The sequence below is a fragment of the Labrus mixtus genome, chromosome 23, assembly GCF_963584025.1.
Source record: "Labrus mixtus chromosome 23, fLabMix1.1, whole genome shotgun sequence".
NCBI classification, from domain to species: Eukaryota; Metazoa; Chordata; class Actinopteri; order Labriformes; family Labridae; genus Labrus; species Labrus mixtus.
The window spans coordinates 11,931,861-12,444,402 of NC_083634.1; the positions used below are offsets into that span (position 1 = coordinate 11,931,861).

Consider the following 512,542-nt stretch of genomic DNA (forward strand, 5'->3'; position numbering starts at 1 on the left):
TTTCCAAGTCAGAGTTCTTGGGGGGGGGGGGGGGGCTTTCCAGATGACATCTTGGAAATTTCTCACCTCCAAGATCAAGTGGAACGCACCAAATGACACTGCACTTCTACAACTTGGCCTACAGTCTTACAGCATGATATTAACATTGAAGAATAACAACAACCATGTCAATATGGTGTACATTCAAATAGTGGTATTCATCTTCACTAAGACAACAAATTTGGTACCTCATCCTCGGTTGACCCCTACATTAGCTGGCTGTTGCGGTCCGTCACTTTTTTGTCTGTCATCTGCATTGGTCAGGAAAAGACGGCTGCTCCCTCTCACTCTCTCTCTTGCTCCTTTGTCATTTAATCAATGCAAACTTACACCCACGGCATTCTAGGGAGCAGACGGCAAATGATTAGCAATCATTTTGTTTAGGCTGCTGCCCAGGGAAATCTAACTCTCAGGGTTAATGTTCTATATGACACGGGGTAAGCTGAGGAAGAGGGATATCCCTGCTTATCTGCTCCTCAGCACTTTGGGTTATCCCTCCTCTGTGATTTATATTCAGTTAGGTTCAGCTGAGGTGAGGTTCACTGTCATTGTAGGCAAATTATTTGGAAAAGAAATTAGCAGGATTAGAGCTTAATTAGCAGGCTTAGAGCTACACCTAATCCATCAAATCCAGAGCGACAGATCACTCAGTTTTGTCCTGTCAGGTTTTTGGCAACTCAGGAAACACCATCATTCCCCATTCCTTGGGAAGGAAGAGCAGAAGATATGTGCCCTTTCTGTGTCATACAAGGCCAGTCTCACTGAGTTTCTGTTATTTCAGTTGACTATAAAACAGAGAATATGAAAAAAACAAGTGTTCATTTAAAGGTTCCCTAGTAACCACTGAGAAAATCATAGAAAAGTTGATGATAAAGAATATCAAGATCTTAGGATTGTTTCCTGTTTGCACTGATTTCTGTCCTACCACCTGCTGGGGTTGGGGGTAAATTGGACTTCATGAGTGAAAGGACAACAATCATCCTTTTGGGTAATTAATTGGGTCAGTTGAAACACTGGCCACTTTTTTTGTGCCAAAGCAAACTGCCTTGAAACTAGATTACTTTTCCCAGATGCCTAAATGGCCCAGTTAGGTTTGTTTATGATAGCAAACATGGATATTTAAAAAAAAGTTTGAAGAGCTTGGAAAACTTAATAGTTTAATTATCACAGAGTAAGTGAACTTCTTTAAATTGCATTTCCAAATCTCTTATACCAAACAAATAAACTTCATTATTTATGTTTTTGTAGCTTCAGACATTAATACTAACCACATAATTATTAATGCTTTGGTTTTTGAGATGCTGACCCTGCTCCAATTCAGTGTGAAAAACAACCACTGTATGAGACAAGTAGGGGGAAAAAAGTCAATAATTATAATAGAAAGCCCCTGAGAGTTCATGGAGACCATTAATAATGGGTATAATTTCCCCACTGGCCACTCTATTGTATGATGTGTGACGGATTATTTTCCCCATGCTGAATGAAATGAAACAGCAGCACATGCAGTAGGAACACAAATGTTTTTACAGATGGGAAGAAACAAGAGCTCACTAAAGAGTGGTATATGAGGGACACGTTTGGTTATTATCTTGTTTATTCTGTATGACAGCTTCAAAGTATAATTGATAACTTTTTTCTACGTCTGGTAACAACCCAAGACAGTTGAATGCAATTAAAGATGGCGCTTTAGTCCGTTTTCACCAGACAGTCACAGGCCTTTCAAATGAAGAAGATCCTGACAAAACAATAAGGAAAAAGCTAAGAACCTTTTCAAAGGTTAGCTTAAGGTTTTTTCCACACAGCCCTAAAGGGTGAGCACACTCTCTTCTTCACTTTCTATGTAACAGAGAACATAAAAAGCAGGTGTGTCAGCAAGAAAAGGTCCAACTCCGTAGAGTCCAGGTGGGAGCGATAGAGAGGAGGGGGCAGATGCTAAGAAAAGAGACGGCGCTGGAAACTGTTAATGAATGGCTATTGGAAACTCTGTGCGGACGCTGCGTTGAAATGCTTACTCGTCTGTGATTAATGACTACTAGGCTGCTGTAATAGGTACCACTGGGACTTCAAGCACCGGCACCTTTTTATAGAATAGCCCCAAAATAAAATGGGATGAGGTCCCCATTAAAGAGCATCTTCAAGAAAGAAAAAAAAAAAGAAAATGCCTCAATGTGGCCCATGGAGCTGCTGTTATACCATAATGCAGCTTTTCTGCACGCAGCAAAAGTGTTTTTGTCAAATCAACGAGAAAAATTAATCACATGAAACACCTGAGTTTTTCATTGCTCAGCAAGGCAGAGTCGCTTTGGGGTGGACACTAGCTTTTAAATAAAGTTAAGCAGCAGTTAGTTTTTAAGATTTATAGAGATGATCAAACTGGGAGCTGCAGAAAATTATTTCAATATAAAAACTTTTAAAGATAGATTTGGAGTTAAAAAAAAAAAGGTCTCTTCCATTTTTTTTTTCGATACAGTCATGTATTAACTTTGCTGCAGATGTTGCATTAAAGAAAAGTACCAGATTGTTTTGTAATAAAGCTTAATCTGAGCAAGGTGTGCATAAATGATTATTTTGCTTAATGTAATTATTTGCAGGTAAAGCAAACTCTCATAACTAGAGAACAGAGGTAACAAGGTTAAAATACTTTGTTGATTTACTTGTGACAATTGTATTTATTCATACTGAAATATTAATAATTATTATTTAAACAGGTTTGTTACTTAAGCTTTAATGCATTTAAAGCTCATGAACTTCCAGTTTGTGCTTACTTTGGCGCCCCCTGTGGACAAAGTGACAAAGTGAAGTTCAGTCAGTTTCATAGCCAGTTCATTTCTCCTTACAGGAGCTTTAAGGGGAATGATCAAATATGTGTATGTTGCTTTATTTCACTGCAGACTTCAAAGGACAAGAACACATAGAAAATACCAATTGTTGGTGTATCTGTCAGTGTCAATCATGCACGACAGACGTCACATGGAGAAATAAAGCAAATGCTGTAGAAACAGATGAAACTGGTGAGAGGGAAATTCAACTTAGATACAGATTTCTACATTTTTGGAAGGTTTATGTTAATTATTGTCAGTGTATGTATTTAAAAAAGAAGTTTGAATGATTTAAGCACAATGTTGTTCCAATCGGGTGCAACTTCAGTACGATTTGCACAGAAACAGAAATGTCTTTCAGATTCTTTTTAAACGACAATCTGGACTTCGACTTGGGTTAAGAATACGTTGTACTTTTGCCACCTCTGTTCATGAGAATGTTTAAAGTTTCACACACTGAATCGGAAACCAACACTTGTATGTGCATGACCGCGATGCACACTCTGGCCGATAAATTATTCAGACCTCTTTTGTTCTACACATTACCAAATCCTCAGAGTAAAGGAACAGAGTGCATCTCAGGTTTCCGGCTACAATCCATTTGACTTTAAAACAACTTTGACTCTGTTTGTGTGTTTGTGTGTTTGTGTGGATGGCACCACACACTGCGAGGGAGAGAATGTAACATTATATGTCGGCTGCTTTGTCCAAATAAACATTCATCTTTGGAATTCATAAATTCTCTAAATTAATCTTGCTGTGTTCCACAGGCAGTCAGGCACGGCAATTCTGAGATGAATTAATCAACCCAAACACAATTGCCTTGTTTGCATTTTCCAAGGTTATTTTCATCTGATTACATGTAAGCAAGGTTGGTTAAGGAGACAATGTTTGTTTTGAGTAACAAATAAACACTCGCTGTTTTGTTGGTTTTAAATTGTTCAAGTGCGTAAACTGGAGCATTTTGAGGTGCAGTTATTAGTTTGTAATACAGTCGGTAAAGATTCCAATTTAGTTTCAATTTGTCTCATCTCCATGGTACTGCAGGTTGCTGACAAGGTAACATGCTCAGTACTTTTCTGCATCATGATTTAATAAAATAAAAAAATACATTAAACAACAGCCAATTCCTTATCAGCCAATCCCACTGCCTTATCAGTGAGATTTATTGAAGCAGTTGGGGCAGATTGGCAAACAGGGTCATTCTTACCGCAAAAAAAATGGAGCAAAAATGATAAAGGGCAGATAAATAAGATTTGTCTTGTGGACAAATAGTGTGCAAGGTTGAAATATGCAAATGTTGTACAACACAACTGCTTGCTTTTGCAACCAATAGGCTCAGAGTTTAAAACTTATTATTACACAATAATATAGAAAGGGCTCCCTACAGAGAAATAAAAAATGTATTGTTAAAAAAAACAACTCTTACACTATTTTAGATAAAGACTTCCTCTTTCGCCAGAGCTGTTAAATAAAAATGATCTTGATGCTAACCTTAGAGGTAAAGGTCAAACATACTGATTGTTGTCATAACACACTTCACTAGTTTTTAAGAAATGAGTTCATACTGTGTTGCATCTGTATTCATCATTTATGACCCTAACAGTTCACTGGCAGACAACTTGTTTTTTTATCTTCCTCTTCTATCATGGGAAGCTGGAGAGCTGAGGCAGAAAACATGCTTGACATGGTACAAATTAAGAGACACAAGGCTGGCTAGTATTTTGTATTAAAAATGAAATAAAATATATTTTAACTTCAGGGTTAAATAAAACATCATTATAAAGTCTGCAGCTAAATAATGCATGTCATCTGCAGTTATAAGTTATACTTATGGTTGATGTCTTAAATTGTTCACTGGTTGACCTAAAGCGAAAGGTTGACAACAGTCAGTGAATGTTGACCTCTTGAAGAAGAACATTTTTGGTCAGACGTGGCCTCACTACATTATCAGGACATAATCACAGTTACACATCTACATCCTCTCCTCCTCAGTTTTCTCTATATGACATAATCCCTCTTTGTTCCCTTTCAACACCAAAATCCAACCTGTTCACAAACCTCTTTGAAAAAGTCTCTTTTCACGGGGTCCGTACAGGACAGCATAAAAAGATTTGGCTCTGAGATTAATTGAAGAGGGACCTTTACGAGAAATGAGAGAGGGATACTATGATTGTTCCCAAACCTTAGACAGATAATAATGTCTTGGTTGCCGGGATCCCTCCGGAGGGTCTCTAAGCCCCAAACAATGGAAGAAAAATAACCTTGCGGCGGCCCATGCTGACACTGGGCCCACCCAGTCCAGATTGGTACCATTGTGCCACACGAGCAATCTTGATTAGTTTTGACGTCACTTGCACGGCGATTGTATTGATCTAGGTCAGTGGTTTATCTCTTGAGATCACAATTTGTGAAGAGAACTTGCAATTTGAGGTTTTCGGACCATGACTAATCACGGGTTCCTGGGAATTCTAACACTCTGGTAAATGTGTATGCTGTACACAACCCATCTAGGTCTCTCCTGGTCATGGCCAAAAAAAAAAAACAAATTTACAGAAGAAGTACCAGACTGTGCTCTGGAGAAATGCCCCAAAAAAGTCACATTCAATCTCAATTAGTTAAAACACAAGGATTCGGCTGCAAACAACTTGTGGGGTGTTCAGTGGAATCTGAACTCGCAATGCTCTCATCCTTAAACTTCAATAACCAAAGGATAACAACATTTCAATCTATTTCTAGTTCATTTCAACAACTTCTCAAACATCGTCCACACTCTGAGATTTCAAGGTGTTTCTGAAAGGATTCAAGGCCGTAAGTCAAGCTGCCATGTGCCGCCACACCTGCCTTATTCCATCTTCACCAGCCCTGCCGGCTTCACCGAAGCCATCCCTCACCGCTCTAAGGTCCTGTCATACATTCTTTATGATGGCCCCGTAACCAGGCCCGGGATTGGCCAGGAATTCAGCTCGGAGGGGGAAAGGAGGGAGACAAATGCAATGCTGTCAATATATCACGGGAGACAGGGTACAGATTTGATGATCAAGGCCTGACTGAGACAGGTTTAAGAAGCAGCATCAGCAACCTGTTTGTGTCTGCCGTGATCCTGACGGATAAGCAATCTGCCTGCAACATCACCTCAACCCTGACAGAATGGGATGCAGCTTCAACTAGACATGAAAAGATGGCTTTCTCGCAGCGGATTGGAAACAAGCAGAAAAGGCACGGTTAACTCTATTCGACCATATTTCCCTGAAAAGTCTGTTAATTATTGCTTTCTGTTAGCATGAGTGTGAGCAAGGAAGTTTCTCCACATTTCTATTTATTTCTGCTCTATATATCATAACTTTAAAACAAAAGACCGTTCTTAAGGTACCCGTTATCAATCACAAGGACAGGGTGAAGACGTCAGCAAAGGTCTCTGTGGACTGTAAGTGTACTCCTTATGAACCCTCTGTCACGAGTTAGTCTGACATACCATCTCTTCCATTTAGCAAACTAAGGAAGGCGTCTGCAGCAGCTGCAGCCCGGCTAATGGCAGCTGTATGCTAATGTCCCCGTCTGAGTCAGCAAATGCAGCCAAGTTCATGGCCGACTGCCACGGCTTGCCATCTCCTGTGGCAGTGGTCCTCTCCAACAAGTCAAGGAAGAATCATCATGGAGGAAAGCTGAGCCGCAGGAGGATTTGTTTGAGGGAATTCTTGCACACACTTGCAAGTGGTCGTGCAGCGATTTGACGTGACAGATTGTAAAACTACAAGGTCTGGAAAGTTTAGAAGGAAGTTCAAGAGTCCTTTAGTTTGTTCCATGTGTAACAACTGCATCACTGTGTTTAAATGAAGATGAGTTTTCTGTGACATAAATATATATAAATATTGTTGTCACACCTTTAGAAGGAACTCGCACATGCAAATCAGTCTTTAATCCTAAATCTATTATCAGAGGTGTTGATTATTAATTAACACATTGGAGAAATTATCATCAGAACAAGAAATTAAAAGTGCACTTTCCCCATATAAGAGCATTTAGAAACAACTTGTGTAGTAGGCTTTTGATTACTGCAAAATCCTAGAAAGCAGCACATTTAAGAAAGATTTAAAATGATATCAGTCACTTGACAAATTCAAAAAGCTGGCTAAAGAAGTTCAAAATAAATACAGCAAACACTACTCAACCACAAGGGAAAATAATCTATGTGACTAAAACGTGTTTTAAGCTGCATTAACTTGAGCAAGTAAAAGGGCTGTACCTTTAAATAGCTACCAATCTCACGTGACATCACTTGAGGTAATTTATTCTTCTGACAGTCCTTTACATGACATAACTTGATGCAATGTCTTCCCTGAATACATTTCCCACAAAAAGGATATACCACTTCATATTACTTTTTTTCTTATATGCTTTTCAAGAGTGGTAAAATAAATAATTTTCACCTCAGTGAGTGAACTGGATTTATAGCCATCACATTAGGTACGTTGCTGACTCAGTTAATCACTTTAGTTTAGCTGCACAGAAGCTTGTTGTGCCCGCAGAGGCTTGGAGCTGGTAGTTTAGCATTAAACTCTAAATAGCGATAGCTTTAAACAAAAAGCTGCCAGACAAGACAACGACTTTTTTTAGTCTGAGTCCTAGACTAACACCAATTGCCGACTCTTTTAGAGGATTAATCTAGATCTTGAGACAGCCACGGTGGGTAATGTTGGCATAATTATTTTTCACAAGAAGGGGCATTTCATTAAATTGTAGCCATTATAGAGGATACGCTGGAGTAACTGTTACTCCATTTGATTTACTACAGTGGCACCACCTTTCATGCACTTTAAGGTGCATACCCTAGCTTTCCTTTGAGTTAATTACCCAAAATACAATCAGGTAGGAATCTCCTGTCAAACTAGACATATTTAAATCCCTTTACATCAGCTCTCTAAAATATTCTCCAGCTGAGGCATTTCTTGTTCAAAGAGTGACAGCTGTTGAGGTAATAAATCAAACATTATTCATGGCCAAGACCTAATTGCTCACATTATGCGGTGAAATAGACTCTTACAGCGCAGAGGAAGAGATGAAGTGGCTCTCATTCAGAGGATGAAATACTGTACCTGCATATACTATACTTCATGATCAAGGGTCTCATTTTCTATTATTCACTCACCCACTTATGTCTCTCTCTGACAACTTCAAGCCTGCACATACACAGACACGCGCGCGCGCACACACACTCCTCCACCCCCCCACTCCACACACACACACACACACACACACACACACACACACACACACACACACACACACACACACACACACACACACACACACACACACACACACACACACACACACACACACACACACACACACACACACACACACACACACACACACACACACACACACACACACACACACACACACACACACACACTCACACTCCACCCCCCACTCCACACACACACACACTCCACACACACAGCTGCTTTATTTCTCCCCATTGTTCCTCATCATATAGTCCATCCATACACCTTTCTGAAAACAAGGTGAAAGTACTTCAGGCTCATTAATCAACAGTTCACAAACAGAATTGATCTGGTCCCTTTCACAGTTTTTGTGCTAAAGGCACCTACATGTACACACACATGCACACTGTGATATGTAAATGCAGACAGATGCTCTTGCATAACATTTGCAAGTCATTCCTTAAAATTATTAACTATCCGAAAACGAAGCACTAGCACTAAAGCAGGTGCATTGAGTCTTGTTTGTGGATGCCTCGGATAGTTTTGCGGTTGCATGTTAAGGGAGGGGAAAGCATCTCTTAATGGTCTTGAGAAGTCAACAAAACAGTAAGTGAGGAAATGAGAAATCTTTTTCCGTGTGTGCCTCGATTCTATTAAAAAACACAAGTGCCTGCTGGCTCCCTGGCATTCCTCCGCAGGCTCCCAGCCGTCAGGGAATGCAACCCTTGAGCTCCATTGCTGTGCCTGACAAGGAGATGACATCATGTCAATCAAGAGATGCGGCAGAGATTTTTGCTCTAAAGCAGTCACAGCAGAGCAGTGCGATCCACAAGGTGGCACAGCAATTCCTCACTATCTCAGGTAGCCATGGATGTGCACAATGAAGCACTTTGTGGATAGATCTGTTTGGTCTGTTAAGAGCTTCATCTGAGGAGTTTTCCCAGAGACGTGTTGATGTTTAACATGCACTTCTCAATGAAGCACAGTGTCTATCATTATGAATCCTTGTCCTCTTATTTCCAAATATATACAGTAAACAGGTTACATTTGTTTGGCTTCAACTTCTTTCAAAGTATCCTTAAACTCAAATACAGTGCATGGATGTCTTTTAACAAATTATTTACTCTGCCTTGTTTTGATGTGGGAATAAACCGATTAGTTCAGCAAAGATAATGTCATTGTTATTGATCACCTTCATGTTTATGCTAATTACAAATCCATAAATCTTTACAAACGGATTTAGCCAGTGATGGAATTAATTGTAAGCCACTCTGCTAGATTTTCCCTTCACTCCTCCTCAGGTTGGCTGATGTCTTATGGATTTAATGCTGTTAATGATGGATTTGGTTGGCAGAGTTTGCCGAGGAGTGATGCAGGAGAGAACTTTTTTTGTGAAACTATTCGAATGTATCCATTTTTCATTATCGCTGACTCCCTGCAGTTGTTTTTTTCGCATGTAAAAAAAAAAAGGGGTGCATTATTCAATCACGAAGCAGCTAAATATAAACAGATTAAATTTTGAACGTTTGTCTGAGCAGTTCACAGAGGAAACTGTCAGAGTAACCCAGTTTAAATGTCTCTCTTGTGCAATCATTTCATCTCATTACACAATAGTGCTCTGATGAAAAGGGTCACAGACTATTCACTAAATCCTTTTATTGTGAGATAATCTCCACTTGACAGTGGAGTTTTAATATTTTGTGGCCTCTTTCACACATAATCAGCATACTAACAGGTCATGTCAACCACAGCAGTATTGAAGAAGACTTTTAAAACAAATATTTTGTAAGTCAACGGGGTCAGGTAATACAGCTCATTTGAAGCTTATTTATTTGGAATTGGTAGCTTTTCACTTGGAAGCTTTTAATGTGCAAAATACACAGAGTGTCAAGAGCAGTATTTCCCATCTCAGGTCTTTTATTTTCTTACTATTAGATATAATCTTCCTATAGATAAATGGTATGGCTCGTGGTTCTGCTCTCACGGTGCAAATGTGTGTCGTAAAACCAAAATATCAAACTTGCCAGAAAATCATCTGACTGGGCAGAAGCAGCAGGTCGGGCCATGAGCGGGCATCGTTCCCCCTTGACGTGACTAATGAGGTCGATTGGGCTGAAATTCTGCCAGACTTCATATTGAGACTCAAAAATCTGTTTTTTATTGTGATTTGGCTGACCTCAACTCAAATTTCGCCAATTCTTTTGGCAACACAAATCCAATGGGTCTGGCTGGTATCAAGGTGCGTTAGTAAAGCAATGTTTATGACGTATGAATTGAACTCCTTCTACTCAATCTTCTTCACTCTCTCAACTCTAAGCAGTTTTGCATACTTATACAGGCCATTAGTTCCTAGCCATTTTCAGTCTTATTCCACATGCAAAAGAGGGAATAAAAAAACTGAGACTAAACGTGTTCTTTTCTTTAAAGAGAGGGCACTAAGTATGCCATGGTCAGCTCATTGTCCCTAAGGGCGCACACATAATAAATGGGAAACAAATAACAGCTTTACATTTGAAAATATTACACCTTTCCTTTGCCTCACTGATGGGTTTTTTCCTGTATCTCTGACAAGTCCCCACTGACCTTGACATTGAGAGACTACCCCTGAGGGTCAATATCTCCATCTCCCTCTCAATGCTATTGCGATATCAAGTAAATGTTAAAAATAATGTTTACTTTGACTGGTTTATGATCTGACTTGATTGACGATAACCATGTAGGCGGAGGAAAAAGAGGCTATATAATGGACAAGGTGGGGTGTGAATTATTGTTGCTGACACTCTTAAAAAGGGAACAGTCCACACATATCCTCAACTAAGATTGGAACATAAAATGGTAGGGCTGTCGTGGTGATGGAAGTCCCACCACAGTGATCAAGGGTGGCTCAATGGTGGGGTATGCAGTGTCATCGCACCACCCCTATGTTATTCATTTAGCAAATTTCTTTGTTAATCAGGTGTCGACAGCTGGCCAGAAAGATTGTTTTGAGAGAGAGGATATGCTGCATGGATATTGATAACATCCAGACCAGTTGAGCCAGTTTTCACATTAAGTAAGAACTAAGCCTGTGGTTATGTATTCTGTAGCCAAATCGTACTGTACGTACTGTGGGTAGCTTTTTGTCCAAATAAAAGCTGCTGTCCTTGGTTCAGATAAAACCACAGCTTCCCATTCCCTCGACATATCAAAAAGTATTGCTGCATGAAGGATTTACACAATCCCAAAGCACAACATCTTGCATCGTTCACCCAGTTGATGTTTTAATAAGTGTTTTGTTGTTTTCAAGGTTTTGTGATAGAGTTATCTAATCATACAGGTGTAAAGTAGCCCAAACTTTTTCAGCTATACGTAACAACAACACATTGAATCTAAATCCATTTTGGCTTTGTAGATGGCAGTTTGCAGCAACAACTACCATCTAATCTCCATTTGCTCTTTTGTTAAAGGGGATTGAATTTATCCAGGGTTTATCCAGCCTCCCAGCCTAACAAAAAGGGGGGAGGGCAAACGGTCTGATAACCTGACATGTAAGAGTGCAGATTGTGAAAGACAAACGAGATCAGGATGGAGGGCAGATGATAGCCCCCGCTCAGCCAACGAGGCATTTGAAGGTTTAGAGGCACAGCCATTAAAGGCAGCCATAACATTAGCTGTGAAGGCAACAGAGGGGAAAACACTCATTATGGCTCTTGGATATATCGACAATCCATTAAAAAGAGATAATTAAAAAGCAAATATGGAATTATTCAACCTGCTTTAAAACCTTCTTTTTGGGAGTTGGAACACCCTTTTAAAGCCACGCTGAGCAGCCTGCTGGGTTGTAATCCCAAACCTCCAGTGTTCAACCTGAGTAATACTGGTTTAACAATTAGTCATGTCACTTAACTTTCCATATACCTCAATGGATTGCAAAAAATCCTTTTTGGGAAGCAGACCTTTATTGAATTACATTAATTTCAGCTTGCCAAATTCTGCATTTCTGCAGCAGTGAACATGACAGTGAGGCAAAATATAAAAACTCAAAAGTCCTCCTCTCCCCTGGCAACAAGAGCTGACAATACAGCGGTAACAAGGACATGTCTGCCTATTATGACAATGACAGTTATACAAGCCTACTCTAATGTGTCACGCGTTAGCAGGCCAGTCAAAAAAAAGAAAGCCTAACTTAACGCAGAGCATCAGCAAAAATGCCAGCTCCACGGCTGGAAATTGGGACTGTACAGGGAGACATTTCATTTTCACTTTTAAAACAATTGGCACAGGCAAAATTACAAGTTTGAATGTTGATTTTGATCTTTACTGAGTTTTTCAATATTTTGTATTCATTAACATGGACGGGTATTATATGTTTTTATTTATCCTAAATCATATTCCTACAAAGCTGCTGAAGTCCCAAAAATCTTTTGCACATATGCTATTGTCTTTAGAAGTAGTACTAATGGTAGAAGTATATTGCATCAACATATTATATTTCACTTTCCTCTAAGACCTTGTCATTCTGGTTCATTTTGGTACTGTTCAGTACTAGTCAATTTAAAGAATTCCCCAAACTCTTTATCATGTCAAATACGGACGTCACTCAACCCTCAAATTTTAATTAAAAGAGATGACAACAGGGGCGCAGGTAGCTAAGGGGCTCAGAGCGGGCGGCCCCGATTCGGATTCCAACTTTTTGCTCATTTCTTGCATGTTGTTCCCTATACGCTCTCTTGCCCCAATTTCTGAATCTGTCCACTGTCCTGTCTTTAAGTGGAGGCGTAAAAAGACCAAAAGTCAACCTTACAAAAAGAAGGTGACTACATTGTCCGCAAAAAGCAATATATATGAATCCCTTATTCTGTTTTTTGCTGGAGCTGGAGTTGCTGTAAAATGGAATTTACCCTATCAATGAAGTTTATCTTGTCAGATATTACTTTAAAACTATTTAAAAAAACAGAAATTCTCTCTCTCCTTTAAACCATTTGTCCTTGTAATCAGGCCTGATAAATGTCACACACTACAAAAAAGATGTCCTGCATGGTTTGAGATGGTGTAGATAGACTATCTATATATTTCCAGGCTGCGTAAAACTGCTGCAAACAGAGCACAAGAGCAAATTCAGCGAATACTGCCTCACATTTAATTAAGAGGACATCACGGTCAAAGCATGTTCAGCTACACATGTAAGCGTATTGATTTGGTATCTAGGGGAAAATGCTGTAATGCCTTACCATGTATCAGTGAAATCCAATAATGATAAGGTGCCAGATAGTTTACACACTGGTGTCGGCTTTTTCCATTAGTGACTCATATATTGTCAGCTGTAAATGTAGGAGGAAGACAAGCCTGGGTGCAGAATGGAAGAGCAATAAACTTTCCATTAAGATGTTGTTCATAAACCTTATTTTAATGCGCAAAAAGCAGATATGTAGCTACATCATTGGTTTTACAAAATGACTCCAGCTGATATACATATGTGGGCCATTAAGTTCTTTTTTTATGTCATGATTAAATTGCCTGACTTAATTTTGCACCGCTGAGGTTGCGCTTCAAGTAACATCCACATTTGTAATCCTTGTATCGCCACTTTTCTATTTCATATACAGGAGCACTTCCTTTTAGATATAATGGCCTCTTACACCTCTCCGGCCACTGAGCAGTACAATAAACCACCTGTGAACAGTAATCCGTCTTAATCATCAGTCTTCTGTAGCAGACAAACTGGAAGCATTCATGTGGAGCCCTGTGCAGGGAAAAAAATCAACAGCCGAGTATTATCATGCATTAAGATGGATGGTAAAATGACAGCAGAAACAGAAAGCAACATCTATCTATTTATGAATAACCTTGCCTGTTCTAAATTGGTGGGGGCCCACGGCACAGTTTGGAGGTATGTATGTGCGTGTGTGTCCATGTACAAACACAGTTCTATCTGCGGCTGTAAGCGTATTCTTTTTCTTTATATAAGACACGTTATCGTCACAGGAAAAAGAGGGAAACAACAGGCTGAACAGTCTTTACATTTCACTGCACATCTGTATGAGCATGTGACAAATACAAATCTTCATCCTCATCTGTTTATGTAGCTTTAAATGTAAATATGCTGTGTCTGACCACGCCCCTTTTCTGAAAGGGTTTGGGTGGCTTGTGCTTTCTTGCGCCATGTCCAATGTTAACAGTGAGAAGGCAGACTCAGAGGACAGAACAAGCGTCTGTGGGAGTGTCACCCAACTGGGGGAGGGGCTACATCCATTTGTGATGTCATTTTCTGAAAAGTGGCACAGGCAAAAGACGCAGAGGGTGGACTTTTCTCATTATTGGGGGGGGGGGGGGGGTGTAGACAGGATAGGAACACATTAATTAGTGTTACAATTAGTGACCTTTAAGCTAAAGTAAGTAGCCTGCCTGAATAATGTAATGACCCAAAAGTACGGATATCTGTTTCAAAATGTAGTCAATGTTCAATGTTAGAACGGAGGGTTTTCCAAAAGATACCTAAAAAGTGACACAGTGACAAACTATTTTATGATTTCTAACTTTCACTATCTCTGTACTTTGTATCGGACTTTAACTAAGCCAAGGCCAAATGCAGTACCTGAATGATGAAATACTAGCCATTAAATACAAAAACATCATTAAATGCAGGGCAGTTGTCAATGTCAAGACCAGGATAGTGCATTATGCAGCAATATGTCTAATTCAGTATTTATGGCAGCTGACAACAAGCCAGCTCTATAGGCTTGTTAAATACAAAGACAGGACCTTTGAGCTAGGATTGTCGGTGCAAACAAACGTCTCCCACCTACCTGGTCTCTAAAACTAACAAAGTGTGCTTTTCAGATAGGAATGCAAAAGTACCAGCAGAACACTGGAGTTCAATGGGCTCATCAAAAAAATATCTTCTGCTTTTCCTCTCTTCTGCAGAGCCACTGCTGAATCAAAGAAATGGAAACCACTCAGAACTTCATTCTCAAGCAAGGAGAGTGGTAAGTTCGGTCTGGGCAAAAAGGTCACATCTGTGAAGAAGATGATGTACCATGCTTAAACACAGATAATCAACTTAGTAGCTCTTTTGTGCTTTGTTTAATTAATGAAAGAAAGTCGATGAGCCACAGATGAAACAGTATGATCTTCATTCAATCTGCCAGTAATTGGAGGGGCGGGTGGGTCAGTTCTGGCTGGCTGAACCAGCACATCAAGATTACAGTCCAAAACTTTAAAAGAAAAGCTTCCAAAAACAACTTTTCAGACACTTTCACACCAACATTTCCTTGATATCTTTTCACAAAAATAAGAAATCATTATATGTCTGTTACTGAAGAGCTCCAAACATTCAGCTGATTTAACTCACCAGCCACATTTATAACAGACTATCGTAAATGTGATTACGGTAGAACAATATGAAGAAATTGATTGTGTGCTGCACCCTGCACAGTGTTCTGGCTTCTTGTTTGCGAGCCTGGTGATGGGATCCTGGGTGAATTGAGTGGAGCCAATTCCCATGTGTTGCCTGAGTGGATCAAGGGGTAAGCTCTTAATTACTCGGAGGGACAGTTCAGTGGCATTATGAGCTGTGTAAACACAAACATACACACACACACACACACACACATAAACACACACACGGGGCTATAAGCCTCACTCAGCTAAGAGATGACGATGCATCCTACTGCTTTCTCGTAAGCACAGAATATAAACACAATAAGTTAGATATTTGAAAGCATGCTGTGCATTTTAAATACAACTTTGGCATCATACATATCTCCTACAATACAGATTTTTGCACAAGATTGAAAGAAAGCACTTAAATGTACAATATGTAGAATTTTTACACTAAAATATCTAAATTAATTTCAAATTGACTAAACCGTGTTATATATTTTTTGAGTACTTAAATTACCTCAAATATTTCCAACAGTTATGTAGGCCAGAGAAAATCGTTATTTTATAGATGTAAAGGGATGTGTCTTGTCGGGGTCCCATGACAGACAAAACATATTTATCATTGTCATGGAAACAAAGGATGTTCCGTCAAAGACCACTGCATACGGGAGCTGGGATTGATACTGAAAGCTGCTGTGTGTGCTGCTGAGACAAAACGTCGCTTGGATACATCGTTGGTAAACATATTCTCTACCTCAGGTCTGTTACGCTCGTTTGTCTTGACAACGGTCAATTGGACTTCGTTTTCAGCAATGGTGGGTGCTGGGGGTGGAGGGTAACAGAGAGAATCACTCCCATGATTTCGTGCAGCCTTTACGTCATCTTCTCTTACTGTTTTGATTGAGAGCCCCCTGGTGGCGGAATTTACATACTGTGCGTTCAAAATGTCAAAAGTATTCAGAGGCCAACCAAGCTAGGAGGATAAACGAATCAAGATGGCATCTCGACAAGTTTCTTTATCTAGCCAAAATACATAAAAAGTAAGCTCAGTGCCTTCAGACATGAATAAAACAAAGAGAACAAGTAGTACAGACAGCGTGTTTCTTTGATTTGACAGCATTATTCATCTTCCTGCTGAAAGTGGGCTCAGTTGTACGACTCTATGGATGTTTGGGAAAAGTTAACCTTTGCAAATTCCAAAATGTAGCTGAATAGACAAAAAACACAGTGAAAGTAGAGTAAACCCTTTATTTTGTGTTTAAATTTAAATAATTGTCTTACTGGTTCTCAAACACCTGAAAACATCTCTTTGAATCTAAATGATCACGCAAACATTTTCAACAAGGCAGGTATGAACAGAACAGCCTCTCCAAGGTCACAGAATGTGAACTGAGATCCTCAGGGGAATTTAAACTGGACCTCTCCAGCTTCCTCTTTGGGTTCATTTCCCACAAACACAAGAGGCCATGTCGACGGCCTTCACTCGTCAGTGCCCTCAGAAATCTGCCACCACTGTGCTGCATGGAACAGCGACTACACTAAAATCAATAACGTGTTCCTCGAGACCTCGAGAGAGAGGCGGGGCGGTGCTACATGTTTACTGCACTGCAATGACAACAAAATCCATCACTCGTTGTTTGAGCAGCCTTCTCCTTCTATATTTATTATTTTCTCTTCATATAAGGTGTCATTTCTTATTTAAGAAGTAGGTTCAGGGTGATAGAAAAAACAACTTTATTTTAAAGAAATTATCGTTTTATTCTAATATTTGATTTCCAAAATGATACGATGGAGGTTATTTAGCTCATGTCAATGTACCATTGTCTGGTAATTAAAACATAATGAGTATACATCCAGGGTCTTTATACTGATGCATATAAATGAGGAATAACATAAAAGGTCATGATAATCAAGGAAGTGGTTCTTCATGAAATAACATTTACACAATGTTGAGGGAGGAAGCAACAATATCAGAAGCCTTATATTTGTGTTCTTCTTCATTTGTTCACAGCTTTTTGTTGCATACGTTGAAATCAACCAAATAGTCTCACAGATAATCAGCGGCCAAAACTTCCTTTCCACGTTTCAATAGATGAAGAGATCTGTATAGTAGATCTGGAAAGATTGTGAGTACACTCAGACCTGAGGTGAATCGAGGAAAATATAAAATTATACCATATCATAGTTGATGACAACCAAGAGAACACCTGACCTGACAGGAACACTGAAGCACAACCCATTCACAGAGAGCTGCAGGCCAAAACAGGTGTAGTAAATGTCACTTGTCAATATCCATTGTGCTTTAAAAAGTGCACACATTTGCAGATGATGCAATGGTGTTTGGTACAAAAAAGGTGGGATGGAGGAATGACAATTATGTTTTGGCGGCTCAGGTGAGTTCATTCTTCTCAATGCTTACTTCAAGAAAAACACTAGTTTCTTTTTTGCTGTCTCTTCAGTAAGTTCCCAAAACCTTTTGGATCAAATGGAAAGGCGTCTTTAAGCTGTTTTTTTTTTATACCATGCTAGAACTAACAACCCCAAACTGTGCGAGTTAGTGAACTATTTCCATGTCAAATTCTTCATGACAACTCGCTCCATGAATTCTTACAACTTGCCAAAAGTGTGCCTGAAGGAATTGAAAATACTTCCTAAAGAGGCATAAGGCACTGGCCTATTCCACAGTTAGACAGCCCTGAGCCCTTGTGGACTTATCTGAAACGAGCATCAAAGTGTCTGAGTCTGTGAGGGCGGACATTTGGATTAGACCCATCACTCACACTCTTTCATACCTGCAGGCAATGTAAGGGATTCAATCCAACTTTTTTTATGTACTTTAGAACTGTCAGATGGATCAAGCATCCACTATTTTTAAGAAATGATATCTATCTTGGAATAGTTTCTCTGTAATCCAGTCCATCATTTTTATCAAGTATAAACAGATGACAGAATACTTAAGTCTTCATAAGAATCATTTCTTTGCAACAACTGTAACAGTTCTCTTCACTACAAACAGAGCAAAAGGAAAGAAGGGGAAGCTGTTTCAATACGCTGTTTTTGTGATCCAAAACGATACAGAATAATTCTGGATTTTAATGAATCGTCTGAAGCTCTAGAGCATCAAATCGGATTGAATCATCTTGTAACCCTGACATAATAGGTATGAGGTATTTTAAGAATAGAATGCCCCCTGCAGAATATAGAGTACTTCAAATCAGCTCCACATTTTGGAGTGCAACAAGGCTTAGTGACTAGTCATGTGGTCATCAGCTTAGAGTATGTTTTGTAATGAGAGCTTCCACCAATTGCACATGACCTCAATTGTATTATTTGCAAAATTAGATAATTACCTGAATTTGGTGAGTTGCAGACTGCGGATACAAGTCTGTGTTTTCTTAGTAAAACTCCTGTGATTTGCTCCGAAAAGCACCCCAGTGTACTGGGTTAAAGATCCGTTTTGGCCCATTGATCCACTCTGATTTCTTTCCTTCATGGACTTTCTCACTCTTTATCTGGCATCAGCTTACTTTGCACTTGCTGGACATCCAGAGCAGTTGCACAGTCTGCGTCCAGAATTCATATGGGTTTACATGACACTTAGATAAACATTTGAATCTTGCACAGTTCATAAGGGGTACCATGTGAGAGGCAAAGGGATGATGAAGCATCATAATTTGACTTCCTGGGAATGAGCACAGTCATACACTCTTATTGATGTATCCTGTACTCCTATCATGCCTGTGTCCCATGTTAACCCTACACCGGTGCAGAGCGTTGATTTTCCCTTTTAATCTCAAAGTTTGTCGGTGAGCACTTTGGAGCGGTGTGTGTGTGGGTTAAAGCCCTGCTCTGCTCTGAAACATATTTTCTAGACGTAGATGCTTGAGATGTGGAGGAAGAAGAGAGGGGAGATTGAAATATAAGGAGCTGACGCGGTGGCGCCACAGTGATCTGAGGGGTGCCATGGAGACGCCTGCCATGGGGGGTTGAGTCCTGTGATGTTGACGTGTCTCTGTCTGCAAAGGCTGACAATCTGCTAAAGTCAAACTTCTCAGAAGAGCGCGCCACGTGTGTGTGTGTGTGTGTGTGCAACCCTGAGAGTTTGTGTATGCTCTAAGTGCAGGAGTGTGTTTGCGTATGAGTTCTGCTCAGCGTAGGTGTTCACCAACTCTTTGTAGGTGCATTTGAACAGAAGGTTCTGCCTGCAGCACAGTGACAGGTTCAAAGGCGGATCGACCTAATTAGGACCAGAAAATTGTATATTTTGTCATTTGGAACCCATGAGAAGTAGATGCAGCTTCAGAATAGAGACACAAAGGTGTATTATTCTGCTAACAATCCACCGACAAAAGAAATGAAGACTTATAGAATTCTGCTTCATCTGCTGTAAATTAAAAAGTTGACGTTGGTAGCCAAAGTGTCTGACTAAATCTTGCATTATGTCATTATCAAAGGTAAGACGATATTCTGGACAATTTAAAACATGCCAAAGGTTCTTGTAAACGCCAAGAGAGTAGTCAGAGCAAGGACTACTACTACTACTACTACTACTACTACTACTACTATCTCTTTGAAAAAGGGAATCAAACTCACCTACACAAACCAAGGCAGCCCAATTGCCTTGGCAACACAATGTCATTCTTGTTCCTATTGCATGGCATTACAAGAAATCTAGACTTACTGTAATAGTCTAGTTTTTCTTGAACCAGCTGTTTGGGTATGGATGGGATTGGCTCAATAAAACTCTGGTAGGGCCTCACTAAGAAAAGTCTGATCACCTGGGCGTCATGTAAGTGATAATTTTACTACCGTGTTTAGATTGTTTTGTCTGCCTGTTTTTTCCTTTGTATATCCCATCCAGAATATATCACTGGTAACAGCATCTCACATTTTCAGTCACGATTCAGTCAGACACTACCTGTTCCTGAGTGCACACTGAACTCTTGACTTGTGGTTTGATGTTCTGCCCGCTTACTCCCGGCCAATCTCATCCATATTGCTTAATCAATACCTTAATCAAAACCTGACAGATTGTGGGTGATGGAAAATTATCTCAGTGTCACCATTTGCTGGATGTCCATTGAAAAAAACATTTGTATATGGAGGATGAGGTGATGGTGCTGACCTTGGGGGACACTATCTCGATTTCAGTTACAGGAGAACTCTCGTAATGATGAGTTGAAATAGAGTTCATCTCAAGAGAAACACCATCTTTACTTACATGTTGCAACTTGCTGCTGTTTGTGTTGCATGGGTTACATTCATTGTCAGAAATGCTTAAAATTACAGCCAGTAATAATTGGATGATATAATTAACAATGCTTAGGTCACTCCAATATAATGTTTACTCAAAATACATTGTCGGTGTTGGAATAAACAAAAACAACATGTACTGTATTCACATCTACTCACATTCAGTATTAAGCACACTTCTTTCAATAATGTGCCTATTATTAATGATTTATATAATTGTTCATGTATTTAGGTTATGCTCATTGTTTGTGTATAAAGATGTATGACATAATCTCCATTTCCTTACGTTGTACAAAAGCAAAGCAAAATACCCTCTGCAACAGGAAATTATATATTCAGGGTTTTTCCATAATTCAAAGTTATGCCTGATTTTGTACCTCCACTGGCCCTCGCTAAAGTCTGATGGGTGTTTTTTTTAATGGAGATCACAATTCCAATATAGCACCTGGTGAATATGTGATTCTTTAACTGCAGTTGCAGCCGTAAGCCGTCATGGTGACGATTCTGTATCGTAATCAATACAGTGCACCAGGAAACACACTACCACACAAAAAAAGAGGAAAACAGTTACTTTAAATAAAATTATAAAAACATCTACTGAGATATGTGAATGCATGTTCAACCGGCGGAGGGATCTTAGATTTTAGACAGCTGTGATCGTTAGAAACTCCAGACTGCAGCCAATTTAATAAACTTCACTGATAGACCTAAGAGCCACACAGAGTAACACATGGCTTCATTATTAAACATGCTGTGTTTTTATCTTGTCTGCACTTCTGTCCAAATGCATATGCTCTCCGTTCCTCTTTTTCTCTCTCTCCAAAATAAGCCCCGTCTATGCTGTAACAATTTTATTCAAATCAAGGCATCAATAATCATATAGTCCAATTACATAATGTTGTTTGTTTTGAAATGGGTCAATCTGTATAATCAGTACTCTTAAGATTTCTACTTTAAGTACATGTTAATACTTTTCTACTCTAACTAAGGAAACTTTTTAAATGCAGGATTTTTTGTTGGAAGAGCATATTTTTTTGCTTTTTGCTACTTTGAGGTAATTAAAAAAACATCAGAACTTTTTCCATGACTTTGGAAAGTTAACTTATTCATGTGATGTTGAGGCGTTAAGGGAACACAAAAGAACAAACTGTGAGTAAGAGTGTTTGAGGAGTCAGCAGGGGGAAGGGTAGTTATTAGTGAGAAAATGGTGTTATTTTTACATCTGTGACTCATCCTTATTTACAAGTACTTCCTTACAAGCATGAGAGTTGTCTTGTGTGACAAGTAGCAAAACATTTTGAAAAAGTTATGGGATTATATCTCGACACTCTCTTGCTTGGTCTCACACTGCAGTAGTATATCCCTGAAGTTCTTCAAAATGGGACACTAACTAATGGCATATTTATGAACCTATGACTGCTTTGGTTATTGTAGCACAGGATAGCTTTTGACAGTGGAGCTTAATCACAAGAATCTTTTCTGCGTCAGACATTACCTCACTTCCTTTTTTGCATGATATAACAAGATGAAAATAGAGAGCCAATGCTAAAAGTGCCTCTCTTGATGTCACTCTCATTGATAGCAAAAATAGCCTTCTCACGTGACAATGCCGTCATCTGAGGCTGCGTTCACACTGTAAGTAAAAGTGACCTTAATCTCCTATGTGACTCAGATCTATTTTTTTATGACTGTGTGAACAGCACAAGTCACATGTAATCTGAAACACTTTCATATGTGGATCCAAATCAGATATAGGTCGGGATGGCGTCACTTGTTGGCAGTAAAGGACGGAGAGGGGGGCTTACATGACAGTCCCATGTAGGCATATATAATCATGGACAATCATGGTCATATTTTACAAACTCAGAGGAAACAGTGACATCACAAACACACAAGTTAAACACATGACCCATAATAAACACACAGCAGAAGGGATGAATGCAATTGAATGCAATTTAAGATTTATAATTTCACTTAGTGCACGAAAGACCTGAGTACAATAACAGCGTTTCTCTGCTTAAATATATTATTTCATCATATGTGGTGTGTCTGAATATTTTAAATGGTATATTTCAGCTGTAGCTCCGACAGAAGAATCAATATGAAAATGTCAATGAAAGCAGTAAATATATTTATGTTTACAACTTATACATACAAAAAGTAGAAAGCCCAAGTGCTTCAGTTTCTGGTGTAGGATAATAACTGTAAAGTATAAATAATATATTTCACGCGCACGCGCCCCATGTATGGAGGCTGTGGTCTTCCAAGCGGGCGGCCCAGGTTCGAATCCCACCTGTGGCTCTTTTCCCACATGTCATTCCCCACTCTCTCTCTCCCTGATTTCCAAGTCTATCCACTGTCCTATCTCTCCAATAAAGAGACAAAAATCCCAAAAATAAATCTTTAAAATATATATATATATATATATATATATATGTATATATATATGTATATTTCACGATCACATATTTTAAATGAAAAACAATACAGGAAACACAGCGTGTTTGGCGGTCTCTCTCCCTCCTCCCATCTAACAATCAGCTCACAGGGCGCCAGGATCTGATTGGTCAGAGGGTCATATAGGTTGATTTCTTATTTTAATCGGAGCAGGTTCAATTTTCAACTTAAGTTAGCATAGTGATCTATTCAGGTAAGAAGTGAACCACCTTCATATAACTTCAAAAACAGAGTTAAACCTGAAGTTACCCCAATAACTGTAAAGGATGTCACATTGTTCTCCTGCAGGAGGCTGTAGGTCATCAGTTTCTGCCTATTATGAAAAAAAATCTCTCTTCACACTGTGCTGCATGTGACGTCTTTGTGGTTGTTCTTTTGTGCATGCGGGTCAGTTCAGGAAAATTACCAGTTCACACAGGAGTCTGATACACACCACGTTTGAAAAGTAATGTCAACAGCCTAACAAATCTGAATTGGGCATTAAGACTTAAAATGTGAACACAGCCTAGGTCTTGAGGAAAACCTGTGAAGATGGTCTCTTTTTTTTTGGGGGGGGGGGGGGGATCTTAGAGCATGCAAGGTAGCGCCTTGGCCAGCAAAACAAATTAGATACAATAAGCTAACAGAGAAATCTGCCATGAGGAGGTTTGGCTGCCTTCGCCAACCAAATTCTCTAGTGGAGCATGAGCAATTTTCTAAATAAGCACATCTGTGTGTCTAGAGGGGCCCCAAACCAAAGTCCAATGTCCTCAAAAGTAAAGCAGCCGGCAGGCATGAACCCAAAAATTAGGCTGAAGCAGCAGATAGAAAGGGAGAGAAATGGAGGAGAAAAGAAACTTGTTAAGAAGTGTGTTGGGAAATAAATGTACACTGTATTTTTAGGTCCATTCATCTAACATTTGTTTCTTGGCTGATAGGTGCAGACCTACTTCTGTTAGCACTTTCTGCTAAACTGCTGAGACTATATTGTCTCCAAAGAGATTATAATGTTGAAAAAGAACAACCCAGTCTAATAAGATCCATTAATTAGGCACAGAGTCAGTGGAAATGTATTTTAAAGTTCAGTGGTCACATAATATTTATTAGCGACAGGCATTTTTTTTTAACTTTGAAGGAAGCTAGATCTTATTTCAGTCCAAGGGTCATTCTTTTTTCTCTTACTGTTCAGTTCTTTTTTTTTTTTTGGTTCTCACTGCACACATGAATGGATGCGAGTAGATTTGGTCTTCTCTTTGTATTAGAGGTTGGCAAACCAGTAGTGTAATGGTACACTTTGCCACCAACTGAACTTAACGGAAACATGGGAAATTGATCAAATGTAACAATACTTGGGTTCCCTTTGGCATTGTTGGAGAGTTATTGAATAATATTGGAATATTTCTTAAACATAACATGACTAATATTTACATACATTTTTGTGAGGAATGACTTGACATATATTCTAAAAACAAGGATTACCCACTGATTACTTTGTAAAGACAGGGTTAGGTATAAAACCAGGTGGTAAAAGCCATGTTAGTGCCACAGTTAGGTTGTATATCAGTGGGCTTTCAGCTCAACAAATACATCAGCAGCTAGAATATTTCCTATTGTCTGATTTGTAGGTTTTAAGGTTTCTAATCATCAACCAACGTTTTTGAAAATAAGAAAGGAAAGAATAAAGTAAGGGACTGTAGCATTCAATCGAATAGCTTTGTGACACTTAACAGATAATTACAAATATTTACCTGAAGATATAAATGGGGTAAAACTGAGATCAAAACTGTTTAGATTCATGTACAGTATGAGTTATTGAGAAATTTGATTTTAACTGGTTGGTCGTACCAAATGAAAAGTCAAATGGATCAACAAAGCTTAAGGATTAGTCCTCTTGGAGTCATGGGTATCTGCTTCAAAATAAATGGTATCCAATAGTTGTAAAAGGCAGCTCTTGAATGGATTACTGAATTTCCTTTCATGTGAGTCACAGTATCGTCTTCCTATCTCACCCCTTTCTTTTAATCAGCACAGAGATTGGCTAAACCATTTACTAAATTAGATCAGCAGACACCTTTATTAGCAGTGTTTATGTGGCACCCTGCAGTACTTCAGTATTTCATCCAAGAATCCATCCAGACTAGGACACACAGGTACATGCCAGCATCTCAAAATGCACTTTAACAATGATATCAATGCTAAGTGCATGACAAAACTGTATGTGGAAGGGCAATATGTAGGAGAGCCATCCTGAACTACTTGCTGTCATACACCTATCTGCATCTGTCACCTTCTTTGTTTACAGGCCCCCGGTCATGTCACAGAGATGTGTCAAAGTAGTTGCTGAGAGAAATCGGAGTGGGTGAAGGAGGGAAAAAGGGCAGGTAGAGAGAAAACAGGCACTGATGAAATGATAAGCAGTGGGATAAATAAAGGATCAAGATAAAGAGAGAAGGAAAGTGAAAGAAAGGTAGAAGAGTAAGGGAGAAGAATGTAAAGAACACTTAGAGATTTTATGATCAGAAAGCTTTAAATTTAGAGCACCTAAACTTCCTATCTTAAATATTATTTAGACAACAATATAATGGTATCTTGTATGACCTAAACACAATTTCAGAGTACATTCTTTAATGAATTTCTAATTTTTTTATTTTGCATTCACAAGTGAGTTGTTATGATATTCTTGGACTGAGACTCGGGTTTCTAGCTCTAGCAAAGTTCTGCAATTTGAAATAAAACTGTATCTGCATATTTATAAAATCACTGGAAGCTGCAGTTTTTCATCACCTTCAAAAAAAGTCATTAAGATCCTCAATTCGAAAAATTGAAGGCCACTTTCTAATATTCCAATAATTGGAATGTATAAATGTTTTTGATTGTTTTGATTTCAGATCCTAATGTGGCTTTGAAAGAGCAGCACTGAGACAGCACTGATAAGCTGCTGAATGAAATTTGTCAAGATATTAATTTAGGTGAAACGTCAGTTTGATCGAAGCGCAGCCCTTGATATGTTGGACCATAGAATAATTCTTGACAGACAGAAGCCCTGGGTGAGATTATTGTGCAAAGTCACAGGCTACATAATTTCAATAGGTGGATATAAATCTGAGCCAATCCCCATGACATATGGAGTCCCGCAGGGTTTTATTCTTAGGCCACTATAATTCAACCTGGATCTGCTCCATATAGTTCAGAAAATAAAAGACAATAATTTAGCTTATCAAAACAACACAGACGACACTCTGATTTACTTAGTGCTTTCATCATTGGACTTTGTTTACCTAATTTACCCAGTGTTTTATGGATTCAATTCAGTTCTCATCAATTAAACAAAGACAGGAAAGAAAAACAAGGTTTTCTTGTAACAAAAAAAAACTTAATATATCATCTTATCTCAAACTAATCACAAGAATCAGAGGTCTAGTGTCAAAATAAGATTTAGAGAAAATCATTTATGTATTCATTTTCATTAGGTTGGATTACCGTAATGATAATTTGTCTAGTCTATCCAAAAAGACCACTAAGCAACCTTGACTTAGACAAAACATTGCTGCCAGAGTTCTAAAATAAACAACAGAACTAAGTGTATTTCTCCTGTTCATACACTGCCATTCAGTTTCTTACAGAACAGATTTTAAGGTGCTACTGCTGTTTCATTAATCATTAAATAACCTCAGAAGAACTTAAACACAGCAAAGCAGTAAGATATTTAGGAAGCAGGTTGCTGGTAGCTCCTTGAGTCAGAACCAAAAAAGGAGACGCTGGCTTGAACTGATATGATGCGAACAGATGGAAACAACTTCCCTGATGACCTCAACTGCCCTTGAGAGCACTGGAGCCTGCACTGTAAAGGATGTTATTACATCTTGTGTGATTTTGATTGAGTCTTTTTAGTGCTCGTTGTTAGGAGTCAAAAGCTTTTCTCTACCTTTGTATACAACTTTCTTTAGCCTAAGTTTTTGAAAAGTGATGCACATGAAAGTAAAATCAAGCAATTTTTTGTGATTTGTGCTGCTCTTCCCCGGATAAAAAAATACAATACAAAAAAATACAAGACAAAAATACAAGGTTTGGTGCCAATGCATTTGTTGGTATGAATAAGCTACGTTGGACAAATGTTTAAGAAGAATGAGCGTAACTTTCATCCAGAAGACAAAGAAAATTACCTTTTAAAAATGTCAAAAACCTAAATCAGATGCACTTAACATGCACCTCAAATCATAGAGCAGCAATGAGCTCTGACATCATATTGACACACCAATTAGAAGAGTTGTGTATCACCGGCGGTAATATCACCAGACGTAATTGCAGAGCTAAAATAGAATGATAGCCGGATCAATACAGAAAACCTTAGAGGGAAAGAATGGTCGTGAGAGTGCAAGAGTGTGTGTGCGTGTAGGTGTGTGTAGCTGTGTGTATGTGTATGAAAGCAAGGCTGAGCTTCATTGTGTAGAAGTCGATCTATGGAAAGAGAAAAGGTGGGAGAGAGTGGTGAGAGAAGGGTTCCCAACGGATACCACCATTTCATAGCACAGTAGCCGTTGGTACCTCCTGGGCTGAAACTAATTGGGGCGAGATTAACTTTCCGGTGGGATATAATGACCCGGAGCACTCCAACACATCTTTGGATCAGTGACATCGGAAGAGGCCTTTTTCTGTGCCACGCGCTCAGTGATTATTTGGTCCTGGACTGTCTGGCTACCACTCCAGCCTGACGGGAATAAAAATAGCAAAAACACTTCCAGGCCAAGATATCTGTTTATGAGAATGTGGAGCATTTGTGTTTCACCTGCTGCGGGGTGTGTACATCCATATCAAACAGGGGCACAAAAGTAGAAGATGCTGTGTTTAGAAGTTGCTGCTCACTCAAACATTTTAGTATAATGAGAGTCATGAATTATATCAGCGACTTTGTTCTTTATGTCATCCAGAATAGCAATGGGAGAATTGTCAAAACAAATGGTTATGTTCCTTAGTTTGTGGAAAGTAGGCAAATGGCATCTCCCTGCAGGGCTAAAGTGAGAACAAATTGGTGTTCTTCCATAGCTGCGTATACACTTTCTCAATGTGCTTATGCTGCATTGTTTTAGGCTACCACTGTGCAAAAACAGCTGCTTGTACTACTCACACTTTTAACACGTGAACTTGTCAACCATAGGGCAGTGTTGGTCAATTTCACTGTTGTACCATTGGTTGTTATCTGACAGCTTCTTGTTGACATGTCGATCTTCACCACTATTGAACCAGCCTTTGTTTGATTATTGGATGACAACTTGTTTTGGCAGGATTTGTACCCTAACCTACATCGTTGTTTGTTGTTTGCCATGATTACGTCGATTCTAATAGCGGAACGGAGTGATTCACCTTGGTGAGAAAATCAACTCTTGAACATTTGTAGCTGCTTTCTTTTCCTGTCCAAACTTGATCCAAGAGTGTAGCACTTTGATTAAAATTCCACAAAGTATATGGGTGTTCATCTCTTATTGGATAAATCTGAGCAGTATGTCACTTCTTAGGCATAGCAACATTTACGCACACCTAAAGAGAGCTGAAATAAGATATACTTCCCCCTCTCTTCTCCTTATGGCTGATCTTTTCAATTCTATCTATCTTCAACATTAACATTAAAGAAAACCCACACAAAAACAAGCATAATTGCTGTCCCTACCCTGCCACTCTCTTCTTTTCATACTATCACTGCTCCTCTTCTGCATATCCCTCAGAGACAACCAATTGTCAGTTTTACCCAAGATGCTTCTGCACATAATAGGCCTTTTGACGGGATCCAGAGCTGGTATGAAGAAAAAAAAAGAAAAAAAGAGAGTCATTCATCCGGGGGAAAGGAGCCGTCTTCTGCTAACGGCTTGAATTTAAGTCAGATGTCCCGGTTATCAGAGCAGACTTGACAAGGTGCAGCTAACACAACTCATTTCACCTGTCAACAGCGGGTTTATTGACACGAAGGGGAGATGGCGTTTTTCACGGGTGAGTGGCACACAGTTGTGGAAACCATTTTGCAAGGTACCTGGGCTATTTGTGGGTCATATCCTCTTTCAGTGTGAGTAGCATGTTCTAACGGTTCACCAGCTCCTCAATATCAGTAAAATTGTTGTGTTCACTTCCAGTTTGACATCTTTTCTGTATTTGAGTGAAATAGCAATGTCGAGGTGTCAAGAAATCACCCTAACTGCAGGCAACTGAGGCCAATGTATAACACGGGCACACAGAGCAAGATACTATTCAGGAGGACACAGATCACATGTCTGTAAAATGATGAAATGATTACCTGCGATACCCTTTTAAGAGCAATATTGCATTAAAACATTGCATTCCTGTGGTTTTATTATCTTGCTGAATGATTTTATGTTATAAAAGGCCACTCATGTAGTGGCTGGGTTTTGAAGAATAAAGTAGCTCTCAGTATATTTCAAAGATCAAAACAGGATTCCAATTAAATTCAAAGTAATTTGTTTTCATGCCCATGCTGGGCAGACACAGAAAACATCTCTTTGTACGATGCAAGATTAGGCATGCCTCCCAAATAAAGGGTTTATTTTGGGTTAAAAGGCTAGAAAAGGTTAATGTCTGAATGCTATATTTTTATTCTCTTGGTTTTGATATTTACTTTTGAGAAATAAACTGCTAGTTTAAGGTTGATAATCGGCCACATTTGACTGATGTGCCATCCTGTTCTGCAGAATGTTACATGTGTCGTACTTCTAAAGTCAGCGATGGTGTTTTAGCTCTATTTTTATCCACCAACCACTTAAAAACAACTGGCTCTTTCATCTAGTACATTTTCATTCCCTTACACACTTGTTTACAATAAAAATAAATCATTACTATTCGCTTATGGTAGACTGGACTGTTGATTCTCGTGGGATAAACAGCACCAAGAATGTTTTTTGTTGTTGTTGTTTTTTCCATGAAGGAAAAGCAGATGATTCAGTGGTAAAACTTTTTTCCATTATGCATGTATTCTGAATTATTTATGTAGAACATTGCAAAACTATGTTTCTTGTGCATTCATGAGTGTTATACCAGGCTATTTCCCTGGGAGAATCTATTTATAGTCATGTTTAAACAGCTACTGTACCTTATAGCCTAATTGTACCATTTGCACTGCATTAGCAAAGGAGAGCAACTGTAGTGATATATTCATTAAAACTTTACACAGACTGTTATATTTCTGGAGTTAGTGATTCAAATACTTCACTCTAACAAACTAATAGCACACAGTTACACTGGAAACAAAGGAGAAGGGCCTTGCAGGTTAAGGAGGTTTAATACAAGTGAATGGTGGCATGGAATTCATAAGCAAGTTTACCACGTTATTTGGTTTCAGAAAGTAATACAAGATGTTTTCACCAAAAGTTAGGCTTGTATAATTAACACAAGAAAGAGTGTAGAAAACGACATATGACATATATTTGTGATGGTATGAAATTGATTCAGAGCTGTCTATACAATTGCTTGCTTGTGATCTAGTTGTCAGCTGATATTTTTTCTCAACTACTGAAGAGATAAATATTAATGTAGAGCTACCGAATGCTTGAGACAGTTTTTGAGTTTGTGTTTGTTGTGGGTTGTATTGCTTATGTCATGTGTATTCTTGTACTATGAGTACTATTGAGTGTTATGGATGTGTATCTATGTAATCTAACTCATACAAATATTGTCAATGGAGATATGGAGCAGCCTGGAAGAGTAGCTACTGTTTAATGCAGAAGGGAATGGGGACCTTCATAAACAAACAAACAAATAAGTGAGATAGGGTATCTTACACAGATGCTGTCTATGCTGTGATAGAAATGTATGACAGATCCCAAGTTAATCAACACTGCCTGCAGAACCTGCAGCTGTTGCAACAATCACTCATGCTAAAATAACTCAGTTAAGTGCCAAATTGAAACCACACATCTAAAGAAGAGGAGGAAGTTCCTTCTGTACTCTTACAAACCTCTGTTAGAAAAGTTCAAATTAGAACCCAACCCTTGTTCCACCCAAGCAGACGTCACATGACATCACACTGACACAGTCAGGTTAACATAAATAAAAAAGATCAACAGGCCAGGTTAAGTCCACAACATTATTGTATATGTATCTCTTCCTAACATTGAAACATTTTGGTATCATAACCAATATGTCACAGAAACTCTATTTCACACAGGATTTAAGCTGTAATGGGCTTCAGCGGGGTGCATGTATATTCATACACATCCATTATTCATGAGTTGAAGGTTGCTCCGGAAACTGTGAATTTTGTGTTACAGAACTGACCTAGACTTATTATATTACTGCCTTGCTTTAATTCTTCTTGCAAACATCACTGATAACTTATAAAAAATGTTATTAAAAAACAACCTGAAGTACACAGAAGACAGTTCTGGAATGAGAGCAAATGCTTTGTTTATTTAATCATCCTAAATCTTGATTATCTGACTTTTCAACCGTCCCTTACCTGATTTGGTAAAGAATCACTCAAATACATGTGTGCTGCTGCTACAAACAGATGTGTCTTTAAAGTATCCATCCTAAGGCAGTTAAATGAGGTTATGTAGTTATGCAGTTAGGAGAGAGCTCCACACATCTAATGTTTTTAAAAATACGTCGAAATCTGTGGAAGCCTTAAAATGAGCACTGAGTTAATGATTGCTGAATGTTCTGTTATTTAGAAATGAGTTGAAAATGAGATCTGTGTGAGACAAGGTTGACACACACACATGCACGCACACACAATGGGAGAATGTAGACTTGTGAATAATACAAAAGCCAACCAGGCCCAGGGTTGTTCAGCTCTGTTTTGATTAGACCCCTTCAATCCACAGCAGGAGGAGGAAGTATGAAGTCTCTGAAGAGTAGAGGGGGTGAGACATCAATACTCTGTGAAATGGACTTTGTTTGGTCAATCCTTATTCCGCACAGCATGAGTTATTTACTTTTTATGAAAATGTATTTTTTGCAAATGTGCTTAATATTTAAGTATTTTTAAGGACAAATTAGGAATTACTTCAAATTGGACGAGCCAAAGATGGTTTAATTACCTCAGCCAGTCGTTCCCTGTTTGGATCATCACCACTGCTGCTGACTTAATGTCTTTTTGATTAGATTGGGTCACTCGTATAAACTCGTTAGTGATTTTATTTCTAGGGAAGATCTAGTTAAAGCTTGATTCCTTTGCTTACAACAACAACAACAACATCTACTGATTGCTGTCGGCTGACTGAAGTTTAGAGAGCAGGATGAGTACTGTTCAGTCGTGACTCTGTCTTAAACATCACTTACATACAGAACATATACTTCACTATCCATCTGGGACATTTTTTGGAAATATGAAGAGTTAAACAGACGTGTTATTTCCTCTGAGTTGTATTTTCTTGAAAATGTCTTTTCACTGTATTGACTCTTAACTGTATGGATTTGTATGGAACACAGGTATTCTCCAAAAGTCACAACCAGATTACCTTCAAGAAAATGTTGAGGTTAAATTTGAACGCCATTAAATGTTGAATTATCACTTGCCAAACATGATCATTTTCCTGATACCACCGTAGGAGTACAATGGGAACACAACAGATTTATGGCTGTGCACGATGTTCAATGCTAACTCCTGAGAGCTAAAGGTCAATGCAGCCAGTAAAAGAGGTCACACTGCAACAATAAACCTAATCCAATTTCACATCCAACGACAGCCAGATAGCCAGAGCTCTGACCCAGGGATCAGAAAGACCAAACAAGCCAGGATTTGATTACAACCAAACAACATTTATCACACAGCCATCAATACTTCCCATCCCAGAGACAGATATCTTAGTAAACTGTGTTAGTTTAACAATATTTCATTTCTCAAATATCGTATGTCACATGATAAATGCCTTGGTAAAAGTCTCAATGACAAATTTCTGTTCAATAAAATGCTGTAGAAAACTTTTTTTTTTTTTAACCAAAGGAACAATGCTTCCTCTCCCATCTGCAATGGGATTAGGATCTCAGAGGTCCCACATGACCCATTGGTAGTCCACCAATAGAAGGCAGTTTCAACCATGCTGCAGTGGGAAATGGTGGTCGAGGAGAAACATTAAAATGACGAGCTGTAATTTTTTGCAATCAAGAAGATCATGGGTGAACTCATCTATAAGTAACAAGATCAACCCTACATTACTAAAGTAGAGTTCTATCAGAACCTGAACCAGGAGAAAGCAGATTTGTTCCTATCAAAAATTAAGTCTTGTAAACGAGGTTGATGTGCCTTCAGATTTCAATTTAGTGGAAGCACTACCAGTCAGGTTTATGTTTTTGTATAAAAGGGCAATAGAGAGGCATATTGGAATGCATTTAGTTATAAATAGCTGTAACAGATTCTTCATTTTCTGTCTTTTAGCATTGTTCATGCAAATCTGAGTTTATATTAGGGAAAAATCACGTATCAGGAAATGTTTAATTCTCTCAAGGTTCTAAAATTCAGCCAAAATGTACAACGTGATCAGTTTTTCAGATCTTTTCTTTTAAAACCCACTAATCTATGATTTGTGTAATGATAATCAGTATAACTGATCCTATTTCTTGAAAGGAGATTATTATACTATTTAACTTCAGCACCAATGTGCTTGCATTTATGTATGCTTGCTGGATTCTCCAAAGGAGCAAAGCTTAGGTAGAGGGAGTGTGCAGGCTTCCATCTCACTTTATGTTGGCAGGGAGCTGCTGTTAAAAATAGCTACAAGCTGAACACACAAGTTTCCTCCTACTTACCACACACCAAAACCACACCACGGTGTACAAGAGAGAAATACATCCAATACCTCAGTAAAGACAAACCTCAACCTGTGGTGGTGAGGGTGCAGGATTACTTTCTGTGTTTGTCTTTGTGGTGTTGTACACCTGCAGAGTCTGGATCCAATCTGAGGTGTGCATTAAATTGGTACAGATCGCATACTAAATCCACAAACTGCAACGGGAAAGTATGCAAGTGAACCCGCAGGCCATTAAATGATTCTGACAAGTCATAAAACAGCCACATTTTCTCCTCACTTTGTTGCACTTCACTTCTGGAAACTGTCAAAATAGAACAAAGGCAGAAAGCAAGAAAGACAGAAAGGCAAATCCAATGAGCAGCCAATTCAAATAAAAGAGGAGCTGATGCTTGTTAACTCGTGTGCACATTAGCTAAAGGATCTTTGGCAAGCTTACAACAAAAGACAAAGGGGTTGAGATGAGGAGACTAAGTAGTGAGAGCAGCAAAGGGAAGATGAAAACCAATTTGAGGTGCCAATCTACCAGAACAGAAGCAGAAATCGCCATTCTGCTGTGAAAAGTTTGAGTCAAATTAGAGTCACAATGTTTCTGGGATTTATTTTACTTCTCTTCCAAGTGATAATGATGACGGCCAATCATGCAAGAAGTAGAGATGGTTCTTTCCTCAGGCCACTTGGAAGCGACTTCTTCAACTTCCCACATACTGTGCCTTCTGATGATTGGGTCTGACCTCTGCTTAGTGAGCATGAAACAGTACAACATCAGCTTCTCATTCAGCACTGTTTACCACCAACGGGTATCTTACACATATCTTAATGGGATTCCTCCATGTGTAACCAACCCTCACTTCAGAACAGAGAAAACACAGCTCAGTGATTCCAAAACAAAATTTGGGGCAAAAGAAATGTGTAACTTCAGACTTAATTTTGCTTTCTAGCCTTGTCTGAACTTTGCAATGTCTTTGTTTTTGGAATGAGGTGTTTTGTTTTTTTTCATCTGTATCTTCTTGGTGAGTAAAGGAAGCAGGTATTATTACAAAAAAACCCAGTTTATATTGTGTGAACATTGTTTTGGGGAGTAAATTCTCCACGAATCAATCCACCACGAATCAATTCACCAAACTACCAAAAACATTGGAAAGCCAACACCAATCCCTATTAAAAAAAAAGTTAGAAAGAGCAGGAAGTGTTGTGCACTTATTTGACTACCCTGCCAAACAAAACAGAAAACTATTTTCCGATGACCTCTCTTAAATCATCATACAGTTCAAATCAGATAATTACCACATATGACTCCAAATACAACCAATAGATTACAGCTGGGGCTTATTATGCAAAACTAATCTGACACTTGACAAGTGTTTAAGTGACTTCATGTGAGAGGGACAATATTCTAAAAAAAATACTTACAGTAGAATCATTATGTTTTCTAAGAGTCTCCCCTTACAGTTCAGACTACATCCTGGTGACGAAATAATGTATTCACAAAGCATGTTGGCCCTTAAGAGAGCTCATGAGGTGAAAAATGATCTTTCTATGCCCATTATCACCAAGATAGCATTTCAATCCAATGAAGTCTCGATTTGGATCAACCAATCACAGCTTTTGAAAGAATGAGTGATACTTAGTAATGAGGTCAACCACACCGTTTCACTGAGCTCATGGTTAACAGACAACAAACCATCATATTTGAAGCAGAGCTATCATCAATAATAAACAAATAGTTTAGCTATACAATTTTATATTCAATTTCCACAAGCCCCTGCTTTTAAATGTTATGGTAAAAAGTAGAGCATGAACATGAAACGTACAAATGAATATTAATAGGACAAACAAAGAGGGACAGTTCAGGGGAGATAAAAGTGTGAGGTTGAGACAGTGAGATGGAAAGGGCAAAATAAAGAGCTTAAAACAGCAAAAGACAAAAAGTTCTGACATAGTGAAACGCAAACAAACAGCAACACAACCCACACAGTGGAAACACTACGCTGTCAGATGGCGATTAAGCAGATACCTGTGTGTTCTCAGACTTGGAAAATAACAACTGTTTACCTACGCTATCAGGAACTTCATCTCGATGGCACAGAAGAGGGCACCCTGATTCATCCTCATATGCAGCAACAGCGGATGCTCCACTTGAGAAAAATGCAGCTTTGTTTTTTACAAAAACATTTTGTTTTTTTCCAAGGTTATGAGTACTTCTGCGATGCACATTGAGACACAAGTATTAGAACAATTGGCCCGCCAACATAACCGGATATTTTGCAGCTCAAATATAAGAGGAGATGAATGTTACATAAGTAAAAAAAAATGAGGGACAATATGTATGTATTTAAGTCTGTACTTTCTGTTAACATATAGCTGCAAAACAATTACTCTCAAATCTAAAGAAAATAGGACATATTCAAAAATAGAGACACCTACAGTCAGTCTCAGCCTGCCAATTGGTCATCAAAATTGAATTATAACATCACTCTTATCTTATCAGCTTAATCCACCTCCAGCAGGATATTGGGAAAAAAACTACCAGGCTGTATTTAGAATGGTATAAGACACAATATTAGGTATCCAGTCAGCGGGGGATGAGCATGTAAATTTTTTTAACTGTATCACATGTGCATTTGTATTACAAAGGAGGAGAATACAGTTTAAACATGAAAACAAAATGGAGAAATAGCTATTGGAGCAAATAGAACCAATTGATTTTTTCCATGACAGTATGTCGATAGAAAGTGGTTTATTTAATGGACTAATTTAAAACCATTACCAGTCTTGAAAATAGCAGTAAAGAGCTTAAGATTGAAAAATATATGGTGAAAGCCATCTCAGATGACCTTCTTTCTGTGGGGAATCATTCATCGACAAGACCTGCAAAGAGAAAGGTCATATTATGACAGAACTTGTAGCTATCAAAAAAATATATAATTCTGAAAAACACTCTTTCATCTTCCTATTCTGAATAAGGTCATCTTAACAGAATTAGAATTAAAAGAACATCCTATTTAAAGTTGAATGCAGATGGCACCATAACTGATGGTTTCTTATTCCTATGATGAATTGATCTTTTAGAAAGGTATGCCTACATCAGGAATGAAAGCACAGAATGAGATATGCTGGACTTGGTCCAAGCCTGGTTGGAATCTATTTGGATTAAGGTTAGATACCATTAACAAAAACAGAGGAAACATGAGCTGTTTGAAAATCAACTTTATCAACTTTTATTTGTATAGCGTCAACTCATAACAAGTGTTATCTCGAGACACTTTACAAGAAGCAGGTAAAATACCTTACTCATTGTCAGTTACATTAAACCTGCCATTTTGTGTGTATGTCTCACTTGTGGAAAAAGCTTTGCCTTACTTTTTAATGCACTGCCTGTTCACTAATGCATTTGACAATGGTGGAACCAATTTTCCTGGTCCAATCTTCTCCCACACCTTCAGAAGTACCTGATATGGAGTTAAAGTGGTGATTTCAGTAAACAGAGTGTGCAGCACTTGTGTGAACAGAACAACAGAGATATGTTGGATAGAGTACCTGGTGTACGTGTTTGTTTGTGTGTGAATAAGACAAAGAAAGAAAAAGAGACAGATGGGTGAGAGATATAGCCATGTTGTAATGCTTGGCTGTTCTGCGCTCTCTATAAGAGTCACAACCCCCCCATCCCCACGCTTTCTCTTTTTACTCACACACACCATACATCAAACCATGCATTTATGCCAAGCAATTGAATTCTTATTGGATATAAATCCAGGCATTGACAAATGAGGCTTCGGTCTCCGTCTATGCCATATAAACTGACATACATCTCTCATGACTGATACCTTTAATTAGCAGAGCGGTCGGAGCGATCCATGGCTCTCTGTCTTTCACCTCCAGAGCCAAGGCACACTTAGAGAGCGCAGTCTGGGAAGTTAGCTGCAGCCTCAAGGTACTTTCAGACTTTCTTTCAAAGGACCTTTATGGAGAGTCTGACAAACTTCAAAATAGATCACACAAGATGAACGTTTCATGCATTGGATAATTTAGATATATTTCTTAAATTAAGTCAAAATATTTCAAATATTAAGAAAACTGCTCCAAAGTTGAACTTCACTGATATTTTACATCTATGTTACAGAAGGTTATTAGAAATATTTTTGTTTTTTCTAATGCATACAGCAAAAAAATGGTAACATTGTTTAACTAGAAGGCTTTTAGTATCTTAATTTGCGATCATTTTGGTAAGCAAATGAAAAAATAGGCAGGTTTTATACAACAAAATAGGACAAAGAGAGGTGTAGGATTACTAATGACTGTTAGTTGTGAGTTGTACATTCATGGTACTGGTTTAATTCATACTGGCTTACTGGCATACTCCCATTGCTCGGCTGGAACCTTGACTAGATTTGCAATTGTGATTGACGTAGGGAGCTCCTGTGAGTTTCCAAAAATATGTCTATAAACAGAAGTCATTTTGGATTCAAAGCTTCAATTGTTTTAAAACCTCCAGTAGCATGCTTAATTCAAGTGTCATGGTATCTCAAGGTATCTCTGATTCACAAGCAATAGTAAAAGGGATCATAAGCTGGGCGGTCCCTTAGGGCCATCCTCTACATCTTTGCAGTCTTGGTATCTGATTGATGGAGGAAAGAGATAGCTTAGCTACAAGGCAAAGCTCTAAATCTAGAAGACAGACGTTTCATAGTAAGGAGCTTAGAAAGTGACCAAAAGATTTAGGTCGCAGATACAAGCAGTCAAGATTTCCCAACAGGGGAGACTGTCTACTCTTAAAAGTTAGAGAAAGATTCAAATGGGTTAAGGTCCTCCATGTGTCTGCATCTCTCCTTAACAACCCTGCCCCCTTTGCAGTTTGGAGTGGATCCAGATGTCCTGTTGTGGGAGGTGACCAAGAGAAAGACCTATGACAGCTGGAAAAGGGTGTAAGGCAAAGGGACATATGGACGAGCTCTGTTTGTGTTGTTACCACTGCCACCCTGACAAGCAAACTGAAACAACCTTTTCTGCTTCATCATATCATTATAATGATGTTATCGTTGTTAAAATGGATTGTTTGGGCATCCAATTAGACAGAGAGGGATCAATATTCAGTGCATACAAAAGGTACGAGTTAGGAATGGATTTTAGAGTATGGAACAGGGAAGAATATGGAATTGCTGAAAGGTATAATGACTTGGCCATCTTTTACCAAAATTGAAAAGGTGATTGTATTGATGTGTTTCAATTTAAAACAAGTTTGAAAGAATATATGGTACCCAAAATGAATTATCAAAAACATGTGGATAAGGGTCGGGTGGTTTAATATGCAATTCAATTTCATATTAAAGACAAAATTAAGAAATCCTCGGCGTGCTTTGCTGTGAAACAACTGACTTAAAACAGGCGCAACTGCAAAAGATGTTCTATTTTTTGACTGCTCTTGTTTGAAAAACTAAAAAAGTTCTTTCACTTAGTCTCTCTCTTCCTTCATGTCCCTCCTCTCCTTCCACCTCCCACTTTCTTGAACATGCAGGGATGTACACCCAGGCGCCGACTCTGTTCTCATTTGCGCAGGCCTTTACAGGGCCAATCGCAGCCTGACATTTTGTCTTACAGTTCAGTGCATTCTAATCCCAAAGGGATCTATTAAGTTATGGTACTCAGTGAGCCAGGAAAAAGGGAGCCATGCTGCAGAGTAGATTAGTTAATCAATAATATGGGGAAGGATTAAAATGAATGTATTCATATGTTGATGCAGAACAGGGGCGGGAGTCTTCGAGGTATCATGATTCTGTGGTATTTATCACAGTGAATGGTGGGTGGACCTTTTTTCAGGGTTAGCTGTTGCAACATTTCGTTATGCTAAGTCAAATTCATTTTCTTTTCTAAAAAGCAACAAAACTATGTGCTGAATGAGATGTTTTTGTTGCAGCACAGTTGTTTCTGTGTAACTGTTTGGCCTCTGAGGGCACAATGACCCTGGAGCGATTCTTCCTTTGTCGTCATGCAAATGAAATTTTCCTTAAATCTCGGGGGAGGAAAAAAAGAGGAACTGGGCTCATTATCATGCAACTTTGCTGCATTACTGCACCAGTGCACTCCTGTTACCTTTGCCAACATCTAACTAAAACGTCTTGTGTTCGTCTTGTTCCTGTGTGAGATACTTCAGTCCCCCCAAGGGATGCTCCACAGCAGCTCCATTGAGACTCACACAGAACTCCACGGATGACAAAATGATGTGTAACACAAGCAAGTAGCAAGAGTTATTCCATAACTGAGGGCATTTCTCATTATGCAATTATATTTGATTGCCAAGTGGACAAAAGGGTCTCGATCTGGGAGTTATTGAAAACAGAGCATGGTTGGAGGAGCAATAAAACAAAATATAGGGTGGATGGATAGATAAGTTGTGCATACTGTGTATAAAGGTGAAAGCATGTAAAGATTCACTTGGACTTGGATTGATCATGTTGTATTCTGTATTAAATATTTTGCATTGTTAGTGTCCCATATTTATGAATACATACAGCAGCAAGGACCTGTGTGTGATCTGTGGAGCAGTTAAGAAAGTGTATTTGAAATGTAATTCTCAATGTTTCATAAGAAATAATAACAGAATTTACCAGCAAGGTATAAAAACCCCAAAAAGAGGGAACTCTTTCCAGCATATTTGAATGTTTAAGCCATATTAATGCCCTCCGTTATGTGCAACTTTACAATAGATAAAGGTTGGTTCGCAAAGATTAAAATGAGTTCACAAATTGAGGGGACCTTTCACAGTGTCTTGTATTGTCATTTATTTTAAGATATTTTCTGAAGACTAGTTGAATGCTTCAACTTGACATGTCTCTCTAATTCATTGCCAATGTGGTTTTCATGTGGACTAGTTCTTTAAGAGCCGACTTACAGAACTAGCATACAAATGTGAGATATATTTCATCAAACAAATCTGTTCTGCCCTGTTTGTAAAAATCCTTTTAAAACTTTTGAATTTTGAACTGGTATTTTGAAAAACTGGTAGCTGTACCAACAATGTCAGTTGCACCAGTCTAATTAGCATGATATGTGATGAAGCATGTAAATTGAGAATATTAAAAAGTCGCACTACTTAGCGTTTCTGATTCTGACTGCCTTGTACAGTATATTAGGTTTGACAGAAACAAAACTTTAAATTTAATTTAAAATCGATGCTGTTATCTTTTTTGCATAGATATTACATTTTCTGTGATATATCATTATGTGTTGTCTTATAACATATCATCAATAGGAAAATCGCTGCATGGTGTTGTCGAGGCTATCATGGGCTGCACATAGGGTTTGGTATGGTATGAGATTAGATTGTATCATAAATTGCCATGTGATTCCCTTACACCTAGTATCTCAAAGTACATATTGAAATTCAAATTTGAACTTTATGCTTTGCCCATATTACTGCTAAAATACATATTCTGGAAGGGGGGGGGGGTCACAATTTAAATGAAACAAGCAAACAGGACCTAAAAGAAGACATGACGACCAGATGAAGACAAAGTCAATTAGTCACCCTGTTAAAAAAAATAAATAAAAACAGCTGTGGAGTATTTTTCCATTACCGTTGACTAGCCCAATGGAGACAGCATGATGTCACAACCAGATATTTCAAACGCAGCTAAAAATAGACCTTGATCGCAGAAAATGTTTCATCTATCGAAATCATCAACAGTAAAAGTCAGGTTTTGGTGTCAGCCTCTTAAAATCAAAGAGAAGGAGCTTCTTCCTAGACTCATCAGTTTGCATCACCATTCAGCCGTCGTTCGCAGAAGTAGAAAGAGGCTGAATTTATTTTTTTCTTCACTGAGAGTAGCTGCAGTGAAATGCAATGCCGTCACAGCCAGGTTGTTTTGTAGAACATGAAATGCAGTGCCCTCTGTGATGTGCTGTTTTGTACTTGGATCAAATGGGCTCCGCACATCAGCTCATTCTCCATTCTCACTCTTCTTCACTGGAAACACTATTAAACTCTCCACCTGCGCAGTGCACAATCTATTCTGAAGATTTTAGGCTTAAAACAAGGATACCATTACATCAAATTGATGTCACCAACACAGTGCCATTAGCTTTATCACGGTATACCACCCTGTAAAAAAAAGGCCCATTTTTAGTTGTTGTCTCTACTGAACAACAGGAAATCAAACACAATTTTAGAAGACTTATATTTAACTCCTGTGTTTCTTTGTTTCATTCACCCAAACATTTCCTGATGTCTTACTCTTCAGACGTCGACATCGAACATAGTCCTATATTTAGCATGAGGATGCCATTTAAAAAAAACAAAACGCTAATGTTTCTCAAATGCTTAAGTTCGTAAACTGAATGCTATGTCACTTCTGTAAAAGTTTGAAGTGAATATTCTACGTTATCTTTCACCACCAATGGATTTCTTTAAAGTTTACTTTACTTTTACTCTGGCAGAATGTTACAATAATTAAGGTCTCTGGTTGAATTCCAATACACACTTGATTAAACTGTGTGTGTGGATGTCCATGTTATTGTTGATGCAGTTATTACAGATGATAGTCATAAATGTAGAGAGGGAATTTGCTGTTCTTATGACTGCGCAGCTTTCATGGTTTTTGTTGTTGTACTGGAAAGTTCAGCTTTCTTCTCCATTAGTTGACAAGTCTTTGTTCACTTCTTGGAACACAAACACTAATTCAAACACATTTAAATGAAGATGTAGCATTACAAAAAGAATTGAACGCAGATTGCTTCTTTAATGAACTAATCATACACCTGCATGTGTTCCTGGCTACTCTCTCACTCTTGATTCACCTCTGTTTTTCCACTTCTGTCACTTAATAATCTTTTCCTTCTCTCTCTCTCTCTCCCTCAATTTTTGTGTCTCATTCTGAAGCCCCTCGGAATCATCATCACGCACTGTCAAACATATCATCGACAAATATTTGTATGCTAATGCCTGTTTTGCTTTGCTGCTCTAATTAAGGCTGGAGCCGTGACATCGGCTGGCTAACAACCCACACAGTTTTCTCAGTGGGCGAAGAAAAGAGTAAAACAATCGGTAAACACTGCAGCTTGGTGTGGAAATGTTCTTACCTTTTCCCCAATGGGCTGCACGCTTGTGTTAAACAAACACTGTACTGATTGGCTGCCATTGAATTACCTTAAGCTGACCTCCCAATGGGATAACAGGTAAGTTAATTAGACGGGCCTTAGCGAATCCCTGGCCAGATTTAGGCCTCTGTTTGGACTTGAAATTTGTACCTTCACCCGGAGGTGTAAGTTTGTACTCGTTTCGCCTTCGGGACCAGGGCTAAGCTACGACCTCATGTTTGGACATTATAACCAAGTGAGCCAGCCCTCCTGCTTGTATTGTTTTTGGACAGAACCCGGAGGAAATGACTGAAACTTTGTTACTGTCAAAACTCCCTTCATTTATCCTCTCAGAAAGTATGGGCTTCTCCATCAGGCCCTTAGGCTATTGTGTTTTTATTTACTTTTTCATTTGTGATAAAATATCCATGCTATTCACCAAAGGCCTACTGGCCTCAAGTTTAGATGAAATTAGAAATCTATAATTCAGTTCACACTTCAGAAAGTGTGCCCAGCAGAGTAAATGTTTGGTGAGAGAAAAGAGAAACGCACACATACAGAGGGCGAAAACAAGTTAAGCAGAGAGTGAAAGGGAAGGAGGCGGGGAGATTTCATTTCTTATGCCTTAGCCGAATAGACGGCTTGTGGCGCGGAATAGTCGCACGCAAGCTTGAATAATGAACAGCACGTACTTGCATAACAATGAATTGCTTTTTCATTGTGATAAAAGAAAAGTGGGTTGCAACTTACAAAATAAGAAAGATCTCCAAACAACGAGCAGAGAATAAACTCTCAACATCAACAGTTTGACGAGCCATGGCATGGAGCCGAGAGAAGAGTTCAATGCGTGATCCTCTGACATGATACTTGACACATTTCTCTGATATAATTGCTCATCGAGGAAACTGTATGAGCCCTTTCCCACATCAGCCAACTTTCTTACTCCTCAAGCCTCTGCCAGTTGATAAAGTCACTTCAAAGATCCGAACTTAGTGGGATGTTATTGAATTTTTGACGGGGGTGGAGGGCGCAGAAGAAGATATTGCTCAAGAGTCTTTTTTTTTTTTTTCACCGACACTCGGACCAATATCATCAGATATTAAACATGGGGAGAAATCGCTCCTCTTTGAAGAGCCGTATGAGGGAGAGTGAACAAAGGCAGGAAAACATAAAATCTATTACCTGGGTTGTTGATGAAAAAGTATATTTCAAAAATGGCTCGGGGCATGAAGCGCTTTAAAGAGTCACACTAACACTTTACCTTTACCTCAACGCACACTGCTGCTGGGGGGTTTTTGTCTTGTGTGGAGTTTAGTACACAAGCAGATGCGTCATTCCTGATGCAGGTAAATATAGGCTTTGTTTTGCATTAGTGAATGTGTACTTGAATTTGCATTGTTCCTGATTAAGCAACTTGTTTCTCCCGATTGAAATCAGTTTGACCGTTGCGACACATTTGCTCCTTTTAGCCTCTCTCGCTGTTCTCTGTTCAATTTTTTGAAATCTTTTGATAGTCAGTGAGGGCTCAATGGAGCGGCTCGCATGTGAGGTGAAGAAATCGATGTCAATATCAGTCACAGGGTGTTTCTGGGATGCTGTACACCTGACCTTGAGCAGACATTTGCAGGGCCTTGTGCTGACAGAAAATAGGTGTTACCCAGTGTTGCAGAGTAATTGTATGTCCACTGTAGTTCACTCCCAAAGGCACCAAGGGGCCGGAACAGTGTTAACACACAAAGATGCCTATTGGTTTCAGTAGACTGACAGTGACACACAAGGTTACATTTCACTCATGAACAAGGTTAGTATTCAATTTCTTACAAGTCTTTCTTCTATCTGCCTCCAGCTGCTGCTACAGTTTGATTTGAAACAACTTCTGGAAGATCACTGGGTAATTACCTTAATTCGGGTAATATCTGTCACGTATATATTTTCAAACGCCTTGGGTTATTTTGACAGCAGGCATGAAAGGATCTTTTTCACACTCTTGTCATGTGTGAGACAGATGGATTTTTTTTCTTCTCCCGTCATGCTCTGATTCAAGACAAACTGGAGAACACAGAGCGAGGTTGCCGGGGGTGGAGCGCTCTTTTATATCAGCGGTGAAATTCATTTAAGGCAGTTAAAACGATGTGTTCAAAAAAAGAGAGGAGGTGAATTAAGCCAGCAGAGTTTCAAATGCCAACTTGGTAATAAATGTGAGCGCAATATATCAGTTGTATTCCAATATACATGAAATTAATTCCTACACCCAAGTCAAAATCAAAGGTGAAGTTCTGCTTCAACTACATTTGTCTGACAGCTTTGGTTAGAAGTTGTATTCAAATTAACAAATTATACATATTATGCAATAAAACCTGCATTTAAAAAAATGTGACACATTTGTATGTGTTTGATTAACTGAAGGATTCATTTTTCCTTTTTTATTTCTTTCCACAGGGATTTGAAAGAGAATCCATTGTCACAAAGCTGACAAGAGAAATCTGTTTCTGAGCTGGAGAAGGATGGACTTTTCAGGGATATATTGTTCTGACCGGGAGTATGAAACTACAGCACAGGATCAGAATAAGATACAATGTTGTAGATAAAACTTCCTCATGGAATATGAAGTGGTAGATTCCAGCATAACCAGTGCAACATGCATAATTAATATAGATCCAGAAACATGATATACATTATTAAAACCCTGACAGGGATATTTATAAGATTATCTCTAATAAATACAACATTTAGCTGATTTGACTTTCAAGCTTAATCTTCTTATGTAAGGTTTTTGAATTAAGACTCGTAGTGTAATATTTTTACAGTGTTGCATTTGCTGCTTTAAGTTGCACACCATTATCAGGTCAGATAAGATCAGCTCATATGAAGTAAACAGTTGCTTTTTTATATATAACGCAAAATTATTTACATTAGTAATATTTTTCAATGTCTATTTTTTATGTAGATTTTGTAACAAGATGAATTTCCAGCTTTCCAGGAAGATGCTTAGATTTAGAGAACAACATTTCAAGATTAAGAAATAGAAAAGCAATATATCTACTGTATTCATTTTGCATAAAAGTTGAACTTTTAATGTATGTACCATCTGCAGACAATCTGTTATCCACTAGCTTACAAAAAATAGCGTTAAATGTTTATTTGTGAATGTCCATCCATTCAAAACTATTGTTAATAGAACCTCTCTACACTCACAACTATAAATATTATTATGCATTACCAAAGACCAATAAGCCTGTAATACTGAAGTAAATCCTCACACAGCTCAAACACAGGAGACTCAGCAGTATGAATCAATGTCTCTTCAATCAACAATTGAGTGACCACATACTTTTGTATTTCACATTTATAGCCTAAGTCCACCATTTTATCGGAATGATGACCCGACAGTGGTATTGATCTCACCTTTCTGATAGGTGCAGGTGTTGAATATCTTAGATCCTTAGTATTTTTAAAGGTGACCTGGAAGCACAACATTCTCTATACATGTACTGTATGTCCACATTAATGTATCACTTAAATGTGTTAAAAGGAATTTTTGTTCCTGGAATCTATTCTATATTGTCAACAGATAAAATGAAGAGCTCTTGAATTATTCAGTTAAAAAAGGTGCATTTGTATTGATAAACAGATTCAGTTATGTATTGTGTTTCAATGCCTTTCCTTTGAATTGATCTTTATTCTCTCCTACCGGAATTATCAGCACATTCATCAAGTTTTTTTTTTTTGTATGATACTCCCCATCAGCACATTTCTAGCAGAAAACAATACTGGAAAATGGTTACTTCAAACTGGACATCATCATCATCTAATTAAGAGTTTGTGTGCATCCAGATGCACAACCGGAATGGCCAAACATCCTTATCTGACTGAAAGGTCTCACACGGCGAGGCAAGGAGCCATTCGGTGAGCCTTGTAGGCCATCTGCCGTGGCTCCACCAGAGAACCACATCTTTGACAGGTAATTAATAAGGGAGCCTCCAGCTGTGGTGGCCAACCTCTGTGGCATATGTTGCTCTGATGACACTGGTTTGTCTGGCATCTTCTTTAAGGGAACTGAACACAGAATAAGTATTCAGCATTTTTATTGCTGCATCTAAGTGAATAAGTTCACTCATTATAGCATTGCAGAAGCTCAGGAACATGATCTTGTTTGGCTTTGGTTAAATTTATGTATTCAGAGATCACTCTGTTATTTGGTAATATAGCTTCTGGTTATAGTTCTGGTTTTCACATGATAGAATAATGCTTCACATGGTGTCTTAAAAAAAGCAAAAGTACTCTCACAAGGGTAAATATTTCAGTTAGGAGTAACAGGCATAACATATCCAAAAACATTTAAAGACATATACGTGCTGCAGAAGCATATTAACTGCAATAACAGCAAATGTAATGCAAATTTGTTATTTTTTAAAGGTCAAAAGGAGAAGGTGAACGGCCCAACGGTCAAAAGACTTTGACGGTTAAGTGTTCATGAAACATCCTTGATCATGGATTAAGGTTCTGGAGATACCCTGAGGATAATTGGAAAGCTTATGACAGATGGTCCAGATGTTACACCAAAATTTAAGAGTTAACATGTAATCTAATGGCCTGAGACCAGTCTTAGGGTCATGATTTCTTAGAGATTTTCACACGTATTAAGGGTTTTACAAAGCTGCCTTGTGGTGAACACAAATAGAAGCCCAAGAGTATGAATTTGGGACTGGTTGAATCCTAACCTCCTTGTATATTACATCCAAAAAGCAAAGTGTTTATCAGTTCCCATTTGATCAGGATCTGGTTGATGTATTGATCTAACATGACATTTATTTTAGATGTATGTACCAGGTGTAAATGTCAGTACTTGTTTTTGGGCTGTAGTTTAACATAAATATTCTGAAAGGTTAACCAGGAACAAGATAAAAAGAACAACTCCAGTCAGAGGTGTGAGAATGATTATGTTGGGGAGAGTCTGAGACAGGTGAGCACCTGAGCTGGATTTATGTGCCCACAACTAGGAGATTCAAGTCATTGGTAATGGTAAGATGGCATGCTGAGCGGCTACTAGAGTTTCAAAAGGTGAAGCCTGTCTTACTGCATGGATTTGTCACCTGTACAGTTTGTAGGATGAGTTTGTGTCTATGGACAGTAAGGAACCATCTCAGAAAATTCATCCATTAACCTGTAAATAAAAATCCTCCCTTCCCACTCACACACGAGTATTATTCTAGTGTACTTTGTGGGAGTAGGTGAGATAAAAGACTATACTCGACAGCTTTTCTATCCAATATAAAAGCACAGGGAAACACAATATGTGATCATGTAAAAACAGGCTGTCTGGCAGCATCTTATTTGGCGCTATGTGGTTGTCTATTGAAAATAATGAAAAAGTACATTACCCTACTTAAATTATGTTCAGATATATGTCATGTTCTGTATATTCTTTAACTTGTACTATGTTCTGTTCACATACGACTTCTGATCTCGTTAAAGTGACGGTTATGGGGGTGCTGGTCTGGCTCAGTTGGTTGAGCAGGCGCCCCACCTACAGAGGCTACAGCCCTTGTTGCACTGGTCACAGGTTAAACTCTTGATCGATCCTAACCCTGTTTGGTGCATATCATGTCCCACTTTCTCTCCCATCATTCTCTGTCACTCTATGGCTATCCGATCCAAATACAGCCAAAAACCTGAAAAAAATAGATGTATGTCTGTATAGTGTTGCAAAAGGGGGAGCCTTAACTGACTTATTTATCTTGTTTCATTTGTATTGTGAGTTATAGACTTTTTTGCTATGCTGCTGTTCTGATCCGAATAATCTGAATAACAGATCTCTATTATAAAATGCTTTATGCTGGTGTCAATTACCTTCATAAAGATATTCAAATAGCATCTCTTTATGACCGGGAGTATAAAACTACAGCAGACAATTATTGATATGCTTGCCAAGCTACTTTTCTTTAAACTGATCTCAACAGGTGAGCTGTCTGATAGCTACCATTTTCAGGAAGGATAGAAAAAGGTTTGAAGAGATTTAAAATGCAGATGTCCTGATCTCTCTCAAACACTTTAAGCACTGGGCTGAGTGGAGGAAAACAAACTCGCCCTCTTTCCTCAATGAAAATGGCACGAAGGGAAAAATAGCTTTCAGAAGGCTGAAGAAAAGTTGGCTGATACAGCCAAGCAAGATCTATTTGCATTTCCCACAGATGACTGGCACGTGACAGAGAGCCTCTGTAGGTAAAAGAGGATTCTTAATGCAGCTCAGGCTTCACAGGTGCTCATTTTGTATTCACAGAGCACAGACTGGAAGCAATTTTGACATCTCAGCATTTACAGTTAGTCATTAGATATTTTAAGACTAAGTGGACAGATAATGGATAGAGAATGATTTCCATGAAATTTGAAAGTTGAATAAGCTCAAGCTGCTGTTTAATTCTGTCACTTTAACCATGCCATCGGCTGTATTAGTCACCAATTGTATCCATTTATTTGAATTGTTGGCTCGCCACTTACCTTGTATCCTAATTTTCCAAGATAAAAACACAATATAATTTCTAGAAAAATTACTTTGACTCATCGCTTGATTGTAGCCCTTGAAGATCCTGACGTAGTTACTGCCTTTAAGTCCAACTTTGTCACTTAGTTTTGATGTGCAGTTGCCTAGTACGAGTAGACGGAAGTAATGTCATCAAAGGATTTGAAGTCAAGAATAATCTCCCAGCAATAACCACTGTATGCTTATCTGATGTAAACCGGGATCTGCTTTCAAAAGCGCAAAGATGTAAAAGCAAGTGCAGCACTGTAGAGGGGAATCAAATCAAAAATGAGTAATGTGTCGGTCTAAAACAAAAAGGGGTAAGTGAAGAGATACAGATGACCACTTTAAGGGATATACTCACGAGTATGAAAGATTATTAGATACAGGAAGACACCTTAACAAACCCAAGTAGGATGGGATGTGTTTTTTTATTGACAGGCTAACCCAGTATGTTGTGATATTGTTGCAAGGTTACACATTTTTTCAGTCCAAATTTGCTAACATGCTTTTCTAATTTAAATTGTTGAATAAGAATGCTGTAGGCTATGCTTAGTAAATGCTTAGGCCTTTTGGCTAAGGCTGTATTTTGAGTCGTAGCAACTTTTAATGAAGATACAAGTAACATGTATCATTTCACAACACTAACAAGAACTAACTAACACAAAAGCGACGCTAAATATTGCTAAATTTTCCTCCACTGTTTCTTTCTCTAGCCGGCATTGTATCAGTTTGGAGGGTGGGAGAACATGGAATCATACAGTCATTGATAGGCCTGCCATCTGGGTGTCACATATGCTGGCTTAGCCAATGCTGCAAGGAGTAATGCTTTATTGACTTAAGTTAAACATTTATTGAAATGCTCGTGCCAAATATGGAGATTTAAATTTAAAAGAAATAATAAGATTTCCCTGCCAATTTGACTGATCACGTCAGCACTTTGTGACTCCTCATGGTGGGGCTTAATGACATGAGGGAAACGTGAATGGAAGTCAATTGGCGAAAAAGAAGTTGTCAGCAGGATAAAATAACACCAAGAGGACATCAGGATAATGTAGGACAGCAGTGAAAATAAGTTAAAGATGAAGCTTGGTAAGAGGTGAAACTGACAGTGAAAAAAATTGCCCCATTGCTGTATCATGTATGATTGTCCTACAAAATATCAGCTGTATCCTGATATTGTCCTTATTCTGTGTCACATATTGAGTATCGTATCCATCAAGTACCACATGGTATCGTTTCATATTGTGAGTTACCCTATGATCCCCATCCTTATTTTCGAGCAGGGAGAACATCAGAGGTAGAATATTCTGGAACCATTGGCTCTCAGGGGATTTCAAGAAATCAGTGGTAAAATGCCCCAGAATGATTTCTATTAACTATCAGGGGCACAACAAAGCTAATAAGCAATAAACATTGGATATTGATATATCAGATGTTCTTTCCCATTTTAAGACCCTCTCCGGTCTGTTTTTAGGGAAGTTCTGAACAACACATACAAAAAGCAGCCAGAACCAAGACCATTCAAGGACCACAGTAGTAGCAAGACTTTAGAAGTCATTCAATCTTGATGCAGATGTTCTACTAGGAGTTTATTGTAGGCAGGGCAGAACTGTGATGCTTGTAGGTATTTCTAGTTTAGAGTCATGTTACACTATCTTCCTAGCTGTCAGAGTACTTTGACGCATAGACCGGCTTCTATAACCTGAGTTAAAGTGGACAGCCAAAAGACCATTCAGTAGAACATTTATTTCCCCAGTGCAAAGAGCTGGGACTCCCCTGTAAGACACAGGAGAAGTTTGGCAAACACCTCACATGGGAAAGAGGCAGTGGTGTTAAATTTGGTGCAGAGAAAGATAGAGTCATCACCCCATTCAGAGGGGTAAATGGCAGCAGTTTGTCTTGACGAGAACAAAGTTCTTTGAAGCATCGCCACCCAACTTTGCCTTCACAGCATGTTACCACCAGGGGAAAAATCTCTGGAAATGAAATTACTGCTTCTGGCAGAGAAAGATTGTCAGTGTAGACTGGAAGCCAACACGAGAGTGTTTGGTGCCAAAGGATATGAAGCACTGCTGGAGTGTGGCAACAGTGGCATCCAAGGCAAGGCCAAAAAGCAGAGTTGGGCCATAGCTCTCCGTTCAAGTCGTTATCTCTATGTTGGCTTCTGTTGCAGAGGAAGAGTCGATAAAGAACAGCGTGAAAATTCAGCTCTCATAATATTACACTCAACCTGATTTGTTGTGTACATGAATACAAATTTTCAATGTATGTGTATGCTGCTTCATTGACACAACATAACAAAAGAATACTGTAGTAATAAACTTTTAGAGGCTGTGAGGTTCTGTCACTGTGTATGGGAATTCCTTGCACAGTGCAGCTTGGTTCAGATTAGCCAGCATGTAAACATTTTCTGGCAAGGCATACAGTATGAGTGATCGGATCTCATTAAGCCGCTGTTAACAAAGCTTGGTCAACTGTGACTTCTGAATGTGCAAATGGATGAGAAAATAACTGGGTTGGAAAGCACTTTTCCTTTGTCAGTCCCTTTTCAACTGTGAGCTCATACAGGAATGGAACAGACGCTCAAAACGTGCATCAAGCAGTCCTTAATGAGTCCGAGAGACAGAGTGAAACTCTGCAGTGGGGAATGACCTGCAATATGTGACAGCAACCCAGACCCTGGTTATCTAATTGGTATAGATGTGTGCAGTGCTCCAGGGGAACTTTGTTTCATTTGCTGTTTAACTGACAATTTCTTAGGATGTCAATATCTCTTGGTTCATTGTGGCTCTTACTGTGCAGACTAACAATAATGTTACTGCAGAAGAGTCTTCTGGAGGGGGAGTTTCAGCCATTAGAATTTTAAGTTGACTGTTTCCAAAATACCAGTCCAATTAGAATCAATCACAGTCCTTACTTCTTCTTTAAGGATCATTTTCTATAGGGCTCATATTATACCAAGGACACTGAAGGCTTGACAAAGTATTGATGGGAATAATTTAACCATTTATTGTCTCGTACATTTAAGCAACCCCTGTTGTGATCATTTTCCATTTTCCAAAACAAAGACAAGCTTCAACTTAAGAAGACAATCCATCACAGCAGTAATGCTATACATTGAAACATGCAGTTACATATATTCTGCTTAAATGTTTTTTCTTTAAATGGGACCTGTTAATAATCAAAGTAGTAATAGTTCAAGCTCTATTTTTTAAATTTGTGACTAGTGTGTCTTAAAATGGTTCAAAAGCATCCTTATTCATCTTAAACTGGAGGTTTACGCAGCTCCTCTGTTCATCTTCTGTTGAAGAGGAGTCATTTTAGCTTCTGTCTCTTAAAGGCCCACCTCCCTCAATCCACGCTTTCTTCTGAAGCTTGTAAGCACTGCTTGGCTTGCCAATGATGTGAGCCGACTATACACCTACTTCATCTTTTTTTTCTAATTGTAAATGGAGGCATCATCCGCACGCATTGAAGCCTACAAGTTATCAGAATATGACAGTGGACTTGCACATCCAAAAACACAACATGAAAGTGGGTGTTTGAATGGTAACTGAAGCAGAACATTTTGTTGAAATGACAGAGTAAGTATTGTTGGCAAATAACTGCATACTACTTTTAAAACCTTCTTGCTAGAAGTTCATATTTATCACAGAATATAAGGACAGGCATAATAAAATCGTCCTTAGGTATCTAGGATCTTTATGTTTCATCTGAGGAATTTTCAAAATGAACCACACAAGCAGTAACATTTATCACACCAGCATGTACATGCCACCTCAACCCTGAGACAACATTGCATGACTGAAAGTTACCAACTGTCTGTCTCAGCTGTAAGGTTACACTAGAGGCTGCGTAGCTCTTGTTCCGCCACCATAAAGCTGATGGTTCGTGCTCAGGGACTCGGGCTTTGAATTATTTTGTCAATGTTCACCATCACTTTCTGTATGATCCTCAAGAGATATAATCTCAGAGGACAGGGGAACTTACGCCCAGTATAATTGTTTGTGACAGGCGAGTTCACATTGGTGCTTGCCCCCAAAACTCAGCTGTCAGTGGGATTTTTTTTTTTTTAACGTGAACATGTTTGCTGCAAACACAGAACAAAATAAGGAGATTTTCATGATTATGGCTCTAGCATGGCAAACTGAACTTTCAGTTTCTGTTTTTGTTCTTCCTTTGGGGAAGGCTGTAGTTAACTTAGCACTACTCTAAAGAGGCCTCGAGATGGAAACACAGGGGTAATTTCTCTCCCCTGGGGCCCAATTTCCATAATTTTACTGTACAAACACTCATCTATCTGATAATGGTGTAGTCTACACAGATATTCAACAGTGTTTAGAGTAAGTCAAAGCACACAGCACACTGGAACGCAGCATATTGAAAATGGCCAAATGAGTGCATGAAACAAGAAAAATATGTAAATCTGCTTTGTCCTATAGTCCTGCAATGATCACAAGAGGTACTAAAGAGCCACAGAGTCACAGAAGTGTGCCTTTTAAAACGGGTATGAGCGAGAGAACATTTCAAATAATTCCAGTCTCCCAGAATAATACAATGACTCATAAATATCACCTTACTTCTGTGTGAACCAAAGCGAATATCAGATACAAAGCCTGCTGCATAGCAACACCCACTCAACTTTTATTTATATTGCATACTTGGCAGAATCCCAGCTATATATTTTTGCCCAATCTAATACTGAGTCAAAGTAAGGCTTTGAAATGGAATCCCATTTTGTTCATTGTCAGTAGATTTCACTTGATTTGCAAAGTGCTGCCTTTATGTCCCTTTTTCTGTGGTTAAACATTAAGTCCACCTGTAAGGTCAGCATGTTACGATGATATTCAAAAGATATCAATAATGTGGGACTTTAATGTAGGTAACTTTAATCTACAAAACATGTCTAAAAGTCAACAAGTTGTGAAAAAAGCCAACTATAATTTTTGGAATGGACAGAATGTACTTACTCTAACAAGAAATGCTATAAACTTTTCTTTCTTATAGTTCCTACGGGGAACTTTAGATTTGTGTAGGTTTTGCCGCCCCTGTGGCCAAAGCCGTACTTTATCTCTTTGCTAACTTCAAGTTAAATTATCAAAAATAAAGTCCTGCTGTCTTAACAGTCAAATGTATCATTAAGAATCAAAGAGTGCAAAAATGTAAAAAAGACTGTGTTGGCAGTGTGCAGTTTATCACCTTATCTGCCACCTACCCCCCTGCAGTGGTGTCAGGCTTTATAATGACAATATAGAAATGATTTATCGTGTCGCTGATGGTCTGCATTTGTAGTTCATAAAGAGACATCAGTATTATCTTAAGTCTGTTTCAAAACCAATTAAAATATCCTCACGAGCTTTAACTATATGATTCCTTTATGTAAAAAACTGTAGGGGCAGCATTAAGTCAGTGTGTTGGGACTCTGGTCTGTACCGGGTTGGGAACCATGGGGTCACCAGTTTCCAACCCGGTACAGACCAGAGTATAGAATTTTGACTGGTTGCTGGAGAGGAGAGAGAGCACGACCACAATGTATACAAATGTTACATCATGTATCATACAGCTATTGATGATCTGACTCTAACAAGTGTTACAATTGAGTCTCACTTTCCTTTGCAATAAACCTGACACTTTTAAACATTTTGTGAAATATACAATAGTTAAAATGTCAATGGACTTGGCACCTTTAGACTTTGGACTACCTTGAAGAGATTTCTACACAAATTAAATCAGTAATAGAGCAGATTAACATGGATTTGCCTTTCCTTTCATATTCAGTCTCAGAAATGTATCCTGATGACTTCAACAGAACCTTTGCACGAGTAAACATGTCTACATGAAGAGTCACTGAGATACATGTCACTGTAGAAAAAATATAGCACATGCACTTGAGGCTGAATTGTCTATTTCAGAGCAGTGTGGCACGAATATGAGGCATGAAGAAATTGTAATGATATAATTTGAATCTTATTTCCAAAATCAATGTATAGAATTTAACATTGAGTCTTTTATAGTTCCAGTCCAAACCCAACTCAACCCAACTTTAGGATAGTTAAGCAGACTGAGAAAGTACAACTCATTGCAAACATCAACCTTGACGGGAAGAATGTGCGACTTTTTGATCCAGTGCATGTCGCCCTTGAACACCAGCATGAAACCAAAACAAGCTGCTGTTTGGCGACACCTCTGATGCCTCCGCTCTCCTCCAACGACACACCTCAAACCCCTCTCCAATCGCTCAGGCACTCAGGAGTTACCAGTTAGAACGCACCCATAAGTAAGCACCATTAAGTGCAAGAGGCGGACAAAATTGTTCTTGTCTCGAGCTGCATTTGCCCGTGGCCTGCATTGTTGTGTTAGCAGGCTAATGTTAGCACACTTTGGTTAACTCATAGCTTTATATTGCACATAAATTGACAGAGAATAACCATGATCTAAAGACACTTACTTGACATCCACATAAACAGTGAGTAGGCGATGTTATTCTTTTTTTCTCTGATTTCTCTGTCTCACACAGCCCGACAATAACACAGCCAGTGGGGCTCAGAGAGATATTTAGGATGTACTTGATTTCTGCTATATTCATGTGTAAAATGTCAGACATTCTGCCTTTAACAGTTTACTGAAACATTTTACCATCTAAAAAGGACTAAAAAATATATCTTCAAACACCTAAACTTCTTCAGCGAGCACAACTTTAAAACAGATGGCTCTATACTAAGTCAACTCAGCTTAGTCTGCCTTTAAAGGCCGATTCATGGGTTTCTGACATCTTGACAGGGAGGACAGTATGTAAGATTAGTTGGAGGAGGTGTAGGAAAGTGCTGTGAACTACCATCAATCAAAGAAGAGGCGAGGTGGTACAGTCTGTACTGACCCCTCACACCTCAGCAACATACTCATCACCAAACTGTCATCTTTAAGTCAGTATAGGTCGACTGCCACCAAGAGTTGATGTAATCTCTTCAGCTTCTATCCTGAACAACTTCCACCTGCCTTACAAACACAATTACACCTCTGTTCAGTCATTTTTTCTTCTGCCAGTATTTATAATCACCTGTATTGTATTGTATGTGAATTGCATGGCCTTGGTCATTGTGTTTCCATACAGTCATAGTCTCAAATTATCTAACAATTAGAAAGCGTATCTGTACTGGAGAAGCTGTGGGAAAGTAAAAGAGCTGGTCTTAACCAGTCGAAATGTGTGATCTCCGTCTCCTGCAGCCTACAGGTCAGTGTTCGTGTGCAAGAGTCTGAACCCCCAGCTGCCCCCAAAGCATAGGACGCCATTAGGAAGCGGATGTGTGAATGTGACATGTAGTATAAAAGCACTCTGAGTTGTCAAAAGACTAGAAAAGTGCCATGTAAGTGCAGTCCATTTACCATTCCATTTATCTTCCTGTCTAACATTTATGGAGCTCGACTAACAGAGTTCCTGCATTTTCTACACATTACTGGGGCTCGATTTCTATCTTTCCAAGAACAAATAATGTTCCGGATGCAAACTAAGTAATGGTAAGTTACGTTGGACAGTAAGACATTCGTTCTTTGCACATTAAGAACACAATAACAGCTGCATTAGAAGCTGTAATGCAGTCCTCTTGACCCTACTCTACTGAAAGAACAATTTAAGGCACCTTCAGGCAGTAGTACAAAACTTGATTGATGGAGAACGTGTCAGGAGGTTCAGTCCAGTGAGTGTTTTAGGGAGTCATGGATAATCCTTAAGATCTTGTTTTATCTCATTTCCCTAGAGGGGCTGTGTCTCAATGGACAGCTACTCCTGAGCTCAAGGGTTCCCCAGATTGGCACATTTATGGGTACAAATGGATCTCACTTGAACATTAATGGAAGCCCAACTGTTTGCCCTGCTGTACAGATATCAAAAACTCTTTCCTAGAGCTGACTCAATACAGTTACTACCTGGTACAAATTTGATTTATCTGCAGAGTTTAGACATTTAAAAACCAAATATAATAATCCTTACTAATCACTTCCTCTTTGCATCATATCATTAACTGTTAAGCTGTGAGTCCTATGAAAGAGCTGTAGCTGTACATAAACAGCAAAGACAAGCAAAGTTTTTATTGAGGGCAATGAGAAGTATAGACTAATAGTCTGCCTCTTTACAAGTGGCTCTTTAAGGCTACCTACCATCAACATTGCTGAATGGAAGAAAACTAAAGAGACAACTCTGCTATTTTTACCCCCAGGAAGGCAAAATATAATACTCTGTCTGGGGATGGTGCCAAAGTAAATGCCTTCTTGTAACAAGAAAGTAATAGTTTGACATCCTGGCAAATACGTGTACTTTCTTGCTATTGGTTTCCTGAGAAGATTGATACCACCCTGGAATGTGTTTGATATGAAACTTCTGCCAGGGGACGGTTAACTGAGCTTTGCATAAAGACCACATTTTGGTCCAAGAACCTCACATCCATTCTGCAAGTGCATCTTCTTCCCAACAACAACAACAACAACAACAACAACAACAGAGACATCCCACTGTTTATGTATGTATTAACAAAGAAGGTGATGACTTTTACTCTTTAAACTTCCTCCTGACTGATAGGACCTAAAGGGACATCTGTTACTGTCACTTCTTTTATAAATGCCTAAAAGCATACCGTCACTTCTTTTGCTGCACCTACTGATAAAGTTAGTGCTCTCTGACACTGACGGTTCAGAACATATCTGTTGTGTTTGATATAGAACAGCTTCTTAAAAAATGTGTCCTGGTTGCTGAAATGACTGATAAAACTATGAGTCATAAATATAAAACCATGTTTTGTACTGAATCAGATACAAACTTACCCAACATTAAAACTGTTAAAACAGTTTATTCTCCACACTGTCTTATGTAGCTGTATTTATTTTTAACCTCTAATTTATCAGTTTGATCGCAAAAAAAAACTACAAAAGTGTCGGCCTCAAGCAACTTTTGCTAAATTTTCTCCATTGCCTTTGCATATGCTGAGTATGATCCAAACACTCCATTATAGTCCACATAAGGGAGTGAAAAGCATTGTTATCGTCTGTGGTCATCTATCCAACAGTACAACAGTCACTGTGAAAGGATATGTAAAGTTGTAAAATCCCATTAATGTCATAGCTGATTCTATTTAAGTTTCTCAGTGTGATGGGAAAAAACGTTCACAATAGCAGGACGATGACACTCAAGCAGCGAAATGGAACTCAGCCAGTTTTTAATTTTACACCTGCATTTTCCCTGCTGTGACATGTCAAAATGTCCTCTGTGAAAAAGGCCGACACAGCACAAAATTTTACGTCAACTGCACTCATAAACCAGAGCCCAAATTCATATGAGGTTTTCAAAAAAGGATTATCACGATGTAAAAAATAAAAGTGAAATTTAAAAAATGTAAAAAAAAATTCAAACACTTCACAGAATCCTTCTCAGCTCAGACCTTAACTGTTACGCACAAACACAACAGGGGATGCATAAAACAATGCCAGAAGGATGCACAAGGCTTTCAGGCACTGTATCTGTCTGTCTGAACTGTGTGGAAGGAGGAGTATAAAGTCATCTAAGATCAAGTAAAAAAGAAACTTGTGCTGAATTTTAGTTCTTCATTGATGCAGTTAGTTACTTTCCACAACTGATTGTGGAAGGAGGCAGTAGAGGCTTGAGGTAGTAAGTGATGCAGTAACTGATCTGATAATCATCAATATGCAACTGATAATGTCTGAGAATAAATGATGATTGTAACTGTAGTGATAGAATATACCATTTTCAAAAGTGACAGTTAAGATTGTTTCATCAATCATGAAATATCGCTGCATGGTGGAAAACTTCCCATTGGCTGCTCCTTTACAGTGTTATAGTATTATGATATAATTGGTTTACTATTTCCAATGCATCCCCGCTTTAGTAAACTTCACAGTTGTTCTTTATCGAGTTATTTCATAATATTTTCACCATTCTATCTGTGCTTTAAAATCCCTCTGAATTTAATGAAGTAAGTAATGAAAACAATCATCATGCACACAAATTATAGTAAAGTAGAAGTACATGGAATTTCAACGTAAGTTAAATACTTTACTTAATGTAAGTTGCATTTCACTACTGTAGAATTGAGGCTGAGGAGGCTCTCACTCTGCTATTTTCATTCATCAATCTGAAGATGCAGAGAATACATTTTACTATATGAAGCTTTAACTAATAAGATTAGTTAAGTTAAGATTGTTTTTTTTAAATAGATGAAGAGGTTATCGGCCTTTAGCACCTCATTAAGGAACAAACTGGCTGTTAATTCCTGCATGGTGGGAAAAATCCCATCACCAGCTGCTCCCCTAGCTGGCCACCAAGCGGCCGGAAGGGGAACTGCATCCCTGAGCGCAGCATCCCTGCCGTCTCCGCTCTCTTCCTCCTCTCCCTCACTCTCCAGCCGTCGCCGGGAGCAGCTTGAGAGTGTGTGTGTGTGCTGGTTAAATCTGACAGCACGCTGGGGCTGCGTTTCCTAAGAAAAGCTCAGCTCTCTCAGTTTTTCTGCCGGTCTTATTGCCGCTCTCGTTGTCTTTGTCGACAGTGATAAAGAGAGCAGGTACCATCTGTCCATTTCGCCAATTTATTACGAGTTGCCTTTTTTTTCCCCACAGATGTTATGTCAACACTTTTTGGGTGGTGGATGTGGGGGGAACTCCCGGTACTAATGGAATTTGTTGTGGCTCTTTTGGTCTCTTCTCTCTTTCAGTTGAACCGGGGGCCTGTTTTTGGAATAAGAAAAGCATTGCTGTTTTCTGACTTTGAGAGAAGAAAGAAGGGACTCCTCTGGAATTTCCTCAGGAATTTATCCGGACTGCCCCGGTAAGAAAATATATTGATCTCAAATACCGCAATAACTTGCACTGCATGCATTTATTTGACATATAGAGTCTCTCCTTTCAGACAATTCAACTCTTATGGCTCATTTTGTTTTGCATTTCTCTGTTTAATTGCAGTTACCGGGGCTTTGCATTCTACCGCCTGGCTATAGTAAGTAGTATAGACTTTTTTCCACTGCATCTTTGTTGAAAGCGGCTCCTTGTGTGTTAGTATGTCGAATTAAGTATTGGCTCGGTGTCTACTATAAGTTGTGTGTCGTGTGGCGCTGTGAGTAGGAGCCCAGGGCGCATATTTTTGCATATCTTGCAGCTACGTTGTGGATGTCGTAGCGCACAACGTTCACGTCTTTGCCTCTCGCCGTTACGCTCCAGAGGGTGGCGAGATATTTACGGATTTATTTTGTAATTGATCGCCTTCATAGATCACCCACACTGTGCTAAAAACAAATCTAATCCATGCTTGCAAATGTGGAAGACGCATGAGTACGCGCAAACTTGTGTTTTCAAAGTTTGGTTACAGGTCTGTCCTGAGACTAAGGGGTGTGAATGGTTTGGTGTCTGAGATGCGCGTGCGTCTATGCATGCGCGTGCACGAAAGGGCTCATGGCTCAGGTGATGTAGACGGTGGGTGGGCTGTGACTCACCTAGTTAACCCATTTTCTGCTGCCCTTATCTGACAGGCTTTGATGTCAGATGTGACTGGTGATTGACAGCTGATCATGCCAGTAGTTTTTCGGCTAAGGGCCGGTTCCCACCCCCTTTTCCCAACCCTGCCAGCTATATTTGGAAAGTTTCCACATAGCCTGTTTTATACAACCCTTTTCTTTGTGTGAAAGCCTATTTGTCACTACTACAGACGAGTGATTCACACATAGCCAATTACCCGTGATTTCCAGTCATACTTTGCAGCCCGAGGAGGAAAAAAAAGAGAAGAGGAATGCCTCTAAAAGGCGAGATAATGAAGTGAAAAGTTTGTGCGCCTCAGTGTTTTGTAGCGAGCGATCGCAAATGAGGGGCAAGGACGGCTCACACGGGCAAAGAGATGTGTGTGTTACCATGGCCAGTGTGGAGTGACAGAAGGCTAAGTGAGCATGACCATGGAGGAGAGGTAATAGCATTACGGTCTGCCAGTCAAGAGGCAGAGCGAGAGAGATAGGCTACTGTTGCACTTGCAAAGGGAGTGAATGGGAAACACACAAGTGCAGAACATGCATTTAGGTGTAATCATGATATTAAAGCTATTTTAGATAAGAATAATCATTTTGTCTGCATGTGGAGAGTTGTGTGTTCTTTTGTGCTGAGGGCTCTACAAACACTGAGGACATCATCCACATTTGACTGTGTGTCTATGATAAACAATGAATATGTAAATAAACTGCCAGTACTAATATGAAAATAAACAAATCTAACACAAACACTAACAGGGGACGTACACACATCCTCCAATAACATGTAACATGCAGAAATGTTGCAACACAGCAGTCCTCCAGGCTAGTTATCCCTGTGTGTGAAGACAGTTTGGAGCACAGAAGTGGATTTGAATCACTTGCTGTCAGTTGCAGTGTGTTTCTGGCAAAGCTTTCAAGGATTAGTCCCAGGTAGGAATACCCCCCCCCCTCCCCTCCCCTCCCCTCCCTTAGCCAGCAGCTCTCCCATCTTATAAACTGGCAACATCCTGCAATTTTTTCTTTTGCTTTCCTTTGAGTGATGCTTCCCAAAACTGCTCGCCAGGCCCCAGCATCAATCACTGTTGGATGGGGTTTGAGCAAAAAGCGAGGAGTAGTGAGCGAGAGAGGCAGGTCTGCTCGCTCACAGTTGAACATGTGACCCCGAGAGTCACAGCTAGCAGTGCCAGTTAGAGAGCCGCATTTCTGCAAAAAAAAAAAAAAAAAAAACTCTCCTATTAATTATGCTTTAACACGGGTTGCTGTAGTGTGACTGTGTTGACAACACACCCACTTTTCTTCTGCCTTGCTGCACCTCCCAGAAGAGGAAGAGGAGTGAGCTGTAGTTATGGTTCATAAACTTCATCCAGGTGACATAATCAGGACATGGCTGTATGGACGGCTGCTAATACGTTATAACTGCTTTTATTTTCTGTTTCATTGCACATTTCCTATATAAACATTTGGCTAAATGTTTCATACTGCACAATGTATTGTATTTTTGAGGGGAAGAGGGATGTGCAAACAACGGCTATTTAAAAAAAAAAGTTGAACATGAGGAGTATTGGCTGCGAGAAGAACACCTTGATTGTGGTCCAAGCCTCGGCAACAACTAGCCGACTCCCAGGGGCCGGTTTATAATGAGGCAGCGCTGTCAGATAATTAGATACACCTGACGCAAGCGTTTTCAGGAAATTTTGATTCATCCCAAAATAAAAATCTCTGTGCCTGCCAACATGAAAGCAGTTTTTTTTTCTCCCATTGCCACATTCCTCTCCAGTCATGGTGGCAATGTTTTATTTATTTATCCACATCTTAATGCTCTTGGATGAGGGGGGGGGGGGATTCTTTTTAGTGCAAGCTGATGCATTAGCTGCCAAAGTTCCTCATCTTTTTCTCATCCCATGCAGCCAACACTCTCTTGGCTGCATGATATGAACAAGATGCCATGGCTTTTGGATTTAATGACAGAAGTATGACAATAAAAATCCCTCCTTAAAAATACGCTCAAACATGCGCGTCACATCACCAAAGATGCAATACATCACGTGTGTCTGCACAAATGTGAGCAGCACAGGTGTGTTTAAGAAAAGCATAGTCATCTCATTATATCAGCCCATGTGTGTGTTTTATGTCGTGCTTCCATGATCATTTTCAATACAGAATTGAAATGTTAGATCTAGAACTTGATGGATGATTCTGCAACTCATCAGCCATCTTATGCACATGCTGCGTTCAGCAAGCCATGGATGATTCATTGAATATATTCATGCAGACACATATTTACACACATGCAGGCTCATACATACAACCTTAATGATATGTCTTTTTCTTAGCTATTGATTAGAAAATGCTGTGCGGAGGACACCTGCTCACCTGTGCTGTTTTTTTTTTTTTTTTTATCAGCCACATGGCTCCGGTCATAAATCAGACGCTCATTAGGCTGTAAAACAACAACTTTGGTCTTCTGCGGGAGACATCAATGCTGTTAAAGCCTGATGTATGTGATATAGAGAAAGGTAAATCACTGCAGGATGCTGATGTTATCTAATTAAGAACAGGTTTCTTTTCTCTTGTCTCATTTACTCTTCTTAAATGTCCAAGCTAATAACCTATGCTAATACTTAAGCTATCAAGTTACATTTACTTTCTCTGACCTAGACTTAAATATACAGTATGCTTTCATAACGTATGCAAGTTTATCTGGAACGTGGTGACCCAAAAAAAAAAAAAACAATATCCATTTTGACAGAAATTATTTTGAATGACTATTTTTTACTTTGGTTAAACACTGCTCCAAAGACAGTTTTATTCTTTATCCTTAGTCACAGTGGCTAAGTCTACCATTAACACAGTCTTTGAGTGCTGTATGAATTTGAAGAAAAAACATTGTTTCGTTACATTTAGAAGATTTAATTCTGTTTACTCTTTTCAAAAAGCATCCAGGCCAGTTAGAGTCCAGCAGGGGTGTTATTGAAGGGACATGTCTGGCAGCAAATCCAATGTCAGTTTGATCACATCATTTAATCTGGAGCATATTGTCTCCCTGCAAACAGTCAACAAGGTTTCGTGGCCTTCCTTCATCGCTGGTAAAGCAGGGAAAGATATTCAGCTTTGAGCAACTGTCACAACATCTCATGATTGCCAATTGTTTGGTTTAAATTGCCATCAGTTTTCTAACTCTGCGCTGTATTCAAAGTAATACCGCAGGGCAAATGCAATAATATTTGACCTATACCATTCAATCCTGTAACATTTGAATATGCTGCAATGACATTTGAATGAATTATAGAACTCTGGTGTACCATGCTGAGTGAACTGTGCCGACGCTCAGACGGAGGTTGTATCATGTTTTCCATTACAGCTTTTTTTTTGGCCTTCTTTACATTGAACGCATGACAAAATGACCAAACATATCTACTCCTCCATTAGTACCTTGCAAGCTACTCTCTCGCAGGAGTTCTAACCCAGGTTCAACGATGCATGATTTGAAATTCATCTCATCCGTGAAGGCTGCGGCGGATGTTTCTCTTCTCTGCTCGACTTCCTATATTGTTATGGCCTAAAGAAAAACTCTACTTCTTTGCTGTGCAGTTGAACTTGGAAAGAAACAAAAACAACAACAAAAACAGCAGCGCTGCCTTCTGTCTGCTCTTACATGACAGGAACTCACAAAACTGATGGATACTGACAAAACAGGAAGACAAGGAGAATTTTGCGGATGTGCTGCCCTGGGTCAAAATCACTGCCTTGAGTTATAACGATGTACACAAGGCTGGACAAAATATCTGCACTATGTTACACAACACAAAAAAACCAAAACACAAATAGGAGCTTTAGATTTAAGCAAAAGTTCAACTGAAAGCTTTCTGACCAAAACATAAGGGAATTTATAAGCTATGAAGCTGCTGTAGCTTATTGGATTGCAGTTTTATGTACAGTATGTGTTAGCATGTTGGCACACCTTATAGCTAGTTCTTCCTTGTAGGCGTTAGAAAAGATGATGACTCTCAAAAGAGCAAATTTCAGCTTGATCTTACATTCTGACTGTTTTCCAACCACATGTACTTCCCGATGATGTGAATTCTATCTTCATACCAGTGTCAGCTTTGCTCTGCTATCTGGCGTCCAAACAGATTTGAGAGGGCACCAGTATGTTCAGTATCGGCATTATGGTCTTCTGGGATATGGAGGCACAGAAGGAAACAGAGAGGAATAATGCAGGCAAGCTGGAGCCAAGGTACTCTGCACAGCTCGATGCCGCTGCCTCTGACCGACATGAACAAGAGAAATCAATTAGACCTACTCGGTTGCTATCCAAGGGACATCTACCATGGGAAAGGGTAGAGCGAATCAAAGTGTTTGGAAAGAAAAAAAAAACACACAAAAGAAAGTATAGCAGAAGAGGAGAGTGAACTCGAGTGTCAGTTTGTTGTGTTCTTTGTCAGATCAGCCGCCTCTGACCTCAAGATAACATTTAATTCTCTCGTCTTTCAACCCATGCATGCTTTATAATTCCAGACACCGGCCCATCTCTTTTTAAACAGTGATGTGAAGCTTTCTCTCTTACGTTCCCTATCAGGCCAGTAATGGGAAAAATGAAACGCTGGCAAAAATGTACCTTACAAGAATATCTTGATGAAGCCTGAGCAGCAATCTTTATGTTTGGAGGAGCTTTACATTCACAGTCTTATGTTTATAGTCTTACCGTGAAGCTGTACCAGAAGTCATTCGAAGGTCATCATGAATGTCGTTTTCCTTCCACTCCATTATGGGCACAAGTCTTGTTTTGCTGAAATGAGAGCGAAAACAAGTCAGACTCTGAGGGTATTATACGTTTTAAAAGTTGCATTCAAGCAGGGCTTAAGGTTTTAAAAACCTCCTTATTTGGTTTTAAAGAAAAAATCTCCAAAGTCCCTGAAGATTAAAAAAAGATTCCTCCCACTGAATATAAAATAGTCCAACTATTATGGTAGGATCAGAGAGGCTAGTATCCACAGCGTATCATTTATTAATCATATTTTACAGCCAGCTGAAGCACAGTCTCGCTCTAATTTGAAAATATATGCCGTGCTACAGTAAATGCAGAGATCCTACTTACAATCTTGATTAAATAGACGTTTAAAATCAATACGTGGATTTCCCGAAGATCATGAGAAAATTATTGTGCTTCACCGGCAGAGATGATCGAAAGAGATAAGCCAATTGATGCTTTATGCATATTTCATTGACCGGAGCTGTGCGCTGCTCTGTAAATACTGAGGTTGAGAGTGCACAGCACAGATTTCACAGGACCCAGAGGCCTGGTCGGCTTTGATCAGACTGAAAGAGGACACTTTTTGATCAAGCCCCACCTTGGACATCTAAATCAGAACCCCCGGCAGGCTCAGCAGCTCTAAGACCGGGAGATAGGATGTAATCTCTACACATAGGAGGAAGTGGACACCCCTGGAAGACTATTATAGTGTACATTTTCAATTCCCCCTCCCCTCTTTGTTCCCTTGATGAATATCTCACATGTGGTTATAGGGCAGTAGAAATTCAATTTGACAAAGAAGACCTGTCCCAGGGATTCTTTTAAATATCATGATTGCATAAATTCTGCAGTCTAACTGACCTAGAAGATAAATGAACAGCCAAACTTCACTGTTTTGTCTGATGATGAATCTGCTATGGAGGAAACTGAGTATAGATGAATAATTACATCATATCACTGACTGCACGCCGTTCTCCAAAACCATTTCTTACACAAGTGTTTAGTCACATTGAGTGGTCAAACTTGTGGTCTTCTTTGTGGGTTTTGTTGGTACATAGGAAAGCTTGCAAAGAGGAAATGTTTAAGGCGGTCTTTTAAATGGTTATCAATCTGGACGAGGTAGATGACTGTTCCTTCATTGACTGTGGTTCTGCTCGTTAGATGAACTTTTTCCTCGCCCCTGTTTCTCAGTACTTGCTCATTCTGTATTGATGTTGAGTTGCTCTAAATAAAACAAAAAGCAGTACGGTCTAGACACAGTAGGGATCAATGAACCGGTTTCCCTAGCTTTTTTTTTGTTCTGCCTTGGTCGTTATCTATGATGTATCCGCCATGCTAGAAATGGTCACGACAGAGTGTAATTTGAAATTAAACACACACGAAAAAAGACTATCATGTGCCCATATAATGATGAAAATTCCAACAGCAGAAGCTTAGGAAGTTGTGTTCCATCTATAATCCTGTGTGTGCAGCTCGCTCAGTCCCCTGACAGAGCACACATGTAAACACAGCACCCCCCCCCACCTCCACAACTCCCACTCAGCCCTGCTGTAGGTTTGGCTGTGGGTGCTCAGCAGATCCCTCGGCATCATGAGAGAATAACAATGAGGGTTTTGGGAGGGATCAGTTCCCCAGCACACAGCCATACTGGGTAGGGTTTATGTAAGACCCTGGCTTCCTGAGCTCGCTGCCAGTTAAAGATGACAAACAAATGGTACCAAGGAGTGCCGACTTGCCAAAGAAGAGTGGGGGGGGGAGGGGGGGGGGGCTGCATCTCTGCTTCATCCTCCCTTCACACACAAACACCCTCCTTCTGTAGCGCAAGCCTTGTTATGTGTCGTGGCTTGCGATACCAGGTCTCATGTGTATCCAAGCAAGTTGATGTGTGTTTTCACACTATTTGTTGGCTCCGCGGCTCCGTTGCCCACTTTGAAGCCGCCCCCTCCTCTCCTTATATCCACCTCTTCCTCCCTTTGTTTTCTCCTTCAATATGTTCCAATGAAAGAAGGCTGAGATCTGTCAGAAACCAACCTTTCTTCTGTCTTGCTTGTCAACATTTTTTTTTAAACAGACAGACTGCCACGGAAATTCACTCAGCCCTGACACCCCAGTGGTTCTTAAAATATCAAAACAGGTAGAAGCTGGAGGGCTGTCTCTTCCAATGATACAATTTTGGTGTAAACGTCTGCCTTGTCTGGTTTGAAATCATGATGTAGTGTTTTTAATTATCTGCTTCAAGTCGTAGCTGTAGTGCAGCTTGTTCAGGATCTCCATTATGAGTCATTAAGGGTTTATAAATAGAACAAGATCTACTTAACCCATTTCAAATGTCTCCATTCTTTATTTAGATCTATGGGTGTTCTGTAAAAATCTAATGTGCCTACTAAATATTGTTTCACGGTGGCAGATGTTAATGTCTCTTAAAAAAAGGCCTCTTAAAGTTCCAGTTTGAGCTTACTGTAACATTGATACAATACAGATGGATGTGATGCAATATGATAGAGGGGGACATATAAATATTAATCCCAATTACAAATAAAAAATCCAAAGTGACCATTTTTCACGTTCCACAAAATACAAAAAAAATAGTGAGAGACGAGCAGACATTGCACAACCCCTACTTTCTGAAGGAGAATGATTTCAAACTTAAATTGAGAAAGGAAAAATAACTTTTAAAACTCTTTGCAGAAAGCTTCTGAGACGAGTGAGCCCAGAATCTCCTGGTGCCAGACGTATTTATAGAAGTGAAGCTGAGTAGCCCACTCTTCTGTTCTTTAGGTTTTGAGGGTAAAATGCATCAAAGTTTGCTACTTTAATCAAGTACTTCTGCACCTTATTGGTGAATACCTGAGATAATATAAATGACGAATTACATAAACAAAAGGGCAATTTCTCAATCATTTCTTATCTATAATCTATAGAATCTATAAGGATGACATATTGTATAGTGTGTTATGACATGCAGTCCACACCACGGTCTCCCTGTACTCCTGCACAGCACAGAAATACTCCATAGATAACATTAGGATCCATTGACTTGGGAGTAAGGGGAAAAATCGATGTAGGGTGAAAATTAAATTTGGCCCGAAGAGCCTTTAGGCAAAGTGCAATTTGAAAACACATCTTTTGTTTTCCCCTGGGCGTCTGATCTGGACGGGCAGGAGATGGACGGAGGATCTAACCGCCATAGGGGGGGGAGAAGCAGAAGTATGCTATGAAGGAAAGGGAAACACCTCATCTCACTGCTAATGTTCCTCCCCTTTGATTGTCTAATTCGGTTAGGGCCTTGAGTCCGTTATTGGATCACATCAAAGGTCAGAGGCGTCCTGTAGACAAATCAATCTCCCCGTCTGAGGAGGCGCAGAGGAAGCATGGAGAGCCGATCCATCTAGTGGGCACCGAGTGAGGGTGGGTGAGGAGAATGAGAGGCGGGGGCAAGAAAAATAATGGCATCTGCTGCTAGGAGAGAAGTGGGCGAGGAAGGTGAGATTGAACTGTTGACTTGGGGAATGCGATATGAACAGAGGGGGAAAAAAAGGGTTTACATTATTGCTGGTGATAAGAGCATTCTTTGAGAAGAGCTGGTACATTATAGCTAACCAGATCAGCTGCACTAAACAGGGCGGTGAGTTCTACACTCAATCACAGCTTGAGTGTAGAACTCAAAAACATTATTTTATTCTGTGTAATAAGCTTGGCTATATTAAAAAAAAGCCATCTAGTGGCCCCCCTGTCTGACATTATTAGCTCAGTGTGCTAATAGGTGTAAAGATAATCCACAGGCTGCATGGCCAGCCACATTGACTTCAGTTTCATTGTAAACATTTGGGAGGTTAACAGTGACTCTGTTTGGTTCTCTATCTAACTTAAGCAACAAATACTTTTTTTTAATTTTTTTTTTTTTTACACAAGGTCACAGAAAGTCCTGATACGATGTATTTATCAGAAGACATAAAACTAGAATGATATATCAAGTAAAAAATACTAAATGTACTGGCTGATCAAGGCATTAGCAACTTAAAGTTGCATCAGACTTTGCAGCATAGAAAGTTTTGTTTACATGCAGTCCTTTCTGTGATGCAATTTGCAAAGCTGATCTATGTTAACTATAAAGTTATAAGCATATCACTCACAGTTTGATTATTTCATAAAAGTTTCCTTACAAAGTTTATCACAATAGAAATTGCTCTTTTGTCCTTGTTGATTGTTAAGATTTAAAACAAGCCATCTGAAGTTACACTTAAGGCTAATGGCAAAGAGTGTCACTTTTTAATTGGTCAAAGACTAAATAATTAACCAGATGTAAGTTGTCTTAATTAATTAGTGATTAAGATTTTCATTAATTGAGTTAAAGTCAAGTTCCACAACAGGTTGTTCATGAGTAACAGTGCTGGAGTGAAACCATTATTTATCATCCTGGTCACACTGAATATATACAGCCCGATACTCCTCTTAGAATTCCCATTAACAAATGGTCATAATTAAACCACCCATGCATAAACACAGTAGTGGTGGGCAGCAGTCCTAAGCAAAGTTTAAAGGTAAAAATAAATCATTCACAGTTTAATGGCAACGAGATGTTTAATTTGGGACCCCTGGGTGTGTAATTAGTTCAATTAGCCTCAATCCTACACTTGCAGAATGGACCCAGGTCGCCATGTGGTCCGCCTGCATTAAAAGCCAACAGTTTATTTCCAGCTATAAGATTAAAACTCCCTGTGTAATAACTCACCGGAGCCTCCCCTCCAGACACTGCAGCGAAGGTTCAGTGTGAGATAATGTTTGCTCAAGCAACTCTCAATGAGATTCAGCGCTCCGGTGACACCATTACTCTAAGCTCATTGCCTAGTCAGGTTGGGTGGGTCTACTCTGCCTTAGAAAGTCAAAGCATAAAAGCGCCTGGAGAGAGAAAGCACCTCTCGAGACAGATTACACGTCTGTGGACAAGCGAATAGGCTTGCACTTCACCTCTGCCTGAGACAAGCAGGTTATTATCTTTTGTTTTTTTTTGCACGCTCTTGCCAGTCATGTAATGCACGATGCTCACCCTGCAGGCCGAGCAGGTGGACGACAAGGCAGCTTACACATTCTCGCTAATTGCAGGCAGTCAGTGAGACGTATCTGAAATTGAGATGATGGCACGAGCCCGCAGTGAAAGTCAAAAGCAGCCCAGGCCCGAGCCAAAGTGTTTTAAATGGATTACACCAGTGTGTCATTGCGATTACACGCTATACGCAGGGACCGCGACAAGATGAATTGTATTTTATGGCTTTACGGCGGATCTTTTTTCTTTCTTTTCTCCTCCAACTTGAATGCATTTCCTCTCCTACAACGTAACGTGGTTTGAATTTGAGTTGTTGTTTTTTTTTTGCCTTTGAGCTGGCAAACAGTTAATGTAGAATACCTTTTCTCAAAGGGACATTTTCTGTTTATCTCAGAGTAGAGAGGCTGACTTGGAAACCATGTATACACATACATTGCCATGCTCTTTAAATTATATTTTGGCTTGTTTTGTACGGCAGCAAGAGTTTACCCTCGACTTGCACTGTGCATGGTTTCAAAACATTGTCCTTGAAGTGAACCTCCAAAAACCTCAGAAGATACTACATAAAAACAAATTCAGCAGTTCATCTTTACACCCTTACCCTGCTTATCTCCTTTTTTTCTTGCCTGTACTGCATCTGTCTGCAGATATAATAATTTACAAGGCTGGGCATACACACTCAATTATTTGCATGATGTACCATTGTGTCATAAAGCTAACTAAAAAACAACATCTTAACAATGCTTCAAGTGTGTCCTCCCATCCCAATTCCATCACTACAGACTATCAACTGATATGGTAGATGTGTGTGTGTGTGTGTGTGTGTGTGTGTGTCAGCAGGCAGAAAGGGTTATAAAACCCTTAGTTGAAGAGCGTGAGAGAGAGAGAGAAGGCGAGGTTATGTAATGAAGGAAACCATTAAGTAGGAAGAGGTTCAGGGGTTAAACACTAGAGAGCTCTGCAATAACATATTCCCAACTCTTACTTTCAGAAGCATGTTACTTGTAAGCATCGCAGTAACAGCTTTTAATTGCTCTAACTTCCTGCTTCCTGAGATGCACACTCTTCGTGGGACTTGTTGAGGAACACTGTATTCAGTCAGTGTGATGTGGGGGTGTATTACATCCGGTGCTGTGCTAAAGAAAGTAACCCCTTTGCAAAGGCCGAGGCAGAATCTGTGAGAGTCGTGTGTCTGAATGTCGCTACAGGAGACTTGTGACAAAGGTGTGAAGTTGTACGCTGGTTTGTACTCATACGGTTTTTGAAACTGTCAGGAAAGTATTGGTATATGGGAAGAGGTCTGCTTTACAATAATGTAAATATACATCAGTCTTTACCCTTTTCCAGCCTCACAAGCCTTAACATTTGTTTATGGTATCTGTCAACAAATTTTCTGCTGCACTACAATACAACAACAGATATCATTGTGTAATTATGCGTATGGGTTGACATACAGTACACAAAAAAAAAAAACCTCCAGATCAGCCCACATTAAAGAAAGATAGATATCCAACAGGGAACTCACGATTTGTTGTCATGGCTAGAGTGAGGCAGGTGCACAAAGCCTTACCTTTTCCCAACGTTCTCTAGTTTCCATGAGTTGAATAGCCACATTTTTCTTCACAATGATTTCAAGTCAAGATAGCTTCCCTCTCGATTTTGCGTGGAAAAAACAACTACTATAATTTCCCATTATAGACGGTTTGTTTTCCTGTGTGGTGTCACTCTGTTCGGAACTCTATCATCTCTGCTGTGTGACTGTGCGTACTCGTTAGGGTCAACTGGCTACACCTGGGGCCCTGGGTGTGGACACATTGAAGTCCACACTGCAGCTGTGGCACTCTCACCCACTTTCTAGCTAGCATTAAGGTCTACTGCTGCTATGTGCTGTTTTCTTTATGAGCAGCTTCTTGTGATGTATCTACCTTTGTTTTGTTGTTGCTGCTAGTTAAGTTAAATTAAGCCTTGTTACTCTGAAGCTACCCCTTGAGACACGTAACAAGCTGTTGATGAACCCCTCTCAGCTATACATATTTGACAGATCATTAGCAATATTATTTTAGACCACAGCAAAAAGCTACCCGGAACTGGAGCCTTGTATTTGCCAGTGAAAATTAAGCTAATGTGGCGCTACCTCACCGCATGATCAGAGCCAAGACACTTAATTTATGCAAAAGCCTTAATGAAATTGAGCACGACTTTAAGGTGCAGGTGCATTGAATGAATTCTAAGCTTTCAGTTGCCATAAGAATATTTCCATTTATCAAACATTTCAATGGGAGTTTACATTTTACATTAAAACTTGGAACCCTTTTGTCACGGGAAGTAATGGCAACATTGTTAGCCTTACTTATACCTTGCAATTTTTTAAAATCCGTGCTGAGATAACCATATCCTGTTACTGATTGATTGTAAGCAATTATCCTTCATCTCCTTGGCTATCCAAAGGTGTAGTCCATCCTTTCCTTCACAGCCTCTGATCCCCTCGGTGCTAAAACAATCCCCCGGTCTCTCTTCCTCAAGTGCCTGTCCCACTTAATGCTCTTAATCAGTTTTATATCAGAGGACACACTCACTCCTCCAGCTAATCACGGCTTTACTGTCTACTACATTTGATCTGTCTTAACAATGACCATTGTGCGCCTGTATTGAGTACCATACAAATTAGCCTCTGTACTGATGGCCAGTGGGACAATGTATTCTGCTGGCTTTATCACATCTTACCCCGGACTCCTATTAATCTTGTGGACTGTATGGGATGAATTAATGCACCGGGGGATTTGTAAAGGCTCTGGATATGGATTACATTTTCTCATGATATATTTGATTTGGTCTCTGAATGTAATTCCTGTGGACTAAGATTACATTCAAGTGATAAGAATTGGCTGTAACAAACCACATTATTATAGCCCCTTGTCAGTCTGTTGTGTATGGCAAAATCAAGCAGTGCATCTGTAATACTTTCCATCTAAAATAGGTCTGCATCTCTGATTGAATTTCATAAGAACTGTTGGTGCAGATTGGCTGGGAAGTGATTGCCATTTTCCTCTGCAGATTCACCTTCTTTCACTTATGGGTTTTCTCCATACTGTGTACCTCCTTGGTGTGTGAATGAACAACTCCCAAAGTATGAACTATTCACCACTGTTTGTCCAAACTGAAAGGATAAAAGGGCCATGAAGAATTTAACAACAAGAGGAGCATCTTCCTCTCAAACAGACTACCAACAGGGATGTCTAGACCATGGCTGCCTCTCAGTTTTCTTTTTTTACAGCATTGCATCATATCATGGAACAATTTCTCTTACTGCTCCCTACCCAAATCAACCATCACTACAGTCTTCCATCTAATCCCAACCCAAAGTGGAAATTATGTTCTTAAACGGCATGTTAAGTGTTGCATATCTCTCCCACACTCTGAAAGCATTTCTGTGTTCTTTTTTTTGTCGTGTGTATTCCAAGCATCTGCACTCAGCAGAGTGCAATTTCAGAACAGTCGAAAGCCAGAAAATCTGCACCCCCCTAGCTGTGCCTAGCAAACAAAACTCACACCTACGCAGTAATTGGGTTCCATTTTTTGTCTTTTCCCTTTCACCCATGGGTGGTACAGTGAGGCCAAGTGCTTGTAGATTCTCGTGGTTTTCTGGCAAGCTATTGTACGCTACCAGATACGATTGCCAGGGAAGAGGAGAACACAAATTAGCATTCAGCTCCAGGCTGTGCCACAATCATGGTGGAGTATCTCCAAAGAGAAACACAAGCATCCATGCTTAAACTTACATATTAATAAAATGTAGTAATGATTCAGGAACTCTTCCCTTCCTCTTTCAAAGCAACACCACTCCTTTAAAATGTTTACTTAAACGCATTAGAAATGGGAAGTGTTGCCAGGAGCTTATCCAGACCTTTTTGTCTGGGGTGGCACTGCCCTAAATGGGGGGATGAGATCGATATACCATGAATTCTCCATTTGTCACCAGCACCAAGAACAACTTTTACTACTAACGGTAGTGTTATATCTGATGTCATATAACTAAGAATAGTTTTATTATTGTGTTGAAACAAAACATTGGGAGTATCGAACTGCCGTGTCTTGACGTATTTCCTGCTGAAATGGGATAGAACCAATCACAAGATAGAACGCGGGACATAACGTTAGGGATGAATTTGATTGGCTCAACAAAGCTTTTTAGTTGGTCCAAAAATTAATAAAGACGTTTGTTTTATGTAGAACTACTCAGAATATAGACAATGGCAGATAAGTAAACATTTCACACAGGACCACTCGATTAAAATTGAGGAAATGTGTTTTAAATGTCATGGGGACTTTAATAGCACAGAGGACATATTTATAATATAATTAATATCCCATGCCAAATTCTTTAAGGCTTTAAAAAGTTGTAAGTCCAAAAGTCACAATATAAAGTACCAGCAAAAGAAACTGGGCTACATTGAACTGGGACAAAAGCTGCAAGCAATCTCTTACAACACAGCCCATAAATTTGGTTTGAACGAAAGTCCCACCTCTGACAAGGCAGAGAGCCAATGATAAATTATCATCATAGAGAGGCATCTGGAGTGGGCAATCAGATTTCAGGGAGTGGGGAAATGCCAGTTGATGCAGCCCCCTGGATACCCCTGTGGTCATGTCACGATCCAGCATTCAGCGCTTAGTGAAATACTCATCCAGTGTGTCACTTAAATTTTCATTAACTGTTCAAAAACATTGAGAGAGGGAGAGGAAGACAAACTGAGTCAGGAACAGACAGATTTAGGGGGGGGGGGTGGAAAGAAGGGCAAATCTGAGGTCCTAGCAATATACTTTCTTGAATCAAGCACTCATTGACACCTGCTGTGGCCAAACCCACAAGGAAATGGCAGCACTCGCCTCATAGCAGCTGTAAACAAGACTGCATCACTGTGTGCTTTTTTTGCAGTGCTTAGAGCTGACCCCACCATCCATTTGGCCCTACTTTATGATTACCATAAATGCCTGGATTGCCTACATAAAAGTGTGGAGTGGAGACTATAGGGCCTCCGCTTCCATTAGTGGCCGCTTTACTGGAAGGGGCCAAGTGTGTCTCCTGGGGAAGGCCAAAACTCTCAGTGTCCTCTACATTCTGTCAAATAGATTCTGTAATCAAGGACTGGGCTAAGTGGATGTCTGCACTGATGGTTGTGTTGATAAAATGATTATTCATAGAGAACAAACCGAGTGTGTGTTGCAGAGGTAATAGAGGGCAGGAGAGTTTCCGTATGAAGAGATCATCCTTAAAAAATTAAAGCTCAATCAGGGATAACCATTTGTTTTGTGGGTTAATCTTAAATAACCCTGACCCAATCACACTTTTTGGCTCCACAATACTTATATTAAATTTAGCCTTTTAAGATGAATCCTTAGATGATTGCTCTTAGGAAAATAAGGCAGAAAATACACATTAACTTTAACCAATGATGACCTTTCAGTGTCATTAAATAATGAATGCAATAACATGAAAGCAGGAAGCTGGCAGATATAGGCGCATGGTGCATTGTAATCCAGGCCTCATATATTTTTCAGGTCATTTATTCATTTGGGAGTCCAACTCAGTTTTAATATCAGCAAGCGTGCAGAAATGTCCAGGCGCTGCATCGGGGTTGTAAGGTCTTGCTGAGATAGAACATATAATAAAATTGCCTTGTCTTATTCGGGGATTTGAGTTTCAATTTGATCTCACGCTGTTTGTTCAGAGAGTGCAACTTTTCCTGGAGATAGATCTCAGGGAGGAAGAAATATATGGAAATCCAAACAGTAATTCAAAGGATGCACTGCATACTAAGTAAACGTACACTCACACAGCAGAGTACTGTAACGGCCATGATTAGCATCGACTGTGCAGAAGATGCCTTTTCTTTAAGTGGAGAGATTAAAATGTGAAAGCAAGTCCCATAGGAACTCACGGGAAAGCAGCAGAATAATATATTCAAGATGAGGGAGTGTGGGTGAGTGGGGGGTTCTATTATGAGTATGATGACAAGAGATCAATGTTGCCTCTTATTCCCAGTGACAGACTGAAACTAATATACTCATTAGCACTAATGCCACCGTGATATAAATTGAACGGCCTGTATTTTTAATAGTGCTGCTTCTGTCTGCATTGGGTAAAGAGTGGTATTCTCCAAGCCTGAATCTGTCATGTGTCCTTGGGCATCAGTGGTGAAATTGGAAAGCGATAGTGAAAATTGTAGAGGGAATTGCGCTATATTGTGGACCTTAGAAATACCTTTATTTTATGCTGCTGTGTCCTTACCTTTAAGAATTATAGGTGATGGCAGCGAATGGGAAGGGCTTTTGATCAAGCAAGAAGAACAAATCATTTTTGTTGTGTACAGATTTAGAAGTTAGAGCTAATTTTATCGTAAATTGTGAAGATTAATTATTTTTTTCTCACTGAACAGTTATGGTCAAAGTGTTCCAATGTGTCTGAGGTAATGAGTCCCTTACACAAAGCTGTTTGCTATTTTTGAGTTCTATTTCTGAATAAAAAGCCCCTCATGAAAAAGTCCAATTACTGCCGATGGCCTTCCAAAAAATCAGAGTTAAAACACCTTAAGGAGGGCTCAGAGTCCCAAATATATACATGTGAGATCCAGTTTGCTGCCACAGAATACTAATGTGCCCAAGCCTTTTTATTAAACATAGCCAAATGTTCATTGTTAAATTATCAATCATGTAAAACACAAGATGTTTTGGCACAAACCACGGCTGTGGGAGGACAATAAAAAAAAAAACTGCTGGAAGGAAAGACAGCTAAGCTGCTGAGGCTGGGAAGTTTTTCACAGCTGCTGCTGCTGGCTAACTGCAACAACAAAGCCAGGAGCTGGGATTAACAACAGAGACAAAGAAGTTTGTGGAATGTATTGGAACTGACTTTTAATGAGTGAATGCAATTTCCTGTATTTTTGAGACATGTATTTGTAATATAGAGGTTAGTGAATAGCTGTCAGAGCTGTGGCCAGTTCTGCACATCATTAGAAACTGATCTGTTTTCTGTACAGTTCATTGGCTACATTTCTTATTTTATTCTTGCCAATTTAAACTTCTGAATTCTGAGATTTTCTTTTCATGTTATGGGCATTTGAAGATAGTTAAACTTATAATTAAAATGACTGAATAGATGAGAGGGGGAAAGAAGATATTTTACCTCCAGTGTGAATGATCAGCTGAGCTGAGAGAAGGATCATACAGGGGTTTGTAAATAATTGTTTGAGAAATCACACTTGAATTCCTCTTCTCTTTTAACCACAGGAAAACAAATTCCTCTATGCCTTTGTTACTTTGTAATTTAGGATATTTTCTACATAACAGAAAGCATTGAAAGGTGTTAGAAATGCCTTTTAATCCAATGTAAAATTTTGACACAAGTTTTTGTAAACTTTTATGATTTTTCTTTTGACACTAGTGTGGTTAGGCTCTAAAGATACCTCATTAAACCTAACATTATTGCCATCTGTGAGTGCTTATTAACAGCTATGGGTTATTAGCTACACCCTCATGATGACTATTCTCGACTGCAGAAGTTCAATCATTTGATTTCTTTTGGGAGCCAGAAGGGTTTAGTTCTTAAACAGACACTTGCTTACACTGAATATGGACATCTCAGCTAAGGTAACGTGAAGGCTAAATGCTTACAATGAAATCGACAACAAAGTTAGAGGAAAAATGGATTCCAAATAGGATAAAGGCTTAAGAAAAATATTTTTTTGTGGTGGCACCAATTTTTTTCCCAAAAGACATACAGATTTGAAGACATTATAGATATGTCACCATGTTTGAAATGGCTTGAAAAACAGAAAGCTGCCATACATGGTCAAAATCTTCCCGGGGTTGTGTCCTCTATGGCCCACTAGCTCTGGGCTCTGGGCCTCTGTGCCCTGAAGATTTACCATGTCTGGTCCGGCCTGGTGCTGAGCCAGGCACGTGTCTATGAAACCTGATTGGCAATACCTACTCAGTCTCAAGAAATTGTCATAATAAGGCCCAGAGCATTCAAACGGTCCATGTTGAAATGCAGGGAATTATTATTATTATAGGAATTATCTGTTCTTTGAAATACATTTTCAAGAGGAAAGAACATTTATTTTATCTTTTATGGTTGTAGATACCAAATTATATTATTTTCTTTGATTTTTTTAAACTGAACTATTACAAGCCTAACTCCGGAGCCTCTAAGCTTGACTCCTATACTTGAAATGCCATCAGTCTGAGAAGTTTCCCTAACTTGTAACCCTGGAGCTCTGTATTTTGCTGACAAAAGAGGAATAGTTCACGGTCACACCTTCTGACAGAGAAAAAGCATGTCACTAGATTCCACTGGCGGTTCGGTTACACAGGGCGGGCTCACAGATCGATACGAGCCTGCCAATGACAATGTGAGTGTGAATGCCTCAGTGTGCTGCTGCATTCTTACCCACAAAGCCATCCTGCCAATCCCTCCCTCTGATCTCATATGCATGCTTTGTTTCCTCCATGTCCGTTCACTGCAACGAGCCTATAAGAAAACGCTCTCATTCCTTCGTTTTGCTTATTGCCAGTGGATTGATTAAATATTCGCTCAGTTATGCCAAGAACGCCAAGCCTGAGTTCTGAGTGCTAATGCTGAAATGAAGGGTTGTGTAATTGTGTGCCTCCTGCTGCATCATAATCATGTGCTTGTGTCTGATTAATAACAGTTCTATCCAAGCCCTGTACCTGGGCCTGTGCAGCCAGATGCTGAGAAAAAAAAAAAAAGGGTGGAGGGAGGTGGAGAAAATTTTAGAACAAAAGGAAAAGATGGAAGACGCACAAGGGTGGAGACGAAAAGGGAACAAAGACGAGACAAGCAAGAGGAAGGAATATATTTCTGTGTGTATGAATTATTCAGACGGCTCAGAGAAGCAACCACATTATTGGTGCTGTTGTGCTCTAATATCTTCAATACTGACTCTTTCTCCCTCAGATTTTTTTTGCACTCAGATTGCAAAATGAGTAAATCTTTTATGGAGTGGTGATGTTTCATGACCTCAAAACAAGAAATGAATGCACAAAGTCTGTGAAGAAATTGAATAAGAGCAAGTTGTCAGGATGAAAACTTTCACTTTTGATGATGGGAGTCGTGTTACTGCAGCCAGAATTTTAACCCCCCTTGAAACTGATAATGCAATAATGATAACGTTAGACATTTTGATGTTTGATAGCACTTAAAATGCCTTTAATGTGGTGAGTCTAGTCGTTTGATTGACAGGCATTTTATTTTCACTCTGCCCTTTGATCAGAAGCAGGTTGACAACTCCTTCACCCTACTGATTGCTGTTAACAAACCCACGCTGAAGCTTTGTTTTTCCAGAATAAAACCGATACATTATTAAGCATTTCTATTTTTTTTATGTCTACTTTTCACCTTCAGCTTTTTAATCTTCTTAGACTTAGACTCTTTTCTTGCAAATTGGAAATTCTTCCTAGCAGCACTTTTTACGTTTGACAGCGATCAACCAAAGAGTTCATACATTTTATCAAAAATATCAAATCAGAAAGGAACACGGTAAAGGAGGATCTCTCCTCCACAAAGCCTTCAGCTCTCCACTGTTGCATCCAGCAGGCTTTGCGTGCGCCGCCTCAGCTGTGGGCTCTTGTTTGTCGAACAGAGCTGTGTCAGCAGAGAGGAGTCGGTTGCTTGAGGAGGATTTTTGTGCATGTGTGTGTGTCCATATGTGTTTGCACATTCATATTCAAATTTCATTTATTTCATAATTAAAGTGGAGGACACTTAAATCAACATTAAAAGGACCTAAACACCTCTATATAATTTAATATCAGAACAATTATAATGTAATTATGTTAGCAGGATGCAAGTCGTTTGCTGGCAGTAATGAATATGTTTTATGAGTATGAGGAATAACTGCTCAGCAGGTGGAGTTTCAGTGAGCTTTAATAATGCCCGATCACTTCAGCGCCTTGTCATCGCCTTTAATAGCTGCAGACTGCAGAGAGGAGGGACCAGGCTGGATGTTCTTACATACGAGTGACCATGTCTCAAGGCAAACACATGTACAGTACAGAGCTGCAGCCATAGATCCATGGATCAAGATTGGCAAGTACTTGGATGAACATGTACGGATTGAGGAGTTTTTAACTGGTTATGAAAACTCACAATTTTCAGTGATGTCTCATTTCTAACCTGGTTAAATGTTTGAGTGAAATCTCTGAACGTATTTAATGTGCACAGATTCAATCAGTGAAAGTGAGTATAGGCTACAACTACACCATAGTATGTTGAAATTGGTTGTTATCATTTTATCCTGTTTTTCGGTTCAATATTTCAGTTTTCTTGAATCATTGCTACTTCTGCAGACTCCTCCTGTATCTCCTGCTTCTTGGCTTGCTCCAAATGAAAAGGGCATTACACCTGCTTTTTGCACTTCTGCCAATTTTGCACCTGCAAGAAAATCCAATTCTGTAGGTTTTGCATTCACCAAACACCCCCTGCAAATATGTTGATGGCTCCTGCTTGCTACAGTATACGCATAATGGTGTACAGGTGTTCCGCATTTTAATACTGTTTGGACTGCATTACCTGTGCATGGGGTGGGGGGCGGAGGAGAGAGGGGGGGGGGGGTGCTTGTGTCTGGAGAGATTGAAGAGGTAGAAGGAGCAGAGTGGTAAGAAAACAGCTGATTCCCCTCAGTCACTTAGCAGAGCAGGAAAAGTGGGCCAGCGGTTTTATAAAGAGAAGACGGACAGAGAGAGAGAGAGAGAGAGAGATGTACGCTCCATCAAAACAGAATATTAATATTCACGATACAAAGCGTAGTTAATTTTACAGTCAGACTGTGCCTACCTTTGCTTCAGCATTAATGATGATGTTATGGCATGGTTTTAGAGACTCCTCAAGATTAAAGACTTTCTTTGTAGCTCTGCAAAAATTTGGTATACCACCTGCCGGCAGTCCCTCCGCATAGTTCATTTTTTGGGGAGCTTCTTATTAAATTTATGAATGCTTGAAGGAAGCCGGATTTTCTATTCTCTCCATCTGTATTTTTTTAACCGTATGGGACGAAGTGCTAAATAAGTTCTCTCTCTCTCTCTCTCTCGCTCTGTCTCTCGCTCTCCCTCGACGTCACTCTCTGCTCAGCTTTCCTTCAGTATGCTGAGAAAGCAACACATGCACATCAGCTATCTAATCTATCTCCTTTGAATGTGTCAACACAGCGGCTCACTCGTGGGCATATTCGCACCTACTTTACCTCTTGTTCTCCACATTCAGGGCAGATTTACGGCGAGATAAGTCAAGGCCGCGAGAGGGGAGGGTCGTTGGAAAGGTCAATGCCGCGCCATGAGCGATAAATAAAGCAATAGATAAATAAAAATAGGGCCAGGTAGTTAGAGGCGTAATTAGACAGCTGTGCCCAGCAGCAATCGATGAGCTCCAGAGACAGTAATCACTACAGCTTCCTTAACACTCTTTTAATTGGATGTCAGTCATTTGCGATGCTGCTGCAGCCAACATCCTGGACTGAGGGATACAATGTGATGTAGGTGTGTCTGCACCTACTACATATATGTGTCTAATTATAAAATGTGCGTTTATATCAGCGTGTGTGTGGCAGCACTCACCACTCATTAGCATTGATTTTTTTTTTCCAGCAGGGGCCTCCGTCTCTCTCCCTCCCCGCTGTTCTCTTGCGTACAAATAGCTATCATTTCTGCTCTCACAATCTCGGCCGCTATGAGCCCCCTGCCCTCCTGTAGCGTGTGTAAAAGATGGTAGTCATCGATCGAGGCATCTGGACGCCTCCCCACAACCTCTCTCTCTGCTGAAGAATCCCTCTGTCGATGGGGATCTCAGGTAAGTTACGAGGAAGCCTGCACCGCTTCCAATTAACTAACAGAGCGTCTCCCAGCACACTTGTCAGCTGTAAGCATTAGACTGCACGGCCACATTGAGTGTCTTCATGCCTTTTTAGAACTATCAAGAAACAGATACGAGTGTTGTCGAGGGTGAGTTTTTGCAGCAAGAAGTGACCGACTCTACTTCCCATTTTTTCCGAAAAAAACACCTCTTTCAACCTTGGACGGCAGATATCATTCAAAACAACAATGACAGTGCAATCGTAAAAAAAAAATAATTGTCTGGCCTTTTCCTAAGGAACGCCCCATCATAAATGCACAGTCGATCGCTTTAGACGTGATTGCTCGCGAGTAATCGGCTGCATAACCACTCTCCCCTAGGAGGGGGTACTATTTCCTGCAAAGTCACAGGGTGGAAGGTTTAAATGCTAAATGTGATTTTCCCTGCTGAGCACAAATCCCAGCGGCTGCTTCTGTGAAGTCATTATTCCAACTCAGTGTTGAATCAGGTTCTTTATGTTAGACCCCATCTCTGGGACAAGCAGTGTTCTACATCTTTTCCTTACATGCTGATATGCTCTGAACACACAAACACCACCTTGGTCAGGTAGCTAATCAGAACATTTGATTGACTAATTAGCAAAGAAAACCCAATTAATTAAATACATCAGGATCTTCCCTGGAGGTTATTTGCATAAATGCATAAGTATTTCACATATCAACCAGAACCAGTCTTTTTGTTTTCAAAAATAAATGCAGTGCTTAGAAGACCAGAATTAATGTGAAAATAGACAACAGACAGCCGAGCACAAAAACAACCAGAAAAAGAAATAAAATGCTTCACAGCTGTGTGCCACTAAAACTGAAACCCTGGCTGCTGGAGCTGCAATTAATATTCCAAGACCATGGCTCAACTGCCACCGATTATTTCAAGTGCCATTGTTTTTTTTTTCACTGAAGAGGCTTAATCATCTTAATGTTTTAGCGGGAACTAGTGAGAAGCCTGACATTTCTCCTTTATTTCGCTCAATCTAATAGGGCCGGAGATGTTTGCAAGCTGGAGCACATTAGGACCTGATTACTCCAATTTTCTTCCATCCCCATTCTCAATCCCACATCTTCCCTTCCTGCCTAAGAAAAACCCAGAGAATCTGTCATTTTGCCAGGCAGCTGTTTTTTGGCAGGTTCTCTCTCTCTCTCTCAGGCACTAAGCCCACAGGGCCCTGTGGGGAAGATCTAGCAATCCGCGTAATGTGAGCATAATAACACCAACAAAACATCTCATTCCACGTCTAATTCAGTGTAGTGGCTGGGCCTCTGTGTGCGGGATAGAAGACAATCCTCTCTGGCTCTACTGCTTTCCTCAAAAGGTTTTTATTGCAGTAAGTAGGACTGATGTATGCAGCTTTGCCTTTTGAGTTCAAGCAAGACAATCCCCCCATGTGGTTTTTAATTTTTAACAGCATCAGAATCGTTTGTGTGACCCTTGGTGCAGAAGCATCGTCCTGAATATAATATCTACCTGATTTCAGTGACGTTTAGGGTTATTGCATTATAAGAAAAGCCAATGGCAGTGTAATCAAAGGCTTTTATGCTTTCTCTTTCTGAATTCCAGCCCATGGGGTCCAGATTTCACCAGCTATATTACAGCTCTCATTACCTCAGAAAAAAACACACAGTGGCCCACATTTTTAAGTCACTGCTCCTTTTATGAGCTTATTTTGCCCCGAGCATTGATATCATCAGGGTTTTTATTGCTTCTCAGTTGTCCATTTCCCTTGAAGTCACACTATTTGAGTCGAGGATTTTGATTTGGCTTTTGTCTGTCTGGAGTTGGCTTACTACAAAGCTCTGCATGTATCTGGAGTCAAGTTTTTGATCTTTGGTGTGCATGAATAAGTCATTTGTACTCTTGAAATAATAATTTGTGGCCTTCAATTAGCCAATGTGTTCCGTGAATATAACAATTAGAGGTCAAAAGTTATTTAAGAAATGAATTAAAACGTTTTTTTAAATCTATGTGGTCAGATAGGGAGAGAGAGAGTGCTACTGAAGCGAAGTCAAATGAAGTAATTACTCCTTTTATCTATGATCAATCTGTTTTATTACCAATAGTTTATGTGTGCAAATAATGTACAAGATTAAACATGCAAAAGACCTATCAGTGTGCACAACTTATTTAAAAAACTAAGAATTGAATAGGCTCTGAAGATTTAACACAAGAGGAGATTAAACGTGTGTGCAAGTGTACAAAACTGAGAGTGTATAAACAGATGGACGACGGGACAGCCCCCTAAAAGTGAAACCAAAATAATTGGAACGCCCCCTCCTGACTGGCTGCAGTATAAGCTCTGCCTTATCCATGTTAACAGATCACAATCAAACAATCAAAATACATGTCAAGTCATTTTCTCAGACATGCTTTCTGTCTTTATAATTGGTTCTTATCTTTTCATTTATGTCCAAGTGTTCACTTTTCTGAAAAGTTTCGTTTTAATTGGTTATTTGGTGACAGGTGTAGAACACCATGACTGACAGCTCTGTTTACAAATTAAGCTCCCGTGCTGTTGTGTGCAACAGAATAAAGAAGGAAGTGTACTTCACAGATAATATGTGACACTGGCACCTGAACAGATCACACTACCAAGACTCTAATTAAATCTCAAAAGAAAATGCTAATTATCCGGAATAAGTGTAAGTTCCTCAAGCTGCATGTCTGCAACGCTTCAATCCATTAAACACAGACACACAACACAACAGGTATTTTTCACCTCCTGTCCCAGGTTGTCTTTAAAGCTGTGGAAATCATAAAGTGTCTGGAGGAGGAAACAAAGCCCCTTAACATTATGAACACAGTTTACATGGACATGAAAAGATCTGCCTGTACTACACATTTTTGCTTTCATACTCAGACATTAGGGACACCCTTCAGGAAGACGTTCTGATAGCTTTTGATCCCAGAAGGACATTTTCAACTATTCGGCAGAAAATCATTTTAAATGTACAAACTCAAGGTTACTCAGAAATATGCTGTTAGTCTACAGTTGTATAATAAGAGTGAATTTGACATCGTGACTTCATCCACATTCTTCCCCACCCCAGTCAGCGAGCCATTCAAAAAAAAGATAAAAGAGTTGATGTTTAGCTCTTGACTTATTTATCAGGCTCATCTATTTGTTTACCTGAAGGCCAAAAGCACACATATTTAGAAGTTTACTTAAAAAGTAAATAACTTTCATTGATCAAAAGTAACTATCACATGGAAGGTGTGTGAAGGAATGTGGCTGTTATCATGGTTACCTCCATTCCTTTCAAATTCTCAAAAGCAGTGGTAACCAAACTTTCTCACAATTTGCCCTGAAAAACACTAACTCTCTCTTTCTGAATCCTAATAATGACGGATGAAAGGGTTTGTTCTTCTCTCTATGTATCTGTAAATGTCTTAAAGCATATTGGTGAATTTTCAGCCTCCATCAAAGCTGTAAACAGAAGTAAGCAAACTTAGCAGATATTGCTAAGCTATGCTAAGCTATCTGGCTACTGCCTAGAGCCTTATATCATATATTTAATGCTGGGATATGACTTTGTCCTTGTCTTATGACAAGAAGGAAAACATATTAAGAGCACTTTTTCCAGAATGACAAACTTGTTATTTCAATTTTTTTTTTTTTTTAAACATTCGCGATACTTTATACTCAAAGACACAAAGCTTTATACTCAATATATCCATGTATGCATATGAGAATCCCTGACTCTTTATTTCTGGAACAATTAACAGCTAAACTATGTTGTTGTGACACAGGCACCTGGAGGGAAGATAGAGAGAGAAAAGCTCCAAGGGCCGCCACAACACCTGAATACTAATTCATCGTCACTTTCTCACCCTTAGCTCTTCCAAGCCACCACTTTTCATCGCTCTCACTGTACGCCTCCTTTTACTCCTTATTCTATTCCCTTCCTCCTGTGTCAGTCTCATTCTCCTTTAAACATTTATGGTTTGCATCAACGATTCCCTGTGGCCTCTTAGTATTACGATTTCCTGCTCCCTCCTGTTTTCCCTCGAACAAAAAGGCTTGGATGTGTGTTTTAAATGTGCCAATCATGCTTTGAAGTCTGTAAATATCTTTTGACAAAAGCCGGTTGTATGAGCATGTCAACGTAACAATCAGAGCTATTCAGAACAAATGCAAGCTGTCACACTTTGCAGGAACAATGACGTCAATGTGACTGGCTATTTATGACTATTTTATGACTGCCACACAAATATGCACCCGTTGTTAAGAGACTAGAACTGAGTTTGAAAAGCAAACTGGGTCAATAATGATTACTTTGTTATTTCTGCAAAATTAAGGATGAAAAAGCAAGAGGCATCGATAACACTTTAGGTCTCAATGTTCACCATTAACGAGTTGCTGATTAGCATGCTAGCATACTGGATGCTAATTAGTCATTATTAAGCACATATGAGTACCTTATTCTACATGACTATAGTCTACCGCTAATAGACTATTAACTAAGAGTTTGCCCTCAATATCCTCCTAATGACAGCTTATTGATAGTAAGTTAGGAAGTTGTTGTACATGAATTATGATCTTAAAATGCTTTAGCTTACTTCTACCGTATATGGGCCATGCTAAATCTTGTAAAAATTGGATATTAAAATGACATTTTTGTACTTTTATTGTTCAATGACCTTAATGCTGCAGAGAAGAGCACATGCAATTGATAGAACAGGAGAGAATGTGAGCTGTCCAAGGTCCTGAAACTCTCCATATTATGCCGTACTGCTCTGCTGAATGCAGTTTATTTGGGTGCATCTCATCTTTCCTTTTTTCATATATGCTCCACCGTAATAGACCTAGAAATCGATTGCGTCCCCATAAAGATATAGTTCCGTATCTAATGAGTACAGAGGGGCAAAGAGGATTCCTATAGGGAGGAAACAGAACAAGAGATTCTTGTACAAAAATCACTGAAACTATTACCACAGCACTAGAAATTGGACAAACACCTCCTTATGGATCCTTGCAAAATGTCAGTCTGAATTATAAACAGCACACATATTTTCACGTCCAATATTTTTTTTTTTTGCATATCTACATGAGAGGAATTCCTCCATTCAGGCCTGTGTCCATTGACAATGCTGTCAGTGCTCATGGCCTCAGTTTCAGAGCGCTTATGGCCAGTGCTTAGTGTTGCTAGGTTATGAAAGTTTACTTCCAATTCTCTCGGTAGTGACCTTTAGGCCTGTTTTAGAAAGTATCACCAAGAAAATATAGAGACAATGAAAAGGAGTCCTGTCCTGGCATTAGCAGCAGTTCTAGACCTGGACATTTTACCCTAGAAAAGATAAGTCAGATAAGTTTCTGCTTTGCCGCTGATTTTGACAAGGCCAATGTCAGCAGTCTTCTTAATTCTAATTGGCTGTTGAGGGAGAAATGACACTCACGTGCGTGGTTGATCCAAAAGGTGAGCAAAACACAGTTGATGCTGAGGGCGTTTTTGCGCTCTGGATGAACTGCATTGGTTTCGTACTGAAAAAGGGTGCTGCCAGCACAAAAAATAAAACAGGCCCTTAATGATCTTTTCCCTTTCATTTGCTCTTTTAAGGGTAGAACCAGAAAGGCCAGTGAACAAAAGTTATCCCCAGGGCTTTTTCATAATAAAGGTTCATCAGTATGTTTGTTAGCAATGGAATCCTGCCTATTACCAAATTGATGTCATATTCAGTGAACATTAAAACCTTTATGTTCAAGCTTTTTTTTTTTTTTTCCTGTTCATCTTTATTTCTACTTGAAGGCATTTAGTACATCATAAATCACCCTTATCCTTCCATTGATTCATACATTATTATTTTATATGGCAAATAAAGGAATGAGTGTACAAAGTATGACCCAGAAATGCTTCAGTGTTTTTACACAATGCTAGAGGCGAATGCTTTAATGCTCTGCTTACTCTTTAAGGATTAACCTAAAACACTCCTTTATGTAAATATTAGTTCTAACAGACCCCCATGCCACTGTTAACCTGGGCATTCAGTTTTCTTCTGAAGGTAAGCAGCTATCCACATGTCATTATGAAGAACAGAACAATAAAACATGCCAATAAGAAGAGTTATCGATGCATGCCTGGCACAAACTTAACACGTCGAAGCTGTCATTAACAAAACTGCATGTTAAATACAGATTTCTTGCAACATGTGAAGGGTCACATGTAAGTGGTAATAATTTAGTGATCATTTGTAGGAGGGCACCCTAAATAACCCAAGCAGCTACATCACCTTATCAGTGCAACACAACGGCTAACGAGCAGTAACAAGGCCACTGACAAGTGCGCCGACTGTGCAGCCATCTTTATTAACCGACGTCGCTTCAGATGAAGCTTGACTTGAGAGGGAGTACATGTGATGTGTGTCTCTTCTTTGAATTCTTATTTGTGTCTGAGGTGGAAGGAGATGTAACGCAAGGAAGTGAGTGAAGTAAAGGAAAGTGCTTGTATTTGGTATTTGAGGTTTTTCCCACTTTTAATGATCCGGTCCATTCATATTTGAGAGGAGGAAACCTTTGCTCCCATTAAAAACATCGGAACCTGAAGGGACATTTTTTAAATTTTCATTTTTTGAAGTTCCTAGCATACCATGTTGTTGCTTGTGCATTGCTCTTTTGTACAATGAGGCAACTTGAAAGCACAATGATAGATATTACTCTGCCAATCAACTCCAAACTGACATTTACAATCATTGACTTACGGCCCCGTGAGAAATCCAAAATTTTAGCTGTTAAGTACAGCCACATGTTCTTTCAGTGAACGTGAAACCGAAAGTTCTTTTCAGGGGAAACCAATAATTTTACAAAGCAATGCGCCCTGACTTTTATTCACCCATAGTCCCTTCATAAATGTCATTCAACCACTTTTTTTTTTCTTTTTTTTTCAATGCATGGTCCACACTGCTTCTGCTTGCTTTATTATTTAGAGTCTGTTCATGGAAGAAAACATAATGTTGTCTGCAGCCGATGAACATTATGTGGACACACTCTCAGCTCCCAGACTCCTCTGCACTGGTTCAGAGTGTCTCTCTCTCCACTGAAATGGAAAGCTAGTGTGCAGCTTGCAAACGGCTTGAGGTCACAGGTCGTCTCTCATTTTCAGAGCGGATTCATATCTCCGCGCCACCCCCCCCTGAGATTTCTCCACTGTGTGGAACCGTTCTCAAAGGAACCCCGTCTCTAACCGTTTGACCTCCCTTTCATTACACCCTGACTCTCAAATGTATTCCTGTTAAGAGCGCCGACTTCCAGGGGTGGAGATCCACACCCCCGCCACGTGACCTCTACACCCCATCACTCCCCCTTCATTAGCGGGGAGGATATAGGCGAGGAAGACTGCTATCAGTGCAATAATACAGTGCACTTGCATGGGACCCATTGTTCAAAGACATCATTAATCGTGCACTGTTAGTTCTCTGGAGTTTAACTCACGGCAATGTGCTGAATGGGCACTCAGCCTAACCCTATAATCCTCTCGCACTGCGCCGCGTACGACTTCCTACAGTCCTCCATCCTCGCTCCTGTTTAATATCAAACAAGGCTTTATTTGTGTTACTGCAACACGCTGCTACAATTCACATCAACGCGGCCTACTTATGAGAGGCGAAATATCCACCTTCATTATGCATAGGACTCCTGACAATCCCCTCCTAGGATTAGGTGCGTGTGTGACAGTTAGGGTGCAGGCAGGCAGGGCTCAGCCGAAAATGGGAAAAGGAGGAAAAATATGCAAGGTTACACGTTTTTTACCCCTCTGGTCTGTCTTCGTGCTTTCTATCTAGCGCTCCCCATCTTGCCAAGATAGCGTATTATACATTAAACTAAGTAATGACAGAGCTCAAGTTTATCCCAGTCAGCGATAATAAGAAGCCTCAGGGATTATATTTTTTAGAGATCTGCATGCACAAGCATATGATAATGTAAAGACAAACCAAAATGCAGCTCTTTTTTTTTTTTCTATTCCCGGCTGCCGTTGAGCAATGTGTGATGGCATGGCAAGGTATGTAGCATTAACATAGAAATTCAACATAAATGTGCCAGCTGTCATGGGAAATATATGCTTCTTACTCAGTGAGAGTGTGATTTGTTTCAGAATTTTCCCTTCAAATGTAATTATGACAGTATATAAGTGATTAATTATGTTTAAACACATAGATGCATTGACTAACTGTGCCAACGTCAACACTTCATGCCCACGTTATTCCATTTTTGAAGAGTTACTGGAGATCACAGAGAAAGCCCAACAATTCACAATATTTACACGGCAGACATTTTTCTCTTAAATTGCTCAGTGCACAAATCTCCATCGCTTGTTTTTGTTGTACAGCTGCATTCCAGGTTGCAAACCCTTTTGTCAAAATCTGGACTGACATTGGGCCAAATGTTTGAATATCTTTTAGCTACTGTTGGTTAAGTCATAACAGCTATGGTTATCATTTACCAAATTTCTGGCTTGCACTAGCAAGTTAAAGCTAGAAATCTTAGCTAGTTAGCCTAATATATAGATACCTAGCATTAAGGCTTGCTTGCAATAAAGGCCTTTCATATTGTATCATGTAACAGTAACAAACAGTGAGGCAACTGGAAAAGGATTGAATGCTAACATTAGCAGCTGTAAAATGGTGGCCGATGAGCTAACTTATATGTGTTAATATGTGAAACATGGCTCGGTATTCGACAAATTTTACTACCCATTTACTTCTTTTTTTTTTAAAAAGCTGATCAAAAATGAAGTTGTTAACTACAGTTTTACAACTAAACAATCTGGACTACAACAGTTCCACATTGTAACAGCAATTTAGAATTCTTCCCCTGAGTTTCAGATCAGAGGAAGATGGCAGCTTTGTGAATATGATGTATTTCACAGTATATGAAAAATACTGTGAATTACATTCACATGATTTTGACTTCTTTATTTATTCAAAAGAAAATGTGTTAAAGTTTGCGTGTGTGTTGGGGGTGGGGGGGGCAGACCCCTGAGGGAACCTTTCATGTTCTCTCTAAGTGAAGAACGGAGAGCTGGTATTTTAACACCTTGTTAGGATTTTGCCTATGGATTACCATTTTCTCCCTCATTATCACTGCATAGATGCTGCCTCTCTTCTGTCTTCACAGCTCTGAGCGTGAGAGATTTCATTAAAGTAGCTGCTTAATTATGGAGGTGTTGAAATTTAATTAATGAAAGGCTAGAGCGACTCCATTACTCTGACACATTTTTGACGCTTGCCGAGTAAAAGAAAGAGAGATCTCATTTTAAGAGAGCAATGTCCCTTGAAGATGTCGGGGTTTTTTTTTTTCTCAGCCTGTGTCTGGCCCATAGTACCTGTCTTTTCTTTTCGGTTGCTAAGCTTACACCTCACCATCGATCATCCAAAGAGGTGTCAGAGGAGTTGACAGCAAGATTCACCTTTACCCAAGCCTTAGTCTCCCTTTGTGGAATAAAGGCCAGTGACAGAGAGTCAAAGCAATCGTTTCTGCTGATTTATACTTTTCAAAATGTTTTCCGTGGTCTTCATTAAATTAAGGACCTCCCACTGTTGATCTGCCTTATGAATGCTCTCGGTCCACATGTTGTCGTCATTAAACAAGAGAAACTAAATAGGAAATTGGCCCTCATTGGCCTGAAATTCTCTGTCTGGCACATGTTACTCCTACTTTTAAACCACATAGAATTATTTGACCAACTTTCCAAACTTGGCATATTGCTCAGCACATTTAATACTTGGGATGTCCTAATGTGTTGTGATTCACACAGAGATGTTCACACACATTCGTGGGAGGAGAAATGTTCATCATTGACAATGAGGTAAATAAAATATACCATTTTGGCTGAAAATGAATCATTTTTATGACTGACTTTGTGTGGGATGCAAATGAGAGCACATGCTCTGCACTAAAACACATCCTGTCACACATAATGCAGCTGTGCAACTGTGATGATACCGCTCTATCATCGACGGAAACATTCAGATAAATTAAACATTGATGGCAGTTAACACATCAAACAATGTACTTGTATAATGCAAATGAACAAGCTGCTTCATAAAAAATAGTGGGTTAATAATGTATCTATTTAGATACAAGCGGTGCTGCTTCAATAGTTGCGAGGAGAGAAGACTCAAAGTCCCTACAGTTTGCAACTTCACTTCTGATATACATGCAAAAAATGTCTGTCAGTGTACCATAGGTCTCTCTAGGTGTCTATAGGCTAAAGGGTCATCTTTAATTAGTTGATACATGAAGGCAAAGATACAAGTAAAGGTCTGGTCTACTATTGTAGTGAAACTTTAAACACACAAAATCATCTGCAGCCAAAGCAAATTGCAAAAATCTTAGAGTAGGATAACATTAGGTACAAGGGAATAGAATTATTTTTCTATGTAAGTGATTTCTTTCAAATGCCTTCTCTATCCTAGTGTCATGCCAAAACAGCCTTCTCCAATAACACACAAAAGTACAAGCACACACACACACACACACACACACACACACACACACACACACACACACACACACACACACACACACACACACACACACACACACACACACACACACACACACACACACACACACACACACACACACACACACACACACACACACACTCACAGTAATCGACCCCAGGTGCATTCTCATCTTCCCAGCAGGTGCCTGACTGGCCGGGTGCCCTGGCGCCTCCCTCAGCGAAACGCTGTGTCTCTCACAGTGCACTGAAGTGACCTCCCCTCCCTTAAGTGGGATGCCTAGAACAACGTGAACCACTTAGCGACACAACTTTGACATCTTTCACACAGAAAGTACAACTTCTTCGAAGTTGCCCTTAAAAGAAATGTGCTGTGTTGCTGCTGCAGAAAAAACCTAAACTCTTGACCAAGGTATGGGGCTGAACAGGTGACTAATCCTTCAGAATCATTCTGTCACAGCTTCAGGGCAGGATTTGCCACTGCAGGTTCACAAGTATTCCTGTCTCTCTGCTTGCATGTCCAGCAATGCCTATTACACAATCTGTGGCACCCTGATCTCCGCGCAAAAGAGGCTGAGGCAAAGGGACAAGGGCCATGCTTGTGTGTCAGACACACAAGAGTGCCTGAAGGAAGATGACAAGACTAAAACGAAAGAACAAAGCCGGTTTCTTTCCAGCTGCAGTGTAGGATGTCAATACAATATTAAACCAGAGATGGCCCTTAGTGCAGCAGCTCCAGCCGAGCGGCCAGCTCAGCTGAAGCCGTGCCACAGACTCCCTTTGATGTTAAGGGGGGGGGAGGGAAGTAGAGGGAGCGAGGGGTGGTGAGGGGTGGGTAGACTGCAGCTGTTTTGGCCTCCTAACTGTCACAGCTGACACGGTGAGAGCCAACAATAATTCTTCTCTGTAGTTCAACCCCCCCATCCACCCCCACTATCGCCACCTTCTCCAGCCCACTTCCCGCCCTCTACCAGGATAGATGCCCGCCTGTCTGTCTGCAAATTAAACACATATAAAGTGAAACATAAAAGGACTAGGTGATGCATGAAAAGACTGGGTGTCTGACTGATGCTGATCGGAGCCAGTCTCATACAAGTACATAAGCTGTCTGCGTGAAAATGCAATAGATGTAAAACTATGTAGGATAATGGCACTTTTGAGATGAATTCAATGCATACTTCTGAATGATTTGAGTCCTTTTAAAAAAAAACAGGCATTCAGATGATGCACTACTACTTCTTGTTAGCCTCATGCTGCATCACCTGGTGGTTTGCATTCCACTTCACAAGATTCCAACCTCTTTTCTCATAAAAGAAAAACATTGCCATCTGAGACACTTCCACTTGCTTCACATAACACAGTTTGGTGGTAAACTGTATTTTTAATGAATGGGGTAGTTGTCTTAGCAACAGCTGCAAAAAGGCAGGATGGTAATCCATCTAAATTGACTGTATTGCCTCCCTAAAACAACAATCATCAAAGCTAGATGGTAACTAGGCCCCGCACAAGTTAAGCTTTTGATGTCTCCCGCTGTTGAATGTGTGTCCAAGTAGACACAAAGTTCCACACAGTGAAGAGTTGAGTTAATGGTATTTAACAGTCTTTGAAGAGAAAACAAACAAGAAGATGAAATGAGTAAGCAACTGATTACATTTCGCCTATATCTCTTCGGGCCTTAGCTGCACACGTCACCTTTGCTGTAGCAATAACAGAGTTTTCCTTACAAGGCCAACAAGCGTGTCATCAGCATACAACATTTTCCGGAGTTACAGGTGAAAATAAATGGATTTGTCATGATAACACATCCAGTATTTCCAAAGTATTTGAACGTACTGTCAAAGCTTTTCCAAGACAATATTAGGCTAAAGGCTAGGCGAGCAAATTTGGCCTTTGGCTGCCTAGCTTACACATTCTAAAAAGTAAGTGAAACAGAGTTATGTGGGAGTTGGAAAAAACACATTTACTTATAGTTTACATAACTGGTTCAACACTGCATTGCAAGAAAGAAAATGTTCCTTTATTTTCATGTTTTCTACCTGGGAAAAATGTTGATATTGTTGAATGTTTTGTGAGTAGCTTTGTAAGTCAGTTATCAAATTTGTCTAGTATCAACCAATTCTCATTTGATGGTGTTTTGTTGTATTAGTTATTGTTGGGAACAAGAGGCAGCTATGCGAGCACAGTGCAATCATAATGCAAGACAGGAATCGGCTATTGTCTGATGATGATCTTTACATCAATCTTCATTAAAAGATGGATACAGAAAAGGTCTGGTCATGAATTTAATCATTCAACGCCAACTCCAATCTAATGTCCTTGGTTTCTTGGCAGACTCTTTACAATTAGCGTGTACAGGGAAAAAGAACTGTTGGCTTACGTTTCTTAATGTCCAAATATCAACTGGCTACACAGGAAGCTCCAAACTGTAACAACAAGAGGAAGACCATTTTACAATATGAGCCAGGTGGAATAATTTATACTTTTCACAGGCGATGACGTTTTCACTGATATGAAAGCGCTAGCATTGACTTATCTAGTATGTGGCAACAGCTTCTACATCTGCTGACCTTCTGTTTGAGTAAATGTAGTTATTTCAACGGGGCTAAGAGAAGGCTAAATTTATAGGTATTGATATTCATAGGCAAAGGTTACTGTGTTTAACATGTAAGGAAAGGCTCCATAGATAGAGATAGAGGCTACTGCATGTAGATTAAAGCTTATGTAAAGATACATTGCATGGTTTTGTGTTAAAGCTTTGATTACACATTAGAAAAGTTGTGGCTTAAGTAGTGGGATCTGGGAGAAGCACCCAACTGATTTTAATGTCAAAGTATAGTTGGATATCTCACTGGATATCTTATTATAAGGTTAATTGTGAGCTATTGCAAAAACATGCATGGAACTCCCAGTTACCTCTATCTGCAGGAGAACTCTCTCCACTTTCAGTGACTCACATAAACCCTCTGATATCCAAGCCCTACACTTTCCTCCCTGTACTAAATGGGAGAATGATTCATACCGTGCAGTGTGATTTTTTTTTAAGTGTCTCTTTTTTTAGAAATAAAAAGCCCACCTCTTTGAAGTTCATTTTTAGACACCCCACGGATTACGCTCAGTGCTCGGTGGAATAGGTTAAACATGACCAGATGTGCTATGAAAAACTAAATGAATGGGAGACAATTTTCATTGTGATCCATAGATAATTCTCAACTTTTTAATGATGCCCCATGGCTCCTCTGGAACATGATACACCTGCAGGCATTAGTACCGTTAGAACACAAAGGGAAAAGTCATCTTTGTAATAGTGAAAGCACATTTCCCACGGTGTCCAACAGTACCTTAACAAAAATAGCATGGTGATTGGGATTTATGTCTTGCATGTCCCTGCGCATTTTGAGTACGCTAAAACTTACAGTAGAATAAAAAAATAACTATTCAACTTCTCAAGGGGACTTGGATCTTTGAATGGTGTGTTTCATTGTGTGCCTTTTATCAGGAATTATTCTTACGGGACCCCTGTGCTAGATTGAAAGTGCTCATGAGATTGTAATTTAAAGATTATCTTCAGTTGAGGCAAGTGTTTAAATGTCTTTTGGTAGATGGCTAAATGGGGTTGCTAAAATTGAACATGATCTCACATAAACATGAAAGCTTGGACAGTGGCCCTACTGTAGTCTTCAAAATATCATGATGATAGGTACCCCAGCACTTAACTTTGAATATGCAGGGATCTGTGGTAAAGGTACTTGAATAATATGCAATATCTGGATAGACTTTAAGAAACATACTTATACATATGCATTTTTGCAACAATGAGAGATGAACGATTAACACACTTCGCAAGGTTTGGTAACCAAAAGTACTTGTTTCGGTTGAAGTAAAATGTCCTGCTTTGATTTTAATAAAGTATTAACATATGTGATTATAAGATGTAACTAAGGAAGATTTATTTTGTACCAACAAGATACATTTTTAGCTAACGTTTCAAAACAAACCTGCATACATAATGAAACTATCCTTAGTACAAAATGGTGAAATTGAAATCCCCATGTTTGTTGGACTCATTCATTGCACTGCAAGTGGCCATTGGCCCTTCCCCAAACTTTAATGGCAAGTAATTTCCAAAAGGTAGAAGGCACAACTGGATTTTTTACTAAAGCTTCATCTTAAGGTGCTACTTTTGTGGGTTTGCCACTTTCCAAGCCGCCGTTTTTGATTAATTGTGAATAATAAAATAATAAAAATGTTGTTCTAACTTGTATGTTTAGAAACCCCAACTCTACACATTTCTTATATTTCAATTTTATTAGATTTGTAAAGCATTCATCAGATGGCAGTGCCATTACTGTATGTGCAGAAAGAAAGAAATACATACAAACTGCTGTCACGTTCCCTGTTCTTTATTTAAGTGCCAATATTTTGATCACAAATTGGGCAAAAACCACAGAAAATCCAGCAGTGGATGAATTATTGATATATAATTTGTATTCTTATTTCCACTGGCTACTTTTAAATTCATTTACACCAGTCAAGGCATTCATTTGCATCACATCAAAATCGATTAGCAGAAGAATGTGTTGTTTGAGTTATATAATCCATCACAATGAAAATCAAGTCACCATTATTTTTTTAAGTTCCATCATTGTTTTCAGATCAATCAGCTATTAACTGCATTACAACAGTATTGTAACATTGACAAAACGAATGCAGACTGGATGTTAATTGTGATGTATTACACAACTAAGGCTCCTTTCAAGAGATGACTAATGATTTATACAGATGAATAAAAACTGCTTTCTGGACTGTATGTATAAATACTTTATGTGCATGCTTTTCATGTTGGTCTAAAGCTATGTGTAAGGCTGGAACCTACAAACATATTTATATTCTACTTTGATACAGGGACAAAATATTGTTGGATGAAGAAAAAGTCAAGTTCACAATCCACTTGTTCCAGTTGTGCTTATCCATGTTACCCATTTGTCAAACAGGAACTTCACTGACCTACTGTTCAACAAAAAGTGCAAAATGTTGTTTTATTCTGAGGCTATAAATCATTTTGAGAAATAAAGTGTTTTCAGCCCTGTGTCTAGTATCTGTATTATCATGATATCAAACTATTTAGAGCCATTTTTCAATGACAGCATTATCCAAACATTTGCATCAGCTGACTACATTTGCTGCCAACATTTTTCATCCATCAGTCGACTTATACCCTAAGATTGATTTAGTCGACACTTCTTTACCCTGTCTTAACGCTCCTCTGTACAGTGGACGAGGCTCTGCAATTTGTTGGTATTCTGGATGAGTATCTCTTTGCTTTCCCTGGAGGAAGTTCATGCATAATGGATTAATTGTTGCACACATCCACATGTAAAAGGGCCCACAGGTTAGTATTCCTGCAGTCTCACAACGCTCAATAGGTCACCCAAATGGCCATGGCCAGCGATATCACTGCAAATCTATTGAAATAGTTCAATTAAGTCCACAAGTGCTCTACAGCCTCCATTGAGAGACTGCTAAAGAGCCATAATAGACACTTTTTGAATATTCTGGCTGCTGATATGTCTAAAATTGACACTATACACTCTGTTTCCTGCGCACAGAAACCCAAATACACATATATGTAAAGGTGTGGGTCCCAGAGGAGAAAGACTTTGTGAATGTCAATGCAATTCGGCGCTGACAGCGAGCCGTGTCAGCAGTGAAATGGGCCCGATGTCGAGCTGAATGTAATGACTCACAAGACAATTGGAGGCGAATATGGAATGGCTTCCACTTTGTTGTGACACGCCGAGGACAGGTGACAAGGGGACTGGCTGAGGAGCGAGCAAGAGCCCTTCAAGGGGTGTCCTATTCTCTCCTCTCTTAGCGCGTGTGCTCCCTTGGAAATGCATTTTCCCTCCAGCTTTTCTATTTATGCCTGCTCCCCTGTTGTATTCTCAGGGATATTGGCTCCGTCTGAAGCTGAGTGAAAGGTCCAGCTCTACTTTTCTTGTTGTACCTGGGCTCTTAGCATCTGGCATTTATGTGCAAGAAGACTCGCAGGGCGCCGAGACAAAGCAACACATTGTAGCATCTTGGAAGGGTGATAGCAGCATAACAGCCTTGTTCAAACATCAAGAGCATCTTTTAGGCCTGAAGAATTGTTGGAAAACTATTTTTTCCTATGATAGAAACTTTGTTTTATGTATAAATTCTTGCACCTCTGGCAGCGGAGAAGCATAACTTTTTTATGAAACACTCATGCCTAACTTTGCTAGGGAGAACTGAGGACTTGGAATGAAGCATTACTGACATAATCAGCTTTTTTTGACAATGCAATCCAATTTTCCTCCAGTAATATTTAACAAATATGCCCGTTTTTATATCAGATATATGCTGACACCAAAGAAAATCAGTTGTTTCTATCCTCCTGACGAGCTAATTTATAATAATATCAACTGAGTCATATAACTGCATATAGTATTCGGCTGCAGATGAGGAAATTGAGCACTGCAAATATCATCTGCATAACAGGCGCGGCACAAATGATGTTGATGTTACACTGTGCATAAATATTTTGCTCGAATACATCCTACCCGTGAATGAGTAACAACAAAATGAATGCCACATCTAGCAGCCATAGCAAATCTCTCTCTCACTCTCTCTAAAGAGCACAATTAGACACTGGGAGATTTGAATTCTGTACAGAAAGCCTCTTCATTTCAAACACCGCTTTGATCACCTGGCTGACAAGAGCAACAATTCAGCTCTGGCATTCAAAGCAGTAAGCAGGACGGAAAATTGTTGTTTGTAATTTATGTGTGTAATGTGTCAAACAAAATGTAAAAACAGTAACAAAGGAAACAAAAAGAACGATGAGTGCCCTATGAGTGGTTCTGCTTATAATCAGGATGTTATTAAAATGGGTGTTAAGGCATTGAATTTAAAGGACGTCAGGAAGTTAAATGTACAAAAGTCGGGCTAAAACAGAGTGTGGATCGGGCTAGCGGGGACAAACACCAGCCATCTTGAGCCCTAATGAACAAATGATAAACATCGACTCACCAGTAAGACCGTAGACAAAGGACACAGTGGGGGGAGGGGGGAGGAGTTTAAGGCTATAGCCGTGGAGCAGAGGGATGAATCACACAGCCAAATGTTGGAGAAACAAGGCTGCTGAATTATAACAAGCCACTTCCAGTAGTTCCTCCAAGAGAGCGGCGCACGAGAGATCAAAGGTTGTCATTGTTACCGCCAAGGACATCTTATCATAGATTTCTATTTTTTTGCATCTTTTAATTGCAGAAAGTTTTATCAGAGTGCTGAAACAACAAAAGTTAACGGGTACAATAAGGGAAATGTCAAGGCTCTCTCCATTTTGACATTTGATAAATAAAACTTTGCACAGCTGATGTTTCTTTATTCTTATTCTCTGTTGTTTGAATACATTCTTTGACTTGAGCTTTAGGTCAATTCTCCTTTGGGACTTAAAACTGGTAGCTTTACATATTTCTTAACATGGTCCTATAATCCTATTTTATCGTCCACATTGCATCATGGGATTCAAATCTCTCAGCATTGGATCAAGCCGTTTTGTGTTGAATAGAGGAGTTATTGTTGATTTTTCGGGTATCTATTCTTTTACATTTTGAAGTAAAGCAAAAAAAAGGTGATGTCATGCATTACCCAATGTATCAATACCACAATAAAAGAAATAGATGAATGTTGCCATCATGACATGACCCACTGGTTTGTTAGCTGCTTTTTCGACCCAAGAGTTCAATATTTTGTCAGAGGTACCCTTATGTTAGCTGTACAGCAGAGATGGAGAGGATAGAAAACTGCCAAAGGTATACATCCAATGTCATGACTTTATCATTTCAGGCAATTAGATAGTCCAACACCACATGTTCCCAAATAATGACAATGAGTTTATTCACCACGCTGTTGTGTGTAAATATGATATGTGGCCTAATGGAGATTGACCGATGTTCACTTAAAGCTAGTTCCTAGTTCCTAGTGGACATTTGAGGTATTACAATTTTAGATTTTTGTCATTTGGCTTCCCCACTGGTTGACAGGGATAATCTTAACACATGATAATTAAAGCTGTTCATTCTGAACACCTTCCTCACTTCCTTTCCTATTATGTCCCAAACGTTTGTGAAACAAAGAAATACTGATACGTGACTTGAATCCAAAGATTCAGTGACTTTAAACATCACTGATTCTACAATTTTTTCCATTTGGATAAGCAGAATTGGGATAATAAGATTGCCTGTTATTTGGTGTCCTGAAAAATACATTCATTTATAGACTTCGGAAAATAACTATGCCCTGTTGCTATTGTTGGAGCTTAAAATTGAGTTTAATGTGCCGTACAAAGACAAACCAGCTGGCAAACTGGAGCATTTAAAACATCAGCCATTAATTCTACACTTATCCTCAAGCTTACCATTCAACACGCATACGAACACAAAGACATCCCACTGCTACTAATTCCAAACCTCGATGAGTTCTGCGGATTGAAGCGTCTTTAAGTACTCAACCACAGTCGATTACTGTTGACTTACAGTAAAAGACAAATCAATTCCTTCTCTTTCGCTGTGTGTTGTTGACTCCTGCTGAGGCAACACAATGTTTTTTTTTGTAGGGGCACAAAACAGTTTAAGCGCTCTACTTTTCTTCTTTTCAGCAAGGACAATTTGCTGCGGCAAGAGCAGTCTCAGAATATCAACAGCGTGAGCGAAAACACCGGCTGCATACATCATAAGCTGCAAACTCGGGGAGCCATCTGAAGCTGGCTCCCGAAAAATGTGCAGCGTCTGAGTGACACCGCCAATGGATTTCGCTTTTGGGCTGTCAGATGGCACCTCCGCTTAAGCATGCCACACAATGAAAGATGTTATATTTTCTGTCAGTGTGAGTATTAGGGAAAAGGAAGTCATGATATTGAACTGATAGAAACAAGACATCTACAAATTAAACACTGCTCGCTGCTGCAGACGGATCGTGTGACGGTTCTCGCGGTGACATATTTATTCCAGTCAATCTCCATAACAATTTGTTCTTTCATAGATACAATGTCTTTATTTTGATCAAGCATGCACTACAGAACAAAACAAGATAACCTGTCAAAACCTCTTTCAAGAATAGATGTTGGAGCTCCAATATAGGTTCTCACACTATTTTGTTCTCAATCCTGATTGGTCACTTGGGGCATTCTCAGGTGTCATATTACAACACTGTTTAATTAACTGCTTTTACAACCAGAGGCTGATACATTATCCCTTACATAAATCCCATTTATCAAAAATCATCATTTCACAAGGAGGCTTATAATGGACTTTGATATTCACCTCCAAACGACTGCATGGACAGTAGCAAAGCCTGTAATTGCACTGACCTGTTCGAGGGTCAGTTAATGGCTCAAAAGGTTGCTAGGCGCAGTCACACCCTGGGGCACACAGTCGGAGCCACCGGGAGCCTCTCGTAGAGTTCGATGTCACAGGAGCACTTCCTTTGTCTCCCGGTCAGCTGAATATTTCATAAGTTTCAGGAGAGCGAAGGTGCTGCTCTACTCAGGGGCAACTGACCTGTCAGCTTTACGCTACAATGGAAAACATTTCTTCCCTCTGACCTTATCTTCCACCTCGATGGCTGGCATGAACTGAAAACATGCACTTCAAAATACCATGTTACATTTGTTTCTGTGTGTCTCTACATGTACAGATGAGTCAGTTGCTTCCAGACTGTGTCAGGCTGATCAAGAGAGATAATATTAATACAATTAATCACTTTATTTTCAACTATTGATTGCCGCTGTGGTGAGTCACTGTTCCTTCTATTGATGTTGTCAGGAGCCGGATATTAAAAATTGAACGATATAATGGAGATCCGTCACATTACTTAGAGGCTTATTGGTACACTGGCTATTGGTAAAGTGCTGCTTTGATGGCTTTATCAAACAGTCCAATTGACCATAAAGGAAATGTTTCACACAACAGATAATGTACTCATATGCTTACTTTGGGAGTGTAAGATAATCATGCTGCTCTCGTTCTGGAAGGTAAATGTGTAGCTGGAGCTGGAAGCAGCTTAGCTTATTTTATGGTCAGGAAGCAGTGGGTTACAGCTAATCTGAATCTTTCCTAAGGGGGGAAAACACTTATCAGCAGGTTTTATTGCTCACAAATTAAAAAAGGACATATCTTGCTGATTGTATCTATCCAGTAACGTTATTTAAATTAAATGAATGGTGCTAACAAGAATCAGCATTTTACCGGGGGTTATCTGTTGGGCTTTTTTTCTCAAAAATGCAGGTTTTTAAACTTTGGACATATGAAACACTAATCAACAAATACATGTGAGTATTAGGCATTTCATAATTACTTCTGTAAAGACCGTGGTTTCCCCTATTTATAAATTAATGATAAGCTAACCACATGCTGGCTCTGGGAAGTTGTATTAACCTTGTAATGCAAAAAAAAATCAATCGTACTCTAGTGCAACTTGTGGATTAATTTCTTCAACACTTACATATGACAATCTTAACACTTGTAAATGGACACTAGCCTGTTACCATCTCCGGTTTGGCCTACAACAGCATGACAGCAGCTCAGAATGCTAATCAAATTAGCAGGAACAGGGATTCCTCAAACTGCTACACATCACATCACTTCCTACACACAGAGAGCCGTGCTCCTTTTTAAAGGAGGCTTTCACTTAATACACAGGAGAGAGACAGGTAAAGCATCCATCGTTACATGAGGCTCCTTTGATAGCCTGCACGAGCTGCACCTCAAGTGTTGCCTGAGCTGAACTCTAAAGGTTCTTGAGCTAACATAACCAGGTTTGACACAGTGGTTAATAGTCTGTTGCAATGGGGTGAACAACACCATGTGCATCTGTGTCAACTCATGACAGTGTGCTTGAACCTGTATTAGCACAGAACCAGCCTCCTACACGGCCCACATCATTTGAGTTTAGCAGGAAAATCAGGGTAGAGGCACATCCAAATTCTCATTAAATATTAACCTCTGCACTTTAATTGACAGTCCCCAGCAGATACAGTTTGTCTATTTTTGCAGTTGTGATGGCAGCTGTGGAAAAAGTGACGAAGGGAATACAAGTGGGTATAGGAGTGTCTGAAAGGCCAGAATCTGTTTGGATGTTTTCCTCGACTCAGAATCGGGAAGGATGTGTACAGAAGTAGCCTTTAGCAGTTGAACTAAATGGCCCTCTCAAATACTGTTTAGAAAAGTCAAAGATTTTTGGGCGAGTCTCCTCTGAACTGATCAGACTTTTCCGAAGGAAGGTTAGAGGTTGTCTGGACTAAACTTCACCAAGACCAGCAATGAACTTCTCAAACTACACTGTTTCTAGGAACATAACTAAACAGAAAACAACTTACTGACACCAGAAACTGTTTCATTTTGGTGAAATTAGTTTAAAGCATCTATGGAAAATGTAATGCTGCTGTTTCATTGAACAGTTAAACTCACCTCTCTTTAAGTGATATATTAAGCTTTTCCCACATGTTTCAGTTTTTGGGAATTTATTTAAAATGAGTAAACAATTGGATAGTATTACTGTAATTTCTGCCTCAGAGACCACATTTCTGGTAGAATTAAAATACATCTGTAGACAATTTAAACACAGTATAAGCTATTTCAAATCGAGGGCTTATTCGGACCTAAGTATATTCCCTGATATACTTTCTGTTTTGCCATAAAGGTATTTTTTCTAACTGCCAGCAGGGGGTGATTTTCTTGAGCTAAATGAAGCATGATATGGATATGATTATATATCCATATTATATAAGGGGGGAGGGGGTGCTGGATAGCCTCGCGGTTATTTTGCGAGCCACATGTATGTGGGCTATAGTCATCTTCACAGCGGTCATCGGTTCAAATCTGACCTCATCCCACTCTCATCCCAACATAAACCGTCTCTCTTCAGCTAACCTATTGAATAAATGCAAAAAGGACCAAAAAAGAATCTATTAAAAAAAAGAATCAAAAGTTATGTGTGTAACCTGACATCCAAATATTAGCCTTTTATCTCTTAAAAAATCCTGTTTCAGGAGCAATGGATAGAGTATAGGTTTCTACTTCTACTTCTCTTGTTCAAGTCTAACATTGTCAAACAACCAAAAATTTATTTGAGCCTAAAAATGTACATATGCTATGATCACATATAGTATCAGCACTCTTTCAGCATTTTAAGCAAATAAATGAGAGAGAGAAACTGACACAAAATAGGCTGATCAGTGTTCATCCCTACTTCAAAAATTCACTGGGATTCAGATCTCTTCCCAACAGAGCAAATAAAAGATAATTAATACAATTTCACACAAAGTAGTTTTATCAGGCACTCCGTGTCACAGATAGCGTTATGGCTCAGAGGTTTGATAACTCTGATAAAGAGGTGAAAATAGCTCTAATGTGCAGGGAGGAGCAGAGCTGTGGCGAGGGAAAAAAGCCCCCTGTAAAAAGAAAAAAAATTGCAACAGTGCAGCCCTTATTTTCCTCCCGATTGATACTAATTGGCAGCAGAATGCCTTCCTGACAGGCCTCTCGCCCTCAGCACCTCCCGCATGCAAGCGTGATGAACTGCCAACTCCGGAAATAATCCCAAGTTTAGCTGGAGAGGATCATCAAGACCTTTAAAAAAATCTGCTGGGACCTGAGAGATTTTTTTTCATCTCTCCTCCACTTTTCTGGCATTTTCAAAAACCTAGGCTTCTTCTCTTTTGTCAGGCTGACAAAGTGAAATCTACTACAGTAAACATGCATTTATTGGGTAAACAGGGATTATTTGGATATCATTTTAACAAGGTTTAAACAAAATCTATACATGTAGCTTTTCAATAAGAACTTTTAATTAGAGTTAATTGGAATAAACTAGAAAGCATAACTCCAGGGTTGAATAAAACCACCGTCAGCTATTGCAGGTATGTAACAACCTTCAGTATTTATTCATCACAGCTTGATGAAACAGACAGATAGTCTATCATATCCCAGGTTATAGATCTTGAGAAATATCACAAATTATTTTACCAAACCTTGCCCTGACAATTCTCACTTTTCACACATTTAAAAATTGACTTCTAAGCAAGAGATCATTAAGGCTCGCAGGGCGGAGGATAGATTTTTTTTTCTTCTGCTGGTGTGTAATGTGACACTTGACAAAGCGCAGCAGGTTTCATGGATGAATGGGTGTGTCTATCAGGTCTGCTGGCGGGGCTTTCATTTAACCGTACAGTCAGTCCAGTGTGCTGCTTCTTTTTTTTTCCAGCAGCCGAACCTTGAACGTCTGTTTTTACAGACGATGTACAAGGTCAATGATATTTTGTGAGCGGAATAAACATGGCAATTTAGGGGGAAATAATAACAGATGACTGCTGTCTAACTATAGCAAATACTACACAGAATAAAAGGAGTGGGTTTTTTTTATTATTACATGTTCATGAGAGAGTCATGCAGAGCGGATTTGCCTCTGGATGCACTTGGTCATTAAATGACAATGCATCGAGAAATGGCCAGAATAATGCGTTGATGATAAATTGAGTTCATGCTAAATAATATCTCTGGTGGTAAATCTCTCTCAACAGTTTTCTCTTTCTTGCTAACTTCTCTAATCACAGACAGTTCACGTCTGGGCACCTTTGTAGCCCTGTTGACATTTGAAACAAATCAGCTTTGACAGGTCAGGATCCCCTTAGAATCACTGCCCCACAAAGAGGTCAATCACTGGATGAATGATTTATCTCGGGAAGAATCAAGTGTTCCTTTCCAGCTGAAACAACTCATCCCTGAGAAGTCTCTCTCTCTCGCTCTCTCGCTCTCTCTCTCTCTCTCTCTCTCTCTCTGCTGCCAGAGAGTTTAAATATGCTCCTCACAGCCTGACTCGCTGCAACAATGTGTTGAGCATGCTCACGGAGCTGTTAATGGCCAAGAAGAGTCTATTGAAGGAGGCTGTGTGTGTGCGAAGGTCACCTTTCTTTCCCCGCTTGACTGACTTTGAACATAAATCTCCTCCAATAAAAAAAAGAGCAGAGGTCTATCTAAGACAACATGCAAGCTCATGTTGTCTGGAGCATGTGATTCCCCAAAAGGCGATACAGTAGGCCGTGCTGCCAAGCTTTCTCAAATGTGCCAAAACGCTCGCTGCCATGTGGGCAAGCTGGATTTGTTCAGACCTGCTCCAGTAGTCTAGGAAATCTCTCTCAGTGGCATACCTGTTGATGAAATGACAGTGCAAGTGCCTATTTAGTCAAACTGTGATGATATGTTCCTTTGTTGGTTAATTAGGTTTTGTTTATTTCTCCATTGGATGCAGAATCCTCCCGAGTGCTGGATGATCTCTTTTGCAGTCAGAACACCCTCAGCTTTCAGCCATTATTGAGGTCATGTCCTATTACCATCTGTCTTTAGCTGCATCAGGAGTAATCCTTGAGTTCGCTCCTTTAACCTTATTAAAGAGATCAAGTGCAGCAAGCAAACCGCTGCATTTTACATTTGCTCAGACCAGCTGCTAATTTTATCATACTGGGTAGTGACACAATGGTAAATCTTGCCTTCCATTCCATCTGGTTTTCATTTCATTATTCCTTATTCATTATTCCTTCCTATATCAAAAGAAACATACCTTTCTCAATTACGTTAGGTGTTTCAATACATAAAATGAGCACAGTTTGAACTTCAGCTGAGAGATGGAAAGTTCCTTGGGAGTTGCACCAATGAGAATCCTCATGTGAGGTCAAGTAGTCTCGGCAAGGCGCAGCAGTGCCAGCAAGTGTGTGTCAGAGGCTACCAGAACATCTGCCTGCTAGCTTATTATGCCACCTTGAAGAAGCACTTTGAATAGATTTGTTGTTTAAATGGTGATCTACTAACAACCATGCCTCGCTCTGCCATCAAGCTCAACAAAGACAAAAACGTTGTGTTATTGGTATTCCTAGTGATGTGTTTTTCAGTTTTATATCCTGAATAATAAAACATATTTTGACTACGGCTACTCCTGCACTAGTGGGCATTAGTAATTTGGTGTTTTTATCCCATCTTTACGTCCCTCCTCTTCACTATAAATACCTCAGACCGGTGCCCCGACCATAGCACAAGTTTGAAAAGCTAGTTATCATGTTTGCTAACCCCTTTGATTGTTCAGCCAGTCTCCATGCATACTTTAATTTACACCAATGCACCCTCCTCACAAAGAACATTGACTATGTATCCAATGAAGATTTGAAATGATGCCTCTTACATCCGCCCTGCTCCACTGTCTTGAATTGAAAAGTAAAACGAGAACCACACAAGGTTAATTTACTAATAATATATTACTGTCTTCTTTAAATGGATGATGATGACATAATGAGAAAAGTTGTTAAATAAAGTGGACAAGCCCTCTAGGAGTACATGGCCTTGTTGTCTAAAACCAAACCTTTCAATCAGCTCACTGTTTGAGTACATTTCCAGTGGCTGTGTCCAGGCCTGCATGCAGAAATGGCCAGCCCCCTGAAAAACCCAGTGAATGATGAAAATCAACATATGCACATTTGATCAGTAGTGTTAGCAATACCACTGGTTTACGCTAAACACAGTTAAAACAACCAAACAGTGGTTCACAACCCATCCATCACTCTGTCGTGACAACCTATTAAAAGCCTATTTTTTCATTAATCAAATCACCAAACAGATCTTTGATCTTCTTACTTTGGATTTCAGACACTTTATCTCTATTATGGTATACTTTATAGTTTAAAGGTAAGTTAGGTTAATTATTTCCAGAATATATATTCCTATTTAACTGCTGGAACAAAACTGACATTATACATTTAAATGTAATTAAAGAGTAGGAGAGCTGACCTGTTGAAAAGTCATACTTCCTCTGTTGGATCCCTCTGCAATCTGTATCAGGCGTATCAATCTACCTGTCTGCAGCCTGATATCAAAGGTGATGGATGACGGCCGACCGATGCCAAAGTCAGCTATTTCTGAGCAGCTATCTGGTTCAGACTCAGTCGAGCACAAATCTGAATGTCACAGTCCCGCTCACATCAAAGGGCCCCTTTTGGATTCATTAATTCCCAGAGACGGTCCTCCCTATCAATTACAGCCACGATTAAAATGTTTTCCAGTTGTCTTGCTCAGACTTGGAATATTTTCACAGAAGGCATAACTTCACAGGTGTGTCTCCTTTCTTCAGAGGAATTGAATCCTTGAAATATTTTTTTCTGATCTGCAGGTTCAGAAAATAAAATGCTCCGCAACAATCAGACACGGGCTGAAACCAATTTGTTAAGGTGGCATGGCTTTAGGTACCTTTCTAGGAATCATGGCAACTACCAGTACAACACTGTCAAAATGCAAACAGATTGTAAAGAGAATAGAAAACTACACAAGGTCAAATATTTTAGTAAACAGAGATATTTGAAGTAGAGTTACATTGTGAACATGCTGATTGCCTGAATATGATTACTCACAAGAATCAATGTGTGAATGGGAAAATGATGTGACAAACTCCTGTACTTATGTCAAATCTGTCACTTGAAAAAAAATGTTCATAGATGAAAATCATTATAGATGCAGTGTACTCTGTTAAACATTGGGTTTCTTATAGGCTGCAGCAGTCACAAATTATTATTAGTAATTATCATTTCTTTGATAATTCCATCTGTAAATTATTTTTTAAATTTGTTTTAAGTCGTTTCAAGGAGAGTGTGGCGCCTTCGATTAAAGAATGCCACACAGAAGCTCAACGGGCTTGTAACTGTGACAAAATAAAGTTCAAAGTCCAGAAAGTTTGTTGATTTATTAAACAAAAGAGGGACAAGTAATTGTAAAACAAAAAGTCCAAAGGATGAAGATAATGATGATGAGGATGATGATGATGAAGGTAACGGTCAACAGAAAATATGTAAACCAACTAACCCCTTTTGTGCAGCCTCCCACCAAACAACTGAACAGGTAAAATAAGGTAAAACCATGGCAACCGCAAATGACCGGGAATTACATCAAACCCATATAAACAGCAAAACGTATTTAGTCACATGTTAGTCAATTAGACAATGGAACTTATTTTGTTGTGGAAGAATTCTCCCATGGATAGTTTTGAGTTTCTAAATAGAAAATATATTCAGAAATTCTTCACCTAATTTTTAAATATTGATCAAAGTTGTGACATCAAAAGTTCTTGTAGGCTCCAGATTTCAAAGTTGGCTTCAGCATTAATATTATATTTTGGAATTTATCATTCCTCAGCTGTGTGAAGATGTCAAACTAGGAGGGCTTTTCGGGCCTGACATGATATCAGAATTAGATAGTAAATACTTGTAAATGTAAATAGGTTTATTGCTGCTTGTTTAATTAAAGAGCCCCTCCCCATTCCCTGAGTCAGAGACTAACTGTCCTCATCGAATCATTGGACTTGAAAGAGCCTCTGAAGCATCTCCTTGGAGCTTGTTGTGTTGAAGATGTTTGTGATGTTTATTTCTGCGCTGCCTCACAGTCCTCAGTGGGTGTTTAAATGAAATTGATTGATGACAACTTTGGGTGTATTTTGATGAAGCGGGCAGCAATGGTGTTGATTAGTATAGTTGTTTTTCCCTTTATTTCTTCACTGTGGACATAATTGCTACTGGCACAATTTTCAGAAGCTATACAGAAGAGTTATGTGACGTTTCCTTTGTGTGCAGCGTCTCATCTTCCATTGTTTTCCAATATCACAGAGATGCAGGTGTTAGCCTAAGCACTCTTTTTTGCTGAGTCCTTTATTTTTTATGTTTTGTTTCGCATAAACGCATATCATCCCTGATATTGTAATCCAATATCAGGAAGCAGTATTAGTGAAGTTCAAATCTGCAACACAGCACTTTCCATCTTTGCAGATATCCACAGTGCAAGTGATGACAAGTGATGCTTGCAAAGCAAGTTCATGCTTAACAGTGGACTGCCGCTGTGTCTCTCTCTTTGTTGTTGCATTCGCTCAGTCCAGAATCTTCAAACACAAAATGCTTATCTGTGGGAATCAGCGATCTAAACCATGACATGGTTTGCCGAGCCAGACAGCACATAACTGCTTCGCGTTTCACCGCATAGGTAGGCAACCCTCTGACCGTGACGTTTCAGACACACTGGGCCTGATTTCATCAGATTGTTGCATCCGAGGGCGAGACAAAACAAGCTCTGAAGTGCACAGCTTCATGTTCAGAGCCGCGGTGAAATGGCATGAGCATTGACAGTAAGGATGCCATCTCTTATTCTGAAAAAACAGAGGAGGATTTTTCACTCCTCTGTGGGAAATGTCACAGTGTACCAAAACTGTCAAACTACATGGACCCAAATCTTTTGTTCCAAGAACAAGAGTCTTGTTGAACCACATCTTCCTCATATTGTATAAGCCCCAGGGGTCAGTTCGAGCCCTTAGGATGTCTGTTGCTACCTTTTGTCATTATTTAGAGAACCCCAACAATTATCCACCAGTGATGAAGCTTCTGCCAACAGTGGTGAGGAAAAACTTCCCTTATCACACAGAAACCTTGGGTTGATCCAAACTCATTGAACAGCCACATGCTGCAACTGGAAGTTTTTTGAAAGATGCTTTGATGGAAAGGTCGTCTAGCAATGAAATCACATTCTTTCTTATCCCTTTATCTCTATCTCTGTCTTTTCTTTAGAAGGAATGCGTTCTCCTAAAATAAGCAAAAGAAAACATTTGTTGACCACTTTAATGAAACCTGCTATCACTTTTCATATTTCACCGTTTAGACTAAGAGAAAATGTTCTCTGAATTCAGGTCAGATCACTTTTTTCACTGCCAGAGAAAAGCCTGTCGGGCGCTGATGTGTCACACATTAGTGCCCTTGTGGCTCAAGCGTACCTCAGATCCAAATCCCCACAACTCCAATAACAAGAGATGAACCATTTCCTCCTCCACCCCCCCTCCTCTCTCCTTCATGTCCTTACACCAGAAGTGTTCCTGAAGGCGAGCAATCAATAGAGCTCACGCTGAAAGCCTGTAAACCTGAAATAGTACCCATGACAAGCCCTTGCAGGTAATAGGTCAGGTGTATTGATTTATCTGTTCATAAACACACATTTTAGGTGGGCTCTCTGTGAGATGCCTCGTCCATGCATAAAGCAAACTGATGTGATTTATGTACGTCCAGGTGAAGATTTTTAATGTCCCACTGGCACTAATTTTGACAGGAAATGAAGCTTTGAAAGGTTTGTTGGCTGAGATGATACATACATAAATCATGTGTGGCAGATTTTCTAAAATGATAAAGTGCCTACTCAGCTGAAAATGGTGCAAGAACATAGTGAGTCTGACGTCAGGCCACAAAGCATCGTCTCAGCTCTGTCGTCACAGTAGGAGATGTTTTTAGAAGGAGGCATCGTGAGAACTTCTGTGCAGTGATAAAATGTTGAGACCACAAGTGCAAACTGACATTTTACTGTTCACTCACTCGTGTGATTATTTGAACGTTTGGCGTTCATGCACTGTGCAAGGCAGACCTTCCCTTGAAATATAACAAAGGTCTCTTTTAAGCAATATTTCTGAAGCACATTGCTGTTTTGCCCTTTGTAAAGGCAATATTGTGAATTATTTTGTAAAGGAGTGTAGGATATGACACAAAATGATACACTATCCTGTGATATTATCATTAATATCCACTGTAAGGAAAAGTGTCTTGAACTTGAAGTGGCCGCCATTCACTTTACAGAAGTTTTTTCACTTTCTTAATCGACAGACAATTATTATTTGTGGAAAGACACAATGCAATATGGTATAATACGATACAAGATGATATATTATGTTACGATATTAATAATTTAAACAACTTATAAACAATAAAAAGGTAACTGTGGAAAAGTTATGAAGTTCTAAAAAGCTTGTTTTGGAGCCTACTTGACTAATGAAAACTAAATGATGGATTAGAAGTCAGTGTGGTCGTCATGTGTACAGATACAGACTCGAATTAGCTTTTCATATAATGAAGTAAAAAAAAAAATCCATGCTCAGTGGCTGAAGGCTGAAATAAAATGACAATAAAATGATAAATCAAATCAAAGCCCCTCCCTGCTCTCTTCAAAATATTCAAGACGTCTCTCCTTTGAGCCAAAAATGAAAATAACAATACCTTCCCCCTTTTCTGACCCCACTTCCCTTCATAATAATTGTCATACAGTCCCTGAAGTTGTTGAAAACTTTTCTATGCACAGAGGTAAAAGCTAAATATGCAGGTCAACCCCACTGGATTTGCATTTCATCGGGTAGGAATATAAAGGCCTGTAGGAGATAACCCTGCCTGGTGTCACTGCAGAATTGCCTTTGCAGACCATTTGAAGTCACGGCACATTTTCACTGTACACTTTTGAAGTCTTAACCACGCCGACGTGACACAGATTTCTACTCCTCCTGAGGAGACACCGTGTCCTTCATCAAACTGAAACTGAGACGATGCAATCTCCCCCCCCCCCACCCCCTGCTTTCTCCCCCTCTGTCTCCCATCACTAATAAGCGGCGCTCTTTTCTTCATGCATGAGGGACTCTCAATCGCTCCCCTCCCTCAGTCAGACAGATAGCAGAGGAGATGGATGTGTCAGTCAGTCAGCAGTGTCTCATCTCAGTCAGGTGCTGTGTGTACTTCAGGTTATTTAAAGGCCTGCTGGCCGGTAAACCAGCGCACAGCTCGTTTCTCTAGCTCTCAAAATTTGTCTGGGGAAAGCAGAACCAAGCTCATTTTGCTCCGTTGTTCTCCAGCTGCTTTTTCCTGCTACTTCTTAGACATTGCTGTGCATGACAATTTCCAATTCATCACTCAAAAAAAATAAAGAAACCAGACTCAGATAGTTTGTGCTTGTGGCAATGGGTGGCAATGCTGCTTCTTCAGGTCCTCGTCTGCCAAGACACCACCACCACCCCTGCCCGACACAAACTGGAACAGTCAGTTCAGTACATCCCTCCATCTGCCTCTCTGCGGTGTCATGTCAATGAATAACAAGCGCCCTGGCCACAATCTCCAATTATGCAAATCGATCGCAGGATCTAGATATAGGGTTGTTTGTGGCGGATCTAAATGCAGATGCACTGATGGTTTAGAGTTCTATCACATTACAGTCGTGAATAAAGGACTGTCAGTTAAGATGCTCTGCTCAGGTCGGTCTGTAAGCTGCCTGTATGTATTGTACACTACAGTGGCGTTATTAAAGTAGAAGAAAGGCTTTAGAGTTATTATTTTCTCTATCTGCCCTACAGATCATCCTCATTATTCTGTATGTTGACAATGTGATAAAAAAAAAAACATGGTTTTGGCAGATGAGATATTTTACATTGACCTCCCTTGACACATTTATATATTTTCACAATTTACTCCAAGCTCTCTATATTATTCAATCCTATTCCCTTTGTTTGAAGTGTGTTTCAAGAGTTGAGACTCTTGTTTCATTCATCCTTGTTTGATTGACTCATTGGTGAATGCTGGCTGAAAGGACTCATTTCATTTCAACTAGAGCTAAATAGCTCAATAGTGTCAAGTAGTCATGACTTCCAATGCCTCAATGCAAATGTTATTCTATATTATTTTTCTGGATAAATGATGGAGATTCATTTCACCTTCCGCCCAGATGCTGATGGTATAATGAGTTAAAGAAACAATATGCTGGGTATCTCTTTTAAATTAAGGTTCTGACCTGTCATTTGTATTCATTTTCCAGAGAGTGTGAAGTCCAAGCAGGTCAAACCAAATGCCGGAAAAAGAAGGCCAGGCCAAGGTTTCTCTGGAACAGAAAAAGATGACTTTTTACAATTGCTGCATATTAAATAGATGCAGCAGTGAACTCTGCTCGCAAATCATTGTGAAGCAGCAACAATCCATGGGTATCTCACCTTTTGAGGGTCGACTTTTTTCCACGGCCAACTACACTTTATTTATTCTATAAACAATTGATTTTCTTTCTGAGTCTTAAGGGCATAAGTGTCACGGCTTGTGACCATTCTCTGTGCAGTCTTGATTCTGATAACATCTCCTTGAACATTCTTCTTCTATTGAGACATTTTTAAAGACGTTTTAAAAGACACAGCATTTCATCCACCCTGAGGGAATTGATGTCAAGGCCAAAACATTTTCTCTGACTTCGACACAACAAACTATTCACGTCGGAGCTCTATTGCAATCATAACCAAAGTGATGACCTGATCCCACTTAAAACGGCCTTGCTTGAAGTACCCCATGGATCGACAGTGGAGTTGTTAAAACACAGAGTGAACTGTTGGCTAAATGCAGCAGTTATTTCCTAAAGAGTGCCACTCTCTATTATTTTCATCTTCTCATCCTACTTTGTGAGTGTGTGCTCACATCTGGGTCGCACTCATGGCGGCATTCTACTTCCTTTGTAGTGGAGCTAATTGGCTAGTGTTGTATCTTGACGTGGGGTTTTCATTATCACTTACTATAGAGCTGCTTTCTGTTCAAAATTAGAGCGCCCAGAGGAGGCTCAAACTTAAACACTTCAAATCACGATCTCGACTGTCACAGCCATTAGGAATAGTTACGATAGCATTGTTGAGATGTGTTTAGCAATCAACCCTAATCTGCACAGAAGGGTTTTCAAGGATAAATGTGGCAAAAAGAAATGGCAAAGAAATGAGCATTGTTCAGACCTCAGATGGAAGGAAAAAAAAGCAAAACTAGTGTTCCACAAAGAGGCGAAAATACTTGATTTAAAACGTACTGCAAATCTAAAGATGTATTTCATCATCTCACTTGCTATTCTCTGGCCACTTTTTAAATAGAACTATTCCATCGTCTTCCCCACAGAGACATCTCATTTAAACACACAACTGCTGTGAAGCCAGCCACAAATGCCTAATTGAAACCTTTTTGAGTTTATGAATAAGAAAACACCATGTGCCCTGAATGACAGAGTGTCTTTAACGGCAGGGCATCATTGCACACGCTGGGCATGTCGAGTGGCTCTCGGACAAAGCCTGTTGCGTAACACACGAGTGCAGGTGCAAGTAACAGAAAACGGATATGAATGGTAGGCTGCAGCTTTGGAGTGACCATCAGCTTGTGAGTGAGGGCATGGGAGCAGGGGTGCATAATAAGTGGTGGGCGTTGCACTGTGAATTACACGCTGATGCTAAAATCAGGCTTGATAATAGCAGTCAAACTATTTGGTATTTCAAAGGAAGAAAAGGAGCATGAAATGTGTGACAAAAAATGCTTTCAGATTCACAAGTCTCAAGAGATGCACCTTACCCAACAAAGACTGAAAAAGGATAGAAGAAACTCATGCTAGTTTATCAAAGCAATATCCTTTAAAATACCCAATAGGGCTGAATTTGGAAGGTGTTAGCATGAAATAGGTATTGTGTTTCCTCTATGAATACTGCATAAGAGTGATAAAGCTAAAATAACATGGTTCTGTGCTGGTAAATTCAGCATCAAACAATGGTCGAATGGATCCGAGTGCGGTTGGATTAGGAGCTGCAAAAGATGGATGCTGTGAAGGAGTGAGCTGCTACACATCCTCAGAGTTGCTAGCAGCTGTTCTGGGTAGGAACTTGGCAGGTACAGATCGCGAGGGAACTCACAAGCTCACAAGCAACTCTCTCCTCCCCACCTCCTCCCTTTGCTAGCGATGGCCTCATTTATCTGTCACCACCCCTCCTACTACTTCCCCCGACCAACCCCCCCCCCCCCCCCCCCCCCCTCCTTCCGATCCAGACATCTTTGTCTAACGTGCCTTCACCGTTGTCGTTGAGCCGAAACGACTGCCGTCACTTTTGTTTTTATTCCATCAATTACTCTCCTGCCAAACGCTGTGATCGGCCTCTCTGAAAGCTGCCTGCTGCCCCACCAGCTTCACATCCTGGCTGTCACTGGAGCACTGTCACTTAATGACTTACCAATAGGCTTCACATAAAGACTATATTAGTAATTCAGATCCCCCGTGCTGCCCCGCAACATGATGGCAAAAATACCTAAGGGCCCCCACAGCACTCATATTGTTGTTCTCCTCTGAAATATGCCTTCAATTAGAATGTCATATCGCCATGCCTCCGTCATCTTTTGCCATTGCTTCGAGTGATGACGGGGGAATCGGGGCATTAGTTCTCCGTCTGACGGATGTCTCCCTGCAGAATTCTCATTAGTCAAATGCATCTCGATTCCATCACAGGCGTCTCACATTGTTGACCGTGCGTCCTTTTGATGATGACCCGCACCCCTTGCATTTAAAGCCATATTAATTACCATAGATAGTAGACGCATAAATATTTCATCCCAGCAGAAACCAATATTTCATGGAGGGCAAAGAAATTTACAGCAGACAGAGCCCAGATTCTCTTATTCAGCTGTGTTTTAAGATTTGTACTCAGCTTAATTCAAATGTTTGCACAAGTATATGATATCAGGAAGTGAATGTGACATTAACATATTACTACACTAATAAATATGTTGTCATTTTGCAGGCTTAAATGGAAGACAGTCTCTGTGTGTAATGTTGGTAAGACTTTTCTGTAAGGAATGTGTGGATGGCACTATTTAAAACAATTTTTTTTGTAGGTTTTATTTGTAATTTAATGTAATTTACCGTTAAGATGGCGAATCGTTCAACTGTTTTACTATTAATACATACAAAGACAACAACAAAATTTGAGAACCAGCACAGAAGGATGGACAGATAGGCATCTTACATTGATAAGCTCATTTTCATGCTTTTTTAAGCCAGTGCTTTTCGGACTAAAGACTCACATTCCATGACTTATTATCCTCTAATGCACATAAATGAAAAGTTGTGGATGCTTTTGCACAAAAATCCTGTTTGATTTCCGAATGACGTTAGCTAGCGAGCTGACTCACATGATGTCTCCATCTTCTCCAAACCTTCTCCGACTGACATCAATCGCCCATCTCCCCCTGCTCAATACTACTTGCTGATGAAAGCAGAGTGCCTCATCATTTGGTCGGCCCACGCCAGTAACAGAGCTTTCAGTCTGACAATCGGGCCAAGCAGGTGTTTGGCGTTGTGTTGGGGGAATAGAGCAGCTCAGCAGCACATTGGAGGATCAGAGGAGGCTTCGGATGCACCTGGTCACGTGCCAAGGCCTCCCTCCCCACACAATCTGGCCTGTTCTGTTCCCACTCGGTGGCAGACGCACCTCCGCTGGCAGCTCTGATGGACGCTAAGCTCCGTTCTGGTGACAAATGCAGAGATCATTCGCTCCGACCCACGCAAGCGTTTAATCATGATGCACTGCTACTGCTGCTCACACCTCAGATATTATATCGCATGAAGGCCTGTTACTCTCACATTCGGAAGGCTAAAATGGTTTTGGATATGTAGAAGTCATTTGTGGCCTGGTTTTGCCTCGTTAGATGGGGTCTAACCTGGATCTACTGTACATGGTGACCATACTGCAAAATACAAGGTTCATGCACAGTCAAATTCTAATGAAAGATATCGTTCAAAACCCTGTTTAAAATGCAGCGCACGTTTTGGACACGTCCTCTGCCGAGTACATAAGTAATAGGCATGGAAATCCCTGGTTAATATATGAATAATTCTGTGTTGTATATACAGCCTTACAGCTGACAATTTCCATCTGACTTCCACTAAATAAATGGACTGTTCAGACTGCAATACTCCGCAGAGGGGGATGTTTATGTATAAAATTGAAGCTGAACATTTATCTTTACATGGAATCACAATTATTTATGGTATTGGAATGTGTTTTTCATGCAGCTGGCTGAACATCTGACAGTGTTTATAGCAGATTCCTTCTTTCATACTGTATGTGTAGATATAGTTATGAAATTTCCAGCTATGTGACTCTGGTATAAATGTCTGTGCGAACCTGTGTGCAGCAAAGGTATCAACAATATCAAAAGGAGCCTTTGCGGTGGGAATGAGAGCATCCCAGAGGGTCTGTGAGCTGAAATAAGACAGATACAGCTGAGTGAGCCTTGATGGGAAAAAAAATATATAGAGAGAAAAGGGTCAAAGAGATGGGGCCTGGACCCTGGGGATGCCTGAAGGTGGGAGAGAACATCAGGCAGTGTTCACCAAAGCCAAGCTTTCGAAGACTGAACAGTTACCAGTGACAATGCGGAGCAGGGAGAGACTTTTTTAAACAATTGGAAGTTGAAGTGCACTAATGTGAGATCATTCCAATGTTCCCAGAGTCCTATGTTCACTTACATTGAAGGAGATCGATTTGACTGAAAATACGTGTATTTAGACCCAAGTTAAGAAGAGTAATATATAGAGTCAGCTATAAGTTCAAGGTGGGTGATCTCAACATCTCCACATAGAAACTAACACTAAAAAGTTTCGCTGTGATCCTAAAACCCTTAAAGGGCCCCTAAATGTGTCAGTTGAAGAGTATACTGAGCCAAATACAAACATTTCAATCTAACACCTTCACTTAGCTTTAACTGTAACAGTTCATGTTATTTATTTATTTTTTTACCTTTGTTGCATTGCTTAGCATGTCCTTCATCCTGGATCAGGCAGCTAATAAATAAAAAAAAATCTGGGCACTGGTTTATCTTGGTTGATAGAGTAGTCAGTCACCAGAAATACTGTATGCATAGTCCTAGACTATTTGTCACTGGTAGGGCTCCAGAACATGCTACCGTTTGGTACATATCATCTCCATTCTCTCTTTCCCATATTTCCTGTTGCTCTTTAGTTGTTTGATCCAAAAAAATGCAAAGGCCAAGAAAAACTTGAGAAATATAAAATCCCTCCCTTAACTTTAGAAACCAAACCAGTCAAGCCAGTCTTCTGTCCCCAGTCCTAAGCTTTTGACAGTTTGACATTTTGGTAACTACCAGTTAGCTATGCCATTAGCTTAGCTTTCATGGGGAATGAGGGGGTGGTTTTTTGTTCTGAGTCAGTTTTGTACAGATGCAACAAACATTAAAGCTGTAAACAGCGCTGAATGGGCACTCGCACCTCTGTGCTCCTCAGGATGTGACGCAGCTGTTGGATGTGATGCATTCTATAAGTATCTGAATTTTCAAGAGATTTGGACATCGCACAAAGTATTTGGATGTAACTTTGTGTGACATATAGGTGGCACCAGCTAAGAAATGCTGTAAACAAGCAGTATATGCTGTCCATAAAGTGTTAACATCAGCAAGTACATCCATGTGATTTGCATTATTGTTCAGGCCAGAACTCCGATCATACATGTTAAAGACGAGTCAGAAGTAAGATTGAATGTGAAAGCTAGTTTCAGGAAGAAGCATGGAAGTTAGGAGCTTGAAATAAATATTGGGTCCTCTGAACCTTGGTGCTTTTGCCCTACAGGTCTACAATATGAGATTCAAATTAGTAAGCTTCTGAGGTGCTTGCTGACAGATTGTTCTATTTCCTGACTGAGATTTATTTTGTTTTCATTCTCATTATGAGAATCTGGGTAAGAAAACAAGAGAAAGAGTATTTTCCATAACATGAGACCAGATACAGAAAAAGAAAAGAAAAGAACAATATCGGTGTAAAATTTGGAAACACAGTGATTGTAAAGGTTGATTAGGTCATTTCCTTACAGTCCAATGAAGACTGAACAGTCAAGAAAAACCTCATGCGTCCTTTTCCTCTTAATTTGTACTAAAGCTGTGTCATGCCAAATAAGAGATGTGTCCCTGTTTTACAATGAAATGAATCATCCAGGGATTTGCTTACGTGCTCTGAAGATTTAGTACATTTCTCAGTGAATCACATGCTAATTGCTGGCTTATGCTGTTGCAAAGAAAGTGAGCAATTTTCTCTGACGCAATGTTTGCAAATTTGCTCCTCTTACAAGCCCATAATTCATCATCATTATGTGATTCCGCCTCAATCTGATAACACCCTACAATTTTAGCAATGTTCATCTTTTAAAAAGTGCATTTGTATTTGTTTTGTTTTCTCACTAGTCTATATTTGGCGTCACCTTAACTGTCTTACATGATGTCCGACTGCGTCCTTGCGTAGCTGATAAAGCTGTGGGACATCAAGGATCATCAAGGTGATGCCTAGTTTACCCCGCCCTGGTGTTTCACACAGTGGAAAAAAAACATTGCTTAAAACGGTGCAGTGACAGAGCCGAACTGACAGCTGAGAGCTGCAATTATTTCCAGGTTGCTGAAAAATGTCACAGCCAAAAAAAACAGCAGGGATACACCAACGGGAGCACTGTTTAATCAGCCACATTCACTTTGTGTTCTTATTTAGATCCTCTCTCAGGGATTTTTTGATGCTGTTTTCATGGCAGCCATTCAAGTTGTTTTGCCTCCAATTTTTCCTAAAGAGCTATTGATGTGCCTACTTTGGTATTGTTTCTCAAGTAGAAAGTGGAATAAAAAGCAGCTCTTGTGAAAGCCATCTTTCAAGCTTTTTAAGGCGATTATGCAAAGTCGAGCTTCAACTTGTGTGTGAAGTTTAATCAGCATGTAAACGTGCTCAGATATGTGGGCAGGGTGTCCATAAGGTGTTGCATGACGCTAAGAAGCAGCCGGGCTGTTACTTTGCTCGGGGATTGCTCAGAGGCGAGGACAGCAGGAGTGCAACTTCAGTTTTACTTTCACTCTTACGATTGTTAGAAATTGGTTGACACTAAATGTCATGTAGGGTTTTTGAATGGGACACACAAAGAAACACACAAACAGTTATGGTATTAGAATGACAGTCAATAGTGTCACTCTTCAAAAACCCACTCATCTGACTGTTCCTCACTTTGCCGAAGTGGTGACTCACCACCGTGTAAACGTTCTAAGGACACATGGACACAAACTCTGCAGGTTTGATTATCATTCTCGCAGTGATCTGAGCCGCAGCGCAATTACTCGACAGGAACAGTAATCACTCAGAGTCTAAGCATGCATTTAATTACAGGAGTATTAACAAAAAATAATCGCTCTTGAACAGCAGTCACACAGAATGAGATTTGGCGAGGGGACTCTGAGATGATTACTGCCTGTAAATCTAGCCATAAAATTGGGGGCTATTATGTCTCACACTCAAATGGCTTGTTCAACAAAACCCTAATCGCATGCATAATTCCACACGGTTCATTATTGGAGTTCATTAAGAAACCAGGAACGCTTTTTAGAATGGAAGCTGTTTAATAAGTGTGTAGTGGAGAATATTTAAAGCATTTAACCAACTCTGTATGTTAAAACAATGCCAATTACATCGTGAATTAAAGCTTTTGTTATCACATTGCAAAGAAGAAAGAGTGGCAACACATTGTGTCCTGCCTGTCTGTAAATATGTGTGTGTGGGTATGTGTGTGTTTTGTATGTATCATAACAATTTGTGGCCCATGTTAGGAGGCTAAAGTCATCCAAGCAGGTGGCCCTGGGTTCGAATCCGACCTGTGACTCCTTCCCTGCATGTCATTCCCCGCTCTCTCTGTCTCTGCTTCCTGACACTATTCACTGCCCTGTCTCTAAATAAAGGCGCAATAAGTCCCAAAATAAGCCTTTAAAAAAAATGCATGCCATTTTTTGCTTGTCTAAATACAGTTATAAAAAGGAAAAAAGAAAATAGTGCATAATAGCATCTTTATTTTGATACATTTTAATAGTATTCCATTTATCACCTTGTTGACCCTTTTTCCTTTCCTGACTTTTAACCGGCTGTAGAAAGTGACTTTCCCCCAATATGAGATCTTTGGAGTTTATCTAGCTGCTCCATGTCATGACTATGGTAAGGCTCCTCTTTGCCCTATCTTCAGGTTACCCTCATTTAACCCTTAAATATCCACCACAGCCTTACATTAAAAACATAACCTTCTCCACACACTGACCAGGACAGCCACTTTGCTGCTGCTTTGTTTCCCTGTGTTAGCTTCCCAACACCCTCACTAAGTGATGATAACATGTGACAACACACGGGCGGAGCGGGGCACGCAGCAGGTGGCTGAAACCTTGCTGTCTCTCAAGCGACCGGCCTCTGGCAACAGCTGACCTCGTAACACACACACACACACACACACACACACACACACACACACACCACACTCACACACACTAACCACGTAGTGTGTCAGCCGTTACAGTGTGTAGCGACCAGGGGAGCTTGTCCGACATGCTGAGTCGACAAGAAGGGGAGCTCGAGTGGTGGAAAGGACAGCAGCCTCGGGGGCTCACCGGCGATGTACCTACGTCACAGCAGAAGCTGTGCAGGGGTTGACAGGCCAAGCAGATAAAACACGGCGGTTTGAGTAGAACATCACATAAATTCATATGCAAGAGTGGCTGAATGTTACTGACTGGAAACCAAAGGGGAAGCTTGTTTTTGGGAGTGTGATTGTCTTTTTTCATGACAAATTTAAAACCTAAAAATCTCTATTTCAACTCAGATTTAGGACAATAAAATTCCCCTTGGCACATGATTTTTTTTATATATATATATATATATATATATATATATATATAGTGACAGACATCTTGCCATGTCTAATAACTACATTTTAGAGCTTTGAAACTTATTTTAGTGATGAAAGTGTTATATTTATTTTGTTTGTTAAGAGTTAGAAGTGGTGTCTTGACTGTGATTTTGAGAGCTGTAACAAAGGACTGATAGAGAATTGATTTATCTACCTAGCTCGTTTAATTACGGTATAAAAGAGTCCTAAAGAAATCAAGTTGTCAAGCCAAACTGGTTTGTTGTTCTGATGTCCGTTTGACATCTTCATGCATTAATCTTAATATATAAAGCAAGGCAGTCATTGTATGTGTAGTTGAGATAGAAGAAGACAGACTGGAGTTTTGTATTTGAACCTTCACTATTCTACTTGCCTTGCTCCTCAGCCACCTGGGAACATTTGCTTTTGAACATTTAATGACATCCACATTGTAAAATTTCACATTCAATACCACACTCAGTTTTTTTGGACTGACTTAAAGTGCTCTGACTATAAATAACCGCCTCACAGAAGGAGGGAAAAACAAAAGCAAAGCCACAGCTACAGGAATCGACGATGATAAGTCCACCAGCAGTCATTTGTCTTCTGTCGAAATTGGTGTTAAAGCCTCCTTCCCGTTCTTATCACACTTGGCAGTTTGCGTTACGTTTATATGCGGTTATACAGTGGGTGCCCTTCTCCCTGACAGCCGGGTGGCTCCCAAGCACGTAGCGAATATTTCAAGTGAGGGTGCCCTTCTGCCAGCCCACAGGCTTAATGTCAAGGGGGTGGATGTATTGTTGTTGTATTCCCTGAAGATTGCCTTGGGTTTAAAGAGACGCAAATGGGGCTGCTGATTGAATGCAAGAAAGAAAACCCACGGAAGCATGAATAAAGCTAAAGTGGTGTTTCTCTTTGACTATTTTCAACCCCACACTTTATCCTTGAAATCTTTACGAACTGAAGTTCAAAATATTTGGGTGCCCAGAAGAAATAAAAACCTGTTTCATGATTTTATTCTGCTAGAAAATTGACAATCCAAAGAATTTAACACAAAGTGCCAAAAGCAGGCACTCTGCTTTTCCAAACTTTCAGAGTTCTGTGAAGCGAATCTGTGACTGACAAAGATGCTGAACATCAAGGAACAACAAGGAGACACACAAGTCCTAACTGGTCCATGTTAGAAATTAACCTTTTAACGTTAACATTATCCCCCATGCACTCCACAGGAAGTTCAAAATGTCCAAAACGCAGTAATTCAGTTGCAATTTTTGGCATCTACTACTTGGAATCATGCCTCAATCAAAATGGCTTTTTTTTCACAACCTAGATGAGAAATTCACTGAAATTATTCAGCTTTTCAAGTTTCATACCAGAGATTGAGCAAGCAGGAACAAATGGCTTTCTGCAGTGTGACATTCAGACAAATAATGCACCTTTTATGTGAGGCAATTGCATTGACTTTTACAATACCTTGCAAGACTTGCTATTACCTGCAATCACTCGTTTGTTAGTAAGTACTGCCCTGACTCTGCGTGAAGATTACTCCGGTAAGAGCACACTTCACTGGTCTGTCAAGCCATTTCCTGTTCTTAAAGAGCATTTGCTGGAAACTGCTGCTCTGAATCCGAGAGGGCAGATGTACAAGAGGCAGCGGAACGCGATGAACCTCTTCTCACACCCTGCACACGTTCAATAAGAGGTTAAATCAATACTCTCTCACATTTTCTTTGTTAAACACTGCCTTATACAAGGTTAGTGTGATCTACACACAATTAACCCTAGCAACAAAAAAGCACAAATGCCGAAGATGGGCAAGCAGAGTGGGTGATACAGATGAGTGATCTTTTAGTGAAGGATTCAGAGTAGCATTCCGTTTAAGAACATATGGCAATGGTGGTCAAGGCAGGGTGAACTGTTCAAGTGATGACTCACTCCAAAACTGTTTGGTCAAGGCTTGGGGGGGGGGGGGGGGGGGGGGGGGGGGGGGGGGGGCAAAGACGGATTTGAACCCACAGTTGCTGTGATGAGGACAACAGCCTCCGTACATGGGACGAGCATCATAACTCCTAAGCTATCATTGTTGTTTTACTGTAAAAATGACGATGTGGTAAACTATAAAACGCCCATGCTTTATAAGGATTCAAGTTGAAGATGCATCTCCAAAAGTTACAGTAAAAACAATCAACAGAAGAAACTATCCAAACACTGAAATGCCACAAAAACTGCTTTCAACCAATGGTGTCCAATCAGAGTTCAAAAGGGGCATCATCATCCCCCCTGGTTCCAGAAATGCTTTGACTCAGCAGTTTTTAACGAAGACCACAGTTTTTTTTATTTTTGTTCAACACACAACATGCAGTCTTCTGTTTGGGTTAACGAGGAAACAGTGTTTGGAGATACAAAGGATTTAATTGGTCAGAACAAGCCTAGTGATGTTTACCTTGGCTCCATTTCTGTCTTTGATAATCCCCCCAGTCTTGGCTAAATCATTTCTGAAAGATTTTTCACACTTTTACATTTGTGCTTTATTTCTCCCATTCTTCTCTCTCCAAGCTGCCAATCTGAAGAGCACAGAGAGCCAGCTACTGCTCTTAAGTATGCTTTCAGGGGCCTGCATGGCTGTTTTCATTCATCCTTTGTCTTGTTTTTGTCTGATTTTTTTTGTGCTGTTAAATGACAGTCTGTTGAAAAATCTGCAACATACTGAGGCATCATTAGCCACTTTGTTTTCTTGACACTTCAGGCCTTATACCATTAAATGTTACTTCTATAGACAGGTGTGTATTATTAAGTGGACAAGTAATGAAGAATTCTTAAATACAAGAAACTCAATGAAACTGATAAATAGCACAATATAGAAACTAATTGTTTAATTGTCTAATTTTGTTAAGATTCTAATAACAGGTCTATATCTGCATGGAATAAAAGATAATCGGAGTATCAATGTGATAATGATGCTATTGAACCAAAGCCAGTAGTTAAGAAAAAAACAATTGAAATATGGTCCCATGATTAGTTTACTGAGGTATAATGTTCATCTGCGGTCGTCCTGATAGCAGTCACCTTTTTAAAAACCACCTACAGTACATCAGCACCACATGCAGAGATGCGGTACAGTGGGCGAGAACGGTGATAATACCTGAGGTGTGATCATACCATGTTACTGCCAAGTAAAAGTGACAGGAGGAGACACTAATCTGTGCTCGTCCTGCTGCAGTTTTTGACTGTAATCTCAGATTAATGTCCAGGAAATGTCCTTGCGAGGTGATCACACACTGGGGCAGATGTTGCAGCTTGTTAAGTCATGTGTTGTGATGTGCTGCGGAGAGTAGATATAAATATGAGTGCTCACGTCCTCGGGTGTTTCCAGATTTGTTGACCTGAGGGAAGAATGTCAGGACACTGTCTTGTCAAAGATGGAAGGCTTTGTCTTCTTTTGATACAAGTACTGATTTATAAATGTATTCTCAGGAGAGATGATCAAGGACTTTTACCTAACCGGTTGTCTTGTGATTGATGTGGATTTAATAGTTTACATTTTTACTAGACACTAATCTTAAAGAATAAAAGATGTAGAATATTTTTCAAATTCCTGAAAATGATTTTTTGAGCAGGTAATGTTTGTGCTTGCAGTTCTGCTTGCTGTATCTCAACTTTCAGATTTCTGTTTGAAGAGGTTTGGACTATTTTGTAAAAGCATTATGAAACATTCATTATCAAAATGTTCACTTTTCCATGCATACAGTATCCTTTTAATAATACAAATGAGCTCAGGGGCTATTGAACATGTAAATAACTGATTATGCATCAGTTGATTTGAAACAACCCCAGCAAATAATCAAGAATTCTTGCTTTGGAAATAGTAAAAGACATCCTCCTCTTACACCGAGTAAGCAGTGAAAGGGTTAAATCCTTGCAGCTGTACTGGACAATACCGAAAGCCTTGAACAATGACTTAATGCACTCCACTGAGGCTGCTTCACATCCTTCTAATGGATCATTTTTCACCTGGCACCTCAGCTCTCTTAAGATCAACTGAGAGGGATCAGCTGTATCGATTCCCTTCCTCTACACCGATTCGGATCAATAAGGATTCCTGCATTATAAAGCACCCGGCCCATCTCCAGAGCTGCTGCACCTCGTCATGATCCCACTCCTGCCATGTGACAGTGGTAATGAATTATGATGATGCAACTGATTTGCTTTTCCACCAGTCCCATGTTCATGAAGGGAAGCTGTGTGGGGAAACTATTTTTAGCAGAGCCAACCTTCGATTTGATTCCTTCCAATAATCTGCTAATTAAAGGTAGAGTTGTTGTAACAGCCCTGTGATGTCCGTCTTTAGCTTCAGCTGCAGCACTTTTAATGACAATCGCTCTTGCAAGTTGTTCTCCACAGCGCCTGGATCTATTCCCAGGGTGCACATTCTGGCAGATGATTCACTGGCATGTTGAAGAAGCCGTCGGAAGTCTGCGAGATTGTTAAAAGCTGTGGGGGGAAAAGATGCATGCGCTCCATCAGTATGCAAAACATCAAAGATGCCGAGATGCCTCAATGATGCGCTCACTGGCATGATCAAAAACAGCACGCTTAAAATGCAAACTCTCACCGTGATGGCTGAGTTGTGGAAGGAGTACTAACACAAACACCAATCATGGAAAAAACAAAGGATGTAACTAAGGAACACCTTCAAAGGGAAAGACGTCAGTGTGATAATGACACTCGAGTTTGGATTTAACATTCATCCAACCTCTTACTATAAAGAACCCAGAAAGATCCGGAATGATAACTGTAGATAAAAGAGGAAGAAATAATTTATACAGCTTGTTGACACCAGAATTTGTGACAATGTGAAGGTGCTCTAGTGTGAGATCACACTGGGTAATGTGGTGGTGGGGGGCAGAGGGGAGACTACGCTCCTAGCTTTCCCAGATTATTTTTATTTATTATTATGCAGGGCTGCACAGGGTTAACGGCACCGGGTAGGCTACTTCACCCGTGAGGGTTATTGGCAATGTGTTTCAAACAAACATCTGTGGAAGGCAAATCATTTTCTTAAGGTGAATAACAATACTATGTTATTGCAGAGGAGAGGGGGGGGGGGGGGGGTAATACAAACCAAATAGAGCTTAGTCCTGCAAACTATGTTTCATTTATTAGATGCACATATGAAGCGTGTTTCTCGTGGTTTATATTCATGGCTTATACACACGTATGCATGTTTGGTGGGAGAAAGAGATTTAGCAGAATGCAAAATGAATTGAACAGAGGTTGCATGGTTCAGCCAATATGCTTATAACACAGTAGAACAAGGACTCTCCCCTGAATGCCTGTTGGGTTTTGTGAATGAAACCCCTCCTTGTCTATTCTGCTCTGGAAGCTGATCAGTAAATGCAGCCTGGGGGCAGAGCCCTCACTGTAGCATGCAAACACACTTGCAAATGAGCCTGCTCCTCAATTCTAAATAAGCCAAGATTCATTTGAGGAGCCAGAGGTAAAAATGTATTAGGATGGCCTGACTCAGCCATTACTTGGTGGTGGCAAGCAGCATTGCCTCGGGTTAGTAAAGTGAGGAAGGCAACCGTGACATTGAGACAAAGAGCTTGTGTTTCTCACCACACTAGGGCCATGCTGGGGCTGTTTGTGACTCATGTTAGGTCAAACAGACACTGTGTACCTCGCTATAGAATCAGCAGAGGACTCACCAAATCACCTCTTCAAAATATACGTACCATGTTATGCAGACGACTACATCTTTTCTTAGGGTTTCTTGTTTACAAAGAAATGTGATTACATGAAGAATTCATTGGTGATCCTTAATGAACAATGCAGATAATGTATTAGCGTTAATCTCCTTGTCTTATCAGCCCTGCCCACTCACTCTTGAACACATGCTATAATTAGCACCTAATGGAGATGATATGATCAGTAATTGCATACAATTAGTGTGGCCCTGAATCTTGAATTACATCTGTTTAATGGCACTAAGCATGATATTGTTAATCAGTAGATTTCCCATGGATTTACTGTATGTTTGACTCTTCTTTAAACATGGGCTTAGTGTAAAGAGAATCAAGAGTTCATCCAGAAGTCGTCTGCATTATTTAACCCTAACTGTTATTGTTTATGGGCTCCAGCACTACTTAGCTGACTTAATTTCAACTTCAGGTTTGTAGTAAAATAGAAAACCATACATAAGGCATGCTCATTGCTTTTGAATAGATGCTGTCTTAATGAACTAAAACGAAGAGATTTATTTATTTCATTTGCACCAAGTGAAATAAAGCGTAATCCAGTTTACACACTTAAAAAAAAAAATCTCTGCTCCTTTTCCTGTTTGATCTGATTTTTGCCTTGAGCCACATGCTCTAGTTTTGACACCCGTGTCTACCCAGCATTTCCCTTCTGTGCTTGAAAAAAAACAGGGTCAATTGAAGAAAATGAAGAAAATTGCAATTTAAATATTCATAAGGCTCTTTGTCTTTTCCCTCCCATCTGTGTCAGTGAGAGATCGCTATTCCGCCGTGGATTTTGGCAATTACCTCTCATTGTAACCTCGGCGTGTCCAAAGTCACCCCTGTGCTCTTGAGAGGCATGAGCGACCTTAACATAATTGTGAGGTTAGGAGAGGATGCCAACAGATTGGATACTCCTGAAGCTGACATCATTTCACTGTTGTTGAATAGGAGCACACCCCTGCATTGTCTACCGCAAATTAATCCGAATGCCATGGCTGTGCAGTCAGAGAAAGATTACATTGTGTAATTGCGTGTCTAGCTCGGGCAAAATGAGCAATTGTGAATGCAAAGCAGAGGGTCCTATGTGGAAAAACTGGTTTTGTTTTCTTTATATGCACATAGGTTTATCCTCAGATTTTTTCATCATGCTGATTACACGCTTTACTCTTTGAAGAATTTGCACGACACCTAAAAGCTTGCACCTTTCAAGCCAATTTAATCTTTTTGTAATATGGTGTACCTAACTCTGTGTAGTGACAGCAGTGCCATCAGGGTCTACACAGCTCAGACAGGATCTTGGCAAAAGGTTTCAGCGAAAGGCCAACACTCTGCCAGCTCTGTCACACTATCATTCCAGCTTGGACTGTAGGGAGCCTGCTCCCCAGTGTTTCTGTTCTCTGAGTGCCAATTATGCCATCCAATTGAATTATGCCCCTGAGTGGTATTATTAGCAGTTGTTGAGGGATCCAAACATTTGTATTCATTAAAGCTTGTTCATAAGGATGATTGAATGGCTGGCCCCGTCTAATTAACATCTGAATAGAGACAATGCGTAACACATTGAAATGTTTATAGCTTCCTGCACTGTAAAAATGCACCTTGTGCATGTTTGCTTTCTCTCTTAATCTTTATTGAGTTTAGTTAAAGAGTACCACTCTGCAAGTATTTCCAACCGTTCCTCAACACTGCTCAAGTAGAAGCCAGGCTTAAGTTTAAAGTTGTTCCTCACAGACAAGTGTTCAAGGTAATGAAGCTGTCAATCAATCAAAGCCACACATTTAAAGACGTTCTGATACCATGTTTCTCTTCCTCTTACTGATTAAAATTCTAAGACGTGAGTATTGATTGATACCAAATACTAGAGGTGCAACGATCCATCCTTCCGATCAATAGATCGATGGGTTGCCCAATGATCCTTTCAAATCGATAGAAATGCAAAACATCGATCTCCATCGTTATCTCTATGATACATCTTTATTTTGAAATTATTTTGTAGGTAAACAAAGAGAGGATTCCGTTATGTGCATCCTTGGATTGATTGATAGTAGTGCGATGTCTTATGTTAAATATATCATACAAATATATGCTGCTAGAAGTGATCTAAGCAGGACAGACGCTCTCTCTATCTCTCTCATGAGGCCGTTCTGTGCCTGTCAAAAAAAAAACTGTCTGTGACCCTCTATTTATCAAAATCAAGAATCCAGTAAAACAAGAATAAAAAGAAAGGTCAATTCTTATCTGCATGACCTTGTGTCTAAGAGTTTTTATCTCATTAAAATCCCATAATGTATTGATATTAACTGTATATACTACGCTGACACAGCTAGAGAAAGAATGAAGCAAAACATTTCAAAATGAGCAAAAGACACAACACTGGATTATTATTATACTATAGTTCAGAAAAGGCACAAATGTGGCACTATTTAACCAAACACAGGCCTTTATTCTGTTCTGCTAATTAAATAAGTCATTTTCATTCAAATGTCAGAAAACGTTTCAGCAATAACATTTACCAAACATATCTAAATAACCTTTTTTCTTTATGTAAAATGTAACCGCTCAAAATATGTACTTACTATCGTCTGAAACCAATACCTCTGAATCAAATCGACATCATATCCAGGCGATACGAGAATATCGCATCGTTGTCCAAAGAATCAATATCGTTTCATGATGACACGTGATTAACACGACTATGACGACTCTGATGAAGGCCACAAGCTGGAACGCGTCAGTCTAACTGGTTAATAAAGGTGATCCTCGTACTACAAGTGTTGCCTGTCACTCTTCCTGCACCTTGGTAGTTGGAGAAGTTGTGCCAGAAAATCCCACCCTGATTTAGACCCTCACCAAATACTCATCTGAAAGTAGTTCTATTCAAATGTTTACCAGGTCTTAGCAGCTAATGTACTTCTGCATGCTACCGACCTTTTCAGTTATGCTTGCATCGCAGTGATCTTTATGTGGATATCAGGGGCAACAGATTGCGGTCATGGAGCACCCTGTATCAAAGCTGGCAACATGCTCTGTCAGGTTTTACTCATTAAAAAGTCTTGTTGACACCAGATGGGAAACAAAATTACCCCAGCGCTTGAAATGTTGTCTGTTTTAACTGCCACTCGAAGGCAAGTTGCTCTTCATAAGTTGAGGCCGATCAGTGCTGAAACAAGTACTTCAAACGTGTTATCACCCTTTAGACACTTTGTCTTTTTCTCTGCCTTAATCATTCCCTTCCTTTATCCTGACTCCAACTCTCCCACTGCAGTGTTTTCCACAGAGAGATTGAGGTGCATCGCGCATGTCAAAACTTGTGCTTCGTTTCAGTCTTTTTCTGCAGCTGCTCACTGCTGATGCTGTCCAGAAACTCCTTGTTTAGGATGTTGTTACCGATACACATCATTATTAATAAGCCTCATTATACACAGATCTCCTGATCTGATAATGAATTATCAGGTTAAACTTTTTAAAATGCGAGTAATCTCATCTGAGCTTCTGTAACGTAGTTCCAGTGGGTGTATAGGTATGAGTGAGTGGGTAAGAAAAAAGAGCGGAACGGAAGTAAGATGAGCAGATTCAAATCCTTTGTTACAAAAACATATTAGATATTAGCACAATTAATATGTATACAAACCTACAATTTAAATATAGTACCCTAAACTCAAAATAATCTTACAACCCTCCCTAGGTATATTGTCATTCTGTTGGAAACTGCACTGTGGCACAGCTGATTGGGCTGCTAGATCAGGTCGCAAAGCCCTCTCAGTGGGGGCGAGGAGCCAGTTGGCAGAGTTCTTCCGTCAGGGAAATGCTTTGAGTTTCAAAATGCTCTGGTAGTTGCACACTTTTCCCACACTCTCAATATTGTTGATGGGTTGGACCACTATGTTAGTCAGGGTCAAAGAAGCAGCGAGCAACCTCTGAAGTGGAAAGTCCACCCCGCAATGAAGTGATTCTTTTTTCCGCCTTATTAATTTGGTTCCCTTTGGCCATATTTGAGCTTAGTGTTTGTCCACCGGAAGACTTTAAGTCACATTCTTTGTGGCCTGCAAAGCTGTTGGGTAACTAAAACTGTCCTTATTTAGGTGGAAAGAGCCAACACTGTAAAATAAAGACTGTATCACACTCTGTCCAACACGTACTAACTCCTAACTTGACACCTACAGTATGGCAGCCTGATCAGAGACCAAAAGCCTCAGACTATGACATGTACCACTACTGACTTCCAAAATGGGGCAGTCATGTAAGGGACAATACAAAAGCTCCACTCAGTTACATTTTAAAAGCAAAGCTGGGTAATAAACTTGTCATTTTTTAAAGGTGGTTAATGTTGCGAACAAGTCGCCTTCTGGACATGTTAAAGCCTCTGTGTGGAGTTTCTATGTGGTAAAGAAACAGACTGATATGAATGCCTCCATATGACCAGAGATCGACTACATAAAGGTCTTTTTCAATGCCTGTAAACGCTGCCAGCGGTTCAGGGTCAGGCGAGGCAATGAATGCTCACTGCTGAAACAGACTTACATTTTCCTAGCCAAAAGATTCACGATCAGTTTTTTTGTTGTCAGAACCCTACATAAGCATGCACAGGACAAGATCAAAAATGATACGCTTTTGTCTGCTTAGTAACTTTTTAAAGACCACGAGTTCTCAGTAAGGTCCATATAAAAGGCCATGTTTTTTGGTTTACGTGTTATTAAGTATTTAAGTTACCTAAGTGGCATACATAATGCACCAAATTAGATTTAGTTCACTCTTATGTGCTTAATTTACAATATACAACTAATGTACATACCATTTCTTTAAAAGAAGTGAACTCCCAAAAAGCAGCCATTGACTCGTTCACTTGGGAATCACACCTCAATCTCCTGGATGAAATCCTGTATTTGTTTGAACCGGCCATTGACCCTGGCTGCCACCTCAATTGGACTTAATTCTACATCTCTTGACTTTAATGCCGAATCAAAAACAGTATCAAGAAGTGACACAAGAGGTGTTACTTGGACCAGCAAAACCTGCCCACCTTTGAGCAAAGGCATCTTCTTTCCCTTGGTTATTACATCAGTGTAAAGGGAATATAACTCACTGCCATGTAATGTCGTTCTATCTCCTTTGATTATAAAGGAGTTTCACAGTTTAATTAGCAGTCATTTATTTTTGAGAGAAATTCAAATTCTAAGGTAGACATTTGGAGGATAAGGTCAATCAAGAGCTTCTCTCTTACCACTCTCAGATTCAGTTTAAAAGCGCTTCTACATTGTCCAAGTTTAATCCCTAGCCCTATTCCTCTACAACAGTCCCCCTATGCTCACACAAATAATAGGGTGAAGTGTCTTATGACTGAAAAATTGGTGTAGCCAGGCTATTCAGCTTAATAGCTGTATGGTTTGAATATAAAGTCTGCAGAGTGTTTTGATTCCATTCATTCTGTACAACTTCACTTATCTTCTCTTAATGAAAAATAGTAAAAGCAGCTTCCAGTGGATTACCAACTAAATTGTCGACTTCAAAGACTTCAGCAGAGCAGCAGAGTTGGTAACCTTACCCTTATCAAAGTTTACTGCTCATTCATTCTTAGCTTCAAATTCAATTTACGCAACTGAATGTAATCCAGTGTAAGGGATGCAGGTAGCACACAGAGGTTTGATTAAAAATTTAACAATACCATGACAGGAAAATCGAATTAAGAACATGGCTGCCTCTGTCAATCAAGTGCTAGGCAGTGGAAACTCATCAGTGTCTCGCTAAGGGAGTGCATGTGTTTGTGTGTGTGTGTGTGTGTGTGTGTGTGTGGATGTGCTAGTCGTGAACACGCATGCATGCTACTCTGCCATCTCAGTACACTAGATAATCCACATCCTGGACAAGCGCAAACTGCAGTCTTCCAGAACACTGCAGAAGGTAATTACGAATTAGGACAGCCCTTGGATCATGAGGCAGGCAGCATTCTCCAGTGCATCCTATCACCCCGACTCTCTCCGGCCAAAACAGGCTTAGGCCAAGTGAACAATGAGTCAGGCCTCCAAACAGTGACAAATAAGCAAGCAGGCTTCCTGCACTAAGCCCACTAGGGGCTTCTGTCCTTGGTGGATGGCTTACTGGTGAATTAGCACCAGAGGTCAATGGTTTGGGTGCATATTTTGAAAAATTATTGGGTGGCAGACATTCAAAGGAGAAAAATACAAAATGCGTATAACACTTTCAGTCAATCAAATGCTTCTAGAAGTGGAAAAATTTGATGTGAAGCTTTGGCACATTTTTCAGGGAATAAACGTCTATCTTCATCCAAAGATACTTTCAGCTCCGGCAGTGGCGGCTTAGTTTCCCTTAACACATAGGTAGACATCTCTGAATGTTCTGATGATCATCATCAGGCTTCAAACTTACGCCTAGTCCCTTGTCAGGATGCGCAGATGTGAATGAGCAAGAGGGAGATTGTAGCAACTTAGACAGCAAGCCTGTGATCACTCTTTTGTGAGGCAGAGAGTGTGGGAGAATGTGAGTGAGCAAGCGAAGCAGGCATGTCATTATTATTTCCAGCTTGCCGGCGCACATGCATATGCCCACTGCCTTCATGGTCATCGGGGCCGATGATGTGTTCAAGGTGGCACGACAGCTCAGGGATGGCGCACCGGGGCGAATGCTAAGGGGAATACCAGCCATTGAGACGTTCCAGTTCATGAAGTGTGCAAATCAGGCAACAGGGAGGGGGGAGGGGAGGGGAGGGAGATTAGAAGAGAATGGAATAGCCAGGGCCAGGGCCAGACCACCTCATCTGGGAGGCAAGGGAGGTGGAGATTTGAGGGAGAGGCAGTGAAGCAGAGTAAAGAGGAGGTAGTTGTAAATGTAGAGATACGAAGATGGAGAGAAACTCAGATAATAGATGACTGATAAGATGCTAGACACAGTGAAGAAGGTGAGTCGTGCACTTCCCCATACAGCCTCTATCTTCAATGGAGCAGCTTTGTCTGCTTTCCGTCCAAGGGGATTTTTTGGATTGCTAGTTGCAGCTTGCATTAACAGCCACACAGAGCAAACACGATTCATTTTACACTCTGGAGGTGATAAGAAAGTGTGTGAACCAAGTCATCATGCATGTCATTTTAGCCTCAAAGAATGAAAAGAAAGAGAAGACGTCAGTCTTGCATCTCAAAGTAGGGACTTTTGGTTTCAAATGAGTCCTTGTATGCTGACTCCCCCCCCCCCCCCCCCCACACACACACACACACACACACACACACACTGCCCTCTCTGTTGCCACGGCAACAGGAGTTTAGGAATTTGTAAAAGAAAGCTTTTTAAGAGTTGCCAGCATTCACACACAACTCCTTGGATCCCCCTACACCTTACTTTTATTTTTTACTTTATTTTTTCCTCACTGAACCCCTTCTCCATTTTCCCAGCAGTTTTCGGGTGATGTTCAAAAAACCACATTAGTTTGAAGAGCAGTATTGAACTAGCAAGGGTGAGAGCAGTGCCAACAAAAGCGCCAGGCAATTATACTTCTCTGAAACAACAAGACACATTGTAATCCGCTTGAAAGATTTAACTTAATGCACTGCAAAGAAACCCGCAGAAAATACCCTTTTTTATTGCTCCGAATGAAACCAGGTGGATTAGCTTGAGGCTGACACTGTAAAGTGAAATGCTAATCAATCAAATCAGATTTTTTATGATGCCAACATCCTCTTTTAAAGATCTTGTAGTACATATCATCCATATCTCATTGTATTATTTAATAAATTCTGAGTATTTTTTTAAAGGTCATGCTGTGATGTGGATTATTATTCTTTATCATGACATGCTATCTATCCTCACAATGTGAGAGCCCTGACTAATATAGTTCATATTTTTGAGTGATGATAATGAGCGACTCCTCCCTGTTTTGCTAATAAGAATGTGGAACTAAATGTGAAGATCGGCTGAGTGATTTTGTCAGGGCTCAGGAGTAGTGGTTGTTTGTGTACGTGTGTGTTTGAGGTTGATTTTTTGTGTAATGGAGCTTCTCTCTATTAGATCCTATGATGTAATCCATCTTCTGGATAATTAGCAATGAGGGGATAGAAGGAAGGAGGTGGAGGAGTTGGCATACACCGTTATAGATGAAGGCTCGTCGCCTTTACCCTGATGGAGGGTGTGTTTAATCGTTGCATGGCATGTTAGTCTCCAAAGACTAATACTGCTGCTTCCTCTTATCTGAATGCGCTCCTGTGCTCCAGCTTCAACCTTTGGAGTTGTGCCAAGGGTGTTACAACGTATTGGAAATTTTAAGAAAGCCACGATATACAAGCTACTGACATTTGTTTGTATGTCTGCAGAGAGCAAGTTGCACTTGTGTGTGTTTGTGTTAAATTTGAATACAGGAAGATATTCAAATCCTAGCACAGGTTTCTGATATGAAAACATTTTTCTCTCCCTTTCAAATTTTTGTTCTGAGAAAAGCAATGAATCTTTAGGTGCGATCATCTCATTTATTAAAACCATGAGTGGTGAAATAATTTGGATCACATCTACTATGATACAAGTGTATGTATGGCTTAAATGTAAATAAAGGTTACTTAGAAGTAGTTACACACACACACACACACACACACAGCCATAAAGGTTTATATGGACATTTATTAAATACACATTTCAGATAATGATCCTTATTAATTGTAAAGTACGCTTTCCACAGTATATGAGTAGAATCATTTGAGATATGATCAGAATCTGTTAAAACTTCAAGATCCCAAGGACGCCTCCCTGGGGTAACCAGTATAGACAGGAAGTGGACTGAATGTCAGTGTGACGCCTGCAGCACAATTATCACTTTCCCCTTCTATTGCAGGACCTTTTACTGTTTCAGAGAGAACTCTCTGACTTTCTAAATGGCATATTGCCTCATACTCTCTGGCGCCCAAACTACAAGAGAGCATCGGCTAGAATGAATCAGATCTATTACTGGAGTCTACAGTTAAAAAGCAGAGCACAGAAATGGTGCTTCCAACGACAGTTTAAGCATACATGGGGAATATGCAGCACATTTTATGTTTCACTTCCCTGCATACGCATTACAACAAGTGCACTCCAGGTCATCTATATTTAATTTCAATGACCGTAGCAAGATGATGAATGTGAAGAGAGTGCACATGTGTTTGTGCGGTCATTGATGGCCAACAAAGTTACCCCTGTTTGTGGTTGAAATGGAGCTGCAGCCTCGTCTTCAGAAAAGCAACTCATTAAGTCAAGCCAGATGACTGTGTGTAGCAGGCATGTGCACTCTTACATTCAAGCATGCAATTTTGTGTGTGTTTGCCAGCTTTCGAGAGTGCATACACCTTGTGTTTTTGCTTGCGCCTGCTCCAGAGGTACTTGTCAGGACTCGTGGGAGGGGTCAAAGGGAGCGGGTCGTTAATCAAGACAGACAGGAGCAACACCCTGGTGTTCCCAGGATGACGGCGTTGCTGAGAGCTGCAGGTCCCTCAGCCCAGATCCCTCTCTGATCAGAGCGCCAATTAAGCACCGTGCTGCTCCATTCCTGAGAAGAGGCAGGGAAGACAACCTTTCGTTCCCTGGCCTTACATCACATCACACTCCACAAGAGCCCGGGAGCATTTATGTCCGGCTCACCATCGGTACAGAAGGAAACAAAGTACACTCAGTGCAGTTTTTGTATTGAGTCTTCTAAAGAAATGGCTATTGTTTTAGTTTTAGTGAATGTGTCACCATAATTTATGACTTGACAAATTTAAAAAGGAAAGTGAGTAGCGGTGATAAACAAAGCAACTCAAGAAAGAAACAATTACAACTCATATTGCAAAGAAAAGACAGTCATGCAGGAAAAAAATGACTTAAATAGAGCAAGAAAAGGCAGTAATTAGACAGCACAAAAACTGCAGCCATTTGTCATCAGTGACAAAAGAAAGCATCCCTCAAGGATCTTTCCACGCTTCGACACTACTCATCAAATTGCAGGTCCTCTCTACTTCATCCTTTTTTTTTTTTTTTACCTCCCCCAGACAGCACTAATGATCAATTCCAGCCCTCAGCGTATTTATTCATGAGTGTATTACACCTGGTTCCTCTTTGTTGCCGATGCATTTCCTCAAGTATTACGTGACGCCTTTCCTCCCACGCTTCTGGCTCAGAAGGTATTTTTCTCTTCTCCTTCTCACTATGGGGCTTTGTTGAGCCTCATACACGCACGCTTCTATGTGCACACACACAGATACACAGATGCACATACTGCTTTTGCGCATTGGGTAATCGTGGTCCTTTGTTTTGTCGGTTAGCTGTTCCTCCTAGCATGAGTCAGTTATATTATTGTGTGTGTTTGTCAAGGCAGCTTTTCTAAAGAAGAGAGTGGGAAATGTGTGTGGGATTCTCCCAGTTTGAACCAACAAGAAATCTTTTGTGTATCTTTCTTCATACTGCTGCGTGCACGTATGAACACATACAGCTATCAAATGTGTAACCTTGTGTGTGTGTTTGTAACTTTTTGGAGATTGAGCTAGTTAAAAAATAATAACCTAAGGTATTAGGTGCCAACATCTCAGCATCTAGAAAGGCTTTAGCCAACAAACTACACAATGCAATCGACTCCTCTTGACTTTAGGCCTACTTTGGGATATAAATAAGTACAAATTTGTCAATTATTACTTTTATTGTTATTAATATCATCTTATGAATCTTCCTGTAAAAGTCTTAAAGTAGAGCGTAGTTCAAAACATATTTTGCTCACATTGGTTCCTTTGTCCAGTCTATTAGTTGTAACGGGACGGGTCTTGTCGTGGCCACCGCCATGACAGAACCCCCATGACAGACCTGACGTGTTTGTCGTTGCCGTGGAAACACCAAATGATATGTCAAAGACCACTGCATATTGAAGCGGGAGCTGCAACTGAAAGCTGCCATACTGTTGCTGTAGGTACTGCTTTGATAAAAAACGTCATCTAAATTATACTCGGATACATCGTCGGGAAACATATTCTCTTCCTATCTTGACTACGGCCAACTCGGACTTTGTGTTCATCGGTGGTGGGGGCGGTGTGAGTGTGTTTGTGTGTGTGTGTGTGTGTGGGGGGGGAATCACTCCCATGATTCCCCGCCAGCCTCGACATCATCTTTTGTTATTGTTTTGATTGAGAGCCCCCTGGTGGTGGAATTTACTTACTGTGGATTAACATTTTATTAAAAGGGATAGTAAAAAAAAGATACACAAAAACCCTAATTAGTCTCTAAAGGGATTTCTTTATTACCTGCTGATTATTCGTTGGTTTTATATTCAAAGTCTCACTTCATTGAGTTGTATTGTTTGATCTGTTCTAGGGAAACATTTTAAATAACTGTTTTGATGAAATCTTTATAGAAGTTGTACAGGGATTTCAGTTTTTCTTGTGAACTGGTAAATACTTTGTGTTATCTGTCTTATATTTTTGTTTGCAGATTAGCCAGGACACTTGATTTTTATCAGCCGAACTCGTTCAAAGTAATATTGCTTTCCGAAATCCTGAAAAACAGCTCACCATTGAAACTTCAACACATATTAGGTGTTTTCTTTCATTTACTCATTCTTTCCAAGTGGTTATATTCAAGGCATCACTTGTGTACACCACACCATGTCTGTATGTGATCATTCATTCCCTGGCCTTATCCGAGCTGTACTGCTGGTCGGTGTGGGCTGCATCACATCTGTGACTCTGTGTGTCCTTGTTTGCTTCACTCTGCGCTTGTAAACACAACCCGCTCTGTTTGTCTGCCTGTTTCATCTCTTCACAAATGCTTCAGCTGGAGTTTCTCGCCTCTCTATATCACTCTTTTTCTCTCCTTACGTCTTTGCTTTTTCCTTCATCCCTTTTCTCCTCTCGAGGATGATGGGATGCACCATTTTAGGGCGAGCTTGCCAGTTAGAGTTTCCTCCCACTGATATGATTAGGTGTCATTAGGCGGTTCAGCCTGTCAGGCTAGCCCAGCAGTCAGCTAGTGGGAGAGGTCTTTGGTATTGATTGCTCCGTTCTCTGGCCTTGTTTCACTCTGAAGATTGTAGCCTCCTACTACAGTGGCTTCAAACTGAAATACTGAAGAATGGCATGTATATAAATCTCTATGTATATATCCGTTTATCTATCTTTCCTCCCATTTGTCTCCCTGACTCTTTCCCCTTCATGTCCTGCAGCCATCTTCCTCCCTGAGCTATGTGGTCGCTGAAGAATATGAAGTTTTAGCTGCGGCTGCCTCGCTGGGGAAATATAAGTTGTCTGTCTATTGCATTACTGTTTCTAAGCCTCACATCAGGAGGTGATCAGATTCCCTCAGGTAGAAGGAACAGGGAAAATGGAGAAAGGGATGAAAGACTGTGTGTCGGTTTGCCTCTCGATGTGTGTGCTATGCACTGATATCATTATTGGTGTACATAAGGGCTTTTACTTTTTCGCTAAATCACATCTGAACACTCTTTTGTTTGTGTTTGTCTGAATTAGGTAGGGATCATTTTATGTAGCGCATACAGTATGTGCACTAACGTTCTGCTGGGTATGGGCTTGTTAAAACAGAAAGACAGTTCCTGGATGATATAAATCCAAATGAAAAAGTAGGCAAAAACAAATTCAGCTACTTTTTAAACAAACATAACATCTGTACTTGACTTTTAATGAGATGTGATTGTTGCTGCCTTGACAAGTTGGTTCCAGAATTGCAGAAACAGCTGCTGTCCGGGGATTTTTCAAACACTATGCTGTCCGGAGTTAGAGGAGGATGGTGTTTAAAACAGAAAAAAACATGCAGTCAGCAGTTCTTTGTCGGGGGGGAAAAACAACTTGTCACCAAGATGTGTCAGTGCAGAGTGGAAAGAATCATTTAAACCAACAGTAATGCCAAAAGTATGCAAATAAAAGCTCTCTGCAATGCTAGACTTATTGAACTTCTGCAAGGGTGACCTACACAGGCTGTTACTGTTAGATGTACTTACTCAAACAAAGCTGTTCAAATTTAGCATCAATACACACAGTCACACTGCGTTTTGTCAAAGCAAGTACACACTGGTGTAATGGTGCAAAGAGTGTCTCCTTGACACGTATTAGGCCCTTCAATACAAATGGAGGATCATTTCAAAGCCACAGTGTACCTAAGCTTTGTTGCTGATAAGGTGCATCCTTTCATGGTCACACGCTGCACCTAATGCACCGTATGACAAAGCACTCATAGTTTCAAGACGCTTCCAGGGACGTGGCAATGACTTCTGCAAGCCAGCATAGTCTCCAAACATCAACCTAACATGGGTTTGCAGCCTAAAACTGTGAATCAATTGTCTCTGATAGCTGCCTTACGGTTTCAAGCTAGTACTGTGAAATCATGCTGAATGCTGTTTGCAGCTGCTGGAGGAAAATACATAGAAGGAAATAACATTGCTGTGGTACTGTTCAGTTCTTAACATGTGCAACTTGTAAAGTGGCTGCTGAGTACTCTTAATGAAACCTAAAGGTCACGTATTATTCTCCTTTTCTAAAAGGTTAAATAAGCCTACAAATGTCTTCCCAAAAATCCACTGTAATTCTGTATTTTAGCACCTATCAAATGGACTTAACTACAGTACTTGAATAATTGAATCCTAGCTTCCACCACTGAAAAGCCATCATCATGTGTTTGTTAAGATCACACATTGGATGCTGTGGATTCACGCATCATTTTGCATTCATAAACGTCTCAACTGTCTACAAAAATGCAATGTCCACTTTTTGTGAGTTTGTACTTCTGAATACCTGCTTGGACCCTGTACCTGAGTTTTCTCACCATTCCACCAGGGAGTACACCTGCTCCTTCCCTAATTGACTATATATCTCCACCAATCACAAATGAGATCTTCATCTATTTAGTTTGTCTAAATCAGAGTAAGCACTCTATCCAGTGGCCTATAAAAGGCGAGGACCAGCGATACAGAGAGTGCCCAGAGCAGCGCTTTGACGCTGAGCAGCAGCTTAACTGGCTTACAACGGAGCAGGGGAGCGAGTCAATCAGCTGCTATTGAGTGACTCTATAATGGCCGCCCTGACCATCACACTCCCCAGAGAGCCAGTTTTGTTTTCCATTAAGGCTGTCATTACACAGGGAGGCCAAGTGAGTGTGTCTTGTGTGTGTATGCGAAAGATGGGAGAACGGAGAGCTGGCATTGGAATGACATGAAGCAAAAAGGATAATGTCTTGCTTTTTAAAATATAAAGCGGTGATATAAATATGGTGATTTAGCCTTACATTCCATGTTTGCTTACCATGTTTCTTAAAATTTCTATATGCAAGCGATTTGAGATCAAAGCTTTATTCATTATAGAAGTAAGAAACATTTTTTTTTCTTCACAGACTTCCATAGGTTTTAAAGATTCCTGCCAAGCTATAAGGCAGAACATGATGCCATCCCTTTTCAGCTGCCCACCGGCCCGCGAGCAGAGAGCCATTAGTTTTAATAAAGCGCCACTCTAATTGAGAGGCCTCCCATCTTCATAAAGATAATTACTAGAAATGTCAGACTCTACGTGAACCCCTCCCCCATAAACCCAACCCAGGAATAGTGATAAACCACAAGTCTGGACATGTTTCTTTAGAAGAGGGCAAACGGCCATGTACTTGACTGAAACAATTTGTCAACATTAGCTGCAGATGGCCTTATAACTAAATTAAATGCTGATGTGACTTTACATTATCCCTATTGGATCTTTATAGGCCGTTCATTTATTCAACTTAAAGAGGAAAACGAGTGGACATGGGGGACATTACGAAATATCTTTTTAAGAGGACTTACTGTCTTTATTGACTAGTTTCCTTAAAAGGAGGAATAGATAAATGATACTGAAATAAAAGTCTGATATGCAGGATAATATACTCTCTGATGTTTTTACTTGATATCATCTGCATGCAAAGTGAGTCCATGGAGCCCAGCCAGGCTTTTATGTGATGAAAACCTTGAGGGGAGTCTGGATGGTATGTCTGAATTAGAATATACTTTAAGTAGGTAGTAGTAATGGCCAGACAGCCTTATTTAAACCAGATACTAACAGGTTGTAGGAAACAGCCTTAAAGATGGGGACTTTTTTTTTCTTTCAAAGATTGTAGTCCTTGTAACGCTGTATGAACGTTGTGTTAGTGGAACTACAGCTGCTGACCTATTGTTTCTGAGCAGTGACAACTAGTAATTAACCTATGACCGCAGTCACCATGGAACAGGGTCAAACACAGGTTACAAGTGTTAAAAAAAAAACTGTTGCTGTCGGTCTTCTGTCTCAAAGTGGTCACATTTTCCCAAACATAACACTGAAGGGACATAGTGTTAAATCAGAAATTACAGTTTTTCAGTTTGTCTTTTACCTATAATGTCCCTGTATTATTTGCTATTGCTTTAAACCTGTTAAAACTGACACAATATGGTGCAAACATATTTCTTGTGATGTGTTTGATGCATGTTTCTCAGTGTCGCATTTCTCTTACCTCATAACAAAACTTGATCCCTTATTGTTTAATAAAATTATTGAATAACTCGGGTCCACACAGTGTCCCAAAATTCCAAAGTCCTCTCAGCTCTGTGATGTAGCGTCCCTGTCTCCCGAACTTTGACTGATCGCTCTCTCTGGGCCCCGGCAGAGTGTCAGGAGAATGGATGAGGTGGCAGAGAGTGACTGACAGCTAGCAGGCAGCAGCTGCTCCCCCAGCAAACCAGTCTTCAGCCTATCTTATAAAAGCAGGTTGTAATTGAATAATAAGGACATTTTAGGATGCAGGGGACGTTTGGTAAATGCCTTCCATCACTATGAAGCATAAAGGCTCTGTGGTACGTCTTTCTGGGTGTCTTTCATTCTCCTTTTTCTAAATAAAGGGCTTATTTTAGCTCATTTTTGGAGGGAACCCTGGTAAAGCTGTCTTTGGAAGTTAGATTATGCCATTTAATGTGCGTAACATTATTGTTTAGTCGCTTCAGATACCCATACTGAGAGTGCACTAGGGCCATCTGTCATAAATGTGGCTTACATCAGTTCAACGCCTGACATTCCTCTGTATACTAACAAAACGAGCAGATCTCACATATGGTAACAAACACAAGTGAATAGTTATGGATCTATCATATTCCCCAGTACAAGCGTTAATTTGGTCCAACCCACGCACAGGATATCAAGAAATCAATATTGCTTTCCCATGTCTGAGGCTTCGCTAGGTGGGCCTAATTGAAATGTATGAGGGAGCCTGCTAAATGATCTGTGCAGGCAAGGGAGCAGGAGCGATTGCAAACATATGGAACGGTTCCTTAGACAAGAGAAACATTTGCACAATGCCGAGAGAGAAACAGACAGAGGAGCAAAAGAGCACGAGTGAAGGAAAGCAGGAGGATAGAAAAAACAGAGACAGGGAAGAACAAGTTAGAGTCTCTGCACTCTTCTTTATACATGACATTTTTTAATGCTCGTGCAACTGGACTCAGGAGGGATTTTTCATGAAATGTTGACAGCTTTCAGTTGAATGCCTGAGTTTGTTAGAGAGAGAGAGAGATCAAGGTGGAAATAGTTCAGAAAGATGTGGACTTTGGCACATTATCAACCCATTAGAGGCAGATGTAGAACTAAGCATCCACTGTTTCACAAACTGAAAACTAAGCCTCGATCTGCATGAATGTGAAAATCTGGTTTTCTATTCATGCTTCCTTCTCTCTTCTTTACCTCCACCTGCCCTCTTGCTCTCTCCCTCCTCCATCTATCATGCTTACCATGTCTCTCTCTCTCTCTCTAATAAGCTATTGACATCTTGCTTAGTAATGACTGCAAGAATAATGGAGTCTTGTATCGCCTGGAATGAGCAATAAGTAGAAGTGGCATTTTCTAACCCCACAGCAGGTAGACAACCCAGCTCACTCAATTCCAATTGGTCACTTTAATTGGCCAATCTCTGCTGGGCAAAGGGTACCATTCCCTGGGCACTGAGGTGGCAAAACACTACAAAACTGCTCTTCTATGCAGTGATTAGTCAGGGCAATATTGCAGAAACACATTTAACATATTTAAAGCAGTGGCAGCTGATCAATAGGGCGTGTACCACGAAGAGAATGACAGACCTTCACTGAATATGATTTATTAAGTTCATTTCTAATATATGCATTCATGTACTATATTAAAATGTCATGGTAAATATGATGTAGTTATTGGGTAAAATGAATAGTCTGCAGTAAAAATGTAAATTTAAAACATTCTACGTGTCTAAAGTTAGTGATCGGTGATGTGTTTCCGGTTTGGGGCGTCCTCGGCCTCCATTGATTCTCGTTATAAGTTGCACATGCGTATTTGATTCTCTTCACAAGAGCTCAGAGCTCAGATGTCAGCAGAAAAAATGCGTCAATTAACACATAACACAAGAGGGAGGGACACGTCCCACAAACTGTGACAAAAAGAGCGAGTGATGCAGTGTCACTGCATCAGAGCATAGACATTTGATGAAGGTAGACCAGAACAGGAGACCAGACTAGCGTGAGTCAGCATTTTTAAAGTTTGTCTCCACAGAGTTTAGGAAATATATTCCCATAAGTACAAGTACATATGGTGTTGTTTGTAAAGTTTGTTATGTGAAATAGATCATTTCCAAAGTTTAAATTGTCAGAATGTGATTCTAATTATTATAGCCAGTTGATGACATTCCAGTATGTGTTAGCATCAAGCTAATGTACTAAGATATACACTCCAGTCCATCTGTGAGAAATTGTCTGAACTAACATATGCCTGATGAAATAGTTCAGCAAATATGGCCTAGTGGTTGTGTAAGAGGCCTTAGTCCTTCGAACATCGTCCTGGGTTCGAGTCCGCCCTGGGGCTCCTTTCCCGCATGTCATTCCCCACTCTCTCCTTACGATATCCTACTTTTTCCACTGTCCTATGAAATAAAGCCACCAAAAATAATTCTTTAAAAAAAAGAAGTTCATTTCAGTTCACATATTTTATTCAGTGTTGGGTTTCTCTGTAGCTCAAACATCAGTGAAAAAGATCAGTTTGAAGTCAAGCAGCAGTTTTTACTTCAACAAAGATAAAAAGTCAACATGGAGCGCCTGCCAAAAAAGCATCTTTTTCCGAGTGGCCCTTTAGCCCTTCGCTAATGCTAGGTCACTAAGAGTTCACACCATTTCCTGGCTAGATACCAAGGGATTATTTTACGACAGCCAACCGGCAATAATGTCTTTTTACAAACATGCCTTGAGGCCACAAACAAAGGTTGAGATGCATGCTTAAGGCCTAAGCTTGTCTCAGAAGGGGGTGTCAAGTCTGTTGATATAACTCTGAAGTTATCTTCACCATGCATATTGCTGGAAATGGAAATATATCTGAATGCATGAGTGTGCAGAGTCCATGCTGAAACATACTAGGTGAGCTTTTCCTCCCTGCATCACGTTTGTCAGATAGAAAAGGTCAAAAGATCTGTGTTGAGGATTTCACCCTTAGTGATAAATGGCATTGATATGTAATGATGAAAAACAGATGAATATGGCACAAAATATCACATTTTTGTCTGTTTCTCAGTCAAGAAACATTGTCCGAAATTCCAGAGATGACTCCTCAGGAGAGGGATGCCACAACAGAGCATTTATTATTAATTTAGTCAATGTATCGACCTGGACAGCTGCGGTGAAGGAGAGGTAAGGTCAGGACAAAGAAATCTCCAAGAAATGAAATTGTGAAACAACATAACTAGAGATGGAAATAAAAACAGTTCCAGGTTTTTCATTAGCATGAAGGAATAACGTCTGTTAAAGTCGGTCATGGATATATAGGATTTGTCATTTATGCGTTCAATATCTGACCTTCAGTTTAAATGCAAATGTATGGCATTTTATATGAACAGCCTTTTAAGAGCAGGAAATTATATATAGGTTGACATATAGATGTAGATGTCAGAGCAATAGAGTTGAGCGACGTCCAGAATTGATTTGGTTGGCACAGGTCTGATTTCCCTCACATGCAAAACTGCATGGGTGTTATATTTCCTACAACACTTTCCTGCCTAGTCTTTATCATTCACCAGACTGGTAAGTGTTTCGGAGCGAGCCAAATCCAGCTGAGTGTGTACAGATGTGGTAATCCATTTGTTTAAATACATCTGACATGTTCATTAAGCTGCTAAGCCACACACCCTCACATTTTCCCTTTTTCTCTCTCGCAATCCTTCCACCAAAAGCTGATTTTTCTTACCGCATTGAGACGGTAATTACCGTGCAGTCAAATGAGAGGATGGCAAGCAGAAAACACAGCGCTTGTCTGTGGCTGCCTGCCAGCATAGCTACTTACACTGTGGAGCACACACAGCGCCCAGACAGTACGGGCCAGAGTCAAGCTGCATGCGAGTCTGGCTTCCTGAGCTAATAGAGATCATCTCTTGGTGTTGGGATTTTTGATTGGACACGGTGTAGCATGTCAACAATCTTTGACAGAAGTTAAGCTTGTCGGGGGTCCAGTTGAGGGTCACTTAAACACAGGAAATCCCGCTGAAACAGAAAATATTTACAAACAAAGCAAGGAAGGGGCCTGACACTGACAATTCTCACTTGATACTCAAAGCTAAGAGTATGATGACTTACTGACCGATAACAATAGTCAACCAAATCAGAAAGGTGTAATACCAGACTGCCATTTCATGAATTTGGAAAAGAAAATGAAAGGTTTTTCCATCTTTCCACTCCAGGAGCATTACAGCCTCTGCCTGTTTGCTCCGCCTGCTTCTCACGCATGTCCCTGCCAACTTGGCACATTGCACAGGCGCTACACTAGTGTCGGCAAAAAGCCATCTCTGCCAGCTCCATGATTGCCATGATCTGGGTCGTCAAGAGTATTACATGGCCACCTGGAAAGAGCTGAACACCTGGACGCAGCTTAGCGCCGGGCTGAGCCATAATACAGGACTTTTCTCTGCCAGTAAATACAAACCTCCCCCCCTCTCTTGCTCCCTTATACGGTGCACACAATTGATTATGCATTGTGGAGGCCTACTGTTGGCCTACAGTAGGTAACATCTTGCAAAATCAAACCTGCTCAACATGTTCATGGGCAAGCTAAAATATAATGGCTGAATCCAAATAGAGTACTGTGTGACAAACAGCAGGTGATACTCTGTAGTTAATGACGACTTTGTATATAATAAAGAATTATCCACAGTGCATTGTACAGGTTCTTTTGTGTAGCAGGGGCTGGGATGGGTCTTTGCCTTATTATTTATGACAAATTGTGTGCAATCTTTAAACAGGGGGTTTGCATTGTATGTAGAGTTGTTTGATGGCATTTTTGCCCTTCCAATTCCGATTTTGACACCTTGTCATGAATATTGGCTGATGCAAAGGACCTTTCCTAATATGTTGACATAGAAATATGTGCAGATTATCAGATATTTAACATTGTTTGCTGCCCTTTTGCCAATTTGGTTAATGTTTCCTTCTTGGCTAGCACTGAACTGTTGTTTGTCTTTAAATGATTGTATACATTAAATGTTTTCTTCTTTGCAACTTTAAGAAGTAGTCGCTCGTTTCAGACAAAATATAACTTTTTTTGGAGTTAAAAAAATGAAGGGCTGATAAAGTCTTGTTTCACATTGATGCGTTGACTGGAGCACTTGTGACTACTTGATGATGCATTTTAGGCAGAATTGGAGGCATTTTCTATAGTTATCCAATATGCATTGTAATTCATATAGAAACCACTGGAATGTATGTAGCTTTGTTTTTCTAAAACACAAAGGACAAACCTCCATTTCAAAACAACCTCATGTATATTCTACAACAGTCCTGAAAGAATCAGACTGTTTTTTTTCTTCTCTATTCAGTTGTACTATAAATCATTCAGTGTATTCTGCACTCAAAGCTGTGAAAGAACCAGTTGTGTCCTCGCCATGAATTTTCATGACAGCACTGTCATTCCGCACTCTGCCAAAACGATCCTCTTGACCTCTGTCGCTAAATTTCATTGTCTGTGATCAAATTCAGAATTTATATTGCCTCTTTTCTATTATTATTATTGCTGCAGAGGCTTAACCTGTGTTTCCTTATTGTTGGCGCTTAACTCAGACTGCGAGGATCCATTTGCGCATCATTCCAATAAATCTGCCCTGTGGTTTATTGAGATAGGCGACTGGTTAAATCCATCGGTATCCTCACTGGATTATGATGGGATCATACTGTATTCCTCCAAGGCAATTTTTGCTCTCTTTACTTTTCAATTGTCTACCATAAGTGAATAAAAGAACCAATAAAATAGTCTTAAACATGTTCTTTTTTAGTATACCTTTCTTTGGGCTGTTATCACATGTGTCCTTACCATCCAGTCTAAAATATAATGTGCATTGGAGGACAAGAACACTCAGACATCTATTCTCCCATGGCAGGTGTTGTCCTTTATCAGAGCATACTTTATTTATATCACATAATTCACTTCAAAACACCTATTTGGCTCCTTGGGTGCACCAGTATTCATTAAATATGGTTCCCCTTCAGTAAGTTCAAGAGTCACAACTCACAAACAGCAGGATATAAAAATCATGCGGCAGAGAGCCTGAAGGGGTGAGGTGTCTGACTTTTTGTGATCTTGACAATGGGTCTCGCTGGGGGCCATCAAATCCAGACAGCTCTCACAAAGGTATTCAGCAGAGCCTAGTGTCCCGTTTAGACGTCCCGAATCGTCCAAACTATTGTAGGGTTTAGAAAGAAATGGGACAAAGATTTCAATGATGGTTGAACACAGATGCTAGGGAGTGATAGCGAAGGTCACAGGAGAATTAAAGTGCATGTAGGACAATAGCAACAACTCGGAAAGGTCACGCAAGAAACAGTGCTGATAAAAAAACAAAAACAATACCACTACACAACAAACAAGGTGGGAGAAACCGTGGCTGAGTAAACCACACTTTGTAATTGGTGCTAATTACTGGTCCTGTGGGTGGTTGTTAGTGGGCATGTCCACTGCTTATGTGTGCTTATATAAGCAATCAATAGCTTTAATTAGAATATAAGGTGGGATTGGGTCAGAGAAGACTACCTCCAACCTTTAAGCAGTCTTATTGTTTACCTGGCTTATTTACTGAAATTGCGGCATATTGGACAGTAGGAGTATTGCAACTGTTGTTGCCAATATTTGGCTGTTTGGATTGACTTTATACATAGCAGTATCTGTCAGACATTGTTTTATTAGTAATTGTTAGCATGCTAACATTTGATGGTGAACACAATACCTGTTAATCATCAGTACAAAAGGAACTTTGATTCCAATATTTGGCTGTTTCTCTGGGGTATGAACAACAACAGCATAAAGATGCTACGTCAAACTCAGTGTTTAATTATTAGCAACAGTTATTATTAGCCTGCTTACAGTTGAAATTCTCAAAAACACAAGAGCGCTTCCCACCCTTTTTAATATTCAAAGTTCCACTAAACACAGATTCATTGACCCTTTAGAACGAAAAAGCTGTGAAATAGGAAACCCTAATGCAGGTATTGTTTTCAGTAGCCTTTTATCTGGAAGAGTGGGATTTTTATATAAGCAACCAGGATGACATGAAGAGGGTTTCTCAGTGATAGCTTTAATCCAGGAGGGAGGAACGGAGGTACAGAGAGAGAAGGAGACTCTAGTGATGCATGATGGGTAATGAAGGGGGAGAGAGAGGAAGGAGAGGAGCGGGGAAGAAAAGTCAAGGCGAGCTCACAAAAAGACAAAAGCAGAAAGAGAAAGATCCAGTTGAGAGAGCAAATGAGGGAGAGACATAGCTGGGAGGAGAAGGGGAGTGCTGTTATAACTTCATGCATGTTTAGGCAGAGAGATAACATGAGCTAAATGCCCCCAGGATGTGGGTACCATTGCCCAACACTATTACACAATGTACTATGTATGTCATGAGAGGAGGAGGTGTATTGGAGAAAAGGCATACTACATTAAATCAAAGAAAATGTTTACATTTAGAGAATCAATTAATAAGATTATTTATCATGAAGAAAATGAAAAAACTAAGCTTCCTTGGCATCTCAAATGTGAAAATATGACACTTTAGTATGTGTCGAGGAAAGGCAAAATCTGTGGGTCCACAACAACGCTCCTGATCGAAGTATTTCAACAAGTTTTTGGATGGATAGTCAGTTTGCCACACATGTTTTCTCTGATTGTCTGGTTCCATCATTAAGTTCAAATTTGTGTTTTAAAGGGAATTTACTCGCTGCCTTTTGGGCATTATAAACTTTTAGCATGAACGTCTCAATACGGCACGATTATCCACTTTCTGATTAAATAAAGGTATAATTATAGCTATACCTTCAGCTTTTTTTATCAAGTGTCATCTTTGGGTCAAACTTTTAATTTGATTCATATTTGGTTTATGAGCAAATAACCACAAGACCAATAACTGAGTGTTTGAGCATGCCTACTGTATGCGTGCAGTCTTAGCCAGCAGCCTTGCAGTAGACTCTTTTATTCATGTGTTGGCTGTTCAGTCCATTGAATACATAAAATGTCAATACAATATGAAAACGAAAGCACAGCTTTTAAACCAATTAAAAAAACAATTTTCCTCAAAAGTGGTAAATTAAAGGCAATAGTTTGGCTCTTTTTTTTTTAGCCATTTCAAAAGCAGTAAGTTATCAACACATCAGGCTTATATAGTTCAGATGTACACTATGTTTGAGATAAGTGTATTGTGTTTTGTGCCCATAATGTTCTGTCCTTGACTATCTCTCCTCATCTTACACACACTCCCAGACACACACACTCATCACCAGGGGAAAAAAATGTCCCCCGTGCAAAAAAGGGAGCAGAACAGATGGCATCAGAATGATTGAAACAACCCACAATGGTTTCCACACCTTGCATATCTCTCTACCTCACCCGCACTCATTTGCTGACTACCTCTCTCCCTCTTCACCCCCCCTGTTTCCACGTCCCTGCCCAACCCCACCCAATCGCCTGGATGCCTCATCGCAGCCCCTTCAATGCCATCCAGGCTCACAGGTCTTGCCAAAGAGGCTCAGGCTCACTGGAAGCCCCATGGCGCTACACAAAGTCAGCCAAGAGGAGGAAGAGAGAGGGAGGGAGGGGCGATTAGAGGAGGAAAGAGCCAGGGTTCTGGCTTCTCCTAAACTTGAAATCCGACTTCCAATCGCTGCTTTAAATGCTAAAACTTAAGATCTGGAAACAAAAATGTGTTGATGGTCTTTTACTTCTCAAGCAGCCATATTCTGCTTCCTTTTTTTCTTCATACCCCCATCATCGCCTCTTTCCCACCCCGCCTTCCTTTGTCACACCTCTAACCAACACCGCGCCCCAGCTCTCGAGTGCCAGTCATGCAAATGAGATAGTTAGCAGATCAAAAGGCACGAGGCAGTATTTTTAAAAACAGAATTGAGGTGTTGATTAATGTCAGAGAAGAAGAAGATGAGACAAAGTGCCAGCAGCCTCCATTACACCCCAAAGCTTTCAGGCATATGTTGATGCGTGAGTGTGTATAGGTGTGAGGGGGAGACAATGCTAAGAAATGGGGATCTGTGAGTGAGCTGTAAAATCTACAGACATTTGTCTACGAAAGCATGAGTGTGTGTGTTATCAAAGTACCTGCAGGAGATCATCCCTAATGCATAATACATAGCTCCATATTTCCAACGATAACAGCAATAATGTTGGCGTGCTGAGTTTATAAAAAGGAGATCAGGTGTAGGAGAAAGTGATTACGGGGCATAAACACTGCATCTGATATTATTGCATTATTGTGAGAAGAAACGGGTATGAATATGAGAGTAGCTAAAGATAACCCAGAAGAAGACTGCCATCAACAGTGCTTTCATGCGGTTGTCGGAGGTTATGGAAGAAAAAACACGGATAATGAGTAGCACTGGTAAATTAAATTTAAACTCAAATCAGGCTAAGTGTCGGACATGGAGGTATTAAGGCTCCAAATGTGTGTTAAGTCATTAAGCGCCACTGTATGATGATGATCCGGCTTAGCTATGTATTTCTATATGCAATTCACGTCAACAATTGAGATTTATTAGTATAATAAGGCGACACTCTTCTCTGTATGTAATTGTGGAGTTAATTACTTTTTTGCTCAACACTAAGCAATGTGTGCAGCATTTTTAATTAGAACTCTGGGGGATTTTTTGGTTTTATTATTATTGTCTTTCAGGCATTACATAACATTTAGCATTTGTCTTTCAAATTTTATCCAGAGCGAGCAGTCTTCATCTCTGAATCCAAATTTCAATCCATCCTTTAATAAGGTTTAGCAATAAATACATAGCAGATCAAAGCTGGCATATCAGTGGCTCTTCATTCTGTGTCCGGGGGCTTGCCCACGTGCTTTATGCCCCAGTCAGAATTTTCATCTTCCCGTTCTCCCCAGCTGCTCTCTCTCTCTCTTGCACGGCTCTTTCCCTCTCGCTCACACAGATGGCAGAGGGTCGAAGCACTTTAATGAATTTTCAAAGGCGATGCATTGGAAATATTAAAAGGAGCTCCCAAACTTAAACACGTCTAACACCAGAGTCACACACATTTGCGCGCATCAATTCTCTCTAATAAACATACATTCACTCCAACACAACAAAAACATTATGGAAATACCAATATTACTTTACCCGTGAACACAGAGGAATAACCACATCTAGCACACCAGTGGACACTCTTAATTAACTCCATTAAAATGACAAGCACCCACCGGAAGGTCAACGGTCAATTTTAATGATGAGCCCTACATATGGCAGCCGCCGTGTTGCCTTGCAAAGGGAAAACGAGCCCCACTTCTGCTGATCCATCTGTCCCGTGGTAATGACTGCACCTGGCCTCGCACGGGCCAGCGCACACACAGGTACGGCAGCCCTCAGAACACGCTCGGCGCACAGAGGGAAACACAATTAAAAAGCAATAAGCACGCTTGCATCTTGCAGTCACATTGTTTACTCATTATGTCTAATTATCTATTTGAGTCAGAGATTTAAAAGACTCCTTTGTATGAGCTGGTTTAGACAGCCGGCGTGAGCGTTTGCGGTGCAATGAGGCCATAAATGACGGTGATCTTGGTCCCGGTGAATTTCAATTGGAAACGCAGTCAATTGTCAGGAGTGTCCTTGTGACCTTTGGTAATGGTTTTCTTGCTGCGAGAGGACAATGTTTAGGAACCAGATTTGTATGTTGAGAGTGAGGTGTCAAACATCATCACAGCCTCTCTGTTTTCACTTCTCCTACATACACCCCTAAGGAACCACTCCAATCCTGGCCTCTTTTAGCCCGGCCTTGATCACGCCAGCCGACACACGACTGCCTGTAGGGTTTCCCCCCCTGATCTCATAAGTGGCTGATATGAAGGGCCAAGTCAGTGCTGTGCTGCTGGAGGCATCAAGGCTATTGCCTTCCCCTCTTTCGTTTCTTTTCTTCTATTCTGTCTATCCTTCCGTCTTTTTTCTCCCGAGGCAAGAGTGTCTTTATCCTACCTCTATGTAGCTGAACTAGGGGTCAGAACTGAGCATAGAGCCCATGGGTCTCTGATCTCCCCAACTTCTGATCACTCATCAAGGTCTGCCAGGCAGAATATAAAAAGAGCTGTATTTGAAAAAAGTCCCTTAAATCCCCTCAGTGTGTTACTTTTTAACACAAGAGGGTGGGCAAGGCCCTGGGTATGATACATCAGACCATGGCAGCATTTGATTTAGCTCTGTGCTTTCATGTATTTTTTCTATTCCTAGCCTTATGGCATAGCAGATGGCCGTAAAGCACATTCACATTAACTGTTTCTTATATTTTTAGACCTGTATAAGCTCACTAGAATCTCTAAATATTTTAAAATGGAACCTTTATTAGTTTTTAGTCGTCATCTAATGTGCCTCCATGGCAGACCTGAGGTAAAAGAAATGAGAGTATTGAAGATGTGTGGATTGAGACGTACAGAGCGATTGCACATCACTTCTGTTTTCAAACAGGAGACAGCTGCAACACGAACAGAACATCTGCTGCGGCGCTAACATAAGCGTTCCTCGTTGTAGTACTGTCATGCCTGAGCGGCCCCTTAAACCGGACAGCACTGAGTCTGACAAGTGCCTGATGAAGTTTGGAGTTTCTGTAAGTAAGCTCATCAGGCTGTCACTCAGAAAGTACTTATTCACACCTCCACTTGAAGAGAGATTAAAAACAAGTGAGCAATATTTTTTTTTTTCTCTCCTCAAAGAACAGCCTTAGTTTGGGCGCCAATCTGGCTTCTTGTATGACTTGTGTAAACTTCTAGATACTTCAGCAGTCTGTGTGAGCCCGGGCCATCTGTAGCCGCTGTCAGTGCCGCGCTGAGTCTTTGTTGCAACAGAAAAAAAGAAGAAATGTTTATATCAGCTCAGATGGAAGGGTGTTAGCTCTCTCAGCATCATTGATAACATGGCAGAACTGTTCTCTCTTTTGCAATGTCAGTTTCACACCTTCTCCCCCTTCCGCTGCATTGGGGCCTTTTTGCAGCTAGCTGGAGCTTGGCCAGCCATAGCCACTTTGTCCCATTATGTGGTACTGTAAAAAACAGCTGCTCCCATTCCACACTGGTGGATAGGTTAAATGGTGACACACGGAACGGGGCTTGTTTTTGTCACAGTCTGAATTGACCGACAACAGGCGCTGGGGGTTCCACTGTTTCTTCCCGGCTGCCTTTCAGTTCCATTGCTTTTTTTTTCCAATTAGTGAGCACTCAGTCCTGCAGCCATTTTAGAGTCACAGTCTCTCTCCCTTGCTCTTTCGTTCTGTGTGTCATGCATTCATTTACATGGCAACAATTGCAACTGTAGAAAAAAAAGAATTATCCAAAATGTGTTGAAACTATTTGAAAAAAAGCACTGTGCTTCATATCATATTGTATTTTATTTAAACATGCCGTACCGTAAAGTTCCATATCATATCATACTGCACTTTGATTTGTACGGTGCCATTAAGTAACCTATGGAATCCTATTGCGTCATATTTTATTGCCTAATTGTATATCGTACAATATCCTTTCCTACCGTATCTTATCGTACCACATTGCATCACATCTTATTGCAGGTTAGGTTTAGCTTTAAAGTCTTTGGCATGGCTGGATTTTTGCGTCCCATCTTCTCAAAAATGTTTGTGGTGATGATTTGCTAAGTGGCTTCTCGTATTCCCCGATGTGAGGGACTGTAGTTTTTGTTTGTCTGTCACCTTTCTCTTTCTCATTTCTTGACATGGGGAAACACATTTAAAAGCTGCTGGAGCATTCACAATTTAGAAATTGTGTCTCTGTACTCCCTTGGCAATAACGCTAGTGTCCACCATTTTCGCTTTACCGAGGCAACAGGCACATGGGACCTTGGTCTCTGTAGTTCCCACCTCCCAGTGTTTTTTTTGCCCGGAAGACCTATCATTTTATGCCGTCACTTTTGATCTTGTGAGATCTTGAAATTCACAATACCATTTCATCCCTCATCGTATCGCAATGCATCCATTGGAGAAAGAGAAATAGGTGCTGGCTGCTTTGAATCCATGTTTGGGTTGTACAATGTGTATCATAATCTACACATTCATGGTGTTTGCTTTTGCTTTTCCTAGAAAGGATATTTGACAAACAAGTGTTCAGATATTAAGAATGCATGGCAGGAACGGTTTAAAACAATATTTTAAAGTAATTGTCAATCTACAGTTTTAGTAATTATGGAAGTTGTGCAGGGAAAAAGATTGGTATACTTTCATTTAGACATGTACAGGGTATAAAATGCAGATATATAAAAGTCTGGCTGTAAGTATACTTACAATTAGATTGTTTGACAGCATATAAAAACATGCATTCTTAGTTAACATACTCAAGGATACATGGTTTTATAGAACATTTTCCTTTTAAAACAGATAAGAAGGGCCTTGGAATGGATACTTGTACTTAACGAGTGAACTCAATATTGAGAATTAAAGATAAGATATGAGCCACTTGAGATACTTATCAAAAGAGGAATAATAAAGCCTTCTCTTTGTCCTCATCTAACCTCACTGTCAGTCTCCGTCTCTGAGGCACTGAACATTCGAGAGGTGGGGGTGGTTATTCTAATACTGACTTTTTAAAGAAATGTTTTGACAGAGTGTCCAGTGGCTGTCGAAGAAAAACGGCACAACCAGTCATGATTAACAACCCTATCAAACCCTCACAGATAAATTGTGGTCATTTGTGCTATGGGCGATAAAAGTCATACTCTGTACAGATATTTCAGGTTAAATAAAGAGTTGGTGAATTATTTCTCAAGGAATTATTGGAGTGACAATGCATGATTTGTGATCACTGCATAAAAAACCTGCAAATTAAGAGCATAGTCTTCATTATCAGACTGCTTGTAACAATTGAGGAGATCACAGTTATTGCATAGAGAGATCACATATTTATGTATGAAAGGAATATGGTAGCAGAGCAAAGAGGCAAATTTAAATGTATAAGTAGGCGATGCTGCCGTTCACTGTCAGTGACCAAACAAAGCAGCTCTTCTGACTCCCTAAAAATGCATTTTTGTCCCCACCATGGTGCAGTGACTGTTGTGTGATGAATGAGAAAAGTCAAGACCCGCTGTGTCGAAAAGAATCTCCCTTGAGGAAACTGATGTCCTTGTCCAAGAGTCGCAACGTCTCTGAGGACTGAATACACAGCGCCACAAAAATCCAACCAAGGGCAGATGATGTCTTTGTAAAAGTTTAATACAATTTCAGAAGGAAGTGTAATCTGTGTTGACTGGTTTTGCATACACATGAACAACTTTGTGTTGACGATAGGCTCTAGCCTGAATGACAGTTTTAAATTCTGACTGCATCTTTTACATTAAACACGCCTTCAATCTCAATTATATTCAGCCAAGTACAGGCTTCCATTACAATCATACGAGTACAATGGCTGGGCATGTGCAACTGGTTTCCTCAAGATGTGACTATAGTAGCCATCAATGGGACCGCATTATCGTGGTATTATATTTCAGGCAAAGTCTCATATGAACTACAGAAACATTCCAATGCTTTGCTTCCCAGACCAATTTTGGCCAAGGAGATGTCATAGTGACCAATGGTGGTGTCAAGTGAAACTGCCTAATAAAAATGTTAAATCACATACAAAAAGAAACCACTTCAATCTGGAAGCAGGGGTCATGCCGTGGCTGCAAGTTACTCATTTTGGCATTGCCATTTATGCCTTATTGCAATGGCTAGTCGGAGCAAAACATTACAAAATTGAGTCTAGACCTTCACTAAAACCCACGTCTGAGCAGTGCCATGGTCACTGTGTCGCATCACAGAGGCTTTTTGTAATTCCTAACAGCACTGACCACTCCAAACATCCCGCAAATCCCTCTTGTCAATAAAGAAAAGACAACATGAGGAACGGACTTCTCAGCTTTTCTTTGCCTTGTCAAAAGTTTCCATATCGTGTTGTGAGTTCTACACAGCATAACTAAGACCCTGCAAGCAGCTTATCTGCTTAAAACAGGAGGGCGAGAGAGGGTGAAAAAACAGTCTCCGTCTTCCATCTTTTTCCTGGTTCACAGAGTGGGTTTATTGAAGCCACCAGAGCTTTGGTTTTCTCTCTCTAGATCCCCCCTCTGCCATTCCTGCTAGTCTAATCCACTTAGGCCCACACTTTCCCCACTGTATTTGATTGGCCAGGACTCCAAACCTTCACCTTAGGGCTCAGAAAAATCAATTATCTTAACTAAACTGCCGAAAGTCCCTCTATTAAACCCAAAAATGTAATTTGATCGAGACAAATCAGGAATGCACAAGAGAAGAGTCAGCAATACTAGCATAAGTCTCGATCTCCAATGCTGTCAGAAATGGGTTGTCATGTTATATGATCAGGTATCTGGTATTAAGTTTACCAGTCAATGCAACAATCCAATACCATTACCAATATGGTTCCAAGAATTTGAATATATTCAGTTAAACTTTATAAAACTACATCCTTCTTGATTGTATGAAGTTTGCTTGGCTAAAGAATGTGAAAGTAATCCATCTTGACAATGCAGAATTATAAATATGTTTTATAGTGTTAGTGATGCACTTTTGTTCCATTCCAACTCCCCTGATTCATTGGTATTTACATTTTATGCCAGAATGCATTAAATTCTGAATCCTGCCATATCCCACTCATCCCTTTTCCGTTTATATTTTTGTCTCTCAATGCCATCCATTCAAGTGTCTCTGTCCGTATCTCACTGTCTTGCTACGAAACAACACTGATGCTAATGTCATTGAAACCCCAGGTGCCTTGTGCCTCTTGAAGTCTGACATCAGTCCCTACCACCCCTTCCCCTGGGTCCAATTTTCCCGGCATGAAGCTTCAAGGTCCTCAGCTGAGCTCTCTGTTTAGCAACAAGAGTAGCTGCGAGTGTGAGTGTGTGTCAGACTGAATGGTAATGAGCGTCCCAGAGATTGAACCCCCAGTCTTCTCCCCCTCTCTCTCCCTGAAAATAGATTTGTTCTCACGTGCAAAACAGATACTGTAATCGCATTCCTCCACCGTTGATCCCTTTGGGATTTGTTGTATGCGCACCAAAAATGTAAATGAATGCAGGGGGATAGACATCATCAGCGATAAATCATATTACTGGCAAATTCTGCTTAGCAACACAACTAGACTGCACCGTAAGCAACAGCCACTGAGAATTTGTCCTGAGTCTAGTATTTCCCAAACACTATGCACAGTTATTGTCAGTTCACTCCATTTTCTTGTTTTATTGCACATTTACAAGAAAGCAAAAATGTACTTTAGAAGAGTACATTCGTAGAGGGACCAGTTTAATTGTAAAAAGAGAAGGCGTGCTGTAATGGAAATATGTATTTCTTGGCTTCAGGAGAGTTGATACAGGAGAGTGGAGAATAGAACAGGTCTTATAAGATCCCTTTCTATAAATCTTTGGCGATATGAATGTCAGAGAGTAGTGACATCCAATTGTGGCTAAATGTCGCTTTTATGTCTGCACTGAGTGGTTCATTGTTTGTGCCGGGGCCGCCTTTAGGTTTTTGAGAGTAGTGCCGGACTGTCAGTTTATAATGCCATTGGAACCTTGGTTGTTGGCCGTCAAACTAACAAGCTTGAGGAATGTAGCAAAGCAAAAGAGGTATCTGAGGACTACTAAATTACCTACTTAAGGTGAGGGGGGAGCACCTTAGTGTCCCTTTGTGTGAGAACATTTGTGTATTTTGTGGTTTGCAAAAGAATGACTAATAGATAAGGTTTCTGCTTACATTCTAACCGCCTCCATTCTGGAAATCGTAAAACCCTGACAAATATTAATGCAAGTAGTGCAAACTTTGAATTCTCAGGGGAAACTATCTCAGATGTTTCATGTCCCCCCCATTAATAAATGATGCTCCCCTCTTGACAGGGACTATTCTTAACCCCCAGCCTGCGCAATACTGGGAAACCATCATTTTTCAGGGGAGCTTTTGACAGCCTGCGTTGAAGTTTAGCTTGCTGTACATTGTAATTTGCTGACGTTTCTTTTCTCTTTTTCTCTCTCCCCTGCTCCCTCTTCTCCCCGATGGCCCACTTACAGATGTGACCAACTATTCCTACACTAGGTAAGACTCATTCCATTTTTCAGCACTGTTCTCAAGAGTGGGATTCATGTTTGAGTTGTCATGTGTCTTTGGGAGTGAATACATAAATATGGAGGAGAGAAGGATGGGGGGGGGGGGCGTCCAAGAGGCACCGAGATGCTGCTGTTTTCTCAGTGAGGTATACAAGGCTCTGCGATCCTCACCCATTTCGTCTCCCACATGAGGATACACAGTGGTAGTTTTTTTCTTTATTTCTGGCAAGCGGATTGTGTGCTCTGTGCCTTCAATTTGAATTTTATTCAAATGAGAATCAAATGGCCCAGATTGTTCAAAGAATACGCCGGCAGTGTTGACTTAAACAAGCACAGCACGGATGGTGTCTGTTTCCTCACCGTGGTGAGTGTGTGGACATTTCTCATATGGGAAGCTGTGAACCCTTCGCTGTTCCCAACTCCACCTGTCAACATAAACCCCTGGTGATGTGGACTCTGACAGTGTCCATATGGTGACATAGCATTGGAGGCCCCGTCCGCAGATGATAACTTCACAGAAATCTCAAGACTTTAAAATCTGTCTTCACTTCGTACTCATTTTATGATTGACCAAATTCAGTCCCCAGTAGCAAATTCTAATGGGTTACACTCTGCTTTGTAGTATAAAAGTTATGAACACTCTTCTCCAGACTCTCTTAGATATGCATCCTACAAACCACCAGAGACCGCAACTTCAACTAAAGTTATAGAGTAACAAATGATTCTCAGGATGTCTCTGTCAGCATGCTGCAATCTCCTGTGCAAGACTATGAGCAAAGCTACTAAATGTACTTTTCTGGCAAACACAGTTTCAATGGCACACTGTGTTTTAGAAAGCATCACAGCACCCCTATTACAGGCACTCCTTGCCACCCTTCCTTGAAATTTGTAGGTGTAGACGTAAAAAAAAAAAAAGTGTCAATCCATAAAACAAAAAGATAATTAATTGGCTTTAAGGAGCTTAAATTCATATATATAATGTTAGGGAATGGCTAAAATGTGGTGCCAACTACAGAAGAGCCCCAATTGAAAGCCAACAAAAGGTCACATTTTGAGCAGTTCCTTTTGGAACGTGTCAACATTTATTGTCTTCACAGAAAGCTAATTTACAAAAAAGTAAAGAATAAACTTGTCGTCTAAAACCCATCACCTTTAAAGAGGTGCTTATTCCGACATTCTTTCCAAATGTTCAATGCCTGGTTGATTAGAAAGCACAACAACATCACTCTTTAAATAGATAGATACGTAGTAGTTACAAGCTAGTAGTCCAGGTTGGACTCTTTATGGAGACACATGGGTGGCAGAGTCCAAATTCACGAGTGCTTTCTTTGAAATATTGACGATAGGAAACTGGGTAATGGAAACCAGTTACAAATGGAGAAGCCTTAACTGAGTCACCCTAAACAAGTTGGCCTAAGATCATTATAGTTGCAGGAACTCTATTTTGGTGAAACATGAACCGTGTGCACCAATCATAATTAGCAATGTTCAGATGTAAGCAATAGAATGTGAGGATGAGGTACCTCACTGCTGTTTAGATTATTCAAATCTGGCTTCAGAAAAGACCCAGTAGGGTTGGATTTGGTTTTCTACATATTTCACAGTGGTGTAACAATCTGGCAATTGTGGTAAACAGATGCACTTTGTTCTGAAAGTACTGCACAAGAAAACAACAGATTTGATCAGCGTTAAACACATCTGACATCAGACCAGCAGGCGTAGTGAAATGGGGAACGACTGAACTCTGGCCGAAGCAAGCAAACCCAGTGTGAAAAGGACCCAAGCTGTTGAATGCCAAGACGAGTGTAGCATCCTGTGTTTTGTCAGAATGTTTCTAGAGACACTCAGCAGGCTGCAGGGGTGTGATAGAGGTCAACTGCCTGATTGAATCCACCATAGCAGGGCCTCGAACCAGGACAGCAGGACCTTTCAATGTTGCCCATGGCTCCGAGCATCTGTTCATACAGGGAAAATCAATCATCTCATCTCCAAAGTGGAGTGTATTGGACAAATTAGAGAGCTGGCATACCTCAATGTTACTCTTTCCTGGCTAGTGGTTATTCTCAGATACAAAGTTGTTCCTGATGCACTTGACTTTCATACTCAAACAGTTTTGGGAGACAGCCACCTCATTGTGTAATTGAAAACCCAGTGCCATGCCACTACACTTGCACAGTTTGGCTACCCGGCGGAGCATCTGCAAGCAGTTCTGGTCCGGCTCTCGACTTTTTGAGGCAGGCGCTGGCTGGCTGACTGCACGGAAACAGAAAACCCCTGGCTAGCTGAGAATAATAAGTACCCATGGGAAGCTGCCAGATGGACATTTACTGTGGAGCCTAGCTGGAGAGGGGGAAATCTGTCAAACATCACACTAGGCATCTGTGGGGGAGCAGTGCAGGTTCACGTCCACAATGTCTGATAAGAGGAGTGCTCTGTGTCGAGACTAAAAGCTGTTAGATTTTTAACACATCATATCTAGTTGATGCATTTACCTTCTTTCAAGGTCAGCAATTCCCATTACATTCAACCCACCACTTACAGTATAGTGTTAGCTTTAAATAATGTCTCATTAATGGATGCTTTAAAGATGAGATTCATATGATTGTAGTGGCTATTGCAGACTGGGTCACTAAGTTCTGTGAAATAGAATTCTTTGTTTAACTGAATTTGATTGCTATTTCCAGGCACTTTTTTTTTTTCACTACCCCAAAAATTGGAGGCGGCCTCCTCCGCCTAATTTCTTAACGCCACCGTCCCTCACCAAAGTCTGACAAGTATTTTCATGGAGAGCAATGTTTTCCAAACACAGCACCTCTTGAATTTGTCATTTTTAACTGCAGTTACAGCTGTACGCCGATATGGTGGTGGCACTGTTTAGTTGTCAATCCAGTGCACCAGGAAATGTCAAACAAAAAAGAGGAAGAAAAGTGAAAGGAGAGGAATATGTTAAAAGTATTTTGTGCTGTACAGATATGCTCTACGCACCTACACAGATCTACAAACAAGCGTTCACCCTGCAGAGAGAATGTTTATTTGGGACAGCCGTGACCGTCAGAAACTCCAGACCGCCGCTGATTTCATAAACTTCACTGATAGACGTGAGAGTCACACAAGTTAAAACTTGTTATTGTCACAAATAACATTCACACTAAGGCATAAAGAGAGACCGAGTTGATAATTACACAGTCAACACAGTCAGGATCAACAAGTCAAGAAATCTGCTTGACATTTTAAAAACAGTTTTCAGTCCCGGGGATGGTTTAAACAAAAGCAGATGTCTTTAGTAGAGAAACTTGCAAAATAAATTTCTAATTGCAGTAGAAAATATCGAGAGTGAATTAAGTTAAAATCTTGCTAATTTATAATTCTGTACGGTGAGAATAGGGCTGAGGTGAAGAAATGAAATCAGACTCCATGTGAATGAGAACACTTTTAATATCAAATTTGACATCCATGCAGGAAGTACCACATACATGAAGTAATTACTTTTCCAAAATTAAAGGGATAACAAATGAACTTTTTTGCTAAATTTGTGCACAAAGATACACCAGAAAAGAAGATTACAGTGTTTGATGCTTAACCCCCCCCCCCCCCCCCCACCCCACATTAATTTGCATAATAAATGAGATGAGATTTTGCCTTTTTTTGAATTAATGTTTCTTCTAAAAGTTTTGAGCCAGTATACCCAGTACATATGAACATGCAGGAGGAAAGAAAGGTATCACCACTGCCTCATTTAAATCAGGAAAAACCCCTGATTCAGTAGCTAATTAACCCTAATCTTAATTTTCAAATCTTCTGCTAAGCTGCTGATATAAGAATATATAGATACAGAGATCAAGATTCAGAGATCTTTATCATGATATAGAGATAAGAAGGAATGTTTTATCCTGGTAAAGGCAGTTTTGTCTGTCCCCAACATGGAAGAATGTCTGGAGAGTATGTTTCTTCCTTCAATAATCATTGAAGCCCACTCTTGGCTGACAGTAGAAACGTCCTGTACACCGTTTTTTTTTTCCACACACTCTTCAATACAAAGCTATAGGAGAGGAATTACAATTGGCTCATTATGCTCTCGGAAGCTCAAGGGCTCAAGAGACGGTAAGGAGAGGGAGAACGAGAGAGAAAAGAGCACAAAGAGTTCATCGCAGTATCGTCGGCAGTGAAATAGGACCTTGGTTCTCTTCTACAAGCTGTGCACCAGTTATTATTGCATTATGTCTGGCAGCACTCCTCTCAGACAGGAACTGAGGCACACTTGATCAGCGATATGACACTGGCAGAGAGGAGAGTGATTGCTGGCTGCTTAGTTAAGCAAATACCATTATGCTGTTGAAGTAAAAGTAGATCTCTGCTCGGTAGGAATGATAAAAGACCGGCCCCGGACAGTACCCAAAGCACTGGCAGCTTTGTAATACTCAGGAGTGGATTCTTCTGAAATGTTTTTTTTTCGTTTATTCATTACTCAGAGGGGAAGAACAACGCTATTAATGGATGATCCACGGCTTTTAAGCCTCCATCTGGACTTCTCACGCCCTGGAAGAATCGTTTTTATGGGGTTTGAATATCAAGAATAAATGCTTAATCCGAAGAATGTTTTTTTGGTTAGTTGTATGCATTATTTGTCATTTAGTTTTGTGTAAAGAATCACGGTAACAGAACATGTTTTATGGCAATGATCCGGAGTTCACAGCCCTCACAGGAGCGCTTATATGGAGAGCAAGCGTGGAGTCATTACCCCAAACCATTAGAAAGAAAACCATAGCTTGTTCCTGTGGAGGGCCTTCATATTAGCGCTTTCTGTCTTTTAGCTGTGCCCTCTGGGTAACGGGCCATTTCACTAATGGTGAGTTTCTCAAGCATGTGTCACAAACCTCCTGGCATATCAAAAGCTCTTGAGGGAGCTTAAAGTGCTCGTTTCCCCCTCTCTTTTTTTTTTTTAAAACACAAATACTACTGGCTATGTTGTCATTAAGAAATATGACTGATAGCTTGTTAGCGTGACTTTGCATACATTCTACTGTAATTAGACGTGAGTGACAGATTCACAAGAGTTCACTTTTACTGCCTCCTCAAAAGAAATCTGCCAGCATTGTATGACGTTAGCAGAGCCTGTCAATCCTTCCCTTTTACTTTTGATAGGCAGTGTTTGATATTTACATAATAATCACTCATTATGTGGTATGATCTCACATGCTACGCACATGCAGATGCTTTGGTGGTGTTGTGCAACTGCGAGTGGGGCAGACGCACCAAACAGACTCACTCATGCACACTCGGACGCCCCCTATCCTGGGCTGCTGTTACGAACAGATGGCCTATCTTTAACTTTATCAGCCGTAGCTGGTGTCACACGTAAACGCGATAAGTTGCTTCAGTGCCTGGGGAGAGCGGCATCCGTCAGCAGCTAACAGCATATGGTGGAGGCACATTAAGGTGTCCTTTCTCTCTTTCCCTGCCTTCCCGTTCTATGCGTGGTTGTGCAGCCAAGCATCAGATGCTCACTTCACAGGACAGTGTGTATGCGTGTGTGTGTGTGTGTGTGTGTGTGTGTGTGTGTGTGTGTGCAATTTGAGAGCTTGTGTTTCTTCTTTGATCAGTTGTGTGTATTTTCAAAGCTCTGTAGCTCCCATAAGATTTCCTTATTACCCGTCTTTCTGCCTGTTCTAGTCCCGTTCTTCCCTCTTCTTGCCTGTATCTTAAGGAATTTTAACAGTTTCATTTTGTTGTTGCTAGGCATGGCAAACAGTGTTTTTTTCATCTTGGAGAGAAATTACATGGTAATATCAGCTGTGTCAAGAAAGTGTTGTTTTTTCCTCTCTCTCTCTCTCTCTCTCTCTCTCTCTCTCTCTCTCTCTCTCTCTCTCTCTCTCTCTCTCTCTCTCCCACTAATAACAGCCTTCATTGCTATCCCAACCTAACCACCCCGGTAAAGCACTCCATTCCAACATTGGAAGGAAAGCATGTTTACCAGATCCTCCATGTGTTGCATTCCTACATTAAGCTGTGTGTCAATCAAAACCTTGAATGCTTGAGCAAGTGGCTCAGTCTTCCATGCACCAACATGACAGCAGGGTGTTGGACGCAAATCAGATGGGCTAGAAAAATGTAATTCACCTCGTGTAGATTGTGAAGTAGCTACACGGTGGCAGTAAAATGAAAAGCTTTTCTGCTTCGACACACACATTCTATCTATTGAAATGTTTCTTTCATTGACACATTCGAGTGAATTTATTATAAACATTAATGTATTCATGTTTCTAAAAACCTCATTTCATTACTACTGAAATGTGACGACTTGTCGGTGCTATTTTAAATAAATCCTTTTTATATTTATGCAACGCCTAATCTCTATTTTGAAATTCCACATATAAATGTCAAAGCTGTACTCGGGGGGGGGGGGGGGGGGGGGTGTCCTGGTTTACACTTGTAATGTGTTTGTTGTCAGACAAAATTGACCAATCACTTCCATATAGGCTATGGAAGAACAGTGTGTAGAGAGGGAATAAGCAGGTGGAACACATTTGGTCGGTGATGACATCTCAGCCCCCATCCGCAGTGACCTGAGAAAGACTGTATATCCCTTTACACAGAAATCTGCATGTAAGTGCAGCTGAAATCCCTCCTAGATCAAAAATCTAGGATGGAGGTTTTCCAGCCAGACAAGAAAAAAAAGGATAAGAGTTTCAAGCAGTTTAAAACTAAGCTTCCTCTCTGAGCGGAGAGAGAAAGGACAACTTGAAAAAAATATCCTCATCATGCATAATGGCTCCAGACTTTATCTCCAGATTTTTCATTTTTAAGTCATACAGAAGCTGATTTTATTTCAAAATCCCTGAAAAGTTTGATGGTGACAAGTCACCACCAACTGTAAGCTACAGTCATTTCCCACTCTAAATGTGCAGTGTGGTGTTTGTGAATGAGACGCATTTTGCAATGAGGCCGATTTGCCTCGAAAGGGGCAAGATTTTCCCCCCAAGGACAACATTTTGTTGTTGGCTGATTTAAAAATGCACAAACAGCAAATGGCACAGAGACACGGTTTGCTCTGCAGCTCAGTTGGTGATGCATTTAACCCCTCGCATGTGTTTTTTAAATTAGACGTTTTCTTTTTGTCTCATGTGCACAGGGAAAGCGGGCGCAAAAGCCTCGCAATCCTTTGGTGAATCAGGCTCTCTTTCTTATTTTAGAGCCATTGTGTTTTTTAATAAGAAGTTAATGCTGCTACGAAATGACCTCCAGTGCTTTTCAAATTCTCGGTGTCTTTCTTTTACTTCGTTTTGACACACCCTTTGTGCTAACTTCCAACTCATGAATGAGTCTCTGATAAGTCGCAGCATGAATCCAACAAACCCCCCTGAGCCTTTCTCTTTTCTTTTGTTAATCCTGTTTTGACGTCTCTCTAATAAGCAGCAATAATTATCCTGCTCTTCAAAAATATAATTTTGTATTATGTATCAGGGTTTGGTCATTAAATGAACAAAGGCAGTCAAACAAGTGACACAATAGGCTTAGCTGATTAAGAGTGCAGCCATAACAATGCTTGATTTAGAAACAGGGAAATGTACTGGATTTTACATCATCCTGTTAACTACACAATTCATGCTGAAAAGATTTTCCTCAAGTAAAGAAATATGTTGCTTGTGTTGTGGTAGTCTTGGTTTTCCCAGTCACCTTGACAAACCCAAGTGTAAAACTTCCAACTTTAAGATAAGACCCCTCTTGGTACGTGCAAATACTGTTTTCTGCATCTCCTGATAAGACTCCTCGAATGTGCTGCTGTTTGCAGTATCGAGCCTCAAATTGTTTTTATTACTGATAAAAATCTGTTTGGGTATTAGCAGAAGTCATATGGTCTCCTTGGAGACAGCATCTGGCCAAAGTTGACTCAAGCCTCCTGCATCCAAATTGGCAGAACATTCTAAAGTGATGAAGACCACTGGACAGAATCCATGGCTTTGCCTCTGTGAAGGTTGAATGTCAGAGGTTGTTGGGTGGCCAACCCATCTGCTGGTCTGGCACAAAACTACTTACAGTCGAGGCTGGATATTGGTAATCAAGTGGCATGTTTCATGGGTGTCTATGCAGTGACAGGCTGTGTTCATGTACATCAGAGGGAAGCATTCAGAAAGATTATGTCATTGTCACACGTTTAATTAACAATGTTCTGACAGCCGCAAAGAGGAGGTAATTCATTAGTTTTATTGTGGAGGTATTCAATGTCATATGCTTTATAGCCTTCAAGTCCTATTACTGCAAGTCTTTCAAAATAATTCCTACTTGTCATGGCTATAAAATTGAGAGTTCCCATAGGATGAGAGGACTTTCATTATGTCATAAAAAATAGGCATTTATGTGAAAAACAAGCATATGGTTATGGTAGGGGCAGGTTGTACCTTTTTGGGCTCCAGGGGGGAAAAATAGATGTTTGGCCCAGTGAAGTCTACAGTACTGCCTGTAGTGCATTTTGTATACACTCTTTCAATTCCAAGCTATTATCAGGTACACTGCATACAGCAGACTTCACATGGCAACTGCATTATTTGCCTACACTATCAAAGAAGAGCAGGGTGTATTATAGCAGCCAAATCCCTGTGTGTAAAGTGTGAGGCTATTTGATGAAACAAAATGTGATTTTTCATTTTTATTTGCACAATGTAAACACACTATAGAAAAAAGGGAAAGTTAGCTGACTCTGCTGGAGCTTCATTGGCTGATGTCGTATTTTATTGTAAATACTCTGACAGTTAAGCAGGTAATCAAATCACTCAAAGAGACAAGTATTGAACCTGGAACCATTGGGCCCAAAGGGATATGGAGTCTATGTCAGCTGTTTGTTTGTTTTTAAATCTGCCAGTAATTATTAAGCCTTGATGTTTATTAATAATTGTTGAAGCACCATAAATTCAATCATACATGGTTTCCTTCCAAACCACAGGCTAATTACATTATCTGTATTATTTAAAGAAACAGACAACTATTGTCTTGTGTATTTTCTTCAAAGGTGGTCTAGTGTAAGCAGCATATCAGCCTTAAAAACAATATGCCCACAATATTATTTGTAGGTCAGTTGTACTTTGGAAGCACTCAGATAGCTATGGCTAATCTGTGTGAGTGGAAATGAAATCCACTTTTTACGTCATCAGTGTTTGTAAAGTAGGAAACTATGAGTCTTGTGGAAGAGGGATGCACTCCTTCAAAAGTTACAAGATGAACAGAGATGAACCTTCAAACCGGTCTGTTATTTGAGATGGCATTGGTTCAAAGATAAAAGTGAGCTTGCTTAAAGACTAAGTGCCCTGGCATTTGTCCAATTTTTACATAAATACACATAATAAAACATGTATCCTGTGTAGTGATTAGTATTCATAATATATCCAAAGTATAGGCTTTAGGCTCCATACAGTGGCCTGTTGTATTTAATTGTTTCCTCTTGTTAATTACTTTTAACATTGCTCAAGCATCACTGCACTGTGCTTAAGGGCTGCACCATATTTACCCTGCAGAGCTCTATGTACACAGAAAGCTGTTCCCCCATGTCCCAGTGCAATACTACTTTTGCTTTCTTGACCGATCCCAAAATAGAAACGTGTGTTAATTAGTCCTCTGTGGCCTGCCATAGACACAATCCAGGTTTGTAAATACAAGAGAGGATGTGTCCTCAACTGTCCCTTGTTACAGATTAAGGCCTGCAGCCAGATGGGAAACTTCAGCCAAGCTGTTTTTTTTTTCAGTTCTGACATGTGCGCTGACATTCCTGCAGGTCAAATAGGAAAGTGACGATAGGCTTTGTGTTAGCCACGGGCCTCTGGTGACCACAGGCCTTGCTAAAGGGTTACCCCACAGAGCAATGGGATTCAAGCTTGTTGCATATGGGTGGGTTAGTGAATTGCTGTGCAGAAAACAAGGTGACCATCTCACCAGAAAACAAAGCCAAGTTACAAATTGCACAGAAGGAGCATTTAAATAATGGCTTAGCTCTGCATGTTTCATTGTTCATCTCTTTATTTATCTGTCTGCAATGTGCAAATGTGTTCCGAGTTATGTGCTGAGGTAAGATTTCTAAAAATGTCAAGGACACAAGTTATCATGCAGCTTCATGAACACCTGTCGTCTAATGCATATGGGGTCATTTTTCGACTTGGATCATATGTTCTGCTGTAATTGAATACATTTGCATCTTAAAGGTACATCAAGTGTTAAAGTTTAGCTCTAAAATACGAAGCCCTCCACACTATACAATATGCATCGAAATTGAAGCTGTGTGGACAGGCCAGACTTTCATTCAGGCAATTGGGTTTTGGGGCGACATCACAAATATGCAATTACATTGACCTCTCCATTTACCATTATTTACCATTTATTTTCCTAAACCTTGACCAAATATATTTTCTGCCCACGTATTTCATCATAAAAAATGCTTATACATATGTTTATAGCCTGAACAAACAGTCTTTCCCTCACCGTTACACTTAAAGATATGGTAGGATTTAAATAAAGAAGAAAAAAAATGTTGTAAACAAATGAAATGTGGATATAAGCTTTATCATTTTGATATTTATAGAGTTAGTGCACTCACTTATAAATTACATCTTCTAATCTCTTATATCCATAACCACTAAAAAATGTTGGCACAAACAACGGTAATCAAACTCAAAATCAAAGCAAACATGGAACCTTGTCCCTAAGCATGCTTCTGGATATATAAACCACATGTGGTTACTCCTCCAAAGACAGATGGCCAATTTGAGGAAAAACTTTTAAAAACTCCTGAAACATGAAACTTTGCTGAAGAGGTCGTCCTGCCAGTTAGCCAACCTGCATCAAAATACGTCATTCATACAGTTAATAACAGTTAACTCAGGGTCTTTGTAGATATGAATGACTTCCAAAAACAGTAATTATTATAATAGTAACAGCTTTTACATTCAATTATTAACAAAAGGTGGGTGGGTCAGCGCTTCATTTGTTAGTTCTGAGGTCACTGAGCACAGAGAGAGTGCCTCCACAGCGGATCAGGGGGAGACACAAAAGTCACAGATTGCATCAATAATGCAAAGTGCCTCAGGCATACCGGAGCATTCACAATAATTGCTCAAAATCGAACGCTAAGAATCAGCTGTTTATGGTATGCATTGAAGCTGACTTTATTTTGTGATTCCCGCGGGACGGAAATGGATTTTACTACTAATTCTGGGATCAGGACAGGAAAGGAACGAGAGTAGACAGGGGCGGGACGACAATAGACTAGTCTTATATGTGCAGTTGAGTTGCAGCCCAAATTTAAAACAATGATCCAATGGTCTGTTAAACTGACAAAGCTCTGGGCCAAGTCGGATATACCAAAACGTTCACTAGAGTTGAGTGTGATGGTAGTGAGACACTGTATGCTGTTTGTAAAACATGTATCTTCATTGACAAGTACAACAGTGACGCTGTGATGAGTGGCCCCAAGAGACACGCTCACAAAACAGGTGGGATGGGAAAGCAGCCAAAAATCACAGATTTTGTTAAACTAAGTTGCCAAATGGAGTACTTTAAGTAACAGTAAGCAGGATTTGACAGGAGCCATTCTACAATATGTTTTTCAATTCCGGCCCGGGATTGGTATGGGACGGTATTATTGTTGTAGAAGTTGGATGGGGCAGTAGTGGAAAAACCACTCCTGTGTCAGCCTCTAGTGTGCATCTCGCTCCCTTGCTCTCTCTCTCGATGAGTGACATCCTAGCAATCTGCCAAGCTGCTCCGTTTCAGCACCATGGACAGCGCCTTATTTAAACATGCTTCGCAAACAGCAACAATTTCACAGCACAAATGCCCACTTTCTCTAGGCCCATCTGGGCAATTGCTGAGAAATTGCATGCGAAAATATTTATGTCATGGGGTCTTTTTTTTAAAGGTTAACGTTTGTGCTTTTTTGCCTTTAAGTCGAGATGGAGAGTGGATGAAATTATGAAATTGGGTGGAGAAAGTGGGTAATGACATGCGGGAAAGGAGCCATAGGTTGGACTTGAACCCGGGCCCGACTGCTTGGAGGGCTGTGAGAACTCTGCACATGGGACGCGACCTTATGAGCAAGGCCACCGGCACCCCAGATGGTGCATTTTTTTTTTTTAATAAGCCTTGAATTAACCAAACACCTCCAGTTGTGGTGTTGTAAGTTGTTGGCAGTGCGGTAGGGTTTTAATTCTAGACCTGTTAATCTGAATGTGACTAATTGAAAGGGTATTTCCTTTCAGGCAGTGCAGTTTAAATAGCATTATGTGACTGTCAGGCTACAGAAGTCTTCAGAGCATCTCTGTGTTCCTGAGAAGTGAACAGGCTGTAACATGTGTCACCGCAGCATCACACCCCATCATTAATTTGCCTCCCTGTTACCATACAACCACCTCTCACTTCTTTTATTTTCTGGCTCTCAAACTTTCCTCTTTGCCTTGGCATGATAATCACCTCACTTGAAAGATGGCAAGCAAAGAAAAGGAATCAGGATACTGTATGCAAGAATAACAAGCTGACACTGCACAGTCAAAGGCAGTGAATAATCGTTCCCACATTTTTATTCCTCCCCCTTGCTTTGTACTGTAAACATTGCCCGTTATCTATTTTTATCCTGCTCCTTTCTTCTTTTCTATCACGAAAATTGTGTTTACTCTTCAGTTTTCTATTGTTTCGTTTTTTAAAGTGGATCCGAACGTCGTGATAGGGAAGATTTTGTTTTGTGGTGAATAACCTCTCACACTCATAACAGGCATTATCAATCAAATGCAGAGGCAAACAACATAGATTAAGCCGGGTTGTTACAAAAGTTGGCAAAATGTATCAAACATCTCAAATTCACCGATGCAATTGTAAAAAGTAACATGCTTTTGACATGAAGGAGGGGTTAAGCAAAGAAATATTAAAAAAGAAGCTCTCTCATAAAGATGATTAACTGTATAAATGTCTCTTATGGCAAACTAATGTCATGAATCTCTGAACCATATAAATAAATGAGTTAAAAGAGGTAATTTACAGAGCAGACTCTCAGTGATGCTCTGTCTAAAATGGATGCATTGTGATTATATTAACATAATCCGGTTTTGCTAAATTGGATCAGCCCTATTATTAAAGCCGGCATAGCTTTCACTCAGTGTGGTTAATTCCTCTAATGCTTAAATCATAATGAGAAATAAGGAAGCACTTACAAGGGAGCGAATGGACCAACAGGTAGGTTGAGATTATTTGCCTTGCCATGCTCAAGTCTCAAGAAACAAAGAAAACCACACTCACTCACACAGAACACCCGTCTTGCTTTCAGGCTCGGTCTGTGCATAGCTCTTAAAACATGAATCATGCTAAGAAAGGTTTTTTTGAACACATCATTAGAAGGCTCCTGGGAAAGTGTATGGAGTGAAAACCTGCTGAAACTTTGAAGTTTTCAAAAATAAAATAATATAGTTGTCAAAGAGAGGGCTTTAGTTTCATAGTTTTACAGCTGATCACTTGGCGCCACAATAGACATGATGAAGGTGAGACTACAAAAGCAAAAAAAAAAAAAAGAAGAGAGATTTTAAAATCTATTGCTGTTAATAAAGCATTAAAAGAAACAATGGCTCATTAAATTTGAAAATGATGTTAAACATCCGATGTATTAACTAGATTATAATTGTTTTTCCTTCCATCATAATGATCCTTATTTCCCATTGAGTATCAGTTGATACTGAGTAACCCTCTGACACCAGTGTGAAAGGGCAGGCAGACTGAGTTTAACCAAAGTCGATTTGTTTGTCTCAGAAAGAAGAAGAATCCAAACTCTGCCCTTACATAGAACGATGGATCACAGACAACCTGAGCAAGAGCATAGCTTCTCCTCTACTTTAGAGGATTGGTTGAATTAAGAGCCAAAATGCCTGTTTGTGCCCCGTTCTCTTCTATTGTGAAATGCTACTTGACCTACATCAAGGTACTTCAGGAGCCCGTCTAGAGTGAAGACAGTGGTGATATATATATATATATTCTTAGCTTAGTATGGTCCTTGTAAGTATAAGTAAGCATAGCAGATTAAGATCATGAATCATGTACAACAGCTTCCCAACTTACTAAAAAATAAGCGGTAATTAGAATGGTGTTGAGGACAAACTCTTATGCCTTATAGCTATGATTATGGTCATATAGAGTACAGTAATAAAAAGCACTCAATAATAACTAATAAGCAGACAGTATGCTACTAATTAGCGTGCTAATAAGCAACTAGTAAATGGTGAATATTGTGAACTTAATTTAAAGTGTTACTGTTTAAACGTTGTATTCACTGATCCAACCTCAGATGATTTATATGAAACTAGTTGAGTTTTTTGGGGTCCAGTTAAATATGGCTTCAGATCAATTCATCCGTGCGTGTACTTGAGAATACCTGATACTCTATTTGTTTTAATCAGAGGCCAATACTGATGCCAGTAACTATATTGGGACATCTCTACTTATAATGACTATACTTTATTATTTATCAATAGTTTATAAATTAACAATCACTGTAAGCAATGCATTCAGGTCAAGTGCACAAAATATAAATATGAAATCTTCTCTGCAGTCTGTTCGTTTTGTCTGCTCTGTCCTCATGCCAATATGTTGTCACAAAACATATTATTTGCACTCATTTATGGTAATGTTTGCCCTGGTAGCAGAAAGAGACTTTCAGCAGTTCTGGCATGTATGAATAAGTGAACATGCCAAAACACTGACAGCCCTCCAGGGAGAACCATTCACTGTCTTATCAGGCTATCTGTCAACAAACAATAGTAATTCAGGTGTGAACAGTAAACTCATTTCCATTCTGTAATCTGACCATGCTTTCAGAAATATTGAGAGTTTGCCCACCTTGTTGCTCCCCATTGGACACACAAACAAAAACCTGACATGCAGAATAAATTGGGAATGAAATGAGTTAAAAAGAATTAATCAGGATGCTCACGCATAATATGACAGTCAATACCCTATCGATCACTGTGGAATTTTAATTTACCCGTAATGACAGAACATTAAGTGAACCTGATTGATAGTTTTCACACATGGGAGGACACAATTATCTTCCGCGCAGGCTACACACATACACACTCATTCCTGCAAGTAGAAACTGAGGAGAATCCACACTCCCTCCCCTTCCATAATGTTATTATCTCATTCTCCATGGTCTCATTTTTTCACAAAGCCTCGGGGTGTGTGAGGGACAGTCAGGGTTGAGCTCACACAAGCCCAGGCTGCACACCCGGCTGCCAGTGAAGGTCTGCATTACTACCAAGTGCAACACTGCCAGATGAAACAGGAACAAGGAAATAGATAGAACCCAGATGATCTTGCCACACAATGTAGTGCAGGACCCCTTCACACTGCCAGTGGGAGCAGTTGTTTGACTTCATCGAATATTACTGGTTATTTGGAGGTTAGAAATGGAGACTCATTATTTAAAGTACAGTATTTTAAAATGAGACACAAGTAAGCCTAGTTTTTTTCTGTCTTATAATACAAAATGACTATGACATAATAGCAGAGATAAGACCAACGCTTTCTTTTCAGAAGAGTTTCCAATCAATACAATTCTTTGTGCAGGCATCCTTTTTAAGTGTTGATGAAGAGAACATTTTTATTCACATCAAAAGTGCTTTTGTGATGTTGGAAATAAACTGAAGGGTTGATTTTGTATTCAAGACAATAGTCCATTTTTCCCATCTGTTACAACTTTGGCCCTGCACTGTAGACTGCAGCACTGCTTGGACATGGTGCGTCATCATTAAATGAATTCCCGTCCTCTTCTTCTTCTTCTTCTAATCATCTGAAGCACTTAGAGTTGTTTCCAAGCTACTATATCCTGCCTCCATCCTTGAGTATTCTTTTATAACATTGAGGCTTTGAAGTACATAAAAAGTAAATAATGGAGGTTTTAAAAGTTCAAGTCTGCTGTTGGGATTATAAAGTGGTGAAGATTATATAAGGCTTTTGTTATTACATCAGCCACTGAGGTTATGTTTGCAGTCCAAGCTGTCTGCTTGTCTCTTCTTTTTTTGTGTGTTTATTTCTTCAAATCAACTCAGCATATTTAATTTAATTTGTTGGAAAGTGAGGCCTAGGGCCAAGAAAGCATCTGATTTATTTTTAGCAATGTGGTGATTTATCAAGCATGTTTTATGTTTTCTCTAAGCTGTAACTTCTTAAACTGTCCACTGGGAGAAGTATGTTTTTTTTTACCAGTTTCCAGTTTCATAAACCAAACCTTCATAACATCTAAAGCTATTGGCAAAACCCATCAGCCTGGTCTGTATTATGCACCAACTACTCAATATTAGCACGCTAAGAGGCTAAGGAAAATATGGTGAAATGTATAGTAAGCCATATACCTAACTATGATATGAGCTTGTCACTATGAGCTTGTAGCTTATGTTGCTTTTGCTGTAACGCTGCTTAGCACAGGCTCACAAAGCTGCTAGCTTAGTGGTAAACAGTTAGTCTCATTCTCTTTTTAACTTCTGGCTTAATAGATACGGTTTTTGAATGACATATTCTGAGCATTAGAAAAACTTGTAAGGTTTCCATTTGAAATACTCTTAAAACGTTTACGGTTATGTAATCAAAAGACCCGAAACTCAAGCAGTGGAACAATAAGTTGACACAAACGTGACATGTTGCTGGAGGCTGCTCGATCTGATGACTGGACTGCCAGCAGATAGCCACACATATGATTAGTGTCACATCAGTGACATCATCGGATGTGATGCCTCAGACATGGGCCAGCTGTTACTGTTGGGAGCCAACCACTTCCTTGGTTTGGAGCCAGATATTTTTATTCATTGAGAACAGAAAGGACAGAAAACCAAATGTCCATGAGTCCCACCATCACCATGAGGTGATGCAACTAATAATAATGAAAGCAGAATAGCTTGGATTTATAAAGCGCCTTTGAAGGGATCCAAGGACACTTTACATGAAGGCAGAAGGAACACACAAACAAGAAAGAACAGACTGAATGTACTTACAATTTAATCACAGAGCTAGTGATCATCGTAGACACAGGCAGAAACGCATGGACCAAACCAATCATTCTAAACATGGGATTTGACGTTTGTCTAGGAGGTGTTGTAAAATGTTCTCCATTTTTCAATTTACATATTTTATCTTAAAAGAGGTTACATGACTCATGTGGTGTCGGGGGTTTGTGTGATCTACTCGTGAACTTCCACTGTGGTTACTTGAAACTGTGATATGTACCACTGTTTTAGAAACTAGAGGTAAGAGAAATATCAGAAATAACAGCTGTCAACAAAAAAAAAACATGAGGTGTAAAGTTTGCCTTTGGGAAAACACAGATTTATGGTGACAGTGATTTACTGAATAATGCATTACACTTGGGAGACTAGAACATATAGAACCAACATGCTGAAAGAACTTTTCTGCTCCCACTTTTGTTGTACAAAAAATACTTCTCCAACACATCCACAAGAATAGCGATGGCGACATTTTTAAATTTAGAAAGATGAATAACGCCCCCTGAACGTGTGAGGAACACTAATTAACAAGTTTCAGCTTGAGAAAATGCTAGTCTCCTGCCTCTTTGCACATTGCATCCCCTTGTTGCTGCTGCAGTGGCAGGTTGGATGGAAGACCAAAAAAAGACCGATTTTTTTATTGCTGCCTGTGAGATGCTGATTTCTACTTTCAAAAGTGTCAACTTTCTTTTTACCTCTCCTGGCATCTCCATGAGATTCTAGATAAGCTGGATACTTTAATCTTCAGTGTTGTTTTTGCCTTTTCCCTAACTTTTTTTGACACTTTTCTTCAACTTGGCCTCCAAAAAATGTGGAATTGACTGTTTATGTTGTGTTTACCGTGAGCTGTTTTTGGTTATTGGGACAAATCGTTGAATAAATGATACTTAATTCTTGTTATAGAAACTGTGTTCAATGAATACGTGGCCATGTTAGAGTCAATACCAGCTATGTCAGAAGGAAAGGAAATAAAGCCTTTTTTCTTTTGTAAATGCTGGGCGTCATGCCCGGACTTGCCTGATCTTTGTAATAGATCCGTACTGGCCAGCTCAAAACAAGGTCTTGAACTCAGTCAATACAATATCCTGTTGTACTTCACACTACGCTGCCGTGGCTATTCTTGCAAATAAAGTGTTACAGGACATGTTAAGGCAGGAGGAGTGTTTTAACCTGACAAGTACTATGTGACAGTTATCTTACCCTATCATCTTCAGATAAAACTGATGCTTAATGGGAATTCAGTGCAGTGCTGACCACATAGAATCCTTAAGTTAATTTGTATTGATTCTTTCAACAGGATAAAAATGATGTGATATGATTTATGGACATTTGTTGAAAGCATAGCTGAACAGGTATTATATATGACTCCATTTAAGGACTGCATCCTAAAGTTGCAGTGGATGGAACCATCTATTGACAAGACACCACACATTTGTTTTTTAGCTGGGTGTTTGTACATAAAGCAATACTGGCTCTTCAATTTACAAACCAGTCTGTAAATCCACTGTGATTGACTCTTCAGTTGACAGCTCTGTCAGCAGCCCAGCAGGACAGAACCTCCATGGTGTGCTGTTTTTCACAACTGAACATGAGCAGTATGCACACTTTTACTTTCTTTGACTGTGGGCATCTGATGTTTGCACATCAGAAATGACAAATGTAGGCATTAAGCTAAGAGGTAAAACATGACTCATGTAAGCTGATAAAAAGGTGATAAAGACGAGCGACTTAACAAAACAAGCAACACAGAAGTGGGTCCACAGAAAGACTAGTTCAGGTTGGAGCTAAACCAAAAGTCAAAGTTCAGTTATTAATGTAACCAACCATATGGTTATGGAAATTACAGCAGTTTTGTTATGGAAGTAAAGTAAACCACTTATTGGCCTGAATCTTACAAGGTAGTTTAAGCGCCTAAAACAAAACAAGTCCATTTCTGACCAAGTGTCACCAAATTGAATTCAATACTCTGCAGAGCAGTCAATTATGATGTTCTGAGAGTAAGTGGCAAACAACATATTCTATGTAACTGTTTATAAAGTATCTGGTGTATACAACCCAATTATATTTGAACAAGTTTATCTATTTAAATGAGTTGCCAATGTTAATTTTCATAAAATGTTTAATCCACACTGTTAGTGTCTGACATCAGTCAAAAAATCTCAGCAGATCATTCCTTCATCTTTCTAATCTTTCCATGTTTGACTTTTCAAACCCAACTGAATATGCTTTTTATTCTCAACACCATTAAGGCCTCTCCAGCTACTAATGTAATGCTCTGTTTGAGCAGTGGTTAGTGTTATGAGGGTAATGCTAATAAAACCAAAAGTGTCCCCTTATTAACACAAAAGGCTAAAGTAAACAACTAGCACTCTTTCAAGCATTAATATTGCGCTATTGCTGAACCACTGCTGGGTCCCTGTACTGTATTTCTGAGGCTTGTGAAGATCTAACTGGAGAGTCTCAGAGGTGTATTATACACAGAGAAAGGGAGCTCACTACCGCAGCCTTCATCCAACAATTACTTTAAAAAGGTGCGTAGTGTTCTCTCTTGTTCCCACTGGTTACTCTCACACACTCTTTTTTCTTTGATCCTTTTCATACTTTAGCTCTTTGTACCATTTGTCCCAGACATGGCTGATGCCAACTAATCACACCATGATTAATCCCTGATTAAAATCATGGATGAGATAAAAACTCAAGTCACTCAAGCTCAATTAAGAAGATTGAGTATCCATGTTCAACACAATCTAATAGACGTATGAAATAAGCCCCAGCGATTAATGTTTAATGTATAATTGAATGTTCTACATGGCCAAACTTGTTTACTGGGATAATTGATGTTTCTGATTTCCCATTTGCCTGTAATAGAAGAAGAGATGCAGGCGGTAAGGAGGAAGAGACAAAGACAAAGAAGAGAGAGTTTCTTGGCTCGGTCGTTGAAGGCGCTGAGGTCAAGCCACAGAAGAGAAACTGTGACACTTGATACAGGGATCATTTTTGTTGAGCTCTAAAAGCTTGGAACTCGCCTAATAATTCAACCTCAAAATTCCAGACAAATGTGTGCTATAACCTATAAACTCCTCAACAACCAAATAAGCCAAACAAATAAATGCTCCTGATATGTTTCCTTCCACACACACCATCCAGGTCTCACTGGCAGCTCTAAACCAAAGCCTGAAAGCTGCTATAGGTTTAGATTTTTGTTTGTTTGATGGTGTGTGTGTGTTTTCTCATTTATTCTGTTGGGTTTGGTTTGCGTGTTTACCTGAGAAGAACAGCAGGGTGTGACTGAGGTGGAGAGTCAAGTCTCACACTCCAGTGCACATTATACACAGCAGTGTCTCCACAGTAAGCCTTCACGCTTTCAATCTTTCTGTGTTTCTGGCCTCACTTTGCTCTTCAAAGGGCTGACGGATATGTGGAAAGTACCTAATTGTGATTATTTTGACCAATATTGGCTTAGTGATTCAATATGTGGCATTTTTCCTTTGAATAACACAACTACTGTATACGTACATTTGAAGGGGGGGACCACAGCTGCATTGTTAGCCCTGTGTTGAAAGGACAAAACCTGCTACTTTTGACAGCTTTCACTGTAGCGGCTGAAACAAACACGAGAGTTGGCTTCACAAACTGGCTGGAGGAGCTGCTCTAAATCTGAAGTCACATTTTTTAAGATAATTCAATTTGAACCAAAAGATGTGTTTATTTAGTCTTGGCATTCCAGTAACCCTTCACTACAGCTGTTTGTCATTTTTTACCTGACAACAGAAACAACAGTTTGCTGTCTAAAAGGGTGTGAAGAATAAATATTGAGGGATAACTGTTTTGGCAGCAACACTAATAGATGATGAAACTTCCTGCTCTAAATTTCATTTTGCTTGTAGACTAAATAAGTACCAGTAGAACAGGTGTTCATACCATGCAATTATCCTTTTTAGATAACTATTAACTGTTCAGCCTGGCTCTTTACCTAGCAATCTTTTCTCCTCAGAATGCCATTCTACCAAACTCTTTCAAGTTTTTGTCCACTCTCAAGGCCTCTGTTTGCTCCCTCCCAAACTCCTGCCCACACCACTCCAAACAACCAATAATCAATGTGCATGGCCTGCCAAAGACTACTCACCTGTTATACTGTTTACAGTGACTGGACAATAGCCAAGCTTTGATCAACACGCACAGACACACTCACCCCTCTCGCCTGCTGGTTTTGTGAGGCTTCACACTTGTCACACTCACAGGGGATACTTTCCACTCTCCTACCCCCCCCCCCCCCCCCCCCCCCCAACCCCCCACCAACCAAACACACACACACACAATCTCAATTTCACCACTCAGGCTGCTTAACCCCCTTGGAGTCATTTAGATTTCTCCCAGGTGGTTAAAATTTAGTTTGGACTACAGGCGGGTTTAAGCTGATGAATAGCTTTTATTGAACATGAATAAATTTAGGGATTGAGATTAGTCAGCTCCTTCTCTCTGATGATCTGAGTCCGCCAGAGGATGTGCTCAGCATTAAAAAACTGCGGCGAAGGAAACAAAAATGTATGCAGAATCCATTGAAATCAAAAACGGGGAGGGTCCATTCTGTGTGATCTGGAAGACGGGAATCTACTTATAAATATATCAGAGTAAAGACATCCTGTGAAAGGACCCAGGAAGGCTTCTGTTACCTCGTCTGGCTCTTAATCTCATGTTCTTTCTTCGTTTTATCGCTGATGTCGATCTGTCCCCTCCTTGTCCATAAACTATCCCTTTTATTTAGACTGTTCAAAATTAAAGCCCATGACACCAGATCTCGCCTCGACGTGAGTAATATCACAGCCATTGACCTTCCCATCCCTCAAGCAGGCACCGGCCTGCGTGTTGATCGATCCTGCTGATGGCCTTGGTGCTAATCTTTCAAGGGACGGACTGGAGGTGACGGTTTCTCACCGTTCTATCTGATGCAGTTATCTTCAAAATGAACACATTTTGGATAGCGGCTGACCTTCCAATGAAAGAGGGTTGGGTGGCCTGGATGCTCAAATGAGAGCATCCAGGAGAGGGTCAGGTTTGTTGATAATGAAATATAACTTCTCTCAAACATTCGAAGTCCAGCATGGTTCAACAAACTCATTCGTTTCCTCTAAAAATAAAGATTTGACTTGATGAATCTAAATGCCCTCTGGGTAGATTATTTCATTGCTTTAATGAAAGGAATATGATGAGATCACACATGTTAAATTAAGTGATGAAATTCCCTATAATAGCTCTGGGTTTTAGCATTTAATTAGACCAGACATGATTCTTTAGCTTCATGCTAACACTCTACAACAGCACCGTTCGACCTCGGCCTTGCCTTTGCCACAGGGGCCAAAGAAGACTCGCCTGTAAATGCTAAGTCTTTGAAGACAGAATCAGTCGAGCTCGGCCAGACATGAGTATCACTTCCCTTTTAAGTATTCCACAACAGGCTTCTTGCAAAGACATCCCTCCGAGCTACACTTTCTTATACACAGCCCTACAAACAACAACAAAACATCAGCAAGCGAAATCCATAATCATGATGAGTAGAAATGCATTTTTAGGGTGCAATCAGAAGTTCTTGAGGGGCAAAAAGTCAGGCAAGTGTTTATTTGTATATTCAAGACCTGTCAATACAAAGATGTCCCGAGTCAATGCTTATGTTTCAATTATTAATGTGGCATTCCTTTAATGTAGTATTACACTTTGATATAGTTCATAGAGTGTCAGAACAAAGAGGAAGATTCAAAATATGAGTAAAACTTCAGAGCAGAAGCAGATACAATTAAGCCCCACAAACCTTCAATCCCACATGTTCTATGATGCAACCAGATATGTTGAGGAGCACCTTTAAATCTTACCCCTCCACTTCTTAACAAGGACACCCTGTCAAAAAATGTGAAACTTCAAGTCTGAGACAACAACAACAAACTTTCCAGCTTCAGAGAGCTCAAAAGGGAACTGACATTATGGAGCTTGTTTTCACAGGTGAAATGTATTTCACAATAAACTGAACTTTTTCTGTCATTTAAAATGACCTTTTTTCATTGTCTCTGTTGTAAACAGCTTGCTGATTAAGGGATTATTATTTGGTTTATGTATGTGATATGTATGAGTGCGTGGACAATCAAAAAAAAAGCTAAGCCCTCCTATGGACATGCATGTTATAAATTGCCACATGCTGAGTCTGACACCTGCCTGAGTTATCACTGGCCAGTTTAACAATACTTCCCAGTCTATTCTTATTGCCAAGTTTAGGTTTCCAATCTATGTATTACAACAAGAGGTTTAGATAAATGTAATAAAATTCTCTACAATCTTTTTCTTATTAAAAACTGATTGATTGATTGATACTTTTTGGTTCATTAAGGGAAACTTTTCAGGAGTTTTTGATGGAGTGTCTGTTTAAGAATTTACCAGTATTGAGTCCAAGGCCCAAAAACACTAGTTCATCAGGGACATATGGGTTCAAATCTGGCTATTCGGGTTGATGGACAGTCTCTGTTACAACTGAATCCGCCCTGCCACTTGCATGAGACACTTTCCCAAAGCGTGACAGCTCAAGTTAAATTCAGATGCAAACTTTAGACCCACTTTCATCAACCTTGCTCTCCTACTGCACATTTGGGAATGGACGCCGTGCACAACTGATTGTGGCGAGATGGGCATCTGCCTGTCCACAAGCACTATTGCAGGCCTGTTGTTGGAAAGCTAAAGGGACAGCGACAAGCACTTAGCCGGGTCCCTCTGCAACCAGTCCCATTTCCTCCCTCTTATCTAAAGTGACAAGAGGAGTATTCTAGCCCTCCTTTGCCTGAGGCTCATCCTGCATTATCTCCCAGGGTACCAGCACCACAAGCTATCTTGTCTCGCTGATTCCCTCTGTCTAAAAATATGCTAAAAGGATGCTAAAAAGTCTGGTGTGAACCCATGTGCTGCTTGAACGTTTTCCAAACACCTGAACAATTTTTCGACATCCAGTGCCATGTACTGCAATGCCCTCCCCATCAAATGTCTGTACCTACCGTTACGGTAAAGTGTGTGTGCGGAGAATGCAAAGCGACAAAACATGAACTAAAGCAGACACCCTAATGAGATATTGATTGCCCGCACTGATGTTTACACTTTTGCCTGTCTAATACCCTCCAAGCCCACCATAAACAATCGACCATCTGTTCAAGCACATTCCAAGTGCTGCTGTGCAATTTAGAAGCGTCTGATGTTTGGATGAATTAACTGTTAGCTATAACTATCACATAATTCATACATTTTTACATACTTTTTGTACTTTCATGTACTCCCACTGCACAAAGTGGACCAAAACAACCCAAAATAACTAAATGAATATGCATCAGTTTAAAGCAGCTTCACACTGACTCCACCAAAGCATTCCCACACAATTGAGTTTGACACTTCTCGTACACAGCACTAACAGCGCTCATACAAAGCACATGAAATGCATGATTTTTAGCCGTTCTGACAATTTTGAAGACTACAAGGCTACAAGCAGAAAAACAGTTTCTCCTTGAGAGACATAGCTGAGAAAACCTCTGCAATTAAATCTTTGCTGCCATTCTCGTCTTGCTGCTTAGCACCAAATGGTCCCATTTTTCCCGAGCTCAATTAAAACATGTATTAATTGTGAAAAAGTGCCGGGGGACTAGAGTCATTCCAATTGTATTCATTAGCCATGGCTTATTCTTAATAGCCAGAGAATGCAAAACGGCACATGATTGAAACTCATTTTTGTTCCAAACAACAAAAGAATGCTCCCCCATTGTTTTTTTGCAATGGCCCCCGCTGCCTTAAGAAAAGGCGGAGAGCTCCTGTATAATGAACCTGGGAAGCAACTCTTGGTGCAAAATCAATCGTGACGAGCTCCTTTAAAACTCTCAACTTTGAGCCTTTGATGGCCCGAGAATACATTACCGCCGTTAACTAGGGCTCACGTCCAGGCAATAAGCATGCAGCTCACTCCTTCAGGCTCCATCCCCCCCCCCACACACAGAGCTGCACCATTGCTGTTACAATTATAGAGTTCACCACAGCTGTAGTCTAATAGTTGCTTTATTTATCACCCAGATAATTCCCACTCCGCAAATCAAATGCTACAGTTTTTTTAAGACTCACTGATGAATCTGTGGGGTGTGCACAAGAGTAGCTATGTAGTAAAACACTGCTGGAGAGGGTTTGATGTGTTATGCTCTATGAATTCTGAGAACTTCCTCACCCTGTAACCCCTACATACCATACCAGGCATGCCCCTATATGAAGCCTCCAATTTACATTTAAACCAGCTTTTTCCACATATTTCTTTCAATTATGACAATGGTAAAGCAGATTCGACCACTGTTTGCATGTATTTGTGAACAGATACATTCAACCTGTATGTATGAGAGTGTGTTTACAAAAAAACTGGAATGAAAAAAAGGTTTTGCCTCATTGGTTTTGGCCCTGTGAACTCCACGAAAGCATCAAAGCAAGTATGAATTAAAATACATCCTGCCATAGGCTGCCTCTAGCTGCTGCGCTCATATTCACAGTCAAACTGTGTTCCTGTGGCTGTCAAGTGCAAGGGGATGTAATACGTGCTTGTGTTTGCATGCATGCATTGTGTTGTGTACGTTGTGTAGAAATAAAATTACCCACTGTACTGTGGTCACATGCTGGGCCATAATCATGTGTTTGCGGAGCTTGTTAAGCATTGTCTCTTCCTTTTCTTTTTTCTTGCTTCTTTCGTTTACAGCCGTGATTTGCAAATAGGAAGAATTAAGACTGAAGCAAATAGGTTGGACTCTACCTTGCTGTCCGCCATTAACTAATTGGCAGCATTGTGCAAACAGCGAAGACCAGAAAAGAAAAAGAAAAAACAGAGGAGACAAACAGTCATCTTTAGAGAGGTGAAAAAAAAAACTCAAAGTAAGACAAGCAGACAGTGAAGAGGCACAATTCCCATGTGTCTTCTCTCACATTTCCACTTTAATTTATTGATGCAAAGCTTTAAATGTTGAACTGAATCCATTTAAAGTAGAAAGGGATTGTTATTTTAGCAACAAAATGACGCAAACATCTAAAATTGGCATATGAATGTTTGAAATAGCATTTTGAATTCATCATTTGTGTGTGTGTGTGTGTGTGTGTGTGTGTGTGTGTGTGTGTGTGTGTGTGTGTGTGTGTGTGTGTGTGTGTGTGTGTGTGTGTGTGTGTGTGTGTGATGGCAAAAATACATTGTGCTAACATACTGCTGCATTGATAATAGCTCTATTATATGTTGATGCATCTGTGACTTTCGAGTCATGCATGAAACTCTGATGACTTTGTATAGGATAGATGTCTTTACCTATTCAAATGTACACATGCAGCTCATGGCCCGTTGATTGCAAAAAGGGATGCTGGTCCCCAGCAGTGATATGTGTGATATTAGGTCTGTGCTGCAGGGCTCTTGAAGTGTGTAAGAGCATTATGCGTGTTGGATCCCATGTGGGAGGAAAGCTATTTATACAGATTATGACCATGAATAAAGTGTAGAGGGGGAGATACTGTAAGCTAGACTGAGTGATATGACACCATGCAGGTTACAAAAGGAAATATGAATCAAACTTGTCAAATGTGAACAACTAAATGGAATTGATTTAGTTTGGATCAGTTGAAAACAAACAAGGAAGTAATTATGTAGCAAAACCACAAACTGATATTTAGATTTTTAGTTTATAGTCTTGTGCTTGAATATTGGAGCATTACAACAGAAAGAACAATATACTACCTAAATGTCATTCTTCAAATAGCTGGGTTTAAAAACATCTGCTTGGAAACTGTCGGTAACATCGCAGATCCACTGATCAGTGCAAGAACTCCAAGCACATATTGTGCTGTAGAATGCTTCGGCAATGCTTTCTCGGAGTACTGGAGACATTGCAGGTGTGTTTCTCAGGTCTTGTTTTGATCATCCTTCAGGAAACTTCTTGTGCATCTTGTTAGATTTAAACATCTGCTCTTGCGTTTAGCAGCTGTTTCTAAATGGTGTCCCCTGATCCTTATATTGTTTAATCGAGATGTGTAGATTTAACATAATTAACTAGATTTTGAATGTAGCCATATCCATGTTAGCATGTCTGTCATCTTTTGACACGTATATCCTTTCATCATTTTGTTTGCAATCTGTGCACACACTAAGTGGTGGTTTGTATTATTTTCTGTAAACAAAGATACGAGCTTATTAGTGATGCTAATGATAAACAACGGAGTCATTTCTGTTTGATAAAAAAAAAGGATTAGGCCCATCCTTTCCGTATTTTCTCAAAACTGGTCACTCTGCCAGAGTTGGTTACAGCCATACCTGTCACTGTGCTCATTGACAGTGACACTGCTAATTGGCAATTACAGAATGTCATTAATCAGAGCAAAATGCTGTCACAGGCTTTGAAAATACAGATGGGTTTAGGGAAACAAGACTTCCATATGTGGTCAAGTATGGCCTTTTATGAAAACTCAAACCTGACAGAGCTCAGATTGTACCATATTAGACTTTTCCAAATAAGATTTCAGGTACACTTTTGGACTTTTTGGATTGTGAAGGAAACAGTTATTAAAGTAAAAGTGTAGTGTGTTCTGGAAATGGCTAATTAACTTCAGTAACGCTGTCTTGCTCGATCTTAGTTGCAATAAATAATTGAACCTGTACTTATCTCTAAGTAATGCTTTGGATAGGTTACTCTCTAGATGAGAATTCTATGAACAGTTTTCAAAAGCAATGTACAGGTCATAGTAAATGAAACAAGAGCTTGAAGATTTGTCTGGTTCAAGTGATTTTATCCATTGACAAACTAAATTCTAAAAGTTGAAAAGTGTGCCTTCATAAGAAGTTTTAACCACAGCTACAATTCTACAATTGTCGCCAAAATAAAAAAAAGAGTTCCTCTTAACGTATTGCTCGTAAAACTACAACTTATGGAATGAGATGAGCACTTAGGACAGAGGAGACTGGCCTTCAGGAGTGAAATGTGAAGCATCATTTTACTGAACTGTTTGTTTAGGTTCACATTCATTCTTTAAATCTCCTTACCTACTGTTCTTAAGATGTGAGGTAAAAACATCACACAGCCTCACCCTGCTCAAGCCTTACATCTCTACCATTGCCGCCTGGCCTCGATTTGTTTGTTTTTAGAAGCAACATCCTAGTTTTCTCAGGCAGATGTGTTTTTTTTTGTTTTTTAAATGTTGTGTAAGATTTATATGAGGGCAGCGTTCTGGTGCAAACCATAACAGTAAAATGTTCTAGATAACAATCCCCTCTCGCAACACATCCTGAATCTCCTTCTGAAAGTGCCTGGAAAATAAAACTTGACCAGATACAACACACACACACACACACACACAAAAACACACACTTGACTGAAGGAAATAGGAGCAGCACAATCAGCAAAGCCATTTTTAATGAGGCTCTTTCCCTCTCCATCTATCAGAATGGAATTAGGACAGCGCTCAGCAGCTGAGGGGAGTGAAGCTGGGAGAATGGGGGCAGAAGGAAGAAAGTCTTCATTAAGGACAGAGAAAGTGGAGGTAGCATGGGTAAGAGGGAGGAAAAAAAAAAAAGAGAGAGACTTAAGTGATCCAAAAATCTCTCCCCTCCTTTCTCTATCTCCCACCTAATCAGGGAGACAAAGTTATGCCGGTCGAAGGGTTTATTATTCCAGCTAATCCCTCATCACGGTATTTCATCAGGTTTGGCATTTGGCTATCTGCATTAATTAGATGTTGGAATGGACACGGCGTTAATAACTGACACACGGCAGATAATGAGGAATCGTCTGCATCGCCGAATCCTCTCAGCATGGCCCTTCCTTTGTCAGCGCAGATAGCTCTGTGCTTGAAACAATGTGTCCTGTTTACCTGCGCTGGATTTCATTTATTGATGATTCAGGCTGTTTTTAGCACCACTGGCGATAATGTAGTGTCTGCACTTTGGGAGATAAGCGCGGTAGTTTGGGCTTGTTCGGATTGTCTCTCCTTCGGTCTCCTTCGCTATTTTTATCACTGCCCTCCTTCTGAAATTTGTCTCCTGCTCTCTTCTTTTATTTTATCCCACAAGTCCCTTCACCATTCTCTCCCTGTTCACTCTTTCCCTATCTCACCTGTCTCTTTCCGGTTTTTTTTTCCCGAAGCCTCCCAGTGGAGAGTCAGAAGCCGTATCTCTCTTTTGCACACTCTCCTCACTTTTAGACAGTCTCCTCCTTCCCCAACTCCCCTTCCTCCTTTCTTCCCCGCCTTCCATCCATATCACAACCAGGTGAATAGCCCTCTCCCTAATATGCATTCACACTGTTTCCCTTCTTCGTCTACTCCATTTCCTCTTTCCTTCTGGTTGAATTTCTGTCTCGATTTCAGTTTACACTCCACACTTTGATATTCTGTCTTCTCACAGTAGTGGAGCCAGGGAATTGTGATTGGTGGGGGGGGGGGGTTGGATTGTTTAAAGCAACTAAAGATAATACTATTCCTAGAGTAAACAATACTCAATCATACCGGGAATATAATTGTACAATGCAAGATAAATTGATTCTTTGTATTTCTATTTAGCACATCTAATACGTAATAATAAAAAACAACAGCACAAATAAACAATCACATTTAAATCACCACAAAACATGTGTGGACATACAAAATGTCAGCGAACGATTTATCCCTGGTAAGCAGACATTGAATTTTTCTAGAAACGGTATCTTCTGCTAGCTAGCAGCTGCTTTCAGTTTTACCTTCAGCTCATGATGCTAACAGTATTAAAACCTCTTGTCCAGATAGTTCTCTTTTTCATTGTCCTCATCATTGTCCTTAAGAGCTTCCATTTTGGCCTCACAATGTCCCCCTCGCATTTGCAATTAGCATTTTCATTACGGGTGTCAGCTAAAAATCATCACCAACAACATCACACACATCACCTTTCTTATGGAAGACAAGGCGACGTCGTCCATATCAGCTGATTAACACAGACTTATTTTATTTCAACAAAACGATCTGTCGATTGGTTGTGGTAACTGTTGGACCGGAAGCTTATTTTTATGTTGTCCCACATTCAATTGGACCTACCCTCACCCAAAGCCATCAGCCAAACTGTATAAACGGAAGCAGCAAAAGTCAGCAATCTACATATTACATATTACAAAGCCGTAATGTTTAAAATATATCTAGTGTGAATATGAGTCGTTTGGTTGCCTTTATGTAAATGCACTACCGTTTTTGTTACATTAATCATTTTATCACAAAGTTGCTGAGGGTTTGGGTTTGGGACATATGACCCTGCTGTATCCCTCCTCCTCCTCCGCTATTGTCTCTCAATCTCTCCCTTTCTCCTTCTCTCTTCTCCCAGTGACGTGTCGTTCACTTGTAAGTCCTTACCAAGTGTATAGTGATGCGCCTCGCTCTGTCACAGCTCTCACTTCAGCCGCTATCATGGACGAAGGGTGTCTTTGACCTTACCATCTTCTTCTCTGTATCTCAAGTTCAAAACATTCTCCTGTAATTTGATTCTGTGCCTTCCTCCTCGTCCATTCTGGGGTCTGGTTTTCGGGTTGTTTCGTCACTCTTTTTCACTCCGTGTTGCTCTCTTTACAGCCTAACCCTTTATCAGACTGGGCATGTTGACTAGGAACACATTCTTATTTACAGAAACAGCCTTGGGGAGTAGCTGCAGAGAGAGAAAGGGGTCATACTTATTTACACCTTCACTCCTGGGAGCTGCCCAATGGTGTGCTTTTCTACCATTGGCACGGTTGGAGTGCCTTGCTAAGGGGCACTTGTGTAAACTTGAAAGAGTTCTCAGGTCATTGGGAGATTCTGTCCATTTTTCAGCTTCTCGTTCTACTTTAATCTCTCACCTTTTTTTTTTTTTTTTGCTTCAAACCAACCCCAGCCGCTTCTATTCCTCCATCCTTCCACATTTACTTCTCCCTCTGCGTTTCCCATCTGTCCCTCGCTGTCACACATCAGGAGTGTGTCAGTGTGAGGATTCGGAATATGTCAGAGTGCCGTCTGGTCACTCTGAGGTTTTTTTTTTTTTTTCCCTCCTTCATCTGTCTCCTTCATCCTCTTCCATCTTCCCCTGCCATTGTAAACAAGCGATTATGCCTTTGAGTTATTCTATCAGCTTTTTTCTACCCCTAATGATTCATGTCATGGCACAGAGCTGAAAACTGAAGCACTCACAGATCCCCAAGTGTAACCGAGCCTTTATCTTTTAACTTTCAAATCCCAGAAGCTCTTTAAATTCCGTCTTCGGAGAGTAGGCACCAAAAGTAAAATCTCTCAGTCAATTTACCAGGCAGACGTTATTATTTTGTGGTCCTACCATCATTAAAATTCGTCCCTTTCATAACCATCAAGGACAAATATGTCTTGCTGAGAAGAAGGGTAGAGTGGGAGACACTCCTCAGCTTGTTATGTTTAGATTTTTCTATACTTATGTACTTCCTGCTCTCTATTTTGGAAGATTCAAAAGGAGTGAATGCTAAATAAACACAAGCTAAGTGTAAAATATTCAAACGGTGGCCTATTTACAAAGGCTGTAGAGTTTCTCTCCCACAGCCGTCACATGTTTGTTATGCGATATAAAAAGAGAGGCAGCAGAAACTCCTGAGACCTCATCCACAGATATTATGCGCCAAGCAGAATCTTTTTATAGCAAGTGTAAACACTTTAGCTTAGTGCATTAAAATCCACTCGAAATTTAGGAAAGTTTGAATAAGGAATCTGCAGTGTCTTCATTTACAAAAGGTGGAGGGTGCTTCTGTTTTTGTCTTTTTTGGAAAGTACAGTGGAAGAGGGTTGGTGTGTGTTTATGCAAAATCCTGAGTGCTCTAACACCTGTGTGCAAAGGAATGCATCTGTGTGTGTGTGTGTGTGTGTGTGCTTTCGGACAAGCTGCCAGACTGCCGGGCTGCTATCTTCGTGAGTCAGACGGGCAGGGAAACTGGCAAAGCACGCTGATCGTTTGAAGTGCTATTCTCTCCCGCAAAAGTTCGATCCGCCCGGGGAGAATTTGTCATGTTGTTCCACCTTTCTGATTCCCCGTATGGTGGGTGTGAAGGGAAGGGTATTTGTTCCTGTTTGCTGTCGACATTTCTGTACACACACACACACTTGAGCGTAACAGACCGGTAAAGGTAACTTAGAAATTAGTTTGGCCTTGCTGTAAAGTCCTTTTCTCCTATTTTCTCTCCCTGGACCGGGACAGAAATGGGCCAAGCAGATCTTCTAGGCCAGTTCTTGACAGGAAATACTTCATCATCCATTCCCTAACACCTTAACCACACTAGATTGTCCTTTCGTTTGGCAAACTTCTCATTTTTTTTCTTTCAACCTTCATTTAATCATTCTCCTATCACTTTCTGAACCCTTATTTCTCTCTTTGCACCTCTCCACCTATTCTATCTTCTGATTCCCCAACCCCATCCACTTTCTCCCCTATCTATCTAACACTATCTTCCCATTGCAGTCATGTCACTCCGTCTGAATTGAATACCTTTTCTTGTACTGGTTAATTAAAGCAGCTCTCTCTCACACGTTATTAACACAACTCCTCGGAGATCCATCAAATCCCCGGGCCTGTAAGTAAAAAATGAAGCTGGAAGGGGGAAGATGGAAGGCGAGTGAAGGATAGACATAGGTGGCAAAGGAGAGAGAGAGAGAGAGAGAGAGCATATTGTGTAGAGAACCTCAAGAGTGATTCAGCCATTGTTACTCATCCCCTCCTTTTTGCAAGAGGGCTCATGTCATGAGTATTTTAAGTGCTCTCCATTCCGTTGTTCTCCTTTAATCCTGTTAGATAACTCTCTTCCTCCCTCCTCCTTCTGCGCCTTTTTCTTTCTATTTCTCTCCTTTTCCTCCTCCGCTCCCTGCTGCCCACTCAGCAAGCGGCGAGTCTTGTGCTCTCTGCCACAAAAAAAAGGCTACAGTGTGTCTAAACAAGGTAGAAAAAGGGAGAAAAAAAAAAAGGGAGAGGAAGCGAGAAATAGAAGGAGAGGGAAGATGACAAAGATGTGGCGGTACCAGGTAGGTGTTGGAGAAATCTGCTGGCCGGTGGGGGCTCATTTGTTATGAGGAAGGATGAGTGTGGACAAGAGCCAAGACGGTGGCGAGTGAGTTGTGAGATAGAGCCGGCACACAGCTTGTGGTTAAGACGGACACAAAGAAGGAACAGGATAGAGTCTGGGTTGATTTTAATTTGAATGATAAAATCTGAAAACACAAAGCAGCGTATAGTCACTATTCTGTCAGATGTCCAAACAGAGACTCATGGACGCAATACAACTCACAGAAGGACTGTTTCCTCTCAAATAAAAGTGCATTTTGTAACCTCAAAAAAAGAGCCCATTTTCCCTATTCCCTGCATTTTAAAGTGTTTGATGATAAGAAGACGACTCACTGGATTTGCACCAAATAAAACGTGACGCAACATTTCAAACCTGCCTTGTAACCACAACCCAAAAACCAGCCACAATCCATCCACTTTACTAAAGCTGCCTTGAGGACTTCACAAGAAATACATTTCCCACAAGCCCCCTCTTATCCCCGGCCCATCATTTACATGGGGACAATTACAAATGAGACAGTTGTACAGGGCAAGAGCTTGGCAGTGTAGTTCATTTGCCAAGATGGTTGCAGCCACTTAGCACAGGTGAGGTGGAGCGGCTACATTCCTGCAGCTCCTTGCATGAAAAAAAAAATGGGTCAAAAGAGAAGAAGAAGAATTTGCAAGACCAATAGCACAGACTAGTGGTGAAGGTGTAAAACTGCGAGTATCAAATCTTAGATCTGTGCTGTGGATTTTAGAGTCTGTTTGAGGAAAATGCAATGCAATCCAACAGTGGTTATTTCAGCCTTCTGTGAAAGTTGATATTTTCCTTTAATACATGGTCAGTGTGTTTAAAGTGCACCATCATGACCAATCACTTTAACAAGCAGAGCATTCTCATTTATACTCTAAGCACATGACGCGTCCTCTCTTGCCAAATAAATTAATCCAACACAAAGAGGAGAAAGGTGGGGCAGGCACTTGCCAACAAGCATTTGCGTGACCCAAAAATGCCCTGTTTGCGCTTTGACTACATAAATCAAAGAGAGGGAGAGAATCCCCCCGACGCTCGCATTCTTTGTCCTCAAAAGTGATAAATTGATCCTGGGTTGGCTAATAAGCAGAGGCACAGGGGCGGCCTGAACTTCCCAAAGATTTATGCCGCGACAAGTGGATTTATAGAGGAGCGATGTGGAGAACAAAATCTATTTACTTCATGCATTCGCCCGGTACTCATGAGATTTGAGATTTGAGGAAGTCCTTAGGGAAACCCGCAGAAGAGGTATCAGCACAATGGAATCCGTCATGGACGCCATGAATGTGATGGAATTACCTACTTTTGATTGATGTACATGTGTTTCCAATTACAAAAGATCTCAATCCATGTGCCCACCGCCTTCGGCTGGGTCACAATCCAATATGACTGTGGAGTAGATTTCCTTCCCTGACTTTGCCCCCCTTTCATTAAATCTGATCTAATAACAGAGCTGGTTACTACAATCGATATGGGCGACGCTTTCTGAGGTTTGTCAGCAGTCTCACAAAAGTATGTGGCAGATAATCTTCCTAAGGTATAAGTGAAAACCTTTTAAGGCATCTCAACAAGTCATCTTCATAACGCGAGGTGATACGGCTTCAGGAAAAGCGGTCTTTTAAGGAACATGATCAATGCTATCATCTTTGCCAAAGCTGACTGGAAACAGGGACAACATGCAGTGGCATAGAGTTTCCTAACAGTGGATCTATCCTTCTTTCCTTTCTCTACCTCTTCGCTTCTTGGTCAGCCACTTTAGCCTTAATGTTTATCCACTCTTCCCGTCTTTCTTCTCTGCTTCTTCCTGTTTCATGCTCAGTTTTAACATCTCATTTAATGCCTCACCATTTACCCTCTTTGTCTCTTATTCGCTACATTGCTTATTTTTAACTGAACCTCCCGTCGCCTTCCTCTCCCTGACAGCATGCTCATCCTGTTGTGTTGATGAGATATCTGAGCAATTAACATTGCGCATGCTGCGCAGATTATGATAGCCTTTGGGGAGCAGCAGTTTGGGCATGATGGAAAGTTTTCACTCTGATAGAAAACTCGGCTGATCAGAGGGCTTCGATTGCCGACAAGGGAAAGGTTAAGACTGAAAGTTTGTACTCACCAATTCTTCAACGACACAGCAGAGGCCTTCCAGTGTCTTCATTCTATGAGAAAGACAGAGATGAACATTCAGTTTGCTTCAGATGTGTTTTTATTTTAAATTGTGGAAAGAACAAAACACAAGTTAGAATAAAAAAATTAGCAGAGCCTGTTATATTCATAACTCAAACAAACATTTTTATTTTTCATGCCAACTCTGTAAATAACTCATAAGGAAAAGTTGCTGCTACATAAAAAGATGATAAAGACTTATCTTTGAGGTTGGATGAGAACATTTCACTGAGACAGCTTACACAGAAGATTAGATGTCCTGTCAACATCATTCTGACTCTCGCAAACGTATGCAAATGTGTCTAAAATATCAAAACCAACTTCAACCCAAAAGCGTTTCTTTTTTGGGGGTTATGTGACGTCAATTGCGAATAAAAAACAAGATGTAGTATATAATTAATTCCATCTGCGTCTGACAGTGACGCTACCCTGCGCCACTGAGGCAGCTGTTGGTACAGAGAGAGAGGGAAAGAGAGCGGGAAGCGAATGGCAGATCACTTCCCAAATGCTCATTTTTAGCTGGCTTGTTTGGGCACAGCGCACCAGCGCTGACGAGCTGAGCACAGAGTTTTTGACACAATGGTGTCAAACTGGAGACTGTGATGTTCAGCTCACACAAGTGAAAAGCATCGCACCTGCTGGCAACATGCAGACTGAGACACAAACAGACTGTTATCAAATCTGTGCTGCAATTAGTGTGTTTGGGAGTGCTGCGAATGCTAATGACACATTTGCCTTACAGTGTTTCATTAACGAGGCTGACAAAAAGATGCCATATGGAATCTATTGGACCTGGTTATGAACTGTATTTGGAAATGGCAGTTCTATGTGGTTTACATATTTGGAATCATCCAGGAGTTTAGTTTCATTCTTACCCCGTTATTGCAGAAACCTTAAAGAAGAGCTAAGTAGTTGTAGTACTTGGAAACAAGAGGGAAGGTAAGGCCAGTCGAGCATCACATCTAAACATAGCATCTGCGTAATGTCAGAGTGGTTGTCTTGAGGGTTTTATTTCTCCTCTTAGCTCCTGGTCTTTGAAATTATTTAACAGATGGGAGCGTCACTGTTTCCGATGCCATGCTGTGTCAGTGTTAAGATGAAGTCTACTTCTTAATGTTTAACTCTTTCAAAGAAATGTGCAGGAAGTTTAAAAAAAAAAAAAAAAAAAAGATACAAACTTTAATCAAGCATTAAAGATGGATTTTATAATTTCATTTTATAGCTCATTGTTTTGGTTTCAGGACTTGAAATCTTCACACATTTGGTTTGCTACAGTATGAAGGCTCTTATTATCCATGAACTACCGAGGCTAAGGCGAGCTGTCAACACAAAACTGTAGGCAAGGCAAGTTAGCAACTAAACATTAAAAGGGGAGGAAGGAAATATTATAGGATAGCATATTCTTCACTGTGTTTATTTGGTGGAAACATGACTCTTAAATGCAAATGCTTACTTGTGTCAGCTAGCAGTGCAAAAAAACGCACAGTTTGATAGCCAGTTAGCCATATAACTTTATGGAGTGCACTTGTAAAGCTTTATAAGGTGATCATATTTACATCTTTTTCCTGCTGCTCTTAAGGGTCCAGAAAAAGAGGTTCTTTGGTATTTAGTTGCTATAGCACCCAGTCTTTATGGGGTATTTCAATGGTTTTAATGGTTGTAATAAAGGCTATAATGTCCAGTGTTATGTCAGTATTATGGGCTGCAATTATGTGACTGACATTTCAGTTATGTACACCAGTCTCAGTATTACTCTACAAATACATGTATGCGCATTGGAGCACTTAAGTGATACCAAAACCAGTCCTTTATTCAGTGTTCAATGCTGGGAATTCATTGTTACAGGACAATGTTGTAGGTGCCATTTCTAAAACAATGAACTTCACTTATTGTCATACGCTATGCCCATGAAATAGATACAGAAAAACTCAACACCCAACAGTCTGTTATGCTTTTCTTACGAGGCCAAGGCACCACAGTTCTTATGCTTTCTCAGCATCAATGAGTGCTATAAATTTAAAATAATATATGACTGGGTAGGATCTTACTAGCGTGCAATTGTTGCTCTAGAAAAATAAACAAATACAGATTTGATTTTTTTTTATAACTGCTCCCACTTGACTGGTGTTTTAGAAGTCGTGTATGGTTAAATAATATCTTCACCTTCACCTTAACATTCTGGAGGTTTTATGAGTCGAGGCTGGTGTCTCTGTTGGTTACTGTTCAGGGGAAGGTCATAAACGGGCGATTTATGTGCAAAGTGCAGCCAGGAATGCTGATGCTACTGTCAGGGAGCAGAGATACTGTCTGCTTTGACTCCACATTTAATGGAAACTGTAAAGTTCACAACTGCATGTCCTCACTCATGCACTTTACAGTGTGTGCTCAGAGGGAGAAGAAGTTAAAATAACTGGCAGATAGAAGATTTACAGGATTGCATAATGGTACAGATGGAAGATAAATTAGGTCCTTGTGACACTAAAAGCAGGTTTCAAACTTTCAGCATATTACATCACATTTCAAGTCTAATTTGGGGTCTAAGTGCTCCAAATGTGCTGCCAGCACTAACGTTAATGGTCATAGTGGAAAATAAAAACACTTCATTAGCTCTTACACTTCAAGTGGGGTCTGCACTTCTGAAAAATATTATTCAATACAAACACATGGCTTGCAACACATCTCTCAAAACACAACACTTTCAAGTATGTTGCTGCATCGATTGTTGCACCACCTCCTTTCTTTCACAGCAGTTATCTGGACTTTAAAGCCACCATTGTTAAGTTATGGGCATTTTAATAGCTATGGACAGGGGTCCATTAGCATAGCTTCTTGGGTGGCCATGGCCATGTTTCTCTAAATCATTAAACTAATTATACAAGCTAATTAATCAGTATGCTAGGAATGGGCAGGGTGAGCAGACGCTGTTCTTTGTTGGCTTGCATAATGCAAGGAGTCCATTTTTAGATCGTAAAAGTGGAGGAGGAGGGGGAGGAAAACTTTGATCTGGTTAGTAAACATGGGATTTTTGCATATCAAGTGCTTCGGCAAAATATGAAGAAAAAAAAAAGGCAGATTACGGATGCGAAAAGTCAAGCTGGATTTATATTTGTGGTGCTTTGAAGATGCAGGATATAGCATGTGGATGTCAGATAAAACAGGTAGTGTTTGCTTTGGAGTCCCACATTAAATTATCAGTGGCATTGAAGACGAACACAGGTATAGATCTGTCAATCACAGATGTCATTGTAACCATTGAAGTCGTCAAATAATATAAAAGAATCTTAAATAATAATGAGCTCTGTCTTTGTTATTCATAAAGTAACCATGTGAGAATCTGCCCGTGTGTTTCATGAATGAGGGTGAAGTTGATGCATCTTGGTCTTCATCTTCGGTCCCTTGCTATCCCATTATTATCCAATCATCATTCTGATCCCATGCGGTTGACAAAATTAATTAACGTACAACGCATGTGTTCTGCATGCGTCTCACTTGACGTGTGTATCAGTAGCTCTGTGCGTGCTTGCCAGGCGCATATTCATGCTTTCTTGCACACAACTAAGGGTGTATGAGAGTGAGTCACTGTCAGAAATTATTACTTAGAAGCAGCCACAACCAAGCATCCTGCTACCCTGTCTTCAGTGTGTGGTGGAGACGCTGTCAGCGTTCAAGCAGGAGTCTATTTTTAGCCGCTCTCATTATGCACAACTGAAAATCACCTCCTCAAAGTACATGAAGCATGTTTACTGAACCTAATGGGACTGTGCTGATAACACAGCGGTGCACAGTGTGCTACTGTGTATGTTGTTATATGCTCATCTTCATAGTTCTCAGTGTGTGATTATGAACGCAAACATGACATCTATCCACAGCACCGTAACTTAAGTGTTAAGTTATGAATGGTTTGACACATCTTGACCTCTCTTTTTTCCATCTTTGTCTCTTCAGGGAGATTCTGAGGAGTTCTATTCTTTCGTCACTCTGGTCCGAGGCAGCAATCGCAATCAAATATTCCAAACTGGTAAGACAGATATGATTTAATTAAGAAAACTCAATTTATTTTTGACAATGACCTTTGACCAAAATGTTGTTTTCACTGTTGAAATGTCAATGCAGCCACAAAAATCCAGAATTTAATAACGTCAGTCCATGCAAACCAAATGAAAGGGTCAAACAATAAATGCTGTTAGTATGGATAAAAGAAGAATACATGTGTCATCATGTTTTATTGTTCAGTCTCTATAAATCATTTATAAGAAAACATTGTTGGATGTTGTAGCACATGATTTGCTTTTCAGTAGTCACATGTAAGAATACTGACTTGAAGGTCAGCACTAGAAATCCAGTTTAATGGATACTTAACTGGGGTAAAGCTTACTTGTTTAAATGACATCTGCTGTTAGTCTGTAAAACACAGTGTCACACATAAAGCATGCTAATGGTGCCCTCTGGAGTACAACATTCTCTACTGCTGCTGCTTTGCCGTTTAAAGGAGAGATCTGTTTTCACATGAAGAACGTGTGCAGTCGATGCTGAATCTATTCACACTTCTCACAGCAGTTCGATAGACAGACGACTGACAGGTGCTTTTAGCACATTTAGGATGCCCACACGCAAACACAGAGTGAGAGTACAACCAGAGGCTTCCCGAGAAAACAAAAACAAGCTAGTGACAGGAGGTGACCTGAATAAAAACACATTGAATCTTCAGAATTATTTGTCAAAAATAATACTGTCACAAAACAAATCATATGAATACTGTTTAGCTTCTACGTCTGTCACATATAGAGTATTTCTTCACTCTTCACCCATTTTTTTTTTTTTTTTACGACTACAAGTGCCCGATTATACTGAACAAATCTCAACATGTCTCTCAATCGACACATTTTTCCTGAACTAACTCAAATATATCATCATCATACTAATTTGCAATTTGAAATGATAAAGTAAATAAGGGCCAATATTATTTTAGAAGCAGGAAGATTCACCTTTTTCACAGCGCTATTTCTCAGATCAATGAGCAGTGCTGTGGCTTTCCCTAAAGGACTATTGCGTTGCTGCCGTAATTGGAACGTTTGTGCTACTGCGAGTTACTGTTCCCCGGCCGGAGGCCAGCAGACACCAGAACATTCTTTTACAAGTCCATAGGATTTCAAATAAATTCATCAAATGCATCAGTAAGGGGAGTTTTGCCGTGTGCTACTTTTCAAAGTCAACTTATGGTCGGCCTTTTCAAAATCCAGCATCTTGTAATTGGGACATAGCCCTTGCTTTTGCTTCTGATCCTCACCTCCAGGTTCCACTATATTCCCAAGTGTGCTAAATAGGTGTGTGTCTAAGCACTACAGGGTGATGAGGCTTTTCACTCAGAGCATTTCACACATATGATGCCCTCTGTCCCTCGCGGCAATTTGTTGGAGGCTCAGGTGGCAAAGTGATTCAAATTAAAGATGACAGCGACAAATGTAGCTTCAGTGGAAAGGCAAGACAAAAACTGGTAAATACAGACAAGTGAGTTCAACTAAGTTTGTGCCTGAATTATTGTAAATGACAGATGCAGAATTGTCCCTGTGGCATCGCCTGTTGGAGCCCATTTGGATGTCCTGTTCCAAGAGCCATTAAGGCATTAAATTTGAATTGAAACTGCAGTTTCCTCTCTCCCAGAAAGACTGAAAAACACTTGTTAAATTATGTTGTAGTGCATTTCACTGACGACAGTTGGTACGTAGGTGCCCGCACGCCTGTCAGATGGAGTTGTGTTTCATGAAACTGAATTTGCAGGAGTAGCAGGTGACCTGGATTAGAATAGCAAGGAGTCCACCAGCTCAAAAAAAAAACTTTCAAAAGTCTGCTTCTGAAAACTGCTTACAAGAAACATGAAGTGACTTGTTAACTGTGAAAATGTTGTCTGAAGTCCATAAACCAGTGTGTCACCCCTTCCTTGAGTGAAGGCTCTTAATCTAACCAATTGACACAGCGACCATTTCAGTGTAGTGTCACACACAGGGTGGTCCTCTAAAATGGTGTTATATTGTTGTTCAAAGTCACAAAACATTTATGCAGTTCTGGAGAGACATTTGGCCACACTTAAATTAGAACCCATTAGCAACCACTGGTCAACAGCTCCTGCTTGCTTTTAAACACTTCCTTGCAAACAATAGGTATGCTAGGATGTACATTCCTCGCTAGAAATTAACTTTAATTTATGAAAGTCCCAAAGTATTGTGTAACACCACCACAAAGTAAACATTGACTTCTTTGGCTATAGTGGCTTCTTGCCACTGCCTTGGTAACGGTAATATTAGCTAGTAAAAGGCTGAATGCTAACATTAGCTGTTGTCTGACCATAGCTAATGAGTAATCAGATAAGTTGCTTTAATTGAAACACAGATTTACATTTCTACTTCGTTTAGTTTGTTATTTAAGTTGCTGATCAATGCTGAGGCCATACAATCTTAATGATTAGACACATAACCTAAATTCAACTTCCAACCCAGAACATGGTAGTTTAACTAAAACTGCATACATCATCATCAACCTTTATTTAAGTTCTCGGAGAGATACCTGCATACATGACTCCCACCAAGAGGGTGATGTCAGGGGGGAATGGCTGATTCGTGAATGGTCAATACTTAGATTAAATGATTTTATTTGTATTTTTTTTAATCAGTGAGATTGGATAACAATTGGTTTAATCTTTGTCCTGCTCCTGGAAAAGTTTCCAGGTAGTAACACTTAGTCGTTTGTAAGGTTTGAAATATGAACCTTTGTGGTCGACTCAATGAGTTTGGGCATCCAAAGTGTTAAGATAAGGCCTTCCATTGGAATGTGTGACTTATAGCCCGTCCTGCTACTTAAAAGGGTCAGGCCGCCTGATATGATTGTGTTTGTATTCTTCTTCAATAAGATATACTGTGTTGTGGCTCGCATAAACTGTGTGTATGAGTGTGCATCTAAGCATGTGTTGCTGGACAGCCCCGGCCGTGATGATTTATTATACCGCTTGAAGGGACTTGTACTTTCATGAGGTCGCATGAGTAACATGGCAGTCAGGCACAGCGTAATGTTCTCTTTTGGCCCTGCCGGCGACAGAGAGGCATGCCAACACAGCTCGAACAGATTTCGGTTTGCTCATATGCAGGTACACAACTAAGTATATATTCATTGTCCAAACTGCCAGACAGACATACACACACACACACACACACACACACACACAAACAAAATCAAATACTGTAATCCAGGCTTAATACTGCTTTATCACCTGCACAGGAGGCAGACGTTATGCAAATGAACAGTTAAGCTATTCCAAAGGCATGTCAGATTTAGACCATATTTAATGTGTCTTTTGAGAGGTTAAGTCGATGCAAATGCAGCCTCATGGGTTTAAAATGCTTAGGATATGTTTTTAATAAGTCATCAAAGAGCTATCTGGAGACTTTAAGATCGACCTTAGATGGCTGTTGTTGGCCAGAATTCACATTTAGCTTAAAGTAGCTTATTTGCACTTACAGACTGTTGGGAGTGGATTTCAAAACTCATATAATCAGCATGTTATACCAGCAGTTTCAAAAGGGGGTTTCCCAGCCGACTGTCTTAAGGATTGTTCAGACTAAACAACAGCTTTAAACACTTCTTGGTAAAACCCACATTGCTACTAGTAATCCATTACAACTTCCCCCTTCCAAAAATCCAACTTGGTACATTCTAGGTTGCCAACACCTGGTAAAGCATGATGCATTCATGTGTTCATGAGAGAAACATCTTCAATCAGGACGTTCACCTCAGAGACAGCAAAGATTGATAATCAAAGCAATAAGAAACAAGATAACAAGTACTTGAATGACCATATAATTAATGCAGTTGATGTTAACATCAGCTAAAAAAACCAAAAAAAACCAAATAAACAACAACCAAATATTCAACTGCAAATTCAGGTGTTTTCAATTGACTGTAGAGGGCGTAAGACACTCTCACACACAGACATTTTTTTCTGTGTAGATTCATTCAAACTTTGACAAATACAAAAAATGGAGTGAGGCAGAATTGTGCATTCAATAAGTTCAAAGCTTTGGTCTTCTTACATTCACTCTCAGGTGTTGTGTACAAAATCCGAAGACGAATGGTCCCCTAAAAACAACACCAACGTGTAACATGGTTGCTTGAGAGACACATTTAATCCATGTTAAAAGCAAAAGAAAACAAAAATCTGATCTTTGACATTTGTTTGCCTTCTCCCATTAAGTGTCATATTGCCTTCTCTTTGTATCTTTAAATGAAAATTTAAAAAAAGTCATGTTTTGTTTGACTTTGGATTAAGGGTCAGCTGTATTCTTTTATTCCTTTTCTGTTTTTCCTCTCATCTCACAGGTTGGGGCAAAGGGGGCAATTAGTTTCAGTGGTGTGTCGGCGAGGTAAAACCACAGCATTGGCAGCATGTTGGCACCTGCATGAATCCCAAAGTGAAGCCTCATTTCTTGGTGAGTTGGACAACTTTTCTTTTTGAATTCAACAAAACACACACACACACACACACACACACACACACACACACACACACACACACACACACACACACACACACACACACACACACACACACACACACACACACACACACACACACACACACACAGTAGCTGTGGGCCTCTGCAAGGTTTTACATGTTTCCCTCTTCACTCTTGTGTAGTAGCTAATTTAGATATGACTCATCGTATTAATTCTTTCGTTTTAAGAGCTTAATTACAAGCTTAATTCTCTTTCAAGCCTTAATGTGAGAAAAGCAGCTTTCAGAATGAATTGAAACAGCATTTTTATTGAAAACACCGTGCCTGTTTAAACCAAACCCTAGTCTGCTTTTTTAAGATTTAGCTTCTGGTTTTAAGAATTGTTTCAAAAGAACAGATATTAAACAGTTGTATTACTGGAGCAAATTTCTGAAGTGATGGATTTTTACAATATGTTTCAACTTTTTTCATTTCCAAGAAACTTGGCTTGAATAAATATGACTGAATTTCAAAATCAGTTGAATGTTCTCGTACATCCTCTGCTTTCATATTTGAGGATACAATTTTGAGAAAACGGAAGGAACCATGAATCCATGCTGGTGTTACCTGCAGTTTTTCAGGCCACAAATTGATGGCACTGTTGGGAGAGCTACAGATTTTACAGCTTCACAGAGCTGTGGTCTAGAGACACAGAGAACATCAACAAAAACTGCAGGTGTTTCACCTACTATCGACACGTCAGACTGATAGAGATGCAGTCAGACTACTTTGTCCTTTGTGCAGTAGGTGTACAGTCCTCCCAAACTGAACAGCATTTTCATTCAGGAATTCTATGATTTTTTGTCTATTAGAGCAACTCACTGATGAACTACTGCTTGTAGGAGATTTTAATATTAAAACCGATGGTTAAAGAGTTTGAAACTTAAACAACCAAGGGCAAACACTGACAGGTCTTCTTAGCTTAATGACTCGACCTGTGATATTAGACATGCCCTGAAGAAGAGCTGAGTGCCAATGGGAGCAAGACAAACTTCAGGTGTCTTATAACAGAGACAGCTCAAATTCATATCAATGTTCTGGGAAGTCTGATAAGACACACCACTATTCAGACTCAGTTAACTACCACGCCAACAGACCCAGCATTTTCTGTAGTGAAAAAACTCCATCCTAAATTTAAATCCCTCAAAGCACACTGAGTGTCGTATGTGCTACATAAATAAACTTGACTTGACTGCTCCTGCTGCTGCCCCTACTCCATCTACTCTCTCATCCCCAAATCAGACTCAAAAGTTTTCAGTGACACACCGTCCCATCAGTCACTCCCAGCAGTCCCCACTGTTGTTTTCATTGTACATGCTCCCCCTTTTGGTTCGATCTTTAGAAAACACATCATCTTAAATCACTGTTGTGCGGATTAACTCAATTCCATCTACCATTTTCACTGCAGAGCCTCTTCGACTGTTCAGAGGAGGGGAAATGTTTGATGGTAAAGAACTTCCTTCAGTTAAATACGTATAAAACTGAAGTCATAATTTTTGGCCCTAAAAACTCTGTCAACAGCCTGAACAATTCAATTGGTCCCTTATCAACTAACAAACACACAATGTGGTTGAAAAAGCCTCAGGGTGGTTTAGAATCTTCTCTGGATTTTAAGAAACCAATCAGTAGTGTTGTGAAGAGTAGTTTTTTTTATCAGGTTAGAACAATAACAACCAAACTAAAGGCATTTTCTGCCCACATTGACTTTGAAACAGTCGGTCACGCATTTATTACCTCCTGGCTCGACTCTTGTAATCCCCTGTATTTGGGGTTGACCCGTGACAATCTGAACCGATTACGTATGATTCAGAATGCAGCTGCTACACTTTTAACCAGAACAAAGAAAAGAAAAGAAAAGACAACACATCACTCCTGCCTTGGCTCAGCTGCACTGGCTGCCTGTGAAGTACAGAATCAAGTTTAAGATCTTATTATTCCTTCACAAAGCTCTTAATGGATTAGCCTCCACAGTACATTACAGATCTGCTTATTCTTTATTCTGCCCCTAGGTTACTGAGGTCATCCTCACAACAACTCCTCTCTGTCTCACAATCACGACTTAAATCCAAAGGTGACAGGGTCTTTTCTGTCCGCCCTTGAGCACCAGCGTGAATTCAAAACAAACTGCTGTTAGGCGACACCTCCGCTTTCCTCCAGCCTCACACCTACAACCCACCCCCCCACTAGCACTCACATAAAGGAGTTTAGTGCAAGCATCGGAGCCATGTGCCCTTGGCTCGTGCCACATTTTCCTGTGACCTGCATTGTTGTGTTAGCAGGATAATGTTAGCGCTCTTTAGTTAGCGTGTAGCCTCACATTGCATATTGACACGGAATAGCCGTGATCTAAAAACGCTTGCATGACATCCAAATAAGCCGTGATTATGCTTTTCTGTTTTTCTCTATTCCTTGACTAAAACAGCTTAATACGCAAGGGAAGGAGTCGGCCGTCCTGTCCATGTAAACAAGATGTAAACATGTCTCTGACAACAACACAGCCAGCTCCACTCACTGTAGACTGTCATGAAAGAGATATATTTACATAGGATATACAGGATTTCTGCTACATTTATGTGTACGAAGTTGCACATTCTTCCATTAAAAAAAAACAACGATGTCATTTTAGATTGAATCCCTCAACTTTAATTTCAATGACTGTGAAATCATTATTGGCCGTAATTCAAAGACAAAACTTGTTTGATTCAGGAGAAGAAAACCATCATTATCTTAAGAAGCTAATTAACAAAGCTAATCAATGGTTTTATGCTTTATGATTACATTATCTGCTCATATCATTGTGGCATATTATAATGGCACTTCATGTAATTGCTTGCATCTTTAAAAGAGCACCATCATTAACAAGATATGTTGCATTAAAAACGTCCTTTCTCCATTAACACTCCTTCACTTTAGAGAAGGTTCTCTGACCCCATTTGGAAACATTTAAATTGCATGTGATGTTTTTTTTTTTCAGAGGAAGGAGGAAATATTGAATGAACACAATGGAAGAATTCATAAAATAGAGAAAAGACCTTTGAAAAAGAGAAGGACAAAGAACAAACCAGACAAACCACAGAGATGGACAGTAGTCAGAGTTCAAAGTGGGCCTGTAGTCAGAAGATTTAAAGTGGAATCAGAATGATTGTTTTCAGCTTCAGTGAAATAGTGATCTTTTAATTCAATCTACTGACAGATTAATGCACTAGATCGTTAAAGATACAGACATGCAATTAGATTTAGACCTTAAAATGTTAAAAATCTATAAATGATAAAAAAGGTCACCAAGGCTGTAGCAACACATACATCATTTTATTTGACAGAATGTGATCATGTGACGAACTTAAACAATTGTTTCCTCGACTTTAACTCACGTTTGAAAATACTAAAAGATGTTCTTCAGAGAAGAAAATCTCTGCCCTGGGCCTGTGCGATGATGTAGCTGAGAAAATACATTCACTGGGGTATAAATATTGCACAGCGAGTACACGGAGGGCTTTTTGGCCGATGAATTATTGCAAAGTCCGGTGGCTTTATGCCAGCCTCAGAGTATATCTTGCTCAGCTTCACCCTGCCATAAGCTGTGGCAGGGGAATAGTGGTTATAGGCACTCCACAAATAACTATCAATGATACCAGGAATCCATCACACTCATCCCACATGTTGTGCGCTTACACTTGAGTGCACTTGACAACAGCCGGTTAGCAAAAAAAAAAAAACACTGGCATGGGCATCAGCAGTGCCTAAGAGGCCTGAGTCAGGGCAATAAAAACCCAAAACAAAGCATAGACATGTGCACAGTCTCAAAACCATTATTTGTGTAATATAAATGAGAATAGTTTAATACAACTGATTAATTTAATGAGCACATGCAATGCAGTGCAGTTTCTGTATTTTGAGGACTGAAAGGATGCATGTTCAAACAATTATTTTTTTTCCCAGGATGCTTTGTAACTTGCTTTAACCACCCACAATTGTGTAAACCAAGCCAACACCCCATGCAATCTGATTGGATTACAATGAGTCTATATGCATGACATCAGTCAAACAAGGTTGTGGAATGAGCCCAACTTTTTTTCTGCTAAATCACTTTTCATTTGCAGAAGATAATACAGTGACGCAGTGGAGCATGAAGCTAATGATCTGATAGACCCAGTACACTGAGAATAAAAGACCATCAAAATAAGCATCTAAATGGGAAAAGGGACTTTTGCTCGGTGCACTGCATTTTCGAAGTAAGGAAATGTCGGGCAGGATGTGTCTCTTGGTGATTAGCAAAGAAAAAAAAAAAAACATAATCCCCAGATTGCTGACATATTTCTTTTGAAAAGCGCACCCTGTCTGAAAAAGACAGATACGCGCTGGAAAATGGATCAAATCTGTTTCATGTCAGATAGCAGCCAAGGGTTTCCCAGGGTGAGAATCTACAAAACCACAAACAGTCAGGATTAGAGATTGAAGTACTGACCAAAGTAGATCAGGAAACTACTAAAAAAAGAAGGAACATTTTCTCTCATGATAACAAATCTTATAATAACTTATGATAACCTCGTAATTACTGACTTCAATGCTCTGACACTTATTGCTCAAAGAATCCTCAGTGTTATTCAGGGGATGTGTTTTCAGGGTATGAATTTAAACCCCCTATTTGTCCCAATGAAAGTCCTAATTCTTTAACATTGCATTTCTTTTGTGGTGATGAAACAAGCATAGAAAATTAATTAAATTTCCTCTCAAAGAAGGAGTAATTCTGCAGCAGAGCCAAGACGGTGTGTGTGTGTGTGTGTGTGTGTGTGTGTGTGTGTGTGTGTGTGTGTGTGTGTGTGTGTGTGTGTGTGTGTGTGTGTGTGTGTGTGCGTGTGTGTTAAATGAAATGCAAGGATTTATCTCAAGGCACTATGGATGAGGTATTTAAGTCTGGTGCATATTTTATGACCATTAACTGAACACCGGCTGCTCATTAGTCATGTGACAGGTAATGGTGCTTTTTCTAAGGACGTTGGAACATCTCACACTCATGCACACACATGAATGCATACGTGTGAATGCAGGCTTACAGGCAAAAGTAGTACTAATGGAGCAAAAAGAGTCCTCCTTATAACTCATAGGTATGATTAATTGCCCAATTTGTCATTCCATATTATGATACAACCATTCCTGGTAAATGCCCGCATGGAAAAACAACCATAATGATCCATTGACTTAAAATCTGTACATACTTCATCTGATTAAAATCCTTAAAGAAAGAGAAATGTAAATACACATCTACCACAGTTTCCAGCTGGTATCTATCGAAATTTGAATTTATTTGGCAAATGTCATTTGAATGGTGTTGTTTGAACAACCTTTATCCACTGTGATACAACCACAAGGTGGTGCTGTGCATCACCATTTGGCCTCAAAGACTTAACAGAGAGTACATCCACAGCAGTGACAAACACTAAATAACTTGCTTCCATTTGTTTTTGTTCCCTATATCTTCATTGATTATCGTACGAATCACACATATTAAAGGTTTTCATCTATGTCTTCTAATTAATTTATCCAATTTATCCAATTAAAGTGAACTTCTGTACTTTTTGAAGTTATATCTATTTCTGTGGTTTGCGAAACTAAAATGGAATCTTTTCATATATTTTGTTTTTCAGTTGAATGAAAAAACAGGTAAACTGGATGAGACTCATTCCCTCTTAGATTGTTAACATTTCCATCAAAGTTAACAAAAAGCTTTTAAAGAACACAGAGAAACAAGAAATGCTAAATAAATAGAGGAAATTAGATATTAGTTTGAGAGATCTGTGTATTGGGTGGCATATTTAGAATAATCCATCCATAATTAAAGGGGTATAGTTGTGTGTTTATACTAAAAGAGGGGTCACAATGAGAAAAAATAGTTTGTATTGAAATTATAGTACATTCCAGTAGATGGCAGTCTGTCAATACAGAATCTTTCCACCCACATCCTCCTCATACACTTTCTGTGAGTAGGTGTGCCTCTCGTCATCAGGAGAGGTCTCTCACTTGGAATGTCGACCCTGCGCAGTATGACGGCTGAGAGCAAAGTGACGGCGCAAATGTACACTATTTGCTGCAGTAACGAAGGACACAAGATATTCACATGTGGAATGTGAACCTAAAGCATGTGGATTAATGTCTTCATGTAAGAGTCACCGCTCACACACACCTCTGCAGTGTTTTTCCCTTCCTTCCCTTTTCTCCCCTTCCATCTCTCACGCTTGTACAAAGCCGAATGGCGTCACCACCCACCACACACACCCTGCATTACACACACACACACACACACCTCCTCGCCATCTGTCTGTGCAGCGGCCCGTGTCTCTGGCACTGGGAGCAGTTGAGAGCAAAGAGAGTGAAAGAGAAAGTGTCTCTTGGCTCTGTGGTCCTGAATCCCACTTCCTCTCTTCTTCTTCCTGCTGCGTTGTTGTCTATCAAACGGTCTCACGACATCACGCTGCCCGCCGACGGGCCTTCCCTGCTATCGTAACACCTATCCTTGATGCCATTTGGAGGCAAATCAAATCCTCTAGAAAGCGATGGAGGTTATGTGCTCCGTGATTTCGCTTCAGCGTTACGACAGCTCATTTTAGCTTCGTTCATTAACTCCGGGGTGCACATTTCCTCTTTAATGTTAAGCCTGCAACTCAACACCAGGAAAAATAAACATGCTTGATTAGCTTATGTATCAGGCATTTCAAATTAATACCCCAGATGGCTGAATAGCGCTCACAATTTTTCTGAGAGGCAAAAATACAGCGTAAAAGACACTAGGAGGGACAGATTCTATTCATGCTCCCTGTGATGGATGTTGCTTTGCCGATCGTATTAACTGTCGTGAAGTCATAAAAAAAAAGCTGCATGGATTTCTCTGCACATTTCCTGATTATATTTTCCAGCATGAGTTTATTGTACCTACAAAATTTGACATTTAAACTGACAAATCACAGAATCTCAACACAACAAAATGAGAAGGGAGAAAAAAATTGAGACGGGAGAAAAAAAAAAATCCAGAGTAATATCAGGCTGATCCTCTGTCATCAAGTCTGTTTTCCTTACAAGACTCCCTTCTCTTTTCAGAGAATTTTCATAACCATGCAGCTTCACAGAGAGCTTTGTAGGCAGCTTAAGTAATTTGAACAAAAATGCATCCCCTCTCTCTCTCTCTCTCTCTCGGTCTCCTCCATTTAGACGGCAAGCAAAAGCGCCTTCATACCGGCGCTATATTCAAGCCGAGTGATAAGAAATGGCAGCTATCAGCAGGCAGTTTGGAAGCTGCATATAACTGTTATTGTGTGTGTGTGTATGTATAAAAAATGATTTATGTGCCCTATCACTTAGCAGGCGCAATATGCGGATGAATACGGGCTAATATAATATTATGAGATGAGTGAGAGGGTTATGGAAAGGGCCAGGTGCTGCCTCAAGGAGAAAAAACTGTGATCAAAGTCCAGACATATAGAATAAGACACATCATCACTCCATGAAAGAGACTGTATTTCATATTCTAAAGCAACTTCAGACTGTCCAGTTCGTGCATATGTAAAGGATATCGTGTAGTCTCATTCAATCTAATGTGGTATAGATCAGGTTTTAAAATACATGACAAAATGAAGGGACATTTCACTGTAGGAGTGGTGAACTGTAGTTCAACAATCACGTTCAGACAGTCCCTATTGTACACTTGAATTGTATAGTGAATATTAAATCAAAGATGGTGGTTACTGCTAAGAATAAGTGAACTGGATCTAGCATGTCATGATTAACCGGAGTTCTGTTACGTATAGCAAAAGCTAATTTTTAAAAGCATATTTAGCCGTTCAACGTCTGTGAAGTTTGAGATGATTGTTAGCAGTGATCATCGAAATCCCTCTTATCGATAAAGAGTCTGTGGTTTCTCAAATTGGATACATCACATAAGAGATGGTTATGATAGGCCAACACATGTATCTTTTTCAGTATAACAAGTTTTGCAAGAGAATGTTGCAGTAAAATGTGAATCATTTTCACACAATCCCGAATCAAATTTTGTTTTAAACAGAATAAAGAGACATATTCATGTTGTACATTGCATGCTAAATGATAAGAGCGTTTGGCACATATTTAACAGCATAAATCAAGCTTATATTGAGACGTCTGGGGTATTTTCTACGGGTTATATTTACAGTCATGTAAACAAATCACAGATCTGAAAAGCTCCTTTTTTCTGTTATGAATCTCAGCCTCTCCTCCTATTAGCTGCAGTCGGGTGAAATAGGCTTGGCGGTAGAAAACAGCCCCATGTTTACCCGCAGCGCTACTGCCATGTCCAGACTTGTAAATCAGGCCCATTGAGGTAGCATAATGCTGATGATTATGACAGCCAGTCGCATGGGAGTGATAGAGGGAGCGTTGAGTTATGTGCTGGGGGAAGGATGCCCAGAACTGAAGAGTCTCACAAATGGAGGAGCACTTTCACCGAAACACAAGTCCCCAGATGGGGACTAATGCTGCAGTTGGCGGCTGTGCCACCCAAACGAGCGCACATTAGCTGCTCAGAACACACAGGATAGTGAAGTAGGTTTGTTTTTTTTTCTGTTTTTATTTCACTGTTCACTTGCTTCACTCTATTACTGCTAGATTAGTTTCAGAAAGACTGAGTAAAAAAACAAGACAGTCAAAGTATTTGGAAGGTGTTTTGTATTGCAGCTGACATGCAATGCATCACTTAACTAGATGACTCCAGGATGGGGAACGCATTCTCATTCACTCTATTACTAAATAATGTACTGTTTGCATTCTGCCTTATTCAGTCTAGTCCCCTGTGCCGTTGAACGATCATTCATTGGCATTGATCGTCAGCCATGATAATATAATCAGGCGTAAAGCCCGACAAGGCTGGCCGCTCCAATAGATCAGAGCTGCTGACAGCGAAGCTATGCACAGGTCATAAACCCTCACCTTCCCTGTTTGACCCCACATCAATTTGGCTCTTTCCAATATGAATGCAAATAACAATGCATTTTTGGTGACATGTTTACGGTTATCTCTGTATCCATGCTCGCTCCGCCTGCTGCCCCTAAATGTGCTGATGTTACCCAGCTAATGGGATTGAAAAAAGAAACCTATTGCTCACAAGTGGTCAGCTCGCCCGCTCCCCCTCCTGCCAAAAAAGAAAAAAAAAAAAAAAAAAAAAACACAAACACAAGCATCTGCACATGCCCTTCCTCACAAACACACACCTACATGTCCTCCACCTCAGTCACTTGTGTATGCATTGAGCTGATAAGTACTGCGGTTCATTTTCCCCATGGCAAAGCACAGTAAAAAACTGGGGAGTAATAATTGCTTCGGGGGAGGGGGGGTGAGACGAGGACGGCTAAATATGCTTGATTGCCTCCTAAGCTTCGGTGCTGTGTAATGAAATATGGCTGCTGCAGACAGGGGCTCCTGTGCGATAGCTTTCTTGTCACTTTTTTTCCCCTAACTTTCCCCCCCCCCCCCCCCCCCCAACCCTTTGCTCTTCTGTTCTGGCGTTTCCCGTCTTCGTCTTAGTCACACTACGGAGTCCATCAAAGCGTTTGTTGCCATTGAACACTTATCTAAGCTATAATGTAATAATTACGGAGGCCAAATCCGGCCTAATTGAGTATTACCTGCCACATCAAAACAGCAGGTGCCCTAATATTCCTCTGTTCTACATTTTAATTTGGGGATTCATTAGCATGAGCAGGGTGTAAAGGGAGAAAAAAAGATAGCAGGGGAACTTAGGAAAACACACATTTGTGTAAGTTTGTAACCCTGTCATTGACATGCTAGTGCCCTAAAACTCCTAATTGTGTCTCAACTAATGTCCATGAAGACTTTATAATACGACTACATATTTAGTCGGCTTGTTGCTGCTTTTGCATAAAATCAGCTACTTCATTCACACGGAGAAATGCCTCCGAATTACCACAAATGAGAAGTATTGGGCCGAAAGACTACTGTAATCACGACATTCATAATCATCATTGCTAATCATCTCATTCGGCTGCCATAAAGCCCTACAATAACGTTTTTTAAAAAGATAATGAGTCAAATTAAAGCTTAGCCAATGTGGGAAAGAAAAAACTGTTTATCCCCAACTCATTTTTGTTGTAACCACCCAAAGCACATTTCTCCCTGTTGCTTAAATGAGTAGCTAATCATTTACAAGAATATGAGTCCACAGGCTTGTATGGGCACAGCAGCGTCTGCTAATGCATTTAGCAAGAAAACAGCCTGAGAAAATCTTCCCTGCACATTAAATGCCAGGTTTCTTTTCTTCTTTTTTCCTTTCCTCCTTGTTTTTTCTTCCAGAATTACTCACAAGGCCTAATTTGTTGCGCTACTTAAAGGAAAATGTAATTACACTTGTTTTCATTATAATTCACAAAGCCAATCGATAACTGTGGTTAAGTCGTTCTCTGCTGCACTTGCACTTTACAGTTCCTTTGACTGAATTTTTGGTTGCAAAACAAGTATTCTGTGTATTAATATAACAAACTAAATATTTGTGTTTAATGGTACAGAGTGAATTGACCAATTAAATGAACAACATTAGAGTTTTTGGCAAACCCTCGATAGTAAGCTTCATTTGTGCTCCTTGTTCTTCGTAATAAAAATACAGAAATGCCTGTTTTTCTGCTCCATCGACGAGCATTTTGGTTGGAAAATAAGTCTTGTGCATATTTATACTTGACTTTCCAGCTTGCACATGTGGTACTGAGCCAAAAATTACCAATTCAATGAACGATTTATGAGTTTTGGAAGGCAAATCCTACAGCTTTCTTTGCTATTTCTAATACATTTAGTTTATTTCCCCTCACAGATGCAGGGTTATGAAGCTATTCATCCCCGTCCTATTTCTTTTGTTTCTCATTTATGCAGTTCTCTTTCCTGAGACGTCAACCACAGGATGAGGCCTGCGGCAGGTAAGAGACTGAAATGAATTGATGAGGAGCTGGGGACATCTTTAAGAATTCCATGCGGCACAGCAAGGGGGCTCACATGCTGTGTTTTGTTAATTTTCTTTAATGTATTAGCTAAGGGTTCAAGTTTGTCATGTGTCCAAATATCCATCTTGGTTTTAAAGAAGAGAGCCCCATCTTGAGGGCCAGTTCACTCCCTCCCATCTCCTGACCTGCATCAGGGCGGGGAGGGAAACAGACTATATCTGGCAACCTAAACCTTTTTAAAGTGACTGAGAGAGTGGGAGAGACTGACTGGCACTGATGGGACCAGACTAGAAGTGTGCGATGCTGTGCTATAGCGCGCCCGGGCCTCACAAGCCTGATTGATAGAGTGTGATGAGACTGTCACTGAGCAAGGAGAGCAGCGGAAAGATAGGCGAGATGGAGGGAGGGGAAGTGGGCTGACCAGCAGAGAGAGATAGAGAGAAATAAATTTGAGAACATGTGAAGGATGAAGTGGGGGAATGGAGTGGCTGGATGGAATGTGTTTCGGACACATGAAGGATTGAGAGGCGGGAGGGGCAGGGGCATGAGCCTGATACTGGCATGCTGAAGGCTTCACTTATATGCAAGTTAGGTCATGAAGATACAGATTTAGTGGCTGTAATACAAAGAAACAAAGAAAGATCAGTGTGAACGGGACAAGTCACATGGAAACTGATCTTTTCAAATCACATTTGGGCCACTTTCATATGTGGGTCCAAATCAGATACAGGTCGAATTTTTATCAATGAGACCTCAGTCTGAACAGCCAGGTTGGAATGCATGGGACTTTGACGTCACTCGCTGGCACCACATGAAGGAAAGTGATGTGTTCAACAGACCCAGACATTCATGATCATGGACAAGTCTGCTGTCAGCAGTTTTTCATATTTCAGAGTCAGAGCAAACTGTGATCTTACAAAAAGAAGATGTTATATTTCAGCTGCAGCTCTGACGGTATCGGGAGAAGTATGTGGCTTATAAAAGGGAATATGAAAACGTAATTGAAAGCATAAACTTTTTTAAAGGTATAAAGGTTTAAAGGAAGCTTAGTGCTTTAGTTTCTTTTGTAGGATGATAACTATAAAGCATTTTTAACGATTACATATTTGAAATGAAAATTAATACAGGAAACACAGCATGTTTCTCATTCTCTATCCCTCCCTCCTATCCTTGCATATAGGAGTACTAAAAGTACTTCAGAGTACTAAAAGAACAGAGTTAACCCTGAAGCTATCTCAATAACTGTAAATGCAGTCAATTTGTTCTCCTGCAGGGGGTTGTAGATCACCAGTTCTCTTTTCACACCATGCAGCTTGTGAAGTATTTGTGGTTGTTCTTTTGCCCATGCAGGTTAGTTTGAGATCATGACCGGTTCGCGCGGTAGTCTGATACATGCCCCGTATTAGAAAGTAATGTCAAAAGCCAAACAAAAAAATCGGATCTGAGCAAAAGATCAGAATTGAGCATCAAGTCTTGCAGTGTGAACAGAGACTCTAAGAACTTGTGTTGCCTTATTTGTCTTGTGTATCAGCCAGTTCAAATGTATATCTCATATAGCAGAATAACACCTACTCTTTTATGGCAGAAATAAAACATAATATAATCTGGGAGGGACTGGGACTTTTCTGATATTATCATTATTGAAGTCGAGGACCAGAATGAATTTCTTAACATTCTTCCTAATTATAATCTCCAGTGCAGTATGAATGGAAAATGTACTCGAGAATACATTGCTATTGTCATGACGTTCAATGTGACATAATGAAAATGGCAAACTATTCAATAAAACAGATTAATTTGCATGATCTACATAATGTGCTTCTTTAATAAAAAACTTTCTACTAGCAGCAGCATTAGCAAAATCAAGCTCATGTAAGGATATTTTAACCCACTATGAAACCAACTACAATGAATATTGATGCCTCTTGATGACCTAAAAAAGCAAATGAGACCATCAGCATAAAACATTTACATTTCAATATAGTCATTTTTAATTCCTGAAGCTGCAGGGTAGGTGTCAGAAAAAGTGATGAACAGCATGCTGCCGAAACAGCCTTTAAACGGGACATATTATGAAAAATCCATTTTACAGTGTTTTGGAATTACCTATTTGGGTAACCTGAGTGTCTACCGACCCACAAAATGTGAAATAAACCCATTCAGTACTTTGTTTGTGGTCTTCTCAAGTATTACAACAGAGAGAAAAATGCTTTGTTTCAAATATGCTCTCCTTGTGATGTCACAGTGGGATTCTGGTTTCATTTAGACCACAGGGGTCTATTTTAAAAGGTGGAAAAGGGGTATAATATGTCCTCTTTAAAACTGAAAACATGATGATTTGCTAAACTTAGTCAAAATTATGTTGTTGTTGTTGTATCCTAACTACAAATACAATATTTAGGATGTGAATTAAAGCCTCCAAATTCAAAGATGTGCACCTTATAAACCAAGAATCAACACAAAAAATCAGCACTTAAAGAGCCATTTAGTTTCCTTCAGAGAAAATAAACAAGAAGATGTTGAACATTACATTATTAATTTGTCTGGAACATGCATGCAAAGCTACATTTGTTGTGTACTGTATGTAGCCCATGTGGAACTCATAAATCTTTAACAGGCTTGTTTATCAGACGATCAGCCCCAGCTTTGGACACAATATTAGATCTTGTGGACACATGGCATCCTGGCAGTGAATGCAATACAGGCTGAACTAAAGCCCTGTTCTGGGAATTCCACAGTTAGTGATTTCAGACTCAATAAAGGCACCATGTTTTACTTTTATCCTTGCCTGAGGAAAGAAGGCTGACTCACCAGAACGCCAAAGTTATTATTAGCGTCCCATATGTGTGGAGAAAAGCTGTGTATGTGCGTCTGAGTGTGTGAGAGACAGAGACAGTGAGGAAGAGAGAGAGCGGGAAGTGCGTGCAGGAGCAGCATGAAGAGCTCTTATCTGCCGCCTGCCAAGCCCTGACCAGGGCCCTGACTTCTCCACCACACCCCACCCCCCACCCCTTTCTAGCAGGGCTTCCCACTACTCTGCTTTAGGCAAGGCGGCCAGGTGAAATGAGCAATTCCCATTCAGGGACAGCAGCGGCGCGCAGACTGGCCCTGTGAAATGGCTGCTCACTTTGGCAGATCAATGCACTCTCTTTTCCTCATGCGCTGCCACTGAGCGATAGCCAGGAAGAAAAAGAAGGGGGAAAATGAGTATGGCCAGAGAGAAGGATGAGGTTGTTTGTGTAGGTGTGTTTGTTTGTGTAAGTGTGTAGAGTGTGTGTAAGCAGGGCATTTAATGATATTTGCCATGGCTGCTCTGAGTGAGTGCTGTCGGAGGAAAATGGGAAACGCTTTGCATAAACTCAAAAGACATGCAACATTGCGGTTGCCTCTTTGGGAAGTAAAACGTTGCGTTCCAAGGCCCACCGGATATGAGAATATTCAGCCACTGAACTGTTTTTTTTTTCCCAACATGAATGATATTAGTGACATCATATCAGAATAGTAAGCTGTGCCAAAATGAAGTCCACATCTCTGCAGTGATAAAACTCTGACTTTTAAAGCACAGGCACTGGTTAAACATACAGTTAAGAGCAAAGCTGTGATATGAAATGTCCAATATCGAGGCAAATTTCCAACCAGTCAAATATATAATTATTGTTTATGATCCCTAGTATTATTACAGGAAATTTGTGTAATATCCATATTGAAGAAGAGCTATACATTCTCTTTTTCACCTCTGTCTTGCTGCTAACCTTTACCTCATATGTCAGTTATTAAAATCACAGACAAATAAAATTAGAAATATTTGTCCCCAGAAGACTTTCCGCACTCTCTGACCACATTCTGCACTGGCAGGAACTGGGCATCAAGTTTGGCTACAGATGACTTCAACAACACACTTTGTTGATTGGTCATTGATTACATCATTCATTCTGCTTCATTCACGCTACTTATAGTGCTAAGTGATTCATAGTGAAATCTATAATTTAAATGTCAAAACTCAGCCGTAAATCTGCCATTTGCATGACTAACACACAATATTTTGATAATGAACAAAGGCATCAAAACTGTAAATGGGTAGGGTAGCCGCACCAATGCTTGGCTTTTTGATCTTACAGTTTTCAGCCTTACTAGCTAATTAATGCTCTGAATATGTTTAGCTAAATACTTTGCTAGTTTTGCTAAAGCCTTAGTGCATGGTATAGTCCTTATAACAATATCCATCCTGTTAATAACGTTTTTGATGTTGATCATTTTTGTCATAGTCTCAGAAACTGTGGTTGATAATCTGTACTAAAAGAAGAAAAATAAATAAATGGCAATATCCGATTTTGATTTTCTACATTTATGTTAACATTAAGAGATAGAATAATGATCACTAAGTTTTATCAATTTTAAAAGTCTTTCTGTCTTTCATACAGTATGTCAAAACTGACATAAACCTTGTGTTTCTTTGATGCTTAAGGGAAAGCACATGGCAGCATACTGGGTCCTTTATTTCTTCTGCTTATACGCCTATTTTTTTTCTTTGCCTTATGCTGATGACAGTGTTTTGTGATTAAAATGTTGATGTGTTAATGATAATAATAACAATAATAATAATAATAATAATAATACATTCGACTAATATAGCACTTTTCTGGGAGGAAGCAGGATGCAAAAATAGTTTTTTTTTTGGTTGTAGGTGATAATCGTGGAAATGATTGAAACCTGAACTTCATCCCTGATTCCATTTTGACTATTTTCCAACATCATAATTATTCTCAGAAATAGTTATTCATTGTAATACCTCAATTTCCTTTCACAAGGACCAAATCTGCCTAAAATAACATTTGCTTGGGGATCAGCTGATTATGTTTTGTAGTTCTAAATGATCCCCTAAGCATAGCAAACAGCTGTCTACCTTAGTTGAGGGGCAGATTAAATTTTACAAGTAAATGAAATCACTGTTCTCCTTCTTGTAAATTATGAAGGAGTGATAGTCTCAGAGTAATCCAGAACACTTCAGATTCATTAAAGTGTGCTTTCTCTGCCGTCTTAAAATGACATACTGAACAAAATGAAAAAAAAAGTCGTTTTAATGTATGACGGACAAATTAGGGATCTGGTTAAAGCAAGGAAGTAGAGAAAACTTGACCTGAAGCTCAGTTTTATTTCTCGTTTAATAAAAGAAAGAGCCTTTTACAGCCGTTTCATAATTGCTGCTGGAGTCTTAATCATTTGGGAGTGCATATACTCTAATGCGGTTAAAATAAATTAATTTTTACAGTCTTACTACTCAATTTTACAAGCTCATGAAACATTTCCCAGTGAATTCAAATGGAAAGCTTACTGACGCATAGATAAAGACACAAAATATTACTCAACTTGAAACCTTCATTGATTTGAGAGGAAATTGAGACTTGAAGATTACATTGAATCGAAGGATATATTTAAGTGATGGAAGTGTTAGTCAATTTGATTTAAACATTACTGCAGCTGTTGTAAATGGTCCCATATTACAAAACTATGGCTACAAGTCAAATTTGTATAAACTATTTATCTAGAAATTCTCTTTACTCTAAAGATACCGTAGTCTGTTATGCTTTTCCCATTTCCAGAGCCCTGATACTTTTTTTCAACAGTGTCAAGTCTCTCAGAATCAATGAAACCTGAGTTAAAAATGTAGTCAGACATTTGCAGACATGACAACAATAAAGTGCACTAGATTACATGGTTGAAAGTAATGACAAGTAGACAGAAGAGCATAGGATCAGAAAAACAGAAAGGAACACAGCCTTTCAGGTTTGACATCTACAAGTTACTAAGTCCTGTTTGTGTGTAGTCTTGGCAGAGGAAGGTGTAGGGAGGTTGAATATTGGTCATCAGCTGTCAAGGTGGTAATGAACAGTGTTTACAAGTAATACCATGCGCTGCCACATTTCAGGGAGTGAAGTGTCAAAGTGTCCATTTTCCCCCAAGCTAGTCAGAAGCAACACTGTCAAGGCCTGGGTTGTAAACAATAGCAAAAGAGAGGCAAGACGGCTCCAAGGAGCTTTCTCCAATTCACCTATTACAGTCAGAGTGAGAGGAGAAGAGCAGTAGAATGTCAAAGCCTAGAAAAATAGAGACGCTTGCAAAGTGAAGAAAAAGTGGATTCCAAGTGGATTCCATTTGGCCGAGCCATAATGATAGCTGTTAAACTAAACTGAGGAAAGAGAAGCAGGGAAGGCTAAGAGGCTCAGAGACAGGGAGAGGATAGGGGAAAGACAGGGGGAGAGACATCTGCTGTTGCATCACCTGCTGTAATAATAGTGTTGACATTCAAATAGAAAGCTCTGACAATAGGAGCAGGCTGAGGCAGCACCCAGTATGCAAATACAAAAAGAACACATCAGGAAATATTAGCTAGCGTCAGGACTTTTTGTAGCACACATTGAAAACCACTTGACCCTCTGGCATCCCACAAGTGCTTATGTATTATATGCCTATGTGCACAAGCGAGCACAGTTAACACATTAAATGAGATGATTTACCACTCAAGTCTATTCATTTCATTCTAACTGCGTATCTAAGGCTATGAATAGAACTGTGCTTGCATTGTATGTTCAACTCAGAGTGTGCTGAAGTTAATTATTTCTCTGCCTTCCAATGCAATTAGTTAAACCTGTGCTGGAGAGTATAAGGTTTGTTTATCTTGATTGGCATTCCAATTCGGCTCGCACCTTCACTCCTACATTCTCCCTGTCACGGTATCTCAAATGCCCAGGTTAAACATAATTCAAAAACGGAAAGGATCATTAGTCGGCAAATTCATTCTGGACTCCCTCTTTCATGCACCCCGCATGGCCCCAAAGGGCCTATCAATCAAAATCTGTTTCAGCTGATATCACATTCACCATTGCACATATTTAATTCCCTTTAAAGTGCTCAGCTGTCTTTTGTATCAATGAAAACCTATGGTGATAGGAGTAGAAACTTTTCATGTTTGAACTCAGTGGGGTTTGAAGGACTGCAGACCTCAGCAGAAACTCACCAATGCACAGGTCAATACCTATTATAGTAAAAGCAGTAGTCAATGGCGTGCTCTCACATTATCAGCTCTTGATGTGGTTGCTTTCAAAAGATTTGACCCTTTTTTTCCAGCGCTATGATGATCCATCTGATGGTTTAACCAAACTGTGATTGTTTGTCTAGTCAGAATATTTTTTCTGTTATGTGAAGGAAAAACAAAAAAGGCATCAAGAGAAGAGATTCTTGTCTTCACTTAATGTAGGACAAACTCTATATAGGCCGGTTGTTTTCAAGACTGGATCAATTGGGTCTTTGCAATTGATGCATTGAAAGGCCTATGCATGGAGAAGATGTTTGCCAAGTTACTGCCGCAGCTATTTTGTCTCAACGAAGAACTCTGATCACAAAATAATAACTACCAAAAACAGTAAAGTCAGCCTGCAGACAGTTCTCTGCCACTATTGACCGGCACTTATCACACTTTTACATCAAGTCCCATTCAATATCTGCTCTTCTTTATCGAGCCTTTTAAATGCTGCAATAGTTCCCATGCATGTTCAAATGACTCTTATAATCATGTCACATTCACATGAAATCTCCTGACTTTCTCCCTATGATTTATTTGACTGTTCTGATAGACAAAGATATGGATGCCCTGATAAAGATCCTTGTGGCACTCCATTAATTAAATCAGTAAAACTCAACTTTCAGACGAAACCTTTATCGTTTGCAAATGCAGTTTCTTACAAAAGTATGTTCAAGAGTAGACCTACTCTTTATGTAAAGTGTCATGCTATAATTTATGCTTTGATTTGGTGCAAAATAAATAAATAATAATAATACATGTACATTATTTATTTATCTATATATAGAATAAAAACCCAGTGCAAAAGACCAAAAAACATTTGGCTGAGATCGCCCAATACCAGAAGTCAGTCTGGTGATATGGTTAGTACATTATTTCTGTCATTACAAACGAGTTGCAATTACAGCCATTGCAATTGTCACTTGTTCTATCTTTGTCACACGGAGGGAAATTATTAAAAGAACAAGACTAAAAAATTTGAATATCTGAATGTATTCAAGAAAGAGGAGACATGCTCTGATTTATACAAGGGAGCAGAGGAGTGCAGACAAGCTTGAGCGGCTTTAAAGTTTTCTATGGGAAATGAGATTCTGGAATATGACAGAGCTTCTAATATCCTTGCGTACAGCTTCCCAGCATGTATGCTAATGCCCTGTCCTGACTGCTAATACACAACAGGGAAAGTGGGCTAAGTAAAATGAAGGAGGAAGCTGTGAAATATAATTCTGAATGGCCATAACGACTACAGTATCGGGCGTCTCGGATCTGTACTTCTTCATTCAGATGTTCTCATTTGTATCCACACCTGTGTCATTCACAGCCTTACGTCTTAACCTAATTTCATGGTCTACGGGTTTGGATGGATGGCTCTGCTGCAACTTGTACACCGAGGGGAGGAGAGAGTGCGTGACTGTGTGAGTGTGTGCTCACACAATAACACAATTGTGATAGAGCGAATGAGGGTGAAAAAAAGAGAGAGAGGAAAAAGAGGGAGGGAGGATGCGCTGCTACAATAGAGAATTGTAGTCACTGCCAGATATTAACCTTTTAACCTTGTACTTTTCTGTTAGAAAAACTACATTAAGCTCCTCTGGATAGCTGACAGTGAATTGGGGTTTTACAGGCTTTCATTGAGCCTGACTGAGTGATCAGAGGTGAACCCATTTTGTGGTAATGCGCTTCTATTACAGTAAAAGTCTGCTAAAAACACATATATTAAAGCAGGATGACATATTGCAGAATTAGGTGAAAGCAAATGGTATTACCATTCATGATGTGGAAGTTACTTGACCCATGGCTAAGTGGAAAAAGCTAGCTCAGGAGAAACAATGCAAATACACAATCATCTTAAAATAACAGACAACTGTTGATTAAATAGCTGTCATTTGTAGCAGTAACTCCTTTTAAATCTGATACAAAGCAAGAGCTTCGTACAGCATACTGCCTTAAAACCTTTTTCTGTCGATGTAATTTCTTAATGTTATCTAAAGCGAAGTGTCAGCAATGCCCTTTTGGTTTGCCAGAGTATCTTCTGGTGCAACGGCTTATTTAGCCAAACCAGGCATGACACCAATTATACTGGAGGGAAATCGATTTCAACAGAGCACTATGTAGAGACCAACAATAAAATGATCAAAGTGACTTGATGTTTTGTTTGCGACGGGGAGCGAAATTAGTTTGCACTTTAATCTTTAGTTTTTAACCCAGTCAAAATCTGCTGTTCTTAAAGCTTTAAAGAGAATTCTCCAGCGAGACAGGAATACATGGAAACAAACAGCAAAAAAAAGCAAGAAAAAACAAAAACAAAGAGGAAAAGATAAAAGTATACTTTGGAGTATGTTGGACTCTGTTGCAACAACACAAGAACAATTAAGACCTCTTGTATCATTCAAATTTTCTTTGAGACTGAAGTCTAGAGATTTCACCCAAAGAGAAAAGAAAACGAGATAATTGCTTTTCCACACATTAATTGATAAAGTTGCTTTACATTTCATCTGAAGGAACTGCGGCTGAAAATGTTAATTTATGTCGAGCGTCTGTTATATTCACCAAGTGTTTCTTTTTCAGTTAAAATGTTATTCTATGCTATGAAAATAGTCCAATTCCATCTGAACTGCAGAATGTGAATTTATAGCTGATTTGCATCCTAATATAACAAATCCCCTGTAATCACCCTTGTTAAAATAATAACCAATACAAGAGACCAAAAGGACTTCCATAATTTCGACAGTAGAGTTTTAATATAGGCTATTATATGAGGGTTTTTATTTGGACTTTTGCTATTGGGTAGCAATATCCTTTGACAGCCTTTTTTGCTTGTTTAAATGGTTTTCACATTCTGTAGGAAAAACACATCACGTCATATTAAATAATAAGTAACCTTTGTCTTATATGGTATCATGAGTAAAAAGTACCGCTGTTGTCAATCCTCTGTAAGGCGTTTGATTCTCTGTTGTTAGTCTGAATTTTGTAGTTTAGAAAGAATCAAGCCACAGTTTGCACTAAGCTTACTTTAAGTACTGTGGTATCTCACTTGTGCTTTGATGTTACAGTCATCACTGAAATGTGGAGTATTGTGAAGGATATTACAATTATTATGAATATGCTAATTATTCCTTTTTATAGCCGTAATCCAACAATGGTTTTAACTTTTAATAACATAGCACCATAGTAAGCCATAATAAAAGCATGTGATGATTAATATTAGAATAGAGTGTGTGTCATGATGTAGTAGTCGTTTGTGCTGAACTACTGTAAGCTACAGATCTAATGTAATCTGTCAACCATAGCTTTAACTCATAAACAATCCATCTTTGAAGTGTTCAGTTCATATTTTTTTTTTGCCTCTGTATGCCAGTCAATGTCGATCTTCATCCCTGTTTCCAGGCAGTAGTTGGTTTTAGATAGATCAGTCATAAGTCAGAAGCACATGGACCATTTCCAGGAGTCTGTGCTGTGACTGTCAGGCTCTGCAGATCATGAAACCCGTATATTTGATGCCCAGAATTACCTCATCGGAGCATGTCACTGGCAACTTACGTTGGTGTGGTCACAGATATCCCTTTCAGAGACACTAAAGGAGCTCAATGAAACTTTAAGGCATCAAATATAGCAAGAGGTAGTTCACGTCTTCAATGCAAAAACATAAAATAAATGGATTAACAGTATTCTGCAAAAAAAAAAAAAACAGGTTTAGTGTGAAATATCTGATGAATAGCATGAAGGACATTTAGCAGGTTCAAATATTGATTTTGCAATGAAAGTTGATGTGTTTGGGGATTTTTATAGATCAATATGACACTCATATGGCAAATCTGGGTGCCTTTTCTTTTGGAATTTGGTTTAGACTGTAATGTCAGCACTTTGTCTCCCTTCTTAACAAGAGGTGTCTGATACAAGAGTGGGGGGAAGAGACCCAACTCTCTCCGGTACAATTACAGAAGTGCACCGCAGTCACTTAGCCCGCTAATACACGGTGTGATATTAATTACTGTTTGTAAACAATGCACTTTGCAGAGATTATTGCATGCACTCGGCGTCCTCCATTTGTGTTCGGTAATTCTCACAAGTGATTAAGTAGTGAAGCTAGGACAGCTGTTCAAGATGAGTTCATTGGCATGTTTAATTAATTGCACTTGAGATAATTATTCAATCATTACTTTGATTAATTTTTCTGCATCCCAGATAATGCATCAAACGTCTGCTTGGTGTCAATAATTTGGAAAGAGTGTGTAGAACAAGGCTATACATTTTTGTATGCTAGATTTAGGACATAATCCTGCTTTGTGGGGGAAAATTGTAATAATTACTGCTATCCATGATAGGGGTTTACAATGATTACTTAATGGTTGATTTACGCTAAAACTAAGGTCATCCTAACACACAACACCTGTAAGGATTGCAGTTTTTTAAGCTTTTACAAAACAACAACACCCTGTCACTGCTCACTTCGATGTTTTGAGTCGATTCAGTCTGTATTATGTTTGAAACGTGCTTATTCTTCACCCCCTCAGATACGCAGGGTAGTGGCAACATTCGACTGAAGGAAAGCCAGGCAAATCGTTTGTGAGAGATCTTGTCAAACAGATTAATTCCCACCCTGGGCCTCGGGGTTCTGGACCGTTTTTCTGTCATGCTGCTTTGCCAGGCTCCCTCTTGATAATACCCCAAAGATAAAATTAATTGTGCAGGGAGATGTGGAATGGGGAGTATCTAAAAGGACCTTGAGCAACACATGAAGCTCTCTCATTCTCTCTCTCTCTCTCTCTCCGCTCCTCTGCATGTGAAAACACAGAAACAATCAAACCGTCAGAAGCATGACACATTGCACCGATGATCACTAACTTAGTTAGGAAGTTGCTTGAAGTGGGGAGTTGTGAGAGAGATGTGAAGGGACAGAATCAACCCTCATGAAATGTCCCTGTCTAAGGATGTCTGCGGTCAAATTACCATCAAAGTGGAATCCCTTACTTCATCAGCAGCTTATAAAGGAGTATCAGCACACAATATTTGTCAACAACTGTCTTTTTTGGGAACATGTTTGCTTCTTTAATACTGACAACACAGTCTACAATTGGGCTGTAAATGCTGACTAATTCTACCGATTCATCACATATTATATCTATAAACAAACAATGAACTTTTTTTCCCAGATTTTTCTTTGTATTTTTTAGATTGTTTTGTAAATACATGACACAAGATAGTTTCTAAGGTAGAACTGGTATGTGTGTAAAAAGGCTCAAGGTCATATTGACCTGCAACATTTAAAGCTGCATTTTATTTCATTTTATTTATGATCTTTTTTTCTCAGTTTGTATTCCTTTAGCATCACTATGCTAAAATAAAAATATCAAGACTAGCCACAGCGTTGATTTGGCCCTGGAATCCACGATCTCTCGAATGTGTAGCCATGAACAAGAAAGAGTTGCTCCTCAGTGATAAGAGCACCTCTTATGTGTGCAAGATATGAAGCAGGAGAGACAGGCGGACAGTTTTGCAGTGTATATTCAAATTGCTTTCTGCAGCTTTGACACGATGCTAAATAGATCCATTATTATTGCACATTATGTATAAGAATTCCTGTGGATTCAAAGTAATGATAACTATTGCCTTTACTTGTGTGAGGTCTGCTGCTTGAACATGTTGCAGTGATTGTGTGTTTTCTGCAAAGATGCTAAGCGTCATCTTTTGGTCGTCTTTTTTGTTGTGTTTCAGCTTGTCTTGATCTTTGATGAACTCTTAGCACTTTATGTCGTCTCTCCGGCTTGCAATCATTTTCACTCCTTACTAGTTATTCCCTCTCCCTGCACTTTGTAATCACACCCCCCCCCCCCCCCCATCACACAGTTTCTTGTGTCACCTATCAAAACATAATCTTATTGTGTGACAGTTATTATCCTCCAGTGAAACACATACATTTAAAATGGTTTGAATAAGGATTAAATGAAATATTTTGGTTCTATTATATTTATTGATCGCGTAATTGGGGAAATGATTACAACCCTTCAACAAATGATTGGATATTGTCTGATAGTGACATACATGAAAAGTCTAGACCTTTTATTTCACAGCAAGATTTCATTGCACTCCATCTAGTTGCAGTTAGCATATTTCATCAGCCCCACTAGCATAGTTCAAATTCATGCTATCCTGGAATTTCTGCCCGTTGAGCTTCACTATGCACTGTAACAGTCAAATGCAGTCACACTCTAAGTAAAGCAGACCCTTCCCACAACCTCTTGTCACCACAAACAGCTCAGAACATTTACTAATCCCTGCTGTGGCAGAGTGCTAGCATACAATGTCTCAAGCTTTCATCACCTATGGTCTTCAAAAGCCAATGAAAGACTAATTTAACCAAGAGATATTCCATAGAGCAGGTATATGGTGGCAGATCCAACAGCCCTTTGGCAACATAGTTGCCCCTGTCACCTCCACAAGCGAATGGTGCAAATGAGCCTATATACGCTGCTACAAGACACAGTGACACGGAAACAAATGTGATGTTTTTAATACTGTCATAGTCAAAACACATCAGTGACTGTCTTCAGAGGTGGTTTGTACTACTACTAGGGCTTAAATCTGGGATTTGTCGTCTACTGTCTTTTTCTGCTGTGACAAATGCAGACTAGAGCGACTTGGCTGTTGTCGTTATTTTTACATTCTTTTTGTAGCACACACTGAGACGCTGGCGCTGTCAACATTCATAGTTCTGTATGAATAAGAGATGAGATCATTGGGATGGTTTGTCGCTGCAAAATGCACATTCAGTTCTTTGTGCGAGCATTCTCAATGTAGTCCAAGTGTAGTCCAAGAATGTGTCTGTGATTACAGCAAAGGAGGAATTTATGTTTGGCAGTTCCACTGGTATAAGAATGTGGATCTTATTTTAGTGAGTGTATCCCACACATACTCCTTCCCTGCACGTACACATATAAAGACTCAAGAGTCCCCGGGCAGTCCGCATCCAACAGCTTTGAGCTCAAGTAGTTGCCGCTGTCACAGTGTGACATCATCAACTGGGCTGGCAGTGTCCCAGTGGTGTCCTCTTTTGGAGCCAGAGATATCCTTCAAACAGAACTCATCCTGTGACGCTGCCGTGTCACTCAGGGGCCCAGACAGGCAACGAAACAAGGATGACAGCCCGGGAATGAGAGCTCAAGAGCAGGTAGAAACTATTGACAGGACCCCGGGGAGCAATTATGAGCAGAGCCCAAGGGCTTGCTCAAAAGGAACCTACGGCTTGTTTAAGTCTATCAAAAACACAGCTAGGGATAACGCTCCCTCCTTGTTAGTCACAAAAGTATGTTTGAAGCTCAACTGGTGACAGATTAATCATATAAACTCCACGGGGTTGTCAAACTTAAGAGCCTAGCTTGAAAGTAAATTAAACTATTTGGCTTTCCCGTCTGTAAAATCTTGTCAGTGCTCATCTGTGAATCCGTGATACAGCAAATGTAGTGATGTTATTAACAAGCTGACCTTTCTGCGAGCTTTTTTTCCTGCTCAGCATTTGTATTCTAAAGCCTGTAAAAATCCAACAGGAATAAATTCAGCAGCTTGACACTCAGGACATCACTCTCCATAAAATACCTGCAAATGATCAAGGCAGACCGATAATGGCTTGGGAGAGGACGCGGCTTGCTGCCCTGTGACAGACATTTCCAATTAAAAAGGGTAAATAACTTGAGAATCATCTATTTCATCCTGTCTCCACATTTATCAGTGCATCAGGCTTTAAATCTGCTCACCCCTGAAATGGTAATATCACAGATTTGGATTTCCTAGGCAAAGAAAAATGTCATATAGTTCCAAAATCCTCACACTCCTATTAAAATCTCCCTTCGCTGTCTGTATTAGAGCTTTCATGTGGTAACCCAAGCGTGGGTGAAAGCTAGTGATATCAGTACACCAACAAGATATGAACAGAAGCTGGGTCTCAGTTTGTGGGACTGTTTAGATTTTACTCTATACTTATAGCAATAGTTTGGACTTCTTGGATTGGGGTTGTCTGAGGCTCTCATCAATAATCAGTATATTGTCTGCAGTATTTGGCAGTCAGCTCAGCACCTGATTCCATAACTTGGCCAAATGAATGACGTGGTAGCAAAGCTAAGTACAACTTTAGTCTTCTTAAGCAAACAGTTCGGAGTTACGCTGCTGGTTCATGAACGTAGCCATGGATTCAACAGTGAATCTCTTTTTTCTTTCCTGTACTTTTTTTTTCTCTCCAATAATCTTGTGCATTTGCATAGGAATGCCAAAGCAAAGGCCTACATGATGTCAGTGTGAAACTGTGAAAATAATCAAAATATGTTAAATTTTAGTCATGGATATTTAATTTGTTCAAAATTAAAAAATGAACTGGACTACTTTATTTCTTAGAATCAACTTTAAAATGGGCCCACTGTTAATATTGTTAGTTCAGGCAAAAGTTCTCCTTGCTCAAAAAATCATCTGCTCAATTGTAGCTGTGTTGCTATCAGCCGACAGGGACTGTCAAATCATATTCTTGAAGGCATACTACAAGTGTGGTCATTATAACCGGACACTTTAGATGTTTCCAGAATCATTCACTCGTTCACTATTCCCTATTTAATATACAGGGGTTCTATGCTATGGCCTAGAATGTAAGATCAGAATTTTATTTTGACATTACTTGGCTCTTTCTCTTTGTAACACAACTATGTGTGCTCAAACAGGCTGTTTGGACATTTTCCCTTTGTGACATCACAAAGAGTAGTAATCCCTCCCCCAGGAGGGTAACACTCCCACAGCTAGGTGTTTGTTCTGCCCTGAGTCTGCCTTGTCACCGTGAACAATTAGGCATTGTGCAAGAAAGCCCGAGCCACCCAAGCCCTTCCTAAGGAGTGTGGTCAAACAGAGCTCACTTGCATTTTAAGCTATAGACACAGAAACTGCTTGTTCTGAGCGAATAGAGGGGTTTATAGGCATACTAAAATACAGAATTTGAGTGGACTCTAGATAAACATCAATGCAGTGTTCTGCCACAGGATCCTTTGATATCCAAAATTCCCCCATCTGCTGTTTTCTTTGGTGGCATTGGTGTTGATGATGTGCATATATAAATAGGGTAATTTCTCCAAGATTTTTTTTGAATTCTCAAGTGCTCACTGAAAACAATATTCAGATTCATGATTTCTTATTTTTTCTCCAAATTAAAAAGTTGAAACAAAAAAACCTCATGGCAGTTGTTTTGAATGAAAAACAATCACCAGGAGACTTTAAAATTCCCAAGAAGCCAGAATTGGCCAACCCAAACGTAACCTAAATCTGGCACAGCTGGTGGCAAAAGCAAACGCCAAGGGTGTGATTAATGGGCTGCCTTTGGCCCAAAGTGCTAATAACATGAGCTGATTCAGAGCCAAAAGAGCTCCATGACTGAATCCCAAAAATCCAGCCAAAGTTGGACCTCTGGCTTCAGAATACAACCAATCAGCATTCAGACGACTTGGCTGGCTACCTTAGCTACATTGGATTCACTCTTAAATGGCCTTTTTTGATTAACTTAGTTTAATGTTAGCCAACATTAACACAATGCCACATCATGATAGTAGGGACCATAGCTTTGGTAAAAAAAAAAATAAGTCTCCTTTTTTGTAAATAAAGTGACATGAGTCATTAATTTGATGAATGACCATACAATTCCCTAGGATCTCAGCATCAAGCCCCCCCTCCTCCAACACCTTTAGGGCTCTTGTGGGCCATTCCGGGTGAAAGCAGAACATTTAAAACGTGTCCCTGAAAGTGCTGAGGCAAGCAGGTCTGACGGCCAAATGGTCGCTTCTTTTCAGCTGTTGATGCACCCAGGGACCCATCTCACTGTTAACATCAAATCATTAAATTCACCCCTTTCTCAGTCACTTACAGTGACAGAGAGAAGGCATAGAATGATAAAGAGAGGGTAAAAAAACTGTCATGTTCAGTCGTCGACTGAGATAGGCCTCATTAAAAGGTTAGAAAAATGATTCAAAAGTGAAGTTTCTGTCTGGTCTAAATTAATTTTTGTCGACCAGGAATGCAAATCTTGAGGTGCAATTTTAGTTCATAAGGGAGGGGATGACTACTGTATGGTTTGGCTAATGTGTCACTGTCAAAGCACAGTACTTTATATTATTTTGCTGTATGAAAAATTGTAATTGCATCTCAATCGTGTTGAAAAAAAAAACTTCTATGACTACACAATCCAAAAAGAGCTGGAAATTAAATCCTTTGGGTAATTTTCTTTAGTTCCAACAAGTTTTGTTTTTTATACATTTGTTTGTGAATGTAGAAAAGGAGAGAAAGTTTCTCAAAGGCAAACTTTCCAGAGCAGAGGGTGTTCTCCTTTTAGATATTCAACATTCCTGGGTAATGTTAACCTAGATGAACACAACTGTGTTTAAAGTTCAGCAATTGTATTATTTCATGCCTTCTTAAAGGTCCCATATTATGCTTTTTCTGGTTTTATATGCCCTTTAGTGTGTTTTCAAAGTGTCCTGTGCATGTTTAGGCACATCTATGTGCAAAAATTCAAAGTCCGCGGAAACGCGGCTTCTCCTACGTCCTCCTGTTAGCTGCAGTATTAGCTGCATGTAACGCTCGGTTCTAGCCCCCCTCGATAAAAATGTGTCAGTCCGGCGTCATTGTCAGTGTGCGATCACTGATCTAAGCCCATTGGCTCGTTGTGGCAAGCCCTGCAGCTCATGCTGAAATTTCCGAGACGCGTGCTGAGCAACTGACCAATAACGACAGAGCGGATCGGCAGACCAATCAGAGCAGACTTGGCCCACGTGGGGTCTAACAGTGGGGGCTCAACAGAGTGCAGCTGACGGACTCAGAGCGGAGAGGAGGAGCAGTACATGAAAACAGACGCTTTTTTTGGACTTTAGCTATTGTGAACGTACAAAAGTAGGAACATAGATTAAATATACAAACCCCAAAAAGGGCATAATATGGGCTCTTCAAACAATTACAGTCTTCAGCTATTTCCTCAGTACACCATGTGCATTTGGTACTTGAGGAGGACTCTTGCACTGGATGTATGGCACTCTTTTGCAAGAAAATGTTTAATGGTTTTTATTTTAGTAATTCCCCCAAAAAACATTTTAATATGGCAGCCCCATTGACTACCATCATAACACAATGGCAATAACGACATAATACATTGCCTAAGTACATATTACGCGCAATTATGTCAGATTGCATATACTTACAGTTGAAAATAACCACATCACTTTAAGACACTTAGAGAGTTGCCTTACCCTTGCTACCAATGGTTCACTGGACTTCGTTTCTATGGGAACCAACATGCAACACACAAGACAGAACAATGAGGGTACATCTGCAGTGGTCACAGGATAAGCTGAAAAAAAGAAAGTAGGGATAAAAGATCTTGTTTGAAAGAAAGACAGTTGGGGGAACTAGTTGGCCTAGTGGTTAGGTCAGGTGCCCCATGTACCAAGGCTATAGTCCTCTAAGTGGCCAGCTAAGTAGAGGTTTTGCTCCTTCCCAGCACATCATGCCTGACTCTCAATATTCAACTCTATCCACTGTCCTGTCTCTCAATAAAGGAATAATCAGTTTATATGTGTGTCTTTGTTCTTGGGTTAGCTCATGAATCGTATAACATACAAGCACTGACTGACTAAAAGAGTACTATGAGTCATGCATTTCACTTCCTCCTTCAACTTCACCACAGGTGATTATACTTCTTGCTGAAATTGAAAGCCCATGTCTTTCACATTCATGTATGTGTGCTCAAACATCAAGTGTAGACAAGTTCCAAAAAAGAAAAAGGTTGATGCACCAGTCAGATGATTCCCTCAAAGGGCCGGCTGTTTTTGGCAAGTGCCCTCCTCACCTGCGTACATGGCATGAATAGAGGAGAAAACAAATGTGTCCCTCCTTATGGCAGGTCATACTACAAGGTAGAGCAGCATTTTCAGGGAGTTTATTAAAGGGTGGAATGAAAACTGAATTTCAACACAGTGGCATCTGAAGTGTTTGCCTCAAGGGCCTGATTTCCTGGTTCTCTGGTGTTTTAACAATGAGGCTGTACTTGACTGAGGCAGTCGTGTTTAAGTGGACCTTGAGTTCAGCTTGTTTTGTACAACAGCGCTAAAAGCACCACTGAGAATTGGGTTCAAACTCATGGATGTGAGGCTAATGAAATCCTGATAGACCAGTACTATCAGATGTATCAAGAATCCACCATTACTAGATAGATCGCACATGATAGCCATGCCATACTTTTTTTTGAAAAGTTGGGAAGCAACTAGGAGGCATTGATTTTTGTCAAATACAAGACATTGGACCCTTATTAAAACCAAATGACAAACCAATCCACAAGAGTTTGGAAAAGTCATCAGGTCATGAAGAAAATCCTAAATCCATAACTAAACAAGCATTGGGCCCATGTTTTTCTCAGTGTACATCTTAAAGGTTAATAATTTAATTTTAGCAAAGAAACAAAATGTGCATTTTAAAAGAAACACTCAACAATTACACTCACCAGGACATTTTTCTTTAGATAACTGATATCACAACAGGAGTAGTTTTCTGCCAATTATGAAAGGTTTTGAAACCTACAAAGGTTAATATTCGTATGCGTTTCTTATCAGTTTCTTATTCGTTCAACACTGACACCAAATACAGAGCAATTCATTAATGTTAAACAGTCAACCATACAGCGTAAAGCATCAACATCTGCACACATACAGATACTAAAACAAAGGCAGATGCTCTTGTCAAAAACTCCAAAAGACACCTCTGATTACAAAGAATAGGATTAAGGATGGATTAGGATTCAGTATTTACATTTGGTAGGGCAGATTTATTTATTATTTGTAGTACCATTGAAGAATATTTTCATTTTGGTCCTCATTTGGCCTCCAGAATTATAATAATGAATTCATTAATGCTTTAAGGATATGTTAAAAAAACTTTTGGACAATTCATCCCCTGACTTTTCAGTTGAAAATAATTTTCTTTTCAGTTTCACCTGTAAGAAATTAGACATGCACCTGTATCTAAGCTAGTACCAAACTGTCGTCGCAGACGGGATGATCCTCTCAATGCCTCAGCATTCTGGGACACTAGTCCCTCTACTTACTTTAGCCAATTTGCTCCTGGGAGCCCCTGAGTCCTTGTCTTCATTAAGGGAGTTCCTCATTGATCAATCACTGTCAGAGGAGCTGCTCTGTAATTGCACTGTGGCCTAATCATGACTGACGTCTCACACTCCTCCCCCCTCCTCCCTCTGCTTTGTCACAGGTCTCAGGAGAGAGGATGTTCCATGACTTTCACACCTTCGACCTCAAGGTAGGCTTCTCTGAGGATTCTACTCTTCCCTATGTGGTTTATCTGTAGAGCTCTATGGGTTTTTAATGGATGTTATAACTCAAATGTGAATATTGGTGGAGACAATGAGGACAGGTAAGTTAAGATGGGTAAGGTGAGAGGAATATATATTTGAAATCAACTTATAAAATGGTACACAGAACTTCAACACAATAAGCTTCTACTTTCAGGGCGGCAGCTCCTGGCATGAGCTCTTAATATTCATCAATCAGTCCACATTTTCATGGTGGACTGATTGATGTTTGCTATAGGACTTGCACTCTGTTTGTCACATTCAGTGAAAAGGCCCTTACATCTGTCAAATGTGAATGGAGTGAATGTAAAACAAAACACAAGTCAAAACTGCAACAAATTAACATCCCTTGACATTTCTACTGAGAAAGGCACACCACTCCACAGGAAAACTACTTCAAAAATGTACAGTTGCCTCTATAACTAATCAAATATTTAGCAAAATTGTCTTTTTCTGCTTTAGGTTAATTGTTATATGCAGACAGTATATCTGCAAAAATCTAATTCTGTGAGCCTATAATTCAACAGTTTTCCTTCTTATAAGAACACAAATACTGACGCACTCTTTTAGGTTCAAACATGAATGCAAATCGACCTGTATGTATAATTTAATTTTGAGGTTTTTGTGCTGGAAAAAATGCTTGAGAAAGTTTTCAAGACTGATCTCTTCCAGCAGTCCAGTCCAAGTTATACACACAGAAGTATTGTTCTTTCCCCCTTACTCTTGCAATCATATCTGACTACCTTTCTTAATTTATCAAACAAAGTAGTGGAAATGTGAACAAACAGTCTCTGGACTCGTGAGTTCACACAGTGAATTGTAACTACTGTAATTTCCTTCCTAATCTCTGAAGTCAAGCCAAGAGAATTGCAGAATAACAGCTTTTACAACAGTAGATGCCAAACTGAGAGTGTGTGGACCCACATCAGATCACGCTCAAAAGAAGAAGACACTTTATGACCATTTACTATGAATAGTGGATGTTAGACAGACAGTGTGTTGCAGTGCAGCACAAGGACATCCTTGTCTTAGCTACAAACTGCCCAAAAAGGGGAACTTTTTCCCCTGAAATGATTTCATCATTGATTGATTTCCCCACAGAAATATGTTTAAAAAGCAGCCGGTTGCCATTGGACACAAGCAAAACAACAAAGTTAAACTTGTTCTTATGGCCCATACTGAAGAAGTATGACATTAAAATATCCCTGCTCATGATTTACTTTACACAACTGCAGCACACAGTCAGAACGATGACAACCGAGTATCTATCAGATACATGATCTGTGCTGTCACACCAACACACACACAAACACACACAGACACACACACACACACACACACACACACACACACACACATCTTTGAGGAACAAATTGGAAAAGATGCAGAATGATGTAAAAAGAAGATGGGGTGATTTAACGGACTGAAATTGATATCTCTGCCATGATATTAGACCCAATGGGATGCAAAAGTTAGGGAAACTTGATGTGATTTTGTCAAATGTTTTTGGGGTATTTCATTTTTTTTACGACTGTAAGAGGTTTAATGTCAGTTTGATGGCAGAGATTAGTTTGAGTCCTCTTGTGATTGTACATTAGCAGAAGGTTGTTCAAGCTGACAAATACTGATTGGACTGTAAGTCTGCTATAGACCTCTTTAAGAGCTCTTTATTATGTTAACATGGTAAAATATGCTCTCAGCACATTCGTTTTTTCCTCATTTTTTTAATGATTTAGATTCTTAAATTGCAGTCACTAACTCATGTAGGATTTCACAAATGACATGATCTGTCATCTCCAAGAGAGGGCATGGACACAATGTAAAACCTCCCCCCCTCCCTTATATGCTAATGCCTTATCCCGTGCCGTATTTCATGCAAATGCCTTTCATCGCATATTTTCAAATGTCATTTAGAAGACAGCTGTAGCACAAGCATCCATAATGTTGTGACTAGGGGGGAAATTGCAACATGGATCTCAGTCATTGTGAATTCTGCCCACAATGAGAGGAAGTCAGGAATGCTGAACTCTGTCTCCTACAGAACATGATTGTTTTGTAAAAGTTTGAAAACATGTTTGTGATTAATGCTGCAGCTGGAATACATAAAAAGGATTATAGGAAAATTGTATTTGCAGCTTATGGAGAACAAACCTAGTGCACACAAATATCTATCCTGCCTTGATTTTGTTTTTTGTTTATTCCAAAAAGGGGAACTTATGTACCTTTCTGAAATTGAAAGTGTGGTATCCGAGCATATGAGACTGCAGCTACTTTGGCATTTACTATTCCTGCTATGTCATTGTCTATAATACTGTTCCCGACCATGAACTCGGAGGAAAGTTTTAAATTTAAAATGTAATCAGCACAATCACCACAAGCAATCAGTTCCTCTTCATTCCACCTGATCGAGCCCCCCGCTAAAACACGAGCCTGTTAAATAGAGCATCTTATCAGGCCTGGATTAAGTTTTGACTTTGATTAACATCTGTAGTCGCAGTTAAGAATGTCAAAGTTCAAGTTTGGGGAAAATTTAGTTCTTCAAAAAAAAATGCAAGAGCGCCAGATGTTGAGGAAGACTTTTTGATAAAATAAAATCATCGGGGCAGACAAGGACTGTAGTCAAACTAAACCAAACAAAAAACTTGATCGTCAAAGTTAGTGAGTAGTTTGACATTGTGTAAAATACTTTCCCTTCGATCACCTTTAGTTAGATAAGAAGATATATTTTTACTTTTGTAGCTGTAGAGTAAAAATGATGCTGGAGTTAGCAAACAGTCAGCTTGTCGAAGCTTATCTTGCCTCATTGAGCAGAGAAATGAAATAGCCAGCATTTTGGAAGGGACTTTTTTTTGCCTTTGACCTCCAAAATATCTCAAATTAAGACCATATGTATCTTTTCTTTAGCCTCTGCACTTGGGCGGACTGAAAAATCCATTTAATTATTATTGGAATATCAGCTTTTGAAGTAAACACATTCCAAACATCTGAATTTATTGCAATAAATGAGAAATTGTTTACTGTAAGCGAGCAAGGCTTTTTCACTCAACTTGTATACATTTCACCCACGTGACAGAGACATGAGTATTATTTCTATGCTCTCACACCGCATTGAGCTCAAGTTAGCTATTGATGAACAAAAAAAAGGTGAGTTATAGCTAACATACTCCCTTTAATTTTTGTTTATTCATCGCACCTTGTATCGTTATCGCAGTGTGAAACAATGTAATCACACAGCACATATTCTCATATTGTGCAGGCCTAAGGTTTTTGCAGAATAAGAAGCAAACATGCCATTAAGTTATTCTTCTTTTACTTTAGACTTAAGATTGTCAACAGTGTGAAATATTAGACGATAAACTCTTTTGCCTTGTTTGTCCACACTGACATGGATTTAATTGTCTTTTTTGTATCTGCTGCAGGAGTTCTGCCATTTCTTCATACCATTGTTTAATGAATGAATCCCAAAGTTCTAAAGTTGTTTTCCTATTTTTCCTGGGTAATTGTTTTTAGATAAAAAGTGCTGATACAGTTTGGCAAGGCAATCAGCTTTAAGACAAGGCCTGATGATTGGAATGATTCGCAGAACATATCAAAGCCCTGTATTTGCAGTTATCCAGAGTTCATTATGAAACCACAACAAGCAGTGCTGACCGACCGACTCTAAACACTTTATGAATTTCAATGTCACTACAGCGGAGTTCATTTGGGGAAAAAGGCAAACCAAGCACACAGAGGCCACATCCAGACATAATAAAGTGTCGCTGTGTTCACAGAGGCGTGGAGAGGTGAGAACACCTCCCCAGTACATCCTCAGACACATCTGTGCCCATGCACCTCAATTGATGTTTCTTTTTCAGAGGAAATAGGTCAGCCGTGAATACCTGGCTCCTTCCGTTTCAAAAAATCCTTTAACACACTAAATTAAGAGTGTAAATATGTGGATTTATTGAGTGTGAATTAAAAAAATGCAGACAGATTGAAAGATTGAATTTTTGAAAGATTTCAGGGAGCTTCACAAAGGCATCAAAAGCATCTCAATATGACATGTTTTTCACTGTGAATCTAAAATTTCAAGGCAGATTCAATAGAGACTGTAAAGGTGCAATAATGCCAACTTGGCCCTCATTTGGACACCAAATCAATCAGATTGCACTGCTGTGATTGCTTAATTAAATGCTCGGCTGTGTAATGACTTTGCTTGAAAGAGAATTAAATGTCTAAACGCTGCAGGATCCGCGTTGAGCTGAACAGAAATCAATGGGACAAAGTGCTGGAACCCAAGGTGTTTTCCGACTTGTTTTGGGTGAGCATTTTGTATTGATGCCATCCCTCAGTCAGAGAGTCAAAAGCTCATTCCTCTTGGTCCAAAGCATCGATTGGAGGCATATAAACGGTCTGCTTACTTTGTGCTTTCGGGAGATGTTCTAGACAGTTGTTTACAATGCTTTACAAGTCAGCAGGGTATGTAAAGCTGTGTTTAGTCAAACTACTACTGACAAAATTCTAAGACTGTCAAAACAATAAATACACAATGACAATAACTGAGAATATACGAACAAGGGAGTCCTATTCCAGTTTTCAACTGTTCACTTTCTAGAACTATTGCATGGACATGCAGTTGCTCTGCTCCCTGGTTGACATTGTCAGTCTTTGGGTTCACCACGATCTCAACATCCACCAAATGGATTTGCGCAACATTTTCTAATGATATTTGTTCTACCTAGTTGCTGAATTCTGATAACGTTTGTTATACCCTTTTAAGCCAAAATGAAGTTCAACTTGGTGGTTATTTAGGGACGCTGTTATGTTATAGCTAACTCAATTATTACATACCCAATTTAAAAAAAAAACATTTAAAAAATGACAAGAAATGTCATCCCTTTAATTTTAAATGTCTATCCTGCAATTTAAAATAAAACTTTGGCTTGGAATTTTCTTTAAAAAAAATGCTGTTTCAGCAGCACACTGTAAACCACCTTGTCTGACATTTACCATGGGAGTGACAGGCTTGCATGATAAGAACTATTTATAGAAACATCCACAGATATTCTATAGAAGATTGATAATTCTGTTTAAAGAATCCTTTAATTGCTGAATTAGCTTACTGCACCACATCTACATTAGAGCACCTACAGTATAGTGTATGTCTAAGTGCTAAATGTGCAGTTTACAGCATGAATGTGCAGTGAATCTAAGTGTCCAACAAGGGGGATTGAATATGTGGTTACCTCTCTAAACCATCACAATGTCACATGGTAAATGTAAGCAGTACTTTGTTTTAGGATCACATATAGCTGCAAAATGAATTAATGGTTTTGTGGGCGGCAGTAGCTCAGTCTGTAGGGACTTGGGTTGGGAATCGGAGGGTCACCGGTTCAAGTCCCAGCATGGACCAAGTCCGGAAATTGGTCTGGTAGCTGGAGAGGTGCCAGTCCACTTCCTGAGCACTGCCGAGGTGCCCTTGAGCAAGGCACCCAACCCCCCCCCACCAGCTCAGGAGTGCCTGTTGTGTCAGATTATTTTTAGTTTGTAAAATTCTTAAATAAGGAATGGGAAAATGGTAATGTTATACCTGCTTAACATAAAAATGTTAGCATTATCTCTTTAAGCACTGTTAGCATGCTGACATTAGCATTAACTAGAATGTCTCTGCTAGCAAAAGCAGAAGCAATTATGTGCCTCAGAATAGCCTGACAGAGCAGGAAGACTGTGGACTCCTGACCGTGTTACTTATTCACTACACATCCTCCATATAGATCCAGCTTGATCCTCATTGTGTGTTTAGGTTTCTCTTAGATTAAATTACTGGACTGAGTTTAAAGTGTGTATTATTCCATGTAGATCCTTAAATGGCAGCAAAGGATGGTGGCATTTATCCCCAAATAACTTTCACAATCCAATACCATCAGTTTTCAAGCGTTTTTGGAGTGTTTTACCATGAAAGCCTAAAGGAAAACATTAAAAATCCAACACACACGGAAATAGTTCTTGAAAGGAGTGCAGTCAACTAATCTCACAAACATTTGATTGAACCAAAGGACCTTTAGAAAACCGCCAAAGCTGGGAAGGGCGTACAACTCCTAAAATGACAACCGATTATCAAACTGCCTCTGGCTCGAGACACTGTAATCCCCCAGATGTTTGCAGACTATGAAATATGAGAGTCTGAATTAGATCTCTCAAACAATGTCGGCTTGTCTGCATCCAGTAAACCCCCAGCATTTAAGTCACAAAATTAAGTTGACCCCGTCAGAAAGCTTAAGGACATGTAACAAAGCCAGCGGCCGTCTTATTACTTCATCTGCTTTCGTCTCATCTCCTCCGTGTAATAAGTTCCCCACTCCAGCAAGACCACTGGGGCTAATAAGGGTTTTATCTGCTTTTGATATTAGATATTAACACCTCATCAAAGTTAAGCCAGCGGTGGGCTCTCGTCCTCCCTCTAAATTTACATTAGCCTAACAATGTCTCCGAAAGAAATCTTATCAAATTCAAATTAAGGGCCAGTTGAATAGCCAGAAGGACACTACTACCCATCACTCAACGAACATGTAATTTGGTTCAGCAGCAAAGAACACAACCCTGCTTTGTAAATCACTGAGATTAAAGTTGTCCTGCATTGATACTTGGAATACTTCATAATTCTGATTCAAAATGAAGCACATTTGTAGCATGTAAATGATGACTGTTTGGCTTCTGGGTATGAAAAGATGTCTGAGTGAAACAATCAGGATGTGCTGTTTTGGAAATTCTATAAATAGCAACTCTGGTCTGCCTGTTTGATTTTTTACCTGAGGGAAAACACCTAGTAGAATGTTTTATTTTGCTATTTGCATCAGATGCTAAATACAGGTTATAACCCTGTTGTTAGATGACATCTCTGAACTTGGAAAAATGCACATCAAAAATCATATTAAACAATAATGTTTCAGAATGAATTATAAGAAGACAATTTGTAGCTTGTCTGGCTCGAAAAAGAACACATTGATGTTGTTTTAAGTGTCTGGTTTATTTTAGCAGTCTTAGTTCTCTGAGAAAATTCTCAAGGTAAATCCTGTATCTGCAGTGAGAGTGCAAAGGTTTCAGACTTCTTATCATCCCTTGTGGCATCCTTTGTCAGGTTGTATGAAAAAAAGAAAGAAATATTAACTGGAAAATATAGCTCGGAGAGATAGAAAATAAATTACTTCAGTGTGGCAGGGAAAAGAAGATTGTGAGATTTATCAAGTCAAGATGGAAATGCCTGCTAAGTCTGTGCCCCTGCCTTGAAAAATTAAAGAGAAATCAAACGCCTCGGAGTATACAGCGATTGTGATTTAAAGGCAAGTGTGTGCGCATTCATACTTGTTTTCTCAGTTATTTATTGTTGAAATGTTATTTCTGAATATCAGCAATTTCTTCTCAGGTTAGGTCATATGTGCTAAAAATACAAGTCATTATCTTGACACAGTTAAGCTTTTTACAATAAGGTTTTTGTATGTTGACATTCTTTCGCTAAAATCAACTCCACAAATTAACTGTAGCTCTACTCTCCAGTCACACACTTAACAGATTTTCTTTGAAACAGCTTGACTGGCAAAATCTATAATTGTACAGATAAGTGAACATGTTAGCTAGATAAAGGTTAAACTATCAGGGATATGTTCTCCATCCATCTAAAGCCAATTTTACACATTCAGCTCCAGCAATAGTGGGTGGGGAAGTGAGGAGGGGAAAAAAAAACTGACGAGTCAATATTGATTGATCTGGAGCCTTAGCAATTACCTCCATGTGCAGAAGACCATGTTAAGGTCAGTATTATCTCAGCTCATTTTATGGGTCAGCGCTCTGGCTTTAGCAGAAATAAATTAATGGGGTAAACACTTTAAGCTCACCTTGATGAAATTTACAGCAAGTGTTAAAGCTTTGCATAGGTGGAAGGTGCAGAGCAGGAGAGTGACCTTTGATATTTGGCTGAACCTTCATCAACTTAGCTGGTAAAATGCAGTCTATAAATCACACTGAATCTCCTGCAATGAAACAACTAGAGCACAATCATACACTGTAATTGCAATAGCCTGTTCTGAAATTTAAAAAAAAATGAGTCTAAAGTAGCCCAAGATACAAAATAAATAATTTGGTGAAATTATGAAAAATAATTTATTTTTTAAAGTCATATGTTTCAGCTTCAAGCACATGTCAAATACAATAACCCTTTACACAAGTACTATTATAAAGCACAGCCCACTGGGTGTTTCAACAACACTTAATAGAATTTGTATGTAACTGTGCACTTGTATGAAGCACTGTGCCTAAGGCTGCTATCGTCACTTGAAACTAGGGTAACAACATTAGAGCCATTGGATATCCAAATGCACATAAGCCTTCTTACTATGTAATGTGCAGTAGTTAGCATTTACAAATAATTAGAATGTAGATTAAATCCAAATTTGGAATGATGTACATTTTAAGTGAGTAATGTTTCTGATGTGTTGATTTATTTTAATGAGGCATGTTTATGTCTAAATATCTATAGCTTAATTAATTTGGTGAGCCAGTCAATGCAAAACTCAAATGACAGCTAATTAGCTGTTTGAATCAGATATTAGGTTATTGTGTAGACAGAGGGTCTACTTTGAGCATTAGCGAAGGGAGTTTAGCTCTGTAACAGTACTAGCTAACACATCATTTGATTGCATGCATAGTTTTAAGAACAAACATCTTAGCTAGGAGTACAGGTGTACCAACTACTAGCTATTATAAGTATAACAATGTTTTTTTTTTTAATGTACTTCGACTTTATCCTGTTATTTTGACTCAGATATCTCAAAAATAACTCTCGGTTCTGCCCTACAACAATTTTGCTATATTTCTGTTCAAAGTCAAGGAGATGTCAATCAAATTTGACCGGCCAGCTTCAACATTTTTGAATGCATCTGGCATTTATGAATGTTTATAGAAATTCACAGTGTCATGAATTCTTAAAGAGCCTCTCATCAGCGATTTCTAGAGGCTGTTAGAGCCTACTGTAAGGAAGGACTAAAGCACAGTGTCTTATATAACATCTGAGTCCTTAACCTTAACACCTGTATGTTTCCCCCTAGAAGGAATAGAGTGAGCGTTATTAGTCAACCAAGAATTTCGATCAGCTTTCACTATTGGAATTCTTCTGTGGCCTTCAGGGCTAACTCGCCAACAGTTCTGTTATGTTCTTAAGCCCAAAATAAATTCAATTTCCAATGCAGTGATCTCCTTAATGAAAAGTCAATGTCCCTTACTCATTGGCAAGCTCCCTAGGGGACAGTCAGGAAGATGAATTTAACAGCGGGCCGGACAATGCGCTCTGGGGGACACCACCCCTTATGATCAAACAGAATGCTACCAGTGTTCCATTATTACCCAGCTTCTGCTCTTAATGTGAGCTGGCAGAGGAGGAATGACAGTATTGATCGAAAGAAAGGGCTATTTATAATCTCACAAATCCTTTCACCAGTGATTACTAAAGCACTTCACTACTTTACCGAGCCTGTTCAATTTTCTAAGTGTACAGGGGTTTGTATTACTGACTGTAGATGCAGTAGTGTTAGTTTTCTTATGCAACAGGCATAAACATGCCCTCATTGTTTCTGGAGTGTCAACCTTTTTTTTTTAATCTATGATAAAAAAAACATGATTTTAAGCAATAGTAAAAACAATTCTAAATAATACACACACACATATATATATATATATATATTCTCAATTTTTGAAAATATAATTTCAGATCAAGTTCTACAATATTGGGCTGCATCCCTGTACACAGTTCAGAGGTTTTTGATTATTAATAACACCATGTCTTGTCAGCAGCTAACCCTGTGATAAGGAGAACATGAGGTTGTTGTCACGGCACATGGTTAACTGTAGTAAAGATAAGCTTTAATCCCCAGTGGGCTCGATGTAATGCATAGCAAAAATGGGGCGGCACACAACATACATCGGCACTGCTATGAAACAGCAGTGTATCGAAAATCACACACAGCAGAGACAGGAACATGCAATAGGTTGCTTATGACGCAGATGTAATTCATGCTTATCATCTTTCAGTAAGTGTGGCTCCTGTGTAGCTTTTTTCTCAAATGACACACAACAGTAAACCATGTGTGATTTAACATGCATGAACATTCAATCTACCCGCGGCTATGCACTCATGAATAAAACACTGAAATATGGATAATTATTGACCTCATATGTTTAACCGTGCCCCTCCACCTAGAAGAAAATTTGTACATGGGAGCATCACTCACATCTTCATGCGGTACATTCACTATGAGATTTTCAGCACGGATGACAATTAGATAAAGATCAAATGTCACACTCAAATACTTTTTTAAATATCCAGGGTTTAGAAGTAAACATTTTGGCATTGACATTTTTTTTTTGATTGACACATACAGAATAAAGGTAACAATACTCCATGGCAGCAGCTTCATATACTTTTACTTGGTATTTAGTTTGTTTGTGCTTTGCATCACTAATAGACTGTGTAAGAAGCTAAATGTTATTTACTTTACCCAATCATATTCAGAGAACATCAGTGTACAGTAATACATGTGTTATTATGTTTGCAGTCAGTTAGTGTGCATTAATATGATACACAAAACACCAAGATCTGAAGAATTTCCTTGGAGACAACAGATTGAGAAAACAATAATTGAGGTTTTCTAAAACGTGTTGCTAAGGTATGGAATATATTACTTGATATAGAAAAAAGAAAATATATTTGGAATACATTAATTATTTTATCAGAAAATCAATCAGGATGAACTTCAGACTGTTTATTTCTTTTTTGGTTTCTTGATCAGTCAGTTAATTTTACATCATAACAATGTTGTTTAACTTACAGATGAATTCGCAATGTGTGCACAGATTGTTGTTTTTGATTTATGTTACAATAATTCAATTTGTAGAATATTTGATAAATTAGAGTACCTGTTCATCGTGTGTTCACGGGAACAAATTAGTAGGAAGACGTAACTAACTCACTTATTTGTTTATAGACAATTTATTGTTGCTTATGTGCTAAATATCTGTTGCAATGCTTATTGCCAAATATAACAGATAGGAAGAGGTAATGCAATGTAAAACAGAACAGTCTTGTGCATCTATAGATGAACTGAAACAGCAGATACAGTACTTGGAAGTGTTTATTTCCATCTGTTCTTTTATTTCTTTTACAATCCACAAAATGTGCATGGTTGCTGCATAAAATGTTTGCATCTTGTTGCATATGCAGCCAGCAAAAGTCTGCTAACATCTGCAATCATAAACTACATGCAACATACCATATTTAACTTTCAAATGATTATGTGGTAAAATTATCTTTACATCCCCTGAGAAAATCCATACCATCCGCTGAGAAAAGCACCTAATTTATTGGATCCTTTGCAGATAGAGGATCTTTGTGCATCCTAGTCCCCACAGTGTGAGTCTCTCTCTAATGTGGCTGTACTGCCCATAAACAGACAGTGAGTGATTAGCGCCGCTCTGCCATTGACATCATTTGCATTTTAATAGACCATAATTACAACTCGGGGAAAATAAATTGCAGTTTGAAGAATGTTTGAATTACTCCAACTCTCCGGCTCCTCTGCTTGTGAGATAGCAGTGAGCGTATGCAGGAGCTGCCTGGATGGTTAATATCGGATTCAGAAATGAACAGAGAAGCGGGATTGCAAATGGAAAGCAGCAGAAGAAGACAATGTAGGCTGTTTTATGTTGTTCATAGCAGTAATCAAAGTGTTTGATATTTCACATTTTCTATAATTGTACTGATAGAGGAAAATGAAACAAAAAGCCAGTTTACTGTCTTCTTCTAGGGGAATGTTACACTACAAATATGTTTTTTTTTTGTTTTTTTTTTAAATCTTTGACTTTTTAGCTGTAGAACAGGCCTCTGATCATAAGGCCACCATGCCGGCCTCCTGCAAATTTTCAGTTTCTCATTAATGCTTTTGATAATTGCAGTTTCTCCATTTAATATCCCCCAGTCAATCTTATCGCTGCACCTCACCTGCTGAGATGTGACACCTTCCCAGGATTTGCCGAGGGACGTCTAACCCCGGCAGCTAAAGCCCATGTGACCCTGTAAGCAAGAGTGACAACACAATAATACTCCCCGCTCCCAATCTTTCATTGGTGGATTATCAGATTAGAGGCCCCAGTTGTTTATGGGCTCGGTGACTATCAAAAAAGTTGATCTGTCAAGTTTATCTTACACTTGTCGTATCAAGGCAGTGTCGGACCATACAGTTAGCTGCGGATGGAAGATAAGGCCGGCATAGCTGAATGAATCCTCTAGAAAATGAGAAACGGGGCTTTTCTTTTTACGCCGACGATATACTTTATCTACTTTAAGAAATGGAGCCCGCCAAAGCATTACAAGTCTTTTGGATTCCCTTGATTTCTTTGACCTCTTTGGTGTGACCGAGCCTCCCTTCTTTCATTTTATAAGGAGAATTCAGAAATCATTCACCAGTTTAAGACTAAGGTTAGTGGTGTAGAATGACAAAGATGATGTATCCATCCTCTTTCAAGCTACCCCTTTGTGGCATTCCAAAGACTTGAGCCCCGATACAGATTTACTACCAATCTGTTGTTCTGACGGAGTAACTGGATTGAGGGAGTCTGGTATTGAATTTCTGGATGTGATTAACTAACTCAGGCTTACTGGTTTCTTTCCATTACAAAGCAGTGACTTTGAAGGTCATGGCCGCTATAAAAGTATATGTCAGAAATAAAATCTGCGAATTACAATCAGTTTTGAGATTACTATCTTGATAAATCTGCTCTTATCGGAATTTGCAAGCCAAGGTGTAAATGTCTTGAAATCCCCCTTGGTAGGATGGGAAGTTGAATTTTCAAGCACAAAAGAGCAACCCTTATATAAGTGAAATGAGTACCAAGAATGAACACCTTAATGACAGAATATTATCTAGACAGTTCAGAGCAAAAAACCTGTCTAGTTAATGATTTTACAGTATGTTCAAATTATCAATAGTTTTTTGGTTTTATCCAATGAACCTGATTTCCATTCTCAATATTTTTATGAAAGGGGAACTGTAGGTGCAACCTTAACTAAGATAAATTAAAAATCTTATTGTATTAATAAATCAAAGAAATATTCATTTTAAGATGTACAAGTATCAAGTCTTTGTGGATTGAAAAATTGTTATTTCAGATGTTTGGTGAGTTGTTCTAACATTAGTCTGAAAGATCACAAAGTCAAGAATTTGTTTCCATGACATTTGAACAATCATACAGGAAACCCTTCAAAACAATCATTATAACTTTATTGTAATCGTAAACCTATTTATTTTCCATTTGTCAATCATCTTGTAAAAAAAAAACTGGTAACAGATCCTTCAACCTCTTTATTTATCTGTGTTTAGTTCTAATTTGCAAATGCTAGAATGTTACTACTCTCAGTTTCAATGGGGAGAAGATAAAGATAATACCTATTGAAATGTAAGGTTTTCGATTGTAATTGTGAGCATGTTAACATCTTACCATACCAACATCGGCATATATCTCATAGCACTTCTATGTCTTGTACAGATAGAGCCATCGACATGGCTGTAGACTCTAAAGCCTCTGTATTTGTATGTTTGTCTGTATACCACTGATAATGATGGCAGCACAAGCAGTGACACATGTTTTCTAGCTTTTAGAAAGAAAACAGTTGAATTTACAGGGTGTTTTGTGGCTTACAAGCTGAATCCTGTCACCTAACCCCTGCCAACTATATTCCACATTCAGTGTATTCAGTGGAGCACATTCATCAAACAGTGGCTTAACTGTTTGGGGATGCATGTCATCACAGTTGTGATTCATCTAAAGCCCTTTTGAGTGTTGGGGCACTGGGTAGTGCCAAACAGCCTGCGTTTGAATATATGAGCACTAGTCTTATTTTTTAGTATAGTAACAGCAGAACACCATCCTAAAGGGATAATCATAATTTTCCTTCTGCCCCATTCCCATCTTATTTATGGCACAGTGCACTGGATTGTCACTTCCAGCCAGTGTGATTATTCACCTGGCGAGCATATTATTCTAGCAAATACCACAGCCATAAAAAAAAATCATATTTCATTCCAGGGGGTTTGATGAGAATGCGCTGAATCCCATTTTCTAAAATATTGGGTATTCTGCGCGACAAGAATATGGCTTTCCTGATTACATTATGCCTCTGAGCTGTGTTTAGCCAAATGTGCATGACTTGCAAGTGTAATGTACAATAGGCTGCTGCCAGTGTGTCACATTAAGAGAAAAAAGATGGAACAAAGGGAGAAAATAGGTACCATTTCATCAGACTATTTACATGCAGATGAAATCCTCAGTGTGGAATATGTCTGTCAGTGGAAATTAAAACTCAGTTAAGGTCATGTCTCTCAGGTTATAAAGGAGTGACTGCAGGTCCTTAAAATACTCAAATGTCTGGGATAACATTATTTTAACTGAAGGCATTAATGTTTTACATGATAAATTCAATTTCAGTGGGTTCAAAGGAATTTAGTATTCAGTGCAACCTGAAAGAACCAAAGTCATGTCCATCAAAGTGCTACAATGTTATAATTGATTTATTTGGTGATTATTTTAAATCTAAAATCAGCTACATGCCTAAATGATTTAGTTGAATACATTTGGAGTATTATGGAAACATTTGCAGTATAGGTAACATGCCATAATGTAGTTTGTGGTTGTCATTGGTTTGTGCTTCTTCTTCTTGTTCTTTTATATTACTACTGTGGGGACAGCTAAATTCCTTTTACTTTTTATGGTGACTAAGTGTTTCATATCCTATTGTATCTTATTGCATCTTATGAAATTGCATTGTATTGAACTATATTGTATTGTTACACACAAAGGGAACAGCTTCATCAAAATATCGTATTTGTATTCAGAGCAAAATCATCCCTTGATACTAACACAGAGCGACCTGAGCCACAACTCGAGGCAGTCTGTAGCACAGATGTCCACCACATGGAGTGGACGCAACTCATTTGTTGCACTTTGCAGTTATTTATTTCTTTCCCAGGTCTGTTATAGGGAAACATCTGTCACCTTTGCCTAAGTGGATGCTTGCATGATCCATGGACTAGTTTTTGGATTAAAACACCCCCATATTGTTTGGCTCTCCAGGCTTGAGCTCAGGTGCAGAATCATGTTAGGCATTTGGAATGCCCTGCTGTTGCATTAGAGACAGGCAGGACCCAAACACCTGGAGACCTCATGTGTGCCACCAGAGTTAGCAGTCGTTGCCAAACTATCACATGGTTGGCTTTGGTTTTCAGAGTTATACCTTCCATTTTGTTTTATTTTTGATATAAGTTAAAACAAATACATTTCTGTCGAAAAGTCAACTTATTGGATTATATTTTGTTATAAATGGTACCTCTTCCAAAATGTATATTGACTTTGAGCTACTGCATGCATCTTGTTGGGTGAAAATTGGTACCCACTTGATAGAGATTTGTTAAATATGTGGCTATGCTTATGGGTTTTGTTAAATTTTAGAACAAGAATACTGCCTAGATATTTTTTTTGCTCCATTTTAGAACAAATAAATGACCTCTTATGTACGCTGGAATGGACATTTTCATATACAGGCTCAATTGCTCATATGCCCCTTCCCATAGTCTTTTTTCCTAATGGCAGTCTGCCCACCCCCCAAGCAAATTAATTAAATGGGCATCATGCCACAACTTGTGGAACAAAATCTGAAGCTCGTGTCTGAAGTATTTGAAGTGTCACCCAAGATAAAGGATGTCGGAGGGGTTTTAATTCTCAGAGCCCGGCCCCAAATAGCACCAGTAGCCATCTGTATTCTCGTTTCTGCAGCACTCACTAAATCAACAGACTCGACACAAGCCTGAGGATGCTTCGGCACAATCATGCATGACAACATCAAAGCTTTTCTTTATTGCCTCTCCTCTTCATTTTCCCCCTCCTCAGTCTCTCTTAGCTGCTATCTGGAACTAAAAGCAGTAGTACCACTGCAAATATTATCTTTGGGGTGGGTTAAATACTGAAAACACTCCTTGCTGTATCTAGTCAGTAGTTTGGCTCAATGATGGTAGCAGTGTTCAAGAATGATTTTATCCTTGTACAGATACAAATAAAGTCCAATAGGTGAATCTATGGAAGTATAAAAGTATTTCCATTTTAACAAAACATCTTTGGGTGTGCGTTTTTCATAGATTTCTTAATTTCCTGTGTTTGTTCTAACCTCAACATATTGACAACCATAAATCTTGAAAATGTCGAATGAGCCAGAACACCATATTTCCATGAGCGGAATGTTTCAATGATAAGCTGGATCTGTCATTGGGGAGCCACTCAGCACCCACAAACAGACTGAGCAGGCACCCAAGATGGATCTGTCGACACTTCATTCTGCATATCTCTATTTAATGATATTATATTTCATTTCCCAAGCAAAGAAAACACCATTACCCAAAGCAGTGAGTCGGAACGAGCCATTCTGCGACAGATTCCAGGCCTCCTTGGTGGTACAGTAATTGAATTACAATCGGCATATGACACAAAGTTTGGAAATGATTGTATTTGCTTCTATTTGTTTCTTTTGGGTTACATACTAAGCCAAACTTTACAGACACTGAATCAGCGTATTACTCACTTCTGATGACCATGATCTGATCATAGATGTTTAAGATGCAGCAAAAAAAAAAAAAAGCAGCACTATATAATTCCAACAACTTTAAATCAACATACAGGAATATATGAGTAGCCAACAATCATACAGGTCAAAGGAAATAGTCCCATGGTAGCATCTGGTTTGATTTCTGACACTTACTTTTCCTGGACTCATATTGATAAGTCCTAAAATCCATTTCTCTGGTAACAGTGGTTAAGTGCTTTAAAAGCCAATGGGGTTTTCAAAAGTGTGCCCCGTTGTTTTGACCACAAATGGAAAAGCAGTTATCATTTCAATGGGAGTGATCTGCTCATAGGGAAAAGGACAAAGAGGTCAGCAGAAGTGGAGTAAGTGCTCCCTCCAGCACAAACACAAGGCCATTGAAAAGGCCCCACAGAGAGACCAGGGGAAATTGATTTCAGCTTTATTTCTGGTCAAATGCATGACTGTGCTGGCGGGTGACCCAATGGTGGACCCGTCCACTCAAATTAGGAAACCATTTGGAAGATATGGCCACATGTGAATGGCCAATCACACTGTATGAATAGTGTGCCATAATAACATTATTTCACACATCAGAATGTCTAGAGGTCATCTTGTGGTCCTATTTGGTAAGGGATGATCTTTTTGTTGGGGGCAGGTTCCCCATCTACTTTAGTGGTTTGCAATAAATGCACTGTATGGTTTCTACTGGCAAGACTAAAGAGTAACACTGTAAAATGTTTTTGGGGCACTGTCACTGGCACAAATTACATAAAGACATAAAAGCTTTTGCTACTGGCTGCATGCGTTCTGACAAAAGAGGGATTGGCACATATTCTTCCCCATTGATAATGGAAAGAGAGTGCTTTCAGCAACACTGAGAAAAATTTAAAAGCCCCCTAACACCGAGCACCCATCCCCCTGGAAACGAAAAGAGGGGTGCACATAGGGAGGTTGAAGCACAGTATGTAAGTTGTGTAGTAGTTATGACATAGGCTCAGCTGACATTTTGTAAATAGAAATTCACAAAGAGGTCAACTACGTAGTATTCACATGTAGGATTTAGCCAAATATATGGTCTTAGATGTGATGGTAAGGGTTTTGTTAAATCAGCAGCCCAGGAATGAAATCCAGCTATTAAACATTATCAATACAGCTTTTGAAAACTTATGAGAAATATTTATTTTACTAAAACGTTTCAACTAAAGAGGTTGTTTATGCAGAATCATTTTTGGGCTTTGCAGCAGGTTCAGTTGTTATGTCTGTTTTTAAGGAGAGGAAACTGAGGAGAATGGAACTTTAAAAAAATGTAAGATGCAACACTGTTTATTTCAATCAAATCCACTTCTCCTATGAGAAAAAAAGGTGCGTTGTTAAGAGAGTAAAGTCCTAACTTTACAAGTGTGATAGGAAATGTAAAGGTCTGGCCTCTGGGTTCCTCCTCTTTATTTGTACAGTATATGTCTTCACATCTAATTGTGGGGCACTACAATTGAGCTAAGGAAGCTGAATTAAATGTGTCCAGAAACTATTTTAACATGTCAAACCAAAATGTATCTCAAACTACTTGCGAACTTGCACTAAATAACACTTGTACTGTGAGTAATTGCTTTTGCAGAATGTATTTTCTGAAAAGCTTCCTAATAAGCTATTGTTGTTCATTAACTAAACAATTATGTATTTTGTGTGTCATTGCTTTAGTAGTAATCAGTTTGGAAATGTTGTGTTTGTTGGACCCTAAACTTTGATAAATATATTTTCATTGGAGCTTTTAATTTTGAAGTAATTAATTCAATTTTAACAGCAAACACTACGGTTGTAGATTTAAAATAAGAATCTTTAGAGTTACATTTGTATACTGTTGACACAGCAGTTTGAATATGTCAGGGTTGGTGGTCTCATATTGCTAATAACATATTTGTCATTGAAGCTTGAAGATGAACAAATTCTACTATGATCAACAACATACTTGGGGAAGATTTGAGTTAGAATCTTGAAATTTCAATTTTTAATATTGTTGATGCAACAATAACAAACATCCATCAAGTAAAGGGTACAATAGTTTCATCCTTTTAAATGTTTTTTGTAAAACATTCATGCACCATGGGAGCTCAGTGCTCATAGCCGCGTTCTGTGTACATACATGATTTATGTATGGTTTGTTTGCTTGGCAGCCTGACGCACATCTGCTTCAGTATGGGGCTCATTTCAGCCAAAAAAGAAAAGAAATATCCAGTCTTTTGTCATCCACCACCACCATGTTTATTTAAAACACTACAGTATATGAAGCAGGACAGGAGGCACTGGTACGGAAAAGAGGGCTGTACCAACCATGGCCATGTTGCTTCAACACCCTGGACCTCTGGGCTTCTCTTACTGCCAAGCTGCAGTCACCCATGGAGCCATGTGCTTATTTTCTCTGCCCTCTTCTTGACCATATGGAGCATAAGGGTCATAGGGACACGGTGTATCACAGATTTGTCTCTGTGTGTGAGAGTGTGTGCATATTGTGTGTGTGTATAAGTATTGCCTGTTTGCAAAATGAGTCAAATCTGCTCGCTAGTGACTGTGGATTTGGCAGCAGGGTGCATTGATTTTGTCAGCATTTGCATTTTCCTGCCAGCCAAGAGTACTTTTATTAGCTCTACCAATATAGATGCAGCACACATCATAGTCTTTTCACATTTGGTTGTGTTGGACCTTACACAATGGCTGTGTTGTTTTCTTAGTTGATGCAGGGATTCCTTTTTTTTAACGTGAAATTCAAAACCTTTCATTGCCTAGCTGTTTTCATTCATGTGAACGACGGCTTTTCCAGGCAACAAATACAAGAAAAACCTCAGGTGATATATTTAAATGCCAAAGGTCAAACAGTCGTTATAGGTGTGAAATGATGAAGTGTCTTTTACTCCATTACCAGCTGATTCAGGGTCAGCTTGTCAGAGCTGACATGCTGACATAGTAGCAACCTCTCATTTAATCACCATATTAATTCAGCCATCACAAAGCCCTAATGACACAGCCGCTGGCCGATTAATCTCCGAATTTGATTTAGCGAGCATCCATTCATCATAACTGACTGTTTCAGTATGTAATCAATATGGCCCCTTTTAGCACCTCAGACACCTAGACCTCAAGAGGTACACAGTCGTGGTGTGAAGAGCGTTATGATAAAGTAAATGCTTGCCCAGGCCAAAGGGGAGAAGCATCAATCAAGTAGCGATGCATACATCAGCAGCACCTTTTTCCTCAGGTCTCTGGAGCCTCTTTGAACACGAAGCAAATGCAACAGTACAGTACCTGTCATCAAAAGGGAACATGTGAGTAGTATTTCATAGCTTCAATGAAATCTTGAGTAAAGACACAGCTTTTCACACACCTCTAGTATTTGAAATGACACAGATATTGCCTTAAACATGGGATTAGGAATGGGATCAGTGTGTGCCCTAATCTGATCACCAATCCGATACTGTAATAAATAAATACAAATAAATTAACTTTTTTAGATTATCTGAAACAGTTGGTAACCAGAGATGGCACTCACAGTCTGAGTCTCAGACTTGAGTCACACTCTCTCGTGAATCGTTGTTATTCCTAGATAGATTTACGTCCTAGTTGTAAAACAGAATCTTTGCTCCCTGTTTACTTGTGTACAATTGCTATTAGTCCTGTATCTTGGAATAAGCTTCGTTCATTGTGCACCTTGTCAGTATCCCTGCATGCTCGCGCTTGGACACACTCCCCCCCCCCTCCATACATACACACACACACACACACACACACACACACGCCATCAAGCCGCAGGGCAAAAGCAGCTCTGCTCACTCAAGGGGAAAGTGAACAGCTGTGCCTGTGACAGCTGGAGCAGTCATGACATCCCTTCACCAAATATCAGGAATGGCTTAGGACGCAATGGCGAATCAGCCCGAGAGGGGTCCATTTACAACCTGGACGAGACGCATGGAGGCTTTACCCTGCGACCAGGCTCAGTTTTTCCTCTTCGTGTTTGCGGTGATAATGTGAGAAGTAATGAGTTCCTCCTTGGTCCTCTGCGCATATAATAGTCCCCCATTTGCTTCAAAACAAGCCCAATGGAGCAAATTAGAAAATATTAAGCCCATGAAAAAGGAGCTGAATGCTAATGTTTATTTTTCCGATGTCAATTTAAGTGATCAGATTTCCACCAGAATCATGTTTCATTGCTTACGCTTTCTAACTTATGGAGAACAAGCAGGAATTCATTCACACAGGCAGAGTAGAAAACATCTGCTAGACGCCATGAAATAAAAAACAAGATCGACATTCAGAATTAAGTCTGTTAAACTAACAGCAGTGGCATGTCAATCATTTCACCGTACCCCGGAGACACATAAGAATACAAATTGTTATCGCGCATAAACACTTTTTCTAATCATCTCAGAGTTCGGGGTTTTGTTTGAAATATAAAAAAAATGATGGATGTCTAAAAACTTGTTAGAACCAGTCGTAATTGTGAAGGCAGCATTTAAAAAAAAAAGAAATCTGTGTACTATGCAAATGAGCATAATCACCTTCAGCCCCTTTAGCACCAGACCAATTTTAATTACACCTTAATTTCATGTATAAATACCCCCTATTCAGACGAGCTGCTGCAGTAAGCCCCTGCAGAATAGACTGAGTGGGAGGACTGTATAGGTGCGGATAATTACAACTCACTGTTATGGACTCCTGATTATATGAGGTGCCGGCCAACATACTGTCTCCAAATATCAGCGAATGAACTTCACCGGGGTGCTAGATTAAAGTCTATCACAGCTATGACAGCGATGTCCTGTAAAACTGAGCAGTACTTCATACATGGCTAGGACAGTTTCTTTATCTCCAAGGTGCAGCTTGGACGGACCAATACTGTGATGTTAGAGCAAGATAACTAAGACAGCAGACTTGACAAGCCATAAAAACCAAAAATATATGACTTCAGGTCATATAAAAGGAGACTTCGGGTGAATTTTACAGAAAGCAGCAGCATGGCTGGTCTGGAATTTTCACTGGAAGAATTTTTGTTTCGTAAGTGGAAATATGGTGACACTGGTTTATGTATAAAGGAAACCTTTAAAGGCTGCCTTTTGAGACATGTACAGTAGGTTGAAATAAAAATGATTTAAAATGAGGTATGTGGTAAGTTCGTGTTTCAAATTTAGTTTCATGTGTCTACAAAACATTTCCAGGTTCAATCATGTTGATAACAGATAACCCGCACGTTTACTTCTCTTTTGATGGAATCCATTGAAAAAACAAAAAATAATGTAAAGCTATGTTAAAGTTAATGATCGCTCCTCCGCAGCTCAAACAATTTTTATATATCTACCTGGGGAATTAATCCAGACTGACATACAGCCAAGTCGCAGTCCAGTTTGAAGAACTATAAAAGTTGAACAACTATAAATAGATCTCTTTTTTCTCTCCTGAAGGAACTGAAGATCGAGCATTATTGAAAACACCGGAGGAACATATGCTTAGGCACAGCTTGCTGAGGCCTCAGATGTTTCTTAACAGTTGATTTCCTCAAGTTGCCTTTCCTTTTTTTCACCGTGTTATTGTGCTAATTATTTTTCAGCACGTTCCACATGGGTGGACGCACGGCTTTGGACTGCGACAAACTCAACTCCGTTTTTTTTCTTCTTAGCCCCAGAAGCACCCGACACAAGGAGTGCTGAATGTAAGCCCAGCTGTGTGGCACATTGAATCTACAACACTACTGACTGCTTTGAAATGCTTATGAGGGCTGATGGAGCGTTTTCTTGCTTTCCACTTCTGCCGCCAAATAAGATCTGTGGTGAGAAATCTTCCCATAGAGTTGCTCTCACAGTGCTGATATTCAGGTGGATTCATATATATTGAAAAAATCAAATCACAGTTTATTATGCCAGTTTAGGATGATTTGTATTCTACTATGTGTTCTCCACCTCCTGCCAGGCTTGGAGGCTTTGAAAATATGAACCAAGTACTTTCATTATTCAAAAAGTGCTTTGTGGTGCTTCCCGTGATTGCCGTAGACAACAGCATGCGCTGACACAAAGGCAGAACAGTAATGCAGTCAAAAAAGTGTGTCATTGTTTAGCTTGTCACACAGAATTTTCTGGCTATATTATCTCCCGCAAACCTCAAAAACATGGTGTGGAACCTTTTGTGTCTGCCATGATGTGAAATTGGTCTTTACTTTGTGTGTGTACCAATGTCACAGTTGAAATCGGAACTGTTTTCAAACTACTGTGGTTTGACCTGACTGTAAAAATCTCCTGACTTCAGCGTGCCAGATATGATCTGAAATGGCAGCACACAAAGTCAGACTGAGTCTGTCACCCTCTGTCATGTTTCTGATAATTTTTTGCTCCTAAAAGCAAGATGATAAAAAAACCAGCCCTGTGGGTGTTTTTTTTTATCCTGTTAAGAAAAAAATAAATGAGCTAATGCATATTTCACGTTCTTTCAGGAGAAAGGGAAAAGTGCTGGCTGTTCTATAATTTCAGACTTGCCTACTGAGGTCAGGGGTTCCATGCTTGAATGCCCGCATTTGCATCTTTGACTCGCTCGGGCCCAGTGAGGAAGAATGAGCTGTTGCATCGCCTGTGATGTGCAAAAAGTGAGAATGTACAACAGCATTCAGTGAACTACGTGCGCTTCACTGAACTCGGCGTGAAACTATTTCATCACAGCAGGGTCTGCCTTCTCTCACAGAAACTATACAAATGCAAAAAAAAAAAAAAAAAAACATATTAATGGGGCCACACTGTCACTGGAACAAAAGAATAACGGCATCAACACCCTAAAAAAGCAACATGACATGCAAAAAGTGCTACCTAATTCTATTTACATTTATTTTTATGCACGTGTCGAATTCCATACCTGTAAGTCTTTTTTCTTTTATATTTTTGCATGTCAAGTATGTGTTTGGTCTGCAGTTTTCCATCCCCCCGTTTTTATGCAGAATCACAACAACACTGGTAACCAAAGGCATTTGCAGTGACCGGGCTATATGACCCTTGTTTGTCATTTCCCAAGCTATTACCTCCCTATCCAAGCAGGCAAGGTGAAATCTGCATCTATTCCTCATATTATTTACATATGAACTAATGATTCCCCTGTGGGCTCACTGTGGCCTTCCAAATACTCTGTGTGGTGCAACCGTGGGTGATGTATGTAAGGTACTAGTGGGCAAGTGAAGCTGGTGACTAACCCGGTATGATACATGTTTTCACAGCCTAATTGCAGCTCCCAGCTGAATAGGCCATAAGCCAACAGAGACCTACTGACCTTGGTGGAAGTTAAAATAAAAAAAATAAAAAAAGGGCCCCATGCCTCTACATGACCCACTTTGTTAGTGAAAAATCTTTGCTAGACATTAAACAACTCTGAAAGGCTATTGTGAATTTGCCAAGTTACCACATGGGCAGGGATGTCAGGAAAGCTGCTTGTATATTACATCGAAAAAAGGAGTTAACATCTGTCACACACCCTGGGGAGAGTACTGTGAAGTTTTACAGTAAGTAGTGCTTTACTCGTGTTTGTATATGGCAGTATTTCTAAGGAAAGGGGAACCGAGCAGCATCACACAACCAGTTATGTCTGCAGCACAGGCCTCTGCACCAACTGTTCAATTCAAGGATGAAACATTGAACGCACCACATGTCTGCTTGCATAACTTTACCAATACTAGTACATTATGTCGTGTCCAACTTTATCAGAAACACCTGGAGGTAATCTGCTCCAGTGGTGGTATGCCACACAAAGATATTGATGGAACAAAATAACACACCATCTTTCAAAGAGGCAGATGCTGCCCTCTTTGTTCCCTATCACCCGTCTTCCTACCCCGTTGAATCTAACAGCTGTTCTTTCTCTGCGCACTCAAACAGCCAAGTAAAGGCAGGAAACAGATAATTGAAAATGTCGATCTCATTAATTATCAGTGTGGAAGTTGAAGAAGCAGCTTTCATTGGGAAATAAATGGCTCATTCTGCATGTTTCCGACCTGAGCGCTTACAAAGCAAATTCCCACTCCATGGCAAAGCCTTTTACCAAACTAAGAGTGATGTGCTTTTAATATGTATTTATTGGCAATGAGTTAATAGACAATGTGTTATATGTGTGGGGTTAATCATAGTGACACACTCATTAACCTCATAATTCATTGTTAATGTTGATTTTAAATTTCAATACTTTGCGGATTTGGCTCAGTCTAACTATTCTCATGACAATAATTAAGCTATTTTCAGAAACGTAGATGAATGGTTCCATTGTATGCTACCTGCAGAGTACTGAATAGAAAACAGACATAGCAAAAAAGAAAGCAAGTGAACAAATGAGCATTCAGCAGATTCAGAGCCATTAAGTTGGTGGAAACCAAAGCAAGATATAAGTAGAGTGAAAATGTAGATAAGCAGACAGAAACGATTACGAATGAATACCGTTCCACTAAACGTGCAATACTGGCAAACTTAAAGTTATGGCAAAAACATACTGTATGGGGACACAATAAAATTTTTCCTCATATTCATATTTCAGGGAAGAGCATATAAAAAGGGGTTGTTCATAATATCTCCATGTCCCTTCTCTCATGAGACTGTTTTAGAAAGCAGCAAGGTACTTATTTGGCAAAAAAGGTCAAATAACTACAAGGTCAAAGAAGTACAAGTAAATGCAAATTTTGCTCAGTATCTGTTAGATTGGTTCATTGGCAAACATGAATGAACCTAAAAATGGTATTGCAGGTTTTACTGAAGTAAAGCTCAATGGTATTGAAGTTACTTAAACAGCTACCACAGAAGAACCCATACATGGATGCCTGCACAAAAAACGTTATCGTTACAAGGCAAAGTTTGAGTCCACACTACCATTCTCACAATAATGGCATGGCATGTCTGTTTTCATCATTGAACAACTCTCCCTTAAATAAATAAACAGTGGCTGTCAAAAAATTAACAAGCTTTTTTTGCAACTCCAACCCACAGTTTGAAACCAGTCCTTAATGTAACATTCTGTGTCCAAGTGCTGCAGATTACATACTAATTCATGTCCAATTTGAACTGCTCATCCTGGTCCATTGCGAGAGGTGCCAGCCAGTGTTGTACCTGTAACACATACTACAACTCCTAATTGATTTTACAAGGCAGCTTAGGCTCTAATTGCTGATTTGCCTGGGGAGATTCTTGATCCCAGTGGCTGAGCAGGTTCTTTTTGTGGTGTGCTGTTAGAGGAGACTTTCATTCATGGGAGAGCAGACAGGACAGGGATTGAATGAATGCATCAAGAAACAAGTTGTGTACAGCATTCAGAGTAAAGGCAGATATCAGCACTTGACATGAGTCATCGGATGCATTCTTTGAAGCTTGCTTATATCCCATATCCTGTTTCAAAGTTATACTTTTTTTTTTGCAAATAGTGTTAACATTTTGAGTGTGACGATGATGATAACCAATTACATTACTTCTGACTGCAACAGCAGGAGAGCAAGAAATGATTGCAGTGTGCTGAATAAATGCTTAATTGCTTTGAAAGTGTTCAAGCATAAGATTCGAGTCAAATCTTTTAGTTGGTTCATGTAAGGATGGGTTATTTAGATGTTTGATAAAGTGAACTACTTTAAATGTACAAGTTTGACATCATATCTGGAGCATATGACTAATATGAATATGAATATTGGAAAAAATGTGTATTTTGAATTTCAATGTAACTAATTGATTTTCCTTGACTTAATAAGTAGTGCTATGCAGAACAAATGGAACCAACATCCCAGGTGTTCCTAAATCTTTCCATCTTGATTTCCTTGATTTTGGATAAAGTCTCAATATAAAAAAAAAATCAGGAAAGAATACCATGTAACTGCTGTGGCAAAGGACAGTATAGTCATCTGCAGCTGCATAGACAATGAATACAATCCTGATTTTGTCAACCGACACATTTGCCATTTTCCTTTTTATGCTCCGGTGGGCTTTGTATAAAGGTCTAGATTTGTCAGCATTACTGGAATGTAAAGCTTATTTGAGTTTAAAATGAGAAAATATAATGGTGCTAAACTCAATGTTCAGTCTGTGAAGAAGCTGCAGCCCCTACACAGACATTGCATTTGGATGCAAAACTCGGTATTTATTTATTTGAAAAAAGATTTTCATATTATAACACAACAGGAATATAATTTACTTTGTATCTGAGCTATAAAAATATATATATATCTAAAAAAATAGTGTTGGCCTGATGCAGACATGTCCTTTTGGCTGCATTAAATACGCTTTTGCATGATTAAACTGTTGACTCTTTGCACATTTTATGTACCAAATACATATGTAATTACTTTTTTATTCACAACACAAGCACAGGCTCAGAATTAATTGAGACATCAAGGTAAAAAAAAGCAAATTAATGTATCATTGTCTTCAGTGTTGGTTTGTTATAGTCAATTAACTTTTGTGTGAATTATTTTTCTCTTTCACAAAACTGTGACAGAGCAATTTCTGTCAGATGGACCAGGATGTACTGTACATCATTTGTTAGCTTGATGCTAACACATAATGGCAATTGCCATCAACTAGTTAACATACTTAGCATATTAATCACTTTGATTTGAATAGGTAATAGTTTCTTAGCATCTCTACTGTCTGTCACGCTACAGTTATGTTATCAGTCACTCAGTTCGCTAACGGGCAGAAGTGACGGTTGCACATCTGTAGTCACATTTGAGGAAAAACATTAAAGCAATACTTAATTGCTGTCAATGAAAGTAAGAATGTCTAGGGCTGCACCCCATGGGAAATTTGAGAAAAACTAATGTCTCAAGTCATGTGACCTTTGCCCCTCAAACAGGAGGTGTATGTATTACCAAATAAATGTATTAGAATTCTTGGAATGAATGCTGGCAGGTGCTGACAATCTACCAGGTTCACTGTACTCATTATCTATTTAATGTACATTCAACATGTTTAAGTAGACCTTCTTCTGTAGGTGTTTGTAGAGGCTGTGCCCCATCACAGAAATGTCCATATCAGACGTAGAGTAGTCGAAACGTTAGTCTTTTGCACCTTAATAAATTGCCTTAAGTGATTCGTGGGCTCCAGTATTTTCTTATGATCTGCCTGTGTGAAGGAGTCCATTGAATCATTATACCAAATATTTTTACCACATCACAGGATTCAAGATGCTACCTGTCTATGATTAGTATGCACTTTGTCCTTTGTTTCAGTTTCAATTCAAAATCTGCTCCTCAAACTCTGTAGAACTAAACAGTATGAGAATATGGTAGGAGTAATCAGACAAAATATATGCAGTTCCATAAGGCTAGCCAGGCAGAAAATAGATAGGGGGGTTGATTTTCTTTTCTTTTTTTTTTTTTTTTTGGGGGGGGTTTAGGATTGGGGTGGTGGGGGTTATTACAGAGAAGTAATGTGTCACTCACAGTGCAGATTCTGCTGCCTTTATAGAACCAAGACTGAGGTATGACCAACAGCTTCTGGCATGACATAAAACCTGAATAGTTGTACCTTTCACCTGCTTTTAATACCCTTATTGAAAAAATAGATAAATAGGTAAAATAGATAAATGTTTCCTCATCATTCATTTTGTCTTAAGAGCCTTGGTGTAGACTCAGTCTTTCTGTATGTGCCTTGACAGAAGTGCAAGGTAATTATTGAAACATATGGATGGCTGGGCCCTCTCTAACCCTCTCACTAATGATGCTTGGCTATTACAGAAGGGCATAGGAAGGACACTTCTACTATTAACTGATATATCCCACTAGAGATCCATGACTTATCCTACACTTGTTGGCTAAAGAGAAACTGAAAGTGCTTTAGAGAGACATGGGGGAAAATATCTGACATACATGATCTTATTAATGCTTATTCCTCAAAGAAAACAGAAACCATGACCCACAGGTTATGTAGGGTATGTGTAGTAACTCTCGTCAATATGCTAGCAAAACATTATATACAGTACGTACATTGTTTGGCCTTATTCAACTGAGATGGTTTGGGCAGTATTTAACTAATACTGACATCCCTAAATTATAAAATGAATAGTGCCCTGTGTTATGTTTAAAAGTTAAACTCGACAAAGTTCTCTAGTAGGCTGACGACTAAATATCGTATTTAACTGCATGTTGTTACCAACAGAGTAAAGCGACCACTGGTGCAAGACATTTCTTTTTCAGAGTTTCTTGCTCTCTGAGGCTGATGGTTCTCTGGGCTTGCACATACAATTACAACAATTGCTGAATCTTTGCTACATCAAAGCCTTTCCATTGGTAGCAGATTCAATTTAACTCGGGACGACCCACTTCAACTCCATTAACTTTCTTTGCTGAATGGGATCAGGAGGAGATGCTTCCCCATAATGCCAGCTCGCTTAGGGCAATTTTTCAGCTTGGAAGCTGCAGCCTTCTCTGATGTTAATGGACCCAACAGTTACCCTCCTCAGTCCATGCAAAACATGCGTACATCCCCCAGGTACATCACAGTGTGACCCAGCCAACTGGAGCTTTTGTTCATGTGTTCTTGTGGCTATGGGCAAAATTGATGCTAGTACACAATGGACTAAAAGCTTTGGCGGACAGGAAGAGTCCCCAACACAATAGCTGTGGCTGGTCCAGAAGCAGCAGTTGGAAATAGCTTCACTCCTTTAGACATATGCAGCACTTACACAATTTAGCTGAAATGGCCTTCTGCTAAAATTACCTCAGTAGCAGCAGCTAAATGGAAGAAATTTAAATGTTTGCATCAGACCATTTTGAAATCCAAAGTGTGTATGAAAAACATATAGACAGCATTTTTTAAAGATGAACTATGTATAAAACTTAATTATAGACCATATTATCTGTTATTGAGTCCCTTGACACAACCTTTCTGCATACTCTGCTGTTGATTTTATCTTTAGGCAGTATAGCTAAAGTGTACCAGAAGTCTACAGCAGCTGAGTGGGTGAAACTATGAAAAATAAAGGCCAGCGAATACATCTATTCAGTCAATCTTGGTGAAAATTGTGTCCACTCTTGCCCAGGGTCGGCCAATTTAGCCTACTCTGCTCTTTGTGTCTTGATTTTATTTAATTATTTTCCACTTGACTTCTCCTGCTTAACCTTTGCTTTGACATTACATGGATGGGTCTGTTTAAATGGTTGTGGTAGTTTGTACAACTGCAGCTGTGTTACAGTATTGATAGCCTGCTGACAATTTGGGGACCTTATGACCCCGAATGAGATGGACTGTCTCAACATCACAAGGGGTCTTTTTTTCCACACAAATTTCAGCAATGTTACTGGTGGTGGTCTTGCGGCTCACTAGGTGGCTTGGCCCATCTAACGTTGCCAAAAGTGCCAGATTGCCCGTGTGAGCCTTCTTTGGACCACCTCCACACAATTTCCAGCTGGCACATAGCAAACGTCTTTGATTGGTCCATAACACCACAGCAGTTCTAACATCCATCTCTCCCTGTTGCTAATTGAGACAGGAGAAAGGCTTCAGCCATTCAATTCTTTCCCTAAACGACTATTGGACACTGGAGACCAGATGGTCTGTCAGCGGATGTCAATGGTGGCCAGTTGTTACATTTGACAATGTGGGCTGATCTGGCAAGTATCAGTACAATTTTTTCTGCCTTCAAGAAGGAGCAACTGGGAAAACAGCACTTGGATTGATTTCATCCCTCATTCTGCGCACAGCAAATATTGTTGACAAAGACATATGGTAGAGAGAGGTGCACAGCAGCAGGCTGGCCAGCCTCAAGCCTGAGCTGTTTTCACTTGATTGTTTCAGGCAACATGCACATTTAGACAAGCAATGTATGCAGTGTTCGCAGGCAGGCACACAGGCACACACTGCTTTAGTTCAAACACAGATACAGAGGCAAGTAATACATCTCTACATAGCCACAAATATGCATCCCTCACTGTTTCCTCCCATGGTCCTTCCCTTTTTTGCAAGGCATCATCATGTTTACAATTTAATACAACAGACTGCAAGATGCGGGTGTTATTGACTCATGTTCATCAGCCTACATGAGTTAAAGTGCTTCGTCTCCAAACCACAACACTGCATGCCAGATGTTGGCTGTTACATGTCAGGAAGGAAGCAGCTACGCTGCCTCAAAACTCCACCTCAGTCACCCTGTCTTCAGCTGAGCCAATCTTTGAGAAATAGAGTCTTTCACCTTCAGTCTATTTGGAATTGGGGAAACCAACCTGACGTTCAAAGTTGCTTGCTGAAGCAGAGTCCCTGTCTGGGCTTTGGCAGCTGGACTGATAGCCAGCCCTGTGGAATGGCAGCTGTTGAAGGGCTTTTTAAATTGCACCCAGGTTGATGGGTGGCTGTCAGGAGGGCAATGGACAGAGAATTTAGAAAGGGGAGAAAAAATCTCAAGGAAGTGCAGAAAGGGGGATGAGGGGTAGTAGAGCAGGGAGGACAGTGACCCTGTCGCCAAGGTGTAAGGGAAAGAAATGTCTCTTGTCCTTAGAAAATTTAAGTATATAAACTGAAAAAGCAGGAAGTCGGAATTGGGGAGGGCCATTGTATAGACATAGAGTGTTAGAATAAAAAGCTGTAGTGCTAAAGCCTGTCAATAACAGGGTTATTCAGGTAGGTGTAGCACAGCATCAGGTTTGATATCCCAAGACTATGTTTACATACAGCAGGATAATATCAATTTCTTTGCCGGCTTGATCGGTTGTCACAGATACAAATGGAAATGTCGACAGCGCTTTCATTCTCCCTTTTTCCTTTGTGCCAATTCAATCTCACCATTCTATTAATCACAATAGCTGAGACGTGTTTTTTGTGGCTTTTGAATAAAATCATTGTGAGTAGGAATTCACAATTGTATTTCAAATTAAACAAAAATGAGATACTGTGATTTGCCATTTGCAGAGCAGTGGAAAACTGTGGGTGTCAAATAATAGGACAATTTCAGCCTCACAGGCTAATCTTGCTTTGCTGGAGTTGTGCTGTGCAACAGATGCTGGTTTAAGAAGGTCATCATGTCTATTTCCCCAGTTTTTACACATTGCATTTTCATTATTTTTGGATATTTAAGGCATTATCTCAAACCTGTCAAGGTGATGCCAAACTGCTGCTTAAAGGGTACAGTGCTTGTTAAATCTATTAGACTCTGTGGCTTCTCTTGTGTTTAAGAATGAAGTGTACTGAGTGTATTACTGTGCAGATAAATATCTCAATAAACGTTCCAATTAGGGTTGTTAAATGGGTTACTTTACAGTAGAATGACAAGCACTAATGTCTATATCCTATCACTATTTATACTAAAAAGTGAATACAGACTTGGGCACGATTAACTGTGACTGTCTGTCTATTTTAGGGAAGCTACCTTATTATCAAGAGCTGTTCTAAGTTTCTAACAGGCCATTTTCTGCATCTCCATGCAGTCTCACAGTATTCAGCGGTCCAATAATCTATCAATCAAATCAGTCGATCATATCTTCTCCTTCTGCTTGTATTGCCAACCAGCTGGTTCTATGAGGTTCTGATAGTACATGAATGTCTGCATTCATAGACAATTATTCGCCATAGATCTATGACAGGCAGTAGGACCTCTGACAGGTGGCTCTCTTACTGCATGCTGATTGCTGGAGTGTACCTATTAATCATTTCCTGTATTCCACACCAGTCAGGAAACCTTTTTCATGGATTGGACACAATGGCGCTACCAATTATTTCTTTCCAAACTCTGTTCTATCTTTTTCATTTGATTCCTCCCAAATTCAGCTTGAGTATAGGTGAAGATAAACAATACAAGAAACTGCAGTTTGGTTTTTTTAAATGTCAATTTTTAGTGCGAACAAGCTGAGATTTTGACATTTATTAAGTTTATTTTTATTTCAAAAATGGTTTAAGCAACTCTGCAAGTAAATGTGTGCTTTTATTCCATTCAAGGAACTAGGCACATCAACAATAAGCCCGTGCCTAGAACAGTCCTGGTGAAATGACAGCGTACAGTACATCAAACTGTAGCCATTTAGTCTTAGTAACTCCATAATATAGCTTGCATATAAACTAGGAATGAATTCCCTTTCGGCATTTTGACAGCAGCTATTCAGATACTTAGCCCTCATACTCTACAGTCATATTCCTCTGCCAGAATCAATTGTGCTGGCAACCATTGCCAAGCACTGAATTTTATCTCCCAGCTAGAGACAAAATAGGGGAAGGGAAGGGAACACAGCATAGAGATACGCTGTTTATCAGTCACACGACTAATTCTCTCTCCCATCTCTCTCGATTCCCCCCTTTGAAAGTGAACTTGGTATTAATCAACAAGACCTTGAGCGCCTTATGCACACAATCAGCAGTGACGTTCCCCTTTTTTCCCTTTTTTCTGGCCAATCTCTGACCTTCTGAGTGCCGCCCACATTTTAATTAGTACTACACTAAAAAGCTGCTGTGTGCCCCCCCACCAACTTACATTTCCCCTTTGTTCTCACAGCTCCATTTTGTCCCCCAATGAAATCCATGGGAGATATACCACATTTAAGCAGTGATTAAATATCAGTGGTGGAGAAGCAGTTTATTGTAACGGGTTGGAAAATTACAAGGGCTTAAGTGTCAGACACATATGCCTGCCAAATGTAATCAGTGGGTAATAAATGTTTGCCCTTTACACTAAAGAAAAGCAATGGCAGCACTGACTGTGTGCTCAGCTCATGGCTGCAGATTGCCACGTACTTGTAGCTCTAATTAGGATAATTTCACAACAAAACCCACTGCTATCTTCAACAACACCTCTTGAACTTTTTCCAAAAAATGACATCACCCTGTTATCATTTCAGCTTTATGACAATATGAATTAACACAAAGTGTTCTCTTTTTGTTGTCCTGCAGCTCTTGAATTGTTGGGAAGGTTGCTTGAGTGCTGAAAGGTAAGATTTTCCCATTTAAATTATGTGCAGAAATCATTCTAAAATTGAAGACTTAGAAATGTCATAGCATTTTAAGATGGGTTTCTGTGTGTGCTCAGTCTCCAGGCTGTGTTAATGCTGGTTGCAGCAGAAAGTGAGCCTCAGAGGACAGAGAGTGAAGGCCTCTTGCTCTTTTTCTCCCCACTGTTTAATTAGCGTGGTCTCAGAGACTGGGGTGCCGCTTTAGCAATCACGAATCCTGCGCAGCCAATAAGAACTTGTGTTCAACCGCGTCTGACAGAGATAAATGGCATGCCGCAACATCTCAGCCTCGCCCATCATCTCTGTTAGCCATGCAATAGTGCATTGTGGGAAGACTATAGAAGAGAGCCACGAATCTAAGTGGGCATGTGGGTCATATGATAACATGAATCTGTGTGGGTGATTTCAGAGTGTTTGTTCGTGCAGCTAGTTTGCTAAATGAACCACATTTACTTATGTTTATGTCATATTCATGGTTTGAATTGCTGAGCGTACCACAAAGTATGTCTTTTTGGTCTGTTATGACATTGGTTCGACTGTAAGCCAATCGCCAAAGACAATTCGGATTGGGCAAATTGATAAAGGAAGGCATTTTGGACCATAAGATGGGATAAAAACATGACCATTGTTTTGGGAAATATAAAAAATTATGAATTATTTAGAAAACATTGTTCATAGAGCTTCCACTGATAATTGTATAATGCATCCTTCTAAAATATCTAGTGTGTAAGGCCAAATGTCACATCTTGTCCATGTATTGGCTAACAGGTCCAGATCAATCATGTTTTGTAGGCACAGAAATAGAAAAACATCCATTTTAGGAGCCTGAATCACAAAGTAAGACTGCAGAACATCGCCCACACTCCAAAAATAAATAACTATTTTTAGACATTCCGCTCATTTAATAGCCACTGGTGAAATTCCCAGTTAAACACAATATGACTATGAATCACCTGCAAAATCAGTGCTTGGTGCAGAAAAACTGAAGTCACTGAGCTCAACTTAATGATGGTTTCCAGTCCAAACAATGAAATAGAAGCCTGAGAATCAATTTCAGCTCCACCATTCAGTAAAAAAAAATGCTGCTGACATAATATATGTTGACATTTAATCTTTGAGCTGATTAAAAACCATACTGTTCCACAAAAAAACAGAAACATGTGATCAATTCCATCTTTTTCTTAATTAAAATTAAAGTTTGTGTTTTGCAATTTCCAATCAAAATCTAATGGTATGCAATGTCTTTTTATGTATTTCAATTATAGCAAATATTATTATCAAACTGATTTGTATAGTATTACAAAGTGGGGTGTCATCAGTATAAAAAAATGTCCCCATGCCCTGACACCTTTTTATGCCTTACATGAGCTTCACTTGTGGGATGGTTTCAGCTGTAATTGCCGCGGCCTTTTCCCCTGTCTCCTGTTTCACTGGATCATAGTAGAGGAACAGTTTGTAGCAGTGGGGGCATAATTAGTGATAGGCCTTGGACATGTCATACTCTGTTAGTCAGCCTCACTTTAATTCCTTTGTCTCCTCTGTGCTCATAGCATTTATTCAGGCTGTGTGTATCTGTAAGTGTGTCTCTTTTTTCTGTGTGTGTTCTGGTACTTTATATATCCAGTTAAATGACATTTGACCCTATAATGTATGTAAGGATGTATGTTTAAGCATATTTGGTCCATATTTGTCCATTCTCTAAGATACCTATTTGAGTGGCCCTTTGATTTCCTGTTGCACAAAATAAAACAAACCATCAATTTAGTCTTCATCTCTGCACTAGAAAGGCTTCAATATTCAGCCAGCTTGTGCTACTCATTCAGGCCACAATTAGAGGAAACCCTGTTAGGCTTTCTAATTTTCTTTTCAAGCTGCTCCCTGCAGCAACAAAATGCATAAAAAAAAGGTTTTGTATGACGCCAAAGGTAAACTGGTGATTAGTGTCAAAGGACGCTTTTTGGCTTGATGAATGTGTGTCCATGCATGTGTTCGTGTAGTTTGCAGAGGGGCTTCTCAACCCAGGCTGCTGATGTGAGGGTGGATGAAAGCCGCTTTGAGGCTACAGTATACGGCTAGGAGGAAAAAGCTGTTCCTCCTCCACCGCCTTCCTTTTCTCCAATTTTCCTCTCTCGCTCCTTCATCTTCCTCTCTCGTTCTCCCGCCACTATCTCCTCTCTTCACCGCCTCTCTCCTCCTCCCCTCTGTTGTTTCCCTATCCAATTTTCCCTACACATCCAGCCCACTCTTTCTCTGGAGCCCTTTTCCCCTGCTGGAGCTGTCTTCATGCCTGCGCTCATCTGTGTCAGCCTCTCTCCGTCCTTCCTGTTTTACTTTTATCCCTTCACTCCTGACCCCTCTCTTTTTTCCCCATGTGAGGCTGGCAGGAGTGAAGGACAAACCCAGCAGCCTGATGATTAGACTGAGAAACATTTTCAGAATTCAGGGATTACAGGAATGAATAAAAAGAGTCTTTGTCCTGCATATCATTTGCCTCTCAGTCAACATGATTGTCTGAACATTTTCTTCCTACGTAAGTTTGTGCAGTTAGTGAAGCATTATGGCTTTAAGACCACAACTTTCTTCAAGATGTTCATTTAAATGTGTAGAGCATGGGGTTCAGGTGAGTGCCCAGAGCCATTTTTAGGGAATATTCCTTCAGCCATAGCACATGGCACCTCTGCAGATAGACCCATGTGCATCTGTTCTTTTGTCACGCCATATTAGCTTTACAAGGGAGAAAAGAATGGAAAATTTGTTGCATATTTTGAAGTGAACCTTGAGATTGAAGTTAAGATTGAATTATTGACCTCCTGAGCCTCCAGTTTGTACCGACTGTATCCAAGATTTAAAGGCTGGAGTAATTCTTTTAGAAAAAAGGCAGAACAGAAAACTTATCTTTAGAATTTTTAATTCAAATACGTAAGTTAAGGGTAATTATAGGCCCTATACCATAAGCCCATAATATCAAGATATCAGTCTTAATACTTAGTACATTTTGAGGAAAAAAATAAAATATGGTTCAATACAAATTAGAAGTGTTAAGATTGCATCAAGGTTGTTTTTTATTACTGTGGACCTTTATTCTTTCCATGACCTGTCCTTTATGGATAGACTTTGACTTAAGCTTATTCAGATACACATCAAAGTCCATTTGTTTCACCAAGCTTTGTTGCTCTTGACTATATTGAGTCAAACTTCAAACTGAATTTATTATACAAATAAGGCAGAGTACGATAAAGGTACAGCTAGTAAAACCCAGTCCTTGAGGATGACTTTAGAAGTTTCAAGGACATTTTAAATTCAACGTTGAGAAGAGAAACAACGGACAAAATATGCTTTCTCATAGGTAACTAGGTTATGTAAAAACCCCAACACTCATTTCAACCCTTTTCCACATCTTTGTAAACAAAAGCAAAGGTTTGAGTTCATTTTCAGAAGGTTTGGTTATGGCTTAACATTCAAATACAGAACAAGGCACTTTATTTAGAGTGTGTGGGGGGTTAACTAACTTTTTAAACTTGAAAGATGTGTACGTTTGGAGATATTAGTTGAAGTTGTTTGTGCTGTGTAAGACTGTGTCGTACTTCAGACATTTTGAAATACCCAAGGATGGCAAAAGTTGTTGCCACACACTCTTTACTCAATAGTAGGTATAGATGGTATAGAGCACCAATTCAACTCTTTTACAAGAGTACATTTCTACCAGTTTAGTTTAAAATCGGTGTTAATGTTTGAATGTTGGGGTGCGATATTGCAAAGTGAAATAAGGCTCCACCAAAAATGATAGACATGTGATAAAATGTTTGGGTTGAAGGTAAAAACGTTTGTCAGAAATGAACAAGTATTCAAGTAAAAAGATACCCTAACACTTCTGATTGAGTACAGTAACGATGTATTTCTACTTTGTTTACTCCCACCTTAGGATAAACCTCAAGTTGCCATAAAAATCAATCAATGCCAATAATTATTCAGAGATCTCTCCTCAAGAGCTGTATCTTATCCTGCTTTCATCGTAAAGCCTACATCAATCCCATGAGCTTATACTTGCTCATACCTTTGGCATTATGAGCCTGATTGTAATTCTCCATCCACTATTTGAAGAGCCGGGGCCGCTTGTTTGCTATTGATTTTATTTACAAGGCTTCTATATTTTACTCTGTGCAAATCAGAGCAATTGTTTCCAAGTGCATGCATGAATCAATGCTTTCCCTGGAGAACTGCACTGGCAACTGCATGCAGGTCAATACCTCCAATTTATGTTTTAATTACGATGATCTACTAAGTGTTCGGAGCTCTTGCCCCGCTCTCGCAACCAGGATCAACAAAAGCAGCGGCATGCTTTGTATTGTACATTAATTTTCACTGTCCTCGCGGCAGTCAGTTTGACGTTATTCATAAACTGCACTTACTCTCATTTTGATTATTTGTTTCAGGAAAGATGCACATTTTGGTGATCATTTTACAGGAATACTTAAAAGTTATGCTTAAACATTGAAATTCATAGAAAGTTCTTGAATGCATTGCGGACATTTTCATATAAAGAACACTGTGTTGACTTTCAGAAGCCACTAAAATACCACCTAACAGTTTATTTCATGATTTGCAATCAATTGTTGCTCAGACAGAGTATAAAAACAACAACTGCTTGCCGCTGACAGCCTTGTTTGGCAATGTGGCTCCAGACTGGATTTTATACCCCCTCCATGTTTGTTCTGTGCTGTTTTTGTTTGGCAGGGCCGTATATCATTTGATCGCTTGCTATTAGAGGTGATTGCTTAACTCAGTACGCCATATAAGTGGCTTCTGGCAGGCCTGAAAGCCATAAATTTTATTGACTCCTGTAATTAGGAAAGATCAATAAAAGGCAGTTTCTTTCACTGCTTCCAAAAGACTGTATTGGTTGGTGCACTATTCCAGGCCCTGATTCCATTGCTATCAGTCAATAGTGTGACATAAATGCACCATACAAAGCTGGAAAGTGTGTTTTATGGTGTATTTTACAAACATACACATAACTGTAATAGCAACTTTAACAATGTCAGCCGAAAATCCTGTGGAACGCTCCTCTATTTTCTGAAAAGAAGCAACCACCAGGCTTCTGTTTCAGAGATGTTCTTCTGATGATTTGTTGCTGTTGTTTCATTTTACACCATTTGCAGTTGCTCCACCCGTAATACCTATTATAATACAGTAGAAAAAACGGCCCCATGGTGTGTTGCTGTCAAGCCTCTTAAGTTGATAGCTGTGTCTTTGCACACTGCGGGAAGAATCCCTTTCTGTCAAACAACAGCTGGTGAAGACAAGATGATGCGGAGGGCCACGGACGAGTGAGCCATCAAACCTCCATCCCTGACAGGATTTTGGCAAGCCACGTTTCATAAGAGTCTGTCTCACTCTGCCCTGCTTTTATGATGCATGAATCAATGCTAATTGTGCTGTGTTCGAGCCTGAATGGTAGAAGTATCCCCCATGCAGCAACAGTCAAAAAGAGGGGCGTTTGGAGGGAGGGATGGATCAAGGAATACCCAAAACATTTGCATGAATGGAATGAATCACTGTTCCCCTGGGATTATGATTCATTAGCTTGAAAATGTTCAGTGCAGACGGCATTTGTAGCACTGTGCCAATACGACTAATATAATTGCTATGAAAAGCAAGGTTAGCCTATGACACATGCCTGTTGTTGACATGGGTATAAAGAAGAGTTGAAAAGCGATGAAGCTACAATCTGCTCTATGGTTGAGTTGGGTTTAAAGGCCAAATGAGAAATTCCTTTTTTGGAAACTACTGTTTGTTATCATCTTTGTATTTCACCCAAGCTCTGTAAATGTTGCAAACGCTTCCTAGATTTGATCAAACATGCTTCTTCAAAGCTTTCAACCAAACTGTGAGACCAAATCAAAGGCCAACAATCTTATCCTCAGCTCCATCAGGGCCTAATTCCAAACCAAACCAAGCTCCCATTCTCCTCACCCTTATCCCTTTTGAAAAGCTCAGTGATTAGAAGTAGACTTAAAGTCGACTAAAGCAACCCCCTCCCCACCTCTAGAAACCCCTTTCCCCGATGGAACCTGCTCGAATCCCCAAAGCCTCGGCCAGTTTATCAGCATCGGGGGATCAGAAAGTCTCCCCGCCTCTCCACGTCAAACAGCGAACCCAATGTGCTCCAAGGCCTTTCGGTGTAATCTCTTTGGCTGTCGACAGATCTAGTGAGGGGTCAGCTGTGATAACAGGATCACACTCAGGTGGAAACAGAGAGGGGGGAAAGGGGCTGAAAAAGAAAGGGACAGAAGCTCAAAAAGATAGGAATGTGGGTGAGTGTGAGGTGAGTTTGGAGCTGGCAGTTCAGATAGGGAAGAATTTTCTGGAGCAGATGCAAAGTCTCAGCATGGAGCTTACATGCCCACACAAGAACTCGTCTGCATGCCAAAGCAAACTCACCTACTGTTTTTGTAGACGGTAGCTAGGGCTGAAGTGACAAGTCAATAAAACAACATTAAAATAAAGATTATTGACTAAGTCAGCCATGACCAAACTAAAGAATAAAAAATGGGGCCAAACAAAATCTCTAATCACAAAACTCTGATCAACCCTTGACACTAAGATGAACTATTTCCTGATCTATCTATATTTTGTAAACAATACGTGAAATTATACAGGTGTCTAAAGCAATGCATAGAATAAATAATCCATCCACAACCATGTTAACTTGTTTGACACATTTGGAAATAGTGAATTGTGAAATGAGAAATAAAAGAAATGTGATGTATTTCTGTAGATGACTTCTAAAGCCCACCTGCAGTACCTTTGAGCCTGCCAGGGGGACGCAGATTGATCATCATTAGTGTAAACTGCCAGCAAACTGTATTCTTAACATATGCTGGTTCCAGTGTAAAAAAAAAAATCTTATCTTCATATGTTCAGTATGATTTGGTGTCTCAAAAAAACAAGCAATAGTTTAGACATCATTACAGGTATCAGGGAACTTTAAGCTCCTGTTAGGAACTTTTAGTTTTAGACAATATTGGCATCCTTATGGGCTTAAAAGTACCTATACCAATAAATCTAGTGTGCTTAATTTTGAATATTATTATTTTTTTCATAACCAGCTAAAAACTGAGCTCACAGGTACAGTTAAAAGCATTTCTAAGCTCTATTTCATTATTTCTAACCAATTAAACTAAAATAAATGATCAAATAATTGTACAAAAATAATCATTGGATAATCAGCAATGAGGAGGAGTTGAAAAGCAGCCCTAGCTCTCAATTGTACCATAAAAAAAGTCCTGCTTAAAGAAATATAATTATGTTCCAACTATAACAGTGGAAATAATGGAAAAATTCAATACTGGGTTACAAACTGAGCCCTATTTGACACGGCTGGATGCCTGACAGAGCAGCGAGGCGCCCTGACAGTGCTACTTTGGCCTGTCTCGCCCAGTCTGCCTCTTGCTGCATCCACTAGCACTCTGACCTGGCATCTTATTAAAACTGCCATCAGCCATAAGGGAAGAGGGAAAAAAGGGGCAGCAGTGGACATAAATAGTGGAAATAAATGGAGAAAGTGAAAGGTCATAGAAAAGTGACAAGCTACAGTATCAATTTTCCGCTTGGGCATCCAGTTGACACACATAAGCCATTACTTACACCCTTTCAAACATGCTAGAATATAAGTTTTACAAACATATTTTGTATGCAAACAGACACAGCAACATTCATAGACTCTCTCTCTCTCTTATTCTGACTCTCTCTCTCTCTCCCTCTCTGACACACACACGCTGAGAGGCAGCATGGTAGGCAGTGACACAAAGCTAATGCCTTGTCACACAGGCTGTCAGCAGATTAGCCAGTGGATTACACCCCAGCCATTAGATGTGCACAGAGCGAAAGGCCACAAACATGGCAGAGAGAGAGGAGAATAGAAGAGAGGAGAGAGGGAGGCTGGCAGTGATTGGACATATATTCTGCATAGAGGAAAAGGAAAAGTTAGAAGAGGAAAAAAATGGCTGGTTAAGTAGTGCAAAAGAAGAACTCAAAGTGACATGGAGGAGATGTTGGGGGGGATCGGGTCAAGAAAATTTGCAGCCAGAGCAGAGGTAACAAGATAATCAGCCAGACAAGACAGAAAAGGTAATAACAATGGTTAAGTGAGGGACAGGGTGAAAAAAAGAAAATGTAAAGGTAAGGAAAAGAGTAGGGGAGAGGAGGAGAAGTTTAGGTGAAAAAGACAAACCAAATGGATAGGAGGAGGTGATGAGACACAATGGAGTGAAGAAGGGAAAAAGGCTGCTAGAAAACAGAAATAGAAGAATAGAGAGCACAATAGAAGAGGATGGAGAATACTCTACAGTACATGACATACACAAAACACACAGACAAGCAAAATGGATTGTTGGAGTGGAGGATGTAGAGCTTTGAAGAGAAAAAAGGATGGATTCAGTGAGAAAAAAAATGGGGGGGGGGGTTACACATTGGTACTTGGAGTGTCTTGGAACATTATGTCATCGTTTAATTTTAGCTTCTGCAAATTTTATTTATACACATGATAGCGATAACTTGTCTTTGTCAAATTTCTGTTTGTCACATATTTCTGTGGAAATATATTTTGGCAGTGAAGTGTCTTTATATTACTTTTCATGACGTAGTTGCGGGACTCTCATAAACAATGAATCTCTGCTCTTATGGCTCGACCAACTTTACTTTTTTGTATTTGGCTAGATATTACCACTTTTTTTACAAGCGAAATTAGAATGTGTGTTAAATTGATGGTAGTGGAGTTTGCAGGCCTCAAAACTGAAGCTAGTTTGGTAGCTGTTTGATGGCCTCACTATCAGCCTTTGATCGTTCAGTTTTCATCTGCAAATTGATTTAGGCAATAATCAAAGAATTATAAAGGTTACATTTGAATAAAATAGTAGCTCATCACCATAATTTGATAAGTTCCACAGCCTAACATACTCAGAATGTCATCAATCTGCAAACCTGATTAATTTATTACTTGTTAGAGTTCATTTGATCAAATTTGACAGGATGCTACAAAGGATCAGTGGATTTACCATTTCTCTTACAATTACAACAACTGCCTTAATATATAATTTAGATCTGACAATGAAACACAACAACCTGTCAAATGCAGAATCAGTGCTTTCCTTTTAACATTACAGTCTACAGATGGCCGCTATTATTGGCAGCGGTGACAAAACTTTCCGAGCACTTCTGAGTTTTAACTTTTAGCACCATACTCTTGTATAACCATCTGTTGAAAAGGGGAAAAAAAGCAACTCCCTGCATTGTGAGACAATCATTTCACTTTGGCCATTTTATCCTTGCCTTTTTTTTTTTTTTTCAAGCAGAGTCTGGTTTCTACTGGAGAGGTGTCAGGCCGTCTCAGTTGGTGTTTCATTTATGATAATATCCTTCAGTGCCACTACCTTCACCACCTACAGCCCCCGCTACAAAAAACCACTTTGCGGATGTAATGACATGTAATTGTCTGCTGGATTTGCCTGTAAGGAGCTGATTCAAGCTGGTATTTGTACAAGAATGGAAGATGGAAGATGTCAAGCTAACAGGGACTAATGGGAAATTTTGATATTCTTTCAGAGCAGCAATTGTGTTGAGAAAAGCCATGAGAAGCATCTCATGTGTTCACACAGAACGCACATGTTCAGTGTGTAAATTGCATATGTTGTATACCTTTGAGAACAGCAGTAGTCACTGATTATTCTTGAGGAAGGAAGAGCCTTCGTGAGTGTCTGTGTTTGCATGGAGTGTATGCCAACATGTGCATTATTTGTGTGCATGTATGCATATGTGAGTGTTTGTGTTTGACAGCCAGGCTGATGTCATTCAGGACGCTTTAGCTAGTTGAGTGATTTGAATGTGCGCTGCAGAATGAGCTGAGTCTCAGAAGTGCCGGAGGGAGACTGTGGGAGGGGGGGGCGACTAAATGTGTGAAACCCCACAGGAGATTCTACACTGTTTATTATGATAAGCCCCTGCGCGCACACATCCGCCATAAACATGCATAAGTAAACACATAAACTTGTGTGCACACATGTAAAGAAAGAATGAAAGAAGAGGGGTTAAAGATGGAGATGTTGCAACAGGAAAGAGGGAAAAAGACATGTGATTCAAATTTGCATGGTGATAGGCTCGTAGTTCACAACCTATAAAAGCTAATTCCACACTAGCCTATCCATAGCCATCTCATGTGGGAGCCATTCCACCTTTTAAACCCCCTCTCACTTAAAGCGAGGCCCAGATGTAAGTCAAGGGGCTGCTTTGGATTAGCCAGAGAGGAAAACTCATTTCCTTTGCCTTTTTATGAGCATTTAATTTGAAACAATTAAGATATTACGGTGCCGCGGATTCACTACACGGAGTGACAGCTGGGAGCAATCCCATAAACCCCTGAGCCAGTGAATGAGGCACCTTGCTACACTCTTTCTCTCGTTCTCCTCCTCCTCCTTCTACCTCTCTCTCTCTCTCCATTCAAGCATTTAGCTTACGGCTCTGTTTAGGTGAATGTGCTACCTTAGCCTCAGCTGAGTTCTCACTGCAATCGCCAATTACTTTAGCAGCTCATAAATGCACCAGTTGGCTGATGATAGAATGGCCTAATTTCCCAAGACTAAAAGGGAGGAAGTGAGCGCAGAGAATGTTTACCTTCTGGATGGCTTTTATTGTGTTATTGGATTTATAGCACAAGTTGCATGACTCATCTTTGGAGGGGTAGATAAGGGAGATGCAAACTAGGGGGCAGCAAATGGTAAGCTTGGATGTGCAATTGCTCTGTGCAATTCATTTCACAGAAACTTCTCTGTATTTTTGGATCAGAGTACCAGTTTGACGTCATGCAGGTGTGTTTGTGGACCACAATAGAACACATGTTGATGACCGGTTTGTCCTTTACTCGAAAAGCTTTGTCACTCTCTGACTCCAAATTCAAGCTAGCTTTGTCAGCACTCAGCCATCAATTCACCGCCCTCCTCCTCCTACCTTCCACACTGGCATAGGAGGGCATTGAAGGTGTGAAATTGATGAAGGTGCGCTTGTGAAAATGTCAGTGGGACATCACCGGTCAGAAAACAGAAAGAGAGAGAGCGTGAGAGAGTATATTTTGGGGTGGAGGGGGTGTCAAATGCCCCTTTTCATGAACACTGAACTGTAAAATGGAGTACCTGGCCAAACAATAGCTGTGATGCTTTGGTCAGCTATGGTCAGAGGCTTCTCGTAAATGCCTGATGCCAGCTTGCATGAGCTGAAAGAGGGAGAAAAAAAAAGAGAGGGAGAGAGTAACAGAAAGAGCCATAGACAGAGATGAGGTGTGTGTCACTATCAGTTTGGGGAAGAAGAATCAGGGAGGTAGAGTGCAGATGGAGTGGAAGTGGAGAGTAGGGGTAGACAATGGGCAAATAAAGGAGCAAAGCAGGATAAGATGATGGCAGGAGAACGTAAAAAGGCTTTTAGAGGAGGGGAGATTTAAATAAATGAAAGAACAATGATGGGGAGTGCAGAAAGACGGGGAAAAGATAAACAGAGAAAAAGCAGGAGTGCATGTTTCTTTTTGTTCAGATGCACCTATTTGAGTTCAGGCATCAGCACTCACACCCTTGTATATTCCCTACTACCAACTGTGTGCATTTCTGTGTAGGAGTATCGATGAGTATAACAATGAACATGCAACAGTTATTCATTACCCAGGCCCACTAACATTACATAAGTGACAGATTTAAGTAAGCAAGATTACTTTCTCAAAATTCCCAAAATAGGCTGCAAAGAAACTTTCAGAAATTTCAGTGTATTTGTACATTAAAATGTACACAGAAAGAATCAAAAGGAGAGGAAGTAAGCAGGATGGGCAGGTGGATAATAAGGGAGAGCATCCAATTGCAAATACTTGCTTAATGCATGGCTTAAACTATTTATCTATTTAAATTACTGTTTAATTTACTGATGATTAACAGTTTTATCCATCAAATAAATATGTATGTGTTAGTGTATAACGTGTGCTTCATTGGTACACATGTTATACACTAACACATACATATTTATTTGATGGATAAGCACATGTTCATACTTCTTTCAGGTTTTGCATTTGAATGGAAACAGCACAAAATGTAACTCCAAAGCAGAGTGACTAATGCATCTATCAGTATGCATGGTGACAAATGCTCCCCTTAAGGAGGAGAGTGGAGAGAGATCTTTACAGTTTCTCTGCACATGTGTACCCTCCCTCGTAAATAGTGAAGCCCTCAAAAGCTATGATTTCATGCTGATTGATATTCAAGTGGTTGTTGAGTTGGGACCAGTTTTGGACAGGGGCTTTTTTGCTGTTAAATTGACTACATCTCCTATGCAATCTTCAGACATGATCCCAGTCTGATGCCTACTAGTTTTGTTCTTATTACAGGAAAGCTCACACATTTGTTGAACTATACACATCCAGGTACAAATGTGCACTGTTTCACAGGACTTATGTCCAGAGCTGAGTTCCACAGAGGGACCCAGTGAGGCAGGAGTTGACTCAATCTGTCTAAACATGTTTTTTTTCCTCACCATCTCTACCTCTCTCTTTGTCTCTGAGCACAGGCTGCTGCACACCACGGCTGCTCACACCATCCCAGCTGATCTCTTAATGGACCTAATTGCTTTTCAGCTCATTGCACCCCATGCCAACACTAACCTAAATCAAACCGAGGTCCTGTCCACAGGCCTCATCGCCAATCTGAATCGGCTTGACATCATAATAAGGTGATATTGACTACTCATGACTCAGCAGTTTCAGAAGAGATGAGTAAGCGCGCGCCTCTCGTCAAAGCTCACCCCGTGACAGGCAGAGCTCGTGGGGTCAGGGAAGGGTTTAAGTTGCCTTCCTCAGGAGTGCAGCCCGTTGTATTCATATTGACAATATGCTTGTTACACTCACCATGGCGGAATATATGTTATGAGATGATGTAGACTGAACTATGGATTGGAAACACAAAGAAAAATGCTGCATGCATTTAAAGATTACGTGCATTCTGCAGTGTTATCAAGACAACATGATGTAGTCAGCCGCACCAAATATAGTTAATGTCTAACTGTTGGCAGCAGCCCCATGGATAAAGTCTAATGTATAACTAGAGGAGTCACTCCAGGTTAAGCTGATGCAGACGACAATGTTGGGATTGATTTACAACTCTAAAAAAATCAATTTCTAAAATCAGCATTTTATGTTGGCTGGTAAGGTGCAACAATATTTTCTGCCTAAATAGAAACAGATTTAGTTAACATCAAAAGATTGAACTTGATTCATACTCTTACAGCAAGCTGGCACTTGCAACTTTGCAGTGAAATTACATAATGTAGGTTGTCGTCATTGGGCCCTTTGTCACTAGCTAGACCCAGACATAAAATGTTTATCTATGCACGATTGTGCAACTCACTAAATAGAGAATTCAGAGGGATGTCGCACTATTTGCTTCGTCAATCATTAGTAAGGATGCAGTAGCGTTTAAAGGTAAGACTAGTATAAAATATGAAATATTGGTTGAACATACAAATTATTTCCCATCATTGAATGGTTGCATAAAAAAAACAGTTTTATGTCGTAGTTTGAGAAATTATCTTGTAATCACAACATTTTAACACTGGACACTGATCTGTTTGAGTTCTTTTTTTTTTTGAATGGCAGTGATACATTTCATAGCAGAAACAGGCATTAAAATAAGTATTTAGATGTAGTCAGACTGGGTGTTTTGCTATCAAGGTCATTCAGAATTATCGGTATTTAATTGAGAGGGTTTCATAACCACTTACAAGTCCTCTCAGTGTGTTTATGAGAAACATTTGAATCAAATCTGATTGAACAACACAAACACGGTCCTGATGACGCAGATTAGCGTCATCAAGTTTTCAGAGTTAAACTGTGAATAAATGATAGCTAAAGCTTTTTCTCCAAACATCTTGACTTTGATTGCTCATTCAGGCATTAATATTTGATGTTACAGAGAATACAGCTTCCAAACTCTTTATGGAGTCATATCTATTTTTATCTCAATGTGATATAAAACACCAGGTTTGTACTTGTCGTCATTATACAACCATGTTGCGTCCAGGTAACTCTCTGAGGGCATCGTTTGGGAACACAAATAGGGTTAATTCAATAATCTGGCTTCGGGATGCGTTGAAGAGTGTTCTGCCTTTGGGGGAAACATGTCATACGGCTGTCATTGCGTCCAAGTTATGTAGGTCACAAAGTGAATTATAGATGTTATCACTGATTGTGTAAAGCTCTGCATACAGCTGTCTGACATTGGACCAACAATTTAACCACTTCTAGCCCACCATGTATGTAATAACAGTAATCGTTCCTGCTCTCAGAGTTGTAATAATACAATAATTTCCCGTACATCACAAGATCTTGTGTTTACTCTCTGATGAACTTTGTAACTCTTAAATCCTCGGATTACAACTTTGTGTTAATTGCTCATGGAAGCATGACTGTTTGCTCAGCCATCAATCATGTGTGACAGATTCTAAGGAGGAGAGAGGTATTAGAAGTCTCAGCCAAGGACTACAGTTTGGTGTTGGTTTCCATTTTTTGTGCCTCCAAGATGTGTGTAATATCACCTTGGCATTTGTCGCTCTTAACCCCCACCCACCACCACCGTTCCTTCCCTCTCCTGACTGCTTGGGCAGCGGCCATAAACAAGTCAATCTCAACACGTTGGATTAGATTTATCCGCTTAAGATAGATTGTTATCCCAAAGAGCGTGAGTCTCGCTTGATGGGGAAATTAATTTTACGATGACTGGTTTACTTGATCAGGGTTGCAGGGGGAAGGTGAGGACTATAAATGTATCAACTCTGAGGCGGGAGAGCAGGGAACAACAATCCGTGTTTTTGATTCAGATAAGTTGTGTCTCATCCCTGCGGTATTTGTCTTTGGGTTGCAGAAACTAGAGTAATGACTCGACTGACAGTCATTTGTATTGTGACTGGAGCTTGTCAAGGTTGAGAAGGCCTGCAGCTTAACTTATAGTAAGATTGACAGTGAGAGATATTGTATTTTCATGTTTGTTTGTCCAACATAAAGTGTCAAACTGACAGATTTGTATGCAGAAGCATAAATAGTCCCTCTGAATAAAAGCACAGTGAAACGTACCTAGAATTTAAAAGCTGTCCTTAGAGAAGAAAATCCTGTGAAATAGCTGTCAGCAGTCCAAAATCTAAAGTGTTAAACTGATGCACAGTTATTGGATTGTGTTACAATGGAACTGACCTCAGCCCATTGTGCTACTAAACCCAGTCTGAGCCTACTCAGAAGCGAAAATTCATCTGACAAGCATCACTTAAATGCTCTCTCGCCACAAAAGCAAACCCCTTTTTGCAATTTAAAGAACAAGTTGATTGATTTTCTACCCTGTCTCTGAACCAGACAGTTTAAAGCTGACACAAATTAGTTTTTATCCTTATCTGAGATCAACACTGCATGCTGGGAAATGAAACCCTACTAATTCCTCACATGTTTTTCTTCATACAGTAACTTGATTAGTCCACAAGGCCAACAATAAAGAAAGTGTTACAAAGTACAAGGGATCAACCAACTCAAGATTACGACACAAATGGGGCTGTAAACGAGTCAGTGATAAGAAAAGCAGTTAAAAATATTGTTTTAAAGAGTCTAGAACCATGCCAATGGTTCAGTGACATATACCTAGACACAGGAGTGCTTTTTGTTGAATGCTAATACACGGCTAGAAGCTGAAAATGACAATGCTATCATGCCAGCGCTTACAGGCTACAATATTTTACAATGTTAAACAATCATAGCTATGCATGCCATTATGGGCTAATAGGCATGTAACCATATGTGCAGCTTGGGGTTGATGCAAATGTGATCAGTTTTGCAGATACCTGGTTGTTCTCAAACTGAAGAATTACGTAAAATTAAAGAGAAATTATCTTATCTTAAGATATGATGACACCACAATAACGTCCAGAGTATCACCAAAGTTCTCACATCTTGTCATGAGGTTGGCATAAATGTCTGTACAACATTTAATTACAATTTATTTAATATTTGTGAAGACATTACAATAAAAACTAGAATTTATATTTAGTGGTCACATACAGCATTATGCAAAATATACTTTATCATGTTTTTCTAACACTCATATGAGTCCCTAGTCTGTCTACAAACCCCCCAATTATGAGAAAAGTCTGTCCTCTCTTTCTTTTGCCGGACCCACTATTCAGAAAATGTGTTCTCAAAAACAGGCCTTTAGGAGATTTTCCCTTTGTGACATCACAGAGACCAGTAACCCCTCCCACAGCTAGGGGTTTGTTCTGCCCTTTGAGTCTGCCTTCTCAACATAAACAATTGGGCATGGTGTAAGATAGCCAAAGTCAACCAGGCCCTTCCAGAGGGGCGTGGTCAAAAACAGCTCATTTGCATTTAAAGCTACAGACACAGAAACAGCCTGTTCTGAGCAGGGCTGAAATGCAGGGTTTATAGGCATGATAAAATACAGGATCATAGAGGGTTTATAACAAGAAACTTCACAGACATGTTTGGGGAGCTCTGAGACTTAAACTCGATGAAAAGTCAGAGAGGTTCCTCCTCAGGAAACCTTCGATGTGTGTGCAAAACTTTCATACAATCCAACTCCTCCAAAAACTGTTGAGATATTTCACAGGATTAGTGAAAACTTTGACCTCTAGGACCATGGAGGTCTGATGTTATTTTCCATTTCAACCCATCCAAAATATTTAATACTTGTATCATTTCAAACAGTACATTTTGAAATATCTATAGAGACAGTGCAATTAAGACATTGCTAATTTGAAAAAATATGGCCATCCAATTGTTCATTGTGAGCCTCTAAGGCAAAACCATATAACTGATTACAGATCAGACAGAACAGTCCCTAAAGATTTGATGTGTAGGCAGCTACACAGAGAAACACATACATCAAAAGATTTGCTTACATTATTCATCCAAAGCAAACGCATATAACCTTTAGCATCCTTAGCTGCATTTGCATTGCATTTACATAGTAAATGTCAATCAGAGCTACACTTTGCATGACCCCACACACGTATGACTGTAAACATGCCAGAGGCAGTAAATCATCTGTTGAATCACAAAATGGTAATATGTTGTAATTGTCCTACAACAAAGCAAACATTTAAGGAGTGAAATAGACCTCCCACTGTCAGGAACATTAATAGAGAAACTGAAAGGTTTGCTCCATCTTGGATCTTTGTTATCGAAGGACAGTTGGTTTATGGACTACAGTGTGCTATTAGGAACAAGTTCTGCCATATTTGGGCAGCATGGCAGGCCCTTGATAAATCTTATCTTTGCCTTCATTTATCAACAAGTGCTGCTATATTACTAAAGCTGGTGCCAAGTTTATGAAAGCACAAGGTTTGATGCAGAAGCAGAACTATAAATCTTACAAGTGCCATTCAATTATATTTCAAACAACATTAACAACAACCTCAAATTGCTTTCTTTAAAAAAAAAAAAAAAAACTCAGAGGCTTATCAAACAACATTTTCAGTGTTTGGATTACTCCGGAAATTTCATATAATTTTCACAAGAGTTTTCTACCCTTTGGCCTATTAATAATAAACAAAAAAACCCAACATTTTCTAAATCATCACAGAAAATCAGACATCTGTGATTTACAGCACATTCTGCCTCTAGACAGAACTAGCCTCAACTCCCACAATGCTTCAGTTAGCCAGCAGTCAAGGGCAACAGTTCACAGAACAGTAATTTCATCAAGTTTCTCTATTGTTCATTGTCACACAAAACTCACACTCTCTTTTTGGCCTATAAATCTACATGCGGAGGCTGTATCAAATTCTGCCCTCAGAAAATGTATCTGGGTGTAATTTGCGGGTATAAATCAGCATCAGTGTTACTCAATCACACACATGACATGTCTGAGTGCAGGTAAGAAAACAGATCTGCTGACTGCACTAGTCTGTCTCTCTGTCTCTCAGACGTACTATTGTTGGATGCTAGATGTTTATGACTGCGGGGCTCTGTAGTTTATCAGAAAGAAGGTTTGGGTTGCTGCCACAAAAGCAACTTTTCTCAAAACACAATTGGTCATAGTCATCTGTCTCCGGGGGCCATTGCTGTTATTTTTCTGTAGCTCTACATCAGAGGACTGTGCACTTTACGGTGTTATCACAAGCCATATTATCCCTTTGAGCATTGTTTTGTAGCAGCATACCTATGCAGCGCCATAGCTGGAACTGTCTCGAATGATTACCTGACGTGTTTGATCATTACAGAAGGTTATATAGATTATTACTCAACTAGTTGCTCCAACATGCTGACCTTGGCATAATGCAACACGAGAATGTAGCTTTCCGACTACAGAAGCAGTGCCTTTGATAGAATAAACAATATGGCAGATGATTTGCCTCTCAAATAGACAAGCATGTGCCGAGTTTAACAACATAATCAATAGAATATCCCTACAGAGGCTCAAAGTGTGTCTGCGGCTATGAGTGGTGAATTTGCACTGACTTTATTGTACATGATGGAATTTTTATGGAGTTTGCGCTGACTTTTTACTAACCACATGCCTTTCATTTCAGTAACTAAAGCATTTATTTAAGCACTGTACTGTAAAGTCAAATCCTTTATACTTTAGATATTTCTGTTTTATCACACTTCAAGCATGCTATGTTGGAATATCACAGTTTTCATTGTAACATAGGTTTTTGACATTTAGAATCACAAGACAGTTTTTAGATTAAGATGCTAAAACCTAAACATGTCATATTTAAAATCTACAGCACTGAATAGATGAACCCTCCAAACATCACACAATATATAAAACAAAAAGGGGGATATGATGCTTGCATGTCAATTCATCACTTGAATTAATGCAATTGCACAATGTGTACCCTCATAATGTAACATGGAGTCAAGGACATATTGCAAGCAAACAAGTATTTTTAAGTGAATACACTTTAAACTGCAAAAATAACTTTTAATGAAGTGAAATGCATGCTTTTCGTTTTTTTTTCTTTTTCACTTTTTCACTTTTTGTTCCATTCAGAAATATTTATTCCTATTGCAATGGATGTATTTTACCTTGATATTATTGATGTAGATTGTACTTTACCCACAGAAGATAGTAACACAGCAAAAAAAAAAAACAACAACAAACATGACAATGTAGTTTTATCTTGTTATTGTTTTTTTTATGCCACTCCTTGCACCCTTTCATTATTTCCCTAAACTGTTCATGTTGTCAAAATGGAGTCATTTTGAAAGCGGATGTTTGGCGTGCATTTATTATCCTTTTCCTTTATGACATCGCTGAAGCAGTACAATAACTAACAGCTCAGCAGCACTCATGCACTCAAATTCTCAGGGTAACTGAAAATAATTACCAAGTCAGACCAAAACACTCACTCACCCACACACGCGCACACACCCACGCCTCTCTTCAACACAAATATTCCCCCAAAATAGCCACATCCAAGTGCACATTCCTGCAGTGGACTTGGGGGGGTAAAGTTGATCCAGGAGAGTTTGGAAAGTGGGACCTCGCGGAGTGACGTCACCCCTCCTACACACACCTCTCTCTCTCCCTCCCTCTCTCTCTCTCTTTCAGTCTCCAGTTTTTCTCAGCCTGAGGTTTCAGTCCGTGCTCGGGTCTCGGCAAAGAGGGAGTAAGAGGCAGACAGACAGACAGACATACAGACAGACAGAGGGGCTGACAAAGAGTGAGAAAAGGAGAGAGAGAGAGCGAGAGGGAGAGAGAGAGGAGGAGAGAGAGCGAGAGAGCGCGAGGGGCTGTGTGTCCCAGCCACACCGCACTCTTCAAACACAACCACAGTCTCGCCACGTTCAATTCAATGAAGATCTAACGAGCACAACACAGACTACCTAAAACCAGTGAATATATTAAACACGCTGCACGTGCGTGTTTTGTCGTCTCTTCAACCTATCCACAATGCGTTTGTGACGGACAACTCGAGGGAAGAAAACGAAAGGGAAAAAACTGAAGAAGAACCTGGATTTCTTTCCTCCACGTTATTTTATCTGGACTCGACTGTCATAACTGGATGTAAAAAAAAAAAACTAAAAAAAAACTCTCAGAGAGAGCATTAAAGGAGAGACCGAGTTTCAAACTGTCGGCAAAATGGTGATAAGGTAAGAAGAATGTTTGACGAGGTTGTGACTGACAGCGGGAACTGAAGTCGCTGCCGCAGTGATTTCAGGTGTGCGTAGAACCTCGTGAAGTTGGTTCATATTAGCTTTGAACAGTTACACCAATTAAGACTGGGGTAATCCCGTAGTTTATAAATGTTACGTGGAAGCGTTTTATCCATGTGTATGCGTATAGTTTATTATTATGAACGCGCGAAGTCATTGACACACAGCGGCGCTTTTACAGATGCATCAACATCATGTCACAAAAAAAAAAACCTTCTTTAAAGGCTTTAATGTCTATTTTGAATAATGAAAACACATGGTTGAATGATCAGGTGGAATATTTTGGTCATCTCCAGCGTTAAAATCCCGGAAAATGAGCAGCAGGTATCGTAATAGACATGTATTTACGCTGATATTGCGTTATTAAGAAAGCCACAGTGTCTTTGTCTCCAGATCTTTTTGAAAAAAAAAAAAAATCACAAAATCCTCAGTTCAAACAGGTTATTTTCAGCTCCTTGTAAACTGTAGCAGTGTCTTGTAAATACAGTTCATTTCGAGGACCTTGTTAGAGAGTTGTGGAAGAACCGATCGTGAAGAATGTTTCAAAGTAAATTCCTTCAACTCTCCAGAGATCCCTCGCCTTGTCTGTCTTATTTATAGCACGCATTTTATTGTGGCAGTACTTTTTTTTTAAGGAGCTCACATGTTAAAAAGAAACAGTGCAAATATTAGAGAGGACAGGCAGCGAGTCAGCCAGTCACGCAAGCGTTCTGTCAATCAGGTGAAAGTGAACCTTTTCAGCAGACACACACACACCACCTGTGCTCAGTGTGCCAGTTGGGCCACTAGGGGACTCATTCTCCCCAGTCAGTCAGAAGAATGCAGCAAAAGGGCTACAAGTCATGGAGAATGAATTTTAGGTAGGCCTACCCCACCTGCACTTTCATCTGAGAAACTAGAGTAAGAGTACATAACAATTTTAAATGTTAAGGCTCAGTTGTTCCCAAAGTTATCACATAAAATATTTACTTAACCATCAGCTTGTAGAAAGACAAAAAAAAAAGTATCTGTCAGCCGAATTCATTTAAGGATGTTTTTTTTTCATTGGAATATTGAAACAAGCTGTCTTTACATATCTAATGTAATATGTTGCTCTCTGTGTCAGATAAATTGCTTTGATTGAAGGCAAGGTAGGACAGTCAGGTGTTAAAAGGGCCAATATGTGCGTGTGCATTTAAGCATGCAAATTGGTGCATGTGTGTTTGCTCAAGCCTTTCCCAGTTTATAGCCAGTAAGCACTCAGGGAACGCAAACCCCAGCATCTCCACTGTCTTACATGTTCTCCAGTTCCCGGCTCAAACAATTAGCCCTCGCCCAATTTTGACATGGCGCAATTAACACTGTCACCACACGTTCGATTTCCAATTTTGCTGTTGCGACAGCAGCGCTCAAAAGTGGAGACAAAATGGATAGGCACTAAAAGTGATGCTGGCTTAAAGTGCTGCCATCCAAAGTCGCTGAAGGGAGGAAAGTGTCTCGATCATGGAAAACGGCACTGACGCGGCCATTTTCTTTCAAACCCCCATCCTTCACTCTGTGGCTTTTCTGTTTAAATCCTTCAAAATAATAGAAGGATTTTTGTGAGAAATTTTGATATAAATTTAGAAAAAGGTATTTCAGGATAAAGGAAATGAAAGGAGGAATGAGTCCAGCTTTCCTTTGTCATTCACCAGTGTGTGTGTGTGTGTGTGTGTGTGTGTGTGTGTGTGTGTGTGTGTGTGTGTGTCTGTGTGTGTGAAGGATACAAACAGTTCATGGCATGCAAGCCATTAAACTGAAAAATGATATAAGCGGTTGGAAAGTGCCTATGAGGGAGTTGGGCCATTTTTGCGTGCCTGCCGATGTACCTTTTTCTCCAGCTTTTTTGTGCCTGAAGCACATTCTGAAATCACATCCCACATTTTTGACAGTGTCTAGGAGGGACAACCAAGTATTTTTGAGTCGGAAATGTCTTTCAAATGTCCTTTGTGTTTGTTTTATTTCTCCAATGTACACTGGCTAAGTTTTTTTTACAAGCACTGCTATATATGGGGGTTAAACGTTAAGCTCATATGTATGAGCTCATTGGCAGCAGTTTATTTAACAAAGGATTACCTGAGCTTTTATTATTTCCTTATCCAAGTCCCTTTTTAGACACAAACACAACTTTTCTTACAAACAAGTGTGCCTGCACCTCACTGTCTCATTGTTTTAGCACAGCCAAGCAGCTCTCACTGGTTTATTTTCAAGAGCAGATAGAGAGGGAGAGAGGGAGAGAGGGAGAGAGAGGAAAAAGAGAAAGTTTGTTTTCTACCAGTGTGTACGTGTGTGCCTATGCTTGTGTGTGAGCTCCACTTCAGGAATTCCAAGGCCAGGGCCCCTATTACAAGTGTGGAATGAGAAATCAACACTTACATTACAAAAATGGATACGTAAACACGACGGGCTACAATTATCAGGCGCCGTCGAGTTGGAACTGGAGGAGATGGAGTGCCAATAGGTCTGTTAGGAATCAACCCCCCTCACTGCCTGCCCTCAGTAATCCAGTGGGTGTATTCTACTTTATTGTGTGCAGGAACGGCCCTTAACGACAACCCGCCGACTGGCTAGTTGGCTGACTGGATGGGTGTTTGGTGGATGCAGGGAAAGTTTAACTAGTAGAGGTCAAATTGGGGAGAGAAAGGCAGGAGTGTGTGTGTCGTATCGGTGTTAATAAGTGTGGTGCACATTGTATGTTGATATATGTGCATTCATGTATGCGTCTTACAGTGTAGATTCCTCAACTGAAGCATGTGCTTGTGTGTCAGGGGCCTCCAGCCCACTACAAACCCGCTTCACACAGGCCGGCTTGATGCATTGTGACAAATGAGAAAGCAGTTTGATTTCGCACAACACTGAGCCGCACTCCAGCATAATGAAGTGATCATGACTTTACCCTTGGTTCACTTTGGCCCCGGTCCCGCTGTGTTTTTCCCCTCTATTCAATCGCTTCACTCACTTATTTACTTGGCAAGCATTTCCTCCCGTAACCTCTAGTACTGCATAACTAGCGTCAAGGGTGGGTTGCTTGATAAAAACCACCGCTACGGGGCATTGGTTTTACACATAGGGGAACGCGAGCAGTTTTTATTGATATTCAAGTTGCCACTGGGTTGGAATAATAAGGAGCCTATTTTCACGCCCAGGCAAAATCACCTCTACTGTCCATCACCCTGTCAGGGCAGAAGGCTGAGGCGTAAATATTATTTGGCAGTGGAGGGAACGCAGGGCTTTAGCTGAGCTTGTTCTCTCCTGTTAACTCTGTTAACCAATATTCTCATTTTGGATTTCTTAATTTCTTAAATGCTTCTCTCTTTTTCTCTTAAATGTATCTAATCAAAGCCAAGTATCATTTATTTTTAAAGTCCCCTGCCTTACCCATTGTTATTGATTTTTCTTCCTTTTTAAATTCCATGTATTTTTTCTAAAAGACAAAACGCTACTTTCATTTCAGACATGGTTCATCTAAGCGTAGTGTACAACATAGAACAATTTGCCCTGAGGCTTTCCCTTAAGGCAGTACGTATGGGGGGAGTACCGATGTGTCAGAAACACGCAGGATTTTTTTTTTTTTTTTCAGTCGCAGCTGTCCTTTGCTTGCAGATTAGGTTTCAGCAGATATGATGGATGCCAAACGCCTGTAGCCAGTTGTGAAGACATAGGGGGAGGGAGTATGTTGGTGTGGATTTGAATCGGGGTCAGTGGCACTGGCAGAGGATTGGAATTCTGCCCTTGACCTCCATTTTGGATCATCTCCCATCAAGTAACTAACAGCCTGTCACTTTGAAAAAGTCAGGACGAATAGTTCTGGTTTCAAATCTTGTGAGAATGAAAAAGATGGTACTTTAAAAGGACGCTTGGCGATATTTTTAAAGACTTCATTCTGACTTTGTTGCGACCCAAAACATTATTTCTTTTTATGCCCTTCCTTTTGTCTCATTTTCTCTTATCTTAATTTTTTGGAAAGGCTGAGAGCAGAATCCACTGAGGTTGATTTGAATAACCGGCGGAATGAGGAAATAAAAGCTGGGGGAAGAAAAAAGAAGTGGCGGTCAGCTTTTTGCATTCATGTCACTCAGCTTTATCAAATTATTCCACAATGGCAGCCACATAAGTGATGGAATTTCAATTAAAGTATGACAGTTTTTACAATTTGTTTCTGCTTGGAAAAAGAGATCGTGGGTTGAGTTTCATTGGTTGGGGGGCCAGGGAACGGATAGCAGATGATGTATTTTTTTGTCTATATTTCCTTTATACCCAACCCTCAACTCACTCAGCCCCCCCATCCTCCATCAAAAGGGAATGACTTAGCTGAAACCACTTTTTGTTCAGAGGCACTCTGCGGTTAGAGCCTGGAGCTAGGCAAAAAATGGAGTGTTATGATAAAGGTCTTTGCGAAAGAGAAGTCAAAAATGGAGCCTTTAGTTTGATAGGCTCTTTCCAAGAACAATTACGCTACCTGCTGTGCCAAATAGAGGGTTACAAGAGATAAGTGCAAGGGAGGGGTGTTCTGCTCAGACTGGTGGCTAGCTCGTAAACTGGAAAAGAGCAATGTATATATGACCCTAAGGGACTGTTATCGGTTTCGGGACTGAATTTGTCACACACGCCAGCTAACAATCACTTGTGCACATGCCAAATATGAGCAGACACACAGGGGCAGAAAAATAGTAAAATAATAGAGAGAAATAATCCTAAATACAGATAAAACTTTGTGTTTATTGATGAAACCCAAAATAAGACATACGCTTAAGAACAAAGGTGTCTTGAGATTTTGTTTTTTCCCCATTTGCATTTCCCAGACTCCAACAGGAATTGGCAAAGAGGAGAAAATTCCATTACTAAGTGCAGTGACATTGCCACGTAGCAATTTCACGAATGAGGAATGCATTTAATAGTGGATGGATTTTTCATAATTTGGAAGTGTTTCCCCAATTTGTGCTGTAATTCTTCAAATAACACGTGTTGTAATGGGATCCTGTGCGTCCAATTCACTCACTGCGTCTGGAACCCACATGTCCAAAGGGAGATGTTTCAACATGCATGGGTATCTCTAATCAAAGACAGAGTCATCCAATAGAGGCAGGGAATATCGATGGATTCACTGAAAAAATATCCTCCAAATATCAGTTCTTGTTCCCTTTTGGAGTCAAATTTAAATTCCAGCATCACTGCAAGGTTAGGAGTCAATGTTTAAATTCTATGTAACCCCAGCATTCTCCCTCTACTCAATCTGCAATTATAGCTAGCTGCTTTGAAGAAGCCAGGCGGAACTAAAATGACTTTTCATGTCCGGTATAATGACTGCCATTTGGAAGCGGGCATGGAGCGAGCGGGTGAGAGAGATACAGCAACAGAGGAGAGAGTGAAAAACGATGGAGGGAGGGGCAAAAGGAGGGAAAGAGAGGGGACAATCAGTGGATGAAAATGGTTTAGGTCACCTCTGGTTCTGACCAGACAGCCCAAACCAACAGACTTCCTCACAGATGAATCTACCACACTTTAGTCCTTTTATTCTCTCCCTTCGCTGCTCACTGAAACTTTCACCCTTGTCTCCCTCTCTCTCCATCTTCCCTGCCATTGCTGTCCATTCATTTGCCATCAACGGAAGCTTAGCAGCTTTAAGGCGGATTACAAGATGAATTGCACGGAGCGAGACGCTGTATATTCTCTTTAGGGTGGGCCGCTGCTGCCAAAGGCCAGAGCTGTGTGCCGTCACCTGGGCTAGCAGCTGGCTATCTTTTACACTTCACTCGCTAATGAGGCCAGACAGTTGGGGCCGAAGTTATAGCGCAGGCTGGAAGCTGTGTTGGTAATCTATTATTTAGACTCTCGTGGGGAGGCCGGTCTCAAGAATTTCATGCATGCATTTTGCAAAGCAAATGGTAGCCCGGGGGGAATACAGAGCTCTGTGTGGGAAAAAAAATGAGCAAGTATTAGACATTAATGTGAGTTGCTGCGCTCTCTTGTCCTGCCTATTTCAAACCTGCCAAGACCTGAAAGGAAACTTTTGGTATTTTGTCATTTTTTTCATCACACTAGAAAAGGAATCTGCTTTTACAGATGTGCCTCAGCGACTCTAGCAATGCTGACAACTCCTTCCAATTCATGAGTCGCCTTTGTCTTTTTCATTCATTGTTTCTTCCCCTCTCCCTTCCTTCCTTTATTTCGTTCCTCATTGTGATATTTTATGGATGGCTGATGAAGGTTGTGCTTGCGTCTTCAAACAGTCGACACAGAAGAACGAGTTTATTTTTCCGTTCCCTTTTCATGTATATTTTAGGACCTATTTCAGAGGGGTTTCGGAGAGTTGCATCACTCTGTTATAGATAACACTGCACAGACAGGACTTGTTTATATTTAGTCAGGCTAGAAAACCAATGGCTCTCATGACCCCACCAAGGTATTTATAGTTTAATACTGGTGTTAAAACTTCCTTAGATACCAGGGGTTGATATGGCCGTTATTTCAGACACAAATGTCCCAGTAGTCAGTCATCATCATTCATGCTGAGAATTCAAACATTATAAGGCCCAATACAAAAACAAAAACCACAAATAACTCTATGAGGCATCAGTTTTCACTATTCTATAGACAGTGTTGGAGGGGGGCAGTGGCATACATTCAGTAGATTTGGCTGTGAGCTGGACTATAGTGAGCCTGGAGAGTTCTGTCATTGTTTCTGGGAGATTGGGGAGCCCTCCGCTCCTGTCTCTCTCTCTCTGCTGAAATGTTGTAAGTTCTAGATTTTGGGGCAAATCTGAGGCCTAATCCCATTCCCCCCTTAAAACACATCTCCCTCTGTCTGACACAAAATCTGACTTCTCGAGGGATTTAAATCTATAAATCACTTCACAGTAGGAATTGGTTTATATCACATGCTAATTACTTAAACCATGAACTATACTACAGTAACAATTTAAATGATATGCAAAATAAACTGTTACTGTACATTACAATTCCACAATGAGCAATATTGTTTACATGGAAAACTCACAGTATTAGCTTTACAGAGAGTGTGTAAGCTTTGGACGCAAATGTTGTTCTTGTGATTGCGTGCAAAGCGGTTATGATGACGAATCTGCTAACTTTTCTCGACTTCGCATCCTGTGTCCTCCCCTCCACAGTAAACATACAGCCCATCCTCTGAATCAGTGGGTTCTGCAAAGTAAATTGATCATCAAAACGTTGCAGAGTAACCAATGTTAATTAAGTTCAGGGTTGCTGTCAGCATAGCCTACCTGTAACCGCAAGCTGAAAACCCACCACTGGAGCTGAGACCTTGATCACACGTTCCTATTGGCTCTAAAAGCTGTTGCTTGTTTTGTGGTGCGTTCAAGCACATTACATTGTGTTCATTTAAATGAACACGCTTAAAAACGGCCTAAAAAAACTCCCTCATAAAAAACATTAACCAGATTTTTTCGAGCTGCAGGGAATGCCGTTACCTCCCGGAACGGTGTTCCTCTGCACCCCACCCATTTCCACCACTGCCAATATAGCCCCATGGTTCTATTTGGCAATTAACTATATTTGGACCTGCGTAAATCCAAATCTACTGGGGGATGAGATTGCAACAGTTAAACATAGAAAGGCAGTTATAGCCAGAGCTGGTAAGCAGACTTGGGTTACTCTTAAATGAAGTTCAAGCAGAAAGGCTCAGGATAGCTCAAATAGCTTGGAGTTATAGATGGCATAAATAAGCCACACATACCAAACCCAATGAAGTCACTACATAATGTGAGATCCACGTCATGTTTATTGAATGTTGATATTTGAAAAAGGGTGACATTGGCCATGTGTATTTTACAGTCACACTTCAAAGCACCATTGGTAGAACCCCTCTGAACCACATTGTGGGATTACAGGTGGTGCAAACTTTGGAGGATACCAAACGCCATATGAAATCCCGAAAACCAAGAGAGTAAACTATAATTTCTGTGACCCCTTAATGCAAATATTTTCCACTCAATTTATCATGGTATTTAAGAGAAGTCCCTGTCAGGTGTAACCCAAGCTGCCACACTTAATCCTCCACCTACCCCTACCTTATCCTTGCATGTGTTTGCCCGTCGATCTGCCCTAAAGAAACATTCCAGGAGAGTTTTAGTGTCACTGTAACTGGACACCCTTACCCATGCCTTGTGTTAGTGTTTGAGTGAGAAAGGGAGAGTTTGTACGAGGGACTTTGAATGCTTGGGTTAGGTCTTCGTCTTTTTTTCCCAATTAGTGAAAGGTAAACAAAAGTGTTACCCGGGTAACATGGTGTGAGAAAGCAAATAAGCCTGAGAGGAGGTCCCAAACTAGCAGAGGCTAATAAGAGGTTTGGTTTAAGATGGGATGACAATATCTTGGACATATGACCATGTACATAACCGGTATGACTGCAATTAGAGGTAGTGTAACATAGACAAGCGCGACAAGGAGTTTAAATATATGAAAGATTCTGGAGGGATTCTGAAGACAATAAAAGACCAAACCTATAAGACAAAATTAGATAGACAAAATAGACGTTCTTCCATCAAGTCAACACTCATCAAATGAAGATGTTTCTTATTAATCTCTCCTCCAATGACTGGCTTAGAAAACTGAAAAGACACACTAAAAACTGCAACTATGACTATAGTCAAAACTTCCTGTCAAATGGCACAATAACTTTTAAATACATTTTTTTATTTGGTGGCTTGACCTAGGTCTTGACTGAAAAAAGGTGTACATTTTAGAAATAAAAGCATTACTTATATGCATTTAAGGTATATGTGGATGGATGCAAATAGGCTGTTGATTCTAAAACCCTTAAACTTGTATTATTTGAAATGGTTTTTTTCTTTTTCACAGCTGATTTTTTTCAGTTTTTAGGGTTGTATGGTAGCCATGAAAACCCATTACAATGCAATCCCTTACTTCCCCCTCCTTCTGCTGTCTCTCCTGTCTTCCCACCCTCTGCCGTTATTTGGAAGCCTTCCCAAACCGTCTATTGTGATAAGCTAAACACAAAGCTGTGAGGAGGACGTCCTGCGCTAGCTGCTAGCCATATTGTTGTCTTGCTTCTCTGCTTGGACTGCCAGCCTGCATAACACTGCACCAGGGAATTAACCTCTGCTGCTGTTTCTTTCATATTGAATAAATTTTTGCGACGGCCACTCCAGCAGAGCCGCAGGGGGAAAAGCACTGTAGATGTTGCCAAATTACTGACAGCTTCTCTCGAGCCCCCAACTGCACAAATACACAGCGAATGTGATAAACAGCTCAGGCTCCCTTTTCTTGTTGCTGCCTTTAGTGCAACCTTTACCAAAATAAAAGGGCATGACATTTTTTAAAGACAAGTTAGTTGAGTGGGACGTTAAATAAAGAAGAGTGTAGTTCACTGAATGGGACATTACTACATTGTCACAGTTTGTGACCTTTCCCATTTGCTCAGACAAGCAATGGTTGCTCTTTGTCAAAATGGCCCACGCAGTTTGTAAGCGATTCCTCCCTTCCTGTTCCTCTTTCTTTTTTTCATATCTGCCATCTGCGATGACTGCGTGACGCCACAGCTTCTGTGTCATCAGTGACAACGTTCTCACACACACACAGGGATGAGACAAGAGAGATCGGAGAGGAAGAAAGGGGAGACTGAAGAGACAGTGAGAAAGAGAACTCACTTCATCCTTTAATTGTGTCTCTGAATGTCCCGGTGGACTTCATTACCCAGTCATCCTAAGAAATCTCACTTGTTTGCTCTTAGAAACATGTAAAAATCGTCTGTAGTTCTTTTTATGTTTCAAAGCAGCATGAGGAGCTTCAGTTGGGCTAGTCAAAACTTCTCTGTAGAACAGATTTAGGTGTATTTCAAGGAGTCAGTAAAGGCAAGGATGTCTTTGCAGGAAAAACTTTAGAGGATTATATAAGCTGATGCATCTGATGGATGCCCTTTGCAGACCCGCAATGACAAAATATGTATTTTACAGGAAGCAGTTTTAGAGGAAACACACAGTTTGATTAAAATATTATATTCTTTTAGTGCTGTGTTTCGATTTAGCAAGAACTGAGGTGAAGAAGGTAGGTAAGAAAATGCACATTGTGTAAATTCGGCCATATTAGACACTGGATGATAGACTGATACTTTCGCTGGTGTTGCTTTCATTAGGACTGTAAAAAAAGCCAATTGAAATATAACAGTACTTATTTAAAGAGATAATTTATCCTTCTTTTATCCATAAACAGTAATATAATTCAAGGTTTTAAGATATTCTCATTTCCTGGATAGCACCATTAATAATTTCATAAATTGCCATGTTTTTGAAAATAACCCACTTTCTTTAACAATTTAAAGAAAATATTAATGACACATTCAGCTTCCGTAGACCTTACCAGAGGATTGGAGGTAATTTTTGACTTCATTAAATCCGAGGCTGAAAATCTACAGCATCTCAGCATAAAAACACAGCAGGCGAGGTGATTATCTTTGGAAATTAGCTCACTCGTTTAGAGCTGTGTGGATGCAGATGCCTCCGTTCAATGGAAGCCTATTATTCCAAACGACTCTCATTAAGCCGTAGTGAAATAAGGCAAGCTGTGGAAGCAGTGAAATAAAATCTTTAGACTGGCTGTGCAGAACTCGGCAGCGTTGCGCTACGCTGTCTTCATTAAGAGCTTTTACGTCAGGAATGAAATGCAGAACGTGATTGGTGTGAAAAGATAAACTGTATGCAGCTGATTTCTACCTCGTATGCACTATAGGAGGTTATTTGGTGTTTGTACTCTGAGCGGAGGGAACCAACAATACAGTCTGAGCTTAGTGAATGACTTCATCTAATGCTGAGGGGCATGACTCATAGCTGATCTTTAATTTCTTTATTTTAAATAAGACTTGCTGATCAGAAGCTCAATTTAAAAATGTTTATCGCAAAACACATTCCTGATCAGTCAAGCTGTATGTGTACGTTCCTATAAAACACAAAACATATCCAGATATCATACCCTTGATGGGGCCTGTAACAATGTTTCCCATATAGCAACATTCAATTCTTCATCCACACTTGTACTATCTGTCTTGTAACTGCTTGTCTGCCACTACTCAAGTCTCTTTCAGGTAGGCATTGTCACAGAAAAAAAAGGAAAAGGCTCTGCAGTGTCTCAGTAAAATGCCACTGTAATTAAATAACAACATAGATCACAACAGAAGGAGCCATCAACTTCCTCACCTTCCTTATAACCACATTGCATACGTCAGTCTGTATACAAATGCACAAATAGTCTACAAATGGATTTACCCTTTATAGCAACTTCACTTTTGGGTGGTCACTGATTTATGTAGTGATTTTACATTCAAATAAAATACGTTTTTATTTCCGTCAGATTTAAAGTTGTTATACTTTTTCCACAACTACATATCTTATTTTGTGGAAAAGCACAAATACTTGGCCAGTTCAGAGAGCAACAGTATTTGACGTGTCGACCCATCTACATTGAAATCAGGTGCAAATTACCTGTTCATCTGAAAGGGGAATCAGCACACCCACTTGCTAGGTCACAGTTTGGTCACCTTACACAAATTTGCACAAGCTTTACAACTTCAGTAGCTTAAATATTTGAACGAACTAAACCTATAAAAACTGTTTACAAGAAAGTCAGATTGATCGGCTATTCCAGGACTATTTTAGCCAAAATTCCAGCATTAACCAATGCTACATTACAAAGTATCATAGGGCCCAAAGAACATTTGGGCTTACTTTTTCTCAGCATCTATTTTGAGTGTTTAACATAATGGTACTGTACAAGGTAAGAGGGGAGATTAGATGGACCCTTGACAAACTATTGATAGGACTCTCTGTTCCCTGTGGCCTCAACAACACAGCAGGTGGCCTCCATTTGCATGTCCCATTAGTTCACCTCCTCCCTCTCCAGTTTGTTTATTCCAGTGGCCGCAGGTGGAAATCAGAAGACTGTCAAAGAAGCCTAATCTGAACAAGGTTCCACAACATGTGCCTGCACAAAGACAAATGGACAAAAGCAGCAGACAGTCTGTTTTTAGAGCACAGCCCAGTTTATTACTGCTCAATGATAACCTTCGTCCATAGATTCATGTACTGCTTGGCTGGGGCCCTAAACATCCGTAGGCTGTATGAAGTGATGGAATGTACGCATTAAAAATGGATCTCCTGCATCATCCAGTTGTGGTCAGGACGGCAACTATAAATTGCTGGCCATTATTTTCGATTAACCACACTGACACAATGGCCCATGACATTTCTTCCGATTTTTAGCCCCTGTCACAGTGGTGCCATATTTTCCAGCGCTGTTTCATTTAGATTGTCCCAAAGCATGATAACGCAGGAGAAAAAAAAAAAAAACCTTGGGACACAAGCCACAAGGCGATCTTATTAATGGCAGAGCTGCGATAACGGTAGCTGTCTACGTCCTCAGTTGGTATCTTGATCTTCAGGCACATCCTTTTCTGGGCCTGAAGAGCAGTCTTTGCATTGCAGGTGCAAAGACTTGACAGTTTGTCATTGATAGTCGTGAAAGTTAAATTCCCTGCATCACACTTACAGCAAACAAGATTCCACAGCCAGCAGTTCAAAGGTAGACTGAGAGAAATGGAGGCCGTTTTTAGTTATTTTAAATTAAGAGAAATAAATGAGGAATAGGAAAAACTCAATAATTGCAGATAGGATGGAATCAGATTTGGTCAGCCGTCGTTCAACTTCAGGGAAAAAATTTGCACAGCATTTTTTATCAATTGCTCATTTTTGAAAGTAATGGCCAATGTCCCAAGCCAAGAAACAGCTGCCAAAATTCCAGTGCTATCAGTATTATAATCACATCATTATGCTTATTGTAAGAACAATTCATGTTTCATATTACCCAAAATGTCTAACTTCTGGATTTAAGAATATAAGAGATATCTTGTATTAAAAATGTCTATAAGACATTGGGTAATAGTTCATTTGGAAAACAATCAGTTTAAAAAGACAAGAGTAAACCAAATCATTGAAAGCAATCTGACTTCTAAATTCTTGCTTTGACAGAAACAAATTGTTGTCTTTGCAGGAAAGTCCTTCTTTTAGTTCTTAATGAGTTTACTGGTAATCAATACCCCTTTCTCATCCACTGGCATGTGACACTGAGGCCGTGACCCAAGAGGGACCCCTTAGACGTTGGAGTTGAGTGGTTTAGTGAGGATTGGTGGATGCTTGATCATGCTTTGGCAGACAGGAACGCCCCAGTTTCACTTTAGGTGAGAGCAAATTGAAGAAGCTTAATCTCTGTACTTAGCCAGTTTCTGTAGCTTTAGCTTGGTGACTTGTATGCGTATTGTTTGGATCCACTTTAACAAGGCAACTGACTTTATTTTGTTCTCACTCTGCTGCAAATGCTAACTGATTTGGCTTTTGACCAACTCTCTTTGAAAGCAGACTGTCCATCCTCCACCTCACAAAAAGAGCTGGGTTTGCGTCCCTGTCAAATATTGCACAAATGCTACTTTGCCTGTCAGTCAAAACTTCAAAGCATAACCTCTCTTATAGTGATTCTGTTAGCATCCTGCTGATTCCGGCACTTTTTCAGGAGTGTTTTTTCAGGGAAGATGAGGCCTGGCCTCCCAGTGGGGGTCAGAAGAGTTGACCTTACCCTGGTGGGGCTCTCAGTCTGCCTGCAATGATTTTATTCAGGCCCACTCAGTAGAACAGCGGGGTGTGACCCGAGTCGATGTGGCACTGCCAACACTGATTCCATTGAGAAACCAGGGGCCTTTTGAGAGGCACTAATCAAGGGTGCCGGATGTTTTTGGTTCACAATGCTGAGCAACTGGAAATTCGAAAGACAAATCAGTGTGATGAAAATGGGTTATTTTGTCTTTGCTGGACATATGTGATTCAATGGAGCTGGCAGGGTTCAACAGAGCTTTACCACCCCTAAAAAAGCTATTTTCACTATGCTTCATAACAAACTGTGTATATTATGCCTATCATTTAACAAAGGGAACTTTTGTTATCTAGGCTCATACAAAGCAGAAAAAAGGAGAGAGAGTAGAGGATATCTGGCAAATGAAAAACAATTGGGCCAGGTGCCAGACTCAAGTCAAGCATGTGAGCTCAATAAAGCGTCACAGTATCGATTTGCCAGTTATTAATTATTTGTTTTGGACGTTGGGAAAAGTCTTTAGAAAATGATTTTGGTGTGCAGTTCAGACTTTGAAATAAATGGTTTGACAGATTATCAATGATCACAGAAAATGATTGTAAATGGCCTGATATTGATTTATTTCCCAATGCCCTCTTCTCTTCTCGTCAGCTGTTGTCCTAAAAGCAAGACCAAGCACTCCCCGGGGTATTGGATTTTTTCCCACCCTGCTTTCAAATGTGAATATGAGGATTTATTTTGTCTTGCAGCCTGAATGATGCTTATAGGAGAGCATGGATTGGACAAGATGAATGGAGATGGAGACAGGATATACATCAGGCCGCACTTAATATCTCCCATGACAACAAACAGCCTTGCTGCTGGTAATATGCAAGCATCCAGACCCTCAAATGCAAAAATGGCAGCTTTGTTTACTGCATTCAAAATAAATGGCCGAGGCCCCGCTGTCACTCACAGATGGCACTTCCTTTGAGGAGAAAAAAAGCAGAGCCAGTGACTCGTAATAATGCGTTGGCATGGCGGCAGCCATTTTGCACAACCTCCGGAGGCGCTGATCATCACAGAGAGGCGTTGGCATTGTCTTGGCAGTGTCCCAACCGCAGGCTCGGTGTAGTAACTGATAGCCAAGCTGGAGCTTGTCAGGCCTGACTCTTATCACTTTTGACATCTGTCCACGCCATCTCTCTTCCCTTGTCTGTGGCCGGCCCCAGAACACTGACCTTGGGATCTTTTTCTGTGTAACTCAACGGCCCAAAACCACCCTCTCCCTCCTCCTATGTCCTCATTTGGCCCCACTTCAGCATGTGTGTTGTTTCGAGGCTATCATTTAGCCTTTTAGACCTTGCTTTGTGGTCAGACATGACTTGCAAACCGATGTTTAAGCACTGACAAGCCCACTGCCTCATTTGGATTCATGTTACTACTCGATAAGAAGTAGATGTAGTCCATGTTTAAAGTGTCATCCTATCTTGCCTAGTAAGTCATGGCGCTACAGAATGTTCATTAAGTAGTGATTTTTTTAAACATATCTCTCATCTTTGAAGTAGATATTTTGCAAGTACTAAGAACCAAAGTAGAAAAGAAAGCTGGTAGTGATTTTTATAGATAAGCATGTAAGCCACTGTTTGCCCTGAAACAGATTTGAGCGTACAGATTTTTTAATATTGCTGTTTTCTGTGTTTGCGCCAACAAGACAAAAGTGAAACTGAGAAAGAAAAAGACAATCTGCCACCCACAGCACAGAGTAGACAAGCTAGGTGGAAATGTCTGACACGATGTGTTGTGAGGGAGCACTGCTGCTGCTGCTGTGTTACTGCTCAAGAAAGGGTCAGTGTGGCTAACACATCCAGACACTTACAGTATGTCCATATGGCTGCCCATTGTGCTTGACAGGAACGACGCGTTGATCAGTTTTTACATGCAATGAATGTCTGCAATTTGTGTTGCCTATTTCAGTGTGTCAGGGAGGTCTTGTGAGTTTGTGTGTTTTCACTAAGCAGCTGACATATTAAGAGAGGTACTTTGACTCCGACACTGCTTTTGATCTCGAATAATTTTAGCTAAATATGTTTTGCTACTAAGTCACCACTTTAATCAAATTCCACATATCAGTTGTCTTTGCAGAAGAGCAAATTCAGTTCCCAGTTCTGCTTTGCACATCTTTTTACATTATGCTATTCTGACTCATCTGTAGCCCTCACCCCTGGCCTCCCTTATGAGGTAATTAAGCCCCTGGTTGTTTGTTTAGCTGTCTGCATGTGTGTCCTGAATAAAACACAGGGGGGGCATATGTTCTTCCTACCATAAACCCATTGAAACAGCGGGATGTGAGCAGAGAGGAGGGGTAGACTGAGCCTGTGTATGTGCTCTAATTAGGCAGGCAGGAGTGTATTAGCCTCACTGGGCAACAGCCAGCTGGGAGCATCTGGAGTCGTCTTTCATACTCACCAACTTCCCCGCTACACACACACACAACACACAAAATTAGAAAAGATATCTATGGAACCGAAGTGTGATAAGAGAGCATAGGTCAGGCATGATGGGTCATATGCGCATCTATTTAAATCTGCCACAATTTAAGTTTCCTCTCATCACAGCCCTCCACCCATGTGCCCGCCTGGAGTCCTTGTTTTAGAGGAACGGTGCCCCTCGCACGTCTTGCTCAAGGCTGAAATACCAACAGCAGAGAGTGGAGGACCTCGGCTATTCCCAATAGCTTCTGCATTCTGAAAGCTGTCTCAAAGGATTGAAAGAATTTAGTTTCACAGTAGGGTCAATATCTATAATAATCCTCAGAGCCTTATTGCAATCACTCTGATGGCTTTGTTTGTTTTAACAACTCAGAGATGATTTGGCTATTTTGGCTGCCTCTTAAATGATCAGTATGTGATTACTTGATTTTTTTAAACCCAATTCAACTATTTGCCAAAGTCTTAAAATACTGCATTCCGTGATATGTAAACAGTAGAAATTTCTCATGTCAATGACATACTTCAGCTGCTCCCACTCGCATTAACGTCCAACTCAAGTTCCTGCATAGATGCACACTCGCAACTGCATATATCACTTCCTGTTGATCAGCTTAATATATTATAGGAAATACTGCTTTCACACACTCTAGCAGAAAAAAAAACAAAAAAAAACTACCAGAACAAATGAGTTGGCACTCTCACTATTTCTCCTGTACACAGAGCTCAGTGAGCCAGCTGAAATACTGTTTCTCTGTGCTATCGATTAGCTGGTTAGGCCATGAAAAGCCAGGGACAAGACAGCAACTGAGCTCCCTTCCTCTGGCTTACCACTGCATGCTACTAAATCTATTCTCTCACTTTTCTTTCTGTTACGCTTCCCCTTTTATGCGCTTTTTCCCAATTTAGCCAAATCCTCTCTGTGTACTCTATTTGTCGTCCTCTTTCTCGTGCTATTCTTGTGTGTTTTACTATTCCACTCACAGAGAAAAAGCCCCAACGAAGCCGCTTGCAGAGTTAGATCACAGGAACCCAGCTGTTCACAGTCAAGGGCCGCTTCTTTTATTAGCCGTCACTAGGCCGACCTGTAAGAGCAGCAAGGGGGGAGAAAGAGTGGGTGGCAGGAGGAGGAGGAGGAGGAGGAGCGTGAGGGCAGCAGGGGGCACAGATTTCCCAGCTGTTAGTCCACAAGCTCTGCCCCCCTGTCAAGAGATTAGGTAGATCAGTGGGAATGTAGGAACGTACACAGAGGAGAGACAAGACAGCTGACAAAAAATGGATTGAGATAGAATGCAGATAGTTGTTGCAGACTGACTAACAAACTCTTAAAGTTTTCTATGGCTGAAGACGGTAAAGTTTTGCACACTGCCCCACAGGAATGTGCAGAAGTATAAGGAACAAGCCATGCCGTAATACTCCTACAAATCCCCTTCTCTTCCCTCCCTTTTATTTTTCCCTAATATCTCACAAACCCATGCCGCCCTTCAGTCTGTGGAGGACTGTTTTATTAGTGAGCCTCTTCTCTAGAGGGACACAAAGAACCTGAGTGTAAAATTATATCTCTAGCTATATAACCAGACCTCCATTGTGCCATTTTTATGATATTTTCATTAAGATTGCAGGGATGGGTTTTCCATCTTTGTTGTTCCTACCCCTCAATCTGCCTCAATTCTAACCACAATGGAAAAAAAAAACACTGAAAGAAGTGGCAGTGATGAGAGAGGCACTGAGTGCTCCCATTTTGTATGATTAAATTTACTGTGACAAGTAAGCATGCTGTGTTTTGGCAAAACATGTTGCTGTGGGAGCCCGGAAACTTATGGAAAACAATGTGGCCCACATGAGGTGATCAGAGGGCTTGACTTGAGATTTGAGAAAGGGTCTTCAAAAGTTATTTTTGCTCTTGAAGTGCTCAAGACTGTATTGTATTTGCATATTTATGAGAAATGGGTGTCAGGGTGATTAAGTTAACTGGCAGCAAGTTCTGCAGAGTGTGGATAATGCAATCATATAAAATGTGAAAGTCAAAGGACATTTTCTTTAAAACTGTCTCTCTTAACCTCATGGCATAATTTTGTTCAGAATTTGGCTTAATGGACATACATTTGATTTTTTATGTGGTTCTAATGTTGTAATTGTCTAAAGATAGAACATGTGCCCATAATAAAATAAAATCTCATATTAAGAAATTGGGAGCTCAATACTGTCTGTGCTGTTGGACTGTTTTAATTCAAAAATCAAAGTTTAAAATACATTTTGATCTAAGATGAAAATTGAAACAAAAGGCATCAGAATTTAGCTTCAGCAAAGCATTTTTAAAACCAGACATTCATTTTGCCTTTAATAAACATGGACCCAGTATGGACTTCATTACGAAGTGCATGAGACCAACGTAGCTCAGTGGCTCCAGACAGGTAATTAGAGTTCACACTGAAGCCTGCTTTTAAAATACAGTCATTATCCCAGGCAAAAATACAACCTTTCCAGGTCACATCACTTTGTTTGCAGCAGTAAAACAAGTTTATTTCTGCATTGAGCCACCATTATAGTAGGCCCTCTCGGCACGCTAGCATTTTATGGAGCACCTAGTGATTGGGGGCGACTGAGAGATTCAATAAAAAAGTGGCAACACAATTGGCTCAATACAAAGTAACTGTGTGAGCGTGTCAGTTTTTGGATGGAATTTCTGCGCAATTTTGGTTTCATTTTATATAACATTGTATGCAATGCATGTGGAGCGTAGCTTTCATCTCCCTAACTTAACAAGCGACTCCTGAATGAAGCCCCAAACGAAGCCACCGAATAGTTTACAACCCCCTTAAGAGCTAATCAGCCATCTAGCAATGAAACACCAGAGTTATATTGGCCCTTCTCACACAATAGTCCCAGAGCATGGTGGATGTTGGGCTCAGAGGCCTTGGCAGGAATAAAACTCATCCTGTTTCTTTCTTAGTGATTACTTAAAGTGGACAGGAGGGGTGGGGGGGGGGGGGGGGGGGGGTGGAAAGGCAATAATCTGAAAAGAGAAAAATTAGGTCCCAAGTATTTTTGGCAACTGTGTGCTGGACTGTGGACAGAAGTTTCTCACAACAATGAGGAAATACATCCCGTGAAAAAAAATTGCCCTTGGATTGTGAGATCAGCCGTGAATTTTCAATCAGGTCGACTTTCCTCCTGTGAGACTTCTGAATCAGCAAAACATCTTGTAAATATGATGTCGAACCAGTTTTCAGGGACACAGCTCGCAGAGCTCCATTGGGTTGGATCTGTTTTCTGTTTAAAATGCATAATTAAGATAAATATACTTGTTTGTGCCATTGTTTTGTTAAGCTTAAATTAAGTTAATGCGATGCAGAGCAGTTTGGTAAAGAGTCAGAATGTTTTGAAAGGAAGTTGGAATAATAATGAATCAAGTTTCCAATAATGAAGATTTACAGTATAAGCAGCATCATTTGACATATCCAGACCAAGAACATATTGTTACTTTAGCAATTGGTGACTCTCGGCTGACTCATTTTAAGCATTCCCAGTTTCAAGCTTTTGGACTTTTTAGACGAGATGCCATGAAGTGCTCCCCCTTGTTTTTCCCAAGTGCCCCCACTTGAACAAGAAAACGTGGGAGGATCCTTCTCATACTCTGACTTTCAGCATGCTGAGACCCAGGCTGTACTTTAAAAGGCTATGCACTTCATCAAACGCACCAGTGAGATAGTAAGGGAAGGGGAGGATGACCCCACTCCCATATACACAACACTACTGCCACCATCACCCAATTCATCACACGTAATTTCCTCAGCTCTTGATCTCTGACCCCTCTCTTGGGCTGTGTTTGTATTGAGGGCAACTTGCCACTGTCTGAACTGTCTGTCTAAAAGCCTCCCTAGGGGGGGCACAGCGGTGTTTGCAGGAGAAATATGCTGCTTAAGCAACTGACGGTTGAATCCACGCTTGTGCCCAGCATGTGTCTCTGTCTCTGTGTATATGTCCATCATTGTCTCCTCAGCCCTCTAGTGTTTTATGCATGCTGCTCATTAGCCAGACAATGGCCACTTAGGTTGAAATGGCTTTCAGGACAATATGTCAGCAGTCCCTTAGGATGGAAGAAGGGAGGTTGGCTGCAGAACGTGATGTGCTTGGAAAGACAGAGGAGGCAGGGGAAAAAAGGTAAAGGGAGTAAATGCAAAGAAAAGGACATGGACAGCTTTTGATCAATCAGCCAATGTGTGCAACCAACAGGGAGAGTTTTTGTATGCTTTTTACCACAACAATCCCGGAATAGAAAATCAGCAAGACTTCATTTTGAATGATCAACCTGCCTTATCTTAACAGTGACATTACAAGCAAGCTCAGTTAGTCTGAATGCCCTGACCTCTTGTGCTTACAAGACCGAGTAGAACAAGGCAGTGCTAGAGCTTCATGCATGCACCAGCCGCACCGCTGCAGCCCTTGCTGAGACATGAGCTCCATCGAGTGTATGTTGCCTCCCCTCCTCTTATATCACTGCGTCTGGAGGCGGAAGGTGGGGAGGGGTACAAGATTAATGATGGTGCTAACCGCGTATTTATCATCCGGCTGGAGAGTAATGCGACACCTTTCTAATCTGAATATATTTCATTGGGCTGTTATGGCACTCAGCCCTGGGCCCATGCATTTGTGTGTGTCTCTGTGTGTAGTTTAAACTCAGTGTGTGACTGGAGTGTATTTGAATGTAAATCATATCTGCATGAGTTTGCGCCTGAGCACGCGTGAGCTTGTAAAAGCACGAGTGTGCCGTGATACCAACAAGCCGCCATAGACCCCTGCACTATCTTCCCTGGCAAAATGGCCCAGTGGTAATTAGATAAATATGACGTTCCTCCTTCCAGCATGTTGGGGCCAACCACCTCAAGATCCTCTTCTCTGATGCCCAGCTGCCTTATCAAGTGAAAACCCTTCTTCTATCCTCCTCTCCATCTTTTAGTCTCATTCTCTGGCTACTTCTTTTTGGCACTCAGCAGAAATCAAGATGGATGTCTCCCCCAACAGAGATTGGAAGATAGGGCATGCACAAGGCCAAGATGGGGCCTGATAGGGTCCGCATTGGACCGCCCAATAGATTGGTTCCTCTGTCACCAGGGCTGCCAGAACTATTGAGGAACTTTGAAGTAGAAACTATCTTGTTTGGACAAAATTGCACCTGTGGGTGTTTTCAGATGGGGAACTAACAAGCTGATTTGGTTGTTTGTCCATGCTTGGGCACAGACAAGACCACACACGTGTTGGAATAATAGGATAAGCCGGGGTAGTATTATCAGGGGGGAACTTGAACATGGCAATTCACATACTTGTCCATTTTAAACAGTGCAGCTTTAATGCTTTTTAACCGTAGTCTATTTTAAAAGGTGCTGCTTTTTTTCCCCTTGACGGTAGCGATTGTCACACGTGGTACTACTTGGTCAATCAAATGCTTTACTCAGACCAGGCACTGCAAGTAAACGGAAACACCTGGAGGAGTCAGCAGACGGCAAGTCTTCGAAACACAACGTGAGAAACTAAGTGAGACAGGGAAAAGTGTGCTCGAATCTTAGAAAAGAAGACACCAAAGAAATACATTATCATCAAGAATGGATGGACTCCCACATTTTAATTTTCCCCACAGGCATTTTAAAACAGTATGCCTCGTATGTCTCAACACCCTCGCGATCTTTCAGTACTGTAATGTCAAACATAACTACAATACAAAGCACACATATTTTGAGTGCCCAATATGATCAATCCCTCAGAATCATGATACATACACTGATCAAGAATGTGCCAACAATGTTCCCTTGAAGTTGTTTTGTGTCAACATAAAATTCCTTTTCTTGATACAGGAAGGATTTCAATTTCAAGTAAAAGCAGATGGCAGCAGTTACAGTTCATTTACAGTAAATTTAATAGGGCTAAGTGTGTTGGTTCAAAAACTATTTGCTTTGTACTAAAATATGAACAATTACACTTCTCAGACAAATATAATTATATGTGAAGGTCTGCCTCTAATACAAGCCTTCTTCAGATAAAGGCCTGGTACCTTCTGCTGTGAAAGTTAAAAAAAAAGGCCCCAGTTATTAGAGGATGTACGGTAATTCACATTTGCTAACTTTACTTATACATTCATATGCTAGAATTCATTCACATGGCAACTGCTGATATTTGATATCTGTTTGAAATTTGTTTCACATACATTCTCTTCATTAATTCAGGTGTTTGCTGCCGAGTACAGGGTCAAACTATGGTCATGTGCATTTGTATAAAGAAAAAATAAACATAATAGTAGCATTGGTCTTTGTAAAAAATGATTTACAAAATTACATAATATGTAAAGACATAAAAAATCCTGGTCCCATCTATAATTAAATGTCCCAGTCCATAGCTAATTACAATCAGTCACAAGTTAGAACCTAATCCTAAAGACAGTCTTTGTACTTCCATGAATCTCCTTCTGAGCATCAAGCAGATAGGCTTATATTCTAGTCAACAATCAAAGCAGTTGCGAGGCCCTCCAAATTTTATGCTGGAAGGGAGCAACACATGTGCACACTTCCTCACACAAAGAGGTTTTCTCTCGGAGATTATGCGTCTTGCTTTCTTGTGTACCATTTGCCAGTCTGCAAGTGAATATATTTCAGGCTCTGAAGCTTATTGTGCGCTTCATTGTCCATGTTCATTGTAAGACGACAAAGAGAAAGAGAGAATGAGACAATGTGTATTAAGTGGGAGATTTGGATAAGGTCTCCTACCGACAAAGTAACCTATCAACCTACCTATGCTGACATCAACGCCTTCAAACGGAACTGGATCTTTGCCCACATGATAAAAGCTCAAAACGATTAGTTGAAGTCAAGGATTGATTGCGAGACATGATAACAGAAGGTTGAATTGTTGTTTTCTTTTATCCTAATTTATTGGGGTTAAATGGATGTACTCCACTGTGCCACGTCTTAAAGTCATCAAAGGTTTAATGTAAGTGGATTGACCTTTGCTCAGGATGCATTACATTGTGATACTGAAAGATACTATTGAGTTTGTTACCATCGCTAGCTCAGGGACATATTTCTCACCTGTCTTGTAAGAGACCCGCACTCATTTCCTTGCTCGTGCAGGAACCTTTTCAACCTCAATCATGTCAAAGAAGAATAATAGGTCTGATGCAGTAGCAGCAGCACTGACTGACTCATGATGTTTCAGTGTCATTATAGCCCTGAGCATCCCTGGCCAGACTTCAGCACCACTCCCCACCATCGTGCTCATATGAATCCCCAGAGGGAGGGACAGTTTATCTGTAGCAGTTAGCAGCTGGTGTCTGCCCCAAAGTCTCCAATAGCCCCCAGCTAGCATTTGCCACTTTAGATGCTAGTCATTTAGCAAACAAGTCAATCATGCGCGAGGCAACTGCCAGCCACTTGCCTATGTCCCCAGTGATCCGAGATATAGAGATCGGAGGGCAAAGAGGAGTCACAGGCTGTCAGGTCATGTAAATCAGGTCAGTTGTGTCATAAGCACACTATCTGGGTCTAGAATTTTCTCCTATCGATCGGCACTGTTGGAATTGTTTGTAATGAGAAAAGATAAGAGGACTGTGGTGTTGTCCATAGTCCATTTCAACCTTCCATAGACAAGTTAAGTCGATTTCATAACTATGTTTATAATAGGGATTTGTACTGAGAATCTTTCTCTAATTGCCTAGCACTGAATTATGGGAGTAAACATAGGAAAAGCCAGGCATTCAACCATATTGTGGATTTGAAAGAGGCATCTCTTGCAAACAAAATAATATGTTGAGAAAGCATTGTCTGTGCACTCCACTGTTGGTACATTTTGTCTCAATGGCTTTGAAGATCATTAAAACTTCCCAAAAAAACACTTTTTCAAACTAAGCTCCACATCAGAAATTCAGTGTCAGTGGTAAAAATATAAATGAATAATTATATTATCATAGCTTATGTTAGTACGATAAAGAGACACATATCTGAAAAAAGAATAGCTATAGATGTGGTACTTGTAACTAAGGGACTGAGACTTTGTGGCATCAATGAAAGCATTATTTTGATGGCTGACAATGTAAGCCGTTGTTAATCACTTTCTATCCAACCCAAAGGTAATGTGTTCATGCAAATTCCCCTACTATTGGATTCTATTAGCTTCACAGAGATGTTTCAGCTTAGTAGTGTTTTTCTTTTATCATGTGGGGCAGAGCCTAGACTCTAAAACGTTTCCACTTAGATTGTGAACTGACTTGTCTGGAAATGGCAGTTTTACCCAAAAATAGCTGTTGAAACAATTTCGGCAGACTCTGAATTACATTAAAATAATTAATCTTCATATCACCAGAAAAAAGTACATGACAAGTCAATAAAAAAATAATGATAAAGGCCTGCATTTAAATATGAAATATCAGAGCTACAGGATGGAAACTTGGTTTGTATATACTCCCAAGTTGGAAAGCAACAAATTGTTCTCTAAGTTAACTAAAAAAGTTGTTAATTTGATCTACTTTGTTATTTATTGCAAAAAAAGAAAAAAATATTCTGGTGTGTTCACATTTATTTATCACCGAGGGAAGTCAAGGGCAACTCAAATATGAGGACCACTTAATTAAACTAAATTTAGATTATGCAAAGGTTCTGCCTGAAAACAAACATGATAAGGTCATGGTTACTTATGATCTGGATCAATTTCTAAAGGAAAATTTCTATTGGACTTGCAAAATCCTCTGCCAAACACTCTTAAGTGCAATGTAAACAAAAACAGACGAGATATCCATGTTTACAAGTAACTCTTGAATTCAAGGTTACACATGCATACACGCATGCATGCACAGGCAAAATATGTCTTTCTCCCCGTAGTGCCCTCCTTGGCAAAATCTCAGTGCCAGTCTCTTAATGAAATGCTCAATTAGGATCTTTAAATAGGTAATTATGCAGTGCCTAATCCCTTAGCTCCTGGGCCCTATCTCATTTAGATGACACTTGGGCAGGCGAGATGGGAGGGGCAGGCATTGGGGCCTTAGTGTCTGTCATCAAAGCCCCTCCGTAGTGACACAAGCATCCCTGTTAATGATAGGGCACATCCAGGCAGTCAGTCAACAGTGACTCCCAGTGAGGGCCACTGACAGCATGGGAGATGGCGGTGTCAGGCTTGACAGTGTCTTAATCATGTTTGTGAGTGTTCAGGGGGGGCAGGTTGTGTTGGGTTGGATGGGGGCTTCTGAGAGGCTGTTAGATGTAGAGTGAGAGCAGCAAATACTTTTCATGTTATGAGGGTTTAGATATGGCTTTTTTTCTGCTGGTTGCCAAGTTAATTTTATAAGAAACAAAGACGGCGAGGAAGAGAAAATCATTTCCAAATGTCAAACTGTGTATTTTGCTTGATGCCAGGCACAGACAGAGCGGTTTTGATTTCCTGTACTGACATTTGTTTGAAGGTGGCATTTGATTTGAATTTCAATCTCCAAACTGTGGCTGGAGAAAGGGACCTTTTCATTCATTTTCAGCAGCATAATAAAATGTCTTGTTCCAGCGCTACAATAAACCACCACTGACGGGGGAAACTGCTCTTGTTTGGTTGCTAACGCAGAAATGGCAGACATTTGTCTTAGTGAAACGACAAAGGGGGAATTGTTGCTTTTGCCTTGGGGTGAACCATTGCTTTCCCTCAACAGAGTTGCACAAGCACCCTGTTCCGCCTTTCATGAGAACAATAGCTTAGCTTGGATAAAACACCTTTCAAGGTTATCCAAGAACTTAAAAAATGTTTTAGATTTGCTAATCTATTAATCAGCAGTGCCCACATCAAAGCGCTCAGTGGACTTTAGTAAGAATACTTGAACCACTAAATTACTGAAACAGCTTTTTAAAGCTCTGTTCACCCCCACCCTGGATGTCCTTTGACAGTCTTATCAGGATTAAGATGGAAAAGCAGAAACAACACAATTTCACCTCTATCCGTGTATTCAGCAAAAAACCTCTCATATCTGTGATAATATTTTTTGTCCCATTGCCCTCCCTGTTGGCACTGATGTGTTTTCATGCAAAAAGCTTTGATAAGCAGCAGGCTCTTATACTGCCTGTCTGTTCTTGCAGTTGTTGACTCAGGCGTTCTTATCAACTACGAGTCAAGGCAAAAAACATATGCCCACAGTACACACTGAGAAACAACATTTGCTGTCAGTTTGATCCTAAACACCAGTTTGACCTTGTCTGCAAATTCGTACACAACAGTCAGACATGGAAGTCGATTAAATAGACTAAACAACATGTTTGATTAGTACCTAGGAGTATTTTCAGCATTCATTTGACTACAAGTCAAACTCAAAAGATCAGCTGCATGTGAAACAGAGGGGCAAAACCTTTCTAATACACATGGACTGATGCTAAGGCCATATGACGAGTTCACTTATTAAAACATCCACCACATCACCTCAGGTAAAAGACAGAATACAGTTTGCTCGACTAATTGAAGGGAAATTTACCCGCCATTGCCTGAGTTCACAAGCATAATGTGGCGTTACATCTTAGCTCAGGCTATATCGAGGCAAATTAGCATTTAGATAATGGGAGACACTTGGCATTTTAATTATTTTGCTGCCCTATGAGTGTGGTGTGTATGCCCCGAGCGCCTCCTTACATCCTTCATGTACGCCTAAGTAGTGCATTTACATACGAAACGGCTTGGCTTGTGTACAAAAGGCACTAAAATGTCACTAGCGCACAACGTACCTTTAATTGTTTTAAAAAAGATAGGAAGACATATTGTTATTGACATATGCCATATGTTATAAAGGAGCAACACGATTAGCAGATGTGTGTTGGGCAGGTATTTCAATAGAGCTCTGTTCTGATGTAGACGAGTAGCACTGGAACACTGTTTTTGTCCGTTCAAGGGCTCTGTGCTTTCCATAAAAACGACATGAGCTTGGGGTGGGAACAACCCTCTTAGCCTCCTTCCTCTCTCTCATTTTCTCTGCCTCTCGGAAGTGAGATTATTCATCCTCCCACAGACCAATGCTGTGTTGGGGGTAGATGTCAAAGTGCCAGGAGCATGTGGTGCAAAGGGTATGCATGCCTGCGATTTGCCTGTATGGGTTTATTTGTGCACATGAATGCCTGAGTTTACACTTGTGAGTGCATATGTGTAGGTGTTGTCTATTCAATGCTGCATCTGTGCGATTGGATGTGGACCTGAGCGGGAGTTGGTGCTTTTGAGTGTGTGATGAGTTTGCATGTGCAGTTTTTCCTTTATTCTTTGGGGAGTTGTTTTTTTTGTTACCTTCTGTCCTCTCTCCCTGAAGGAAACGCCACCTTTAGACTGGCCTCAAAGGTATCATCCCTCCTTTAATTCTTCTGTTAGGCACACAAGCACAGACGGAGTGTGAGAAAAGCAGGCAGTGAGGCAAATTCCCTTACCTCCCTCGCTCTCCACCCTACAGCACCCTCTCGTCTCCTTTCCCTCCCTTCTTCCTCGCCCCCTTCCTTCCTCTACCCCGCTGTCGTCCCCTCCTTTCCCTCACCACCTCTCTGCCTCGTTGCTCCCCTTATCCATTATATTTCCACCCCTCTGCTCCGCCCTCTTCACACTCCCCCTTCTTCTTCTTTTTTTCTGGTTCATAATATGTAACATGATTTCACCCTCCCTTGTTCATGCAGCATAAATTTAATCCCAGCCATTCCAGGTTGGCTGCTGCTGCAGCTGAAGCTGCTGCGTCTACCATTTTTTCTAATTTTCACCCCTATCCTGCCACACTCTCTGCCCGCGAAAGAATAGGCTCCCCAAGATCCAGCATGTGTCTGATAAAAAGTTCTTCAGTGTACAACATGCTGATGTGCAAGGTCAAGCATGACACAAGTGGCACACGCCCACACTGTGACAAGCAAACATAGAACAAAGGATGGCCTCTCAAAAGTCAAATATTCATTGAAATAGTGTACACAGCTTACACGCAAACCCATAGGTGTATCCGCTGATCATTCAAAAGGCATTACTTACACCCATTAAAGACCAATAGTGTGTCTTCGATTGTCATTGAGGTTAAAAGAGGAGAACCAAACATGCACATGAAGATGAAAAATGTTGCCTTTTCCTTTTTTGCCCCTAGAAATTCCTCAGTGTCCCTAAAGCTTATCCAATGGCTCTGTAACCTTGTATGCGCGTGTGTGTGTGTGTGTGTGTGTGTGTGTGTGTGTGCTCTGTGTTGGTATGCTTTCAGAAAGCAGCACAACAAGGCGCAGGGATAATCAGTCACTAGACTGCAGGTCAGGGTCTTGCACTGTGGGGACCATCCATCTGAACCTAGCAGCTGCTGGGAAAAAGGTGGCAGGAGGAATGAGACGGGAGAAAAGGATAGGTGAAGCAAAAAAAGAGGGACTGAGAAAGAGAGAGAGAGAGAGAGAAAGTGGTGAGGTACACCAGGTAGAGAGAAAAGTCAAGGAGAGGCTGTTGAGAACAAAAAGAGCACACACGCACAGAACGAGTGGGAGGAGGAGGAGTGTTTGTGAGCCGATGCTACGTGGTCATTTGAGTTACTAAAGTGTATGCTCAAGGTCGCTATGGGTGGGCTGAATTCTCATGAGGACACAACCTTGCTCTTTGCACCCAAACAAGGTAACAGTTTACAAATTGCAACAGCCTCTCCATCCTCTCCTTGACCTGTGTTTTTTCTCCAAATACAAAGTTATTCTTTACTGATGTTTTTCTGCCGCATGAAGATGTGTTTCCTCTATTTTTTTTTTTGCATAAAGGGGATAACATCAGAAAAAATGGTTCAAAAATATAATTTCATTGATAGCAGTGTTCAAGAGCTAGGTGTATAAATGGGATGTTAGACTGCTCTTAATGTGACATTTCAATGTCCAGATCAATCCACAGACAAGAAAACAAAACAGCGGATGGTTTTGAAGTCGCCTGGCACTAATTTGCAGTGGACACACAACTGAGATGACTCTGTGATAGCTCCTTGTCCTACAGGCGCAGCAGGTGCTTTTAAGGCAATTATTAGACAGACAAATGTCATCAGAGCCAATTAGCTTCCTGCTGGGCCTTTCATGTTGGCTGATCCATTCATATTAAAACAAGACATATCCATCAGTAAGGGTATCGGCAGCATTTGCTTGTTGTAAAATTAGTCAGGCTTGCAGTCGCAACTGTAGAAAAACCCTGACTTTCTCAGACAGAAAGTCGGCTGTACCACCCAAAGGATAGTTTATGACCGTGGGAGGCTTGTTGGAGGGAGGTCAGGGGAGGCGAAGAGGGAGGGGGAAAAAGAAAATAAATAAGTATTGCAAATAAACTCCTCTGATGTGCGGTTGTCAGGGTCTTTCATGTGGAGGCTGCACTTGAGGGCATAGCTTAGCTTAGCTTGAGGGATGTTATTACACATGCCGGCTGATCGGGAGCGATGTGTGAGAAACGGCCTTGTCACTCGGTCTTAAATCACACCATCGCTGGCAGAAGAAAGTAGAAGAAAAAAAAGGGAGAGGAAAAACAGAGAAGAGACAAAAATAAAGGGAGGAGGGTTAGGAAAAGAAATAACTTTATAGCACATAAAGGGCTTTAAGCAGTGGAGAGAGACTGACAGACTTTACACTGTGGCATCAAAGAAAGAGAAAAAGAGAAAACATGGCTGCAGCCAGCATGTGAAACTCATTGTGACTTCACCCAAACTTAACCCCTCTGATGAGGAAGTGGGGATTGGTGAAGGAAATGGTTGTGTGTAGCTTTTGCCTTTGATGAGCTTATTATTATTTTTTTTTTTTTAAATCTGGTCATAGGATGTTTAAGACCATCCAGCGGCACAGGCACCCACTGACTATTTGTAATGTACAATTTCTGTGTTTGGTGTATGAAAGAGCTGTATAGTTAGTGCAAAAATATGGAAGGTGAGGGCAGTGTGCAAAAGTTTGATATCAGAATAACAGAGACAGTGTGCCATTTACAAGCAATGAAAATGTGGTGTCGTGATTTGCAATCAAAATTTACTGCAAATAAGTTTAAATGTTTAATTGTCACATTACTGGTTCATGGAAAACAGCAATTTGCAATGTTTTTTATTGATTGAAAGCATACAAGGACGTGCAAACCAGAGGACTTTAATAATTGTATTCATTTTTATCTCGAAAGCAAAATGAAGGAAGCAAAGTTTGTGTTTGGGAAACAGTAGCTTTCTTTCTATGAATCAGTCAAGAAAAGACAGCTCACATACCCTTCCATATGACTGTAGTCTGAAAGTGTGCGTGTGCGGGTTAATTACTGCATTCTTTCACTCTGTTAGTCTGGAGGGAAATAGAAAGTCCTGCCTCATAAAACGAAACAAAGTCTTATTTGCTGTGCCTGGCTGGGCATGATACACTGAAAACTTTTTTTTACAACACAATGCAGTATGGATCACATCCTCTGTACTTTTGTGGTGCTTCGTCCTTGCATGTGTTGGGCTAATTACAGAGGGATTCGTCTTAATAGATTTTGTGGCATTTCTGTGGCTGCTTTGGTCTGTTAGGATAACATACCATGCACTATTTCCTTGAAGTTCAATTGAGTTTGTGCATGAGCCTGAAATTAAAAACACCCAGTTTAAAAATTCCCTGGAGCAGTTGAAAGTGAAATTAGTCAACTTGCACGAAGGATGGGCATAATGTAGTTTCACTACTTTGCTCAACTCCGTGTTGAATCTGTTACAGATAGCACCATCAGTAGCAATCTCACGTCATGATTCATTTTCCGCTAGTTTGGAATCGGTTTCCTTATATTTTACGGCATATGGAGAAACATGGAATGACAGATTTTGCATGAAGATGGTGTGAACTTGTTGCTTTGGATGTTCATCATTTTTCAGAGTGCATTTCCCTCGTAACGCGTTCATTGCAGCGTGGCTGGAATATAAGATAAATATGACTGATTATTTTGTCCCCCTCCCTTTTTATAATATTGGCGGTTTAAATAGAGCAGAATAGCACGCTCAGAGACTCGAATGAGAATAGAGAGCAACCATTATGGAGAATATAAACATCCCACCCTCCTTTTCTTTCACATTTCTGATAAGGATCATGGCGAAGGAGAGAGAGTAGACAGCCCCTTTCTTTTTTCTTACCACACACTCCCCCCCTTTTCTAATTAACATTGTGCATGTTGTCAGGCTTTGTTTAATAATGCATGATTGCTATCAGCAGCAAAATCCTTTGAATGAAGCACCACTGAATGGAAACACAATAATACCACCAGGGGCTCAGGAAGAAAGACAAGATTGTTTTTTTTTTTTTTCTCATTCTTTTGTAATAAATGTTCAATGGGAAGTATCCCTGCCACCAAATGTGTGGAGTAAAGGTGCAGAGTGCAACGCAAAACAGCCATGTTGGGGATAAAATGGGCACAGGTGGTGGCGCCATTCAGGGAGGATTTTTATAGAGGATTATTTGAACCCATGTACAAGCTCATACTTGTAATTACCAATCCATTACAAATGGCTTTCATACAAAAACGCTGCAGCATTTAAGCAAAATCCATTGTCTGATAACAATGCATTTGGCAAACTGCTGCCCTGTCCAAGGTCTAGCAGGTGGCTTGTGCCCTTTCAGCAGGAAAGCCTCTGAGGCGAGTAGTCTTCAACAGCACAAATCAACAACCGATATAACTAACTAACTTTGGCATCAAGGTTTCTGATGTGTGTTTTTTTTTGCTGTGCTTACATTAGCCTCTCCGTGTATTTACTCACATATCACAGCCTCTTGGTTTGCTCATTGGTGGTTACACAACATACAGATGGTTTTGTTTGGCTCTATCAGCGTGTGTGTATGTAAATGGGTGTGTGCATGCCTGGCGTGAATAGAGAAGGGGAGGGCTGCTGAGTATCATTTTTTTGTGCGCTGCCTAATGTCGTGTCATTATGGAGATCCACACATTAATTAACTCAAAGGCTATCACTTAGATTTGCAGGGGGGCCGATGCGTAAAACAATGACCTCAGGAGACAAACAGCAATACCTGCACCATGTATGGATCATACTGCAGCTTTCTCCCATCATGCTCTGCTCGGGGTTTTCAGTCCACTTGATTGTAATGAAATCCACATTGCTTCAAACACTACTCGTGAAAATTTTGTCTAGTGTGCTTAAATGCATGTACATGTATAGGCATTTGTGTTTGTGTGTCAGCAGCGGTGTGAGCGGGGGATGAGATTGCCTCAAATTGATTCCCTTCGCCACACGTCCCCCGCTCTTGCGCTTGCTGCTAGCCCTGCGGCACTCTGAGACAGGTAGTCGTGTCTATCTCCCCCCAACACAAATCGAGTGTGACAGGTGCGCTATCTTCCCGTCTTTTCTGCCATTTACAGCCCACAGAAATGAAAGAGGGAGAGCTGGGAGCGAGAAAGAGGATGATTGGTAACAGGGAAATGAGGTACTTTGTCATCATTGGGCCTACTGATTGGGCTTAGGGGGCTTGTTTTTCTTTTCTTTTTTCTTGTTAGTAGGTGGCGGTCAAATGTGCAGATAAACCAATAAAATATTATTTCTAGCAACATCATTTGTATGCACAGTTGCTGCCTACTAAAACCGCAGAATCCCATAAAGTAGAAGAGATCTGACGTGGTGTGTGTTTGATCTCATGGTACATAAAGTGCCTAACATGTCAGGGAACTTCACCAGCTGAAACAACAGCATCCTGCAGAACAATCCAGGCAAGTTAGCTAGCATGCTAACCAGCAGTGCAGCATGTCAGCGAAGCTCGCACACACTGGGATTAGCCGGGAGCTGTGTTGCGAGCTGAAGACTACCGCAGAGCATCCATCACTGAGGATCAAGCTCTGGCTTAAGCAAATGGATGACAAGGGGATAGAGCGAGTGTGCAGCTAATACTAGCTCACTGTAACACATTGATTTTCACAGCCATGTAGTGAGTGGCCCTTCGATAAAAGGGCTAAACATGAATGGCAACACTCGGCCACTCTGTCTTATGGATTTTCATTTGTTGTTTGAGCTAAGCTAAGCTACTCCATCACTTTGTGTAGTCACTTAGGGCTATTAAAGCATCTAATATGGATTAAATGTGGCAGAAGAAGCATGATTATGTGCTTCAGATGAATTGGTTTGTTGAAGGCATTTATCATAATACAGCTATAAGACAACATTGTGTCTTGTATTGTATTCAAGAAAGTCTCAGTGGTCAAATTTATTTAAACTGCTAAATGTGGAAGACTGAAAAAGCTTGCAGCATTTATGAATATTTCCTGTATTTTCTTTGTTTGACAGCTCTTACAGGCAACAGAGGAGCTTTAATGTGAAACAGATATCAACACTGATCTAAGCAGGACTTAAAATGTACTCTTATTATGCAGCGTATTTAATTGGTGCTCGCCACCAAAGCTGTGAAGACAAAATCTTATTAGTCCGCCCTTTCATCTGTGTGGTTTCTCCCTCTCTCTCTGCACTCTCTATCTCTCTCCCTCTCGCGCACACGTGCACACGCATTGTGTGAAGTGACTATTCCATTTAGAGAACTGTCAGAACATACCCTGTGAGCACATCAGCCTCTTCCTATCCTCTGTCAGCTCCAGCCGAGGCTGTGTGGGGGTATGTCAGAAATGTGCAGGGATAGATAAAACCCATGGAGCCAAACAGCTTTGTTTCATTCACTCCCTCTCTCTCTTTTTCCTCCCTCCTCACTCCCTCTCCCCTCTTCCTTCTCCCTCCTTTGCCTTGCATAGGCTGTGAATACCCTGCATCTGAGAAATCAGACCAGACTGACTCACAGGGCTCTGTGAGCCAGCGCCACCGAGGCTGCCAAAGCATGCTGGTGCCAAGCTGTCCCACCATGCACAGAGCCAGACCCACGCTGCTGCTGCCGCTGCTGCTCGTCCTGGGTCTGTTCCTCCACCTCGCCGATGCTCAAAGTAAGTGGACCGCTGGTTTTCACACGGGCCCCAAGTGTGGTGCTCTGCTGGGTTGGGGGCTGGGTGGCAAGGGTGGGATTGTTGATTTGTTTTGTTTTTCTTTCAGTGACCAACCTAACCAGACATTAAAAACACCTCCATGCAACACCCATGAAAAAAAAATCCTTCTTAATAAAAAAGAAAAAAACAGTATGTACTTCAACAAAGCTGCTGACTCAAAGTGGGATGATATTCTCACTGCCAGTCTGAGATACTGGTCTCATTTCCAATTTAATATATTGTATTTAAATAGAAAATAAAATAATTTACATTCAAGGAAAATGTATATTGAAGTAATTGAGATTAAACAAATATCACACTGTAGAGAATGACAGTAAGGGGTTTTTGTATTACTTATGGTATGAAAAAAAAGGAAAAAACATTTCCACATGAAATGGTATTTTGCTCATTTTACTTCCACTTGGATGGTTGAGCTTCCCTTTGCAGAACACTTTATGTGCAGAGAGTTTGAAACAAAAAACAAAACCTCATTTAGAACTTTTAAAAGAGGTGTTTTTCTGACATGACAGCTGGTATGGAAACCAAGAGTGAACCAAAGTGTAAAAACTTGCAAAATGTTAGAGTATTTATAGATTATAGGTTTATTTCTATAAGACAGATTACATTGATGTCATTGTATGATTTATTGAATGAAGTAAATCAGCTTCTCTAGGAGGGAACCATATCCAGCACACACACACACACACACACATATACTCCTTCAGTCAAACTCAAGCATGGCTTTTGTAAGTGGTATTCTTAGTGTTGTTTATTGCTTCTCCCATCCTCGCACACAACCTGAAACCGAAACACACGTCTACGAATATCTCACAATGATCCATCTTATTTGACCAAATCCAAGTATCCAAGTCCTCATTTTCAAGTTTCTTTTTTTTTCTGCTGCAAAAACGATCATGTGAACCAGAAACGCTCAGGCCTCAACCGAGAATCTCACAATGAGAAGTCATTGGAATTGAGTTACTTGACATCAGACACCTGCTCACTGATGTGTGACAACAGTTTTCAAACCTCATTGAGCTCTGGTCCTGCACCACAGCATCCACCCTCACTTTTTTTTACACTAAGATCCATGAATCATTAGCTTCTGGAGTCACAGAGGGATGAATAAAAGTTTTATTGCACCCCTCGCACCAACTGAAATCCCCTCAGTTCGCCTGAATATCTCGGAATGAAGGGATCGTTCACCCAAGGTCATACACGACAGAGCTGCGCAAAGTGAAATTGATGGCTGAGATTTTCAACTTTGTGCTTGAGAAATGTTCCCTGCAATCTGTTCAAATGTGTTTTATTTTTGTTCTCCGCCTTGTGCCACATATGTCTCGCAGCGGGGGAGGAGGCAAATGGAGAAATGTATTCTTCGTTTATCCGCCGTTTTATGTTCAGCTGCAGGATTTATTGACACAATTTAATCACGGGATCCTCCCAAAACGGCATTAACAGTCGATAAACGTTAGCATCGAGGGGGCTTTTAGTAGTTATCTTTTTAGAAACTCCCATCCTCCACAGTCCATTGTGAATTTACATAACAGCATTCGATTAGTAGCAAAACAGGGTTGCCAAAAACCTTCCCTCAGACAACTGTCTCTTCAAAACTTCCACTCTCGCGTGTCCAGACATTGCTCAGTCACATTTAAGCACAACAGTCAGCAGCCCCCAAATCTTGACGCCCCACCCCCCTTAATTTCCTTCCTTTAGCAGTCTGGCTGTGAGCAGCTGCTGCTACCTCACACCCTTCTTAGACAGCTGTGCTGGGTCATCATTTCAAAGCCAAAACAAACTTATCATGAGGTAGCCACAGTGGCTGTCTGTTAATGACTGAGAGGGTATGTGGGAGTTGGGGAGGCGATGAGGTGTGTTGGCAAGTGAGGTAAGAGAGCAAGTGCGTTCATAGGCAGAACTAGCTCATATTATACCAGATTTATATGCGGACCATTCACTTCCTGTGCTGCCTGATCTCCCACATGCACGTGTTTGTTCCTTGCATATCTAACCCCCTCCATTGTTATTCTTCCTAACCTCTTGCCAATTTTCTCTCTTTTTTTTTTGTTTCTTTCTGCTTGCAACTTTGTCATCTCCCCACCTGCTTCCCTTGCTGTTGGAAAAGCCGCAAAACATCCTTCCAGCATTTAAGAAGCGCCTAGAATCCCTCAACAGGGATATCCTGCCATAACACTTTTTCACTCACGACCTATTAGACCTCAACTCAATTTACCCCCCCTGCTCCAGACTGATCCCCAGGAGCAAGAATAACGCTACATTTCCAAAACGGAAAGCTGCCCTCTGTTGGTGCTCTGGATCCATTTGGGTGTGAGCTAGCCTCCGGCCGTGGAAATGGGTGGAGGATATGAGACACACGAGAGCAGAAAATGGCTGAGTAGGCCTGCTCAACAGATGGCGCGATCCTCGGAGCCAGTCCTCCTCGCCACCGCACACAGTGGACACTAGAGCCCCCTCTCAAGAAAAATGCCAGCCAGGCCCACTGATAAACACACACTGCAGTTAACGTGTTAATAGAAGTGTTAAAGAATTGTATAAAAATGCTTCTTTTTGCAACTGATTCAACTGAGAAGTTTTCACGAGTATTTTGTCTGTTAGTTGTTGTTTTGTCTTTGGCCATCTCCCTCTCTGTCACTCTCCCTCATTTTCTCCTTCACCCCACCCCACCCCCTCTTCAAATGCGGCCCCAATTAATTTGTGTGGCAAATTGGGCTTGGCCATGGCTTGAAAGAAGGGCATAATTGTTCCCGGTGAGCAGAGGGGACAGAGAGCGAGAGAGGAAGAGAAGGGACGCAACAAACAATTCCTCTGTGTTAGAAATGCAAAAATGCTAAAAGTGTTGGATGATGAGAGGGAAGCCGCAAGCGCTTAACATCTCCACCTGGGCAGAAATGAAAACTTCCATGTGGGCACCTGCAGTAAATAAATTGGGCGTTCATTGACTTGATGGATTGTTTCATGAGCCAGACACTGATATGACTCAGAAACAAATCTGGTCTTAGAAGCATGACGGTGTCTGAAATTGGATAACTAATAAGAGTATCCAGAGGATTCATTTAGAGATTTAATTTAGTTCATAGACTTTGCAAGTTCCTTTAACCTGCATTCTTTGTCATGCTCAGCAGGGGGAGACTCCATTTACAAAAAGAGTCAAATGTATGATAATGCACAGTACCCTTTAGGGCATGGTAAATGTCAACCAGGATTTTGATGTTACCAAAAGTATCGGCTCTGTCGTCCAACTATGGTCACTTCTGGCTCAAAAAACAAACATGTAACACATATTAAAAGGATGCTTTTCAGTCCCTCTCTAGTATACAGCTAAAGGCTGCTCTAAATCTCTACTGAGTGAATTGTATTTTTTAAACCACTCTGACCAAATTCCTATCAAAAATACAGTTCAAAAAGCAAGCTCATTAATAATCTGCTGAGCTACATGTGTTTGAAAAATCTGCTTACAAAGACTCATGCACTTCCCACCCGGCACTAACCCATGCTGTGTTGGACCATGTGAAACCCCGGGCCTTAATGGTGTTTTAATTGATTGTTTCAATTGATGTTGGATGGCATGGTGAGTCTCAGCGAGCCAGCACACTTCTCTTTAACCCGTCAGATGAATATCGACTGGCTCCTCCAGCCTCCCTTAACATTAAGATGTTAACTCGAAACCTAATTTCTCTCACTATGCGCATACAGAACCACACACACACACACACTCATATGCACTTACACACAACATCCACCAGCATCAAATACAAGTGCAAACCTTTCTGAGCCAGAAATCAAAAGGTAAACCACAAGGGACCAGAAGAGCAAATCGTCTATTGATGCGGCACTTCTTTTGAGCCATTGCAGTGAGAAAACAAGATGAGGTATTATGACAGCAAAATGACTCACATTTAAGGCAACAGCAGCATAACATGCTCATGTTTTAGTGCCTGTTAGATAATCAGAGGAGAGAAGTTGTCTCTTTTTATACAGACTTTAAATTGGACTCAGGCGCCAGTTTTTGTGCGAGGAATCTGTTTCCAATATGCTTACTAGAAGATATTTTCAAGTCACACATTTACGATGTGATAGTGACTACTGCTCCTTGAGGAGTAGTTTGTTTAGCAGTGCAGCAGTAACAATCCAACAGCATCTGCCACGGTTACAGTGAGATCTTAGTATATTGTGTAGATGATCATAACAATGAATTGTAGTTGTGTTTGTTGATCTGTTAAAACATATATGTGAAATCAGGGAGATGCATGTTTAGATGCAGACACACTTCCATTCCTATGAAGATGAGATTACTGCTGAATTATTGGTGCTCACAGATGAATGGAGAAGTATCTAATACGTGCATGGGTGCACATACTCGTGCATATACACCCCCTAGACAGGATCACCTTGTAGCAAGTCTGAAAGCTAATGATACTCTAGTCCCCAGACGACATGAGGCTGTAATATGTGTGTTTTATGCATGCCCGGCCTAATATGAATTATTGTAAAATAGTGTTGTATTTGCATATGAGCTTCCGGGCTGTGCTGAAATTAGCATTTTTACAACAGCTCAAATTAAATCCCTCTGCTTAATTTCCCTGCATGCTAATTTGATTTAAATTGAGTCTATTCCGTCCCCTTTTACCCACACAGCGCATACATACAAGCTATGCACACACACTATTTCAAGACCATACACACATATGACTGCACAGTATGTACTCTTAAGAGCTGCAGCCCTCATCTAACACACTGAATTAGACACACACACTGCTGATGTATTTGTCTATGATGTAAAATTGCCAAAAAGCAAACGGGAGAACACAATTTGTCGGGGTTTCACTTAGATTAAACGTTACCAGACAAGTCCAACACCTTGTTTATCATTCTGCTGGACATCACTCAAGTGGAAATCTCATTGTTGGCTCCACTCGCTCATTTCAAGCATGTCTCACGACAGCATATCTTTAAACACAGCATCTACAAGAGACGAGAGGGCGCATCATGCTCACACTTCAAAAAAAATGTTGTGAAAACACCTTCGCTGAGAGTGCCAGCACTTAATTACCATCTCGTTGTTTGGATGAGGACCTCGTGACGAGACTGGGAATCTGAGATAAAACAATGTTATCAGCGCCATGCAAGATGCTTCTCGCTCGCAGGTTGAACTTAACGAGTAAGAAGTCATTATCATTTTCTTTGGCTGAGAAAGCCTGTACCAACTCCTTGTCAACAATGCGCTTTGCAATTATGTTTAAAGGTTGTATCAGGCCCCATTATTAACGCCATGAATGCCGATTTCTCTGGCAACTAAGACCAAGTGTATTATTTAAGGCCATTAGCCTCATCTATGGATTGCAGTCATTTTGCCTCGCACTTAGTCTTCAGAATTGCACAAAAGCCGAGCAATTTTTGCCTCTTCTGACCCTCCCACTCTCAAGAAAAAGCAGATAATCGCACACAATATGGAGATGTTGTACAGAGCCTAGATGCAGGTAATTAAAGGCTAGCCCCCAGGCACTAATGCTATATGTAAGTGCACTTAAGTCTCCAAGACACATTGACTTGAAAATGGTGGTGCAATTTAACTGCGCTGTACCATTCATGGCTCAGAGTGGGAATATTGACAGAACAAAAGCACCATAATCAGAATCGTAAATTCATTGGAGTGGCAATCAACAAACCCCCAGAAAGCTTTTCTCGAAAATCCAAATATTTGAAAACCTCTGTAGGAAATGACGGGGGTCTTTCATGCTGTTAAATTATATGGATTTCAGTCAGCCGGCCATCTCCTTATCTGTCCTTTGAGCATTTAAGGTGCCAGAAAGAACAATAGGGGACCATGTTAACGCAGTGCACCAGACCTGTCTTCGTCTCAAACACACATGCACTCTCACACAAAGGGTACCTTGTAGCATGCCTTTGAAGCCGGGATCAGCCGGTGAGCTGAGCACAATGCCAGCTGTTTTGCATCTGCTTGGCTTACACTTGGCATGATTCTGGCCTCGCTGGCACATGTACTAAATCTGATCCCCCTTCATACACTGTGCCAGTGAACTGTATAACAATGCAGGTGTTTCATGACATTGCCCCAGTGACAGTGCAATTAATAGATTGATGCTCTTGCTGCAGTAATGGGATTACTGGACCAGTCAAGTCTGAATTACATCAGCCTTTGCCTGCGCAGAAGATGTTTTACCGCAGTGTGAAGTCGGAACAATGAAGAGACAGAGTCATTTCATCTACACGTGCTATAATCTAAGACGGGGAAGTCAGAATAAAACATAGACTGGAGGCTATGATAAAATGATGGCAGATTTAAATTGTCTTAATTCTGAGGGAACTACATCCATCACTTATTTTAGGTACCAAAGTCAAAGCAGAAACATTTTTATGGAACATCGGCAATATGTTAAAATAAAATGTAAACACTTTTCAAGTGATGGTTAGTCTGATTGCTTTTTTTTTTGGAATCGTGCAGTTTTACAATTGTAGCTGCTCAATCTCAACAAATGCCCTTTTCTGCAGCAAAGTATCCAAGAGCAGAGTCAATTATTTTATTTTGCAGAAACGTTGCAGCATTTCAAGGATTCAGTTGGATAGGAGATGGAAAATCATTATTTAAGTGGATACGTTTTTTCTCTTTCTGCATTTATCCATGAAAGAATTGACAAGGTTCTCAAACAGCGAGAAAACATGGGCGATCAAGACACAAGCTAATTAATTAGATGCAACCCAGTGTCTCTATTTCTTAACAAACATACAAAAGGCACTGCAGTACTCCTTTCATTATGAATGACTGTAGTTTAGATTGGATTTTATCAACTTTCAGTTTTTGCATTTTAACACAACAGGCATTCCTAAAATAAGTCAAATGTAAGTAGAGACACAAAATCATTTTCAGTATTGGTTGACCCCTAAATAAAATCCCAGCAATTTAATGAAGGTTAAGTTTTATACACATATAATGTCTTTTTAAGCACAGGGTATACAGTAAGAACCTGTCTTCATTTAGTATACCATAAGCAAAACAGGCACACTTACAACTTTAGGGAGGCACAGTGTTGATTAACAGTATGTATAGAGCCTGCATGGTGCCGGATTCATTAGTCATTCTGTGAATAATTATCTTAAAAATACTGTTTAAGAGCCACCTGGATAGTGCTGATGACTGCATCACTGTTTTTGAGGGACAAATAATCCTACCTTCCTGGATGTGTTTGGAGCTAGGGTATGCATTTTTGTACAATGTAACAGTTTGACTATGAAAGTGTAAAGGTACTTGAAATTTTAAGCCTCAGAATTCATGCATCTATGCGTGCTGTGGAGTGGTGTGTGTGTGTGTATGTGTGTGTGTGTGTGTGTGTGTGTGTGTGTGCGTGTGCGTGTGTGTGTGTGTGTGTGTGTGGTCGTGCATGTAAACCCGTGTGGGTAACACCTGGCCCTAGGCTGGAGCTTTGGTCTCACTCCAGGGGTGCTGAGATTGCGACACATTGCACTGATCTCAGCGCAGCACATTTGTGTGCCTGTGGGGTATGTTGGGATTCTGCGGTGGGGTTAATGGTCTAAACCATTCATCTCCGTGGAGTGCCTCAGGGCAGTCTCTAGTCCCAGGCAGAAAGCTTACAACCCCACCTTCTTACCTACAGCGCTCTCCAACGCTTGATGCCGATTGGGAATCTTTATGCCCTAAGCTGCTCTTGTCAAAGTTGATTTACATTCAGCGCAGTGATGGAGTGAGTGCTCAAAGTCCGTCTTTGGAGAGCCTAATACTCTCTCTAACACACTAGATCTGTCTGTGTTTTCTGTCCCTCCGCCCTCTCGCTTTGTTTGTTTGCTTACTCACTCATTAACTCGCTGTCTTGCGCACTTCTTCACACACTAGCCGACTTTAGCATCTCTGAACCACCAAGTGAGTCATGCCATTTGAGAAGCTGAGATTTATCATGACACACAGCTTTAGTGTGGTTTATTAGTTATGGCAAACGAGAGTGAAAGCTTCTATTGAGAGGCTGAAATGCTCTCACGCCAAAGCCAGACCCAAAGGCTTTTCCAGTTGAAACAGAGCCAAGCCCTTGTTTCTAATGGTGCATTCCCTAAGGGGAATATGTAGGCTCACACACACAATTATAGAAGAGTCCCCGGACATTTACGAGGTGTTTATATGGCATCCATCATAACATCCATGAACAGTCTGTTTCTCCTTAGCTTTAATACTCCCTTGATGCCGTTTTCATGTCTTTCATCATTCTCTCATCATCTAATTAATTACCCCAATCCCCTCCACCACTTGAGTCATGATGGGGGATATGTCAGGTTAAGTGTAGATAATTTATGTACAATAGAAAGTTAAGGGTGACAAAGGAATCCAGAGTGGTCATCCTTAAAACACAATACCAAAACTGTTTTCCATTCCTTAGTTTGAATGTTTAGAACTAAAACAAGCAGTTGAACATATTTCATCACAAACTTTTAGTCCTCTCAAGTTCAATCTCACTCCATCCTTAAACAGTCATCCTTTAATCCACTCATCTCCCCACTTTTATCTCTCCCTCACACTTATAGTTAGCACAAGAGAGCACATAAGGAGGAGATGTGGGGGAAGAAGGGAGAGGGAAGTGGAGCAGACTCGATGATGTCAGGATTTATGCCTACATGGATTTCTTTAAGAACACCTTCCAAATAAGATTTTCCCACCCTCCTCCTCCCCCTCGTGCCCCTCGGAGAAGGGAAAAAATAACACATGATCAGAGAGTCTGGAAGAGATTCCCATTCCCTGACCAAATCTCTTTCCTGCCGCTGCCTGGGTGAGACAGAAATTTCACACCACATGATTTGTTGCCTCTCATTACACGCCACAATCTAATTGGCTGTGCCTTTCCCCTGTTGTGATCTTTCAAGGAGACATGTCGACGCAAAGGATACGCTATAGTTTTGCCATTTACTCCCACAGGGAAAGCCTTGTTTGTGTCTTTAGCCAAATTATGACAACTCCTCCAGTGGAGGACGATGGAAATGCTGGGAAGACATTAGCGAGTTAGCAGGTAGCAAAATACTACAGAAAAGCCGAGTTAAACATGATCAAATGAGATGCATGATGGGAGTATTTGAGTACTGATACTACAAACAGTGGGCACCAAAAATAATCTTTTCATTCTTGTTAAACTTAACCATCTCATGCTCATCTCAAGATCTTATAAGATACTAAATTACACTTAAAATAAAGAGATTTCTATATGCGAATGTTGTGTAATTTTGCATGAACAGTAAGTGGTGTTGTGCAAGAACATCCATTTTAATGTTCAAACTCCCACATTTAACTTATATATTTGCATTCCAAAGGAATTTAGTAGTCACTCGTATGCTAAAAAAGCAGCTTTGCAACATGTCCACATAATCGAGTCAGAGCAGTATACATGTACAAAAATAGAATTGTGTTCTCATCTCTCATACTGGACACCTAATGGAGCCAAGAGATGGAATATATGGCGTATCAGTAATAATATGCTTTCATTCTCCATTACTGCCAAAGAGCACCTCTGATCAGATGTTTGGGAAAATCTACTTGGACCTATGTTAAAAATAACCACAGGCTTTGATATCTGCCTCAGTAATTTGAGGTATAAATAGTATATCAATGACAGGTTTGTGTCTGGACAAGACAGTGATGTTTTTTTCCTATCCTTAAGAATAAGTGTACAAGTAGGATAATAAATAAATAAGACAAGAAGTAGGGGTTAGATTGAACAAGAAATGGTCTGTAATCTCCCAAAAACAAGTAATCTCAAGTACTTTGGGGCACTGAGAGATTAGGAGAAGGTAGATAGAAAAGAAAGCTAAGTATGGAAGAGAAAGAGCTTAGATAGAGATTAACTGAAATAATGGATGGACTTGCTTTCAAAGGCGCTGGAACCTGATGAAGTGATAAAAAGGAAAAGTTAAGGGAAAGCTAATTTAGGTCAAAGGGGTTTCTTTTGTGTTTCTTTAATGCTTATTCACGTCTCTCTTTTTTCTTTGCAAAGCTGCAAGATAATTTCCCCAATAAAGTAATCCTAGAGCTAACAACCTAAATCCTAAAGATATGATTAGACGTTTGACATCATATTAAATAATCTTGATCAAAACTTGGTAATAAAGTCAAAGATTTTTGTTACATAAGTCGAAAGAAAGTATCTGTCATTAAATTAAACTTTGAGGCAGCTTCCATCAAGTCAATAGTTGGAGTTTTTATTGGTGTAAACAAAGTCAAGCTCTTTCTCTTGTAGTATTATTATAGAAAAAGTGGATACTGAGGCAATATTGGGTAATATGAAAGAAGTATGCAGGTTTATAATGCATGCCGCATAAGAAAATATGCAATCTTATGCTAAAATAATAATCCATTGCTACAGAGAGTCCAATATGTGGTGAAAATAACCTAGGTCCAGGCAACTTAGCAGTAATCAATTGGTTGCATAGTGACTAAAGCGATTCAGGGATGGAGAAGGGAGTCACAATAACAGCAAACAAAAAGCAAAACAGAAGGATGAGAGGGTATTCTTATCTGGAGATGACTGCTATCTGGTGGAAGACAGCCACTTTTGTTTTCCCATGCCTCATTGTGTGGTGTCTTTGAAATCCACGAGGGCCTGTTACACAGCATTCATTTTGTTTCATCACTCGCACAAAGGCTTGACTGACATTATTTGAGATAGTTTGTTTCAGGTACAATGAGAATAATTATTTAGGCTGCATGGAGAAAAAAGGGGTGCACCATCAGAAAGTAAGCAATATTATTAGCAATGATAGAATATTACAGCAAATTGTTAATAAAAGCTAAACAAAGAAGAGCCCATTTTTACCAGGCACCCCTGCTGCATCATGCAGTGGCTTTTGGGGCTCAGAGAATACAAATTCAGAGCAGCATCAGACTGTAATGAACACATAGCTCTTGTCAAATGTTGCTTATGGTGCCAGGCCAGCATTGGAACAAGATAAAAACCTTTGGTTTTAATCCAGTTGATAAGGAAAAATCAAAGTCTAACTGGCCACCCTGGAGAAGGCTCTGCTTGCCTCTACTTGCGTGTTGTAACTCAGCTTGTTTATAGATTATTTGTCTATTTTATGCCTTTATATTTTGATATAGCCAATTAAATAAACCATATTAATTAATTTGAAAGCCTGTCCTAGATTTTTGTATTTCTCTTTTGACTAAATCTCACTTTGTTTTTTTTTCTATGAATACATTTCCTTGACTATTAAGAGACTATTAACAAGTCAGTAATGGTCAAAAATCAAAGTCATATATGCCACACACCGTGCTGGAACTTTTAGCCCCTCGAAAACACTCATTTGTCCTGCAGAAAGTCTTCCAGCTGCAGGAGAGGAGACGGTTTTCAGCTCAAGGGAGTTAAGGTCTTATACAGCCCTAATGTATTCAGGTACAGTAGTCAGTACAGCACTGGAAGAAGTTGCTGAATGCTGTTGGTAATGCATGCGGAGAAGCAGGTTCCTGTCTACTTCAGACCTGCTTCTCTTCTAGGCTGCCCCCCTTTTAATCCTGCACAGGGTCTTCTAGAAGGCCGATCTATGCACCCAGTCACTGCTCTACATCTGTACAAGATCTAGAAATATTGATTGGGTGATAATTAAATTGTCCATCCCAGCTTGATATGGATTAATAATTGCCCACTAATGCCCTCCTGACATTTTGCAGTATCGACTCGATACTGTTTGCAGCAGAGCGCCGATAATTATGACGCTTGGCATTCTTCATTTTGTCCCTAATGAGACCAATCAGAGTTGGCTCGACTTTTGCCTAAGAATTAGAAAGGAGTGAAAGGGAGTGAGCAGGCGGGATGGATTTTCTCTTAGGAGCCATTATTCAAAGCTTTGGGCCCTTATCACAAAGATATTTCATTGTCTTAGAGGAGTGTTTCCTTCCTAAAATGCAAGTTTTTAGATGTACAAATGTCAGAATAAGGATATGCTGTTATACTACATTGGTTGAGATCAAGTAAAAAGGACATCTTTGGACAAACAACAGCACCACGACTATAAATACAGAGATGAGAAGGTGGTATGGGCATGGTGCCACATCACCGCTTCGACTTCCTCACTGCCATCTGTGAGTGTTCCTCCTCTGGCATTCTCACAAAGGCCTTTTGTGCCTTTTCCCCCCTTTGTCCCTGTTTGCTAGGTTTAATTAGGTTATTTACTTGAGCCTCACCTCCCAGTGTTTCATTACAGCGGGCATTGCAGATAGGGCTTCACACAGGGCAGGGGCAGATAAAAAGTTAGGACAAAAGATGATAAATGTCGCGAGCGGGGACCGGAATGCAATCTGGACGCCACGATGCAGAGATGCTCTAATGGCTTCCCAGCGAGGAAAGGGGGAAGGCTCACTCGAGATGGCAACGTGATAAATGGTCCGGGGATTGGCTGTAAGGACTGTGGGCAAGACAAAGAAAAAGAAAAAGAAAAGAGTCATGGATGGAGGGGAAAACGAAGATGAACACAAAATGGAATCTAATTAATCTGGACTTGGTTCCCCATCTTGACAAATTCAGCGCAGACGAATAAGAGGATGGGAAATTGTTTTTTATGGGACGTGTTTAACCCCCCCCCCCTTGCCCCCCTAACGGAAGACTTTCCTCCTAGGTTGAAGAGGCAAAGGGACATATGGGTTCTGGAAATGCCCTGCACCTGTGGAATGATAAATGATGGGAGACTGGCCTTATATGTAGCAGAGTGAAAATAGATGCCTCTAAAGTTACCAAGAAATCTGCGGCTTTAATCCTTTATGTGTGATTTATTTTCATGAATATTAATGTAGTAAATAACAGCACACTGAGTCAATGTGCAGGCTGACTCTTTAACCTTTAATCTATGTGAGAAAAGGGATGAAGTCATTACTAACTGAGGACCCAAATACCTTGTGGCATTTTGTGACAATGTCATTGCCTTTTTTACTCTCCCTTCTTCGCGGTTTTATGACTCAACATTAAAAGCTAATAGCCTAAGCCATTACTCACAGTTGTTGCTTTTGGAATAATACAGATTACAGTGAAACAGCTTTTGAGACAAACAGGTCTTTATACTTTAAGTGGAAGTTTTCCTAACCGCTTGCTGATTTATGATCAAACTGATACTCTCCATTAGCAAATACGCAGGTTAATTGTGAAGACGCACATTAAAACCATTGTCCTTACAGTATGTCAATTCAGATGCTTATGTACATACATTTAAAGGACAAAAAAAACCACACACTTTCACTCACTCAGTGGACTAGAGCCCATTACTGCTGGCAAACATTTGCACACAAGGCCAGCGCCTTTGTGTACCCACTCGCTCTGTAAACTGAGGCTGGGTTTGGCAAAGGGTGAAAAGGACTAAGAAGAGAAGGGCAGCAAACTCCACCAGACCAAAGGCCTCATCTCCGGTCCCCAACAGTCATGCACCCTAAGGAGTCTCCTCGTCTTTAGAAATCTACCCTCCTTAGGAAAACAGAGCACAATATTTCATTAAGTCTCACATTGAAACATGGTTGGAAAAATGAACCACACATAAACTCTGATTTTGTGAATTTTCACAAGGCAATAAGATGTCCTAAGATGTCTCATTTTTTTCATTTTCTTCTCAAATCACAATTCTAATAGTGATGGATGGTTTTCTTGACTCCCTTCCAAAGGCCCCATTTGTGTTCCTTTTTATTACCTCTAAAAGGATGCAAATATTTCCTGAATTAAACAACTTTTATCTTGCTACAAAAGTAGGATTTCAGTGGAATTGAGGCTTCTTTTTAAGTACAATATTTTGGAACCTTGTTGACTCTATTGCATGTGTATTTATCTTACAAGTTGTTCATTTGAATAAATGTGAAAACACTTTTAAAAAGTGGCTCAAAAGAGAGTGTGTCTAGTAACACCTACACACATTAAACACACAGCAACACGCACACACGCAAAGTCGTCCTCTTTACACTTCTAATCATCTCCGGATGATTCATCCCTACTTCCACGCACATCAAGAAAGAGCCTTTCTGAAGTGATCTGAAGCCCTTAATTTCCCTGGATTATTTTAATTATGTCCCCTGAGGCTTGTTGTTTTTTTGCTCCTTGGGTGACATTGCACTGTTTGCTTCCGAGTGAAAACCCCCATCCGCCAGTCTGACCCTGATACCACCCGCCCTCATTTGTTTCCCATCTGTAGCTCTTTAAAAGACACACAAACACAGGCACACACACAGGCTGAACTGTTTTCTTCAGGGGTTCGCAATTAAGAATTCAAAGACCTCAACTTGGATTTACTGCATGTGGTTTAGTTAGAGACATATTAATAATGTGTAGCGGACAAAAACAGCCCACAAAGACACAGCGAATATTTCTTCCATCAGTACAGCATGTCACTCATTGAATGTCAGACAAGCTCATTAAAATGTAATGAGTAAGACAAGGAATAATCATTCATTTTAATTAGATTGAAAGATTATATGGCAACTTTACTACGCTGAAACAAATGGAGAATCTTACATGTTGTAGTCCGACTTTATTAGAATATTACAAGTGAACACCATGCAAGAAATGAAGCGAACATACTAATTTAGTCAAAGGTTTACAATTTCTCAATGAGTATCTGTTCAAAACTGTCTCATAATGTTCCTAAAATCACATCTTTTTCTCCGCTCATTGGCAGTTCACATAATGTTTGATGCTGTTGTGTTCTGACAGATGACAGTCATTGGTGGCTACAAAGAGTAAAAGGTGATTTTTACCCCAAAGACGTTTCAATTACAACCATTTTTCTTCCTCTGTTTTATATGCAGTACTCTTCCCTCACTGCTGCGTAAAATTAGTGGCCTGTGAAAGGTCACTTTGCTCCTTGAGTGACTGTTTGTGGTACCTCCCCTGCATATTCTTTGCCCCAGAGATAGGATTTTGGTTTGAGGATAGCTAAGACTATCCGCACAGAGATTTTTTTTTTTCCTTGTCAATTACATGTATTTCAAAAAGATTAGCAAAATATTCCCTGAACCCTAGACTTTAATAACTAGGAAAATGCACATGGGAAAATTCAAGGCGTATGTCTTCTTTGGTTTAGTTGTTGAACTTGGGAACATTTGCAGGATATCTGAGCTGCTGAAAGGAAGCCAGTTGTCTCCAAGAAGCACCGAGGAGCATGAGCTAGTTTCCCTGTATGCCTGAGAAAACACAGTGAGGGGAATGTGTCACCTCTTATGGCCTGACAACTGGCATCCATTGGAAATGGCTTGGCACTTCTTATCCTTAAAATCTGAGTCTGTTTAAAATACACAATGTCCAATCTCTGGAAAGATTTGCATCATAATCCACCTACGCTTGATGGTAAGCTTTTATGCTCTGTGGTTGAGGACAAAGACAATAATGTGAAGTTAATGGCATAAAGAAATGAGAGAGGCCCAAGGATAGTGTAATTCTGTCTTGAATAGATACATGAAAATATGTCGCTTATTTGATTTTCCATTCCAATTGTCCCTTTCATATCTTTTGATTTATTCTACATATAGTGGAAAGGCAGCAGCTTTGAAGATTTTCATCTGAGCATGCCTTTATAGAGATATTATCAATCAGAATAAAATCTACATCACATGTGTGGCAGAAGCGTAAGAATCATAGGAAATCACACTCCCTTATTATCTCCACGTCATTACATCGGCAGTAAGCTGACATGGCCAAAGAACATTTATCACTTTTGCCATTTTAACATCTTTTCAAGTCAGTGCAGCCCCCAGCCTGATAACTATTGGTCCATTTTGCTGCAGCACTGCCATTTAATGAATCGTTCTATTGCCTGGTGGATAACAGAGTGAACGAATGGCTGTTAGTGGCTGCCACTGCCTATCCTATCAGATAATTAACTTTTTGCAAATAGACTGCACTGACTACCAAACAGAGTAAGCCTGTGCAATTAGAATTACTTATCTATGTTTTCTCTTTTTTTCCCAGATGTCGAAGTAAAAAAAAACAAACAAGACAAACAAATCCAAATTTCATACTTCTTGCTTGACTGTTTTCTCCTCAAATCAGCTCAAGATTTGTCTATTCCCACATAAATGAACAAGTTGTGAATGGGAGTGGAGATTAAATTGAGGTCTTATTGAAATTAAATCCTCTATTGTTTTTGCACAACCTCAGCCCATGTTCATAATTTTCATCAGGGGGATCTAGTGTTTTCCACCTCTCCTCATCCTTCTCTTGTTTTTTTTTTGTTCTCTCTCTAGCGGACAGTCTCAAGTCGCAAGTGTTGCGATTCAATATTTATATGTTTCTTTCTGTTTGGTATCCGACGCAAAGGGAGGTGGGCTTTCATGTGTCTGATTTGCCACAGCAGCGATTCAGTAGCAGCTTTTAAAGCGTTGGGGGCCGTTTGAACAAAGCCATCTGTTTGAGTGGGCCGTTTTATTAAGTGACAAACTGGATCCCTCTACCTCACTAATGTGTCCCGTGGGAGATAGCTGTAGCGTGAGTGTGTGTGTGAGACAAACACTGGAGGAGAGAGAGTGAGAGAAGTAGAGGAGAGCACGGTTTCCTCTGCAAACATTTTAATACACCACCAGAAGAGATCACTAATGTAGCTGTCACTGCAGAAAGGTTTCAGCCTATATGAATGTACAATGATAATTGAATAAGAGGGGCTTTCCCATCTAATTCTATGAAACACTGACTGTGAAGCTCAGCTCTGTTCCATAAATAACCCTTTATATTTATTTAATGGAACCATCCAAAATTTTCTATTGACCCACCCTAATTTATAAATGTCCAATTTGCAATGTTCACTCCTATTCTGCAGGAATATTCTAACACCCATAGGGGCGTGTGTCTGCGCATGGCTGCACATGTGCATGATAGGTTTAGTCAGAGTATCTGTCATTGCTTTGAATGTGGGACAGCAGCATTAGCCATTCCTTTTGAAGCTGTTGTTGGTGCAAAAAAAAAAGTACCCCTAACTCCTGCAGAACAGTAGCTCAGCCTTTGCATTGCAGTGCCACTGAGCATGAGTAATACACACTAACCGGGGTTAAGAATGTCCCATTGGAATATGATTTTTGCAACCTTAGTCACTGGGCTGAATATTTGGCAAGGACAATACCATGGTGAGTTGTGTGTTAAAGTGCATGCTGTAGTTTTCCCGCCTTTGAAGCTATATTAGTGATGATACACGTTTATTTATTCACGGGAGATTCTTAGTGGCGAATAAGAGACCCTGACCCCATCCAAAAATGGACCTGCAGCTATGCTATCCTCATATCCTCAGCCTCAATATTAATGTCATTAAGCTGCATTTGTGTATATTCTATTGAATTAGTTTTACATAATGACTCATGCATTTTGCTGAGAGAGCACATTTGAGCAGTTGGGAAGGGGGCGGGGGCAGTGTAAGGAGAAGGCTTGTATTATGAACTTCATTATGTGTGACAAGCAGCACAATATTGATGGAAGAGCAAGTCCCCATCATTGCACTGCGTTCAAAACTCTGCAGTGAATTCATGTACTATTCCTGATCCAGTAATTAACAATCATTCGGAGGCCATATCCCTTTTCAAGTAATCACTAATTGCAATAAGAATTTCAGTTTCCATTTAAGGCCAGATTACCGATGAGCATGCAATGCAAATCAGGCAACAGTTCTAATTAAGCTCCGATGCCTTTTTCTTTCTCACTGCCTAGCCCCTTTGTGAGTGCATACAATGTAGAGTTTGTTTTCTCAGCATTACAAAAGACATATTTTTTATCATAATGCTGCAGATAGAGAGTTGTGTAGTGCCCCAAAGAAAATGGTTTATGCTCGTGTTTGTTCCATTGATTAGTATGTGTGGTTTATCTTCCCTCTCTGTTTTTTTTCCACATATTTTCTTTTGCATTGTTTATCTCCGTCTTTGTGTGTCTGCATTGCTACATTTTGTTTTCTCTTTGGCATGGGGGGGTGGGGGGGGGGGGGTGGGGGCAGCTGTTTTCTGTAGACTGTTAAGACAGTTAATTAATCCATAGAGAGGGTGTTGCTTTAGAAAGCACATACACCAATGCATTCAAATTGACCAAAAAAAACATCCTCTAGAATCGCATTTATATAAATACTATGATTACAGACCTTCAGAATACTTAGAAGATGACATAAGGTCAAATGTCATCAGCACTTCACTTTTACCGCCTCTAGACACTTGTGTCACTTGCTACTGTTGTGACGATTTATCAATATCGCCGGACTAAAAAAACTGTGACTTAAAGATGTTGAATGAGGTTAATGGCATCTTTAAACGCTCCTTTCTTCCACGCATATGTCCAAACGGAGCAGGGTATTTGCAGACTGCCACCCAGTGTGTGAGGATTAATTATCGCCCTCCACAACCCTGCCTTACCGTGCAAGTTAAAGATTCAGAGAGGAAATGGCCCCTTTCATGCAAATGAAATTGAATATGTCAGTCAGTATAATTGTGAAAACCGAGCCACTTGGACTGGTGTCTGTGCCGAATAGAGGTTCCAACTGAAAGTGGGTTTATTAATGTTCTTCGCTCCACTCTTTGATTGGTGCTATTTAATGGCTTGGCAGATCAAACTTTACTTTATGGCAGAATACTGACAACATTAAATGTTTTGGCCATTATGAATGAAACTGAGATCCATTTGAAAAGACCATTTAAATGCAATGTTTGGCTGAGCTAAGCCAATATCAAACAAACTTGTAATGAATGCAGATCCGCAACATGCTCTTAACCCTGCTATCCGCCAAGTTAAACACAAACATGAAAAAAAATCAAATCTTCGGCCATCGTTTTCAGTTACACAGTCCATTCAACTTAAAGTCTGGTCTTCAACAGGTGCTTGGACGTTTAACCTGCATTCAATGGAGCATTACCTTCCAAATCAGAGATGATTCAAACTAACCGTTTCAGAAATATTGTATATTCATTGATTTGCCAGCATGTTTCTCTCAAAATTAAATCATGTTGGTTTTGTCAAAAATAAGCTGCATTTCTACATGCTTCCCAAATCCCAGCTGTTGAGGCTGGGATTTGACTGTATGTTCTGTCTTTTATATGGAAGATGAGATCATGGTAACATTTGAATTAAATTCAACCCAACAAAGAACAAAGCAGAACATGTAAAACATGCAAGGTCATTAAGCAACACTGCTATTTTTATTAAATCAATGTAATGCTCAGGTTTTAATGCAGAGTAAAACAATTTTTATCGTTAGCAAGCCTTAGCTTTCCTGTTGTTTGATATATACAAATACATATAGATTTCTAGCAATTAAACAGTCCTAGGGCCATAGGGCTGACGCCCCTCAGCCCTATAGAAATGGTTGTTCTTAGAACAGTAAAGGCTCTAGTCATCCTCCGAATTATTGACATGTTGTCTTTGAAAAATAGAGCAAGGTGTTGCTATGAACAGCATCTCCCTTTCCAGTCGCAGCGAATGTGAACAAGGTAACATAATGACCTCGAGGAAGAGCAAGCACCGGCCCATGTCTCGAACCTTTTAGCTCATGGCAGGCTTTACACTGCTCATTTGTTTGCCGGCGACAGCTTAGCACTGGATTAACAGGTGCCTTGCCAAGGTATTAATTCATGTAGATCAGGGTTAACTCTTAAAGGAGTCTCCAGCATGTAGCAGAGGTTACAGGGGCCTTAATCGGATGGGATTTATTCAAAATGAGAAACATTTGAAATGCTTGAAGGCAACACTATGCTGATGATACTCTGTGTTATTTGAACATTATTTATTTTACCAGGAAAATATTCTCGTTGGCATTCAGGAACTCTTTTTCAAGAGTGTCCTGGCCAAGACTGCAGCACAAAAGTCTAACAAAGACAGACAATAAACAAATATTATGTAAAAAACCACAGTATTTCAGGCAATCAAATGGCAGCTACATTTTTCAACTTTCACATAGCTTTAGGTTTTCCAACAAGATCATTGAAAAATCAGGGTTCTGTTGGAAGAGATTTCTTTCTGGTGCATTTGTTCACACAGACCATGACTTTTGAGTTGCTTTCATGTTGCTCGTCATGTCATTGTTCAGAGAAAACCGAGGTTTTAATCAGCCTTTGTCTGCCTGAACTCGTATGAGGACTCTACCAAAATGGATGTTTGTATGCGGCAGACCAAAATGGGGGAATGATGGTGATATCAGAGGCCATGTCTGTGAAAACACCATTACCTCCATGTCACGCCTCAATCACTCCCCATTGTACGACGACTTTCCCCCGGCCCTCCTTCCCCTCACCTCCAATGCTGATCTCCCCGTTCATGTCCTCGCAGTCTATCACAGCCGGCGTGGCAAGACGCACCGAGCCGTAATGGATGGCCCCCGAGCGAAAACAGCCCCAATAGCATATCAATTACCCATCAGCACCCTCTTGACTGGATGCCAGTGAGTACCAAGCCCCAGCCAAACCAATGAGATAAGGTGCAATTGCAGATATAATGGTGCTTTTTGCTGCGTAAAAATTACACAGCGTCATCTCTGCAGCCCACCTGTCGGATCTGTCAGCCAATGAATGAAAGAGTGATTCTGAGTGTTTTTTTAATGTGTGTCTGCATGCAAAAGCATGTGCATGACAAGAGGCAATCAGGTGATTTCCCAGACTAATTTGCCCAGTGGAAGCCCAGCTGCTTTCCTGTTTATCTGTTCACTCTTTTGATTGCTGACCACACATCTTATGTCACCTCTCCATGAATCCTGCAAGTTAATTCTTAGCTCACTCGTGGTCCCGCTGCTGGGCAGGGAAATTGTTCTGCATACAGGCACGCGAACAAGCTCGAGCACACATTCTCACACACACACACGAGGTGATTCAGATGGTTGGCATTACCGCAGCTGTGTGGCCCCTAATGGCCCGCTGAAGTGATTGATAAAAGGCAAACAGTTGCTCTGCAGGGGGACAGATGGAGCTACACCTCCCACTGAAGCTGGCGCTCGAGCTTCAGAGCAAAACACTAAGGGTGTCTGGCTTAGCACTGTTATATTATTGCTATTGAATTAGCTTAGATCATTATGATTAGCTGGAATGAAAATCTAACAATCAGAAACTCCTCAGGGAGAGACAGGGTCCTTTAATTATTTTTCACTTGAATGTGTGGGAGAGAACCGGTGAAAGAATTATTCTAAAGACTGGATAATATTTGGGAACTAGAAATCAAACTGCAAGCACAAGGCTGCAACTGGCTTAACCACCTGTCAAAATCGGAGTCTGAGAAAACGCTATTGTCCAGTGTTGTAAAACCACCACGGTAGCTGGGAACGTCCATGTCATGTCCACACAAAGCAATCACTGTTCCATTCTGTTATTCCCTCACCTCAACTCCCCTGCATTTTTAGCATTTTTATCCTCAGTGCCTTTACACTTGACTTGTTGTGATGAATTGAGGGACCAATTAGGAGCGATGGAATGCTCACATCGCCAATCAGAGCATTGCCAGGACCTTATCAGGTGCGTGTCTCATTTGCGTTGGGGCACAAGCACTGTTCCAATTGGTGGTTTTTGGGGGAGATTAGTGTTGTCTGCTGGTCCACAGCTTCTGCTTCTCTGCACGAGTTGGACAATGTTTGCCTTGTTATTAGAAACACTGAATGGCGGAAAGATTATTGTATAGAATGACATGTAGACTATGCGAAAATTGACAGGTTGTGAGGATGGATGACTTTAATGTCAATGACACATAACAGACAATTTCAAAGACAGATATGAGACATGTAGCAAAATACACAAAACTGCATAGATCTAAACTTAACGATCATCCTCTTTTTAAGCTTGGCCTGGTGGTTATGTCGTGTGCGCCATTGTATGGAGGCCATAGTCTCTATTGCAGCAGCCTTTGGTTTGAATGTAAACTCTGCCCTTTGCTGCATGTCATCAGCCACTCTTTCCACCAAACATTTACGGTCTCTCTTCAGCTGTCCATTCCACTGAAGGCAAAATGGCCAAAAACAATAACCTAAAAATTACTTTCTGCAGTGCTTTAAAAATGAAATGAGCATTAAAAACTAAAACCACTGAAACTCATATTACAATGATCTTTTAGGTATGCCTTTGCTGATTTTGTTATGTGACAGAATATAAAGGTGCCAACATAACACTTCACTGTTGCAGGGGGAGAAGGCCAGCAACATACAGTATATTTCCCTTTTTCTTCAAAAAGTCCTAAACCAAACTTCCTAGGAAGTCAGTTATGCTTCAAAACAGATTTTAGAGTGTATGTAAACTACTTCCCAGGTCAAGATTATATGCTTTGTACACACATACACCAATGACCTCTGTCCTTTAATTGATCCCAACCTCTGATCATCTGTTTCCACTTACACAATACTTGTCTTGACCTCCAAAGACAATCCTCTTAACAGCCACATGCTAAATCTGCAACTTTGTTTCTTTCTAATTTGTGGGGCTTTATAAGAGAGATTAATAACACTGACCGCAATGCTTAGTATGCTAACTATTTCTATCTTTTGTTCTTTGTTTGTCTCTCTGCAGCACCACCAAAGTTTTTAAGAACCCCTAATGACCAAACAGGCGTGCAAGGAGGGGTGGCATCCTTTATCTGCCAAGCTACTGGAGATCCACGGCCCAAGATTGTGTGGAACAAGAAGGGGAAGAAAGTCAGCAACCAGAGATTTGAGGTATTAGGTCTATTGTTCTGATGTAAAATGCTCGACAAAATTGGAATGCTTCAGCACTGCTTTTGGCTCCCTGCTCGCACATAATCCATCGCGCCAAGCACTGCTCGCCTGCTTTTTTGCCCTGACTTGCCACCACGCATTAGCAGGCTCTAATAATCATGCTGGCCAGGCTTTTGAACATGCTTGAGTTTTAATGAGCAAGTTTACAAAAGATCTGGGGATAAATTTGTAATTCAATAACATACAAGAAAACAGAAATTGGACAGAAGAGAAAACAACTTGTGGTGTGACCCAGATACCTACATTAGCATCATGCCACATTTGCCAGCTTATGCAAAGTGAAAGGGGAAGCAGCGCTTTCACTTCTAAATATCCTTTTGCTTTGTGGCATCTTTATCTAAATGCATGTCCTACCCTCCTTATTTCGGCTGCAGCTTTGATTTCTGGTCAGCTTTAATCTGCACTTGGGCTCAATACCCATGAGAAATAACACATCATTGCAGAACACTGATAAGATTTCTATTAATTTCTGTGTCAGTCCTCAGGACTATCATGGTGCCACTTTTCCCCCTCTGCTCTTCATGCCATATTTGCTTGCTTCTGCACAGCAGCAAAGGCTTGACAGAGCTAGGAGACCTCCGCCCGCTTCTACTTCGTCTCATAACGACAGAAATCTAATCTTATCAGAGTTCATCGCGTTTGCATCGCACGTTGTGCTGAATGCTAACACACTAGTTTTCATTCCCTCATTGCCTCACAGGGTTTGCCGGCTGCAACCATTTCACGCCCATTCAATCATGTGCTGCTGCCTCATCTTCTAACAAACACCCATTTCCTTTTAGTACTCTCACAACTTCCTTTCTAATTCACTTCTTAAATTTAACAAAGAAAGGGACTCTTTTCACAATCACCTGCTATCAGCTTGAATGCCAACACCGCTATATCACTTGGCCGATGAAATGTTGAAGTGTATTATGAACTAACACATGCACAGAGATATTGTGAATTTTAAAAATGTTGGTAGGCCGCTGTGGATTTGTATGTGTGTGTGTGTGTGTGTGTGTGTGTGTGTGTGCGTGTGTGGTATGCGCGAATGTGTGAAGAAAAGGTCTAAGGCCTATCTTTATTGCAATCTACCTCAATGCTTAAAAGAGGTTGAGTTATGACACAGGGCTTTCTAAAATCAGTGAGTATACGACATGTAGCATGCAAAAAAAAAGCTGAATAAGCAACAACAAACACCTGTTTGTGAGCATTTTTATGTGTCGTTCGTCCAATACAGTCGGTCCTGTCCTTTGTACCACTATCTCACCTCATGGTACAACTGTCCGTAACCGTTTATCAAGCCACTTTTAACTGTTCGTGCTTGTTTCTGTCCCATTGACACAATCCAGTGTGATGCATTACTTAAGGGTAGAAAGTTAACTTTAAGAGTGGGACACATTCCAATTTACAAATCCTCTACAAAACAGTATATCTGAGCAAAACATTCCGTCCAAATAACCTTCCCCATTCTTAAAGTTAGTCAGCCGCATTGATTATTTGACAAATTAAGGCAAGGTTTAACTAAAAGAGAGCACGTCTGAACACATAGTAAACTGATTGAATACATTCCTATAATGAAAAAGCTAATAAAAAAAAACACTTATAAATGCTCAATACTTCTATATGATAAATATAAATTTTTATATTGCACAGATTCTGAAGGCACTATCTGTAAACTTACTTATGGTAAAAGTAGATAACCACAATATTCACAAATGAACACAAATCACTAGGTTTCAATTTAAGGTAGGCACTAGCGTTTGTCTTTGTCATAGAAAGTACATTGTGTCCCCATCAGTGTTGTTAGCCAAATGTCCTCTAAGTTTTGTTGTTGTTTTTTGTCTGCTGAAGGTCCCTCACCTGTTGTGCACAAAAAATCTCCTTTAACATATCCTGTCTCTCGCACCTGCAGGTGATAGAGTTCGACGATGGTTCTGGTTCAGTGCTAAGAATTCAGCCTTTGCGCACGCCCCGAGATGAAGCCATATACGAGTGCGTCGCCTCCAACAGTGTTGGAGAGACGAGCGCTACCACCAGACTCACTGTTTTACGTGGTAGGTCCCCAGAAGACAAAAAAAAACATACACACCACTAACATGCCCCTTTTTCTCCCAGCTAACACAGGTAAGCATGCATTTCCTTGTTTCATTTCTGTCCTGTCCTCTTTTCTGTGTCTTCTCACTGTTTCATCACAAACCTAATTAGAGACCCTGGTTACACTCACGTTGTATATTCTTACTTGATAAAATTTAGTCCATTAGCTATTTAGCCAAGCAAGTTTCCGTTTCTAAGTGACTTAAGTCATTTGCATACAGATTCCTGACACAATAATTAAGATGCCAGTTAAATTATGCAAATAGCAATCCACTCCTAGCCTGCGGTGGTTTAATGGAAAAGCTCAGCAATAATTTTCAAATCAGTCATTTTTCATCTCTGCACTTCAGCTTTGATATTCGTTTGACCGTGTAGAAAATAAAGCAGTGTATTCCCATGGGATTAGCGAGCGTGTTTTGTTTGTTGTAGTGTTCCAAGTGCCAGTATCTTTCAGTGACCAGTGGCTGTTAATAGCCAGCACTCCTCTACACAAACAAGTGCAACAAACGAGGCGGGAAAGGTCAGCTGCTTTGTTTACTTCCACTAAGCTGAGAGAATAAAAGTCAAACGACAAATATCAAGTTGGTTGACAGTGCCTCTTTTATAATAAGGACTGAGCTAAATTTTTATCTTGATTACACAAAACATTCCATTCAAAGAGAAATATGTGGTGTCCCTGAGCTCAAAAGGCTGCGTAATATCTCTCTAAAACATGACTTGTTTGGCCGTAAATGCAGGAAATGGCTTTAGAAAGAGCCTTGGGCAACCTGAATGAGGTGTGCTCCATTATGTGACACAATTACACAACATGGCAAATGAGTTCCTATTGAAAAGGGTGCTTCCATCCTATAGAAAAAAAAAGCTGGCTCTGTGAGTCTCTGAAGCCCCCACCGTTCTGCTTCTTATCTCACCAATGAGCTAACAAAAGGCCCTTTGCACCGTCTCCAGGGGCCGATTCAAAGAGAAAGGTGGCACGTTCACATGCAGCTCTCCCCTGTTTACTCTGGAGCATAAAGCATATGTGTGTATGTGTGTGCTCTCACAAGCAATAATGTGCACATTTCCTGTTCGCTCCCGCTCTGTCTCTATCTCAGTATTTCCCCTTCACACACACACACACACACACACACACCAATAGATAGCTAAGGGACGGGTATAGACACAGCTCTTCCCAGCACTGTGGCCTAGCATTAGCATGTTTATTACCAATTCCATTTTGCTTTTCTGCTCCCTCTCCTTTCCCATCAATGTACTGAAGGTGAGTAGAGGCCTATCTCGGATCAACAAAACAGGAAAGAGCTTTTTCTTTCTCGGCTTTGGTGCAAATAAAAAGGTGTGCTCCCTGTCCTCACTGTCCCTGCATACACATAAACACAAATATTGGCCATTGTGAAGGATTTAGGCTACATTCTCTCTCGCTTTGTAAAAAACAACACAAGTGCACTTGCAATGACAAAGCAGGGATTCACACTAAACACGCAGTTTGAGCATTTTGTGCTACATCTAGTATTTGTTAGGCTTTACCAAGGACATGTATTGTTAATTAGACTGGAAGCAAAGTGTTTAAAAGAAAATAATAAATCAAATAACTGAAAATTCATTATAAGCAGTGATAGCTACAATTGCTTGGAAGACGAAGAAACGGAAGCAAGATAAACACAAACAAGTGTTGGCTACAGACTCAGAAATCAAGGATTTAAATAAGATAAACTGTAGTTTCCCTTTAATATGAGCCTTTCATTTAACAGCTATCAATTCATGCTGAAGACATGCAAAACACATCCAAACAACTAACCCAAAGACCAAACATATGGCCTACTTTGACTCTCAGGGAGCTGGTAGTAAGCTGAGTATTTTTAAGGTAACACAAGGTTAGCTCAAGGATGCTTTATGTATTATTTAGAAGACCAAAAAGCTTCCCTCTACCACAAGTACTTTGTACAGTACAATAAATACAGCACTGCTGGTTTTCATCATTCCACATGACACAGACTGCAGCTTGAAAAATGCAGCCGCACATTTTTCACGTCCACTCTGCCTCCACAACCAGCAAAAAAGATTTCTGTCCTCCTTTGGTCCTTTAGTAGAGAAATACTTTTGTAGTGTGTGAAGCCGGATTGGTGAGATAAATAAATAAGCAAACAAAGATAAGTGATACTACACCAGGACTAATACATATAAAGTGACTGTTTGTTTAGTTCATTTGGGCTTCAATGGTGTGTGGAAACAACTGCAAAGCATCTGTTGTGGGAAGCTCGCCACAGGGGGTGATGCCAGATACCATGAAGGAAAAGCACATTGTGGTAATTGCCATGCTATAAGAACAGGGGGATTCGAGGAGAAGAAGGGGGGGGCATTCGTATTCTTATAGGCCTGTAAATTGATGGGAAGCGCCATTAGTAATGAACTTCCAGGCTTAGAGAAGCCATTTGCATGAAAGGCGATCCTGGAAAGGTAATGATGTTCCAAGTCAAATCTGCTCGGCCAGGGTGTGAGGTGTGGGTTTTTCTTCATGCACTTTGTTCTGCACACTCTGTTTTGATTAACTAGGAGATGACCCGACTCATATAAAACTTGCGTCTTTGAATTAAGGTTGTCTTGATTTGCTTTGTAATTGAGAATGACAGGGAGGGATTGAAAATAAGGAAGCAGCAGATTTTGGATGTCACGGCTTGAATATAATTTCATCCAAGTGTTATTTGATCTCATTTATGAATATTCTTCTGCACGATATTGCCATATAAATGGGATTTAATGTAGAGCCTGCAACAACTTGCACTTTCAGCTATAAGTAAAGAAAACAAATACTTGAAAATGTAGCTAAAGCACCTCACCGGGTCCAGACTGTGTGCAAGCAGCAGTTCCAGTAGAATGATGTGTGGATTTCAGTGCAGCAGTTCATGATTCAGGCATGATTAAGGATTAATATTGCATCCTCATACTCCCATTATGCTGTCAACAGCCATTTCCTGTAGCCCCACACACAAGTGTGCAAACTTATGCAGCTGTGCACAACTTGTCAGTGGGAGCGGAAAATGGGAAGCCGCTCTCCTGTGACGGAAAAACAGAATGCATCATTTCCATTTGTATGGAATGGTGCAATGGCACAGCCAAAAGCCGTGTGGCTGAGACGGATCTTTCCACATACAATGAAAGGGCTGCTACATGATCAGTGATTATTCATAGACAATGCAGCCACTCGGCTGTCACTGTTAGGAGAAAAATATTCTCTAGACTTAATAAAACACACCAAACCTGCTCTGATGTATTTTCTTAGCAAAGTTAATAGAAGCTCTTCAACATTAGCTGTATTGAAGAGCAAAAACCTTCATTTTTAGGGTCTGATAATAAAAAAATTAAAAAAAAATAACATTAATGCTCCCCTTAACCATCATTTGTCCCTCTGTACACCATTTTGTCAATGCATAATGCCTCCATTCTCACATTTCTCACATAGTACAGAGAAAAAGATGAACAAAAGCTGGTCAGCATGCTCAAATTGCTTAGCAAGATAAATGCTGTGTCAGCAGTCTCGGACTGTCGGAGCAGGGGATGCAGTAGGGATGAAGCAAGTGGCCGATGTAAAATTACTGTGCTTGTGATCAGTGGCTCGAGAAGAGCAAAAAGTAGAGGGGGGCAGCAGCTACCGTACAATTCTCTGGTTTACTGGCGGGGACTCTAAAGATGGCAGGACCCAGGCCGCCACGAGGAACACTCAATTTTGTTTGAAAAATACAATTTACTATAAGAAATTGTGCTGGGAAAACCTGCTGACTCACTGTAGGAGTTGAGTTACTGTATTTGAAATGAAGATATGGAGAAAATCAAGAACTATTTGGAACTATTCCACTCATAAACTTGTACTGTTGTTTAAGAAGCTAGTACTGTTTTAGCAGGTTTTCAGTGGTTTTCTCATCACGCTGGGACAGGATTGAAACCAATGTCACATACAAGCAATAATCTTCCAGTCCAATAGATGTTTCATAGAATATCAATAGGCAGTCATGGCTTGGGATTTGGCCAATACCAATAATACAGTTGTTTTCATCCAACTCTCTCAAACAAGAGTACAAGATGACAAGATATTCATGGTTGTTATTAAAAAAAAGGAGTTGGCAATCTCAAAAAAAAGTGATCTAGTCACAAAAAAAGGAATTATACCCACACTCCCTTATATCTAACTGTATAGGTAATTGTTGGACCCAGTCGGTATATTTATAGTATGCAGGATGATTAAAGACAAAACATGCTGCCTGCAAGATGGATGTTAGACTTTATAGCCTGCATAGTGTGTGAGAAAACATCTGCCAGAGCCACAGAGGCTCTTGGACGCACACTGAACATGATAGATAACTCTCCACATGTTGTTTCTCTCTACTTGTAAACACAGCCTGCTGAATTAATAATTATTGATTCAGACAAAGGAGTTTTTTTCCCCCCAGTGTCTTTTTCCCTCAAATAAATTGAGCTTAATCTGACCCTAGCATTTTCAACTGAAAATATTTGTTAAAAATATGAAATGAACAGAAATGTTATTCATATTATATTCTGTGCTCAGCTTGATAAAATACTATCTACATTTGTGTTCATTTTTATGAAGGAATATTCCATTGGATAGTCATGATTGAACTCAAGGTCAGAAACCCTGGAGTGTGTGAGTGTGGAGTGTGTGAGTGTGAGCCAGGTATTTGAGGGGTGCTAATGTTAGTAGCTTTGATCCTAGCTGCATTCAAAAGTCATTTTATACTCGATTAATTGGCTACTGCAGGGTCATCCTTAATACATCTAATGATCTTGGGAAACTTTTTTGAGCTGTGCAAGGCTGCTCACTAATTACAACCATACAACTTTGGAGTGGGGTAGAAGTGATGTTGCAAGGGTGGAGTTTGGAGTTGTAATTACTTGTCTTTACGTTTTAAAGTCAGTAACAAGTGACTTCACAAGTCACAAAAAAGTGCAACGACTCATTTGGAGTTTTATGGAAAGGGGGACAAGATTAGAAATGTTCTCATAGTAAGTTTCTTCAGCCTTCAGCTGTCAAATCTCAAAACATTATATAATATATTTCATGATAAAATAATGCTACCCGCTTTCTGCTGTCACAGCAATCATCTTCCACATGGAAAGAATGCCTTTATGCAAACTTTGAAAAGCCTGGTATAACCCCCGTTTTCCATTAGGGGTCCTCTCAGCAGGATGTTGGCAAGCATGAATAATCTCTAGACTCCCCACTCCTGTAGCAAGCTTTTAGCTGTATCAATAATTGAAAAAGCTGCTACGTTTTCCCTTTCTCAGGAGGAAGTGAACTTGTACACAGTCATTTCCTCAGACAGTTATACCACAACTTCCCCCAAGTACTCGTCTGGGTCTAATGATACTAGTCTGGTCCTTGACCCATGAACATATCTAAATGCATGAAGGGATTCAAGTTCAGAGGATTTTGTGGCTGTGTTCTGACAACTGATGGGATATTTGCTTACAAGTAAAAAACACCTACCCTTACACACATAAATGGTTTAACATTCACAGACCTTTTTAAGCAGATGACTTGCCACTTGAGTATCCAAGCCAAGATATTCAACACATGCTGACCCAACTGCTTGGGAATGTATAGTACATGAAGGTTAATGAAGCAACGTCATTTCTCACAGTTTTGCCTTCTGTCTTTCCATGCCCGTTTGGATGTCTCACCTGGTCGCTGATTCTCTCCCGAGTCCCTGCTGGCTCCAGCTTCTGGTCTTTATCAGCACTCCCTGAAAGGATAAAATAAGCAACATAAACAGTTCAGTTTTATTTTATGATAAATGTTGACTCAGAGACATATTCTTTATTAAACTTTGAAACATCAAGCAGCATATAACCGTCCCTAGTGGGCGGTAAGAGGGTAAATATACAATGAATAAGCCTGAAACATAAAAAGAGAACAGATGTCTGGCAGTATATGCTTCAAAGTGACAGGAGTGTCTGTGAGAATGGAGGCGTCTCTGAGGAGATGGTACTGTGCGTTGTTTATATATTCCCTGCCACTTCCTCTTCATTTATGAATGCTTAATGCTCTCAAGAGGATATCAAATGAGGGTTGATGGACTGTTAAGAAAAAAAGCTAAAAAAAAAAAAAAGGAAGAGAGGGATCCTAAGGTGCATTTCAGGGAGTTGATATAAGAATAAGCGTCATCAGTTTTAGCTTTCTGTTTGGCAAATAGCTCAAAGCTTTGTCAAATAGTTTTCTCACTTCTCTTTTGAATATTACTTATAATATCAGAAAAAAAGGCTGATGGCAGATAAGAAGACAAGAGCACAAGTTTTTTTTTTTCCCATTTCCCAAACTCTAAATAAATGGGGCACTGTTTTCGGAAGTAAATGGAATCATTGCTCAAGGTAACAACCAGCAAATGGAATATGCAAAGTGAAATCCTGAAGAGGGCGTGAAGGGGACATAAGGCGAGGGAGGCGAGAGACAGACAAAGACGAATCGAGCTACTTTTAAAGTCTCAGACTAGCAGTGACTGCATTGAGGCAGAAGAAGTCAGTGAGTAAGGCGAACGTAAAAGACAATGGAAGTGTGGAAGAAGAAACGACATGATTGTAGGTAGAGAAGGTCTTAAAATCCCTCTGTCTTCCTCTCCACCTTCCCCCTAGGTGATCTTTACTCAGAACAGTACATCTGGCTCAGCTAACGCGTAGTCTGTAAAGCAAGAAGAGCGGGGGGGCATCTGAGCGTAAATGGAGCTTTGTGCCTGGCTTCCTGCCTGCCTCGCTGCTTGCCCAGCCAGGCCTGTAGAGAAAGGCCCCCTCTCCGCCCTTCCTGCTTCATCTCTCCTTTTCATCTCCCTCTTTACCCATCCATTTTAGCACTACCCCTAAGGGGCATCCGACACTAACACTCACTCTCTGCTGCTTTCATTCTCTTTCCTCCCACTCCCTTCGCCTATGTTGTAAATGGAGGAATATCACAGCTAATCTGTCATGTTTATGAATGACACGGGGCCTAGGGAGAGTTGGGGAGCCTAGCCAGAAGAGGCGCACATCTCTGTTGCGTGCCCTCTGCTTGGCTGATCCAATCTGCCCCAGCAGCAATGGCCATAAAAAATGTCTATGGGGGATGGCTGGCTTGAGGGAACATTAGACAGGGTCATTTCAAAAGCATAACTCCAGCCATTTTCTGGCTTAGATCCGGATGCTCCACCATTTTCTATCAAATCCCACCCAATTTCCAACCGAAAACGACAAGTGCTTCTCAATGGGGCCCCCTACATTTCCGATACAGATGGAGACAAATTTGCTCATTAATGTCCGGAGTAATTGTCTATAAAGGATGGAAGGCTGGGGGGACATTATTTTAAAGCATAACTCCAGCCATTTCTACCTTTAACCCCAATGCCTTAAGAATCTTTATCAAATGTTAACCAAATTACAAGACAAAACAACTAATACTTGTAAATGGAGCTCCCTACAATTCCAAAACAGTCCTTGAATGGGAATATATTTTTTAAGTTTTTTAAAAGAAAAAAATCTCCAGAATAGATACACCAAGACACCATTATATGGGCTTAGAGTTTTACAACAAGTTCTCCAATGTCATTCAGAATGAGATTTGGCTTGAATTGTTCATCTGTGAAGGTTTTTCTCAGGGAAAAAAGGTCTGATGATTAATAGATTGGCTCTACAATGGTTTCCTCATAATCTCAGGCATTAGGCGAGGGGTTTTAATGACAAATAAGCAGCATTCAATTAATTATACAATCTCAAAGGGGATTTATGGAAGAAACAATCAGTGCAGGGCAAAGGGGGAGAGGATGCTATTTTTCACCGAGACAGAGTGCCATGAACCTCAGGTTAAGGAAGCTTTAGTCGCCTTCACTTTCCCTCCTGCTATATTTGTTCCAACGTTCATCATCACAGGAGATTTGGGCCACACATTGGGTAGTATTTCATAATCCATTCCTTTTGCTCCTTAAGGCAACAAGAGTGAAATAAAATTTTAGCTGACACAAGATTGTCTCTCATTGTCTGCCCTCAGGTTTTAGCAATTTTCTCAAAGAGACTGTATTTGTACAGCAAATTGCTGAACTACCTTTCAGCAGTACCAAGCTTGGGAGATGTAATGCCACTTTGGGTTGAAGTGGGACTGCTCCTCTTAAAACTCTATTACAGACAATTGAAATTAGCTGTTTGAACCAACTGTGGTACATTCAAAGTAATATTCATTAGCATGCCCTGTACCTGAAGGATCAACTAATGAACTCAAAACAAATATATTTTAGTCAGCTCAGCTACACTCATACTCTTATACTGCTGATTTATTTTGCATAGAGGTAGACGGTTTTTCATTGCACTAAATATATAGTATTCCAGGGAACATTTGAAAAAACATGTCACCAATGGTCTGGTTTTCTGAAAGCCCTGTGTGGGTAGTTGTCATTTGAATTTAAACAGGTAAATTACCAAACATGACATCCATTCTTCTTGTTATTTTCACCTAAAATAACCCATCCTTGTATGTATGAGACGGTTTAGAAATGTCCTATATTATCGGAAAATAGTACTGACACACAAATAAATACAGGAAACACTTACAGAACCGCCTTTTAACAACATTCTCTGTTATTATGAAGAGTTAAATACCTTTTTACCTTTAGTTGAGATAAATGGCTCTTAGGCGTTCTAAAAAAAAACATGAACTCTCCAGCATTCTGCTATATACAACAGGATTAGTTCTGACCTGCAAGACCTGCACAGACGCATTTGTAAACCAAAACTGGAAAGCAGTCATGCCTTGCCACTTAACATTTTCTCATCACTTCGTCTGAGGCTCTGGAACATAAAGCTGTGGCTCTGGGGCATGAAAATTGGGACGTGCTCTCACATTTGAGCTTCTAAGTCTTTTCCAGTCCAGGCAATCATTAGATAACCCAATCAATCCAGATCCATGCCTTGTGTTGAAAAGAAAATTAAGGGTTGACTCAAAGTTCAGAAGCCTGTGAACCTTAAAAAAAAAAACTCAGGAAGGTGAATTTTCTAAACTGTCCCCCCAGACACACTTGTGAGCCTTATTAGAAGGAAGTGCTGGGCATTTCTTTTTTTCCATTATTGGATTAGTTAAGCGATGCCTACCTTGTGCAGGTGCCAGGAGGCTTATTTGAGAAATCTGGCTCAAAGGAAGCTCTAAGGAAAACCTAATCTTATTTAGACTGGACAACATATGTGCCAAACAGCAGTGGGATATATCAATGAGATAAATACAGGCTTTGGATTTTCTGAGAGCATTTAGGGAAATTCTTAATAATAATTATTTTGCTCGGCAATGATGTACATGGGCTTTTGTGCCCTGCATACTTCCCTGACTTGTTGTTTTCATTCAGGCATTTTACCAAAGGCACTGCTGAAAGAAATGTCCAGACATTTGTGTAAAATCATTCGAAAGTCTTGCATATTATAAAGGTTTAGGTGTAAAGCAGTAACTAAAGCAACAAGTAGGATCAGAGCAGAGAGGCTATACAATTTTACTTTAGAATTACATTAATACAATCAAATTTATGTGGATTTTTTTTAAAACAATGGGAAATACATGATATACTATATACATGAAATACTAGAGTTAGAAACTAGAAATTCATTTAGGGACGAGTTTCAACTCTGCTAAAGTTCATGGGCAGCATGATGGATGGAGTATTGAGTCAATGTTGTTTGAATCCAAGTTTTCTGTAGTTCACCCAAGCTGCAGGTAGCTGATAAAGAAAAGGGTGGACTCAGATTTAGAACCTGCCGATCATTTAGTGTTAGATTGTTAAAGTACACCTTTAAATCAAAGCGTACAGTGTACCTTGTAAGCAGAGCAAGGAAATCAACAACGATGTGGGTGAAAGTGGCAAAACATTAGAGAGAGGGAACGAGGAAAAATAGAACAGATGCCGTCATAGAATTGGCACAATATGGAATTGCTGTGTGCCTTTGTTAATCAAGAGCTCTTACGTTTGGTTGAGTAATTTTGTTTGTGTGAAAACAAAAGCATAATTAACAGTTCCCTCTCCCATGCCAAACGAAAAAATATAACTGAATACGTCAGCTGAACAGCGGCCTAACAGAACATTTTGTCGGAGAGGATTCAGGTCGTCTCTGAACGGATGTATTAACAATGCATGCGACTATTTTTTACAGATCTGTTAACAAAATATAATGAACAATGTTTCTTTGTTAATGTGTTCTTAATCAGCAACCTCATTTAAACCACAAAGACCAAATATCTGCTTCAATAGACACTTGTTAACATGTCTCTTTATCTGTGGGTGTTACTTTCCTGCAATCATACAAATATTTCACCCTTCACCTTAAATATTGCTGAATCAAATTATTTCCCTTTTTATATAGTTTCACCAGCTTAAGAAATGTGAGTCTACTTTAATCTAGGACAGCTAATGCGTTAGCAAACCATTAAAAAACATGCCAAAGTCTAAGTGCCGTCCTTGTGAACAGCAAGAGTGCTGTATGATTAACTTGATTAGCACCCTAACCCTGCTAAATTCTTCTATCTTTGTTCTCACTTCTTTTGGATTGTTGAGCGTGGAAAGGGCTTTAATCAATGTCCCTCAACTTAAAATTATATGCTTCAGCAGGGTAGTGGAAAAAATGGCTTTGGCTCAAGCTGCTGAGAAATATAAGCAGTGCTGTCACACTCCATGGGTAATGTTTTGTGGCTCATCTTTTGTGTTGGCTGGAATCTTATCTTGGGAGGGGTAGTAAGGATCAGATTGATTCTTTAAACTGGGCAAAAATAATCTTTAGGCCAGAGGGAAAAGAAGTCTAAAATGTAAGAGTGTCATACTTAAGGACATCTGCCCCAAATTCCCACAGTTCCATAATCCTGCATCTTTCCAAGGCAGGATTCCCAAACAACAATACCTCTTGACACACACTATTCTCCACAACGCTGCCACAGCAAGTGACCTGTGACAGCCTCTTTGAGGAGATTGTATCCACTCAAATACGTTCAACAAATATATCTTATTATGGCCGGCAGGGATTTTCCCTGAAGAATAACCTCAACCGCAGGGTGAAAGTCTTGTTCCGCTTGAAAAGAAAAGGGTCGGACCGAATCCAATCCTTGTGCAGCAACCAAGGAACAAAAGCCAGAATGTGACCGGAAAGGTTTATGTTTTTATGTTTCAAGTCTCGGGCAACGAAGCCTTGGCCTTTTCACAAATCATTTTGTACTAAATGGGTAATTGTATAGCCAAATATCATTTCAGTGGTATAAAACAGAATCTACATTTGACTTCATTGGATTTAAAGCAGATTTACACTCACTTTCTGGAACATCTCTCTGGGTAATACATAATGAAGAATATCAATAAAATCACAATATGGCATCGCATTTGACATCATAGTGTGCTTTGAAAATAATTCTTAAAACTGTGACCCAACAAGCTAAAGTTCATGCAATCTTTCCAAGAAACGCCACTCATTTTGTTAAAAACATGTGCTCTGCATGTAGTTAATCATTATCATAATAAACAGGCTTTTAACCCTGTGTACCCTGTTGGGTTTTTTTTTTGAGCCAAATTTTCTCACAGCAGTCGACATTTGGCCTTAGTTTTACCGTCTGGTTCTAATGAATTCCAGCACAAAGATGAAATTGCAATAGTTCCGTGTTAACCTTATAAACACCACCTCAGCCTGCACATACACACAAGTACGTTGGTGAAGAAAGAACTGAGCAAACATGTAAACAGAAACAGAGTGTGTTTGAATGGTACCTTTATCTGTTTTGAAGACTCCATTAGGCTAATTAAATTAGAGCTTAAACAGGGAGGATATTACCAAGTTTGTCACTAAAGCCATTACACCACAGCTGAGAAGTTGACTGTAAACAGAGGCTGTGAGTGTGTGGGTATATTGGTTCTGGTGTGATAACAAACTGTGCTGAATTTATGCTGCACTTAAGCTACATTTTTGAAACTGGAATGGCCGCTGTTGTCGTACAAGGCAAATGTGATTTCATTCGCTCGTATTTTGTATGAGTGATCAATAGATATAATCTGCTAATGGGTTGATTTTATGTCCAGTGGCCTTATGTCTTCAGCAAAAATCTGCACACTGAGGTACTTTTTGAGCCAATGTCCTCTTTATACTCCTCCCATACTTGGCAGCGCACACTCATACAGCCTGATAGCCTGGCAGTGGCTAATGTGTGCAAATTGTCATTGGGAGTCTTTTTATATCAAGCACCAGTGCTCAGCACTTCTCTAGAAGGTGACTTCAGCATTTCTCTGCCTTCCATCTCATTTAGTGTGTAGATCCATTGTTGAATATACAGTATGGGTCTGTAAAGCAGAAAACGCCCTTGTCTTAGACTGTCCTTGAGATTGCGGTAGATTAAGGAAGTGGGGAAATCTTTACAACCCCTTTTTTTTCTAATAATTTCAGCTTTCAGCTTTAAATACCTTTTTTTTGTACCAGCTATTTTGCCCCTATACATTATTAAGTCTTAACGCTTACAGAATACTAAGCCCAGCACATACACATACACACTAATGCTCTACAGGCACACAAAACTTTTCCAATTTCCACTCCATCAGGATGCAGCTCAGAGTTACTGAAGTGGTAATGAAGTAACACCTTGCTAATAATTTATGTTGAACGACAACCTCTTGACTGTTAGAGGAACATCACATGGGAAAAAAACTACTAGCTTGTTGTCCTCTTGTTGATTAATTATTTCACTCATTACTTTTAACAAATGTCAATCGTCTAACTTCTGCAAACCCACAACAAACTTGCCAAGGCTGAATTAAATAGTGATTCATTAGATTTTCTTTTGGTGTTGGCCTTGGAAGGAAACTGCTGCTGTACCTCTGTTGACTTGAGTTGTTAATCACAGCACAAGCTCAGGAATGTGTTCAACTTCTCCTTTATTTGTTATCACAATGGTAATTCTCATGAGCTCAGATTTGCAAAGAAGTTGAGAACATCAAGGTACTTCTGTTAAATGATCCTGTATCTTAATCTAAAGTTCTGTGAAAGAAAACTTCTGCCATACCCTACAGTTGATGTCATGACTTTGTGGCCGTTTTCTGTGAGCATGAGTGCACAAAGCAGCTGTAAAATACATTTCTGGGCTAAGCAAGAATGCATTCAACAGGCCAAAAACCTTTGTAACAGATCATTAATTTTAAATGCACTGCCTGGAGTCATATCAACTGCCTGCAATAGGGTCAGCATCGTGTAACACTCGCAATCTATAGGAGAAGGAAGATGGGTTTGAGAAAGTGCCCTTTTGACCCAGCATCATTTTTTAAAGGTTTTCCACAATTTGCTAAAATCAGGCTTGATTATTATGGCCTGTACTGTGTCTGCATTTTGAGAGCCCTGCTATTTAAAATATATAATTTTGAAGACTTATAACTTAAAATAACAGCTGTGGCACAGCACTATGCTTACCTCCTTAGAGAAGAACAAGAACTATTGTGAATCTTGGACAGCTAAATTATGATCTCTTGAGCACTTTGTTTAAGAATGCATTGCAATTTCACAGGAGTTGCTTTTTATTTCGCATGGATTGTCACATCCAATTACAATATTCCATACACATCCATGCTCCCAGACTTGCTTCTGGCTATTGTGTTTGATCAGGTATACTTTTGACTCGCTTTAGAATTGACTAATTGTGTGATCAACCTTGAAAAGGCTGAAGGGAGCGACCATGTACAATTCATTCCTTTCTCTTCTCCCATGTCATTCCCCATATGAATGAGCACCTTTAGAAGTGCAGTTACTCACATTAGACTTTTTTTGCTCTTGATTGTTGTTTACATGGCTCTTTTAGAACATACCATTTTCTAAGACATTTTTCTGTTTCTTTTGATTTTTCTTTGTATGGTCTACATCTAGCGATTTTAAGTATGTCACATATTTTATCTGCCCTGTGATTGACTGGCCACCAATCCAGGGTGTACCCTGCCTCTCGCCCAATGACAATCCCAATGGATTGGCTCCAGCTGCCCCGGGACCCTGCGCGGTAAAAGCGATATAGATATTGGATGGATGGACATACTTAATCTTTGAATATTTGAGAACTATAAGAAAAAGCAATCAGAGCAATATTAAAGCTATATTTAATGTCATGTAAAATGTCCCGTTCACACATTTTTTAATCCTACCCTTGACATTTTTAACAGTTTTTATGTTGTGCTGAAAATGAAAGCAAGTAGTGCCTCAGCCTGGCACATTGAGATTGAAATGGTATATAACTCACCACCAATAACCCAGCAAACACAATGTCAATGTCAAGCAGAAAAAATCAACCCCCAAAAACATTATGTTGATAAGTTAAAGAAGAGAAAATCAGTGAATTACTAAATATGTAACCCTATATTTTTAACTGCTTAATTTTCTTTAGTATAGCTATGACATTCACTGTTAAGTGTGAAGTCACTGTGTGTCTGAAGTGAATCTACGAGGCGGTTATTGGTTTAATGAGCTGCACAATTTTGTGCAAACACAGTGCCAGACACCTACAAACTTTTAACAAGGGTAAAGCTGGGGCATCTCTCATTAGGGTAATGGATACTGAAAGTGATAAAGATAACATATATGGCTTACCATGTCAAGGTCTTACAGTGAGAAACCATATAAGGATGCATGGGCCAAGATTTACTGCATAATTGCATTACAGTACACGACTGCCAAGTCAGTGACCACAGTAAGAGGTATGCATTATATAGGATTTGAATTCATTAAACCCATTCTAAAATCATACTGCAGGTTGATTGGCTGTTTGGAAAGCTATAAAAAACAATACCTTTCCATCACTGTCAAAACACATGTCAGTTCAGGCAGGGACACAGAGTTGCAATGGGAAAGTTTTGCAGTTCAGTCTGAAGTCACTCATTTGTAATACAGCCTCTCTCTGAGAAGATTTATCCATCGAGGTGCTTTCTCATGCCAGATACCCAAAAGCATTGTTGGAAGGCGGCCATGATTGTCGTTTGGCTGTGCGCAGGCTATGGCATCTCAAAGCTGTTTCCAGACTGATGTCTCCTCATGAAAATTTAATGAAGAAAGTGTTTCCAAAAAGGTGCCGTTTATGAGAGCAGCGGAAGACACTAATTAGCCATATCACAAGCGGGAAAAGAAAAACTTGAGGTGCACATAAACCTCATTGGCATTCAGAATAAGTAGGTCTTGTTTTGCAGATTAACACCTAGCTAACATTGCGGAGAGGCAGTTGCATGTGTGCTTGGAATATTCCACTCTGTACTCTCTCTAGATCACCTTTGCTGCAAGCCAAAAATATTTCCTGTTCAGAGCGATGAGCTTCAGACAAAGCTGCTCAAGGCTTTGATTTTCTTTGTTTTGTTAAAAGAACATGTTTGGAGTAAGGTGCATCATGAGCTATCTTCTCTGACATCTCAAACAGAAGCAAGATGTTGAAAGTTGAGACAAGGCAGGAACAAGCAAGCGAAAACAACACGGCAAAGACACCTGCCATCATCAAAGAGCTTCAAAGCTTCACTTCACCTGAGTACATGTGTAGCCAGTATTTTTTCTTCCACCCTTTGTTAAAAAAGTATCTGTATGATTTGTTAAACATGCATATTTGCTTTCCTGCTGAGACTTAGATGAGCAAAAAGACGGTTAGGCTTAGTAGCCTCTTGTTTTAAAAATAAAGTCAATACGCAAGTGACTTAATCCTGAATTATTTTGAATTGCCAGCAGGGGGCGACTGTCCTGATGAAACAAGAAGTGTTTTAGTATAGATCGATTTGGGAAAATTACCCTTTATCTATTTTGAACTATTACTTCAGTAAACATTTTCCAGATTACTTGATGGTCTAAAAGTTTCAAGTCTTCCTAAATTAAGCTATTTCATCACTATTAAGCTCCCATTTGGAGTGATATTAACGACAGAGCACGGAATGCTTCGGGGTTGGGCTGACTGGAATTTACAAATGGCGATATGTCAGTCGTGATTGACATAACTATATTCAAGCACAATGTTGCGTAAATATGGTCAGTTCTGATATTAATTTGATTTGATGTTGTTCACAGTGTACAGTATGTTGTTTCTATTGTCTAAGTCTCTGTGCTTGTGTTTCAATGAGCTTATTGTTTTCACCTGGCTGCAAACCAAATTTCCCCTCGGGGACAATAAAGTTAAAGTTGAAGTAGGCTAAGTAAGCTGTAGCATTTACTTTACAGTTCGCAAACATAAGTGTGTTTGGTATCTATTCTCCTCTAACTCTCAGCAAGAAAGCGATCAATTTTTTCTCCCAATATACTTAACTGTTGTTGTCCATCGTCCCTTTTTGTTCATGTTGTGTCCTTGTCAATACCAAATATGGGTAGGAAAAAATGTAATATGTGTCAAGTTTTAGTAAGTAGGTCCTACATTACTAATAATAAATATCATATAAAAAACACATTTATTTTACTACTTTACTGTAACTACTACCTTACTGTAACTTTGCTTATACAAAGCAGTCTCAACTTTTCTCCAAGATCTCTCTGGTGTTAGATTTATCCTTCATCTATCCTCTTGCTCTGTAGTCTTATGACTGTAATTTCCACTGGCTCTACCTCCTCATGCTCGGCACAGGCTTGGAGGAGGATCAGTGACTTTCTGACTCTGACCTCTGCCACAATATCTCTCATCTTTTTCCAGAGGACCAGCTGCCCCCTGGTTTCCCCACCATAGACATGGGCCCACAGTTAAAAGTGGTGGAGCGAACACGCACTGCCACCATGCTCTGTGCCGCCAGTGGCAACCCCGACCCTGACATTTCCTGGTTCAAAGACTTCCTCCCCGTCAACACCACCAACAACAATGGACGCATTAAACAGCTCAGATCAGGTAGGTTTCCTGTGCTGAAAACTTCATCTTGAAACAGGGAGTCTCCTTTCTTGTTATCCTCTATCTGCTCTGCTCCCCCTGTTCTGTTCTCTCATCCTCTTCTTCCTTCCATGATTTAACTTCTCATTTGGCTTTTCATTTTGTAGGTAATGGCATTGTTTCTACTATATCCTGTCCTCTACTCTCTGTAAATCCTGGTGTGTGTTGTCTGTATGTGTGCCCCCTTCTTGTCTTCTAGTGTTGTCTTGGGCTGTTGGGACTGTTTCCCCTTCTGTTTGCTGGCTTCTGCCCTAACTTTTACCCTCATTGCTCACTGCTGTAACTTTTAAAAATTGATTATTTTTGCTGTTTTTGCTTTGATTTCCTTTCCACTGCATTGGTGCAGTATTTTTTTTTTCCGATCCATTCTCTTCATTTGTTGTGTCTTTTTTTCTTTTTTTTTACGATTAATATTCAGCATTCGGCTTCATTCAGAATCTGCTAAGGAGTGCACATGATTTTAAACCAAGATAACAAGCAGAAAAGCAAATTAAACGTGTGCAATTGTTGCATTCCACTTCCAAAAGAGGGACCCTTAAACCTCCTTTGAATTTATTTTGCTTTTGTTATGTGCAGCTTTTTTCAGAGTCAATGAAAAACAGTTAATTCTGTGCAATCAGCCACAGTAGTGCGTAAAACTCCATAAGCCTTCTCCCTTACTCAGTTCTTTGAACTTAAAGCCCCTGCTTTAATGTATAAATGCTACCTTTTTTATTTGCCTGTGATGCACCCTAATATACCCATTCACCTGAATAAGTTTTCAATATTTCAATACAATAGAGATCTCTATATATACCTTTCAAAGTTAACAAAAGTCATAGCCTGCCGCTTTAATTCCTGGCTAAAGGCAACACATTCACATAACTACATGTAAAGTCCAAGTCTTGTATGTTTGACCACCTGTCTTCACAGATTTCACAGCTGTCCTTTGTTAAATCGTCTTGTTAACCTGACTTCCTGACTTGTTTTCAACAGAAGTGTGTAGAACTAACTCTTATTTCTAATGTGCGACTTTGATTCACGCAGTTATTAAAGATTTAACCAAACCTTGTCAACTAAACTTCCATAAAGAATATAATCGTATTCTTATGCTGTCTTTCTTCTCTCTATATTTTTAAATCTACAGAATCCTTTGGTAAGTGCTTAGCTCTAAAGCACACATCACCCCCCACTAATTTTTCATGTTTCCAACAACTATTAAAATGCATGGCATGCATTTTACTAACAGATATTAGATTAGATTAGATTTAGTTTCAGGGCTAGACACACTTTTCCCTCAGCCGCACTGGTAGTACAAGTGTCCTACCAGTGCCAGTTATAGTATCTTCAGATGATAATCACCAAGCTTCAGCTTAGTCTTGTCTTATACTGACCTTGGTAATGACCTGTCCTCACATGTTACTCACTCACTGACCCACCACTTACTCACTTATCTTTTAACACCAGAATATTAGGGATGGGAAATTTCAAGGAATTGTAGGGAGGTGACCAGCTCAGGTGAAGCAAAGGGAACTCAGGATATTTAAATATGTCTTCTCTTGATCTCATACACAAAGCCCCCCAAGTCTTTCCCCTTTGTAGATGCTCTTCAGAAGCCATGCCACTTCCAAAAATGGCACCTCCCCGTGGTTCACCAATGTACAAATTCTTCTCTCTGACCTATGATTTTTCTATGATGAATCCTGTCTTTCTCTGCCAGTAGAGTACAGAAAAGCTCTTACTCTCTCTCTCTCTCTCTATCTATCTCCTTTCTCTTTCCTCTAGTACCTTTATTTACGTACCCTGTTAAATCTAATTTGATTCTTCTTCCAAAGCCCCCAGCCTCTATCTACTCGTACTAATGCTTCTTCTTTCTAATCTTATTTGCATTCATATTATCCACCCAGGTGGTACACCAATAAGAGGTAAGAGTGCTGAACTGACGTTCACAGAATGAAAATAATACAAATTCATTCTTGCTGTCAACCCATCCATTCACTCGAATCACCTCCATTTTTGTCCTGTTTATCAATACCAAATCCCATTTTGTTCATATGGACCTTCCTTCTTCTTTGTCCTGTTTTCTTTGAATTTTTTTTTATAAATTTGTATTCCATCTTTTTGTCTATGCTTTATTTCCTCCTTTGTATTCTGGTTTCAAGAGCCTGTTTAGCTCAGTTGTGATATGCTTGCCCTGGCTCAAATAAGCATATCCAATGACAATTATTTTTTTAAACTATATTTTTTCCGTTCATTTTTGTTTTCTTTTTTGACCATAGCGAATCATGTGTCCCTCTTTTTGTCCAACTAAAACAACCAAGCATTTTTTCCCCCTTAGCTGTTCTTGTTCAGCACTAAAAATATGCACAGATGCTGTGGAATCACGCAGGCATGCTGAAGACAACATTGCCTCTCCTCTGCTTTTTTCTCCCAAAGAATTCTTTCTATCTTTGCAAACTATTTTTTTCCCATTTCTTCTATTTGCTTTCCTCTCCTGTACCTCTACAAAAAAGCCCAAACAACCACTTTTTTGATAAAGTTTATACGGTGCTTTTTTTCTCTTTCACCTATTTTTCTTACTTTTCTTGGGTTTGGAGACTATTTTACTTTTTGACTTTTTTTCTTCAGGGTTTGGGGAAGGCAAACAGTAGTCTGGCGAGGACCCGATTGCCTCATTTTTGGCGTGTGACAAGAAGCTGGAGAGTTGTTGATGCATAAAGCCATTTTTCCCTTGGTCATGTGACACCACACTGCTGATCCCATTGGTGGATTTTTATGGGTGTCTTTTGTAGCTTTCAGAAGCTAAAGCAGTGGTTGGTTACTTTCTTGTCGGCTCAAGCTGATATTTTGAATTTTGTCTTCTAATACAAATGCATTTTATTTTTCAGCTAAGGGTTGTCAGAAGGTTGTAAGTTGTGCCGACATACATTTCTTGCCAAGATTTGCATGTCAAACATTTTGTAACAGAGGGTAATATGTTGCTCTTGCCTTACATAGTACTCTAATTAGCATTTTTTCGCATATACAAGCAGCATTTTTCAATTTTTTGTACCAGCTGCATTTTTTTTAATCGACTTCACCTAAAAGAAGTCCCAAATTACTCTGTCCGGTCAATGTAACACTTGATCTGTGATTGAATATGCTAAAATTCATACCTAAATTTCTTTCTTTCGATTGTCCTCCCTTGTTATGCTGCTTTCTTATACTGTAAACCTTTTTTGTTTGATCCATGTTTCCCTGAAGCAGTATCACTCATCCCCATATTGACCAGTCCAGTGACATGTTGTATATTGAAGGGCTTGCCCCTATTCTTCAAAGTGAAATCATGACATTTTTTTATATTGGCACTAGGATGAGTGTATTTTTTAGACCCTATATAATAAAAATACTCAGTATTTTTCTCTAACAAAGCCGTCGACAAGGTAATAGTATTATAAACAGAAGATAACTTAAGTATTTTTCTTTCTTCCTTTGCATTTGACAAAGTGTTATTTTCTTTTGCTTTCTTGTTACTTTAAACCTATTAGGACGAATAAAATATTTGTGTTGCAATGTCTTGCACGACAACCATTTGCAGCTATCCCTCACCTATACTAGCTTAACAGTCTCATTTTTACCACAGCAAGTGGATCAGACTGGGATAAATATGGGGGATAAACATTTCAATAGAATTTAACATAATGGACACAATAATGTAGTGTCTAGGTCATGCAGTTTGTAGAAAGTTTCCGTTCAACTGCTGAAACGCAAGGACGAAGCTTAGCTAGTACTGAAGACGATATATTTGGTCGCCTTGAGGTCAACAAAGTCATTTTCTGTTCATTTTGACTGTGGAAATGCAAACCACCCTATTTTAACCATGCACACTCCACTACCCGTTTGCTATTCCCAACCAGGAGCCCTCCAGATAGAGCAGAGTGAAGAGTCCGACCAGGGGAAGTATGAATGTGTGGCAACCAACAACGATGGAACTCGCTACTCTGCCCCAGCCAATCTATATGTCAGAGGTACAGTAGGAAACGCATGTGATCAACACTTGCATGCTTCAATCAAGCATAATCTTAACTATCTACTTAAAATTCATGAGAAATCTTTAAATCAGCCAGTACAGTCTGGGGCCAAAAGCTGTTAGGCCATTGTAAGTATGGTTTGGTTTTGATTTGTTTTTGCACTTGACTTACCTGCACTGATTTGAACCTACAGTAGCTGCTATCTTATATGTTTCTTGTCCTTCCCAATGATTATCCTGAGCCTAACAATGACTACACTGCTTGCTGTTTTTAGATACTAATTGTTTTTCAAACCTCACTGTCAAAGGTAGTAGAGGGTGGACAACCCTTCCATATTGGTCCCAATTCTTTCCACAGCAATGAAAAGATCCTTTCTGACCTTTTTTACCCTATTAGTAACATTGGAAGGACAATTTTGATCTCAGTAATTCTGTTGTATACAGTTACATTTTTTAAAAAAAGGTTTAAATTGCAAACTATACATATAACTTAAATGTTAATTCAACTAAATTTCTATTAATCTTATCCATGTTAAAAAAAAACAATTATCTAATTTTAATTGCTACACTAATTCATTTTAAATTCTTAATTATTTTGGCCCATGTGTTTTGTGCTGGTATAAATATTGTTAATACTTTTGACTTTAACTTTCACACAGCAGTCGGAGGCTTTATTATTGTTTAAGAACAAAACCAACATTACTTTATTGTGATTCATACATTATACATTTTATCACCAAATATATATTTTGATCTTGCAGATAGGCTCCTTTTATCACTTGATTTTATAAATATATTTATTTTACAATGAGCCTCTGTCCTTTCATTAGCTTTTGTAATCATCATGAAGCATTGATTTCCAATGTGGCATTTAACTCAGCATATAACAAAATTAAATTAATTATTTATGTAAATTTGTCATTTTAAGCTTACCATATGGCTTGTGTAGAATTAGGTTAAAAGTAAATATTCTTTCTTATCCTTAATGATTGAGCTTAAACTGGCCAGACTTTTGTCCTGTACTGTGGGTGTCAGGGAGATACAAGAGGCTCCCTGCACCGTTGAGACAGAAGGTCCTTCGAATTGTTTAAGTAGCATTTTTACACCTAAAAAAATACCTTTTTACTCTCTGTGTTTCCCTTTATCTTCTCCTTTCCTTATATTATTTTGTCCTGCATCAATTTCCCTACATCCCTCAGAGCTACGAGAAGGTTGGTGGGTTTTTACTTTTTGAACACAACACAAATCAGAAAATTCATTTAATTTTCCACATAGTTTTTTTTTACTTAGTTTTTTTATGTATACATATAATTGTCTCACATTAAATGTTCACGTTCTCATTGAGAATGCCCCTGGTCTTTGTCCAAGTGCTTGACTGTCCAACAGGTGGTGCATGTTTGCATCTTTGAGGGGGGGTGGTGGAGGATAATATTTGCATCTGCCTGAGGGTCCATTTGCATGGTCAAATCTTAATGCCTTACCATCCCCTTTGCTACGCCCCAAAGTGAAACCTGTCAGTGTTACTGCTTGGTTCTCTGATGACTCAGAAAAAATAGTTGAAATATGAATAATCAAATAATTTCAATTTAAGAATTAAAATAAATAAAAGAAAGTTGACAAGTTGTACCAAGAGATAAAAAACTATCCTTGATTTCTATGGTCCCTGTGCTACGGTTCTCCATAGACTTTTGCTTGTCCATATAAGCTCTGAACCTCCCTTTCCACACAGCCATTTAAGCATCACTACACATAACATTTCCCTTGGTGCTCTTGCCAATTGAAGTTTTCCAAAGATAAAAATATGTTAAAGAAAAATCCATCCTTTGTTGTAATTGGCCCTAAAGTCAAAGAGCCAAGCTGTTAAAACAACCTCTCCCTCAGAGATTATACACTTCCTCTGACGCCGATGTTTCTGCACAGGAAGTTATGAAAGAATGATGTATTTAGTGCGTTATCCACAAGACTTGACAAATGTAATGATATTCAAATGAGCAGGATAATATTATGTCTGTGGGGAGCATGATCCAATTGGATATTAATTAAATATTGAGTGAGAGAAACGCTGTATTTAATAATGCAAGCAGTTCCCCTCGTTTGCCTCTCTGGAGGGCTGCAGTCTGCATAACAGAACCAGCTTTGTGAATTAGGAGCAGGCTGCAGGAAGCACGTGCATACTGTGCAGTCAAACAGAGAATATACCTGCACAAATAACCAGCTTAGGCACAGGTATAGACTAAAATTAACAGCCAATATAAACAGCTATACCAATTTTTAAAAGCGCTTATTTTTGATGTTTAACATGAGCAGTGACATTGACTTGTAATTAATTTAAATCCTAGTTCTTTTATAACAAAGTCTGTCTTTTTCCCTATTGCCTACTGCCCTTACTTATCCACAGTTTGTGTATCATACTAATATTTTTAATCTACTGTAATTCTCTCCAGAAAAGCCTTATGGTTACCACACCGTCTTGCATCTTGTTGTGGCCTTTCATTTATCTTTAATGTTGCTTTTCCCCCTAAATGTTTCTCCCTTACTTTACTCCAAGCCACATTTTAAGTGATGTTACACTGTTAAACTCACCCCCTGTGTAACATCACGGCTTATCGCCAAACCTATTACTACTTTATTTTGTCACTGTAGCCCTCGTCCCTTTGACTCCCAAATAAGCATGGCCGATTTCTGCTCCCGTTGTTTCTACGCAACAACTGAGGAGTGCTATCAGCTGTCCGGCACTTTGTGAAGTTCTGTATATATATTTAGCAAACTATTTTGTGCATGTCTCTCATGTTGTTGTGAACCCCTCCACCATTTGAATCTCCAAGTCATGGATCGAATGTGTTTAAAAGTGTGTTCTAAACATAGTTCATTTCATGAAATTATTAAACCTTTAAAATGATGCTATTTCTTTATTTAATGTTGAACCACCAGTCATTTTTTCTTCTGGCAAAATTCATTTTCTGCTCATTTTTTTAATACCATGTTTTGTCTTTTCCAGTACGCCGAGTGCCACCGCGATTCTCCATTCCACCTACAGACAATGAGATCATGCCGGGCGGCAGTGTCAATATCACATGCGTGGCAGTGGGCTCGCCCATGCCATATGTCAAGTGGATGCTGGGTGCTGAGGACCTCACGCCAGAGGACGACATGCCCATTGGACGGAACGTCTTGGAGCTCACAGACGTCCGGCAGTCAGCCAACTACACCTGCGTGGCCATGTCGACCCTGGGGGTGATCGAAGCTGTAGCCCAGATAACAGTGAAAGGTAAAGCTGATTGTTATTCTTTATAAATAAAAGCCAACATTTTTGGCAAGAATTAAACTTAAAATAGCTTACTTATGACACGATTTTCAGAATTTTTGTCTGCATTGATTTATAAACTCGTGTGCAGTTTTGGAGAGTGAGAATGTTAGAAGTAAATATCCAAGAAGAGACAACTGGTACTGTTAAAAAGAAAGATATTTACCCCCATATATCTGTGGTGGATTCCTTTAAGCTTTAGACAACCCCTGACACCAGCCTATGTGCATTAGATGCCAGATTGAGAATATAGTGAAGTGCTTATCTCTCAGCTGGAGAGCTACAAAGCCACAAGCTCGCAATTTCTGTTAGTAAGAGGTAGGGAGCAGGAGGGGGTGTGAAACGTTGTGAGTATTGTTTGGTGTCCTCTGTAGGCATGGTACTTATCTGAGTGTAATCATATCTACACTGCAGCGTACCAGAGAGAGATCCTAGATTTGTGTCGCCGTGTTCGCATGCACACAAGGGACAGACTCACATACACACACACCCTTGGCTTTGTTTTTCCTAGACATAACAGAGATATTAGTCACAATATAGCAGTCTGGCAGCGAGCTCCCCCAGAAGCACACTTCAGATGGCATATAAAGACAATATATTGCCCTGAAATATTTTGCCATGTGCCACGATGCAGGGAATTAAAGCAATAAATTTACCTGTTAAATTATTAAAGTGATAAACACTGGGAGATCGGAGATTAACGACAACAGCACACTCAGCTGCTGAACAGAGGCTGCGCAAGCCTTAATCTCAGGCATTAATTCATAAAACTTTCTTGTTTTTACGATTGTGAACTAGAAAAGTGGAATAACATTAAGACTATCCACCCACCTACAGAAAGCACCATTGTGACTTCAGATTTACTGTATATCATCATTATCAAGTGCAATGAGCTGGTAAATTAATGTAATCAATATATTTCAACCATTTGCAAATTAAAATGAAGTCTCTGAGGCCTGTAATGTGCAATAATGATTCTACAGAGGTTAAACTTTCAATGTTTACTCCAATTGTATTTCTGTTTAATATATTCATGTAATAATTGTTATTGCAGCATTGCCCAAAGCTCCTGGCATTCCTGTGGTGACAGAGCGAACAGCCACCAGCATAACACTCACTTGGGACTCTGGAAATCCTGAACCAGTGTCCTACTACATCATCCAACACAAGTCCAAATACTCAGAGGACCTGTACAAGGAGATAGATGGCGTAGCCACCACGAGGTACAGTGTAGGAGGCCTCAGCCCGTATTCAGACTACGAATTTCGAGTAGTGGCGGTAAACAACATTGGGCGAGGGCCACCCAGCGAGAGCATCGAGGCCAAAACAGCAGAGCAGGCCCCAAGCACGGCGCCAAGGCAGGTCAGAGGCCACATGATGAGCACCACAACAGCTGTCATCCACTGGGACGAACCAGAGGAGGCTAATGGGCAGATCATGGGCTACCGAGTCTACTACACCATGGACTCCACTCAGCATGTCAACCTCTGGGAGAAGCAGATTGTTCGGGGGTCAAACTTTGTCACCATCCAAGGCTTGATCCCCAATAAGACCTATTACATCAAGGTTCTGGCCTACACCTCAGTAGGTGATGGACCGCTTTCTGCAGACCTTCAAATCATCGCTAAGACAGGAGGTGAGCATTGGTGTGATCTTCTTTATAGAGAATCCTTGAAGAACAACTTCCAACTTTAACAAATATTCATACGCCACAATTAGACAAAAGAGCCACAAATATTTTATAAGGCCATCTTTTTTTGTTACCAATCCTCAACAGTGAGTCAGAGTTGTAAACTAGAGCTGTAAACACAAACATCTTCAGGCTGTCAACCGAAAAGTAGAAAGTGTTTTACGAGCAGTTATCAAGTTGTTGAAGTTATCAACAAAGAAGAAATCAAAATGCCATTCCTTTCAGCATGGATTTGGCTACAACAACAGCATCTCCTGAAATACAATGTGGCTCTAAGAGCAATCATTTCTACCTCAAAGTGTCATCTGTGAAAGTGTGAAACTTTAATGATTATTGTTTGTGCAGGATAGAGACAATTATTAATCCATGTCTTCATTTCAATTGCAGTTCCTTCCCAACCAACCGACTTCAAAGGAGAGGCCAAATCAGAAACAAGTATTTTGCTCTCTTGGATTGCCCCAGCTCAGACTGGACAGGAAAATCAAATCACAGGATATGAACTTATGTACAGGAAGAGGGACGACAAAGAGGAGGTAATTGTTTCCTGACCTGAACCATTCTTGTGTGTAGGATGAAGTTGGTCTATGTTACTTTTTAAGGCATGGTGAGCTGTTTGAAACAAAATTGTGAAGTTGCACCATAAAACATAGAACTAAAAAATACAGGCCTATGACTGAGTAATTACCTTTCTGCAGACTCAACTTTGTGTAGACTATCAAGAATGACATGTTCTTACTGGATAAAGTTGAAAACCATTGTTGTTGTTATACCTTTGAGATTTTGATCTGACAGATATTGCAAACAAAGAGCCTAAAATAAATGGAGCTTGCAATGTAATTTGTCAATCACTTTAAAGTGTGCTAAATTGAGTGTCAGTCATTCATAAAGACAGGCAACATGTTTTCCGTTCTCATAGTAAACTATGATACCCTCAATTTTATTTTCATCATCAGAAAGGGCAGCATACTTGCTGAACTTCCTGTTGTTTTTTTTGTTTTTTTTTAATTATTTGATTTTGTTTCTCACAGAGACGGATCAGCTTCGAGCCGACAACAACATACTTGTTGAAAGAGCTGAAGCCCTTCACCACTTATACTTTCCGGCTGGCTGCCCGTAGTAAACATGGAGTTGGAGCTTACACCAATGAGATTTCTGCGGAAACTCCACAGACACGTAGGTCTTCTTCTTTATCTGACTGAGTTTACTCTATTTGGGAAGTAACACATTTTCAAATGCATTCTAAAGTTATGTGTGCTGCGAAAACAAAAAAGTGACAAAATTGTCAAGAAGCTCCTGCGCACAGATGAAGCCCATCGATTTTTCTTTTTCATGCATTTGAAAAGATGTAAACATTTGAAAGAGTAAAAAGTGTTACAAAGTCTACCTGCCCATGCAGTATTCATTTTGAAAAGGTTGCATGGACAGCGTACACAGGCTTTCCTGTGAAGTCAGGAGACAAGGTTATAAAAACTACCTCTCTCCACCTTTGTTGTGCAAAAACAGTCTGGACTGAAACGAATAATAAATATTCAAATATTTATATCAGTGCCCACATCTCAGATACCCAACAGTTTTTTCATGAGTAAAGGGCCTTTTAGGAAGCCTTGTCTCTTGACATTTCATGTCAGCCCAAAATTCAAGTATAGAAGATTTTTGAGACTGAGCTTTCTATGTAGAGAAACAAGACTTGCCTCTCTGGACATGAGAGGGATTTCCCCATTTTATATATTGAGGTTTATACTCAAATCAAATCAGAATCAATAAAGCAGTTAAGTTACCATATCATAGAAAGCTCAAAGAAAGTATTGTCTCTTTAGTTAGGGAAATTTCCACCAACAAGACCTCAGATTTATGAAATTGGTCCAAGAAAATATGGATTTTGTACATTGAAGACGTAAAACTAAATCAGGTGACTTGTATGTAAATTCCCCTCAAATTGAAAAAAACACTATTGTGTTTGACTTTGGGCATCTAAAATAAATCTGAGGTCTCTAAAAGACCAGGGCAGAAATCAGGTGGGTAAATACACTCAGTATATGTATGTTCTGAGGTAAATGATGAAGTGCATGCCAATGTTATCAGAAATAAACAAATCAGTCATGTCTCCTTGGGAAGTTCTCTGTTGTACAATCAGGCTTTTACCACAAACCAACAGGCTTCGGAAAGGTTGGTGACAAATACAACATTTTTCTATTTTAAACTAGTTGAAGCATCAACCTTTATGTTTTGGATTGATGGTAACTGCTTGCCAAATTTATCAAAGTTGTTCCTACAATCATTTTGGAAAGGTTTATCTTGAATTATTTCTTTAGTTATCTGAAAGGATTTTAGGTTTTTGTTTAAGGATTTAAGATTCTAAGAAACAATATATTAGGAAATGTGATTTTTATTTCCCTTTGTTTTTATATAATTTATTTTTTTATGACAAAGGTAGGTCCCATATGTTTAAGCTGTCCTTTTTCCCAGTCAACACCTTCCATTCATCATACACCTTTTTGTTGGTCTTTGCATTTTGGTTTGTCTTTATTTGTGATGTTTTATTGATTCATTATATTTTTTATTTTACTCACAAGTCCCTGTGTTATCCTCATTTTGTGTCATTTTATTTCCCTTTTTTTCCCTTTTGTTTGGTCAATTTTACCATCATCACCCTGATCAAAACAAAACTGAAACTCCTTTAAAACAAAAAATCAACTAAATAAACGGCCTGACCAAACAAACAAACCCTGCACCTGCACCAAATCCAACCCACCCACCAGAACCCTCGGGCCCACCTCAGGAAGTCAAGTGCTATAGCCCCAGCTCCACCAACATCCTGGTAAGTTGGAGGCCACCCCTGATGGATTTACAAAACGGGATCATAACCCAATACACCGTCCAATACGCTGCGACAGAAGGGGAGGATACTACAGCTCGTCAGATCCCTGGCATTCCTCCAGAAAGCTCCCAGTACCTTTTGGAAAACTTGGAAAAATGGACAGAGTACAGTGTGACAGTCGCTGCTCATACAGATGTCGGAGCAGGACCGGAAAGCCTTCCACAACTCATCCGCACAGATGAGGATGGTATGTGATCGCTAAAACAAAGCCCCAGCTGCAAAATCAGAACACCTCTCTTAACCTGCCCCGTCAAATACTAACAACCTCGCTTATATCTTCAATTCCTTCTACTTCTCTTCCCCTCTGCCTGCCTCTAATACGACTGTCGCCACTTGCTCTTTTTAATCCCCATTTTTGGACTTTTTTGCCTGACTCACTTTGCAAAAGCACCCTTTTCTGGTTTTTACCCTACGCTGCTCAATTTCAACAAATGGTATGGCATTTTTCATTTACAGGCCTCCAACTTCCAGTCCCAACTGTCATTTTTAAACATTTTGAAATATATTCTGCAATATTTTTGAACAGCAGCATTATTATAAAACTCACCTTTTAAGGAACTTGACAAAGGACAAGTTCTGGACAGTTGGAAAACCAAACGATGGAAGATTTTGATTTTTTTTTAAGGCCATTTTTGACAATTTTTCCTCCCTCATATAAAAGAATCATTTTTTACTCATTTTTCCTGACTCCATAGCCAAAATTCTTGTTGTGCTTCAAGCATCTGAAACACTTGAAGCCCGCCCTTTGGCTCCACTTTTCTATTTTGACAAAACACATTTTTATTCCATGTTTTAAAAGAAAAATCCACTCTACCCATTTTTAATGTTTCAAGATAGGTCAGTCGTCAGACCTTTTTTTGCTGTTGTTTTTTTTCCCCTTACCATTGTTGAAATATTGATGTCATGCAGTGGTTGTTGCAGTTCACTGCATTTTTCTGATTTTTTTTTGGTCACTGCAGCATTTTGCACTACGGCTTTTGGGCAAGATTTTAAAAAACTGAGGGTGAAGGGGTCCTCTATAATTTGACCTTTTTTCTTCTATCCCATGGTGTTCCTCCAGTTCCTAGTGGGCCACCTCGTAAAGTTGAGGTGGAGGCTGTCAACTCCTCATCTATTAAAGTGATCTGGCGTTCACCGATACCAACCAAGCAGCACGGTCAGATCCGAGGGTACCAGGTGCACTATGTCAGGATGGTTAATGGGGAGCCCACAGGACAGCCAGTCATCAAGGACATACTGATTGATGATGCTCAGGTAAAACTACTCAGCCAGACACCTCATCTCTAAGACATTTAGTATTGCTTTCTCTGTCTAACATTTACATGCATTACAGAAAAGTTTTTTTTTTTGGAGTTGGAAAGCTAATTTTTTTTTAAAGATTTTATAAAAAAGTCTACTGAAATGGTAAAGAAGGCATTCATCTGCTCATTGCTATTTTTTCTATAAGTATATCTATGATAAAAAAAAATTGCTCTGTGGTGGCAGACGAACTGTGTGTATATTTTCTCATCAGTGATTATTGTCTCTACCCAGCCTTATTTCTTCTCTTTTTTCTCTCCATATTCTCATATCATAATCAGTGGGAATATGATGATTCAACTGAACATGTGAGTAGTTTTACGTGTCAAAATGACAATCTTGTTTTCCCCTGCTGTCATCCTCTGCATGAATGGCATGTGGCTTTTCTGCATTTAGGGGTTCAAAACTTTGTGTATACATAGGGACTATATTAACTTAAGATGCTTACCATTAAAACTTCAGATGGAATCCTTGGGTAATATTAGAGAATAAGAGAAAGCCAAGCTGAACCTAATTTGCCTTTATTTTACCTTTGAAATGTAAAAGTCTTTACTGAGGAAAATATTTTGTTGAGCACATTCACTTTTTTAACAGATGCATGCCTTATCTTTAGTTATATCCTGAGAGAATGTGTTTGTTGTGCGCTTTGTGATGATTATGTTGATCAGACATCACATCTTACTTTTATTTCTCTGTGTGCTTACATCTGCATTTCACGCTGTGAGTGTCCTGCAACTAAAGTCCTGCATCTTTACAGGAAATGATCATCACAGAGCTTCAGGCTGAGACCACATATTCAGTTACTGTGGCAGCCTATACGACAAAAGGTGACGGTGCACGTAGCAAGCCCAAACTGATCACCACCACTGGCGCAGGTAATGCAACAGTCATTGATGACATAGAAATGTTTCCTTTCTTTTTTCTGTTTTGGATAATAATATTGATACATCGACTAGAGTATTGGCGGCTTTCCCTCTTATACAAGTGCAGTTAATACCTATACATGCTATTGGTGGAAACAGATTGCTTACATTTAACTGATTTTGATTAACACTCTCTGCTACTACCACAATGTAGTTGCTCCTTTTTATCATAACATAATGAATGAAATCAATTGAGCTGTTTGCGATTTTGGATATGGTGTCATATAATGTATTGACTGGCATATTGTCCTAGATATCTGAAACCACATTTTAGAGATAGATACTGGTTACGACCAACTGACAAATCTCATGTTTCTCTCAGTTGATGTATTATATTTTAATATTGAAGTGCATTTCTGCTCTGTAAAGAACCGAAGCAATCAAGGAAAAAGGCACCGGGCAAGCATTCATGTCAGTTACATTGTAAAGTTTGAATGCAGTTAATTGCTTTCTCATTAAGTGCAATGGTTCTTGTGCTGGAGGCAAAATGCATGTAAAAGTTATGGAACATGTAGAGTGTGAAAGTAATGATAAAAATGGACACTTAAAAGAACATTTTTTCCTTCTCTGTAGACAGTAGATTCAATACGTATATGACACAATGAAAATGTGGTTCTCTCTCTTCATAACAAGTTATCTCTTTCTTCATTGGTGATGTCATAGTTCCTGAAAAACCCCGGCTAATGGTTAGTACCACCAACATGGGCACAGCTCTCCTCCAGTGGCATCCCCCAGCACTAACCCATGGTCCTCTGCAAGGCTATCGCCTCCGTTTTGGCCGCAAAGATGTGGATCCACTGACAGTTATTGAGTTCCCTGAACGAGAGAACCACTACACTACCAAAGAGATCCATAAGGGAGCCTCATACACTTTCCGCCTTTCGGCACGCAACAAGGTGGGCTTTGGCGAAGAGACGGTTAAAGAAGTCACCACGAATGAGGATGTCCCAAGCGGTTACCCTCAGATCATCACAGCTGAGGGTGCCACAACCTCAACCATTCAAGTTAGCTGGCAGCCTGTTTTGCTGGCAGAACGAAATGGCCAAATAGTGAAATATGCTCTGCAGTATAAGGACATCAACAGCCCACGTAGTCCCTCAGAACTCTTCATCACCGCCCCGGAATCGACAGTCATCCTGGACGGCCTTAAAGCAGATACCACTTATGATATTAAAATGTGTGCCTTCACCAGCAAGGGCTCTGGTCCCTATAGCCCAAGTGTCCAATTCAGGACACAGCCTTTGGATCAAGGTAGGACCAGTCCCTAAACCTTTTTAGCCCTTTCCCTTCTAAGCAACTTTTCCAAGTGAAGCAATTTCCAACCACAACAGCTTCCTCTAAAGCCTCAAATGTCAGAAGTTGACGAAGGACTATGCCATTAATATTGTGTCCTATCCCTAGTCCCCCTTATCTTATCAAAAATTTAAGAAACTCATATGGTGTAAGTATTTTTGTTTATTTGTGTCTTGTCAGTCGAGCAAAGGTCAGCCATTAATTTAAGAGTTGGTGTTGGTAAGAAGGTAAGAGGACAGTGTTGAGTTCAGTGTAGTATTGATTTCAGCCTGGTTTTGAAGGAGAATTTCTCAGGTAAGCACTGGCTTGGGACCATTGGGGTAGTCAGGCAAAGAAAAGGATGTTTAGTGTCTAAATCAATTGCTCCCCCTTTCTTTTAGCAGTGTTTGCAAAAAATTTTCATGTGAGAGCTGCTATGAAGACATCAGTGTTGCTGACCTGGGAAATCCCAGACACCTACAATCCGGCCCAACCTTTCACTGTGAGCACTAACTAGATAAATCTAAAATTTTCAGATGCATTGCTATGACACAGAAATAAATTCAGATAACATCCACAACAAAGGCATCAATGTCTGAAACATCAACTCATTTGCATGCAGATCCTTTACGATAATGGGCAGAGCGTGGAGGTGGATGGGAAGTTAACACAGAAGCTGATCACAGGTCTTCAGCCAGAGACACAGTACTCCTTCCTCCTCACAAATCGTGGCAACAGTGCTGGAGGGCTGCAACATCGTGTGTCCACCATGACGGCCCCAGATATTCTCCGAACCAAACCATACCTCATTGGGAAGACCAACTCAGATGGTATGGTGACTGTAGAGCTACCATCAGTGGAGACTTCTGAGAGAGTGAGGTGAGTGGACACAAACTAAAGGAGATTTCTAATTGCATCTACTAGAAATTGTCACCTTTAAGTAAGGATCAAAAATGTTCAAACAATTATCAACCAAAAGCACTTCCTCAGTTTTATCAATATACATAAGTATGTGAATAACAGCATGGTGTAAATGTAAACACACTAAACCTTGCCTCAAAATTACCCCAGAGATGATGCACTGACCCGAAGTTCCATCTCTCAGTTGACTGATTTTCCAGATTCAAGCGCCACCCTACTTGTTCTTGCCAACTTGCATCCAGCAAAATATGATTTGACTTAAATGGCTCTTTTTTTTAAGACGTGCGTCTTGTAAAGACATTAGTATAATGCAGTGGAACTCTCTCTGTCTCTGCTGATGTCTATATTACTGTCCTCTATTTTTAACTGATGCATTGTGAATGGAAATAAACAAGTTGACTTGATAGCTGACCTTGTCAGAGATACTTCTTCCGAAATAGTCTTTTATATTCATCACTACTTTTCAGTGTAATATCCACTTTACCTCAGTCATTACATAGTAAAGCAGCTCTACTCATTTAAGCACACTCCTCTAAGCCCTGTAAAATCTCTTACAGCTTGTCAACAAAGCCCAGGGTTGTCAGAGGGCCAAGGAGCACATCCGATTGTACACTGAAGCTTCAAACCCATCTTGGGTTTTCTGATCTTGCTGGATGCACTTGGCCCACTGTCTCCCATGCCAGAGCTTAAGCTAATTAGGTTCCCATTAGCCTGCCACACTGCCTTCCTGGCTAACACTAGCTAGTACAGTGGCCAACCAGGAAGCCCAGAACACTCTGGCAAAGGCCGTTATGTCTCTTGCCACTCTGATATAAGGATGAAAATCCCTCTAATTCTGTATCTCTTCTGCATTCACAAAGGTCTCCTAATTAGCCCATGGGGGCCACAAGTGAGGTGAAACTGTATTGCTTAACCTCTCTGAGCATCATTTAATTCAACAGCAAAAATAGGGGAAATAATCCTAATCACGTTGTAGAAATGCATAACTTTCAAATGGCATGATTATGCATCTTAGTTTCTGGGAAGCAGACGACCCTTCCGAATACTAGTTGAGATTGTCTGAGCTCATTTGTTTCTTCATCACAGGGATTGTTTTTGTCACAGAAACAGTGACCATGTACTTGCAAATAAAATTGGTTACTCTGTCTTTTTTAAAGTGGCTTTGATCGTTGACCTTATCTAGTATGGTAATTTATCGTACTTTACATTTTATTTTCAGGGGATATTACATTGTGGTAGTGCCTCTGAAGAAGCAGCGCACTGGCAAGTTCTTCAAACCCTGGGACAATCCCGATGAGATGAATTTGGAGGAGGTAGGTTCAAAGAATGAGCTTCTTAAAATGACACCGGGAGCTAGTTTTCTATTATTTAGATATTGCAGTTTCTCTTAAACATAGCATAGGTAACTGTGTGCACATAACTCACTTTTCTCAAAACTAGAAAAATAAGTTGAGGCAGTTAAGAGGGCAGGAAGAACAGGAGATGAGTCTCACTGATTGACGCAAATAGCTGCAGAGAGCACTGTTCATATGGAAATGAGAACATGAAGTAGCCATCAAGTACACTGCAAACTCAACCCCCATCCCCACCTCCTCCTCTTCCTCTTTGTGTCTGTGGTAATTACCTGAAGAGATGCATCAGGCCTTGATGTCTCTTCTCATTCCAAGCAAAGCTAGGCTCCTATGACTATCCACGAAACACTTGACAACTTTTATATTTAGCCCATTGAGATAATTCAGTTATTCTGTTTATTGCAGGTGTGATTAAATGCATGAGAAAGTTTTATCACTATTACACTGTTTTTACATTTTAGGTATTTATTTAGATGGATGTCATACATTAAGTTAATGGGTGAACATTAAGTGCAGCATTAACTATGATCTTCGTCACAGAGATGTGTCCAAATGTAGTTCACAAAAGGGTATTCCCCTAAAAGGACACAAACGTTTGAAATTCTGGCTAGACTATATCTTTCCAAATTAGGCAACAAGCCTAGAAAGGATTATTATGATAGTTTGAGTTTTTAAGTATTTATTTCTCCTGTATAAACATCCCAACACATCATGTTTAGGTGGCCAAAATAAAACAAACCATGTCTCATCTGGCATTGGCTTTACAGCCCAAGCCTACAGGCCCATGTCTGCAGCCTTGACCGATTGCCCAAATGTCGCCCCTCTGTCAGAATTTATTTGTTTGTCAATACTGGCACTCACCTTTTCACAACTTTTCCCAAGGGCAGCGAGATTTAGCCGTGTTGACAGCAGAGATGATTGAAGACATTATCGGCTGCACCAACAGCCCCGCAGCCAAAACAGAGCACACATGCGAACGCACACACTCTAATGTGAATGACAGGCGCACACAGCACACACATACTCATCAGTGCACACTACTTAGAGATATGATATCAGGCCACCTAACTACTAGCCAAGCTTGATTACCATAATTACAATCAGCGCTTTGCACTGGAAGTTTAAGGTCAGATGGTACATGTTTGTATGAAGGTCACATTAGAGTCTATTAGCAATATTATCATTTATGGTTTTGAGGTCAAACATGTTTTTTTTTTGTTTTTTTTTTACTGTAATACAATTTAGCAGGGCTAGCTGGATAAGATCTGTTTGATATAATTCCATTCCTTAACCTACGGAAAAATATAGTGTTCATCTTTTGAGAAATCCCCATCAATATTATCTTTTTAAGATGTAGTCTTAGTAAATATAAATTCATTAGTAGGCATAAAACTTAATATATCCTAACTTTTCATACATTGCGTTCATATTTATGAACAAATTATGTGAAAAACAACCCAATCTATCAAATATTCTCCCCAGAATCCACTTCAGTTTCCATCTGGTCATCTCAAGTAATAATGTTTGATTGTATCAACAGAAATAATAATTGAGCTCCAAGATGTAAATTAACTCAGTCTCTGTTTTACTGTTGGGCACTGTTGGATAATCCTCAAATGTTTTGTCTGCTCAAAATGCACACAATCTTCTTATTTCACGAGCTTTCATTAAAAAACAACAACAAATGAAATAAGTAATTGATCTTTCTGAAATGTTCTGCTTCTTGCAATCAGCATTTTCAGCTCAGCAATCAAAAAGGAATTGAGATAGACAGATTTGGTTTGTGTATGTGTGTATTCATGTGTGTCCCTGTGTGTTATCAACTGTCTGCTTCTTTCTCCTCACTGTAGCTGCTTAAGGAGATAAACCGAACAAGCAGAGGCCTTCGCTTCCTGAGGCAGGCAGAACCCAAAGCCTATATCGCTGCTTACTACAAAGACTTGCCCAAAGAGTTCACCCTGGGAGACGGCAAGATCTACGGGGACTTTGAAAACAAGCAACTGCAAAATGGCCAAGAGTACATTTTCTTTGTGCTTGCGGTTCTGGAGATGTCTGAAAATGTAAGTCTGATATGCCGTGTGCATGTTATCTAATTTTTATTTGTATATTATTCATGTTTAGATTAATACATGAAGGTTGTTGCCTTTGGGTTATCCCGCACCACTGATCTCATGTTCTTTGTGCTATAAAGAGTACATGTCAATAGACAGAGATGCTTAAATCAACTGCATTGTGGAGGGTCGTGGTTTAGTTCTGGCGAGATGTTTTCTCAGAGCCCTTTCTAGGCTTTGACTTGAAAACTTAAAGCTGCAGCTGGCCCCGAGAAGTTGACCCTTGCTGCTTTAGGGAGAGAAACCCCTTAAGACCTTCGCTGATCGCACGAAAACCTCGATAACGCAGCTCCTCTTTAATTGCGTTGTACGTGCGGTCCACCTTATCTCCCCCGCTGCAGCTCATGTGTATGTGTGCATATGTCTGTCTGGACGGCAGACTAGAAAGCGGCATGATTAGGCAGCTGCAGGCGTGATGATGGATTTGATGAGCTGCAGGGTCTATAGTGCTGCCTCGCACTCTCTCCGCTAACCCCGAGTTCAGGTAGAGCAAAAAAAACGATAATGACGGACGGAGGGAAATCTCTAATTTGCCCACTGAAGCATATATTTTCCTCCCATAAGACCTTCTTTTTTATCTCCACTTAGAATGTGAAATAGTTCAATCAAGGCTCCTGTATAGAAGAGATATTGAAGATCATTTTGATTGGCTGAACTGCAGCTTTGCAGAAATTGCACGGCAAAACTTTGAATTGGCTTTCAATTTGGATTGTTGGTCATGCCGTCGCTGTCAGAGAATTTTAAGATATGCTCTTTGGTAGGGCCTACATTAATTGAAGTATTGCAGTATAGTGTTGTGAATGTCTTGAGCTGCTAGGATTAGTCTGCATTTACAGAATCCTTAAGCATTCAGGTTCAGGTTGTAGTTGTTACTTGACATGGAAAAAAGTGAAACATAAGAAAGAAAATATCTTCCAAAAAAAAGATAAACAGATAACACTTGAAAGGTCAAAGAAAGAGGTATAGAAGAATCTAATCTAGTTTAATAAGAAAAGGCATAATGTTGTATGCAGATTTGAGTAAATACTATAATCAATTACTCTATTTTCCCTGGCTCAGATCTTGTATGCCACAAGCCCCTACTCAGACCCAGTTGTGTCAGCCGACATCGACCCCCAGCCAATCATTGACGAAGAGGAAGGCCTAATCTGGGTGGTGGGCCCTGTGCTTGCAGTCGTCTTCATCATATGCATTGTCATTGCTATTCTTCTATACAAAAGGTGAGGAAATTAAAGTATAATATGCTAATAAATTCTAAAAGATAAAATAAAGCAAAGAAATTGAACTATTTCAGCAATGACCATACATTCAATATTAAAGTGCAAAGAATGTGTTTAAATGCAATATGTGTGTATTTAACATTCATGTATAAAAACTGAACATTTACGTTGGACAATATTTAACAATCATGACACCATGACTCTACAACACAAAAATCTTTAATTAACAAATCTAAATGCAGACACTAAATGCAAGAGTTTAACTTAAAGCGAGGCACACTGATCTCAGACTCTCAGTACACACGCTCTTAATCTCAGACGAGTAAATCCAAGCAAACAAGCAACCAAAACCACAGTCAAATGAAGACGCCCACCATCCTTCACAAAGACAAATGCATTGACTGATAGTTAATCAGACACATCCATCTCCCCCTGCACACACAAACACACACTAACAAACACATGTCAAACGAGCAAACACTTGCAGTAGTGCACCCTAACACTGAATCAGAACAGTCTTTTGGTCTGAAAACCCCTAGTGGCAGTGAGACCTCGAGTTGTCAGCGCTCATCAGTCAAGCGTAGGAGGGGGGAGCTTTGACTATCTGCTACATGTCACTGCATGTATGTTCAGCTTTAGAGAGGCCCTGGGGTCTGGGCCAGAGTCCCATCAACCCCAACCCTTTCAATTGTACCACTACCTATTCCACAAGAGAGAAAAGCTCTACCCTGACTCTGACCTTATGTTGTCCTTTTGCTTAGCCATGTCAAACACATGCACATATCTTATATGTTTGCATCCCTGAACTGACTTTTCTGTCCTTCGATATCCTACTTCCTTTTACATAAAGGCACACTGCCTGCCAAGTTTATTCAATCAAATATCCAGAATGTCCCTGTAGTCCTTAAGTATTTTTTAGAGAGGATTTTTAAGTAAAGAGAAAGCTATTATTGGTAACAGTTAAAAAAAAACACTGAAATCAAAGGTATAATGTAGGACTTTATCCTGGCTCTCTCAAACACATTATTCTTCTTTGATTCCATTCATGTCACTGCTTCGTTAAGGAAAATTCAGTGCATAACCAGGAGATACTTCTCTTGTCAACATCAATTTTTATGTGACCGAGTGCTCCTTTTGTGAAAAACAAAGGGCAACAACTGTGTTCTGTTGAGCTCTGTAAAAGGACATGGGGATATCAATGTGCAGCTTCATCAGAGAGAACATAAATCAAATCAAATCACCTACACATAGAAAAATGTCAAGTCATGTATGCTTCAAGAGCCACATATTGGGGTTTTTTTCAAACTTGCTCAAAAAGGTAACAGTACATAATAATTAATTGCACATTCATTCAAAATTAAGATCTCACATCTTTGCATTTGTAATAGCCCATGCATACATCTCTAATATGAACATTTTTTTATTTTAATAATGGAAGGCTGTTTGCAGGAAAAGATAGACACAGAAATTAGGAGTCAAGTTATGCTTTTATGCTTGAAAAAGAAGCAATCGAGTGCAACAGCTTGAAAAAGAAGAGCTACAAAGTACAAATCTCTGATGCACCTGGGAAACTGTAGTATTTGAAATAAAGAGTCCCAGGGCTGCATAATTAGACATAATCTCTTGAGTATAGAATCACTAATCAAGAAAAAGTCAACACAAGCAAGATATGATTAGTATCGTTTGTCTCATATGTAGTTAGTCGTTTACTTATGTGCAGGAAGATTTCTGGAATTCTCCATTTTTATAAGGGTAAAGGTCTTACCACCTAATGTTGTATCAATATCTCTTTTCTTGCTGACCAATGGAGCAGCAAACCAGACAGGTAAGAGTGAGAAAGAAGTAGAGGAAAACTAATCCCCTTTAAACCCTTTTGCTCCCGAGTCTGTTCCTTTTATATCTAAACATAAACAAGTTTGTGGCCCACTGGAGCTCATGTCAATTGTGAAATCATTCTAGTTGCTTAATGACAATTACGTAAAGTATGCAAAAGATGTTACATGCAATAAGAAAAGCAAGATTGTTTGGACCTTTTCTACTACTAACAAACTTTAAATGTATTATGAATATATATTCACAATGCTATCTTAGGTATATTTCTACTACTGGTAACTGCCTATAAATTATGGTATGTTATCCATCTCAATGACTAGTTTGTAAGAAATTTGTTTGAATAAAAATGCATCCCCATATGAAACTGAACGATGATTTTAGTGGGGTTCTTTTTTAAAGGACTCGCTTCAAATATGAATCTAAAAAGTTACAACACAATTATCAAAACACTAAGAATTACAATAGAGTGGATTTAATAACAAGAAGTCCCGCAACATTATACAATCCACAGCAATAGTGCTGTAGTAAATGATACCTTACAAATTGTTCTTTAAATGCAGTACAGAACCAGGGGACAAAATAAAGCAATGTAAATCCCACCCTCTTACTATTGCAGTTGAAGTGACAGCCTGACACCAACTTTGAAAAGTGAACATTAGGCTTCACTAAAGCTAGTATTTAATGACAAAGGCTATTGTACTGGATTGTATCATACTGTGAAGTGATGGTGTTATTTTAGTCCAGCCCTGTAGCATTATGTATTGGAAGAATGCTGTCTTGTCACCTCCTTAATTACATATTAGCCTGCTGTATTTATGAGAGCACAAGGAGGGCTTTGAGGTTGTAGAGTAATGAAAAACTGTTAAAAAAAAATGATTTTGAATAAATACAACGTCCTATCTATTCTGCAGAAAAAGAGCAGAATCTGAAGCTAGGAAAGGCAGTCTCCCCAACAGCAAAGAAATGCCCCTGCATCATCCAACTGACCCCGTTGAGCTTCGACGTCTCAACTTCCAAACACCTGGTACGTAGTCCACATAAAAGTTAGTGATGTTCATGTCATCCACTGTGAATTTACAACTGAATGTGCACTGTGAAGAGGAACGCCAACGCTCCAGATGCTTGTTTAGAATATAAAAAGAATAATCATAATTAGCTATCTATCATCCATTGTGTGTTCATACGCTTCCATTGCTAATACCATGACGTCCTTACAAATGACATGCCATTTTTGCAGTGAGATTAGCATAGAACAAGAGAACGGTTTGCAGGTAGATGGTGGACAGGTGCTTAGAGCAGGCACAGAGGGTCAAATCTGACAGTTTCCTCCCCGGAGACACTTCTTAGTGGAAAATGAAGAGGCAGAAATGCAAGCTTGACAGTTTCATGGCAGCTGTCGTCTTCCTCTGCACCTGCGTTATCGAGGTCATCAAGACCTGTCATGCTTGCTCAGAATAGAGCCGACCTGCTTGAATGCTATCCTGCTGCCAGGACTCACAGGAAGGAGCATGGTGGAAGGCAAGAGTAAATAGAAAATGTGTCACGGCACAGTGCTCCGTTCTGTATGCTCGCCAATGGATGGCAACACACATTTAGAGACAAGCTGTAAACAAAAGGGTATATGCGCTCTGACCTTTGGTTCAGAGTTAAGCCGCGGTCAGTGGTCATGCCCTGGCTTGGTTGTGTCGTCATTTCTTATCTATGAACAATGGGAGTCACAGTCCATTTCTCACCTGGAAAGGAGGTATGCGACTTTGCCCCCGTCTTGACTGAGAGAGACACACTAAACTGCTGTTTGAGTTGCTCTGGCACCAGATGCTTTGGGACAGGTGTTCACAGACTGCCAATAATGTTGTAATATCAAAGCCATATATTTCAGATCAGATCATATGAAAGGAGGATGAATTATCCCTACAGGCTTATTTTTTTGAAAAAAGATTATGCATATTTATGAAAGCTCTTCGATGATGTTGGGACCATTACTGGCTGTTTCATCCTGGCAGAGGGGTATTTTTCCTTTTGGCTCAGAGTGATCTCAACCATCCTCCCACTATCTTACTCGTCTCTCAAGCCATCATTTCTGCCTCCTCCCAACAGCCTTTCTGAGAGCTGGTATCTTGGCTCCCTCACTGGTCAAATAGGACCAAACATTTTTTCCTCACCACGTGACCACTCTCTCTCAAGCCCTGAAGTACTTCTACATTAGACCACCTCTCTCTCCTCTCATTCAACCCGTTCTCTCACCTCTTTACCCCTCAATGGACATTTTCATCTTAAGGATGCTTGATGTTTGAGTGACGGCGTGTTGGAAATGGTACTTTCATTGTCCCCTAGTGATGGAAATGGATTTTGAGTAGCGGGCTGCAATAGAAACATCCCTTACCATCTTTCAGAGAGACAGGAGAGTGGGTGGGAAAACGAAGCGCAGCTTCCATTAGCTAATGCCCACTTGTGCCAGCAACCAAAATGAAACATCACCTCAGTGGTGGAGGGAGTGAGACTGTCACCAAGCTTGTGTCTAAAAACGGTACCTGAATTCTTCGATGCAAATATTTTGGACAAAGGCTCGACTGCGACAAAAACTGATCACTTATATTTAGCTATTTCAACTCTACTTTTTCAAAGTCAAGTGAACTGAAGCCTGAAACGTCATACTGCATACAATGCAAGTATAATGAAGTGTATAACCATGTCAGCATACTCAAGTTCACATGAATGTCAAATAATATCCAATGGTTGCTCGACTTTTCTTTTGTGCTGCTCGGTGTTTATTCCCCCGCACTTTTTATTTACAAGAAATAAGCATGCTGGCATAGCCAATGCTTCTAGCATGATACATTTTAAGTTACTAATGAATGTCCCATTTATGATACACATAATCACCCAACTACCTCTTTGTAGTCTACCAAATTCTAATTTCTACCTTCTGTTTGTGAAGAAAATAGTCATTACATTGCTATAGCATCTGCAATGTACTTAATTACACCGCCGTTTCCTCCACAGGTTCAGGTGCGTCCAGTCACCCCAGTAACCTCCATTTGTCAAGTTAGTTGGTCTCGATTATGCATTTGACATGATTTGTTTTGGGGTTGTTTTTTTTTAGCTTTAATTCCCTTCTTTTCTGCTTAGTCCTGTATTTCCATCTTCATCTAATCCATCGGGTGTTTATGCTATGTCATCGCAGGAGGCGGAGTTTGAAATGACAGCCTGAAAACATGTCATCACTCAAAGCAAACATCAACATCTGGCCAAACATTTTGGATGTTATTTTGATTGTTTGTTTTCTGGGATGTTTTTTGTGTCTGTGTCTTACTGTCACGCTTACTATCCACGGCAGCTTTCTGAGCAAATAATGTTCTTCTCTCTCAATAGGGAGAGGCCCAGTGTGCCTGATGACTTCTCATTGGCTTCTGTATCCATATTCTCTCTATGAGCATGGCTGCTGCTTTGAGTGAACAAACTAGCCTATAACAAGATCCACTTCTCCATTTCCCCCTGTTAAACACACATTCTGCTTCTCTAATGATTTACTGTTGGCTTGTGCTTGGGTGATGCCCTCTTATAAGACAGGTGACTGACCTTCAGCCTGTCTGATTGACAGGTATGGCCAACCACCCTCCAATTCCAATTATGGACCTGGCAGATCATCAGGAGCGCCTAAAAGCCAATGACAACCTAAAGTTTTCACAAGAATATGAGGTAATCGTCTCAAATGTAGTTTATTCCACTTTTGTGTGTTTGATATGTCCTATACAGCATCAATTGGGTTTGTATCAAGACAACAATGTAGGACAAAGTATCAGGTAATCATGTAACTGTTATTTATTTACTGCCATTATCAACTGTGCAGGGAAAAACTCAGTGTTGAATTTTTGATATTTTCCTATTTTCCTATCTCTAGTGAGATAATGTAAATGTTCACATTGGTGTTGAGGATGTCATGTTTGCAGCACACTCATTGAGCCTGAAAGCTGTGCGAGCAAGAGGTCTTTTCCTTTCAGGGGCACTGTGTGAGATGGCAACGGTCACCATTTCCCTGCCCATTTCTCTCTGTGAGTCCTGCAACGACTCCAAAATCTATGAGGTCACTATATGGGTGGCTGCCAAGCTGCCCAATCATTATTGCAGCTTAAGTACATTGAATTCCAATTTCATAGTGCTCATTCCAGAGCAGTGGAAAGCAATTTTGCGAGCACAATGAAATAAAGATTTTTATTATGAGCAATGTTGCAGGCCAGTGTTTCAACATATTTTGACAAAATATCAGGCTTAGGTAGTGATTTGTCAGCAGCATAATGTGGCTGAGGGTGATTCTACAGATAAAGCACTGAGTCCTGAAATGATTGTATTCACATTGACTTCATATGATTTAAATACCTTTAAACGTATGTCCTTCAATTGTCATATTATTATGTTTTACATCATTAAACTAGTTTAAAAAGGAATTATAAAGTGAATTCATTAGCTGTGATACTCCCATAAATTACCGTGAAGGAGTCATAAAAGTGTGACAATATGCAGATAGATTATAAGCAAGGTCAGTGTTGTTATGTGTCGTAGAGTTTCCTATCGCATTAAGTTTCTGCTACTTCCACTGGAGATTAAGTCATAAAGGTATGCTGTACTCATTAAAAACACAATCACAATATGCTCCATCTTTCATGTCTTTGTATTTTCCCTTTGTGATATTATATTTTATTGTTCATTTATGGCTGATGAGGGATCATTATTAATCTCTGCTTTACAAAGCTGGAACAGGGCCTGGATCGCAAATTCTGTCTCAAGTAGTCTCAAGTGTGGTATTCTAGAATATGCCGTAAAGTCCAAAAAATTAAATGAGGAAAGCTGATGGAATGCAGGCTTCTCCTTTGGGACCAATTCAGACTTGTGTCTTCTTCTAAATCTAATAATTTATATAGAGAGGTTATTTCAAACCAAAGACAGCACCTAGGTCACATAGTTGTAAAAAAAAAAGTGCTCCGTTTTACATTTAAATATTTACATTTTCAAAAATGTCACTTTGGTTTTTCTATTATCTGTGAGATGTTTTCAGGTCTGAACACGTTTTACCATGAAGAATTCAATTCTGGGTTAGACAATTTTATGATCCAAATCCGCCTCGAAAAAATATTTGAAATCAGAAAAACTAACCTTCAGCATTAATTATCAAGAACATGAGATATTTCATGGTCACTACCTTATGAGCCTGTGGAGGAGTGCAGTGTGCAGAAAGTAGATACCAACTGAGATAGATTTATATATGTCAAATGTAACCTATTAAACACCAGTTTGTACAACTCATCAATTAGCTATTTCATTAAGAGCTACTTGTTATTGTAGTCTTCATGAGAGAGGTATGCATTTAACTGGCAGTGCTAGGAATGTTTGTGTGTGTTTTCTAGGACCGTGAGTCTGAAACATTTGACCTCGAGAGTAAATTATATTTGTGCATATTACACTCTCCCAAGCTGTAGGGCTGGAGATGAATTAGTATTTTCCATTTTTACAGAGTTTCTTAGTCATTATTGTGTACTGTACACGTGTAGATGTCTGAAAGTGACTCAATCAAGACTATCTATTAAAGTTATGTAAAAGTTAATTTTTAGTAAGAGGTACTGTTAGTGCTGCATGAATAGGAGGACAAAAGTGTAAAGTGGGAACACAGGACTTTATTCAATCAAGCTTCTACTTTTTTATCTGATTTTCAAACAAGTATTTCAAACAAACAATTGAAATGAGTTAAGAGTAAATCATTAACAAAACACCAAAGATAAGATTTCCTTTATAATTTCCCTGTGATGAAAGGCTTCATTCTATTTACTTTTAATACTGATCTTGCATGAACACCTCATGAGAAACTGGCAATCGATTTGAGCTAAAATAACAATTATAAAGTACAGTGAAAAACATTTATTTTTCTCTTTTTAACAAGTTTTTTTTCTACTTCACAGTCCATCGACCCTGGTCAGCAGTTCACATGGGAGCACTCGAACCTGGAGGTCAACAAACCAAAGAACAGATATGCCAACGTGATTGCCTACGACCATTCCAGAGTCCTGCTCTCTGCTATTGATGGTATGCCGCCCACCTACATCTTCCCTCCCAGTACATTTATCGATTCTACAGACAGAAAGTGCAAATGTTTATGTTTCAGACCTCAGGAGCTCCACATTCAACTTTAACAATTCACTCCGACACAAGCATATCAGAATACTTATTTCCCTCCATGTCTCAGTTTCTTGCAAATACAGAGAAGGAGTTTCAAAGAAGGAAATGCTCCCTGAAATTGTAGAGAAAGCATTTAAATCAAGTAACCATTGGTGACAACAACCTACAGTGCAATAAGTTGACCAGTATCTTTTTCTCTTAATTTATGATATTCTATATTAACAATTTAAGTTATGAAGCCAAAGTAATGTTTTAACATAATTTAATCTCTACACTAAATCGAAGATTACATTTTCCAGTGTGACACAATCATCAACACAATCAACAAGGTGTCACCAATAAACTTATATTTTCAGGACTCATTTAAGATGTGGTTGCTGTCTTTTGAACATGACTGTCTTTGCAGATAGATGGTGGTATATATATATATATATATATATATGTATATACACTTTAAGCCTCAAGCTGGTTGCAAGCCTGACTTGAACCAGTACCGTTGAAGTCTTTGGCACATAAAGTTGTATTCACAGTACAATACAGCTTCTAGAGAATAAAAGGCTATTTTGAACTGGCTAGTTAAGTGCTGGCGCCGTCACCAGTTTACTGGATTAAACACAAATGCACACGGACAGACTGCTATTAATTAACTACATCCATTGAGCTGCTCCCATGGAGGGGGGAGGAAAGTAAACAAAGTAGTAAAAGGCTAATGTGACAAAACACAGAAAGACTTGGAGAGGGCTTTTTGCAGTCTCTCAGAAACAGAACACAGCTTGAGTGTTGATGGAACTCCATTAGGCAGACGTATAAAAACATCTGCAGAACCAAACTGGAGCCTTTGTAATACAGCGAGCAAGTAGATCTCAGCCAGGGGGACATGAGGGACTTCCTCTTTTCCGTTTAAAGCTTAAACAAAGCTTTTTTGGCAAGCTTTGCGTCTATTGTTTACTTTGATTGAGTTCTTTGACTAAAAAGGGATTTGGGATTTGACATCAGAATTCAGAGAGAGTACTCCAGAAATTATTGATGTGGGGATGGATCAGCAGAATCTTTGGAATACAGGCCAAATGATGCTTGAGCAAATGAGTGGACTTTAATAGTCACGACTGCAGGCAGCTCTTTTAAACTTAACAGACAAAACAAGTTCTTAGCAGGATTAAACTAGTATCCAAAGTCAATCCTAAAACTTCTTCTAGCTGGACACTGACCATTTCCCTGTTCCTTCCAAACTCCGTAACACATTTAAACATTAAAGTTGTGCAAGAGTTCACTCAATGTGTAATTTTTCTATCTTCAGTCTGAGATGTCTCAAGCCTGTTCTTATTCAATCAAAAATGCTATATTTAATACATCTGCTTGCTATTCCACCAAGAGGTAATTCATGAAGATAGTATAATCAAATTCAACACATTTTTGACTGTTCTGTAGTCACAACAAGAAGAAATCTGAGAAAAAAAGTGTTCTTGCATCTTCTCAGATATACCATAATTTAATGGGACTAAACCACTGCTACTGCTAAAATTTATAATTCTTATCATTACAATGCTGTACCATAATTTGTTTTCTGTAATGCCTTTGAGATTCCTCTCTATTCTATGAGCTGTGCTGAGTGCTGAACAACACAGCAGCAATGTTTATTCCTCAATCAGCATATTGACAGAGAAAACGGAAGAATTTATACAAATCCTGACTGACAGAAAGCATAAATGCAAAATCCATTTGCCAATGTGCATTAAACAACTTGCTTCATTCTCATTAAAGCACAGTAATGTCTCCTTTTTTTATTGCTTCTGCTTTTCAATTTCAATAAGCACTGGGCTTAATTATATTTATCCCTTGTCCATCACGAAACATACAGCCACTTGGCTTTGTGGACAACTTCAACAGCAAAAGTGGAGGCGGGGGATGTTTAAGAAAAATAATAAAGAATGTGGGTGGGTTATTGAATGTGTTCATATTCCATTTCCTTCCTTCTTTTTTTGCTGGTGAATAAGTTACCTGGGAGTAAAAGGGAGTCTGGGGGAGAGAGGGGGAGAGCAAGCAGTTGGAGTGAGGGGATTCTCTGATACGTGGCGTCCATGCAGATGAGACTTATCTTGGTGGACCATGTGTGCACGAAGCCCCTAAACTGCCAGTCCTAGAGCATTGACTAGCTGTCAGCTCTGTCTCTTTTGCCCGGATTGGAAAAGGCTGCTGTGCCTTTCATTTAATATAAGCAAGGAGGGTGAAGAGAAGAGGGGGGAATTGTTTTGCTAGTTTTTTGTGGATTTGTTTTTCTCTGTGTGAGGTGATGGACTTTTACAGACCAAGCTTTATCTGTAAGTCAGTTGCAGATATGGAAGAGGGGCATACAAACTGGATTTAAATGTGTTGTTGATAGAAAATACAAATCCTGATGGACTGTAACACTGGCTGCAAATATAACTGTTTTTATGCCATTTTTCTATTTAATACTTGCAATAAACACAGAAGATAGTCTCTTTATGTGGGGGACAATCTGACAGTGTCTCAAATAACTGTAGGGAAATCAGGACTTAGACCAGCGTAGAAAGCAAAGCCTCTGTTTTGTGACATTTATAGTCTTATCAACATCCTGTCAAACAAAATAAGATCTGTTTTATTTAAGAAATCCTTTTTCGAGTCTCCAAACTGTACACTAACTCGGCTCTCTTCTCTATTTAAGGTATTCCTGGAAGTGACTACATCAACGCCAACTACATTGACGGCTACAGAAAGCAAAATGCCTACATTGCCACTCAAGGATCCCTGCCAGAAACATTTGGTGAATTCTGGAGGATGATCTGGGAGCAGAGGAGCGCTATCATCGTCATGATGACCAAACTGGAGGAGAGATCCAGGGTAAGAGGCAGAAATAAAGAGACAGCTCAATTTTTGTGTAGTGCTCCCTTTCTTGAGGTGTACCCGAATTAAATAACAAGAAAGTTTGGGGATGTATAAGCTTACATCATAAAAGCAGAGATTCTGCAAACTCTTCACATGATCACGATCAGTTTGACTTCTCTGTCCTTCTTATCGCTCGTTTTTCATGACCTTGTTAATTTGAACAGATTGTTGTACTCTGGCTCTCCCTCTGTGACTCCATTTTCATTCTTCAGGAGAAGCCCGGTTGCATTCTGTTACCTACTGATATACTCGATTATGTCTTTAAAACACTTTCTGTTGTTGTTAAGCCCTGACTGATTACGAGCATCGCTCCCTTCATTAGCCCTCCACTGCTGAAAGCACTGGATTACAATCAGTGATCAAAGACTAGAGACTAAAGCTGCATGCAGTTACTTCTCTCTTAAGGTTGACATGGACAAAAGGCACTTTTCTCTTTCTCTCTGGCACATCCTGCAGTGTTTGACTGAGCACATGAAAGCTTAAAGGGATACTTCACCCATTTGATTTAAGCTTTTTATCATTAGAAACCTGGCAGTATTTTTGAATGGTCGTGTATCCCGCCCTCATTTTCCCCTGAGATGGGAAATCTTTGTATTTCTAAGTCTGAAAAGGAGCTTCCAGTGATGCAAAATGACGATTTTTGCGTCACTGGAAGCTGTTGCGGTTAGCAGGGTGAAACTACAACTCATTTGAGGAAATTGGCCTCATGTGTTGAAGTAAATATGTCTGTAAATGTTTTTATTACTTTATTTCTACTGCTATATTGTATATTTTGGAGAAACTTTAATGATCGAATTTCCCTCTGGGATTAATAAAGTATTTCTGATTCTGAACTAGAGGACTTTAGTGGGAGTGGCCTGCGGTGCTGTGCATTCTGGGACTTGGTGTCTTTCATCCACATGAGCCAAAAATACACTTTCTGCCTTTTCTCGGCCAAGAAGGCACCAACTTCAAAATGTATTTCACATTTCTACTACATATATGACCCAATGTCAATACAGATTCATGTTTCAACGGGTGAAGTATCCCTTTAAGAGACCCCCGAAACATATGACCTTTACACTTGTATACCTTTTGTAAGAGGCTGGTGTGGTGTTAACCTAGGTCCTGACTTGATCCATAGAGCAATTTTCATTATTCATCATTCACATTATCTGTGCAATCTGCAAAGCAAATAAACTCCTCTGGCTGTTTCTCATCATTGTAGGCACAGTAAAATGCATGATTCATCAATTTAAATTGGAACACACTGTCAGGTGTCTGTTTGACATCAGAGATGCTTTTTTGATCTTAAATACTTGGCTCCGATGTTAAGGCTTCCTTTGAGACATCCCCTCTGCTGATCGTGTCATACTATTAAGTTGTTTGACATTTGTAGAACATAATGTGCTTTTGTTGCTGCCAACCGCTCCTGTCTTTCATATTAATCAGTCGTATCATTCTCTTGGAAGCTCTCAAGCTGTCTTTTTCTGTTTTGCATGTATAAAGCTTAAGTCTTTGCAAGTAAATGCTGTTATGAATCATTTCATTCCCCCTGTGTCGCACTCGCTCTATGCTCCTGGTGTCAATGCTAGAGCAGCTGCTTTGGAAATTAAATCAAAGCAAAGTAAAGATTGTAGGTATTTGAAATTACATTTCTACTGCGTAACGGTTGAGCTTTTTAACAGTCACAGAGCATAGAGAAACATTATTTGTTGAACATGATGACATTTCGATTTTGTCTTGAACTGCATCAAGTCTAATGGCCAATCTGAAGAAAAACAATTGAATAGGAACAGTAATTTCCGCCCCAACACCAATAATGCTTCCCTTTCTCTGCTAAGCAGTAATGCTATCAGGGATCAGTGTTTTATTGTCCGTTAGCCGTGAAACAAAGCTGTACGCTCAAATAGCAATAAAGCTGAGGCAGTAATATGTTTTGAAACTGTGGTTACCTTTGTAATTATAGAGTCAAGCAGCCCTGTGTGCACTATACAAATATATCAGGCCATTTCCCTGATTAAGAAATCAACTCTAGTCAGCAGAAGTGGAGGAATGTGGACATATATTTTACCATTAAGTGACTCAAGCTAGATTTGTATACAGTCTGCATCAAGGGTGTTCTGCTCTATCCTGAGAGAAAGTGTTCACATAATAATATCTTGACCATGTCTAATGTCATATTTCTCTCCATTTCAGGTGAAATGTGACCAATACTGGCCAACAAGAGGGACAGAGACATATGGCCTCATTCAAGTGACACTGCTAGACACAGTAGAGCTGGCTACATACTGTGTCAGGACATTTGCACTTTTTAAAGTAAGGAAAATGTGGATTATCCTCGACCCCGCAACAGTATTTAATGTGTGTCATGTTAGTCACTTACCTCTCTCCTCCTCCATATTCAGAATGGCTCCAGCGAGAAGAGAGAGGTGCGGCAGTTCCAGTTCACGGCCTGGCCGGACCACGGGGTACCAGAGCACCCCACCCCGTTCCTGGCCTTCCTGAGACGGGTGAAAGCTTGCAATCCTCCAGATGCAGGGCCCATGGTGGTACACTGCAGGTAAGAAAACAACATGGTTTCACGAAAACATCCTGAAGCATGAAATTGATTTTGTTCTCTCCATTTGCTGTCATGAATATATGAATACATATGACAAGATGCAATACATTCAGGGTTATTAAGATGGTTATATTAGGGTTATTGTGTATGGACATAGTGTTGTTTTTTAAAATGTGAACCAGAAGGAAAAATATTGTCTCAAGTGGACTATTTTTCAGGGAGTTAACTGTAAACCCAAACAAATCTGCCTGCTTGCTTTCACAGAAGGCACTATAAATGAGAAGGTGTTTTCGACATGATAGCACAAAGAGTACAAGTGTCATTGCCCTCAGCAAACTTAAACATCTCCTCCCACACACTGACACACAGACTCTCGCAGACCTGTCGTGTTCCCTGCTCCACGGCTAACATGTCGCACATCAGCAGCCCACAAAGTCCTCAGCTTATCCCCCGGGTTATTGCATCTGAAACAAATAACTTTCACTTTCACGCCAACTTCACTTCCCAGAGCTACATAAAGCGGCCAGAATCCCTACAGAGAGGCACGAGGATATAATAACACAGACTTCTGGCTCCTCTCAACTCAGGAAGTCATCAGAGGCTCAGCACAGAGAGCGCAAGTGACTGAAGGGAGAAAAAGAGGGGGAAAAGAAGCCAGAGAGACATGAAGCAACAGCGATAGTGAATGTAATAGATACAAAGTTGTGTCAGAAAGTGACAAAAAAAAGAGATGAGGGATTACTGAAGAATTAGAATTACCACATGCAGAAGTTAATTAGAGATAGTTGCCGAATGGCTTCAAATTGAAAATCCAGACTTTTTATTTTTACAATGTAGCAGAAAGCAGGAATTAATGTCACTGTGCAGATGGGTGTTTTTTTTAAATCCTCTGGCTTCCTATCAGATGGAGCCATTTCCAAGCTCCAAATCCCTTGAAAAGCATCCTTTTCACTACATGTTTGACCATCATTTTAAACAGCGACATCTTCTACATTTGCATACTAAACATAATAATGTTCGGAGCCATTTGTGGTTGAGCATAAAGGTACTAGATAAAGACATTCAGTGCTGTAGAATTTTGTTTATGTGTATGCAATACGGCCTTAAATGAAGGCTTAAAGGAAAGAAACATTTGTTGCACATAATTACAAGCATGGCACTGTATCTTGGGCTTTGTATTAATTAGTTGGTGCAGCAAACGTAGCAGCTTACCACCTTTCTATGCGCCGAAGCTCCTATGACAACATGAAATTAACAACCAAGAGTTTTGAATTATGTTTTAAAATATGAGTGTAAAAGCTGGAATGCTAACTACAAACTGTTTCCCTGTGCTATAAATTACTAATATGACACATGATAATCTACCTAAACTGACATTAGACACTATAGAACAGAGATTGTTAGGTAGAACAAGAAGATCAGTTTATCCACAAAGACTGGGATTTTTCCACTGAAAAACAATTGTCTCATAAAATAACTGACAAAACATATTTCAGAATTCCCCTAACTACTCCTGTGTCTCACGTGTTGCTTAAACTCCACAATAAGTCATGTGATGAATGCGAGACAGCATTTTGATTGCACAGATGTTAGTAAAATTAGTGGTCAACCACTTCTTCCTAGACTGAAGCTTGAGGACATGATGACCATCTCATGTTACTCTGTATCCAATTTCTTCAACCTTCATCATGTAAAATACATTTTACCCTGCCATCACATTTAAAAATGGGGTTTTGCACTTTTGATTGTGCTTATTTAAATAACCACAAATTATGCTGCAAGAGCCAAGGTTTGATTCTATATATTGTTTGATATGTCTCAGATTAGTCTTTTTAAGTCAGACAGTCTCTTACTGTTAATCAATTCATGAAGAAAGCATCCTGAAGTTTTCTTCAAGAGCAAAAGAGACATCTAACTCAAAACAGTCTAATCATACATATTTCATTTATGGTCAAAAATAATGTTCTTTATTCTTTCAACAAAGGCAACTTTAAATCATCAGTACATCTTGTGAAATCTGCTTCCCACAAACGTAGAACGTTTCCTGCCCTCCTGGTTCCTGCTGTTTTCACTAACCCACAGGTCAGGGACTGTTTTGCTCTTCTAGCTTAAAGAGAACCCAGGCGTTGTGAGGTGATGGAAGAGGTCAAAAGTACATGATTGAATGTCATGGAGATCACTGGCCTCTCCCAGTGACGCGGAAGGGAAACTTTTGATAGAACAGCCCACACTTTTAAAAGAGTTTTGATTGACAACTTTAACATATTACTATTTTTTGTTCTTGTCTCTAGTTATTTTCACTAACTAACTAACAAACTAACTAACGAACTGAGCATTAGTTAGCCTGATGTCCAACAAGCGATACAGCAGCAAAGTAACTTGTTTTAACAAACAGTGAAATAACAGCAGTTATTTTCATACAGGAAAGGGATGACTCAGGAGCACTGCTCCAAAACTCCACCTCCCTGTCATCATAGTTGCGTGCAAGGGGAACATTCAATCTGTTATGGAAAGTCACAATGGACAGAAATGGCAGCCAACACTGTCTTGTGGTTAGTGCAAAAAGTGTCAGAAACTTACAAAGTGCAGTGAGCGGGCAAAGTCTGTTTTAAAGAACAGCATGTTGTACCTCAAAGTTGGAAACAAAAGACTGTTTTGATTTACTTTCCCAGTTTTAGCAAGTCATTTTAACCTCATACAAAAGGGCTTAAGTCATTATTGACTATTAACAGCAATGCAGGGATCCTGGTGAGTTTGAGTTCATGTGCTAGTGTTCAAAAGTCAGTGTGAGGAAACAGTGACAGGTTAGCTGACAGCATAAGATTTGGTAACAATACATGTGTAATTGCTTTCACTGCTGCACATGCTTTATCTTTTTGGGACTCATTGCAGCTGTATTTTATAGGGCACTCTCCTTCCACCATCCCTTATTCCCTAAACTCCTGGAAAGCATATTAATCTGACACTAAATGTGTGTCCAAGTCCAAAGCAGCTGGTCTTGACTGGCTGAAAAGGCAGTGTCAGGTCATTAGTGCAGTCAGTCTGCCAGCTCCCCTTCAACTGCCAAATGAAGCGACGGCTTTCTGCACCACCTCACGCAACCAGACTCACACACAAACTTGTGCTTCACGTCCAATAATTCAAGTTTTCTAAACCTTTCCTTTTGGAAAAATTGTGGTTAAAATATTTTCTTTCTGTTTACCCTTTTGGAAAACTAGCTTTCACAAATACTTTTCATCTATTTTTGCGTAACACAACTCTACCCTCTGTCCTTACCCCCTTCCCCCATTCCTCATCTTCCTCTGTTTCCATCTCTCTTGCTCAACGCTGTCATTCTGTCACTTACTCTCTCGCAGGTCATCACTCTCCCACATACAAGTTTGCACTGTAAAATGTTTTCAGATTGGAAACAGCTGGGGTAAAGGGAAAATCTTGCTAGTTACTGCATCCCTTGCCCAAGGGCTGAGGTGTTCTTGGACCTGGAAGTGATTAATTCTTCAAATATCCATGAGGCACTTTTCTTTGCAGGCTGCCTCTGACTCCTATTGCAAATTCTGTTATCACCCAAGAGCTGTGAAGGGTTTTGTAAAAGAAAGAAAATGGTTGTCAGCCATTTTGGAAGTGATCATGAGATAATTTGTTAAAGCCAATGACTCCCATATGTGTCTTTATTCCATTTGCAGCACAGTTCCAGTGCAGCATGGCACATTAACCAGACTAAGCCCCCGAGGACTAACTTTACTCCCTCTTGAGTTTCCCCTTCTCAACACCCGCAAGTTCCTCTGAGAAAATGAAAAACAAATGCTCCATCAGGAGCACGAGAGCATGGCTCTCACCTCATAGGCATGTCAGCTTAATGGATTGAATAACCTATTTACTTTGGAGTGCCAAGTGCAGGACATGTCTTGTCAATGCTGTGCTTTGAGGGTAAGGTGGGAGGAGAGTTAACAAAGAAGATTTAACATCATCATTTTGCCCAACGGTACATAAACTGTCATCAGAAAGCACATTAGGTGCTGAGGCATGCACAATTAAAACATCGGATGTGCAAGGGTTACAATTCTTAGAGTGTCAGCAGTCTGCAAAAAAGGAGACCTCATTTGGCATGTCTCAAACTCATGATCAAGAAAAAAGGTTGAAGAGAAACAGTAAAACATGTTCCCTCTCTGTTGGGTTGCTTTTTCCAGTGGTAAATTATTTGTATTAACATAAAAATGTGTCAATGTAAATCTTAATGAAGATACCTGCCTTTCAGTGCCTCTTTAAAAACTCAAATAGCATTTAGGTGCACTATGCTAATTTAATGGCATAAATTGAAGTCAGCTGCTCTTATCGGAGGTTGCCCAGCACATTCACAAAGTCCTCAAAAAATATACTCTCACTATTGCATCCGTGTAGCTGCATTACTGTGCACATTGTTGTAGAGGCACTTTTTGGGACCATGAGATAAAGGTTAAATGTTGCTGTTGCGTAAGTGATTAGTCCTGATGGGTTGGAGTGCACAGGTGGGGTTTTGGAGGGTGAGAGACTAGATTGCAAAGCCAGCAGTGAGCCCGCTGATGGCTGGGACTGCCTAGCCCTCTTCTCCACAAAGTGCCACTTCAGATTTAATTACACTCTAAGCCAAATAGTCCATCGTACAGTGGCAAACTTGGCACAGAGAGTTTATCTCATCACTATAGGAGAAAGCAAGTTCTTCAAACCCCTAAAAAAGTTGACAAAAGAAGGCACTTCTTCCATTAGACTGTACATAATTTTTGATCACTTAGATTTGTCTGTAGTTTCTTCCCTTTTCTTGAAAAGTTACACCTGTATAACCCAGTAACGTTCTTCCTTCTTTATCTTGTTGTTGACAACAGTGCTGGAGTGGGACGCACAGGCTGCTTCATCGTGATTGATGCCATGATGGAACGCATCAAACACGAGAAGACTGTGGACATCTATGGGCATGTGACGCTAATGCGTGCCCAGCGCAACTACATGGTGCAGACAGAGGACCAGTATGTCTTCATACATGACGCGCTCCAGGAGGCCGTCAACTGCGGCACCACCGAAGTGCCGGCCAGAAACCTATACGCCTACATCCAGAAACTGACGCAGATAGAAGGTGGAGAGAATGTCACCGGCATGGAACTTGAGTTCAAGGTACAAAAGGTTTACTTACAAAGAAGAACATGAAGAATTCACATGGTTCAGGTTAATCTGAATATCGTTGACCATTGGTTTCCAACCTGGGGTCTAGATCTCAGGGGGGGTATGATGCTAGGTCTGTTCTGAGGTTGTAAAAATAAGATTTGCATGTTAACCAAAATCATGATAACACACTTACTGGACAGTTTATACAAAGTTATTTTGGGCCTATTCTTTTGGGATTTTATCAATTAAAACATTTAACACTGATGTATGTTTTTTTTTCGTGTGGGTCCTGTGGGGCCTTAGCTTTTCTTACATACAAGCCAGGGGTTCCAAGGAAAAATGTTTGTGAAACACTGACAATATCTGTCCAAGAGCTGTTAAAAAACTAGTCTAATGCGGTAGTCATTTACAGATATCCCATTGGTACATCATGTTCCAAGTCACATCCAGGCCTTGGTGTCACCAATTGGCCTTTCTCTGTACAACTTCTTTTCCAGTTCCCATTAAGCCCACCAGACAGCAAGGGGCCTGTGGTTTCCTCTCTATACAGTTAGTTGACTCGCTTGTGAAACTCAACATAGTATAAATTTCCCCATTCTGGTTTCCCCTTCCTTGGGGTACAGGGGTCTTAGTTTACATGAAAACGCCAAACTAAGGTTTTCCCCACCACTGAACATTTGCCAGAGGGACTTGTAGTCTGCATTCACAATGATAGGCTCATTGAACCTTGTGAAACCCCCTTGCAATCTGTGGTGTTGCTGTATGCATGGTTTTGCCTTGCTTGTCACGCACCTTCCTTCTTGCAATGTGATGGATGCCGATTCCACTAAGAGATGATAAACAGGTTAGATTATAGTGCACTTCTGTCCACTCCAGGCTCACCTGGGAATCCATTTTCCTGTCTGTTCATTGTAAAGTGCAATTTTTTTCCCCAATGCAATGGCAAGCTGTGATGGTAATCACTTTGATGCCATTTCCATACTTGAAGGTTACATTAAATATGACCACATTGCACTATGGGTCATTATAGTGTAGATTTCAAAACAGAATATGTGCAAGTTATCATTTTGGATTTCTTTCTACAAGTGGTAAAGAAACCAAAGACATGCAATTGTTCATAGGATTCAACTCTTGAGTGTCAACCCAGTCTGTGACTACAGTGATAAATGATCATCCAAGTCAGTTTTCATTCCCTGGGACCAGTACACTCAAATGATCTTTTTTTCTTTTTTTCATGCAGCGTTTAGCTAACACTAAAGCCCATACATCACGATTCATCAGTGCCAATCTCCCCTGCAACAAGTTCAAGAACCGCCTTGTTAACATAATGCCATACGAGTCCACGCGAGTGTGTCTTCAGCCCATTCGAGGAGTTGAGGGCTCTGACTACATCAATGCCAGTTTCATTGATGGGTACAGGTAGGTGCTTATATAGTCACACTCTCAAACCAATTGAAAATCAGTGCATAAATTCAGACTTCAAAATGTCTTGGCATTTCATAGGAACATTTCAAATACAAATGTAACATTAACTGGAAGCTAATTCATAAAAGGCCAAATACAGTGTCATGTTTTTTCAGTCATAAAAAATATGGTTCTTTCTGTATCTTATAATATTCACAGTGAAAGTAATAATGTTTGGTTCATGCTGATTGTATGAAGGCTGATCCATCATGTGATTAATGCTTTCCCACAGGCAACAGAAAGCCTATATTGCCACACAGGGACCACTGGCAGAGACCACAGAGGACTTCTGGAGAATGCTCTGGGAGCACAACTCCACTATTGTTGTTATGCTAACCAAGCTTAGAGAAATGGGCCGGGTATGCATACTCTTGATTCTTTTCCCCAATTTTTTTTGGCATGTTCCCCTCCTTAGTCTGGCTTCAGAAAACAAAAAGACTTATAACACAGCAGTTTATATGGAATACCATACAAAGATTTGGCCGTGAAAATATGGGCTCTCAAGAAGTTTGAATTGTATTAAAAATTCTGGGAATGAAAACAATGAAGTCTAGTGTATGAAGAGAATGTTGTGGTTCAATGTGGTATTCTATTTTTTACTCACTACAGGAAAAATGCCATCAGTACTGGCCAGCAGAGAGATCGGCCAGATACCAGTATTTTGTGGTGGACCCAATGGCCGAGTATAACATGCCCCAGTATATCCTGAGAGAGTTCAAAGTGACTGATGCCAGGGTAAGCAGACATTGTTTCATAGAACGAAGTTTAAAGTTCAAATTTTGACATTGCGGGAATGGCTTTCTAAATCCAGCACTATTGTTTTACAGTTTAGTCTAGTATATTGTTTTTCTGTCTGGATTGTTGCCTAACCATTGGTCATTGAGACATTGAATGGGTCATGAGGGGTTCAGGAATTAAATAAAAACTTTCATCTGGTTTATATGTTATACAACTTAAATTGCAATCTGCATATATTAATTTACCAAGAATATTTCAATGACTATGTTGAACTTGCTGGATGGTGAATACTGACTAGATTCAGTGCAGTCATCTTTAGCTCAAAATGTTGGCATTGTATCAAGTATTTGTTTATACCAAAGTATGGCCTTAAGTGTAACATAATCATAAGTATATTTGTAAGAATTATGACACATGTCAATGTGTAAAAAAACAAATGTGGTGCCGGCAGCAGCGAGCTGCCAGAGTTTTAATTCCATCAAAGGCTTACGCAGATAAATGGCGCAGGCTCCCTCCTTTGTAGTGCATGTTACACTGTCTCGTCAATGGGATTGCTCTTCTTATCAAGGGGATACAATATCACTTAAGTAATGCACACCCTCAAAGTCGATTCTCCGAGCACCCTGTCGAGGGTAACACATCAAAGGATTTAATATCTTTAGTGTTCATGTTTAATACGCTCAGGTAAAATGGCAGGCATCTTGGGTGACAAAACATGTTCTCTGATGCTTTAAACTTGGCGCCCATGCTAGATTTTTGCAATAAGTCTGTCTTGCACTGTGGAACGCACAAACACTAGGAGAAGTATGATGGAGATGGTCTTAGAATCTATTTCCATGGGGTTTGCGTAATGTGAAATACTTGAGATTTTCATCCTAGTTTTGTTTAATTAGTCTCTTATGCAGATGTTCCATATATCTGGCAGATGTTTTGTATAAACAGTTGGCTTTATACATTTTCTCTCTCTTTTGATTCATTGTTCTAAGGATGGGCAGTCACGAACAGTGAGGCAGTTTCAGTTCACAGACTGGCCTGAACAAGGAGTGCCAAAATCAGGAGAGGGCTTTATCGATTTCATTGGCCAAGTACATAAAACAAAGGAGCAGTTTGGCCAAGATGGGCCAATCTCGGTCCACTGTAGGTAAGTACTCAACAGGTATAACTTATGAAACCATAACACAAAAAACTACAAGAAAAATGTCTCGAGCTTTATATTCTGTACTTCTATTCAACACATTTAATTGGCACAATTGTGCATTGTTTTCAAGTGCAAACAAACTTTTTCCTCCGCATCACGTTAACCTTTATGCCCTGTCTGTACAGCGCGGGTGTTGGTAGAACTGGAGTTTTCATCACCCTCAGCATTGTCTTGGAGCGAATGAGATATGAGGGCGTAGTAGACATCTTTCAGACAGTGAAAATGTTACGAACACAGAGACCAGCTATGGTGCAGACAGAGGTGAGTCGTAATTTCATGCTTTTTTTCTACTATACTTGCAAAGAAAGAATTACTCACAAACAGTATTGCAGATTTATGCGACTAATATGGTTTTACCAATTGGATTATATACTTGAATTGAAAAATAAAGGGGTAGATATGATTTGATTATCATCTTTGGCAAAACTGAACACCTTAGGCAAGTATCTGTGAAAGACATCAACAACAATCTAGGTTATCTGCTTCCAATTTTTCAGATAAATTCTGAACTTTTTCCTCTTCTAACAACTACTTGTATTTTTCTTCAGATTTTGGATGCACTTGTGTAAAGAAAATAAAAGTGTTTCAGATTGTACCTTTAAAGAAAAAGGGGTGTCCTGTTGAAGTATAAACTACAAGATCCCTGAGAGGGAATATGAGCTGAAGTTTTCTCTTCTCTGTCTCCAGGATCAGTACCAGTTCTGCTACAGAGCTGGTTTGGAGTACCTGGGAAGCTTTGATCACTATGCAACGTAAAAGACCCAGTATGAGAAGAAAAAAGCAGAGGGCCCTTTGGAAAGAATACCCAGTGAGCCTCTCTTCTGAGCCATAAATTCTTGCTTGAGAAAGTACTCCTTAACTCCTTGCTAACAACTCATTAAGTGTTGGATGTGCGACATGACTTGTCAAAAAATGAAAAAGATGATTCCCGGAGGACCAAGTATTTCCAAACCCTGATAAAACCTCACTTTGACTCAAAGCGAGGGAATCCTGACTGTTGGAGCATCACATGGAATTACTTTTTCTTTTGCTTCAAGGATTCATTTTGGGGCTCATAAAACTGAATGAAACCAACACAACAAAAAAGTAAATGAACAGTAATGACATCATCAGAAATGCATCAGTGATTATGAACCATTATGAGAGGCATTGGAGGCACACAGAACCGCAGGTGGGGGGGGGGACTTGATGCACATTGTAAAGAAAAAAAAAAAGTCTATTTCACAATCAAGTACACACTGACAACCCATCGAAAAAGAAGACAATGCTTGGTCCACAACAGCAGGACAGACTTAAAGTAATAATGAATACATACCCCCTTTCCTGTCACAATGTTCATCATCGAAATTTTGGGAGAGGGTAAAGTTCAAATGATCTATAAAATAAATAAAAATTATTGATTTAGTTTTTTAGTACTTTATTATACAGCTGATGTGCTTTTTTTCAACTGTGTGAATTTCGTTTTTTTACACAAATGTCTCGCTTGAAAGAAAGTGATAAAACGTATTCAATGTTAATTTTTTTTAAAGCTGTAGAACTGTTCTGGCGTATGTGCTATTTTGCAGAGAATCTTTTCCCCTCTTTTTTTTTTTTTTAACTTTTATTTTCTATCTTGCACCCCACATGTTGTTGCACAGAGTGCATACAATGGAATTCACACTACCAAAATGTTGAGTTGATTCAAGAGATATTTTTTTTTGGTCTTGATTTGTTTGTTTGTTTTTGTCCATAATCACATACACGGTAACTTAAATACACCCATCAGATAAACTGGGGCTTTGTGGAATCAACAGGGATGAGCAAAGTATGAAGTTGCTGCTACCGATTATCTTAGTTCTTCCATGTAAGAAGTGTGATGAGAGGACCTAGTGAATTGGATATGATATATAAATATACAAATATATGGTACAGATTGTCAAATATATGTGAAAGATCTATAAAAGTATTAATTAAACATTCTAATTTTATTGATAAAGAAAATAATTTATGAGAATAAAAAGGTATAGAGTATTGCTTGTCTATGAAAGCTTCCAAATTGAAAGTTGTGTGCTATTGGGGAAATTATTTTTTTTCACTGGAATGCACATCAGTAGGACAACATTGTATTCTGATTCAGTGCATCTTTTCTTGTGCAATAAATACATGTATTTTTTAGATAGGGTTTTATGTGGATATGTCATTCACTCATGACATTGTTGTTCCCCACGTGAGGGAGGAGTGGTGAGTGTGAATGTCGGATGCCAGTCAAAGCATCACTGGTGCATTTTTTATGTAAGCTCTCACACAGGTCTGTAGTTTAGAGACGGAGGGGTCACACAGCCGCAGTCACAGCTCCACACAATAGGGCAAGGTACAAAGACGTCACCTTCTTGTGGTTCTTAAAAAGCATTCAATGGTAAAGGTATTATTTTTTTCCTTTTTTTGCATTTAGAGTGCCTTATATTTATGCCTGTTTTTACAATGTTTCATTTAACATATTAATGTATCCTTTGAGTAATCTAGGCATTTAGTGTAAATGTAACTGTATAGTTGATTTACCTGTAGTATTCATTTGTCACATGATGAGATTATATATGCAAATAAGAACATTTCAAAGCTCATATTTTTCATTTTCAGTGGCCTTATTGTGGCTGAGTGAAATAGAATTGAAAAGTTTATATATATTACTACAATCTACAGTCAAAAAGAAAATATATAAAAAGTTAACAGACATTTATCAAACCTCTTCAGACACAGAGCCAGGGATGAGATTGCAGAACATGTGTCTCAAAACTAAACAGCATGAAGTTTCGACGTAAAATTAACACGCTTTTACAATGGTATATATGTTCTGATTTTAAAACGGTTAATCAAACTAAAAATGGACTGGATGGAAAAATGTAAAAAAAAAAAAAAAAAAAAAGCCTAATGCACAGGTCATCACCGAAGGGGTTTCTTCTTCATGCCTTAGGTTTGAACAACAGGCTTCATATGTCACTAAAGAGAGGAGATATAGAGAAATACAGTCTGCCAATATTGCTTCTGTTATCCTGACAATCCTAAACTGTGTCCTTTTGTTTTGAGGTTACAGGCAGAAACAGACGGTTTCAATGGTTGTGTTTCAGTCTTTATGTTGGGCAGCATCTTTACCTTCATCTCCCTCTTTGATGGCTTTGTGGATGTGCATTCCAGGTGCTTTCTTTCCCTTGTTAACTCAAGCAGCTGTGTGTTTAGTTTGTTCGTCGACTGCTTAACTGATTCTTTTTGTCATCATTTTGGGATATAAAAGTGCTATTATTTAACCTCATGGTGGCTAATCTTACGTTATGTCCAAGTCTCGGAACATGTTATTTTTTCTCATCTCAGTTTTAACTTTTTTTTAAAATTAATATTGATTTTTCATATGCATGGTGAAACGTTGCAGAATGGCCAGAGCTGGCCTGGTAGGAAGATTTGCACTTTCTCTATCTTTGTACTATGCACTGCCCTATTGATTCTAAACCCAATAATATATTACTTGAACCCATCTATAAAAAAGAAATCTCCTTAAACGTTCACTTTGTGTGTATGTAAATAACACAAAAAAGGTATCAACTCTTGAAAAAGACAAAAAAAAAAAAGTTTGTGGCGAAAAAGAGCATCCATTCTGATGCCATGGTTACTCCAGCAGATGACTTCAGAACAATTCTGTCCCCCGACCATCTGTTCTTGTGGCTTTGCCATTCAAGCTTGGAGTGTCATTAACAGAAATAAACGTTGTGTTCTCTGCTCTCTCTATCTATCTCTCGTCTGGATGCATAGACTGAAAATTAAATAATGAAATTGTAAAAAAAAAAATGGCTTGTTAAAAAGATCATACAATTACCTCTGATTAGTTGTAAGCGTAAACTGTTTCTTTTTCTGAATGAAAGGAGTGCTTTTTATTTTCTTACTTAGGTTACATTGGTGGCGAAAGAAGTCTGTATGAAAATCAGTTTCTCTGCTGACACAAGTTCCATTTGTTATAAATGAATTCTATTAAAAAATGTCAGTGTTATGCATCGGCGTTTCACTTGTTTCCCTCCACCTCACTGTGACTCAAAAAGACTGATGGAGCTATTTTACCCCCTGCTGGTCTGGGTCCAACATATTATCCACAGTTCTGTCATGAAAGGGGAAACTGAGCCTCACCACATTTGAATAGATTTCCATCGCTCTGGTTTTCCTGTCACTGATGTCAGCGACAATGAATCATCAGAGGAACCTTTGACGGATGAAGTGTAATGTTTTTGAAACTGCTCTGCTTTTAACATACACGTTCTTAACCCTAGCAATATGGCTTAGTGCTGTTTCAAATACTTAAGACCACACTTGTATTGAACTCAATGCCCCTGCATCATTTAGACACTCATGTTTATCTTTGCTTCTCATTCATTGTGTTTTTATTGCTTTAACTCATAAAAGAAGAATGACACCAGTTAAACCAGCAACCTTAAGGTTGGCCACATTATAAATGGCAAATGGCAGCTGTGGCTCAGTCGGTAAGAATTGGTCTCCTCTCATGTTGAAGGTTGGGGGTTCGATCCCCAGCTCCTGCGGCCACATATCTGATTTGTCCTTGAAAAAGACAATTAACCACAAGTTACTCCTGCTGCTTCGTCAGCGGAGTATGATGTGTATGAATGGGATGAGTTCCTTCTGATGGTGACTCTACATAGCAACCTCTGCCATCAGTGTGTGTCCGGAGTTTACCATAAAAAGAAAGTCCAAAAGACGAGATCATATATTTATACTCTTGATACTATTCAAGCACCAACCTTTGTCAATATAAATCCCTTTCATTCAGATTTGAACTCCCCAAACCCCAAATGTAACTTAACGACTCAGCAGATCAAGAGACCACCAGGAAATAAGTCTCCAGATGAAAGCTTGAACAGGCAGCCTGTACTAAAAGCTTGAGTATCACATTACCACAAATTCACAATTTCATATGACATGAAGGAAAATGTTCACAGATTGCTGGATGGCATGAGCAATTATTGCTTCATCTTGTTTCTGACAATTTGATGGAAATTGGCCAAAATGAATTTTTACATTTCTTGAGCAATCATTCCAACGCAGCTGTCTGCTTCAAACAAGACGAGAATACGACACAGAAAAAAGAGGATCTCCTACTGTCATCAGCTTTGTTATTTTTCACCGGTTACTGCACTTCATATGTGTCGAGCAGATGTTCTGTCTTCGTCTCTCAGCGGCTTTTGCAGAATTATGAAACCAACCAGGCAGTCAAAACACTGCACACAAGTCATTTCTCATTTATTCCCCCTTTTCGCCCCTTTAAAACGACAGCTTGCCTCGCTCCCCGGGTGCTTCATTTCTACATCCTAAATTTGACAAAACATGTCCAAATGGAGGATGGGGAGGGGTGCGGCATTGTTGTGAGCAGTGAGTGGGATTCAAGAAGGAGACACTTCTTTTTATTCTCTCAATTTGGAAAGAACTGTCTGTACCCAATTGTACTGCGGCAAAATAATTACATAACTATGTTTCGAAGAATTTAATTATATTGGTACTTTACTTTGATCAAGTAGTCTGACACTCAGTACCCACCACCCACTGTGTTCCTAATGCTCCATCCCTGTGTTGATAAACAATCACCTGTTAGCACTTCAAACTCATGTATCAGGTGGTGACTAATTTCCATTCTGACTAATAAGACACTGTTGGCTGTTGTGTTCTGTATGCCTCCATCCTTAGTCTACAATACTGTAATTATATTTAATTCTGCAGGTGCACTTTAGGCAAAAAACAAACAAACACACCTTTCAAGAAATAGAAAAAAACCTGCAGGAACAAATGATTCTGTGTTTTCTTTTTGCGAAATGATTTGTTGTAAGGAGACAAAGTGTGCTGAGCTGTTGTGAAAGTCACATCTTCAACAGTGAAGAAGAGCCTCTCTGCAGTGATAGTTCAAACAAACCCATTACTATCCACAAGTGTTACAGTCACTGGCCTTTTACCATCAAACATCCCTTTAAAGAGGTAATTAACAATATTTCACACTACCAGAAGCGTGCACATGCAATATAACTTTCTATGAGTCCTGCCTTGTGCCTACAGTACACAGTTCAGTTCTGATAAAAAATCATTTATGATGTAATGACATGTGAAACAGGAGTTCACTCCTTTTTTGCTCCGGAGGACTTCTCCAGACCTTCCACGTAAATTCATGTACTTAAATTTTCACATATTATGTTCTTAATGAGTAACTATTCTGTCTAACATCTTCTGTCTAACATCTGTTTAGACTGTGCTGCTCTTTGATTCGTTTTCCCACATCGTGCGCATGTGTCACAGCTGCTTTAATATATGGCTGCATTCAAATATTCACAAGTGCGCAGTCTTTTCAAAAACCTCCAACAAGCAGGAAAGGTACCATAGCTTTAGAATCCCTGTAATACAAGACAGTGGCGCTGGCAGGATCCTATTTCATAGTGCACACAGGGAACCATCCATCTGAGGGTACAGATCATCGTCTAGATTCCAATATGTGGTCCAGTAAGAGAGCGAGCCAGTGAGGAGAGAGATCGATCGATTCAAGTTTTTTTCCCCAACTTAATGTAAAAGTCTGATGAACCTCGTCTATTTTTAGAGGCCAGCCAGAGTGCCTGAAAAGCATCAACCAGCTATGAGTGGATCAACTTACATTATCTTTACAAACTACTACATTGAAGATAGTCCAGAATAAGTGTAAAATGTATTTAGAAAGCCAGATGATTTTATCACTTAGTCACAATTTCTCAAGCATAGCAGCAGAAGAGATGAAAATAAGAATAATTATCTAGTGTCAAAACATATCTGGCAGCACAAACAATCAAAATCCCAGAAGACGAAAAGGGATTAAACGGCTTTCTTACCCGTTTCAAGTTAACTCAACATCTGTTCATCAACTGTTTTTTGATGTAAACAGTTGACATCACTGTAAACAGCTCTGTCAGTGGACACAGGCCGGTGCCAATGATACAAGATCTCCATTTTTATTTCTCATACTCTCCCATATTTCCTAGACTGTCACAGTGACTTCTCTCATTCATAATCTCCTCTCCTCTCCAAAGTTTTTGTTTCAAACACACTTGCACTTCCAGCAAAATTTGTAAAATGTGATCCTATTTAGAATCCTTTGATGTAACATCTTGTTGTGAGACAACAGGAGAGGGCCTCGTTTCATCTTTAAGCCCATTTCAACTGTTTTCTTTAAATAGCCTCTTCCACAGCCTCAAAAATAACTACACAGAATGGTGAAATGAATATCAAGCAACACCTCCGTCACCTGAAAATTAGATCGAGTTTAGTTTCAGTTTTAATAGGCTTGCAGTTAAAGAGTTTACGATGTGAACTTTTAGAATTGATTTCATGGACTTGTTCAGGGCAGATCTCGAACCGCTGTCATTGTTTCACTGTCACAGCTGGCTGCCAGAAAAGCTAATATTAAACTGGAGAGCTAAACAGCTGGGTAAACAGACATTGCACTTCCTGGATTCTTGAACGGACTTACAGGCACAATGCAGAACAACTGGAGCGAACGTCGGCTGCAAACGGACAGCTACGGGTCTGCGAGCACTAAAACCCAGTGGGCTCTTCCTGGTAAAATATTGAAAGGCTGTCGGCAGCAGGGAGGCAGGCAAAGTGCCCTGCAACCGCCTGATGATGATGATCCATATGGGGATCCTCAATCGAGCGAGCTCCCGGTTCAGCGATGACGAACTCAGATAAGAGCTGACACTGCTGCCAACGCTACATTGACTTTGTCTGCAACATCACATTAGAGTCAAGTCAGAGGCAAAAAGAGGGTTTGACCTTTAAACATGACAGCAACCACACTGGGAAGGAAACAAAGACTTACACAAAAGGCTGCTAAAAGAATGCAGTTATCAGAGTGATTACGCACATTAGTGTTTGGAGTGTCCCTTATAAGCAGCTAGCTTCTTGTAAATGGGTTAGAGAGAGGGTTTCTAACTGAGTGAACAAGAAAAACAAAAGGGGGAGAAAATAGGGAGAAAATAATTGATGAAAATAAAGAGGGACTTCAGTAAAAAGGTTGAATGGTGACAGGAGAGATAGTGAGAGAGAGCTAGGGAGAGATTTAGCAGAGCCAACAGTTGCCGCAGTGTACAAAACCTCTGAAGGTTAATTTCTCCGGCTCAGCATCATGCCAATATTCCCGCGATCAGAACCTCTGTAGGCCGGCCATCTGCTTCCCCTTCCCTCTCTGCCGCTGTGCTCCGCTTTCCTAGCTGCTGGCTACATCTGGGAGTGGACACGCATCAGGGCACTTTTAGGAGCGAATCTCTGAATGTGGACGTGAGGTAGGGGTAGGGTTATTTGTTTTCCATTTTCTTCCATACTATCTAGTTTCTGCTTAGATGATGAAATGATGTTGTAGTTTGCTTTAGAAAATGCTTCTTTAATCAATAAATCCATGTATTAATACAGTATTAAACAGGCAGATTACTGAACAAAGGGTACAACCAAACACTCATCACTAATGTTAGTGCAAAAACTGCAATAAATGACTTTCCCCATTATTGATTTATTGTCAAATTATTTTCATTGTTACTTGATTGTCTATTTAAATGGCAGCTAAAGGCAAAAGAAAAATGAGTACATGATTGTGTTTTGAAAACAAAGACATAGCAATCTACCATTATATAAAGCTTTACATCATTTCAGTATACTATCTTCATCGTCATTATTATTATCGTCTTTATTATTATCATGATTATAAGTCTAACCAATCCAGAATATGTTTAAATTATGAAGCCGGAACCTAAAGAGTTTGTCTTTCTTATTACAAACATTTTTATTATATAATGATGATTCACAAATTGTTCAGCACCAGTAATGTTACATATTGATGTGTGTTACTTTCACATATGAGTGAGCCTACACAAAGTGGTAAAGAGAAAGTGTTCCTTTGCCTCTAAATTACTTTATGTTTTTAAAAAGAACTCCACTTGAATTTCTGATGGTGGACTGGGACGGAAGTTATTTCCTCACCTAACCTGAAATATAACCCCCATAATCCCCAGTGACCTGTGAGAACCGACAAACAAAAGAAATGCATACAACATATAGGCTAGCTGAAGTCAATTGGAAGTTCACTGCGCACATCAATTATCCTGTCAAGGCTGGAAAAAAAGAACAGGAAATATAATTTATTAGGTCCCTGACAGGTTTTGTTGCAACCTAAAGCAATAATACACCTGCAGTTGGATGCTCAGGTGCAATCTTTTCATACACTGCCACTTCACCTATGGGATAAGTACTCAGGGTATATTTTTTGTGACCTCAGAGGACACAGTGTCAATTATTCTGGATATGGCTCTGTGGAGGACTTCATTCCCTAATCAAAATAAATGGCCAGGGCAGCAAAAAGTGAACGGAGCTAAGCCCCCAATATTCCTACGAGACAGGAGGAGGGGGTTTTGGGCCACAAACAAATCCATTACCACAAGGTAAATAGGATGCATCAGCACTCTTGGCCCATTTGAATGGTTCTAGCCCCGTGACCACCCCCTGCATAGGATTCTTCCATTTTAGACGCAGGAGCTGATAGCAAGTTGCTTCTTTTTCTTCCGTGCACACCATCCCCTGCAGTCAATCTTACATAATACATTCTGATGATAAACTCGTCTGCGTATGGCAGCCGCGCTAACTGAAAGTGGCTGTGACTAACTCACTGTAATAGGAAAATTCAGCTTCCTGCACATAATGGGTGAAACGTGGAGGAAGTGTTAGTTCAAACTTTAATGCAATGCTGTAGCCTAATGTGGTCTTAAGCAATTCACAGAGGGGGTTGGAGGTTGGGTTGGGGATGTAATTAAAATGAGCTGTCATAAAATTAAATGTTTTCCCCCTTATTTTTGCTTCAGCAGCTGGTAGTCATTTCACTGTCAGAGTGTGTATAATTTTCAGCTGATAGTGGAGACAGCTCTGCTCTAAGGCAACATTTTTTTTTTTTTTTTTACAGCAAAAGTGCTTTTAGTGGGCTCCTCATATGGAAGGAGCGAGGCTTTCATATTGTCCGTCTTGGTTCTGATGTCTTGCTCACAATAGTTCTGCTTTTGACATTAGATTAAACCACATCAGGGGTAATATGAAGCTGTCATGTTGTTGTTCAGATGTTTAGAGAGTCAGGCAGTGATACGTGCAACCCCAAAGGTTCAGGAAAAAAAGGCAGCTATTGTGAAAGTGAAGGCTGCAGAATCCTTTGTAAGGAGGAACTATTAGGATTTGTCAGGTGTGTTCTCTGTTGGAGCTTTTACTTAGATTGGATCAAAACATACATTTTCTAATACTTTTCACACTGAATTGTGGGGGGAAATACACTCCATTTAGAGTACTGCTTCAAAAGAACTACTGAGTCATCTGTGGCTAACTGCTATCACAGTTGTAATGGTTCTTTTGCCCTGCACCGGGGTTGTTAAAGCATATCAACTATTGAAGGCCAGGGCTAACAGTCGCCGGCCTTCAGCACGGTCGGTGGCAGATTCCATTATCTCTGCCAGGCAGGGATTCTCACCTGAAGCCACTGATGCACAGAAATTGTGGACATTTAAAAAACATTTAGTGGCACCGTTATATGCAAGCCTACGGTTCAGATGTAGGGTGATCAATGTATTGTGACTTCAGAAGCGGTAACTTGTTAAATGTGTGCTAACGAGTCGGAGGAATCCTGCTGGATTTCGATTTTGGACACAAGAAGATCCATAAAAATGTGTCCATTTTTGCCACAACAAAACAAGATGGCAATTGGAAAATGGACTGAAAAATTGTGTTTCTAACAGACTTACCTATGTCCTTGGATTGAAACTTGAAAAGCCTTTTGTCTACTTGCTTTTAAAGCCACGAAGCTTCACAAGCAATCAAACAATCAAGTCTATATAGAAAAACTGAACAGGATTAAAAACTGCTACCTTGAAATAAGCTTTTCGTTTCCTCGCGTAATGCATGAAAATAGAGTTGAACAGATTCTACAGAGAGCAAGTAAAGCAGAAAAGCAGGGATGGTTGACTGCTAAAGCTCAGGGCCATACAAGAGCATTTTACTAGCAGAGATTAACTACTGTATTCCCACTGGTGGCCTGGATGTCCTAGTGTACCGCCTGAGGGAGGAGAGATACCGGGGAGGGAGTGAAGGAGAGAGTAAAAGAAAAGGGGAGGATGGGGTTCAGTGTCGGTGTAGTGCTGACAGCTTTGGTCACTGGAGAGTGACAGGTGATTGAAAACAAAAACATTCTCCTTCATTTGTTGTGGGTGGGAAGCTGTGTAAGGTTGTGATTTCTTTGTCATTTGATTAACTCCTGAAATCATGACTGGATGATGAGTGACTTCAATCATGTAGTTTTATTTTCTTTCTTTTGATTCTTGAGTAGATTCGAACTATCCAACTACATTTTTTTGTGGCAAAAATTCAAAAAGATGACACGGCAGCTGAGCTCACGAGTCCATTTATTCCCTCCTGAAACCTGTCTCTCATTTCCCTCACTGTCTGTCACCCCTTGACCTGACAGTGGACACTAACACGAACAGACAGATTTGTGGAACTTCAAACTGCTCCTGTGAAACCTTCTCAGGCCTTTGCTTGTTAGCACCCATAAAATCACAGACACACCCACGGGCATCGAAGTTATACATGAATGTTATATATCATTCAAATCAGTCACGGACAATTCAAAAGCCAAACTGAGTGTGTAGCAATCAGTATAGTCCAGTGAAAGGATAAAACTCCCCTTCCCTAACTTTAGGTTGATGTCATTCTGAACCTGTGAGCTGTTACTTGGATTATCAATTGAATTCCATTTATCAGGCATCTTGGATACAATTACAGGATAAAAAAGAATGTAATTTAAACAATAAAATAATCATTTTTTATTAATACAACTCCCTCAGCATGAGTACAGATTACCAAGAGGCCTGGATGCTTTCACACCATTTGATTCTGTCTGATGACGCTCATGCTAACTATCAGCTACCCTCCACACAGTTGTTGTCAAGTTAGTGGTGAAGGCCTGACGTGGTTATTATTTAAACTATCATTAATCATCATCATATAATATGTAGTGATAAAGAATATTTCCAGACAGGTGCATTATTCTACTAGTACCATAAATCCTATATCAAAAATACCCACCTCCCCCTTCCCCTGTAGCATAAGATTCACAACAGTATTCACCGACACGCAAACGGCAGGTAGCAGTGTCTGGCAAATGTGACAATAAAGCATAAACCCTTTTTTTTTTAAACGTGGTAACATGAAATGTAACGAGTTAAACATCATTTTGCACCTAAAGACAATCCTGTTAGTAAAGTAAGTTAAATCAGAAATATTGGTCACCTAAAATCAACTAAAAGATAAAGCCCCCTAACTATAACAGTGGGCTCTGTAGGAACACTAGCGAGTTGTTTACCGAGTTGAGTTAGCCTGCGCTGTAAGCTTCCCTCATGTCATCTATGTGTATGTGAATGATAAAAAGGAAGGAAACGCACAGCAGGACTACTTTGTCTGTTTTCTTGGCCCCCCTTGACTGTCCACCATGTTTCCTCCCTCCCTCCCTCCCTCCCTCCCCCCCGCGTCTTTCTCACTGCTTCCCTTCGTCTTCCCTCTGTGTTTCTGCCTGGAAGTGGAACCGATCGTTCTGGATTCTCTCCTCAATCACTGAAAAAAGCCTCCTCTACTTGTGATGCAGAGCAGGGCGAAAAGCAGCACAGGAATATGGCGTGTCTCCAGTAACGTTGTTTCGGCGAGGAGGAGTGAAGCATTTTGTATGCAGGCAGGATTAGCCTAATTGAAGTGTCAGCCTGAGAAAATTGTGGATGCGCGCGGGTTAATGTCTGGGTATAGCAGAGGCTTCACTCATCTCAGTGATGATGAGGAATTCGGCTATCATTGCAGGCCTCATTTGATTGTGTATGCATGTGTGTGTGTGTGTGGGGTTGTCTGTGTATATGTGTGTGTGTGACCCCACCCCATGGTGATGCTAATTGTAAAACCTACCATCTAGTGTATTTATGATGCTGAGACAGCAAGGTGGAAGCTGTTGGCTATATAATTACTTAACGCCATCGGGCCATTACATTAACAATTCACAATTAAAAACAGCAGTAATCTTGATTAATTCAATTTATGTGCAAACTTGCGAACAAACTGATGAACACACACGTTAGCCTTCTCCAACAATGCACATTATAATGGTGTGAGTTAAGGTGAGGTGCACAGCAGCCATATTTCTCCCTCTCTTCTTCTGTTTCGATCAGTGTAATTATCGATGTAATTGAAATGTGTCAGTTTGACCGTAGTAACCGTGAATTAAGGCTCAACCAAAGAGAGGAAAAACGACAGCACTGACAGGGCAGCACACGCTCTATTCTACACACACGCTATTATTGCCTTGTGAAGGCCAGGGACACAAATGAGCACCTTAAACAGGTCTCATTCACTCAAAACAGTGTGTATTCTTTAATGAGACTTAAAGAGGAAAGTAAAAGAGTAAAAACTATCCTGAGCAGCATGACAGCACTTCCTCTCTTTCAACAAATGCCGATACCTAATTTCACACTACACTTAACTTTCTGTTTCTCTGTTAAACAACTAAATTCAGTCTGAAACCCACAAGTGGCACCTTTCGTTTGTGGAGAAACTGATGAGCCTTTTCTGCTTCCTTATCACAGTCTCTTCCAACAAAGGAGCTTCATTTCTATTAATTTACAAAAGGTAAAAAAGAGGCACCCCAGAGGTTATTTCAGTTCTCAATGTACAGAGGTTAGGCATGGTTTTGTACAAAAAATCTCCACTGTTAAAACAACTTTAATAGCTATTTGCTGAGTCATGCAATCTAATGGCACTCTGTAAAAATCTCTAACAGCAAGAGACCATTTTAATTAGCTCTCTGCTGTCGTCTGAAAGTGTTTAACAAGGTGAAAGTTTTCGCTGGTGACGATGGATATCATAGGCTGGTTTATCAGCCTCTGGCAAATTTCATCATGTGTAATTACTGGCTTTCAGCTCGCCAATTTTGTTGATGTCTGTTTTTGGGGCTTTCTGGTGCCAGAGTGTGAGTACCAACTGACAAAGAAACACCACTCTAGCGTGCAATTTTAGTTTTTCCAACAAATAAACTCTGCCTTTGTTTGTAATAAAGCTGCTCAGCACTTTTAGTCATTTTCTGTGAGGAATTAAGCAACGATAAAGATAGTTGAATGGAGAAGTGATTATTTGTCCACAGTGGTCTGTATCTTTAATTCTTTAAAAGTTACTTACCGGTATGACGATATAACGATGAGTCCATATCCTCAAGTTATTTATGTGGCATACACATCTGATGTCAGATGTCAGACACTCACAAGTATGTAGACTGTGAAGTATAAAATTGATTACTAGAGAGCAAATTACCATTACAAAGAATCATCTTGAGTTCATATAAACCTTAATGCTGCTATAGGTATGAGCTCATCCACCATGAATTGGCTTTTTTCCATCATAAAGCCAATTAACTTAATGTGTCTGAGATGGGATTGGTAGCTTTGCTTATGTCCGCTAAGGGGTTACCCTACTGGAGGACCACCTTGCAGTTTATTATTGCTGAGTCATGCGATCCTGAGGATGAGGTCAGCTTTAAATGCGGCCGTAGTGATGTGCCACCTGTAGTGATTTCACTAAGAGGTGAAGCTGTCAAGGTAAAGACCTTTGAGTCCTTGTGGTCCAGCCCATAGTTTCCCATAAATATGACCCTGTTTCTTTATGTTACTGACACAAGCACACGTTGCAAAAATACATGTGAATATATATATTCATGGTAGCAACCACTATACTACTGTCTTCACTTTTTTCCTATAACAAAAACATAAATCCTAAAAAAACAACTTCATCCAAAAATATATCCTTCCACAAAAGATGGACGCTTCTACATAAAAATCTCAAATGATGACACTCATAATTGAGTACATCTAGTAGTCCTATCTGGGGGTGTCAAGCCACTCTGCAAGGGGTAAACACCTAAATTACATTTAATTTACACTGATGAGAAAGAGTGGGCGAGCAACTGGTAAATACTCAGTGAAAGAGTAGCCAGTGTCTTAGGAAGAGAGCCCGGCTCTGAGCTGGCAGAGGCTCGTGTGGGACGGATTACTGTCTTCATGTTTATTGCGCTTTAATAGGATTTGATGTTATAGATTGTGTTGGCAATACCAACCCCTCTGAAAGGGCCAAAAAGATGCATACTACGGATTAAAAAATGCCTTCTTTGAGAAAAATGTGTCCTTTACTTTGCTATCATCATGCCTCTAAGTACTTATAATCTATGTATATTTCAGTCCAAATAGTGTGAATTGTAAGGGCCTAAAATACACAAAGTCTTCATGTTAACATGCAGGCATAGATAATTATTACAAAGAAGTATCAGATGGACTTGTAAGAACTGATTTTTTTGCTCACAATGAGAACTTGAAAGTGATGTCATGTCTTCTTAGCGCAACACTGAAAAGATTACTTTAGTAATTCCACCCAGATATTAGTTTTTCTTTCCCTCCCAGAACAAAAGAGTTTCCAGAATTATCTAAAGAAGTACGGTAGTAGCTGCGTGAAGTGTTCGGGAAACTGTTTCACTGAATACCCAATGGCATCTGTCACATCGGCATACAGGAAGGCGATTTTATATTGATAAATAAGCTACTCCTCCACAGAGTAACCTTACCTTAGTACTTCCTATTGCAAAGTGACAAATCTGCCTTTATGATAACCAAAGACTGTTTTTTTATAAACATCTCACAACTAAGAGGATCCCCTACTCACAGAACCCAAGGGCTTTCACACTTGCAGAAAACTCCTGAAAAAGTCCTGATATTTGCAGGATCGGAGCTGTATGTGTGAATGCGAACAATCAAATGTTTGAGCTGATGTGAAAAGGCAACAGGATAATCTTCTGTGTATTTAACCTTGAGCGAGTGGGAGGGGGGGGTGATGAAGTTCATATCCTGTGACCGTTGCACAGTGCCTAGACTATCCTCACGCCGTCGCTATGATCTCTGTGCACATAATTAAACAGCTACATAAACAACACATACATTTAGATTGTTCTTCCACCTTTGTTCGTTAAAATCAAGTAAAAAGCACATGAACAGGAAATGCTTGATTCATGTAATGTACATACTGAGAGCAAAAAGCTTGAGGTATAACAGATACAACATTGTCATTTATCTGGAACAACCAGACAACTTAGCAGGGATGTTTGGATTATGTGCTTAACAAAACACACCACAAACACCCCCTCAGGAGAAATGTTGACAGTCTGCTCTCTTCGCTGCGAGCTACATGTTCAAATATTTCGCTAATTACCCCAGTGGATGATCAGGCGGTACTTGGACGACTCTGAAAACTGAATGTAAATATTTCAGGACATTTTTCCTCAGGAGATGAAAATAAAAGCTTCATATTGTTGAGCTGCAGTGTCATTTCAGCCTGCACGTTATACCTGGGTAATAATTTTTGGGGAATGAGACATTGGCTTTGCTATCTGAAGTAGAAAGGTTTCGCCCCTTAACTTGACAGTCATTTTATTGCAGCTATTAAACCCTGAAGAGCCTCAAGTTGTTAACATGATAGGGACAAAGAAAAAAGAAGTCTAGCCAAGAAAAAAGCAGTGAAACAGGAAATATATCATGAAAGAAAAGGCTTTCTAATGTGTTATATATGTAAAAGCCCAGAGAGTATCGAGTGTAGATTAAGTTAGGAAAGAGCACAGATATAATGGGCTTTGGGTGTCGCCCAAACTCTGTCAGCCTCCAAATGCAACCCATTAGAGATATAGTTTCCCCCCTTGGCCTTTCTCTTGAATATAACGAGGCAGTGAGAGAGCTTCCTTTCGACTACAGACTTTCAAATTGTGTGTCATATTTTTACTTTATCTGTTTTAATTCCACTGACAGCCTGCAGATAAATTCAGAGATGTCTCGGAGCTACAATGACAGCTCCGGGAAATCCTCTGTGGCAAAGATGCTTGTCTTTTTCCCTCCCTCACTGTGGGTATAGGGCAGGAAAAACTGAATTCTGACTGTATGTACTGGATATTCCAAAGCGGGAATAATAATAAACCTGTACATGTTCATTTAATACTAAGAATTAAATGTTGCCTAAAGCCTCTACTTACATGTGTCAGTGTATGATTTTCGTACGAGCAAGGAATGGAGGTTAGTGGGGTAGAAACAGACAGCCTGATTTGGAGAGAAAATAAATGGAAGCTTCTCAGTTGGTTTGCTGCAGTGTCTCCCAGCTCCAGAGAAGGAAACCCATTCACTAACATGTCAAATCTGTGCACAGGAGTCAAAACAATCATTGTCACATTCCTACCTCCTGTCTGACTTTCAGGAACTTTGGAAGTATCTCAAACCAGGGTGTACTTTTTCTAAGGCTATTCATATTCTCATTCAAACACATTTAAAAATCACACTAATGACAGAAATGCTTGCGGAGTATGTTGAGTAAAAAAATTCAGAGAAACAAAGGCTGGGTTAGTCAAAGTGTCATAATCATACAAATGGTAACACACACTTGATGGCCCTTTCAATGCACCAGTGGCCCTAATGGGCAGAGGTGTCACTCCGTCTGTTGCTCGAATCTTTCCCCCACTAACAACCCTCCCCCTCCCCTCGTCTCCCCACTGCATTGTTTTGTCTCTTCAACTGTCTTGGCAGCAATTTGTTTCGTTTAAATCCCCTGAAAAAAGGCAATGGGAGACATAACTGCTATTCTCTCCTCAGTTTGGTGGCCAGCTTTGATGGGTACAGTTTTGCGAGCCATGTCAACTTATTGCTATCACACAAACTGTCAATCAAAACACAGCTGTAGGCTTATAAAGTGAACAATTAGCATGAGAAATGAATACAATTCTTTGTACTACTACTAGTGAGCATTTAAAAACATTTAACATAATCTTTTTACATTGCTGTATTGATAGAGCTAATTTTTTTTTTTTTTTTTTAAAGAATGCTGATTATTTAGTACTAATTTCAAGACAATTCATTGTTTTTTTCTATCTTTTCAGTTGCAGGCTGCAATGCAAATCAGAAAAAAGCTCTTAAAAAACAACTCGATTTGTAAATGGATTATAGGAACAATTGTTGTTTCAGTAAGCTCAGTATAACTTCTTTGGTTTCATATTATATATTTAAATAAACTAGCTTATTAATAGAACCCTTCAATTGTTTTGATCAAAATATATGTCATCTACTGACATGCAATACATAAAAATTATTACAACTTTACTTAATTGCTTTAAAGGATGTTTAGTTTAGTGAGCTTATATTATAAATGTATTTTGGGGGATGCATTGATTGTTACAAATTAAAATTGGCTGTTTTTTTGGCTTCTTTTCCTATAAAGGCAAACCTGCAACTTAATTTAGGTGAAAGAAAATTAAATACTGTAAACAAATTAAATAGTGTTCATGATATGACTGAGCAGTTTCATGGAAATACCTAATTAACAACAACAAAATATCATTATGTAACCCTGAGCCATACATTTTTAAAGAAGTATTAAATAACACACTAATGAATGGAGACTGAATCCTGTGTTTCTGACTCTAAATTGTGTTTATTCATGTTTGCTGTAGATTTACTGTACGGAATTACATGATATACCGTGTTGCACTTTTAGCACCTGCTCTTTCTCACCACTTTAGAGCTGATTGATGAAGTATCTCAGGAAAATAAATTCAAATCCTGTGACTCCTTTTACCGCTGTGGTTGGACAAGCATATGGTCACCATCAGTCACAAAGAAAATACAGGAAATCCTGGGTTTCATTCAAAAAACAGAGTGAGAACAGCTGCTGTCTATGCAGTGGGAACTAGTTTAGGTGCACTGAAAGGGAGGACAATTTAAGTGTGGAAACCAGGCATTTTGCCCTATGATGTCATAGCCTTGTCCAAATATAAGGCTAGCATGTGAGGTGGAAGCCAAAGGTCTGTCATCTCTCACCGTTATTTGGGATGACACGTGCTTAAGAGCGCAGCATGACCCCACTGTCGAGGAATGGAGACTTGGGGAGAAAAAAAAGGGGAGCAAAAGTGGGGGCAAGTACAGTCCAGAAAGGCTAAGCTCTGTGCAAACAAACTCTTGGCAGCCCAACAGAGACCATGCACAGTGCCTTGTGTTTCACAAACTGTCCGAACAGCGGTTGCATTTCGGTATGTGAACCCTGTATGCTTAGCCACATAACTATGCATGTCGGCAAAAACTAAAATCTCTACATCTTCAGTTGGCATGATGCATTCAAAAATAAGTTACTGCCATTCACTGTAATAATAAAGTTACTTTATTATTTACAAATACCAATATCAGTTTTGGTATAGGATTAACATACTTTCATTTACTGAATCGGGTGTACGCCAGTCCCTGCATGGATTTAATACAACAACTATTAACCTCCCCAAAAATCAACTAGCTTCAGTAAAATGATTGTGTAACAATGGCAAACAACAAGAGATAGTGCAGTGAGTCAAAGTAACAAAAATTAAAGCAATCAGTGTGTTTTCTCCATCAATAAAATGTGTATTATTTTCTCAATTTTCAATTCTGGGAATCAAATCAGTCACAGGAAGGGAAATATGGGTCTGAACATCCTCGCCGAAAAGTGTCCACCTTACATGTCTAATTAGTTACCATGAAAACAACTTTGACAATGTTGTATTACAGAGGGTAAGGTGCATATGCACTGTGATTGCTGAGATGCCTTTTTCTTTTTTTATACCTTAATGACAGTTATCACAGTCTTGTCTAAAGACTGACTTTTTTCTACGAGTCAATCAAGACCCACTCAATGAGCAGTGTTACAGTATGCTGCACTTCTACAGGACCATTGATGTATAGGCTCATCTTTATAAGATAAAAAGGTGTAGATTTATTGCACAAATATATTAAGGTTAATTGAAAAATGGCTTCATATATGTCCATATACATAATAATTGTACATGCACACAAATACAAAGAAAAGAAAAGGGCTCTTATTGTGGTTCTATGGTGCTTAAACGTATGATCCTACTTGACAGGAAAGATATGAAAGCACTTATTTTTACGTTTAGTACAAGGGGGATTTGTAGACTCTTTCAAATAAAATCCCACAATTTTCACCCTCATTAGGTGCTATATATGTGAGGGATTTTCTCTGATCGATACAGCTGAGAGATGTTTATCCTAAAGGCTGAACTTTGTGTTATGGCTAATACAAGCAATCACCTCTGCTTCAGCGGCACTCCGGAGAACATTTCCAGCAGAATAGGGTACACATTCTTAAAAACATTATGAAGAAACATTTCTGGTTAGTAATTCTTGGTTGGTCAAAGATTAAAAGCATGTATGCCCCATCTTTACAATGTGTAGTGTGTGTTTTCTTTATTAGAAACAAGCGAGTATTACATTCCAATTCATTTATAGGACGTCTTCAATTATTGATTGCTTCAATACAAGTTACATCATACTAGATTCTCTGTCTCATGTTTTGTCTGAGAAACAGAAATTATTCAGAGCAATTACACAGAGTTACTCCTAATCTGATGGATCAAATCCTTCACCTTTAATCAGAGTGTCATTCCAAATATGAACTCATAATAAATACAAAACAATATCCAGCAAAGCTAGTTAGTTATTCTGGCTTTTGATAAGAGCCTTAAAATAAGTAGATAGTGACATTTTCCTTTGCAAATTTAAGCATTAGGATAGAGAAGCTATTGACATGAAAGAGCAGAATGAGAAGACTAAAGGTTAAAATGTATCGCCTTGTGAACAGCTGTGCTGCTGGCCTTGTAAATAATAATTGCACTGGAAATTAATGATACAAAATGAATGTTCACTCACATGTCTTGATGGGGTGCTCTATTCAAATAGCCACGCAGAAGTCCCCTGGAAAAGAGAGAAAAAAACCAAGTTGTTTCAATGTTACTATGACGTGCTATAGAAAAGAGTGTGCACCTTTGTTGTCACATTTTCCAGAGGATTGTCATGATCATGCAACATAGCAGGTAAGAAGCAGACAAAGATAATGAAGCATGGGGAGCAAAAATGTCAACATGTGTTCTTTTGCATACTATCAGACTGCAAACATTAACCACTGTATGTACATAAGGGAGAGTTGGATTGTCTTGCAGGGATTGGAAAAAAAAAATCACATTAAAAATCTCATTAAAATCGGGTAATCATGCTTTGCCTCAGGACTGGGGAGGGGGGGGGGGGGGTTAGGGAGAGGAAATGCTCACAAGTTGAATCAGCCTGGGGAAGAATACATCTGCTTTTGCTGCATGCCTTAATGCTCCCGAGTATTATTAATGCTGAGAGGAAATAGATCCCATGTGGTACGATGAAAAAAAAAAAGGGATGTTGCCTCTTCTCATCCTGCATTAGGTCATCAAGTGATTTACTACTGTGGCTGCTTGGTGGTGCAGTAGAAAGCGCGATCCAGCATTGTATTCCCATGTAGGATAAGGCAGTTGGCTTGTGGAAATAAACCTAGTGTGGGAGAGCGGTCACTGAAAGTATCATCACGACGTGTGATCCAAATATCCTTCGGGTATTGCTTTTGTTCCCCAGGGAGTTGTCAAGTGTACTGTAGGCTATGTGAATAGAAATACAATCCATACATCAAACCATAAAACTGGGAACTTTAAAAGGCCTTTTGGTTGAAGTCTTCCTCTATTGCTCTGCATATGGATACGTTTAAATGCCACCCAGCAAGAGTGAGATGAACCATGAGGTTTTTACAGCAGTAATGCAAACTTATGTCTTGTTGTTTAACATGGATTTCCTTCTTATGGACTGATCCTGTCTGGCTTAAAATATATAAATATTACTGCCTACAGGAATTCCCAAAGATTTTTGTTGGAACATGTGCATCCATAATATTATCTAAATTCAAGCTACAAATGAATTTAAAACAAAACTGAGAGCATTTGATCCCAGTTAACGTCAAATCATCCATGCCAGTTCACATATCATATGCCAAAGGGTCGGATAGAGTTAAAGAAAAGGAAAAAAAACAATTGAAGAGCAATGAAAGCAGGTTTCACATTAAACAGATTCCCTGCTGTTGCTCACTACTTATTCCTGGCATTGCACATTTTGAAGCCTCTCTATTTGCTTTGGCCTCCTGCAGGTCATGGCTGTGAATACAGAAAACAGACACCATATGTTTCTCTGTAGTTTTTTTTTTATTTCACCATTTTAGTGATTTAAGCAAGGTGTGATTGTTAGAATGTCAACTGTGGGAAAGTCTCACTTGCCAATGCCTGTTGTCTATAACCCTTTCCTGAAACATGTGACCCAGTAAACATGTGACTCAAGTATTGGTCCACTGTATCTAAAATGCATTGTATAATGTACAATATGTTTCTTTAGCCTTAGTAGTAACATAGCTCAATATAGCCTGATATAATGCAATGTAAGATAACCTAATACAACAATGCAAAATTAAGTAACATGTTGCAATAAAACGTAATGTAGTTTAAAAATGCAACACAAAACAACTTAAGTCAATGCAACATCACTAAAAAAAAAACCCTAACAGACATAACTTAACACAAAGCAAATACAGTAATGTCAGGGAAGGGAAAGAAAGGAAAGGCAGGGCAAGGGGACATAACTTTTTGGACATTATTTCATGGAAATTGTGAAGCTGGTTAGCCAGATATCCAATATAACATATTACAAAAGAGCAAAGGAAAGATGTTATGTCCATTCCTTTAACACTTGATGTTTGTCTTTAGTTTTTAAAAACAGTAAGAAGAAAAAGAAACAATGCTCTAAACTCTTAGTTCACACTCAACACCAACTTTGCATACTGCTTTAAAATCAGGCAAAATCTAGAGCTAGCAATGCCTGTTAAATTATTTGCTGCCAATAGTTGGGCAACTGTAACTAAAGGGAGTTTTGTATAGAGTTGGATAAAAACACATTTTGAGTTAATAAGCTATGATGTCACCTTTACCTACCTGTACTCAAAACTACTGTATATATATATATATATATATATATATATATATATATAATACAGCTACAGAGGAGGGACATGAAACAAAGCTGGATTATGAGATTCAGTGTTTGTCAGTAAGTATGTTCTGAAATATTTTCAATGACTATCTGCATCATTTGTGTGCACACAAAGGTCAGGTGATGTCAATCAGAAGCCTCCTGATTCCAGAGGTCTTCTTGCTCACATCACAGGGAAACATTATCCTCTGCCTGCCTTTTAACGCTTGACAACTGACATTAATTACGGTACTTTGCTTCCTTTTAATTATGCCCAATTACGTGGCATATGTAATGACGGTCCACACACGCTAAGCACCGAATGTTGAGATGATAGGTAGATTGATAGTTGGATGGATCGGCCAAACATCCTTTTGTGACTTGCCCCAAAATTAGCACAGCAATTACGCCATTTTTTTTTTTTATAGCTTACACAGAGAAGGCTAACTTGGATATCCCTACTATTACATTCCAATAGGGATGGAAAAAAATGGACCGTACATCAAGCAGGACATCTAGAGTGGAGTATCAAACACAAGGCTGCTTTAAACTCTGGAGACATTAAGAAGGATGTGGGGACCTAAAAGCGAGGAATTTATGAGTTTGAATTTATATTCTCATTGCTGCAGCGGGCCTACTCTGAAAGGATGATTGATTCCTCCTCCTCATTACAGAGCTATTCAAACTCTACTATAGATTTCTCTCCCTCATAATGATGCAAATGGGGAAAGATAAACAAAACAAAAACAGATCTGATAGAGCTGGAAATGCTTTGTTGCTCACATGAAATTGCAGGCGTATTCATGTAAAGACTTTGCTTTTCTTTGCTGACAGAGGGAACCACAGTCCATATGTGTTTTCTTTAACTATTTACTCATGTTTGATCAAAGTTTAACTGCAATGAAAATGTTTCAGCGTGGGCTTTCATGGCATTGAAATGTCTGCCTTGGTGGTTACTTTCAAGGTTGTTTCGTGGGCACAAACACAAAGGGCGTTTGGAAGAAAACACATTACACAAAATCAACAAGTGGCCATTTGGAAAGTAAACACTTTCTGCTACATCAAGTTCAGGAGCTCAATAACATGGAAAGCCGACTTCAAAGTGAGAGTCATATTTTTGGATGATTTTTCCATGAATACCGCTTTCTGGAATAACGCTTAAAACTTTGAAACCCCAGCAGAGTGGAATAGCACTTATAGGCAACCATAAATTCTCAAAACACCCACGGTGATTTCTTAATGGTACATAATCATCAAATATTCATTGTGGAACTATTGAGTATAGATTATTTTAACCAAAAGGGAAGTTACGAACTAACTGGAGAAATTACCTCACTTGAAAACTGTAATTGGCTCTAACATATCTAAAAATGTACTTGAGATACATTTTCTTTTCAGGAAAAAGTAGTCATTTAATCATAGAAACAGATGAGGGAATAATACAGCAAACAGTTCAGTGGAAGATCTAAACTGCTTTACTTTAAAATAAAACTAAAACTAAAATATAGGGACACATATCATCATGAATCCAACATATATTTTCATGAATCAATAAAAGCATTATACAAATATTAAATAATTCATTACTAAGGAATGTTAGGAAAATTTGCCTACATTTTTAAACTTGCAACAGCCAAAATTAAGCAAATGTAATAATACAAGTTATTATTCTGACTCAATGCAGTTAACAACATTATTTTGAATAGCTTATAACCACATTATCTTTACCTGCTGTCATTCTACAGTCTTTTCCACTTTCTCTCTGTTACTACAGCTCACTCTCATCACACAGCACATAGTGGTTTGCTTTCGTCTCATTCATTTTTAATGAATTGTTTCAGGTGCAGGCACGAGAAGAGCAAATCAAGAGGACATTTAGCACTGGGAGAAAGGAGGTGACTATTGAGCCGATAAACCAAAGTAATGAAAACAGGAGCTCCAATCTCAATGCTCTCCGCAGGACGTTTGTCTTTTTCTCATAAGCGGCGCCAACCCAGAGGCTCTGCCTCTTGTGAGCCGTAAGAGTGTCAGACTCGAGATTGTAAAAGGGTGAAACTTGGGCCGTGGGCCTGTTGTGTGAATGAATTCCCACATTTCTTTGTGTTCACTGCTGCTGTACCATTGCATCAGTTCTGGTGAACATTTTGGTTTTGTGGGTGCCTGTGTGTACACTTTGTGGGTGGTCTAAAATTAGCCAGTTTGTGAGCGATGGAAGCCATAGGAAATTCACCATGATGTCATTAGTGATGATAGGCTGAGGGTGTCTGTGTGGGAAACTGTTGAATGTGCAGCAGTAGGACACACTTGGCCGCAAAAAGAATACAGTGAGCCATCTCTCATTTTCTCACACAGAGAGGCCCATAAATAGGGACGGAGTGACCTAACAGAAACAACTCTCCAAATAGTGGTTACTATTAAAACAATGTGATTATGTTGACATCATAGCACTTTGATTATATGATGGACTATTATCCCCTGACCACACTGTCATTGGTCTTGGCTAGTGCCAGGAAACACTTACGTAATGGAAAAAGTTGTGTGGGATCAAACTTGAATCCAGTTCTGCTTTGGCAGCAAAGAAAAATTAATCTTTCTGTGCCAGGATGGCACACAAACAAAGACCCTGTTCCTCAGAGGGAAGACTTTGGATATTTTAAAGTATATCTAGAATTATGTGAACAATAAAACACTTCCTTTTAAATTTGGACTTCAAAATATTGTTCCTCTCCTGTCCCTTTCTTTCCATTGATTAAAAAGAGCAATTTAACACAATTTTACACCAGGAAGACCATGAGTTTATGAAGACCATTCAGTCTTTTAAGAATCAATTTTATGCAAATTTTTAGCAGACAGCAAAGGGTCGTAAAATGTTGATATTACAGTATGAATGACTAAATTTAATCAAACGCAGTTTCGTCTTTTCTACCCCCATTCTCATCATATCTGTTTTTATCATGCAGACATCTGTTGGTTGTCATCTGTTTTGTTGTCCTGAGTGACCAAAATATGTGATCCAACTGGAATGATTTGTGATTTGTGAACCGCCGCACCCCTTTAAAGAAGAGTCTGTCGACAGTTGCTTTGGTTGAATTATTTTTTACTGAGGGACCATCTTGATCAATGTAGACAGACTGCTTTTTCATATATAACAGTGGGGAGAACATCTGTGGCAGAGTGATACATGAAGTCAACCTCCAAGCAATGTTGTTCCTAATATCAGCCACGTAAGGCTTTGTCCAGTCAGATAACTTGGTTGGAACTGTTATATAAAAGGCTTCAGGGTGAACAGGAGGTCAAATGCTGCCAAAACTAGCAGAGATTCTATTTAAATATTCTCGTAAAGCAATAAAATGACTTGCACTAAGTGGAAGAGACAGTATTAATGGAAATTCACATATTCCCTTTTCTACTTATGAGTAAGAAGAGTGGATTGAAACTATTCTTCTTTCTGTATGCTAAGTAGAGCGTTAGGGCCAGCAGCCAGTTAGCCTAATATAAAAAAAAGACAATGATAAGATTTTGATGACACATTAAAAAACACTCACAAAGTTGTACGGATCTTCTAACTCATAAAATGAGGTAAACCATATGAGATACGGGTGATACAATATGTTTCACATTTCATTTTTTGGAATTGATAATGCAGAAATGTTGTTTCAAGTGCACATTGGGATTTTTTTTGTGTGTGGATATGCCATAACAGAAAGTGTGGCACCCATTTTTGTTGCAAAGTTATTCTTTGCTTAGAGTGCACACATGCCCACAACATAACACAATGCATGAAACCCCTCACTGATTATAATTATCATAATTCAACCTAATTGTCTACCTGGAATGCATGAATTATGTTATTTTTGAAGCTAGTGTGGGCTGTATACCTACAGTCTGTCAAAGTAACGAGCACCAACACACTTTTCCAGAACAGCGTTGTTGCTCTGCTTTTTTCTTCTCGGATAAACTTCTTTACTCTAAGCAGACATGAGCATAGAAGAAATCCCACTCTAAGTCGCAGCAGAAGCGACATTACACTTTAAATGCTGATGGCAAAGTGAATAATAAAAAAGATTGCTAAAACCCTTTTGAGGAGAAAGTATCCGATTTTCTCGATATGTAAATTCTCACCGCCTAAGAACAAACATGAATCACAAAATTGAGGTGTAATGATTTCAATTCCAAGAGTTTGTGGCAAATGGCATTCCACCTGCTGTGAGAAGACAATCTGTTCAGCAGGGGGCCGCGATCCACAATGCACTCTGTTATGAGCTCGCTTAATAAAACACATTTTTATGATGGAAGTTCAATATAAAAATGGTAATGTATAATCAACACTTCATGAAACTGATGGCATTTGCCAATCAACTGCAGATGAGCTGAATCTATTAGTAGTAAGTATTTTCTCACCTCATTGTTAAGCAGAAGATTTCATCAATTTAATATCAAGCAGAAAAATATTGCGTGTAGAACCAGTAATTACTGGCCGTGCTTCTTTTTCTTGCCATGGTTCATAGGTCTGAAAAGACGAGCCAATTTGATGAAGTGCATTCTTTCTATCATCTGAAAAAAACTCTTATTTGTTTTTCATGCAGTATTTCTGAGACAAAACCCTATTACATGGCTTTTGTCTTTTTTTCCCCCTCCATGCTCTCTTCCACATGAGACAGTTTAAAAGTTTAAAGTATTTGGTATGTAAACTGAAACATGATACACATCTCTCACTGAGCTCTACAATTCAGAAATACAGATACAGTATATCTTTTAGTTTTGTGTTATTCCCATGTTCCATTTTAAGTATTTGTACCAGGTTTTGTATTTAAAAACTTGAAGTACTTAATGCCTATTTGTCAGCTGTAGTATGTTGGCCCAGGATTTGTTACTTGTAGTTCTATCAACACATAATGTTTTTTTTCTCTATGAATACAGCATCAGCCAGCAAGGTGAAGTGGCATGTTCATATCAAAGATTATAATTAATGAGTTCCTTTTTACATGTGGTTAAAATGTGGATGCTAATTAAAATGCCGTTAGTATCAGGCATGAATTTTCTCTTTTCAGACAAAAATTACAGATAGGTTGAATTAAAGAATTTTCTAAAATTAAATTGAACAGTTTGTAAAAAGCCTCTTTATCTTTTGCCAGTGTAGTCTAGGATGGCTCTCAATGGTGAGTCAACTTGCTAATAATCTTTTATGTTGATTTTATTTAAGCAATTTAGTGATAAATAGTCATGACTAATCCAACAAACTTTGCCAGGCACCAAGGACTAAAATTCAGGTTATGTTGGAGATGATTCATTTTCAATTGCAGAGAAAATGTGACATCCATGTTGTCAACATGTAGTGCTGAGAAAGCACTTAAATCAATTATTTGACAGCAATATTTGTTGAGTGGAGGAGCAAACAGCTCCACCACTACAGTGTGACAACCTGGGACTGAAATACATTCATTTGGAAGGCTCATATCAGGGTCAGATTGTGTTTGTTTCAGACACTGGACTGGGTGAATTTGTCACTTTTCAAATCAAATCAAGTCAAGCCACTTCTTGAGTGTATCTCTGCAGCCACGTTTAGAAAAAAGATCGGTCCGAAAACTGGACTGTAAGTGGCTTTTGCAGAAAAAAAAATTCTTCTCTATGTTAAGCTAAAACAAAAAGTTCAAAATAAACTTGCAAAACTTTCAACATAGCGTTGCTTTCTTTTTTCTGTTGGCATGGTGCTTAATGCAACAGGACGCAGAGTCCTGCAAAATAAAAGAGTTTTTTTTTTTTTTTTAGAGGTTGATTTGTTCTCAATCATGACAGGCTGTAGCCTCTGTACACCAGAGGCTGCTTAATCACTGTTTTTGTATATAAAGTGTGTATCTTTACAGCTAATTTGCATCTCTACCATCTCCATGAGGTTTGGAGAATCTGCCTAAGGGGTGTGTTAATTATGTCTAATTTTACACTCCGTCTTTTTGAGAGGGACCCAATTTGATGTCTGGCCCCCTTAGCTTCCTTAACCTGCCATTTAGCACTCATCACTACAAAGTAAACAGCCTGAACAATGGATAATCAGAGAGGGGAATGATGAGCGGAGTGTGGCAGATGCGGCTCTGCAATGCAGATATCTGCTGCCTCTGCTTTCAAATCAATCTGCAATTAGCGCCATTTCACCGCAGCTGTTATGGAGCGATTTATTTCACTGGAGTGATCCCCTTTTCTGATCAGCCCCTGAACGTAATTGCAGAACCCTCCAAGGCCTGGCTGAAAGGAAGACAGAGACAGCAAGGGTGAAGACGGAGGGAGATGGATGGGGAGAGAAGTAGCGCATGAGAGGGAAAGGATGAGAGTGATGGAGAGAGAGAGGAGAACGCATTGACTGAATTATCTGGGTTCAACAGCACAGGAGACGGCGGCTCTGAATTGTGGTTGACGTTTCAACAGCTGAGCGCCTTTTCACAGCTCAGCCTTAAAAGTGTGCTTTGAAAGTGTGGAAAAAAAGAGCAAATTCTGTACTTTTCATCCACTTTCAGACAGTGTCAGATAAACTGGGGAAGGCAGGCTTCTCCTCTCAATGGAATATTGTTCCACTGAAATGCCAGGTTAGTTAGTCTTATGAATACCTCTCAGTGCAACAGCTAGCAGTAATATCCACTATGGAGCGTACCACACCTTCAATGATAATATGGAGCAGGATAAAAGAACACTAAACCTGTGTTAATTATCTGTAAACCCCCAACACTTAAATATTGTTACTATAAAATAGATATTGTAGGAATGTTAGAAAACAGCCTGTTACACACTACAAAGCAGACACAGAGCTACATCAGGGCTCATTCAAAGTTGTATTCCAGGGTTTGAGACAAAAGTAGGCCTACTTTACTCCTTCATAACATGGAAAACAGTTAAAACATATATAACAAGAAACAGCAATTACCATTCAGATTCTTAAAATATGTGCTACCAAGACTTCAGAGGAGTCTTGAATCAAGTGTATCAGAGTAATGGTGTTGGTCAGTCAACAATAATGCTGTGTGAAGCCTCAGTCTGGTGTTCAACGAAATAATCTCACTCTCCAGCAGCCAAAACTCAATTATGTTACACAGCTAGCAACATACACTCTATAGAGCTGAAAAGCAGAACTACCTACCCATACACTTTGATGCTTTAGATCTATACATTACATGTTTGTTGTAATTGTAAACCTGTGAATCAAATTTAAATGTTGACTGCAATCCCCACACTTTTTTGCAAAAAGAATGGTGGCCACTGTCTAAGTATTTTTCCTATAACAATGGTTTAGGATTGAGAAATTCATCGATCACAAATGTGTGTGATGTTCAGACGCAGAAATACAGCTCTCATGGTCGAATCTCTAAGGAAAAGCTACAGTGCACACACTCACTCCTGTTGTCATTTTATATGAAAAAAAAAAAAAAAAGCTAAGCCCTTACATCAGATACACAGAGGTACAATTTCATTTGAAAAATCACACACAGAGTCAGAGCAGTTAGCGACCACAACCTGCAATTATGGCCGACCTTAAAGTCATACTGTCCCAGAAGTCATTATGGAAGGAATTTGGTTTCTATGGCAATGCTCATATGTACAGTACTGGGAGATATTTTCATATTATGAGGTTGGAAACAGCACCGAACATGAGATATATCAGAAGATATGTTGATTTTGAATTCCATCTTTTATATCCTGTTTGTTTTGACAACCCTACACTGTAAATATATAAAGGCCATGTATTGATCCTCTACTTAGGGTACACGTTTAAAGCATGTTAAAGGTAAGCACCAGCGAAGATAAACAATTCTTAGGAATCCTTTTAGTTCTGTCTTTCTTTAAGCAAGATTTCCCATTTCATGCAAATAATAAGGAAAAAGTAAGACATTGTGGAGTTGACAATCACACTGTGTAATCATCTCAATTACATTTTTCTGTGTGATAAGATGCAGCCCTTAAAGCATGGCAGCAATGAACAACATACATGTGACACTGTGACAAAGTGGTGTTAGTTCTGCATATCGCTGTACTTTACATTTTGTTTGCATTCGGGTGTGAAGTATTGCAGGGGGGATTGATCATTGATGATAAAAAAATATCTCTTCCCTTCTCTCTCTTCATCATTAAGTCATCTTTGAAACTCAAACTCTTATCAGCATAACCATGAAGTAGAATGAAATGAAGTTTGCACAAGAACTGTTGATAACACATCAGCTGACTGGCTACACGCTGCTGATTTTATCTGTCAGAGTGAGGAAATTACTCATTACACAAATTCTAACTTTGTCCTCTTTTCCCCTCTGCTCATACTATTATACACAAATCAGTTCAGAAGTTATACGAAAAACTATGCAATGTTTTGTGTATGAATTACAGAAGACAACCAATCAAATACATTTTAAATATGAGCATAATAAGCTCTTTTCTCTAAGATGGTCCTTTTCTGCCATCTTTTCATTCTAGTGATGTTTTTTATTTTTTTTAAATCTCTAATAGAAATTTCCACACTGGCTGTAAGAGGGCTGCATTAAGAGCCTAAACACTGGCTTGTTTTTTTTTCTGCTTGGAAGTCCACTTAAGATGACAAAAGCAGCCGTCTGCAAAGATGTATGGCCTCAAATTATGTCCCCAGTTTTTTCCTTTGCTTTCGCTATTGGCACTCTGGGAGGAGAGCGATAGCAAGTTGTGAGAAAGCAAAGTGGCCGGGTCTTTATGACCTATTGCTGTGTCTGCCATCTGCAGGGATCAATTAGTCTTCCTTGTGTAATAGCTTGAGAGCAGAAAAAGCGCACAAATATATACTTTCTCTGGAGTAATAACAGGGTTTCAACTAGTCAGACTTGTGGCTCATAATAGTGTCCACACTTTTTGCACACAGACATGACAAAAACAAATATTTCCCAACCCATGTTGAAATAATAAGAAGCTAATTGTAAAGCTTTCCAGTTGTGCTCAGCTATAATTTATCTCTACTCCAGCTCTCCGGCACAGTGTGTGTCCCCTGCTGTTGTGTCTGCGCTGCTGTGATTGACTTCAGGAGAAATGGAGTGGAGGCTGCCGAGCTGACACCATCAAAGCACCATATTGAATGGATCACACCCAAGAGGTAAACATGTATCTTTCTAGTCAGATAGTCTTTCCCCATGCTATATGTTCACTGTGAACATCACAAAGTCCATCATGTGAGCTAAATAATCAATGGCTTCCCTTCTGGCAGCCTTGGAGCGATCTGGTAGAGGACTCAGAGAGGAAAACATTACATGTTTGCTATGAAAAAAACACAGTGTGAAGTATTTTTGATCCTTGAGGCCATGTTAGGAGAGAACCATTTTCTGCCTTCACCAACTTTTTCTTCCCGTGGGTGACAACTTGTCACTGGCGTCAAGAGGACAAATGTTAATTGAGAATGACACCCTGAGATGTTTCTTTAAAAAGGGTCATTGCGCCGGGAAATAGCTGCACTTTATCAATCTTCACATGTTTTTCACTCTATAGACCCCGTGTACTCGGCAGTTGAAGGAAAGAGCTTTGAGAGAGTCCATCTAAAATATAACACAACTGGTAGCCCATAAAAAAATGTTATCACACAAACACAAAACTAACTCGCCTCACAAAATCTAACCTTTGAAAAACAGATTATGGTAAGCATGTTTTCCTTTTTTCTCGTTGCTGTTCTCTTAAATCCACAGTACCTTTGAACTGGAGGAAGACTGTGACAAAAGAATAGGATGCTTTCTAGGCACATTACTTATATTGTCCTGCATTTATGTTCAAAAGAATAAAAACAGTCAAATTACTTTTTTTCCCAAGCAACATGAGTTGTGACATACAAGGGGCAAATGGTCATTTTCTCAACCTGAAAATTAAAATGCCTTTTATTCATTAACATTTCTAAATGTTAAATTGACTTTGACTGGTATAGTTGTTTTTAGCCCTCTGACGACTCAAAGCGATTGTGGCAGTATACACAATATGTTGTCTCGTGTAAAACCCCATGGTCTATCATGTAAACCATTGCATGATCTTTACTTTATGCAAATATTAAGATACAAATTTAATTGGATACGAGCTAACAATAATTACATCAGCTGTTCTCATTTCAAAATCCTTTCTTTCTGTTTAAACTCTATTGTCTTTGTTCCTTTTTTAAGGGGCTCATTATATAATCATATTAATAGCCTCCTCCCTGCCACCTGCTGACCACTGCAGCTAATTGCTTTGGCCTTGATGTCCACCTCTGTGGCTTACCTCGACTAATTCTATCATTGAAATGAGATGACCCCTTCACTTGCTATCAATTACTCTTTCATACTGTGAAATGCTATCTTGAGCCTGTGTGTTGCCTTTTTCAGAAAGCTCCTTCGAGTATTTAAGAGATTTAATCTCTTATGAAGGAAAAAAATACAAAGGGTTAAAAGGGAAATGTAGAGAAGCATGGAACTGTGGCCTTGCCTTTGTTTGAGAAAATGCTACTGTACCTGAGAGAGCTACTCAAGTTACATCTCCCCGACATCGGTTTATTATTTTGATGATTTTTTTTATCACATTAGGCTTACTGGGGAAACAGCTTTGATCAAAACTCTGGAGGACAAACTTCAATCATTATTATATTCATGTGTAGAAAGAAGTTCAGTAAAGAAATGAGAAAAGGTCAAAGAAAACAGCAGAGAAAAGGTAAAAGAGTTTAAACAAAAATATCAAAATTAATTAAAAATGGACTAAACCTATATTTTACAATATTTCAAACAGTTCCCATAGCCATAGAAATCCTTAAGACCGGATGGTACGTCAAAGACCGCTACACAAGGAGGCGGGAGCTGCTACTGAAAGCTGCCATCCTGTTGCTGTTTGTGTTGCTGTGATAAAAAACGGCATGTAAACTATACTTGGATACATCGTCGGTAAACATATTCTCTTCATCAGGTCTGTTTCGCCCGTTTGTCTTCACTAGGGTCAACGCGGAGTTCGGTTTCACCGGGGGGTGTAGCAGAGGGAACTCCCATGATTCCTCGCCAGCCTCCTCGTCATCTTTTGTTATTGTAGTATTGCTCGAGAGCCCCCTGGCAGATATCTACATATTGTATCTTTAAAGGACACAAAAAGTTGGATGACAGAGAAACTGACAAATATGTAGCTACAAAACATGATGGTAGTATAAGGATGAAAGAATTAAAGATGATTAAAGAAATACATTTTTCTCTTTAAATTGATATTTCAACTTGACGCCAAACATCGGACATGATCCGAAAACAGGGAAAGAAAATAACAGTGGACACTGGTAGCCATGTTTTCTTGTGTCATCCCCCATTAGTCTTTCCGTCTGAACCGGCATATAATGAAGAACATTTGTTTATTTATTTTTTTAATGGGGGAATCATTCATCTGTTGTTCTATCCTAACTGAAAGAAGATTACCAGTAGCGGGTTGTTGTAGTCATGTCTGTATTCACAAAAAGTGGATCGTAAGTTTTATATCTGGAGTGCAACAGGTATCAGTTTCAGGTGAGGAATGTAAACGTTGCAGAGAGCTGGCAACTGCTGCACCCAGCGCATTTTTCAGAGAATTCAGTGTTTGTTTAGTGTTTGTTCAGCCGCTCTGGGTACATGTGCTGTTCAGAAAGATGCCGCTGTTCCAAGCAACCAATCATATACAAGATGAGTTGGGACTCTCCACCCAGGTAACCAAGAAAACAGAGGTTTCACAGATGATCATCACAGACAAAGAAAAGTAAATTTGAGGGAACAGATTGCCTTGATACTGCTTATGAGTGTGTGTGTTATGAATGGATGTTTATTGTTTTTAGAAATATTACTCATGCAATCTACTCTCTCTTCTATTGCATGTGCAACTTTTGCTTTTGTTTAATGAGGAAGAAAGAAAATTCAATAATCTTTACTATCAAATCGCAATACTAGAATCACTATACTTCTATACACTATAAATCTGGACCCCAAAAATATGATTAAAATCGAATCAGGACAAAAGCATATTGTCCCAGCCCTATGAAAATTCCTTAAGACTGAAGAATGGAAAATAATATGTCAACAAACTTTGACACTTAGGGGCTTAAACTTCCCGTCAGAACCCCCCATCACCCTGCCGGAGTCCCATTCCAAAGTGAACAACCGGCCCACTGCACATTATGCCTTCCAAAACGTTTCATCTGAATGACAATGCAACTACCATTCGATTTCAAAGCCAAAGCTTTACTAATGGAAACAAATGAAGTGTCATCGTCTAAATGCCATTATTTTGACAACTGCTATTTGTGGAGTAATCAGCATTCACCAAAATTTGGGCCTGTTAATGGCTTTTGAATGTTCAGATTTGTATTTCAGCTAAAAACTTCATAAATACCATTCTGACAGCAAACTTAGAAAACAGCTTGACTACATTCATCTACAATGTGAACTGTTGAAGTCTCTGCATCATTAAAGCATTACCAACATACATGTCTCTATTTCAAAAGTTACTATTATTCCTTTGTACATAATATGAAGTTGTAGATGTAATATAACCTTTCCATGGCAGTAAAACTAACTTCACTGACACTATTGCACATTATTTTCCAATTAATTTTAAGATGAGATAGCACATGCTGTCAACAGTATGGAGAGGCAATAAAACATAAATGGTTCAAGTGTCCTTTTTCCAAACAGTGTGCCCAATGAGGCCTTCCTAACCTCAGGCAAATGTTATTTTGCCCACTATTATTCCCATCGTATTTATTTGGAATGGAACATCCATTTTTATTTCACATTTGCTCAGAAATCTAGACAAGGCAATCGCATCTCTACCGCTGGGCCCCCATATTGTTAGAAATTACACTTTCAATTTACCACCGCACAGCAGAACTGTAGCCTGCCCTAGTTGGTGATCAGCGGGGACAAAAATTGAAAATACTTGTGGAGGGCAGGCTGTCACTGTACTGGTTAGCTTCATAGACAGAGTTTTGTTTCTTGAAAATAAATCTTTATGTCTGGAAAACTGGGCAATAAAATATCATGTTGCTTTACAGGGATGTACAGAGAGTGGAGCAAATAAACATGAATCCATATGAAAAATCTTTTAACTGTTTAATGCCTCCTTCAGACTGTGTGACTTTCTCAATCTTGTAAGATTATAGCAAGCCACACTGTGTGACTTATCTCATAATGTTGGGTACAACATGTATGTACACTGAGCGCTGAGGTTTATGAATGGTAGGCTGCAAGGCAAGTCAACAAGCAACGTCGCTAGCATCATCAGTGTGCGACTGAGAATGCCATGGCGGTCAGCAGAAAGTGAGCCCTCACCCTAGTGGTATTCATGTGAATAGATAAAAAAAGGTAAAGGAGGAGGGATAGAAAAGGAAGGAGTATAGTGTTTTTGTACTTAAAATATGTGTAAGCAATACATGTTTTTGTTAAAACAACAAACCAAATATTATGAGTTCAACAATCATTGAAGGAATTCACTAATAATAATGAAAAGTCCACAGGGCAACTTTACTTTTGTGTATATTTTTACTGTTATAAATGTGATAACTAATTTAAAAATAAACCTTGCAGTGACAGAAACACATGCCAATGTGTTCTGCACTTTTGATTTATACTTGCACACATTTCCCACTAAGATGGGTTCATTCTGTCATGGTAAGGATTGTTTAAATCATTTATAAATCATCATCCTGAAAAGATTTAAAAAATAAAGAGAAAGCCATTATTATGGGATACTTCACCCATTTGCATTAAGCTTTTGTATCATTAGAAACCTAGTAGTATTTTTGAATGGTCGTGCATCCCGCCCTCATTTTCCCCTGAGATGGGAAATCTTTGTATTTCTAAGTCTGAAAAGTAGCTTCCAAAAATTGTCATTTTGTGAAACAACAACGCTTGTAACTTTGGAATTACTAATGGCATTTGAGTGGCTGAGTTGGCCTGCAGCTATTTTATTATAATTTGATTGAATGATGTGTTTTGTTAATTAATGCCTTGTTTTAGCTTTTTTCTTCTTTTGGCTCCTTTTTATTCAAGATTGGAGATAATTATGTTTGTATTGAATTGTTATTTTTGGTCAATGAATGAAATAAACTCAAAGGAAAATAAATACATAATATTTTATGTAACACAGTTTGATGGATTTTTATTTCCTATATCAGATGTTATATTCATGATCTCTTCATTACCATTGAACAATACTTATTTAGATATATCATTATTTGGTTATAAAATCTGTTTCATCCTGATCTCTGCGTTGACTCGAAAATACAGAAACGGTTCTTCAGAAATCTTTCAATGTGGCTTCACTTTTTGCTGGAAAAATAAGATCATCAGATTCAATCCGTGGAGCGCTGCATGTGTGTTGTGTATCTGAGAGAGAAATCTGTCAAGTAAACTTGCTAAGATTACAGAGAGCTCATGTATTTATTTTGCTGCTACGAATAAAAAAAAAGGGAACTGACAGTCATGTTTGTGTGGACTCAGGTTTTTCAGTGGATTCAAAGGATGTTTTTTTTTGTGGAGTGAAAATAGTGCAGCGAAATATGACACTGAGACAGGCAGTACTTTGAAACAGTGCATGAATCTAAAGCCTTTTTCAGAGGGGATTTATTTGTCTTGGGGAGGTTGGATGATTTTAATATTGCACACGCTGATCACTAATTTTAATGACGTCTGAACCAAGCGTCAAATTTTTTTTCTACCAGAACTGATAAAAAAAAAAAAAAAACACCCCCTTCTTTCAGCTCCTCAGTTCTACCATAATCTCAGCCCCGTCCCGACAGACACCTTGTGCTTTAAAGTCTGTCGGAAATTTCTGCTTGCTACTCGGTTTTATCAGCTCAACACGCGGCTTGACTTTTCTCTGACAGTGTAAGTAGTAAGAGCACACAGTGAATGCAAACTCATCAACAACAACAAACAGTCCAATTTGGGACGCCATAAGCAAAACTCTGCAATCTGTTGAGCTGCCGAGTAAGCACTTAGGAATTCTGATGCTGGATGAAGGTATACATGCAGTAGACAAACAAGCTCTCTTATTGGGCAAAACGTCCATCCCTCTTTATTATTCACACAGCATTAGGTTCTAATATATTAGATTTGAACTTGGGTCCCCAGTGTTTAAACATCTACCAATCAGCCAAAGGCAAAACCTCATCTACAAGAGGAAGCTGCATTATAATTCAGAGCGAGCATTTATACACTATCTTTCTGCAAAAAAATAGTCGGCCTGCTGAGTTAATTCCATGTGCTTGTTTGTTAGATTAAATGCTAAGTGCTGACTTAACTAATTTGGAAATTGTAATGTTGGACATATATTTTCCTCTTTTTTTCCAGTAAAAGATTAAAGACCATGGCATTAGCTGTGAATAACCTGTGTCGCTGGCAAAACAGGCCCCCATCCAAAGAGGATTCAGCTGAACAGGTTCCTCGCCTTGTAAAAAAAAAGGGGGAAAAAAAAGAACTCTCTTGTTATGTGTTGTGCCCCAGAATGCAGAGCTTCACAGCTGACTGGCTTCCATCATCATTCCAGCTACCTAATGAGTGATTGTTTGTGGGCTGATAAAATTAAATTGCAAGCCTGGCTGATTTCAGCAACAGGTGTTTTTCTCTGTCTCATAATAACATGAGAGACGGGGGTTTTCACCACCTACTCGGAATGATAATATATTCTGCTTTACCGATTCTCTTGGTTTACCATTCCCCTCCCACAGGTAATGAAATAGGGAAAAGGTTTCACCAATTATGCTTCATGGAGATTCATTGAGAGAGGTGATGCATTTTCTATAAAAAGTTTTTGCAAGGAAGATTTAACAAAAAGACATACACTTCTTTAATCCCTTTTTTGTACACCTTCATTGTCCTTAAAATTCAAAATTCTTGCAGTTTGATGCTTTCAATGAAAAATTTTTTTTGTGTGTGATTCAAAGGCTTTTGCATTGTTAGGGATGGACTCAAGAACTCCCTCATGTAATTCAACTTGCCTTCAGATTCAGAGTTTTTCAACAATCGAGGATTGCATGCAATTCAGCGTAATTTTATCTGACTGATGACAGCCCTGATGACTGTTTACTGTTTGCTCTCTTTACACCATGTCAGAGCTGTATTCAGTCAATGCTAATGCAAACAGAATGTTCGACTGCTGCTGCTGCTGCTTCGAATTAAAAGCATTTTACTGGCCAAACTCAGGGTGGGCTCTGTTGTGAGGAAGCCACAGGAAAAGCGATGTATTTGTCACGGCAGTGCAGGCTGAAAACATTCATGTAGAAACATGTCTAGAAAGCTTCATCTGCTTGTATTTGTGCGAGATGAGCAGCTTTAAATACTGCAGGGATTAATGGCATAAAGAGCTGTTAAAGAAAAGGCTGCAGACTACATTCAACAAGTCTTTAGTAAGAAGGCCATCTTTACTATTCCCTGGTTTTAGTAAAGACTCACTTACACACGGTGGAAAAAGCCCGACATTGATAGACGTCTTTACTAAATCATGTTTTGTTACATTGTTAACACTGTTCTGCTGTATTTTTACGACAAAGCAGCTGCTTTTTTGAAGTTGTGAATGTGATGGTTTTGTAAAGTGTTCAGGCTAAATAGATTTTTGCCTTTTTCCACCTGGGTTAAGGGACTAGCATCAAACCTGCATTTCAGCTACTTTATTCATCAGAATTTAGATTGTTCTTTCATCCAAGACACTTCTTAATGGAATCATATCTGCAAGTACTTAATATGATAATCTCAATTATGATCAATTGTTGGGGTGTGAATATGCCATGACTTCTGTAAACAAAAGTAGTTCTGCTCAGTGGCAGGATTCACTTTCAAGCCTTCAGAGAAATAAAATGTTTTAATAGCCTCTTTTCCTGTTAATGATATTCCGTTCGTTCTTAACACACCATTGCACAGATATTGAAACCATTCATTTCTGTAATAGGGAAAAGGGGCCCACAGAGAACTCAATCTGAGTCCTGTATTCTTGACAGTTAGTTTTCTGTGATAACACTTTGAACATCCTGTACCATCATCTATTCAGTCAGTTTACTGATTTTTACATTATCTTGCAGTTTGGTAAAGTCAACATTTCACAACAGAAAATAAATCTCTTCATCTATTACTGACACTCTTCCAACTTAGTACTGAAAGAAATATTTAAAATGCAATGTTCAGCTTTGGTGAGTCATGGATGATATGAAGCATCACAGGTCAGTGAAATAACTGTCTTCTACACAGTACAGCACACTGTGCTGTTATTGTACATTACAGTATGAGTAATACTCAAATAGGAAAGCCTTGTGCTTTTGCCATGACCTCAAGCAACTCAGGAATAACTTGCCTGAGGCAGGAAAACATAATACAAATACGTTTGTGAAAGCTTCACACAAGAATGGCAGCAAACCATATCCCAGCATCCTTACTCGAATAAAAAATGTCTGTTAAGCTGCTTTGGGTATTGCAAGAGCAATTTCTACTCTTATTCACGACTGTTATAAATGTCAAGGTCATTTCATTGGAATTACCTTCGGGGGTGATGAGGAGGGAGACACTTTATGAAAGATTACAACTTCATGGTTGCTGTCTTTCATTACCATTTGTATTAAACTCTAATCTGAGCTCATGGTCATGAATCTACAAAGGCATTTCACATTTTCAAACCTTGTTTAACACAATGCAAAACAGAATACTCGGTGCTACATTCACCTCCTATAATTTTAAATTGTTAAGTAATGAATAACAAAGCAGTAGTCTCTGCCTTGATGCTACTGGATTCCCCATGAGATGTTAGATCTAAAGCAAGCCAACAGAGCAAACAGCACCCATGGGGCTTTACTCAACACAGTGTCTACAGAGTTAAGTAAAAGGCTTTATTCAGATCGATGGACAACACATTAACCTTTTGCTCTCCAACACAACAGGATCAATACACTCACACAGTTAACTCACTGCACACCAATGTTGCCATGTAGTTTCGATGTGAACAATCTGGTTGTGTATTTCATTAAACTAGTTCCAAATAAATGATGAGGGTCAAGCAGACATGGTGGTTTGAGGGTGTCATTGTTGCCTGGTGGTCTGGTTTATCGCATTGATTTTGTGATGACGACGTGTGCCACTAAGTATCTATTGTGTCCATCATTACATTACAGCACATAGCACAGGTTGTATTCATAACACAGCTGCTACACTGTGGTCAATAAGAAAAAAGTCTGAAATTATTTTATATAAGACAACAAGAAGGGATGAAGATAATCAAACACTGCAACCTACCAAGCCTTAGAGGACAAAGAGAGAGAAATTCAACAGCAGAAGAAAGACACAGCAGAGCAGCGAGGAAAACCAAAGGAGCAGCAGTTTTGATGTTTGAGACAAAGATACTAAAGAGAGCCAGGACACTTTGACCCTAAAAACAGGTATCCTGACCACTTGCCAAAGCTTTAACGAACAATGTTAATAACAGCACGTTCTGCACCACATTTAGATTCCCTACTATACTCTTGATAATTGAACATTTCTATAAAGGTTTGAGATAGTCAGAGAATATTAATCTGCCCTTGAATCTCTGGGGAATGTCCCGGCACCTTCTACGTTCACATCTGCCATTTGAGCGCTCTTATCTCTTTGTATACAAATTGGTTTGAAACACGAAAGGACAACAGATTGTACTTATCTGTGGGTGCTGTGTTTGTGTTTGAGTGGCAGGCGCACAGAGCCAGCAGATTCCTCCTACTTTAAATGACATTGAACTGCAGAATGCAAAAACTGATTTGTCATAGGAAAACATTTGCCGACATGTTGTGTTTTTGTTGTGTTTTAATGCAGCTCTCTGGAGTAATGCTGTTTCTACGTAGCTTTGCAAAGTGGTGTGCTGTTTCTGCAGTATCGGGTTGGAATGGATGTATAATATAGTCAGCCAAATAGCACCATAATAAACAGCCAAAAGGTGGCCTCGCAGGAGTAAACAATGGAATGTGTGTACAAAAAGACTGACTCCAACTCCCTGTTTGACAATAGAAAAAGGGGACAAACTTCCAACTGGCAATTTTCATTATTTGTATAAAAGACAAATGAGAGAGGAGCTACCAGACATAGCCACCACACATTTCTAAGAGACCAGCACCTACACCTGCATTGTTTTCATTGTTGTTTTATGACATAGATTGATGCCACCATACACTCTTTTGTCTACAGACTATAGTGCAGACCATTCTCTTCACTCCTCTAGTACAAGGCCCAATCTTGACATGTCATCGCATCAGTTAATTTCACACTCCACTTGATACTTTGTGATGTAATGAGAAGCCATATTGCCGGGGTCTTGTGCAGTCAGCCCAATCATATTCAGTGAAAATAAGAAGACGGGGAGTATGTAGAAGAGTGGCTGGAATTACTGCAGGATTTCATAATTTTGGACTGCGGCAGGAAGAGGGTGAGGCAGATAAGGTAAGGGCACTCTGTGTGTGTGTGTGTGTGTGTGTGTGTGTGTGTGGGTGGGTGGGTGAGAGTCTCTGAAGACAGTGGTTGGGATGATCTAGAGAGAGGCCCAAACAGCCAGAGAAATAGGGCTTTCCTTATCATAAAGTCACATGATTTTATGACTGAAAGGACAGCTCATCTTGTGCTTGCTCTGACTTTGAGGCAGGTCAGGGCTATGCTGGGGTTTTTTTTCAGCTCTATTCCACAGCTGTATTACCTTTTTTACATTCATGTATTGGCAATTTTCACCCTGGAAGGACAGAGTGAAAATCAGCCTCAGGATATGGGCTCCATGCTAAAAAACCGCATGGTTGTCAGGTAGTTGACTTTTTGATTCTCATAGAAATAAATTTAAGGAAATACGATTCAGAAAGAGGTTTTTCTTGATTTTGTGCCAAACATCTGGTGTTTTGCATCTTCTGCTGCAATTTACCATGCCAACAAAGTAGATGCAAATATTTGGTTCAGTCAAACTGAGGCAAAGTCCTTTCTCCTCCAGTTCAAAATGTTTCAATTGTGGAGAAAATGTTTGTGTATTTTCTACAATGTACAGAGGCATTAATAAAGAGGAGGATTTCCTTATGAAGTTTGGGATTAAGTTTGTCTGTGCTGTCACACACAGAGCTGCTGCTTGTTGTCACAGCAAACAACAGCTGTGGCATTTGTCCAGTGGCTGTTTGTGGCCAAAAGACGGGCTGAAAAAACACTTCTTGAGTGATCAATAGGAGCCAAAAGTTCACTTTGCTTTATGCAACTTTCCCATTATCTCAAACTGCGGGGGGACGGACCTTGAAAAAATCCTCAACAAAGCACACTGCTCCCTCTTGGCACAGCTAGTTTAACTGACTATATTGCAATCAAAATTTTAGCCCTGTATTATCAACACCACAGTATCACTTTACCAAAATTGGCAGATACATAACTTCTATGTATTTGAGAACAAAAGTTCTTTGTGTGTTGTAAGTCATATTAAAGACAACCTGCTTCACAACTTCTACAAAAAAAAAATGTCAAGCACAGCATATTGTGTAAGATTATTCTACATCCATCACCAGAACAAAGAAAAATACATTTTACATATTGAGTTTGCCATAAACACTAGAGCTGAATGGATGCAAGCACAAATACGGCAGCATGCAAAAAAGATCCAATGTGGGAAAGAACATTAGAAATGACTTCCACACTTATGGACCATAAACATGAGAGCAAACTCAGATCAATGAGATTCCATTACCATCCTATCTCATTTCCCACAGCTGAATTGGAAATGGGTTAGAGATGGATCGTGTCATTACCAATTCCAGCCGATCCACGGGAGCCATAGATGAGTGTATGTGTGTGTGTGTGTGTGTGTGTGTTTCAGTGTGTGGGGGTGCTATCTGCAGCCGCAGCCAATGAATAGGTTTTTAGTGACAAGCAGGAAGGTGAGCAGGAGTTCATGCACTATCACGACAATCATAGTTGTTAATAGGCTTGCCCAGGAATGCAGAGTTGTGGGAGGTTTCCAAACTCAACCATTTTTGGCAACTTCTTGTTTGGAGTTTGAACTATGGCCTGTTTATAATCGCTTTGGTCAGGATACTTCTAAAATGAAGATATAATTCAAATGTGTACTTGTTAACTCAGATGGATATTTTTTTTCTCCATAATGTTTCTTCAGGATTTTTTATATATTATGATTGCATTGCAGTCACATACAGCTGTATAAACAATTAAAAAATCCTACCAAAACCTAATTTGACCTTAAGAAAAACGAACAAAACATATAAGCCCAGGAAAATATAAGCATTTAAAGAGGCTTTTTGCATTCCTTTTCTCTAATGTCTTTATCTTCCACACTCAAGCTTGCTGTACCTCCATAATCCTCCTTTGCCAAATATTTCACTTGACCGCCCACGGATGTTCCACTAAGTAGACATGTCATAAATAAAGGAGTCTTTTAACCACCAAGTTATAAGCCCATAAAATAGATTATAGCATCTTTCCCTGGGCCACATCCATTACTGAACATTATTGATTTAGAAAGAAATCATATTCCAGATAAGCCAACTCTCTGCTTTTTTTTTTAAATAAGTCTCTCACCCTCTATTCTTCAACCTTACCCATTTCTCCTCATAAGCAGATGGGTACCTGTAGTAAAAGACAAGACACAAGTTACTCACAGACCCATGAACAGAGGTGATGTTAACTCACCAGAGCAGAAAAAACAGCGGAAGGAGGTGAAGCTCTGTCTTATAAAACAATATTGAGCTAGGTTATTAAACCCCATACAAAGGCAAAGAATTGAGCAGGTTACCAGATGATGGATAGTAGAAGTAAAACAGTAAGTAAACTGTTTTAAATGTAAACTGCAGAAATTATCCAGGTTTTAAAGATTTACAAATATCGCTGCTTAATTGTAACCTAATTTTATTTTTGGGGGAAATAAAAAAGCATTACAATTTATAGAATTAGGGTAGAAACACAGCAAACAGTTAAATTTGTTTTCCTCAACAACCACTACCAAATGAACAAAAACACAATGACATGTTTTGCTGATATAGGGTGGAAGCAAGGTCTTGGATAAACGCAGAATAGTAGTTTTCAGAGTTGTATGTCAGTTTTCTTGACAGGATATGCCAACATGGCTAATAAGTTGTTGTCGTAAAGTACTTGCTGTAATACTTGCTATAGCCCACATCAATTGACTGACATGAAACCTGATGGCAATTCTCATTCCTATTTGCTGGGAGTTTAAAATGTGCAAAGACAGCTTTTCAACATTGTGCTCAATTTGGAAATCAAAAGACTGTTATATGCCTTATGTTTTAGGGGACATTTACTCACAATGGTGAGAGTTTGATCATGTAGTTTTTGCATTTTGAAAGAGAGAAACTACATGAGAGTGACTTGGAATAAATTGTGCTGAAGTACATTGGCTGTTAGAAGCCAGCAAGAAAAAAAAAACAGTTAATGAATAATTTTTTTTTTGCCAAATGACATGTCCTTGCCAAACTAACAAGCAAAAAAAACAATTTGGCATCAAATGTTGGATACCAGAAATGCACTGAACACATTTCCTTAACATGGAAAGACACTGTTCTAACAGTGAAGGACTGCGTTGTAATGCGTCCTGTGCATCATGTCTCACAGGCAAAGGAAGGACTGTCATGTTGGACCATTTCTTTACATCACTCTCCCAGCACACAAACTAATTGCCATTAGATTAGAAGGCTCACAACCACAACTGAAATGAGACAGGAAGTGTTGCGTTAGGAAAAAGGCAACATGCTGAGAGGAATCTAGTGAACAATAGTAATGGCAGCTGGGAAGACTACAATTACATGGTACATATACAAGCAGAGGAAACATGTCTGCATTCTCCAAACTAATCCAAATGTTAGCATCAACTCAGGCTAATTGACATGCAGCATATTCACACCAGGATATGAAGACCACCATTATGCCATCCTATCTATATGACCTGGCTTCCAGCAGTAAGAAATGTTTAATCCAAAAAGAGAAAGCAGTAGGAGGACAAATTTACTCATTACTCAAATCTCCTTTGTTGCCCTAAAAGACAATGAGTGCCAGATGGGCAAGTGTATAAGTGCCACTCTGTGTAGCAGAGTTGTTTAGACAATTAGATAATCATTAGTCTTGCACAGCCAGACTTATTTTCAGCCGTCATATTAGTGCTGGGGTCGTTGCCAGAAAAAATACTGGCTGATCGCATTTTCAACGCAAATGAGGGAAAAAGACAAAGCCACATAAAACACCTGTATCAACTAAATGTTGAACTACCATGTTATGTATTGACCCTGGATAACCCACTGTAGCCAAAAGTTTGTATTTGGAATATTGAACTTTTTTACCAAAACATGTGGGTGAAGATGGAAGAGTTGTTCGGTATGCTCAACCTTTACTCTTCCCCAAACATATAAATGAGAGATGGAAAATAATTGTTGTAATAAGTGACCTCTAATCATTTTGTATGCCTGAGATTTTGCATGATATAACGTAAAATGCATATTTTATTGTGAAAGTAAATGGTAAATGAACTTGAGCTTGTATAGCGCTTTTCTAGTCTTCTGACTACTTGCTTTTACACCGAATGTCACTCCCATTTACACACTGGCAGGATATGTAGAGTGACCATCAGAAGTAACTAATCCCATCCATAAGCATTCACACGCAGCCAACGAAACAGCGGGAGCAATTCCGGATTAAGTGTCTTGCCCAAGGACACATCGGACATGCTGCAGGAGCTGGGGATGGAACCCGTGACCTTCCGATTGAGAGGCGACTCTACCAACTAAGCCACAGCTTCCGTCAGTGATGATCCTTTCCCAGAACTCCGATTGCTAAGAAACCTAGCATACCTTGACTGTATGTTAGTAAATCAGTTGAACACATTTTGAAAACTGCTTGCGTCTGTAGGTGTAACACTATGCAGACATTTCAATATAACTGATGATTAAGTTTGATGCCCGTGCCCTCCAGTGTGAGGAAGAAGCAGCCATAAAGGTAAGAAAGGAAAGAAGTGATATGACACAAAGTACTGTCGTCATTTTAATGGCTTAACTGAGCAATAATGTCTTCAACCTCGAGTCAATATTGAGCGGAGAATGTCAATTTGAGCTCTGATGTCTCTGTTCGAATGATGAAGAGGGAGCGTTTTCTCTAGTTAATAACATTTTAGGTAAGGTCGCAGACTCCATCAGTCATTTATCTGCGTAATAAGAAACATCCCCTGCATAGTGCAGAAAATTCTTAATTACATTATTTTCACACAATTTTTATTTTTTTTAAGATGTGGCAGAACATGCCACAACTGCACAGAAGCAATAGTAGCTTTGAGAAACAGTCAAGCGAGGCCTGCAGGGTGACAGCTGGAAAACAACACAACTGTAACTGTTCCTTTTAGTGTCATCATTTCTTTATCAGTTACAGTATGCAAAGGCGGATGAAAGTTCAGAGAAAGTTGAGCAGCTTTTTGTTTCCCTTCTTTCACTCTGCCTTTTGCTGTTTCTCCCAGACAAGCTCTGACGCACTTTAAAGATATGAGAGCACAAAACTAGCCTAATCTGACCTCCAACAAATGACAGCCTGGAGAAAACTTCTCAATATTTCTTTAAAAGTTAGTTTGAAAGCCCTTTAGATACTGTTAAAAAAAAAAAGTCCAACTTTCAAAGCTGTTTCCTGTGTATGCTTTGATAAAATGCAAGTCACACAAAATATTTCAAACAGTGGATTCAATTATTCATGAACATCTACCAGAATGAACCAGTAATTTCAGGGAAGCCACCATCAATGTAGGGAAACATTTACTAGAACCTGTACTGGTTATAAGGGATGTGGGGAAACTTTTTTTTTTTTACTTCAGATGCATCATTATTTATTTCTAAGATTTGGAAGTGATTTAAAACGGCCAAAAACCTCTCTTGAAAAAAAAGGACTTTCTTATGTCCTATAAGTACATTTTCACCAGCAGCAAGTTTGAGCACAGCAAAGCTACTACTAGCATTTTCGTCCATGCAACGCTCAACCTTCTTTGGTAGCCCTCATTGATGCTGCAACCGTCCTGCTATATTAGCCAGATGTCAGCATCAGTAGCGTCCAACATACTAACGCACTGCCTGTGCTGTCTATGGAGCAGCAAAGCATTCAGTCTGTCCCCTTTTCTTAAAAGAAAGTTTCTACAATTCTACAATCTCTCCCGGTAACAGGAAGCTTGACCCGACATATTCAATATGAAGGATTGCAAAATGAAAGTGAAGTACTTCCGGGAACAACTGCTGACTGAAGCACACGGCATTACTTTATCAGTTTGCCTGAAGAGACTTAAGATGACATGATGCATCGTCTGTTTAGAATTTTTTCTGTAAATTTGGACCCCATGAATCAAAATCAAAATTTTATTGAATCAAATCAAATCAAATCGAATTGTGAGATACTTAAAGATTGACAGTCCTGCTGGTTATAAATTCAAAATGTACAAAAACTAGGGAAGGGAAGAGGAAAAAAGAGATTGGTAGCAGGGAAGAAATCAGATCACATTGGTTCAACATAGGCAGGGGGTGAGTTTGGAAAGACCAGATTAGACAAACTACAGACAGTGGTACTTTGATGAGCAGAGCTGCTCATATTTATGATTAAAAACCGTCCGCTTCTCTCTGCCAATAAGTCCTTATCTCCACTGCATGCATATAAGTCTGATAGCGCCTCTAGCCATAGTGAAAGATACAAAAATAATTAGCTAACATTCAGCTTTGAGCGCAGAGAAATTCTATACTGAAGGAAAATAAATGATGTGAGAAGGAAGATAGGAAGAGCTGCACCAGTTTTACTTACAGCTTATTCTTACATTTAAGGTTTCTGTTTATTTCTGTATTTGTTTGTCAAATGGATGATAGTTTCCCTTCGGCAAGAGCAGGAAACCACTTTGAGATAAGGAAATAGTGAAAATCTGCACTCACACCTTGCTGTTCAAATAAAGTCAGTCTGCAGTTATCTAAAAATGGACAAAGCCTCGCTGGGATCTCGATTTGACCTGTCTTTCTCTTTAGATAATATTTAATCATGTACCTCGCAGACTATATTTACACTAAAGCGATAGATTAGATTCATTTCTACATCTATGTTGCAATGCCATTTGCATCCAAGGACATACAGTATTAAAAAGGGAGAATAGCATAAATTATGTAAAAACTGTTTTCAAAAAGCAGCTGCTAGTGTATTTCTAGTAATGCAAAAATGAAGATGGGAACATCAGAGCAGGAAGCACCAGATTTATTTTGTGAAAACTTTTTTTTCCTTTGACTTACAGACTTGGTTGGTGGACACTGTACAAATCCAGAGATATAAGTTTTTCATTGAATAGAAACAGTCAATGCTGCACTGAGTTGTGACTATACCATCTTTTACATGTTATGGAATAAAAGACTGGCATTTGTTAAATGAATGAAAAGAAAGACTTAAAGAGTGCCAGCAGCTACTAATTAGCTATTTGTTTGATCCAAAAAACTTCCAATCTGTTACTTAGATGATTAAAGTACTGTTCATCTAAGCACAATTCATTGCACAGTCTGCCTTCAAACAATGTATCCATTCAGGACTAAGATGAGTGCATCTTGAGTGTTGGTGCTCTGTTGTCTTACATGAAGGGAAGTAGTGCTACAGTATGTGGCTCATCCAAACGTTATAGCCATGGCATCAGAGCGCACCATCATTGGCTGATTCCACTGAGTACTTTGGACAAGGATAACTAGGGGCTATAAATATACATTAAGCAGTATACTTCTATTTAAAGGCAACAGATGCATTCCACTCTCTGGCTTAAAAGCACTGATGCAATGCTACTATACATGAATTATTTGTATTGATGTCGTAAAAGGTACGATCTTTGTACAACTAAGTTCCATCAATGTTGTACAATTTGGTTTTACAGATTGATTTTTGTGTGTAAATACACAAATTAATAAAGTGAATCAGTCAGAGAATGAATGAGTCGACCTAGTCAATGCTGTTAGCACCATTGGAAAGTGTGCATGCTGTGTATACAGTAAGAGTGCTTAACTTAGTGCATTGTCTAAATTATTACATTAAAATTACCTCCAGAGAAAACTTCTTCATGCACTTGATTGGCTTTGTCTTTTTGTGTCAACTGATGCCTAAAAGTAAAATCTAAACAGATTCTGATGATATAGTTTCTTCCCTCGAGTCCACCGTCACCCCCAGAGATTATTGATCACTGATGTTTTCTTCTGTGAGCACATTGTAAGCAGTGACATTGAAGATAAAATACAAACATAAGGCAGACTGAGCTGGGCAAAGCCATGTCCTACTAAAAATATCGTATCTTTCTCACAAAGAGAGGCTAGCATATGGGATCCCACATATCTTATTCCTTTACAACATTATTTAAACAATTGAGCCAGATTCACTATTATACTATACTTTTTCACATCTTAGGAGATAAAAATTAATCAATAAATATTTGAAAACAGAAGAAAAAATCTGATACTTCGCATTGATATAACTTTTTTCTGCATAATATCACAAGTATAAACGTTGAAAACTTTTCTCTACACTCTTGTGCCTCTTGCACGTCTCCAATGGAGAGTGCAACCATCTCTCACATACCTGCCCCAAGCCATCTTCAACAAACCCACACAAAAGGTGAAATGTAGAACCTTGTTGTGAACTACACAGCCTGCAGAACATGCATTTTTGTATTATGCAATATTGACTCGAAATGCTACTTTAAAAGCACTACCAGATACTTCTATCCTGGCCCAACTCCGGTTGGTAAGGCCACGTATGCAGGTTCATAGATTGTCATTAAAATTCGGCTGAATAGGATGAAGATAATACATTCAGAAGACTGAAACTGAAACAGGAACTGAGACAAACAATACAGATGCAGCAGCATCTTTGTTCATTGTCTATAATCTACAACCAAATTATGGTTTAATCTAGCAAAATTATACTTCCAACCAAATGTGTTGGTCATTTAAATTGGAAATTCTGTCCTAGCATTGATTGAGTAAATGCATCTCTCACAATGATGAAACAACAATGGCTGATTTCAGATGAGATTCTCTGAACACAATTAGATCAGAGGGCTGCAGACAGAAAAGGGGAGACTGAGGTTTTTCCATTTGTGTCTTTTGTGTGGATGGAGGTGATTATCGCTACTCAGTGCTTGCTTTTCCAGGGAGCTGCCTTTGAAAATGAGTCTCCCTTTTTTAAGTAATTAGTTTAGACTAGTATAGCCTAAAGTCTCTCCTTTTCACATGCTTCCTATGCGATGTCTTGCCTGGGTCCTTAAAAAGGTAAAACTTGTAAGTAAAGTAAGCACAATATTTCATTTCAAAGTAATGAATGGGACATGCTTATCTTATACTTTTAATGTACCAAATGGGGACAAATAAATATTCTTATTCACAGATTCATTTTTAGATGTAATGCTATCTAAAAATGTTGTGAATTTTGTTACAAGACTGGTGATCCTTCGTACTTTATTGCCAAAAATATAGTGAAGGACATGCTTGTATTCCTCTCTACAACTACCAGAGTAACTGAACCCTCGATGTGAAAATTAATCTTCCTCTGGAGAGCCAGTGAACCTAATAACCCAGTCCATGATAGCACCTGAGGAGTTTCCCATATTTTCTCACTGTTTCATGAAAATGGCCACCACTTCATCAGCTCTTAGTTGGCCCTACTTGAGTGAAAGAGGTTTGGTTGAGGGTTAGGTTAGGGTCCTTGATTTGAGATTGCAATGTGAGATGATGCAAATGAGATGAGTGCAGTCCTTAGACCTACACAGAGAACAATGTACTGTGATGTAAGTCATTATAAATTGCACACTATAACTTTTCCACTTTCAATAACCTTATATACTTTCAGGTAAAAAAAAATTACACTTTAGATTTTCCGACCAATATTGAATGTTCCCATGGCATTTTTTATAATTAAAATATATTTTACAATGCCTAAACTTTAGTATGACATACCACGTGATTAGAAAAAAAACATATTGGTGGAAAAATACTTTGAGTGTGGACATTTTTGCAAGATTTGACATTACACTCTTTGCTAGAGCTACAGAGTTAATTTGTTACTCTCACACAATAATAACCTAAAACCAGTAAAGAGATAAGGATTGCCTATACTTCACTAAGTTATTACCTATACACCCCACAATCACTTTGGGAATGTCCTGCTGTTGTTTAATATGGCGGATCACGGGTCTAGGAGAAGTGCAAATTTGCACCATCATTCAGGAATGTCAAATGACAAACAGACACAAGGGTCAAGTTACTTAACAGTGTCTTAAAACATGATGTGAAATGATAGACAGCTTAGTCCAAACAACATGTTCTTGTGTAATTATCCGTGAAGTTTAAAGAAGATTGAAATTATTTTCAGAGACAAACAGCTCAAACACTAAATTAACAGTCAACAGAAATGTGGTGTTTTTTTTCTAAATTGTTAAGGTTTCTGTGCACTGGCAACACAATGTACAACAACAATGTGTTTGCTGTTGATGTTTATAGAGCTTGGGTGCTTTTGCGTCATTTGAGTGTCTAATTAATCATTGCAGTGTGTCAAACAACGCACCAAACAGACATTTCCCCGTGAGGCTGCAGAAACTCAGACAAATATCAAACTAAATAAGCCAGCTTTGTTTTGACTACTCTGTTCTTCTTTATTTTGCCACAGCCCGAGTGCTCATTTCACGTCCCTGTCTGCCCTGACAGGGTGAGTCATTACTCAAATCCAATTTGCCTGCAAGCTTTTATGTTGGCTGCTTTGCTCATGTGTCTTTCTGTTGACATATAAAAAAGCTATCTTTTTCTATCCCTGGCATGTGACCACTATGTTTCTCCTTATTTTCCCAACATCAGTTGGTGAGAGGGGCTATGAGTGGACGAGATGCCACTTTAACCGAGGGCAAAAGAAAATGAAGCCATTCATCTCCCACTTGGTCATGAGAAGAAATGGGAAACTCGGAGGGGAAACACTGGTCTGCTTTCTGTTATATTTCTGTAGATGGTGAAGCTGAGTGGATGTTTCCCATTAGAGCAGTCTGCCTCCTTTCAAGCCCCCAACCCTGTGGCAATGGCTATAGCCTGCGCTGGCTGCTGCCACTGTGCCCAGCTGTGAACAGATGGGTGGCACAGAGCAGGCCAATATGTCAGGCCTGATGGTGTATTGCAAGATATATGAAGATTTGCTCTGTGGCGCTCTGTTCGGATTAAGTAAATGCCGTAAAGAGATCAGACGTGTGCCTACAAGCTGCAAAGTGAGTATCCAGACATGGTGGCCCATTTAAACCACTTTGATGATATAGTATTCACCACAATCATAAAAATCTTCTTAGCACTTTTGGTCACAGTTGTTTTTCAGTGCAGTTGCTCTCCTACTTAATAAATTATAGATGTGCAAATTCACCAAAACTCTCTTGACATTGTGACATTTCATGCCTGGTAAATATAATATGACTATCAGTACCACGTAGCTTTTTCCAGTAAGGAACAAGGAATCTCATAGGTGATACGTAATCTGTTCTGAGCCCAGGGAGATTAATGATTTATTAAGGATATCATTCTTAAAATGTTGCTACAGAAAGTTAAAAGTGTACCAAAAGCAATCATGGTAGATGTAAAGTTTTTGGATCAGCTTCCTTGATTGACGAGTACAGCATTTAATGCCAATCAGATTCTTTTATCTGCACCACAAAAAATGTAATACTTTTAAGGGAAACAAAGTTCAAAGCGCACGTCTTTCTACAGTCAATTTAATTTTGGACTGCTGTAATACTGGTGTCTCAGTTAGTGAATTCACATTGTGTTACAGCATTGCAGAAGCACAATGAGTAAAAAAAAAAGGGATCTCCATATGAACACACGCAGCGCTGTTCTGCCCTGCTTGCTCCGCCGTTCCCGTCTTTCCCCAGTAACACCTATGATTCTACCTCCAACGTCAGCACATGTGGAATCCTCCAGCTGAAGTTTTCAACATGGGCCTTGTTTCCAAACGAGTTTATGGGACGCTGAGATTTTAAGCAACGCATGAGATTAGCGACTACTATTTATCAAGCAACAGAAAAAATGTTTTAATATTTTAAAAGCAGCTGCATTTATGGGATCTTCAGTATGATTGGGCTGTGTTCAGTCAACGGGCAACAGACCCCTAATGTTTTGCCATTTTTAAACACTCCATGACGCCACTTTTCCATGAGCTCTGGTGTCGAAGCAGCCAGTGCCGCACAGCTTGTCCTTTTCCCTCTCCAAAAAACAAGATGGACTCTACTGATAAATGATTAGCCTGATGAGGAATCATGATCTAGATCAAGAGCAGGCTAATGTCAGCAATCTGTGTTGTCCATCTGTCTCATTAACCAACCAACCACCTAACTCACTTGACACCTACTGAAAGCAGATCTGGTTCCTGCAGAAATGCAGCTGTGGATGAATTCCGAGGCCAATAAGATACAAATGCATAATGTATGGCCTGTGTGGTTTCTGCCCTCACTTTAAAAAATATTGACCTAGAAGCTTGATTCTTTGTGGCTAAATATTTAAATAGAACAGAGATGTCGTGTTGTAGTCTGAAACAAAAAAAAAAACATTTGAATGAAGTAGAAAAAGGTCAAACAGCTTCAAACAATGAAGAAAGGAAACTAGAAAAGGAGACAGTTGCTGCTGCTGAAATGCAAGTTATTTGGTTTCTGACTACATGGGATACTAGAAACTGTATATATTTATATGAAATGTGTTAAAATAAGAAGTAGCTAGGAAGTAGATCAGTTCAAAGTAATTCACAACTGAATTTAACAAGTTCTATTTGTAACATTGGCTTCACAAACCATATTAGCATTCACTGAAGTAGATAGAGGGAAATGCGGGGGTAGGACACAAATGCTGAGCTCTTTTGCTCATGCTAACAAAGATTGAATATTTGACTTTTTTTATTCTAATTTGACCTCTTACTGCAATATGCCATATAAAGAACAAGTGTGCTACCTACAGATGTATTCTATGCTCATTAAATGGTGGATGCAAACACAAAAGTGGAATTCATTCATGCCCCTATAGCAATAAAAAGACAATCACCTTCTTTAGGGGAAAATAAACCTGACATAGCCTGTTTATAATTATAGTAACAAGGATTCTATTAGAGGAAAATGTAATTGTGTTTGTAGGAGGAGAGGGTACAAAATACAGCCTGTCATCAAATTGAAAGGAAAATTTTGGTTGTATCGTCATCATGAACATCTCACCTCTAATACCTGTATTTATGTCACAGCGAGACATCTGAAAGGTACTTGTCACATGACTACACATGCAGGCGATGTAGAGAGTAATGGTGAGTGATGTGGTGAAATGGCTCACAAAATGAAGTCCTGCTCACTTGAGCTTTGCCATGTAGCGCACCATCCATTTGAATTATCTGCGGTCTGGTAAACACACCTTGTGTGGCATACAGTGTTCATGTGGAAGCTCTCAAAAAATCAGCACATTATGTGAGCTGGCAAGTGTGAGATGCATACACAGTGTCATTTTTCACCTGCTACATGACAAGAGGGTTCAAACTGTCACATGTGCGGCTTTTGTTTGGAGCATGTCTTGGGAAACAAATGGCTGGCGATGTTTGCATGTGATGGATCTTATACATTCTGTACGTGAAGACATGTGAGGCTGGAAGACTGAGTGGGAGTTCTCAACCTCTGTTTACAGAAAACTATAAGAGTGAGTGCTGCTGCTCAAGCTGCATCCCTTACTACTCACACACACACACACACACACACACACACACACACACACACACACGCCAAAGATTAATCACAAACAGGTGAGATGGTGTGAAATTATCTCTTGCTTTTAAACAATTACTGCCTCTGAATCATGACGCAAAGCAACAAACAATGCCAACGTGAGGCTGCCTTGCGCAATGCATTACGCCAATGTCTACGGCCATCTAATGTAACGCAATGTTAGAAAGTCTTTGCTGAATGCAAATTTTAGCACTGAGGAAGCGACATTTGTCACACATCACTTGTTCCATGGGTGCCTGGCATCTCTTTGCAGAATGCCAATCCTGCCAGCCTCCATCCTGGCAGGGAGCTGACCCAGACTGCTGCCGAAGGCATTATCACCAGCGTCCCCGCCCTCCCTGGCATGTCATGTCTGGCCAATCTCACAGTCACTTTGTATCTTGGCTTGGACAAGGCCTGTCATCAGGTCTTTTAGCTAGTGCAGGGACAACTTCTATGCCATCAGGGGGAGTGCAAAGAGAGTGTTTAGTCTGATCCAGCTGTCAGGTTTATTCATTACAACAGAAATCACACAGCTAAGTTATCACCGGCATAAGTCCTTTTCACAACATTAATGATGGCTTGACCATTGAAAGGAATGGAAATGTGTCAAAATAAATAAAAAAATTAGCATATAGTTGCTGTACCCACACCCGAACTGCACACTCCATGAGAAACTTGCATTTAAAACTTTTAAAGCCACAATCAATGATACAAACATTAACTAACCTGTCATAAAAGGAAAAGATTCCAGAGGATACGACTTCTCACTTTCAAATTCATGAGAAGGATCTACAAACACACCTCTATCATTGAGACATTCAAATCTTCTTAATGTTGCAGTTGTTTTGACAGCCCTAAAAAAAAAAGGAGTAAACCTAGCCAATTAATTTACTTGTAAGTTCCTTTGCAAATATAAAAAAAAATATCTCTTCCAAGTCAAACTTTTTCAATGATATCTGTGAATATAAGTGATGTACAGTCAAAAAACGCACTGATGAGGTCTTTAGCAGCCATGTGGCCCAGCGGGATAGACTACAGTTAAAAGTGGAGACCCGTCAGTCGGACAGATCAACCGTGGCTGTAGAAATGAAGAAATATTACCTTTGGGGAAGAATGCTGAACCTAAAACCCGAAGGCCATCTATTATCCCGATAAGTCATGTCGACCCAAGCCGGCAGACCCATTGTCAGGCCCTGCCACCTAATGACGGGAAACTGATAAGCAGCCATGCCATGTCACTAGTGATGTAAAACAAAAATAGACTCAATTAATCATTTGAATCGCCATTAAAGAAAAAAGAAGATGATGGGACCTGCTCCAGAAAGGTATGAGTGTCTAATGAAGAATAATCAGTCAGTGGATCAGTGGGATTTGAGTGGAAGACCATGAGATTTGACTGCCTGGATAAAGAATGGATAATGTCAGACTTTTTTGGAGAATGGGAGCCAAAAGCATGAAAAGTCATGAATAATCTGTGATGCAGGATTGTAAGAGAGGCCAGCAATGTCAAAAGAATAAGCCTTCAAAGTGTTTGTCAAGTGATATAGGTGAAAAGAACGCATGAATAGAAAACTTTATCAATATAGCTTTATACAAAAAAAACTAATTTAAAGCACTAAAGAACATCAGATGCTGCACTGCCTTGCTATCTCAGAGCTTGTTAAAGTGCACTCCTTGCTTGGAGACATTGTCGATGCCCTGTGAAATGTGAAATTAATATCTGTATCTTTGGGCAAGTAAGGAGAGACAAGTCTAATAGCCTGCACACTAAGTCATTTATTTATAGATCACATTTATGTCTAAAAGACATTTTTTCACTTTCATGCTGATAAACTTATAATAGTATATGTTTTATATAATAATTTATTTTACAGTGACTAAAAATAAGCTTCTTGAAGCGTTGGTATGTCTTGAAGGGTTGGCAAGAAAGCTTTTCTTTAGGAAATTTTACAGCTACCCTGCACAGGGGTTCTGTATCCTGTTTATACCTTCACTCTATATAAGGTAAACTACCATCTACTGCAGTCAAACTCAACCAACTACCAAATGTATTGCCTTTAAAACACTAACGTTGGACAAGAGACATGTTCTGGGCAGGCACATTACATCAGCTAGTGTATGTAAATATGATATTTACTCAAATAAAAACATTATTAGAAATACAAAACTATGCATTGTCAGTCTTTCAGAGCAAACCAAACTATTGTACTGTTAACAAATGAATGTCACAGTCAGAAAAGTAAGCATAGCATCTGTGACAATACTTAAGAGCTAGTTAGCCTCAAAGACACCGTTGCATTTAATTGAAATTTGTTAAGGAAGCTATACTTAACTTTCTTCCTACTCCAATCAGCCTGCAAGTTTTAGTTATTTCGGCAGAAAGCAAAGCCTTATACAGTCCCCTGCATCATAAATGTATAGGTTTCCAGCGTTGCCAGTATGCTGGCGTAACTCAGTTGTCACATCTCAAAAACCTACTCAAAAATGTCACTTTACGACAAAGCTTTGATACTGTGATTTAATGCATCTATCCTGACAGCGAAGAAGATGAAAATACAGATGTTTACATTAAAGATGTATTTAAGTGCTTCCCAGAATATCGAGTACGGTAGTACTTGCGGTGTCATGCAAGTTTGTAAATGCATTTATATTTAAGAAATTGAACATATAGAATGCAATTGTAAAAAAGCTTACTGTAGAGCTGCACAAGATTACTTTTACTTTTATGACAGAGTACTGAATATTTCTAAGCAGCAGATAATGTGTACTATTGGTCCCTGCTTTTATCATTTTTCTCTACTCCCACCTTGTTAATTTGACTTTGTTCCCCTGACTGATCCCTCTTTTATTCCTCAGCTAGAGTTCATATGTTGCTTCTCAACCTCATTAAATTCACTCTTTTTCCTCAGTCTCACCCTTCTTCTGCTGCCCCTTTTTACTCCACACTTTCACTATCTTGCTTCCACAGAGGGCACATAAGCACAGTGTTCTGGGTGCTTGCAAAGCATCTGGCTCCCAAGCGCATACAGCCAGCCGGCCAATATATTTGCTCCAACAATGCCTGTACACAAAGTACACTTGTGACTGCTTGCTTGACTTGTCAAATACAAATTACTGGCCAGCGGGCGTCTGAGCCTCACTGCGGTTCTAAAGACCTCATTTCTGTGGCTTCATTTTGTTTACAAGGAAAAATATAACCTGTTTAATAGCAGGATTTGACAATATAGAACATGTTTGTCAATTTAAGGATGGGGCAATGCTGTCATAAATTGTTTCAGCATTTCATGACAAGAACAGCTGCCTCGTTGGAACACCCTGAATATCACACTTCCCGTTTGCAAATGGAACTTTATTTAAATCTGATGCAAGGTTTTCTTGCGATGAACTACTAGACAGCATTAGTGTTTCCACCACCAGCCAGCTACTAAGAGCTTCTGCATGCCTTCAAGCAAAACAGGAGAGTGTAAATTATGTAGCATGCATGCGGGTCAACATTGCAGTATCTTCGTAGACATTTGCAAAAGTATTCATAGTATTACAAGCAAAATAGCATAACATCACTCCTGAGGACAACCACACAGTAATATCTTGTATCACAAACTAAGTTTTGATTTTAATATCTGCATTTGTTTAGGATTTGTAAGGGCAGATAATGGTATCATTATCTACTAAGTAGAAAAAAGTATTTCACTTTTTGTAAGATAATCTGTCTTGGTCATATTGGGCTTTTGCCTTTTCAAGTGCCCTTGAGAGAAAAAAACATTATTAATTGGTGTTCTCTCGGTCAACTGCTTGAGTCAATTACATTTTAAGTGCATCCTTGATTATGTGAGGAGTATTTTAAATTACACAAGGTTTTATTTGGCATTATTCAATAAATCCAAGTTCTTACATCCTACACAAGGCCTTGGTAATATCATTGTGGTTTAGGGAAAAAGATATTAGAAATCATTTCAGGCTTATTAAGCCATCAAAATCATGTTTACAATCAGCCAGATCATCTTAATTGGTCAAAAAGCAGATATTCATTAGAAGGCACCCTTTCCTTTCAGCTCTTCTCTTTCTTACTTGTTCATTTCACAGCTTATTAACTATTATTATGATTATATTGTTATGTAACTGTGGTTTTCTGTGGATCAAAACGGTGAAGTTGCTATTCGCAACCATGTACATGCAAAGAAGGATGTGTGACCTATTAACGGGACAAAACGTCCACAGGAGTGGCACTGGGGACAGTTGGAGTGTCCTTCTGACGGGCCCGCAGTTAGATTCACACAACAAAGATCTGCTGATGTCGACAAAGTTTCCACTCCATTTCATTGATTAAGCTCACCATGAGGATAACACAGCACCCTTCCGTGTGTTATGAGTCCATCTGCAAGACGATTAGTAGGTTTATAGATGCTGGGACATCATTTTCAGAATTTACAATTTGGTCAGTCAGGCAGTGATCATCTAAATAAATAAACATGTAATAAGCTTGTTAATAATTGTTTGTGCTGTTCGGTTAATTGCAAGGGCTTTGTTTCTTTGGGAAGTTTTTCTGAATCTGTTATTTTCCAGAATAATAAATGTATAGAAAGAGTTAAGGGATACACCTTACATTTTTGAATCCAGTATTTTTACTGCACTTTAGTTTGGTGTTCTATACTGTATGGACATGATCTCATGCCATTTTCCCCTTCACAGACTGATTGTAATGACTGAATTTGAGGACTGGCCAATACCCAATACTCATCAGATGTAGGTGTGATTTGAATGCTATACATTTTGTGTTGTCTGGTTAAGAGAATGTATTACTGAAAACTTTCTTTTATTAATGTTTTGAAAGTCAATCATAACTGAGAAAGATTATAAATGGTTAAATCTAGGAATAAATATCTATTGTGCAAGAAGATGTGTTTGACATTTCAATTTAGCGTGTGTTTGCTTAAAACCCTTGGAGAGGGCTTACTTTTAAGTGAGGCTGCTTTATTAAGTGTTTGTTTCTGTTTTAATCACCAGTTATGTTTGTTGTGAAGAGGAAGAGACTTCTGTGGATAATTTTGTTCAACCTTAAGGCATTTCACACTTTTACTTTGTTTGTTCTGATACAAATGTTGAACCAATTAAAACATTTTGGCATAATTACCTCAAGTTTGAGACCAAAGAAAATGCTCTCTAATTTGTCTGAAATCCTTGCGATAAAACTTCCAGAAAAAAACAAAGACGCAGAATATCCACATGTTCAACATTTCATTGGTTACAAGAAAAGAAAAGAAAAGTCAAAGGCACAATTGGAGGGGGGGGGGGGGGGGGGGGCATGCCTCAAAGGGGGGCCTGAACCTTGGCCACCTGCTTTGATATAACCACTAGACAATCCGGCCCCAAAGCAATGACTTTCAGACACTGCTTAATTCAATAAAGCTTAGACTTTGCATACTCTGCTAGCACTGTAAAGTTAATTTATGTTAGCAGAGAATGTAAAACATTTATTTTAAATGATTATTTGCTTACCTAAAACAGCAGTTACTGCTCACAGATGATGCCTCGAGCAGCAGATAAAGAACAATTTCCAGTTGAACTTTGAAACTGGTATACCGGACTTTCAATTACTGCATCACACAGGTGAACAGTCTGGAGTACTTCCCAGTACCTGATCCAGCAGTATCATATGCATTTGTGATACTAACATTGAAATTTCAGGACTTGTAGTGCTTCTAAAACTCGAAGCAATAACTCCAGGCCTGTGTCCTCCCTGCGTCTTATTGAGCAGCTATTGGCAGCTGTTCACAGGAGTTAGACCCTTCAGGTGCACACTCTCCAATAGTGCTCAATCTCTCTCCATTAATTCATCATCAATATGGATCCATCCTTTGTTGATGGCGGCATGCATGCACCACTCTTGCCCTGTTGCTTTGCTCTGGACAGCCCTGCTTGAATAAAAATGAAGCCAATTTCTTCCAGCGCGGCAGTCATTGTGCCATTTGTTGAGTAAAACACGCGGGTCCATTATTGGAGTGTCATGACGCTGTGTGTTTGGAAGGCGACAAATCACTGCAGCCTGTCACCCGGGCAGTTTTGTGGCATTACTCTCAGCAGAGGGGAACGGCGTTAATGCTGACAAACACCGGAGAACGACGGTCATTTACAACACATCCATTAAGCAGGTGCCAATACCCCAGCAGCAGCAGCAGAGACATCTCTCACTCTCAGGGTCACGTTTGCCGTTTGCTGCCCAAATCAAATCTCACACTTAGATTTTGTTGAATACACATTCACAAGTATTAAAACTGATGTTTACTGTTATCATTCCTATCCATCCATCCCTTGCTGTCATTTCTTCCAAGACACTGATCAAACCAACAGGCCACACAATGTTTTGTGTTTGTCAAAACGCCCAGAGAAGCCTCTTAGGGTTGCCTAACGCAGTGTGTTTACTACAGAGGATGAAAGAAAGATCACAGACTTCAAAAATCCTTCTCAAAGCTCTCGCTCAAGGCTCCAGTTAAAGCTCATTAAAAGTCTAATCAAAACACAGCAAAAGCATTACATGTTAAGCTAATTTCCATTTTTTTCTTGATGAGCAAGGGACCATAACATTATGATCCCTCTTGGCCCGAATGAAATATTAAAGATAGGATCAGGGGCGACTTCCACGTTACAGCTCACCTCATTTTGAATTCTAAGGAGAATGTAATTTATGGTTTTAGTCAAAAACCCAATTTTTGTTCTGATTGTTGATATCGCCTGCAGGCACTTGTTTTTTTTTTTTTGTTGGAGTTCTAATATTCCTAAATGACTGAAAATTATATTTTCACATTAGTCTCCACCCTGAGGTAGTCAGGTGTGGAGACTCTTATTTCTTTTGTCAATGCATCCCACAGAATGTGTTTGACAGGACTTTCACTAATATGACAAAAGTATAATTTATCTGGCAGAAATAAAAATAAACTTCCTTCCTGACACTTTGTTAGAGCTTGTATGATGGATGGGCGAGACATTTCTATTCTGACATGAAATATGAATCACTGGAATTGACATTTGCTGACCTGTTCCCATGTGAAGAGTATAAAAGGTCCTCTCTCTTTGAATAGACAGCTGGAGTCTCATAAATATGACATAGAAGCACCTATGACCAATTTTGGGGCTGGCACCGAAAGCTGAGATAAAACTAACACTGCTAATCTGCACATTTCATGCATCATTTAAACATCAGTTCAGAGCACTGGAGAGAAGGTCATTTTAAAGTAGCATGCTGTTACAAATGGTACTAAATCAACCAAAGAATGATCTGTTTTGAGCTGAGAAAATTTTAACTTTAGCTCAGCTGTACAGACTCAAGATTTCAATTAGGCAGGTTGGTATGTTTTATGAGTCTTACAGTACATAGAGACTGAGTGTGCATCCCACAGCCCTGCCACCAGTGACTCATATAACCAACGGTCACAGACTTGTTATGATTCACAGAAAATCCACCATGAGTCAACTCTTATGGACTGTTGAGGTTGTTGTGGTAGCAATGATGCACCACGATAGCATGCATCAAACCATCTGTGACAGCCACTTAAACTACATATAAACACAAGAGTTCAAACATTTTCTCAATAGAAAGTAATTATAGGATACAGATAAAGATCGCTGGCATGTGTTACAGCAATGAATGAAAATGGTCTGTTTATGTCAGAGGGTGGAAATGGTTTTCTGGCTGTGTGACTATTAAAGATACAAAGCCCCAGAGGCAATATCATGAGAAATGCATTCAAAATGTTTGTGGTGGAAACTCATTTCTTAGACATGTTCCATAAGAACAACAAATTTGATTCAAACTGAGCACAATTGTGTGGTCAAAACCCTTAAAGTACATTGAAAGTTAATTTTGTGCGACAACGGCATAATTTTCATACACATATAAATGTATAACTCATTGAAAGTGTTAGACACATCAAACTATATTCAGCTTATTTACAGTCTAATGGAACTTCATATCAAATAAATGTATTAGATGGCAACATTTTCTAAATGTCTGGATAAAATCTAGAGAAATATTCTGTGGTCTTTTAATATGAAGAAGGTTCCAGTGAGTTGGAAGAGGATTTGGGCATGTTTTTGACAGCCTCTCTTCAACCTCAGCATGAATAAAATACTGAAATTGAAATGCAGTTTAAACAGGAAAGACTGAATTTTGTTGTAGAAGCATGGTGAACATGCAAAAATCAAATCTGAAGGCTGCTATATTTGTTGAACTAATGTCTTAAGGGTTACATGCTCATCTTCCATTCATTAAATCTGCAGACCTAACCATGAAACTTGCACTTAAATCATCCAGTTACATGTAAAGTTCTGGCATTATGTCTCGGCCCCTTGTATTAGTAAGGAGGTATGGCGTTCATTTAAAAGCGTCTTCTGAGACAAAGACAGTCAGGAGGTTGAATGGAGGAAACAAAAAAAGGCTTATAATTACAATAAATATTAAAAATACTACATTTTTTATAACTATGGTTTAGTGTGGGACTTGAGGATAATAGGATAATACAGCTTCAAAAAAATGACACATGCAGGAGGAAACAAAAAACGACATAAAGATCAGCATATAATGAAACAAACTATTAAAGTGGTAGCTGCCAACGGAGGAAGCAAAAACTTATTTTTATGTGTCTATAAAAAAAACAAAAAAAAAACGTAGGTGAACCCAAAGCCCAGGAAAAAAAAGCATTATAATGTTCCACATCCTTTAAATGTGTTTAATTCTGACAGAATGAGACGTGTTTGCTGTATTGAACTTTGGGCTTTTTATAGTTAAGTGGGAGAGGAACATCAGGTGGGCTCTTACAAACACTACAATTAATAACAGTGAGGAACATTGGCATGAACGTATCATTAGCTCTCAGGGAAATAGAATCAATGTATTCTCCAGGTTGACGTCTGAAGACAGGCCTCAAATCTACCCTTTGGAGGTGGTTATCTCAGCAGGCTCCTCAAGCTAATAATCCACAGAATAGTTACCACATTCTCTATCAACATATGTAAGTCTACAGCACCAGCTATTTCAAAGGAAATATAATAGAGGATATTGAAAGTTTACATGAAAAAATAAACCATCAAGAAAAATTGTATCATATATGAATATGCAAAAATAAAATAGTTTTACAGCATTATTTAGTGAGTGTCCTAACAAATTCTGGTCATTTTTATTGTTTTTTTTATCTGAACATTTGTCCCTTCAAGTTTATTCTGTCTATTGAACCATTTTAGTGTGTGCTGTTGAATCCAAATTACTCTAACATCGGGAAACAAATGTATCTTCTAAATGTGCCTATCAAACTGCAAACAAAAATAATCTGAGATTTGACCTGAACATATGTAGAGCTACTGGCTATATCGTGGCTTTTTACATTGAATTTGCTTATCTTTTGTTTAAATGTTTCACTTCCCTCTCTTGCAGAAGGTTGAAGGTTTTGCTTAAAACATTCTAGTCTGAGGTTGTGTCACCTGTGTAAGGATCACAGTCTTTAGCTACACCTACGGTAGATAATGTAATCATCCATTTATCACTGTTTTGTTGAAGCCTGACTATATCCTGATGAATGACATTTCTGAGTTGTCCTTACTCTTCCAAACCAAAAAGCCAGTAACAAATATGCTTAAGAATAATTTGCAGATTTAACTTTAGCCCACAGCCGAAAGGGTGCAATGAACTGGTTTAAAGAAACCAATGAAAAGTGACTTCAAGAATTGAAGAACAATCCAATGTAAACAAAACCTACTCATTATGGCAAATACAGCTATATGAAGCTCCCTGTCCTGTGGCAAGTACATTTAAATAACGCCAATTGAGGCTTCACTTGGAGAGAAGGGAGAAAGTGAGGAATGCTCCCATTATTTATGGTCTATTCAAAAGGTCACAAATTGTCAGTTTTGTCAGAGAGAGTCATTGCAAAACATCAGTCAACTCTCTCACTGAAAGCTGGGCTACCACATAAACTAAGAGTGGAGTCGTGGGAAAGCAGTCTGAGAGTGTGGTATTGGCTATCAATCCTCCAGAAAAACTGTAACATTTCTAAGAGAGGATCCCAAGAGGAAGTTCTTTGGAGAAAACAATAAGGCGAAGAAGTGGCCTGTCAGACTCAGTGTATGCTATAGTTTTCTGTATGCATGCCTGTGTCTACTTTTTGATGTTTGTGTGAGACGGCTAAATTGTTATCAGAGCCATCAACTTCTGGTTGACAGATCTGACAGAATGGCTGCTGTTTATGAACCATTTGTAATTTGAATGACAATAGCGCTGTGTGAATACACCCAATATTAAATCTCTGATTCAATATTCAACGTATCCCAACTGTGACGCACACGTCTTTAAATGGTTTCCATTTTCCCTCAGAGACATTCATTATTTTTCAGTATATATGTGATTCTCTCCATCCTCAAACATTGTGCTATGAAGCAACTATTATGGTGGGCCAAAAAACATATATTCTTTGGACCTTAGTAATAACCGCTGATCTTGTGAGCCTGAATGTCCTTCAAGTGTCGATAGTTTTACATGTATGCAAATTGTCAGTGATGTGAGTAAGAAATCTGGCTGAGTTTAGTCCTCTCCATTCTCTGCTGTGTGTCCGTGTGCACATCTAAACAGGATTGACAGTTTAATATACAGAAGGGGATAGAGAATGAACTTATTTCTACTTTAAGGGTTGTCTTGGTGAGTGCATGACCTGACTCAGTCATCCGACTTTTCTTGTCCTCGGCTCTTCTTAACTTTGTGGGAGGAAGAATGAGTGACTCATAACAACACCATAGTTTTGACTGGTGGTTGGCCTCACTGGGAGGTTTTGCTTTACTTCATAATGGTTAAACATGAACCCAACCAGGCGCAGGAAAACACTTTTCTTGTCAAAAAATAAAAGATTCAAATGAATATCACTCAGATAGTGTTTATAGAACAGACATTTGCTTTACTTTTATCCTGTCACAGGCACTGCGTTTGTAAAAAACTGAAATTGAGAGACTCAACCCAAGCCCTGAACACAGTAACAAAGCATATAAATAGAAGGGCATAACTTTGCAATCACATGCAATCCAGTTCTTTGTGGTCAACCTTTGGGTAGATGCTGTTCAGCCAAACACGGAATGGAAAGGTAATGTAATTGCAGGAGAAGATATTTTTTTAAAAGGACAGCATTAGATTAAATTCCCTTTGATATTGCTTTGAAACCAAAGCACTGTAATATTTTGATTGAGGTACCTTTCAAATTACCATGATTAGGTAAAAGAGCTTGTTGTGGCTTTACCACCACTGCCACACAGACAAACAAACCTCAACAGCCCAAGTTCTTTAAAACATTCTTCTTGTCAAATTTGCTGTGCAGGGAAAATACAAAAATACTATGCATGCATTCTTTCTATTATTATCTCACTGATCAGAAAAGTCAAATATCTTGAATAATCACAGGGTTTCAAAATGGAGAGTTAATCATCCTTTCTATCGCAGTATGTTTCACTTGCAAAGACTGTGTGAAGATTTTATCCGAGGAGGGAAACGGTGGGTTTGATTTATCTATCATCAAAATACACTCAGTGTGCTTTGAGATGTCACTAAGTGTGCTACTGTATGTGCTGTCAAGAATGCTTTCATATTTGTGTTGCAGTTAAAGTTGTAATATAATGAAAATGCAATCAAAATTTTAGCTCTAATACAGCATTCAAAGGTAATGTATAGTATATTTAGATTGTATGCATTTATTTGCATGTTGCCTATACACAACAACTGTATTTCTACTTACAATATATGTACATTGAAGTGCCTTGGATTTCAGAATCTTGTTAATAAATGACCCCAGTATTTATAGTCAAGGCTCAAAAATCAGAAATTTAGTTTAAATTCAAAGTTTGAAAATAACAGTGTGCTTTGTACAAATACAACTATATACTGCCATACTTCAGATCAGAATGTATCCAAACTGAAACCATTTTACAGTTTTTTTAGCTAAAACCTGTGGGTACAGGTAAGAGTCAACAAAGGCTAAACTGCAGAGTCAAGTAAGACATTTCACAAGAAGAAAGTTTTAAAGAACTTGGGCTGATGAGGTTTGTTTGTCTGGGTGGCAGTGTTGGTAAGGCCACAACAAGCGAGGAAGTATAAAAGGGAAAAAACACGGTGGAGGCTGTTTGACATAGATAAATTCTGCTTATTCAGAGTAACCGGAGGGCGCAGAGCAAAAATAATAGGGCCATTTGCAGGATGGAAGGTTGCCAGATCTTACTCTTTTGTTGAGGAGATGCAAAGCCAAAAAAAGTATTCGGGAAAGCTTACGCAAATATGCCAACATGGCATTTACTCCATTTTTTATTCCTTTGTTTTTAAATCAGGCTGCAGTGTTGACACACCAGGTTCTTTAATGGTGCAGTTAAAGAACAGTGCTGTCCCAAAGCAATCAATAAATCTATACATTCCTCTCTGTTCAGCCACCATTTATGATTGATTTCCCTGGTGATGTTATTGATTCATGCACACCTCTGAAACTACTCCTTTTGCTACTAGCATGGCAAGCAAATCATGCGTAGATCATTGTTAAATCAAGCTGGACCTTCATAGGTCACTGACAGAGATATATATGAAATAATATCCTTGCAAAGGATCCTCATAAAAATCCATCACACCAGAGAAGCAAAGAAGAACCCCTGTTAACAACCTTGCATCGCATCAGGCCATGCTTGAAGGCATGTTTTAAAGACTTGCTGGTGGTAGAAGTGTGAATTGGAAGGACATAATCTGGTTTGAGCTTTTGGGCTTTTGGTTGACAGAGCAAAGATCCATAGTGACGGCTTACCCTGGCAGGTCTAAATGGATGATGCCTTAGTGTCACTGTCTCAGTTACGGCTTGTAATCCAACAAAGCAGGGCCAAACATTCATTTCTTTTAGGTTGTTATGTTTAGTCAGCCATGAGCTTCTTAAACACTAAGAAAGTGGTTTGGACACCACATGACTTAAGAACAAAAAAGAAAAGCAGCAGAAAGTCGCTTAGATCAGACTGATAATCACAAACAAACGATGGATATTTGCAGCAATTGTTGCATGACTAAATGAGAAAGCAATAAAGCTAAATCTTGTAAAGTTATGTATCCTCAAGTCTGACTGAGACAAAGTGAATAGTTAATTATGTAAACTACATCATTTTTTAACGCCCCACCTAAGATCAGACCAGTGCAGTTTTCTAAGTTACAAACCAGAATGTTTTATTAGTTTGTCTACAAACCAAGTCTTTGGTCATTTTAAAATCACAAAAGCGGAGCTTTATTTATACATCACAGATGGTTGGGAGAATATGAAATAAGCCATGTACTCGCAGTGTCTTCTATGCAATATGGTCACACAGCTGTGGATCCTGGTTCCATTGTTGGGTAAATCCAAATTTAGCTGTCCAGTTGGCTGCAAACAGCTAGCCTGCAGCATAATTCTTTCACTGGGAAGCCAAAAAGCAGAAGAATGTTCTACATAGATTATGTTAGAAGCCTGTTGAATTTTAACAATGAAATTCAGGGTAATGTTGGGGAACAATGAGACACAGACCCTTTGGTTTCTCAGGCTGCTTGTGACGTCAGCTCACACTGGTTGACTGAACTCCATACTGTAATCAGGATACCAAAGAAACTTATTGTTTTCTCTTCCCTGCTCAAATCACCGTCTTTAGTCTCATCACATATATGATATCCCTTTGATTGCACTTCTTTAACCCTATTGCCAGAGTGAATCCTTTTAAATGAGGCTTACAGACGGGATATAGACCACAGATTTTGTTAAATCTATTATATAGGGAATGCTATTGGATATAAATGAATATAACAGAAATGCTTTAGTAGTATTTTTCATAAATTTTAGGGTGTTTTTTTGTGTACAACACCACAGCTACAACCCAAAAAGTTATGAGAGCTCTAAAATAAACTCAGGAAAAATGAATCAAACTAACAGAATGTAAAAGTACAGAAAAATAAGTGTGTGCAAAAGAGAGAAATCAAGACAAACGGCAAACGTGAATAAACTCTCCCAAATCTAAAATGAGGCACAGACTGCAGAGGGAGAGAGGGGAAGATCTTTCTCTAAGGCTCATTACTCCCCTCACCAAGTGCTGACCCAGCAACATCCCAGCCCCTTATCCTCTTCTTGCCCTTCAAACCCCCCTCCTCCTGCAGGTGAGGGAGTCACATGCCGTCAGGCACACCCGCCGTTAGGCCATTTGGTCTGTGACACCCATAAAGCAATGCAGGATGGTAGTGCTCCAAGAGCTTCTGAAGCAGCCAATGGCTACTTTAATGGATGGATACACTATTTAGCTTAATTCATGCTCTGTTGAAGCCTTACAGGGAGGATTTGACCTCTCTTAGGTTAAATAATGGACCCAGCGTAGATGGGTTGGTCGGGGGGCAAGAAGGAGATAAATGCAGTGTGACATTCAGCTCACTCCAGCGTCCCCCGATGTGTGATTTGAGAGCAGTCTATTAGGCACTCGCTTTGCTTAAACATGGGAAGAGTTATTAGACGGGGCAGCAATGACTGGGGGCTGCGCATAAGGAAGCAGTTGAAGAGAGAAACGGGTGTGGGCAGAGCTTGACTGCCATTCATCAAAGCCAAAATAGAAAAAGAACGTGATAATCCACTCTGAGAGATAATATTTAATGTGGGGCCTTTAATGTGTAAAGGCCAAGCATTATGTCTTTGGGTTTTGGACTCTTGTCTCTCACTTGCTGTTACATGATTTTCTGCATATTATTAGTGTCTCTTAACGGTCTGTTGCTTTCTCCACTTGTCTTTCACCTCTGTTGGAACTCAGCAACTAAAAAATCCTTAACTTGACCCCATTAATAACTAGCATCTATAGGCCAATCTCCTTCCTTCCTGTTTGTACAAAACAAAAATTGAAAGGGTTGTCTACAAACAGTTAAACAATTACATAACCCTCCACAACCTGAAAATGCTTACTAGCTGTATTTTATGGTTAATCATAGCACCGACACTGCTCTGGTCAAATCAATAGTGATACAAACAAACCATCTAATAAACATCAGACCTGAGGACGGCTTCCCACATTGTTGATCATGACATTCTTCTGAACAGACTGGATAACCACAAAGGCCAATCAGGACCAGTTACTCTGCTCTTTCTAATCATACTTGGGGGAAATGTTGGGTGTAGTCCTTGGCCCCTTTGAATTATGGCTATGGATTTCAACTGTTGGTGGGACAAAACAGGCAATACAGAACTTGTACTTTCACCATTTCCAAAGATTAAAAAAACATGAAAAATTGAATGAATCGACAACATAAGCCAAAGATACATTTAAAAGATGTGAAGTTGAATGCTTAGTTTAATGAGAGTGCAGTGTGCCCAGCACATTGCCATGTACAACTCTTTTCATGGAGTAAACTATGTGAAGAACGTTGTGAAGCCTTCAGCAACCTGCTGCAAGTTTTCTTGGTTTTTTTTAACATTTAGTTTTCATTTATTGGTGTTCACAGAATATTCTCTTTAAAGACTAAAAACTCACTTACCTCTTGAAGGAGCAGATCCATTGAATCAGGTTGAAGACAAGAAATCCATGATGCACAACTTGAGAAAATACAAAGGGATGTTTTTAATTTTAAAGAAAAATCATGTTATTTCAAAGGCAATCAAAGGATACTGTCAGCTTATAGAACACGCTCAAAGGAGTTAGTAATGGTAAAGGTTATTTCCCAAGGTTTAAACTTAAAACTTCAAAATGTGTATCTTTATCAGTATGTCTTGTCATGACACTTTCAATTGCCATTTAATTCAAACAAGCTGAAAAAACACAAGAAATAGAATAGAGAATAGAACAATTTAGTTGGAACTTCCTCATCTCAACTATAAAAAAGAGAGCTGGTGAGGTAAGTGATGCCTTTTAAAAACAACTTATATCAATTCAAATATTTAATTCAAAGCTAACAGAGGTTAACTCTAGACAAGTGTTGAAACAAGTCACTTTGCATTTAAATGACTCCAAGAAGGATTTTACAACTAAAAATGAAAGAAAAGGGTGTTTGATTAAATGTTAATGATGATACCATTATTCACAGTGCCATCACTGCTTTGTTAGATAGAACATGCCCTTGATTTGTAGGGGCTTTGATTACAATTAGTTTGCTGCTAATTTTGGTACTATAAACTGAAATTCTTGTATAAAGCTATGTGCTCATCAAATAATGACTGACATTTTATGTAGCAGATCATAGAGAATAAAGCACAGAAAGTCCTGTTAAAATGTCAGAGAGGAGTGATAAAGCCACTGACCAGTGAGCACCAAAGTATAAGTATACATTGCACTGTCCCTATTCATCTCTCCTATGTATTCGTCTTCACCCTGAGGGGGTCAAGAGGACTGTTACTTTAGATGCAGGTTAGCAAGGATGTGTGTGTAAGGGTCAGGCCAAGTTTGGCCATGCTGTCTCTCTCCATCTTTCTCTCTGCACACATCCTAACATCCACCCCCATCTGCATATTCCCAGAGTGACAAAACTAGTTAGCCAAGTAATAAATCAAACCTCGGCTGCCCAATTTGGTTTCCTAATGTAATTAATAAGTGCTAAAAGCATTTAACTGGTCATAATTTGCGGATGCCACTTTGAGGTGACTATTAAAGGAAAACTTTGAGTGCGTGGAAGAAAATATTATGTTGGCACTGATATCTTTGCTGTAGTTGTATGCAATAGCATGCAATGCAGGCCACAACCAAAATACTTATCTTTAACATCTAACAGTGGAGACTGAAAAAACTTATGACTACATCAAGATCTAACAACATTTTATAATCAGTGTTCGGGAATTACAGATTTATCTGATAGAGAGTTGGTAATCTGTTATACTTCAAGGCATTTTATGTGGCAGACACACAAGTCACGAGCATAGTTCACACAATGCAGTGTAAAAAGTAGCACGTTTTTCCTTTCCAGATGATTTATTGACATATGGGGTGCTGTGGCCCAGTGGTACACAGTCATCTATCAACAGAATGGTGGATGGTTTGATTCCTACCTCCTGCAGTGCACATGTCGAGGTGTCCTTCACTGAACCCCAATTTGTTCCAGGTGGCATTAACATCGGCATGTATGTGTATGAATGTGATTAGTTAGGAACCTCTACCATCAGTGTGTGAATTGGTGAACATGACATGTAATATAAAAACTCCTTTGGTGGTCAGAAGACTAGAAAGCTGTTGGTAGCCTGGCAGTTAGTTTAAGCGCCCCATGTACAGAGGCTGTTGTCCTCAAAGCGGGCAGCCCAGGTTCAAGTCCACCTTGTGGCTTCTTTCCTACATGTCATTCCACTCTCTCTCTCTCTCTCTGTCTCTCTCTCTCGGATTTCTGACTCTATCCAGTCTGTTGCTGTAAACTTGACCTAACTCTGTCAGTGTTTCCATTTGAGTAGGTGTCACATGTAAAACAGTGTTTGCTGGCAGTCATTTTCTTGCACGGAAGCTAGTTGTACGCAATACCGAAAATACACCAATTCACAAGGGCATATTGAACTGTGGATGCTATACGGAACGGCTAAATATTTTGTTGAGAATTGTTGCATCCCAAATATCCAGAGATTACATTTTCTTCTAATAATCCTGATTAGACTTTGAAAGTGACTTTCCTGATCCTGACATTTTTTATTAATTGCTTTGCTTTTAAGAAGTCTTCTATTAATCATTATCGACACACCCGAGCACTGCACGACAGCCTATCAAATAGATTGACTGTCTAAGAACGGATCTATCAATTAAATCTCTTACTTGCGACCCAATCCTTGCAGTCACATCGAGACTTGCTTAATCCGCTTCTTCACTTTCCCTCTGCAGCAAACCAATGCGAGGATAGTGCAGATAGAAGTGAGCAGAAGGAAGGCAAGAGGGAGGAAGTAGAGAGGGGTGATTGCCGAGGAGCAGAGCTTGTCATGAGTGGATTTATGGCTGGGGAGACAGCGGCGGGAGGCGGGCGAATTGATGGGTGACACATAATCAGCCTCCTTATCACAGCCCCGCAAAACTGGATTGCATCCAGAGGCTTGTGATCCGTCCGGATTTGGCTAATGTCTCCCACTCCTCTCCTGAGCCCCGACAGCTCTCCGTTATCAGGGCCTGGCCCGGGCTTCCTTTCCTTCCTTCAGACTACTATCCCTCCACCGCCTCCTCCATGCTGTCTGCATCTTGACAGTGTGTCAGGTAAAGAGGCAACTAAGGGTTTGTTGACCAGTTCTGTCCGTCCACCTCACTTCCTGCCTCATAGGTACTATTTTAGCCTCTCTCAAACTTCCCCTACTTCTTTCAGCAAGGCTTCCTAAAATGACAGACAAAAGTTTCCACCAAATAAATCTCCAGATTTTTTTTCTCAAATCAGTTACAAATGTTTATGGTGTTATTGGCAGGAATAGAGTCAAAACTGTACTGTGTCTCTGCTGTTGAAAACAACTAAATGAGTCCTTCAACTGTTCTTGTTTGCATATTGTAACCCAACATGCCCGTTTTTGTCAGGGATGTTTATTGTTTCGTGTCTGGAGTTACAAAAGCAATAGCCAAAAGGAGGAAGGAGTGAATCACAGCTTCCAGAGTGGTTGGGTTCAAAGTTTCACAAAGTGGTTTTTGGGTGAAATAGAGCTTTACCATGACATAATGATCTGGTTCACTCACACGAGCTCTGCACTGCTCCAAAAAATCTCTCACGAAATGGATTGTGAAACACTTAGTTTTCTGTAGTTTTTCATTGGATGGGCCAGGGTGGCATGACTGCCAATGCAAAGGAAAAAAGTGGCAATACTGATGCATACTACTGCAAGTGGAGCCACCTGGGAACTTATCTGACACAAACCTCCTGTTACGTCCACAAGCTTACCTAGAACTGCTTACAATGGTCCTGATGAGTCCCTGGTCCTTTATCTGTTGGTTCCTATTTCCATCATAACCTCAGTGTTTCACCTACCATCATATTAGGGGGGCGACCCCCCCCCCCCCCCCCAACGCCCCACCCAACGGCACACTTCTACTCTGAACATACCTCACACGACAGGAACATTAGAAAGAATAACTTTAAAATCATCCAAGAAAATGTGACTTTGCTTACTTTAGTTGGAAGAGGAAATCAGAAAACAGAGGAAACTGTTTGATGCTGTAGTGTGTCCCACATAAGCTGCTCTAAATGCTTGTTAACGAGTTTTAACTTTAATTATGGCCCAATGTGCCAGAAGAATTTTACTATCCAATGTCTCATCACTAGCTGATCAATTGGAAAGCATTTCAGAGTTGGCATACTCTACATTTCTACTATCTGTAATCTGTAACATTGCAGTAATACAAAAAAAACAGCCTTTGAGATTTTCACCATGAACAAAACATCACAGGAAATTGGCTGAATATAGTGAATTAGAGACCAACAATGCTTTCGAAATGCCAAGAGATGTTTTTGTTCTACTATTCCTGGGTAGTTTGCAGGGCTAAACTCAGGTAGACTAAGCTCTCTCTGAGCAAAACTTTCAAATTTAGTCCTGAGATGTACTTGAAAAACAGAGACCTGGTAAATAAATAATAAATCCTAGCAGAACTAGACATAAGCCAATAGCTACATTTATTAAAAAGTGCAGATCTGAAAGCAATGCAAAACTCTATCTAAGGGCCTCAGTGGTATCTTTAGAGTAGCAAACTCTTGAATTGGTCAATGTGTAGATACATTTTGCCAATCTCCATTCTAACTTTGGTACAAACTGAGAAAATTAGCACATAAAATGAAACAGCTCTGTGGCACTGTCTGTGCTTTCTGTGTTGGCAAGCAGAATGCGGAGACGGTAATGAGCTTAATTGCTTTGCTTCAGAGCTAACATGAAGCTGTGTTGCCAGGCTGCAGAATTAAAAACATTTACAGCTTTGCCTGAGTGAACCTTTTCCACCAAGATCAGGCTAGTTAATACATCAAAAATATTTCTTAAACACCAGATGATACAGTGCTGACAGTTCTGTATCACAGTGCTAATGCTGATGAAATATCAATAATAAAGAGCACAATCAAACATGAATACACCTTCCTGTTAAGTATTGAACAATGCAACTTACTATTTACAACATTAAATGATTTACTAATATTTCTATTTATGTACTGCCTACATTCATCACAACCTTTGCCTGATTCACAGTTAAGAGCTGACACAAGGCCTCAGCATGTTATGAACCATTTAGGCACTGTGCAATGATATAATGTACACAAAGACACAAACAAAGTGAAAACAAATCAAGCTTTCAATAGTCTCTGATCATTAACATAAGCTTGCTTAATAAACTGAATGACGACAAATAAAAACAATCTGCCGTGTTAGATTTCCGACGGCCCACCTATCGTACTGCTTAACGTGCAAAAGGTGTGTTCTTAACATGCAAGATAGTTTACACAACAGGAGTGTGTATGTATTACTATGTACATTGTATGAAAGTTGTGCTTATTGTGATAATGACCATATAAACAATTTCAAGACCTTACCAACACAGCAGCCACAATCTAGGCATCTACAGGACCAACGACAAACAAATTACTACAAATCACTTCATATTGACTTGTCATTTGAAGTTTTACTTTACTTTTCTGGGTATAATACAATACAACACATTTGATACATATAGGTCCTCGACCGCTATCCTGATATTTCATTGTATTTTGGTAATATTTCATAAAATAATACATTTTCCTCCGCTTCCATGATCAACATGGCTAACTCACTCAGAGGTCTCGAATGGCACCTCAGTTGGCCAATTACAAGCTTCCATTCACTGTTCCCAGCCTGTAATAGCCAATGACAGCCTGAGTTGAACGGAGGTGTCTGCCCCTATTCTGACATCTCTTCACCCAGCCAATTGCTAATGACTGTGCTACAGAAATGACTATCGTTTCTTGTAGCCAATGAGATTCTTGAGGGGAGTTTTTAAAGACAAACAGACCATGGTCTCTGACGAAGCCCTGCAATGGGGCAGAGAGAGTGGGGAAGAGAGAGCGCTTTAAGGACTACAGCCTTCGTACACGGGTTGTGACCTAACCGCTAGTCCAACCAGTGCCCCACAGACCAGCCCATTTTAAATACACAGGAATTCACATGATATGTATTTTTTTTTTTACAGCGCTAGCGTGTTATATCATGAGAAGGCTAGTCAAAAGACATCCCTCTTTATTCTAACACTTGTGTCTGTTGTATAGTCATCACTAACAGAGCCTTTACAATGTGAACAGTGAAAATCTCTCTGGCTGTCCTTAAAAAAAAAAGAGGAATACCAGGTAATGATGCCAGTTGTGGTCGCCTTTCTTAATGACACAAAACAAAACCAACAAATGCTTCTATAATATAATAAGCTCATTACACAGGAATATATATTTACATATAGATTGAGTTAAATCACAAGTATGCCTTTTCTTACGATGATTCAGTCTTATCAGTACGCTGGAAAAAAAACATTGTTGACATTGCAATACAAAGGGGACAAAAGTGTTATTAATTCTGTGGAGAGCATCAATAGCACAGGGAGAACCAAGTCAGTTGATGAATGCCCTCTAAGTGAAGTTATTCTGCAGCATTGTGTCTTTTTGAGTTGAAATAATACATGTTGACACAAGATTTTCATTTTAAAAAAGGTAAAAGCTGCATGAAAAGAAGCAAATGCTGTCTGGTGTCAATTCTTGATTAAAATCGAACAAATAAAAGAGCCAAAGCACAAAGACATGTCATTAAACACTTATTTTCCAGAATCAGCTTGACAAGAAAAGACTCTACAGTTATGTGATTTGCTCTGTGCAGATGTGAGTAACACTACTTTACTCACAATTAAAGTGCTAACACCACAGTCTTATTTTATTGTGTTAGCAGAACAGCCCTATGATTTCAGCATTGATTTTCATATTTGAAAGAATTCATTCAATAACTGTTTAGAAATGTCACTGAAATCTACAATAGTGCTCCTCCTGGTGCCACAAGTGGTAAAGTCAGAGGTTTCAGGACCCTTCCTCAGGTAACAATGAATATCTGTGTCACAGGGAAATGCAACCAGTTGTTGGTCCACTAGTATGGACCAAAGTGGTGACAGACCAACAATCCAATAATCATTGCCCCACACAGAACAACAAAGTGCTGCTACAGATGTGATTCAAATATACATTTTTTAAAGAGTGATGGTTATATAGTTCACTAAATATGTGCTACATTTCAATGTGGAAATAGGATTTTCAACTATTTATCCTATGATTAGTTTTTGTTTCTTGTTATAGAAAACAATCCGAGGTTGACAAAAGTTAGTCAATCTGAACTTGCAGTACCCAAGGTCAATCAGTCGCAGCTGGTATATCAGACATTTGCTTTCGGTATTCATCTTCATCTTTCATGTGGGCTAATGTTCATGTCTCATAAATGCAGAATAATGATGAGGATGATTACATTCTGGATTAGGTACACATCACCCCTCCTGATATATCAATAACTTTAAGTTAGTCTAGTGCACAAACAGTTACAATTAGGAAGAAAAATTCCTGTGGAGACATTTGCTACCATTATGAGTTCTGGTCTATTGGATTCGCTTTAATGACGCTGAAAAGTGGCCATTTACAAAAGGTGGCTACGTGACAGTGCCTGCTATCTCTCAGTCAGTATTCTTCACATCCTCCTCCTCCTCCTCCTCCTGTAGGGCTGCAATTTTCCCAAGATGCAACAGCAGGATGACAAATGGTTGCTTAAAAAGCAGTTTAAGAGGATTACTGTCTGTGTGTGTGTGTGTGTGTGTGTGTGTGTGTGTGTGTGTGTGTGTGTGTGTGTGTGTGTGTGTGTGTGTGTGTGTGTGTGTAAATTTATGAGAGCTTGAGTGAGAGAAAAGAGAGACCAAGGAACATCAGCCCACCCATACTGATTTATTGTTTGAGGCACTACATGAGGAAAACATTTACTTTGGTGAGTTAGCTTAAGAAAGAGGGAACATGATGATTTACTTCATCACCTAGAAGTGATGAACCCCTCTGGAGGCTCGCAACAAATTTTCATGACTGTAAAAAGACCTGAACATCCATCCATACTTCGTATGATCCAGTCCTTGTAAATACATTCTTTTAATGTCCCTCTCTCCCCGCTAGAAGCTTTGGAAGCTTTACAAAAATGCAACTTTTTAGAGCCAGGTCTTGAGGAAAGAGTGTTTTGATACTAGAGTGTGTATAAAGCTGGATGGTTTGCCTTGAAAAATCTATGAGTGTGACCTTTTATGTGCGCCTCAAAAAGGAGCATTTGGATTTCAAAGCTCATCGTTTGGAACTTTGGTGTAATCCCTTTTGATGTTATTTCTCTAAACCAGTGTGGGTGTTTGCCTTGGGCAGAAAAATGATTGAATTCTGTTGTTTTGGACTTGGAAGATGGGCTTTCATTTTCTTGAATGAGTGCCCCATGACAGCCATTACTTATCACACAGCACCATCCCATATTGATCACTTGCAGTGGTCAGTCTATCTGATACCACCTTGTCCAAGCCATCAGCTATGGAGAGATTCACCACCCCCTGCAAATCAAAAGGTCAAAAAAACTGGCCAAAGAGCACAAATCATTGTGTGAAGGCTTTTCTTGTAAAAACACAGAGCTCAGTATTGACTACAATGATGGACACGTTTGACCGCTGGAAGTCAAGCATTGCAACCAAAAACAGAAACTGAAGTCCAAATCTTTCCATTTACCCCCATGCAATGTTAATGTAATTATGAATGTTTGATGTGGATCGTGGGAACTGCTTGCATGTATGATAAATAACAGGTCTGTCCAGTCATTACAGAGAAGTCGAGATGTTCGTGTGGGTTGCTTGGCAAGCATGGCCTGAGGTTTGCAAGCTAACATCGTGTATGTGGTCAGCAGGTCAGATATATCTGGCAGCTCATTGTTCAACTGTTCCACAGCCTGCAGACTCAAAGAGCTTTCTTTGAACAAGAACAATACTTCTACAATTCAGCCTTGACTTAATCTCAATTGACATGATTTTGGGTATAACTTTTCTGAGTAACAATGTGAAAACTTTCCAAGCTTTTTTTTCTTATTTTTCTGACTGCAACTTTAAGCAGAACACATTAAAAGCAAAATTATACTTTAAAAGTTGAATACACATGTGCAAAAATACCTTTAATATATTAAATATACTTGAATTTATGGCTGACCCCATATGGCAGAGTACTCGATGATTTGTTTATTAGAGCCCCAACTGACTGACAGTCTCAGAGTTGAGCACAAGGATTATTCCTTTCAAGCTATATGGGGGTGTTTAATGTAGATATATTTATCTTTTTTTTTCCAAATTCATGACTCATAGCCTATCTTGGTGTTAATATCACCTTATTAATACTTTTAATGCGGCTTGAAAACGACTTGTACTAACTTAGTATTGATAAAAGCAGCATATCCTTGTTTTGAGAATTTTATTGGATACAAGAGATGTCAGTCATCAGCACAAATAATCTCATTTCTAATCACTTGTTTGAAATTCCATTATTGTTTATGCTTTTATTTGGTATTGTTGTACTGTCTTTAACTAAAAGGTACTTAACTTCCTGCTTGGATGCTTTTATTTTGAAAAGAAATAAAGGAACTTGTGTTAGACTGAAGGTAACATTTACTTAACCTAAAACAAAAAATTGTTACAGATCTAAAGGAAATGAAAATGGCTAAAGAGGACGGTGAAAATAAGTGAAATGTTTGATGTAACAAGGTGGATATAACTTTTAACTCGTTAACTAGGCCGTCTGAGAGATTTATTAAGAGTGAAATAAGCCATTCAAATGTCCAGTGTTGTTGTTTTTTCCCACTGTGCCTTCAGGGAGACGCTGTTGTCTGTAGATGGTTTAGCTACGGTGCCCCTTAACGGACAAATAGCAAGTGATCAAAAAAAAAAGACAATTTATTAATTGATGAGCGATAAAAGCTTTAACAGTTTCAGATGTCTGTCTTCACTAAAGAGGAATCAAATTTGTAGACAGGGTTTTGGAATGTGCTGCCTTTTTTAGACTGTTTTGACTCCTAAAGAAATTGCCAACATTTTTATTTTTTTGTCTCATCTAAAGTTAAATGATTTTTGTCAATAAGGGAGTTAATTTATCGCTTTAGCTGCGAAGCTACAAAGCGAAGCTGCTTTGAGCTACAAAGCAGTTTAATTGCAACAAATTTGGCGACTACAGGCCTGAATAAGAGTAAAAATGATTCTCAGAATGTCCTTAATTGACATTAAGAGGTGCCAAATTGTATGTTAGATCACATTCAGAGTTCAGTCAGAGGGACTTAGCCATAGAGAAATTAGTAAGTAAAGTAAATACAGGTTAACAGTGAGAGATATGTTTAACATACTGCCAAAAAAGAAAGAGAAGCAGATTTTTTGGGGGGAAAACATAATGCAACTTCAGAGAAAGCCTTAAAACCTACACTACTGAATTTGTGGACACTTCCTGATAGAAAACCCTGTCCAACGATAATAAATTGAGGTGAAAAGAGGAGGGAGCATGGAAAACGTCCTTTGTGACACTGCCGCTCACTCTGGTGAACACGCATTGAAGAGCTACCTCCCTCTCTGATCTATGGACTGTCAGAATGGATATATGCTGAAATTCTTTATTCCATTTCTTCCGCACCGATATGAACCGCCTCTGACACTAGCTTAAAGGAAAAAGGGGGATTTTCAGAGAAATCACACAACACCTCTTTCTACTGTGTATAAATTAAATAGGTGGTGATAAAACTGAAAAATATCAGTTGGATGGTGACAGAGTTTTCTGGTTCCAAATACATGTTTCCCCAGTTTTGTATTGGGGAAGATGATTCACACAGTAGATTCACCCAACAGCTCTGTGGTTGAAACCTTGACATTTTGACTCCAATTTAGGCCTTGGATTATTCACCGGCAGGATGCAGTGAAGGCAGCATGCCCTACGGAAAGGACACATGTGGCTAACCTCAGAGCACAACATTCCTTCACAACAAGTCTTTCACTTTGTTTGTCTATATGTAAACTCAGCAAAAATACAGAGATAATTCAGTGGTTAGCTTTCCCCTCTGGAACCAAACAGGGACCTCCACTTTCTTCAAACTAAATCACATCATAGTGCTGTCCCTTGAGGGTGCCCTGACTTTCCTGAAGAAAATAAAATAAAGCAAATGCGCAACCAACTGTGCCAGAAGAAAAAAAACAATGATGCAGCCCAAGTGAATCCCAGAGAAAACAACTGTCAGATTTGGCTTTGTGCTGATTTGTGGCTTTTGGCAGCTTGACACGGTCATTAAACAGAGGCCACTGTTTACCACACAACCCAGCCATGGTGGCCAAAGTTAATACTTCCGGATGTTGCATGTTTATTTACAGCAAGTCATAAATATTGTGGAATCCAACACTGTTTGTATATCTGCTTGGACCACTTTCGATAATGTTTATGACAGCGTTTACGAGTGAATTAAGGCTGCAGAGGTCCATTGTGTACCTATGCAAGCTTATTTCAGAGCCAAAAACAAAGAGAGACTGACCACCTGATACAACTCTTCAAAAAGGTCGTCTCAACTGCATCATTGTGGCTGGTCAGATCCATCATTGTGTGTAAGTGATAGTGAAATGGTATCACTGACAAGAACCATCTTCACTCAAAACAATCACCCTTGGCATAATACAGATTATTTAAACACGGTTCCTTTTGAAAAGTTTTGGTCAAACATTCTTGTTTAAACTATAAGCAATGTGATGATGTCACTCCTATTTGAATCTTGCTGGGATGAAATTTGAGTGTTCTACCTTGAAAGCAATTCAATCTTCCTCATATTCCCTGTCGTGGGGTACACATGTAAACGAAAGGAGATCTTTGAAAATCTACGACAGCTTCACAAACATTAACATTTTCATTCTCCTCTCATCACTAACAGCCCCAGGGAGACTCAACCATGCGTATTCTATTAACAAAAGGCACGCCCAGTGCACCCAAGTCTCAGTCTCGATTCATACACATCCACAAATCCCTTGGCAAAAGCTGTTTGTGTTCACTAGAGCCTACAAGAGGGACAGAAGAAAAAAACACACAGACAAAAACGGAGAAAGGACAGAATGATGTTAGAAAAGCTGAAAAACAAACCTACAGAAAAATGGCACTTTTTGCAACAGTACACAGCCCATGGCTGGAGCTTTATGTTCTTCGAGGTAAAACCCCCGTTTAACTTCAGGGTCTAATCCCTGGCTCCTTCAGCAGTCTGTCAATCCAGAAAAGTGCTACAAAAGTCTGCCAACTACACAACATTGTTTTGTCTACTCTGAATATCAATGTCATCTAGCTTTTCGTCATTAAAGGAGGACACACTTTGCAGGGGCATCAGTTTAAGGAATTATGGGACACTAACAATGCATTTTAAGACTCTTTGTACACACATATGTAACACAATACAAAAAGGACAACAAATTGAATGTTAAAAGCGTGTTAGAAGTTATGGCAAGCCAAACTAATTATATTTCATATGAACGTAGATATTTACATCACACCCAACCATATAAAACTTGGAAATATTAATTTTCTTCCTGTTAACTAATTGTCATTTGAGGGTAGTGTCAAAGCATTTCTATCCTGTAATATTTCGGAAAAAGTATGGACGAGGGTTGGAATTATGGCGGGTGAACTTGCTCAACCTACCGGCCACCATGGAGGGTAAATAAAAAGTACATAATGTGATTTGTGAGAAACAATGTATTGAATCCCAGGTCCCCTTGTTTCACTCTGACTTTATTTGTAGAGCCAGACAGTTCTGTATGCTCACTGACCACATAGTCGTGCTCCTCCTGTCAGAACGAGTGTGTTTATAGTGATAGGCTATGTCCTGGAATGGCTTGGCTTGCTGTCACTTGAGAGAAGCATAGCACAGATGAGCATCTCACAGATCTACCTGTTGCAAGGACTCACTGTCAAAGGAGCGGCTGTAAATACTGTTACTGCCTACAGTGTTGTTGAAAATAACAGCTAATGGTAGCTTCGCTAAGGCTGCGTTCATTTGATGTTAAACATTATCTTTTTCGGACAAGTTCTTCACAATAAAAAACTCCAAGTGATAATATACTATTAGGAATTATTTGGATTAAACAGGGATGACTTGTTACAAAAACAGTTGCTGTGTAAATTATGCTGAGCAGCAGGAAAACGTGGGTCTGTAAATTAAAATGAATATGCTAATTTCAATATTTATTTATCACATCATACCTGTACTTTTCTGGTTATTGGCTTTCAGGTGGCATGTTTCTGACACTTTCAAAAGAACATGCACCCACTTCTGGATTGTCCCAGTGTAAAATATCTGCAGGCTGGTGACATCTTTGATGGATCAGAAGACTTTGAGCCATGAAGAGTGCAACTAGTGTGTTTCATTTAAGGACTTAAAACGCTCAATGCTACCTCAGGCAGGGAAAGAAGAAGGTTGTAGTCAACACAAATATCCATTTAGAGGCTCTGATGAATCAGTTCTTTAACATTGTGCATAATAAGTTGATGCCTTCTCTCAACTAGTTGACTCTGATGCATTATGTTCATCAACCAGTGAGTCAATTCTACACTGAACAGAAACAGATTTTTTTCATTGCACACTTCTGAAGGTTTTCTGCACTCAAAACACATGGACAGCAGGGATCATTTTCTTCTCTGATAGAAATTGAATGCATAGTTAATTTCACAGTGGGTACAAGTGAAGCCAAGTGGAATTGCTGATGGTGGACTTTGTTTGCCCAGCAGGTAAGCAACACATCACTGACATTTGCCTCTATTCATTTGCACAAGGTCTTGAGCCTGCTGTGAGCTCGACCAAGGAGACCGTTTTACAGAATTGTAAAATGGTCTCCTTGGTGAAAAACCAATCACGCTTACTAGCTGCCTTCTTGCACGCTGAATTGAATTGTGTACGGTCATGGAGAGAATGTATTTGGAAATGGCTTAGGGTATATTTTGGACCCATTTAGCTAAAGGCTTTTGTATGCTTCTCAACTTTATTTGCGTAGTTTGTTCAAAGGGGATTTCTATTTTGTAAAAGCCTTGTTGGATAACTGAATGCAAGAGCAAATTTATAAACAATAAGATTAACAGAATTAGGTTATGGCATGTTTAATGTATTCACAATTAGAGCGATAAAAGCAGTACATTTTGTCTAAGTTCTTTGATTTCAACATTAAAATACTCCAAATTTGAGTTAGGGAGGCAGTCCAACAAGTTTACTCTTGCCATTTCTGGAACCAACTTTCTTGGACTCTGTGTACTGCGCTGGGCTCTGATAGTGAAAGGTGTTTATCATGTATTGGTATCCACAGTGGAGCCACTGCAGGGTGCAGATAGCAAGCTGCTGTTTTCAGATCAGTTCTGTTCCAGCAGTCATAATGGTTGTTGCTATGATTAAAGATGAAGAGACAGTTCTTGGACCTTCTTTGCTCCCTCCAGGGCAAGTCAGGACTGAAGCGATTAATCGCTCAAATGCCACACACTAACACAATTGTTTATAGACTTTACAGATAGTTCTGTTCAATTATATCTATCCCTTATTCCCCAACCTTAAAGTTAGTTTCCTATGGCTGTTTAGAAACATGTTTGCAAAGCATTTGAATGTGTTGCTTATTTTTGAGTCCACAAACAAAAAACAATGCAAACCTTAATGGTAGATAAAGTAAAACTAGAGTGTTCTCTCTCTGATATCACTTGATATGTAATAGTTTGTGTCATAGCCGAGTTATATTGGAGCAGTAAATCAGTTCATACACGTCAAGCGTTTACATTGTTCAGTATTCCGCTTATCCCTTCTAATTTCACCTCATTGTGGTGAGAGGCCGTTCTTCCCAAACCTTCCAAACACTTTTTAGGGTGAGGGAAAACTTCCCTACAGAGAGAAAAAACAAATATGGTAAGACAGGAATGACATCAAGCCACATCCTTGTGTTACTGCCACAGTAGCTGTTGCTCGAGACCAGGAAAGACAACACTGCCCCCTATGTGTGGAAAATGTAATGATATATAGAAAAGCAGGGGGGGAGATGCCATTGAAGCAGGCAAGTATAGTCATACCCACACAAGCCTATAATAAGCTACCTCTTTCGCCTTGGGCAAAGTATTTCATTAATGTTGATTGATGGTCTTGTGGTCTTAACCTTCCTTGTTCCAACATTTTAATGATAGTAAATCTTTCACTTTACCAGTATGACAAATAAAAATGTGAGAAGAGCTACTTTAGTTATAACAGTGAGAAAAAAATGACTTGTGAGTATTCTTACATAACCAACAGTTCCTCTGGGTGTAGATCCATAAAGTCAAGTCACTCTATACCTTACATTCACTAAGTAAAGCTTAAAAGACAATCATAGGTTCCTGTCTCCTTAATCAGAGCTAGACAACCATCTCCATCAAAACAAGCAGTGAGCCCATCGACCACTCTTGAATTCCCTCTCTTCTTTTTACTCTGTCTCTTATATGCAGCTCAACTCGTGGTGCCTGGCTGTAGCTAATCTGGCTCTAAGCAGCGTGGGTGGCAGCGGGCAAGGGCACAAAGGGGCTTCTGGATATAAAAACTGTGGGGAGACAGCGGTGATTGACGGCTATAATTAGCATGCTCAAGTTGTGCCGACGGAACGAGGCCGAGGGGAGGAGCCAGGGTGTTGTGAGAGCATCTAGTACACATGGATACACACAAACTTGCACATTTGTATACAAACAAGTCACAATGTATAGATCAGAAACATGAACTCCTGTGAGGCATTTTAGTGGGCCTTACTTTTTCAAAATGAATTTCAAAAACACAGAAGATGTTTTTATTCATGTGTGTCCTGAAAATATATCAATTGGAGCCTTGGCTAGAACCTCAATAGTTTGAGCATGACAAGCTTTTATATTTTAAAAAGGCACATCACATAACATGCACAAGGCATTTATACACAAAATCCCAGTAACACCATTAGCAAAACCCAAATTCAGAATAAACAGACAACACCTTAATGGCCAACCCTGACAAGGCCTTTAAGCAACACATCTTCTGATCATGTTAATGGAAGTTTTGCACCCCGTCTCGCTCCTCCCGGCTCCCTTTATGTGGAATATCATGTCACTGTCAGCGTGGCCATTAAGGCAGAACGGGGGAAAGAGGGGTGCAACGCTCTGCCAAATGGGCCAGAGAATTGAAGATTCCATCAGGCTGACAGACCCCTCGCTGGCTTTCTGAAAAGGTGTCATTTGCTTTAATTTGATTGTTTTTTGGTGGCCAATAATATGGCTTTTATTTCGCCCACCTGCGGATCTTCCTCAGTCTGTCCTTCGGCAAATAGGCTTATGTGTACCTGCATGCAGATCATTTTAGATCATTTACTATTCAGTGATATTGTAAAGAGCTGTATTTATATGCAACATTTTCAGAACTAAAACAATCAACTACAGCATTAGCATCTATAAAGAATCTGAATTTACAATTTGAGAACAGATGCTTGTTTCATTAGGTTGTTTTTTATTTTGCATTGGAATGAAAAGAGCCCAAATATCTTCTTTGAAATGCACAGGATTCTTCCCCATAAATGCTTCACAATTCTGTGCTCAACTACAGGTTTTACCCTCTCTTACTTTTCTCTTATTACATTTATTGCTCTCCTCCTTATTTATCATCAGATACTCTTTTTAAAAAAAAATACATTTTTACATGTCACAGATACAACCGTTAGTTTGTGCTGCATAAATGAACACAATCCAGGAGATTGAAATAAAAAGAAGTAAACTGACCAGACCTCTGTCATCAGTACAAGTCCATTCTATGTAAACAGCTCTCACTATATTAGCTCCTTAATAGTAGAACAGACTCATGTCAACAAACTGTGCAATATATATGCACTGAAAAGACCATCTCTCAGGTTCTGCTGCATGGATTCTATATACTAGTCTATACCAATGTTGTCTTGCTACTGCAAATTCATTTTAGTGCTACATATATTTCATTCCAAATTAATTTTCCCTTCAGTTTGCATGTATAAGGAAATTGTTGCTTCTACCTCTGATTACTGGGATTCATTCTTGTTCCATACTTTCTTTAGAAACATTTTCATCTATCTTTTTCTACATCAGTGTATGCCAAAGGTGGCAGTAGTTAGGTCACCACAGGGGGGGGGGGGGGGGGGTCGCAAAATGCCTTGAAGAAAAATTTAAAACCATTCAACGTTGTAAATTTTACACAAACAATAGAAAAAAACAGAAAGATGAACACATCTGAGGGTCTATTTATTAGGTTTTTTTGGTCCATCCAGTGCTAACATATAAACATAAACACATGAAGATTCTGCTTCTAGCTTTTCTTACAATAAATTACTATAAAATTATTGTATCTTTGTAGGCTGTTGTATTATTTTGTGTTGTTCTTTTGTGTTACCAGTGTTTGGATAGGCCAATTAGTGTGTATATGTGTGGCAGTGTGCTATGTCTTTTGCCTCAACCAACTGCTTAGACAGTGGGGGTCACCAATCTCTGACACCTGTTATAAGTGGTCATGAGCTGAAAAGTTTGGAAACCACTGACACAGTGTAGTACACCAGGAAGAACAGAAGCGGTAAAGCAATACTGGTTTTAAAAGAGGATACAGCCGAAGAAATAAATGTTGCCATGAGTTCAACAAGCAAGTACGACTCTATATCTGTTGTGCATGGCAGTGCATTAAAGTATTACTGCTGGACTCTGTGAATCACAATATTTTCCACTGTCTGTGATTGACAAGTGCTCACTCTCTGGAGACCTTGTTGGTACACTCAGGAAATTAGAAAATGAAAGCAGATTAGAAAAATGCCACAGGACTGCTTCTCACCACGGCAGATAAAATGGCCTTGCTGTGTGTCACTACAGTCACATGTCAACCATATCGACTTCACGCTCCTTTCTAAAGCTCCACTGCAATCTCAACAAAACACAAACTTTGCTTTCCTGCTGCTCTGCAGCTATGATGGTTTAGCTTGGCCTGTCTAGCCTCAGGCTTTAACTGGCGTGTTATTTGTCTTCTTTTGAAAATGTTCACATACTAGTAAAGTTATTTGCTGTCAAGAAGGCAGGAGGCATGTCGTATACGAAGATTTGTGGAGCACCTTCAGTGGTTGCCCAGCTTTGGAAACAGCAAAGATACCTTGAGGGGCTTTCACACTGACAGTTCAGTACAGTCCACATGAAAATTTGATCGGAAGCGTTTTCAAACATGTTTGCAAACCAATGAACTGTGCCTGACCTAAGTACAAACGCAAGCATCCAGTCCATAGGGATATATCAAGAAGTTTAGAGACAACTCCTGTCAAACTTTGTGTGCATTTTTACACCTTCTGGTCATGCTTGTGTGGTGATTGGCAGTGAAGGTTCTTGTATCCACCTGACCAAGAAAAAGGTGCACCCATGATGGTGCTTAAAGATCCTACGGAAATTCAATATAAGACATTGTGCATTTGGATTTTAATAAGAAATTATTTACATTTGCAATATCAGTCACACATTTAGTAAAAAATCTGGACTACTAGTATGAAGCAGTGTATCTTTTTAGCATATGTGTGTAACAAAAGCATCAGTTTCATGACTGTACTTTTGCAAAACTATAATAATAAACCAGAAACATGGTTGGTATTGAAACAAAACAACTTGCATCTACAGAATTCTTAGTTATGATAATCAACTGTCTATTCACAGACAATCCTCCATTGTCTGGCGTACAGTCCAGGGTGTACCCCGCCTCTCGCCCAATGACAGCTGTGATCGGCTCCAGCCCCCCCCGCGACCCTGGACGGGAAAAATCAGTAAATGGATGGATAATCTAAGTACATCAAACTTCGCATTGCAACATTTGCAACTGCCGTTTGTTGGAGCAATTTCTATTCTGCCAAAATATCTTCTCCCTAATGCATACAGTGTCCTATCTCCCCTTTTTCTGCCCTAAAAACAGACAATAAGACTAATATTGTGCAGCTCTAAAGCTACTGTTTACCAGCAGGTTTAATGCAGCAAGCCCTTAATTGCATTCATTATCTAAAGCCCCAGGTCTGAGCCAAGGTTGCGGAAAGAGATGGGGGATTTCAGTTATCTCTTGTTTATTCAAAAATATATATTATAATAACTGCCAGTACAGTAGATAATAAGTAATGAGCACATATTGGGGAAATAAATAATGAAAAGGGAGAGGATTGCCTCTGCACTTTTATCATCCCACATTTTCCATACAGAGGAGAAAAAAGGAGTTGTAGGCCATCATAGCTTAAGACATATTGAATGTCTAGAGGAAAATGGGAGTTTCTTTGTGTGAGAGGACACATAATGGAGTCCTCCCCATCCCCTGAGGTGGAGTGGGAAATAGGGATATAATTGAAAAGCAGTGCATGAACATGACAAAAGTGTATTAGAATTTACCTTCAAGGAAGCGGCCATTAAATCAAATCCAAGTTGGGAGGATATCTTTATGCTACACTTTACTATCAAAATGTGAACACTGACCATGTTACATTTTGTTAAAGGGTACTTTTGTTAGGACTTAAGGCACAATCTTCAAAAACTTAAGTGTCAGTGTTTAATGTTTGTAACTTGTAAACTTATAAACTTATAATTTAAGAAATCCTAGCAAGTACAGGTACTACAACACAAATAAAAATGTCAGATTACCTGTTTTCAATGTAGTTGTAGTGATTCAGTTGGACAGACATTTCCTCAGTTTTAAGATGATGGCCAAAGTGTTGCCTCCCATTTCTAAATGTTTGTTTTGTTTAGTCAAAAGAGGTTCTCATTGGAAAAGTCAAGATTTAAAGGTAGGTCTTTCTGTAAACATAAAGATATTTATAACCCAAGTAGCTATTTGAATTGAATTGCAACTTTCCTGCTGTAAAGTTAGCACACAGCAATGTGCCACACTGCCTACAAGTGTATAGCAAGTCACAAGTAACCATCACATGAGGCCGGTATAAATGGACAATAAACTGCTAACCTAAAGAACTATTAAGTCAGGATCAGAGTACAGACTTTAGGTTCACTCTCTGAGAGACTCAAATCTTCTTCATTTTTTTTTTACAAATAATCTCAGACAGAACTAGATTTACTTAACTGACTGGAATAGTGAACTGTTTTATTTTGCTATCAGGACTAAAATGGCATTCCCGTGTTACCCCCACTAAATTGGTAATGGAAAACCTTTTTGTAACAGGGCTTAGAGAAAAGATACATGTCCAATATATCTCCAAAGAAAATGCTGACATGCTCAGCAGTCTGGTTGGCTTTCTTGTCTTGTTAATAATTACGTTGCTTTTATGTATTTTCTTCTTTGTACAGTACTTCGGTCAGCTACTAACTTCACTTACCAAATTAACCTTCTTGTAAGCATATAAAATAATTGTAAATACAATTGGTTTGATTCTATAAAATCTCAGATTAATTGGCATTCTCCTATAATGGAAAGCAGATACATATTAGCCCCTGAATGAATGTATTACAACCAGCTGGCAGCCAAGCATGTGCTGATTCTGACTCAGTAAGGTGTGAGCTCCGATCCCAGTGAGTTACATAAAATGACATATGCAGGGGCAGATGGGATGGATAGTTCTTCCAGGTTTATTTATCAGGGATGTCGACAGCATGTTGTACCAACTGATCGAGCCAGGTGCCAAATCAGATAACAACCTGATTGATGAAAACTGCTCCAACAAACACACACCTGAATATGATGAACACTCACACTGCAAGGTGGTTGCTTAACACAAAATATTTTTGCTAAATGTTCTTCACTGAATATATTGTAAATTCATTCAATTTATCTTCTTTTTTTTAACAAAAATAGGCTTGCAGCTTAAAACATTTAAGACATTTTACTCTTATGACCAGATCACAGATGCTCCTATAAGACACATCTTGGCTTAATGTGGACGCTATGACCATATGATTTTCTCTATGCATTTAATAGTCAGTCATGTTCACACTTTCATTCTCTCTGTCTCCCTCTCTATCAACAGTGTGCCTGGCACTCGTCCACAGGTATGCAGCAGCATGAAAATCTCTGGAGATAATTCATCTTTCACCCACCTGCATTCTCCTTCCTTCTCTCCATCATCTGCACAGACCATCAGTGCATGTTGTACATATATATAAGCTGCTTTCTAAACAGAATAAATGTACTACTGTATATGCAGAAATACAGTGAGTCATTTTTCTAAAATGCTCCAAGACCAGACATGTGGTAAAATTAGGATAAATATTGGAGATGCATATTTATATTCTCAAATAAAGTTAGAATGCAGAAAGGTTTTAAGATCAATGGAGAGCTGGCTAAACACTGAAGCTTGCATGTCTGCAACATGGCAACCCTTGTGCGCATCACACAGACCTTTACAATGTTATTGATTTGGATTGCAGTACCTATTTTAAACACTATGTGTCAGAGTTACATATTGCTCCTTTAAAGTCTGGCATATCTATTATTATTTGGGGGTTTGATTCAAATTACTACCTGTTCTCTATAATTAATGCCATGCTTGCTAAAAATAAAAATGATCGATTTTGATATTGTCATGCAATAAATGTATTCATATTTGGGGTGCTGTGAAGGCAGTTGTCTATTTAACTTTGCTGCAGCATTAAAAAAAAAAGACATTCAAGCTACTTCTGTGATGGTTTCACCACCTTGCAGAATTTATAATCCTTTAAATATGGCAGAAGATGGCAGAAAGGCAAGAGGAAACGGGGGGAGGCGATTTTTATCTCACAGCAGAAGAATGACAGTTCCATTACCTGGGAGTCGCAGATGCTGCCAGCAATCCAACAGGTAGACTCCCTCCCCCCCCCCCCCCCCCCCCCCCCCCCCCCCTCCCCCCTCCCCCCCCAAACGAGTGCTTATCAATACTGAAGGTATGCTATTTTGAACCATCAGCAGTGACGGCTCTCATCGATCACGCCATGAAAAGTCAATAAGGGTTTTATACTAATCAAAGGCAAAAGATCTGTGAGTCACCTTTGAACTGCAAAAGTCATACTGCAGCTACTAAAGTCAATCTGCACCAAAGCTGTCAGATTAGAGTATATATTGACATAATCTCACTGTAGTGATAGAACAGTGTGGACCAGTACTAGAGAACTTTTTAACACAACATGGGCAGCACAGTGAAGACGTTTAGGTGTTGGTGCCTGTCTAAGATTACAGCAGGGAGAAAAGAGTCGTGATTATGACTGGAAAGAGGTCAACCCCAAAGCTTGATCATAAATAATATCAAGCTTTGCTGTTCCCCACTAACCCCTTCAGACCTAAAGTTCCCTGAATAATCAAGTCAATGCAATCCAGTGCGTAACTGGGACAACTTAAAGTGTACAATATGTATTTAGACAAATTAAAGTCACTCCTGAACAGTAAAACTAACTTTTCAAGTACAGTATTCAACATCTGGTGCTACGGCACACTTAAAGACCTTTTGAAATTATTAGTTATGTGAGAGGTTTGCAAATAATTTAGGGAAACATATTCCATTCATTTTGAGGAATTAACAGTTTAGGATTCAATTACCTTGAAAACAGACTTCTCTAATGCTGATTAAACTTTAAATACAGATCAGTTGAGCTTATTGTCATTTTCTAAAAGGCAATAGAATGCCACGTTTCCTGGGAGCTCCTGAGAACTCTGTTCAAAGGAGCCACAGTATCTCCGAACAGTTAAGCTAATAAGATCGAATAGTAATGACCTTTATTTCAAAGCCATACGGCTGCACACCCAAGAGTCAGTGGATTTAAACTTTAATATCTATGAATAATTAAAGCCCTCGGAAAAGACCATTTAGCTGGCCAATAAAGATGAAGAGAACTGCCATGTTAAATGTTGAAGGTTTGAAAAGGCCTAGAATATTTTCCCAATTTGGAAAGTATTACATTACACTGATTCAATTCTTGGTCAATAAGGTTAAAAACCATCACTTGGTAAGTTATGTAAAAGAAGACACCCCAGAGATTTTAAATACTGCATACCCAACATGCTATTCCCCGTTGTGAGCTACTTTCCCAAACTAATAATATTTATCTAAGTTATGAGCTTGTTAGGGTTTGTTTGAGCGTTATAGAGCCCCTGCAGTACCAACATGATTACAGACCTGCTGGATGAGATAAAGCCTCAAAGTCTATGGCTTTGCTGAGCAAGCATTCCCAGCAACTACAAAACCAATGTATATGTGTGTGTGTACACTGCAGTCTCCAGTCTGACTGGAGAAGGATCATTGTGATAACCATAGCCTTGGCAGAGTTGAAACACACATTTGAAAAGACTGAATAGTAAGAGATAAATTCAATTGTTTGTGATCGAGCGTTGATGCTAAGTGCCATTACACACAGCAGGAGGAGGGGAAAAAACATGAAGAATCCACACTTTTAATGTGAGTACTCCAGGACATTATCTTTGCAAGCATTAATGACATTTGCCATCAGTAGTGGGCAAAAATTCCATTACAGAAGCATAAACATTTATAAAGATACAAACTGGGGCCGCTGGGTAAACAAAACTTGCTCTTTTTCAAACAGAATCCATAACGAATATTTTCAAATCATCCACTTTTCACTCCTCTTGATTGTTTTGCAGATTCCACGATGTTTTGGCCAAATAAACTACTCACTGCAAATATGGGGTGCTGGATAGCCTAGCGGTTCTGTTGTATACCCCATGTACAGAGGCTGTAGTCCTGAAAGCAGTTGCCGAAAGTTCGGTTCAGACCAGATGGATATCTACCATGCCTTTTAAAAAATATTTTTCCCTTGCCACTGTTGCTAAGTGCTTGTTAGTGGTGGCTTCAAGTGGATCCCTGTAAATAATATTATAAAAGATTACTGTCTATTACTGATTTAGGTAAACTGCCAAAGTACAAACTTCGTTGTGATTTGGCAGTAAAACTGAAAATACTTGCAGTGTTGGTTATCACAACAGACCATTCTTGCCAATTTCTGCCATGGCAAACACCCCCTTCTCTTCTCAGCCTCTTGTTGTCGTGTTCAGCCCTGCCCTGTCCTTCAGGCCGACGGAGAGGGCAAACGGGCTCAACTTGGCCCGTTGGCCATTCTGTGATGGATGGGTTTGGGCATGTCGGGTGTTAGGCTGTAAGACGCCCTGCTTTAGATAAATGCCTGTGCTTAAGGTTTAAAAGCATTCTCCTCTCCTAATAAAGATGTCTATCATCAGTGAATAAGTAACCTTGTCGACCCGCCAAGTCGGCACAGAGCACTGGGTGGAGGGCAGGATCAGCAACCCACAAATCAATCATGCATAAACAACGCGACAAGATGAACTAGCCTACGATAACACTTCCAAAAGAATATTGCAGCATAAAAATGGATAATGAAAGCCAAGAAGCCATGCCAGTAATAGCATCAAGCTAATAAAAGAGATAAGCAATCAAATGGGAAGCTGACTTGCGGTAAAGGGAACAATATCAGTTCTCATTCTTTCTGATGGCACGGGGTAGGGGGGGCTTTTCATAGCTGGAGTTACACAGATTAAAAGGAAAGTCTTTTCAACATATCCCCAAACTTTATACTAGCAACTTACTAAAAGTAATAACATTTAGACAATGGGACCTTTGCAGACATGCACAGTGTTTCCCACATATAGACAATACTTGGACAGGTCACCTAGGTATATTTCTGGCCACCCAAGTTTATTTCTGAGCTTTTTTTATTTATTGATAATGGAGTAGCGTGAGAGAGAGAGATCCGCTGTTCTTACGTCCCTCCCATAAATGCACTGATTGAGGTGCAACACTCATGTCAAAAGTAAAGCTTCGGCCTTCCTTTCAATATTTTTCAGGAGCTGCTTGCCGCCAATACTGTAATGCAGTGTTAGTTTAGGATGATTGTTGTGATATGCGTTATAATCAATGTGTCTCCTCATACACAGATCCCTTGATTTGAGTAGAACCCTTATAAATGTGAGTAAACTTATTTGAGCGTCTATACCGCACAGCTAATGAATATTGTCAAAATATCCAAAACACACATAACAAAGCTAAAGCATAAGGTGGGGTGGCACTAGCTGCTGTGTTCAAGTTGTGCAGGTGTGCAAAATAATTTAGAAAATAAGGCACAATTATATATACAAACCTGATGTAAAAATATATGTTAAACAAGGTTTCGTAAATCAGGTCCTAAGATTGCAAATAACATCCACAGCAAGCAATTGTAGAAAAATATTCAAACGAAAGCATAAGAAGCTGCTGATTTAACTCGAAACCTTGCACCTCAATCGATGGATAAAAAAAGATCTAGAAACATAATTTGGCAGCCGTAAATATATTGTTATTGTTTCATTATGTTGACAGCAAGCCAACCATATAAAATAAATAATTAATCTAGGCAGCTCCTCTGAAGCCCTGCAATGTGATTTTTAATTAGTCTCGGTAATACCGTGTACCCCGGGAAGATGTGGGGGAGGTTGAAGGGTATCAAAATTTGAAAACTGCCCAACTCTAGTCTACTCTGCATGTACTTTTGAATGTGGTGTTTGATTGCAGAGTAGTTTTTCTCGTGTTTTAAGAAAGTACATAAATAATTCTACATTTCTTCTTGCAAGCAAACATGACTACATTGCCTTGAGAATATAAATAATACATTTTAACATGCAGTAAAGATCAGAAGTATATGTGATATGTTATCACATGTTCAAGTAATACACTTGTGTACATCTAAATACCACATTTTTATGAATGTGACATTTTAGATATTCCCAGCTCAATACCATTACAACAACACATAGAATGGTAGCAGTCCAAACAGGATCAGAAAAACGATGGATGAGCTGAGGGAAGAAGATGGTACTGGCAGGAAGGTACAGGACAGGAGCGATGTGACTGGAATCCGTGTCATCCTCCTCACTCCATCAAGTCCAATACACCCGCTCAGATGATGCATGAAAATCCATTTATACTACAAGCCGGGAGGGATGACAACTTGGAGAAGAGGAGGTAGAGAGATACAAAGGATGGACGGAAGGATAGATGCATCTCTGCTGGTTGAGTATGGGCAAAACCAATGTGACCACTAGGCAAGTCTAATTTCACAGTTGGTGTAAACAGTTCACTTTTGGGTTCTAGACAGGACATTAATCTGAGACACTGCAGACACTTTCAGCAACAATTCAGAGTGGTAATAAGAAATTCCACTGTGCTGATGGTGGGTAGAACCTGAGGAGAACACATTGGCAATTGAGAAAATTTCAGAATTATTTTTGAACCACTTTGCGTAGAAACACATCGCCAAAGAGAGCACAGTTTAACAAAGTAAAATTCCTTGTGTGTTTAAGCATACGTGGCCAATAAAGCTGATTCTTATTTTTCAGCTTGAAAGCATTTAAATGTTTCAATATTACTGAGACTACTTGACACTGAGTTTTGCTTTCACATATAAAGTTTGGTGAACTTGATGCGATTCAAGGACGAATTTGCAACAGTTTTGCATTTTTCATTTTGTTCGGTTTGCTTTCAGACTGCACGTTGTCAAGCGCACCAAAGTCCGTCAAATGTTGTGTACTGTAACCACCTGTTGGGGCTATCGCTGCATTCATGTGATGTTGGACATAACCAAAAAAGAGTTTCAGAGTTGGAACATGCATGAATGAAAAATAATTATTTGGTTATTTGGTTGCTGGTTGTATAAAATATATATATAAATAACTGCCTACATAGGACATGAACAAAACTAGGCATTACCTTCATTCCTGCCACAACAATTTAATTAATTAAGAAATCTATAAAAGTTTCCCTCTAATTCCACTCCCCTCGCATCTAATTCAATAACAAACTCCTTGGGAACATATCACCTCAATTTACATCCAAGTCAATGGCTTTATTTTAACCCAATCACATTTATGGACATAGTGGGAAGGCTTACAGGCCGAGTTGACTCCTGTGTTAAACTGATCTATGTTCGGTACGTACACAGTGCCGAGGTGTGTCTGGGCGTGAGAGCTGTTCTTTATAAATTGGACCTTACAAACTATCACTAGGTACTTGAGTGAAAATGTACTTTGGTACACCTACTTGCTGCCATGCTACATTAAGAAATGTGGTAACCAGAGCATACTGCAAAACAGAGCACTAGATAAAGTAAGCCACTTACTTTAATTAATTCTAAATCTTTGGTAATAAGATTGCCTTTTTACTCCTATATACCTGTTTATTGAAATTACATCTCTAAAATGATGTAACTAAGTTCTGCTTCGAGTTAAGTTTTAATTTGTTATTATGAAATATTCTCTTTGCATTGTTGGAGCTTTTTCTGCTTTTTGTCTCAGCTAGTTGTCAACATGAGTATGATATAACATGAATGGTAAAAACATGACTCCTGGAGGTTTATCCCTGATAAATACATCAGATAGAGTGTATGAGTGCTCTTGCAGGAAATGTCATATGGGATGTTCTAGTGCTTCTGTCTCATTTGAGGACCCAGGTGTTGGACATCCTCTCTAATTGCCCCCCATGGTTTGCCTGTCTGTAGCACACCTGGACTAAATCTCTACAACACTGCACAGAAGGCTGTTTGCACACGTCTTGTCATGAAGAACAGATATTTTTTATGACAGCTCTCCGAATTCCCTCAACTTTTTATGTCTATGAACTTGATAGTAGCTTTGAAAACATGTTTTCTGTGCTTGTGTGGCTTCAATGATATACAACAATATATACATATATTAGGGGTGACCCCATATACTTTAGTCGAATCTTCATGTTAATGAAGATTGTCGATGTCGACTGAGGCCCTTTCGAGTCGATCAGCCAATCTCACAGTCAAACAATGCTTATGACTCAAGTATCATTCCATTCCAGCGAGGGGGGGCCCAATGTCTAATCTTACAGTGATTTGACTGATTTCTCCAAGTAAAACAAGACTCATAGCCTATCTTGGTATAAACATCAACATATTTATACTCTGAAATCATATCGTACCTTTAATCAATCTCCTGTGTGCGTGAAGAAAGAAGATCTGTCCATGCCAAAAAAATCCAAACTTAAAAATAAGTCATTCCATAAACTACAGCGTTAGCAAATACAGCATTGGCAAATCTGAAGCAATCTGGGGAACTTTAAGAATGTAATGTGTTTGGACTAAATAATTAACTGGATTTGGATCGTGAGTATGCTTTCTGATCCAACAGGACCGTTTTTGTTGAATGCTATGATCGGGAGAGTATAGTACATCTTCCAATATAAGTCCAAAGAGAGTAAAAGTTGTGTTTCTTCGTCACCGTGGGTCTGACAGATGCTGACGGTGCTGCTGCTGAGGTGGTTGAATGGGCACAAACACAAACGTCCCAGGGGTGGGCTGTCTGTATTTGTGTGTTGTAAACAGGGGATATAGGGAGAGAAAGCAGGGAATGACGTGTGAAATGAGCCGCAGGTCGGATTTGAACCTGTCCATCTGGTATGGGGCGCGACCTAACCACTAGGCCATCTGCGCCCAAAATTTACAACAATCTTGTAAGCTCATTAAGCGATGGCTGCGCATAAAAATATGCTTGTTTTATTCCTTGGCTGGGACATTTATGTTTCACATTGGACTTACCATAACCTAGTATTAGTTAAATCAATTGGTTTAGACCCGTACCATAGATCACTTCATGGTCTTCAGAGATGGGGAAGTGCAAACAAACAACTTTTTGTACATAAAAGCTGGGCCAGTGTGTGATCTGACTGTTGGTCAAAAGTCTATCTATCTTGCTGAACAAGGTGGCAGAAGCCATACAGGATTAAAGAACTGGGTCTCTGGCCGACTCTCACCTTCAGCGCTCTCTCAACTCGGAATGAGAGTGCTCCATCATCCCACGCGCTCCATGACATCGGCTGGGCACATGGGGGGGAAAGAGCAATGGGGTGTCGTGCTCTCTACAAGCACCTTCCTTGTGGCAGGACTGGGACTGCTTTGGTTTCATCTCACGCATCAACAGCGCATGAACATAGAGGGTGTACCTTGGTGGCTGCTCATGATCAAGGCCATTTCCACTGTTGACAATATGTACATTAAGTAGTTTGTCTTTTGGAAAAAGTTGAGTAACTCCAAAATGTAATCGATGTTGTCAATTAGATTTATGAGAAGGATATTGAAAGGTTTCAAACTATACGGTTTACCACTATCATCACTATGTACACAGCTTAAGTATTAAAATATAAATGTAACCCTTTTCTCATATAGCCTTTCAAAATGTGAGTCCCCTGTTTGACTTTCTCTCCTTCAACTTGTTTTCCAACAGGAAAATGCTTCCCGTTGTTTGCATCACATTCATTTTAATTAGAGAATGTGGGCATCGCGAGACGCACATGCATTTTAATTTAATCTAATTACCTGAAAAGCAGGACTCTATCCATAACTGTCACTTTTTAATCATGAGCTTCCTTTACAAGAGCAACAAAATAAGTGAAACTGAGAGAGTTTCCCATCACAGTATCACAACCCCTCAGGCATTATCAATGCATTTTTGTGGGGAGGAGAAAAGTTAGCCTTTAAAAGATATGAACCACATCATTCCAAGTCAGTAACAACCTTCCGTCCTTACAATCACTATTATTAATTGCAATGCAGTGCATGCGCCCACTTTAAGATATAGAAAAATACATATCTGAAATGCAAGGGGAGTTCTTTCACATTTGCCCCCAAACAGTCATGCTGAAAATCTAAGGCAAATTTTCATTTTACGGCCCGTCAGTTCCCTGATACAGAGCAAATGAATGCAGTAGCAAACAAATCTATCAAATCCTACATCAAAACAACCGTGCTCTCTCTCTCTCTCCTTGTGACTTAAGGACACAGTCATCCAAGAACAGAGATGTGAGGCAGAAGTGGTAGTAAAAGAAAATGCACATATTGTGGACAATATGGAAAGTATGATCCATACTGGCTGTTTCCAAGCCCTCAGGATGGAAACCCTTGGGCTCCAGTCCTGGGCAACTGCAAACTCTTTTTGACCAGGGAGGCAGGTTATTGCTCCTAATATCTTGTCTCATACACTGAAACATGCTTCACTAGTGAGGGGATATTGTCAACATGAAGGGCTGAAAAATAAACTTAACTATTATGTTAAGTACTGCTAAATAAATTAACATTGCAATGTGAGAAACTTCAAAACAATTGTTGCCTTTAACAAAAAATAAAAAAAGACCACCTATGGTATGTTTACCATAATAATAGGAAAGAAAAGACTTTCTGGTCTTCTGAGTGTAGAGTTCACCTCCTTACATAGTGAATTAAGACAATGTATTGGCCTAATCAACATTTTTTTTAACATGCTAATTTATTACATGAACACTTTTATTTGTAATGAACATCCTTGTTGAATAAACTGCAAACCATACTTTGAAAGTACATAACATAGAAAAAGTCTGAAAACACTGATACAATTCACTTAGCAGACGCTTTTATCCAAAGCGACGTACATCAAGAGTAAGTACAACACTAATCCATTCATACACCGCCACCGAAGCAGCGGGAGCAAGTGTCTTGCCCAAGGACGCATCTGACATGTTGCTCAGCTGGGGATTGAACCCTCGACCTTCCAGTTGAGAGACGACGACTCTACCAACTGAGCCACAGCCGCCCAGATAGCTATCAGTACTGTATGTGTAGAGATTCTAATCAGGTGCACCTGTGGAGTAAACCACATACACTTTGCATTGAAAAAAGTCCAAGATGGACTGAAAAGTCTGCATAACTGATTTTGTGTCGCTTCAGCCAAAATATGATTAAATAAGAATATTCTCTCCCATCTCATCAAACAGTTTTTCTCTGTGGGAATACTTCCTTGCTGCAACCTTTATTTTGTTTTGCTAATGTTCATTTACCATGCTGGTAATTTTAGTACTTAAGTGATATTATTATGAGGCTGTGAGAGAGCTTAACTGTTTGGGTGATCACCTTTCTCTCCAGCTTTTTACCATTTCACCTCTGTTTGAAAAACTCTTAAGCCTGTTTAAATTCCTCATCACTACTCCTAACAGTTTATTTTCTTATGAGCTCTGTTAAGGGCTATGAGGCTTTGTGAATAAATGTGATATTTACCAGGATCTAGTCTTAACTTTAAGGGGGATATTATTAGAAAACATCGCTACTCCAATTTTTTTTATTTTTTTTTAAGGTTTCATCCCCAGGAGCATCGTTTTGTACTAAAGAAGCTTTGTGAATATGGCTCTTGGAGTCCACATAAAATAAGGGATGGATAAGTCACAGGCAGTACAAGATAGTGCTGGTTCATTTAAAAAACGCATTCTATAACCAGACCGTGTCTCTCCCTCAAAGATCCCGAAACATGCTCAAGATGAGTGTAGTGCACAAAATGTGTATTTTCCAGAGTCAACCAGGAAAACAATGGATCTGTCAGATGCTCTGAGGTGTGAAGATGGCAAATCAAAGTATAGGTTGGAACGACTACAAGTGCAATGACGTATCTGTTCAGTTCAATGCCTCTCGTACGGCATTATGGCGGGTTGAAAATGTCAATTTCATGCCATATAGACTTCAATTAAAGAGCCTAATGGATACCTGTCGGGAACATGACAGGTTAATCAGTGTCTTTTCATAAGGCTTTTTGTCCATCCTTGCTTGAGCGTTTCTTGCCTTCAACAGAAATGGTAAGAAAAGAAATGGTAGAGACATGCACAAGATGAGACATTAGACCTTTAATTAGAGACACACTTTTGAGCCACAGTGTCTACCTCAGTGCGTTCACTAAATACATGCTGCATATTGATGTTCTCTCGAATACTCTGAGGCACTTGGATTGTTCTTGGTCTTCCAAGCATAATGACACAACCCTGCCTTTAATATGATATGACAGCGGTTGATTCAATTATGGAAAAATAAGTCGGATGTAGACGTCACACATGTAGTTACATAGAAATGAAAGTGAACACATGATCTAACTGTCTCAGTCATTTCCAAATGTTTGATTTATGGTTTAGGGACAGTTTTATATGTTAGCAATGATAAGAACCAGTACAATTATGCACCTCTCTTCATCTGGGGTTTTATTTTTCCAGCAAGTCAGTGCACTTGAAATGATGACTTTGGAGAAATTAATGTGCTGCTGGGTTACTTTCAAAAGGCTCAGAGAAGGGGAGAAATGCAATCACTCATCAGTGGCCATAAATTTCATTGCAGAGTGAAGAGAGACTGATGCATTTGTGCTGACACAG

At 39.6% G+C, this 512,542-nt stretch overlaps 1 protein-coding gene across 27 annotated transcripts; it reads left to right on the forward strand.

Moving 5' to 3' along the window:
• The first annotated feature begins 59,911 nt into the window (after positions 1 to 59,911).
• Positions 59,912 to 413,598, forward strand: LOC132958404 (receptor-type tyrosine-protein phosphatase delta-like). 27 transcript variants are annotated; one of them, XM_061031189.1, is made up of 45 exons: positions 59,912 to 60,048; positions 60,199 to 60,311; positions 60,446 to 60,479; positions 161,829 to 161,853; positions 201,094 to 201,166; positions 205,516 to 205,625; positions 216,594 to 216,637; positions 237,015 to 237,062; positions 270,625 to 270,662; positions 324,750 to 324,935; positions 347,470 to 347,615; positions 349,573 to 349,714; positions 366,415 to 366,603; positions 367,769 to 367,777; positions 368,529 to 368,546; positions 370,518 to 370,628; positions 371,830 to 371,841; positions 373,629 to 373,898; positions 374,989 to 375,570; positions 376,012 to 376,157; positions 376,653 to 376,797; positions 378,384 to 378,689; positions 379,563 to 379,756; positions 380,083 to 380,109; positions 380,559 to 380,676; positions 381,388 to 381,975; positions 382,398 to 382,498; positions 382,619 to 382,875; positions 384,137 to 384,230; positions 386,120 to 386,329; positions 387,440 to 387,600; positions 390,345 to 390,457; positions 392,437 to 392,478; positions 393,035 to 393,132; positions 395,385 to 395,508; positions 398,285 to 398,460; positions 400,684 to 400,803; positions 400,893 to 401,047; positions 405,907 to 406,192; positions 407,424 to 407,602; positions 407,880 to 408,006; positions 408,257 to 408,382; positions 409,372 to 409,526; positions 409,709 to 409,844; positions 410,271 to 413,598. In XM_061031189.1, exons 10-45 carry the CDS (start codon positions 324,833 to 324,835, stop codon positions 410,337 to 410,339), a joined length of 5,835 nt encoding a protein of 1,944 aa, XP_060887172.1. In that variant the 5' UTR covers positions 59,912 to 60,048; positions 60,199 to 60,311; positions 60,446 to 60,479; positions 161,829 to 161,853; positions 201,094 to 201,166; positions 205,516 to 205,625; positions 216,594 to 216,637; positions 237,015 to 237,062; positions 270,625 to 270,662; positions 324,750 to 324,832; the 3' UTR covers positions 410,340 to 413,598. The 27 variants fall into 27 exon arrangements, with proteins under 27 accessions (XP_060887172.1, XP_060887171.1, XP_060887173.1 ...); XM_061031188.1 differs by lacking the exons at positions 59,912 to 60,048; positions 60,199 to 60,311; positions 60,446 to 60,479; ... (4 more) ...; positions 237,015 to 237,062; positions 270,625 to 270,662 and adding an exon at positions 290,342 to 290,862; XM_061031190.1 differs by lacking the exons at positions 59,912 to 60,048; positions 60,199 to 60,311; positions 60,446 to 60,479; ... (4 more) ...; positions 237,015 to 237,062; positions 270,625 to 270,662 and adding an exon at positions 290,342 to 290,862 and having other exon boundaries at positions 382,401 to 382,498.
• The last annotated feature ends 98,944 nt before the right edge of the window (positions 413,599 to 512,542 follow it).

Excerpts from the sequence above, each read along its gene's own strand:
- LOC132958404 (XM_061031189.1), top strand. The coding sequence starts at position 324,833 with ATGCTGGTGCCAAGCTGTCCCACCATGCACAGAGCCAGACCCACGCTG. Across the intron at positions 324,936-347,469 it reads CCACCTCGCCGATGCTCAAA|CACCACCAAAGTTTTTAAGA; the intron begins GTAAGTGGACCG and ends GTCTCTCTGCAG. Across the intron at positions 384,231-386,119 it reads ATGAGATGAATTTGGAGGAG|CTGCTTAAGGAGATAAACCG; the intron begins GTAGGTTCAAAG and ends TCCTCACTGTAG.